The sequence below is a fragment of the Phasianus colchicus genome, chromosome 27, assembly GCF_987193195.1.
Source record: "Phasianus colchicus chromosome 27, bPhaCol1.hap1.1, whole genome shotgun sequence".
NCBI lineage: Eukaryota > Metazoa > Chordata > Aves > Galliformes > Phasianidae > Phasianus > Phasianus colchicus.
Genome location: NC_143462.1, coordinates 258,307 through 745,883, shown reverse-complemented (window position 1 = coordinate 745,883; position 487,577 = coordinate 258,307). Strand labels below are relative to the sequence as shown.

The following is a 487,577-nucleotide window of genomic DNA, read 5'->3' as shown; positions in this document are numbered from 1 at the left end:
AGGGAACCAAGCCCAGTCCCCCCACACAAAGCCAGGGACAAGCAGAGGACATGGGGCTGTGTACATTGAGCTCAGCCCCATGGGACAGAGCTGGGGACATCTTGCTCCTGCGGTGGCAGAGCAGCGTTGGCCCTCTGCCACCTCCCTGTCCCACCAGGGATGTGGCCTCTGGCCGCCCCAAAGCCAAGCTGAGCTTTTTGGGAAGGCTTTTCCCAGCTTGGACATTTTCCTCCCCATCCCAAATCGGCTGTCAGTCCAACCCGGCGTGCTGGGACAGTGCTGGGGTGGTGGCTGCATGGGAGAGGGCGTGTGACAGTGGCCGCTGCATGCTGAGATGCTGGGCCCCTTCCAGCAGTCCCCATAGCCCCTCCTCTTGCTTCCCCACATCCCATATCAGTGTGGGGCTGTGGGGCTGGGCACAGCTCTGTGGAGTGGGAAAGATCCTATGGGGTTGGGAACAGTTCTATAGGGCTGAGAGTGGTATTATGGGGTTGGGCATAGTCTTGTGAGGTCGGAAACATCCTATGGAGATGGGCATTGTCCTATGGGTTTGGGGATGGGAATGGTCCTATTGTGCTGGCCACATGCAATGGGGATGGGAATGGTCCTATGGGGTTAGAAATGGTCCTGTGGGGATGGGAATGATTGTGTTGCGTTGGCAAAATCCTTTGGGGATGGACATGGTCCTTTTGGGCTGGGCATGGTCCTATGGGGTTGAGCGTGGTCCTATGGGAATGGGAATGGTTCGCTAGGGCTGGGCATAGTTCAATGGGGTTGGACACGGTTCTATGGGGTTGGGCATTATCCTAAGGGCTTGGGTATGGTCCTATGGGGCTGGGGATTATCTTGTGACCTGCACATGGACCCTGTTCCCACTCTGCCCCATCACTGCCCCTTTACTTTGTCCCCCCCCCTCACTCCCCGGTGCTCACAGCCCTCCTCTCCCCAGTAACAGCACCGGGTTGTCATGGTGACTCACTAAAATCCCCCTAAGCTGGGTTTGCTGCAAAGAGGGACCATGTAAAATTCATTTTAACAAATCCCATTTTTTTTTTTTTAACAATTTCTGTAACAAATCCCAAAGATGGAAGATCATTAAAAAAACCCGGGGGGATGTGGGGTGCGATGAGCTGCAGCCGGGGCTCAGCCTGCAGCTGTGGGGCTCCTGGGGATGGAGCTGTTTGCTCACAGCTGAAATGGGATGCGAATGGTCCTACGGGGTTGGCAGCATCCTGTAGGGCATGGGAGTGGGCCTATAGCACTGGACATGATCTTATGGGGCTGGGCATCATCCTACAGGGATGGGAAATGGTCGTATGGGGATGGGCATGACCCTGTGGGGTTGGACATGGTCTTGTGGGGTTGGCAACATCCTATGGGGATGGGAATGGTCCCATGGGGTTGGACTTCATCCTATTGGGGTGGGTGTGATCCTATGGGGTTGGACACAGTCTATGGAGATGGGCATGGGGGAAAAGGGGAAAGAAAGGGGGAAAGGGACAAAATAAGACAGAGAGACGAAAAAAGAGGGAGCAGCGCAGAGCCCGGCCCGGCCGAGGGGACGCGATTCTCTGCCTCTTCACTTTTATTTTCTGCCTTTTGTCCCTCCTCATCCCTTCCCCCCCGCGGCCCAGCGCCGCCTCCCGCACCGCCCCGGGGGTCCGCACGGCCGGGGGCGGAGCGGGGCGGCAGCGTCGGGCTGCGCGGAGGTGGGCCGGGGGCCGGCGTGGGGTCCGTGTGGGGTCTGTATGGGACGTGCGGGGCTAAGAAGGTCCATATGGGGCCCGTGTGGGGCCGCGCGGGGCCGGGGCGGTGAGGTCCCCGCTCGGGGCCTTGCGGGACGCACGTGGCCCGGTCCGCGCCCTGGCTCTGTCGGGGTCTCTTCTCCCTGTGGGCTCTGCGCGGTGCCGAAGGGATCCGTGCGGGGTGGGACCCCCACCCAGAGCCCTACGTGGGGTGGGTTTCCAAACCCACAAGACCCCGTGGGCCCGCGGAGGGGAAGGAGCCCGTGCGGGGTGGTGGAGTGGGGAAACCCCCCCTCGTGTGCCCACGAGGCGCCCCGCGCCAGCAGCCCCTCCTCAGGCCCGACCCCGTCCGGCTGCAGGGACCCCGGCTGTGGCGCGGTGCGGCTGCAGCTCGGCGTCCCCACGGCGCAAGGACGGGCCGTCCCGTTCCTGCACCCCCAGCGCGCCCGTGGTCGGCACCCGGCCGGGTTCCCCGCGGGTCCCCCGGGTGGCCCAGCACGTGCTGACATCAGCCCCGTTCCTCCTTCCCCCCCCCGTTCCTCCTTCCCCCCCCCGTTCCTCCTTCCTCCCCACCGCATTTGACAAACAGGTTGTTTTTCTACCAGCGCGCGCTCGCGGCTGCCAGGAGGAGCTGAGCGCTGATTCCTGGAATGAAATGACTTTAAAATCTCTGCTCTGAAGCGAAGCGGGGGAAGGAGTGTTTGCGGCTCTGGCAGAGGGCTTTGTTCTGGGACGTGTGAGCGGCCCCCGGCCATCGCCCTGCTCTGCTGCCACCGTTGCGCCTCAGCAGCAGTGGGCGGCTGCGCTGGTTTATTTTCCTGCCGTGCTTTTTGGGGTCTCTCCGTGTTTGGGGATTTCCAGGAGCAGCAGTGGGACGCTGCGCTGCTGTTGCTGCCTGACCCTTCCCTTGGGGCCGCCGCTGTGGGGTTGGGTCTGGGCACGGTGGAAAGCGGCACCACTCCAGGTACCCCCAGCCCTCCCAGGGATGGAGGGGATCTCTGTGTTTCGGGGAGACCGTAAGGGTTTTGGGTGCAGATTGGCATCGACGTGCTTGGGGGAGGAGGGTGTGGGAGGGAAAAGTCAATTGCAGCTGTGCCAGAGCTGTCTTACAAAGAAGAAATTCTTTTCCCGAGGGCTTTTGGCGTGCTGGTTGCTGTTTTTCCCCCCCTCCTTTCCCTCTGCAGGAGAACGACTCATATCCCCACCGAGGAGCAGCTCCCTTCCCTTCAGGTGCCTGCAGTGGGGAGAGGGGCTCAGTCTTCCTTCCTATGCCCTGTGGGTCCCACCCTCGCCCTCCCATCCCAATTATGGGGGGAGAGGCCTCCTGGCTGCTCTCGTGCCCTCTGTGCCGTGAGACGGGGACGAGACGCACATCCCCACGTATCCCAGCTCTCTCTGCTCCTGTCTCCTCAGCTGAGCTCTGCGGCCGTGCCGGACGCATCTCTGCAGGCCAGCTCCACCAGTGCACGGTGAGCGTCCCGGGGTGCTGGTCCTGTCAGGTCCCCACACTGCTGAAGTGACGGTGGCACACATTGGTGCTGAGCCCGGGGGTGGCACCAGCAAACAGCACCTTTGTTTCTCCCCAGCAGTGGGGCTGGCCTCCCTTCTCCCCAGTGGCAATGCATTTTGGGCACCATTCGGCCACACTTCATTATTTCCAGGTGAAGGATGTCTCGTGCCATCCCTCCCCTTATATTTCTGCCTCTTTTCAGATGAAGGCCTGGTTCTCTGAGTCGGGGCAAAGAGTGGAAGTTTTCATCCCCTCTCGGCGCTGGTTCCGGCCGCTCATGGGGCGCTGCTGCCAGGCCTGCACCCCAAGGAGCTGGGTGAGCCCGGGTTCAGCTGAGGGCTGCTGTCTCCCCCAGCCAGAGCCAAGTCTGACCTCCTTGCTCCGCTCCCAGGATGGCTTCTACCATGCGCATCTCTGCTCCCTCGGCTTCCGCAGTGCCACCCGGGTGACGGAGGAGGACACCAGGTGAGGTCAGAGCCCTGTGCTAGGAGTGCTGGGCAGAACAGCCATTCCAAATTTTGTGCTTTCTTTGTCCGAATTAAGTTACTCTGTGGCACTGGAGTGTGGGGATGCCTCTCTGTCACACTTGCTCGCTAATTAGTCCAGAAGGCAGTCATGCTAATTATTTTCTGAATGGTAGGCACATCTCCAAGTGTGGAGCGCTAATAACAGTGGAAAGGAAAGTGCTCGGTCTGTTCCTCTGCTCACTGTCACCCTTATGGCCTCGAGGGGCAGCCAGCCACAGTGTCAAGGGTTTGTGAGTTCTGAAGTCAACACTTGGACTCTTGAAGCTGTTGGGAAGAGCCTGAGAAAGGGCAGGGGGTATTTTGTTCTCCTTTTGGGCTCCGGCACAAGGAAGATTTCATGCATGCTGGGCCAGCTCACTCCCAGCCCCCGTGTGTGTCTTCCTCCCCACAGCCCAGTGCTGGAGCTTAGCTGCTGTGATGCTGAGGAGCTGACGTGGCTGCTCTCCTGCAGTTATCTGGTTTTGGAGGTGCTGGACTCCCCTGGTTCCTCTCCTTTTTGAGCAGTCCCTAGTGATTTGGCAGTTTTGCGCTTTGTTTTTTTTCCAAATCGGGTCATGACGCTCCCTTCTGCTTGAAATATCCCAGCTCCCAGCTTTCAAACTCTTTGAATAATTCATCTCCGCTCAGTGTGCCTCAGGAGCTGCGGGATGCTGAAGAGAGGCTGGAGATAGGAGGCTGAGAGTGAGAGCAGACACAGGTATCAGTCCCTGCTTCGCTGCCTGAGCGCCTCACACCAGGTTCCTGTGCTCTGCAAAGCTCAAAGCCTCAATTTCACCCATCTCTGACCCGCTGGTGTTTGTCTAGTTTGGATGTGGGGCACATTTGGGGGAGTCCCAGCTTGGGATGGAGCATTGCTGGTGCTGGCAGGAGCTGCGTGCTGTGCGGGCTGTCGCTGGCAGCAGCAGCTTTGGGGAGGCTGCCTGGTGCCTGGAGAGCTTCCCTCGCATCCCGAAGCCGCCAGCATGTTCCCAGCACATTTCCCCAGCTGTAAGATGGGAACCAGAGCCTCAAATGCTCACCAAGAGCATGTGTGTGGGAGGCTGACGCAGTGCCAGCACCCTGCGGGCCTCACGGTGCTCACTGCTCATCTCACCCAGGTACCGGGGCTGGCTGGTGCGACGGATCTGCTGCATCCTGGCTGTGGGCAGCTGGAAGGTGCTCACCAACACCCCCAGGGATCTCCTGGAGAGAGTCTGCAGCAATAAGAGGTGTGTGGGGACGGATCTCTGCTCCCCTTCGGCTCCTCTCACGGGGGCTGTTCCGTGCTGCATGGCGCTGGGTGACGTGGCCTCGTCAGGCACCTGTCACCTCCACCCTTGTCACTGATACAGCACAGGGTTGGCAGCCGGTACATCGTAATTACTGTAATCCATAACTGTTTTTTTTGTCTTTTGCTGAAAAACACATTAACCCCTTGCTCCAACCTCATCTCCACGCAGGGTGCAGGACGTCGCTGCCAGCCAGGCATGCAGCTGCAAAAGGGACAGCAAGTTCCAGCAGCAGTGCAAGGAGAAAGTCCTCGGGATCCTGGCTAGGATCCAGGCCCCGCTCTGCCTCCCCGTACTCAGGTGGGTGTGGGCCCCAGACTGGGGGTTCCAGCTCCCAGGTGGGTCATTCCCAGCCTCACTCTCTCTCATCCTTCAGTTTGTGCAGAACCCCATGCATGGGAGTTTGCTACTCACACAGCCCTGTGGGGATATTGTCCCCTCTGTAGAGTGGAGTGCAACACCAGCGTGGCAAAGAGGGGGAAAAAGGCCATGCTGGGGGGGATGGAAAGCAAAGCAAAGCAAAAGGAAATTTTTCTTTCTAAGCTCTTTTTTTCTTTTTTTCCTTTTTCCCTCCTGTCATTGAGAAATTGGCAATTAAAGGTTGCATTGTAGCCTAATTGCTTGTCTGATTGAGCTGTAATAAAAGAACCCTCTGAGCAGTCTGAAGTATTTAAAGGGAAGAAATTACCCAGGGGATAAAAGCATTCGGATCCTTCCCGTAAGCGGTGTGCGGGAGGACGGGGAGATGGAGGGGTAATTGACTTCAGCTTTTGTTGCTGGGGGAGAGGGGGTGGTCTTGTCACATCCAGCCTTTAATGTTTTAACTTAATTTATAATAAAGCTGTTTATTTGCTTCGTGGGAGCTGAGCAGTGAGACGAGGAGTCGTTGCTGTGCAGTAAGCCATCTTGCACAGCCCCGCTTGGTGCTCGGATGGGGGAACTGAGGCAGGGGATGGTGCAGTGATGGGGAAAGGACGTGCCCACAGCCCTGGCTGGTGACTGGGTGCTGTCTCATCGCCTGGCTGAGGTTTTGGAGGGCTTTGGGTGCAGCCCACAGCCCCATAGAGCTGTTCACCCCTGTGCTGTGCTTCTCCTCCCCTCAGGCTGTGCTGCTGGGCCCTGCTCCGCTTCCTGAGCCGCCTCTTCCTCAGCGTGCAGCTGCACCAGGGGCAGCTGGAGATGGTGCTGAGGGCCGCCAGGACGGTGAGGAACCTGCCTGCCTGCTCCTGGCACACTGCACTGCCGAGCTCTCACTGCATCTTCTATCCCCACAGCCTGGCGTGCCGCTGGTTTTCCTCTCCACCCACAAGTCCCAGGTGGATGGGCTGCTCCTATCCTTCCTCCTCTTCTCCCAGGGCCTGGGGGTGCCCAGGGTGACGGTGGGCAACTTGACCTGCAGCCCTTGCCTGCGGTAAGGCATGGGGAATCCTTGTCCAGCTGGCATGTGGCTGCTTCCCCACATGGGGTGAATGCAGCTGTGCACACCAAGCTGGGCTAGGGAGTGGGAAGGTTGGCAGGGTTGGCAATGGGGACATGATCTTGTGCAGGGTGGGCACTCATGGTGGTTTCTTCCCCTGAGGGCCTTGCTTGGCTGTCTGGGAGCAGTTTTCCTGCCCACGAGGATGGAGCAGGCTTTGAGTGACCAGGATGGAGAGCTCCCAGCAGCTGTGCTGGCCTCGGTATGTCCTAGCATTCCCCCAGTGCTGGGATGGGAATGTGGTTGGGTTGGGTTTAAGATCATCCAATTCCAACCCCTGCAGTGGAGGAAGAACCTCCCTCCTGCCCCCCCAAGCTCTCAAGGCACTCAGTGAGGGCACCTTGGGCTCACAGACAGAAGGGCAAAGCTGCCAGGCCATGCTAAACCCCCAGCAATGGGTGGTGGCAGCTCCCACAGGCTCCTACACTGCCACCGTCAGCCCCAGCTTTACCCCTCTGCTCCAGTACGTCGAGGAGGTGCTGAGGAGCCAGCAGCCTCTGGTGGTCTTCCTGGAGGAGCCCTGTGCCCCGTGGCACCTCTCCAGCCCGGCCCGTGCATGGCTGGCCCCGCTGTACCGCGCTGTGCGGGATGGTGCTGTGCCTGACATCCTACTGGTCCCTGTGGGCATCGCCTACGACCAGACTCCCGACAGATTCTGCAGGAATGGAGCGGTGAGGCTGCACACAGCACCCCAGCTGGTAATAGGGGCATCCCTTCTGTCACCCCCCATTAATGCTGCCTTCCCTCTCCCCCCAGCACAGTGCTCAGGCCCTTGGCCTCGGGGCCTGCCTCTGGGCTGCGTGCCGAGCCCTGTGCCGATGCTTTGGCTGCGCTCGTGTGGACTTGGCCCAGCCCTTCTCCTTGCAGGTACAGTGGTGTGGGGTCCAGTTGGGGCCCTTGTGGTAGAGCTGGCTCCCAGAGTCCAGCCCAGTCCCGGGGAACATGCTGCAGCAATACTTTGGGCTGTGTGAGCCTTGTGGAGTTGTACAGAGGGACTTGGGTTGTTGGGGGGATCTGCAGAGATTCCATGAGCGCATGGGGCAGCTCTTGGAGGGACTGAAAGCAATGAGTCAGTTGTGGGCTGGAGGCATTCATGGGCTGTGTCCTCCTCTTCAGGAGTTTGTGTCACAAAGCCTCATCTGCAGGAGCAGCATGGGGAAGCCACTGGAGGAGCTGCTGCCCACCATCCTCGGTGTGCCGTAAGCCAGGGGGAGCAGTGCCTTGCCCTCAATGCCTGTTCCCAGCCCCGCTTTCTCACCTCTCTATTTCCTATGGTTCCAGGCAGCTGGATTACAGCAGGGTGGATGGTCCAGAGCACAGAACGACCACCAGCTCAGAGGCAGAAGAGGAAATGATGGTGACAAAGCTGGGCCTGCATGCCCTGAGCGGTACAGAGCTTTGGGGAAGGGCATGGGAATTCAAAGGACTGCATGTCCCCAGTTCCTCGATGACTGACAGCAGCCATGCTGCTGTTACTGCTCATTTCCACGTGTGGCTGCTGCGTGGCAGCACACGCACTGTAAACAGAGTGCAAACAGCAGAGTGCCTCTCGCTCCTCGCAGATGCCACTGCGTGCTCTGCCGTCACAGCTGTGGGGATCACATCGGCACTGCTGCTGCACAAGCACCGCAAGGTGAGGCAGAGTCCTTTGGGGTCCCAGCTTCGTCTGCTGCTGGAGCAAGCTTCCAGGCCTGCCCCTTGTAGCTCCTGGCCAGCTCAGCCCCCTCTTCCTGCAGTGTGTGCGGCTCTCCCAGCTCATGGCAGACTTTGCGTGGCTGCTGGAGGAGGCACTGCTGCGGCAGCATGACGTGAGCTTCTCGGGGCAGCTCCGCGCCCTGGTGCTGCACAGCTTGGCCCTGCTCAGTGCCCACCTCACCCTCTACCATCTTGCACCCCTTGGTGATGTCATGGTGGTTGTCAAGGACTCAGCAGAGACGCAGTGGGAGCTGAGCCGCCACAGTGCCCAACTTGTGCCTGTCTTTGCCAGTGAGGCGGTGGGAGGTGAGCAGTAAGGTGCTGGGGGTCCCTGCATTGGGCAGCGGTGATGCTACTCACTATGCTGTGCCCACAGCCTGTGCCATCCGTGCCCTGCTGGTGGAGCTGCTGCCCTTTGTGGGGGAGGCCCCCTGCCCCTCGAGCATCGCCTTCAGTGAGGACGAACTGCACCACAAGATCCTGGCACTGCTGCAGCTGCTGCCCCCCAGCCTGCTGGGGCTGAAGGTAGATGCAGGTGGCACTAGGGCTGCTGATGGCACATGGAGGTGGCTGTCCAGCTCCTTGCCACCCCCTTCTCCCTGCAGCCCTGCCAGCCCCTTGACTGCCAGAGCCAGGATGTCTTGGACAAGCTCACACTGTGCGGGCTACTGAAGACTGAAGAGGTGGGTGCCCTCCAGTCCTGTTTGGGAAGGGAACAAGGGACTGCAGCACGAGTCCACTGCTCCCCTGGAGATTTGCCCTGAGTAGAGGTGAGGGGATGGGGACATGCAGACCAAAGCTTTGCTCTGCAGGAGGGTGAGCACTATCTCTGTGATGTGTCCTCACGGCGATGCAGCAGGACACCGCATTGGACCAACCTGGACTTCAGTGAAAGTGACAGTGACAGTGATGACAACCACCGCAAACGCTGCTTCAGGGTATGCAGGGGCTCCCTGCTCCGTGGCCCTAGGATGCCTTGGGGCACTGAGGCTTAAAAAACTCATTGAAAATCTGGCTCTTTCCTCTCCAGATCTGCGAGCCCACAGACTCACCCGGCTTCCTCCTCTTCTTCTGTCACCTCCTCAGCCCTGTGCTGACAACCTATGTACGAGCAGTGACTTTCCTGGAGCAATACAGCTGGCCCCAGCCTGGTAAGACTCTCCCTGAACCTCCCACATGACCCTGGGCCACCTGTTCTGCCCCCACATCAGCCCCACTCAGCTCTGGGGGAGACTGAGGCACACTTGCATTCGTAACTTCAGCTTCTTGCTGAAGCTGGAGGGGGCTGTGGTGCTGTGGGGTGGGGGGGAGGGGGCATTGAGGTTTTCTCCCCATCCCAATGCTGATCCTGCTCTCCCTTTAGAAGCAACGTGTGCATGTGCACTGCAGCAGTTCCTGGCAGAGGACGGTTTGGGTGAGCAGGGGCATGATGTTGGGGGTCCTCCTGCCCCGGCTGGGCTGTGGGTGGAACAGGGGTGGGGGGCACCTTTGAGGATTTCTGTCTTTCCAGAGTGCCCCATGTGGAGCCTGGTGCTGAGCACATTGCAGAGCTTCAAGAACATAGGGGTGAGTGTAGGCTGAGGGGGCTCTGCCCCCATCCCCATCAGCAGTCTTGCAGGTGACACCCAATCCCCCCCAGGTGCTGAAGGAGATGCCGAGCCCTTTGGGGCCCCTTCTGCACCTTGTGCAGCCATTCAGCTCCAGCGAGGGCTGGGGGAAGCTGCGAGCCTTCCTCGAGCAGTTCATGCAGCTGTAGCCACCAACCCTGCAGAGCAATAAAGCCGGGAGCAGCAGCCGTCTCCTGGTGCAGATTTATTGAGAGCCATTGCGGCAAGGCACGGGAGGTCTGAGGTGGAGGCTCGGTCTTCACACCACCTTGTTGCAGATGGTGCCCAGTTCCTCAATCTCGCACTGCACCTCGTCACCTTGCTGCAAAGGCAGGAGATGCTGCAGCCCCATGCATCTGGCAGCTCCTTCTGCACCCCCACAGGGAGGATGGATGGGGAGGGGGCTGCAGGGGGAGAGCAGTGGCAGGGTTTTCTACTTCCAGCAGGAGCTGGAAACCCAGAAAGGGGAAATGTGGGTTGCTGAGGAGGTTGGTGACAAGGAACAGGGAGGGGAACGCATGAAGCTGAAGTGCTAACCTGAGAGGGAACTGTTCTTGTTCTGCCACTGTGACCCACCCGGCCCTATGTAGTGACCCCACTCCATGCTCACCTTGAGAAACACGGGGGGCTTCCTGAAAACCCCCACACCGGGAGGGGTTCCCGTCAGCAGGACATCTCCAGGGCGCAGCGTGACAAACCTGGCAGGCACAGGAGGTGTCAGCTGGTGTCCCCCCAGCACCTGGAGAACCAGGATGGTGCCCCTCCCCTCTCCACTCCCCCCCCAAGTGCTACATACTGGGACACCCAGGCGATGAGCTGGGGCAGCCTGAAGACCAGCTGGTTGGTGCTGCTGCTCTGCATTAGCTGCCCGTTGACACTGCAGCGGATGCGCAGGTTGTGGACATCTGCAGAAGAGATGTGTCATTCCATGGAGCCAGAAAAAAAGCCTCCCACTCTGCCCAGTCCTCACCTGTCACTGAGTCCTTGGTGACGATAGCCGGTCCTATGGGACAGAAGGTGTCAAAGGTCTTCCCCAGCAGCCATTGCCTCCCATTTCTGCGCATCTGCCAGTCCCGAGCACTAACATCGTTGGCCACAGTGAAGCCCACAATATGCTCCATAGCCTCTGATTCCTGTGGGCAGGCGGAAGGCAGAGGGACCCACCCAGCCAACAGGATGGGAACACGCAGCGGGGCTGGATTTCTGGACACCCTTAGAAAGCTTTACCTGGACGTGCCGCCCCGTCTTCCCGATGATGGCAGCCAACTCCACCTCCCAGTCCACCTCCTGGGGGAGAAGATGGCGTGCAGGGGGGCTGGGCCTGGCCGTACCCTGCAGGGGGAGAGGGCCCGCGGGCACTCACGCTGCTCTCGGCCGGGTGCACGATGTCATCGAAGGGCCCGACGATGGCGCTGGGGAACTTGCTGAAGATGAGCGGCTCCTTGGGCACCTTGACGTCCTGCTCCAGGCAGTGGTCACGGTAGTTCAGCCCCACGCAGATCACCTTCTCGGGGTCGTCGATGGGCGCCAACAGCCGCAATCCCGCCCGGGGCAAACGGTGCCGGCCGGAGGCCAGCGCTCTGCGGGGCGGGGCTGAGCGCGGGGGGCACCGGGCTTCCACCCGCGGGCCTCAGCGCCCGACTCGGGACACCGGAGCACCGCAGCAGCGCCCGGCCCCCGCCGCGGGACCCCAGCACACAGCGTGACACCCCGATACCCGCTCTGCAGCGGCGGAGACACCTCGGGGCCCGGCAGACCGCCACCTCGCGACCCCACACCGACCTCCGGAGCGCCTCGCCCACCTCCGGGCCCCATTCACCACCTCCGGACCCCCACCTGCGGGCAGCCGCCAGCCCGTGCTCGCCGCTCTCCAGGAAGGCCCGCATGGAGCGGGGCAGCGCGGGCTCGGCCTCGCTGAGATCCACCACGTCCCCGCCCTCGTCCTCCTGCAGCCCCAGCCGGGGCCCGGCCGCCCCGTGGCGCTGGAAGCGGAGCAGGCGCATGACGCGGGGCAGCGCCGCGGGCAGCCGGGCCGGGGCCATGCGGGACGCGCGCGGCGATGACGCAATGACGGCGCGACCGCGGACCGAAAGGACCCCGCGCGGAGCGCCGCCCTCCCGACCAATGGCAGCGCGGCGAAGGCGGGGCCGAGCGCGGGCTCTCCGCCAATGGCGGCCGCGGCCGCGGGGCTCCGTGCCGGGAAAGCGGCGCTCCGCCGCCCCGCGTCCCCGCCGCCGCCCGCCCCGTGCCGCGGGGCCGCCGGGCGCTGCTTATCGCTCTGCGTGTTAAATGATGAAATGTTTAGCGGTCGTTTTTCGGCACTTCTGCCTGCGGCCATTTCTGCGGCTCCAGTAACCCCAGAGCCCGGCTCTGGGGAAGGACGGGGCAGCACGGAGGGCAGAGTCGCAGGACCGCAACCGCCGGCCCCGTTCGTCCCCCGCATCCCCTCCCCTCCTCAGCACCGCGTGGGAAATGGCTGGGGTGGGATTCCGGGAGAGCCGGGGCGGCTCAGCCGGCAGAAGAGGAGGCTCGGGGGGATCCCGGGCACGGCCGTCGGTCCTGCAGGGAGGCGCGGAGAGGACGGAGCCGGGCTGTGCCCGGCGGTGCCCAGCAGCAGGACCGGAGGCTCACGCTGCAGCACAGCAGGTTTCCCCGCAGTGCTGCCGGCACCGCGCTCTTCCCCCTGCTTGCACTAGGCAGGCTGCAGAGCACGTGCACGCAGCGCACACCCAGAGGTGCCCGTCCCGTGGGGCGCGTCCAGCAGCTGGGGGATGTTGGGGTGGTTGCAGAGAGCCAAGAGCTGCAGCTCCTCCAGCTCCTCGCTGCTGCTGCCGATGCCCCCGTCGTCTCGTTTTGTGCCTGGGGAAGGAGATGCTCACGTACTGAGCATCGGGTGTGTTGGCGTGGGGGCACTGGACAGGACTGGTGGCCCTGAGAAGCTCTTGAGGGGCGCAGAAAGCACTGGGCTCGTGTGGAGCACTGGGTCAGTTCTGGGCTCCCCAGCTCAAGGCAGACTCTCCTGTGCAAGCGCTGCAGGGAAGCTGCTCTGGGGGAGGTTGTACTGCGCTCATCTCCAGAGGTGCCTTCCAGCCCCTGTGCTTTGTGACAGGCGGATGTGAACCTGATGAGGTTCAACACAACAAAGTGCAAAGCTCCTGCAGAAGCTGGCTGCCTGTGGCTTGGAGAGGTACCCTCTTGGCTGGTAAGGAACTGCTGGAGGGCTGGGCCCAGAGAGTGGTGGTGAATGGAGCTAAATCCAGCTGGCAACCAGTGGTGCTCCCAGGGCTCGGTGCTGGGGCCTGTCCTCTTCAAGATCTTCATCGATGACCTGGATGAGGGCACTGAGTTCACCCTCAGTAAGTTTGCAGATGGCACCAAGTTGTCTGGAAGTGTCAATCTGCCTGGGGGTAGCGAGGCCCTACAGAGGGATTTGGACAGGCTGGAGAGCTGGGCTGAAGCCAATGGGATGAGGTTCAACAAGGCCAGATGCCGGGTCCTGCACTTTGGCTGCAATAACCCCTGGCAACGCTACAGGCTTGGGGCAGAGAGGCTGGAAGACCGTGTAGAGGAAATGGACCTGGGGGTGTTGATTGGTGCTGGGCTGAACGTGAGCCAGCAGAGTGCCTAGGTGGCCAAGAAGGCCAGTGGCATCCTGGCATGCATCAGAAACAGCATGGCCCGCAGGAACAGGGAACTGATTGTCCCCCTGTGCTCTGCTCTGGTGATGCTGCACCTCGAGTGCTGTGTCCAGTTTTGGACACTGAGGCCCTGGAGCGGGTTCCAAGAAGGGCAAGAAAGCTGGTGAGGGGTCTGGAGCACAGGCCTTAGGAGGAGCAGCTGAAGGAGCTGGGATTTTTCAGCTTGGAGAAGAGGAGGCTCTGGGGAGACCTCACTGCAATCTACAACTTCCTGAAGGGAGGTTGTGATGAGAGGGATTTGGCCTCTTCTCCCAGGCAGCAAACAGGGGAAATGGCCATAAGTTGTACCAGAGGAGGTTTAGGTTAGACACAAGGAAGAGCTTTTTCTCTCAGTGGTCAGGCACTGGAATGGCTGCCCAGGGAGGTGGTGGAGTCGCCATCCCTGCAGTGTTCAAGAGGCGTCTGGATGAGCAGCCACGAGATGTGGTTTAGTGCTTGTGGTAGCAGTGGTGTTGGGAGGACGGTTGAACTGAATGATCTTGTAGGTCCTTTCCAACCTTGTGATTCTATGATTCTATGACGTGGGGGCACTGGGCAGGACTGGTGGCCCTGGGAGGCTCTTGAGGGCCGCAGAAAGCACTGGGCTCGTGTGGAGCACTGGGTCAGTTCTGGGCTCCCCAGCTCAAGGCAGACTCTCCTGTGCAAGCGCTGCAGGGAAGCTGCTCTGGGGGAGGTTGTACTGCGCTCATCTCCAGAGGTGCCTTCCAGCCCCTGTGCTTTGTGACAGGTGGATGTGTGAAGGGAGACAGCCAGCAGCTGGAAGTTTGGTGACTTCCCAGAGTCAAGGCACCGCAACCCTGCGATGCCACCAGGAGTTTGATTGTCATCAGCCACGTCCCTCCCTTTGTCTCCATTCACTGCAATGGGACCTGGGCACCCACGGCCTCTCTGGGCAGCAGTGCCAGGCCTCAGCTCCCTCTGTGATGAACGTCCCTGACATCTACTCCAAACCTTCCCCCTTGATGTTAAAACCATTCCCCTTTGTCCCATCACCATCTCGACGCAAAAAAAGTTCATTTTCATCGTGTTTATTATCTCAGTTGAAACAAGGGAAGGCCACAATGAGCGGCCACAGCAAGTGGTGGTGACGGGGCAGGCAGAGAGCAATGCCTGTGACAGTGTCACAGAGAGTCCTTGTGAGCGCAGGGGAGAGGGGCTGACCTCAGCGGTCACGGAACCCCCCGCTGCCACTCTCGAGCTCCCTTGGCAGGTAAGGCAGCAGGCTGCTCCGCTCCTGGCACTGCGGCCCTCCAGCTGATGCCAGTGCCCCAGATCTCACCCAGCGCCCATGTGGGCATTTCTCCACAGAGAGAATCCCTTCGCGGACGCTGACGGTGCTTCCGACACCCGACGCCGCTGTACTTGGATCCCTTGTGCCTCCACCGGCCACTGCTGCAATGCAGCCCAGCATCAGCGCAGCAGTGCCGGTGTCACTGCAACCCCTCCATGTCCCCACTGTCACCAACACGGCACCTCAGGCCTCTGTCTGGCCTGGGGTGCCAGGCGTCCGGGGACAGGGGGCGCAGCTCCCACCTGGGGGGCCGCCTCCATCAGTGGGTCAGCTCCCACCTTGGGGGCTGCACCCAGGTATGGCTCCCCCCACGGCCCCTGCCCACGGCTGCATCCATCCCACCATGGCTCCGCTCGGCTGCAGCAGCACAGCGCTGGAATCAGGCGGTGAGTTTGGGGGCTGCGGAGCGGGCGGCAGGCTGTCCGCACCGGGTGGCTGTGGGAAAGCTGGCATTGCCTCACTGGGGATGTTCTTGCTTTTCCAGCAGAGACGATGAGCGCAGACATGGCGGAGGACATTGATGTTCTGCTCACGTGGATCAGCGGTGAGTCTGTGGTCTGCAGAGGTGGTGGGTGGGTGTCCGCACCGAGTGGTGTGGGAAAGCTGGCATTGCCCCTGTGGGGATCGTCTTGCTTTTTCCAGAAGTGATGTCCAACGCAGACATCCCGGTCGACCCCACGGAGATCGATGACATCCTGACGTGGATCAGCAACGGTGAGTTCAGGGGCTGCAGAGCAGGCGGGGGTGTCTGCAGCGAGTGGGTGTGGGACAGCTGGCATTGCCCCTGTGGGATTTCCTTCCTTTTTCCAGAAGGGACGCCCAGCTCGGCCGTTCCAGATGACCTGATGGAGATCGACAGCTTGCTCACCTGGATTGCTGGTGAGTTCAGGGCCGCAGCGGTGGCGGTGGATGTCTGCACCGAGTGGCTGTGGGAAGCCTGCCTTCATCGTTCTGGGGGTTGTTCTTGCTTTTCCAGAAGCGTCGAGTTGTCCGCAGGTCCCCCAGCAGCCGCTGCCAGACGTCCCCAGCAGCCTCGGCACCTCTCCTTTCTCCAGAGGAGCCCCTGACTTTCCCACAGGCAGCAGGGAGCTCAGCAGAGAGGCGCAGGCTGACGCCGGGCCCCTCAGCGAGCCGTTCTCAGGGCAGCCAGCATCCTCTGGGCAGCTCTCTGAGCCGCTGCTGCGCAGGCATCTGATGGAAGAGGCGCGGCAGAGGCAGCCCCGGGTGGCTCTCACCCGCCTGGCGCTGCCGACCCCCCTGGATGCTCGCGTGCCTCCTTCAGCCCACAGCGCACGGCTGATAGAAGAGGCGAAGCGGAGGCAGCTCCGGGTGGTTCTCACCCGCCTGGCGCTGCCACCCGGCTGCACGTCCTGCCGCGTGCCAGGCAACCACCACGAGGATGGCACCGAGCCGGCCGAGTGCCCGGCGCCCGCCTGCACCACCGGGAAAGGCAGGAGCAGAGGGCACGAGCAGCGCGCTGGCAGCGTCCCGGCCAGGAAGAGGAGGCTGCCCCTGGGCCAGGACGCTGCAGGACACAAACGCCGGCGCTAGGCGAAGCTGGGTGGGCTCAGCCCGAGCGGGAGCGTCCTGTATTTGCACGGCCGTAGCCAACAAATGAGGCTCCCTGTAGCCCTGGGCTCCTCGCCGGCCCCTGCGGCACACAGAGCAGCGGCAGTGCTCCAGGGACACCAGCACCGGCCCCAGCCCTACCCCTCCAAACCTGGGCTGTCCACCGATGTCATCTTGGACTGTTAAATTATGTTACGTTATACTACATTATTAAATTACATTAAATTATTAAATGTTTTACATTCACTTTCCTATGCCTCCACTTGCAGTCGTTCATGCAGCTCTAAACCCCCCCCAGACCCCAGTGCCCACCTGCGGGGCAGGACGGGGCAGCACAAAGGGCCATGTCCCAGGGCTGCCCCCACCGGCCCCATCCCTTCCCTCCAAAGTCTCCTCTCCTCCTCAGTCAGCACTGGGTGGCAATGTAGGCATGGGAAATGGCTGGGGTGGGATTCTGGGAGAGCGGGGGCGGCTCAGCCTGCAGAAGAGGAGGCTCAGGGGGACCCCAGGCACAGCCATCAGTCCCTGCAGGGAGGTGCAGAGAGAACCATGCTGCCACCGAGCCTCTCACTGTTGTTTGTCACCCCTCCAGGCCCGCCTACAACCGGACCTGGTGACACCAGAGTCCTCTGGTGCTGTCACCATCATCTCACATGAAGATTTATCTCTTCTCTCTCCTCTCCTCTCCTCTCCTCTCCTCTCCTCTCCTCTCCTCTCCTCTCCTCTCCTCTCCTCTCCTCTCCTCTCCTCTCCTCTCCTCTCCAACATCTGTTTCCTCACAAATACCTGGCATTTTCTCCCAGAAACACCAGCTTTCTCACAGATAGATGGCCTTCCCCCCCCCCACATCGGACATTTTCTCCCAGAAATAGCAGGACTCTTAGGAATATTTCCCATTTCCTCCCGAACATACAACATTACACTCCTCAAGAGGACATTTTGTTTCTGTGGCACTTTATCACAGATACACCATTTTTATGCCCAGTAGAGCTCCTTTTCTCCCAGAAATAGCACTGCTCTTAGGAAGAGCTCCCATTTTCTAACCAAAATGCTGCTTTACACTCCTCAAGATCACACTTACCCCCATCAAGATGGCAGTGTCACAGAAATACCAGCTTCTGCCCCCAAAATGGGACTTTGGCTCTCCAAAACAAGACATTTTCTCCCAGAAATACCAGGACTCTTAGAAATACCTCACGTTTCATCTCAAGAATACTGCTTTCCACTCCTCAAGATCACACTGACTCCCATCACAATGGCCTTTTCTCCCAGTTAGACAAGTTTTCTCCCAAATACACGACATTTTCTCCCACAAAGACCAGGTTTCTCCCAAAGATGGCATACATTTCCCCAGAAATACCAGCTTATTCTTCAAAATATGGCCTTTTTCCCCAAAATACCAGCTTTCTCACAAACACATGTCATTTTCCAACCAAGTCTGCTACTATCTCCCAGAAACAGCACTTTTCTGAGAAATACCTGACGTTTGCTCTCCCAAATACTACTTGACACTCCTCCAGAGGACATTGTCTCCCCTATTTACCACGCTTTCTCCCCAAGAGACCACTTGGCACACCAAAAAGACCACCGTTGCTCTCCAGTACAAGATATTCTTTCCCACCATTTCCCACTTTTCTCCCTCAAATATGTCATTTCCTCCCAGAAATGCCACTTTTTCCTTGGAAATTTCACCTTCTCTTCCAAAAAGAGGATTTTTTCTCCCAGAAATACCCCTTCTCTTACAACTGCCACACGCTTTCTCCCCAAAATCCTCCATGACAATGCCAAATGGGACACTTGCAACCAAGAAGAGGACACTTTCTCCCAGAAATACCACTTTTCTCCCCAAGAGAGGAGATTTTCTCCCAATTGGATGACATTTGCTGTAAGAAAGGCCTGTTTTCTTCCGTCAAGAGGACATTTTCTCCCAGAAGTACCGCTACTCTTTGAAACACCTCCATTTCCTCCCAAATCTACTCCATGACACGCCTCAGGATGACACTTACTCCCCGATTTGGGGCATTTTCTCCCAGAAATACCACTTCTCTCCCAAAGGGATGGCCTTTTCCCTCTCTAGCATCTGTTTCCTCACCAATACCTGGCATTTTCTCCCAGAAACACCAGCTTTCTCACAGATACATCACCTTCTCCCCCCCACGTCTGACGTTTTCTCCCAGAAATATGGCATTTGATCACAGATACACTCTTTCTATCCCAAATCTGAGACATTTTCCCTCAGAAATACCACTTTGCTCACAAAGATGTCACATTGTCATCCAGGAACACTCTTCCAGTCCCCCAAACATCATCTCTTCCACCAAAAACAAGGACATTTTCTCCCAGAAAGACCAGCTTTCTTGCATAGAAAGACCTTTTCCACCCACAAGAAGACATTTGCTTCAAGAAACAGAGTTTTCTCACCGATCTAGGAACGTTTCCCCCTAAAACAAGACATTTTCTCCCAGAAATACCAGGACTCTTAGAAATACCTCCCATTTCATCCCAAGAATACCACTTGACGCACCTCAAGATCACACTCACACCCATCAAAATGGCCTTTTCTCCCAGATAGACCAGGTTTCTCCTAAAAATGTTATACACTGCCCCCCAAATTCCTGCCTATTCTTCAAAATACGGATTTTTTTTCCCAAAATACCTGCTTTCTCACACACACCTGTCATTTTCCAACCATGTATTCACTATCTCCCAGAAACAGAAGTTTTCTGAGAAATATCTTCCTTTTTCTGTTAATGATATTGTCCTAAAAATGTGGCATTTTCTTTCAGAAATACAGCACTGCAATTGGAAATATGATTTCTTTTTCTGGAATATAATATTTTCTCCCCAAATTGGATTTTTTCATTCAAATGCTCAACTTTTCACTAGATACACTGTTTTATTTCGCGAAAAATTCAAAAAAAAAGTTTCTTTTTCCCTCAGATATACCATTTGTAGTTGAAATATTTGTCATTTTTGACACAGATAATACATTTTTTCTTAGATGTTGGGTTTTCGTTCTGAAATTCCTCCTTTTTCACAAATTTATGATCCTAACATTTCAAAAGAATTCAGAAAATTGTTCTTTCTGGGGAAAAATTTTATATATTAGGGAAAAAAGAAGGGGAGGGTAGGGGAGGAGACAGGAGGGTACAAGACGGGAGGGGATTGGAGCGGAGGTGAGGGGAGGGGACGGAACGGGAGGGGAGGGGGAGGGGAAGGTGTGTGAAAGGGTTCAAAGGGGAGGGGAGGGGAAAGGAAGGGACGAGAGGGGATGTAAGGGGAAGGGGAGGGGAGGGGAGGGGAGGAGAGCAGAGGGGAGGGGAGGGAAGGGGAGTGGAAGGGGTGAGAAGGGGTGTGGAGGGGAGGGAAGGGCAGGGGAAGGTGAGTGAAGAGGTGTGAAGGGGAGGGGAGGGTAAGGGAGGAAAGGGGAGTGGAGAGGCGGGGACGGGAAGGAACGGGTCGGGAGGGGAGGGGAGGGATGAAAGGGAAGGGGAGGGGAGGGGAGTGGAAGGGGAGGAGAGGGCAAGGGATGGTAGGGGAGGGGTCGGGAGGGGAGGGGAAGAGTGGAGAAGTGGACGGGAGGGGTGCGGAGAGGATGGGAGGGGATGGGAACGCAAGGGAGGGGAGGAGAGGGGAAGGGAGGAGAGAGGAGGGGAGGGGAGGGGACGGAGTGTGAAGGGGTTCAAAGGGGAGGGGAGGGGAAAGGGAGGGGAGGGGAGGGGAAGGTGTGTGTAGGGGTTCAAAGGGGAGGGGAGGGGATAGGAAGGTAGGAGAGTGGTGAGGCGGGGAGAGGAGGGGAGGCGAGGGGATGGGAATGGGTGGGAAGTGGTGAGGATGGGAGTGGAGGGGAGTGGAGTGGAAAGCGAGGGGAGGGGAGGGGAAGGGGTGCGGAAGGGAGTGGAGGGGAGTGGAGTGGAAGGTAATGGCTGGGCAGAGGAAGGGTGGGGAGGGGAGGGGAAGGGAGGGGAAGGGAGGGGAAGGAGTGAGAAGGGGTGCGGCGTGGAGGGAAGGAGAGTGTACTGGAAGGGGAGGGGAAAGCATGGGAAGGGATGAAAGGAAAGGGGAGGGCAGGGGAAGGGAGGGAAGGGGAGGAGAAGGGAGGGGATGGGAGGGGAGGGGTGGGGTCGGGAAGGGACGGGAGGGAGAGGAGGGGAGGGGAAGGTGTGTGAAGGGGATCGAAGGGGAGGGGAGGGGAGGGGAAAGGAAGGTAGGAGAGGGGAAGGGAAAGGAAGGTAGGAGAGGGGAAGGGAAAGGAAGGTAGGAGAGGGGAAGGGAGGGGAAAGGAAGGTAGGAGAGGGGAGGGGAGGGGAAAGGAAGGTAGGAGAGGGGAGGGGAGGGGAGTGGAAGGTAGGAGAGGGGAGGGGAGGGGAGTGGAAGGTAGGAGAGGGGAGGGGAGGGGAGTGGAAGGTAGGAGAGGGGAGGGGAGGGGAGTGGAAGGTAGGAGAGGGGAGGGGAGGGGAGTGGAAGGTAGGAGAGGGGAGGGGAGGGGAGTGGAAGGTAGGAGAGGGGAGGGGAGGGGAGTGGAAGGTAGGAGAGGGGAGGGGAGGGGAGTGGAAGGTAGGAGAGGGGAGGGGAGGGGAGTGGAAGGTAGGAGAGGGGAGGGGAGGGGAGTGGAAGGTAGGAGAGGGGAGGGGAGGGGAAAGGAAGGTAGGAGAGGGGAGGGGAGGGGAAAGGAAGGCAGGAGAGGGGAGGGGAGGGGAAAGGAAGGCAGGAGAGGGGAAGGGAGGGGAAAGGAAGGCAGGAGAGGGGAGGGGAGGGGAAAGGAAGGCAGGAGAGGGGAGGGGAGGGGAAAGGAAGGCAGGAGAGGGGAGGGGAGGGGAAAGGAAGGCAGGAGAGGGGAGGGGAGGGGAAAGGAAGGCAGGAGAGGGGAGGGGAGGGGAAAGGAAGGCAGGAGAGGGGAGGGGAGGGGAAAGGAAGGCAGGAGAGGGGAGGGGAGGGGAAAGGAAGGTAGGAGAGGGGAGGGGAGGGGAAAGGAAGGTAGGAGAGGGGAGGGGAGGGGAAAGGAAGGTAGGAGAGGGGAGGGGAGGGGAAAGGAAGGCAGGAGAGGGGAGGGGAGGGGAAAGGAAGGCAGGAGAGGGGAGGGGAGGGGAAAGGAAGGTAGGAGACGGGAGGGGAGGGGAAAGGAAGGTAGGAGACGGGAGGGGAGGGGAAAGGAAGGTAGGAGACGGGAGGGGAGGGGAAAGGAAGGTAGGAGACGGGAGGGGAGGGGAAAGGAAGGGAGGGGAAGTGAGGGGAGGGGAAAGGAAGGGAGGGGAAGTGAGGGGAGGGGAGGGGAAGAGGTGTGGATGGGTGTGGGAGGGAGTGGAGTGGAAGGCGAGGGGAGGAGAGTGGAGGGGAGGAGAGTGGAGGGGAGGAGAGCGGAGGGGAGGAGAGCGGAGGGGAGGAGAGCGGAGGGGAGGAGAGCGGAGGGGAGGAGAGCGGAGGGGAAGGTGTGTGAAGCGGTTCAAAGGGGAGGGGAGGGGAAAAAATGCAGGAGAGTAGAGTGGAGGGGAGGGGAAGTTGAGGGGAGGGGAGTGAAAGGGTAGGAAAAGGGGAGGGGAGGGGACGGGAGGGGAGGGCAGGGGAAGGGAGGGGAACGAATGGGAAAGGGAGGGGAGGTGAGGGGAGGGGAGGGGAGGGGAGGTGAGGGGAGGGGAAGGGAAGGGAGGGGAAGGGAAGGGAGGGGAAGGGAAGGGAGGGGAAGGGAGGGGAGGGGGAAGGGAAGGGAAGGGAGAGGGAAGGGGAAGGGGAGGGGTGGGAAGGTATGCGGAAGGGAGTGGAGATGAGTGGAGTGGAAGGTAAGGGCTGGGCAGAGGAAGGGTGGGGAGGGGCGAGGACAGGAGGGGAGCGGAGGGGAGGGGTTGGGAGAGTGTGTGAAGGGGTTCAAAGGGGAGGGGAGGGAAAAGGAATGGAGGAGAGTAGAGGGGAGGGGAGGGGATAGGAGGGGAGAGGAAGGAAAGGGGAGGGCAGGGGAAGGGATGGAAGGGAAGGGAAGGGGAGGAGAAGGGAGGGGAGGGGAGAGGAGGGGTGGGGTCGGGAAGGGACGAGAGGGGAGGTGAGGGGAGGGGATTAGAGAGGAGGGGAGGGAAGAGCAGGGGAGGGGACGGGAGGGGAGGGGAGGCAGGGAAAGGGAGGGAAGTGGAGGGGAGGGGAATTTGGGGAAGGTGTGTGAAAAGGTGCTAAAGGGAAGGAGAGTGTAGGGTAAGGGAGGGGAGGAGAGGGGAGGGGAGGGGAGTGGAAGGGGTGAGAAAGGGTACGGAGGGGAGGGAAGGGGAGGGGAGTGGAAGGGGTGGGAAGGGGTGCGGAGGGGGTGGGAGGAAAGGGGAACGAAGGGGAGGGCAGGGGAGGGTAAGGGAGGAGAGGGGAGGGGAGGGGACGGGAGGGAACAAATGGGGATGGGGGGGGAGGGGAGGGGGAGGGGAGAGGAAGGGAGGGGAGGGTAGGGGAATGGAGGGGAGGGAAAGGGACGGGAGGGCAGGGGAGTGGAAGGGGTGAGAAGGTTTGCGGAGGGGAAGGAAGGGGAGGGGAGTGGAAGGGGTGGGAATGGGTGTGGAGGGAATTGGAGGAAATAGGAACGGAGGTGAGGAGAGGGGACAAGAGGGGAGGGGAGGGGGTGAGGGGAGGGCTGCGGAAGGGAGGGAAGGGGGAGGGGAGGCGATGCAGGGGAGGGGGGGGCGGGGAGGGAGGGGAGGGATGGAAGGGGAAGGGAGGAGAGGGGAGGGGTGTGGAAGGGGTGGGAAGGGTTGCGGAGGGGAGGGAAGGTGAGGGGAGTGGAAGGGGTGAGAAGGGGTGCGGAGGAAATGGGAGGGAAAGGGGTGTGAGAAGGGGTGCGGAGGGGAGGGAAGGGGAGGTGAGGGGAGGGGAAGACGAGGGAAGGGGAAGGGAAGGGAGGGGAGCGTAAGGGACGGGATGGCAGGGGAGTGGAAGGGGTAAGAAGGAGTGCGGAGGGGAGGAAAGGGGAGGGGAGTGGAAGGGGTGGGAAGGGTATCGGAGGGAATTGGAGGGGAGGGGAGAGGAGTGGAGAGGAGGGGAGGGGAGGGGAAGGTGTGTGAAGAGGTGCAGAGGGGAGGGGAGGGTTAGGGAGAAGAGGGGAGGGGAGGGTAAGGGAGGGATGGCATGGGAATGGAAGCGGTGAGAAGGGGTGCAGAGGGGAGGGAAGGGAAGGGGAGGGGAGCGGAAAATGAGGGGAGGGGAGGGGAAGGGACATGAAGGGAAGGGAGGAGAGGGGAAGGGATGGGAGGGCAGGGTAGTAGAAGGGGTGAGAATGGGTGTGGAGGGGGGAAGGGAAGGAAAGTGGAAGGGGTTAGAAGGGGTGCAGAGGGGAGGGAAGGGGAGGGGAGGTGAAGGGGTGGGAAGGGGTGAGGAGGGGATGGGAGGGGACGGGAAGGGATGAGAAGGGAAGGATGGGAGGGGAGGGGAGTGAAGGGGAGTGAAGGGGAATGGAGGGAAGGGGAGGGGAGTGAAGGGGAGGGGAGGGAAGGGGAGGGGAGTGGAGTGGTGCGGAGGGGAGGGGAGGGTAAGGGGAAAGTAAGGTAGGGGATGGCAGGGGAGAACAAGGGGTGAGAAGGGTTGCGGAGTGGAGGGAAGGGGAGGGGAGTCGAAGGGGTGGGAAGGGGTGCGGAGGGGATGTTAGGGGAGGGGAGGGAACGTGTGGGCAGGGGAGGGGAGGGGTTCGGAGGTGATGGGAGGGGACTGGAGAGGAGGGGAGGGTAGGGGAGTGGAGGGGAGGGGAGTGGTGGGGAGGGGAGTGAAGGGGACGGGAGGGGTGGGGAGTGGACGGGCTGAGAAAGGGTGCGGAGGGGAGGAAAGGGCAGTGGAGTGGAAGGGTTGGGAAGGGGTGCGGAGGAAATGGGAAGGGAGGGAAGGCAAGGGGAGGGGAGGGGACAGGAGGGGAGGGGAGGGGAGGGGAGGGGAGGGGAGGGGACGGGAGGGGAGGGGAGGGGACGGGAGGGGAGGGGAGGGCAGGGAAGTGGAAGGGGATGGAAGGTGAGGGGAGTGAAAGGCGTTGGTAGGGGTGCGGAGGGGATGGGATGGGAGGGGAGGGGAGGGCAGGGGAGGGGAGGGGAAGGGGTGCGGAGGGGAGGGGTGGACATTTTCCAGAGGACATTTTCTCCCCTATTTACCACATTGTCTCCCCAAGAGTCCACTTGGCACACCAAAAAGACCACCGTTGCTCTCCAATACAAGACATTCTTTCCCACCCTTTCCCACTTTTCTCCCACAACTGTCTCATTTGCTCCCAGAAATACCACTTTTCCCTCGGAAATTTCACCTTCTCTTCCAAAAAGAGGAGATTTGCTCCCAGAAATACCCATTCTCTTACAACTGCCACACTCTTTCTCCCAAAAAGCCTCCATGACAATACCAAATGGGCATTTGCAACCAAGAAGAGGACACTTTCTCCCAGAAATACCACTTCTCTCCCAAAGAGATGGCCTTTTCCCTCTCAAGCTTCTCTTTTCTCACAAATACCTGGCGTTTTCTCCCAGAAACACCAGCTTTCTCACAGATACATCACCTTCTCCTCCCCACGTCTGACATTTTCTCCCAGAAATGCCACAACTCTTTGTAATATTTCCATTTCCTCTGGAACATACAGCATTACACTCCGCAAGAGGACAGTTTCTTTCAGAAATGTGGCATTTTATCACAGATACACCATTTTTATGCCCAGTAGAGCTCCTTTTCTCCCAGAAATAGCACTGCTCTTAGGAAGAGCTCCCATTTTCTAACCAAAATGCTGCTTTACACTCCTCAAGATCACACTTACCCCCATCAAGATGGCAGTGTCACAGAAATACCAGCTTCTGCCCCCAAAATGGGACTTTGGCTCTCCAAAACAAGACATTTTCTCCCAGAAATACCAGGACTCTTAGAAATACCTCACGTTTCATCTCAAGAATACTGCTTTCCACTCCTCAAGATCACACTGACTCCCATCACAATGGCCTTTTCTCCCAGTTAGACAAGTTTTCTCCCAAATACACGACATTTTCTCCCACAAAGACCAGGTTTCTCCCAAAGATGGCATACATTTCCCCAGAAATACCAGCTTATTCTTCAAAATATGGCCTTTTTCCCCAAAATACCAGCTTTCTCACAAACACATGTCATTTTCCAACCAAGTCTGCTACTATCTCCCAGAAACAGCACTTTTCTGAGAAATACCTGACGTTTGCTCTCCCAAATACTACTTGACACTCCTCCAGAGGACATTGTCTCCCCTATTTACCACGCTTTCTCCCCAAGAGACCACTTGGCACACCAAAAAGACCACCGTTGCTCTCCAGTACAAGATATTCTTTCCCACCGGTTCCCACTTTTCTCCCCCAGCTATGTCATTTCCTCCCAGAAATGCCACTTTTCCCTTGGAAATTTCACCTTCTCTTCCAAAAAGAGGAGATTTGCTCCCAGAAATACCCCTTCTCTTACAACTGCCACACGCTTTCTCCCCAAAAAGCCTCCATGACAATGCCAAATGGGACACTTGCAGCCAAGAAGAGGACACCTTCTCTCAGAAAGACCACTTTTCTCCCCAAGAGAGGAGATTTTCTCCCAATTGGATGACATTTGCTGTAAGAAAGACCTGTTTTCTTCCCTCAAGAGGACATTGTCTTTCCCACTGAGGACATTTTCTCCCAGAAGTGCCGCTACTCTGTGAAACACCTCCATTTCCTCCCAAATCTACTCCATGACACGCCTCAGGGTGACACTTACTCCCCGATTTGGGGCATTTTCTCCCAGAAATACCACTTCTCTCCCAAAGGGATGGCCTGTTTTTCTTTTATTTGATGAAATGAAACAAATACAATTTCTCTACTGGAAAAAAACAAAACAAAACAAATAAAAACCGAAATACCAAAACCACCACAATACTTTATTTTCTAAAGCAGCACCTCTAAGACTGAAACTGCATTGATGTCAAAGTTTTCTCAGCTATGGCTCCTGATAACCCTTGGACCGGGACTCGTAATACCAGCACTGCAAGCCATTTGATGGGAGACCCTGAGCATGTTATTTCCCTCTCACTCTATATACCCCCAGAGTACCAAAACTCACATAAAATGTCACAAGCAGCCAGCTGCAAAACCCACCTTCTCTACTAGACTGTATGCTGCAGAATTTAAAATTTTGGAGCCGCCACTGAGCAAGGTGAACAAAGAAGGAAGAAAAGAGTATTTAATGTTGTAGGATAGGCTGAACTGAATCATCTCTCAGAGCAAGCCCCTTCTTATAAGGCAGTAAGCATCTTTCTCCAAGGTTATTTTATGATTCAAACATAAATTGAACAGGCAAAATGTGAAGTTTTGAGTCTGTTCTTTTAGTAACCCAGTGGTACAATTCCTACTTGACCACAAGAAAGAGTTAGCAGAACAAAATGATTTCTGCACATGTGGTATGAGCTATCCCAACCTGCCACAGCACTTGTGCTCTGGAACGAATCCTCTAAGAACTGAAGAGTATTCATTTCAATCAATTAAAGTTATAGCAAAGCAGATTAAAACGTTAAATGTCATAAAGTAACCACACTTATCAAAAATATCAGTACTTGTAAACAACAGCTGTTTGATAGTACCTGGTTTGTTCCTATCGTACTCCGTGGGACTATGTGCACACCCCATGTAGGGGCTGAAAGGATGGCTACTGAAAAGATTATCGCATTGAAGACTGTGGCAGAGTTTCTCCAAGAAACGTAGGACAAACGATGCACTGTTTACAGAAGGAAGATTGATGGCATGCTTCTCCCCATCAAAGGAAGCTGCGAATAAGAAGAAGATGTCAAACAGCCCCTGAGCATCACGAAGTATAGCAAAACACTAACAAGTAAAGGAGAAGACATTCAGCTTTGATTTAAAACATGCAAGACATGAGAGGAATAAACAATCTTTCTGGTGTTTAACACGTTTATATCCAAAGAACTGGTTGTACCTTCCATTGGATCCATGCCACTTTAAATTTGCTCTATGAGAACTTATTTTCAGAAAATAACACTGGCTTTAAGCGAGTATAACAAATCTATTCTCTCAACATCAAAATCTTACGGGCAATTTCAGTTGTTTGCTTATAAAACAGTACCTCTATACCACCTATTTGCAGGAGATAACCAAGAAAAGATCCATTACAGCAGTCTTGCACACCCACACAACTCGAAGTAGTGTTTAAGTCCACACAATGGAAAAAGCTCATACTCCTACCACCCAGCCCACCTGTTAAAATGGCGCTTTGTGCTCCTACTCCAGGCAGGTAGATCTTATTAAACGCTTGTCTTTTTTTTTTTTTTTTTTTTTAAACTGCAGCTCAGCAAGAAAACGCACGCACTAAGAACACTATCGTTGTTTCAAGCAAACACAGAAAACTATGCGAAAGGATGAATTCGATGCCCTTAGGCTGAAACGCGATGAGGGAAAAATGATAGTTCCACACCCTCACGGAGGGCAGAACGCTGTCGGGAGCGGGAATCGCGCTCGCCGAAGCAGCGCCGTCAGGCGGGGCGGCGCGCAGCCGGTGACAGCGGGAGCCGGGGGCGCTCAGCATCCCTCGGCAGCGCGGCGCGGCGACCGACAGGGCACCGCTCACAACTTCCCTCCCGCAGCACCGCAGCACCTCCACACTGCTCGCCACAAGCTCTCCGCACGCCAACGGGTTTCCCAACCCTCCTCGGCTTCGCGTCCTCCCACAGCCGAAGCGACGAGTCGCGCGGCTCTGCCCTCGCAACTCCCCCCGCCCCGCGCACGGAGGCGGCCCCCAGCCGCAGCCCCCAGCCGCAGCCCCCAGCCGCTCCCCCCCTCGCGCAGCGCCACTCCGAGGTGCCGCCTGCCGCAGCGACGGCGGCGGGGAGCCCTCGCGCCCAGAGGCGGCCTTCCCGGGGTCTGCCCTCTCCGCCCCCCTCCCACCTACCTGAGGGCAGCCGGCATCCGTCCGCGCAGCGGCGCACAGCCGGTGGCACCGCGCGCACAGCCTGCCTGCCTGCCTGCCGCCCTCCCTCGGACGAGGGTCCCCTTAGACGAAAGCACAGCCCCAGCCCGGCCGGAGCCCGGGGGCCGCGAGGAGGGAGGGCGGAGCGCCCGGTGACAGGTGAGGACGGCCCCCGCGCCGCTCCCTACCTCGCGCCGCTCTCCTCGCAGCCGGCGGCTCGCTTACCCTCGACCGCCGCCGCCCCCTCGCTCCGTTCCCCCGCCCTAACGCGGAGTTCAACGCGACCCCGCTAGCCGCGAGGCCCCGCCCCCCGCCCCGCACTGACGGCTCTCTCCGCCAATAGCGAAGAAGACGGCCGTCCTCGAGCTCCGCCCTCACCTCCTTCGACCAATAAGAGCTATCCGTGGTGCTGCCCCTCCACCTTCCCGGCAGGCTCGGTTGGCTCGCAGCTGCCGAGCAACGGGCGCGGGGCTGCGGGTGGGGCCGCTGAGGGCGGTGGCCGGGTGAGGCCCCGCTGCGGGCCGGGGTTGGTGCCGCGGGATTGTGCCCGGGGCTCCTCGTTCGGGAGCTTTCGCCTCATAGATGGACGTTTTTTGTTCCCCTCCCCTTTTTCCCTCTCGGCTCAGCCATCAGGAGGATGGAAATATCTCCCGCACTCACAAAGCTGTAATCTCGGCTTGCAGATTGTGCTGCTGGAGCCTGCGGGGCTGTGCTTCCTGCTCTGCTCACGGGAATTAAAAACGTGGGTGAAAAATAAAGCTGCTTCCAGATGCACTGCGTGTCAGATGCATCGCAGCACGGTGCAGCTCTACCGTAATGGATGCTCCATCCCAGCTCCCATTTTCCTGGAGTGCTACAATGGTTGTTTAAATGAGAAAACCCTGTGGAGTCTGCTGGATGCGGTGTGCCATTGGTTGCAAATGGCCAGCCCAGCACTTCCCACATGAGGATATGAACCTCAAAAACATCCACACAGGCATGGCCACCGAGTTTAGGGCACCGTGGTCCTTAAAGACCAGGTTCTTCATCTGCCACCCCACACAGAGCGTATCCCCAGAATTGGGTGGTGAGGTGCTTTGGGTTAGGCGAGGGATGAGGTTCTGAAGTGAATGCCGTCACCTCTGCTCTCGGAGCATCAGCCCACAGCATGGAGTGCTGGAGGGCATGAAGGATGTGGTTAGTGGGCAGGGTGGTGATGGACTGATGGTTGGACGAGATGATTTTAGAGGTCTTTTCCAACCTTAATGATTCTATGGCATCCCCTCCAGGTGCAGCTCCATGGACAGAGGTGCTCAGGAGCGCACCTCATACCTCCCAGAAAGGTGGGCGCTCAGTGGAACCCAGCAAGGACAAGTCCAGTAATAAGAATCCCTGAGATGTGGCCAGCTAGGGCATCAGACCCATGGACCATCTACTGGATTTTCCAAATCTCCCACCAGGCCTCCTTGTCAAAGCCTCAGAGATTTGTTATTCAGGAGAAGCCCTGCTGTAGCCTCCTAAAGAGATGATTCGTGGTTCATGGCAGGCAGTCAAACTGATTGTCTGAAACACTTGCTCACAAGTCTGCCAAAATTCCCAGTTTATGGTAAGATCTTCCCACGGTACTGTGTCAGGAGTGTATCACGTCACCCTTAGCTGGAAGAATAACTTGAAGAGATTTTTCAGCATTCTTTTCTTTCAGAAAATGCTAGTATTTCTGGGAGAGAAGACCATCTAGTTTTGAAAAAGCAGGGAGTAGTGAGAGGAAAGGTCCTAGTGTTTGGGGTGAAAACAACATCTGGAGAGGATGAGCATGGTGTTTCTGGCAGAAAAGTTCCTGTATTTCTGGGAGAAAAGTGGTATTTCTGGGAGAAAATGTCATCTCTTAGGCAGAAAGCTGGTATTTCTGTGGTCCAATGCCCTATTCTTGATGGAAAGTATCATCGTGTGGAGTGTGAAGTAGTACTTGTGGGATGAAATGCCATCTCTGTGGGAGAATGGTGGTATTTTGTCGAGATAATGTCATATTTTTGGAAGAAAGCTGGTTTTTCTGTCAGAAAATGTGATAGTTTTGGCTGAAAATGACATATTGGGTATTGGAGTGTTATATTTTTTGGAGAAGAAGGAAACTGATATTTCTGGGAGAAAATATCATGGATTTGGAAGAAAAGTTCATATATCTTTGACAAAGCTGGCATTTCTGGGAGAAAAGATGGTATTTCTGGGGGAAAATGTCCTCTGTTTCGGGGAATGCTGGTATGTCTGGAAGGAAATCTAATTTGGGAGGAAACTGTGATATGAAGTCTAGAAAAGTATGATGGTAAGTCTCATCCTGTGGAGTGTGAAGTAGTACTTGTGGTAGAAAATGTCATCTGTTTGGGAGAATGGTGATATTTGTGGGAGAAAAGATCGTATTTTTGTTGGAAAAAGTCACCTTTGGCATTGTCATGTGGTATTTTGTGGATGAAGCGTGAAGCATATCTAAGAAAAGCTGTTTTTCTGGTAGAAAACTTCATCTGTTTGGGGAGAAGGCTGTTTTTTCAGGGAGCAAGTCTCCTTCTTTGGGGAGGAAATGTCCTCTTTTGGATGGCCGAGTAGTACTTGTGGGAGGAAATGCCACGTATTTGGGAGAAGGGTGGTATTTGTGGGGGGAAATGGCATAGGTCTGGTAGAGAATGTATTCTTGAGGATTAAAACATGATAGTTGTGGTGGAATAGATCATGTGTTTGGGCAAAAAGCAGTATTTCTGGGAGCTAATCTCATTGGATTGGAGAAAGCTGGTATTTCTGGGAGCTAATGTGTTCTTTTTGGAAGAAGATGCCATCCTCTGGGTGAAAAATGGGAATTTCTGGGAGAAAATGTCATCGAATGAGGAGAAAGCTGGAACTTCAGGGAGCAAATGAGATAAATGAGGGAGAAAAGTGGGAAACGGTGGGAAAGACTGTCTTGTAGAGGAGAGCAACTGCGGTATTTTTGGTGTGCCAAGTGGTCTCGGGGAGAAAATATGGTAAACACGGGAGAAAATGTCCACTGGAGGAGTGTCAAGTAGTATTTTGGAGAGAAAATGTCAGGTATTTCTCAGAAAAGTGCTTTTTCGGGGAGACTTGATCTCTGTGCTCAAATGACATATTTCTGGGAGAAAAAGTCTGATGTGGGGGGGAGAAGGTCATGTATCCGTGAGAAAGCTGGTATTTCTGGGAGAAAATGCCAGGTATTGGTGAGAAAACAGATGCTTGAGAGGGAAAAGGCCATATTTTTATTTCTTTATATATATATAAATGTAAGAAAAGGCCATCTCTTTGGGATCTGGTAAGAAGTGTATATATAAAAAAAATAAAAATAGGTATGTTGCTTCCAGACAGTGTTCTTCTACTTTTGAATTAGTTTTGGCTCAAAAACTTCCTGAGTCATGTGGTTCTACTGCATATTTATTGAACTTTAGATGGCTCTTACATATTATTTCCCAGTTTACATTCTTAACCCCACAAAAGCCTTCAGTATTGATAGCATTTTAGTAATAAGCTTAACAGATTGTCATCCCTTTTCCATGCATAATCTCTGTTTTTCTTTGAATCTATCATAATTTGAAGCATAATATATCTTTGCTGAGACTGTGAAAAGTTGATCTCTCCATACTCCATGTCACATGCTGCCAAGAGGTCACCCCGTAGCCTTCTTTTAACCAGGCTGAACAAGTCCATGTCCCTTAGCCTGTCTTTGTAGGGGAGGTGCTCCATCCCTCTATCATCTCTGTGGCTCTCCTCTGGACCTTAACAACTCCCTTTCCTTCTTGTATTGGGGGCCCCAGACCTGAACATAATACTCCAGATAACGCTTAATGCTTGAATCTTTCTACAAATCTGCTCATTTATGATTAGCTGCTATGATTAGCTGTGTCAATGCACACAATGGTAAAATATTCTTACATTCTAAGAAAACATGTCTATTTAAAATTCAGAGTTTAGATAGAAATATAGAGTCTAACTTGTAGATGTCTGAACTGATGAACATTCCTCTGATTATTAATGCAGTAATGCAGCATCTCATTTGAGCCTAAAGAGTTCTGGTCACTCACTCAAATATTTCAAGCACTCGGACGTTTGATGTAGCTGTCAATAGGAATTGCAAAGTCAGAGCTCCACACAACAGATGTCCAGGGTAGCCCTATGGATTTAATTCTGCTTTCTGCAATATAGCTTCACAAGGCTGTGATTAGAATCAACCACTTACATATTCTTATCATTTACTGCATTAGTGCATTAGCAAATATGCAAGTCAGCCTTCAGCTTTTCAGTTTACAGATGATGCACAATGAAAGCAGAGAGGATTTACTGATTAACTTGTTGGAATAAAAGATACTACAACGTTGCTTCCTTTTACAAGCACTTCTCAGATGTGATCAACCAGCTCCTAAACACATGCAGTGACTTAAGATGTCTTAAGATGAAGACATCTTAAGATGATTTAAGACATGTGAGACACAAAAGGATTTTTTTTTTTTTTGAAGTAGAGCCAAAGAAAATGAGCTACAGTTGCAAAATAGACTTTCAAGTTGTAAAATAAATATTCAAACAATTTATTTAATACTGGCTACTTTATAAATATCTTACACTGAAACCTGACTTAGGTATATTTTGATTTAGAAATCAAATTTAATGTATGAAAAGTTAGTATAAAAGCATTTTATTTAAAGCATAGGTTTTGCTAGCAACGATTAAACAAGGGACAATAAGAATATAATATGTGGTTGTTCTGGATTCCCTGAACACAGTACTCCAGTAGCAGTCATAACCATTTTTTTCTTTAACAATCTTTCTTTATTATTTGCTTTCATTTTTTTCATGTTTTTTTTTTCTTCTATTTTTCCGTTTATTGTTCATATATCCAGATTAAGTCTTTAAAATAATGTCCTTTGTGCTAAATTTTGAAATTATTAGTGGAGTACTAAGTGTTTTGAGTTGTGTTATTTGACTTTGGTGATTGTTTGCTATTCTAGACCAAATGGGTGTAGTTTTTGGTATGTTTGTTCCCAAGAACTAGTATTCTGTCATCAAAATTACTAATTGTTATAAATTATGAAGTGGATATGAATTTGTATATGCACCATCTACTCTTTATGACCCTATGGTCCATTATGCCTGAATTCAAATATAAAAATAACCATTATCAGAACATTTGATTAGACTTTTATACAAACTTGTCTAATCTAAGTACATATTGCTAGAAGATAAATGGATAGCGTTAGGACAGTATACATCTCATACTGAAGTGTTTTAGGAACCTAGGACAAATTATGTTTCTGAATTTAGGTATCTTTCACCAGCTGAGGCACACTCAGGCATTTTGTCTGTCCAGCAGTTGTTGTCTCATCTCATACCTCCTTCACATCTACAGAGCTATAGGGATGTCTTTGTTACTTAAGCATCTCTGGCACTAAGTACCCTAATTCAGCTTTTCTAACTAAACATAGTTTTTACCTCAGCTCAGAAATGCATCTCATTTCTGAAATGAAATGCATGCCATTTGCATTTCAGTTATATCTAACTAAAATGTGTATTATGTTGAATATGTGTTCAGAAACATATGTAATGAATTCAGACTTCTGTGTCTCCTTCTCTCTCTATCTACTGTGTTTAGGATTGAACCTCTAATGGTAGATGCAGTATGTCAATGGTTTACAGGCCAGTTCAGCCTGGTTCCATGACTAATGGGTCAGGGGGACCCACAGACCCACACCTTGGGAAAGGGGGAAGGGGAAAAGGGGAAAGGGTAGAGAGATGGGCCTAAAAATGAAACAACAATGATCTGAGGAGAAAAGTTGATTTACTAAATGAGATATTGAAATGCAAGATAACACAATATAATATAATATAATTGAAATTGAAGCTAAGAAATCAAATAAAATGAGAGTGTCCAAAAAACAAAGGCCTTACTCTAACGCTGAAGGTGAGATGGCTAGGGAGCACACACGCTGTAGAGATGAGCAGAAAGGAAAAAGATGTCTCATGATTTGCAAACAGTTTTGTTTTCCCATCCAAACAGAAAATAAAAACGTAAAGTCCTCTGGGCTATATAGTTGTCTTCTGAGACAGCTATACCTAGAAATATCAACAATCCACAGAACTGGAGCATTAACTCTTTAACTCCCAGTGCACTACCTGATGTTAAGATGTGAAATACCAATTACAAAAATCCTGAAACTGTGATACAGTTGAAATGCCCCATCCCTTGCAGTGGTGGTATGATGTGACAACCTGTATCGGAATGTTTAATTTTGCAAGCTACAGCATCTGACTTACAGGGAGAGATTTCTTCTGCTTCTGATTGCTCAGAACAAACCCATCAAGGAGAGATACATTAATCTTCTGTGATGCAGACCCAAACACGAAAAGTTAGCTAGCCTATTTGCTGTCATTAAGGAAATAAATAAGATTGACTGTCCCATTGCATCCACAGGAGGGGACTTCAGCTCTTCTGTGAGATGCTCAGTAGTGCTCCTTCTCAATGTTTAACACCATCTGCCTCTCCAGTGTGGCATTAAACACAAATCACACCAGGACTACAGCAAGCTATTGGGAGAAAGACTCTACTGGGATTCCTGTTCTTCCTATAGCCCTCCTGGATGCCACAGGAGTGGCTGTTGTCTTATGTGTTGCCTCAAGTGTTCTAATTTCAGTAACAACAGTAACACTTGAGATAGACAAAGTAAACCTCTTAAAAAGCCCAGAGAAGTCATCTGCTGCTTGAGATAGCTTGCAAAAGAAAATTCAGTTGTCTATAAACATGTTCTTTTTCACTCTCTACATTTCTTGGACATGGAGGTTGTTAATGATTTTGCATACATCAATGCAAGTGCAATTCACCGTAGTTCTGACATACAGTCTAATTGGCTTTATATATAATTTTATTTTTTGAATGCTAACGTTTATGTAATGACTTTCTAATTGATTTTTTCTTTATAAAGGACCATTGATTCATTCCCTTCAGTGAAACTCAGTTAACTTTCTAAGAGAATTTATGAAAAGAAGGATGTGCTACTGCTACTTTCTTTCTACCTTTCTTTCTCTCTTCTATAAAATGTGTTATTTATATTCATAAGCAAGCTTCTGCAAAGATAAACAAAGCTAAACAACTGTGCTTTATGTATGAGTATGAAATAGGTTCCTTATAAAAAATGTGTCTCTTCAAAGATGGATTGAGCTCTTGTGGCACTCTTCCTAAAAACTACATATTCATCATGTCTTATGATATATTAGCATGACAGCTATTTAACATTTGTAACAAGTTATTCTAAGCAATCAGACTGAATTGTACACAGATTATACGAACTGATGTTATTTTACAAAAATAGAAATGATAAATTTTAAATGGAAGCATAAGCTTTTAACATTTAAGTGTGTTATCACATTGTTTATGTCATTGTGAATTAAGTTACAGCTGATTTTATATGAAGTACAAAGACTGTGAGGAAGTTTTCTGTTATTGTACGATATACAATCCCAGCTAGATAATAATAAGTAATGAGACTGATAATTGGAAACAAAAACAGAATAGAAACCCACGCTGTTATTTAAGTCTGATTTTTTACACCAGTGACAGAGGAAGAAGATCTAATTAAAAAATATGCCAGCACGTTTAAAACCAAACCTATACAGATATTGCAAATTAGATCACATTGTCATTTTGCAAGCTGTTCCAGACAAACCACCAGTTTGGCTTAATTACGTGATTACTTTGATGTTCTGCAAGTGTATCCGTTTCATCATAATTTGCCAGGAACTTGCAAAGGAGATGACATGCATAACATTGAACTATTCCTTAATACAAAGCAAAAGGCACAATGAGATCCAATTCCTAGAGGATCAAAACAGATATAGCCTAGGTGAAAATAAAGCCTATTTTAAAGAGTAAACATTATTAACTATTGGATGATCTTCTGTAGGGTGTTTGTCAATTCTGTCTTCCATTACTATAAGTTTTGAAATTAAGAGTGAATAACCTTCTAAATGTTTCACTATGACCCTGACTGAGAACTCATTAACTGAACTGTTTCATAGGAGTCTGTTCTGTGTCTTACTTCTTACTAGATTACTTCTTACTTCTTACTAGATTATCATAATGCTCTCATTTGGACACTGAGTCTCTCTTTTAATAAATAAATAAATAGTAATTATTTATATTTTATATTTTAAGAGAGATGTAAAAACAGTGCATCTATTGTTTTTATTTTTAAAGGATCAGTACAAAAATTTGTACTGAGAACAGACTTCTGAGGGTATAATGGATATTATCTCCTTTTTACAGACAGAATGAGTTTCATAGACATTGAGTTGTTAGGTCTAAATTCAAACAGTATGCGAGCAACAAAATGAAAACTTCCAACCACCATTCCTGGCTCCGGTGCTTGTACCATTGCATTACATGTATTTACAAAGTTTTATCAAACCGCAGTAAAGATGTTTCCTGCAGGTATTCTGAACATTTGTAAACATGGTTTCAAAGTACTCTCAAGCTCTATTTTAGTTTTTCTTACACTAATTCTAACAGAATGGATAAACTTCACTGTGGAGAGCTGTGGGTTCTTTCCTCCGGAGAAAAAAAAACCCTGTTTTCAGGCAATTTGTTATGCTGAATTCGCACGTTGCCTGGAAACAGGGGGTTTTTTCTCCGGAGGAAAGAATCCACATCACTCGACTTTCTGTAACGTCCTCTCTGAAAGCACAACGTGTGCCGCTCCTGGAACTTCTAGCTGCCTTGTTGGAGGGGCTTTTCCCTTCTACTCTGTTCGTCACAGAATGCTGAAGTGTAGCATCGGATAAGCAGACAAAAACGAAATGGCCCTAGGAATAAAAGGAAAGGCATAAGAATGAGAGAGAAGCGTAGTGCAGAATGCATGGTCACAAGGAGAAGTCAGAACCGCTCCTTTGGGATGTGCGCAGAAGAAGCCGCTCGTCCGAGAAAAGCATCCGGCTGAAGTCGCCCTTTCTCGGCATCCGAGGGAGAAAGACAAGACCGCTGTTGAAGTCTGAAAGTGGTATTCGGGGAGAAAAGCGATTTAACGGGCAGTAACTGCAAACTCTCCATAGAGATAATGTCATTGGATTGGAGAAATGTGGTATTTCGGGGAGAGAATGTCCAAATTTGGTGAGAAGATGCCGTTCTGTGAGGGGGAAGCATGCATTTCTGAGAGAAAATCTCCTATTTAGGGTGAAAGTGTCATCTTGCTAACGAACTTCATGGAGAAATTATGAGGTATTTTTATGAAACCTGGTATTCCCTGGAATGAGTATATCTGTGATCAATTGCCATATTCCTGGGAGGGAACATCTGATGTGGGGGGAAGAAGGTGATGTATGTGTGAGAAAGCTGGTGTTTCTGGGAGAAAATGCCAGGTATTGGTGAGGAAACAGATGCTAGAGAGGGAAAAGGCCATCCCTTTGGGAGAGAAGTGGTATTTCTGGGAGAAAATGCCCCAAATCGGGGAGTAAGTGTCATCCTGAGGCGTGTCATGGAGTAGATTTGGGAGGCAATGGAGGTGTTTCAAAGAGTAGCGGCACTTCTGGGAGAAAATGTCCTCAGTGGGAAAGACAATGTCCTCTTGAGGGAAGAAAACGGGTCTTTCTTACAGCAAATGTCATCCAATTGGGAGAAAATCTCCTCTCTAGGGGAGAAAAGTGGTCTTTCTGAGAGAAGGTGTCCTCTTCTTGGCTGCAAGTGTCCCATTTGGCATTGTCATGGAGGCTTTTTGGGGAGAAAGCGTGTGGCAGTTGTAAGAGAAGGGGTATTTCTGGGAGCAAATCTCCTCTTTTTGGAAGAGAAGGTGAAATTTCCAAGGGAAAAGAGGCATTTCTGGGAGGAAATGACATAGCTGGGGGAGAAAAGTGGGAACCGGTGGGAAAGAGTATCTTGTACTGGAGCGGCTTCTTCTGCGCACATCGCAAAGGAGCGGTTCTGTCTTCTCCTTGTGTCCATGCATTCTGCACTACGCTTCTCTGTCATCCTTAACCCTTGATTCCTAGGGCCATTTCGTTTTTGTCTGTTTATCCGATGCTACACTTCAGCATTCTGTGACGAACAGAGTAGATAGGAAACGCCCCTCGAGTAAGGCAGCTAGAAGTTCCAGGAGCGACACACGTTGTGCTTTCAGAGAGGACGTTACAGAAAGTCGAGAGATGTGGATTCTTTCCTCCGGAGAAAAAACCCCGTGTTTTCAGGCAATGCAGTATGCAGAATTCACACGTTCTTGGCATAGCAATTTCGCTATTTCGCTCTCGTGGGTGGACAGCGCCGCTCTCTTTTAATCGCTTCGGAGAGTTTGCAGTTGCTAGCCGAGAGATCGCGGTTCTCCCCGAATGCCGCTTTCAGCCTTCAGCAGCGGTCTCGTCTCTCTCGCATGCCGAGAAAGAGCGACTTCAGCCGGATGCTTTTCTCGGACGAGCGGCTTCTTCTGCGCACATCGCAAAGGAGCGGTTCTGTCTTCTCCTTGTGTCCATGCATTCTGCACTACGCTTCTCTCTCATTCTTAACCCTTGATTCCTAGCGACATTTCGTTTTTGTGTGTTTATCCGATGCTACACTTCAGCATTCTGTGACGAACAGAGTAGAAGGGAAAAGCCCCTCGAGTAAGGCAGCTAGAAGTTCCAGGAGCGGCACACGTTGTGCTTTCAGGGAGGACGTTACAGAATGTGGAGAGCTGTGGATTCTTTCCTCCGGATAAAAAAACCCCTGTTTTCAGGAAATGTGTTATGCTGAATTCGCACGTTGCCTGAAAACACGGGGTTTTTTTCTCCGGAGGAAAGAATCCACATCACTCGACTTTCTGTAACGTCCTCTCTGAAAGCACAACGTGTGCCGCTCCTGGAACTTCTAGCTGCCTTGTTGGAGGGGCTTTTCCCTTCTACTCTGTTCGTCACAGAATGCTGAAGTGTAGCATCGGATAAGCAGACAAAAACGAAATGGCCCTAGGAATAAAAGGAAAGGCATAAGAATGAGAGAGAAGCGTAGTGCAGAATGCATGGTCACAAGGAGAAGTCAGAACCGCTCCTTTGGGATGTGCGCAGAAGAAGCCGCTCGTCCGAGAAAAGCATCCGGCTGAAGTCGCCCTTTCTCGGCATCCGAGGGAGAAAGACAAGACCGCTGTTGAAGTCTGAAAGTGGTATTCGGGGAGAAAAGCGATTTAACGGGCAGTAACTGCAAACTCTCCGTAGAGATAATGTCATTGGATTGGAGAAATGTGGTATTTCGGGGAGAGAATGTCCAAATTTGGTGAGAAGATGCCGTTCTGTGAGGGGGAAGCATGCATTTCTGAGAGAAAATCTCCTATTTAGGGTGAAAGTGTCATCTTGCTAACGAACTTCATGGAGAAATTATGAGGTATTTTTATGAAACCTGGTATTCCCTGGAATGAGTATATCTGTGATCAATTGCCATATTCCTGGGAGGGAACATCTGATGTGGGGGGAAGAAGGTGATGTATGTGTGAGAAAGCTGGTGTTTCTGGGAGAAAATGCCAGGTATTGGTGAGGAAACAGATGCTAGAGAGGGAAAAGGCCATCCCTTTGGGAGAGAAGTGGTATTTCTGGGAGAAAATGCCCCAAATCGGGGAGTAAGTGTCATCCTGAGGCGTGTCATGGAGTAGATTTGGGAGGCAATGGAGGTGTTTCAAAGAGTAGCGGCACTTCTGGGAGAAAATGTCCTCAGTGGGAAAGACAATGTCCTCTTGAGGGAAGAAAACGGGTCTTTCTTACAGCAAATGTCATCCAATTGGGAGAAAATCTCCTCTCTAGGGGAGAAAAGTGGTCTTTCTGAGAGAAGGTGTCCTCTTCTTGGCTGCAAGTGTCCCATTTGGCATTGTCATGGAGGCTTTTTGGGGAGAAAGCGTGTGGCAGTTGTAAGAGAAGGGGTATTTCTGGGAGCAAATCTCCTCTTTTTGGAAGAGAAGGTGAAATTTCCAAGGGAAAAGAGGCATTTCTGGGAGGAAATGACATAGCTGGGGGAGAAAAGTGGGAACCGGTGGGAAAGAGTATCTTGTACTGGAGCGGCTTCTTCTGCGCACATCGCAAAGGAGCGGTTCTGTCTTCTCCTTGTGTCCATGCATTCTGCACTACGCTTCTCTGTCATCCTTAACCCTTGATTCCTAGGGCCATTTCGTTTTTGTCTGTTTATCCGATGCTACACTTCAGCATTCTGTGACGAACAGAGTAGATAGGAAACGCCCCTCGAGTAAGGCAGCTAGAAGTTCCAGGAGCGACACACGTTGTGCTTTCAGAGAGGACGTTACAGAAAGTCGAGAGATGTGGATTCTTTCCTCCGGAGAAAAAACCCCGTGTTTTCAGGCAATGCAGTATGCAGAATTCACACGTTCTTGGCATAGCAATTTCGCTATTTCGCTCTCGTGGGTGGACAGCGCCGCTCTCTTTTAATCGCTTCGGAGAGTTTGCAGTTGCTAGCCGAGAGATCGCGGTTCTCCCCGAATGCCGCTTTCAGCCTTCAGCAGCGGTCTCGTCTCTCTCGCATGCCGAGAAAGAGCGACTTCAGCCGGATGCTTTTCTCGGACGAGCGGCTTCTTCTGCGCACATCGCAAAGGAGCGGTTCTGTCTTCTCCTTGTGTCCATGCATTCTGCACTACGCTTCTCTCTCATTCTTAACCCTTGATTCCTAGCGACATTTCGTTTTTGTGTGTTTATCCGATGCTACACTTCAGCATTCTGTGACGAACAGAGTAGAAGGGAAAAGCCCCTCGAGTAAGGCAGCTAGAAGTTCCAGGAGCGGCACACGTTGTGCTTTCAGGGAGGACGTTACAGAATGTGGAGAGCTGTGGATTCTTTCCTCCGGATAAAAAAACCCCTGTTTTCAGGAAATGTGTTATGCTGAATTCGCACGTTGCCTGAAAACACGGGGTTTTTTTCTCCGGAGGAAAGAATCCACATCACTCGACTTTCTGTAACGTCCTCTCTGAAAGCACAACGTGTGCCGCTCCTGGAACTTCTAGCTGCCTTGTTGGAGGGGCTTTTCCCTTCTACTCTGTTCGTCACAGAATGCTGAAGTGTAGCATCGGATAAGCAGACAAAAACGAAATGGCCCTAGGAATCAAGGGTTAAGGATGACAGAGAAGCGTAGTGCAGAATGCATGGACACAAGGAGAAGTCAGAACCGCTCCTTTGGGATGTGCGCAGAAGAAGCCGCTCGTCCGAGAAAAGCATCCGGCTGAAGTCGCCCTTTCTCGGCATCCGAGGGAGAAAGACAAGACCGCTGTTGAAGTCTGAAAGTGGTATTCGGGGAGAAAAGCGATTTAACGGGCAGTAACTGCAAACTCTCCGTAGAGATAATGTCATTGGATTGGAGAAATGTGGTATTTCGGGGAGAGAATGTCCAAATTTGGTGAGAAGATGCCGTTCTGTGAGGGGGAAGCATGCATTTCTGAGAGAAAATCTCCTATTTAGGGTGAAAGTGTCATCTTGCTAACGAACTTCATGGAGAAATTATGAGGTATTTTTATGAAACCTGGTATTCCCTGGAATGAGTATATCTGTGATCAATTGCCATATTCCTGGGAGGGAACATCTGATGTGGGGGGAAGAAGGTGATGTATGTGTGAGAAAGCTGGTGTTTCTGGGAGAAAATGCCAGGTATTGGTGAGGAAACAGATGCTAGAGAGGGAAAAGGCCATCCCTTTGGGAGAGAAGTGGTATTTCTGGGAGAAAATGCCCCAAATCGGGGAGTAAGTGTCATCCTGAGGCGTGTCATGGAGTAGATTTGGGAGGCAATGGAGGTGTTTCAAAGAGTAGCGGCACTTCTGGGAGAAAATGTCCTCAGTGGGAAAGACAATGTCCTCTTGAGGGAAGAAAACGGGTCTTTCTTACAGCAAATGTCATCCAATTGGGAGAAAATCTCCTCTCTAGGGGAGAAAAGTGGTCTTTCTGAGAGAAGGTGTCCTCTTCTTGGCTGCAAGTGTCCCATTTGGCATTGTCATGGAGGCTTTTTGGGGAGAAAGCGTGTGGCAGTTGTAAGAGAAGGGGTATTTCTGGGAGCAAATCTCCTCTTTTTGGAAGAGAAGGTGAAATTTCCAAGGGAAAAGAGGCATTTCTGGGAGGAAATGACATAGCTGGGGGAGAAAAGTGGGAACCGGTGGGAAAGAGTATCTTGTACTGGAGCGGCTTCTTCTGCGCACATCGCAAAGGAGCGGTTCTGTCTTCTCCTTGTGTCCATGCATTCTGCACTACGCTTCTCTGTCATCCTTAACCCTTGATTCCTAGGGCCATTTCGTTTTTGTCTGTTTATCCGATGCTACACTTCAGCATTCTGTGACGAACAGAGTAGATAGGAAACGCCCCTCGAGTAAGGCAGCTAGAAGTTCCAGGAGCGACACACGTTGTGCTTTCAGAGAGGACGTTACAGAAAGTCGAGAGATGTGGATTCTTTCCTCCGGAGAAAAAACCCCGTGTTTTCAGGCAATGCAGTATGCAGAATTCACACGTTCTTGGCATAGCAATTTCGCTATTTCGCTCTCGTGGGTGGACAGCGCCGCTCTCTTTTAATCGCTTCGGAGAGTTTGCAGTTGCTAGCCGAGAGATCGCGGTTCTCCCCGAATGCCGCTTTCAGCCTTCAGCAGCGGTCTCGTCTCTCTCGCATGCCGAGAAAGAGCGACTTCAGCCGGATGCTTTTCTCGGACGAGCGGCTTCTTCTGCGCACATCGCAAAGGAGCGGTTCTGTCTTCTCCTTGTGTCCATGCATTCTGCACTACGCTTCTCTCTCATTCTTAACCCTTGATTCCTAGCGACATTTCGTTTTTGTGTGTTTATCCGATGCTACACTTCAGCATTCTGTGACGAACAGAGTAGAAGGGAAAAGCCCCTCGAGTAAGGCAGCTAGAAGTTCCAGGAGCGGCACACGTTGTGCTTTCAGGGAGGACGTTACAGAATGTGGAGAGCTGTGGATTCTTTCCTCCGGATAAAAAAACCCCTGTTTTCAGGAAATGTGTTATGCTGAATTCGCACGTTGCCTGAAAACACGGGGTTTTTTTCTCCGGAGGAAAGAATCCACATCACTCGACTTTCTGTAACGTCCTCTCTGAAAGCACAACGTGTGCCGCTCCTGGAACTTCTAGCTGCCTTGTTGGAGGGGCTTTTCCCTTCTACTCTGTTCGTCACAGAATGCTGAAGTGTAGCATCGGATAAGCAGACAAAAACGAAATGGCCCTAGGAATCAAGGGTTAAGGATGACAGAGAAGCGTAGTGCAGAATGCATGGACACAAGGAGAAGTCAGAACCGCTCCTTTGGGATGTGCGCAGAAGAAGCCGCTCGTCCGAGAAAAGCATCCGGCTGAAGTCGCCCTTTCTCGGCATCCGAGGGAGAAAGACAAGACCGCTGTTGAAGTCTGAAAGTGGTATTCGGGGAGAAAAGCGATTTAACGGGCAGTAACTGCAAACTCTCCGTAGAGATAATGTCATTGGATTGGAGAAATGTGGTATTTCGGGGAGAGAATGTCCAAATTTGGTGAGAAGATGCCGTTCTGTGAGGGGGAAGCATGCATTTCTGAGAGAAAATCTCCTATTTAGGGTGAAAGTGTCATCTTGCTAACGAACTTCATGGAGAAATTATGAGGTATTTTTATGAAACCTGGTATTCCCTGGAATGAGTATATCTGTGATCAATTGCCATATTCCTGGGAGGGAACATCTGATGTGGGGGGAAGAAGGTGATGTATGTGTGAGAAAGCTGGTGTTTCTGGGAGAAAATGCCAGGTATTGGTGAGGAAACAGATGCTAGAGAGGGAAAAGGCCATCCCTTTGGGAGAGAAGTGGTATTTCTGGGAGAAAATGCCCCAAATCGGGGAGTAAGTGTCATCCTGAGGCGTGTCATGGAGTAGATTTGGGAGGCAATGGAGGTGTTTCAAAGAGTAGCGGCACTTCTGGGAGAAAATGTCCTCAGTGGGAAAGACAATGTCCTCTTGAGGGAAGAAAACGGGTCTTTCTTACAGCAAATGTCATCCAATTGGGAGAAAATCTCCTCTCTAGGGGAGAAAAGTGGTCTTTCTGAGAGAAGGTGTCCTCTTCTTGGCTGCAAGTGTCCCATTTGGCATTGTCATGGAGGCTTTTTGGGGAGAAAGCGTGTGGCAGTTGTAAGAGAAGGGGTATTTCTGGGAGCAAATCTCCTCTTTTTGGAAGAGAAGGTGAAATTTCCAAGGGAAAAGAGGCATTTCTGGGAGGAAATGACATAGCTGGGGGAGAAAAGTGGGAACCGGTGGGAAAGAGTATCTTGTACTGGAGCGGCTTCTTCTGCGCACATCGCAAAGGAGCGGTTCTGTCTTCTCCTTGTGTCCATGCATTCTGCACTACGCTTCTCTGTCATCCTTAACCCTTGATTCCTAGGGCCATTTCGTTTTTGTCTGTTTATCCGATGCTACACTTCAGCATTCTGTGACGAACAGAGTAGATAGGAAACGCCCCTCGAGTAAGGCAGCTAGAAGTTCCAGGAGCGACACACGTTGTGCTTTCAGAGAGGACGTTACAGAAAGTCGAGAGATGTGGATTCTTTCCTCCGGAGAAAAAACCCCGTGTTTTCAGGCAATGCAGTATGCAGAATTCACACGTTCTTGGCATAGCAATTTCGCTATTTCGCTCTCGTGGGTGGACAGCGCCGCTCTCTTTTAATCGCTTCGGAGAGTTTGCAGTTGCTAGCCGAGAGATCGCGGTTCTCCCCGAATGCCGCTTTCAGCCTTCAGCAGCGGTCTCGTCTCTCTCGCATGCCGAGAAAGAGCGACTTCAGCCGGATGCTTTTCTCGGACGAGCGGCTTCTTCTGCGCACATCGCAAAGGAGCGGTTCTGTCTTCTCCTTGTGTCCATGCATTCTGCACTACGCTTCTCTCTCATTCTTAACCCTTGATTCCTAGCGACATTTCGTTTTTGTGTGTTTATCCGATGCTACACTTCAGCATTCTGTGACGAACAGAGTAGAAGGGAAAAGCCCCTCGAGTAAGGCAGCTAGAAGTTCCAGGAGCGGCACACGTTGTGCTTTCAGGGAGGACGTTACAGAATGTGGAGAGCTGTGGATTCTTTCCTCCGGATAAAAAAACCCCTGTTTTCAGGAAATGTGTTATGCTGAATTCGCACGTTGCCTGAAAACACGGGGTTTTTTTCTCCGGAGGAAAGAATCCACATCACTCGACTTTCTGTAACGTCCTCTCTGAAAGCACAACGTGTGCCGCTCCTGGAACTTCTAGCTGCCTTGTTGGAGGGGCTTTTCCCTTCTACTCTGTTCGTCACAGAATGCTGAAGTGTAGCATCGGATAAGCAGACAAAAACGAAATGGCCCTAGGAATCAAGGGTTAAGGGTGACAGAGAAGCGTAGTGCAGAATGCATGGACACAAGGAGAAGTCAGAACCGCTCCTTTGGGATGTGCGCAGAAGAAGCCGCTCGTCCGAGAAAAGCATCCGGCTGAAGTCGCCCTTTCTCGGCATCCGAGGGAGAAAGACAAGACCGCTGTTGAAGTCTGAAAGTGGTATTCGGGGAGAAAAGCGATTTAACGGGCAGTAACTGCAAACTCTCCGTAGAGATAATGTCATTGGATTGGAGAAATGTGGTATTTCGGGGAGAGAATGTCCAAATTTGGTGAGAAGATGCCGTTCTGTGAGGGGGAAGCATGCATTTCTGAGAGAAAATCTCCTATTTAGGGTGAAAGTGTCATCTTGCTAACGAACTTCATGGAGAAATTATGAGGTATTTTTATGAAACCTGGTATTCCCTGGAATGAGTATATCTGTGATCAATTGCCATATTCCTGGGAGGGAACATCTGATGTGGGGGGAAGAAGGTGATGTATGTGTGAGAAAGCTGGTGTTTCTGGGAGAAAATGCCAGGTATTGGTGAGGAAACAGATGCTAGAGAGGGAAAAGGCCATCCCTTTGGGAGAGAAGTGGTATTTCTGGGAGAAAATGCCCCAAATCGGGGAGTAAGTGTCATCCTGAGGCGTGTCATGGAGTAGATTTGGGAGGCAATGGAGGTGTTTCAAAGAGTAGCGGCACTTCTGGGAGAAAATGTCCTCAGTGGGAAAGACAATGTCCTCTTGAGGGAAGAAAACGGGTCTTTCTTACAGCAAATGTCATCCAATTGGGAGAAAATCTCCTCTCTAGGGGAGAAAAGTGGTCTTTCTGAGAGAAGGTGTCCTCTTCTTGGCTGCAAGTGTCCCATTTGGCATTGTCATGGAGGCTTTTTGGGGAGAAAGCGTGTGGCAGTTGTAAGAGAAGGGGTATTTCTGGGAGCAAATCTCCTCTTTTTGGAAGAGAAGGTGAAATTTCCAAGGGAAAAGAGGCATTTCTGGGAGGAAATGACATAGCTGGGGGAGAAAAGTGGGAACCGGTGGGAAAGAGTATCTTGTACTGGAGCGGCTTCTTCTGCGCACATCGCAAAGGAGCGGTTCTGTCTTCTCCTTGTGTCCATGCATTCTGCACTACGCTTCTCTGTCATCCTTAACCCTTGATTCCTAGGGCCATTTCGTTTTTGTCTGTTTATCCGATGCTACACTTCAGCATTCTGTGACGAACAGAGTAGATAGGAAACGCCCCTCGAGTAAGGCAGCTAGAAGTTCCAGGAGCGACACACGTTGTGCTTTCAGAGAGGACGTTACAGAAAGTCGAGAGATGTGGATTCTTTCCTCCGGAGAAAAAACCCCGTGTTTTCAGGCAATGCAGTATGCAGAATTCACACGTTCTTGGCATAGCAATTTCGCTATTTCGCTCTCGTGGGTGGACAGCGCCGCTCTCTTTTAATCGCTTCGGAGAGTTTGCAGTTGCTAGCCGAGAGATCGCGGTTCTCCCCGAATGCCGCTTTCAGCCTTCAGCAGCGGTCTCGTCTCTCTCGCATGCCGAGAAAGAGCGACTTCAGCCGGATGCTTTTCTCGGACGAGCGGCTTCTTCTGCGCACATCGCAAAGGAGCGGTTCTGTCTTCTCCTTGTGTCCATGCATTCTGCACTACGCTTCTCTCTCATTCTTAACCCTTGATTCCTAGCGACATTTCGTTTTTGTGTGTTTATCCGATGCTACACTTCAGCATTCTGTGACGAACAGAGTAGAAGGGAAAAGCCCCTCGAGTAAGGCAGCTAGAAGTTCCAGGAGCGGCACACGTTGTGCTTTCAGGGAGGACGTTACAGAATGTGGAGAGCTGTGGATTCTTTCCTCCGGATAAAAAAACCCCTGTTTTCAGGAAATGTGTTATGCTGAATTCGCACGTTGCCTGAAAACACGGGGTTTTTTTCTCCGGAGGAAAGAATCCACATCACTCGACTTTCTGTAACGTCCTCTCTGAAAGCACAACGTGTGCCGCTCCTGGAACTTCTAGCTGCCTTGTTGGAGGGGCTTTTCCCTTCTACTCTGTTCGTCACAGAATGCTGAAGTGTAGCATCGGATAAGCAGACAAAAACGAAATGGCCCTAGGAATCAAGGGTTAAGGATGACAGAGAAGCGTAGTGCAGAATGCATGGACACAAGGAGAAGTCAGAACCGCTCCTTTGGGATGTGCGCAGAAGAAGCCGCTCGTCCGAGAAAAGCATCCGGCTGAAGTCGCCCTTTCTCGGCATCCGAGGGAGAAAGACAAGACCGCTGTTGAAGTCTGAAAGTGGTATTCGGGGAGAAAAGCGATTTAACGGGCAGTAACTGCAAACTCTCCGTAGAGATAATGTCATTGGATTGGAGAAATGTGGTATTTCGGGGAGAGAATGTCCAAATTTGGTGAGAAGATGCCGTTCTGTGAGGGGGAAGCATGCATTTCTGAGAGAAAATCTCCTATTTAGGGTGAAAGTGTCATCTTGCTAACGAACTTCATGGAGAAATTATGAGGTATTTTTATGAAACCTGGTATTCCCTGGAATGAGTATATCTGTGATCAATTGCCATATTCCTGGGAGGGAACATCTGATGTGGGGGGAAGAAGGTGATGTATGTGTGAGAAAGCTGGTGTTTCTGGGAGAAAATGCCAGGTATTGGTGAGGAAACAGATGCTAGAGAGGGAAAAGGCCATCCCTTTGGGAGAGAAGTGGTATTTCTGGGAGAAAATGCCCCAAATCGGGGAGTAAGTGTCATCCTGAGGCGTGTCATGGAGTAGATTTGGGAGGCAATGGAGGTGTTTCAAAGAGTAGCGGCACTTCTGGGAGAAAATGTCCTCAGTGGGAAAGACAATGTCCTCTTGAGGGAAGAAAACGGGTCTTTCTTACAGCAAATGTCATCCAATTGGGAGAAAATCTCCTCTCTAGGGGAGAAAAGTGGTCTTTCTGAGAGAAGGTGTCCTCTTCTTGGCTGCAAGTGTCCCATTTGGCATTGTCATGGAGGCTTTTTGGGGAGAAAGCGTGTGGCAGTTGTAAGAGAAGGGGTATTTCTGGGAGCAAATCTCCTCTTTTTGGAAGAGAAGGTGAAATTTCCAAGGGAAAAGAGGCATTTCTGGGAGGAAATGACATAGCTGGGGGAGAAAAGTGGGAACCGGTGGGAAAGAGTATCTTGTACTGGAGCGGCTTCTTCTGCGCACATCGCAAAGGAGCGGTTCTGTCTTCTCCTTGTGTCCATGCATTCTGCACTACGCTTCTCTGTCATCCTTAACCCTTGATTCCTAGGGCCATTTCGTTTTTGTCTGTTTATCCGATGCTACACTTCAGCATTCTGTGACGAACAGAGTAGATAGGAAACGCCCCTCGAGTAAGGCAGCTAGAAGTTCCAGGAGCGACACACGTTGTGCTTTCAGAGAGGACGTTACAGAAAGTCGAGAGATGTGGATTCTTTCCTCCGGAGAAAAAACCCCGTGTTTTCAGGCAATGCAGTATGCAGAATTCACACGTTCTTGGCATAGCAATTTCGCTATTTCGCTCTCGTGGGTGGACAGCGCCGCTCTCTTTTAATCGCTTCGGAGAGTTTGCAGTTGCTAGCCGAGAGATCGCGGTTCTCCCCGAATGCCGCTTTCAGCCTTCAGCAGCGGTCTCGTCTCTCTCGCATGCCGAGAAAGAGCGACTTCAGCCGGATGCTTTTCTCGGACGAGCGGCTTCTTCTGCGCACATCGCAAAGGAGCGGTTCTGTCTTCTCCTTGTGTCCATGCATTCTGCACTACGCTTCTCTCTCATTCTTAACCCTTGATTCCTAGCGACATTTCGTTTTTGTGTGTTTATCCGATGCTACACTTCAGCATTCTGTGACGAACAGAGTAGAAGGGAAAAGCCCCTCGAGTAAGGCAGCTAGAAGTTCCAGGAGCGGCACACGTTGTGCTTTCAGGGAGGACGTTACAGAATGTGGAGAGCTGTGGATTCTTTCCTCCGGATAAAAAAACCCCTGTTTTCAGGAAATGTGTTATGCTGAATTCGCACGTTGCCTGAAAACACGGGGTTTTTTTCTCCGGAGGAAAGAATCCACATCACTCGACTTTCTGTAACGTCCTCTCTGAAAGCACAACGTGTGCCGCTCCTGGAACTTCTAGCTGCCTTGTTGGAGGGGCTTTTCCCTTCTACTCTGTTCGTCACAGAATGCTGAAGTGTAGCATCGGATAAGCAGACAAAAACGAAATGGCCCTAGGAATCAAGGGTTAAGGATGACAGAGAAGCGTAGTGCAGAATGCATGGACACAAGGAGAAGTCAGAACCGCTCCTTTGGGATGTGCGCAGAAGAAGCCGCTCGTCCGAGAAAAGCATCCGGCTGAAGTCGCCCTTTCTCGGCATCCGAGGGAGAAAGACAAGACCGCTGTTGAAGTCTGAAAGTGGTATTCGGGGAGAAAAGCGATTTAACGGGCAGTAACTGCAAACTCTCCGTAGAGATAATGTCATTGGATTGGAGAAATGTGGTATTTCGGGGAGAGAATGTCCAAATTTGGTGAGAAGATGCCGTTCTGTGAGGGGGAAGCATGCATTTCTGAGAGAAAATCTCCTATTTAGGGTGAAAGTGTCATCTTGCTAACGAACTTCATGGAGAAATTATGAGGTATTTTTATGAAACCTGGTATTCCCTGGAATGAGTATATCTGTGATCAATTGCCATATTCCTGGGAGGGAACATCTGATGTGGGGGGAAGAAGGTGATGTATGTGTGAGAAAGCTGGTGTTTCTGGGAGAAAATGCCAGGTATTGGTGAGGAAACAGATGCTAGAGAGGGAAAAGGCCATCCCTTTGGGAGAGAAGTGGTATTTCTGGGAGAAAATGCCCCAAATCGGGGAGTAAGTGTCATCCTGAGGCGTGTCATGGAGTAGATTTGGGAGGCAATGGAGGTGTTTCAAAGAGTAGCGGCACTTCTGGGAGAAAATGTCCTCAGTGGGAAAGACAATGTCCTCTTGAGGGAAGAAAACGGGTCTTTCTTACAGCAAATGTCATCCAATTGGGAGAAAATCTCCTCTCTAGGGGAGAAAAGTGGTCTTTCTGAGAGAAGGTGTCCTCTTCTTGGCTGCAAGTGTCCCATTTGGCATTGTCATGGAGGCTTTTTGGGGAGAAAGCGTGTGGCAGTTGTAAGAGAAGGGGTATTTCTGGGAGCAAATCTCCTCTTTTTGGAAGAGAAGGTGAAATTTCCAAGGGAAAAGAGGCATTTCTGGGAGGAAATGACATAGCTGGGGGAGAAAAGTGGGAACCGGTGGGAAAGAGTATCTTGTACTGGAGCGGCTTCTTCTGCGCACATCGCAAAGGAGCGGTTCTGTCTTCTCCTTGTGTCCATGCATTCTGCACTACGCTTCTCTGTCATCCTTAACCCTTGATTCCTAGGGCCATTTCGTTTTTGTCTGTTTATCCGATGCTACACTTCAGCATTCTGTGACGAACAGAGTAGATAGGAAACGCCCCTCGAGTAAGGCAGCTAGAAGTTCCAGGAGCGACACACGTTGTGCTTTCAGAGAGGACGTTACAGAAAGTCGAGAGATGTGGATTCTTTCCTCCGGAGAAAAAACCCCGTGTTTTCAGGCAATGCAGTATGCAGAATTCACACGTTCTTGGCATAGCAATTTCGCTATTTCGCTCTCGTGGGTGGACAGCGCCGCTCTCTTTTAATCGCTTCGGAGAGTTTGCAGTTGCTAGCCGAGAGATCGCGGTTCTCCCCGAATGCCGCTTTCAGCCTTCAGCAGCGGTCTCGTCTCTCTCGCATGCCGAGAAAGAGCGACTTCAGCCGGATGCTTTTCTCGGACGAGCGGCTTCTTCTGCGCACATCGCAAAGGAGCGGTTCTGTCTTCTCCTTGTGTCCATGCATTCTGCACTACGCTTCTCTCTCATTCTTAACCCTTGATTCCTAGCGACATTTCGTTTTTGTGTGTTTATCCGATGCTACACTTCAGCATTCTGTGACGAACAGAGTAGAAGGGAAAAGCCCCTCGAGTAAGGCAGCTAGAAGTTCCAGGAGCGGCACACGTTGTGCTTTCAGGGAGGACGTTACAGAATGTGGAGAGCTGTGGATTCTTTCCTCCGGATAAAAAAACCCCTGTTTTCAGGAAATGTGTTATGCTGAATTCGCACGTTGCCTGAAAACACGGGGTTTTTTTCTCCGGAGGAAAGAATCCACATCACTCGACTTTCTGTAACGTCCTCTCTGAAAGCACAACGTGTGCCGCTCCTGGAACTTCTAGCTGCCTTGTTGGAGGGGCTTTTCCCTTCTACTCTGTTCGTCACAGAATGCTGAAGTGTAGCATCGGATAAGCAGACAAAAACGAAATGGCCCTAGGAATCAAGGGTTAAGGGTGACAGAGAAGCGTAGTGCAGAATGCATGGACACAAGGAGAAGTCAGAACCGCTCCTTTGGGATGTGCGCAGAAGAAGCCGCTCGTCCGAGAAAAGCATCCGGCTGAAGTCGCCCTTTCTCGGCATCCGAGGGAGAAAGACAAGACCGCTGTTGAAGTCTGAAAGTGGTATTCGGGGAGAAAAGCGATTTAACGGGCAGTAACTGCAAACTCTCCGTAGAGATAATGTCATTGGATTGGAGAAATGTGGTATTTCGGGGAGAGAATGTCCAAATTTGGTGAGAAGATGCCGTTCTGTGAGGGGGAAGCATGCATTTCTGAGAGAAAATCTCCTATTTAGGGTGAAAGTGTCATCTTGCTAACGAACTTCATGGAGAAATTATGAGGTATTTTTATGAAACCTGGTATTCCCTGGAATGAGTATATCTGTGATCAATTGCCATATTCCTGGGAGGGAACATCTGATGTGGGGGGAAGAAGGTGATGTATGTGTGAGAAAGCTGGTGTTTCTGGGAGAAAATGCCAGGTATTGGTGAGGAAACAGATGCTAGAGAGGGAAAAGGCCATCCCTTTGGGAGAGAAGTGGTATTTCTGGGAGAAAATGCCCCAAATCGGGGAGTAAGTGTCATCCTGAGGCGTGTCATGGAGTAGATTTGGGAGGCAATGGAGGTGTTTCAAAGAGTAGCGGCACTTCTGGGAGAAAATGTCCTCAGTGGGAAAGACAATGTCCTCTTGAGGGAAGAAAACGGGTCTTTCTTACAGCAAATGTCATCCAATTGGGAGAAAATCTCCTCTCTAGGGGAGAAAAGTGGTCTTTCTGAGAGAAGGTGTCCTCTTCTTGGCTGCAAGTGTCCCATTTGGCATTGTCATGGAGGCTTTTTGGGGAGAAAGCGTGTGGCAGTTGTAAGAGAAGGGGTATTTCTGGGAGCAAATCTCCTCTTTTTGGAAGAGAAGGTGAAATTTCCAAGGGAAAAGAGGCATTTCTGGGAGGAAATGACATAGCTGGGGGAGAAAAGTGGGAACCGGTGGGAAAGAGTATCTTGTACTGGAGCGGCTTCTTCTGCGCACATCGCAAAGGAGCGGTTCTGTCTTCTCCTTGTGTCCATGCATTCTGCACTACGCTTCTCTGTCATCCTTAACCCTTGATTCCTAGGGCCATTTCGTTTTTGTCTGTTTATCCGATGCTACACTTCAGCATTCTGTGACGAACAGAGTAGATAGGAAACGCCCCTCGAGTAAGGCAGCTAGAAGTTCCAGGAGCGACACACGTTGTGCTTTCAGAGAGGACGTTACAGAAAGTCGAGAGATGTGGATTCTTTCCTCCGGAGAAAAAACCCCGTGTTTTCAGGAAATGCAGTATGCTGAATTCACACGTTCATGGTATCGCAATTCCGCTATTTCGATCGAAATACAGTTCGAAAAGTGGCCGAGAAATCGCGGTTCTCCCCGAATGCCACTTTCAGCCTTCAGCAGCGGTCTCGTCTCTCTCGCATGCCGAGAAAGAGCGACTTGAGCCGGATGCTTTTCTCGGACGAGAGTCTTATCTGCGCACATCGCAAATGAGCGGTTCTGACTTCTCCTTTTGTCCATGCATTCTGCACTACGCTTCTCTCTCATTCTTATGTCTTTCATTGATTGCTATCGACATTTCGTTTTGGTGTGTTTATCCGATGCTACACTTCAGCATTCTGTGACGAACAGAGTAGAAGGGAAAAGCCCCTCTAAACAGGCAGCTAGAAGTTTCAGGAGCGACATACGTTGTGCTTTCAGGGAGGACGTTACAGAAAGTCGAGAGCTGTGGATTCTTTCCTGCGGAGAAAAAAACCCCTGTTTTCAGGAAATGCAGTATGCTGAATTCCCACGTTCTCTGCATAGCAATTCCACTATTTCGTTCTCGTGGGTCGAAAGTGGCACTAGCGTTGAAACGCTACGGAGAGTTTGCAGTTGCTGGACGAGAACTCGCGGTTCTCCCCGAATGCCGCTTTCAGCCTTCAGCAGCGGTCTCGTCTCTCTCGCATGCCGAGAAAGACAGACATCAGTCGGATGCTTTTCTCGGACGAGCGGCTTCTTCTGCGCACATCCCAAAAAAGCGGTTATGACTTCTCCTTGTGTCCATGCATTCTGCACTACGCTTCTCTCTCATTCTTATGTCTTTCCCTTGATTCCTCGCGACATTTCGTTTTTCTCTGTTTTTCCGATGCTACACTTCAGCATTCTGTGACGAACAGAGTAGAAGGGAAAAGCCCCTCTAATAAGGCAGCTAGTAGTTCCAGGAGAGACACACGTTATGCTTTCGGAGAGGACGTTACAGAAAGTCGAGAGCTGTGGATTCTTTCCTGCGGAGACAAAAACCCCTGTTTTCAGGAAATGCAGTATGCTGAATTCACACGTTCTCGCCATCTTAATTCCCCTATTTCGATCTCGTAGGTGGACTGCGCCACTCTCTGTTAACCGCTACGGAGAGTTTGCAGTTGCTGGACGAGAAATCGCGGTTCTCCCCGAATGCTGCTTTCAGCCTTCAGCAGCGGTCTCGTCTCTCTCGGATGCCGAGAAAGGTGCGACTTCAGCCGGATTCTTTTCTCCGACGAGCGGCCTCTTGTGGGCACATCGCAAAGGAGCCGTTCTGATTTCTCCTTGTGTCCATGCAGATTGCACTACTTTTGTTTCTCATTCTTCTGTCTTTCCCTTTATTCCTATTTTTTGAGTGGTTCTCCGTTGCTACTACACGTCAGCATGTCACAAACAGAGTAGAAGGGAAAAGCCCCTCAAATAAGGCAGGTAGAAGTTCGAAGTGTGACAGATATTGTGCTCTCAGGGAGATCACTGCAGAAAGTCGAGTGCCACTTTTTCTGTACTGCGGAGAAAAAAGTCCCTGCTTGGAGGCAATGCTGTAGCCTGATGTCGCACATTCTCAGCACCCGAGAAAAACGAGATTGCTGCTGAAGGCAGAAAGCGGCACTCGCGGTGAACCGCTGCTAAGAGTTTGAGTTGCTGGAAACTGGTACATGGTTGCCTTGTGTACAGGCAGGATCCTCCGCACTGTGCTGCGTATGAAGTGCATATATCTTTCTTTCGACTGACCGTTCGTATTCGTGAGGAATACGACCTTACAATCAAAAATACCTAATTAAACAGAAATATCACATTGTCATCAAGAAATACCAGCCCCATTCAAAGAATTGGAGCTTTTCCCCAAAAAAGTTTATTCACTCCACAAGTGACATTTCACAACAGAAAAACATTTATCCAAAAAATTTTTTTTTTTTTCAAAAGAAATATCACTTTTATCCCTAATATATGAAATTTTACCCCGGAAATAAAAAATTTATGAATTCTTTTGAAAGAAAAGGATCATAAATTTATGAAAAACGTGGAATTAGTGAAGGAAAACGCCATGCCTAAGGGAAAAATGACATGTGTTTGTGAGAAAGCTGGTATTTTGGGAAAAAGGGCCGTATTTGTAAGAATAAGCAGGTATTTCTGCAGCAATTAATCCCATCTTTGGGAGTAATCTGGTTTATGTGGGAGAAAATGTCGTGTACTTGGGAGAAAACTGGTCTATGTGGGAGAAAAGGCCATTTTGATGGGAGTAAGTGTGTTCCTGAGGAGTATCAAGTAGTTGTGACATTTGTAGTGGAAAATGTCATGTGTTTCAGCGAAAAGTAGTCTTTCTGGGAGATAATGTCATTGGATTGCAGATAGCTGGTATTTCTGGGAGCTAATGTCTTCTTTTTGGAAGAAAATGCCGCCTTTTGGGTGTAAAACGGGCATTTCTGAGAGAGTATGTCATCGAATGGTGAAAAAGCTGGGATTTCTGGGCAAAAATATCATATGCTTGGGAAAGAGAGGGTATTTCTGGGAGAGAATGTCATCTATTTGGTAGAAATTGTCATCTGTTTTGGAGAATGGTGGTGTTTCTGTGAGAAAATCTCATGTGTTTTGGAAAAAGCTGGTATTTCTGGAAGATAATGTCCTCTTTTTGGAGAAAATTTCATCATGAGGATTGTATATGAAGAAAGCTTGATATATTTAAGAGACAACTGGTATTTCTGGCAGAAACACATTTGGGAGATGAAACGGCCGTTTGATTGTTAGGAGTGTGAAGTAGTGTAAATGGGAGGAAATGTGAAATATTTCTAAGGAAGCTGGCATTTCTGGAAGAAAAGATGGTATTTCCGGGGGAAAATGTCCTCTGTTTCGGGGAATGCTGGTAAGTCTGGAAGGAAATCTATTTTTGGAGGAAAGTGTGATAAGAAGGATGGGAAAGTATGATGTTAAGTATCATCCTGTGGAGTGTGAAGTAGTACTTGTGGTAGAAAATGTCATCTGTTTGGGAGAATGGTGATATCTGTGGGAGAAAAGATCGTATTGTTGTTGGAAAAAGTCACCTTGGGCATTGTCATGTAGTATTTTGTGGATGAACCATGAAGTATATGCAAGAAAAGCTGTATTTCTGGGAGAAAACGTCATCTCTTTGGGAAGAAAGCTGTTTTTTCAGGGAGCAAGTCTCCTTCTTTGGGGAGGAAATGTCCTCTTTTGGATGGCCAAGTAGTACTTGTGGGAGGAAATGCCATGAATTTGGGAGAAGGGTAGTATTTCTGGGAGGAAATGCCATAGGTCTGGAAGAAAGTGTCCTATTCAGGATTGAAATGTGATAGCTGTGGTGGAAAATGTGTTTGGGTGAAAAGTAGTATTTCTGGGAGATAATGTCATTGGATTGGAGAAAGCTGGTATTTCTGGGAGCTAATGTCTTCTTTTTGGAAGCAAATGCCATCCTTTGGGTTAAAAATGGGCATTTCTGAGAGAAAATGTCACGGAATGGGGAGAAAACTGGTATTTTTGGGCAAAAATATCATCTGTTTGGGTGAAAAACGGGCATTTCTGGGAGGGAAAATGTCATGGAATGGGGACAAAGCTGGTATTTCTGAGCAAAAATATCATCTGTTTGGGAAAAAGCGGGAATTTCTGGGAGAAAATGTCATCTATTTGGAAATAGCTGGTATTTCTGGGAGAAAATGTCCTCTTTTTGGTAGAAATTGTCATCTATTTGGTAGAAAGGTGGTGTTTCTGGGAGAAAATATCAAGTGCTTGGGAAAAAGCTGGTGTTTCTGGGAGAAAATGTCCTCTTTGGGGAGAAAATGTCATCCTGAGGATTGTAATGTCGTTTTGTTCGGAGAAAGCATGAGGTATTTCTAAGAAAAGTGGTAGTCCCAGGAGACAGGATCATCGTTCGAGGGGGTGAGGTGGTATGTTTGTGAAAAAGCTGGTATTTTGGGAAGAAACCTTCATATATTTAAGAGACAACTGGTATTTCTGGCAGAAACACATTTGGGAGATGAAACGGCTGGATGACTGTGAGGAGTGTGAAGCATATTGATGGGAGAAAATGTCCTCTTGAGGAGTGTATTGCGGTATATTAGGGAGGAAATGGGAGGTGTTCCTAAGAGTGCTGGTACTTCTGGGAGAAAATGTCTTATCTGGGAGAGGAAAGGTCGTCTATCTGTGAGAAAGCTGGAGTTTCGGGGAGAAAATGTCATCTTTTGGGGATAGAAATGGTATTTCTGGCAGACCATGGCAGGTATTCGTGAGAAAAACTGGTGTTTCTGAGGGAAAATGCCATCTATTTGGTATAGAAATGGTATTTCTGGGAGAAAATGCCCCAAATCGGGGAGGAAGTGTCATCTTGAGGAGTGTCATGTAGTAGATTTTGGAGGAAATGGAGGTATTTCTAAGAGTACTGGTATTTCTGGGAGAAAATGTCCTCTTGACGGAAGAAAATGTCTTTTGGGAAGAAAACAGGTATTTCTTCCCAAAACCATGAAAGACTTTGGCGAAAATCCTATCTCCAAATCCAAATCTCTATTTGGGAGAAAAGTGCTATTTCTGGGAGAAAATGTCCTCTTCTTGGCTGCAGGTGTCCCATTTGGCATTGTCATGGAGGCTTTTTGGGAGAAAGCGTGTGGCAGTTGTAAGAGAAGGGGTATTTCTGGGAGCAAATCTCCTCTTTTTGGAAGAGAAGGTGAAATTTCCAAGGGAAAAGTGGCATTTCTGGTAGGAAAGGACATAGTTGAGGGAGAAAAGTGGGAAATGGTGGGAAGGAATGTCTTCTACTGGAGAGCAACTGTGGTCTTTTTGGTGTGACAACTGGTCCTTTGGGCAGAAAATATGGTATACGTGGGAGAAAATGTCCTCTGGAGGAGTGTCAAGTAGTATTTTTGAGAGAAAGTGGAAGGTATTTCTGAGAAAACTGCTATTTGTGGGTGATAATTAGCAGACTTGGTTGGACAGTGACATCTGTTTGTGAGAAAGCTGGCTGTCTGGGAAAAAGAGGCCATATGTTTAAGAATAAGCTGGTATTTCTGGGGGGAATATGTCACATCTTTGGTAGAGAAGTGGTCTATCTGGGAGAAAATGTCGTCTATTTGGGAGAACACTGGTTTATTTGGGAGAAAATGTCCAGTTTTATGGGAGTAACTTTGATATTGAGGAGTATAAAGTAATGTGGTTTCACTTTTTCGAGGCTGCAGTGCCACCTATTAGTCACAGTTCTTTTATTTAATTAGTTTTCTTTGTAAAGCAATGACTTAACTGTTACCACAATAGGACTGAATCTGTGTGTAACAGTTGCTAAAAGAACTTGAATTTAATTTAAATTATCTCTGGGCATTAATCTCTTCTGTATAATAGAATCATTCAAATGTCTCTGAACATTTTACATGGCGTGCTGTAGTGAGTTAGATCAATCAAACCTTAATTGCTTCTGAGGCATCCGGACAGCTTTCTGGGATCTGTTGAACACCACTGTGTCACAACAAAGCCATAATAATTGATGTAGCACTAAATTGTGCCTTTGCTTTACTCTTACAATTGTGGTTTTATTAACCGAGCAGGCAAGGTGGTAAAATTGAAGGAAAAGAGTAACAAAAGTAAGTTGAATACCAGCTAGTGGCCATTAACTTTGGTTTGATTCTGTGCATATGTGGTTTATGATCCCGACATTTCCCGTGTGCTTTGAATAGCCTGTCCTTGTTTTGCACAATTTCCTTTTCCCTGTGCTTTATATACGCAGAGTGGGAAGAATGTGAGATTCAGTACTCAATTTGTCAACCTGAAATATTTCATTTGAAATTTGGTGTGATGGCTTGGCCGTTCAGTGTGAAAAGTATCGCTCCCAGGTAAGCACTTGGTTTCTCTCAAGCTTCTTTCTTTCCAAAGCAGTGACTGTTGGTCCATATACCTTGGAGAAATTGGGTATGGGTACCAGTATTGCCTCTCTTCCCTAGTAGCTTCCTCCTAGCTTTCTAATAGAGATATACTTAATTAACCAAGGGAGGACTATTGCTGTATTATGGCTGCCATGAGAATGGTTGAACTGACTTCATACTTTTGCTTGTTGTATACTTATGGTAGTGAACAAAGAATAATTACTTAGCGCTGAATGTGGCTTCAGGGACTGAATTCATCTTTGTAGATTGCATGAAGTCAACAAGTGTAGTTCTCTTATGGCATTTGTTGATTGAAGAGGCAGATTGATAGTCATCAGAGATGAAAAGACTGTTAGTAACAAAAGATTGTTGTTTTTTTCTTTCTCTTTCTGCTTAATACCATTTGTGAGCTGTTGTTGCTTCTATCTTTGTGAAGTTTGCCTTGTTTCCTGGTCTTGTTTCCATGATTCTTCGGGAAGTCTGTTTCATCAGTGCATACGCTGCTTCTTTGGCTACATGCCTGCCCTTTCACGTTCAGCAGATGTCTTACCACAGTGCAGGTCTGTCTTTGTAAAGGCATAGTTCTGGACCTTGAATATAATGCAGTCTGTCTTTCCCTCCTAGTAACAAGAGCTTGTGAAGTGCTTTTTGCTCCACTGCCTGTTAGGTAGCTGATGTGTTTCTGACTTTCTGACCGGCATACAGGCAGTTGGTCCTTAGATGAAGAAGTATGTCTCAGTTAAACTGGACCACATCCAGGATCTCTAATGATACTGCTGTACTGACATGAAAATGGAGGAGTTGCTGACACTGCTGTGAAGCAGCTATCGGGATGTTGTTCTGTTGTGTCAGAACGGCAGGTCATCTTTTATGAGAATGAACACAGAGGGAATAAGGCAGGAAAGAGAGTGGTTAGGAAGCTGTGAAGAAGTAACTTATCAGCCAGCATTTGCTCACTGGGCTTTGTGCTCATTCCAGCTGTGCTCTTGCCATCCCTCTTTCCTTCCAGTAGTGGATTCTCTTGCTCATCCTGTTTTAAACACCTTCTTGTGCATGAAACCCTGCTGCCTGCACACAGTGTGGTTTGGACAGTTGCAGGTGCTTGTCTGAGTGGGTGATGCTGTGCTCTATAGAGAGCATATTTTCTGTTTCCACTGACATTGAGAAATACAGCTCTTCTGTAGCCATCTCCTAAATTGTGAGTGGGAAGGCAAGAATGGATGCGAAGCTGCAAAAGTAAAGGAGGAAAATCACACTGCTGCCTTGGGGTGTTTTGCCTTGTTTTAAGGCAGAGGGGTCTGCAACCTGATGAAAATTGCTGAACATGTTCCCAGACATATGGAAAGAAATGTTCTGAACTGTTAGGGTTCATGAGTGGAAGGCAGTGATATTAGAAGGCTGAAAACACTTCCATGGCTCAAACTGGCAAACGGAGTGTTGGAGGCTATGGCAGAACTAGAGGAATTCTCTTCAGTCCACTTGTGAGGGTGGAGAATGAGAATTGAGTGCAGGATTGTGGAGTCTTGACCTTGAGGTTCCAGGAGTGAAATGTGACTTTTCCCCTGGTCGTTTGCCTTGTCTGCAAATGCTGTTTTATCCCGTTCCCTTTTGTGTTTTCTCTGGGCAGTCTTCTTTCTTTGTTTTGTCTTATTGCTGAGCTCTTAAAATGAGGAGCAGTCTCTAACCTGAAAAGCTATTGTGCTTAGGTGTGGAAACTGCTCTTTGATGAGTGAACCTCAAGTAAATTGGAGCACAGCGTTGCAGTCCTTTCTTCTACCAAAAGATGGAGCAAACGAGCTACTGAACGGCCTGTGTGGCTAATAGGTTTGCTAAGCACTCAGGAACTGTTCTGCAAGGAAGGTTGGTTTTCTGTTTTCTGTTAAATCATCATACATCTCATAATTTGTGCTAAAAGGAATGAGGCAGTTTGCTATACTGAATTGACCAGGCTGGATGGTAACAGATGGGTTGGTGAAAAAGGGGTTAATAAGGAGACTTGTGTGATCAGTTCTTTTTTCAATTATTTCATCCACTTACATGTGAAAGGGATATTTTAGAATAATCCTTTCACCTCTTGCAGGAACAAGTATGCCTGTGCTGCTGATGATCTGAGCTTCTGCAAATACAGAGATTCTCATCAAGTCAGACAAATTTGCAGAGCTGAGCAGCGGGTAGGAGGAGATGCCGGGAGCTTTCCAGGGCGCTCAGCTGTCTGCCCACGAAGAGCGCAACCTCCTCCATGCACTGCAGAGCCTGGAGAAGAGCTGCCCCAAGTCTCCTCGTGGTGGACGTGGCCTCGTTTCCTGCAGGATCTTCAGTGTCTGAAGGGCCAGCGAGGAGACAGATGGACTGGGGTCTCACTGCGCTTCCTGAAGTCCTGAGATAACAGGTCCTTTGAATCTCTGTGACTTTCTGCCATAGTTTTTGATGGTACAGAGGCATTGCTAACAAGGACATAACAGCATTAAATCTGAGATGGCAGGAGACCTGGAAGATGCTTTGCTGCCTGTAGGTGAGTGCTCTGCTTTTAAATGTTGTCTACAAAGAAATGAAATGATTAGAGGTGCTGTGTCTTCCCTTGAGTGACTGTTACGTACGGGTTTGTCTTTGTTTATGGGCACAGAGCAAGGCTGAGTGGGACTTGGAGCACCCTGGTGTAGAGGGAGGTGTCCCTGCCTATTGCAGGGGGGTTGGAACTAGATAATCTTAGGGGTCCCTTCCAACCCAAACGGTTCTAAGATTGTATGCTTTACAGACCCAGTCAGATGAGAAATGTATATTGTGCTGTATGGTATGGTGTGCCTGACCAAAGGGAGCTTTGGCAGCAGAGGTTTGCTGTCAGGAGGCATGAAAGCCTTCATGCAAATACTGCTGTGTGCAGGCAGAGACATCAGCTCACAGCACATCACTGACTGTGGATGCCTGCACTGCGTTTGCTGTTTGTTGGCCTGGAGTTGCATCTTGACAGAAGAAACACCTGCACCAAGAAAGTGCTGCAGCGGTGTGGAAAAGCTCCTGCTTCTCCTGACCTTAATTCTCTTGTTCTTGTCTCTCCTTACAGTAAAGTGCACGCAAAACAAGCCTGCGTGTTTTGCTGAAAGACTGTATAAATCCATGAAGGTAAACAGATTGTGGAGTAAGATTGCTTGCTTCTTTCTTGCATTTGCATGCTTGAGTCAGCAGCATTGTGGCAATTGTGTGATGGAAGCTGCAGCCAGCCAGGAAACTGGCTTTTCTAGGACAGCTCAGGCTTTTCTGCACATCAGGGTAATAGTCAGGAGCAAGCTGCTAATGGATCGCTCCATTATGCAAAAATGCTCTAATTAAGAGCAGCTCCTGCACAAGACTGGGCACTGAGACCTTTGTGTCTGTGGGTGATTCTCCAGCAGGTTCTCTGTTAGCTGCATGTGGCTGCTTTGCTTTCCAGGGCCTGGATGCAGATGACAACACTCTGATCGGAGCGGTGGTGTCCCGCTCCGGAATTGATATGCTGGGTATCAGAAGAGAATTCCTGACCGTATATGGGAAGTCTCTCTACTCCTTCATGAAGGTAAGCTTGTCGATGTTAGACACAAGAAGTGGGATTTTCTGAGTGCCTTTAAGGAGATGATCCCCCCCCGACACCTGTTGGGCATTTTAGAGCAGCTGAGATGAAACAGACGTTACAAAAATGTACTGAAAATGTTCCTGAATATTCTTTAATTGTCTAGAAGATACAAACACTGCAAAAAAAAAAAAAAAAAAAATCTGTCTTAATAAGACTTTGACTTTAGTAGAACTTAAAAATTATTCATATTCCTTCTTTTTTTCTTTTCTCAGTAACTCAGTTTGCTGTGGCCTTTTCTCTTTCTCTCCTCTCCTTTTTTTTTCTGCACTCTTCTCCCTCTTTTCTCTGCCCCATTCCTTCCTTTCTTCTTCCATTTGCCCTTCCCTCTTTTGCTGTTCCCTCTGTTCTCCCCGCCATCTCTTTTTCTCTTGTCCTTTTTAGATCTGCTCTTCTTACCTCTTTCTCTTCCCCTCTTGCTCATCCCTCTCCTGTTCTTCCCCTTAAAAGCTCCTCTCTTCCCTTTTTCTTTGTTCTGCTCTATCGTTTCTCTCCTCTCCTCTCTTCTTTGTGGCAAGAGGGCTCCGAGCTCCCTTGCTGGTTTGGCGAGAGAGGCGCAGACTCCCTTGCTGGTGCAGAACGAAGGACCTTTATTGTAGGTGCTCACAACCTTTTATACCCGCGCAAAAACAACTGGTTACATGTAGGAGTCAGGTGTCTCCTGTGTGTTTGTGTCTGGCTCAACTTACTGCTAAGCTTTTTTACACGTTAGCAGATAATGACTTTGTTTATCCCACAGGGCTGCAAGTGGGACACTGGGATATGGGGTCGTATAGGGACACAAGGGGAACGTGAGGATGTGGGGAGTGGGTTGAGGTGAAAAGGGGGGGTGTGGGGTGGTGGTGGAGTGCTTTTAATTCCTCTGGAGAGGGGACGGGGGGCCCTGTGACCCGAAGGTGTGGCCCTGAGCCATAACCCCACGAGCCATAACCCAAGGTGACCACAAAAGCCCGTATGTGCCACCTTTACCTCACACGTTGCCTTCTCCTGAGCAGCACTCTGCTCCTGCAGCCTGTGGCCCCTATCCCCATATCCTCTGCTGTTACCTCCGGCAACCACCGTGACAAAGGCCGCGCTGCCTAGGGGCTAGCGATCTGCATTCGCTAGGGCCATAGCAACACTGACACCAATATGATGTAGAAGCAAATGACAATTTATTAAGGCACAACAACCCCTTACATACACATCCCTATCGCCTAAGCCCCCTAAGCATGCGTCACGTGTTACTCACACGTACTCACAGAGTGGGGGAGGTCCTATCGCGTCACAACCCGATACCCCGTTATCGCCTACCAAAACACAGCAGGGGGTCCTTTCACATCACAGCCTGATATCTCGTTAGCGCCTATGACAACATCTCCCCCTCCCCGTGCTCGGTAAAGCCTTGCCCCGTTACAGCGCGATATTTGCATACTGCCTAATAGCCCTATGTTGCATTTCTTACAGTCTCTCACATAGCTTAAGACACTCTACTCGTTGGTCAAAAGTCCTCTCAATCATTTGTTGCAGGCTATTTTGCAGACATCCTATAAAGCACAGAAAGCAAATCAAAAGACATGCAAAGATTGCGAGCCCTATTGCGAGAACCTTAAGCAATTGCTTTAACCATGAGCCCATTTCCCCGAACAGTCCATCCAGCCAACTGCCAAAGGGATCACTCTCTTCTTTAATCTTCTGCATATGTTTTTGCATCCATTGTAGCTGTTTATGTATTGACACACTGAGGTTAAAGCCGCACATTCCTTCAACATCCTCACATCCATGTCCTTGAGCTAACAGCAAGAAGTCAATAGCCGCTCTACTTTGTAACAGCGTATGGCAAACACTACTAAGATTTTCAAGCATTGCATTTAGCATAAGCGTTGTCATATTGGCTTGTTTCGCAGACCAACATGCCAGTCTTTCTATTTGGACTAAAGCTGCTACCGCTGAAACAAAGATGCATACTGTGACACTCCACAACTTAACTGCATCATCACACTCAGGTTCCAGGCTCATATTGCGGTGACACCTATTAGGATGTAAGCTATGAGACACACTAAGACAGCCAGTATAATTTGGAGCAAGCATCGTTAGCTTCCCTAAGTAACACGGGCCACCAAGGGGGTTCTTTGGGATACCCTGCCAGGCTCTATCTCCACATATTGGCCACACTGAAAACACGGCCCTTGTCGCTGCAGAGATTTTTGATGTCGCAGGCTGACGCACTGGATAATTTCTCCTGGGGTGTTAAGTGTTCCCGGGGCGGCCCGCAACAATGCCCTAACATTTCTCCCAGAACTAACTTCCCCTTCATCTGCTGAGCTGTTGCTCCAGCTATTGCCCGAGTTATTGCCCTTGGGTGTAATCTGAGACAGCAGGCCTTTTGTCTGCCCCCTCCCTGTGCCGGCAGTAAGCTGCTCTTGCCCGTGTGGGTCGTACCCTCCTCCGCTCCCTTGACCCTGGGCGCACTGACACAATTCAGATAAAGGATACAACGTTTCACCCAACCAGTCTGGATATGGTGGCGGGGGGGGGTGAGTCAGCGAACGTCCTCTGCTATCTTGTTGTCTGTCTTCTTTCAGACTGGGCACTGTCAGTTCAGCTCGCGGCTCTGTCTCCTCTCGGTCCCTGTAAACAACCACCGCTCCCGAGCCCCCTCCGGAGCCCCCTGGGTCCGGTGTCCCAGCCCCGTCGCTGAGACCCAAAAGCAACCGAGCCTCCACCGATACTTTTTTTTTCTCTCTGGCTGCCTTCAACGCTCCTAGTATCAGGCCCCAAGTTTTTAGCTCAGATCCACCCTTCTGTGCGCTCACAATATGTTGCGTGAGCGCGGAGGTGAGATTGTCCCACCTCCAGTGGTCAAGAATCTCTTGGGGGGCGTTAACCTCCCCCTCCTGCTCTAACCTGGAGATAACTGCAGCGACCTCCTTCTTAGAAGGAATGTTCTTGTCACAGTAATCTTTGCACAGCTGAAGTATTACCTTAATTACCGGTTCCATGATTCGGACCTCAGCGCAGCACCGCTACCCTGCCGTTCCGCTGACTACGAATCGTGGCACAGCGCCTGTACCGCGCTGGTTCTCGCTTGATGATGGCCCAGACCTCAGCGCAGCGACACAACCACGCTGCCTCCCGCTGACTATGAGCCCCGTTACAATTCAATGATAGCCCAGACCTCAGCACAGCGACACTAGCACGCTGCCTTCTGCCGACTGTGGGCCCCGGCGTCAGCCTGACACCGCACTGCTAGTTGCTGGAAGGTAAAGGGTGACAGTCCGATCTCCTCACACGGGGCACCATTTGTTAACTCCGGCAACCACCGTGTCAAAGGCCGCACTGCCTAGGGGCTAGCGATCTGCATTCGCTAGGGCCATAGCAACATTGACACCAATATGATATAGAAGCAAATGGCAATTTATTAAGGCACAACAACCCCTTACATACACATCCCTATCGCCTAAGCCCCCTAAGCATGCGTCACGTGTTACTCACACGTTACTCACAGAGCGGGGAAGGTCCTATCGCGTCACAACCCGATACCCCGTTATCGCCTACCAAAACACAGCAGGGGGTCCTTTCACATCACAGCCCGATATCTCGTTAGCGCCTACGACAACAGTTGACCATGGAGGGAGATCAACTTAGCAAAGCCCTTCATGGCCTTCCTGAGTGCCTGCGCTTCTTGCTCAGCGCTGAAACTTGAGACCCCCTCGATTGTTGCCTAAGGCCACAAGAAGAGGATTTAGCAAAGGCAGACCGACGCACGCAGAGTTGAACTGGAAAAAAAAAAGAAGACAAACATGAAAGATGTGAACACAGAGATAGTAAAACTCCACCCACACAACTGATGCTTCTCTCTCACTTCTGTCTCACACGGCAGCCTGTTCTAGTGGGACTTCCCAAGCATATCAGAAAGAAGCCACGGGGGCACAACTGCATGGAGAACATATCTCCATATTGCTGCCCACGGAGTACCTGGTTTCCAGTGAAACAAAAGCTGGACCACCCGGCATCTGTGTTCAGGCCCACCAGGCCTTCTTCCTAGCAGTTCTCCACGTCAATCATAAAGCAATGCGCTCCCATCATAGCCCTAGTCCTGACTTCTCTTGTAGCAGGTAAGGACCAGTATTCTGCACCATTCCTTTTGCTCTGCTCGGCACTGGGGAGGCTGCAGCTGGAGAACAGCGTCCAGCTCTGGGCTCCCAGTACAGGAGACAGCTGGACATGCTGGAAAGAGTCCAACGCAGGGCTACCAAGATGGTGAAGGGACTGGAACACCTCTGCCATGACAAGAGGCTGAGAGAGAGGGGGCTGCTCAGCCTGGAGAAGGGGAGCTCAGGGGGATCCCACCCACGGCTGTAGAAGTTCCGCACAGAAGTTTGTCCTGATATCCAACCTAAACTTACCCCATGCCTGTGTGTCCTGCGGAACCCCACAGATGTGACAGTGGGCTGCTTCTCAAAGGAAACCAGTGCTCGGCGTCGGGAGCGGTGGAGGAAGCAGCTGATCCTGCCAATAACGCTGCCATCGCGCGTCCCTCCCCGGGACTCCCACACCTTCCTCTCCCCAGCCCGGCTCGGCTCCTCGCAGGCTGCAGACACTGCTGAGGCACTCGCGCTCCAGGCCGTCATCTTCCTCCCGTGCTGCCGGACCGCTCTCTGCAGGGCTGCGCTGAGCTCCTGCTGCTGCACCAGAACCGCAGCTCCCGTGCTGACGGACGGCGGAGCTTCGTGCCGGCACCCACAGCACGCGGCCCCCGGGCTGCTGGCGGCACGGCAGGATGCTCCCGTCCCCGCCTCCCTCCCACCGCCCCTCGGCTCCGGCATCCTCCCGTTATCCGCCTGAGGAAACGAAGGCCCCGCACAGGGCTCTGGACGGGCTGACCGACGGCTGATGCCAACGGAACGACGTTCAACACCGCCACGCGCCGGTCCCGCACTTCGGTCACGACGACCCGAGGCATCTCTGCAGGCCGGGGGCAGAGCGGCTGGAAGGCCGCGCGGAGGAAAAGGATCCGGGGGCGCGGGCCCCGGGTCCCCGGAAGCGGAGCGGGCGCGCGGCGCGGGGCAGCGCCGCGGGCAGCCGGGCCGGGGCCACGCGGGACGCGCGCGGTGATGACGCAATGACGGCGCGACCGCGGGCGCAAACGACCCCGCCGGGAGCGCCCGCCCCGTTCCGCGGGCCGACCAATAGGAGAGCGGGAGAGGCGGGGCCGAGCGCGGGCTCTCCGCCAATGGCGGCCGCGGGATTCCGTGCCGGGAAAGCGGCGCTCCGCCGCCCCGCGTCCCCGCCGCCGCCCGCCCCGCGCCTCGGGGCCCCGTCCGTCCCGCGTCAGAACGGAGCCGTCCTCCGGAGTCGGCGTCGCGGCGGGGCGCCGCCGGCTGAGAACCGGCGGCTGACTGCGAGCGGCGGGACGCCCGGTGTCCGGGAGCGGCTCCTGGCCGAGCCGGGCAGCCCCGAAAGAGAGGGACCGACCCCGCCGATCGAGACGCGTTCGAGCCCGGCAGAGTCGGGCGGCCGCCTTCGGTTCCGGCTCGGCTCGGCTCGAACGGTCAGCAGCGCCGTGCTGAGCCGCTGCCCCGCAGGCGGAGGACTCGACTGCCGTTTTCTGTATTCACGTCTGTCCGAGAAGAAAGCTGGCGGCGCTGGCGCTGACCAGGGAGAGGGAGGCCGGGGGCCGGAAAGCTCTCGGGCTGCGGCTCCAGGGCAGGCAGAGGAAGTCACGGCGCTTTGCTGCTGAGTTCGTTACCCGACGAAGCCCGACGCGGGGGGGCTGGGCAGACAGTCTTGCCAAAGAGGCCCGTGCTACAGCAAGATTGACAGCACGACGCCTTTTGTTCCCCTTGAGCCCTGGGCAGGCTTCGGGACGAAAACCAAGAGGAGAAAGAGGGCAGCGGCTGTTCCCCCGGACTGCTCCGTACATTGGTTTACTCCGTGCTAGAAAGGCTGGAGATGCTTGCAGCAGCTCTGGACGCCTCACTCGTGGGATGGATGCATTGCTGTGCAACTTCCCCATGGCTGGGAGAGGTTCTTCAGATCCTCCCTGCAAACGGGGCTCCCCAGTGACTGCGGATCTGGCTGATGGTAAAGTGCTGGGGCTATTGGTCGTGGATCTTTCTTCACCACTGTGCTCACGTGGCAATGAGTAGGCCCACTGCCTTGCTTATTCCCTTTACTGCTAAGCTTCTCTTTTGGCTATAGACGCTGCCAATATGACTTTGGTTTTATTTTGTCATAGGCAGTAAAATAAGCCTATCCCAAAGACGTTGGTGTCTTTGTTGCAGCTGTTGAGCCCACCGATTGGCACAGCAGCATTAACACATGATGGGCACGTAACTTGGACATCAGGAACGTGACTTCAAAGGCTTCAAAGCATCGGGAATGTCTCCTTTGGAGAGAGACTGAGAGGTTTGGGCTTGTTGAGCCCGGAGAACAGAAGGCTCATGGGAGACCGTGTGGCTGCCTTTCAGTACACGGGGCCTCACAGATCACCCTTGCTGAGGGTGAGCACTATTCCCTCATCGAGGACATTGATGAAGATGTTGAACAAGACCGGACCCAGCACCGACCCCTGAGGAACACCGCTGGTTACAGGTCTCCAACCGGACTCTGCACCGCCAACGACGACCCTCTGCACTCTGCCAGTCAGCCAGTTCTCAACCCACCTCACTGTCCACTCATCTGTCCACACTTCCTCAGCTTTGTCATAAGGATGTTGTGGGAGACGGTATCAAACGCCTTGCTGAAAGCAAGGTAGACTACATGCACTACATCCACCCAGCCAGTGACAACATTGTAGAAGGCTACCAGGTTGGTCAAGCATGCCCTCCCCCTGGTGAACCCTTGCTGATTACTCCTGATAACCTCCTTTTCTTCCAGTTGTCTGGAGATGGCATCCAGCACAAGCTGTTCCATCACCTTTCCAGGGACAGAGGTGTGCCCAGGTGGCCAAGAGGGCCAACAGCATCTTGCATTAGAAATAGCGTGGCCAGCAGGAGCAGGGAGGGAATCATCCCCCTGTACTCAGCCCTGGTGAGGCCACGCATTGAGCACTGTGTTCAGTTTTGGGCCGCTCACTACAAAAAAAGACATTGAGGCCCTGGAACGTGTCTACAACTTCCTGAATGGAGGCTGTGATGAGGAGGGGTTTGGCCTCTTCTCCCAGGCAACAAACAGGACCCGAGCAAATGGCCATAAGTTGTACCAGAGGAGGTTTAGGTTAGACATAAGGAAGAACTTGTTCTCTCAGAGAGGAGCCAGGCACTGGAATGGCTGCCCAGGGAGGTGGTGGAGTCGCCGTCCCTGGCAGTGTTCAAGAGGCATCTGGATTAGTTACAGGATATGGTTTAGTGCTTGTGGTAGCAATGGTGATGGAAGGATGGTTTTTTCTCCTTTCCTTTTTCTTCTTTTCTTCCCTTTTTTACCTTTTTTCATTTTGTTTTCTGTTTTCCATCTTTTCTTTCCCTCTCCCCTTTTCTTTCCCTCTCCCCTTTTCTTTCCCTCTCCCCTTTTCTTTCCCTCTCCCCTTTTCTTTCCCTCTCCCCTTTTCTTTCCCTCTCCCCTTTTCTTTCCCTCTCCCCTTTTCTTTCCCTCTCCCCTTTTCTTTCCCTCTCCCCTTTTCTTTCCCTCCCCCCTTTTCTTTCCCTCTCCCCTTTTCTTTCCGTCTCTTTTCATCTCTTCCCCTTTCTTTCCTTTTTTCATTTCTTTTGATTCATTTTGTTTAGTACTTTCTTACTTTTCATCTTTTAGATTCCTTTCTAAAAGAAAAGATAGAATGGGAGACAATAATTAAAGAAACAAAACCTGCTTTGAAAGCCATGGGGCCGGATGGATTGAACCTTGGGGTGCTGAGGGGGTTGGCAGACGTGGCTGCCAAGCCGCTCTCCATCATCCTTCAGCAGTCCTGGCTAATTGGGGATGTGTCCTGGCTGTCCCTGAACGTGTTTAAAGAGCTCTGGATGTGGTGCTCAGGGACATGATTGAGTGGTGGGTTGTTAGAGTTAGGGGAGTATGGTCAGGTTGCGGTTGGACTCGATGATCTTTCAGGTCTTTTCCAACCTGATCCATTCTATGATTCTATGGATTTAACAGCAGCGTTCTTGTGGGAGCTGCACTGAGACTTGCAGTGTCTCTGGGTCCCCAGAATTACTTTCTCCAAGCTGATTCGTAGGTGCTGGCACTTCTTTAAAGCAAGAGCAGCTGCTGATGGGAGGAAGGTAGTTCCGGCTCATGAGCTCCGCAGCATCTCCCAGGATGGTACCAGAGGAGGCAGGAATGATATTGCAGAAGATGAGAAGCTCCCCAGCAGGAAGCCAGAAACCCTGCGGGAGAGTCAGAGCACGTGTGGATGCCCAGGAGGTAATGCAGCCCCAGTATTTGAGAAGCACGTGGCCATGGAGCTGCGGCCCAAGAACAGAGCTATTCCGCCTTTGCAGAATAGCTGGCATCCCAAGAAGGACTCGTCTGTCCTTGTAAAAAGCAGGGGGAGGACACGTCCAAATGCTTGCTGGTTGCTTGGGAGCTCAAATCCTCCAAGCTGGAGGCAGCCTGGGGGTAACATCTCCTTGGTCCGATTGTGCAGCACCTGAGCAAGAACTGGCTGCACGAGGGTCATCTTAATTTCTCTGTTCTTTTACTTAAATAAACCCGTTGGGAGACCGTGGTGTTGGTTTCCTAAAATTTGGATCTGGGAGGTGAGCACGCCCTTTGCTTATGATGGAAGCACAGAAGTGATGCGGGCACTCGCTGAGGTCACAGTCATCGCCGAGGTGGGAGCGTTTGTGGCACAGCCGGTGAGCAGAGCTGGTGCTCTGGTGAGCGTGCTGCACGCAGAGACTGAGCTGTGAGCTTTCCTTGAGAGATCACCCTGCGAGAGCCCGTCGGAAGCACCGCTGCGGCGTGTGCGTGAGCTGGGCACAGCTCAGGCTGAGCAGGCCGAGCAGGTGAGCTGGGTTTGGTGCTGGGTGGTTGCCGGGAGGTGTCTCAGCAGGAAAGCTGGGCTGGGGTGGGCACGCTGCATCAGCCCTCGTCCCGGCTGGCGGTGAGACAGAGGGAGTTTTCTTCAGGACAGCAACACCAGCCATGTGCTTCAAGGCGCGTAACTATTGAGGAGATGGAGAACGCTTGCTGTCAGAAATCATGGCAGCTGTACAGGAGCTGGGTGTATTTTGGGGACAGTCCTTGTAACCAGCTGGTTTCGAGACATTGCCCTGCCCGAGAGTCTAAACTGCACAGCAGAAGAATGCTGGGAAAATGCTTCTTCCTCACTGTTTTTCACTTGCAGGTTCTTTCCTTAGGGTTCCTTTTTCCTTTCCAAAAGGAGATTTTGGGGATCGAGGCACTTGAAGAGAGAGTGAAGCCAGCTCTTTCCAACAGTGCGGGCAGTCCCTGTGGAGAGGACCCCGGGAACTTGAGCTTCCCCTGAGACGTTCCCCAGCATGTCTCAGCAGGGAGACGGACGCAGTTCCCATCGCTGCTTTGCACGTGGAAAGGTATGGCTGGGTTTCTTTCGCTTGGGTTTCTCCTTTCTCTGGTTTTGGAGCGGAAGGGGTGGAGCAGGGGGAGCCCTGCTGGTCCTTTGTTAGCTCAGTAAGCGGCTGGGTTGTGCACTTGCAGCAACAGGACAGCATTGCCAGGCTCCTTAACCTGCTGGGGCAGGGTGGGAGCAGAGAGCGGGCACTGCCCTCCTGCCAGCTGCGCCTGGTTATGGTTTGCCAGCTGCCCTGGGTTTCTGCTGAGAAGTTTGTTCTAGCTGCCTGCAGTAGTAAAGGGTGGGGAAGAAATAGTGGTGAAGAGCTAAGGCTGTGTACGGTAATTTTGCATGGGTTGAACTGTGGCACCTGAAGTCACTGTTTCCCTCGGAATAATGCTGGTGTTTGCAGGTGTGTTGGTTTAACCCCCCGAAGTGATGTCTGAGAGCGCCCGTCTTCTCCACCTGAACGATGAGAAAGCTGGATATGCCCAGAAATTGCAGCGCGTGCAGATGTTGTGAATGCGCTCCCAAATGTTTCCGTTAGTGATAACTAACGTCTCAGCACTCTGATACCCATCTCTGGCACCATCTGGAACGCTGCATCTCTTTGCAAACGTTGGGTGCCCGTTTCCATGGCCCTTCCTTTATTTCTCTCCTCAGAAGCAGCGCGGCGCGGTTCCCTGTGCTAGGGAGCAGCACCCAGCAGGCTGCCAGAGAACCAACAGCGCCTTGCAGCGCACAGAGGGACGCGATGGGGACGGACCATCCTTAGCACCACGCAAAAGTGAGTCTCTGCAGTCCTCTGTCATGAAGTATGGAAGAATGCATTTTAAGTATTACTTCTGAGCGGTGCAGCACTGCAGGGATGTCCGGTAACCATGGTGGAAGCATTAGAGAGGCCAACAGCAACAGATGGCAGCAGTGAGACAGAAGTGTGTGTGTAAGTGGTGGTGCTCAGAGCTGAGTGCATTCCCTGTAGGGACAAAAAATCCGTGCCTCGACTTTTGCAGCTGATAGCGTTTTGTGTGCTGACGCAGCTTTGCTCTGCAGCATGCAGAGCTGTCAGGCAGACTGGGGTTCCTCTGCTGCCACCTGAGCGGGAATGAGAGCAGTAGTGCTTTGTGCAAGCGCACTGCAGTTTAAAGATCAGTTTCTGTTCTGGCTGTAGAAGAGTGTCTTTTGGTTTTTGTGGTGGACGTGGGCTAACAGGACAGTGCTGCTCCTGGTGTCTGTGAAATCAACACACAATCTGTTGTTGTAGGGACGGAGCCTGCTCGTCCATGGAATGGTGCTGGGCTTGGGGGGAAACGGAAAGCCTCCCCAGGTAAGAAGCTCTTGTGAGCTGTGGTGTGGGTACCTGCCTCTAAATAGGGCTGCATGAAGGGCTGTGTGGGATGGAGGAGAAAAGAAGGGGCACTGCAGATCTGTGCTGACTGCAGAAATGGCACAGCGTTGTAGCAGCAGAAAGGCCAATTGAAGAAACTACGCTTGAGGAGTTTGTGGTTGGCTGTGCTAAAATGCTCCTCCAAAGAGATGCTCTTCATGTCTTTCTTGTTTCCTTTCTGACAGAAGCTGATGCAAGCAGGCTTGCAGTGAAGCGCAGCCTTGCAGGAAGCCAGGGGAGGAGCATGGAGCGTGGCACAGCCCCCAAGAGAGGTACAGACACACAGCAGCATCTGGGTTTGGTGCACTGTCTTTCTAGTTAGGCTTTCTGTCTGTCCTTTCCTGGGACTGCTGTCGTTGCGTGTTGCTTGAGATCTTAATCCCTGGGGATTACAGTTGCCTTTCCTGTCCCAATTGGAAATGGCCCACAGTTCAGCCAAGATCCCAAGGTCCATTGCTGTGAACACTCGAGAGTTCCTAGCATTGTGGCCCATTTTGCAGACCGAAGGCAGTGTGTGACTCTCTTTTAATCTTGCTGCTTCCCCTTGCTTGATTTGAACAGGGAGAGGTGCTGAGCCAAACGGCAAGATGTACGCGAAAGCTCCTCTCCAGGCTCCAGGAGGGCTTCCTGGAACAGCAGGTCCCAGCAGAGGGGAAAGACCTTCCCCTGCAGTTGACAACCACTCCCTCTCCAAGACCATGGCTGCAAGAAAGCGCAAGGGAGTGGAGGAAGAGGAGCAAAAAGCAGAGCTGTGGCCTGCCAAGAAACAAGTGAAGGTGGAGCGCGATGGGGAGAAGGCTCAGAGCCCACATCAGAGCAGAGGCGGTGTGCCAGCTCCAGCAACACACCCTGGGCCTGCCCCAGCGCCGACTGAGCGGTTCCGGACCTCAAAGCGAAGAGGTAGGAAGGTGCTGCAGCTGCCCTGGTGAGGTGCTTCCCTTATCAGGTGCATGGAGTTTGCTTAGGATTTGCTTTGCTTTCTCCTTCTCTCTGCGGAGAGGGGAAAAGAGTAGAAGGCTGCCGAGTCCAATGGCAAGGAAGTGCCAGAAAGTGTAACCCTCTCTTTTCCCATGAAATCCATGACGGCCTTCTGCTTGTCCCACTGGAAATACCCTTCCCTGAGAGGCTTCCTAACCTGTTTTCATGTACCCATGTTTCCGCGGTTTTGCTGTTGACAAACTGAATTTCTCTCCTCTTTCTCTATAGCAAGACGACAACGACAAAAAGAGAGGAGAGCAGAAATGAAGAAGGCTGCTCTGAGAGCTGCCGCTGCACGTGCAGAGGTGAGTCCTCGGTGAGCACAGACACGGCTCTTGTTGTTCTCTGTCTGTCAGACGTGAAGGGGATTGTAGAATGCTGGGGGAAGCGGTGTCCTACTTTGACGCTCGCTTTCTTTCTTTCCAGTCCTCCACAATGAACAGCCTTGTGGAGATGATGGAGAAGCTGCAGCTGAAGGACTGAGTGGAGGAGCATCAGAAGGCAGCGGCTTCGTGGCAGCAGCCCAACTTGGCACTCTGGTTGCAGTCCATCAATAAACAATTGGAGCTTTGTATTCACAAAGAGCGCACGGCCTGATTTGTCCAGTGGCACTCAGTGAGCTGCTGCACCACCTCCTCGTTATTCCACTCGCGGCGCTGGGTCAGAACTCCCACATCTCCATCAGGGGATGCTGCAGGTTATAGAAGCAATGGACGCACCAGTCCTTGGCCCTGCCCATAAACGCACTGCCTGCAAAGCACGTGCACAGAACTGCAAGTAGCACGGCCTGAGCACAGGCGCGCTGAGTTAGAGAACAGCTGTCTCGAGCTGTCTGAGTTTCTCAGGGCAGCACTGAGCAGAAGTGAGCGTGTGCCCCTCACCCTGCAGGCGTCTCTGTTGGGGGAAGAGAGGCTCCTGATCCCAGAAGGCAGAGGTGTTCTCCTGACTTCTCTGCAGTGCTACCTTGCCTCATTGTCCCCCCTCTCTTCAGCCGTTTTGATGCTACTTTTCATCCTTTGGGCAGAGCTTGAGTCACTCTCATCATCGCACAGCTTTGTACTGAGCGGTGTGGAATTTTCTGGCTTTGCTCTTAAAAGCCTAGGCTGAAAACTGCAGCGTGCATGCTTAGTTTACATGGGGACATGGGGGGGGACATCCCCTAACCCCCATTATCGAAAAATAAACCTTAATTGCAAAAGTGAGGGGTGTCAACCCCCGACCCATGGGAACAAAGTGGTCCGTGGGGGTGACACTGTGGGGGTGTCCCCATCTCCAGTACGTGACACCACCAGGGTGCCATGAAGGTGTCCCCAACTTTGGTGGTGTGACAGCACGATGCTGTGTCCCCACTTCTCCAGGAAGTCCTCCAGCTGGTTACAGTGTCCCCAGCTTCAGCTCAACGTCCCCAGGGGGTCCCTTTGTCCCCTCTGCATGACGGTGACACCCGATGCTGGCTGCCGAACGCGACACCCGATGACGATGACACCGCGTCACGGCTGTGCCACGCTGGTGTCACACAGTCCCCTCTGGTGGTGGCACAGAGTTCACCACCGTGCGTGTCCCCATCCTCATGTCAGACGATGGTGACAGCGCCAGAGGACTCCAGTGTCACCAGGTCCAGCTCTAGGCGGGCCTGGAGGGGTGACAAAGAACAGTGAGAGGCTCAGTGACAGCATGGTGACAACACAGAGCTGCCTGTGCCTGGCCCCATGCGGTGGTCAGAGTACAGGGAATGGTGTCACCCGATAGATGGTGGCACACAAGTGATGGTGACACCAGATGACGGTAACAACAGTGACAGCCAGGGATGGGGACGCTGCGTCACGGCTGTTCCACATCGAGGTCACCCTGTGTCACGGTGTCACCCGAAGACAGTGACACTCAACGACTCCCAGTGGCATCCAGTGAAGGGAAGCACCAACAATGGTGACACCACCGACCCCATGTCACACCCACAGCAGACCCCACATGTCCCCCGACTGTCCCCAGCCCCCCCTCCCTGTACACTCCTCGTCACCTCTTCAATGAGGATGGCACCGCTCTGCAGTTGTGCCAGTCCTCTTCTTGGTTGCAAGTGTCCCATTTGGTTTTGTCATCCAGTATTTTTGGGAGAAAACGTGTGGTAGTTCTAAGAGAAGGGGTATTTCTGGGAGAAAATATCCTCTTTTTGGAAGAGAAGGTGAAATTTACCACTGAAATGTGGTATTTCTGGGAGAAAATGACATACTTGAGGGAGAGAACTCGGAAATGGTGGGAGAGAATGTCTTCTATTCGAGAGCAACTGTGACATTTTTGGTGTGACGACTGGTCCTTTGGGGAGAAAATATGGTAAATATGGGAGAAAATGTCCTCTTGAGGAGTGTCAAGTAGTACTTTTGAGAGAAAATGTCAGGTATTTCTCAGAAAACTGCTGTTTCTGGGAGATAGTAGCATCCTTGGTTGGAAAATGACAGGTGTTTGTGAGAAAGCTGGTATTTTGGGAAAAAAGGCCGTATTTTTAAGACGAAGCTGGTATTTCTGGGGGAATATGTCCCGTCTTTGGGAGAAAAGTGGTCTATCTTGGAGAAAATGTCGTGTATTTGGGAGAAAAACTGGTCTATCTGGAAGAAACTGCCATTTTTCTGGGAGTAAGTGTGATCCTGAGGAGCGTCAAGTAGTATTCTTGGGATGAAACGTGAGGTATTTCTAAGCGTAGTGGTATTTCTGGGAGAAAATGTCTTGTTTTGGGGGGAAAAGATCACATGTATGTGAGAAAGCTGGTATTTCTGGGAGTAAACGCCATATTTTTAGGAAAAAATGGGTATTTCCCAGATAATCGGTCACATAGTTGGAGAAAAGTGGTCTATCTGGGAGAAAATGTCCTTGTTTTTTGGTGGAAGAGATCATGTGTAGGGGACTAAAATAGTGTTCCCGGATGAAAATGTCACGTATCTGTGAGAAAAGTGGTATCTGTGGGTCACAGTGCTGTTCCCCAGGGGTCGGTGCTGGGGCCTGTCCTCCTCAAGATCTTTCTTGATGAGCTGAGGGCACTGAGTGCACCCTCGGGAAGTTTGCGGATGACACCAGGCTGGCTGGAAGTGTGGATCTGCCTGGGGGTAGCGAGGCCCCACAGAGGGATCTGGACAGGCTGGAGAGCTGGGCTGAAGCCAATGGGATGAGTTCCAACAAGGCCAAAGGCCAGGTCCTGCGCTTTGGCTGCAACAACCCCAGGCGACGCTACAGGCTGGGGGCGGAGCAGCTGGAAGATGCGTAGAGGAAGTGGACCTGGGGGTGTTGATGGATGCTGGGCTGAAATGAGCCAGCAGTGTGCCCGGGTGGCCAAGAAGGCCAATGGCATCCTGGCCTGCATCGGGAACGGTGTGGCCAGCAGGAACAGGGCAGTGATTGTCCCCCTGTCCTCAGCTCTGGTGAGGCTGCACCTCGAGTGCTGTGTCCACTTTTGGGCCCCTCACTGCCAGAAAGACATCGAGGCCCTGGAGCGGGTTCAAAGAAGGGCGCCAAGGCTGGCGAGGGGTCTGGAGCACAGAGCTCACGAGGAGCGGCTGAAGGAGCTGGGGTTGTTCAGTTGGAGAAGAGGAGGCTCAGGAAGACCTTACTGCTCTCTAGAACTACCTGAAGGGAGCTTGTAGAGAGCTGGGCTTCAGCCTCTTCTCTCATGTCACTAGTGCCGAAAAACGACGTTATAACCCACAAATATCAGTGTTCTCCCAAATACACGATGTTTTCTTCCGGAAAGATCACTTTTCAATCCTAAATATGACAATTTGTTCCAAAAATGCGATATTTTCTCCCGGAAATACAAGCATTCTCCAAAATCCATGATATTTTCTCCCAGAATGCCAGCTTTATCAGAGATATATGAAATTTTCTTCCAAAATTATGATATTTCCTCCCAGAAATATCAGTTTCCTTAGAAATACTTCACGTTTCCTCCAAAAAATACAACATTACAATACCCCCCCTTCCCCATAATGTGATACTTTCTCCAGGGAGTCACAGTTTTCTTAGAAATACCTCATGTTTTCTCCAAACAATATGACATTACAATCCTCAGTATGACATTTTCTCCCAAAAATAGGACATTTCCTCCCAGAAATACCAGTTATCTTTACAAAAATAGGACTGCAGCCATCGGAGATCTGCTGGAAGGACAGACGGCCAGCTCCAGGAGCTCCAGGAGGCTCCTGGAATGCAGCCATGGTCACTTTGTGCTCCGGGCGTTGGGCAGACCGACCAGAGGTGAAGCGTGGCTGGATCTGCTGCTCAGCAGTGCGGAGGAGATGATGAGTGAAAGGCGTTCAGGTTGGGGCAGCCTGGCTGCAGTGAGCACGGCTTGTGGGGTTGGTGATCCGAGGGATGTGGGCAAGGCAAGGAGTGGGGCAGGACCTGAGCTTTGGGACGGCGAGCTTTAAGCTTTCACGGGCTGATGGCCCAGATCTCTCGGGATCTGTCTGTAAAAACAAAGATGGTGAGCAAAGCTGGCTGCTCTTCAAGGCTGCCTTCCCTTCTGAGAGCACAAGAGCTCTCCGTCCCTCTGAATAGAAAGCAGAGGACGCAGGAAGCCCATCGGCTCGGCGCAGACCTGCTGGGCAGCTGGGGGCAAAGCAAGGAGCAACGAGCTCTGCTAACAGGCCGTGTCACCTGGAGCAATACAGGGCTAACAAACAGGCCGTGTCACCTGGAACAATCAATACAGGGCTAACAGGCCGTGTCACCTGGGAAGAATACAGGGATGTCTGGACCTGCAGACGTGGGATCAGGAAACACAAGGCGCAGAACTGAACTTGGAGAGGGACGTGAAAAACAACAGGAAGACTTTCTACACGTGCATTGGCCAGAAGAGACAGGTCAAAGCAAGTGTGCCTCCTTTGTAAATGTAAAAGGAGAACTGCCTGCAACAGATGGAGAGAAGGCTGAGGTACAGAATGAGTTCTGTGCCTCGGTCTTCACTGGCAGCCAGGATTCCAGAGTTTGTCACGTCCCTGAGCCCTGCATCCATAAACCTCCAGGTGGGGACCGGGGTGGTAAATACCCCCTGCTGTGAAGGCAGAGCAGAGAGACTGCCTGATGAGATTGAACGTGTGCAAGTCTATGGAGCAGATAGATGGTGAGATGTGAGACTGAACGTGTACAAGTCTATGGGCAGGATGGCGTGCATCTCAGGGCTCTGAAGAAGCTGGCTGCCAAGCCGCTCTCCATCATATTTGAGAAGTCGTGGCTGTCAGGTGAGGTCCCGGATGCCTGGAGGAAGGGTCATGTCACTGCCGTTGGCAAGAAAGGGAGCAAGGAGGACACGGGAACTACAGGCCGGTGAGTCTCACCTCTGTGCCTGGGAAGATGATGGGACAGATCCTCCTGGATGACATGCTTGATCACATGAGGAGTGAGCGTGTGATCCGAGACAGCCAGCACGGCTTCAGCAGGGGAAGTCATGCTTAACCAATCTGGTGGCCTTCTGTGATGGAGTGACGGCATCGGTGGACAAGGGGAGGGTGACCGATGTCATTTCCCCGGACTTGAGCACGGCCTTTGACACGGTCCCCCACCACATCCTTATCTCCAAACCGGAGGGATGTGGATTTGATGGGTGGACCACTGGATTGATAAGGAATTGGTAGTAAGGCCGCAGACAAAGAGTGGTTATTAATGGCTCTATGTCCAGGTGAGGCCAGTAACGAGCGGCGTCCCCCAGGGGTCTGTCTTGGGACCGGTGCTCTTTAGCGTCTTTATCAATGACATGGATGGTGGAATCGGGTGCACCCTCAGCAAGTTTGCTGACGACACCAAGCTGAGTGGTGCGGTTGACACGGCTGAAGGAAGGGATGCCATTCGGAGGGACCTCGACAGGTTGGAAAGGCGGACCGGGGTGAACCTGATCAGGTCCTACACAGCACAGTGCAAGGTTTTGCACTTGGGCCGGAGGAATCCCAGGCATCCATACAGACTGGAAGGAGCGGTCCTTGAGAGCAGCCCCGTGGAGAAGGACCTGGGGATCCTGATAGATGAAAAGCTTAGCATGAGCCAGCAGCGTGCCCTTGCAGGTGGGAAAGCAAATGGGATCCTGGGCTCCATCAGAAGAGGGGTGGCCAGCAGGGACAGGGAGGTGATTGTCCCCCTCTACTCCGCTCTTGTGAGGCCCCATCTGCAGTACTGTGTCCAGATCTGGAGCCCTCAGTACAAGAAAGACAGGGAGCTGTTGGAGAGGGTCCAGAGGAGGGCCACAAAGATGATCAGGGGACTGGAGCACCTCCCTTATGAGGACAGGCTGAGGGAGCTGGGCTTGTTCAGCCTGGAGAAAAGAAGGCTGCAGGGTGACCTCATTGCAGCATTTCAGCACCTAAAGGGAGCCTACAAGCAGGAGGGAAGTCAACTCTTGGAAAGGGTAGAAAACTGCAGGACGAGGGGAAATGGTTTGAAGTTGAGTGAGGGAAGATTTAGGGTGGATGTCAGGGGGAAGTTCTTTACAGAGAGAGTGGTCAGGTGCTGGAACAGCTGCCCAGAGAGACTGTGGATGCCCCATCCATCCCTGGAGGTGTTCAAGGCCAGATTGGATGGGAACCTGGGCAGCCTGGTCTAGTGTGAAATGTGGAGGTTGGTGGCCCTGCATGTAGCAGGGGGGTTGGAGATTCATGATCCTTGAGGTCCCTTCCAACCCTGGCCATTCTGTGATTCTGCTATTCTGTGTCTTCTCCCTGATGCCAATTGGAAGTGATATCCTTTAGTCTTCAGTATAACAGACATTCTGTGACTGTGCTTGAAGACAGTCTCCCTTGAGCGTTTTAGTTGTGCTTGTTTAGTGCTCGTAAAACCAACTGTGCAAGTGCTGCTCTCCTCCCCGTTGTGAGGGGATTGCTGGCAGGAGCTAAGCAGTTCCCACAGGCACATCCAGCAAGGAGCTGCCGTGGCAGATGGGCAGGTGGAGCAGCTGTCTTCCAACCTGTCCACTGCAGCAGTTGGCATTCTGTAAGCTACTCTTCCCCAGTTTGCAGAACGAGTATCAAAAGTTGATACTCTTTTGTGAAAGAGTAAATGCGGGTTGAAAAAAGAGGCGATATGACATTCCTGACTGCAGATAAACAACAGCACAGATGCTGGTCACCGCCGCAGAAAAAGCTGGACTTGTTCATGAAGCAGCTTATCCATCTGTGTTGGGATTTTGTACAGCTGACCTCACCTGCCTCTCATTCCTTGCCATCGCCCCCTTTTTCTTCTAAGGTGAAAAAGACAGCCTTATTCTTTGTGAGTCCGTAATTGTGATCGTTTATTGATTGAGTACAACCAGGTAAGACATGGAGTGCCAAGTTGGGCGGCACTCGCAGCGCTGCCCTGTAACACCACACACTGCAGCTGCTGCCTTCTGATGTTCTTCCTCTCAGTCCTTCAGGTGCAGATTCCGCATCATTGCCACAGGGCTGTTCATTATAGAGGACTGGAAAAAAACAAAGCAAGTGTAGAAAAAGGACAGAAACAATCTAGGGAGACCTCACTAAGAAAGTCTGAACAGTAAACTTCCACAACAGCCCCATGCAGAACAGCAGGTTACTGCCATTCAGATCACTGACATTACTTCCCATAACACACAGCTTAGCTGCTGTCCCCTCCCTTCCCTACCTGAGCTGCATGCCCTTCCTTTTCCCTACCTGAGCTGCATGCCCTTCCTTTTCCCTACCTGAGCTGCATGCCCTTCCTTTTCCCTACCTGAGCTGCTTGCCCCTCCCTTCCCTACCTGAGCTGCTTGCCCCTCACCTCCTTTTTCTTGGTGCTCTTGCCTTTTCCTGCTACTCACTCCCAATCTCAACACTTGCCTGCTCTGCTTGCTGCTCTGACAAGTGTCTCTCAACTCTGCTCGCAGCTTCTCTCCTTCTGCATGCCCTTCTCTATTCCCTTCTCGTGCCCTTCAGGCTTCTGCTCCCCTTGCTGAGCAAGCCCATGCCTGGTAGCTCCCCTTCAACCTCCTCCGCCCTTTGCCTTTCTCCACACAGATGCTTGCTTCTGGCCAGCACTCCTGCCCACTGCCTAGCCCACAGCCCGCATCTCTTGGGGAGACAGCAAGGTGGCCTGGAGCTACCCACACCTCCTCCCGGGCACGGCTTCTCAGCTTTGCTTCAAGCCCACAAAAAACCCCAAGGAGCTCCTCTTACCTTTGGGCTCAGCTTCTTCTCCTGCCGTGCAGCTCCTGTGCCAGGCCGGGGCTCAGCTCTTCCCACACTCCACCATTCCTGCAAGGTTGCTTTCTCTCATTCACTGCCTTCCTTTGCTTTCCTTTGCTCTGCTACCCTTAGCTTCCCTACTTGCTTTCTCTACATTTACGTGCACCGCTTTGTACTTTTGAGTCTCTTCTTTGCATCTCCTTTCTCTATTTTCCCTTCAACCCTCCCCCCCCCTCCCCTCCCCTTCCCCTCTCTCCCATTTTTCCCTTCCTCCCCTACCTCCTCTCCCCCCCTGCTTCCCTTCCCCTCCCGTACCCCCCCTTTTCTCCCTTTCCCCTCCCCTTCCCCCTTGCCTTATGGCAAACTCACCTTTCCTGCTCTTCACTCCCTCCTTCTTCATTCTCCTGCCTTTTGCTGCTACTCTCGCCTTGCTTTCCCTTGCTGTGCTCTGCTTTGCTTTCTCTACATTTTGGCCATCCAGTCTTTTCTCAGCTGTTATTCTTGACTGTTTACTTGGCTTTTTTCTTCTTTTCTCATTTCTTTTTTTTCTGACCTTTTTGAGCTTTTTTCTTCTTTTTTTATGCTTTCGTTTCTTTTTTTCATTTCATTGCACTTGTTCTTTTTTTTTTTTCTCTTTTCGTTTTTTTCTGTTTTCTTCTATTTTTTCTCTTTTTCATCTTGGTTTTCTTTTTTCATGTTCACTCTTTTTTTCTTTTTTTTATTCTTTTTTTCATTTTTTTTCATTGCCGCCTGAGGGGAGAAGAGCTCTGAGCCCGCTGCCAACGGCCGTTCCCGCGCGCCGCGCCTCAGCCAATCGGAGCCAGCGGCGCTGCCGCTGACCAACGAGAGCCCGGGGGCGGGACGGTCCGGCACCTGACCAATGAGAGCCCGGGGGCGGGACGGTCCGGCACCTGACCAATGAGAGCCCGGGGGCGGTGCGGCGTTGCGCTGCGCTGTTGGTGGGAGGAGCGCGGCAGGGGGCGGGCCGTGGGTGGGGCCTCGGGGTGCGCCCTACTGCTATAGGGGGTGCGAGATGGGAATGGGATTGACAGGTGGGAGGTGGGGCTTGGATGTGGGGTTGGGATATGAGGTTTGGAACTGGGCTTGGGAGCTGGGGTTGGGATGTTGGATGTGCATTGGGATGTGAAATGTAGGGTTGGGGTGTGGGGATATGGATATGGGGTGGATATGGAATGGGAAATAGGAAAATGGAATATATATGGGATGGGCTTGGGATGGACATGGGACCAACACTGAAGAATGTGGGATGGATTGGGGATGAAATATGGACACGGGATGGGATTGGGATGATAGTGGCATGGGATAAGTAGATGGAATGGACATGGGATGCATGTGGGGATAAGGATTCGGAATGGCTATGGATATAGGGTTAGGGATGGGGATAGGATGTGGGGGTACGGATGTGGGATGGGTTTGAGATGGCTGTGGGGTGGATATGATGGATATGGGATGGGATAACGTTGTGGGATACGGACGAGGGATGGCTACGAGATGGGGCTGTAGTGGTTATGGGGCCATAGGGGCGATGGGGCCAGGATGCTGCAGTTACCTCTGTCCCCAGAGTTCATCCCCAGTGTGACACATGGAGCCCCACAGCCGCTCCTCTGCCCTTTGTCACTTTCATGGGGAGGACATCCCCCAACCCCCATTATCAAAAATAAACCTTAATTAGAAAAGTGAGGGGTGTCAACTCCGCCCCATGGGAACAATGTTTTCTGTGGGGGAGGGCACAGATGGCGTCTCCAGAGGGCTGTCCCAAACTCTGGGGGGTGTTCACAACTCTAGGATATGACACCACCAGGGTGCCATGAAGGTGTCCCAAGCTTTGGGGTGTGACACAGGGATGTCCCCAATTTTGGTGGTGTGACATTGTCATGTGGTGTTCCCACTTCCCCGGGAAGTCCTCCAGGTGGTCACGGTGTCCCCAGCTTCGGCTCAATGTCCCCAGGGTTCTTTTTGTGCCCTCTGCATGACGGTGACACCCGGCGCCAGCTGCCAGGAGTGACGCCCAACGGTGATGACACCGCATCACGGCTGTGACACACTGGTGTCACACAGTCCCCTCTGGTGGTGGCACAGAGTTCACCACCGTGCATGTCCCCGTCCTCATGGCAGACGATGGTGACAGCAACAGAGGTTTCCGGTGTCACCGGGTCCTGCGGTAGGCAGGTCTGGAGGGGTGACAAAGAACAGTGAGAGGCTCAGTGACAGCATGGTGACAACGTGGTGCCGCCAGTGCCTGCCCCCACATGATGGTCAGAGTACAGGGAATGGTGTCACCCGATAGATGGTGGCACACAAGTGATGGTGACACCAGATGACGGTAACAACAGTGACAGCCAGGGATGGGGACGCTGCGTCACGGCTGTTCCACATTGAGGTCACCCTGTGTCACAGCGTCACCTGAAGACAGTGACATTCAGTGACACCCAATGGCATCCAGTGAAGGTGGCACCCAACAATGGTGACACCACCGACCCCATGTCACACCCACAGCAGACCCCACGTGTCCCCCGACTGTCCCCAGCCCCCCTCCCTGTACCCCTCCTCGTCACCTCTTCAATGAGGATGTCACCGTGCTGCAGTTGTGCCACCATGGCAGGGGGGACAGCTTGGGACAGTCACGGACAGCCAGGGTGACAGCGTCCAGGAGCTGTAGGACGCTGATGGGGCTCTCGATGGGGCTCACTACGTTTAATGATTTAATTCGGGCTGGGGTCCAATTTGCTAAGATTGACCGCCAGCCCAACCATGTTCTTCTCCAGCTTTGGAGACAGCTAAAGGACAACCAAAAATTTCAGACCTACCCTAAGAAACCAAGGGTAAGGGTTACAGAGAGAATGCCAACAACAACATAGAACTTAGAAGATTTCATTGTTGCTAATAGAAAAAAAAGCCTCCTCAGGTGTCTCGGGCTACAATGCCTGAGGCACTGGAAGCAAAAGAATTGGCCATAGCTCAATTCATGGCGTGACGAGGGATGTTAGTCCCCCTAGGGCCTCCAGATAGGACCAGAGGCCCTGTGTAGAATTAAGGATTTATTGGTCCCGAAAAAACATTCAGAGAGTTATGGCATTGGTGGACACTGGAGCAGAAACATCAATTATCTACGAAGATCCAACCAAATTTGGTGGAGACAGAGTGATGATTGGTGGCTTTGGGGGACAGACTATTCCTGTCACCCAAACATGGTTGAATCTGAGGGTGGGGCGTCTCCCACCCCGGGAGTGTAAGGTGTGTATTGCCCCAATGCAGGAACACATCTTGGGCATAGATATTCTATGGGGTCTGGCTCTCCAGACAACTGTGGGAGAGTTCAGACTTGGACAGAGATGTATCCGTACCCGGGCAGTGCAGGCAATATTAAGAGGCCATGCGAAACATGGGCCTATTTGCCTGCCGAAACCGCGCCGGATTACTGATATAAGGCAGTACAGACTCTGGGTGGGCAAGATGAAATATGGGGAACGGTGCAGGAATTAGAAAAAGTGGGCATTGTAAGACCTGCACACAGCCCATATAATTCCCCCACACGGCCAGTGCGAAAGTCGGATGGCACGTGGAGAATGACAGTGGATTACAGAGAGTTAAATAAGGTCACGCCGCCTGTTCATGCGGCCATAACCAACATTGCCTCCCTAATGGACACATTGAGTAGGGAGATAAAAACCTATCACTGTGTCCTGGATTTAGCAAACGCGTTCTTCAGTATCCCGATTGCTGAGGAATCGCAAGATCAGTTTGCGTTTACGTGGGGAGGCAGGCAGTGGACCTTTCAGGTCCTGCCACAGGGGTACGTGCATTCACCAACGTCACAATCTAGTGGCGTGTGACCTGGCTGATTGGAAAAAACCTGATGATGTTAACCTGTATCATTATACTGATGATCTCCTGCTGACATCCAACTCACTGGAGGCATTAAGGCAGGTGGCAGATTCATTAACCGCCTATTTACAGCAGAGAGGATGGGCTATAAATCCCAGAAGGTGCAAGGTCCGGGCCTGTCCGTAAAATTCCTGGGGGTGGTTTGGTCAGGAAAGACCCAAGTACTGCCCAGTGCTGTCTTAGATAAGGTTCAGGCGTTCCCAGTCCCTACAACATCGAAGCAGCTGCAAAGTTTCTAGGTATACTGGGTTACTGGCGTTCCTTTATACCTCACCTAGCGCAGCTGCTAAGGCCGCTGTACAGACTCACAAAAAAGGGGCAGCTATGGGACTGGGGGAAAACAGAACAGGATGCTTTCCAACAGGCAAAACTGGCAGTTAAACAAGCCCAGGCATTGGGTATATTCGATCCTACCCTCCCAGCTGAGTTGGATGTTCACGTTACTCAAGATGGCTTTGGTTGGGGCCTGTGGCAATGCCAGAGTTCTGTTCGGACCCCCATTGGTTTTTGGTCTCAGGTCTGGGATGGAGCAGAAGAAAGATACAGTATGATTGAAAAACAGTTATTGGCTGCCTATTCAGCATTACAGGCAGTAGAGCCAATAACCCAGACGGATGAAGTCATAGTTAAGACCACTCTGCCGATTCAGGGGTGGGTGAAAGGTCTGACCCACCTTCCTAAGACAGGGGTGGCCCAAGCACAAACAGTGGCACGATGGGTCGCCTACCTCAGCCAAAGGAGCAGTCTGTCTTCATCAGCCTTAAAAGAAGAGCTTCAGAAGATCCTAGGCCCAGTGACCTATCATTGTGATGCACCAAAAGAAACACTGGTCGCTCCACCAGAGAAGAGCCCCGTTCAGGAGGGGAAATATCCTATCCCTGAAGATGCCTGGTACATGGATGGGTCCAGCAAGGGCAACCCGAGCAAGTGGAGAGCGATAGCATACCATCCTTCCACTGAGACAATCTGGTTTGATGAGGGGGATGCTCAGAGCAGCCAATGGGCAGAACTGCAAGCCGTGTGGATGGTTATACCCAAGGAACCCGGTGATGGTATCCTGAATATCTGTACAGACAGTTGGGCTGTGTACCGGGGGCTCACTCTTTGGATTGCACAGTGGGCCACCCAAGAATGGACTATCCACGCCCGACCAATCTGGGGCAAAGACATGTGGTTAGACATATGGAATACAGTCAAACACAGGACTATATGTGTCTACATGTTTCTGGTCATCAGCCCCTACAGTCACCGGGAAATGATGAAGCTGACACGCTGGCCCGAGTTTGATAGATTGAGAATTCACCATCTGAGAATATCGCCCGTTGGTTACATCAGAAGCTACGGCATGCGGGACAATAGACAATGTGGGCAGCTGCTAAAGCATGGGGGCTGCCCATACAGCTACCTGACATTGTCCAGGCATGCCAGCATTGCGACGCTTGCTCTAAGATGAGACCAAGATCACTGCCTGAAACGACAGCCCATCTTGCTAGAGGACACAATCCTCTCCAACGATGGCAGGTCGATTACATTGGGCCCCTTCCTCGGTCTGAGGGGGCGAGATATGCTCTGACCTGCATTGACACTGCAAGTGGGCTACTGCAGGCCTATCCAGTACCGAAAGCAAACCAGGCATATACCATCAAGGCACTGACTAAACTGATGTCTGCCTACGGGACACCTCAAGTCATCGAGAGCGACCAAGGGACTCATTTTACTGGTGCAACGATACAGCGCTGGGCAGAAGAAAACAACATCGAATGGCGATTCCATCTGCCATATAATCCAACGGGGGCAGGCCTCATTGAACGTTATAACGGTATTCTTAAGGCTGCCCTGAAGACAGACTCCCAGTCCCTGCAGGGGTGGACGAAAAGACTGTATGAAACCTTGCGGGACCTGAATGAAAGACCCTGAGACGGCAGACCCAGTGCCCTGAGAATGCTGCAGACAACATGGGCCACCCTGCTTAGGATCCAAATTACGGGCACTGATTATCAGGTAAGACCTAGATTGGTAATGAAAATAATCTTCTGCTCCCTGCCCCTGAGAATTTAGAACCAGGCACCCATAGAATAAAATGGCCTTGGAAGGTGCAGGTAGGACCCAAGTGGTGTGGCCTACTTGCACCTTGGGGGAGACTGTTGGAGGTGGGAGGCTCAGTAGTTCCTCCAGTAATAGGTACATGGCCAACTGATATTGTGGTCAACACTCCGATCTTCACTGCTAAAGGGACCCCCATCATGTCCCTATGGCAGATCAGGAGACCTCCTTTGGTGCCTGACAAAGTTATGCAGCCACAGATATCTGGCCAGAAGGTGTGGTACAGGCGGCCGGGACGTGCCCCAGTACAAGTGGAAGTGTTGACCCAGGATAGAAGGACGGCCTGTATCTTGCCCTGGAGAGCAGACCTTCTCCTCCTGGTACCCTTGAAACATCTGTATTACTCCCCGTGAGTCTTCGAGCCTTCAGGATCACTGCAAGGAACGAAATGCCATCAAAGCGTTCCAGTGTTACAGTCAGATCACGTGCGACACCCGGTGATGGCCTACATGGGACTGATGGAGCAGAGGACGGACCTGCACCTGACGACCGCATGCCTCCAGTAACTTCATCGAGCACTGGCCCATACAAGAATATCAACGTTCACCAATCGTCACTTGTCTTGAATTGTACCAACATGCGTCGCGATGGAAACTGTATAAGTGTCGTGATATAAGTGGGTCTCTGTATTAGGAAAAGCTTACCCATTAGTCAACCTGATCATTGGTTCACGCCGTGAAGGGGTGGAGTGTATGGGAACTGCTGAGTCACGGCCTGAACCTCTGATTAGTCACCTGAGGTGAGCAATGAGTCAGCCCTGGGAGCACAGGTGAAAGCAATTCACCTGTGCTGCAGGAAGGGGTGGAGCCTGGCTCCACCTCTCCTAGACCCATTTAAGAGCTCACTACCAGTGGGGAAGGATCTCTCCCTCTTTGGATGATCCACTCCACTGGTCTTTCCTGAGCAAGCCCACGACATGGGTAAGCATCCTATTTATTCTTTTTGTCTCGCTCTGCCTAACTCTCTTGCTTATTTCATTATTATGACATCTTGATATTATTTGATTTATATAATATTCCTTTATGTAATTTTCATTGATTATACACTAGCACAGAGAAACTCCTCTCCTGTCCACAAACTGGTTACTCAGGGAAACTGATGCCTGCTAGATGTTCTGTGACTCAGAAAAACATATTCCCTTCTGGATTGTTTCTGTTTGGTTGGTTTTTAAATGCAGTAAAGATGAAACAATACCTTTCAAGTGCCTCTCTGCGCTGATGGACATCTCCCGAAGCAAACTTCATTTTAATAAAGCTAGAATGAGCCAGTAGATGACTGCTCTTGATAGCTCCCCAATTCTTTGTATTAAGTTCCAAGTCCTGTCCTGCGCTGATTTGAGGCATTCCTAAAGAATAAAGTTCATCAGAGGATGAGGAACCACCATCTTTCTGTGAAGGCAAGGACATTACTTCTCCAGGACACACTGCTACCTAACCCAGGATCACAGCTGAGGCATTAACATATCCTTCAGCAGTAAAGTTCCAGGAACTCTTTGAACAGTTCTCCCCCTGATGGAGCTGCTATATCCAGCTTAGACTTGAAGTAAGAAAATAAGCAAGGTTTAACTTTAGGAAGAAAATCCCCATTAAACAATTGGCTTCAGTAGACTTTCATTTGGAAAAGTTAAATCACTTGAGCAATAGCTGTCAGTGGAACAAAAATAACAGACTATGACCAGTTTTGAGGATATGGAAGATTATGACAGGATCAAAAGATGGTTAAGTACCTCAAGTGTCTTTACGACACAGGAGTACCATTCCAAGCTTGTCTCCAGAGGTATTTTCTTCTCTGCCTCCTGAACATGGAGCACAGCATCTCGTAACTTATTGCGTGAGCGGTACAGTGCAACAAGTCTGATGTTAAGGTAGACGTCATCGGGTCTCACACGGAGTTCAGCTTGAGTCACATAAAAGAGCTCATTCCAGCCATCTTCGACTTTATATTCTTGAAACTTCTCCTATTAAACATCAAGGCAACGTATTAATATATTTTTTTTCCACATCAGCCTTTTCAACAACCACATTACCTGACAGTTTGCTCACCTCCGCTACACAGACTACAGACTTGCTGGAATTACTCCAACATCTTAGAAACGAGATAACAGGGGAAAAAACTTCACTGTGCCTCTCGTAGATGCCAAGTTAAGACTGTCAGACTATCTGAGACAGAGACAGCACACCTTGTTACAGAATAGCTGGTCCAAATAAGACAACAGAAAGCTAACAGAAGCCTCTGAGAACCTCTGTGTCCCTGCAGCTGTGCTACATAAAAATAAGTGCCAAAGTGACACTGCATAACTGATGAAAGCATTTACACTGTAGTTGAGAATGACAGCACTTCCTACATTCTGCATTTTTAAACTCAAAAAACTAAAAAGCAGCTTAGGCAATACTTGATGTGTCTGTTGCGACTATCTAAACTCAACTTCTTGGATATTATTGCTAACACAGTTTCCCCACATTTTTGAACACCTCAACCTTAAAACGCATGAGAAAGCTCAGAGCTGCAATTTTCAAGCAAGCTAGACAAAAACATCAGACAGCAAAGAAATTAACATGTAATAGATTCATGCTAAACTAATGCTAAACTAATTTAGCCAAGGAAATATTGTGAGATGACTAGATGGCATGCTAGAAGCACCCAGTCAGATACGGAAAGTTTCTTCAAGGCACAGAGCAGAGATGAGAAGCTGGAATTTACCTTCAATCTGAGAGCAGCAGGATTCCTGGGGAGCAGCCTGGCAGCTTTCTCAACCCAGTATTTTGCTCTTCCATCACTGGTGTCTTTATTGCAGAATAGCTCCACAATCTTCAGCACCAGATCCTTCTGTATTGGGTTCTGGAGATTACCATCATCCCTGCTTGGCAATTCCACAGCAGGCACAGACCCTTAGTCCAAAGGGCAATGGGAAGACTATCATAGCAGTTACCACAAAGATCAAGTCAGGACACAAAAGAAAGAATCAACTGGAAAATAAATAAATAAAAGCTGAAGCCAATTCTACCAAAAAAAGAATCCTTTCTTAAGTACATCATAGACAGATTTGGCAATGCAAAATGTACATCATACAATTTGTCCACAACACATTTTCTCTCTGAGCTTAAGGAATGCACAGCACAGATGCATTTTAAAAGTCCATTTACAAAGGAAGAAAGCTGGTCATTACAGGGGGTCAGTGGATCGCTTACCTTGTAACACCCAACAGCTTTTTCTGTGTTGTCCTGAGCTTCATAAATTTGTCCAAGAAACCTGTGTGCCCTGGGATCTCTCTCTTGGACACTGAGATAAGTAGATATGTATCTACAGAGCGAGAAAACCCAGAAAGATCAATACTCCTCAATAATACAAGTCCCCCCACACCGTGCAGCTAAAGCTAAAGGGAATTTAATCTGTCAAATGGAAAGCAGGGCTATATTTAGTTCTAGATGCTTGACCTAGACCTTCCTGTGAGGAACAACATTATTTTTACACGTACCAATGCTACTTACTTGTCAGCAAGTACTGAGTTCTGAGCAGCAGCTCACAGAACCAGATGCATCATATGATGAAATAAAAGCCACTTCAACTCCATGATTTCTTTGGTATTATATAACTAATGCAGTTGCTCCTTTAGAAGGATTTCAGTGGCACCCAATCCTTCCATTTACTGTTACCTTAAAAAGGCATGATCGTGATCTTGATTTCTCTACTTCAGCTGGCTTTTCTATTACACTTTCAAGAACAGATCAACCACATACATCAACACGTATTACCTTTTAGCAAGTTCATACTCTTTTATTTCAAAATACAGCTTAGCACAGATGAATCCTTTCAACCATTTCTGAATGGAAAACGAAAACAAACACGACAGGCACATGTCAGATGTACAGTACGTTTGAAGCAACTGAACAGGAAGAGCCCTCTTTTCAGCAACGCATAACAGTGCTAACAGTTAATTACCAGCCCACTTCTTGTATTCAAGCCTTTGTTTCTGAAAGAGACAGGATTAAGAAAGGAATCTTGTTTCCAATAACGGGCAGAAGCTACCAAAGGAAAACTGAGGCCATTAGCGAAGCAAGCGACTGATCTTTATACTTGGGACATTTCACAAACACTTCTGACTAAAGAAATCAGAAGAATGGGGTCTGCTACAGCTGAGCTTTTTGTTATTGCTGCTGTTGCAATACAACAGTGTTGCAGGAGAAAACAAATCCTACAAACTAAGAGTGAAGATGTTACCCCAGCTCCTCCTGCTGGTGCTTCTGCCATCTTCCCCTCCTGCCGGCTCTGCCTTCTGCTTTGCTTTTTGTATTTTCACTTTTGTTTCCTCCTCCTACCCCTCCATAGATACCTTTGGAGACTTACGTTTCACCTTTCACTCACACAGTGCGTGCTGTGAAGTTATCTTGGGCTGATAACATCAGAAATAGACTACTGCATCCAAAAAGCATTTTCTACCTGCATGAAGGAGCTAGAGAACTAGGAAGTGACAAGCAAAAACTTCACGGCAGACGTAAACTAAATAACGTGAAACAAGTCTCTGCAGTCTAAGTACGCCTGAAGTTCATCTCCAACCCTCTTCCCACCCCAAAATACGGGGGGAAGTTATTCACGCAAGTCTCCTGAGTTTCAGTCTGTGTTCTGAAGTAAAACAAGGACACGCTGACATTCATCAGAGCAGAGTCATGCTTGACATCTCCTTGTAAACAGGGTTGAAAAGAAACTTCATCAGACACGCTGGCAGCCTTGAAAGACCCTCCCTTCCAAAATCAGCACAACAAGAAAACCAGTCACTATTTCCACCATTGACTGTGCTAGACAGTGAGTTGTAAGCATCACTGCAAAGATGAAACCAAACCACAGAACTTGGCCTCGAGTGCAACAAGAAGCGAAGCAATGGTTTTTGTTGAGCCCAACAGGAATCTCAGAACGGTTGAAGAGCATCTCTGAATTTGGCAGCGGTGCGCTCCACACTGCATAGTCTAAACAGCACCCAAGTCAGCTCAACAAAGCCACAGGAGAACTTTGTTGCTGTTGGAAAAGCTCAAAATGAAGATGCACGCTGCCTCACCCCAAGACCCTGCAGCAGAACAGCAGCCCGCGTGCATTCACGCTCTGCAGCACACTGCTGAATCTGCTGCCTCTGCAATAGAACCCACTCACAGCAGCAGAGCAGCACCTTTGGGGATTAAATAGCTCCCACTAACTGCACTGGTTGGCTCTCTATGATCTGTGCACCATTTCCAGATCGCAGGGAATCATCTGGCTGCCAGGTACAGCAGCAAAACTACACTGGCCCAGCTCTCCCTCTCTTTTTCCTGACCTTCCACAGCGCTGTCACACAGACAGGAATATCAACCACACAGCACGTGAAAGAAAACCAGAAGCTTAGGAACACCTGTCCCCTGTTTGGGCTCTTCAGTTCCACAAAACGCAGGGATCTGTACGGACTGACAGCACTGGGCTCCTCGTAACTCTACCGAGGGCTCACCAGTTTGAAGAGCGCACAGCCCTGGCAAACCATCTTCCCAACAAGTCAGCTCCGTGCCCTCCCACACAGCCGCTTCCCTCAGCTTCCACTCCCCCTGCCATCCGACCTCAAAGTCAGGGTGGGGAGCCTTGCTCACAAGGGAACTTTGCTGCAATGTCTGTTACCTGACTAAGCATGTTGCCGGGGCTCTGGGCGCTCAGTCTTGCCAAAGAGGCCCGTGCTACACCAAAACAGATGGCACAGCTCTTTCTGCTCCTCCTTGAACCCTGGACAGGGTATTCAGGAAGAAAACCGAGAGGAGAAAAGGAAAACGGATGTTCCACCTGACTGCTGCCTACCCTAGTACTCTGCAGACCTCACCTCCGGGGTGGACACATCGCCGTATGAGTTCCCAACTGCTGGGACAGCTTCTCCAGATCCTTCCTGCAACCGGGACTCCCCAGCCACTGTGAATCTGGATGACGATAAAGGAGTAGGGCAACTGGTGATGCATCTTTCTTAATCACTATCACTATGCTACATGTCATTATATTATGACGTGGTAATGATTAGACTCGCTGCACTGCTTATTTTCTTTCCTGCTAAGCTTATCTTTTCACTTTAGGGCACTGCTTTGTTTTTGTATTGTTTTGAAATTGACAATAAAATAAGCTTATGCCTTCCTTCGTGTCTACGTCCTTCCTGCTGACCCAGTCAATAGGCAAAAAAAAGATAAAAAATAAAACGTAAGTGAAGGTAAGGTCGGACAAGGGAAGTTAAGGAAACGGGGAAGGGGAGGGAACAGGGAAGGGGAGTGAAGGGAAAAAATAATAAAAATCTCTCTGGAGGAAGACCAACATCTTAAAAGCATGCCCAGAAGGATACAAGGGAATTTGCAAACCAGACCAAAGTTCTCGAGTCCTTACCCTGGTGTTCTCTGAGGCTCCTACCCACCATTAAAACTCATCAACATGAAATATCTCCAGAAACAAGCAAACAATAACCAACCAACCAAACCAAAAACCCATACCATGTATTTTGGGGTGGTGCCATTCAGAACGGCAGTTTGGGATATTCCATACTGACTATTTATGAAAAAGAGAAGGTGAACTACATTGGGGTATCTCCCTTACATTTCAGATACTCAATGAGAAAATCTGCACAACATGAGAAAGAAAAGGAAAGGAAAAGGAAAAAGGGAAAGGGGAAAGGAAAAGGAAAAGGAAAGGGAAAAGGAAAAGGAAAAAAAGGAAAGAAAGGAAAAGGGAAAGAAAAAGGGAAAGGGAAAGGAAAAGTGAAAGGGAAAAAAGACCTTGCTCTTAGTGCCTAGAGAGGATGTTCCACAGTACATCTGCAGGCTTTCTGGACAGCAGGTTTTATCTTGAAATGACTACTTTCCCTCTGCTGAACAGAAACATCCATTTGTTTCAGAAGTTCTTCAGTTCTACAAAGTTCCCAGAAATCACTGATTGCAGCCCTCCTTTTACTTTGGGTCTTTTACCTCAATCTTTACAGACGTCACAGAGACACAAAGCACGGCTGAACAGATTTCATGTTGGGTTGCGGTTGGATCTGATGACCTTGGAGCTCTTTTCCAACCTGAGCAATTCTATGGTTCTATGATCCCGTATCCATTCCAAGTCCACCCCATACCCAGAGCCCATCCCATACGCATCCCATTGCCCAATATCCCATCCCATATCCATCCCATATCCACATCCCCACATCCCAATCCCAAATCTCACATTCCAATCCCACATTCAACATCCCAACCCCACGTCCCGACCCCACATCCTACATCCCACATCCCAATTCCAAATCTCATTCCCAGTCCCTCCTCCCGAGCCCATCACCCACCTGTCCATCTCATTCCCTCATCCCAGTCGCAATCCCACAGCCCCGATCCCATCCCCTATGGCAACAGAGAGCACCCCGAGGCCCCCCCACAGCCGCTCTGCCCCGCCCCCGGCCTCTCATTGGTCAGGGGCAGTTCCGGCCCGTTCGTGCCTCTCATTGGCCAGCGGCAGCTCCGGCCTCTCACTGGTCAGGGGCAGTTCCGGTCCGTTCGTGCCTCTCATCGGTCAGCGGCAGCTCCGGCCTTCCCCGGCCTCACACTGGTCAGGGGCAGTTCCGGCCCGTTCGTGCCTCTCATTGGTCAGCGGCAGCGCCGCCGGCTCCGATTGGCTGAGGCGCAGTGCGCGGGAAAGGCCGTTGGCAGCCGGCTCTCCCCTCAGGTGGTGCCGGTCCCACAGCCGCTGCGCGCCGGAGCTGTCCGGGCAGCACCGAGACGGAACTGCGGCACGACGGGAGCGGTGCTGAGGACAGCGGCGCCGGAGCCGGGAGGGACGGAGAGCGCCGCCGGGCCGGGGAGGGAACCCTGCGCGGCCGTAAGCCACCTCCGTGTGGGGTGAGGGGCTGGGAGTGGGACTGGGATGTGGGGATGTGGATGGAGACAGGATGGGATGTGGGGAAGTGGGATATGTACGGGACGGGCTGTGGCTGTGGGATGGATGTGGGATCAATATGGAGCTCTGGGGAGCTCCGGGAGAGATACAGGGGCTGAAGGGAAGTAGAGGGGGCTAGGAAGCTGTGGGGAGCTGGGAGGGCCGTGGGGGGGCAGGGGGCTACAGAAGGCTGCTGGGGTATAGGGAGGCACACGGGGCTGGAGTGGGCTGTGGTACGGGATTGGGGTATATGGGGCTCTAGGGGTGGGTCTAGGGGGATTTGGGGCAATGGAGGGCGGTGAGGGGCTTAGGGGGGACACGGTGCTATAGGGAGCATTGGGGGGGTTGGGAAGGGGCTCAGAGGGGCTGGGGAGAGCTATGGGGAGGGATATAGGGGGCTGGGGGAGGATATAAGAGAATGTGGTTGTACAGATGTCTGTAGGGGGCAAATAGGTGGGCTAGAAGGGGATATCACAGAATTGCCAGGGTTGGAAGGGACCTCGAGGATCATGAATCTCCAACCCTCCTACCACATGCAGGGCCACCAACCTCCACATTTCACACTAGACCAGGCTACCCAGGGCCCCATCCAATCTGGCCTTGAACACCTCCAGGGACGGGGCATCCACAACCTCTTTGGGCAGCTGTTCCAGCCTGTTCCACCACTCTCTCTGTAAAGAATTTCCCCCTGACATCCACCCTAAATCTCCCCTCCCTCAACTTCAAACCATTTCCCCTCGTCCTGCAGTTTTCTACCCTTTCAAAGAGTTGATTCCCCTCCTGTTGTAGGCTCCCTTTAGGTGCTGAAATGCTGCAATGAGGTCACCCCGCAGCCTTCTTTTCTCCAGGCTGAACAAGCCCAGCTCCCTCAGCCTGTCCTCATAAGGGAGGTGCTCCAGTCCCCTGATCATCTTTGTGGCCCTCCTCTGGACCCTCTCCAACAGCTCCCTGTCTTTCTTGTACTGGGGGCTCCAGACGTGGTCGCAGTACTGCAGATGGGGCCTCACAAGAGCAGTGTAGAGGGGTACAATCACCTCCCTGTCCCTGCTGGCCACCCCTCTTTTGATGGAGCCCAGGATATCATTTGCCTTCCGAGCCACAAGGGCACACTGCTGGCTCATATTAAGTTTTTCATCTATCAAGACCCCCAGGATATGGGGCTAGAGGGAGCAGTGGGAGGGCTGTGGGTGTGATATGGAGAAACAGGCGCGATAGGGGTCTGCAGAGAGGTATAGGTGGGACATATGAGGTTATAAAAGGCTGTAGGGGAGCTCTAGGGGGCTTGTGTAGACTATAGTAAAGTATAGGGGAATATGGGGCTATCGGGGGGCTATAGGGTAATGTGGGGAGAAGAGGCACTGGTAAAGGCCCATATACAGAAACGATAAGGGGGATAAAGGGGGCCAACAGATGGATATAAAGTAACATCAGGAGGCTGAAAAAAAAAAAAAAAAAAAACAAGTAAGAAAAGATAAAAAGATTAAAACAGAAAAACCAACCAAGAAACAAACAAGCAACAAAAAAGAAACAGGGAGGACTGTGAGGAAAATAGAAAAGAGGAAAAAAGAGAATAAGAAGTAAAAAGTAATGCGTGTAAATGTAGAGAAAGCAGGTAGGAAAGCTAACCGTAGCAGAGCAAAGGAAAGCAAGACAAAGAATGAAAAAATGCAACCCGGCAGGAATGGAGGAGTGTGGGAAGAGCTGAGCCCCGGCCTGGCACAGGAGCTGCACGGCAGGAGAAGAAGCTGAGCCCAAAGGTAAGAGGAGCTCCTTGGGGTTTTTTGTGGGCTTGAAGCAAAGCTGAGAAGCCGTGCCCGGGAGGAGGTGTGGGTAGCTCCAGGCCACCTTGCTGTCTCCCCAAGAGATGCGGGCTGTGGGCTAGGCATTGGGCAGGAGTGCTGGCCAGAAGCAAGCATCTGTGTGGAGAAAGGCAAAGGGCGGAGGAGGTTGAAGGGGAGCTACCAGGCATGGGCTTGCTCAGCAAGGGGAGCAGAAGCCTGAAGGGCACGAGAAGGGAATAGAGAAGGGCAGGCAGTAGGCGTTAAGTTGCGAGCAGAGCTGAGAGGCACTTGTCAGAGCAGCAAGCGGAGCAGGCAAGTGTTGAGATTTGGCTTGAGTAGCAGGAAAAGCCAAGAGCATGAATAAGAAGGAAGTGAGGAGAAGGTAAGTGAAGGGCAGGCGAGGTAATGGTAGGCTAAGGAAGGGAGAAGGGGAGGGGTAAGGGAGGTGAGGGTAAGGGAGAAAAGGAGAGTAGGGGGATGGGGAGGGTAGGGGATGGGAGCAGAGGAGGGGAGGGGGGGTTTGAGGGGAGGGTTAAAGGAAAACGTATGATTAAAATCAGAAAAAATAAGAGAGAAAGAAAAATGAGAAAAAAAATGAGGAAAAAATGAGAAAAACAAGAGGGAAAAAAAAAGAAAAAAAGATTAAAGGAAATGAGAAAAAGAGGAAAAAAAGAGAAAAAGAAAAAAGAAAAAAGAGAAAAGAAAAAAAAGATGAAAAATAGAAAAAAGAAAAAGGAAAGAGACAAAATAGAGAAAAGAAAAAAGAATATATAATAAAAATAAGAAAGAAAGATAAAAAGAAGAGAAAACAGAAAAAATGAAAAAAAAGCAAAAAAAAATTAAGAAAGATAAAAGAAGAGAAAAGAAAAAAGAGAAAAAAGTATTTAATGTTAGAAAAGAGAAAAAAGAAAAATGAAAAAGAAAAAAATAAAAAGAGAAAAAAGAGAAAATAAAAGAAGAGAGAGAAAATAATATATGAAAAGAGAAAAAAGGACTAAAAGAAGAAAAGAGAAGAAAGGCAAAGAGAATAGAAGAAAAAAGCCAAGTAAAAAGTAAAGAATATGAGCTAAGAAAAGAATGGCTGGCAATAAATATGGAGAGAGCAATGCATAGCATTGCAAAGGAAAGCAAGGCAAGAGAATCAGAAGAGCAGGAGAGGTAAGTTTGGCATAAGGCAAGGGGGAAGGGGAGGGGAAAGGGAGAAAAGAGGGGGAAGGGGAGGGGAGGGGAAGCGAAGGGGGGGAGGAGAGGGGAGAGGAGAGGAAGGAGAAAATGAGAGAGGTAGGGGTGATGGGAGGGGAGAGTGGATGGGGTGGGAGGGTTGAAGGAGAAATGTCACTGAAGAACCGGCTTCTGTTTTGGCATTAAAAGAGAAAAGTGAATCTCTAGATTTGCACAAAGCAGTAAAAACAACACTGAAGTGATTTTCTTTCTCCTTTGACAGCGTCTCTGTCTCTTTAATGTCGCTTCCCAGCCGAGCCATTCCACACTTCCGTGCTGTCCATGTGACATCAGTGGTCTCCTGCTGCTCTAGATGCCTGGGAATCCTCCCCCAGCACGACAGCGCACACAGCAAGCCCAGGGGGAAGCTGGCCCTGGTGGCGGAACAGATGTCATCGTGGGGACGTGGGGTCACAACGCCCCGCCTGGTGCCATGAGCTCACAATGCTCAGCGTGTGCCCCAGGCGTTCTGTGCCGCCCAGCAGCACTCGCTGTGGCTGCAGCGGTGGTGGTGGCAGCATGGCACGAGTGTGGGGGGCCACGGCCCCCGCCCGCCTTGCTCTCCTCCTCCTCCTGACGGCCACGTGTTCCCAGGAGACTTGTGCCGCTCCGTGGCGAGCGCCAGCAGCAGGTGGGTGGGCAGAGACAGGGCCACAACCGAGTGGCGGCGAGGGCGAGAGCTCCGGGCTCTTGTCCCCGTGTGCCGCGCTGCCCTGGGGCTGCCTTCTGTGGGGGTGTTGGGATGGGGGGGACGGGCAGCAGCGCAGGAGCCAGGCGAGGGCGTGAGGAAGCAGTGCTCTGCAGGGCTGGCTCCAGCCGTGCCGGGCCGTGGCTCTGCTGCTGGCTGAGCACGCTCTTTGGCCGGGGCTGACCTAGGGGGAGCTCAGAAGATGTGTGCTGGGAAAAGCGGGAGCATTTCTGCTCCGGCTTCCTGGTGCTCCCCATAGATGAATCCTGGTTCCCAGCAGAGACCCCCGGCTGGAGCCCAGTTTGCTCTAGGTGTCTTTTCTTGGTGTGCTCGTCCACACAGTCCCGGAGGGGTGTTGCACGTGGCCTGGAGAGCTTCGGAAAGCTGCCCAGTGCCAGGCTCCAGATCACCCTGTAGCTTTGGCAGTCACGGCCTGAGTCTGCCATCCCATTAGCTGAGCCCTCCCCCACCACTAAGGGAGGAGATCACAACATGCCATGGGAACATCCCTCTTCTGTTCTTGATTCTAGATGATGGTGCTCCATATCCGGACAATGGGATGAAGGCTGCTTTTGTGTCTCAGGGGAAACCCAGAGGTAAGTTGTGAGTGTCTGCTTCCTTGAAGGCAGAAAAGTTAGTGCCGTCATAGTTTATTTGGGTACTCAGGAACCTCCAAGGGTCTTTCAAGTCTCTTTGTGCCTCAAAGGCTGTACACAGATCAGTCCTGAGTATTTCTTTATTTGGAGAGTTGTCACATATCTGTGGGAAGGCAGCCCTTGCCACTCTTTGGAGGAGAGAACCTATACGTTTGCTGTTTGGGCCATGTCATTCCCTGACCTGCAGCCAGTCCTCGCAGGTCACTGCAGAAAAAAACCCCAGGCCCCAAGGTGCAGTGGAAGCTCTCCTCACCTGTGTCTGATCACATCTGTGCCTGCAGGTCCTCTTGGTGAATTACCAAAGCAGAGTCCTGTTCCTGAGCCTGGGCTGGATGCCAGAGGTAAGTCACCAGCCTTCATCTCACGCTCTCTGCTCATATGTGGTTGTGGTAGTTCAGGAAGGGTTCAGCTTTTCACTGCCCGGTGATTTCTCCTGCACGAGAAGCCTGGGTGCCAGCCAACTGCCCACCTCTCCAGCTTGGCAACTTTCAACCCAAGTCTGAGTGCCACGTCATCAGCTGAGCCCCTTCCAGTCACTGCAGGTCCCTAAGGAAGAGAGAGATCACAACACACAATGGGAATGTTTCTCATTACAGCTGCGCCTATAAGCAGTGTCTTGCCAAAGGCTCAGCATAATCTGCTCCATAAGCCTCCTGTGGGGCTATCCCAAAGGAAAGGGATCTTCCCTTCCCCTTCCAGCCCCTTCCCTTCTGCAGACAGTTCCGCACACGGTTCCTTCTTGGACTGGCACGGTGCTGCTGCAGGCACCCAGCAGCTATTTGCCAGATGCTGCTGTGTAGCAGGCAGAGAAGAGTGCTGTGGAGCTGGCATTGCAGTCTAAACAAGTACCTGGCCATGTCTGACAGGAGCTGCTCTGTGTTTGTGTACAGGTGCGGGTGGAGTCGAATGGTCTCCAGCTTCCCAGCCGAGCTCAAGGACAGAAGCCCCAGCAACTCGTATTGGTATGCCATGAGTTTTTGCTTCCTTTGAGAGATGCCAGCTCACAGTCCTAATGTCAGCCGGGCATGTCTGCAAGCGTGAGTGAGAATGCACAGCTGCATGTGCGTACCCTGTCCTCACATGATCCCCTGGCACCATCTGCTCTTCAGTGATGCCCTTGTGCAGTTGTGTAGATTGCAGTGTGTGGTGGGAAGTTCTCCTCATGCTTTGGGTGCAGAATTGCCTCCAGGGAAGGCTGTGCCAAATTCTCGGCTGCTTCCTGTGCTGGAGCCCCACAGGCATCCCAGGGTGGCTGTTGTCTTTGTTGACTTCACCGAAAAGACCGCTCAGTTCAATACTTTGTTTCTCTAAGATTTATCTTAATGCTTTCTGTTAAGGTCCTGGGGGATGGAAAGTGGCATGGGAAGATGGAAAATATTCCAAGAGACTGTCCCATTTACTAATGAAAATCATGAAGAAGGCAGCACGTGGTGAGTGTATTTCTGTCTATACCCTGATTAAACAGATCCACACGCTCTCCTGCTCTAGTGAGATTTGTTTAGTCAGACAACTACCCAGCCTCAGGAGGCAATGGTGGGCAAGTGCAAAAGGAGTCTTAGAGCACGATGGAGAAGAAGGAGCAAATCCATGGCCCAGGAAGGTCTGGACCGTGGCAGAGCCAGAGTGTAAACAAAGCTGAGAGGCCAAAAAGAGGTTCCCTAAGGCGCTGCCTTGATGTGCAGTGCCTTAGGGAGTTCCCTTTGCTTCGCTGGAATCAGGGAAGCATTGCAGCCCAAGGATTTTCACATGTTCCTGGAGGCCAACAAAGTGAAAGACAACATTTTTGGCCATGTCAGACCTCTCGTGAGACTGCCAGTAGGGCACAAGACACAGCAGTGAGCACATTGTTCCTCCAGGTGTGGAAGATGAAGGACGTGCAAACGCCACAGAAGATCAAGTTTTACTGAAGTACTGCCTGGCACTGACTGCAGCTTTCCTGGTTTCCATGCTGGCAGCCATGCTAACATGCTGTCTGCTTATCCGGCGATGGAGGCAGAGAAACCAGTGAGTTGTTGTTCACCCCCACCCCCATCCTGCCCAACTCTTTACTGTAGGGCTGCTGTGAGCCAGGAGGCACTTGTAGTTCCAGCAGCACAGAGGCCGGTTAGTTGTTGGCTAACGTGGTCTGAGATTTACGCTATCAGATGTTTGAATTGGCACGGCCGTTCCTGCAGCCCGTTCTTAGTGCTGGGCCTGAGACAGGCTGAGAGCTGAGGGCGGCTCTTTGCCATTGAGGAAGGAGAGCAGGGGCCCTCAGCACGTTCCTCTCTCCACAGGCGCCTCGCTGCAGCTGATGGAGCCCAGCACGATGTCTGCGGCCACAGTTTGCCCTCGTCCTGCTCTCCTCAAGGGGCCTGGCAGATGGACATGATGCCAACGGCGGTGACCACCTGCCCACCAGCCGGATGGCACCACCAGGGCGGCCCCTGCCAGACCTGACAGCAGCCGGGCTCAGCTGCCCCCGTCACGGGCCCCACAGCCCACCAGCCCAGGCTCTGCAGCCCGGGGGGCATCAACACCACCCCCCACCCCCCACCGCCATCTTTTAGGGGACGGGAGGAACCCGCTTGGCTTGGAAGCTTGTGCTCATCGGCCGGCACCCAAACAACGGCACCCTGGCGGATGAGCAACAGGCCCAGCAGCCCCCCAGCCGCCCTGGGCATCAAGACCACCCCCCATCCCCCACCACCATCCTTCGGGGGTCGGGAGTGGTCCCTCAGGGTGTCAGCCTGGGGGCAGCCACATCCTCAGGGAAGCCTGAGAGGCCTGGCAGCCCCCAGCACCACCTCTGCCTTCGCTCTCCCCTCCAGCATCCATCAGGGGATGGAAGCGAGCCCAGCAGTGTGTAGACCTGGGGACATTGTCCAACCGACAGACAACCGCTGCCTTGGGAAAGCCAACTGGCCCAGCAGCCCCCCATCCCCCTGGGCATCATCACCACCCTCCCACTCCCCTCCACCATCCTTCAGGAGGTGGGAGCGGCCCCCCTAGGTTGTCAGTTTGGGGGCATTGCCCAACACCCAGAAAACCACCCAGAATGCCAGGGGGAAGCATATCAGGCCCTGCAGCCCCCAGCCCCCCCAACACCACCTCTGCCCTCACACTCCTCTCCACCATCCATCAAGAGGTGGGAGCGGCCCCCTCAGGGGGATCATGTAACACCTGTAAAAAAAACTGTCTGGGGGAAGTATGACAGGCACAGCAGCCCCCTGACTCCCGCCCCTTCCCCCCCCAGCATCACTTCTGCCCTCCCACTTCTCCACCATCAGTCAGGAGCTGGGAGCACCCCGTGTGTGGGTTTGGGGACATCATCTGACAGCCAGAGAACCACAGCTGGCATCAACTGGGGCTTTCTAGGCTGTGCTGTACCAATAAATAGAAAGTACCATCACAATTGTCCACGCTGTTGTCATGTCACTACCTGACCCACGAGCAGACCTTGTGTGCCACTTGGCATTGGCAGACAGCCACTGTCGTGTGGGAATGGCTTTGAACTCCAAGAGTGGAAACTGAGGTTGATGTGTAGAGAAATCCCTCCCCCAGAGGCAGCGAGGCCCTGGCCCAGGCTGCCCAGAGGCTGCGGGTGCCCTACGTCCCGGCTCGGGCAGGGGACAAGGGTGGCAGTGCATTATGCAAAAGCATCAGTGCTTCTGCGTGAGCTTTACCGGACAGCAGGCAATCATTTGCTCTGCAATAGGAACCAAGCAAGAACTATGAGCACATTTCCTGCCTCCTCTACTTCATTTTGCTTTGTGGGCTGGGCCGAGAATCTGAACGTGGAGAGAGACGGGAGGAAGGCAGTGCTGCAAGCCTCGTATGCCTGCTGTCACTGCTCGCTCTGTGACTGCAGTCGCCTTAGCAGAGGCACAGTCCGTTGTGCTACCAGCAGCGCCCAGCTGCCACGATAGCACCCTGCAGCTCCTCTCCAGCACCTGCCCTAGGCCACTGATTTCTCAGCATCCTCCAGGAGGTGCAACATTCCCCCATTTCAGCTCTCAGCACTGCTGCACTCCTCAGGAGCTGTGGCCACAACCAAAGCAGCCGTCAGCTGTAAAAGCATCCCGGTCCTCTGCAAGAGGACACAGTGCTCCTGTTCCGACAGCTTCCCTCAGCAGCCCAGCGCTGAAATGCTTTGTGGGGTTCCTTTGAGCAAGCTGCTGAGGACAGAGGCAGTCACATCAGCTGCCTATACATTAACTGGGAGCTGTTTTTATGTTCATCCCTGGTCAACACATCAGAGGGTTCTTTCTTTAACATCCTTATTATACCTTTTTAACTGAGTATGACTGTTTTCTAAAAAAGTTTTCAGCACTACAAATAATGATATTCAAAACATCTATATGGAATATAGATATTCCAAATGAATTAAAATTAAAAGGGAGGAAGGGAGGAAGGCAGGAAGGCAGGAAACAAGAAGCTGCTTCCTTCAAAAGTCGGAGTATTCTGACGAGGAGAAAACAGCAAAACTAAGCCTGCCATCACCACGTCATTGCCATCAGGGCTCCAACTAAGGCAGCCAGCTGAGCAGGGAAGAACTTCCATTAGATGCTGCTCAGTGACGGCACCCAGAATGAAGCAGCAAGGATGTTACGAGTAGGAGACTGCAGCACCATTTAGCAATCCCCACCTACTAATATTTATTATAACAGTTAGCTCAAAAATCCAGATTGTAATTACTGTTTTTAATTAGAAGACAACCTTGCAGCTGTGAATCTTTATCACTGGACTGTGAGATATTTCTGGCAGTGAATTCTCTCTTTGTACCATTGGTTTTGTAGCAGTCATTGTTAGGCTTGCCTTGCTATTCCTCTGGGTTCTCTGTACACGTCCCTTTCTGAAACTGTACTTCTCACTGGGGAAACCCCCTGACAACCTTTCCTCTTCTCCTTTAGACTGGACATAAGGAAGAAGTCTGTTACGATAAGAGTGGCACTGGTGCAGGGACACTGAGGGACCCTGGGGATCTCTGGAGCCCTGAGCACTGGGGATGGATGGGATGGAGGGCACCATCCCTGCCCCATTCCAGGGGGACCAGTGCCACCCCAGACCTTCCCTCGTGCTTTGTGGGACTGTGCAGAGGAGGAGGGTCTCAAGGTGTCCTAGGGATGGCCCAGGGTCACTGTGCAGATGGGGCAGGGGCTGTGGCTGCTGTCCCCAGGGGACCCACGTCCTGCCCTGGGCTGCTGCCAGCCCTTCTCCTGCCCAAAATCCTGAGGCACAAACCCTGCTGGGACAAAATCCTCAGATGGAAAACAAAGATCTGAAGAGCAATGCCCTGATACCACTGCCCAACACAGATGGATAAGCTGCTTCATTAACAAGTCCAGCTTTTACAGCGGGGCTGGCAGCATCTGTGCTGCTGTTCACCTGCAGTCAGGAATGTCACACTGCCTTTTTTTCAACCCACATTTTCACAAAAGAGCATCAACTTCTGATATTTGTTCTGCAAACTGGGGAAGAGTAACCCGCAGAATGCTAACTGCTGCAGAGGACAGGTTGGAAGACAGCCGCTCCACGCGCCCATCGTGCCACAGCAGCTCCTTGCTGGATGTGCCTGGCATAACTGGTTGGCTCCTGACAGCAATCCCTCACAGTGGGGAGGAAAGCAGCACTTGCACAGCTGGTTTTAAGAGCGCTAACCAAGCTCAGCTAAAATGCTCAAGGGAGACTGTCTTCAAGCACGGTCACAGGATGCGTTTGTTATACTGAGGACTAAACGAGATCACTTCAGATTGACATCAGGGAGGAGACGGGGTAAAACTCCCCGCTGGCCCACACTTCAGGATCTGTGGCATGTTTTTCTGCACAGCTGCCGTTTCTAAATTTGGAAAGAGACAGTAAAACATACCTGGAAAGAGTTGAGAAGTCAGGGTCTCCGTAGCTACAGAGAGATGTTGGATGCTTCTTTCTGTGGGAACGTTTGTGGAAAAGTGACTTTAGGTAGCTTAAATCTCTGCCTTCTGACACAAGAGCAAAATGGAGCCAGGAATGTATTCTTACTTCCATAATAAGAGTGTCAAAAGGAAACACCCTGAGACTTCTTGTAGGGGTGTCCATTTGCTGTCTCCCAAAAACCAGTCGGGAGAAAGGCACAAGAGGGGTGTGCCCTGCCAGCTCCGGGTCTTAAGACCTTAGAAACCCAGTCTCTTTCAAAAGTTGAGGGAGTTTCCATTCTTAGAGCTCAGCCCTGAAGCCTTGCTGGTTCAATTCCTCTCAATGATGCATCTAAAAGATGCAGTGCAGGTGGGCAAAGGCTCCACAGCTGTACAGCATCTATGGGACAGCTCTTATTGAGCCGGCAGGTGTAACTGCTTCCCGAGGAGCTGTGCAGCCATAAAGGCATTCCAAAGCACCTCTTGCTCTTACATGAACGCATCACTGGCCTCATCTCACTGCCGTGCTTAATTCCCAGTGCTGACAGGTCTGTCCGGCAGCTCTGCCTAGAGAACCAGCATTTGTTTCAGGCACGTGTCCTGAACGAGTCACTTCGTTTCAGTGAGTTTAGCATCAGTGAGAGCTCCCTGCCCCAGCAAGTCTACCGAGCACCTGTGTTCTCTTACATCCCCGCACCACGCCGTGCTGCTCAGCGAGTCCAGTGCAGCTCTGCAGGACCCGGGGGACTACAGAACACGTGCCAGCGGTGAGCTGAGCTCGTTCTTCAGGTCCTGCTCCGGGCTGTGCCCTTCTCACATCCCACGCACCGAGCCCGGCCGGGCCACCGCTCGGTTCTTCCTTGGAGGAGAAAGTGGCCAGAGATGCCGCCGCAGGAGCCGTGAGAAAACCGGGCAGAGATGCGCGCTCGGCTTTCAAGAAGCGCCAGCAGCCCGGAATCGGCCTGGAGAAAGCGATTCTGGGGAAGCCGGAGACGCCGCACGACTCAGCGCGGCTCCCGCAGGAGCCGTGCCGTTCGACGGCGTCGCCACGGCGACGGCGCCTCAGCGCCTCAGCGCCGGTCCGTCGCTACGGCGCCGCGCCGTCCCCGCCGAGTGACGTCATCACGCCGCGACCCGAGGAGGCGGCCGTGCGGAAGCGGTGCGGGGCGCCTCGGGGCTCCGGGCGCCGCCTCGGCTCCTACAGGTGGGTGTTCGGGGGGCGCCGGGGCGGGGGCCGGGGTGAAGGCGGCGGGGGGGCCGCGTGCCGCTCTGCCTCGGCCCCGCGGGGTCTCCGTGGTGCTCGGGGCTTCCCTCGGCGGGGGCGGCTGCCCTGCGTCTCGCCGCCTCCCCCACCCCGTGTCTTCCGCTGCCCTCCCCCCCTCTCCCCCTGCCGCTGATCGCCCGCACCCCCCAGTCCCTCTGTGTGCCCCCCGGGGTTACACCCTTCCCCCGGTCTCCCTCCCTTCCAGTCCCCCCGTTCTGATCGCCATAGTCCTCTTCCACCCCTCCCCTCTGTGCCTCCCCCATTCTGATCCCTGGTGTCCCCCCACCCCCCCACCGCTCTCCCCATTCTGTCCCCTAGAGTCCCCCCCTTTCCCAGTCTCCTCTATCTGACCCCCGAACCCCCTCTCCTCCCCCCGAGTGCCCCCACTCCAATTCCCCCATTCTGATCCCCAGAGTCTCCTACCACCCCCCATTCCCCTCTATTTGACCCCCAGGGTCCCGTGTCCTCCCTTCTCCTCCCACCTCCTGGCCCCTTTTTTCTGACCCCTAGAGGTCCCTGTACCCCCCTGTGCGCTCCTCCCTGACCCCTGGAGTCAGTTCCCTCATTTTGACCTCCAATTCCCCTCAGCCAGACCCCATAGAAGCCTCGCACAACCCCTGGCTCTTCCCTCCCACCCCTCCCTCCACCCCGAGATGCTCTTCCTGCCTTGTAGAAACTCTGTTCACCCCTTTCCCCCACACAAGCCACTAAGTTTCCCCCCAGACTCTTTTTCCACCCCATAGACATCCCACTCTCCTCTTCTCCCCCCCAATACTTCCCTAAGGTGTCCCCCAGACTCCCCTTCCACCCCATAGAAGCCCCCCACAACCCTCCAGATTTCCTCTGCCACCCCTTCTCCATTCCTAGACCCCTTTTCCTCCCAGCAGAGACCCAACTCACCCCTTTTTTCCCCCACACAACCCCCCGTCCACTCCCAGACCCCCCTTTCTGCCCTACAGAAGCCCCCTTTCCACCCCTCAAGTTCCCCTCCACAATGTACCCCTCCATCCCCAGGCCCCCTTTTCACTCACAGAAGCCTCGTTCTGCTCTTTTCCCCCTCACAACCCCCTCTCTCCATCCTCAGAGCCCCTTTCCACGCCACAGAAGCCCTCCACAATCCCTCAGTTTCCCCTTCCAACCTTTCTCCACCTCCAGACCCTCTTTCCACCTCACAGAAGCCCCACTCACACCTTTCCGCCCATAGATTCCCCACGAGCCCCCCCCTATATACCCCTGGAGGCATGCAGAAGAATCTGGAGATGTTGTAGAGGGGTTTTGGGCATCCAGTTGGTCCCCAGGTGGATCCAAGGTGTCCTTGGATTCATACAGAAGGATCTGGAGATGTCCCAGAGGGATCCTGGGGTGTCCAGGGGCTCGCGAGAATGGTCCTGGGGGTCTCTGGAAGGATCTGGAAGCTCCCAGGATGGGTCCAGGAGCTCCGAGGAGCCACTGGGATGATTTGGAGATGTCCCAGTAGAGTCTGGTAGGGTCCAGAGAGTTCTCATGTGGGTCTGAGTGGTCCTGGAGTCATCCCGTCATCAGAGACATCTCTGGGGATGTCCCAGAGAGGACTTGGAGGGTGCAGGGGGTTTTCAAATTGATCCAGGGGGTCCTTGGATTCATCCAGAAGGGTCTGCAGATGTCCCAGAATGATCCTGTGGAATGTGGGGGGGTCCTGAAGTGGGTTCAGAGGGTCCTATTGTCTTCTGGAAGGGTCTGGAGATGTCCCATGGGTGTCTTGGGGTCCCCAGGCGTTCCTGGAGTCCTCCAGAGGTCTCCAATGAGGATTTTGAGGACAACCTCACATAGTGAGACATTCTCGCTCTTCTTTGTCCCCGTGGGATCGCCCCCAATAATGTCTGTTTCCATTAAAATCAATACTATGTCACTTTTCTTGTATATTTTTTGCCACTTCCTTTCAGAAATGGATGGTTCCCACCAATCCCTGTGCAAAGCCCCACGGAAACAATCCCCCCAGGGCCACCGGGTGACACCGGACAACCACTTGTCCCCAAAGTTCTCACCGTCACCGTAACCGTGGAACCTGGGGCCGTACCAACGTACCTTGAGAGCCCCATCAGCGTCCTACAGCTCCTGGACGCTGTCACCCTGGCTGTCCATGACTGTCCCATGCTGTCCCCCCTGCCATGGTGGCACAACTTCAGCACGGTGCCATCCTCATTGAAGAGGTGACGAGGAGGGGTACAGGGAGGGGGGCAGGGGACAGTCGGGGGACACGTGGGGTCTGGTGCAGGTGTGACATGGGGTCGGTGGTGTCACCATTGTTGGGTGCCACCTTCACTGGATGCCATTGGGTGTCACTGAATGTCACTGTCTTCAGGTGACGCCGTGACACAGGGTGACCTCGATGTGGAACAGCCGTGACGCAGCGTCCCCATCCCTGGCTGTCACTGTTGTTACCGTCATCTGGTGTCACCATCACTTGTGTGCCACCATCTATCGGGTGACACCATTCCCTGTACTCTGACCATCACATGGGGGCAGGCACAGGCGGCACCATGTTGTCACCGTGCTGTCACTGAGCCTCTCACTGTTCTTTGTCACCCCTCCAGACCTGCCTACTGCAGGACCCGGTGACACCAGAGTCCTCTGGTGCTGTCACCATCGTCTGCCATGAGGACGGGGACATGCACGGTGGTGAACTCTGTGCCACCACCAGAGGGGACTGTGTGACACCAGTGTGTCACAGCCGTGATGCGGTGTCATCACCGTTGGGCGTCACTCCTGGCAGCTGGCGCCGGGTGTCACCGTCATGCAGAGGGCACAAAAAGAACCCTGGGGACATTGAGCTGAACCTGGGGACACCGTGACCACCTGGAGGACTTCCCGGGGAAGTGGGAACACCACATGACAATGTCACACCACCAAAATTGGGGACATCCCTGTGTCACACCCCAAAGCTTGGGACACCTTCATGGCACCCTGGTGGTGTCATATCCTAGAGTTGTGAACACCCCCCAGAGTTTGGGACAGCCCTCTGGAGACGCCATCTATGCCCTCCCCCACAGAAAACATTGTTCCCATGGGGCGGGGTTGACACCCCTCACTTTTCTAATTAAGGTTTATTTTTGATAATGGGGGTTGGGGGATGTCCTCCCCATGAAAGTGACAAAGGGCAGAGGAGCGGCTGTGGGGCTCCATGTGTCACACTGGGGATGAACTCTGGGGACAGAGGTGACTGCAGCATCCTGGCCCCATCGCCCCTATGGCCCCATAACCACTACAGCCCCATCTCGTAGCCATCCCTCGTCCGTATCCCACAACGTTATCCCATCCCATATCCATCATATCCACCCCACAGCCATCTCAAACCCATCCCACATCCATACCCCCACATCCTATCCCCATCCCTAACCCTATATCCATAGCCATTCCGAATCCTTATCCCCACATGCATCCCATGTCCATTCCATCTACTTATCCCATGCCACTATCATCCCAATCCCATCCCGTGTCCATATTTCATCCCCAATCCATCCCACATTCTTCAGTGTTGGTCCCATGTCCATCCCAAGCCCATCCCATATATATTCCATTTTCCTATTTCCCATTCCATATCCACCCCATATCCATATCCCCACACCCCAACCCTACATTTCACATCCCAATGCACATCCAACATCCCAACCCCAGCTCCCAAGCCCAGTTCCAAACCTCATATCCCAACCCCACATCCAAGCCCCACCTCCCACCTGTCAATCCCATTCCCATCTCGCACCCCCTATAGCAGTAGGGCGGACCCCGAGGCCCCACCCACGGCCCGCCCCCTGCCGCGTTCCTCCCACCAACAGCGCAGCGCAACGCCGCACCGCCCCCGGGCTCTCATTGGTCAGGTGCCGGACCGTCCCGCCCCCGGGCTCTCATTGGTCAGGTGCCGGACCGTCTCAGCCCCGGGTTCTCATTGGTCAGGTGCCGGTCCGTCCCGCCCCCTGGCTCTCGCTGGGCACGTGCCGATCCGTTCCGCCCCCGGGCTCTCGTTGGTCAGCGGCAGCGGCGCCGGCTCCGATTGGCTGAGGCGCGGCGCGCGGGAACGGCCGTTGGCAGCTGGCTCAGAGCTCTTCACCCCTCAGACGGCGGCGCTCCCGCAGCCCGGGCCGCCCCGCACCGCCGCTGCGCGCCGGAGCTGTCCGGGCAGCACCGAGACGGAACCGCGGCACGACGGGAGCGGTGCTGAGCACAGCAGAGCCGGAGCCGGGAGGGACAGAGAGCGGCGCCGGGACAGGGGAGGAAGCCTGGTGGGGTGAGGGGCTGGGAAGGCGGGGGGGGGGGATAGGGAGGCAGGTGGGGCTGCAGCGGCTGTGGTATCGGGGTACATGGGGCGGTAGGGGTGTGTACAGGGGGATTTAGGGCAGCAGAGGGCTGTGAGGGGGCAACGGGGGGACACGGTGCTATAGGGAGCATTGGGGGGTGGGAGGGGCTGGGGAGAGCTACGGGGAGGGATATAGGGAGCTGGGGGAGGACCTAAGAAACTGTGGCTCTATGAGTGGCTGTAGGGGGAATGGAGGTGGGATAGAAGGGGATGTGGGGCTACAGGGAGCAGTGGGAGGGCTGTAGGCGTGGTATAGAGAAACAGGCATGACAGGGGTCTGTGGGTGGGATTGGGGGGGAAGTAGAGAGGTGTAAGGTTATAAAAGGCTGCAGAGAGACAATAGGGGGCTTGCGTGGGCACAGGGAAATAGAGGGTAATGTGGGGCGACACCAGGCACTAGACGGGAATGTGAGAGAGAAGACCCACTTGGAAACACAGATAGAGGCAAGCTGAGGGGGATAAAGGTGGAGAATTTCAAGGGGGCAAGGAAAAAAAAAAAAAACAAAAGGAAAAATGAGAATGAAAAGTAAGAAAAAAAAAGATGGAAAAAGAAAAAAAAAAATGGAAGTGCTGAAAACAGAAAAAAAGAGGCACAGAGGAGGAAGAAAAGTAAAAAGCAATCCATGTATATCAAGAGAAAGCAAGTAGGAAAGCTAACTGCAGCAGAGCAAAGGAAAGCAACCTTGCAGGAATGGAGGAGTGTGGGAAGAGCTGAGCCCCGGCCTGGCACAGGAGCTGCACGGCAGGAGAAGAAGCTGAGCCCAAAGGTAAGAGGAGCTCCTTGGGGATTTTTGTGGGCTTGAAGCAAAGCTGAGAAGCCGTGCCCGGGAGGAGGTGTGGGTAGCTCCAGGCCACCTTGCTGTCTCCCCAAGAGATGCGGGCTGTGGGCTAGGCATTGGGCAGGAGTGCTGGCCAGAAGCAAGCATCTGTGTGGAGAAAGGCAAAGGGCGGAGGAGGTTGAAGGGGAGCTACTGGGTATGGGCTGGCTCAGCAAGGGGAGCAGAAGCCTGAAGGGCACGAGAAGGGAATAGAGAAGGGCATGCAGAAGGAGAGAAGCTGCGAGCAGAGTTGAGAGGCACTTGTCAGAGCAGCAAGCAGAGCAGGCAAGTGTTGAGATTGGGAGTGAGTAGCAGGAAAAGGCAAGAGCACCAAGAAAAAGGAGGCGAGGGGCAAGAAGGGAGGGCACTGCAGCTCAGGGAGGGCACTGCAGCTCAGGTAGGGAGAAGGGAGGGGACTTCCAGTAAGGAAGCCAAGTGAGCAAACATCTCCTCAAGTACGTAGCGAGGGGCAAGGAGCTCAGCTAGGTAAGTTAGGGGGAAGCAGCTCAAATAGGGAATGAGAGGGGCCAGCAGCTCAGCTAGGAAAGGGAGGGGCAAGCAGGTCAGCTAGGTAATTTTTGGAATAAGCAGCTCAGGTAGGTACAGGAAGGGTCAGCAGCTCAGGTAAGAAGAGCAGGCAAGGGAATGGTAGGATAGGGCAAGGGGGGAGGTGAGGGAGAAAAGAAGAAATGGGGAGGGTAGGGAGGGCTTAAAGGGGGTTTCAGGAGTACCTATGATTATAAAAAAAAAAAAAAAATGAAAAATGAAAAACAAGAAAAAAAAATGAAAGAAAAAAGAGAAAGGAAAAAAAAAGAGTAATAAAGGAAAGAAAAGCAAAAAGAAAAAAAGAAAAACGGAAAAAAGAAAAAAAAAATGGAAAACAAAAAAAGAAATCCAAGATGAAAAAGAAAAAGATGGAAATAGAAAAAAATGAGAAAAAAGAAAGAAAAATGAAATAAAAAAATAAAGTGCAATGAAAAAAAAAAAAAGAATAAAAAAAGAAAAAAAGAGTGAAAATGAAAAAGAAAACCAAGATGGCCAAAATGTAGAGAAAGCAAAGCAGAGCACAGCAAGGGAAAGCAAGGCGAGAGTAGCAGCAAAAGGCAGGAGAATGAAGAAGGAGGGAGTGAAGAGCAGGAAAGGTGAGTTTGCCATAAGGCAAGGGGGAAGGGGAGGGGAAAGGGAGAAAAGGGGGGGTACGGGAGGGGAAGGGAAGCAGGGGGGGAGAGGAGGTAGGGGAGGAAGGGAAAAATGGGAGAGAGGGGAAGGGGAGGGGAGGGGGGGGGAGGGTTGAAGGGAAAATAGAGAAAGGAGATGCAAAGAAGAGACTCAAAAGTACAAAGCGGTGCACGTAAATGTAGAGAAAGCAAGTAGGGAAGCTAAGGGTAGCAGAGCAAAGGAAAGCAAAGGAAGGCAGTGAATGAGAGAAAGCAACCTTGCAGGAATGGTGGAGTGTGGGAAGAGCTGAGCCCCGGCCTGGCACAGGAGCTGCACGGCAGGAGAAGAAGCTGAGCCCAAAGGTAAGAGGAGCTCCTTGGGGATTTTTGTGGGCTTGAAGCAAAGCTGAGAAGCCGTGCCCGGGAGGAGGTGTGGGTAGCTCCAGGCCACCTTGCTGTCTCCCCAAGAGATGCGGGCTGTGGGCTAGGCATTGGGCAGGAGTGCTGGCCAGAAGCAAGCATCTGTGTGGAGAAAGGCAAAGGGCGGAGGAGGTTGAAGGGGAGCTACTGGGTATGGGCTGGCTCAGCAAGGGGAGCAGAAGCCTGAAGGGCACGAGAAGGGAATAGAGAAGGGCATGCAGAAGGAGAGAAGCTGCGAGCAGAGTTAAGAGGCACTTGTCAGAGCAGCAAGCAGAGCAGGCAAGTGTTGAGATTGGGAGTGAGTAGCAGGAAAAGGCAAGAGCACCAAGAAAAAGGAGGTGAGGGGCAAGCAGCTCAGGTAGGGAAGGGAGGGGCAAGCAGCTCAGGTAGGGAAAAGGAAGGGCATGCAGCTCAGGTAGGGAAAAGGAAGGGCATGCAGCTCAGGTAGGGAAAAGGAAGGGCATGCAGCTCAGGTAGGGAAGGGAGGGGACAGCAGCTAAGCTGTGTGTTATGGGAAGTAATGTCAGTGATCTGAATGGCAGTAACCTGCTGTTCTGCATGGGGCTGTTGTGGAAGTTTACTGTTCAGACTTTCTTAGTGAGGTCTCCCTAGATTGTTTCTGTCCTTTTTCTACACTTGCTTTGTTTTTTTCCAGTCCTCTATAATGAACAGCCCTGTGGCAATGATGCGGAATCTGCACCTGAAGGACTGAGAGGAAGAACATCAGAAGGCAGCAGCTGCAGTGTGTGGTGTTACAGGGCAGCGCTGCGAGTGCCGCCCAACTTGGCACTCCATGTCTTACCTGGTTGTACTCAATCAATAAACGATCACAATTACGGACTCACAAAGAATAAGGCTGTCTTTTTCACCTTAGAAGAAAAAGGGGGCGATGGCAAGGAATGAGAGGCAGGTGAGGTCAGCTGTACAAAATCCCAACACAGATGGATAAGCTGCTTCATGAACAAGTCCAGCTTTTTCTGCGGCGGTGACCAGCATCTGTGCTGTTGTTTATCTGCAGTCAGGAATGTCATATCGCCTCTTTTTTCAACCCGCATTTACTCTTTCACAAAAGAGTATCAACTTTTGATACTCGTTCTGCAAACTGGGGAAGAGTAGCTTACAGAATGCCAACTGCTGCAGTGGACAGGTTGGAAGACAGCTGCTCCACCTGCCCATCTGCCACGGCAGCTCCTTGCTGGATGTGCCTGTGGGAACTGCTTAGCTCCTGCCAGCAATCCCCTCACAACGGGGAGGAGAGCAGCACTTGCACAGTTGGTTTTACGAGCACTAAACAAGCACAACTAAAACGCTCAAGGGAGACTGTCTTCAAGCACAGTCACAGAATGTCTGTTATACTGAAGACTAAAGGATATCACTTCCAATTGGCATCAGGGAGAAGACACAGAATAGCAGAATCACAGAATGGCCAGGGTTGGAAGGGACCTCAAGGATCATGAATCTCCAACCCCCCTGCTACATGCAGGGCCACCAACCTCCACATTTCACACTAGACCAGGCTGCCCAGGTTCCCATCCAATCTGGCCTTGAACACCTCCAGGGATGGATGGGGCATCCACAGTCTCTCTGGGCAGCTGTTCCAGCACCTGACCACTCTCTCTGTAAAGAACTTCCCCCTGACATCCACCCTAAATCTTCCCTCACTCAACTTCAAACCATTTCCCCTCGTCCTGCAGTTTTCTACCCTTTCCAAGAGTTGACTTCCCTCCTGCTTGTAGGCTCCCTTTAGGTGCTGAAATGCTGCAATGAGGTCACCCCGCAGCCTTCTTTTCTCCAGGCTGAACAAGCCCAGCTCCCTCAGCCTGTCCTCATAAGGGAGGTGCTCCAGTCCCCTGATCATCTTTGTGGCCCTCCTCTGGACCCTCTCCAACAGCTCCCTGTCTTTCTTGTACTGAGGGCTCCAGATCTGGACACAGTACTGCAGATGGGGCCTCACAAGAGCGGAGTAGAGGGGGACAATCACCTCCCTGTCCCTGCTGGCCACCCCTCTTCTGATGGAGCCCAGGATCCCATTTGCTTTCCCACCTGCAAGGGCACGCTGCTGGCTCATGCTAAGCTTTTCATCTATCAGGATCCCCAGGTCCTTCTCCACGGGGCTGCTCTCAAGGACCGCTCCTTCCAGTCTGTATGGATGCCTGGGATTCCTCCGGCCCAAGTGCAAAACCTTGCACTGTGCTGTGTAGGACCTGATCAGGTTCACCCCGGTCCGCCTTTCCAACCTGTCGAGGTCCCTCCGAATGGCATCCCTTCCTTCAGCCGTGTCAACCGCACCACTCAGCTTGGTGTCGTCAGCAAACTTGCTGAGGGTGCACCCGATTCCACCATCCATGTCATTGATAAAGACGCTAAAGAGCACCGGTCCCAAGACAGACCCCTGGGGGACGCCGCTCGTTACTGGCCTCACCTGGACATAGAGCCATTAATAACCACTCTTTGTCTGCGGCCTTACTACCAATTCCTTATCCATCCAGTGGTCCACCCATCAAATCCACATCCCTCCGGTTTGGAGATCAGGATGTGGTGGGGGACCGTGTCAAAGGCCGTGCTCAAGTCCGGGGAAATGACATCGGTCACCCTCCCCTTGTCCACCGATGCCGTCACTCCATCACAGAAGGCCACCAGATTGGTTAAGCATGACTTCCCCTGCTGAAGCCGTGCTGGCTGTCTCGGATCACACGCTCACTCCTCATGTGATCAAGCATGTCATCCAGGAGGATCTGTCCCATCATCTTCCCAGGCACAGAGGTGAGACTCACCGGCCTGTAGTTCCCGTGTCCTCCTTGCTCCCTTTCTTGCCAACGGCAGTGACATGACCCTTCCTCCAGGCATCCGGGACCTCACCTGACAGCCACGACTTCTCAAATATGATGGAGAGCGGCTCGGCAGCCAGCTTCTTCAGAGCCCTGAGATGCACGCCATCCTGCCCATAGACTTGTACACGTTCAGTCTCACATCTCACCATCTATCTGCTCCATAGACTTGCACACGTTCAATCTCATCAGGCAGTCTCTCTGCTCTGCCTTCACAGCAGGGGGTATTTACCACCCCGGTCCCCACCTGGAGGTTTATGGATGCAGGGCTCAGGGACGTGACAAACTCTGGAATCCTGGCTGCCAGTGAAGACCGAGGCACAGAACTCATTCTGTACCTCAGCCTTCTCTCCATCTGTTGCAGGCAGTTCTCCTTTTACATTTACAAAGGAGGCACACTTGCTTTGACCTGTCTCTTCTGGCCAATGCACGTGTAGAAAGTCTTCCTGTTGTTTTTCACGTCCCTCTCCAAGTTCAGTTCTGCGCCTTGTGTTTCCTGATCCCACGTCTGCAGGTCCAGACATCCCTGTATTCTTCCCAGGTGACACGGCCTGTTTGTTAGCCCTGTATTGATTGCTCCAGGTGACACGGCCTGTTAGCAGAGCTCGTTGCTCCTTGCTTTGCCCCCAGCTGCCCAGCAGGTCTGCGCCGAGCCGATGGGCTTCCTGCGTCCTCTGCTTTCTATTCAGAGGGACGGAGAGCTCTTGTGCTCTCAGAAGGGAAGGCAGCCTTGAAGAGCAGCCAGCTTTGCTCACCATCTTTGTTTTTACAGACAGATCCCGAGAGATCTGGGCCATCAGCCCGTGAAAGCTTAAAGCTCGCCGTCCCAAAGCTCAGGTCCTGCCCCACTCCTTGCCTTGCCCACATCCCTCGGATCACCAACCCCACAAGCCGTGCTCACTGCAGCCAGGCTGCCCCAACCTGAACGCCTTTCACTCATCATCTCCTCCGCACTGCTGAGCAGCAGATCCAGCCACGCTTCACCTCTGGTCGGTCTGCCCAACGCCCGGAGCACAAAGTGACCATGGCTGCATTCCAGGAGCCTCCTGGAGCTCCTGGAGCTGGCCGTCTGTCCTTCCAGCAGATCTCCGATGGCTGCAGTCCTATTTTTGTAAAGATAACTGGTATTTCTGGGAGGAAATGTCCTATTTTTGGGAGAAAATGTCATACTGAGGATTGTAATGTCATATTGTTTGGAGAAAACATGAGGTATTTCTAAGAAAACTGTGACTCCCTGGAGAAAGTATCACATTATGGGGAAGGGGGGGTATTGTAATGTTGTATTTTTTGGAGGAAACGTGAAGTATTTCTAAGGAAACTGATATTTCTGGGAGGAAATATCATAATTTTGGAAGAAAATTTCATATATCTCTGATAAAGCTGGCATTCTGGGAGAAAATATCATGGATTTTGGAGAATGCTTGTATTTCCGGGAGAAAATATCGCATTTTTGGAACAAATTGTCATATTTAGGATTGAAAAGTGATCTTTCCGGAAGAAAACATCGTGTATTTGGGAGAACACTGATATTTGTGGGTTATAACGTCGTTTTTCGGCACTAGTGACATGAGAGAAGAGGCTGAAGCCCAGCTCTCTACAAGCTCCCTTCAGGTAGTTCTAGAGAGCAGTAAGGTCTTCCTGAGCCTCCTCTTCTCCAACTGAACAACCCCAGCTCCTTCAGCCGCTCCTCGTGAGCTCTGTGCTCCAGACCCCTCGCCAGCCTTGGCGCCCTTCTTTGAACCCGCTCCAGGGCCTCGATGTCTTTCTGGCAGTGAGGGGCCCAAAAGTGGACACAGCACTCGAGGTGCAGCCTCACCAGAGCTGAGGACAGGGGGACAATCACTGCCCTGTTCCTGCTGGCCACACCGTTCCCGATGCAGGCCAGGATGCCATTGGCCTTCTTGGCCACCCGGGCACACTGCTGGCTCATTTCAGCCCAGCATCCATCAACACCCCCAGGTCCACTTCCTCTACGCATCTTCCAGCCGCTCCGCCCCCAGCCTGTAGCGTCGCCTGGGGTTGTTGCAGCCAAAGCGCAGGACCTGGCCTTTGGCCTTGTTGGAACTCATCCCATTGGCTTCAGCCCAGCTCTCCAGCCTGTCCAGATCCCTCTGTGGGGCCTCGCTACCCCCAGGCAGATCCACACTTCCAGCCAGCCTGGTGTCATCCGCAAACTTCCCGAGGGTGCACTCAGTGCCCTCAGCTCATCAAGAAAGATCTTGAGGAGGACAGGCCCCAGCACCGACCCCTGGGGAACAGCACTGTGACCCACAGATACCACTTTTCTCACAGATACGTGACATTTTCATCCGGGAACACTATTTTAGTCCCCTACACATGATCTCTTCCACCAAAAAACAAGGACATTTTCTCCCAGATAGACCACTTTTCTCCAACTATGTGACCGATTATCTGGGAAATACCCATTTTTTCCTAAAAATATGGCGTTTACTCCCAGAAATACCAGCTTTCTCACATACATGTGATCTTTTCCCCCCAAAACAAGACATTTTCTCCCAGAAATACCACTACGCTTAGAAATACCTCACGTTTCATCCCAAGAATACTACTTGACGCTCCTCAGGATCACACTTACTCCCAGAAAAATGGCAGTTTCTTCCAGATAGACCAGTTTTTCTCCCAAATACACGACATTTTCTCCAAGATAGACCACTTTTCTCCCAAAGACGGGACATATTCCCCCAGAAATACCAGCTTCGTCTTAAAAATACGGCCTTTTTTCCCAAAATACCAGCTTTCTCACAAACACCTGTCATTTTCCAACCAAGGATGCTACTATCTCCCAGAAACAGCAGTTTTCTGAGAAATACCTGACATTTTCTCTCAAAAGTACTACTTGACACTCCTCAAGAGGACATTTTCTCCCATATTTACCATATTTTCTCCCCAAAGGACCAGTCGTCACACCAAAAATGTCACAGTTGCTCTCGAATAGAAGACATTCTCTCCCACCATTTCCGAGTTCTCTCCCTCAAGTATGTCATTTTCTCCCAGAAATACCACATTTCAGTGGTAAATTTCACCTTCTCTTCCAAAAAGAGGATATTTTCTCCCAGAAATACCCCTTCTCTTAGAACTACCACACGTTTTCTCCCAAAAATACTGGATGACAAAACCAAATGGGACACTTGCAACCAAGAAGAGGACTGGCACAACTGCAGAGCGGTGCCATCCTCATTGAAGAGGTGACGAGGAGTGTACAGGGAGGGGGGCTGGGGACAGTCGGGGGACATGTGGGGTCTGCTGTGGGTGTGACATGGGGTCGGTGGTGTCACCATTGTTGGTGCTTCCCTTCACTGGATGCCAGTGGGAGTCGTTGAGTGTCACTGTCTTCGGGTGACACCGTGACACAGGGTGACCTCGATGTGGAACAGCCGTGACGCAGCGTCCCCATCCCTGGCTGTCACTGTTGTTACCGTCATCTGGTGTCACCATCACTTGTGTGCCACCATCTATCGGGTGACACCATTCCCTGTACTCTGACCACCGCATGGGGCCAGGCACAGGCAGCTCTGTGTTGTCACCATGCTGTCACTGAGCCTCTCACTGTTCTTTGTCACCCCTCCAGGCCCGCCTAGAGCTGGACCTGGTGACACTGGAGTCCTCTGGCGCTGTCACCATCGTCTGACATGAGGATGGGGACACGCACGGTGGTGAACTCTGTGCCACCACCAGAGGGGACTGTGTGACACCAGCGTGGCACAGCCGTGACGCGGTGTCATCGTCATCGGGTGTCGCGTTCGGCAGCCAGCATCGGGTGTCACCGTCATGCAGAGGGGACAAAGGGACCCCCTGGGGACGTTGAGCTGAAGCTGGGGACACTGTAACCAGCTGGAGGACTTCCTGGAGAAGTGGGGACACAGCATCGTGCTGTCACACCACCAAAGTTGGGGACACCTTCATGGCACCCTGGTGGTGTCACGTACTGGAGATGGGGACACCCCCACAGTGTCACCCCCACGGACCACTTTGTTCCCATGGGTCGGGGGTTGACACCCCTCACTTTTGCAATTAAGGTTTATTTTTCGATAATGGGGGTTAGGGGATGTCCCCCCCCATGTCCCCATGTAAACTAAGCATGCACGCTGCAGTTTTCAGCCTAGGCTTTTAAGAGCAAAGCCAGAAAATTCCACACCGCTCAGTACAAAGCTGTGCGATGATGAGAGTGACTCAAGCTCTGCCCAAAGGATGAAAAGTAGCATCAAAACGGCTGAAGAGAGGGGGGACAATGAGGCAAGGTAGCACTGCAGAGAAGTCAGGAGAACACCTCTGCCTTCTGGGATCAGGAGCCTCTCTTCCCCCAACAGAGACGCCTGCAGGGTGAGGGGCACACGCTCACTTCTGCTCAGTGCTGCCCTGAGAAACTCAGACAGCTCGAGACAGCTGTTCTCTAACTCAGCGCGCCTGTGCTCAGGCCGTGCTACTTGCAGTTCTGTGCACGTGCTTTGCAGGCAGTGCGTTTATGGGCAGGGCCAAGGACTGGTGCGTCCATTGCTTCTATAACCTGCAGCATCCCCTGATGGAGATGTGGGAGTTCTGACCCAGCGCCGCGAGTGGAATAACGAGGAGGTGGTGCAGCAGCTCACTGAGTGCCACTGGACAAATCAGGCCGTGCGCTCTTTGTGAATACAAAGCTCCAATTGTTTATTGATGGACTGCAACCAGAGTGCCAAGTTGGGCTGCTGCCACGAAGCCGCTGCCTTCTGATGCTCCTCCACTCAGTCCTTCAGCTGCAGCTTCTCCATCATCTCCACAAGGCTGTTCATTGTGGAGGACTGGAAAGAAAGAAAGCGAGCGTCAAAGTAGGACACCGCTTCCCCCAGCATTCTACAATCCCCTTCACGTCTGACAGACAGAGAACAACAAGAGCCGTGTCTGTGCTCACCGAGGACTCACCTCTGCACGTGCAGCGGCAGCTCTCAGAGCAGCCTTCTTCATTTCTGCTCTCCTCTCTTTTTGTCGTTGTCGTCTTGCTATAGAGAAAGAGGAGAGAAATTCAGTTTGTCAACAGCAAAACCGCGGAAACATGGGTACATGAAAACAGGTTAGGAAGCCTCTCAGGGAAGGGTATTTCCAGTGGGACAAGCAGAAGGCCGTCATGGATTTCATGGGAAAAGAGAGGGTTACACTTTCTGGCACTTCCTTGCCATTGGACTCGGCAGCCTTCTACTCTTTTCCCCTCTCCGCAGAGAGAAGGAGAAAGCAAAGCAAATCCTAAGCAAACTCCATGCACCTGATAAGGGAAGCACCTCACCAGGGCAGCTGCAGCACCTTCCTACCTCTTCGCTTTGAGGTCCGGAACCGCTCAGTCGGCGCTGGGGCAGGCCCAGGGTGTGTTGCTGGAGCTGGCACACCGCCTCTGCTCTGATGTGGGCTCTGAGCCTTCTCCCCATCGCGCTCCACCTTCACTTGTTTCTTGGCAGGCCACAGCTCTGCTTTTTGCTCCTCTTCCTCCACTCCCTTGCGCTTTCTTGCAGCCATGGTCTTGGAGAGGGAGTGGTTGTCAACTGCAGGGGAAGGTCTTTCCCCTCTGCTGGGACCTGCTGTTCCAGGAAGCCCTCCTGGAGCCTGGAGAGGAGCTTTCGCGTACATCTTGCCGTTTGGCTCAGCACCTCTCCCTGTTCAAATCAAGCAAGGGGAAGCAGCAAGATTAAAAGAGAGTCACACACTGCCTTCGGTCTGCAAAATGGGCCACAATGCTAGGAACTCTCGAGTGTTCACAGCAATGGACCTTGGGATCTTGGCTGAACTGTGGGCCATTTCCAATTGGGACAGGAAAGGCAACTGTAATCCCCAGGGATTAAGATCTCAAGCAACACGCAACGACAGCAGTCCCAGGAAAGGACAGACAGAAAGCCTAACTAGAAAGACAGTGCACCAAACCCAGATGCTGCTGTGTGTCTGTACCTCTCTTGGGGGCTGTGCCACGCTCCATGCTCCTCCCCTGGCTTCCTGCAAGGCTGCGCTTCACTGCAAGCCTGCTTGCATCAGCTTCTGTCAGAAAGGAAACAAGAAAGACATGAAGAGCATCTCTTTGGAGGAGCATTTTAGCACAGCCAACCACAAACTCCTCAAGCGTAGTTTCTTCAATTGGCCTTTCTGCTGCTACAACGCTGTGCCATTTCTGCAGTCAGCACAGATCTGCAGTGCCCCTTCTTTTCTCCTCCATCCCACACAGCCCTTCATGCAGCCCTATTTAGAGGCAGGTACCCACACCACAGCTCACAAGAGCTTCTTACCTGGGGAGGCTTTCCGTTTCCCCCCAAGCCCAGCACCATTCCATGGACGAGCAGGCTCCGTCCCTACAACAACAGATTGTGTGTTGATTTCACAGACACCAGGAGCAGCACTGTCCTGTTAGCCCACGTCCACCACAAAAACCAAAAGACACTCTTCTACAGCCAGAACAGAAACTGATCTTTAAACTGCAGTGCGCTTGCACAAAGCACTACTGCTCTCATTCCCGCTCAGGTGGCAGCAGAGGAACCCCAGTCTGCCTGACAGCTCTGCATGCTGCAGAGCAAAGCTGCGTCAGCACACAAAACGCTATCAGCTGCAAAAGTCGAGGCACGGATTTTTTGTCCCTACAGGGAATGCACTCAGCTCTGAGCACCACCACTTACACACACACTTCTGTCTCACTGCTGCCATCTGTTGCTGTTGGCCTCTCTAATGCTTCCACCATGGTTACCGGACATCCCTGCAGTGCTGCACCGCTCAGAAGTAATACTTAAAATGCATTCTTCCATACTTCATGACAGAGGACTGCAGAGACTCACTTTTGCGTGGTGCTAAGGATGGTCCGTCCCCATCGCGTCCCTCTGTGCGCTGCAAGGCGCTGTTGGTTCTCTGGCAGCCTGCTGGGTGCTGCTCCCTAGCACAGGGAACCGCGCCGCGCTGCTTCTGAGGAGAGAAATAAAGGAAGGGCCATGGAAACGGGCACCCAACGTTTGCAAAGAGATGCAGCGTTCCAGATGGTGCCAGAGATGGGTATCAGAGTGCTGAGACGTTAGTTATCACTAACGGAAACATTTGGGAGCGCATTCACAACATCTGCACGCGCTGCAATTTCTGGGCATATCCAGCTTTCTCATCGTTCAGGTGGAGAAGACGGGCGCTCTCAGACATCACTTCGGGGGGTTAAACCAACACACCTGCAAACACCAGCATTATTCCGAGGGAAACAGTGACTTCAGGTGCCACAGTTCAACCCATGCAAAATTACCGTACACAGCCTTAGCTCTTCACCACTATTTCTTCCCCACCCTTTACTACTGCAGGCAGCTAGAACAAACTTCTCAGCAGAAACCCAGGGCAGCTGGCAAACCATAACCAGGCGCAGCTGGCAGGAGGGCAGTGCCCGCTCTCTGCTCCCACCCTGCCCCAGCAGGTTAAGGAGCCTGGCAATGCTGTCCTGTTGCTGCAAGTGCACAACCCAGCCGCTTACTGAGCTAACAAAGGACCAGCAGGGCTCCCCCTGCTCCACCCCTTCCGCTCCAAAACCAGAGAAAGGAGAAACCCAAGCGAAAGAAACCCAGCCATACCTTTCCACGTGGAAAGCAGCGATGGGAACTGCGTCCGTCTCCCTGCTGAGACATGCTGGGGAACGTCTCAGGGGAAGCTCAAGTTCCCGGGGTCCTCTCCACAGGGACTGCCCGCACTGTTGGAAAGAGCTGGCTTCACTCTCTCTTCAAGTGCCTCGATCCCCAAAATCTCCTTTTGGAAAGGAAAAAGGAACCCTAAGGAAAGAACCTGCAAGTGAAAAACAGTGAGGAAGAAGCATTTTCCCAGCATTCTTCTGCTGTGCAGTTTAGACTCTCGGGCAGGGCAATGTCTCGAAACCAGCTGGTTACAAGGACTGTCCCCAAAATACACCCAGCTCCTGTACAGCTGCCATGATTTCTGACAGCAAGCGTTCTCCATCTCCTCAATAGTTACGCGCCTTGAAGCACATGGCTGGTGTTGCTGTCCTGAAGAAAACTCCCTCTGTCTCACCGCCAGCCGGGACGAGGGCTGATGCAGCGTGCCCACCCCAGCCCAGCTTTCCTGCTGAGACACCTCCCGGCAACCACCCAGCACCAAACCCAGCTCACCTGCTCGGCCTGCTCAGCCTGAGCTGTGCCCAGCTCACGCACACGCCGCAGCGGTGCTTCCGACGGGCTCTCGCAGGGTGATCTCTCAAGGAAAGCTCACAGCTCAGTCTCTGCGTGCAGCACACTCACCAGAGCACCAGCTCTGCTCACCGGCTGTGCCACAAACGCTCCCACCTCGGCGATGACTGTGACCTCAGCGAGTGCCCGCATCACTTCTGTGCTTCCATCATAAGCAAAGGGCGTGCTCACCTCCCAGATCCAAATTTTAGGAAACCAACACCACGGTCTCCCAACGGGTTTATTTAAGTAAAAGAACAGAGAAATTAAGATGACCCTCGTGCAGCCAGTTCTTGCTCAGGTGCTGCACGATCGGACCAAGGAGATGTTACCCCCACGCTGCCTCCAGCTTGGAGGATTTGAGCTCCCAAGCAACCAGCAAGCATTTGGACGTGCCCTCCCCCTGCTTTTTACAAGGACAGACGAGTCCTTCTTGGGATGCCAGCTATTCTGCAAAGGCGGAATAGCTCTGTTCTTGGGCCGCAGCTCCATGGCCACGCGCTTCTCAAATACTGGGGCTGCATTACCTCCTGGGCATCCACACGTGCTCTGACTCTCCCGCAGGGTTTCTGGCTTCCTGCTGGGGAGCTTCTCATCTTCTGCAATATCATTCCTGCCTCCTCTGGTACCATCCTGGGAGATGCTGCGGAGCTCATGAGCCGGAACTACCTTCCTCCCATCAGCAGCTGCTCTTGCTTTAAAGAAGTGCCAGCACCTACGAATCAGCTTGGAGAAAGTAATTCTGGGGACCCAGAGACACTGCAAGTCTCAGTGCAGCTCCCACAAGAACGCTGCTGTTAAATCCATAGAATCATAGAATGGATCAGGTTGGAAAAGACCTGAAAGATCATCGAGTCCAACCGCAACCTGACCATACTCCCCTAACTCTAACAACCCACCACTCAATCATGTCCCTGAGGACCACATCCAGAGCTCTTTAAACACGTTCAGGGACAGCCAGGACACATCCCCAATTAGCCAGGACTGCTGAAGGATGATGGAGAGCGGCTTGGCAGCCACGTCTGCCAACCCCCTCAGCACCCCAAGGTTCAATCCATCCGGCCCCATGGCTTTCAAAGCAGGTTTTGTTTCTTTAATTATTGTCTCCCATTCTATCTTTTCTTTTAGAAAGGAATCTAAAAGATGAAAAGTAAGAAAGTACTAAACAAAATGAATCAAAAGAAATGAAAAAAGGAAAGAAAGGGGAAGAGATGAAAAGAGACGGAAAGAAAAGGGGAGAGGGAAAGAAAAGGGGGGAGGGAAAGAAAAGGGGAGAGGGAAAGAAAAGGGGAGAGGGAAAGAAAAGGGGAGAGGGAAAGAAAAGGGGAGAGGGAAAGAAAAGGGGAGAGGGAAAGAAAAGGGGAGAGGGAAAGAAAAGGGGAGAGGGAAAGAAAAGGGGAGAGGGAAAGAAAAGGGGAGAGGGAAAGAAAAGGGGAGAGGGAAAGAAAAGGGGAGAGGGAAAGAAAAGGGGAGAGGGAAAGAAAAGATGGAAAACAGAAAACAAAATGAAAAAAGGAAAAAAAGGAAAGGAAGGGAAGAAAAGAAGAAAAAGGAAAGGAGAAAAAACCATCCTTCCATCACCATTGCTACCACAAGCACTAAACCATATCCTGTAACTAATCCAGATGCCTCTTGAACACTGCCAGGGACGGCGACTCCACCACCTCCCTGGGCAGCCATTCCAGTGCCTGGCTCCTCTCTGAGAGAACAAGTTCTTCCTTATGTCTAACCTAAACCTCCTCTGGTACAACTTATGGCCATTTGCTCGGGTCCTGTTTGTTGCCTGGGAGAAGAGGCCAAACCCCTCCTCATCACAGCCTCCATTCAGGAAGTTGTAGACACGTTCCAGGGCCTCAATGTCTTTTTTTGTAGTGAGCGGCCCAAAACTGAACACAGTGCTCAATGCGTGGCCTCACCAGGGCTGAGTACAGGGGGATGATTCCCTCCCTGCTCCTGCTGGCCACGCTATTTCTAATGCAAGATGCTGTTGGCCCTCTTGGCCACCTGGGCACACCTCTGTCCCTGGAAAGGTGATGGAACAGCTTGTGCTGGATGCCATCTCCAGACAACTGGAAGAAAAGGAGGTTATCAGGAGTAATCAGCAAGGGTTCACCAGGGGGAGGGCATGCTTGACCAACCTGGTAGCCTTCTACAATGTTGTCACTGGCTGGGTGGATGTAGTGCATGTAGTCTACCTTGCTTTCAGCAAGGCGTTTGATACCGTCTCCCACAACATCCTTATGACAAAGCTGAGGAAGTGTGGACAGATGAGTGGACAGTGAGGTGGGTTGAGAACTGGCTGACTGGCAGAGTGCAGAGGGTCGTCGTTGGCGGTGCAGAGTCCGGTTGGAGACCTGTAACCAGCGGTGTTCCTCAGGGGTCGGTGCTGGGTCCGGTCTTGTTCAACATCTTCATCAATGTCCTCGATGAGGGAATAGTGCTCACCCTCAGCAAGGGTGATCTGTGAGGCCCCGTGTACTGAAAGGCAGCCACACGGTCTCCCATGAGCCTTCTGTTCTCCGGGCTCAACAAGCCCAAACCTCTCAGTCTCTCTCCAAAGGAGACATTCCCGATGCTTTGAAGCCTTTGAAGTCACGTTCCTGATGTCCAAGTTACGTGCCCATCATGTGTTAATGCTGCTGTGCCAATCGGTGGGCTCAACAGCTGCAACAAAGACACCAACGTCTTTGGGATAGGCTTATTTTACTGCCTATGACAAAATAAAACCAAAGTCATATTGGCAGCGTCTATAGCCAAAAGAGAAGCTTAGCAGTAAAGGGAATAAGCAAGGCAGTGGGCCTACTCATTGCCACGTGAGCACAGTGGTGAAGAAAGATCCACGACCAATAGCCCCAGCACTTTACCATCAGCCAGATCCGCAGTCACTGGGGAGCCCCGTTTGCAGGGAGGATCTGAAGAACCTCTCCCAGCCATGGGGAAGTTGCACAGCAATGCATCCATCCCACGAGTGAGGCGTCCAGAGCTGCTGCAAGCATCTCCAGCCTTTCTAGCACGGAGTAAACCAATGTACGGAGCAGTCCGGGGGAACAGCCGCTGCCCTCTTTCTCCTCTTGGTTTTCGTCCCGAAGCCTGCCCAGGGCTCAAGGGGAACAAAAGGCGTCGTGCTGTCAATCTTGCTGTAGCACGGGCCTCTTTGGCAAGACTGTCTGCCCAGCCCCCCCGCGTCGGGCTTCGTCGGGTAACGAACTCAGCAGCAAAGCGCCGTGACTTCCTCTGCCTGCCCTGGAGCCGCAGCCCGAGAGCTTTCCGGCCCCCGGCCTCCCTCTCCCTGGTCAGCGCCAGCGCCGCCAGCTTTCTTCTCGGACAGACGTGAATACAGAAAACGGCAGTCGAGTCCTCCGCCTGCGGGGCAGCGGCTCAGCACGGCGCTGCTGACCGTTCGAGCCGAGCCGAGCCGGAACCGAAGGCGGCCGCCCGACTCTGCCGGGCTCGAACGCGTCTCGATCGGCGGGGTCGGTCCCTCTCTTTCGGGGCTGCCCGGCTCGGCCAGGAGCCGCTCCCGGACACCGGGCGTCCCGCCGCTCGCAGTCAGCCGCCGGTTCTCAGCCGGCGGCGCCCCGCCGCGACGCCGACTCCGGAGGACGGCTCCGTTCTGACGCGGGACGGACGGGGCCCCGAGGCGCGGGGCGGGCGGCGGCGGGGACGCGGGGCGGCGGAGCGCCGCTTTCCCGGCACGGAATCCCGCGGCCGCCATTGGCGGAGAGCCCGCGCTCGGCCCCGCCTCTCCCGCTCTCCTATTGGTCGGCCCGCGGAACGGGGCGGGCGCTCCCGGCGGGGTCGTTTGCGCCCGCGGTCGCGCCGTCATTGCGTCATCACCGCGCGCGTCCCGCGTGGCCCCGGCCCGGCTGCCCGCGGCGCTGCCCCGCGCCGCGCGCCCGCTCCGCTTCCGGGGACCCGGGGCCCGCGCCCCCGGATCCTTTTCCTCCGCGCGGCCTTCCAGCCGCTCTGCCCCCGGCCTGCAGAGATGCCTCGGGTCGTCGTGACCGAAGTGCGGGACCGGCGCGTGGCGGTGTTGAACGTCGTTCCGTTGGCATCAGCCGTCGGTCAGCCCGTCCAGAGCCCTGTGCGGGGCCTTCGTTTCCTCAGGCGGATAACGGGAGGATGCCGGAGCCGAGGGGCGGTGGGAGGGAGGCGGGGACGGGAGCATCCTGCCGTGCCGCCAGCAGCCCGGGGGCCGCGTGCTGTGGGTGCCGGCACGAAGCTCCGCCGTCCGTCAGCACGGGAGCTGCGGTTCTGGTGCAGCAGCAGGAGCTCAGCGCAGCCCTGCAGAGAGCGGTCCGGCAGCACGGGAGGAAGATGACGGCCTGGAGCGCGAGTGCCTCAGCAGTGTCTGCAGCCTGCGAGGAGCCGAGCCGGGCTGGGGAGAGGAAGGTGTGGGAGTCCCGGGGAGGGACGCGCGATGGCAGCGTTATTGGCAGGATCAGCTGCTTCCTCCACCGCTCCCGACGCCGAGCACTGGTTTCCTTTGAGAAGCAGCCCACTGTCACATCTGTGGGGTTCCGCAGGACACACAGGCATGGGGTAAGTTTAGGTTGGATATCAGGACAAACTTCTGTGCGGAACTTCTACAGCCGTGGGTGGGATCCCCCTGAGCTCCCCTTCTCCAGGCTGAGCAGCCCCCTCTCTCTCAGCCTCTTGTCATGGCAGAGGTGTTCCAGTCCCTTCACCATCTTGGTAGCCCTGCGTTGGACTCTTTCCAGCATGTCCAGCTGTCTCCTGTACTGGGAGCCCAGAGCTGGACGCTGTTCTCCAGCTGCAGCCTCCCCAGTGCCGAGCAGAGCAAAAGGAATGGTGCAGAATACTGGTCCTTACCTGCTACAAGAGAAGTCAGGACTAGGGCTATGATGGGAGCGCATTGCTTTATGATTGACGTGGAGAACTGCTAGGAAGAAGGCCTGGTGGGCCTGAACACAGATGCCGGGTGGTCCAGCTTTTGTTTCACTGGAAACCAGGTACTCCGTGGGCAGCAATATGGAGATATGTTCTCCATGCAGTTGTGCCCCCGTGGCTTCTTTCTGATATGCTTGGGAAGTCCCACTAGAACAGGCTGCCGTGTGAGACAGAAGTGAGAGAGAAGCATCAGTTGTGTGGGTGGAGTTTTACTATCTCTGTGTTCACATCTTTCATGTTTGTCTTCTTTTTTTTTTCCAGTTCAACTCTGCGTGCGTCGGTCTGCCTTTGCTAAATCCTTTTCTTGTGGCCTTAGGCAACAATCGAGGGGGTCTCAAGTTTCAGCGCTGAGCAAGAAGCGCAGGCTCTCAGGAAGGCCATGAAGGGCTTTGCTAAGTTGATCTCCCTCCATGGTCAACTTTTATTTTTTCCCCAGCACTGCGAATGGCTGCTCTGGTGGTTTGATAGAGGGAAGCATAGCTGCTTGCACTGCTCTGCTGCACAACTGCCCTAAAAATTGTTGGAAAGTGGAAACAGAACTGCCCTTCGTGTCCCGAAATGCAGCTGCTCTGGTGGCGTGGGTCCTGGCAGCTTTGTGTGCATCGATGTAGTCCTGGAGCTGTTGAGAGCTGGCTGTGTGAGGGACTGGAGGTGGCACAAGACCAGAGGGCACTTCTGATCCTTGTGCAAGCATCCTGACTAGCTTCCATTTGTTTCTTGCAGGCACGGATGAAGATGCCATCACTGACGTCTTGACCAAACTAAATGTTTCCCAGCGTCAGCAAGTTCTGATCACCTCTAAGAGCACTACTGGCAGGGTGGGTGGTCTGCAGAGATGCATGAACGTGGTTGTGTCACTTGGGCGCAAAGTGAAAAACGACCCAATCTCTACAAGAGAAAGGTCGGCAGAGACTTCACCTGACCAAGGTTGTTTTGTTCTTGTTCAGTTCAGAGCAGTTGTTGATGCAAGGAGGGTTGGAGCCTGAAGAGGAGTGCTGAACAGCTCAGTTCCTCTGTCCTCAAAGGCCGTCCCTTCTGCCAACTCCTTTCTCCTCTTTGCCTTCTAGGATTTGATTGATGACTTGAAGTCGGAGCTGAGTGGGAATTTTGAGAGGGTGATCATTGGGGTGATGACTCCCACCACCATGTATGACGTGCACGAACTAAGGAGGGCTGTGAAGGTTTGGAAATCTTCCTTTTGTATTGCTTAAGTTCTGGCCAAGGACTTACTGCTTTGTTATGCATGTCTTCTCTCTCTTAAAGAAACCTGGTTGCACGTCACAAGCAGGTGCTGGTATCTTAAGTCTTGCCTTGGTGATTCCCTAGGGAGCAGGAGCAGATGAAGGTTGCCCAATGGAAATTCTGGCTTTTCGCACCAATGGAGAGATTTGTGGCATTAATGAGAACTACAAGCTTCGTAAGGAGTGCAAAAGGCTCTCTTGTCAGTTTCTTCCTGTCTGCGCTTCTTAATTGGAGGCTGTAGCAGTAATGATGATGGCTGGAGTGCTGCAGTGCTGCTGGGAGCCCTGGGCACAGTTCTGTACTTAGCTAGGTTACAGCTGGCAAATGTTGTGGGCAGCACCCAGGTGGTGGCCCTGCTCCTAACGGGTGCTGTGTGTGTGTTCTTGCTGGAATATGGCTGCTCCCTTGAGGATGGCATCGTATCTGACACATCTCCCATGTTTCGAAGGGTCCTCGTGTCCCTCGCAATGGTGAGCCAAGCTGAGGGGAGAAGGGGGTGAATGTTCAGAGCTGTGGGCACAGCTCTGCACTCAGTGGTGAGGAGCTCCAGGCTGGCTTTTTCTCACCCTGTGTGTCCCATGACCTCAAACCCAGCCTCTCCGGGGAGGGAACTCTGACTCTGGGTGTGCATGAGTGCTGTGGGCTCTTCTTTAAATGTCCCAGTAAAGTGGGTTGCTGCTCGTTTCAGAAGGAAGCCCAAAGTACATCTGAGCTGCATTTCATTTGTAAGCTAGTGTTCCCTTTGAAGGACTCCATTATCCATCCCCAGCAGCTTTTCATGAGTGGGGAATTCTCAGGAGTTGCTTCCAGTAGATGCTCTGGTGAACTGAGTCTTCTATCCTTGTGTCTTTGCAGGGAAACAGAGATGAAGGAATGTATGTGGATGATGCCCATGCTCAGCAAGATGCTCAGGTGCGTAGTAATGTGCTTCCCAATCTATTCTTGTGCAGGTGATGCGTGGTGAAGAGAAGCCAGCCTGTGAAATGGAAATAATGTTTTTAGCCTTGTTTGCAAGTCTCTAATGAGAGGTCTCTCGACAGGCTGGCTACTTGGCAGGGGCAATGAGATTTTGGCTGTGGGTTGCCGTGCCTGGTAGGTGCTTGTTGGAAAATATCCGTGATCTAGACAAGTACGTGCCAGCAGTGCTCTAGCTGCAAGGGATTTAAGATCTCCTGTACGCCCAGTCTTCTCCATGAGCCTTACTTTGTCACCCCTAATGTCTTGAAGTGCCTGTACGAAGCGGGGGAGAAGAAGTGGGGAACAGATGAGGTGCAGTTCCGTGTACAGAGGATGGACATAAACAGGTATCACCTAGTGAGAGGTAGGACCCCTGCACAGTGTCCTGGGTTTTTCTTTCCTTCCTTGTTTGTGTGTGATGCTTTTGTAGGAGCTCTGTAGCTGTCCAGTAGATGTGAACTCTTCTGAGGCAGCAGGTGTCCTAGAGAGAGCCCCATTGCATCCATTCCATTCTGGCTGTTTTATTCCCTCCTGAGACTGAAAGGGACTTGAGAAACCTAAGTCCAACTGGCTGCAGCTCCAGCATGGAAAGCAGAGATCATGAAGTGTGACTGCCATTGGGGCAGGGGGGAGAGGAGCTAAGAAACTTGATTGGCAGCACAAAGCAGCAGGTCTTGAAAATGGTACTAGCTGTGGTCGGCCAATTTGCAAGACTGTTAGCAGTGAAAATGAATTATTTCTGTGGGGCGATCCTGATTTAGCTGAGAGTGCTGCAGGGATGAAAGAATGTTCATGCAGTATACGAGGAGCTTGTTGCAAAGCGGTCCTTTGAATCTCTGTGACTTTCTGCCATAGTTTTTGATGGTACAGAGGCATTGCTAACAAGGACATAACAGCATTAAATCTGAGATGGTAGGCAGTTATTCAATAGATTGTTTAGTTCTTGTTCAGCCTGTGCTTTTTGTTGTTGTCTGTCTGCTATTCAGCTCAGAATACAGAACTATTGTATTTCTCATAAATGCTTAGCACTCAAATATGGAAGTGCTTCACAGGCATTAATTTTTGTACCTAACAAGTTTTACTATGAAGCCGCGAGTGTCTTCATCATTATTTAGCACAATAATTGCAGCAGTACAACAACCAACCTTATAAAAAATATTACATGCATTATTTTTTTTTAGCTCATCAAGGAAAGGGTTCTGTGAATCTTTACCTACACCTAGATCTACTGTGCAGTATACAAGATGGATACTCATCTGAAATATCTAGTGCTGTATCTATATGCAAAGTGTCAACCTAAATTTTTGGCTTTACAAAATTCTGATGACTATATTTTGCAGTAGATACATTTACAGCCTAGTTGTTTCTTCATTTCTTTTTATTTCCAGTACTTGAATGTATTATAGGATTCTATATGGGTTTATTTGTGTGGCAAAGATCACCTTTCTTTGTTTACTGCTCCAAGGTACTCGTTTTATTGAAAATTACTCATGAAGACTTATGATGTTTCTCTGAAAATGCTGAAAATAACTAAATGGCAATCTTCAACATTTACCATTAGAAAACAAATGGTTTGTGCATGAGATGAAAAGACAATAAAATCTGTTATGTTAACAGATAGATATCATTTACTTTTAAGCAGAGTACTATGAAATCTTTTACCAAGAGGTACAAAATTACAAAAGAAGCACTGAATTTACTTCAGTCATTTTTAAATTTTACTTGAGAGTCTGTCACGGAGTTATCTAGATCAACGTGTGCCCTCGACAGGGGGCAGCAAGCCCATAGGCCCCCTGGCCCAAAAACAGGACGGAAAAGGGGGAAGGGAAGGGAGATGGGAGCTGGGCCCAGAAACCAGAACAGCAGCAACAATCTAAGGAGGAAAACTTAATTTTACTAAACATGATATCGGAATGCAAGATAACACAATATAATATAATATAATTGAAATTGAGGCTAATAAATCAAATAAGAGAGAGAGAGTGTCCGAAACTAAAAGGCCTACTTTGAACTGAAGGCACACGGTTGGGGAGCAGACCCACACACTGCTAGGCAGTGAGCAAGAGAGCCAGAGAGCAAGATCCCATGACTCCCTCCCATGGCTTATCTTCCTCTCTGAACATGAAGTCCCCTGGGATGTGTAGTTCTTCCTTTCTTCTGAGAACCAGGCATCCAGAAAGATGTCAGTCCACGGAACTGGAGTATTAACTCTTTAATTACCCGTGCTTTACATGATGTTTGGTGTGGAATACCGATAACAAAATTATAAAACCATGACAGAGTACTGTGTTTTGTACTTTTTTGACTTCCAAAGTCAAAAAAGAGCTGATTTTGCTGTGGGAGGTAACTATGGTTAGGAGAGAAACTGTGTGCTCATTTTCCAGAAGGTAGTACATAAAAAATAAAGAAAGATCTTTGTATTCCTGGAAATTTGAGAAATTGGAGGGTCTGCTGTAGGAAATAGGATATATCAGTGTTTCTGTTTACAAGACAGTGACTGCTGTTTGTAATCTGTTAGAGGATGGGTATCTTGTCACAGAACAACCCTTTTGGACATCTTTATAAATGTTTTAGTAACTGAGCAATGGATCAGTGATGCAAAATACTTTCTTATCTAGCAGCAGCTCTTATCTGAATTTACTGTATCTATTGTGGAGAAAGCACGAGGTTCCAGTGCTACAGTGTTTGTGTTGTGAGCACTACAAAACTTTTTAAAACCACTGTTCATTTGCTCAGTATCAAAGAAAACATTTTAACCAAACTTAAGTGCTAACTAGTCACTCGGAGGTCTTCACTACCTAAAATTTTCCTTCATAACAGAATCTTTACAGTGTATGAGATAGAAATAATAAAATAATTTTCTTATTCTTTCCCTTAGGCATTTCCTGGAAACACAAACTCTGATAGTGTGGTCCGACATGATTTGCAACACCCAGTCATTGCTCGCTATGTACGTATAGTTCCTTTAGATTGGAATGGAGAAGGCCAAATTGGGTTAAGAATTGAGGTCTACGGTTGCTCCTACTGTAAGTTTTTCCATTATATTCCTTTAAAAAAAAAAAATGTAAATAGAAACTGTCTTTGAATTTCAGATTAAATCTGAATCTCAAGTGCTTTTTGCTAAAATGCATGAAGATATTCCAGGATTACTAATTGTAATAACTGGAGCTTAATTTAATATTTACTGTATCCTTTATTCTGAGTTTCTAGTTAGCTCTTCTATAGGAAATACAGCATTAGAATTAGTAAGAGTGCTTTGAAATCACTACTTTTGATCTTCAAAATTGTTTTTGCAGAAGACTTGAATAGACCAGTTGAGGAAAAGATAGCATTCAGATACATTTCATGCTGGGTCTTGAGAGGGAAACAAGACATAATTCATTGCCTGATGACAAAGATAAAAATAAAACAAGTAAAAATTCAATTGAAGAAGCTCATCTTGTCTAAATATGACATGTTTTTCAGAGATTTTTCCTTTAATATTTGAGTATAACTTTAGAATCTCTTCTAAAAAAAAAAACGAGATGAGCAATGGTGCAAGTGGTTAAGAGCACAACAGATCAAGTTTTAAGAAAAGCAAGTGTAGTTTCTAAATACCATTCCTTGAATTTGATCCTGTGGGTGCTTACGTGAAGTCCACATGCCTGCAAACTGTAAATGTCTGATGTCCTATTTCTATGCAAATTTAGTACAGTATTCTTGTAGGTGTTTTAGGGGAAATAAATACTTGAGATTTATCTTAAAAAAAAAAAAAAAAAAAAAAGTTAGAACAAGTTAAGAAGCACCTATATTGAAGACTCTTCCATTGACATCAAGTGATTTAAGGCCTATTGAAACACTTTGTCATGGTAACTAGCAATTATGTTAATTAACTAGCAAAAATATCTTGTGATTTCTGTTGTTTTGACTTGGCTATGTGCTTTCATTAAACACTATTGAGAATCACATTCTGGTATTATTTTTCCTATTTCCATGCAAAGAATTAAAGCCTCATTTTAAAATTTAGATTAAACTTAGATAATTTTTTAACAGCTGAAATAACTTAGCTGAAAAATCAAATCAAACTTGCTGCGGTGTTGGTAGGGCTGTGCTGGGGGAATTCATGGGTGTTGGATACGTTTGTAAGAAAACACATTGTATTTGTTATCTGAGGAACTGTAGGTTATCCTACAACAAGTTGGTTCTTGTTCAAAAAGGTAGTGATCATCTGAAGTATTAGGTAGCACTGTGTACAAGGCTCTTAATGAACCAAATTTGCCATCACTCTATTAAAATATTTTATATGCTGTTTTAAGTGTAGCCAACACTATAACATGGTTGATTTCACATCATGATTACATTTTTTTACATTTAAGTATATCTACTTTGAATACAAATACAAGTATATGGAGACAGAAACCAACTTTTTTTTTTTAATCCAACACTTTTTTAAACAACAACAAAAAAAAGAAAATATTTTTAAGTTGTAGGTTTTTTTTTTTGTTTTTTTTTTAGCCAAAAATATTTACAAGCAAAAGGTTTTAGGTTTTTGTTTTGTTTCCTTTTTTTTTTTTTTTTAATTAAATTGATATCTAATGCACTGTAAGCACGTTACAAGATGAATTTGGAGTCTGAAACTAAATGTGAGGAAAAGCATAGTTGGCTAACAAAATGAAAAGTTGTCTGCTTGAAAGACTGCATATTTCTGGAGAAAAATAAAACACATCTATCAAGGAAATAATGAATCAACTAAAAAAATACTGATAAAATTTGTCTTCACAGACAACTGAAGTAAGAAACCTAACCTTTTGTTTTCCTCGAAGAGAAGCATTGAACTGCTAGTATTATAAGTTATTTCAGTATTTTGTTAATGACATTAATAATAATGTTTTACATTTATATGTCTATAGGAACTTTTTTTTTCTTTCTCCTCCCAAACAAACAAAACAAACAAAACAAAGAAACAAAAAAACCCTCTCCTAAAATACTGTTAGATTTTAGAAGCAGGAATCAGGCTGTCCTTGAGTCAGTATGCTGAAACCAGTAGACAGCAGCAGCGCAGTTGAGAAGAAAAGTTCACTGTCTTATGACTTCTTGGAAAAACAGAATAATGTTTGAGAGTTCCAAACTTGTTTTCAAATGCATTATTTGGAGCAACTTATGTAAAGTTACATTGTTCCATAGATATGGAATTCAGCAGGAGCAAAGTTTTTAGCCCTATAATTAGTATTGTATATTGAAGCATTGTCATTAACCAGTGAGATTTGCAGATTAATCCTGCTGTCAGTGAAGAAACTGACTGTATAGATAAGTAGCAATTTTTTAAGCCTGATTAAAACATGGGCATCTAATCCAATTTGTGAAAATTTTTGAAACATTACCTAAAGCAAAAGGTTGCTTAATACCTTACAATCATATATTTTTCTTCAAGTTTGTAGGTTTATATTGAATGCAGTCTTTTATTTAGAGAATATTTGAGAACATATTTCAGATGTAGAACTTGCACATTTTCTCATAGTAAAGGTTTAATTGGAAAGTCATAAACTTAGTGCTTAAGAAAAATATTTCATTGCACAATACAGCAATCTGGTTATTAGTCTCAGAGTATTAAGAACTCTCATTAAACCACATATTGAAATACGTGGTCATTAATTGCCATATTGATTTGTTCTTATTTTTCTTGAGTATGCTGATAAAATACACATTATTTTTTGTGTGTCAGAAATGGAAACTACATTCTTCCTTACACAGCAATGTGAATTAAAAAAAAGGTTCAACTTTAAAAGAGAATTAGAGATGACATCTATTCCCTAGAGAAGTTTGTAAAATTACAAAATATTTCCTTTCAAGGTGCTCTTATTCATTTAATTATTTGCTTGCCTTCTTGCTTTGAGATTTTTCTATGTTTGAAACTGCAGATGAGATCTGCGACGTTACTTTCTAATAGATCTCTCGGAAGTCACAAAAATTAATTAATTAATTAATTAATTAATTAAAGGCTCCCTCTACAGTAAGATTGAAAATGTTCTTTACATTTCTCTCTGTGAATAAGTGCTGATGTCAAATTTAGAAAAGATTTTAACTGTGTGGGAAGAGAAGCAAACAAAATATTTAACATTAAAAAAAAATATACTGTAGTCAACGGGAGTTGTAGCTTTCATTTTAAAATCATAGAATGACTTATGTTGGAAGGGATTTTAAATATCATGTAGTTCCAATGCCCTCACATGAACATAGTTATCAACCACTAGATCAGGTTGCCCAGGGCCTGATCCAGACTGGCACTGAATGCCTCTAGGGAAAAAGCATCTGCATCTTCTCTGGGCAACCTTTTCCAGTCCTTTACCACAGTGAATAAAAAATTTCCTCCTATCATCTAACCTAAATCTCCTTTCTTTTAATTTAAAACCATTCTTGCCCGTTCTCACTAATAGACCATGAAAAAAGTTGGTTTTCTGCCAGTTCATAAACTCCTCTGAAGTATTGGAAGGTCGCAATGAGGTCTCCCCAGAAAAACAATCCTCCTCTCCAGTATAAACAAGCCCAACTTCCTGAACCTCACGGGAGAGGTGCTCCAGCCCTCTGATCATCTTTGTGGCTGCCCTCTGGACTGATTCCAACAGCTCCACATCTTCATTGTCTTCAGGGCCTAAGACCTGGGCACAGTATTTCAGGTGTGACTTCACAAAAACAGAACTGAGGGGGACAACTTCTTCCTGTTACCCAGTTGGCTGCCCTTCTTTTGAGGCAGTCCAGTATACTGTTGGCCTTCCAAATTGCAAGTGCACAATGCTGGCTCACATCCAGCTCTTTATCCACTAGGACCCCCAAGTTCTACTTGACAGAGCTGCTCTCATTGAGTACTTCTCCCAGTCTGTTCACATATCTGAGATTGCTCCAACCCAAGTGGCAACACCTTACATTTTGGTTTGATGAATCTCATTTGATTTTACATGAGCCCGCTTTTCAAGCTGTTCCAGGCGATTACAGATATGGAGTGAAGCTGTGCAGAGAGAAAATTAGAAAAACCAAAGCCCAGTTAGAACTGAGCTTGGTCATTAAGATAAAAGACAACAACAAATATTTCTATAAATATATCAACAGCAAGAGGAGGGCTAGAGAGAACCTCCATGACTTGTTGGACACCGAGGGCAGCATGGTGACCAAGGATCAGGATAAAGCTGAGGTATTAAGTGCTTTCTTTGCCTCAGTCTTTAATAGTAAGACTTGTTACTCCCTGGGAACACAGCCTCCTGCACTGGTAGATAGGGATGGGGAACAGAATAGGCCCTGCATAATCCACGATGAGATGGTTTTGGACTTGCTCCAGAAGCTGAATGCTCAAAAGTCCATGGAGTCAGATGGATTGCATCTAGAGTGCTGAAGGAGTTAGTGGATGTGGTTTCCAAGCCACTCTTCATCATCCTTCAGCAGTCCTGGCTAACCGGGGATGTCACAGTGGACTGGAGACTGGCAAATGTGACACCCATCTTCAAAAAGGACGGAAAGATGATCCTGGTAGCTCCAGGTCTATCAGTCTCGCCTCAGTACCAGGGAAGATTATGGAACAGATAATCTCAGGAGACATAATGGACCAATTAAAAGTCAACCAAGGGATCAGGCCTAGTAAGTATGGGTTTACAAATGGTAGATCATGTTTGGCAAACCTGATTTCATTCTATGACAAGGTGAGCCATTTAGTGGATGAAGGTAAGGCTGTCGATGTGATCTACCCGGACTTCAGTAAAGACTTTGACACTGTCCCTCACAACATTCTCATGGAGAAGGTGGCTGCCCATAGCTTGAATGGATGTATGCTCTGCTGGGTGAAACACTGGCTGGATGGCCAAGCCCAAAGAATTGTGATCAATGGAGTTGAATGTAGTTGGCGGCTGGTCATGAGCAGTGTCCCCCAGGGTTCAGTACAGGGGCCGCTTCTATTTAACATCTTTATTAACAATCTTGATGAGGGGATTGAGTGCACCCTCAGTAAGTTTGCAGTCTACACCAAATTGAGAGGGAGTGTTGATCTGCCAGAGGGGAGAAAGGTGCTACAGAAGGTCCTGGATAAACTGGATTGATGGGCCAAGGTGAACCGTGTGAGATTCAATAGTGTCAAGTGTCAGGTCCTGCATTTTGGTCACAACAACCCCAGGCAACCCTATAGGCTTGGGAAGGAGTGGCTGAAAAGTTGCCTGTCAGAAAGGGACCCTGGTATATTGATGGACAGTCAGCTGAATACGAGCCAGCAGTGTGCCCGGGTGGCCAAGAAGGCCAGTGGCATCCTGGCTTGGATCAGGAATGGTGTGGTGAGCAGGACTAGGGAAGTAATTTGGCCCCTGTACTCAGCACTGGTGAGGCCTCACCTCGAGTACTGTGTTCAGTTTTGGGCACCTCAATACAGAAAGGACATGGGGTGCGAGCAGGTCCAAAGAAGGGCTGCAAGGCTTGTGAAGGGCTTGGAAAATGTGCCGTATGAGGAGCGACTGAAGGAATTGGGCTGTTTAGTCTGGGGAAAAGGAGTCTGAAGAGAGACCTTATTACTCTCTTCCAGTACCTGACAGGTGCTTACAGCAAGTGCAGGGTTGGTTTCTTCTCACTGGTGACAGGATGACGGAAAATGGTCTCAAGTTGTGCCAGAGTAAGTTTAAGCTGGATATCAGGAAAAGCTTCTTTACAGAAAGGGTTGTTAAGCACTGGAATAGGCTCCCCAGAGGCAGGGTTGAGTCACCTTTCCTGAATGTGTTTAAAAACCATTTGTTTACTGTGCTCAGAGACATTATTTAGCAGAGGGTTGTTAGAATTAGGGTAAGTTTGGTTAGGTTGTGGTTGGACTTGATGGTCTCTGAGGTCTTTTCCAACCTGAGCACTTCTATGGTCAGGCATAGTCTATCCTTGATGAAGCTGTGTTGGCATTCTTGAATCACCCCCCTCCCCTTTCTTGCACATGCCTTAGAGTAGATTCATGGAGGTTCTGCTCTGTGATCTTCCCTGGCATAGGTAAGGCTCACTGGTCGATAGTCTCCCAGATTTTCCTTTCTCCCTTTATTAAAAATGGGAGTGATGATTCCTTTTTCCACTTGCCAGGACCTTCACCTGACAGCCATGAATATTCAGAAATGATTTAGAGTAGCTTGGCAACCACATCAGTCAGTTAGTTCAGGACTCTGAGATACATGTTGTCCAGCTCCAGAGACTTGTCCATATTTAGTGTCATAAGGCAGTGTCAGACTTGCTCTTTTCTGACAGTATAGGAGGCATTTTGCCCCCCATCCCCTTTGTAGAGTTTCAGGTACATATAATATATTTAATACACTCAAAAGAGGGGAAAGGATCTTTACATTTGCAGTGACATAATTTAGCAGAAAGCAAGCCATAGGAAAAATTTATCAAAAAGCAAGTCATAGGAAAGAAAGTAATGTTACAGAAGGCAAAGTATCCACTGAATTCATTAATGCAAAGCTGATGGAATATTTATATTCAAGCTCTTTTTGAGACAGAGAGTAAAGAGACATGATAGATAGATGTCTCTCGTCATGTTCCCATTTATGAATTTTTTAGACAATCAGCAAATTCAAGGCATCTGGAGGCTATGACAACTACAATATATATTGTATTTTATCACTGATTTTTGAAGTTCATAATAAGCTCCTGCAGAATCATTGCCATACGAATAGTTCCTTCAATCACAATACTGCAGCAGATTAATGCATACAAAACAAACAAACAAACAAACAAACAACAACAAAAAAAACAGTAGCATTCCTATTGAACAGTCTTTGACAGCACTTTTTAAGATAAGAAGGAGAGAAAAGAAGAAAAATAAACAAGTCAGACCTTATCGTTTTATGAAGAAATGAACATTTTTTATGGAGATTATTTACTCCTTAGATAGTACAGTGAACAAAATCTTGGTCATGTGAATATTTACAAGAGAAAAAAAAATTAGACTTGGAGGTGCTGTTAAGGCTTAAGCCATAAGTATTTGAAAGGAATATTTACAATAACTGTTTTGAAAATATTGAAGTGCTAAAAATTAGAGCTTGAACAGATTTTGACAAGTTAATCCTATTTGCCTGTAGTGACTTTAAGTGAAACCATTGTTCCTCTTCACTATTAATTCCACATTCATCAGCTGTATTCATCATTAGAAAAATTTCTGTGATACTTGTAATTTCCTTTGCCATTGTCATGCTATTGCTACCAACTATTCATATCTCCATCACTCTCTCCTATGGTTGCCATATGTACTTCACAGAAACTCCATTCTCTCCAAAACTATATATTACATCAAAATATCACAGGGAATATTTAAAGTAGATAAGAAAGCCACTATTTAACTTGTGTGGAACCTAACCAATTTTCTTTTGTCCAGTGCCACTAGATAGATATAGTGGACATTTTGTTTCATCAGCCTATGCTCACAAACAAACGATCAAAAAACTGATGAAGTGTCTTGATGGCCACTGGAACTCCCTATGCTGAATGAACTATATGTCCATATGTATGTAAACATATGAATACATATTTATTCTTTTACACTTTTTTTTTCCACCTAAATTGTGAAGATACTTATGTGGTCTCATAATCCATGTAAATGGTTCTTTGCCAACCTCTCATAATATTTTATTACTCATAATAATAATGTTCACTAAACTGTCTTAATGAAAAGATGGACTTCTATGACCATAGAAGTGATGGAACTGCATAAAAATATTAAATGATAGATAGGAAGAAACATTTTGAAGCATATGTTTTGTCTAATCATGTTCTCATATTTGTAGCAACTGTATTAAATCATTGTAATTAAAATTGTTTTTCATTTTGGAGAAAAAAAGAATCACAGATTTGAGAAAATTATCAGCAGTCACTGTAAACTTAGTAGCTTTGTTTGTGACAGTGAATAGAACACTTAAGAGTTATCCGAAGCATCCAACCCTCTTTTTCTCTGTTTCTCTTTAGATATTTTTATTCTGGATATTTCTACAATTTCTATGTAATTGATTTTCAGCCAGCATAGTCACAGTTCAACATCTGCAAGCATAGCTTGGTATTTACTTTTTCTGATATTACAGGTGCATGTCTCAGTACTTGTATTAAAACAGTGGAGAGTGAGGGAAATGAACTGTGAAAACATTTGAAGATCTCTTTGAAAACATGCTCTGTTTGAAAGCTTAATTCTTTTCTAATGTACTCTCTAGCATGTTTTTTTTTTTTTCTTTTTTTTTTTCTTATTTGTTTTTACATAGAGGGGACTTCTTATCTTGAAGATCATAAAAATTGGTGATTTTCCTCATTTGCTCCATGGTACTCCTCAAACAGTAGAGTTTTGCAGATTTAGGATCAAAAATAACTTTTTTTTTTTTTTTATAAGTATTTAAAGTGTGGGTTGTTTACCTACTCCCCAGGAAGAAATAGTTGTGATTGTTTCTTTGCAAGTGTTTGTTATTCTGGTATGAAAGTAAGTGAGAACAGACTTCAGCTAATTTCTTATCTCTAGTGGTTAACAGTAATAGGTATGGGTCTATTTTGGTTCTGGCTGTGTCCAGCACAGGGCACCCCAGACACACACAGCAGCCCAGCAGGCCCTGTCATCAACTCAGCACCTAAGAATGGTACAATTTTTAAATGAAATATTAAAATTTAACATATATTTTTCATTCTTTTAACATATATTTAGTCTGATACAAAAAATGTTTTATTTTTGTATCAACTTCTTGAAACCACAGCAAATTGAGCAGTCCATTATTTTTAAATGTCTAGCTGTAGTGAAGTTACTGGTGGATATTCTCAGGCACCACAGGTTTGTGATCTGCAACAGCAATGTGTATCCCATACAAGTACATTTGTTATGCATCAGTGGATGCATAATCAAAGTCAGATTTAAAAAAAATCTATTCTACATGCATACATATCCCACCAAAATGTTCAGTTGCATACTCAAACATTTTTCAATTACACTTGAACACTTTTTTAAATCATTCAGCATTTCCTTTAGAAGAGTATGTATTGCTAGTTCATTTTTAAAAGATTTTTTAAGGTTTTTTGATGGAATACTGTATAATCAATGAATGTACAGATGTTATAACAGAATCACTGAATGGCCAGGGTTGGAAGGGACCTCAAGGATTGTGGATCGCCAACCTCCCTGCACATGCAGGGCCACCAACCTCCCCATTTAATGCTAGACCAGGCTACCCAGGGCCTCATAAAATCTGGCCTTGAACACATTCAGAGATGGGGCATCCACAACCCCTCTAGGCAGCTGTTCCAACACCTCACCACTCTCTCTGTAAAGAACTTCCCCCTGACATCCAACTTAAATCTTCCCTCCCTCAACTTCAAACCATTTCCCCTCGTCCTGCCATTATCTACCCTTTCAAAGAGTTGACTCCCCTCCTCTTTGTAGACTCTCTTTAGGTACCGGAATGCTGCTAAGAGGTCACCCTGCAGCCTTCTTTTCTCCAGGCTGAACAAGCCCAACTCCCTCAGCCTGTCCTCACAGGGGACGTGTTCCATCCCTCTGATCATCTTTGTGGCCCTCCTTCAGAAAAATTGATTTAGAAATACTAAATTTTTTTTTATGGGACACTTGGACTTTGTTTATCTTTTAGAAAGTCACAATAAATTAAATAAGATTTAAATACATTCCCTTAAATATTTTCTTTGCTCTGAAAGTAATGCTTCCCATTTATCAAATTGTATCATCATAATCTTATATAATATAGTTTCCATTTAAATAGAATAAGTTCTAAGCTACAGAAGATTATTTTTCAATGTAGTCACCATGACTAGCTATGCATTTTTGGTGGTGATTGAAGAAGGGCTTGTATGCTGCGCGTATTGTTTAAAAAAAAAAAAAAAAAAAAAAAAGCCTGGAGCAGCAGATTTGATCCACTATTACTGTCACCACTGCTGAAACACACCACCTAACACACTATGCTAACACTGACTGTTAAATCTCTGTGAATATTCATCAAGTATTGAAGAATGTCAATGGATGCTGTTTTTTCCACATGGAGGAATTCAGTTATATCTTTGTTTCATGTGCACTTCTGTGTCAGATATAATTTTCACAGACTGCCACTATGCTGCCATCATGGCAACAAAATCTAGTGGGATATTGGTGGGAACGTTCAATCTCTACTGTTATACTACTGATGTCTACCTCTGATATCATGGGCCAACAAAATAAAATAGAAGGCATTGCTTTCAGAGCAGCCTTTGCATGAGAAATCTATAAATCTTTCCTTTTCACATAAGTGCTTATGTAACTTCTAGATTAGAAAATTATTTTAATAAAGGAACCTCAAACTTTTAGAAGAATGTATGTAATTAGCGAGTTCTGAAAATAAATATATTTTTTTACATTATTAATTGTTTTCAGCATTTATTTTTCCAAACAGAACTTCATATTTCTGTATTGGTTGCTGGAAAAAGAATTATTGCTTAATTCCTTGCATGGTAACATCTCTATTTTTCTTTTTCAGAAACTTGAAGAGTGGATTTTTAATTCTTTCAATATAAACATGTTCTTACTTCCTTTCTTCCTTCGTTTTCTCTCTCCTTATTTTTCGTTATTTCTCATGGTACATAGTTGCCCTTTTGGTTCTAAGTATATTGAACAACTTGAGAGAATAACTTTATAAAACTATAGCTATAAAAAAGTTCTTTGTTACCTAAAAGATCGCATCCCTGGATGTGTTTAAAAACCATTTGGATGTGCTGCTCAGATAGATGATTTAGCAGAGGCTATTTAGGGTAGTCAGGTTAGGTTGTTGGACTCAATGATCTTTAATGTCTTTTCCAACCTGAGTGATTCTGTGATTCTATTTGTTTAGCCACAGCTGGCATTTATGTAGCATGCTTTTATTTACGGATGCTCTTGCTTAGTGATGCATGTATAAGTGTGTCTGTCCCCCCATCACTTTACCCCTGTGTACATTCTCTTCAGGTAGAGAGAAAAGCGGTGATTCTGTTTCCTATGAAGACTAAATTGCAAACAATCATACAGACTGTTACTGAACTAAAGAAAACTGAGTTAGTTGTGTTGTTTTTGGTGACATCAGTGTTGCCATGGTACCAGAGGATCTCAACGCACCCCTTTTGCTTGGGTACTTCTTATATTTTTTTCTATGCCTTGTATAGATGCAGAAAATTGTACCATTGAACTGTCCACTGGACTAATGGGGTAAGTGGGACAGCTGTCCCTTCACCGCTGCTTCATAGCTTCTCTTCTTTGACTCGTTTCCTGAGGAAAGCCTCTGAACGGAATACAACTTGCAAGCATTGGTTGTTGGTTCTTTAGGTTAGATTCAGTGAAGCTTACTTATATCTGGTTAATCTGGGGAGGATTGAGATCCTCTGTATCTCTGTCACCTGTTCCACGTTTGAGCACCCTCACAGTGAGAGCCTTTTCATTCTACTAAGTGTCACCCTGGGTAGGGACACATTTCACTAGATGAGGTTACTCTAAAGTGCCATTTAACTGGACCTGGAGCTCTTCCACTGATGCATCCACAGCTTCTCTGGGCAGCTTGTTACACTGCCTCAACAGCCTCATAGTGACAGATTTCTACCTTAATTCTAATCTAAATATATCTTTGAATTTAAATTGTCCCCATTCTCCTGTCACTAGAGATCATCAGAAAAAGTCTTTCTCCATCTTTCTTAAGCCCACTGTATGTATCAAAAGGCTACAATAAATCATCTCCAAAGCCTTGTCCAAGCTAAAATCTCACAGCTTTTCTTCAGAGGAGGGGAGTTACATTCAGCTAGATTGAGTCAAGGTTAGATATCATGGGGAAGACAGAGACCCCCATGCTTTCTGGGAACGCATCCTCATGGGGACAGTCTTTTTCTCCCAGCTGGAAGATGTCCATGCTGCAGCATGTGTCTGGTGCCGCTTGTGCTCCTGTCACTGAGCACCTGTGAGAAAAGCCAGGCTTCATCATCTTCCACAATCCCAGTAAGCATCTGTAGGTAACACTCACTTTTTTTAATACTGATTGTAGGCAGTTCCCTCAGCCTTTGCTGCGACTGCTGGGTGCCCTGGACTCTCACCAGCCCTGGCTGAGCTCTTGCTCCATGTGGCAATGTCTTTTTCATACCAGGGTCACCAGGTAGGGACTTAAGAATCCCCATGCAGATTCTCAAGGTCCAAAAGGGGGGAAAAAATAGAGAGAGAAATATGTGTTGTTTTTGTTGTTTTTGTGAGTTCGTTTTCTTAAGTATTACTCATTTTTTATTTATTGAATCAATTGTTCAATATGCCTCATCTTGAAAAGATGACCTTCATGCTGAACTTCAGGCTGCTTCATGTCAGAACCAAAGTCATCTTCTCCACATGAGTAGCCACTTCTGTAACTTGTTTGACACATTCTCAGGGCCCCAGTCAGCTCAGGTCCTTCTGCTGGATTCCTTCTGTTGTCCTGGCACAGCAGCTCAGAGAATGCTGGTCTCTGCCTTCCCCTATTCCTGAGGACTTGGGGAAGAAGAAATGACAGATTTTGGCAAGGGAAAAGGATGGAGATGCGAAGGATGGTCTCACAGGAGCTTTTGTTGTCAAAAGAATTACCAGGAATGGCCATGTGAGCCTGCAAGGTGGTACTGGAGTTGGGACTCCGCCAGCTAGTGGTAAACTTATGGGATGGATAGTTTGGTGCCAAGACAGAGGTGGCCATCTGGGGAGAGGTGGACAGGACCCTGCCTGGCCACCAGAGCACACAGCTAGTTTGAGCTGAAGGGGAAATACTTTGTCCAGTAAAGATCCCAGTAAATCCTGGGAAAGCATCCTTCAGGAATAATATTGCAATATTTTTTGGAATTTTGAATACTTCTTTCTTTCCAGACTTTTTCTGATAATTTGAAAATTTTACACCAATCTATATAAGTCGATAATTATTAAACTTGCTTTTAGCTTTTACATTATACAGTTTTTAATTTTTTACTTGTAAATTTACTTTCCCTCTTAAAAGCTCAAAACATATCCTGACTGTGTTTTATCAAAAAATATATAAACAGGTAATTTCTCTAAAATTAGAAATCTGTTACTCAATTTTCAGGCACATAAGAAGCTGGCTTATCTACAATGTATCTTTCAATTTTAATGGATGTTTGTGAGTCAAAGAATCAGTGGGATCGTATCTAAAGTATGCTTCTGCATAATCTTCACACATTAGCATTAAAAATAATCCTTATACATACCTAGGTGCAATTTTCCTTGATTTTTTTTTTTTTTTTTTTTTAAGAGAACAACAGTAGTTCACAGCTTGAAGCAAGCACAATATTAAAAATCATAAAATAAAATTACAATAGTTTTTCTTAACATTGTTTCTAATAAGTTGCATAACTCATCAGAAGATATAAAAATCTTCACGTGGAAGATACATTTATTCAGTATATTCTATCATTGCTGTTTCAAAGTGTATTAGTTACTGTAAGCTTTCAGGTATTATTTATTTTTTCCCCTCAAGATTTAGCTTTTTGACCTCAAACATTAGTGAAAGATGCAGTCAGGATTAGCAGGTTCTAAACTGTATTGACTTTCAGGGAAAAAAAAAGCACAGAAGTTTCTGTTCAGATTCTATCTGAAGAGACTGCTGATCAGTTCTTTATTAGAAAAATTTCCATTTTTAGTGAACTTTTGTCATAGGAAATACAGACAAAAATAATAGCTATTTAATAATATATTACAAACTACCAAAATAAAAACATCAGAAGAAAGCTAGAAATTACTTCATCAAAACTTACTATAGGAAGTAGTGAAATTGAAGTAAAGTAATTGAAATTAAAGTAATTGAAAAATTCCTTCTTCAAGTCCATACCTCTCCAATTTTGAGATAGGGATGTGATGAGGGACCATGTCAAAGGCTTTGAAGAAGTCGAGGTAAATGACATCGTCCTTCCTCTGTCCAGTGATACCGTCACTCCATTATAGAAGGCCATCAGATTGGTCAGGCAAGATCTGCCCTTTGTGATGCTGTGCTGGCTGTCTCTGATCACCTCTTTATCTTGTAGGTGCCTTCGCATGGTTCCTACTCTATGATCTTCCCAGGTACAGAGGTGAGGATCACCAGCATGTAGTTCCCTGGGAATTTTTCAATGGATTAAGAACTGGTTGGCTGGACATGATCTGTGGTTCTGTGTCAGGGTGAAGGCCGGTCACAAGTGGTGTCCCACAAGGGTCAGTCTTGGGAACGGGGCTCTTCAACATCTTTGTCAATGGTCTGGCCAATGGCATCAAATGCATCCTCAGCAAGTTAGCAGGTGACACGAAGCTGAGCAGTGCAGTTGATACATTGGAGGGAAGGGAAACCATCCAGAGGGACCAGAACAGGCTGGAGAAGTCAGCCCCTGAGAATCTAATGAGGTTGCACTTAGGCTGGGACAACTCCAGGTATTTATAAGGGCAGGAGGAAGACCACCTTGAGAGCAGCCTGCAGAGAAGGACTTGGGGGTACTGGCAGATGAGAAGCTAGACATGAACCATCAGTGTACATTTGCAGCCCAGAGGGCCAACTATGTTCTGGGCTGCATTAAAAGAGGAGTGTCTAGCAGGGAGAGGGAGGTGATTGTTCCCGTCTACTCAGCTCTTGTGAGGCCCCATCTGGAGTACTGCATCCACACCTAGGGCCCTCAGCACAAGAAAGACACAGAGCTCTTGGAACAGGTCCTGATAGGGCTGCTAAGATCAGAGGACCAGAGCACCTCTTGTATAAAGAAAGAAAGGCTGAAGGAATTGGGCTTGTTTAACTTGGAGAAGAGAAAGCTCCAGAAAGACCTCATTGTGGCCTCCAAATACTTGAAGGGAGCTTATAAACAGGAAGGGAAAGACTGTTTACATGGGTGTATAGTGATAGAACAAAGGGGGATGGTCTTAAACTGAAACAGAGGAGATTTAGGTTAGAGGTTAGGAGGAAGCTTTTCACTCAGATGGCGGTAACACACTTGAACAGGTTGCCCAAGGAGGTTGTGGATGCCCCATCCCTGGAGGCATTCAAGGCCAGGCTGAATGTGGCTCTGGGCAACCTGGTCTGCTGGTTGGCAAACCTACCCGTGACAGCAGGGTTGAAACTAGATGATCATTATGGTCCTTTCCAACCCAGGCCAGTCCATGATTATATGTAAGCAATGCTCACCTTTAATCACCAGTGCAACACAATATGAACTTCTAGGAAAAAATAAATAAATTCTATTCCCCCATTATCAGAGAAGGGATCCTGTTGCCCCTTCACTACAGCCAATTTTAGTGAGGTTTGAACAGTCCCTACTTTCAGCATTCTTTACTTCATTCTTCCCCCCCTCGTTCCCTTTTCAAGCTTTTCTCCCTTTTGATTTCTTTCTTTTCCACTTTCTTCTTAAGAGTTCTTCTTGCTTTCCTTTCCTCTTGGCCTTTAATAAAAAGAATTTTCCTATCTAGATGTTATCATGCTTTTTTTTTTTTTTCTCCATTAAGGTAGGAATAATCTTGTCTATAAATAGTGATAAGCATTTTCAGCATCACAGTGCATGTGTAGGCTTGTTCAGTCAAGAAATCAGACGATAGGACCAGCAGAATATATATTAACAGATAATTAATCTACTTCCTATAGTAAGTTTTGATGAAAACGCAGTTTTCTGCGTTCCCAGAAAGCATGGGGGTCTCTGTCTTCCCCATGATATCTAACCTTGACTCAATCTAGCTGAATGTAACTCCCCTCCTCTGAAGAAAAGCTCTGGGCAACATGTTCCAGTACTCTGTAACCCTCATTGTGAAGAAGTTCTTTCGCTTATTGGTTCGTAACTTCCTATGCTCAACTTTATGGCCATTTCCCCTTGTTCTGTCCCCATGGACTGCTGAAAAGAGGTTGGCCATGTCCCTTTGACTCCCACACTTAAGATATTTATAGACATTAATAAGATCCCCTCTCAGTCTTCTTTTCTCAAGGCTGAAAAGATTCAGGTTACCTAGCCTTTCCTCATAGGGGAGACTCTCCAGGTCACTTGTGGTCCTCTGCTGGACTATCTCCAGGAGATCCCTGCATTTTTTTGTACTGGGAAGCCCAGACCTGGATAGAGTACTCCAGGTGAGGCCTGACCAGAGCAGAGCAGAGGGGGAAGATCACCTCCCTGGACCTTCTGGCCATGCTCTTTTCAATGAACTCATTGGCCTTCTTGGTCATCAGAGCAGTATGTTCATAATATATTGTTTATGTGCTTAAATTTTCATAATGATATTTTGGTGCCCGTGATTAATAACAACAAGAAAATACTCTACATGTGTGGAATATGGTAGCCCAGCGAGAGGCTCTTTGATACATTTTACGTGTTTGAAAGATAGATGCTTTTAAAGGATAGATTCACGGTTAATGCTTTTTAGTCGTACAGAATTAGTATATGCATTAGTGCCCATACAGCAGCATAAGGCTCACATAATATGTTAAGAAAAGAATGCTGAAAGTGAAGATCCTCACTCTAAAAATGTTTTAATCTAAAAAGTATGTCAGATGAAATGGAGTTAATGTAAGTGAAAAAAGTGAGAAAAATTTCACCTAAGATTGCCAGCAATCATTAGTACAGAACCTTTATATTTTTAATCCCAGTGAAATGTTTTGTAAGAAGTGTGCAGAGTTGATCGTGTAGAAGCCATTGGCAATTTTGAAATATGTGTGAATGGTAAATTTCCTATGAATATTGTTGGCTTGATTTCAGATATATTCACAAGCATTTCTCTGGAAAGTACACTGCTATTCTGTCCAATGTAAATTCACTGACACCTGCTCTTAGCAGGAATTTTTTAGTAATTCAAGGCAGTAACGTTTATCAAAGTAGCTAAATTAGCTGTTATGAAATCACTGTTGAGTTTTTGTGAATGAGCACCTCTATGCACTATTCTACTTCTATTCTAGCACTTTTCAGACACTAACATAGGTAATAGACTAATGAGGCAGGGGAACCTGCGAATCCAAGCCCTGGGAAAAGGAAAAGGGGAAAAGGTAGGGAGATGGGTCTAAAAACAGCACAGTGGCAATGATCTGAGGAGAAACAAACTAATTTACTAAATAAGATATCAGAATGCAAGATAACATACTATAATGCAATATAATATAACGTAATTAGAATTGAAGCTAATAACTAAAGTGAGAGTGTCTGAAAAATAGAAGCCTTACTCTAATTAAGCTGAGGTGATATGGCTGGGAGCAGAGATGAGCCAGAAAATCAAAAAAGGGAAGTCAAGAGATCTACGAATGGTTTTTATCTTTCCCACTGAGCAGAAATGGTAACAGAACAGTGAGCAGTCCTCTGGGGGATATAGTTCTTCTTCTCTTCTAAAACAGGTACCCCGAAGTATCTACTATGCATGGAACAGGAGCATTAATGCTTTAACATGTACTACATGGTGTTATGATGTGGAATACTGAGAACAAAAATCTAAAACCATGACATATAGTTACACTTCCGTCACCAGAAAAAAGAGGAAATAGGGAAGTTCTGGAGTCTGAGTCTAATTCAAAATTGTTTGTAATTAATTAAATGAATTATTTTGGAATTCAAAAAGGAATCTCTTTTACAGATTTTGTTCACTGACCAAAATTTACAAAATTCTTCAAGTAGACACAAGTATAGGGCAAAAAATATCTGAACAAGCCTACCCAAGTCTAATAAGGTAATAAGACTGTGGGTGGTGACTTATTTTCCTTTGAGATTTGGAATTGGGGTCACTTTTGTCACCAGATTTTTTAACACCTTCTTCGAGATATTCTGATTTATTGTTCTTCAGAGGAAAACTGCTTAAATGTGGCATCACAGAAATATATTGGATTAAGGGCTAATACATTTTCCTAGCCAGATGAAAGTGGTGTTGTATTTTTAACATGTCAATAGTGCTTATCCATATCTCAGGAAATCCAACAGTGGAGAAATCAGGTTTAAAGTAATTAGATTTATATTTCTTATTTAAATGCATATATTTATTTTCAATATTGTCAGTTACTTTTTTCCTATCTTACCACGTTTTTGTCTCTCTTCCTCTTTTCCTGTCTCTCTCGTGCACTAATATATAAACAAATATATAAACATATATGTATACACTTATATACTGTCTCTTTCCTATTAATGGTAGTTAGTTTAGTGACTAAGGATGAAAAATATTGTATATTTACGCTTCAATTATAGGAACAATATGTTTTACTGTCTAAGTACCATTTCTTGTCATGGTTATTATCGTGATATTAAATAGCTGAGAGTCATTGTAGAAGGAACATAAGTCATTACCATCTTTCTATACATAATGACTCTTAAACATAATTGCTATGTAATCTTTAGGTGAATTATTATATTGAATTACTATATAGGCCAGTGCACATGCTGGTAGCTTAGCTAGGAATAAAAGAAAGCTACTCAATCAAAGATTAGTCCTGTTTCTTTTTTAATTGAATGATTTCAAAGCATAATATTCAGGGCCGTGTTTTAGAAATATGTGATACTTTTACTTGACTCTGTTAAAGTGTGTGATATTAATTTATGTAAATTGATAATGAAACGAACATAACTGCATGACTGAAAGACTGATCCAGGTATGAAAAGGATACTTGTATTTCATGAGCTACATATTGAGAACCCACAAACCCACAAAAATCTAGTCAAAGTCTTGATTAGAATGTGAGTCACATGCTTGACAGTCAAGGTAACTTATGCTGATGTTACAAAGAGATACCAGCTGATCTTAGGGGAAAGGTGATATGTTCTACATAGGGGACTTTACAAACAGCAGAAAATTAAATTCTTTCCTTTGACCTCCTTCATAGGATGCGAAGTCAATGCAGTATTTATTTCAAATATTCCTTTCATACGCATCAAAAAAGTACTACTGATTGATCCTCAGAGGCAGAATTACAATCTGTGACTGTCCTCAAACATGCTTATATGTCCTTCTACTTGAATGTGAAAGCTGTTCTCCTTCCTAGGAAAATGAAGACAGTTCTAAGCACCTGGTCTTAAGTAGCTTAAGAAAAAGAAAGAAAACAATATAATGAACATAAGATAATGGAAGGTAGGTTTATTTGTTTGTTTGTTTTAAAGTAAATAATCTGATTTCATGCTTCTGTTTCTTTTGAAGCTTTATTATTTCAGGAGGTTTTTGTTCCTTTGGAAGAGATACTATTCCTCTGTGATTTCCCTGTAGTTCTATTCATGTTTATATGAAACAAAGTACTCCAAAATTCAGAAAGTCTTCTAGGTCAAATGCCCCTGAATAGATCTTAGCATCTGAAATAGGAGGACTTCTGTATCTTAGCAAAATAGATTAAGATGTAAATATCATTTAATAACCAGAAAAAGAAAAGAGCAATAGAGAAGAATGACAAGATTTTGATAGAGTGATTTAAATACATCTTTTCCTTACAAAGAAAATGATTTAATCATTTACTGTTATATCATTGAAGCGAAGTGAGAGATTTCTAAAGACTGTTAGATGTTCTGGAACTAGAATCAGAATGAGCTACGTTCATTCCAGTAAAGATAATCTCTTCTTTGATATGTATTGTGTGGATGTTTCAAAGCATTCCTCTTTCCCTGTTCATAATGAAGTTGTTGTCCATGAAGTGCCTTCCTTTCATAAGCAATTCACTCTGCTTCTTTTTGATGTTCCTGTTCAATAAGAACTTGCTCTCTTTCAAAATGCTCTCATTCCATCCTTTCCCTCTAGATTTTACCTTTCTATTTCTAATTGCTCCCTTTCTCTTTGCAAGCATTCTTCTGGCTCATACATTATTTGTACACATTCTCTCTCATGACACTCCCTTTCAGCAATTTCTGTATTCTTTCAGAGTTCAAGAGCTCACTGTATTCTCTCCAGCAGAACCATGTGTTCTTGCAATCTCTTTTCCTTCATCTTTCCAAAAGACAAGATATCCTCTCTACTCATGTATTCTCTAAACTACACTTTATCTTGAATAATACACTCTTTGTTCCTCTACATCTGTGGTTTATTAAACCTTTCCCTTCTAACTGCCCTAGTGTGGCCTTGATTTCCTTTTGTTTAATCTAAAACTACAACTCAAGCTTTTACCACTTCAAGTTTTCTTCAGGTTTTCTTTTTTAGTTGTTTCTTGATTAGGACCATTATCACTCTTTCTCATCTTTACCCTCTGTTTTCTCGAGTTCTTAAGTTTGTTTTGTTTTATTTTTGTTTGTTGTTGTTGTGGTTGTTTTTCCAAATTTCCTGGATTGCTTCTATTTTGCTTGATGAAGTTTTTCAGGCTTTATCACTTGGTGCGGTTTGTTTATTCCCCATGCTTCTACCTGAAGCAGATTTCTCATCATTTTTCATCAGCTTCTTTTTGGAGGGGTCACCTTTGACTTTCTGAAAAGAAATTTACACTGATTTGGCTTTTTTTCATAAGAACTGGATTAGCTGTGAGAATAATTTCCGTTCATGTATTCATAAGTAAGGAACTGTAAATTAGTATGCAATATTGGTGATATTGCTGCTGAAATAATTCTTCAGTGTAGTTACCATACAGGAGTTTAAAATTACTGGTTTGTCCCTTAAAGAGAGTGATTCATACTTCTTGCTATTCTTCTGTGCAAATAAATTATCCAAGTGAACATAAACTGAAAAAGCTGCAGAAGTATTTTCAGCTCTTTGTTGAATATTGTCTCCTCAAAAGAAACCAGACTGGCTTTCTCTAGTAGAAAACTAGCACCAGCCTCTGAGGGACACCATTCATCACTTATATCCATCCAGACATTGAGGCATTGGCCATCACTCTTTGGACTCGATCCTGCAGCCAGTTCTTCGTCCGTCAAGCAGTCCACCCATCAAATCCATATCTTTCCAATTTGGAGGGAAGGAAGTTGTGGGGTACCATGTCAAAAGTCTTACTGAAGTCCACACAGACATTAATGACTCTTCCCTTATCCATTGACACAGGGACACTATCATAGAAGGCCAGTAGGTTGGTCAAGCGGGATTTGCCCTTGGTGAAGCCATGCTGGTTCTCCCGTATCACCTCTCTGTCTTCCATGTGCCCTAGCATATCTTCTGGAAGGATCTGTTCCACAACCTTCTCTGGCACACGAGAGATACTGACAGGTTGCTAGTTTCTGGTGTTGTCCTTTTTACTTTCTTAAAAATTGGTGTGATGTTGTCTTTTTCCCAGTATCCAGGGCATTCAGTTGACTGACATGGCTTTTCTAATATGTTTGATGCTTGGCAACTACATCAGCCAATTCCGTCAGGACTCTGGGATGCATCTCATCAGGACTCATAGTCTTGTGGATGTTCAGATTCCTCAGGTGATCCTGAACCTGATCTTTGTTTACAGCGGGAAGGATGTTTCTTCTCCAATCCCCTCACTGTGAACCAGTATTTTGAGGGCTGTGTGCTGTGCTGTGCACTCATCAGAACAGGCTGAGGTAAAAATTTTTTGAGTACCTCAGCCTTCTCCTTATCTGCTGTTACCATCTTGCCTGTGTCACTCTTTCGGGGGGGTACACCCTCTTGGACTCACCTTTTCTGGTTGAGATACCCGTAGAAGATTCATTTCAAATACATATTTTTATTTTTATTTTATTTTTATTTTTTGTGATTTATTTATTAAATTTATTGCTCCATGGCATTTATTCAGATTTAGCAAGGCCATCCAATGATTTCATGTAAAGCCAAACATTCTGAGAATTGTGCTTTCTTTTCAAATGAAGAAAAACCACTTACATGTACATGTAAAATTTGAGAGAACTAATCAGCAATACCACTTGTAGGTGAGGAAACAGTCTGATTAAAGCAGGGGAGCACACTGAAGAGATGTGAGAATAGGCACTTTAAAAATTTAGAATACAAATTTTTGCCAAATATTTAGTTAATAAAAAACCTCAGCACTGGGCGTGGAGTCTGGACATCCTCACTTCTAAACTTGTCTTAGCCACAGAACCTCTCTCTTTTGCCACTTCAAGCTTTACATTTTCTTGCTTTGCATTTCAAATGTTAAAATAATCAATATTTAAAATATAGTTTATATGATGGATCTGATCCCTAAAAATTGATTTCAAATAATCAATAAAAGCCAAATAGAACTTTGTCTCAGGTTTTGGAAATACATACAATGATAACATGGCTATCTAGATGCACAGAAACAGAACTGAGGAAAAAAAAGATATTACAAAACAACATTCTCTTTTTTAAAATGTTTTAACTAAAACTAAAACGTTTTAAGTAAACTATTCACTTAATTTGCAGAATTTTTAGACTAGCTTATTTAAAGCACTGCAGGTTATGTGGGGAATATATTCTGTCATAACACCGTAGCTCATAGTTTCCTAAATTTCCAAATTAAGTGAAAACCTGATGGCATAGAGATTACTTACAGATTGTGATCATGGTCAAAACGGATTTAGCTTGGGGAAAAGTAATTTGTTTCCAAACAAATAACATGAGATGGAGAGAAACAAACACAGAGAGCACAGAGCCTATGTTACTGCCTGCTTTTCAGGCCTACGCCACCCCTCCATTTCTGACCCTTCTAACTGTCTCAGAGCTGATCGTCTCTGCTGACCTTTCCTCCTCACACCTTTCCCTGCTCCAGCACAGGCTCTCCAGAACAGCACAATGAACTCTGCTGGATGCACCTCCTCCCCGAGCTACTTGCAGGATTGTTTCTCACTCTTTTCCTCTTAATGCCAGGCAGCATTTTGGATTTCCAAGCTTTCTTCATCCCAAGGCACTTGCCCATGGTTGAGGGGCCTGACTGCACCCTGTGGTGGGGTCAGTGGAGCCAGCTGAAACAGCTGTGTCTGGCACAAAGCAGCTACACCTCACTTCTCACAGCACTGTGGCAATCTGTGCTTGCTGCTTCCTCAGCACCTGAATTTGGTACACTCACTCAAAAGTATACTTGCTTTTCTAGGGCGTACATTATTCCCTCACCTAAAATCTAAGAAATGACTGTACTATGTTGTTATGTTGTTGCTAGCTTCTCCCCCACTCCAGCTCTCTCTCTCTCTTTTTTTTTTTTAAAAAAAAACTAATAGATGGAAAACGATTCCTAAAAGATTCAAGTTTATTTGCAACAGAATTTTCCTAAACTTAATTTTACACTGTATTACAAATCTTAGAATATTTAACATTTAGTCAATTGGTAACTAGTTATTTACAAGTCATTTGTTAATTTATGCAGCATGAGGTATCTGATTTATCTGATTCTGGTATGTCTTTCTTCTTATTATTAATTTCGGCAGTCAGGATTTTTTAAAAAAGGAAGTGGTGATATTTTGAGTCTAGCTTTGCTTTGTATCAGGCTGCTAGTTGTATCAATGAGTTGAGATGATAGCCTTTATGGACTGAATAAAGGAAAATTTAGATACCAACAGAGTGCATCTCTGCTATTAATGGTTTCATGTTTTCTTACTGGTGTAGAAGCAGGCAACGGAAATTTTAATATACAAAGTTAAAGGCCTAAACTAAAATAGAGCTTGAGAGTACTTTGAAACCATGTTTACAAATGTTCAGAATACCTGCAGGAAACATCTTTACAGCGGTTTGATAAAACTTTGTAAATACATGTAATGCAATGGTACAAGCACCGGAGCCAGGAATGGTGGTTGGAAGTTTTCATTTTGTTGCTCGCATACTGTTTGAATTTAGACCTAACAACTCAATGTCTATGAAACTCATTCTGTCTGTAAAAAGGAGATAATATCCATTATACCCTCAGAAGTCTGTTCTCAGTACAAATTTTTGTACTGATCCTTTAAAAATAAAAACAATAGATGCACTGTTTTTACATCTCTCTTAAAATATAAAATATAAATAATTACTATTTATTTATTTATTAAAAGAGAGACTCAGTGTCCAAATGAGAGCATTATGATAATCTAGTAAGAAGTAAGAAGTAATCTAGTAAGAAGTAAGACACAGAACAGACTCCTATGAAACAGTTCAGTTAATGAGTTCTCAGTCAGGGTCATAGTGAAACATTTAGAAGGTTATTCACTCTTAATTTCAAAACTTATAGTAATGGAAGACAGAATTGACAAACACCCTACAGAAGATCATCCAATAGTTAATAATGTTTACTCTTTAAAATAGGCTTTATTTTCACCTAGGCTATATCTGTTTTGATCCTCTAGGAATTGGATCTCATTGTGCCTTTTGCTTTGTATTAAGGAATAGTTCAATGTTATGCATGTCATCTCCTTTGCAAGTTCCTGGCAAATTATGATGAAACGGATACACTTGCAGAACATCAAAGTAATCACGTAATTAAGCCAAACTGGTGGTTTGTCTGGAACAGCTTGCAAAATGACAATGTGATCTAATTTGCAATATCTGTATAGGTTTGGTTTTAAACGTGCTGGCATATTTTTTAATTAGATCTTCTTCCTCTGTCACTGGTGTAAAAAATCAGACTTAAATAACAGTGTGGGTTTCTATTCTGTTTTTGTTTCCAATTATCAGTCTCATTAACTTATTATTATCTAGCTGGGATTGTATATTGTACAATAACAGAAAACTTCCTCACAGTCTTTGTACTTCATATAAAATCAGCTGTAACTTAATTCACAATGACATAAACAATGTGATAACACCATAGCTTATGCTTCCATTTAAAATTTATCATTTCTATTTTTGTAAAATAACATCAGTTCGTATAATCTGTGTACAATTCAGTCTGATTGCTTAGAATAACTTGTTACAAATGTTAAATAGCTGTCATGCTAATATATCATAAGACATGATGAATATGTAGTTTTTAGGAAGAGTGCCACAAGAGCTCAATCCATCTTTGAAGAGACACATTTTTTATAAGGAACCTATTTCATACTCATACATAAAGCACAGTTGTTTAGCTTTGTTTATCTTTGCAGAAGCTTGCTTATGAATAGAAATAACACATTTTATAGAAGAGAGAAAGGAAGGTAGAAAGAAAGTAGCAGTAGCACATCCTTCTTTTCATAAATTCTCTTAGAAAGTTAACTGAGTTTCACTGAAGGGAATGAATCAATGGTCCTTTATAAAGAAAAAATCAATTAGAAAGTCATTACATAAACGTTAGCATTCAAAAAATAAAATTATATATTAAAGCCAATTAGACTGTATGTCAGAACTACGGTGAATTGCACTTGCATTGATGTATGCAAAATCATTAACAACCTCCATGTCCAAGAAATGTAGAGAGTGAAAAAGAACACGTTTATAGACAACTGAATTTTCTTTTGCAAGCTATCTCAAGCAGCAGATGACTTCTCTGGGCTTTTTAAGAGGTTTACTTTGTCTATCTCAAGTGTTACTGTTGTTACTGAAATTAGAACACTTGAGGCAACACATAAGACAACAGCCACTCCTGTGGCATCCAGGAGGGCTATAGGAAGAACAGGAATCCCAGTAGAGTCTTTCTCCCAATAGCTTGCTGTAGTCCTGGTGTGATTTGTGTTTAATGCCACACTGGAGAGGCAGATGGTGTTAAACATTGAGAAGGAGCACTACTGAGCATCTCACAGAAGAGCTGAAGTCCCCTCCTGTGGATGCAATGGGACAGTCAATCTTATTTATTTCCTTAATGACAGCAAATAGGCTAGCTAACTTTTCGTGTTTGGGTCTGCATCACAGAAGATTAATGTATCTAACCCTGATGGGTTTGTTCTGAGCAATCAGAAGCAGAAGAAATCTCTCCCTGTAAGTCAGATGCTGTAGCTTGCAAAATTAAACATTCCGATACAGGTTGTCACATCATACAACCACTGCAAGGGATGGGGCATTTCAACTGTATCACAGTTTCAGGATTTTTGTAATTGGTATTTCACATCTTAACATCAGGTAGTGCACTGGGAGTTAAAGAGTTAATGCTCCAGTTCTGTGGATTGTTGATATTTCTAGGTATAGCTGTCTCAGAAGACAACTATATAGCCCAGAGGACTTTACGTTTTTATTTTCTGTTTGGATGGGAAAACAAAACTGTTTGCAAATCATGAGACATCTCCTTTTTCCTTTCCGCTCATCTCTACAGCGTGTGTGCTCCCTAGCCATCTCACCTTCAGCGTTAGAGTAAGGCCTTTGTTTTTTGGACACTCTCATTTTATTTGATTTCTTAGCTTCAATTTCAATTATATTATATTATATTGTGTTATCTTGCATTTCAATATCTCATTTAGTAAATCAACTTTTCTCCTCAGATCATTGTTGTTTCATTTTTAGGCCCATCTCTCTACCCTTTACCCTCTCTACCCCTTTTCCCCTTCCCCCTTTCCCAAGGTGTGGGTCTGTGGGTCCCCCTGACCCATTAGTCATGGAACCAGGCTGAACTGGCCTGTAAACCATTGACATACTGCATCTACCATTAGAGGTTCAATCCTAAACACAGTAGATAGAGAGAGAAGGAGACACAGAAGTCTGAATTCATTACATATGTTTCTGAACACATATTCAACATAATACACATTTTAGTTAGATATAACTGAAATGCAAATGGCATGCATTTCATTTCAGAAATGAGATGCATTTCTGAGCTGAGGTAAAAACTATGTTTAGTTAGAAAAGCTGAATTAGGGTACTTAGTGCCAGAGATGCTTAAGTAACAAAGACATCCCTATAGCTCTGTAGATGTGAAGGAGGTATGAGATGAGACAACAACTGCTGGACAGACAAAATGCCTGAGTGTGCCTCAGCTGGTGAAAGATACCTAAATTCAGAAACATAATTTGTCCTAGGTTCCTAAAACACTTCAGTATGAGATGTATACTGTCCTAACGCTATCCATTTATCTTCTAGCAATATGTACTTAGATTAGACAAGTTTGTATAAAAGTCTAATCAAATGTTCTGATAATGGTTATTTTTATATTTGAATTCAGGCATAATGGACCATAGGGTCATAAAGAGTAGATGGTGCATATACAAATTCATATCCACTTCATAATTTATAACAATTAGTAATTTTGATGACAGAATACTAGTTCTCGGGAACAAACATACCAAAAACTACACCCATTTGGTCTAGAATAGCAAACAATCACCAAAGTCAAATAACACAACTCAAAACACTTAGTACTCCACGAATAATTTCAAAGTTTAGCACAAAGGACATTATTTTAAAGACTTAATCTGGATATATGAACAATAAACAGAAAAATAGAAGAAAAAAAAAAACATGAAAAAAATGAAAGCAAATAATAAAGAAAGATTGTTAAAGAAAAAATGGTTATGACTGCTACTGGAGTACTGTGTTCAGGGAATCCAGAACAACCACATATTATATTCTTATTGTCCCTCGTTTAATCGTTGCTAGCAAAACCTATGCTTTAAATAAAATGCTTTTATACTAACTTTTCATACATTAAATTTGATTTCTAAATCAAAATATACCTAAGTCAGGTTTCAGTGTAAGATATTTATAAAGTAGCCAGTATTAAATAAATTGTTTGAATATTTATTTTACAACTTGAAGGTCTATTTTGCAACTGTAGCTCATTTTCTTTGGCTCTACTTCAAAAAAAAAAAAATAATAATAATAATCCTTTTGTGTCTCACATGTCTTAAATCATCTTAAGATGTCTTAAGACATCTTAAGTCACTGCATGTGTTTAGGAGCTGGTTGATCACATCTGAGAAGTGCTTGTAAAAGGAAGCAACTTTGTAGTATCTTTTATTCCAACAAGTTAATCAGTAAATCCTCTCTGCTTTCATTGCGCATCATCTGTAAACTGAAAAGCTGAAGGCTGACTTGCATATTTGCTAATGCACTAATGCAGTAAATGATAAGAATATGTAAGTGGTTGATTCTAATCACAGCCTTGTGAAGCTATATTGCAGAAAGCAGAATTAAATCCATAGGGCTACCCTGGACATCTGTTGTGTGGAGCTCTGACTTTGCAATTCCTATTGACAGCTACATCAAACATCCGAGTGCTTGAAATATTTGAGTGAGTGACCAGAACTCTTTAGGCTCAAATGAGATGCTGCATTACTGCATTAATAATTAGAGGAATGTTCATCAGTTCAGACATCTACAAGTTAGACTCTATATTTCTATCTAAACTCTGAATTTTAAATAGACATGTTTTCTTAGAATGTAAGAATATTTTACCATTGTGTGCATTGACACAGCTAATCATAGCAGCTAATCATAAATGAGCAGATTTGTAGAAAGATTCAAGCATTAAGCGTTATCTGGAGTATTATGTTCAGGTCTGGGGCCCCCAATACAAGAAGGAAAGGGAGTTGTTAAGGTCCAGAGGAGAGCCACAGAGATGATAGAGGGATGGAGCACCTCCCCTACAAAGACAGGCTAAGGGACATGGACTTGTTCAGCCTGGCTAAAAGAAGGCTACGGGGTGACCTCTTGGCAGCATGTGACATGGAGTATGGAGAGATCAACTTTTCACAGTCTCAGCAAAGATATATTATGCTTCAAATTATGATAGATTCAAAGAAAAACAGAGATTATGCATGGAAAAGGGATGACAATCTGTTAAGCTTATTACTAAAATGCTATCAATACTGAAGGCTTTTGTGGGGTTAAGAATGTAAACTGGGAAATAATATGTAAGAGCCATTTAAAGTTTAATAAATATGCAGTAGAACCACATGACTCAAGAAGTTTTTGAGCCAAAACTAATTCAAAAGTAGAAGAACACTGTCTGGAAGCAACATACCTATTTTTATTTTTTTTATATATACACTTCTTACCAGATCCCAAAGAGATGGCCTTTTCTTACATTTATATATATATAAAAAAAAAAAAAATATGGCCTTTTCCCTCTCAAGCATCTGTTTTCTCACCAATACCTGGCATTTTCTCCCAGAAATACCAGCTTTCTCACGGATACATGACCTTCTCCCCCCCACATCAGACATTTTCTCCCAGAAATATGTCATTTGAGCACAGAGATCAAGTCTCCCCGAAAAAGCACTTTTCTGAGAAATACCTGACATTTTCTCTCCAAAATACTACTTGACACTCCTCCAGTGGACATTTTCTCCCGTGTTTACCATATTTTCTCCCCGAGACCACTTGGCACACCAAAAATACCGCAGTTGCTCTCCTCTACAAGACAGTCTTTCCCACCGTTTCCCACGTTTCTCCCTCATTTATCTCATTTGCTCCCTGAAGTTCCAGCTTTCTCCTCCTTCGATGACATTTTCTCCCAGAAATTCCCGTTTTTCACCCAGAGGATGGCATCTTCTTCCAAAAAGAACACCTTAGCTCCCAGAAATACCAGCTTTCTCCAATCCAATGAGATTAGCTCCCAGAAATACTGCTTTTTGCCCAAACACACGATCTATTCCACCACAACTATCATGTTTTAATCCTCAAGAATACATTTTCTACCAGACCTATGCCATTTCCCCCCACAAATACCACCCTTCTCCCAAATACGTGGCATTTCCTCCCACAAGTACTACTCGGCCATCCAAAAGAGGACATTTCCTCCCCAAAGAAGGAGACTTGCTCCCTGAAAAAACAGCCTTCTCCCCAAACAGATGAAGTTTTCTACCTTAAATACAGCTTTTCTGAGATATGCTTCACGCTTCATCCACAAAATACTATATGACAATGCCAAAGGTGACTTTTTCCAACAAAAATACGATCTTTTCTCCCACAAATATCACCATTCTCCCAAACAGATGACATTTTCTACCACAAGTACTACTTCACACTCCACAGGATGAGACTTACCATCATACTTTTCTAGACTTCATATCACAGTTTCCTCCCAAATTAGATTTCCTTCCAGACATACCAGCATTCCCCGAAACAGAGGACATTTTCCCCCGGAAATACCATCTTTTCTCCCAGAAATGCCAGCTTTCTTACAAATACTTCACATTTCCTCCCATTTACACTACTTCACACTCCTAACAATCCTACGGCCGTTTCATCTCCCAAATGTGTTTCTGCCAGAAATACCAGTTGTCTCTTAAATATATGAAGCTTTCTTCTTATACAATCCTCAAGATGACATTTTCTCCAAACAGAGGACATTTTCTCTCAGAAATACCAGGACTCGTATGAATATTTCAATTTCCTCCTGAATATACAACATTACACTCCTCAAGAGGACAGTTTCATCCAGAAATGTGGCATTTTATCACACCTAGACCATTTTCATCCCCAATAGAACTCATTTTCCCCCACACATACCACTACTCCAAGAAATAGCTCCCATTCTCTACCAAAAAATGCTGCTTTACTCTCCTCAAGATCACACTTACCCCCATCAAGATGGCAGTGTCAAAGAAATACCAGCTTCTGCCCCCCAAAATAGGACATTTTCTCCCCAAAACAAGACATTTTCTCCCAGAAATACCACTTCTCTTAGAAATACCTCCCATTTCATCCCAGGAATACTACTTGACACTCCTCAAGATCACACTGACTCCCATCACAATGGCCTTTTACTCCCACATACACCAGGTTTCTCAGAAATACACCACATTTACTCCTACATAGACCAGGTTTCTCCCAAAGATGGCATACATTCACCCAGAAATTCCTGCCTATTCTTCAAAATACGGCCTTTTTCCCCAAAAAAACCCAGCTTTCTGACAAACACATGTCATTTTCCAACCAAGTCTGCTACTATCTCCCAGAAACAGCCGGTTTCCGAGAAATACCTGACGTTTGCTCTCCCAAATACTACTTGACACTCCTCCAGAGGACATTGTCTCCCCTATTTACCACGTTTTCTCCCCAAGAGACCACTTGGCACACCAAAAAGACCACCGTTGCTCTCCAATACAAGATATTCTTTCCCACCGGTTCCCACTTTTCTCCCTCAACGATGTCATTTCCTCCCAGAAATGCCACTTTTCCCTTGGAAATTTCACCTTCTCTTCCAAAAAGAGGAGATTTGCTCCCAGAAATACCACTTTTCCCTTGGAAATTTCACCTTCTCTTCCAAAAAGAGGAGATTTGCTCCCAGAAATACCCCTTCTCTTACAACTGCCACACGCTTTCTCCCCAAAAAGCCTCCATGACAATGCCAAATGGGACACTTGCAGCCAAGAAGAGGACGCCTTCTCTCAGAAAGACCACTTTTCTCCCCAAGAGAGGAGATTTTCTCCCAATTGGATGACATTTGCTGTAAGAAAGACCCGTTTTCTTCCCTCCAGAGGACATTGTCTTTCCCACTGAGGACATTTTCTCCCAGAAGTACCGCTACTCTTAGAAGCACCTCCATTTCCTCCCAAATCTACTCCATGACACGCCTCAGGATGACACTTACTCCCCGATTTGGGGCATTTTCTCCCAGAAATACCACTTCTCTCCCAAAGGGATGGCCTTTTCCCTCTCTAGCATCTGTTTCCTCACCAATACCGGGCATTTTCTCCCAGAAACACCAGCTTTCTCACACATACGTGACCTTCTCCCCCCATCAGATGTTCTCTCCCAGAAATATGGCATTTGATCACAGATATACTCTTTCCAGGGAATACCAGGTTTCATAAAAATACCTCATAATTTCTCCATGAAGTTCGTTAGCAAGATGACATTTTCACCCTAAATAGGAGATTTTCTCTCAGAAATGCATGCTTCCCCCTCACAGAACAGCATCTTCTCCCCAAATTAGGACATTATCTCCCCGAAATACCACATTTCTCCAATCCAATGACATTATCTCTACGGAGAGTTTGCAGTTGCTGCCCGTTAAATCGCTTTTCTCCCCGAATACCACGTTGTGCTTTCAGAGAGGACGTTACAGAAAGAAAAAAACCCCTGTTTTCAGGAAATGCAGTATTCTGAATTCGCACGTTCTCGGCATCGCAATTTCGCTAATTCGCTCTCGTGGGTCGACAGCGCCACTCTCTGTTAACCGCTTCGGAGAGTCTGCAGTTGCTGGCCGGGAAATCGCGGTTCTCCCGGAATGCCGCTTTCAGCCTTCAGCAGCGGTCTCGTCTCTCTCGGATGCCGAGAAAGGTGCGACGTCAGCCGATTGCTTTTCATCAAGAAGCGGCTTCTTCTGCGCATATCCCAAAGGAGCGGTTCTGACTTCTCCTTGTGTCCATGCATTCTGCACTACGCTTCTCTCTCATTCTTATGTCTTTCCTCTTATTGCTAGCGACTTTTCGTTTTGGTGTGTTTATCCGATGCTACACTTCAGCATTCTGTGACGAACAGAGTAGGAGGGAAAAGCCCCTCTAAACAGGCAGCTAGAAGTTCCAGGAGAGACACACGTTGTGCTTTCAGGGAGGACGTTAGAGAAAGTGGAGAGATGTGGATTCTATTTCCGGAGGAAAAAAACCCTGTTTTCAGGAAATGCTGTATTCTGAATTCGCACGTTCTCGGCATCGCAATTTCGCTAATTCGCTCTCGTGGGTCGACAGCGCCACTCTCTGTTAACCGCTTCGGAGAGTTTGCAATTGCTGGCCGAGAAATCGCGGTTCTCCCCGAATGCCGCTTTCTGCCTTCAGCAGCGGTCACGTCTGTCTCGCATGCCGAGAATGAGCGACTTCAGCCGGATGCTTTTCTCGGACGAGAGGCTTCTTCTGCTCACATCCCAAAGGAGCGGTTCTGACTTCTCCTTGTGTCCATGCATTCTGCACTACGCTTCTCTCTCATTCTTATGCCGTTCCTCTTATTCCTAGCGACATTTCGTTTTGGTGCGTTTATCCGATGCTACACTTCAGCATTCTGTGATGAACAGAGTAGATGGGAAAAGCCCCTCTAAACAGGCAGCTAGAAGTTCCAGGAGAGGCACACGTTGTGCTTTCAGAGACGACGTTACAGAAAGTGGAGAGATGTGGATTCTTTCCTCCGGAGAAAAAAAACCCTGTTTTCAGGAAATGCAGTGTGCTGAATTCCCACGTTCTCTGCATCGCAATTTCGCTATTTCGCTCTCGTGGGTCGAAAGCAGCACTGTCGCTGAACCACTACGGAGAGTTTGCAGTTGCTGCCCGTTAAATCGCTTTTCTCCCCGAATACCACGTTGTGCTTTCAGAGAGGACGTTACAGAAAGAAAAAAAACCCTGTTTTCAGGAAATGCAGTATTCTGAATTCGCACGTTCTCGGCATCGCAATTTCGCTAATTCGCTCTCGTGGGTCGACAGCGCCACTCTCTGTTAACCGCTTCGGAGAGTCTGCAGTTGCTGGCCGGGAAATCGCGGTTCTCCCGGAATGCCGCTTTCAGCCTTCAGCAGCGGTCTCGTCTCTCTCGGATGCCGAGAAAGGTGCGACGTCAGCCGATTGCTTTTCATCAAGAAGCGGCTTCTTCTGCGCATATCCCAAAGGAGCGGTTCTGACTTCTCCTTGTGTCCATGCATTCTGCACTACGCTTCTCTCTCATTCTTATGTCTTTCCCTTGATTCCTTTCGACATTTCGTTTTTCTCTGTTTATCCGATGCTACACTTCAGCATTCCGTGACGAAACGAGTAGAATAAGCGAAACTGCGATGCCGAGAACGTGCGAATTCAGCAGTATATGCATTGCCTGAAAACAGGGGGTTTTTTCTTCGCAGGAAATAATTCACAGCTCTCCACTTTCTGTAACGTCCTCCCTGAAAGCACAACGTATGTCTTTCCTGGAACTTCTAGCTGCCTGTTTAGAGGGGCTTTTCCCATCTACTCTGTTCATCACAGAATGCTGAAGTGTAGCATCGGATAAACAGAGAAAAACGAAATGTCGCTAGGAATAAGAGGAACGGCATAAGAATGAGAGAGAAGCGTAGTGCAGAATGCATGGACACAAGGAGAAGTCAGAACCGCTCCTTTGGGATATGCGCAGAAGCCGCTTCTTGATGAAAAGCAATCGGCTGAAGTCGCACCTTTCTCGGCATCCGAGAGAGACGAGACCGGTGCTGAAGGCAGAAAGCGGCATTCGGGGAGAACCGCGATTTCCCGGCCAGCAACTGCAGACTCTCCGAAGCGGTTTACAGAGAGTGGCGCTGTCGACCCACGAGAGCGAATTAGCGAAATTGCGATGCCGAGAACGTGCGAATTCAGAATACTGCATTTCCTGAAAACAGGGGTTTTTTTCTTTCTGTAACGTCCTCTCTGAAAGCACAACGTGGTATTCGGGGAGAAAAGCGATTTAACGGGCAGCAACTGCAAACTCTCCGTAGAGATAATGTCATTGGATTGGAGAAATGTGGTATTTCGGGGAGATAATGTCCTAATTTGGGGAGAAGATGCTGTTCTGTGAGGGGGAAGCATGCATTTCTGAGAGAAAATCTCCTATTTAGGGTGAAAATGTCATCTTGCTAACGAACTTCATGGAGAAATTATGAGGTATTTTTATGAAACCTGGTATTCCCTGGAAAGAGTATATCTGTGATCAAATGCCATATTTCTGGGAGAGAACATCTGATGGGGGGAGAAGGTCACGTATGTGTGAGAAAGCTGGTGTTTCTGGGAGAAAATGCACGGTATTGGTGAGGAAACAGATGCTAGAGAGGGAAAAGGCCATCCCTTTGGGAGAGAAGTGGTATTTCTGGGAGAAAATGCCCCAAATCGGGGAGTAAGTGTCATCCTGAGGCGTGTCATGGAGTAGATTTGGGAGGAAATGGAGGTGCTTCTAAGAGTAGCGGTACTTCTGGGAGAAAATGTCCTCAGTGGGAAAGACAATGTCCTCTGGAGGGAAGAAAACGGGTCTTTCTTACAGCAAATGTCATCCAATTGGGAGAAAATCTCCTCTCTTGGGGAGAAAAGTGGTCTTTCTGAGAGAAGGCGTCCTCTTCTTGGCTGCAAGTGTCCCATTTGGCATTGTCATGGAGGCTTTTTGGGGAGAAAGCGTGTGGCAGTTGTAAGAGAAGGGGTATTTCTGGGAGCAAATCTCCTCTTTTTGGAAGAGAAGGTGAAATTTCCAAGGGAAAAGTGGTATTTCTGGGAGGAAATGACATCGTTGAGGGAGAAAAGTGGGAACCGGTGGGAAAGAATGTCTTGTATTGGAGAGCAACGGTGGTCTTTTTGGTGTGCCAAGTGGTCTCTTGAGGAGAAAACGTGGTAAATAGGGGAGACAATGTCCTCTGGAGGAGTGTCAAGTAGTATTTGGGAGAGCAAACGTCAGGTATTTCTCGGAAACCGGCTGTTTCTGGGAGATAGTAGCAGACTTGGTTGGAAAATGACATGTGTTTGTCAGAAAGCTGGTTTTTTTTGGGGAAAAAGGCCGTATTTTGAAGAATAGGCAGGAATTTCTGGGTGAATGTATGCCATCTTTGGGAGAAACCTGGTCTATGTAGGAGTAAATGTGGTGTATTTCTGAGAAACCTGGTGTATGTGGGAGTAAAAGGCCATTGTGATGGGAGTCAGTGTGATCTTGAGGAGTGTCAAGTAGTATTCCTGGGATGAAATGGGAGGTATTTCTAAGAGAAGTGGTATTTCTGGGAGAAAATGTCTTGTTTTGGGGAGAAAATGTCCTATTTTGGGGGGCAGAAGCTGGTATTTCTTTGACACTGCCATCTTGATGGGGGTGTGATCTTGAGGAGAGTAAAGCAGCATTTTTTGGTAGAGAATGGGAGCTATTTCTTGGAGTAGTGGTATGTGTGGGGGAAAATGAGTTCTATTGGGGATGAAAATGGTCTAGGTGTGATAAAATGCCACATTTCTGGATGAAACTGTCCTCTTGAGGAGTGTAATGTTGTATATTCGGGAGGAAATTGAAATATTCATACGAGTCCTGGTATTTCTGAGAGAAAATGTCCTCTGTTTGGAGAAAATGTCATCTTGAGGATTGTATAAGAAGAAAGCTTCATATATTTAAGAGACAACTGGTATTTCTGGCAGAAACACATTTGGGAGATGAAACGGCCGTAGGATTGTTAGGAGTGTGAAGTAGTGTAAATGGGAGGAAATGTGAAGTATTTGTAAGAAAGCTGGCATTTCTGGGAGAAAAGATGGTATTTCCGGGGGAAAATGTCCTCTGTTTCGGGGAATGCTGGTATGTCTGGAAGGAAATCTAATTTGGGAGGAAACTGTGATATGAAGTCTAGAAAAGTATGATGGTAAGTCTCATCCTGTGGAGTGTGAAGTAGTACTTGTGGTAGAAAATGTCATCTGTTTGGGAGAATGGTGATATTTGTGGGAGAAAAGATCGTATTTTTGTTGGAAAAAGTCACCTTTGGCATTGTCATATAGTATTTTGTGGATGAAGCGTGAAGCATATCTCAGAAAAGCTGTATTTAAGGTAGAAAACTTCATCTGTTTGGGGAGAAGGCTGTTTTTTCAGGGAGCAAGTCTCCTTCTTTGGGGAGGAAATGTCCTCTTTTGGATGGCCGAGTAGTACTTGTGGGAGGAAATGCCACGTATTTGGGAGAAGGGTGGTATTTGTGGGGGGAAATGGCATAGGTCTGGTAGAAAATGTATTCTTGAGGATTAAAACATGATAGTTGTGGTGGAATAGATCGTGTGTTTGGGCAAAAAGCAGTATTTCTGGGAGCTAATCTCATTGGATTGGAGAAAGCTGGTATTTCTGGGAGCTAAGGTGTTCTTTTTGGAAGAAGATGCCATCCTCTGGGTGAAAAACGGGAATTTCTGGGAGAAAATGTCATCGAAGGAGGAGAAAGCTGGAACTTCAGGGAGCAAATGAGATAAATGAGGGAGAAACGTGGGAAACGGTGGGAAAGACTGTCTTGTAGAGGAGAGCAACTGCGGTATTTTTGGTGTGCCAAGTGGTCTCGGGGAGAAAATATGGTAAACACGGGAGAAAATGTCCACTGGAGGAGTGTCAAGTAGTATTTTGGAGAGAAAATGTCAGGTATTTCTCAGAAAAGTGCTTTTTCGGGGAGACTTGATCTCTGTGCTCAAATGACATATTTCTGGGAGAAAATGTCTGATGTGGGGGGGAGAAGGTCATGTATCCGTGAGAAAGCTGGTATTTCTGGGAGAAAATGCCAGGTATTGGTGAGAAAACAGATGCTTGAGAGGGAAAAGGCCATATTTTTTTTTTTTTTATATATATATAAATGTAAGAAAAGGCCATCTCTTTGGGATCTGGTAAGAAGTGTATATATAAAAAAAATAAAAATAGGTATGTTGCTTCCAGACAGTGTTCTTCTACTTTTGAATTAGTTTTGGCTCAAAAACTTCTTGAGTCATGTGGTTCTACTGCATATTTATTGAACTTTAAATGGCTCTTACATATTATTTCCCAGTTTACATTCTTAACCCCACAAAAGCCTTCAGTATTGATAGCATTTTAGTAATAAGCTTAACAGATTGTCATCCCTTTTCCATGCATAATCTCTGTTTTTCTTTGAATCTATCATAATTTGAAGCATAATATATCTTTGCTTTGACTGTGAAAAGTTGATCTCTCCATACTCCATGTCACATGCTGCCAAGAGGTCACCCCGTAGCCTTCTTTTAACCAGGCTGAACAAGTCCATGTCCCTTAGCCTGTCTTTGTAGGGGAGGTGCTCCATCCCTCTATCATCTCTGTGGCTCTCCTCTGGACCTTAACAACTCCCTTTCCTTCTTGTATTGGGGGCCCCAGACCTGAACATAATACTCCAGATAACGCTTAATGCTTGAATCTTTCTACAAATCTGCTCATTTATGATTAGCTGCTATGATTAGCTGTGTCAATGCACACAATGGTAAAATATTCTTACATTCTAAGAAAACATGTCTATTTAAAATTCAGAGTTTAGATAGAAATATAGAGTCTAACTTGTAGATGTCTGAACTGATGAACATTCCTCTAATTATTAATGCAGTAATGCAGCATCTCATTTGAGCCTAAAGAGTTCTGGTCACTCACTCAAATATTTCAAGCACTCGGATGTTTGATGTAGCTGTCAATAGGAATTGCAAAGTCAGAGCTCCACACAACAGATGTCCAGGGTAGCCCTATGGATTTAATTCTGCTTTCTGCAATATAGCTTCACAAGGCTGTGATTAGAATCAACCACTTACATATTCTTATCATTTACTGCATTAGTGCATTAGCAAATATGCAAGTCAGCCTTCAGCTTTTCAGTTTACAGATGATGCGCAATGAAAGCAGAGAGGATTTACTGATTAACTTGTTGGAATAAAAGATACTACAAAGTTGCTTCCTTTTACAAGCACTTCTCAGATGTGATCAACCAGCTCCTAAACACATGCAGTGACTTAAGATGTCTTAAGATGATTTAAGACATGTGAGACACAAAAGGATTATTATTATTATTTTTTTTTTTTGAAGTAGAGCCAAAGAAAATGAGCTACAGTTGCAAAATAGACCTTCAAGTTGTAAAATAAATATTCAAACAATTTATTTAATACTGGCTACTTTATAAATATCTTACACTGAAACCTGACTTAGGTATATTTTGATTTAGAAATCAAATTTAATGTATGAAAAGTTAGTATAAAAGCATTTTATTTAAAGCATAGGTTTTGCTAGCAACGATTAAACGAGGGACAATAAGAATATAATATGTGGTTGTTCCGGATTCCCTGAACACAGTACTCCAGTAGCAGTCATAACCATTTTTTCTTTAACAATCTTTCTTTATTATTTGCTTTCATTTTTTTTCATGTTTTTTTTTTTTCTTCTATTTTTCTGTTTATTGTTCATATATCCAGATTAAGTCTTTAAAATAATGTCCTTTGTGCTAAACTTTGAAATTATTCGTGGAGTACTAAGTGTTTTGAGTTGTGTTATTTGACTTTGGTGATTGTTTGCTATTCTAGACCAAATGGGTGTAGTTTTTGGTATGTTTGTTCCCAAGAACTAGTATTCTGTCATCAAAATTACTAATTGTTATAAATTATGAAGTGGATATGAATTTGTATATGCACCATCTACTCTTTATGACCCTATGGTCCATTATGCCTGAATTCAAATATAAAAATAACCATTATCAGAACATTTGATTAGACTTTTATACAAACTTGTCTAATCTAAGTACATATTGCTAGAAGATAAATGGATAGCGTTAGGACAGTATACATCTCATACTGAAGTGTTTTAGGAACCTAGGACAAATTATGTTTCTGAATTTAGGTATCTTTCACCAGCTGAGGCACACTCAGGCATTTTGTCTGTCCAGCAGTTGTTGTCTCATCTCATACCTCCTTCACATCTACAGAGCTATAGGGATGTCTTTGTTACTTAAGCATCTCTGGCACTAAGTACCCTAATTCAGCTTTTCTAACTAAACATAGTTTTTACCTCAGCTCAGAAATGCATCTCATTTCTGAAATGAAATGCATGCCATTTGCATTTCAGTTATATCTAACTAAAATGTGTATTATGTTGAATATGTGTTCAGAAACATATGTAATGAATTCAGACTTCTGTGTCTCCTTCTCTCTCTATCTACTGTGTTTAGGATTGAACCTCTAATGGTAGATGCAGTATGTCAATGGTTTACAGGCCAGTTCAGCCTGGTTCCATGACTAATGGGTCAGGGGGACCCACAGACCCACACCTTGGGAAAGGGGGAAGGGGAAAAGGGGTAGAGAGGGTAAAGGGTAGAGAGATGGGCCTAAAAATGAAACAACAATGATCTGAGGAGAAAAGTTGATTTACTAAATGAGATATTGAAATGCAAGATAACACAATATAATATAATATAATCGAAATGGAAGCTAAGAAATCAAATAAAATGAGAGTGTCCAAAAAACAAAGGCCTTACTCTAACGCTGAAGGTGAGATGGCTAGGGAGCACACACGCTGTAGAGATGAGCGGAAAGGAAAAAGGAGATGTCTCATGATTTGCAAACAGTTTTGTTTTCCCATCCAAACAGAAAATAAAAACGTAAAGTCCTCTGGGCTATATAGTTGTCTTCTGAGACAGCTATACCTAGAAATATCAACAATCCACAGAACTGGAGCATTAACTCTTTAACTCCCAGTGCACTACCTGATGTTAAGATGTGAAATACCAATTACAAAAATCCTGAAACTGTGATACAGTTGAAATGCCCCATCCCTTGCAGTGGTTGTATGATGTGACAACCTGTATCGGAATGTTTAATTTTGCAAGCTACAGCATCTGACTTACAGGGAGAGATTTCTTCTGCTTCTGATTGCTCAGAACAAACCCATCAGGGTTAGATACATTAATCTTCTGTGATGCAGACCCAAACACGAAAAGTTAGCTAGCCTATTTGCTGTCATTAAGGAAATAAATAAGATTGACTGTCCCATTGCATCCACAGGAGGGGACTTCAGCTCTTCTGTGAGATGCTCAGTAGTGCTCCTTCTCAATGTTTAACACCATCTGCCTCTCCAGTGTGGCATTAAACACAAATCACACCAGGACTACAGCAAGCTATTGGGAGAAAGACTCTACTGGGATTCCTGTTCTTCCTATAGCCCTCCTGGATGCCACAGGAGTGGCTGTTGTCTTATGTGTTGCCTCAAGTGTTCTAATTTCAGTAACAACAGTAACACTTGAGATAGACAAAGTAAACCTCTTAAAAAGCCCAGAGAAGTCATCTGCTGCTTGAGATAGCTTGCAAAAGAAAATTCAGTTGTCTATAAACGTGTTCTTTTTCACTCTCTACATTTCTTGGACATGGAGGTTGTTAATGATTTTGCATACATCAATGCAAGTGCAATTCACCGTAGTTCTGACATACAGTCTAATTGGCTTTAATATATAATTTTATTTTTTGAATGCTAACGTTTATGTAATGACTTTCTAATTGATTTTTTCTTTATAAAGGACCATTGATTCATTCCCTTCAGTGAAACTCAGTTAACTTTCTAAGAGAATTTATGAAAAGAAGGATGTGCTACTGCTACTTTCTTTCTACCTTCCTTTCTCTCTTCTATAAAATGTGTTATTTCTATTCATAAGCAAGCTTCTGCAAAGATAAACAAAGCTAAACAACTGTGCTTTATGTATGAGTATGAAATAGGTTCCTTATAAAAAATGTGTCTCTTCAAAGATGGATTGAGCTCTTGTGGCACTCTTCCTAAAAACTACATATTCATCATGTCTTATGATATATTAGCATGACAGCTATTTAACATTTGTAACAAGTTATTCTAAGCAATCAGACTGAATTGTACACAGATTATACGAACTGATGTTATTTTACAAAAATAGAAATGATAAATTTTAAATGGAAGCATAAGCTATGGTGTTATCACATTGTTTATGTCATTGTGAATTAAGTTACAGCTGATTTTATATGAAGTACAAAGACTGTGAGGAAGTTTTCTGTTATTGTACAATATACAATCCCAGCTAGATAATAATAAGTTAATGAGACTGATAATTGGAAACAAAAACAGAATAGAAACCCACACTGTTATTTAAGTCTGATTTTTTACACCAGTGACAGAGGAAGAAGATCTAATTAAAAAATATGCCAGCACGTTTAAAACCAAACCTATACAGATATTGCAAATTAGATCACATTGTCATTTTGCAAGCTGTTCCAGACAAACCACCAGTTTGGCTTAATTACGTGATTACTTTGATGTTCTGCAAGTGTATCCGTTTCATCATAATTTGCCAGGAACTTGCAAAGGAGATGACATGCATAACATTGAACTATTCCTTAATACAAAGCAAAAGGCACAATGAGATCCAATTCCTAGAGGATCAAAACAGATATAGCCTAGGTGAAAATAAAGCCTATTTTAAAGAGTAAACATTATTAACTATTGGATGATCTTCTGTAGGGTGTTTGTCAATTCTGTCTTCCATTACTATAAGTTTTGAAATTAAGAGTGAATAACCTTCTAAATGTTTCACTATGACCCTGACTGAGAACTCATTAACTGAACTGTTTCATAGGAGTCTGTTCTGTGTCTTACTTCTTACTAGATTACTTCTTACTTCTTACTAGATTATCATAATGCTCTCATTTGGACACTGAGTCTCTCTTTTAATAAATAAATAAATAGTAATTATTTATATTTTATATTTTAAGAGAGATGTAAAAACAGTGCATCTATTGTTTTTATTTTTAAAGGATCAGTACAAAAATTTGTACTGAGAACAGACTTCTGAGGGTATAATGGATATTATCTCCTTTTTACAGACAGAATGAGTTTCATAGACATTGAGTTGTTAGGTCTAAATTCAAACAGTATGCGAGCAACAAAATGAAAACTTCCAACCACCATTCCTGGCTCCGGTGCTTGTACCATTGCATTACATGTATTTACAAAGTTTTATCAAACCGCTGTAAAGATGTTTCCTGCAGGTATTCTGAACATTTGTAAACATGGTTTCAAAGTACTCTCAAGCTCTATTTTAGTTTAGGCCTTTAACTTTGTATATTAAAATTTCCGTTGCCTGCTTCTACACCAGTAAGAAAACATGAAACCATTAATAGCAGAGATGCACTCTGTTGGTATCTAAATTTTCCTTTATTCAGTCCATAAAGGCTATCATCTCAACTCATTGATACAACTAGCAGCCTGATACAAAGCAAAGCTAGACTCAAAATATCACCACTTCCTTTTTTAAAAAATCCTGACTGCCGAAATTAATAATAAGAAGAAAGACATACCAGAATCAGATAAATCAGATACCTCATGCTGCATAAATTAACAAATGACTTGTAAATAACTAGTTACCAATTGACTAAATGTTAAATATTCTAAGATTTGTAATACAGTGTAAAATTAAGTTTAGGAAAATTCTGTTGCAAATAAACTTGAATCTTTTAGGAATCGTTTTCCATCTATTAGTTTTTTTTTAAAAAAAAAAAAGAGAGAGAGAGAGCTGGAGTGGGGGAGAAGCTAGCAACAACATAACAACATAGTACAGTCATTTCTTAGATTTTAGGTGAGGGAATAATGTACGCCCTAGAAAAGCAAGTATACTTTTGAGTGAGTGTACCAAATTCAGGTGCTGAGGAAGCAGCAAGCACAGATTGCCACAGTGCTGTGAGAAGTGAGGTGTAGCTGCTTTGTGCCAGACACAGCTGTTTCAGCTGGCTCCACTGACCCCACCACAGGGTGCAGTCAGGCCCCTCAACCATGGGCAAGTGCCTTGGGATGAAGAAAGCTTGGAAATCCAAAATGCTGCCTGGCATTAAGAGGAAAAGAGTGAGAAACAATCCTGCAAGTAGCTCGGGGAGGAGGTGCATCCAGCAGAGTTCATTGTGCTGTTCTGGAGAGCCTGTGCTGGAGCAGGGAAAGGTGTGAGGAGGAAAGGTCAGCAGAGACGATCAGCTCTGAGACAGTTAGAAGGGTCAGAAATGGAGGGGTGGCGTAGGCCTGAAAAGCAGGCAGTAACATAGGCTCTGTGCTCTCTGTGTTTGTTTCTCTCCATCTCATGTTATTTGTTTGGAAACAAATTACTTTTCCCCAAGCTAAATCCGTTTTGACCATGATCACAATCTGTAAGTAATCTCTATGCCATCAGGTTTTCACTTAATTTGGAAATTTAGGAAACTATGAGCTACGGTGTTATGACAGAATATATTCCCCACATAACCTGCAGTGCTTTAAATAAGCTAGTCTAAAAATTCTGCAAATTAAGTGAATAGTTTACTTAAAACGTTTTAGTTTTAGTTAAAACATTTTAAAAAAGAGAATGTTGTTTTGTAATATCTTTTTTTTCCTCAGTTCTGTTTCTGTGCATCTAGATAGCCATGTTATCATTGTATGTATTTCCAAAACCTGAGACAAAGTTCTATTTGGCTTTTATTGATTATTTGAAATCAATTTTTAGGGATCAGATCCATCATATAAACTATATTTTAAATATTGATTATTTTAACATTTGAAATGCAAAGCAAGAAAATGTAAAGCTTGAAGTGGCAAAAGAGAGAGGTTCTGTGGCTAAGACAAGTTTAGAAGTGAGGATGTCCAGACTCCACGCCCAGTGCTGAGGTTTTTTATTAACTAAATATTTGGCAAAAATTTGTATTCTAAATTTTTAAAGTGCCTAGTCTCACATCTCTTCAGTGTGCTCCCCTGCTTTAATCAGACTGTTTCCTCACCTACAAGTGGTATTGCTGATTAGTTCTCTCAAATTTTACATGTACATGTAAGTGGTTTTTCTTCATTTGAAAAGAAAGCACAATTCTCAGAATGTTTGGCTTTACATGAAATCATTGGATGGCCTTGCTAAATCTGAATAAATGCCATGGAGCAATAAATTTAATAAATAAATCACAAAAAATAAAAATAAAATAAAAATAAAAATATGTATTTGAAATGAATCTTCTACGGGTATCTCAACCAGAAAAGGTGAGTCCAAGAGGGTGTACCCCCCCGAAAGAGTGACACAGGCAAGATGGTAACAGCAGATAAGGAGAAGGCTGAGGTACTCAAAAAATTTTTACCTCAGCCTGTTCTGATGAGTGCACAGCACAGCACACAGCCCTCAAAATACTGGTTCACAGTGAGGGGATTGGAGAAGAAACATCCTTCCCGCTGTAAACAAAGATCAGGTTCAGGATCACCTGAGGAATCTGAACATCCACAAGACTATGAGTCCTGATGAGATGCATCCCAGAGTCCTGACGGAATTGGCTGATGTAGTTGCCAAGCATCAAACATATTAGAAAAGCCATGTCAGTCAACTGAATGCCCTGGATACTGGGAAAAAGACAACATCACACCAATTTTTAAGAAAGTAAAAAGGACAACACCAGAAACTAGCAACCTGTCAGTATCTCTCGTGTGCCAGAGAAGGTTGTGGAACAGATCCTTCCAGAAGATATGCTAGGGCACATGGAAGACAGAGAGGTGATACGGGAGAACCAGCATGGCTTCACCAAGGGCAAATCCCGCTTGACCAACCTACTGGCCTTCTATGATAGTGTCCCTGTGTCAATGGATAAGGGAAGAGTCATTAATGTCTGTGTGGACTTCAGTAAGACTTTTGACATGGTACCCCACAACTTCCTTCCCTCCAAATTGGAAAGATATGGATTTGATGGGTGGACTGCTTGACGGACGAAGAACTGGCTGCAGGATCGAGTCCAAAGAGTGATGGCCAATGCCTCAATGTCTGGATGGATATAAGTGATGAATGGTGTCCCTCAGAGGCTGGTGCTAGTTTTCTACTAGAGAAAGCCAGTCTGGTTTCTTTTGAGGAGACAATATTCAACAAAGAGCTGAAAATACTTCTGCAGCTTTTTCAGTTTATGTTCACTTGGATAATTTATTTGCACAGAAGAATAGCAAGAAGTATGAATCACTCTCTTTAAGGGACAAACCAGTAATTTTAAACTCCTGTATGGTAACTACACTGAAGAATTATTTCAGCAGCAATATCACCAATATTGCATACTAATTTACAGTTCCTTACTTATGAATACATGAACGGAAATTATTCTCACAGCTAATCCAGTTCTTATGAAAAAAAGCCAAATCAGTGTAAATTTCTTTTCAGAAAGTCAAAGGTGACCCCTCCAAAAAGAAGCTGATGAAAAATGATGAGAAATCTGCTTCAGGTAGAAGCATGGGGAATAAACAAACCGCACCAAGTGATAAAGCCTGAAAAACTTCATCAAGCAAAATAGAAGCAATCCAGGAAATTTGGAAAAACAACCACAACAACAACAAACAAAAATAAAACAAAACAAACTTAAGAACTCGAGAAAACAGAGGGTAAAGATGAGAAAGAGTGATAATGGTCCTAATCAAGAAACAACTAAAAAAGAAAACCTGAAGAAAACTTGAAGTGGTAAAAGCTTGAGTTGTAGTTTTAGATTAAACAAAAGGAAATCAAGGCCACACTAGGGCAGTTAGAAGGGAAAGGTTTAATAAACCACAGATGTAGAGGAACAAAGAGTGTATTATTCAAGATAAAGTGTAGTTTAGAGAATACATGAGTAGAGAGGATATCTTGTCTTTTGGAAAGATGAAGGAAAAGAGATTGCAAGAACACATGGTTCTGCTGGAGAGAATACAGTGAGCTCTTGAACTCTGAAAGAATACAGAAATTGCTGAAAGGGAGTGTCATGAGAGAGAATGTGTACAAATAATGTATGAGCCAGAAGAATGCTTGCAAAGAGAAAGGGAGCAATTAGAAATAGAAAGGTAAAATCTAGAGGGAAAGGATGGAATGAGAGCATTTTGAAAGAGAGCAAGTTCTTATTGAACAGGAACATCAAAAAGAAGCAGAGTGAATTGCTTATGAAAGGAAGGCACTTCATGGACAACAACTTCATTATGAACAGGGAAAGAGGAATGCTTTGAAACATCCACACAATACATATCAAAGAAGAGATTATCTTTACTGGAATGAACGTAGCTCATTCTGATTCTAGTTCCAGAACATCTAACAGTCTTTAGAAATCTCTCACTTCGCTTCAATGATATAACAGTAAATGATTAAATCATTTTCTTTGTAAGGAAAAGATGTATTTAAATCACTCTATCAAAATCTTGTCATTCTTCTCTATTGCTCTTTTCTTTTTCTGGTTATTAAATGATATTTACATCTTAATCTATTTTGCTAAGATACAGAAGTCCTCCTATTTCAGATGCTAAGATCTATTCAGGGGCATTTGACCTAGAAGACTTTCTGAATTTTGGAGTACTTTGTTTCATATAAACATGAATAGAACTACAGGGAAATCACAGAGGAATAGTATCTCTTCCAAAGGAACAAAAACCTCCTGAAATAATAAAGCTTCAAAAGAAACAGAAGCATGAAATCAGATTATTTACTTTAAAACAAACAAACAAATAAACCTACCTTCCATTATCTTATGTTCATTATATTGTTTTCTTTCTTTTTCTTAAGCTACTTAAGACCAGGTGCTTAGAACTGTCTTCATTTTCCTAGGAAGGAGAACAGCTTTCACATTCAAGTAGAAGGACATATAAGCATGTTTGAGGACAGTCACAGATTGTAATTCTGCCTCTGAGGATCAATCAGTAGTACTTTTTTGATGCGTATGAAAGGAATATTTGAAATAAATACTGCATTGACTTCGCATCCTATGAAGGAGGTCAAAGGAAAGAATTTAATTTTCTGCTGTTTGTAAAGTCCCCTATGTAGAACATATCACCTTTCCCCTAAGATCAGCTGGTATCTCTTTGTAACATCAGCATAAGTTACCTTGACTGTCAAGCATGTGACTCACATTCTAATCAAGACTTTGACTAGATTTTTGTGGGTTTGTGGGTTCTCAATATGTAGCTCATGAAATACAAGTATCCTTTTCATACCTGGATCAGTCTTTCAGTCATGCAGTTATGTTCGTTTCATTATCAATTTACATAAATTAATATCACACACTTTAACAGAGTCAAGTAAAAGTATCACATATTTCTAAAACACGGCCCTGAATATTATGCTTTGAAATCATTCAATTAAAAAAGAAACAGGACTAATCTTTGATTGAGTAGCTTTCTTTTATTCCTAGCTAAGCTACCAGCATGTGCACTGGCCTATATAGTAATTCAATATAATAATTCACCTAAAGATTACATAGCAATTATGTTTAAGAGTCATTATGTATAGAAAGATGGTAATGACTTATGTTCCTTCTACAATGACTCTCAGCTATTTAATATCACGATAATAACCATGACAAGAAATGGTACTTAGACAGTAAAACATATTGTTCCTATAATTGAAGCGTAAATATACAATATTTTTCATCCTTAGTCACTAAACTAACTACCATTAATAGGAAAGAGACAGTATATAAGTGTATACATATATGTTTATATATTTGTTTATATATTAGTGCACGAGAGAGACAGGAAAAGAGGAAGAGAGACAAAAACGTGGTAAGATAGGAAAAAAGTAACTGACAATATTGAAAATAAATATATGCATTTAAATAAGAAATATAAATCTAATTACTTTAAACCTGATTTCTCCACTGTTGGATTTCCTGAGATATGGATAAGCACTATTGACATGTTAAAAATACAACACCACTTTCATCTGGCTAGGAAAATGTATTAGCCCTTAATCCAATATATTTCTGTGATGCCACATTTAAGCAGTTTTCCTCTGAAGAACAATAAATCAGAATATCTCGAAGAAGGTGTTAAAAAATCTGGTGACAAAAGTGACCCCAATTCCAAATCTCAAAGGAAAATAAGTCACCACCCACAGTCTTATTACCTTATTAGACTTGGGTAGGCTTGTTCAGATATTTTTTGCCCTATACTTGTGTCTACTTGAAGAATTTTGTAAATTTTGGTCAGTGAACAAAATCTGTAAAAGAGATTCCTTTTTGAATTCCAAAATAATTCATTTAATTAATTACAAACAATTTTGAATTAGACTCAGACTCCAGAACTTCCCTATTTCCTCTTTTTTCTGGTGACGGAAGTGTAACTATATGTCATGGTTTTAGATTTTTGTTCTCAGTATTCCACATCATAACACCATGTAGTACATGTTAAAGCATTAATGCTCCTGTTCCATGCATAGTAGATACTTCGGGGTACCTGTTTTAGAAGAGAAGAAGAACTATATCCCCCAGAGGACTGCTCACTGTTCTGTTACCATTTCTGCTCAGTGGGAAAGATAAAAACCATTCGTAGATCTCTTGACTTCCCTTTTTTGATTTTCTGGCTCATCTCTGCTCCCAGCCATATCACCTCAGCTTAATTAGAGTAAGGCTTCTATTTTTCAGACACTCTCACTTTAGTTATTAGCTTCAATTCTAATTACGTTATATTATATTGCATTATAGTATGTTATCTTGCATTCTGATATCTTATTTAGTAAATTAGTTTGTTTCTCCTCAGATCATTGCCACTGTGCTGTTTTTAGACCCATCTCCCTACCTTTTCCCCTTTTCCTTTTCCCAGGGCTTGGATTCGCAGGTTCCCCTGCCTCATTAGTCTATTACCTATGTTAGTGTCTGAAAAGTGCTAGAATAGAAGTAGAATAGTGCATAGAGGTGCTCATTCACAAAAACTCAACAGTGATTTCATAACAGCTAATTTAGCTACTTTGATAAACGTTACTGCCTTGAATTACTAAAAAATTCCTGCTAAGAGCAGGTGTCAGTGAATTTACATTGGACAGAATAGCAGTGTACTTTCCAGAGAAATGCTTGTGAATATATCTGAAATCAAGCCAACAATATTCATAGGAAATTTACCATTCACACATATTTCAAAATTGCCAATGGCTTCTACACGATCAACTCTGCACACTTCTTACAAAACATTTCACTGGGATTAAAAATATAAAGGTTCTGTACTAATGATTGCTGGCAATCTTAGGTGAAATTTTTCTCACTTTTTTCACTTACATTAACTCCATTTCATCTGACATACTTTTTAGATTAAAACATTTTTAGAGTGAGGATCTTCACTTTCAGCATTCTTTTCTTAACATATTATGTGAGCCTTATGCTGCTGTATGGGCACTAATGCATATACTAATTCTGTACGACTAAAAAGCATTAACCGTGAATCTATCCTTTAAAAGCATCTATCTTTCAAACACGTAAAATGTATCAAAGAGCCTCTCGCTGGGCTACCATATTCCACACATGTAGAGTATTTTCTTGTTGTTATTAATCACGGGCACCAAAATATCATTATGAAAATTTAAGCACATAAACAATATATTATGAACATACTGCTCTGATGACCAAGAAGGCCAATGAGTTCATTGAAAAGAGCATGGCCAGAAGGTCCAGGGAGGTGATCTTCCCCCTCTGCTCTGCTCTGGTCAGGCCTCACCTGGAGTACTCTATCCAGGTCTGGGCTTCCCAGTACAAAAAAATGCAGGGATCTCCTGGAGATAGTCCAGCAGAGGACCACAAGTGACCTGGAGAGTCTCCCCTATGAGGAAAGGCTAGGTAACCTGAATCTTTTCAGCCTTGAGAAAAGAAGACTGAGAGGGGATCTTATTAATGTCTATAAATATCTTAAGTGTGGGAGTCAAAGGGACATGGCCAACCTCTTTTCAGCAGTCCATGGGGACAGAACAAGGGGAAATGGCCATAAAGTTGAGCATAGGAAGTTACGAACCAATAAGCGAAAGAACTTCTTCACAATGAGGGTTACAGAGTACTGGAACATGTTGCCCAGAGCTTTTCTTCAGAGGAGGGGAGTTACATTCAGCTAGATTGAGTCAAGGTTAGATATCATGGGGAAGACAGAGACCCCCATGCTTTCTGGGAACGCAGAAAACTGCGTTTTCATCAAAACTTACTATAGGAAGTAGATTAATTATCTGTTAATATATATTCTGCTGGTCCTATCGTCTGATTTCTTGACTGAACAAGCCTACACATGCACTGTGATGCTGAAAATGCTTATCACTATTTATAGACAAGATTATTCCTACCTTAATGGAGAAAAAAAAAAAAAAGCATGATAACATCTAGATAGGAAAATTCTTTTTATTAAAGGCCAAGAGGAAAGGAAAGCAAGAAGAACTCTTAAGAAGAAAGTGGAAAAGAAAGAAATCAAAAGGGAGAAAAGCTTGAAAAGGGAACGAGGGGGGGAAGAATGAAGTAAAGAATGCTGAAAGTAGGGACTGTTCAAACCTCACTAAAATTGGCTGTAGTGAAGGGGCAACAGGATCCCTTCTCTGATAATGGGGGAATAGAATTTATTTATTTTTTCCTAGAAGTTCATATTGTGTTGCACTGGTGATTAAAGGTGAGCATTGCTTACATATAATCATGGACTGGCCTGGGTTGGAAAGGACCATAATGATCATCTAGTTTCAACCCTGCTGTCACGGGTAGGTTTGCCAACCAGCAGACCAGGTTGCCCAGAGCCACATTCAGCCTGGCCTTGAATGCCTCCAGGGATGGGGCATCCACAACCTCCTTGGGCAACCTGTTCAAGTGTGTTACCGCCATCTGAGTGAAAAGCTTCCTCCTAACCTCTAACCTAAATCTCCTCTGTTTCAGTTTAAGACCATCCCCCTTTGTTCTATCACTATACACCCATGTAAACAGTCTTTCCCTTCCTGTTTATAAGCTCCCTTCAAGTATTTGGAGGCCACAATGAGGTCTTTCTGGAGCTTTCTCTTCTCCAAGTTAAACAAGCCCAATTCCTTCAGCCTTTCTTTCTTTATACAAGAGGTGCTCTGGTCCTCTGATCTTAGCAGCCCTATCAGGACCTGTTCCAAGAGCTCTGTGTCTTTCTTGTGCTGAGGGCCCTAGGTGTGGATGCAGTACTCCAGATGGGGCCTCACAAGAGCTGAGTAGACGGGAACAATCACCTCCCTCTCCCTGCTAGACACTCCTCTTTTAATGCAGCCCAGAACATAGTTGGCCCTCTGGGCTGCAAATGTACACTGATGGTTCATGTCTAGCTTCTCATCTGCCAGTACCCCCAAGTCCTTCTCTGCAGGCTGCTCTCAAGGTGGTCTTCCTCCTGCCCTTATAAATACCTGGAGTTGTCCCAGCCTAAGTGCAACCTCATTAGATTCTCAGGGGCTGACTTCTCCAGCCTGTTCTGGTCCCTCTGGATGGTTTCCCTTCCCTCCAATGTATCAACTGCACTGCTCAGCTTCGTGTCACCTGCTAACTTGCTGAGGATGCATTTGATGCCATTGGCCAGACCATTGACAAAGATGTTGAAGAGCCCCGTTCCCAAGACTGACCCTTGTGGGACACCACTTGTGACCGGCCTTCACCCTGACACAGAACCACAGATCATGTCCAGCCAACCAGTTCTTAATCCATTGAAAAATTCCCAGGGAACTACATGCTGGTGATCCTCACCTCTGTACCTGGGAAGATCATAGAGTAGGAACCATGCGAAGGCACCTACAAGATAAAGAGGTGATCAGAGACAGCCAGCACAGCATCACAAAGGGCAGATCTTGCCTGACCAATCTGATGGCCTTCTATAATGGAGTGACGGTATCACTGGACAGAGGAAGGACGATGTCATTTACCTCGACTTCTTCAAAGCCTTTGACATGGTCCCTCATCACATCCCTATCTCAAAATTGGAGAGGTATGGACTTGAAGAAGGAATTTTTCAATTACTTTAATTTCAATTACTTTACTTCAATTTCACTACTTCCTATAGTAAGTTTTGATGAAGTAATTTCTAGCTTTCTTCTGATGTTTTTATTTTGGTAGTTTGTAATATATTATTAAATAGCTATTATTTTTGTCTGTATTTCCTATGACAAAAGTTCACTAAAAATGGAAATTTTTCTAATAAAGAACTGATCAGCAGTCTCTTCAGATAGAATCTGAACAGAAACTTCTGTGCTTTTTTTTTTCCCTGAAAGTCAATACAGTTTAGAACCTGCTAATCCTGACTGCATCTTTCACTAATGTTTGAGGTCAAAAAGCTAAATCTTGAGGGGAAAAAATAAATAATACCTGAAAGCTTACAGTAACTAATACACTTTGAAACAGCAATGATAGAATATACTGAATAAATGTATCTTCCACGTGAAGATTTTTATATCTTCTGATGAGTTATGCAACTTATTAGAAACAATGTTAAGAAAAACTATTGTAATTTTATTTTATGATTTTTAATATTGTGCTTGCTTCAAGCTGTGAACTACTGTTGTTCTCTTAAAAAAAAAAAAAAAAAAAAATCAAGGAAAATTGCACCTAGGTATGTATAAGGATTATTTTTAATGCTAATGTGTGAAGATTATGCAGAAGCATACTTTAGATACGATCCCACTGATTCTTTGACTCACAAACATCCATTAAAATTGAAAGATACATTGTAGATAAGCCAGCTTCTTATGTGCCTGAAAATTGAGTAACAGATTTCTAATTTTAGAGAAATTACCTGTTTATATATTTTTTGATAAAACACAGTCAGGATATGTTTTGAGCTTTTAAGAGGGAAAGTAAATTTACAAGTAAAAAATTAAAAACTGTATAATGTAAAAGCTAAAAGCAAGTTTAATAATTATCGACTTATATAGATTGGTGTAAAATTTTCAAATTATCAGAAAAAGTCTGGAAAGAAAGAAGTATTCAAAATTCCAAAAAATATTGCAATATTATTCCTGAAGGATGCTTTCCCAGGATTTACTGGGATCTTTACTGGACAAAGTATTTCCCCTTCAGCTCAAACTAGCTGTGTGCTCTGGTGGCCAGGCAGGGTCCTGTCCACCTCTCCCCAGATGGCCACCTCTGTCTTGGCACCAAACTATCCATCCCATAAGTTTACCACTAGCTGGCGGAGTCCCAACTCCAGTACCACCTTGCAGGCTCACATGGCCATTCCTGGTAATTCTTTTGACAACAAAAGCTCCTGTGAGACCATCCTTCGCATCTCCATCCTTTTCCCTTGCCAAAATCTGTCATTTCTTCTTCCCCAAGTCCTCAGGAATAGGGGAAGGCAGAGACCAGCATTCTCTGAGCTGCTGTGCCAGGACAACAGAAGGAATCCAGCAGAAGGACCTGAGCTGACTGGGGCCCTGAGAATGTGTCAAACAAGTTACAGAAGTGGCTACTCATGTGGAGAAGATGACTTTGGTTCTGACATGAAGCAGCCTGAAGTTCAGCATGAAGGTCATCTTTTCAAGATGAGGCATATTGAACAATTGATTCAATAAATAAAAAATGAGTAATACTTAAGAAAACGAACTCACAAAAACAACAAAAACAACACATATTTCTCTCTCTATTTTTTCCCCCCTTTTGGACCTTGAGAATCTGCATGGGGATTCTTAAGTCCCTACCTGGTGACCCTGGTATGAAAAAGACATTGCCACATGGAGCAAGAGCTCAGCCAGGGCTGGTGAGAGTCCAGGGCACCCAGCAGTCGCAGCAAAGGCTGAGGGAACTGCCTACAATCAGTATTAAAAAAAGTGAGTGTTACCTACAGATGCTTACTGGGATTGTGGAAGATGATGAAGCCTGGCTTTTCTCACAGGTGCTCAGTGACAGGAGCACAAGCGGCACCAGACACATGCTGCAGCATGGACATCTTCCAGCTGGGAGAAAAAGACTGTCCCCATGAGGATGCGTTCCCAGAAAGCATGGGGGTCTCTGTCTTCCCCATGATATCTAACCTTGACTCAATCTAGCTGAATGTAACTCCCCTCCTCTGAAGAAAAGCTGTGAGATTTTAGCTTGGACAAGGCTTTGGAGATGATTTATTGTAGCCTTTTGATACATACAGTGGGCTTAAGAAAGATGGAGAAAGACTTTTTCTGATGATCTCTAGTGACAGGAGAATGGGGACAATTTAAATTCAAAGATATATTTAGATTAGAATTAAGGTAGAAATCTGTCACTATGAGGCTGTTGAGGCAGTGTAACAAGCTGCCCAGAGAAGCTGTGGATGCATCAGTGGAAGAGCTCCAGGTCCAGTTAAATGGCACTTTAGAGTAACCTCATCTAGTGAAATGTGTCCCTACCCAGGGTGACACTTAGTAGAATGAAAAGGCTCTCACTGTGAGGGTGCTCAAACGTGGAACAGGTGACAGAGATACAGAGGATCTCAATCCTCCCCAGATTAACCAGATATAAGTAAGCTTCACTGAATCTAACCTAAAGAACCAACAACCAATGCTTGCAAGTTGTATTCCGTTCAGAGGCTTTCCTCAGGAAACGAGTCAAAGAAGAGAAGCTATGAAGCAGCGGTGAAGGGACAGCTGTCCCACTTACCCCATTAGTCCAGTGGACAGTTCAATGGTACAATTTTCTGCATCTATACAAGGCATAGAAAAAAATATAAGAAGTACCCAAGCAAAAGGGGTGCGTTGAGATCCTCTGGTACCATGGCAACACTGATGTCACCAAAAACAACACAACTAACTCAGTTTTCTTTAGTTCAGTAACAGTCTGTATGATTGTTTGCAATTTAGTCTTCATAGGAAACAGAATCACCGCTTTTCTCTCTACCTGAAGAGAATGTACACAGGGGTAAAGTGATGGGGGGACAGACACACTTATACATGCATCACTAAGCAAGAGCATCCGTAAATAAAAGCATGCTACATAAATGCCAGCTGTGGCTAAACAAATAGAATCACAGAATCACTCAGGTTGGAAAAGACATTAAAGATCATTGAGTCCAACGACCTAACCTGACTACCCTAAATAGCCTCTGCTAAATCATCTATCTGAGCAGCACATCCAAATGGTTTTTAAACACATCCAGGGATGCGATCTTTTAGGTAACAAAGAACTTTTTTATAGCTATAGTTTTATAAAGTTATTCTCTCAAGTTGTTCAATATACTTAGAACCAAAAGGGCAACTATGTACCATGAGAAATAACGAAAAATAAGGAGAGAGAAAACGAAGGAAGAAAGGAAGTAAGAACATGTTTATATTGAAAGAATTAAAAATCCACTCTTCAAGTTTCTGAAAAAGAAAAATAGAGATGTTACCATGCAAGGAATTAAGCAATAATTCTTTTTCCAGCAACCAATACAGAAATATGAAGTTCTGTTTGGAAAAATAAATGCTGAAAACAATTAATAATGTAAAAAAATATATTTATTTTCAGAACTCGCTAATTACATACATTCTTCTAAAAGTTTGAGGTTCCTTTATTAAAATAATTTTCTAATCTAGAAGTTACATAAGCACTTATGTGAAAAGGAAAGATTTATAGATTTCTCATGCAAAGGCTGCTCTGAAAGCAATGCCTTCTATTTTATTTTGTTGGCCCATGATATCAGAGGTAGACATCAGTAGTATAACAGTAGAGATTGAACGTTCCCACCAATATCCCACTAGATTTTGTTGCCATGATGGCAGCATAGTGGCAGTCTGTGAAAATTATATCTGACACAGAAGTGCACATGAAACAAAGATATAACTGAATTCCTCCATGTGGAAAAAACAGCATCCATTGACATTCTTCAATACTTGATGAATATTCACAGAGATTTAACAGTCAGTGTTAGCATAGTGTGTTAGGTGGTGTGTTTCAGCAGTGGTGACAGTAATAGTGGATCAAATCTGCTGCTCCAGGCTTTTTTTTTTTTTTTTTTTTTTTTTAAACAATACGCGCAGCATACAAGCCCTTCTTCAATCACCACCAAAAATGCATAGCTAGTCATGGTGACTACATTGAAAAATAATCTTCTGTAGCTTAGAACTTATTCTATTTAAATGGAAACTATATTATATAAGATTATGATGATACAATTTGATAAATGGGAAGCATTACTTTCAGAGCAAAGAAAATATTTAAGGGAATGTATTTAAATCTTATTTAATTTATTGTGACTTTCTAAAAGATAAACAAAGTCCAAGTGTCCCATAAAAAAAAATTTAGTATTTCTAAATCAATTTTTCTGAAGGAGGGCCACAAAGATGATCAGAGGGATGGAACACGTCCCCTGTGAGGACAGGCTGAGGGAGTTGGGCTTGTTCAGCCTGGAGAAAAGAAGGCTGCAGGGTGACCTCTTAGCAGCATTCCGGTACCTAAAGAGAGTCTACAAAGAGGAGGGGAGTCAACTCTTTGAAAGGGTAGATAATGGCAGGACGAGGGGAAATGGTTTGAAGTTGAGGGAGGGAAGATTTAAGCTGGATGTCAGGGGGAAGTTCTTTACAGAGAGAGTGGTGAGGTGTTGGAACAGCTGCCTAGAGGGGTTGTGGATGCCCCATCTCTGAATGTGTTCAAGGCCAGATTTTATGAGGCCCTGGGTAGCCTGGTCTAGCATTAAATGGGGAGGTTGGTGGCCCTGCATGTGCAGGGAGGTTGGCGATCCACAATCCTTGAGGTCCCTTCCAACCCTGGCCATTCAGTGATTCTGTTATAACATCTGTACATTCATTGATTATACAGTATTCCATCAAAAAACCTTAAAAAATCTTTTAAAAATGAACTAGCAATACATACTCTTCTAAAGGAAATGCTGAATGATTTAAAAAAGTGTTCAAGTGTAATTGAAAAATGTTTGAGTATGCAACTGAACATTTTGGTGGGATATGTATGCATGTAAAATAGATTTTTTTTAAATCTGACTTTGATTATGCATCCACTGATGCATAACAAATGTACTTGTATGGGATACACATTGCTGTTGCAGATCACAAACCTGTGGTGCCTGAGAATATCCACCAGTAACTTCACTACAGCTAGACATTTAAAAATAATGGACTGCTCAATTTGCTGTGGTTTCAAGAAGTTGATACAAAAATAAAACATTTTTTGTATCAGACTAAATATATGTTAAAAGAATGAAAAATATATGTTAAATTTTAATATTTCATTTAAAAATTGTACCATTCTTAGGTGCTGAGTTGATGACAGGGCCTGCTGGGCTGCTGTGTGTGTCTGGGGTGCCCTGTGCTGGACACAGCCAGAACCAAAATAGACCCATACCTATTACTGTTAACCACTAGAGATAAGAAATTAGCTGAAGTCTGTTCTCACTTACTTTCATACCAGAATAACAAACACTTGCAAAGAAACAATCACAACTATTTCTTCCTGGGGAGTAGGTAAACAACCCACACTTTAAATACTTATAAAAAAAAAAAAAAAGTTATTTTTGATCCTAAATCTGCAAAACTCTACTGTTTGAGGAGTACCATGGAGCAAATGAGGAAAATCACCAATTTTTATGATCTTCAAGATAAGAAGTCCCCTCTATGTAAAAACAAATAAGAAAAAAAAAAAGAAAAAAAAAAAACATGCTAGAGAGTACATTAGAAAAGAATTAAGCTTTCAAACAGAGCATGTTTTCAAAGAGATCTTCAAATGTTTTCACAGTTCATTTCCCTCACTCTCCACTGTTTTAATACAAGTACTGAGACATGCACCTGTAATATCAGAAAAAGTAAATACCAAGCTATGCTTGCAGATGTTGAACTGTGACTATGCTGGCTGAAAATCAATTACATAGAAATTGTAGAAATATCCAGAATAAAAATATCTAAAGAGAAACAGAGAAAAAGAGGGTTGGATGCTTCGGATAACTCTTAAGTGTTCTATTCACTGTCACAAACAAAGCTACTAAGTTTACAGTGACTGCTGATAATTTTCTCAAATCTGTGATTCTTTTTTTCTCCAAAATGAAAAACAATTTTAATTACAATGATTTAATACAGTTGCTACAAATATGAGAACATGATTAGACAAAACATATGCTTCAAAATGTTTCTTCCTATCTATCATTTAATATTTTTATGCAGTTCCATCACTTCTATGGTCATAGAAGTCCATCTTTTCATTAAGACAGTTTAGTGAACATTATTATTATGAGTAATAAAATATTATGAGAGGTTGGCAAAGAACCATTTACATGGATTATGAGACCACATAAGTATCTTCACAATTTAGGTGGAAAAAAAAAGTGTAAAAGAATAAATATGTATTCATATGTTTACATACATATGGACATATAGTTCATTCAGCATAGGGAGTTCCAGTGGCCATCAAGACACTTCATCAGTTTTTTGATCGTTTGTTTGTGAGCATAGGCTGATGAAACAAAATGTCCACTATATCTATCTAGTGGCACTGGACAAAAGAAAATTGGTTAGGTTCCACACAAGTTAAATAGTGGCTTTCTTATCTACTTTAAATATTCCCTGTGATATTTTGATGTAATATATAGTTTTGGAGAGAATGGAGTTTCTGTGAAGTACATATGGCAACCATAGGAGAGAGTGATGGAGATATGAATAGTTGGTAGCAATAGCATGACAATGGCAAAGGAAATTACAAGTATCACAGAAATTTTTCTAATGATGAATACAGCTGATGAATGTGGAATTAATAGTGAAGAGGAACAATGGTTTCACTTAAAGTCACTACAGGCAAATAGGATTAACTTGTCAAAATCTGTTCAAGCTCTAATTTTTAGCACTTCAATATTTTCAAAACAGTTATTGTAAATATTCCTTTCAAATACTTATGGCTTAAGCCTTAACAGCACCTCCAAGTCTAATTTTTTTTTCTCTTGTAAATATTCACATGACCAAGATTTTGTTCACTGTACTATCTAAGGAGTAAATAATCTCCATAAAAAATGTTCATTTCTTCATAAAACGATAAGGTCTGACTTGTTTATTTTTCTTCTTTTCTCTCCTTCTTATCTTAAAAAGTGCTGTCAAAGACTGTTCAATAGGAATGCTACTGTTTTTTTTGTTGTTGTTTGTTTGTTTGTTTGTTTGTTTTGTATGCATTAATCTGCTGCAGTATTGTGATTGAAGGAACTATTCGTATGGCAATGATTCTGCAGGAGCTTATTATGAACTTCAAAAATCAGTGATAAAATACAATATATATTGTAGTTGTCATAGCCTCCAGATGCCTTGAATTTGCTGATTGTCTAAAAAATTCATAAATGGGAACATGACGAGAGACATCTATCTATCATGTCTCTTTACTCTCTGTCTCAAAAAGAGCTTGAATATAAATATTCCATCAGCTTTGCATTAATGAATTCAGTGGATACTTTGCCTTCTGTAACATTACTTTCTTTCCTATGACTTGCTTTTTGATAAATTTTTCCTATGGCTTGCTTTCTGCTAAATTATGTCACTGCAAATGTAAAGATCCTTTCCCCTCTTTTGAGTGTATTAAATATATTATATGTACCTGAAACTCTACAAAGGGGATGGGGGGCAAAATGCCTCCTATACTGTCAGAAAAGAGCAAGTCTGACACTGCCTTATGACACTAAATATGGACAAGTCTCTGGAGCTGGACAACATGTATCTCAGAGTCCTGAACTAACTGACTGATGTGGTTGCCAAGCTACTCTAAATCATTTCTGAATATTCATGGCTGTCAGGTGAAGGTCCTGGCAAGTGGAAAAAGGAATCATCACTCCCATTTTTAATAAAGGGAGAAAGGAAAATCTGGGAGACTATCGACCAGTGAGCCTTACCTGTGCCAGGGAAGATCACAGAGCAGAACCTCCATGAATCTACTCTAAGGCATGTGCAAGAAAGGGGAGGGGGGTGATTCAAGAATGCCAACACAGCTTCATCAAGGATAGACTATGCCTGACCATAGAAGTGCTCAGGTTGGAAAAGACCTCAGAGACCATCAAGTCCAACCACAACCTAACCAAACTTACCCTAATTCTAACAACCCTCTGCTAAATAATGTCTCTGAGCACAGTAAACAAATGGTTTTTAAACACATTCAGGAAAGGTGACTCAACCCTGCCTCTGGGGAGCCTATTCCAGTGCTTAACAACCCTTTCTGTAAAGAAGCTTTTCCTGATATCCAGCTTAAACTTACTCTGGCACAACTTGAGACCATTTTCCGTCATCCTGTCACCAGTGAGAAGAAACCAACCCTGCACTTGCTGTAAGCACCTGTCAGGTACTGGAAGAGAGTAATAAGGTCTCTCTTCAGACTCCTTTTCCCCAGACTAAACAGCCCAATTCCTTCAGTCGCTCCTCATACGGCACATTTTCCAAGCCCTTCACAAGCCTTGCAGCCCTTCTTTGGACCTGCTCGCACCCCATGTCCTTTCTGTATTGAGGTGCCCAAAACTGAACACAGTACTCGAGGTGAGGCCTCACCAGTGCTGAGTACAGGGGCCAAATTACTTCCCTAGTCCTGCTCACCACACCATTCCTGATCCAAGCCAGGATGCCACTGGCCTTCTTGGCCACCCGGGCACACTGCTGGCTCGTATTCAGCTGACTGTCCATCAATATACCAGGGTCCCTTTCTGACAGGCAACTTTTCAGCCACTCCTTCCCAAGCCTATAGGGTTGCCTGGGGTTGTTGTGACCAAAATGCAGGACCTGACACTTGACACTATTGAATCTCACACGGTTCACCTTGGCCCATCAATCCAGTTTATCCAGGACCTTCTGTAGCACCTTTCTCCCCTCTGGCAGATCAACACTCCCTCTCAATTTGGTGTAGACTGCAAACTTACTGAGGGTGCACTCAATCCCCTCATCAAGATTGTTAATAAAGATGTTAAATAGAAGCGGCCCCTGTACTGAACCCTGGGGGACACTGCTCATGACCAGCCGCCAACTACATTCAACTCCATTGATCACAATTCTTTGGGCTTGGCCATCCAGCCAGTGTTTCACCCAGCAGAGCATACATCCATTCAAGCTATGGGCAGCCACCTTCTCCATGAGAATGTTGTGAGGGACAGTGTCAAAGTCTTTACTGAAGTCCGGGTAGATCACATCGACAGCCTTACCTTCATCCACTAAATGGCTCACCTTGTCATAGAATGAAATCAGGTTTGCCAAACATGATCTACCATTTGTAAACCCATACTTACTAGGCCTGATCCCTTGGTTGACTTTTAATTGGTCCATTATGTCTCCTGAGATTATCTGTTCCATAATCTTCCCTGGTACTGAGGCGAGACTGATAGACCTGGAGCTACCAGGATCATCTTTCCGTCCTTTTTGAAGATGGGTGTCACATTTGCCAGTCTCCAGTCCACTGTGACATCCCCGGTTAGCCAGGACTGCTGAAGGATGATGAAGAGTGGCTTGGAAACCACATCCACTAACTCCTTCAGCACTCTAGATGCAATCCATCTGACTCCATGGACTTTTGAGCATTCAGCTTCTGGAGCAAGTCCAAAACCATCTCATCGTGGATTATGCAGGGCCTATTCTGTTCCCCATCCCTATCTACCAGTGCAGGAGGCTGTGTTCCCAGGGAGTAACAAGTCTTACTATTAAAGACTGAGGCAAAGAAAGCACTTAATACCTCAGCTTTATCCTGATCCTTGGTCACCATGCTGCCCTCGGTGTCCAACAAGTCATGGAGGTTCTCTCTAGCCCTCCTCTTGCTGTTGATATATTTATAGAAATATTTGTTGTCGTCTTTTATCTTAATGACCAAGCTCAGTTCTAACTGGGCTTTGGTTTTTCTAATTTTCTCTCTGCACAGCTTCACTCCATATCTGTAATCGCCTGGAACAGCTTGAAAAGCGGGCTCATGTAAAATCAAATGAGATTCATCAAACCAAAATGTAAGGTGTTGCCACTTGGGTTGGAGCAATCTCAGATATGTGAACAGACTGGGAGAAGTACTCAATGAGAGCAGCTCTGTCAAGTAGAACTTGGGGGTCCTAGTGGATAAAGAGCTGGATGTGAGCCAGCATTGTGCACTTGCAATTTGGAAGGCCAACAGTATACTGGACTGCCTCAAAAGAAGGGCAGCCAACTGGGTAACAGGAAGAAGTTGTCCCCCTCAGTTCTGTTTTTGTGAAGTCACACCTGAAATACTGTGCCCAGGTCTTAGGCCCTGAAGACAATGAAGATGTGGAGCTGTTGGAATCAGTCCAGAGGGCAGCCACAAAGATGATCAGAGGGCTGGAGCACCTCTCCCGTGAGGTTCAGGAAGTTGGGCTTGTTTATACTGGAGAGGAGGATTGTTTTTCTGGGGAGACCTCATTGCGACCTTCCAATACTTCAGAGGAGTTTATGAACTGGCAGAAAACCAACTTTTTTCATGGTCTATTAGTGAGAACGGGCAAGAATGGTTTTAAATTAAAAGAAAGGAGATTTAGGTTAGATGATAGGAGGAAATTTTTTATTCACTGTGGTAAAGGACTGGAAAAGGTTGCCCAGAGAAGATGCAGATGCTTTTTCCCTAGAGGCATTCAGTGCCAGTCTGGATCAGGCCCTGGGCAACCTGATCTAGTGGTTGATAACTATGTTCATGTGAGGGCATTGGAACTACATGATATTTAAAATCCCTTCCAACATAAGTCATTCTATGATTTTAAAATGAAAGCTACAACTCCCGTTGACTACAGTATATTTTTTTTTAATGTTAAATATTTTGTTTGCTTCTCTTCCCACACAGTTAAAATCTTTTCTAAATTTGACATCAGCACTTATTCACAGAGAGAAATGTAAAGAACATTTTCAATCTTACTGTAGAGGGAGCCTTTAATTAATTAATTAATTAATTAATTAATTTTTGTGACTTCCGAGAGATCTATTAGAAAGTAACGTCGCAGATCTCATCTGCAGTTTCAAACATAGAAAAATCTCAAAGCAAGAAGGCAAGCAAATAATTAAATGAATAAGAGCACCTTGAAAGGAAATATTTTGTAATTTTACAAACTTCTCTAGGGAATAGATGTCATCTCTAATTCTCTTTTAAAGTTGAACCTTTTTTTTAATTCACATTGCTGTGTAAGGAAGAATGTAGTTTCCATTTCTGACACACAAAAAATAATGTGTATTTTATCAGCATACTCAAGAAAAATAAGAACAAATCAATATGGCAATTAATGACCACGTATTTCAATATGTGGTTTAATGAGAGTTCTTAATACTCTGAGACTAATAACCAGATTGCTGTATTGTGCAATGAAATATTTTTCTTAAGCACTAAGTTTATGACTTTCCAATTAAACCTTTACTATGAGAAAATGTGCAAGTTCTACATCTGAAATATGTTCTCAAATATTCTCTAAATAAAAGACTGCATTCAATATAAACCTACAAACTTGAAGAAAAATATATGATTGTAAGGTATTAAGCAACCTTTTGCTTTAGGTAATGTTTCAAAAATTTTCACAAATTGGATTAGATGCCCATGTTTTAATCAGGCTTAAAAAATTGCTACTTATCTATACAGTCAGTTTCTTCACTGACAGCAGGATTAATCTGCAAATCTCACTGGTTAATGACAATGCTTCAATATACAATACTAATTATAGGGCTAAAAACTTTGCTCCTGCTGAATTCCATATCTATGGAACAATGTAACTTTACATAAGTTGCTCCAAATAATGCATTTGAAAACAAGTTTGGAACTCTCAAACATTATTCTGTTTTTCCAAGAAGTCATAAGACAGTGAACTTTTCTTCTCAACTGCGCTGCTGCTGTCTACTGGTTTCAGCATACTGACTCAAGGACAGCCTGATTCCTGCTTCTAAAATCTAACAGTATTTTAGGAGAGGGTTTTTTTGTTTCTTTGTTTTGTTTGTTTTGTTTGTTTGGGAGGAGAAAGAAAAAAAAAGTTCCTATAGACATATAAATGTAAAACATTATTATTAATGTCATTAACAAAATACTGAAATAACTTATAATACTAGCAGTTCAATGCTTCTCTTCGAGGAAAACAAAAGGTTAGGTTTCTTACTTCAGTTGTCTGTGAAGACAAATTTTATCAGTATTTTTTTAGTTGATTCATTATTTCCTTGATAGATGTGTTTTATTTTTCTCCAGAAATATGCAGTCTTTCAAGCAGACAACTTTTCATTTTGTTAGCCAACTATGCTTTTCCTCACATTTAGTTTCAGACTCCAAATTCATCTTGTAACGTGCTTACAGTGCATTAGATATCAATTTAATTAAAAAAAAAAAAAAAAGGAAACAAAACAAAAACCTAAAACCTTTTGCTTGTAAATATTTTTGGCTAAAAAAAAAACAAAAAAAAAACCTACAACTTAAAAATATTTTCTTTTTTTTGTTGTTGTTTAAAAAAGTGTTGGATTAAAAAAAAAAAGTTGGTTTCTGTCTCCATATACTTGTATTTGTATTCAAAGTAGATATACTTAAATGTAAAAAAATGTAATCATGATGTGAAATCAACCATGTTATAGTGTTGGCTACACTTAAAACAGCATATAAAATATTTTAATAGAGTGATGGCAAATTTGGTTCATTAAGAGCCTTGTACACAGTGCTACCTAATACTTCAGATGATCACTACCTTTTTGAACAAGAACCAACTTGTTGTAGGATAACCTACAGTTCCTCAGATAACAAATACAATGTGTTTTCTTACAAACGTATCCAACACCCATGAATTCCCCCAGCACAGCCCTACCAACACCGCAGCAAGTTTGATTTGATTTTTCAGCTAAGTTATTTCAGCTGTTAAAAAATTATCTAAGTTTAATCTAAATTTTAAAATGAGGCTTTAATTCTTTGCATGGAAATAGGAAAAATAATACCAGAATGTGATTCTCAATAGTGTTTAATGAAAGCACATAGCCAAGTCAAAACAACAGAAATCACAAGATATTTTTGCTAGTTAATTAACATAATTGCTAGTTACCATGACAAAGTGTTTCAATAGGCCTTAAATCACTTGATGTCAATGGAAGAGTCTTCAATACAGGTGCTTCTTAACTTGTTCTAACTTTTTTTTTTTTTTTTTTTTTTTTAAGATAAATCTCAAGTATTTATTTCCCCTAAAACACCTACAAGAATACTGTACTAAATTTGCATAGAAATAGGGCATCAGACATTTACAGTTTGCAGGCATGTGGACTTCACGTAAGCACCCACAGGATCAAATTCAAGGAATGGTATTTAGAAACTACACTTGCTTTTCTTAAAACTTGATCTGTTGTGCTCTTAACCACTTGCACCATTGCTCATCTCGTTTTTTTTTTTAGAAGAGATTCTAAAGTTATACTCAAATATTAAAGGAAAAATCTCTGAAAAACATGTCATATTTAGACAAGATGAGCTTCTTCAATTGAATTTTTACTTGTTTTATTTTTATCTTTGTCATCAGGCAATGAATTATGTCTTGTTTCCCTCTCAAGACCCAGCATGAAATGTATCTGAATGCTATCTTTTCCTCAACTGGTCTATTCAAGTCTTCTGCAAAAACAATTTTGAAGATCAAAAGTAGTGATTTCAAAGCACTCTTACTAATTCTAATGCTGTATTTCCTATAGAAGAGCTAACTAGAAACTCAGAATAAAGGATACAGTAAATATTAAATTAAGCTCCAGTTATTACAATTAGTAATCCTGGAATATCTTCATGCATTTTAGCAAAAAGCACTTGAGATTCAGATTTAATCTGAAATTCAAAGACAGTTTCTATTTACATTTTTTTTTTTTAAAGGAATATAATGGAAAAACTTACAGTAGGAGCAACCGTAGACCTCAATTCTTAACCCAATTTGGCCTTCTCCATTCCAATCTAAAGGAACTATACGTACATAGCGAGCAATGACTGGGTGTTGCAAATCATGTCGGACCACACTATCAGAGTTTGTGTTTCCAGGAAATGCCTAAGGGAAAGAATAAGAAAATTATTTTATTATTTCTATCTCATACACTGTAAAGATTCTGTTATGAAGGAAAATTTTAGGTAGTGAAGACCTCCGAGTGACTAGTTAGCACTTAAGTTTGGTTAAAATGTTTTCTTTGATACTGAGCAAATGAACAGTGGTTTTAAAAAGTTTTGTAGTGCTCACAACACAAACACTGTAGCACTGGAACCTCGTGCTTTCTCCACAATAGATACAGTAAATTCAGATAAGAGCTGCTGCTAGATAAGAAAGTATTTTGCATCACTGATCCATTGCTCAGTTACTAAAACATTTATAAAGATGTCCAAAAGGGTTGTTCTGTGACAAGATACCCATCCTCTAACAGATTACAAACAGCAGTCACTGTCTTGTAAACAGAAACACTGATATATCCTATTTCCTACAGCAGACCCTCCAATTTCTCAAATTTCCAGGAATACAAAGATCTTTCTTTATTTTTTATGTACTACCTTCTGGAAAATGAGCACACAGTTTCTCTCCTAACCATAGTTACCTCCCACAGCAAAATCAGCTCTTTTTTGACTTTGGAAGTCAAAAAAGTACAAAACACAGTACTCTGTCATGGTTTTATAATTTTGTTATCGGTATTCCACACCAAACATCATGTAAAGCACGGGTAATTAAAGAGTTAATACTCCAGTTCCGTGGACTGACATCTTTCTGGATGCCTGGTTCTCAGAAGAAAGGAAGAACTACACATCCCAGGGGACTTCATGTTCAGAGAGGAAGATAAGCCATGGGAGGGAGTCATGGGATCTTGCTCTCTGGCTCTCTTGCTCACTGCCTAGCAGTGTGTGGGTCTGCTCCCCAACCGTGTGCCTTCAGTTCAAAGTAGGCCTTTTAGTTTCGGACACTCTCTCTCTCTTATTTGATTTATTAGCCTCAATTTCAATTATATTATATTATATTGTGTTATCTTGCATTCCGATATCATGTTTAGTAAAATTAAGTTTTCCTCCTTAGATTGTTGCTGCTGTTCTGGTTTCTGGGCCCAGCTCCCATCTCCCTTCCCTTCCCCCTTTTCCGTCCTGTTTTTGGGCCAGGGGGCCTATGGGCTTGCTGCCCCCTGTCGAGGGCACACGTTGATCTAGATAACTCCGTGACAGACTCTCAAGTAAAATTTAAAAATGACTGAAGTAAATTCAGTGCTTCTTTTGTAATTTTGTACCTCTTGGTAAAAGATTTCATAGTACTCTGCTTAAAAGTAAATGATATCTATCTGTTAACATAACAGATTTTATTGTCTTTTCATCTCATGCACAAACCATTTGTTTTCTAATGGTAAATGTTGAAGATTGCCATTTAGTTATTTTCAGCATTTTCAGAGAAACATCATAAGTCTTCATGAGTAATTTTCAATAAAACGAGTACCTTGGAGCAGTAAACAAAGAAAGGTGATCTTTGCCACACAAATAAACCCATATAGAATCCTATAATACATTCAAGTACTGGAAATAAAAAGAAATGAAGAAACAACTAGGCTGTAAATGTATCTACTGCAAAATATAGTCATCAGAATTTTGTAAAGCCAAAAATTTAGGTTGACACTTTGCATATAGATACAGCACTAGATATTTCAGATGAGTATCCATCTTGTATACTGCACAGTAGATCTAGGTGTAGGTAAAGATTCACAGAACCCTTTCCTTGATGAGCTAAAAAAAAATAATGCATGTAATATTTTTTATAAGGTTGGTTGTTGTACTGCTGCAATTATTGTGCTAAATAATGATGAAGACACTCGCGGCTTCATAGTAAAACTTGTTAGGTACAAAAATTAATGCCTGTGAAGCACTTCCATATTTGAGTGCTAAGCATTTATGAGAAATACAATAGTTCTGTATTCTGAGCTGAATAGCAGACAGACAACAACAAAAAGCACAGGCTGAACAAGAACTAAACAATCTATTGAATAACTGCCTACCATCTCAGATTTAATGCTGTTATGTCCTTGTTAGCAATGCCTCTGTACCATCAAAAACTATGGCAGAAAGTCACAGAGATTCAAAGGACCGCTTTGCAACAAGCTCCTCGTATACTGCATGAACATTCTTTCATCCCTGCAGCACTCTCAGCTAAATCAGGATCGCCCCACAGAAATAATTCATTTTCACTGCTAACAGTCTTGCAAATTGGCCGACCACAGCTAGTACCATTTTCAAGACCTGCTGCTTTGTGCTGCCAATCAAGTTTCTTAGCTCCTCTCCCCCCTGCCCCAATGGCAGTCACACTTCATGATCTCTGCTTTCCATGCTGGAGCTGCAGCCAGTTGGACTTAGGTTTCTCAAGTCCCTTTCAGTCTCAGGAGGGAATAAAACAGCCAGAATGGAATGGATGCAATGGGGCTCTCTCTAGGACACCTGCTGCCTCAGAAGAGTTCACATCTACTGGACAGCTACAGAGCTCCTACAAAAGCATCACACACAAACAAGGAAGGAAAGAAAAACCCAGGACACTGTGCAGGGGTCCTACCTCTCACTAGGTGATACCTGTTTATGTCCATCCTCTGTACACGGAACTGCACCTCATCTGTTCCCCACTTCTTCTCCCCCGCTTCGTACAGGCACTTCAAGACATTAGGGGTGACAAAGTAAGGCTCATGGAGAAGACTGGGCGTACAGGAGATCTTAAATCCCTTGCAGCTAGAGCACTGCTGGCACGTACTTGTCTAGATCACGGATATTTTCCAACAAGCACCTACCAGGCACGGCAACCCACAGCCAAAATCTCATTGCCCCTGCCAAGTAGCCAGCCTGTCGAGAGACCTCTCATTAGAGACTTGCAAACAAGGCTAAAAACATTATTTCCATTTCACAGGCTGGCTTCTCTTCACCACGCATCACCTGCACAAGAATAGATTGGGAAGCACATTACTACGCACCTGAGCATCTTGCTGAGCATGGGCATCATCCACATACATTCCTTCATCTCTGTTTCCCTGCAAAGACACAAGGATAGAAGACTCAGTTCACCAGAGCATCTACTGGAAGCAACTCCTGAGAATTCCCCACTCATGAAAAGCTGCTGGGGATGGATAATGGAGTCCTTCAAAGGGAACACTAGCTTACAAATGAAATGCAGCTCAGATGTACTTTGGGCTTCCTTCTGAAACGAGCAGCAACCCACTTTACTGGGACATTTAAAGAAGAGCCCACAGCACTCATGCACACCCAGAGTCAGAGTTCCCTCCCCGGAGAGGCTGGGTTTGAGGTCATGGGACACACAGGGTGAGAAAAAGCCAGCCTGGAGCTCCTCACCACTGAGTGCAGAGCTGTGCCCACAGCTCTGAACATTCACCCCCTTCTCCCCTCAGCTTGGCTCACCATTGCGAGGGACACGAGGACCCTTCGAAACATGGGAGATGTGTCAGATACGATGCCATCCTCAAGGGAGCAGCCATATTCCAGCAAGAACACACACACAGCACCCGTTAGGAGCAGGGCCACCACCTGGGTGCTGCCCACAACATTTGCCAGCTGTAACCTAGCTAAGTACAGAACTGTGCCCAGGGCTCCCAGCAGCACTGCAGCACTCCAGCCATCATCATTACTGCTACAGCCTCCAATTAAGAAGCGCAGACAGGAAGAAACTGACAAGAGAGCCTTTTGCACTCCTTACGAAGCTTGTAGTTCTCATTAATGCCACAAATCTCTCCATTGGTGCGAAAAGCCAGAATTTCCATTGGGCAACCTTCATCTGCTCCTGCTCCCTAGGGAATCACCAAGGCAAGACTTAAGATACCAGCACCTGCTTGTGACGTGCAACCAGGTTTCTTTAAGAGAGAGAAGACATGCATAACAAAGCAGTAAGTCCTTGGCCAGAACTTAAGCAATACAAAAGGAAGATTTCCAAACCTTCACAGCCCTCCTTAGTTCGTGCACGTCATACATGGTGGTGGGAGTCATCACCCCAATGATCACCCTCTCAAAATTCCCACTCAGCTCCGACTTCAAGTCATCAATCAAATCCTAGAAGGCAAAGAGGAGAAAGGAGTTGGCAGAAGGGACGGCCTTTGAGGACAGAGGAACTGAGCTGTTCAGCACTCCTCTTCAGGCTCCAACCCTCCTTGCATCAACAACTGCTCTGAACTGAACAAGAACAAAACAACCTTGGTCAGGTGAAGTCTCTGCCGACCTTTCTCTTGTAGAGATTGGGTCGTTTTTCACTTTGCGCCCAAGTGACACAACCACGTTCATGCATCTCTGCAGACCACCCACCCTGCCAGTAGTGCTCTTAGAGGTGATCAGAACTTGCTGACGCTGGGAAACATTTAGTTTGGTCAAGACGTCAGTGATGGCATCTTCATCCGTGCCTGCGAGAAACAAATGGAAGCTAGTCAGGATGCTTGCACAAGGATCAGAAGTGCCCTCTGGTCTTGTGCCACCTCCAGTCCCTCACACAGCCAGCTCTCAACAGCTCCAGGACTACATCGATGCACACAAAGCTGCCAGGACCCACGCCACCAGAGCAGCTGCATTTCGGGACACGAAGGGCAGTTCTGTTTCCACTTTCCAACAATTTTTAGGGCAGTTGTGCAGCAGAGCAGTGCAAGCAGCTATGCTTCCCTCTATCAAACCACCAGAGCAGCCATTCGCAGTGCTGGGGAAAAAATAAAAGTTGACCATGGAGGGAGATCAACTTAGCAAAGCCCTTCATGGCCTTCCTGAGAGCCTGCGCTTCTTGCTCAGCGCTGAAACTTGAGACCCCCTCGACTGTTGCCTAAGGCCACAAGAAAAGGATTTAGCAAAGGCAGACCGACGCACGCAGAGTTGAACTGGAAAAAAAAAAGAAGACAAACATGAAAGATGTGAACACAGAGATAGTAAAACTCCACCCACACAACTGATGCTTCTCTCTCACTTCTGTCTCACACGGCAGCCTGTTCTAGTGGGACTTCCCAAGCATATCAGAAAGAAGCCACGGGGGCACAACTGCATGGAGAACATATCTCCATATTGCTGCCCACGGAGTACCTGGTTTCCAGTGAAACAAAAGCTGGACCACCCGGCATCTGTGTTCAGGCCCACCAGGCCTTCTTCCTAGCAGTTCTCCACGTCAATCATAAAGCAATGCGCTCCCATCATAGCCCTAGTCCTGACTTCTCTTGTAGCAGGTAAGGACCAGTATTCTGCACCATTCCTTTTGCTCTGCTCGGCACTGGGGAGGCTGCAGCTGGAGAACAGCGTCCAGCTCTGGGCTCCCAGTACAGGAGACAGCTGGACATGCTGGAAAGAGTCCAACGCAGGGCTACCAAGATGGTGAAGGGACTGGAACACCTCTGCCATGACAAGAGGCTGAGAGAGAGGGGGCTGCTCAGCCTGGAGAAGGGGAGCTCAGGGGGATCCCACCCACGGCTGTAGAAGTTCCGCACAGAAGTTTGTCCTGATATCCAACCTAAACTTACCCCATGCCTGTGTGTCCTGCGGAACCCCACAGATGTGACAGTGGGCTGCTTCTCAAAGGAAACCAGTGCTCGGCGTCGGGAGCGGTGGAGGAAGCAGCTGATCCTGCCAATAACGCTGCCATCGCGCGTCCCTCCCCGGGACTCCCACACCTTCCTCTCCCCAGCCCGGCTCGGCTCCTCGCAGGCTGCAGACACTGCTGAGGCACTCGCGCTCCAGGCCGTCATCTTCCTCCCGTGCTGCCGGACCGCTCTCTGCAGGGCTGCGCTGAGCTCCTGCTGCTGCACCAGAACCGCAGCTCCCGTGCTGACGGACGGCGGAGCTTCGTGCCGGCACCCACAGCACGCGGCCCCCGGGCTGCTGGCGGCACGGCAGGATGCTCCCGTCCCCGCCTCCCTCCCACCGCCCCTCGGCTCCGGCATCCTCCCGTTATCCGCCTGAGGAAACGAAGGCCCCGCACAGGGCTCTGGACGGGCTGACCGACGGCTGATGCCAACGGAACGACGTTCAACACCGCCACGCGCCGGTCCCGCACTTCGGTCACGACGACCCGAGGCATCTCTGCAGGCCGGGGGCAGAGCGGCTGGAAGGCCGCGCGGAGGAAAAGGATCCGGGGGCGCGGGCCCCGGGTCCCCGGAAGCGGAGCGGGCGCGCGGCGCGGGGCAGCGCCGCGGGCAGCCGGGCCGGGGCCACGCGGGACGCGCGCGGTGATGACGCAATGACGGCGCGACCGCGGGCGCAAACGACCCCGCCGGGAGCGCCCGCCCCGTTCCGCGGGCCGACCAATAGGAGAGCGGGAGAGGCGGGGCCGAGCGCGGGCTCTCCGCCAATGGCGGCCGCGGGATTCCGTGCCGGGAAAGCGGCGCTCCGCCGCCCCGCGTCCCCGCCGCCGCCCGCCCCGCGCCTCGGGGCCCCGTCCGTCCCGCGTCAGAACGGAGCCGTCCTCCGGAGTCGGCGTCGCGGCGGGGCGCCGCCGGCTGAGAACCGGCGGCTGACTGCGAGCGGCGGGACGCCCGGTGTCCGGGAGCGGCTCCTGGCCGAGCCGGGCAGCCCCGAAAGAGAGGGACCGACCCCGCCGATCGAGACGCGTTCGAGCCCGGCAGAGTCGGGCGGCCGCCTTCGGTTCCGGCTCGGCTCGGCTCGAACGGTCAGCAGCGCCGTGCTGAGCCGCTGCCCCGCAGGCGGAGGACTCGACTGCCGTTTTCTGTATTCACGTCTGTCCGAGAAGAAAGCTGGCGGCGCTGGCGCTGACCAGGGAGAGGGAGGCCGGGGGCCGGAAAGCTCTCGGGCTGCGGCTCCAGGGCAGGCAGAGGAAGTCACGGCGCTTTGCTGCTGAGTTCGTTACCCGACGAAGCCCGACGCGGGGGGGCTGGGCAGACAGTCTTGCCAAAGAGGCCCGTGCTACAGCAAGATTGACAGCACGACGCCTTTTGTTCCCCTTGAGCCCTGGGCAGGCTTCGGGACGAAAACCAAGAGGAGAAAGAGGGCAGCGGCTGTTCCCCCGGACTGCTCCGTACATTGGTTTACTCCGTGCTAGAAAGGCTGGAGATGCTTGCAGCAGCTCTGGACGCCTCACTCGTGGGATGGATGCATTGCTGTGCAACTTCCCCATGGCTGGGAGAGGTTCTTCAGATCCTCCCTGCAAACGGGGCTCCCCAGTGACTGCGGATCTGGCTGATGGTAAAGTGCTGGGGCTATTGGTCGTGGATCTTTCTTCACCACTGTGCTCACGTGGCAATGAGTAGGCCCACTGCCTTGCTTATTCCCTTTACTGCTAAGCTTCTCTTTTGGCTATAGACGCTGCCAATATGACTTTGGTTTTATTTTGTCATAGGCAGTAAAATAAGCCTATCCCAAAGACGTTGGTGTCTTTGTTGCAGCTGTTGAGCCCACCGATTGGCACAGCAGCATTAACACATGATGGGCACGTAACTTGGACATCAGGAACGTGACTTCAAAGGCTTCAAAGCATCGGGAATGTCTCCTTTGGAGAGAGACTGAGAGGTTTGGGCTTGTTGAGCCCGGAGAACAGAAGGCTCATGGGAGACCGTGTGGCTGCCTTTCAGTACACGGGGCCTCACAGATCACCCTTGCTGAGGGTGAGCACTATTCCCTCATCGAGGACATTGATGAAGATGTTGAACAAGACCGGACCCAGCACCGACCCCTGAGGAACACCGCTGGTTACAGGTCTCCAACCGGACTCTGCACCGCCAACGACGACCCTCTGCACTCTGCCAGTCAGCCAGTTCTCAACCCACCTCACTGTCCACTCATCTGTCCACACTTCCTCAGCTTTGTCATAAGGATGTTGTGGGAGACGGTATCAAACGCCTTGCTGAAAGCAAGGTAGACTACATGCACTACATCCACCCAGCCAGTGACAACATTGTAGAAGGCTACCAGGTTGGTCAAGCATGCCCTCCCCCTGGTGAACCCTTGCTGATTACTCCTGATAACCTCCTTTTCTTCCAGTTGTCTGGAGATGGCATCCAGCACAAGCTGTTCCATCACCTTTCCAGGGACAGAGGTGTGCCCAGGTGGCCAAGAGGGCCAACAGCATCTTGCATTAGAAATAGCGTGGCCAGCAGGAGCAGGGAGGGAATCATCCCCCTGTACTCAGCCCTGGTGAGGCCACGCATTGAGCACTGTGTTCAGTTTTGGGCCGCTCACTACAAAAAAAGACATTGAGGCCCTGGAACGTGTCTACAACTTCCTGAATGGAGGCTGTGATGAGGAGGGGTTTGGCCTCTTCTCCCAGGCAACAAACAGGACCCGAGCAAATGGCCATAAGTTGTGCCAGAGGAGGTTTAGGTTAGACATAAGGAAGAACTTGTTCTCTCAGAGAGGAGCCAGGCACTGGAATGGCTGCCCAGGGAGGTGGTGGAGTCGCCGTCCCTGGCAGTGTTCAAGAGGCATCTGGATTAGTTACAGGATATGGTTTAGTGCTTGTGGTAGCAATGGTGATGGAAGGATGGTTTTTTCTCCTTTCCTTTTTCTTCTTTTCTTCCCTTCCTTTCCTTTTTTTCCTTTTTTCATTTTGTTTTCTGTTTTCCATCTTTTCTTTCCCTCTCCCCTTTTCTTTCCCTCTCCCCTTTTCTTTCCCTCTCCCCTTTTCTTTCCCTCTCCCCTTTTCTTTCCCTCTCCCCTTTTCTTTCCCTCTCCCCTTTTCTTTCCCTCTCCCCTTTTCTTTCCCTCTCCCCTTTTCTTTCCCTCTCCCCTTTTCTTTCCCTCTCCCCTTTTCTTTCCCTCTCCCCTTTTCTTTCCCTCTCCCCTTTTCTTTCCCTCTCCCCTTTTCTTTCCCTCTCCCCTTTTCTTTCCCTCTCCCCTTTTCTTTCCCTCTCCCCTTTTCTTTCCCTCTCCCCTTTTCTTTCCCTCCCCCCTTTTCTTTCCCTCCCCCCTTTTCTTTCCCTCTCCCCTTTTCTTTCCTTCTCTTTTCACCTCTTCCCCTTTCTTTCCTTTTTTCATTTCTTTTGATTCATTTTGTTTAGTACTTTCTTACTTTTCATCTTTTAGATTCCTTTCTAAAAGAAAAGATAGAATGGGAGACAATAATTAAAGAAACAAAACCTGCTTTGAAAGCCATGGGGCCGGATGGATTGAACCTTGGGGTGCTGAGGAAGTTGGCAGACGTGGCTGCCAAGCCGCTCTCCATCATCCTTCAGCAGTCCTGGCTAATTGGGGATGTGTCCTGGCTGTCCCTGAACATGTTTAAAGAGCTCTGGATGTGGTGCTCAGGGACATGATTGAGTGGTGGGTTGTTAGAGTTAGGGGAGTATGGTCAGGTTGCGGTTGGACTCGATGATCTTTCAGGTCTTTTCCAACCTGATCCATTCTATGATTCTATGGATTTAACAGCAGCGTTCTTGTGGGAGCTGCACTGAGACTTGCAGTGTCTCTGGGTCCCCAGAATTACTTTCTCCAAGCTGATTCGTAGGTGCTGGCACTTCTTTAAAGCAAGAGCAGCTGCTGATGGGAGGAAGGTAGTTCCGGCTCATGAGCTCCGCAGCATCTCCCAGGATGGTACCAGAGGAGGCAGGAATGATATTGCAGAAGATGAGAAGCTCCCCAGCAGGAAGCCAGAAACCCTGCGGGAGAGTCAGAGCACGTGTGGATGCCCAGGAGGTAATGCAGCCCCAGTATTTGAGAAGCGCGTGGCCATGGAGCTGCGGCCCAAGAACAGAGCTATTCCGCCTTTGCAGAATAGCTGGCATCCCAAGAAGGACTCGTCTGTCCTTGTAAAAAGCAGGGGGAGGGCACGTCCAAATGCTTGCTGGTTGCTTGGGAGCTCAAATCCTCCAAGCTGGAGGCAGCGTGGGGGTAACATCTCCTTGGTCCGATCGTGCAGCACCTGAGCAAGAACTGGCTGCACGAGGGTCATCTTAATTTCTCTGTTCTTTTACTTAAATAAACCCGTTGGGAGACCGTGGTGTTGGTTTCCTAAAATTTGGATCTGGGAGGTGAGCACGCCCTTTGCTTATGATGGAAGCACAGAAGTGATGAGGGCACTCGCTGAGGTCACAGTCATCGCCGAGGTGGGAGCGTTTGTGGCACAGCCGGTGAGCAGAGCTGGTGCTCTGGTGAGTGTGCTGCACGCAGAGACTGAGCTGTGAGCTTTCCTTGAGAGATCACCCTGCGAGAGCCCGTCGGAAGCACCGCTGCGGCGTGTGCGTGAGCTGGGCACAGCTCAGGCTGAGCAGGCCGAGCAGGTGAGCTGGGTTTGGTGCTGGGTGGTTGCTGGGAGGTGTCTCAGCAGGAAAGCTGGGCTGGGGTGGGCACGCTGCATCAGCCCTCGTCCCGGCTGGTGGTGAGACAGAGGGAGTTTTCTTCAGGACAGCAACACCAGCCATGTGCTTCAAGGCGCGTAACTATTGAGGAGATGGAGAACGCTTGCTGTCAGAAATCATGGCAGCTGTACAGGAGCTGGGTGTATTTTGGGGACAGTCCTTGTAACCAGCTGGTTTTGAGACATTGCCCTGCCCGAGAGTCTAAACTGCACAGCAGAAGAATGCTGGGAAAATGCTTCTTCCTCACTGTTTTTCACTTGCAGGTTCTTTCCTTAGGGTTCCTTTTTCCTTTCCAAAAGGAGATTTTGGGGATCGAGGCACTTGAAGAGAGAGTGAAGCCAGCTCTTTCCAACAGTGCGGGCAGTCCCTGTGGAGAGGACCCCGGGAACTTGAGCTTCCCCTGAGACGTTCCCCAGCATGTCTCAGCAGGGAGACGGACGCAGTTCCCATCGCTGCTTTGCACGTGGAAAGGTATGGCTGGGTTTCTTTCGCTTGGGTTTCTCCTTTCTCTGGTTTTGGAGCGGAAGGGGTGGAGCAGGGGGAGCCCTGCTGGTCCTTTGTTAGCTCAGTAAGCGGCTGGGTTGTGCACTTGCAGCAACAGGACAGCATTGCCAGGCTCCTTAACCTGCTGGGGCAGGGTGGGAGCAGAGAGCGGGCACTGCCCTCCTGCCAGCTGCGCCTGGTTATGGTTTGCCAGCTGCCCTGGGTTTCTGCTGAGAAGTTTGTTCTAGCTGCCTGCAGTAGTAAAGGGTGGGGAAGAAATAGTGGTGAAGAGCTAAGGCTGTGTACGGTAATTTTGCATGGGTTGAACTGTGGCACCTGAAGTCACTGTTTCCCTCGGAATAATGCTGGTGTTTGCAGGTGTGTTGGTTTAACCCCCCGAAGTGATGTCTGAGAGCGCCCGTCTTCTCCACCTGAACGATGAGAAAGCTGGATATGCCCAGAAATTGCAGCGCGTGCAGATGTTGTGAATGCGCTCCCAAATGTTTCCGTTAGTGATAACTAACGTCTCAGCACTCTGATACCCATCTCTGGCACCATCTGGAACGCTGCATCTCTTTGCAAACGTTGGGTGCCCGTTTCCATGGCCCTTCCTTTATTTCTCTCCTCAGAAGCAGCGCGGCCCGGTTCCCTGTGCTAGGGAGCAGCACCCAGCAGGCTGCCAGAGATCCAACAGCGCCTTGCAGCGCACAGAGGGACGCGATGGGGACAGACCATCCTTAGCACCACGCAAAAGTGAGTCTCTGCAGTCCTCTGTCATGAAGTATGGAAGAATGCATTTTAAGTATTACTTCTGAGCGGTGCAGCACTGCAGGGATGTCCGGTAACCATGGTGGAAGCATTAGAGAGGCCGACAGCAACAGATGGCAGCAGTGAGACAGAAGTGTGTGTGTAAGTGGTGGTGCTCAGAGCTGAGTGCATTCCCTGTAGGGACAAAAAATCCGTGCCTCGACTTTTGCAGCTGATAGCGTTTTGTGTGCTGACGCAGCTTTGCTCTGCAGCATGCAGAGCTGTCAGGCAGACTGGGGTTCCTCTGCTGCCACCTGAGCGGGAATGAGAGCAGTAGTGCTTTGTGCAAGCGCACTGCAGTTTAAAGATCAGTTTCTGTTCTGGCTGTAGAACGGTGTCTTTTGGTTTTTGTGGTGGACGTGGGCTAACAGGACAGTGCTGCTCCTGGTGTCTGTGAAATCAACACACAATCTGTTGTTGTAGGGACGGAGCCTGCGCGTCCATGGAATGGTGCTGGGCTTGGGGGGAAACGGAAAGCCTCCCCAGGTAAGAAGCTCTTGTGAGCTGTGGTGTGGGTACCTGCCTCTAAATAGGGCTGCATGAAGGGCTGTGTGGGATGGAGGAGAAAAGAAGGGGCACTGCAGATCTGTGCTGACTGCAGAAATGGCACAGCGTTGTAGCAGCAGAAAGGCCAATTGAAGAAACTACGCTTGAGGAGTTTGTGGTTGGCTGTGCTAAAATGCTCCTCCAAAGAGATGCTCTTCATGTCTTTCTTGTTTCCTTTCTGACAGAAGCTGATGCAAGCAGGCTTGCAGTGAAGCGCAGCCTTGCAGGAAGCCAGGGGAGGAGCATGGAGCGTGGCACAGCCCCCAAGAGAGGTACAGACACACAGCAGCATCTGGGTTTGGTGCACTGTCTTTCTAGTTAGGCTTTCTGTCTGTCCTTTCCTGGGACTGCTGTCGTTGCGTGTTGCTTGAGATCTTAATCCCTGGGGATTACAGTTGCCTTTCCTGTCCCAATTGGAAATGGCCCACAGTTCAGCCAAGATCCCAAGGTCCATTGCTGTGAACACTCGAGAGTTCCTAGCATTGTGGCCCATTTTGCAGACCGAAGGCAGTGTGTGACTCTCTTTTAATCTTGCTGCTTCCCCTTGCTTGATTTGAACAGGGAGAGGTGCTGAGCCAAACGGCAAGATGTACGCGAAAGCTCCTCTCCAGGCTCCAGGAGGGCTTCCTGGAACAGCAGGTCCCAGCAGAGGGGAAAGACCTTCCCCTGCAGTTGACAACCACTCCCTCTCCAAGACCATGGCTGCAAGAAAGCGCAAGGGAGTGGAGGAAGAGGAGCAAAAAGCAGAGCTGTGGCCTGCCAAGAAACAAGTGAAGGTGGAGCGCGATGGGGAGAAGGCTCAGAGCCCACATCAGAGCAGAGGCGGTGTGCCAGCTCCAGCAACACACCCTGGGCCTGCCCCAGCGCCGACTGAGCGGTTCCGGACCTCAAAGCGAAGAGGTAGGAAGGTGCTGCAGCTGCCCTGGTGAGGTGCTTCCCTTATCAGGTGCATGGAGTTTGCTTAGGATTTGCTTTGCTTTCTCCTTCTCTCTGCGGAGAGGGGAAAAGAGTAGAAGGCTGCCGAGTCCAATGGCAAGGAAGTGCCAGAAAGTGTAACCCTCTCTTTTCCCATGAAATCCATGACGGCCTTCTGCTTGTCCCACTGGAAATACCCTTCCTTGAGAGGCTTCCTAGCCTGTTTTCATGTACCCATGTTTCCGCGGTTTTGCTGTTGACAAACTGAATTTCTCTCCTCTTTCTCTATAGCAAGACGACAACGACAAAAAGAGAGGAGAGCAGAAATGAAGAAGGCTGCTCTGAGAGCTGCCGCTGCACGTGCAGAGGTGAGTCCTCGGTGAGCACAGACACGGCTCTTGTTGTTCTCTGTCTGTCAGACGTGAAGGGGATTGTAGAATGCTGGGGGAAGCGGTGTCCTACTTTGACGCTCGCTTTCTTTCTTTCCAGTCCTCCACAATGAACAGCCTTGTGGAGATGATGGAGAAGCTGCAGCTGAAGGACTGAGTGGAGGAGCATCAGAAGGCAGCGGCTTCGTGGCAGCAGCCCAACTTGGCACTCTGGTTGCAGTCCATCAATAAACAATTGGAGCTTTGTATTCACAAAGAGCGCACGGCCTGATTTGTCCAGTGGCACTCAGTGAGCTGCTGCACCACCTCCTCATTATTCCACTCGCGGCGCTGGGTCAGAACTCCCACATCTCCATCAGGGGATGCTGCAGGTTATAGAAGCAATGGACGCACCAGTCCTTGGCCCTGCCCATAAACGCACTGCCTGCAAAGCACGTGCACAGAACTGCGAGTAGCACGGCCTGAGCACAGGCGCGCTGAGTTAGAGAACAGCTGTCTCGAGCTGTCTGAGTTTCTCGGGGCAGCACTGAGCAGAAGTGAGCGTGTGCCCCTCACCCTGCAGGCGTCTCTGTTGGGGGAAGAGAGGCTCCTGATCCCAGAAGGCAGAGATGTTCTCCTGACTTCTCTGCAGTGCTACCTTGCCTCATTGTCCCCCCTCTCTTCAGCCGTTTTGATGCTACTTTTCATCCTTTGGGCAGAGCTTGAGTCACTCTCATCATCGCACAGCTTTGTACTGAGCGGTGTGGAATTTTCTGGCTTTGCTCTTAAAAGCCTAGGCTGAAAACTGCAGCGTGCATGCTTAGTTTACATGGGGACATGGGGGGGGACATCCCCTAACCCCCATTATCGAAAAATAAACCTTAATTGCAAAAGTGAGGGGTGTCAACCCCCGACCCATGGGAACAAAGTGGTCCGTGGGGGTGACACTGTGGGGGTGTCCCCATCTCCAGTACGTGACACCACCAGGGTGCCATGAAGGTGTCCCCAACTTTGGTGGTGTGACAGCACGATGCTGTGTCCCCACTTCTCCAGGAAGTCCTCCAGCTGGTTACAGTGTCCCCAGCTTCAGCTCAACGTCCCCAGGGGGTCCTTTTGTCCCCTCTGCATGACGGTGACACCCGATGCTGGCTGCCGAACGCGACACCCGATGACGATGACACCGCGTCACGGCTGTGCCACGCTGGTGTCACACAGTCCCCTCTGGTGGTGGCACAGAGTTCACCACCGTGCGTGTCCCCATCCTCATGTCAGACGATGGTGACAGCGCCAGAGGACTCCAGTGTCACCAGGTCCAGCTCTAGGCGGGCCTGGAGGGGTGACAAAGAACAGTGAGAGGCTCAGTGACAGCATGGTGACAACACAGAGCTGCCTGTGCCTGGCCCCATGCGGTGGTCAGAGTACAGGGAATGGTGTCACCCGATAGATGGTGGCACACAAGTGATGGTGACACCAGATGACGGTAACAACAGTGACAGCCAGGGATGGGGACGCTGCGTCACGGCTGTTCCACATCGAGGTCACCCTGTGTCACGGTGTCACCCGAAGACAGTGACACTCAACGACTCCCAGTGGCATCCAGTGAAGGGAAGCACCAACAATGGTGACACCACCGACCCCATGTCACACCCACAGCAGACCCCACATGTCCCCCGACTGTCCCCAGCCCCCCCTCCCTGTACACTCCTCGTCACCTCTTCAATGAGGATGGCACCGCTCTGCAGTTGTGCCAGTCCTCTTCTTGGTTGCAAGTGTCCCATTTGGTTTTGTCATCCAGTATTTTTGGGAGAAAACGTGTGGTAGTTCTAAGAGAAGGGGTATTTCTGGGAGAAAATATCCTCTTTTTGGAAGAGAAGGTGAAATTTACCACTGAAATGTGGTATTTCTGGGAGAAAATGACATACTTGAGGGAGAGAACTCGGAAATGGTGGGAGAGAATGTCTTCTATTCGAGAGCAACTGTGACATTTTTGGTGTGACGACTGGTCCTTTGGGGAGAAAATATGGTAAATATGGGAGAAAATGTCCTCTTGAGGAGTGTCAAGTAGTACTTTTGAGAGAAAATGTCAGGTATTTCTCAGAAAACTGCTGTTTCTGGGAGATAGTAGCATCCTTGGTTGGAAAATGACAGGTGTTTGTGAGAAAGCTGGTATTTTGGGAAAAAAGGCCGTATTTTTAAGACGAAGCTGGTATTTCTGGGGGAATATGTCCCGTCTTTGGGAGAAAAGTGGTCTATCTTGGAGAAAATGTCGTGTATTTGGGAGAAAAACTGGTCTATCTGGAAGAAACTGCCATTTTTCTGGGAGTAAGTGTGATCCTGAGGAGCGTCAAGTAGTATTCTTGGGATGAAACGTGAGGTATTTCTAAGCGTAGTGGTATTTCTGGGAGAAAATGTCTTGTTTTGGGGGGAAAAGATCACATGTATGTGAGAAAGCTGGTATTTCTGGGAGTAAACGCCATATTTTTAGGAAAAAATGGGTATTTCCCAGATAATCGGTCACATAGTTGGAGAAAAGTGGTCTATCTGGGAGAAAATGTCCTTGTTTTTTGGTGGAAGAGATCATGTGTAGGGGACTAAAATAGTGTTCCCGGATGAAAATGTCACGTATCTGTGAGAAAAGTGGTATCTGTGGGTCACAGTGCTGTTCCCCAGGGGTCGGTGCTGGGGCCTGTCCTCCTCAAGATCTTTCTTGATGAGCTGAGGGCACTGAGTGCACCCTCGGGAAGTTTGCGGATGACACCAGGCTGGCTGGAAGTGTGGATCTGCCTGGGGGTAGCGAGGCCCCACAGAGGGATCTGGACAGGCTGGAGAGCTGGGCTGAAGCCAATGGGATGAGTTCCAACAAGGCCAAAGGCCAGGTCCTGCGCTTTGGCTGCAACAACCCCAGGCGACGCTACAGGCTGGGGGCGGAGCGGCTGGAAGATGCGTAGAGGAAGTGGACCTGGGGGTGTTGATGGATGCTGGGCTGAAATGAGCCAGCAGTGTGCCCGGGTGGCCAAGAAGGCCAATGGCATCCTGGCCTGCATCGGGAACGGTGTGGCCAGCAGGAACAGGGCAGTGATTGTCCCCCTGTCCTCAGCTCTGGTGAGGCTGCACCTCGAGTGCTGTGTCCACTTTTGGGCCCCTCACTGCCAGAAAGACATCGAGGCCCTGGAGCGGGTTCAAAGAAGGGCGCCAAGGCTGGCGAGGGGTCTGGAGCACAGAGCTCACGAGGAGCGGCTGAAGGAGCTGGGGTTGTTCAGTTGGAGAAGAGGAGGCTCAGGAAGACCTTACTGCTCTCTAGAACTACCTGAAGGGAGCTTGTAGAGAGCTGGGCTTCAGCCTCTTCTCTCATGTCACTAGTGCCGAAAAACGACGTTATAACCCACAAATATCAGTGTTCTCCCAAATACACGATGTTTTCTTCCGGAAAGATCACTTTTCAATCCTAAATATGACAATTTGTTCCAAAAATGCGATATTTTCTCCCGGAAATACAAGCATTCTCCAAAATCCATGATATTTTCTCCCAGAATGCCAGCTTTATCAGAGATATATGAAATTTTCTTCCAAAATTATGATATTTCCTCCCAGAAATATCAGTTTCCTTAGAAATACTTCACGTTTCCTCCAAAAAATACAACATTACAATACCCCCCCTTCCCCATAATGTGATACTTTCTCCAGGGAGTCACAGTTTTCTTAGAAATACCTCATGTTTTCTCCAAACAATATGACATTACAATCCTCAGTATGACATTTTCTCCCAAAAATAGGACATTTCCTCCCAGAAATACCAGTTATCTTTACAAAAATAGGACTGCAGCCATCGGAGATCTGCTGGAAGGACAGACGGCCAGCTCCAGGAGCTCCAGGAGGCTCCTGGAATGCAGCCATGGTCACTTTGTGCTCCGGGCGTTGGGCAGACCGACCAGAGGTGAAGCGTGGCTGGATCTGCTGCTCAGCAGTGCGGAGGAGATGATGAGTGAAAGGCGTTCAGGTTGGGGCAGCCTGGCTGCAGTGAGCACGGCTTGTGGGGTTGGTGATCCGAGGGATGTGGGCAAGGCAAGGAGTGGGGCAGGACCTGAGCTTTGGGACGGCGAGCTTTAAGCTTTCACGGGCTGATGGCCCAGATCTCTCGGGATCTGTCTGTAAAAACAAAGATGGTGAGCAAAGCTGGCTGCTCTTCAAGGCTGCCTTCCCTTCTGAGAGCACAAGAGCTCTCCGTCCCTCTGAATAGAAAGCAGAGGACGCAGGAAGCCCATCGGCTCGGCGCAGACCTGCTGGGCAGCTGGGGGCAAAGCAAGGAGCAACGAGCTCTGCTAACAGGCCGTGTCACCTGGAGCAATACAGGGCTAACAAACAGGCCGTGTCACCTGGAACAATCAATACAGGGCTAACAGGCCGTGTCACCTGGGAAGAATACAGGGATGTCTGGACCTGCAGACGTGGGATCAGGAAACACAAGGCGCAGAACTGAACTTGGAGAGGGACGTGAAAAACAACAGGAAGACTTTCTACACGTGCATTGGCCAGAAGAGACAGGTCAAAGCAAGTGTGCCTCCTTTGTAAATGTAAAAGGAGAACTGCCTGCAACAGATGGAGAGAAGGCTGAGGTACAGAATGAGTTCTGTGCCTCGGTCTTCACTGGCAGCCAGGATTCCAGAGTTTGTCACGTCCCTGAGCCCTGCATCCATAAACCTCCAGGTGGGGACCGGGGTGGTAAATACCCCCTGCTGTGAGGGCAGAGCAGAGAGACTGCCTGATGAGATTGAACGTGTGCAAGTCTATGGAGCAGATAGATGGTGAGATGTGAGACTGAACGTGTACAAGTCTATGGGCAGGATGGCGTGCATCTCAGGGCTCTGAAGAAGCTGGCTGCCAAGCCGCTCTCCATCATATTTGAGAAGTCGTGGCTGTCAGGTGAGGTCCCGGATGCCTGGAGGAAGGGTCATGTCACTGCCGTTGGCAAGAAAGGGAGCAAGGAGGACACGGGAACTACAGGCCGGTGAGTCTCACCTCTGTGCCTGGGAAGATGATGGGACAGATCCTCCTGGATGACATGCTTGATCACATGAGGAGTGAGCGTGTGATCCGAGACAGCCAGCACGGCTTCAGCAGGGGAAGTCATGCTTAACCAATCTGGTGGCCTTCTGTGATGGAGTGACGGCATCGGTGGACAAGGGGAGGCTGACCGATGTCATTTCCCCGGACTTGAGCACGGCCTTTGACACGGTCCCCCACCACATCCTTATCTCCAAACCGGAGGGATGTGGATTTGATGGGTGGACCACTGGATTGATAAGGAATTGGTAGTAAGGCCGCAGACAAAGAGTGGTTATTAATGGCTCTATGTCCAGGTGAGGCCAGTAACGAGCGGCGTCCCCCAGGGGTCTGTCTTGGGACCGGTGCTCTTTAGCGTCTTTATCAATGACATGGATGGTGGAATCGGGTGCACCCTCAGCAAGTTTGCTGACGACACCAAGCTGAGTGGTGCGGTTGACACGGCTGAAGGAAGGGATGCCATTCGGAGGGACCTCGACAGGTTGGAAAGGCGGACCGGGGTGAACCTGATCAGGTCCTACACAGCACAGTGCAAGGTTTTGCACTTGGGCCGGAGGAATCCCAGGCATCCATACAGACTGGAAGGAGCGGTCCTTGAGAGCAGCCCCGTGGAGAAGGACCTGGGGATCCTGATAGATGAAAAGCTTAGCATGAGCCAGCAGCGTGCCCTTGCAGGTGGGAAAGCAAATGGGATCCTGGGCTCCATCAGAAGAGGGGTGGCCAGCAGGGACAGGGAGGTGATTGTCCCCCTCTACTCTGCTCTTGTGAGGCCCCATCTGCAGTACTGTGTCCAGATCTGGAGCCCTCAGTACAAGAAAGACAGGGAGCTGTTGGAGAGGGTCCAGAGGAGGGCCACAAAGATGATCAGGGGACTGGAGCACCTCCCTTATGAGGACAGGCTGAGGGAGCTGGGCTTGTTCAGCCTGGAGAAAAGAAGGCTGCGGGGTGACCTCATTGCAGCATTTCAGTACCTAAAGGGAGCCTACAAGCAGGAGGGAAGTCAACTCTTGGAAAGGGTAGAAAACTGCAGGACGAGGGGAAATGGTTTGAAGTTGAGTGAGGGAAGATTTAGGGTGGATGTCAGGGGGAAGTTCTTTACAGAGAGAGTGGTCAGGTGCTGGAACAGCTGCCCAGAGAGACTGTGGATGCCCCATCCATCCCTGGAGGTGTTCAAGGCCAGATTGGATGGGAACCTGGGCAGCCTGGTCTAGTGTGAAATGTGGAGGTTGGTGGCCCTGCATGTAGCAGGGGGGTTGGAGATTCATGATCCTTGAGGTCCCTTCCAACCCTGGCCATTCTGTGATTCTGCTATTCTGTGTCTTCTCCCTGATGCCAATTGGAAGTGATATCCTTTAGTCTTCAGTATAACAGACATTCTGTGACTGTGCTTGAAGACAGTCTCCCTTGAGCGTTTTAGTTGTGCTTGTTTAGTGCTCGTAAAACCAACTGTGCAAGTGCTGCTCTCCTCCCCGTTGTGAGGGGATTGCTGGCAGGAGCTAAGCAGTTCCCACAGGCACATCCAGCAAGGAGCTGCCGTGGCAGATGGGCAGGTGGAGCAGCTGTCTTCCAACCTGTCCACTGCAGCAGTTGGCATTCTGTAAGCTACTCTTCCCCAGTTTGCAGAACGAGTATCAAAAGTTGATACTCTTTTGTGAAAGAGTAAATGCGGGTTGAAAAAAGAGGCGATATGACATTCCTGACTGCAGATAAACAACAGCACAGATGCTGGTCACCGCCGCAGAAAAAGCTGGACTTGTTCATGAAGCAGCTTATCCATCTGTGTTGGGATTTTGTACAGCTGACCTCACCTGCCTCTCATTCCTTGCCATCGCCCCCTTTTTCTTCTAAGGTGAAAAAGACAGCCTTATTCTTTGTGAGTCCGTAATTGTGATCGTTTATTGATTGAGTACAACCAGGTAAGACATGGAGTGCCAAGTTGGGCGGCACTCGCAGCGCTGCCCTGTAACACCACACACTGCAGCTGCTGCCTTCTGATGTTCTTCCTCTCAGTCCTTCAGGTGCAGATTCCGCATCATTGCCACAGGGCTGTTCATTATAGAGGACTGGAAAAAAACAAAGCAAGTGTAGAAAAAGGACAGAAACAATCTAGGGAGACCTCACTAAGAAAGTCTGAACAGTAAACTTCCACAACAGCCCCATGCAGAACAGCAGGTTACTGCCATTCAGATCACTGACATTACTTCCCATAACACACAGCTTAGCTGCTGTCCCCTCCCTTCCCTACCTGAGCTGCATGCCCTTCCTTTTCCCTACCTGAGCTGCTTGCCCCTCGCCTCCTTTTTCTTGGTGCTCTTGCCTTTTCCTGCTACTCACTCCCAATCTCAACACTTGCCTGCTCTGCTTGCTGCTCTGACAAGTGCCTCTCAACTCTGCTCGCAGCTTCTCTCCTTCTGCATGCCCTTCTCTATTCCCTTCTCGTGCCCTTCAGGCTTCTGCTCCCCTTGCTGAGCAAGCCCATGCCTGGTAGCTCCCCTTCAACCTCCTCCGCCCTTTGCCTTTCTCCACACAGATGCTTGCTTCTGGCCAGCACTCCTGCCCAATGCCTAGCCCACAGCCCGCATCTCTTGGGGAGACAGCAAGGTGGCCTGGAGCTACCCACACCTCCTCCCGGGCACGGCTTCTCAGCTTTGCTTCAAGCCCACAAAAAACCCCAAGGAGCTCCTCTTACCTTTGGGCTCAGCTTCTTCTCCTGCCGTGCAGCTCCTGTGCCAGGCCGGGGCTCAGCTCTTCCCACACTCCACCATTCCTGCAAGGTTGCTTTCTCTCATTCACTGCCTTCCTTTGCTTTCCTTTGCTCTGCTACCCTTAGCTTCCCTACTTGCTTTCTCTACATTTACGTGCACCGCTTTGTACTTTTGAGTCTCTTCTTTGCATCTCCTTTCTCTATTTTCCCTTCAACCCTCCCCCCCCTCCCCTCCCCTTCCCCTCTCTCCCATTTTTCCCTTCCTCCCCTACCTCCTCTCCCCCCCTGCTTCCCTTCCCCTCCCGTACCCCCCCTTTTCTCCCTTTCCCCTCCCCTTCCCCCTTGCCTTATGGCAAACTCACCTTTCCTGCTCTTCACTCCCTCCTTCTTCATTCTCCTGCCTTTTGCTGCTACTCTCGCCTTGCTTTCCCTTGCTGTGCTCTGCTTTGCTTTCTCTACATTTTGGCCATCTTGGTTTTCTTTTTCATTTTCACTCTTTTTTTCTTTTTTTATTCTTTTTTTTTTTTTTCATTGCACTTTATTTTTTTATTTCATTTTTCTTTCTTTTTTCTCATTTTTTTCTATTTCCATCTTTTTCTTTTTCATCTTGGATTTCTTTTTTTGTTTTCCATTTTTTTTTCTTTTTTCCGTTTTTCTTTTTTTCTTTTTGCTTTTCTTTCCTTTATTACTCTTTTTTTTTCCTTTCTCTTTTTTCTTTCATTTTTTTTTCTTGTTTTTCATTTTTCATTTTTTTTTTTTTTTTATAATCATAGGTACTCCTGAAACCCCCTTTAAGCCCTCCCTACCCTCCCCATTTCTTCTTTTCTCCCTCACCTCCCCCCTTGCCCTATCCTACCATTCCCTTGCCTGCTCTTCTTACCTGAGCTGCTGACCCTTCCTGTACCTACCTGAGCTGCTTATTCCAAAAATTACCTAGCTGACCTGCTTGCCCCTCCCTTTCCTAGCTGAGCTGCTGGCCCCTCTCATTCCCTATTTGAGCTGCTTCCCCCTAACTTACCTAGCTGAGCTCCTTGCCCCTCGCTACGTACTTGAGGAGATGTTTGCTCACTTGGCTTCCTTACTGGAAGTCCCCTCCCTTCTCCCTACCTGAGCTGCAGTGCCCTCCCTGAGCTGCAGTGCCCTCCCTTCTTGCCCCTCGCCTCCTTTTTCTTGGTGCTCTTGCCTTTTCCTGCTACTCACTCCCAATCTCAACACTTGCCTGCTCTGCTTGCTGCTCTGACAAGTGCCTCTCAACTCTGCTCGCAGCTTCTCTCCTTCTGCATGCCCTTCTCTATTCCCTTCTCGTGCCCTTCAGGCTTCTGCTCCCCTTGCTGAGCCAGCCCATACCCAGTAGCTCCCCTTCAACCTCCTCCGCCCTTTGCCTTTCTCCACACAGATGCTTGCTTCTGGCCAGCACTCCTGCCCAATGCCTAGCCCACAGCCCGCATCTCTTGGGGAGACAGCAAGGTGGCCTGGAGCTACCCACACCTCCTCCCGGGCACGGCTTCTCAGCTTTGCTTCAAGCCCACAAAAATCCCCAAGGAGCTCCTCTTACCTTTGGGCTCAGCTTCTTCTCCTGCCGTGCAGCTCCTGTGCCAGGCCGGGGCTCAGCTCTTCCCACACTCCTCCATTCCTGCAAGGTTGCTTTCCTTTGCTCTGCTGCAGTTAGCTTTCCTACTTGCTTTCTCTTGATATACATGGATTGCTTTTTACTTTTCTTCCTCCTCTGTGCCTCTTTTTTTCTGTTTTCAGCACTTCCATTTTTTTTTTTCTTTTTCCATCTTTTTTTTTCTTACTTTTCATTCTCATTTTTCCTTTTGTTTTTTTTTTTCCTTGCCCCCTTGAAATTCTCCACCTTTATCCCCCTCAGCTTGCCTCTATCTGTGTTTCCAAGTGGGTCTTCTCTCTCACATTCCCGTCTAGTGCCCGGTGTCGCCCCACATTACCCTCTATTTCGCTGTGCCCACGCAAGCCCCCTATTGTCTCTCTGCAGCCTTTTATAACCTTACACCTCTCTACTTCCCCCCCAATCCCACCCACAGACCCCTGTCATGCCTGTTTCTCTATACCACGCCTACAGCCCTCCCACTGCTCCCTGTAGCCCCACATCCCCTTCTATCCCACCTCCATTCCCCCTACAGCCACTCATAGAGCCACAGTTTCTTAGGTCCTCCCCCAGCTCCCTATATCCCTCCCCGTAGCTCTCCCCAGCCCCTCCCACCCCCCAATGCTCCCTATAGCACCGTGTCCCCCCGTTGCCCCCTCACAGCCCTCTGCTGCCCTAAATCCCCCTGTACCCACCCCTACCGCCCCATGTACCCCAATACCACAGCCGCTGCAGCCCCACCTGCCTCCCTATCCCCCCCCCCGCCTTCCCAGCCCCTCACCCCACCAGGCTTCCTCCCCTGTCCCGGCGCCGCTCTCTGTCCCTCCCGGCTCCGGCTCTGCTGTGCTCAGCACCGCTCCCGTCGTGCCGCGGTTCCGTCTCGGTGCTGCCCGGACAGCTCCGGCGCGCAGCGGCGGTGCGGGGCGGCCCGGGCTGCGGGAGCGCCGCCGTCTGAGGGGTGAAGAGCTCTGAGCCAGCTGCCAACGGCCGTTCCCGCGCGCCGCGCCTCAGCCAATCGGAGCCGGCGCCGCTGCCGCTGACCAACGAGAGCCCGGGGGCGGAACGGATCGGCACGTGCCCAGCGAGAGCCAGGGGGCGGGACGGACCGGCACCTGACCAATGAGAACCCGGGGCTGGGACGGTCCGGCACCTGACCAATGAGAGCCCGGGGGCGGGACGGTCCGGCACCTGACCAATGAGAGCCCGGGGGCGGTGCGGCGTTGCGCTGCGCTGTTGGTGGGAGGAGCGCGGCAGGGGGCGGGCCGTGGGTGGGGCCTCGGGGTGCGCCCTACTGCTATAGGGGGTGCGAGATGGGAATGGGATTGACAGGTGGGAGGTGGGGCTTGGATGTGGGGTTGGGATATGAGGTTTGGAACTGGGCTTGGGAGCTGCGGTTGGGATGTTGGATGTGCATTGGGATGTGAAATGTAGGGTTGGGGTGTGGGGATATGGATATGGGGTGGATATGGAATGGGAAATAGGAAAATGGAATATATATGGGATGGGCTTGGGATGGACATGGGACCAACACTGAAGAATGTGGGATGGATTGGGGATGAAATATGGACACGGGATGGGATTGGGATGATAGTGGCATGGGATAAGTAGATGGAATGGACATGGGATGCATGTGGGGATAAGGATTCGGAATGGCTATGGATATAGGGTTAGGGATGGGGATAGGATGTGGGGGTATGGATGTGGGATGGGTTTGAGATGGCTGTGGGGTGGATATGATGGATATGGGATGGGATAACGTTGTGGGATACGGACGAGGGATGGCTACGAGATGGGGCTGTAGTGGTTATGGGGCCATAGGGGCGATGGGGCCAGGATGCTGCAGTCACCTCTGTCCCCAGAGTTCATCCCCAGTGTGACACATGGAGCCCCACAGCCGCTCCTCTGCCCTTTGTCACTTTCATGGGGAGGACATCCCCCAACCCCCATTATCAAAAATAAACCTTAATTAGAAAAGTGAGGGGTGTCAACCCCGCCCCATGGGAACAATGTTTTCTGTGGGGGAGGGCATAGATGGCGTCTCCAGAGGGCTGTCCCAAACTCTGGGGGGTGTTCACAACTCTAGGATATGACACCACCAGGGTGCCATGAAGGTGTCCCAAGCTTTGGGGTGTGACACAGGGATGTCCCCAATTTTGGTGGTGTGACATTGTCATGTGGTGTTCCCACTTCCCCGGGAAGTCCTCCAGGTGGTCACGGTGTCCCCAGGTTCAGCTCAATGTCCCCAGGGTTCTTTTTGTGCCCTCTGCATGACGGTGACACCCGGCGCCAGCTGCCAGGAGTGACGCCCAACGGTGATGACACCGCATCACGGCTGTGACACACTGGTGTCACACAGTCCCCTCTGGTGGTGGCACAGAGTTCACCACCGTGCATGTCCCTGTCCTCATGGCAGACGATGGTGACAGCACCAGAGGACTCTGGTGTCACCGGGTCCTGCAGTAGGCAGGTCTGGAGGGGTGACAAACAACAGTGAGAGGCTCAGTGACAGCATGGTGACAACATGGTGCCGCCTGTGCCTGCCCCCATGTGATGGTCAGAGTACAGGGAATGGTGTCACCCGATAGATGGTGGCACACAAGTGATGGTGACACCAGATGACGGTAACAACAGTGACAGCCAGGGATGGGGACGCTGCGTCACGGCTGTTCCACATCGAGGTCACCCTGTGTCACGGCGTCACCTGAAGACAGTGACATTCAGTGACACCCAATGGCATCCAGTGAAGGTGGCACCCAACAATGGTGACACCACCGACCCCATGTCACACCTGCACCAGACCCCACGTGTCCCCCGACTGTCCCCTGCCCCCCTCCCTGTACCCCTCCTCGTCACCTCTTCAATGAGGATGGCACCGTGCTGAAGTTGTGCCACCATGGCAGGGGGGACAGCATGGGACAGTCATGGACAGCCAGGGTGACAGCGTCCAGGAGCTGTAGGACGCTGATGGGGCTCTCAAGGTACGTTGGTACGGCCCCAGGTTCCACGGTTACGGTGACGGTGAGAACTTTGGGGACAAGTGGTTGTCCGGTGTCACCCGGTGGCCCTGGGGGGATTGTTTCCGTGGGGCTTTGCACAGGGATTGGTGGGAACCATCCATTTCTGAAAGGAAGTGGCAAAAAATATACAAGAAAAGTGACATAGTATTGATTTTAATGGAAACAGACATTATTGGGGGCGATCCCACGGGGACAAAGAAGAGCGAGAATGTCTCACTATGTGAGGTTGTCCTCAAAATCCTCATTGGAGACCTCTGGAGGACTCCAGGAACGCCTGGGGACCCCAAGACACCCATGGGACATCTCCAGACCCTTCCAGAAGACAATAGGACCCTCTGAACCCACTTCAGGACCCCCCCACATTCCACAGGATCATTCTGGGACATCTCCAGACCCTTCTGGATGAATCCAAGGACCCCCTGGATCAATTTGAAAACCCCCTGCACCCTCCAAGTCCTCTCTGGGACATCCCCAGAGATGTCTCTGATGACGGGATGACTCCAGGACCACTCAGACCCACATGAGAACTCTCTGGACCCTACCAGACTCTACTGGGACATCTCCAAATCATCCCAGTGGCTCCTCGGAGCTCCTGGACCCATCCTGGGAGCTTCCAGATCCTTCCAGAGACCCCCAGGACCATTCTCGCGAGCCCCTGGACACCCCAGGATCCCTCTGGGACATCTCCAGATCCTTCTGTATGAATCCAAGGACACCTTGGATCCACCTGGGGACCAACTGGATGCCCAAAACCCCTCTACAACATCTCCAGATTCTTCTGCATGCCTCCAGGGGTATATAGGGGGGGGCTCGTGGGGAATCTATGGGCGGAAAGGTGTGAGTGGGGCTTCTGTGAGGTGGAAAGAGGGTCTGGAGGTGGAGAAAGGTTGGAAGGGGAAACTGAGGGATTGTGGAGGGCTTCTGTGGCGTGGAAAGGGGCTCTGAGGATGGAGAGAGGGGGTTGTGAGGGGGAAAAGAGCAGAACGAGGCTTCTGTGAGTGAAAAGGGGGCCTGGGGATGGAGGGGTACATTGTGGAGGGGAACTTGAGGGGTGGAAAGGGGGCTTCTGTAGGGCAGAAAGGGGGGTCTGGGAGTGGACGGGGGGTTGTGTGGGGGAAAAAAGGGGTGAGTTGGGTCTCTGCTGGGAGGAAAAGGGGTCTAGGAATGGAGAAGGGGTGGCAGAGGAAATCTGGAGGGTTGTGGGGGGCTTCTATGGGGTGGAAGGGGAGTCTGGGGGACACCTTAGGGAAGTATTGGGGGGGAGAAGAGGAGAGTGGGATGTCTATGGGGTGGAAAAAGAGTCTGGGGGGAAACTTAGTGGCTTGTGTGGGGGAAAGGGGTGAACAGAGTTTCTACAAGGCAGGAAGAGCATCTCGGGGTGGAGGGAGGGGTGGGAGGGAAGAGCCAGGGGTTGTGCGAGGCTTCTATGGGGTCTGGCTGAGGGGAATTGGAGGTCAAAATGAGGGAACTGACTCCAGGGGTCAGGGAGGAGCGCACAGGGGGGTACAGGGACCTCTAGGGGTCAGAAAAAAGGGGCCAGGAGGTGGGAGGAGAAGGGAGGACACGGGACCCTGGGGGTCAAATAGAGGGGAATGGGGGGTGGTAGGAGACTCTGGGGATCAGAATGGGGGAATTGGAGTGGGGGCACTCGGGGGGAGGAGAGGGGGTTCGGGGGTCAGATAGAGGAGACTGGGAAAGGGGGGGACTCTAGGGGACAGAATGGGGAGAGCGGTGGGGGGGTGGGGGGACACCAGGGATCAGAATGGGGGAGGCACAGAGGGGAGGGGTGGAAGAGGACTATGGCGATCAGAACGGGGGGACTGGAAGGGAGGGAGACCGGGGGAAGGGTGTAACCCCGGGGGGCACACAGAGGGACTGGGGGGTGCGGGCGATCAGCGGCAGGGGGAGAGGGGGGGAGGGCAGCGGAAGACACGGGGTGGGGGAGGCGGCGAGACGCAGGGCAGCCGCCCCCGCCGAGGGAAGCCCCGAGCACCACGGAGACCCCGCGGGGCCGAGGCAGAGCGGCACGCGGCCCCCCCGCCGCCTTCACCCCGGCCCCCGCCCCGGCGCCCCCCGAACACCCACCTGTAGGAGCCGAGGCGGCGCCCGGAGCCCCGAGGCGCCCCGCACCGCTTCCGCACGGCCGCCTCCTCGGGTCGCGGCGTGATGACGTCACTCGGCGGGGACGGCGCGGCGCCGTAGCGACGGACCGGCGCTGAGGCGCTGAGGCGCCGTCGCCGTGGCGACGCCGTCGAACGGCACGGCTCCTGCGGGAGCCGCGCTGAGACGTGCGGCGTCTCCGGCTTCCCCAGAATCGCTTTCTCCAGGCCGATTCCGGGCTGCTGGCGCTTCTTGAAAGCCGAGCGCGCATCTCTGCCCGGTTTTCTCACGGCTCCTGCGGCGGCATCTCTGGCCACTTTCTCCTCCAAGGAAGAACCGAGCGGTGGCCCGGCCGGGCTCGGTGCGTGGGATGTGAGAAGGGCACAGCCCGGAGCAGGACCTGAAGAACGAGCTCAGCTCACCGCTGGCACGTGTTCTGTAGTCCCCCGGGTCCTGCAGAGCTGCGCTGGACTCGCTGAGCAGCACGGCATGGTGCGGGGATGTAAGAGAACACAGGTGCTCGGTAGACTTGCTGGGGCAGGGAGCTCTCACTGATGCTAAACTCACTGAAACGAAGTGACTCGTTCAGGACACGTGCCTGAAACAAATGCTGGTTCTCTAGGCAGAGCTGCCGGACAGACCTGTCAGCACTGGGAATTAAGCACGGCAGTGAGATGAGGCCAGTGATGCGTTCATGTAAGAGCAAGAGGTGCTTTGGAATGCCTTTATGGCTGCACAGCTCCTCGGGAAGCAGTTACACCTGCCGGCTCAATAAGAGCTGTCCCATAGATGCTGTACAGCTGTGGAGCCTTTGCCCACCTGCACTGCATCTTCTAGATGCATCATTGAGAGGAATTGAACCAGCAAGGCTTCAGGGCTGAGCTCTAAGAATGGAAACTCCCTCAACTTTTGAAAGAGACTGGGTTTCTAAGGTCTTAAGACCCGGAGCTGGCAGGGCACACCCCTCTTGTGCCTTTCTCCCGACTGGTTTTTGGGAGACAGCAAATGGACACCCCTACAAGAAGTCTCAGGGTGTTTCCTTTTGACACTCTTATTATGGAAGTAAGAATACATTCCTGGCTCCATTTTGCTCTTGTGTCAGAAGGCAGAGATTTAAGCTACCTAAAGTCACTTTTCCACAAACATTCCCACAGAAAGAAGCATCCAACATCTCTCTGTAGCTACGGAGACCCTGACTTCTCAACTCTTTCCAGGTATGTTTTACTGTCTCTTTCCAAATTTAGAAACGGCAGCTGTGCAGAAAAACATGCCACAGATCCTGAAGTGTGGGCCAGCGGGGAGTTTTACCCCGTCTCCTCCCTGATGTCAATCTGAAGTGATCTCCTTTAGTCCTCAGTATAACAAACGCATCCTGTGACCGTGCTTGAAGACAGTCTCCCTTGAGCATTTTAGCTGAGCTTGGTTAGCGCTCTTAAAACCAGCTGTGCAAGTGCTGCTTTCCTCCCCACTGTGAGGGATTGCTGTCAGGAGCCAACCAGTTATGCCAGGCACATCCAGCAAGGAGCTGCTGTGGCACGATGGGCGCGTGGAGCGGCTGTCTTCCAACCTGTCCTCTGCAGCAGTTAGCATTCTGCGGGTTACTCTTCCCCAGTTTGCAGAACAAATATCAGAAGTTGATGCTCTTTTGTGAAAATGTGGGTTGAAAAAAAGGCAGTGTGACATTCCTGACTGCAGGTGAACAGCAGCACAGATGCTGCCAGCCCCGCTGTAAAAGCTGGACTTGTTAATGAAGCAGCTTATCCATCTGTGTTGGGCAGTGGTATCAGGGCATTGCTCTTCAGATCTTTGTTTTCCATCTGAGGATTTTGTCCCAGCAGGGTTTGTGCCTCAGGATTTTGGGCAGGAGAAGGGCTGGCAGCAGCCCAGGGCAGGACGTGGGTCCCCTGGGGACAGCAGCCACAGCCCCTGCCCCATCTGCACAGTGACCCTGGGCCATCCCTAGGACACCTTGAGACCCTCCTCCTCTGCACAGCCCCACAAAGCACGAGGGAAGGTCTGGGGTGGCACTGGTCCCCCTGGAATGGGGCAGGGATGGTGCCCTCCATCCCATCCATCCCCAGTGCTCAGGGCTCCAGAGATCCCCAGGGTCCCTCAGTGTCCCTGCACCAGTGCCACTCTTATCGTAACAGACTTCTTCCTTATGTCCAGTCTAAAGGAGAAGAGGAAAGGTTGTCAGGGGGTTTCCCCAGTGAGAAGTACAGTTTCAGAAAGGGACGTGTACAGAGAACCCAGAGGAATAGCAAGGCAAGCCTAACAATGACTGCTACAAAACCAATGGTACAAAGAGAGAATTCACTGCCAGAAATATCTCACAGTCCAGTGATAAAGATTCACAGCTGCAAGGTTGTCTTCTAATTAAAAACAGTAATTACAAACAATCTGGATTTTTGAGCTAACTGTTATAATAAATATTAGTAGGTGGGGATTGCTAAATGGTGCTGCAGTCTCCTACTCGTAACATCCTTGCTGCTTCATTCTGGGTGCCGTCACTGAGCAGCATCTAATGGAAGTTCTTCCCTGCTCAGCTGGCTGCCTTAGTTGGAGCCCTGATGGCAATGACGTGGTGATGGCAGGCTTAGTTTTGCTGTTTTCTCCTCGTCAGAATACTCCGACTTTTGAAGGAAGCAGCTTCTTGTTTCCTGCCTTCCTGCCTTCCTCCCTTCCTCCCTTTTAATTTTAATTCATTTGGAATATCTATATTCCATATAGATGTTTTGAATATCATTATTTGTAGTGCTGAAAACTTTTTTAGAAAACAGTCATACTCAGTTAAAAAGGTATAATAAGGATGTTAAAGAAAGAACCCTCTGATGTGTTGACCAGGGATGAACATAAAAACAGCTCCCAGTTAATGTATAGGCAGCTGATGTGACTGCCTCTGTCCTCAGCAGCTTGCTCAAAGGAACCCCACAAAGCATTTCAGCGCTGGGCTGCTGAGGGAAGCTGTCGGAACAGGAGCACTGTGTCCTCTTGCAGAGGACCGGGATGCTTTTACAGCTGACGGCTGCTTTGGTTGTGGCCACAGCTCCTGAGGAGTGCAGCAGTGCTGAGAGCTGAAATGGGGGAATGTTGCACCTCCTGGAGGATGCTGAGAAATCAGTGGCCTAGGGCAGGTGCTGGAGAGGAGCTGCAGGGTGCTATCGTGGCAGCTGGGCGCTGCTGGTAGCACAACGGACTGTGCCTCTGCTAAGGCGACTGCAGTCACAGAGCGAGCAGTGACAGCAGGCATACGAGGCTTGCAGCACTGCCTTCCTCCCGTCTCTCTCCACGTTCAGATTCTCGGCCCAGCCCACAAAGCAAAATGAAGTAGAGGAGGCAGGAAATGTGCTCATAGTTCTTGCTTGGTTCCTATTGCAGAGCAAATGATTGCCTGCTGTCCGGTAAAGCTCACGCAGAAGCACTGATGCTTTTGCATAATGCACTGCCACCCTTGTCCCCTGCCCGAGCCGGGACGTAGGGCACCCGCAGCCTCTGGGCAGCCTGGGCCAGGGCCTCGCTGCCTCTGGGGGAGGGATTTCTCTACACATCAACCTCAGTTTCCACTCTTGGAGTTCAAAGCCATTCCCACACGACAGTGGCTGTCTGCCAATGCCAAGTGGCACACAAGGTCTGCTCGTGGGTCAGGTAGTGACATGACAACAGCGTGGACAATTGTGATGGTACTTTCTATTTATTGGTACAGCACAGCCTAGAAAGCCCCAGTTGATGCCAGCTGTGGTTCTCTGGCTGTCAGATGATGTCCCCAAACCCACACACGGGGTGCTCCCAGCTCCTGACTGATGGTGGAGAAGTGGGAGGGCAGAAGTGATGCTGGGGGGGGAAGGGGCGGGAGTCAGGGGGCTGCTGTGCCTGTCATACTTCCCCCAGACAGTTTTTTTTACAGGTGTTACATGATCCCCCTGAGGGGGCCGCTCCCACCTCTTGATGGATGGTGGAGAGGAGTGTGAGGGCAGAGGTGGTGTTGGGGGGGCTGGGGGCTGCAGGGCCTGATATGCTTCCCCCTGGCATTCTGGGTGGTTTTCTGGGTGTTGGGCAATGCCCCCAAACTGACAACCTAGGGGGGCCGCTCCCACCTCCTGAAGGATGGTGGAGGGGAGTGGGAGGGTGGTGATGATGCCCAGGGGGATGGGGGGCTGCTGGGCCAGTTGGCTTTCCCAAGGCAGCGGTTGTCTGTCGGTTGGACAATGTCCCCAGGTCTACACACTGCTGGGCTCGCTTCCATCCCCTGATGGATGCTGGAGGGGAGAGCGAAGGCAGAGGTGGTGCTGGGGGCTGCCAGGCCTCTCAGGCTTCCCTGAGGATGTGGCTGCCCCCAGGCTGACACCCTGAGGGACCACTCCCGACCCCCGAAGGATGGTGGTGGGGGATGGGGGGTGGTCTTGATGCCCAGGGCGGCTGGGGGGCTGCTGGGCCTGTTGCTCATCCGCCAGGGTGCCGTTGTTTGGGTGCCGGCCGATGAGCACAAGCTTCCAAGCCAAGCGGGTTCCTCCCGTCCCCTAAAAGATGGCGGTGGGGGGTGGGGGGTGGTGTTGATGCCCCCCGGGCTGCAGAGCCTGGGCTGGTGGGCTGTGGGGCCCGTGACGGGGGCAGCTGAGCCCGGCTGCTGTCAGGTCTGGCAGGGGCCGCCCTGGTGGTGCCATCCGGCTGGTGGGCAGGTGGTCACCGCCGTTGGCATCATGTCCATCTGCCAGGCCCCTTGAGGAGAGCAGGACGAGGGCAAACTGTGGCCGCAGACATCGTGCTGGGCTCCATCAGCTGCAGCGAGGCGCCTGTGGAGAGAGGAACGTGCTGAGGGCCCCTGCTCTCCTTCCTCAATGGCAAAGAGCCGCCCTCAGCTCTCAGCCTGTCTCAGGCCCAGCACTAAGAACGGGCTGCAGGAACGGCCGTGCCAATTCAAACATCTGATAGCGTAAATCTCAGACCACGTTAGCCAACAACTAACCGGCCTCTGTGCTGCTGGAACTACAAGTGCCTCCTGGCTCACAGCAGCCCTACAGTAAAGAGTTGGGCAGGATGGGGGTGGGGGTGAACAACAACTCACTGGTTTCTCTGCCTCCATCGCCGGATAAGCAGACAGCATGTTAGCATGGCTGCCAGCATGGAAACCAGGAAAGCTGCAGTCAGTGCCAGGCAGTACTTCAGTAAAACTTGATCTTCTGTGGCGTTTGCACGTCCTTCATCTTCCACACCTGGAGGAACAATGTGCTCACTGCTGTGTCTTGTGCCCTACTGGCAGTCTCACGAGAGGTCTGACATGGCCAAAAATGTTGTCTTTCACTTTGTTGGCCTCCAGGAACATGTGAAAATCCTTGGGCTGCAATGCTTCCCTGATTCCAGCGAAGCAAAGGGAACTCCCTAAGGCACTGCACATCAAGGCAGCGCCTTAGGGAACCTCTTTTTGGCCTCTCAGCTTTGTTTACACTCTGGCTCTGCCACGGTCCAGACCTTCCTGGGCCATGGATTTGCTCCTTCTTCTCCATCGTGCTCTAAGACTCCTTTTTGCACTTGCCCACCATTGCCTCCTGAGGCTGGGTAGTTGTCTGACTAAACAAATCTCACTAGAGCAGGAGAGCGTGTGGATCTGTTTAATCAGGGTATAGACAGAAATACACTCACCACGTGCTGCCTTCTTCATGATTTTCATTAGTAAATGGGACAGTCTCTTGGAATATTTTCCATCTTCCCATGCCACTTTCCATCCCCCAGGACCTTAACAGAAAGCATTAAGATAAATCTTAGAGAAACAAAGTATTGAACTGAGCGGTCTTTTCGGTGAAGTCAACAAAGACAACAGCCACCCTGGGATGCCTGTGGGGCTCCAGCACAGGAAGCAGCCGAGAATTTGGCACAGCCTTCCCTGGAGGCAATTCTGCACCCAAAGCATGAGGAGAACTTCCCACCACACACTGCAATCTACACAACTGCACAAGGGCATCACTGAAGAGCAGATGGTGCCAGGGGATCATGTGAGGACAGGGTACGCACATGCAGCTGTGCATTCTCACTCACGCTTGCAGACATGCCCGGCTGACATTAGGACTGTGAGCTGGCATCTCTCAAAGGAAGCAAAAACTCATGGCATACCAATACGAGTTGCTGGGGCTTCTGTCCTTGAGCTCGGCTGGGAAGCTGGAGACCATTCGACTCCACCCGCACCTGTACACAAACACAGAGCAGCTCCTGTCAGACATGGCCAGGTACTTGTTTAGACTGCAATGCCAGCTCCACAGCACTCTTCTCTGCCTGCTACACAGCAGCATCTGGCAAATAGCTGCTGGGTGCCTGCAGCAGCACCGTGCCAGTCCAAGAAGGAACCGTGTGCGGAACTGTCTGCAGAAGGGAAGGGGCTGGAAGGGGAAGGGAAGATCCCTTTCCTTTGGGATAGCCCCACAGGAGGCTTATGGAGCAGATTATGCTGAGCCTTTGGCAAGACACTGCTTATAGGCGCAGCTGTAATGAGAAACATTCCCATTGTGTGTTGTGATCTCTCTCTTCCTTAGGGACCTGCAGTGACTGGAAGGGGCTCAGCTGATGACGTGGCACTCAGACTTGGGTTGAAAGTTGCCAAGCTGGAGAGGTGGGCAGTTGGCTGGCACCCAGGCTTCTCGTGCAGGAGAAATCACCGGGCAGTGAAAAGCTGAACCCTTCCTGAACTACCACAACCACATATGAGCAGAGAGCGTGAGATGAAGGCTGGTGACTTACCTCTGGCATCCAGCCCAGGCTCAGGAACAGGACTCTGCTTTGGTAATTCACCAAGAGGACCTGCAGGCACAGATGTGATCAGACACAGGTGAGGAGAGCTTCCACTGCACCTTGGGGCCTGGGGTTTTTTTCTGCAGTGACCTGCGAGGACTGGCTGCAGGTCAGGGAATGACATGGCCCAAACAGCAAACGTATAGGTTCTCTCCTCCAAAGAGTGGCAAGGGCTGCCTTCCCACAGATATGTGACAACTCTCCAAATAAAGAAATACTCAGGACTGATCTGTGTACAGCCTTTGAGGCACAAAGAGACTTGAAAGACCCTTGGAGGTTCCTGAGTACCCAAATAAACTATGACGGCACTAACTTTTCTGCCTTCAAGGAAGCAGACACTCACAACTTACCTCTGGGTTTCCCCTGAGACACAAAAGCAGCCTTCATCCCATTGTCCGGATATGGAGCACCATCATCTAGAATCAAGAACAGAAGAGGGATGTTCCCATGGCATGTTGTGATCTCCTCCCTTAGTGGTGGGGGAGGGCTCAGCTAATGGGATGGCAGACTCAGGCCGTGACTGCCAAAGCTACAGGGTGATCTGGAGCCTGGCACTGGGCAGCTTTCCGAAGCTCTCCAGGCCACGTGCAACACCCCTCCGGGACTGTGTGGACGAGCACACCAAGAAAAGACACCTAGAGCAAACTGGGCTCCAGCCGGGGGTCTCTGCTGGGAACCAGGATTCATCTATGGGGAGCACCAGGAAGCCGGAGCAGAAATGCTCCCGCTTTTCCCAGCACACATCTTCTGAGCTCCCCCTAGGTCAGCCCCGGCCAAAGAGCGTGCTCAGCCAGCAGCAGAGCCACGGCCCGGCACGGCTGGAGCCAGCCCTGCAGAGCACTGCTTCCTCACGCCCTCGCCTGGCTCCTGCGCTGCTGCCCGTCCCCCCCATCCCAACACCCCCACAGAAGGCAGCCCCAGGGCAGCGCGGCACACGGGGACAAGAGCCCGGAGCTCTCGCCCTCGCCGCCACTCGGTTGTGGCCCTGTCTCTGCCCACCCACCTGCTGCTGGCGCTCGCCACGGAGCGGCACAAGTCTCCTGGGAACACGTGGCCGTCAGGAGGAGGAGGAGAGCAAGGCGGGCGGGGGCCGTGGCCCCCCACACTCGTGCCATGCTGCCACCACCACCGCTGCAGCCACAGCGAGTGCTGCTGGGCGGCACAGAACGCCTGGGGCACACGCTGAGCATTGTGAGCTCATGGCACCAGGCGGGGCGTTGTGACCCCACGTCCCCACGATGACATCTGTTCCGCCACCAGGGCCAGCTTCCCCCTGGGCTTGCTGTGTGCGCTGTCGTGCTGGGGGAGGATTCCCAGGCATCTAGAGCAGCAGGAGACCACTGATGTCACATGGACAGCACGGAAGTGTGGAATGGCTCGGCTGGGAAGCGACATTAAAGAGACAGAGACGCTGTCAAAGGAGAAAGAAAATCACTTCAGTGTTGTTTTTACTGCTTTGTGCAAATCTAGAGATTCACTTTTCTCTTTTAATGCCAAAACAGAAGCCGGTTCTTCAGTGACATTTCTCCTTCAACCCTCCCACCCCATCCACTCTCCCCTCCCATCACCCCTACCTCTCTCATTTTCTCCTTCCTCTCCTCTCCCCTCTCCTCCCCCCCTTTGCTTCCCCTCCCCTCCCCTTCCCCCTCTTCTCTCCCTTTCCCCTCCCCTTCCCCCTTGCCTTATGCCAAACTTACCTCTCCTGCTCTTCTGATTCTCTTGCCTTGCTTTCCTTTGCAATGCTATGCATTGCTCTCTCCATATTTATTGCCAGCCATTCTTTTCTTAGCTCATATTCTTTACTTTTTACTTGGCTTTTTTCTTCTATTCTCTTTGCCTTTCTTCTCTTTTCTTCTTTTAGTCCTTTTTTCTCTTTTCATATATTATTTTCTCTCTCTTCTTTTATTTTCTCTTTTTTCTCTTTTTATTTTTTTCTTTTTCATTTTTCTTTTTTCTCTTTTCTAACATTAAATACTTTTTTCTCTTTTTTCTTTTCTCTTCTTTTATCTTTCTTAATTTTTTTTTGCTTTTTTTTCATTTTTTCTGTTTTCTCTTCTTTTTATCTTTCTTTCTTATTTTTATTATATATTCTTTTTTCTTTTCTCTATTTTGTCTCTTTCCTTTTTCTTTTTTCTATTTTTCATCTTTTTTTTCTTTTCTCTTTTTTCTTTTTTCTTTTTCTCTTTTTTTCCTCTTTTTCTCATTTCCTTTAATCTTTTTTTCTTTTTTTTTCCCTCTTGTTTTTCTCATTTTTTCCTCATTTTTTTTCTCATTTTTCTTTCTCTCTTATTTTTTCTGATTTTAATCATACGTTTTCCTTTAACCCTCCCCTCAAACCCCCCCTCCCCTCCTCTGCTCCCATCCCCTACCCTCCCCATCCCCCTACTCTCCTTTTCTCCCTTACCCTCACCTCCCTTACCCCTCCCCTTCTCCCTTCCTTAGCCTACCATTACCTCGCCTGCCCTTCACTTACCTTCTCCTCACTTCCTTCTTATTCATGCTCTTGGCTTTTCCTGCTACTCAAGCCAAATCTCAACACTTGCCTGCTCCGCTTGCTGCTCTGACAAGTGCCTCTCAGCTCTGCTCGCAACTTAACGCCTACTGCCTGCCCTTCTCTATTCCCTTCTCGTGCCCTTCAGGCTTCTGCTCCCCTTGCTGAGCAAGCCCATGCCTGGTAGCTCCCCTTCAACCTCCTCCGCCCTTTGCCTTTCTCCACACAGATGCTTGCTTCTGGCCAGCACTCCTGCCCACTGCCTAGCCCACAGCCCGCATCTCTTGGGGAGACAACAAGGTGGCCTGGAGCTACCCACACCTCCTCCCGGGCACGGCTTCTCAGCTTTGCTTCAAGCCCACAAAAATCCCCAAGGAGCTCCTCTTACCTTTGGGCTCAGCTTCTTCTCCTGCCGTGCAGCTCCTGTGCCAGGCCGGGGCTCAGCTCTTCCCACACTCCTCCATTCCTGCCGGGTTGCATTTTTTCATTCTTTGTCTTGCTTTCCTTTGCTCTGCTACGGTTAGCTTTCCTACCTGCTTTCTCTACATTTACACGCATTACTTTTTACTTCTTATTCTCTTTTTTCCTCTTTTCTATTTTCCTCACAGTCCTCCCTGTTTCTTTTTTGTTGCTTGTTTGTTTCTTGGTTGGTTTTTCTGTTTTAATCTTTTTATCTTTTCTTACTTGTTTTTTTTTTTTTTTTTTCAGCCTCCTGATGTTACTTTATATCCATCTGTTGGCCCCCTTTATCCCCCTTATCGTTTCTGTATATGGGCCTTTACCAGTGCCTCTTCTCCCCACATTACCCTATAGCCCCCCGATAGCCCCATATTCCCCTATACTTTACTATAGTCTACACAAGCCCCCTAGAGCTCCCCTACAGCCTTTTATAACCTCATATGTCCCACCTATACCTCTCTGCAGACCCCTATCGCGCCTGTTTCTCCATATCACACCCACAGCCCTCCCACTGCTCCCTCTAGCCCCATATCCTGGGGGTCTTGATAGATGAAAAACTTAATATGAGCCAGCAGTGTGCCCTTGTGGCTCGGAAGGCAAATGATATCCTGGGCTCCATCAAAAGAGGGGTGGCCAGCAGGGACAGGGAGGTGATTGTACCCCTCTACACTGCTCTTGTGAGGCCCCATCTGCAGTACTGCGACCACGTCTGGAGCCCCCAGTACAAGAAAGACAGGGAGCTGTTGGAGAGGGTCCAGAGGAGGGCCACAAAGATGATCAGGGGACTGGAGCACCTCCCTTATGAGGACAGGCTGAGGGAGCTGGGCTTGTTCAGCCTGGAGAAAAGAAGGCTGCGGGGTGACCTCATTGCAGCATTTCAGCACCTAAAGGGAGCCTACAACAGGAGGGGAATCAACTCTTTGAAAGGGTAGAAAACTGCAGGACGAGGGGAAATGGTTTGAAGTTGAGGGAGGGGAGATTTAGGTTGGATGTCAGGGGGAAATTCTTTACAGAGAGAGTGGTGGAACAGGCTGGAACAGCTGCCCAAAGAGGTTGTGGATGCCCCGTCCCTGGAGGTGTTCAAGGCCAGATTGGATGGGGCCCTGGGTAGCCTGGTCTAGTGTGAAATGTGGAGGTTGGTGGCCCTGCATGTGGTAGGAGGGTTGGAGATTCATGATCCTCGAGGTCCCTTCCAACCCTGGCAATTCTGTGATATCCCCTTCTAGCCCACCTATTTGCCCCCTACAGACATCTGTACAACCACATTCTCTTATATCCTCCCCCAGCCCCCTATATCCCTCCCCATAGCTCTCCCCAGCCCCTCTGAGCCCCTTCCCAACCCCCCCAATGCTCCCTATAGCACCGTGTCCCCCCTAAGCCCCTCACCGCCCTCCATTGCCCCAAATCCCCCTAGACCCACCCCTAGAGCCCCATATACCCCAATCCCGTACCACAGCCCACTCCAGCCCCGTGTGCCTCCCTATACCCCAGCAGCCTTCTGTAGCCCCCTGCCCCCCCACGGCCCTCCCAGCTCCCCACAGCTTCCTAGCCCCCTCTACTTCCCTTCAGCCCCTGTATCTCTCCCGGAGCTCCCCAGAGCTCCATATTGATCCCACATCCATCCCACAGCCACAGCCCGTCCCGTACATATCCCACTTCCCCACATCCCATCCTGTCTCCATCCACATCCCCACATCCCAGTCCCACTCCCAGCCCCTCACCCCACACGGAGGTGGCTTACGGCCGCGCAGGGTTCCCTCCCCGGCCCGGCGGCGCTCTCCGTCCCTCCCGGCTCCGGCGCCGCTGTCCTCAGCACCGCTCCCGTCGTGCCGCAGTTCCGTCTCGGTGCTGCCCGGACAGCTCCGGCGCGCAGCGGCTGTGGGACCGGCACCACCTGAGGGGAGAGCCGGCTGCCAACGGCCTTTCCCGCGCACTGCGCCTCAGCCAATCGGAGCCGGCGGCGCTGCCGCTGACCAATGAGAGGCACGAACGGGCCGGAACTGCCCCTGACCAGTGTGAGGCCGGGGAAGGCCGGAGCTGCCGCTGACCGATGAGAGGCACGAACGGACCGGAACTGCCCCTGACCAGTGAGAGGCCGGAGCTGCCGCTGGCCAATGAGAGGCACGAACGGGCCGGAACTGCCCCTGACCAATGAGAGGCCGGGGGCGGGGCAGAGCGGCTGTGGGGGGGCCTCGGGGTGCTCTCTGTTGCCATAGGGGATGGGATCGGGGCTGTGGGATTGCGACTGGGATGAGGGAATGAGATGGACAGGTGGGTGATGGGCTCGGGAGGAGGGACTGGGAATGAGATTTGGAATTGGGATGTGGGATGTAGGATGTGGGGTCGGGACGTGGGGTTGGGATGTTGAATGTGGGATTGGAATGTGAGATTTGGGATTGGGATGTGGGGATGTGGATATGGGATGGATATGGGATGGGATATTGGGCAATGGGATGCGTATGGGATGGGCTCTGGGTATGGGGTGGACTTGGAATGGATACGGGATCATAGAACCATAGAATTGCTCAGGTTGGAAAAGAGCTCCAAGGTCATCAGATCCAACCGCAACCCAACATGAAATCTGTTCAGCCGTGCTTTGTGTCTCTGTGACGTCTGTAAAGATTGAGGTAAAAGACCCAAAGTAAAAGGAGGGCTGCAATCAGTGATTTCTGGGAACTTTGTAGAACTGAAGAACTTCTGAAACAAATGGATGTTTCTGTTCAGCAGAGGGAAAGTAGTCATTTCAAGATAAAACCTGCTGTCCAGAAAGCCTGCAGATGTACTGTGGAACATCCTCTCTAGGCACTAAGAGCAAGGTCTTTTTTCCCTTTCACTTTTCCTTTCCCTTTCCCTTTTTCTTTCCCTTTTCCTTTCTTTCCTTTTTTTCCTTTTCCTTTTCCCTTTCCTTTTCCTTTTCCTTTCCCCTTTCCCTTTTTCCTTTTCCTTTCCTTTTCTTTCTCATGTTGTGCAGATTTTCTCATTGAGTATCTGAAATGTAAGGGAGATACCCCAATGTAGTTCACCTTCTCTTTTTCATAAATAGTCAGTATGGAATATCCCAAACTGCCGTTCTGAATGGCACCACCCCAAAATACATGGTATGGGTTTTTGGTTTGGTTGGTTGGTTATTGTTTGCTTGTTTCTGGAGATATTTCATGTTGATGAGTTTTAATGGTGGGTAGGAGCCTCAGAGAACACCAGGGTAAGGACTCGAGAACTTTGGTCTGGTTTGCAAATTCCCTTGTATCCTTCTGGGCATGCTTTTAAGATGTTGGTCTTCCTCCAGAGAGATTTTTATTATTTTTTCCCTTCACTCCCCTTCCCTGTTCCCTCCCCTTCCCCATTTCCTTAACTTCCCTTGTCCGACCTTACCTTCACTTACGTTTTATTTTTTATCTTTTTTTTGCCTATTGACTGGGTCAGCAGGAAGGACGTAGACACGAAGGAAGGCATAAGCTTATTTTATTGTCAATTTCAAAACAATACAAAAACAAAGCAGTGCCCTAAAGTGAAAAGATAAGCTTAGCAGGAAAGAAAATAAGCAGTGCAGCGAGTCTAATCATTACCACGTCATAATATAATGACATGTAGCATAGTGATAGTGATTAAGAAAGATGCATCACCAGTTGCCCTACTCCTTTATCGTCATCCAGATTCACAGTGGCTGGGGAGTCCCGGTTGCAGGAAGGATCTGGAGAAGCTGTCCCAGCAGTTGGGAACTCATACGGCGATGTGTCCACCCCGGAGGTGAGGTCTGCAGAGTACTAGGGTAGGCAGCAGTCAGGTGGAACATCCGTTTTCCTTTTCTCCTCTCGGTTTTCTTCCTGAATACCCTGTCCAGGGTTCAAGGAGGAGCAGAAAGAGCTGTGCCATCTGTTTTGGTGTAGCACGGGCCTCTTTGGCAAGACTGAGCGCCCAGAGCCCCGGCAACATGCTTAGTCAGGTAACAGACATTGCAGCAAAGTTCCCTTGTGAGCAAGGCTCCCCACCCTGACTTTGAGGTCGGATGGCAGGGGGAGTGGAAGCTGAGGGAAGCGGCTGTGTGGGAGGGCACAGAGCTGACTTGTTGGGAAGATGGTTTGCCAGGGCTGTGCGCTCTTCAAACTGGTGAGCCCTCGGTAGAGTTACGAGGAGCCCAGTGCTGTCAGTCCGTACAGATCCCTGCGTTTTGTGGAACTGAAGAGCCCAAACAGGGGACAGGTGTTCCTAAGCTTCTGGTTTTCTTTCACGTGCTGTGTGGTTGATATTCCTGTCTGTGTGACAGCGCTGTGGAAGGTCAGGAAAAAGAGAGGGAGAGCTGGGCCAGTGTAGTTTTGCTGCTGTACCTGGCAGCCAGATGATTCCCTGCGATCTGGAAATGGTGCACAGATCATAGAGAGCCAACCAGTGCAGTTAGTGGGAGCTATTTAATCCCCAAAGGTGCTGCTCTGCTGCTGTGAGTGGGTTCTATTGCAGAGGCAGCAGATTCAGCAGTGTGCTGCAGAGCGTGAATGCACGCGGGCTGCTGTTCTGCTGCAGGGTCTTGGGGTGAGGCAGCGTGCATCTTCATTTTGAGCTTTTCCAACAGCAACAAAGTTCTCCTGTGGCTTTGTTGAGCTGACTTGGGTGCTGTTTAGACTATGCAGTGTGGAGCGCACCGCTGCCAAATTCAGAGATGCTCTTCAACCGTTCTGAGATTCCTGTTGGGCTCAACAAAAACCATTGCTTCGCTTCTTGTTGCACTCGAGGCCAAGTTCTGTGGTTTGGTTTCATCTTTGCAGTGATGCTTACAACTCACTGTCTAGCACAGTCAATGGTGGAAATAGTGACTGGTTTTCTTGTTGTGCTGATTTTGGAAGGGAGGGTCTTTCAAGGCTGCCAGCGTGTCTGATGAAGTTTCTTTTCAACCCTGTTTACAAGGAGATGTCAAGCATGACTCTGCTCTGATGAATGTCAGCGTGTCCTTGTTTTACTTCAGAACACAGACTGAAACTCAGGAGACTTGCGTGAATAACTTCCCCCCGTATTTTGGGGTGGGAAGAGGGTTGGAGATGAACTTCAGGCGTACTTAGACTGCAGAGACTTGTTTCACGTTATTTAGTTTACGTCTGCCGTGAAGTTTTTGCTTGTCACTTCCTAGTTCTCTAGCTCCTTCATGCAGGTAGAAAATGCTTTTTGGATGCAGTAGTCTATTTCTGATGTTATCAGCCCAAGATAACTTCACAGCACGCACTGTGTGAGTGAAAGGTGAAACGTAAGTCTCCAAAGGTATCTATGGAGGGGTAGGAGGAGGAAACAAAAGTGAAAATACAAAAAGCAAAGCAGAAGGCAGAGCCGGCAGGAGGGGAAGATGGCAGAAGCACCAGCAGGAGGAGCTGGGGTAACATCTTCACTCTTAGTTTGTAGGATTTGTTTTCTCCTGCAACACTGTTGTATTGCAACAGCAGCAATAACAAAAAGCTCAGCTGTAGCAGACCCCATTCTTCTGATTTCTTTAGTCAGAAGTGTTTGTGAAATGTCCCAAGTATAAAGATCAGTCGCTTGCTTCGCTAATGGCCTCAGTTTTCCTTTGGTAGCTTCTGCCCGTTATTGGAAACAAGATTCCTTTCTTAATCCTGTCTCTTTCAGAAACAAAGGCTTGAATACAAGAAGTGGGCTGGTAATTAACTGTTAGCACTGTTATGCGTTGCTGAAAAGAGGGCTCTTCCTGTTCAGTTGCTTCAAACGTACTGTACATCTGACATGTGCCTGTCGTGTTTGTTTTCGTTTTCCATTCAGAAATGGTTGAAAGGATTCATCTGTGCTAAGCTGTATTTTGAAATAAAAGAGTATGAACTTGCTAAAAGGTAATACGTGTTGATGTATGTGGTTGATCTGTTCTTGAAAGTGTAATAGAAAAGCCAGCTGAAGTAGAGAAATCAAGATCACGATCATGCCTTTTTAAGGTAACAGTAAATGGAAGGATTGGGTGCCACTGAAATCCTTCTAAAGGAGCAACTGCATTAGTTATATAATACCAAAGAAATCATGGAGTTGAAGTGGCTTTTATTTCATCATATGATGCATCTGGTTCTGTGAGCTGCTGCTCAGAACTCAGTACTTGCTGACAAGTAAGTAGCATTGGTACGTGTAAAAATAATGTTGTTCCTCACAGGAAGGTCTAGGTCAAGCATCTAGAACTAAATATAGCCCTGCTTTCCATTTGACAGATTAAATTCCCTTTAGCTTTAGCTGCACGGTGTGGGGGGACTTGTATTATTGAGGAGTATTGATCTTTCTGGGTTTTCTCGCTCTGTAGATACATATCTACTTATCTCAGTGTCCAAGAGAGAGATCCCAGGGCACACAGGTTTCTTGGACAAATTTATGAAGCTCAGGACAACACAGAAAAAGCTGTTGGGTGTTACAAGGTAAGCGATCCACTGACCCCCTGTAATGACCAGCTTTCTTCCTTTGTAAATGGACTTTTAAAATGCATCTGTGCTGTGCATTCCTTAAGCTCAGAGAGAAAATGTGTTGTGGACAAATTGTATGATGTACATTTTGCATTGCCAAATCTGTCTATGATGTACTTAAGAAAGGATTCTTTTTTTGGTAGAATTGGCTTTAGCTTTTATTTATTTATTTTCCAGTTGATTCTTTCTTTTGTGTCCTGACTTGATCTTTGTGGTAACTGCTATGATAGTCTTCCCATTGCCCTTTGGACTAAGGGTCTGTGCCTGCTGTGGAATTGCCAAGCAGGGATGATGGTAATCTCCAGAACCCAATACAGAAGGATCTGGTGCTGAAGATTGTGGAGCTATTCTGCAATAAAGACACCAGTGATGGAAGAGCAAAATACTGGGTTGAGAAAGCTGCCAGGCTGCTCCCCAGGAATCCTGCTGCTCTCAGATTGAAGGTAAATTCCAGCTTCTCATCTCTGCTCTGTGCCTTGAAGAAACTTTCCGTATCTGACTGGGTGCTTCTAGCATGCCATCTAGTCATCTCACAATATTTCCTTGGCTAAATTAGTTTAGCATTAGTTTAGCATGAATCTATTACATGTTAATTTCTTTGCTGTCTGATGTTTTTGTCTAGCTTGCTTGAAAATTGCAGCTCTGAGCTTTCTCATGCGTTTTAAGGTTGAGGTGTTCAAAAATGTGGGGAAACTGTGTTAGCAATAATATCCAAGAAGTTGAGTTTAGATAGTCGCAACAGACACATCAAGTATTGCCTAAGCTGCTTTTTAGTTTTTTGAGTTTAAAAATGCAGAATGTAGGAAGTGCTGTCATTCTCAACTACAGTGTAAATGCTTTCATCAGTTATGCAGTGTCACTTTGGCACTTATTTTTATGTAGCACAGCTGCAGGGACACAGAGGTTCTCAGAGGCTTCTGTTAGCTTTCTGTTGTCTTATTTGGACCAGCTATTCTGTAACAAGGTGTGCTGTCTCTGTCTCAGATAGTCTGACAGTCTTAACTTGGCATCTACGAGAGGCACAGTGAAGTTTTTTCCCCTGTTATCTCGTTTCTAAGATGTTGGAGTAATTCCAGCAAGTCTGTAGTCTGTGTAGCGGAGGTGAGCAAACTGTCAGGTAATGTGGTTGTTGAAAAGGCTGATGTGGAAAAAAAATATATTAATACGTTGCCTTGATGTTTAATAGGAGAAGTTTCAAGAATATAAAGTCGAAGATGGCTGGAATGAGCTCTTTTATGTGACTCAAGCTGAACTCCGTGTGAGACCCGATGACGTCTACCTTAACATCAGACTTGTTGCACTGTACCGCTCACGCAATAAGTTACGAGATGCTGTGCTCCATGTTCAGGAGGCAGAGAAGAAAATACCTCTGGAGACAAGCTTGGAATGGTACTCCTGTGTCGTAAAGACACTTGAGGTACTTAACCATCTTTTGATCCTGTCATAATCTTCCATATCCTCAAAACTGGTCATAGTCTGTTATTTTTGTTCCACTGACAGCTATTGCTCAAGTGATTTAACTTTTCCAAATGAAAGTCTACTGAAGCCAATTGTTTAATGGGGATTTTCTTCCTAAAGTTAAACCTTGCTTATTTTCTTACTTCAAGTCTAAGCTGGATATAGCAGCTCCATCAGGGGGAGAACTGTTCAAAGAGTTCCTGGAACTTTACTGCTGAAGGATATGTTAATGCCTCAGCTGTGATCCTGGGTTAGGTAGCAGTGTGTCCTGGAGAAGTAATGTCCTTGCCTTCACAGAAAGATGGTGGTTCCTCATCCTCTGATGAACTTTATTCTTTAGGAATGCCTCAAATCAGCGCAGGACAGGACTTGGAACTTAATACAAAGAATTGGGGAGCTATCAAGAGCAGTCATCTACTGGCTCATTCTAGCTTTATTAAAATGAAGTTTGCTTCGGGAGATGTCCATCAGCGCAGAGAGGCACTTGAAAGGTATTGTTTCATCTTTACTGCATTTAAAAACCAACCAAACAGAAACAATCCAGAAGGGAATATGTTTTTCTGAGTCACAGAACATCTAGCAGGCATCAGTTTCCCTGAGTAACCAGTTTGTGGACAGGAGAGGAGTTTCTCTGTGCTAGTGTATAATCAATGAAAATTACATAAAGGAATATTATATAAATCAAATAATATCAAGATGTCATAATAATGAAATAAGCAAGAGAGTTAGGCAGAGCGAGACAAAAAGAATAAATAGGATGCTTACCCATGTCGTGGGCTTGCTCAGGAAAGACCAGTGGAGTGGATCATCCAAAGAGGGAGAGATCCTTCCCCACTGGTAGTGAGCTCTTAAATGGGTCTAGGAGAGGTGGAGCCAGGCTCCACCCCTTCCTGCAGCACAGGTGAATTGCTTTCACCTGTGCTCCCAGGGCTGACTCATTGCTCACCTCAGGTGACTAATCAGAGGTTCAGGCCGTGACTCAGCAGTTCCCATACACTCCACCCCTTCACGGCGTGAACCAATGATCAGGTTGACTAATGGGTAAGCTTTTCCTAATACAGAGACCCACTTATATCACGACACTTATACAGTTTCCATCGCGACGCATGTTGGTACAATTCAAGACAAGTGACGATTGGTGAACGTTGATATTCTTGTATGGGCCAGTGCTCGATGAAGTTACTGGAGGCATGCGGTCGTCAGGTGCAGGTCCGTCCTCTGCTCCATCAGTCCCATGTAGGCCATCACCGGGTGTCGCACGTGATCTGACTGTAACACTGGAACGCTTTGATGGCATTTCGTTCCTTGCAGTGATCCTGAAGGCTCGAAGACTCACGGGGAGTAATACAGATGTTTCAAGGGTACCAGGAGGAGAAGGTCTGCTCTCCAGGGCAAGATACAGGCCGTCCTTCTATCCTGGGTCAACACTTCCACTTGTACTGGGGCACGTCCCGGCCGCCTGTACCACACCTTCTGGCCAGATATCTGTGGCTGCATAACTTTGTCAGGCACCAAAGGAGGTCTCCTGATCTGCCATAGGGACATGATGGGGGTCCCTTTAGCAGTGAAGATCGGAGTGTTGACCACAATATCAGTTGGCCATGTACCTATTACTGGAGGAACTACTGAGCCTCCCACCTCCAACAGTCTCCCCCAAGGTGCAAGTAGGCCACACCACTTGGGTCCTACCTGCACCTTCCAAGGCCATTTTATTCTATGGGTGCCTGGTTCTAAATTCTCAGGGGCAGGGAGCAGAAGATTATTTTCATTACCAATCTAGGTCTTACCTGATAATCAGTGCCCGTAATTTGGATCCTAAGCAGGGTGGCCCATGTTGTCTGCAGCATTCTCAGGGCACTGGGTCTGCCGTCTCGGGGTCTTTCATTCAGGTCCCGCAAGGTTTCATACAGTCTTTTCGTCCACCCCTGCAGGGACTGGGAGTCTGTCTTCAGGGCAGCCTTAAGAATACCGTTATAACGTTCAATGAGGCCTGCCCCCGTTGGATTATATGGCAGATGGAATCACCATTCGATGTTGTTTTCTTCTGCCCAGCGCTGTATCGTTGCACCAGTAAAATGAGTCCCTTGGTCGCTCTCGATGACTTGAGGTGTCCCGTAGGCAGACATCAGTTTAGTCAGTGCCTTGATGGTATATGCCTGGTTTGCTTTCGGTACTGGATAGGCCTGCAGTAGCCCACTTGCAGTGTCAATGCAGGTCAGAGCATATCTCGCCCCCTCAGACCGAGGAAGGGGCCCAATGTAATCGACCTGCCATCGTTGGAGAGGATTGTGTCCTCTAGCAAGATGGGCTGTCGTTTCAGGCAGTGATCTTGGTCTCATCTTAGAGCAAGCGTCGCAATGCTGGCATGCCTGGACAATGTCAGGTAGCTGTATGGGCAGCCCCCATGCTTTAGCAGCTGCCCACATTGTCTATTGTCCCGCATGCCGTAGCTTCTGATGTAACCAACGGGCGATATTCTCAGATGGTGAATTCTCAATCTATCAAACTCGGGCCAGCGTGTCAGCTTCATCATTTCCCGGTGACTGTAGGGGCTGATGACCAGAAACATGTAGACACATATAGTCCTGTGTTTGACTGTATTCCATATGTCTAACCACATGTCTTTGCCCCAGATTGGTCGGGCGTGGATAGTCCATTCTTGGGTGGCCCACTGTGCAATCCAAAGAGTGAGCCCCCGGTACACAGCCCAACTGTCTGTACAGATATTCAGGATACCATCACCGGGTTCCTTGGGTATAACCATCCACACGGCTTGCAGTTCTGCCCATTGGCTGCTCTGAGCATCCCCCTCATCAAACCAGATTGTCTCAGTGGAAGGATGGTATGCTATCGCTCTCCACTTGCTCGGGTTGCCCTTGCTGGACCCATCCATGTACCAGGCATCTTCAGGGATAGGATATTTCCCCTCCTGAACGGGGCTCTTCTCTGGTGGAGCGACCAGTGTTTCTTTTGGTGCATCACAATGATAGGTCACTGGGCCTAGGATCTTCTGAAGCTCTTCTTTTAAGGCTGATGAAGACAGACTGCTCCTTTGGCTGAGGTAGGCGACCCATCGTGCCACTGTTTGTGCTTGGGCCACCCCTGTCTTAGGAAGGTGGGTCAGACCTTTCACCCACCCCTGAATCGGCAGAGTGGTCTTAACTATGACTTCATCCGTCTGGGTTATTGGCTCTACTGCCTGTAATGCTGAATAGGCAGCCAATAACTGTTTTTCAATCATACTGTATCTTTCTTCTGCTCCATCCCAGACCTGAGACCAAAAACCAATGGGGGTCCGAACAGAACTCTGGCATTGCCACAGGCCCCAACCAAAGCCATCTTGAGTAACGTGAACATCCAACTCAGCTGGGAGGGTAGGATCGAATATACCCAATGCCTGGGCTTGTTTAACTGCCAGTTTTGCCTGTTGGAAAGCATCCTGTTCTGTTTTCCCCCAGTCCCATAGCTGCCCCTTTTTTGTGAGTCTGTACAGCGGCCTTAGCAGCTGCGCTAGGTGAGGTATAAAGGAACGCCAGTAACCCAGTATACCTAGAAACTTTGCAGCTGCTTCGATGTTGTAGGGACTGGGAACGCCTGAACCTTATCTAAGACAGCACTGGGCAGTACTTGGGTCTTTCCTGACCAAACCACCCCCAGGAATTTTACGGACAGGCCCGGACCTTGCACCTTCTGGGATTTATAGCCCATCCTCTCTGCTGTAAATAGGCGGTTAATGAATCTGCCACCTGCCTTAATGCCTCCAGTGAGTTGGATGTCAGCAGGAGATCATCAGTATAATGATACAGGTTAACATCATCAGGTTTTTTCCAATCAGCCAGGTCACACGCCACTAGATTGTGACGTTGGTGAATGCACGTACCCCTGTGGCAGGACCTGAAAGGTCCACTGCCTGCCTCCCCACGTAAACGCAAACTGATCTTGCGATTCCTCAGCAATCGGGATACTGAAGAACGCGTTTGCTAAATCCAGGACACAGTGATAGGTTTTTATCTCCCTACTCAATGTGTCCATTAGGGAGGCAATGTTGGTTATGGCCGCATGAACAGGCGGCGTGACCTTATTTAACTCTCTGTAATCCACTGTCATTCTCCACGTGCCATCCGACTTTCGCACTGGCCGTGTGGGGGAATTATATGGGCTGTGTGCAGGTCTTACAATGCCCACTTTTTCTAATTCCTGCACCGTTCCCCATATTTCATCTTGCCCACCCAGAGTCTGTACTGCCTTATATCAGTAATCCGGCGCGGTTTCGGCAGGCAAATAGGCCCATGTTTCGCATGGCCTCTTAATATTGCCTGCACTGCCCGGGTACGGATACATCTCTGTCCAAGTCTGAACTCTCCCACAGTTGTCTGGAGAGCCAGACCCCATAGAATATCTATGCCCAAGATGTGTTCCTGCATTGGGGCAATACACACCTTACACTCCCGGGGTGGGAGACGCCCCACCCTCAGATTCAACCATGTTTGGGTGACAGGAATAGTCTGTCCCCCAAAGCCACCAATCATCACTCTGTCTCCACCAAATTTGGTTGGATCTTCGTAGATAATTGATGTTTCTGCTCCAGTGTCCACCAATGCCATAACTCTCTGAATGTTTTTTCGGGACCAATAAATCCTTAATTCTACACAGGGCCTCTGGTCCTATCTGGAGGCCCTAGGGGGACTAACATCCCTCGTCACGCCATGAATTGAGCTATGGCCAATTCTTTTGCTTCCAGTGCCTCAGGCATTGTAGCCCGAGACACCTGAGGAGGCTTTTTTTTCTATTAGCAACAATGAAATCTTCTAAGTTCCATGTTGTTGTTGGCATTCTCTCTGTAACCCTTACCCTTGGTTTCTTAGGGTAGGTCTGAAATTTTTGGTTGTCCTTTAGCTGTCTCCAAAGCTGGAGAAGAACATGGTTGGGCTGGCGGTCAATCTTAGCAAATTGGACCCCAGCCCGAATTAAATCATTAAACGTAGTGAGCCCCATCGAGAGCCCCATCAGCGTCCTACAGCTCCTGGACGCTGTCACCCTGGCTGTCCGTGACTGTCCCAAGCTGTCCCCCCTGCCATGGTGGCACAACTGCAGCACGGTGACATCCTCATTGAAGAGGTGACGAGGAGGGGTACAGGGAGGGGGGCTGGGGACAGTCGGGGGACACGTGGGGTCTGCTGTGGGTGTGACATGGGGTCGGTGGTGTCACCATTGTTGGGTGCCACCTTCACTGGATGCCATTGGGTGTCACTGAATGTCACTGTCTTCAGGTGACGCTGTGACACAGGGTGACCTCAATGTGGAACAGCCGTGACGCAGCGTCCCCATCCCTGGCTGTCACTGTTGTTACCGTCATCTGGTGTCACCATCACTTGTGTGCCACCATCTATCGGGTGACACCATTCCCTGTACTCTGACCATCATGTGGGGGCAGGCACTGGCGGCACCACGTTGTCACCATGCTGTCACTGAGCCTCTCACTGTTCTTTGTCACCCCTCCAGACCTGCCTACCGCAGGACCCGGTGACACCGGAAACCTCTGTTGCTGTCACCATCGTCTGCCATGAGGACGGGGACATGCACGGTGGTGAACTCTGTGCCACCACCAGAGGGGACTGTGTGACACCAGTGTGTCACAGCCGTGATGCGGTGTCATCACCGTTGGGCGTCACTCCTGGCAGCTGGCGCCGGGTGTCACCGTCATGCAGAGGGCACAAAAAGAACCCTGGGGACATTGAGCCGAAGCTGGGGACACCGTGACCACCTGGAGGACTTCCCGGGGAAGTGGGAACACCACATGACAATGTCACACCACCAAAATTGGGGACATCCCTGTGTCACACCCCAAAGCTTGGGACACCTTCATGGCACCCTGGTGGTGTCATATCCTAGAGTTGTGAACACCCCCCAGAGTTTGGGACAGCCCTCTGGAGACGCCATCTGTGCCCTCCCCCACAGAAAACATTGTTCCCATGGGGCGGAGTTGACACCCCTCACTTTTCTAATTAAGGTTTATTTTTGATAATGGGGGTTGGGGGATGTCCTCCCCATGAAAGTGACAAAGGGCAGAGGAGCGGCTGTGGGGCTCCATGTGTCACACTGGGGATGAACTCTGGGGACAGAGGTGACTGCAGCATCCTGGCCCCATCGCCCCTATGGCCCCATAACCACTACAGCCCCATCTCGTAGCCATCCCTCGTCCGTATCCCACAACGTTATCCCATCCCATATCCATCATATCCACCCCACAGCCATCTCAAACCCATCCCACATCCATACCCCCACATCCTATCCCCATCCCTAACCCTATATCCATAGCCATTCCGAATCCTTATCCCCACATGCATCCCATGTCCATTCCATCTACTTATCCCATGCCACTATCATCCCAATCCCATCCCGTGTCCATATTTCATCCCCAATCCATCCCACATTCTTCAGTGTTGGTCCCATGTCCATCCCAAGCCCATCCCATATATATTCCATTTTCCTATTTCCCATTCCATATCCACCCCATATCCATATCCCCACACCCCAACCCTACATTTCACATCCCAATGCACATCCAACATCCCAACCCCAGCTCCCAAGCCCAGTTCCAAACCTCATATCCCAACCCCACATCCAAGCCCCACCTCCCACCTGTCAATCCCATTCCCATCTCGCACCCCCTATAGCAGTAGGGCGCACCCCGAGGCCCCACCCACGGCCCGCCCCCTGCCGCGCTCCTCCCACCAACAGCGCAGCGCAACGCCGCACCGCCCCCGGGCTCTCATTGGTCAGGTGCCGGACCGTCCCGCCCCCGGGCTCTCATTGGTCAGGTGCCGGACCGTCCCGCCCCCGGGCTCTCGTTGGTCAGCGGCAGCGCCGCTGGCTCCGATTGGCTGAGGCGCGGCGCGCGGGAACGGCCGTTGGCAGCGGGCTCAGAGCTCTTCTCCCCTCAGGCGGCAATGAAAAAAAATGAAAAAAAGAATAAAAAAAAGAAAAAAAGAGTGAACATGAAAAAAGAAAACCAAGATGAAAAAGAGAAAAAATAGAAGAAAACAGAAAAAAACGAAAAGAGAAAAAAAAAAAAGAACAAGTGCAATGAAATGAAAAAAGAAACGAAAGCATAAAAAAAGAAGAAAAAAGCTCAAAAAGGTCAGAAAAAAAAGAAATGAGAAAAGAAGAAAAAAGCCAAGTAAACAGTCAAGAATAACAGCTGAGAAAAGACTGGATGGCCAAAATGTAGAGAAAGCAAAGCAGAGCACAGCAAGGGAAAGCAAGGCGAGAGTAGCAGCAAAAGGCAGGAGAATGAAGAAGGAGGGAGTGAAGAGCAGGAAAGGTGAGTTTGCCATAAGGCAAGGGGGAAGGGGAGGGGAAAGGGAGAAAAGGGGGGGTACGGGAGGGGAAGGGAAGCAGGGGGGGAGAGGAGGTAGGGGAGGAAGGGAAAAATGGGAGAGAGGGGAAGGGGAGGGGAGGGGGGGGGAGGGTTGAAGGGAAAATAGAGAAAGGAGATGCAAAGAAGAGACTCAAAAGTACAAAGCGGTGCACGTAAATGTAGAGAAAGCAAGTAGGGAAGCTAAGGGTAGCAGAGCAAAGGAAAGCAAAGGAAGGCAGTGAATGAGAGAAAGCAACCTTGCAGGAATGGTGGAGTGTGGGAAGAGCTGAGCCCCGGCCTGGAAAAGAGCTGCACGGCAGGAGAAGAAGCTGAGCCCAAAGGTAAGAGGAGCTCCTTGGGGTTTTTTGTGGGCTTGAAGCAAAGCTGAGAAGCCGTGCCCGGGAGGAGGTGTGGGTAGCTCCAGGCCACCTTGCTGTCTCCCCAAGAGATGTGGGCTGTGGGCTAGGCATTGGGCAGGAGTGCTGGCCAGAAGCAAGCATCTGTGTGGAGAAAGGCAAAGGGCGGAGGAGGTTGAAGGGGAGCTACCAGGCATGGGCTTGCTCAGCAAGGGGAGCAGAAGCCTGAAGGGCACGAGAAGGGAATAGAGAAGGGCATGCAGAAGGAGAGAAGCTGCGAGCAGAGTTGAGAGACACTTGTCAGAGCAGCAAGCAGAGCAGGCAAGTGTTGAGATTGGGAGTGAGTAGCAGGAAAAGGCAAGAGCACCAAGAAAAAGGAGGTGAGGGGCAAGCAGCTCAGGTAGGGAAGGGAGGGGCAAGCAGCTCAGGTAGGGAAAAGGAAGGGCATGCAGCTCAGGTAGGGAAAAGGAAGGGCATGCAGCTCAGGTAGGGAAAAGGAAGGGCATGCAGCTCAGGTAGGGAAGGGAGGGGACAGCAGCTAAGCTGTGTGTTATGGGAAGTAATGTCAGTGATCTGAATGGCAGTAACCTGCTGTTCTGCATGGGGCTGTTGTGGAAGTTTACTGTTCAGACTTTCTTAGTGAGGTCTCCCTAGATTGTTTCTGTCCTTTTTCTACACTTGCTTTGTTTTTTTCCAGTCCTCTATAATGAACAGCCCTGTGGCAATGATGCGGAATCTGCACCTGAAGGACTGAGAGGAAGAACATCAGAAGGCAGCAGCTGCAGTGTGTGGTGTTACAGGGCAGCGCTGCGAGTGCCGCCCAACTTGGCACTCCATGTCTTACCTGGTTGTACTCAATCAATAAACGATCACAATTACGGACTCACAAAGAATAAGGCTGTCTTTTTCACCTTAGAAGAAAAAGGGGGCGATGGCAAGGAATGAGAGGCAGGTGAGGTCAGCTGTACAAAATCCCAACACAGATGGATAAGCTGCTTCATGAACAAGTCCAGCTTTTTCTGCGGCGGTGACCAGCATCTGTGCTGTTGTTTATCTGCAGTCAGGAATGTCATATCGCCTCTTTTTTCAACCCGCATTTACTCTTTCACAAAAGAGTATCAACTTTTGATACTCGTTCTGCAAACTGGGGAAGAGTAGCTTACAGAATGCCAACTGCTGCAGTGGACAGGTTGGAAGACAGCTGCTCCACCTGCCCATCTGCCACGGCAGCTCCTTGCTGGATGTGCCTGTGGGAACTGCTTAGCTCCTGCCAGCAATCCCCTCACAACGGGGAGGAGAGCAGCACTTGCACAGTTGGTTTTACGAGCACTAAACAAGCACAACTAAAACGCTCAAGGGAGACTGTCTTCAAGCACAGTCACAGAATGTCTGTTATACTGAAGACTAAAGGATATCACTTCCAATTGGCATCAGGGAGAAGACACAGAATAGCAGAATCACAGAATGGCCAGGGTTGGAAGGGACCTCAAGGATCATGAATCTCCAACCCCCCTGCTACATGCAGGGCCACCAACCTCCACATTTCACACTAGACCAGGCTGCCCAGGTTCCCATCCAATCTGGCCTTGAACACCTCCAGGGATGGATGGGGCATCCACAGTCTCTCTGGGCAGCTGTTCCAGCACCTGACCACTCTCTCTGTAAAGAACTTCCCCCTGACATCCACCCTAAATCTTCCCTCACTCAACTTCAAACCATTTCCCCTCGTCCTGCAGTTTTCTACCCTTTCCAAGAGTTGACTTCCCTCCTGCTTGTAGGCTCCCTTTAGGTACTGAAATGCTGCAATGAGGTCACCCCGCAGCCTTCTTTTCTCCAGGCTGAACAAGCCCAGCTCCCTCAGCCTGTCCTCATAAGGGAGGTGCTCCAGTCCCCTGATCATCTTTGTGGCCCTCCTCTGGACCCTCTCCAACAGCTCCCTGTCTTTCTTGTACTGAGGGCTCCAGATCTGGACACAGTACTGCAGATGGGGCCTCACAAGAGCAGAGTAGAGGGGGACAATCACCTCCCTGTCCCTGCTGGCCACCCCTCTTCTGATGGAGCCCAGGATCCCATTTGCTTTCCCACCTGCAAGGGCACGCTGCTGGCTCATGCTAAGCTTTTCATCTATCAGGATCCCCAGGTCCTTCTCCACGGGGCTGCTCTCAAGGACCGCTCCTTCCAGTCTGTATGGATGCCTGGGATTCCTCCGGCCCAAGTGCAAAACCTTGCACTGTGCTGTGTAGGACCTGATCAGGTTCACCCCGGTCCGCCTTTCCAACCTGTCGAGGTCCCTCCGAATGGCATCCCTTCCTTCAGCCGTGTCAACCGCACCACTCAGCTTGGTGTCGTCAGCAAACTTGCTGAGGGTGCACCCGATTCCACCATCCATGTCATTGATAAAGACGCTAAAGAGCACCGGTCCCAAGACAGACCCCTGGGGGACGCCGCTCGTTACTGGCCTCACCTGGACATAGAGCCATTAATAACCACTCTTTGTCTGCGGCCTTACTACCAATTCCTTATCCATCCAGTGGTCCACCCATCAAATCCACATCCCTCCGGTTTGGAGATCAGGATGTGGTGGGGGACCGTGTCAAAGGCCGTGCTCAAGTCCGGGGAAATGACATCGGTCAGCCTCCCCTTGTCCACCGATGCCGTCACTCCATCACAGAAGGCCACCAGATTGGTTAAGCATGACTTCCCCTGCTGAAGCCGTGCTGGCTGTCTCGGATCACACGCTCACTCCTCATGTGATCAAGCATGTCATCCAGGAGGATCTGTCCCATCATCTTCCCAGGCACAGAGGTGAGACTCACCGGCCTGTAGTTCCCGTGTCCTCCTTGCTCCCTTTCTTGCCAACGGCAGTGACATGACCCTTCCTCCAGGCATCCGGGACCTCACCTGACAGCCACGACTTCTCAAATATGATGGAGAGCGGCTCGGCAGCCAGCTTCTTCAGAGCCCTGAGATGCACGCCATCCTGCCCATAGACTTGTACACGTTCAGTCTCACATCTCACCATCTATCTGCTCCATAGACTTGCACACGTTCAATCTCATCAGGCAGTCTCTCTGCTCTGCCTTCACAGCAGGGGGTATTTACCACCCCGGTCCCCACCTGGAGGTTTATGGATGCAGGGCTCAGGGACGTGACAAACTCTGGAATCCTGGCTGCCAGTGAAGACCGAGGCACAGAACTCATTCTGTACCTCAGCCTTCTCTCCATCTGTTGCAGGCAGTTCTCCTTTTACATTTACAAAGGAGGCACACTTGCTTTGACCTGTCTCTTCTGGCCAATGCACGTGTAGAAAGTCTTCCTGTTGTTTTTCACGTCCCTCTCCAAGTTCAGTTCTGCGCCTTGTGTTTCCTGATCCCACGTCTGCAGGTCCAGACATCCCTGTATTCTTCCCAGGTGACACGGCCTGTTTGTTAGCCCTGTATTGCTCCAGGTGACACGGCCTGTTAGCAGAGCTCGTTGCTCCTTGCTTTGCCCCCAGCTGCCCAGCAGGTCTGCGCCGAGCCGATGGGCTTCCTGCGTCCTCTGCTTTCTATTCAGAGGGACGGAGAGCTCTTGTGCTCTCAGAAGGGAAGGCAGCCTTGAAGAGCAGCCAGCTTTGCTCACCATCTTTGTTTTTACAGACAGATCCCGAGAGATCTGGGCCATCAGCCCGTGAAAGCTTAAAGCTCGCCGTCCCAAAGCTCAGGTCCTGCCCCACTCCTTGCCTTGCCCACATCCCTCGGATCACCAACCCCACAAGCCGTGCTCACTGCAGCCAGGCTGCCCCAACCTGAACGCCTTTCACTCATCATCTCCTCCGCACTGCTGAGCAGCAGATCCAGCCACGCTTCACCTCTGGTCGGTCTGCCCAACGCCCGGAGCACAAAGTGACCATGGCTGCATTCCAGGAGCCTCCTGGAGCTCCTGGAGCTGGCCGTCTGTCCTTCCAGCAGATCTCCGATGGCTGCAGTCCTATTTTTGTAAAGATAACTGGTATTTCTGGGAGGAAATGTCCTATTTTTGGGAGAAAATGTCATACTGAGGATTGTAATGTCATATTGTTTGGAGAAAACATGAGGTATTTCTAAGAAAACTGTGACTCCCTGGAGAAAGTATCACATTATGGGGAAGGGGGGGTATTGTAATGTTGTATTTTTTGGAGGAAACGTGAAGTATTTCTAAGGAAACTGATATTTCTGGGAGGAAATATCATAATTTTGGAAGAAAATTTCATATATCTCTGATAAAGCTGGCATTCTGGGAGAAAATATCATGGATTTTGGAGAATGCTTGTATTTCCGGGAGAAAATATCGCATTTTTGGAACAAATTGTCATATTTAGGATTGAAAAGTGATCTTTCCGGAAGAAAACATCGTGTATTTGGGAGAACACTGATATTTGTGGGTTATAACGTCGTTTTTCGGCACTAGTGACATGAGAGAAGAGGCTGAAGCCCAGCTCACTACAAGCTCCCTTCAGGTAGTTCTAGAGAGCAGTAAGGTCTTCCTGAGCCTCCTCTTCTCCAACTGAACAACCCCAGCTCCTTCAGCCGCTCCTCGTGAGCTCTGTGCTCCAGACCCCTCGCCAGCCTTGGCGCCCTTCTTTGAACCCGCTCCAGGGCCTCGATGTCTTTCTGGCAGTGAGGGGCCCAAAAGTGGACACAGCACTCGAGGTGCAGCCTCACCAGAGCTGAGGACAGGGGGACAATCACTGCCCTGTTCCTGCTGGCCACACCGTTCCCGATGCAGGCCAGGATGCCATTGGCCTTCTTGGCCACCCGGGCACACTGCTGGCTCATTTCAGCCCAGCATCCATCAACACCCCCAGGTCCACTTCCTCTACGCATCTTCCAGCCGCTCCGCCCCCAGCCTGTAGCGTCGCCTGGGGTTGTTGCAGCCAAAGCGCAGGACCTGGCCTTTGGCCTTGTTGGAACTCATCCCATTGGCTTCAGCCCAGCTCTCCAGCCTGTCCAGATCCCTCTGTGGGGCCTCGCTACCCCCAGGCAGATCCACACTTCCAGCCAGCCTGGTGTCATCCGCAAACTTCCCGAGGGTGCACTCAGTGCCCTCAGCTCATCAAGAAAGATCTTGAGGAGGACAGGCCCCAGCACCGACCCCTGGGGAACAGCACTGTGACCCACAGATACCACTTTTCTCACAGATACGTGACATTTTCATCCGGGAACACTATTTTAGTCCCCTACACATGATCTCTTCCACCAAAAAACAAGGACATTTTCTCCCAGATAGACCACTTTTCTCCAACTATGTGACCGATTATCTGGGAAATACCCATTTTTTCCTAAAAATATGGCGTTTACTCCCAGAAATACCAGCTTTCTCACATACATGTGATCTTTTCCCCCCAAAACAAGACATTTTCTCCCAGAAATACCACTACGCTTAGAAATACCTCACGTTTCATCCCAAGAATACTACTTGACGCTCCTCAGGATCACACTTACTCCCAGAAAAATGGCAGTTTCTTCCAGATAGACCAGTTTTTCTCCCAAATACACGACATTTTCTCCAAGATAGACCACTTTTCTCCCAAAGACGGGACATATTCCCCCAGAAATACCAGCTTCGTCTTAAAAATACGGCCTTTTTTCCCAAAATACCAGCTTTCTCACAAACACCTGTCATTTTCCAACCAAGGATGCTACTATCTCCCAGAAACAGCAGTTTTCTGAGAAATACCTGACATTTTCTCTCAAAAGTACTACTTGACACTCCTCAAGAGGACATTTTCTCCCATATTTACCATATTTTCTCCCCAAAGGACCAGTCGTCACACCAAAAATGTCACAGTTGCTCTCGAATAGAAGACATTCTCTCCCACCATTTCCGAGTTCTCTCCCTCAAGTATGTCATTTTCTCCCAGAAATACCACATTTCAGTGGTAAATTTCACCTTCTCTTCCAAAAAGAGGATATTTTCTCCCAGAAATACCCCTTCTCTTAGAACTACCACACGTTTTCTCCCAAAAATACTGGATGACAAAACCAAATGGGACACTTGCAACCAAGAAGAGGACTGGCACAACTGCAGAGCGGTGCCATCCTCATTGAAGAGGTGACGAGGAGTGTACAGGGAGGGGGGCTGGGGACAGTCGGGGGACATGTGGGGTCTGCTGTGGGTGTGACATGGGGTCGGTGGTGTCACCATTGTTGGTGCTTCCCTTCACTGGATGCCACTGGGAGTCGTTGAGTGTCACTGTCTTCGGGTGACACCGTGACACAGGGTGACCTCGATGTGGAACAGCCGTGACGCAGCGTCCCCATCCCTGGCTGTCACTGTTGTTACCGTCATCTGGTGTCACCATCACTTGTGTGCCACCATCTATCGGGTGACACCATTCCCTGTACTCTGACCACCGCATGGGGCCAGGCACAGGCAGCTCTGTGTTGTCACCATGCTGTCACTGAGCCTCTCACTGTTCTTTGTCACCCCTCCAGGCCCGCCTAGAGCTGGACCTGGTGACACTGGAGTCCTCTGGCGCTGTCACCATCGTCTGACATGAGGATGGGGACACGCACGGTGGTGAACTCTGTGCCACCACCAGAGGGGACTGTGTGACACCAGCGTGGCACAGCCGTGACGCGGTGTCATCGTCATCGGGTGTCGCGTTCGGCAGCCAGCATCGGGTGTCACCGTCATGCAGAGGGGACAAAGGGACCCCCTGGGGACGTTGAGCTGAAGCTGGGGACACTGTAACCAGCTGGAGGACTTCCTGGAGAAGTGGGGACACAGCATCGTGCTGTCACACCACCAAAGTTGGGGACACCTTCATGGCACCCTGGTGGTGTCACGTACTGGAGATGGGGACACCCCCACAGTGTCACCCCCACGGACCACTTTGTTCCCATGGGTCGGGGGTTGACACCCCTCACTTTTGCAATTAAGGTTTATTTTTCGATAATGGGGGTTAGGGGATGTCCCCCCCCATGTCCCCATGTAAACTAAGCATGCACGCTGCAGTTTTCAGCCTAGGCTTTTAAGAGCAAAGCCAGAAAATTCCACACCGCTCAGTACAAAGCTGTGCGATGATGAGAGTGACTCAAGCTCTGCCCAAAGGATGAAAAGTAGCATCAAAACGGCTGAAGAGAGGGGGGACAATGAGGCAAGGTAGCACTGCAGAGAAGTCAGGAGAACACCTCTGCCTTCTGGGATCAGGAGCCTCTCTTCCCCCAACAGAGACGCCTGCAGGGTGAGGGGCACACGCTCACTTCTGCTCAGTGCTGCCCTGAGAAACTCAGACAGCTCGAGACAGCTGTTCTCTAACTCAGCGCGCCTGTGCTCAGGCCGTGCTACTTGCAGTTCTGTGCACGTGCTTTGCAGGCAGTGCGTTTATGGGCAGGGCCAAGGACTGGTGCGTCCATTGCTTCTATAACCTGCAGCATCCCCTGATGGAGATGTGGGAGTTCTGACCCAGCGCCGCGAGTGGAATAACGAGGAGGTGGTGCAGCAGCTCACTGAGTGCCACTGGACAAATCAGGCCGTGCGCTCTTTGTGAATACAAAGCTCCAATTGTTTATTGATGGACTGCAACCAGAGTGCCAAGTTGGGCTGCTGCCACGAAGCCGCTGCCTTCTGATGCTCCTCCACTCAGTCCTTCAGCTGCAGCTTCTCCATCATCTCCACAAGGCTGTTCATTGTGGAGGACTGGAAAGAAAGAAAGCGAGCGTCAAAGTAGGACACCGCTTCCCCCAGCATTCTACAATCCCCTTCACGTCTGACAGACAGAGAACAACAAGAGCCGTGTCTGTGCTCACCGAGGACTCACCTCTGCACGTGCAGCGGCAGCTCTCAGAGCAGCCTTCTTCATTTCTGCTCTCCTCTCTTTTTGTCGTTGTCGTCTTGCTATAGAGAAAGAGGAGAGAAATTCAGTTTGTCAACAGCAAAACCGCGGAAACATGGGTACATGAAAACAGGCTAGGAAGCCTCTCAAGGAAGGGTATTTCCAGTGGGACAAGCAGAAGGCCGTCATGGATTTCATGGGAAAAGAGAGGGTTACACTTTCTGGCACTTCCTTGCCATTGGACTCGGCAGCCTTCTACTCTTTTCCCCTCTCCGCAGAGAGAAGGAGAAAGCAAAGCAAATCCTAAGCAAACTCCATGCACCTGATAAGGGAAGCACCTCACCAGGGCAGCTGCAGCACCTTCCTACCTCTTCGCTTTGAGGTCCGGAACCGCTCAGTCGGCGCTGGGGCAGGCCCAGGGTGTGTTGCTGGAGCTGGCACACCGCCTCTGCTCTGATGTGGGCTCTGAGCCTTCTCCCCATCGCGCTCCACCTTCACTTGTTTCTTGGCAGGCCACAGCTCTGCTTTTTGCTCCTCTTCCTCCACTCCCTTGCGCTTTCTTGCAGCCATGGTCTTGGAGAGGGAGTGGTTGTCAACTGCAGGGGAAGGTCTTTCCCCTCTGCTGGGACCTGCTGTTCCAGGAAGCCCTCCTGGAGCCTGGAGAGGAGCTTTCGCGTACATCTTGCCGTTTGGCTCAGCACCTCTCCCTGTTCAAATCAAGCAAGGGGAAGCAGCAAGATTAAAAGAGAGTCACACACTGCCTTCGGTCTGCAAAATGGGCCACAATGCTAGGAACTCTCGAGTGTTCACAGCAATGGACCTTGGGATCTTGGCTGAACTGTGGGCCATTTCCAATTGGGACAGGAAAGGCAACTGTAATCCCCAGGGATTAAGATCTCAAGCAACACGCAACGACAGCAGTCCCAGGAAAGGACAGACAGAAAGCCTAACTAGAAAGACAGTGCACCAAACCCAGATGCTGCTGTGTGTCTGTACCTCTCTTGGGGGCTGTGCCACGCTCCATGCTCCTCCCCTGGCTTCCTGCAAGGCTGCGCTTCACTGCAAGCCTGCTTGCATCAGCTTCTGTCAGAAAGGAAACAAGAAAGACATGAAGAGCATCTCTTTGGAGGAGCATTTTAGCACAGCCAACCACAAACTCCTCAAGCGTAGTTTCTTCAATTGGCCTTTCTGCTGCTACAACGCTGTGCCATTTCTGCAGTCAGCACAGATCTGCAGTGCCCCTTCTTTTCTCCTCCATCCCACACAGCCCTTCATGCAGCCCTATTTAGAGGCAGGTACCCACACCACAGCTCACAAGAGCTTCTTACCTGGGGAGGCTTTCCGTTTCCCCCCAAGCCCAGCACCATTCCATGGACGCGCAGGCTCCGTCCCTACAACAACAGATTGTGTGTTGATTTCACAGACACCAGGAGCAGCACTGTCCTGTTAGCCCACGTCCACCACAAAAACCAAAAGACACTCTTCTACAGCCAGAACAGAAACTGATCTTTAAACTGCAGTGCGCTTGCACAAAGCACTACTGCTCTCATTCCCGCTCAGGTGGCAGCAGAGGAACCCCAGTCTGCCTGACAGCTCTGCATGCTGCAGAGCAAAGCTGCGTCAGCACACAAAACGCTATCAGCTGCAAAAGTCGAGGCACGGATTTTTTGTCCCTACAGGGAATGCACTCAGCTCTGAGCACCACCACTTACACACACACTTCTGTCTCACTGCTGCCATCTGTTGCTGTTGGCCTCTCTAATGCTTCCACCATGGTTACCGGACATCCCTGCAGTGCTGCACCGCTCAGAAGTAATACTTAAAATGCATTCTTCCATACTTCATGACAGAGGACTGCAGAGACTCACTTTTGCGTGGTGCTAAGGATGGTCCGTCCCCATCGCGTCCCTCTGTGCGCTGCAAGGCGCTGTTGGTTCTCTGGCAGCCTGCTGGGTGCTGCTCCCTAGCACAGGGAACCGCGCCGCGCTGCTTCTGAGGAGAGAAATAAAGGAAGGGCCATGGAAACGGGCACCCAACGTTTGCAAAGAGATGCAGCGTTCCAGATGGTGCCAGAGATGGGTATCAGAGTGCTGAGACGTTAGTTATCACTAACGGAAACATTTGGGAGCGCATTCACAACATTTGCACGCGCTGCAATTTCTGGGCATATCCAGCTTTCTCATCGTTCAGGTGGAGAAGACGGGCGCTCTCAGACATCACTTCGGGGGGTTAAACCAACACACCTGCAAACACCAGCATTATTCCGAGGGAAACAGTGACTTCAGGTGCCACAGTTCAACCCATGCAAAATTACCGTACACAGCCTTAGCTCTTCACCACTATTTCTTCCCCACCCTTTACTACTGCAGGCAGCTAGAACAAACTTCTCAGCAGAAACCCAGGGCAGCTGGCAAACCATAACCAGGCGCAGCTGGCAGGAGGGCAGTGCCCGCTCTCTGCTCCCACCCTGCCCCAGCAGGTTAAGGAGCCTGGCAATGCTGTCCTGTTGCTGCAAGTGCACAACCCAGCCGCTTACTGAGCTAACAAAGGACCAGCAGGGCTCCCCCTGCTCCACCCCTTCCGCTCCAAAACCAGAGAAAGGAGAAACCCAAGCGAAAGAAACCCAGCCATACCTTTCCACATGCAAAGCAGCGATGGGAACTGCGTCCGTCTCCCTGCTGAGACATGCTGGGGAACGTCTCAGGGGAAGCTCAAGTTCCCGGGGTCCTCTCCACAGGGACTGCCCGCACTGTTGGAAAGAGCTGGCTTCACTCTCTCTTCAAGTGCCTCGATCCCCAAAATCTCCTTTTGGAAAGGAAAAAGGAACCCTAAGGAAAGAACCTGCAAGTGAAAAACAGTGAGGAAGAAGCATTTTCCCAGCATTCTTCTGCTGTGCAGTTTAGACTCTCGGGCAGGGCAATGTCTCGAAACCAGCTGGTTACAAGGACTGTCCCCAAAATACACCCAGCTCCTGTACAGCTGCCATGATTTCTGATAGCAAGCGTTCTCCATCTCCTCAATAGTTACGCGCCTTGAAGCACATGGCTGGTGTTGCTGTCCTGAAGAAAACTCCCTCTGTCTCACCGCCAGCCGGGACGAGGGCTGATGCAGCGTGCCCACCCCAGCCCAGCTTTCCTGCTGAGACACCTCCCGGCAACCACCCAGCACCAAACCCAGCTCACCTGCTCGGCCTGCTCAGCCTGAGCTGTGCCCAGCTCACGCACACGCCGCAGCGGTGCTTCCGACGGGCTCTCGCAGGGTGATCTCTCAAGGAAAGCTCACAGCTCAGTCTCTGCGTGCAGCACGCTCACCAGAGCACCAGCTCTGCTCACCGGCTGTGCCACAAATGCTCCCACCTCGGCGATGACTGTGACCTCAGCGAGTGCCCGCATCACTTCTGTGCTTCCATCATAAGCAAAGGGCGTGCTCACCTCCCAGATCCAAATTTTAGGAAACCAACACCACGGTCTCCCAACGGGTTTATTTAAGTAAAAGAACAGAGAAATTAAGATGACCCTCGTGCAGCCAGTTCTTGCTCAGGTGCTGCACGATCGGACCAAGGAGATGTTACCCCCACGCTGCCTCCAGCTTGGAGGATTTGAGCTCCCAAGCAACCAGCAAGCATTTGGACGTGCCCTCCCCCTGCTTTTTACAAGGACAGACGAGTCCTTCTTGGGATGCCAGCTATTCTGCAAAGGCGGAATAGCTCTGTTCTTGGGCCGCAGCTCCATGGCCACGCGCTTCTCAAATACTGGGGCTGCATTACCTCCTGGGCATCCACACGTGCTCTGACTCTCCCGCAGGGTTTCTGGCTTCCTGCTGGAGAGCTTCTCATCTTCTGCAATATCATTCCTGCCTCCTCTGGTACCATCCTGGGAGATGCTGCGGAGCTCATGAGCCGGAACTACCTTCCTCCCATCAGCAGCTGCTCTTGCTTTAAAGAAGTGCCAGCACCTACGAATCAGCTTGGAGAAAGTAATTCTGGGGACCCAGAGACACTGCAAGTCTCAGTGCAGCTCCCACAAGAACGCTGCTGTTAAATCCATAGAATCATAGAATGGATCAGGTTGGAAAAGACCTGAAAGATCATCGAGTCCAACCGCAACCTGACCATACTCCCCTAACTCTAACAACCCACCACTCAATCATGTCCCTGAGCACCACATCCAGAGCTCTTTAAACACGTTCAGGGACAGCCAGGACACATCCCCAATTAGCCAGGACTGCTGAAGGATGATGGAGAGCGGCTTGGCAGCCACGTCTGCCAACCCCCTCAGCACCCCAAGGTTCAATCCATCCGGCCCCATGGCTTTCAAAGCAGGTTTTGTTTCTTTAATTATTGTCTCCCATTCTATCTTTTCTTTTAGAAAGGAATCTAAAAGATGAAAAGTAAGAAAGTACTAAACAAAATGAATCAAAAGAAATGAAAAAAGGAAAGAAAGGGGAAGAGATGAAAAGAGACGGAAAGAAAAGGGGAGAGGGAAAGAAAAGGGGGGAGGGAAAGAAAAGGGGAGAGGGAAAGAAAAGGGGAGAGGGAAAGAAAAGGGGAGAGGGAAAGAAAAGGGGAGAGGGAAAGAAAAGGGGAGAGGGAAAGAAAAGGGGAGAGGGAAAGAAAAGGGGAGAGGGAAAGAAAAGGGGAGAGGGAAAGAAAAGGGGAGAGGGAAAGAAAAGGGGAGAGGGAAAGAAAAGGGGAGAGGGAAAGAAAAGGGGAGAGGGAAAGAAAAGGGGAGAGGGAAAGAAAAGATGGAAAACAGAAAACAAAATGAAAAAAGGAAAAAAAGGAAAGGAAGGGAAGAAAAGAAGAAAAAGGAAAGGAGAAAAAACCATCCTTCCATCACCATTGCTACCACAAGCACTAAACCATATCCTGTAACTAATCCAGATGCCTCTTGAACACTGCCAGGGACGGCGACTCCACCACCTCCCTGGGCAGCCATTCCAGTGCCTGGCTCCTCTCTGAGAGAACAAGTTCTTCCTTATGTCTAACCTAAACCTCCTCTGGTACAACTTATGGCCATTTGCTCGGGTCCTGTTTGTTGCCTGGGAGAAGAGGCCAAACCCCTCCTCATCACAGCCTCCATTCAGGAAGTTGTAGACACGTTCCAGGGCCTCAATGTCTTTTTTTGTAGTGAGCGGCCCAAAACTGAACACAGTGCTCAATGCGTGGCCTCACCAGGGCTGAGTACAGGGGGATGATTCCCTCCCTGCTCCTGCTGGCCACGCTATTTCTAATGCAAGATGCTGTTGGCCCTCTTGGCCACCTGGGCACACCTCTGTCCCTGGAAAGGTGATGGAACAGCTTGTGCTGGATGCCATCTCCAGACAACTGGAAGAAAAGGAGGTTATCAGGAGTAATCAGCAAGGGTTCACCAGGGGGAGGGCATGCTTGACCAACCTGGTAGCCTTCTACAATGTTGTCACTGGCTGGGTGGATGTAGTGCATGTAGTCTACCTTGCTTTCAGCAAGGCGTTTGATACCGTCTCCCACAACATCCTTATGACAAAGCTGAGGAAGTGTGGACAGATGAGTGGACAGTGAGGTGGGTTGAGAACTGGCTGACTGGCAGAGTGCAGAGGGTCGTCGTTGGCGGTGCAGAGTCCGGTTGGAGACCTGTAACCAGCGGTGTTCCTCAGGGGTCGGTGCTGGGTCCGGTCTTGTTCAACATCTTCATCAATGTCCTCGATGAGGGAATAGTGCTCACCCTCAGCAAGGGTGATCTGTGAGGCCCCGTGTACTGAAAGGCAGCCACACGGTCTCCCATGAGCCTTCTGTTCTCCGGGCTCAACAAGCCCAAACCTCTCAGTCTCTCTCCAAAGGAGACATTCCCGATGCTTTGAAGCCTTTGAAGTCACGTTCCTGATGTCCAAGTTACGTGCCCATCATGTGTTAATGCTGCTGTGCCAATCGGTGGGCTCAACAGCTGCAACAAAGACACCAACGTCTTTGGGATAGGCTTATTTTACTGCCTATGACAAAATAAAACCAAAGTCATATTGGCAGCGTCTATAGCCAAAAGAGAAGCTTAGCAGTAAAGGGAATAAGCAAGGCAGTGGGCCTACTCATTGCCACGTGAGCACAGTGGTGAAGAAAGATCCACGACCAATAGCCCCAGCACTTTACCATCAGCCAGATCCGCAGTCACTGGGGAGCCCCGTTTGCAGGGAGGATCTGAAGAACCTCTCCCAGCCATGGGGAAGTTGCACAGCAATGCATCCATCCCACGAGTGAGGCGTCCAGAGCTGCTGCAAGCATCTCCAGCCTTTCTAGCACGGAGTAAACCAATGTACGGAGCAGTCCGGGGGAACAGCCGCTGCCCTCTTTCTCCTCTTGGTTTTCGTCCCGAAGCCTGCCCAGGGCTCAAGGGGAACAAAAGGCGTCGTGCTGTCAATCTTGCTGTAGCACGGGCCTCTTTGGCAAGACTGTCTGCCCAGCCCCCCCGCGTCGGGCTTCGTCGGGTAACGAACTCAGCAGCAAAGCGCCGTGACTTCCTCTGCCTGCCCTGGAGCCGCAGCCCGAGAGCTTTCCGGCCCCCGGCCTCCCTCTCCCTGGTCAGCGCCAGCGCCGCCAGCTTTCTTCTCGGACAGACGTGAATACAGAAAACGGCAGTCGAGTCCTCCGCCTGCGGGGCAGCGGCTCAGCACGGCGCTGCTGACCGTTCGAGCCGAGCCGAGCCGGAACCGAAGGCGGCCGCCCGACTCTGCCGGGCTCGAACGCGTCTCGATCGGCGGGGTCGGTCCCTCTCTTTCGGGGCTGCCCGGCTCGGCCAGGAGCCGCTCCCGGACACCGGGCGTCCCGCCGCTCGCAGTCAGCCGCCGGTTCTCAGCCGGCGGCGCCCCGCCGCGACGCCGACTCCGGAGGACGGCTCCGTTCTGACGCGGGACGGACGGGGCCCCGAGGCGCGGGGCGGGCGGCGGCGGGGACGCGGGGCGGCGGAGCGCCGCTTTCCCGGCACGGAATCCCGCGGCCGCCATTGGCGGAGAGCCCGCGCTCGGCCCCGCCTCTCCCGCTCTCCTATTGGTCGGCCCGCGGAACGGGGCGGGCGCTCCCGGCGGGGTCGTTTGCGCCCGCGGTCGCGCCGTCATTGCGTCATCACCGCGCGCGTCCCGCGTGGCCCCGGCCCGGCTGCCCGCGGCGCTGCCCCGCGCCGCGCGCCCGCTCCGCTTCCGGGGACCCGGGGCCCGCGCCCCCGGATCCTTTTCCTCCGCGCGGCCTTCCAGCCGCTCTGCCCCCGGCCTGCAGAGATGCCTCGGGTCGTCGTGACCGAAGTGCGGGACCGGCGCGTGGCGGTGTTGAACGTCGTTCCGTTGGCATCAGCCGTCGGTCAGCCCGTCCAGAGCCCTGTGCGGGGCCTTCGTTTCCTCAGGCGGATAACGGGAGGATGCCGGAGCCGAGGGGCGGTGGGAGGGAGGCGGGGACGGGAGCATCCTGCCGTGCCGCCAGCAGCCCGGGGGCCGCGTGCTGTGGGTGCCGGCACGAAGCTCCGCCGTCCGTCAGCACGGGAGCTGCGGTTCTGGTGCAGCAGCAGGAGCTCAGCGCAGCCCTGCAGAGAGCGGTCCGGCAGCACGGGAGGAAGATGACGGCCTGGAGCGCGAGTGCCTCAGCAGTGTCTGCAGCCTGCGAGGAGCCGAGCCGGGCTGGGGAGAGGAAGGTGTGGGAGTCCCGGGGAGGGACGCGCGATGGCAGCGTTATTGGCAGGATCAGCTGCTTCCTCCACCGCTCCCGACGCCGAGCACTGGTTTCCTTTGAGAAGCAGCCCACTGTCACATCTGTGGGGTTCCGCAGGACACACAGGCATGGGGTAAGTTTAGGTTGGATATCAGGACAAACTTCTGTGCGGAACTTCTACAGCCGTGGGTGGGATCCCCCTGAGCTCCCCTTCTCCAGGCTGAGCAGCCCCCTCTCTCTCAGCCTCTTGTCATGGCAGAGGTGTTCCAGTCCCTTCACCATCTTGGTAGCCCTGCGTTGGACTCTTTCCAGCATGTCCAGCTGTCTCCTGTACTGGGAGCCCAGAGCTGGACGCTGTTCTCCAGCTGCAGCCTCCCCAGTGCCGAGCAGAGCAAAAGGAATGGTGCAGAATACTGGTCCTTACCTGCTACAAGAGAAGTCAGGACTAGGGCTATGATGGGAGCGCATTGCTTTATGATTGACGTGGAGAACTGCTAGGAAGAAGGCCTGGTGGGCCTGAACACAGATGCCGGGTGGTCCAGCTTTTGTTTCACTGGAAACCAGGTACTCCGTGGGCAGCAATATGGAGATATGTTCTCCATGCAGTTGTGCCCCCGTGGCTTCTTTCTGATATGCTTGGGAAGTCCCACTAGAACAGGCTGCCGTGTGAGACAGAAGTGAGAGAGAAGCATCAGTTGTGTGGGTGGAGTTTTACTATCTCTGTGTTCACATCTTTCATGTTTGTCTTCTTTTTTTTTTCCAGTTCAACTCTGCGTGCGTCGGTCTGCCTTTGCTAAATCCTTTTCTTGTGGCCTTAGGCAACAGTCGAGGGGGTCTCAAGTTTCAGCGCTGAGCAAGAAGCGCAGGCTCTCAGGAAGGCCATGAAGGGCTTTGCTAAGTTGATCTCCCTCCATGGTCAACTTTTATTTTTTCCCCAGCACTGCGAATGGCTGCTCTGGTGGTTTGATAGAGGGAAGCATAGCTGCTTGCACTGCTCTGCTGCACAACTGCCCTAAAAATTGTTGGAAAGTGGAAACAGAACTGCCCTTCGTGTCCCGAAATGCAGCTGCTCTGGTGGCGTGGGTCCTGGCAGCTTTGTGTGCATCGATGTAGTCCTGGAGCTGTTGAGAGCTGGCTGTGTGAGGGACTGGAGGTGGCACAAGACCAGAGGGCACTTCTGATCCTTGTGCAAGCATCCTGACTAGCTTCCATTTGTTTCTCGCAGGCACGGATGAAGATGCCATCACTGACGTCTTGACCAAACTAAATGTTTCCCAGCGTCAGCAAGTTCTGATCACCTCTAAGAGCACTACTGGCAGGGTGGGTGGTCTGCAGAGATGCATGAACGTGGTTGTGTCACTTGGGCGCAAAGTGAAAAACGACCCAATCTCTACAAGAGAAAGGTCGGCAGAGACTTCACCTGACCAAGGTTGTTTTGTTCTTGTTCAGTTCAGAGCAGTTGTTGATGCAAGGAGGGTTGGAGCCTGAAGAGGAGTGCTGAACAGCTCAGTTCCTCTGTCCTCAAAGGCCGTCCCTTCTGCCAACTCCTTTCTCCTCTTTGCCTTCTAGGATTTGATTGATGACTTGAAGTCGGAGCTGAGTGGGAATTTTGAGAGGGTGATCATTGGGGTGATGACTCCCACCACCATGTATGACGTGCACGAACTAAGGAGGGCTGTGAAGGTTTGGAAATCTTCCTTTTGTATTGCTTAAGTTCTGGCCAAGGACTTACTGCTTTGTTATGCATGTCTTCTCTCTCTTAAAGAAACCTGGTTGCACGTCACAAGCAGGTGCTGGTATCTTAAGTCTTGCCTTGGTGATTCCCTAGGGAGCAGGAGCAGATGAAGGTTGCCCAATGGAAATTCTGGCTTTTCGCACCAATGGAGAGATTTGTGGCATTAATGAGAACTACAAGCTTCGTAAGGAGTGCAAAAGGCTCTCTTGTCAGTTTCTTCCTGTCTGCGCTTCTTAATTGGAGGCTGTAGCAGTAATGATGATGGCTGGAGTGCTGCAGTGCTGCTGGGAGCCCTGGGCACAGTTCTGTACTTAGCTAGGTTACAGCTGGCAAATGTTGTGGGCAGCACCCAGGTGGTGGCCCTGCTCCTAACGGGTGCTGTGTGTGTGTTCTTGCTGGAATATGGCTGCTCCCTTGAGGATGGCATCGTATCTGACACATCTCCCATGTTTCGAAGGGTCCTCGTGTCCCTCGCAATGGTGAGCCAAGCTGAGGGGAGAAGGGGGTGAATGTTCAGAGCTGTGGGCACAGCTCTGCACTCAGTGGTGAGGAGCTCCAGGCTGGCTTTTTCTCACCCTGTGTGTCCCATGACCTCAAACCCAGCCTCTCCGGGGAGGGAACTCTGACTCTGGGTGTGCATGAGTGCTGTGGGCTCTTCTTTAAATGTCCCAGTAAAGTGGGTTGCTGCTCGTTTCAGAAGGAAGCCCAAAGTACATCTGAGCTGCATTTCATTTGTAAGCTAGTGTTCCCTTTGAAGGACTCCATTATCCATCCCCAGCAGCTTTTCATGAGTGGGGAATTCTCAGGAGTTGCTTCCAGTAGATGCTCTGGTGAACTGAGTCTTCTATCCTTGTGTCTTTGCAGGGAAACAGAGATGAAGGAATGTATGTGGATGATGCCCATGCTCAGCAAGATGCTCAGGTGCGTAGTAATGTGCTTCCCAATCTATTCTTGTGCAGGTGATGCGTGGTGAAGAGAAGCCAGCCTGTGAAATGGAAATAATGTTTTTAGCCTTGTTTGCAAGTCTCTAATGAGAGGTCTCTCGACAGGCTGGCTACTTGGCAGGGGCAATGAGATTTTGGCTGTGGGTTGCCGTGCCTGGTAGGTGCTTGTTGGAAAATATCCGTGATCTAGACAAGTACGTGCCAGCAGTGCTCTAGCTGCAAGGGATTTAAGATCTCCTGTACGCCCAGTCTTCTCCATGAGCCTTACTTTGTCACCCCTAATGTCTTGAAGTGCCTGTACGAAGCGGGGGAGAAGAAGTGGGGAACAGATGAGGTGCAGTTCCGTGTACAGAGGATGGACATAAACAGGTATCACCTAGTGAGAGGTAGGACCCCTGCACAGTGTCCTGGGTTTTTCTTTCCTTCCTTGTTTGTGTGTGATGCTTTTGTAGGAGCTCTGTAGCTGTCCAGTAGATGTGAACTCTTCTGAGGCAGCAGGTGTCCTAGAGAGAGCCCCATTGCATCCATTCCATTCTGGCTGTTTTATTCCCTCCTGAGACTGAAAGGGACTTGAGAAACCTAAGTCCAACTGGCTGCAGCTCCAGCATGGAAAGCAGAGATCATGAAGTGTGACTGCCATTGGGGCAGGGGGGAGAGGAGCTAAGAAACTTGATTGGCAGCACAAAGCAGCAGGTCTTGAAAATGGTACTAGCTGTGGTCGGCCAATTTGCAAGACTGTTAGCAGTGAAAATGAATTATTTCTGTGGGGCGATCCTGATTTAGCTGAGAGTGCTGCAGGGATGAAAGAATGTTCATGCAGTATACGAGGAGCTTGTTGCAAAGCGGTCCTTTGAATCTCTGTGACTTTCTGCCATAGTTTTTGATGGTACAGAGGCATTGCTAACAAGGACATAACAGCATTAAATCTGAGATGGTAGGCAGTTATTCAATAGATTGTTTAGTTCTTGTTCAGCCTGTGCTTTTTGTTGTTGTCTGTCTGCTATTCAGCTCAGAATACAGAACTATTGTATTTCTCATAAATGCTTAGCACTCAAATATGGAAGTGCTTCACAGGCATTAATTTTTGTACCTAACAAGTTTTACTATGAAGCCGCGAGTGTCTTCATCATTATTTAGCACAATAATTGCAGCAGTACAACAACCAACCTTATAAAAAATATTACATGCATTATTTTTTTTTAGCTCATCAAGGAAAGGGTTCTGTGAATCTTTACCTACACCTAGATCTACTGTGCAGTATACAAGATGGATACTCATCTGAAATATCTAGTGCTGTATCTATATGCAAAGTGTCAACCTAAATTTTTGGCTTTACAAAATTCTGATGACTATATTTTGCAGTAGATACATTTACAGCCTAGTTGTTTCTTCATTTCTTTTTATTTCCAGTACTTGAATGTATTATAGGATTCTATATGGGTTTATTTGTGTGGCAAAGATCACCTTTCTTTGTTTACTGCTCCAAGGTACTCGTTTTATTGAAAATTACTCATGAAGACTTATGATGTTTCTCTGAAAATGCTGAAAATAACTAAATGGCAATCTTCAACATTTACCATTAGAAAACAAATGGTTTGTGCATGAGATGAAAAGACAATAAAATCTGTTATGTTAACAGATAGATATCATTTACTTTTAAGCAGAGTACTATGAAATCTTTTACCAAGAGGTACAAAATTACAAAAGAAGCACTGAATTTACTTCAGTCATTTTTAAATTTTACTTGAGAGTCTGTCACGGAGTTATCTAGATCAACGTGTGCCCTCGACAGGGGGCAGCAAGCCCATAGGCCCCCTGGCCCAAAAACAGGACGGAAAAGGGGGAAGGGAAGGGAGATGGGAGCTGGGCCCAGAAACCAGAACAGCAGCAACAATCTAAGGAGGAAAACTTAATTTTACTAAACATGATATCGGAATGCAAGATAACACAATATAATATAATATAATTGAAATTGAGGCTAATAAATCAAATAAGAGAGAGAGAGTGTCCGAAACTAAAAGGCCTACTTTGAACTGAAGGCACACGGTTGGGGAGCAGACCCACACACTGCTAGGCAGTGAGCAAGAGAGCCAGAGAGCAAGATCCCATGACTCCCTCCCATGGCTTATCTTCCTCTCTGAACATGAAGTCCCCTGGGATGTGTAGTTCTTCCTTTCTTCTGAGAACCAGGCATCCAGAAAGATGTCAGTCCACGGAACTGGAGTATTAACTCTTTAATTACCCGTGCTTTACATGATGTTTGGTGTGGAATACCGATAACAAAATTATAAAACCATGACAGAGTACTGTGTTTTGTACTTTTTTGACTTCCAAAGTCAAAAAAGAGCTGATTTTGCTGTGGGAGGTAACTATGGTTAGGAGAGAAACTGTGTGCTCATTTTCCAGAAGGTAGTACATAAAAAATAAAGAAAGATCTTTGTATTCCTGGAAATTTGAGAAATTGGAGGGTCTGCTGTAGGAAATAGGATATATCAGTGTTTCTGTTTACAAGACAGTGACTGCTGTTTGTAATCTGTTAGAGGATGGGTATCTTGTCACAGAACAACCCTTTTGGACATCTTTATAAATGTTTTAGTAACTGAGCAATGGATCAGTGATGCAAAATACTTTCTTATCTAGCAGCAGCTCTTATCTGAATTTACTGTATCTATTGTGGAGAAAGCACGAGGTTCCAGTGCTACAGTGTTTGTGTTGTGAGCACTACAAAACTTTTTAAAACCACTGTTCATTTGCTCAGTATCAAAGAAAACATTTTAACCAAACTTAAGTGCTAACTAGTCACTCGGAGGTCTTCACTACCTAAAATTTTCCTTCATAACAGAATCTTTACAGTGTATGAGATAGAAATAATAAAATAATTTTCTTATTCTTTCCCTTAGGCATTTCCTGGAAACACAAACTCTGATAGTGTGGTCCGACATGATTTGCAACACCCAGTCATTGCTCGCTATGTACGTATAGTTCCTTTAGATTGGAATGGAGAAGGCCAAATTGGGTTAAGAATTGAGGTCTACGGTTGCTCCTACTGTAAGTTTTTCCATTATATTCCTTTAAAAAAAAAAAATGTAAATAGAAACTGTCTTTGAATTTCAGATTAAATCTGAATCTCAAGTGCTTTTTGCTAAAATGCATGAAGATATTCCAGGATTACTAATTGTAATAACTGGAGCTTAATTTAATATTTACTGTATCCTTTATTCTGAGTTTCTAGTTAGCTCTTCTATAGGAAATACAGCATTAGAATTAGTAAGAGTGCTTTGAAATCACTACTTTTGATCTTCAAAATTGTTTTTGCAGAAGACTTGAATAGACCAGTTGAGGAAAAGATAGCATTCAGATACATTTCATGCTGGGTCTTGAGAGGGAAACAAGACATAATTCATTGCCTGATGACAAAGATAAAAATAAAACAAGTAAAAATTCAATTGAAGAAGCTCATCTTGTCTAAATATGACATGTTTTTCAGAGATTTTTCCTTTAATATTTGAGTATAACTTTAGAATCTCTTCTAAAAAAAAAAACGAGATGAGCAATGGTGCAAGTGGTTAAGAGCACAACAGATCAAGTTTTAAGAAAAGCAAGTGTAGTTTCTAAATACCATTCCTTGAATTTGATCCTGTGGGTGCTTACGTGAAGTCCACATGCCTGCAAACTGTAAATGTCTGATGCCCTATTTCTATGCAAATTTAGTACAGTATTCTTGTAGGTGTTTTAGGGGAAATAAATACTTGAGATTTATCTTAAAAAAAAAAAAAAAAAAAAAAAAGTTAGAACAAGTTAAGAAGCACCTATATTGAAGACTCTTCCATTGACATCAAGTGATTTAAGGCCTATTGAAACACTTTGTCATGGTAACTAGCAATTATGTTAATTAACTAGCAAAAATATCTTGTGATTTCTGTTGTTTTGACTTGGCTATGTGCTTTCATTAAACACTATTGAGAATCACATTCTGGTATTATTTTTCCTATTTCCATGCAAAGAATTAAAGCCTCATTTTAAAATTTAGATTAAACTTAGATAATTTTTTAACAGCTGAAATAACTTAGCTGAAAAATCAAATCAAACTTGCTGCGGTGTTGGTAGGGCTGTGCTGGGGGAATTCATGGGTGTTGGATACGTTTGTAAGAAAACACATTGTATTTGTTATCTGAGGAACTGTAGGTTATCCTACAACAAGTTGGTTCTTGTTCAAAAAGGTAGTGATCATCTGAAGTATTAGGTAGCACTGTGTACAAGGCTCTTAATGAACCAAATTTGCCATCACTCTATTAAAATATTTTATATGCTGTTTTAAGTGTAGCCAACACTATAACATGGTTGATTTCACATCATGATTACATTTTTTTACATTTAAGTATATCTACTTTGAATACAAATACAAGTATATGGAGACAGAAACCAACTTTTTTTTTTTAATCCAACACTTTTTTAAACAACAACAAAAAAAAGAAAATATTTTTAAGTTGTAGGTTTTTTTTTTTGTTTTTTTTTTAGCCAAAAATATTTACAAGCAAAAGGTTTTAGGTTTTTGTTTTGTTTCCTTTTTTTTTTTTTTTTTTAATTAAATTGATATCTAATGCACTGTAAGCACGTTACAAGATGAATTTGGAGTCTGAAACTAAATGTGAGGAAAAGCATAGTTGGCTAACAAAATGAAAAGTTGTCTGCTTGAAAGACTGCATATTTCTGGAGAAAAATAAAACACATCTATCAAGGAAATAATGAATCAACTAAAAAAATACTGATAAAATTTGTCTTCACAGACAACTGAAGTAAGAAACCTAACCTTTTGTTTTCCTCGAAGAGAAGCATTGAACTGCTAGTATTATAAGTTATTTCAGTATTTTGTTAATGACATTAATAATAATGTTTTACATTTATATGTCTATAGGAACTTTTTTTTTCTTTCTCCTCCCAAACAAACAAAACAAACAAAACAAAGAAACAAAAAAACCCTCTCCTAAAATACTGTTAGATTTTAGAAGCAGGAATCAGGCTGTCCTTGAGTCAGTATGCTGAAACCAGTAGACAGCAGCAGCGCAGTTGAGAAGAAAAGTTCACTGTCTTATGACTTCTTGGAAAAACAGAATAATGTTTGAGAGTTCCAAACTTGTTTTCAAATGCATTATTTGGAGCAACTTATGTAAAGTTACATTGTTCCATAGATATGGAATTCAGCAGGAGCAAAGTTTTTAGCCCTATAATTAGTATTGTATATTGAAGCATTGTCATTAACCAGTGAGATTTGCAGATTAATCCTGCTGTGAGTGAAGAAACTGACTGTATAGATAAGTAGCAATTTTTTAAGCCTGATTAAAACATGGGCATCTAATCCAATTTGTGAAAATTTTTGAAACATTACCTAAAGCAAAAGGTTGCTTAATACCTTACAATCATATATTTTTCTTCAAGTTTGTAGGTTTATATTGAATGCAGTCTTTTATTTAGAGAATATTTGAGAACATATTTCAGATGTAGAACTTGCACATTTTCTCATAGTAAAGGTTTAATTGGAAAGTCATAAACTTAGTGCTTAAGAAAAATATTTCATTGCACAATACAGCAATCTGGTTATTAGTCTCAGAGTATTAAGAACTCTCATTAAACCACATATTGAAATACGTGGTCATTAATTGCCATATTGATTTGTTCTTATTTTTCTTGAGTATGCTGATAAAATACACATTATTTTTTGTGTGTCAGAAATGGAAACTACATTCTTCCTTACACAGCAATGTGAATTAAAAAAAAGGTTCAACTTTAAAAGAGAATTAGAGATGACATCTATTCCCTAGAGAAGTTTGTAAAATTACAAAATATTTCCTTTCAAGGTGCTCTTATTCATTTAATTATTTGCTTGCCTTCTTGCTTTGAGATTTTTCTATGTTTGAAACTGCAGATGAGATCTGCGACGTTACTTTCTAATAGATCTCTCGGAAGTCACAAAAATTAATTAATTAATTAATTAATTAATTAAAGGCTCCCTCTACAGTAAGATTGAAAATGTTCTTTACATTTCTCTCTGTGAATAAGTGCTGATGTCAAATTTAGAAAAGATTTTAACTGTGTGGGAAGAGAAGCAAACAAAATATTTAACATTAAAAAAAAATATACTGTAGTCAACGGGAGTTGTAGCTTTCATTTTAAAATCATAGAATGACTTATGTTGGAAGGGATTTTAAATATCATGTAGTTCCAATGCCCTCACATGAACATAGTTATCAACCACTAGATCAGGTTGCCCAGGGCCTGATCCAGACTGGCACTGAATGCCTCTAGGGAAAAAGCATCTGCATCTTCTCTGGGCAACCTTTTCCAGTCCTTTACCACAGTGAATAAAAAATTTCCTCCTATCATCTAACCTAAATCTCCTTTCTTTTAATTTAAAACCATTCTTGCCCGTTCTCACTAATAGACCATGAAAAAAGTTGGTTTTCTGCCAGTTCATAAACTCCTCTGAAGTATTGGAAGGTCGCAATGAGGTCTCCCCAGAAAAACAATCCTCCTCTCCAGTATAAACAAGCCCAACTTCCTGAACCTCACGGGAGAGGTGCTCCAGCCCTCTGATCATCTTTGTGGCTGCCCTCTGGACTGATTCCAACAGCTCCACATCTTCATTGTCTTCAGGGCCTAAGACCTGGGCACAGTATTTCAGGTGTGACTTCACAAAAACAGAACTGAGGGGGACAACTTCTTCCTGTTACCCAGTTGGCTGCCCTTCTTTTGAGGCAGTCCAGTATACTGTTGGCCTTCCAAATTGCAAGTGCACAATGCTGGCTCACATCCAGCTCTTTATCCACTAGGACCCCCAAGTTCTACTTGACAGAGCTGCTCTCATTGAGTACTTCTCCCAGTCTGTTCACATATCTGAGATTGCTCCAACCCAAGTGGCAACACCTTACATTTTGGTTTGATGAATCTCATTTGATTTTACATGAGCCCGCTTTTCAAGCTGTTCCAGGCGATTACAGATATGGAGTGAAGCTGTGCAGAGAGAAAATTAGAAAAACCAAAGCCCAGTTAGAACTGAGCTTGGTCATTAAGATAAAAGACGACAACAAATATTTCTATAAATATATCAACAGCAAGAGGAGGGCTAGAGAGAACCTCCATGACTTGTTGGACACCGAGGGCAGCATGGTGACCAAGGATCAGGATAAAGCTGAGGTATTAAGTGCTTTCTTTGCCTCAGTCTTTAATAGTAAGACTTGTTACTCCCTGGGAACACAGCCTCCTGCACTGGTAGATAGGGATGGGGAACAGAATAGGCCCTGCATAATCCACGATGAGATGGTTTTGGACTTGCTCCAGAAGCTGAATGCTCAAAAGTCCATGGAGTCAGATGGATTGCATCTAGAGTGCTGAAGGAGTTAGTGGATGTGGTTTCCAAGCCACTCTTCATCATCCTTCAGCAGTCCTGGCTAACCGGGGATGTCACAGTGGACTGGAGACTGGCAAATGTGACACCCATCTTCAAAAAGGACGGAAAGATGATCCTGGTAGCTCCAGGTCTATCAGTCTCGCCTCAGTACCAGGGAAGATTATGGAACAGATAATCTCAGGAGACATAATGGACCAATTAAAAGTCAACCAAGGGATCAGGCCTAGTAAGTATGGGTTTACAAATGGTAGATCATGTTTGGCAAACCTGATTTCATTCTATGACAAGGTGAGCCATTTAGTGGATGAAGGTAAGGCTGTCGATGTGATCTACCCGGACTTCAGTAAAGACTTTGACACTGTCCCTCACAACATTCTCATGGAGAAGGTGGCTGCCCATAGCTTGAATGGATGTATGCTCTGCTGGGTGAAACACTGGCTGGATGGCCAAGCCCAAAGAATTGTGATCAATGGAGTTGAATGTAGTTGGCGGCTGGTCATGAGCAGTGTCCCCCAGGGTTCAGTACAGGGGCCGCTTCTATTTAACATCTTTATTAACAATCTTGATGAGGGGATTGAGTGCACCCTCAGTAAGTTTGCAGTCTACACCAAATTGAGAGGGAGTGTTGATCTGCCAGAGGGGAGAAAGGTGCTACAGAAGGTCCTGGATAAACTGGATTGATGGGCCAAGGTGAACCGTGTGAGATTCAATAGTGTCAAGTGTCAGGTCCTGCATTTTGGTCACAACAACCCCAGGCAACCCTATAGGCTTGGGAAGGAGTGGCTGAAAAGTTGCCTGTCAGAAAGGGACCCTGGTATATTGATGGACAGTCAGCTGAATACGAGCCAGCAGTGTGCCCGGGTGGCCAAGAAGGCCAGTGGCATCCTGGCTTGGATCAGGAATGGTGTGGTGAGCAGGACTAGGGAAGTAATTTGGCCCCTGTACTCAGCACTGGTGAGGCCTCACCTCGAGTACTGTGTTCAGTTTTGGGCACCTCAATACAGAAAGGACATGGGGTGCGAGCAGGTCCAAAGAAGGGCTGCAAGGCTTGTGAAGGGCTTGGAAAATGTGCCGTATGAGGAGCGACTGAAGGAATTGGGCTGTTTAGTCTGGGGAAAAGGAGTCTGAAGAGAGACCTTATTACTCTCTTCCAGTACCTGACAGGTGCTTACAGCAAGTGCAGGGTTGGTTTCTTCTCACTGGTGACAGGATGATGGAAAATGGTCTCAAGTTGTGCCAGAGTAAGTTTAAGCTGGATATCAGGAAAAGCTTCTTTACAGAAAGGGTTGTTAAGCACTGGAATAGGCTCCCCAGAGGCAGGGTTGAGTCACCTTTCCTGAATGTGTTTAAAAACCATTTGTTTACTGTGCTCAGAGACATTATTTAGCAGAGGGTTGTTAGAATTAGGGTAAGTTTGGTTAGGTTGTGGTTGGACTTGATGGTCTCTGAGGTCTTTTCCAACCTGAGCACTTCTATGGTCAGGCATAGTCTATCCTTGATGAAGCTGTGTTGGCATTCTTGAATCACCCCCCTCCCCTTTCTTGCACATGCCTTAGAGTAGATTCATGGAGGTTCTGCTCTGTGATCTTCCCTGGCACAGGTAAGGCTCACTGGTCGATAGTCTCCCAGATTTTCCTTTCTCCCTTTATTAAAAATGGGAGTGATGATTCCTTTTTCCACTTGCCAGGACCTTCACCTGACAGCCATGAATATTCAGAAATGATTTAGAGTAGCTTGGCAACCACATCAGTCAGTTAGTTCAGGACTCTGAGATACATGTTGTCCAGCTCCAGAGACTTGTCCATATTTAGTGTCATAAGGCAGTGTCAGACTTGCTCTTTTCTGACAGTATAGGAGGCATTTTGCCCCCCATCCCCTTTGTAGAGTTTCAGGTACATATAATATATTTAATACACTCAAAAGAGGGGAAAGGATCTTTACATTTGCAGTGACATAATTTAGCAGAAAGCAAGCCATAGGAAAAATTTATCAAAAAGCAAGTCATAGGAAAGAAAGTAATGTTACAGAAGGCAAAGTATCCACTGAATTCATTAATGCAAAGCTGATGGAATATTTATATTCAAGCTCTTTTTGAGACAGAGAGTAAAGAGACATGATAGATAGATGTCTCTCGTCATGTTCCCATTTATGAATTTTTTAGACAATCAGCAAATTCAAGGCATCTGGAGGCTATGACAACTACAATATATATTGTATTTTATCACTGATTTTTGAAGTTCATAATAAGCTCCTGCAGAATCATTGCCATACGAATAGTTCCTTCAATCACAATACTGCAGCAGATTAATGCATACAAAACAAACAAACAAACAAACAAACAACAACAAAAAAAACAGTAGCATTCCTATTGAACAGTCTTTGACAGCACTTTTTAAGATAAGAAGGAGAGAAAAGAAGAAAAATAAACAAGTCAGACCTTATCGTTTTATGAAGAAATGAACATTTTTTATGGAGATTATTTACTCCTTAGATAGTACAGTGAACAAAATCTTGGTCATGTGAATATTTACAAGAGAAAAAAAAATTAGACTTGGAGGTGCTGTTAAGGCTTAAGCCATAAGTATTTGAAAGGAATATTTACAATAACTGTTTTGAAAATATTGAAGTGCTAAAAATTAGAGCTTGAACAGATTTTGACAAGTTAATCCTATTTGCCTGTAGTGACTTTAAGTGAAACCATTGTTCCTCTTCACTATTAATTCCACATTCATCAGCTGTATTCATCATTAGAAAAATTTCTGTGATACTTGTAATTTCCTTTGCCATTGTCATGCTATTGCTACCAACTATTCATATCTCCATCACTCTCTCCTATGGTTGCCATATGTACTTCACAGAAACTCCATTCTCTCCAAAACTATATATTACATCAAAATATCACAGGGAATATTTAAAGTAGATAAGAAAGCCACTATTTAACTTGTGTGGAACCTAACCAATTTTCTTTTGTCCAGTGCCACTAGATAGATATAGTGGACATTTTGTTTCATCAGCCTATGCTCACAAACAAACGATCAAAAAACTGATGAAGTGTCTTGATGGCCACTGGAACTCCCTATGCTGAATGAACTATATGTCCATATGTATGTAAACATATGAATACATATTTATTCTTTTACACTTTTTTTTTCCACCTAAATTGTGAAGATACTTATGTGGTCTCATAATCCATGTAAATGGTTCTTTGCCAACCTCTCATAATATTTTATTACTCATAATAATAATGTTCACTAAACTGTCTTAATGAAAAGATGGACTTCTATGACCATAGAAGTGATGGAACTGCATAAAAATATTAAATGATAGATAGGAAGAAACATTTTGAAGCATATGTTTTGTCTAATCATGTTCTCATATTTGTAGCAACTGTATTAAATCATTGTAATTAAAATTGTTTTTCATTTTGGAGAAAAAAAGAATCACAGATTTGAGAAAATTATCAGCAGTCACTGTAAACTTAGTAGCTTTGTTTGTGACAGTGAATAGAACACTTAAGAGTTATCCGAAGCATCCAACCCTCTTTTTCTCTGTTTCTCTTTAGATATTTTTATTCTGGATATTTCTACAATTTCTATGTAATTGATTTTCAGCCAGCATAGTCACAGTTCAACATCTGCAAGCATAGCTTGGTATTTACTTTTTCTGATATTACAGGTGCATGTCTCAGTACTTGTATTAAAACAGTGGAGAGTGAGGGAAATGAACTGTGAAAACATTTGAAGATCTCTTTGAAAACATGCTCTGTTTGAAAGCTTAATTCTTTTCTAATGTACTCTCTAGCATGTTTTTTTTTTTTTCTTTTTTTTTTCTTATTTGTTTTTACATAGAGGGGACTTCTTATCTTGAAGATCATAAAAATTGGTGATTTTCCTCATTTGCTCCATGGTACTCCTCAAACAGTAGAGTTTTGCAGATTTAGGATCAAAAATAACTTTTTTTTTTTTTTTATAAGTATTTAAAGTGTGGGTTGTTTACCTACTCCCCAGGAAGAAATAGTTGTGATTGTTTCTTTGCAAGTGTTTGTTATTCTGGTATGAAAGTAAGTGAGAACAGACTTCAGCTAATTTCTTATCTCTAGTGGTTAACAGTAATAGGTATGGGTCTATTTTGGTTCTGGCTGTGTCCAGCACAGGGCACCCCAGACACACACAGCAGCCCAGCAGGCCCTGTCATCAACTCAGCACCTAAGAATGGTACAATTTTTAAATGAAATATTAAAATTTAACATATATTTTTCATTCTTTTAACATATATTTAGTCTGATACAAAAAATGTTTTATTTTTGTATCAACTTCTTGAAACCACAGCAAATTGAGCAGTCCATTATTTTTAAATGTCTAGCTGTAGTGAAGTTACTGGTGGATATTCTCAGGCACCACAGGTTTGTGATCTGCAACAGCAATGTGTATCCCATACAAGTACATTTGTTATGCATCAGTGGATGCATAATCAAAGTCAGATTTAAAAAAAATCTATTTTACATGCATACATATCCCACCAAAATGTTCAGTTGCATACTCAAACATTTTTCAATTACACTTGAACACTTTTTTAAATCATTCAGCATTTCCTTTAGAAGAGTATGTATTGCTAGTTCATTTTTAAAAGATTTTTTAAGGTTTTTTGATGGAATACTGTATAATCAATGAATGTACAGATGTTATAACAGAATCACTGAATGGCCAGGGTTGGAAGGGACCTCAAGGATTGTGGATCGCCAACCTCCCTGCACATGCAGGGCCACCAACCTCCCCATTTAATGCTAGACCAGGCTACCCAGGGCCTCATAAAATCTGGCCTTGAACACATTCAGAGATGGGGCATCCACAACCCCTCTAGGCAGCTGTTCCAACACCTCACCACTCTCTCTGTAAAGAACTTCCCCCTGACATCCAGCTTAAATCTTCCCTCCCTCAACTTCAAACCATTTCCCCTCGTCCTGCCATTATCTACCCTTTCAAAGAGTTGACTCCCCTCCTCTTTGTAGACTCTCTTTAGGTACCGGAATGCTGCTAAGAGGTCACCCTGCAGCCTTCTTTTCTCCAGGCTGAACAAGCCCAACTCCCTCAGCCTGTCCTCACAGGGGACGTGTTCCATCCCTCTGATCATCTTTGTGGCCCTCCTTCAGAAAAATTGATTTAGAAATACTAAATTTTTTTTTATGGGACACTTGGACTTTGTTTATCTTTTAGAAAGTCACAATAAATTAAATAAGATTTAAATACATTCCCTTAAATATTTTCTTTGCTCTGAAAGTAATGCTTCCCATTTATCAAATTGTATCATCATAATCTTATATAATATAGTTTCCATTTAAATAGAATAAGTTCTAAGCTACAGAAGATTATTTTTCAATGTAGTCACCATGACTAGCTATGCATTTTTGGTGGTGATTGAAGAAGGGCTTGTATGCTGCGCGTATTGTTTAAAAAAAAAAAAAAAAAAAAAAAAAGCCTGGAGCAGCAGATTTGATCCACTATTACTGTCACCACTGCTGAAACACACCACCTAACACACTATGCTAACACTGACTGTTAAATCTCTGTGAATATTCATCAAGTATTGAAGAATGTCAATGGATGCTGTTTTTTCCACATGGAGGAATTCAGTTATATCTTTGTTTCATGTGCACTTCTGTGTCAGATATAATTTTCACAGACTGCCACTATGCTGCCATCATGGCAACAAAATCTAGTGGGATATTGGTGGGAACGTTCAATCTCTACTGTTATACTACTGATGTCTACCTCTGATATCATGGGCCAACAAAATAAAATAGAAGGCATTGCTTTCAGAGCAGCCTTTGCATGAGAAATCTATAAATCTTTCCTTTTCACATAAGTGCTTATGTAACTTCTAGATTAGAAAATTATTTTAATAAAGGAACCTCAAACTTTTAGAAGAATGTATGTAATTAGCGAGTTCTGAAAATAAATATATTTTTTTACATTATTAATTGTTTTCAGCATTTATTTTTCCAAACAGAACTTCATATTTCTGTATTGGTTGCTGGAAAAAGAATTATTGCTTAATTCCTTGCATGGTAACATCTCTATTTTTCTTTTTCAGAAACTTGAAGAGTGGATTTTTAATTCTTTCAATATAAACATGTTCTTACTTCCTTTCTTCCTTCGTTTTCTCTCTCCTTATTTTTCGTTATTTCTCATGGTACATAGTTGCCCTTTTGGTTCTAAGTATATTGAACAACTTGAGAGAATAACTTTATAAAACTATAGCTATAAAAAAGTTCTTTGTTACCTAAAAGATCGCATCCCTGGATGTGTTTAAAAACCATTTGGATGTGCTGCTCAGATAGATGATTTAGCAGAGGCTATTTAGGGTAGTCAGGTTAGGTCGTTGGACTCAATGATCTTTAATGTCTTTTCCAACCTGAGTGATTCTGTGATTCTATTTGTTTAGCCACAGCTGGCATTTATGTAGCATGCTTTTATTTACGGATGCTCTTGCTTAGTGATGCATGTATAAGTGTGTCTGTCCCCCCATCACTTTACCCCTGTGTACATTCTCTTCAGGTAGAGAGAAAAGCGGTGATTCTGTTTCCTATGAAGACTAAATTGCAAACAATCATACAGACTGTTACTGAACTAAAGAAAACTGAGTTAGTTGTGTTGTTTTTGGTGACATCAGTGTTGCCATGGTACCAGAGGATCTCAACGCACCCCTTTTGCTTGGGTACTTCTTATATTTTTTTCTATGCCTTGTATAGATGCAGAAAATTGTACCATTGAACTGTCCACTGGACTAATGGGGTAAGTGGGACAGCTGTCCCTTCACCGCTGCTTCATAGCTTCTCTTCTTTGACTCGTTTCCTGAGGAAAGCCTCTGAACGGAATACAACTTGCAAGCATTGGTTGTTGGTTCTTTAGGTTAGATTCAGTGAAGCTTACTTATATCTGGTTAATCTGGGGAGGATTGAGATCCTCTGTATCTCTGTCACCTGTTCCACGTTTGAGCACCCTCACAGTGAGAGCCTTTTCATTCTACTAAGTGTCACCCTGGGTAGGGACACATTTCACTAGATGAGGTTACTCTAAAGTGCCATTTAACTGGACCTGGAGCTCTTCCACTGATGCATCCACAGCTTCTCTGGGCAGCTTGTTACACTGCCTCAACAGCCTCATAGTGACAGATTTCTACCTTAATTCTAATCTAAATATATCTTTGAATTTAAATTGTCCCCATTCTCCTGTCACTAGAGATCATCAGAAAAAGTCTTTCTCCATCTTTCTTAAGCCCACTGTATGTATCAAAAGGCTACAATAAATCATCTCCAAAGCCTTGTCCAAGCTAAAATCTCACAGCTTTTCTTCAGAGGAGGGGAGTTACATTCAGCTAGATTGAGTCAAGGTTAGATATCATGGGGAAGACAGAGACCCCCATGCTTTCTGGGAACGCATCCTCATGGGGACAGTCTTTTTCTCCCAGCTGGAAGATGTCCATGCTGCAGCATGTGTCTGGTGCCGCTTGTGCTCCTGTCACTGAGCACCTGTGAGAAAAGCCAGGCTTCATCATCTTCCACAATCCCAGTAAGCATCTGTAGGTAACACTCACTTTTTTTAATACTGATTGTAGGCAGTTCCCTCAGCCTTTGCTGCGACTGCTGGGTGCCCTGGACTCTCACCAGCCCTGGCTGAGCTCTTGCTCCATGTGGCAATGTCTTTTTCATACCAGGGTCACCAGGTAGGGACTTAAGAATCCCCATGCAGATTCTCAAGGTCCAAAAGGGGGGAAAAAATAGAGAGAGAAATATGTGTTGTTTTTGTTGTTTTTGTGAGTTCGTTTTCTTAAGTATTACTCATTTTTTATTTATTGAATCAATTGTTCAATATGCCTCATCTTGAAAAGATGACCTTCATGCTGAACTTCAGGCTGCTTCATGTCAGAACCAAAGTCATCTTCTCCACATGAGTAGCCACTTCTGTAACTTGTTTGACACATTCTCAGGGCCCCAGTCAGCTCAGGTCCTTCTGCTGGATTCCTTCTGTTGTCCTGGCACAGCAGCTCAGAGAATGCTGGTCTCTGCCTTCCCCTATTCCTGAGGACTTGGGGAAGAAGAAATGACAGATTTTGGCAAGGGAAAAGGATGGAGATGCGAAGGATGGTCTCACAGGAGCTTTTGTTGTCAAAAGAATTACCAGGAATGGCCATGTGAGCCTGCAAGGTGGTACTGGAGTTGGGACTCCGCCAGCTAGTGGTAAACTTATGGGATGGATAGTTTGGTGCCAAGACAGAGGTGGCCATCTGGGGAGAGGTGGACAGGACCCTGCCTGGCCACCAGAGCACACAGCTAGTTTGAGCTGAAGGGGAAATACTTTGTCCAGTAAAGATCCCAGTAAATCCTGGGAAAGCATCCTTCAGGAATAATATTGCAATATTTTTTGGAATTTTGAATACTTCTTTCTTTCCAGACTTTTTCTGATAATTTGAAAATTTTACACCAATCTATATAAGTCGATAATTATTAAACTTGCTTTTAGCTTTTACATTATACAGTTTTTAATTTTTTACTTGTAAATTTACTTTCCCTCTTAAAAGCTCAAAACATATCCTGACTGTGTTTTATCAAAAAATATATAAACAGGTAATTTCTCTAAAATTAGAAATCTGTTACTCAATTTTCAGGCACATAAGAAGCTGGCTTATCTACAATGTATCTTTCAATTTTAATGGATGTTTGTGAGTCAAAGAATCAGTGGGATCGTATCTAAAGTATGCTTCTGCATAATCTTCACACATTAGCATTAAAAATAATCCTTATACATACCTAGGTGCAATTTTCCTTGATTTTTTTTTTTTTTTTTTTTTAAGAGAACAACAGTAGTTCACAGCTTGAAGCAAGCACAATATTAAAAATCATAAAATAAAATTACAATAGTTTTTCTTAACATTGTTTCTAATAAGTTGCATAACTCATCAGAAGATATAAAAATCTTCACGTGGAAGATACATTTATTCAGTATATTCTATCATTGCTGTTTCAAAGTGTATTAGTTACTGTAAGCTTTCAGGTATTATTTATTTTTTCCCCTCAAGATTTAGCTTTTTGACCTCAAACATTAGTGAAAGATGCAGTCAGGATTAGCAGGTTCTAAACTGTATTGACTTTCAGGGAAAAAAAAAGCACAGAAGTTTCTGTTCAGATTCTATCTGAAGAGACTGCTGATCAGTTCTTTATTAGAAAAATTTCCATTTTTAGTGAACTTTTGTCATAGGAAATACAGACAAAAATAATAGCTATTTAATAATATATTACAAACTACCAAAATAAAAACATCAGAAGAAAGCTAGAAATTACTTCATCAAAACTTACTATAGGAAGTAGTGAAATTGAAGTAAAGTAATTGAAATTAAAGTAATTGAAAAATTCCTTCTTCAAGTCCATACCTCTCCAATTTTGAGATAGGGATGTGATGAGGGACCATGTCAAAGGCTTTGAAGAAGTCGAGGTAAATGACATCGTCCTTCCTCTGTCCAGTGATACCGTCACTCCATTATAGAAGGCCATCAGATTGGTCAGGCAAGATCTGCCCTTTGTGATGCTGTGCTGGCTGTCTCTGATCACCTCTTTATCTTGTAGGTGCCTTCGCATGGTTCCTACTCTATGATCTTCCCAGGTACAGAGGTGAGGATCACCAGCATGTAGTTCCCTGGGAATTTTTCAATGGATTAAGAACTGGTTGGCTGGACATGATCTGTGGTTCTGTGTCAGGGTGAAGGCCGGTCACAAGTGGTGTCCCACAAGGGTCAGTCTTGGGAACGGGGCTCTTCAACATCTTTGTCAATGGTCTGGCCAATGGCATCAAATGCATCCTCAGCAAGTTAGCAGGTGACACGAAGCTGAGCAGTGCAGTTGATACATTGGAGGGAAGGGAAACCATCCAGAGGGACCAGAACAGGCTGGAGAAGTCAGCCCCTGAGAATCTAATGAGGTTGCACTTAGGCTGGGACAACTCCAGGTATTTATAAGGGCAGGAGGAAGACCACCTTGAGAGCAGCCTGCAGAGAAGGACTTGGGGGTACTGGCAGATGAGAAGCTAGACATGAACCATCAGTGTACATTTGCAGCCCAGAGGGCCAACTATGTTCTGGGCTGCATTAAAAGAGGAGTGTCTAGCAGGGAGAGGGAGGTGATTGTTCCCGTCTACTCAGCTCTTGTGAGGCCCCATCTGGAGTACTGCATCCACACCTAGGGCCCTCAGCACAAGAAAGACACAGAGCTCTTGGAACAGGTCCTGATAGGGCTGCTAAGATCAGAGGACCAGAGCACCTCTTGTATAAAGAAAGAAAGGCTGAAGGAATTGGGCTTGTTTAACTTGGAGAAGAGAAAGCTCCAGAAAGACCTCATTGTGGCCTCCAAATACTTGAAGGGAGCTTATAAACAGGAAGGGAAAGACTGTTTACATGGGTGTATAGTGATAGAACAAAGGGGGATGGTCTTAAACTGAAACAGAGGAGATTTAGGTTAGAGGTTAGGAGGAAGCTTTTCACTCAGATGGCGGTAACACACTTGAACAGGTTGCCCAAGGAGGTTGTGGATGCCCCATCCCTGGAGGCATTCAAGGCCAGGCTGAATGTGGCTCTGGGCAACCTGGTCTGCTGGTTGGCAAACCTACCCGTGACAGCAGGGTTGAAACTAGATGATCATTATGGTCCTTTCCAACCCAGGCCAGTCCATGATTATATGTAAGCAATGCTCACCTTTAATCACCAGTGCAACACAATATGAACTTCTAGGAAAAAATAAATAAATTCTATTCCCCCATTATCAGAGAAGGGATCCTGTTGCCCCTTCACTACAGCCAATTTTAGTGAGGTTTGAACAGTCCCTACTTTCAGCATTCTTTACTTCATTCTTCCCCCCCTCGTTCCCTTTTCAAGCTTTTCTCCCTTTTGATTTCTTTCTTTTCCACTTTCTTCTTAAGAGTTCTTCTTGCTTTCCTTTCCTCTTGGCCTTTAATAAAAAGAATTTTCCTATCTAGATGTTATCATGCTTTTTTTTTTTTTTCTCCATTAAGGTAGGAATAATCTTGTCTATAAATAGTGATAAGCATTTTCAGCATCACAGTGCATGTGTAGGCTTGTTCAGTCAAGAAATCAGACGATAGGACCAGCAGAATATATATTAACAGATAATTAATCTACTTCCTATAGTAAGTTTTGATGAAAACGCAGTTTTCTGCGTTCCCAGAAAGCATGGGGGTCTCTGTCTTCCCCATGATATCTAACCTTGACTCAATCTAGCTGAATGTAACTCCCCTCCTCTGAAGAAAAGCTCTGGGCAACATGTTCCAGTACTCTGTAACCCTCATTGTGAAGAAGTTCTTTCGCTTATTGGTTCGTAACTTCCTATGCTCAACTTTATGGCCATTTCCCCTTGTTCTGTCCCCATGGACTGCTGAAAAGAGGTTGGCCATGTCCCTTTGACTCCCACACTTAAGATATTTATAGACATTAATAAGATCCCCTCTCAGTCTTCTTTTCTCAAGGCTGAAAAGATTCAGGTTACCTAGCCTTTCCTCATAGGGGAGACTCTCCAGGTCACTTGTGGTCCTCTGCTGGACTATCTCCAGGAGATCCCTGCATTTTTTTGTACTGGGAAGCCCAGACCTGGATAGAGTACTCCAGGTGAGGCCTGACCAGAGCAGAGCAGAGGGGGAAGATCACCTCCCTGGACCTTCTGGCCATGCTCTTTTCAATGAACTCATTGGCCTTCTTGGTCATCAGAGCAGTATGTTCATAATATATTGTTTATGTGCTTAAATTTTCATAATGATATTTTGGTGCCCGTGATTAATAACAACAAGAAAATACTCTACATGTGTGGAATATGGTAGCCCAGCGAGAGGCTCTTTGATACATTTTACGTGTTTGAAAGATAGATGCTTTTAAAGGATAGATTCACGGTTAATGCTTTTTAGTCGTACAGAATTAGTATATGCATTAGTGCCCATACAGCAGCATAAGGCTCACATAATATGTTAAGAAAAGAATGCTGAAAGTGAAGATCCTCACTCTAAAAATGTTTTAATCTAAAAAGTATGTCAGATGAAATGGAGTTAATGTAAGTGAAAAAAGTGAGAAAAATTTCACCTAAGATTGCCAGCAATCATTAGTACAGAACCTTTATATTTTTAATCCCAGTGAAATGTTTTGTAAGAAGTGTGCAGAGTTGATCGTGTAGAAGCCATTGGCAATTTTGAAATATGTGTGAATGGTAAATTTCCTATGAATATTGTTGGCTTGATTTCAGATATATTCACAAGCATTTCTCTGGAAAGTACACTGCTATTCTGTCCAATGTAAATTCACTGACACCTGCTCTTAGCAGGAATTTTTTAGTAATTCAAGGCAGTAACGTTTATCAAAGTAGCTAAATTAGCTGTTATGAAATCACTGTTGAGTTTTTGTGAATGAGCACCTCTATGCACTATTCTACTTCTATTCTAGCACTTTTCAGACACTAACATAGGTAATAGACTAATGAGGCAGGGGAACCTGCGAATCCAAGCCCTGGGAAAAGGAAAAGGGGAAAAGGTAGGGAGATGGGTCTAAAAACAGCACAGTGGCAATGATCTGAGGAGAAACAAACTAATTTACTAAATAAGATATCAGAATGCAAGATAACATACTATAATGCAATATAATATAACGTAATTAGAATTGAAGCTAATAACTAAAGTGAGAGTGTCTGAAAAATAGAAGCCTTACTCTAATTAAGCTGAGGTGATATGGCTGGGAGCAGAGATGAGCCAGAAAATCAAAAAAGGGAAGTCAAGAGATCTACGAATGGTTTTTATCTTTCCCACTGAGCAGAAATGGTAACAGAACAGTGAGCAGTCCTCTGGGGGATATAGTTCTTCTTCTCTTCTAAAACAGGTACCCCGAAGTATCTACTATGCATGGAACAGGAGCATTAATGCTTTAACATGTACTACATGGTGTTATGATGTGGAATACTGAGAACAAAAATCTAAAACCATGACATATAGTTACACTTCCGTCACCAGAAAAAAGAGGAAATAGGGAAGTTCTGGAGTCTGAGTCTAATTCAAAATTGTTTGTAATTAATTAAATGAATTATTTTGGAATTCAAAAAGGAATCTCTTTTACAGATTTTGTTCACTGACCAAAATTTACAAAATTCTTCAAGTAGACACAAGTATAGGGCAAAAAATATCTGAACAAGCCTACCCAAGTCTAATAAGGTAATAAGACTGTGGGTGGTGACTTATTTTCCTTTGAGATTTGGAATTGGGGTCACTTTTGTCACCAGATTTTTTAACACCTTCTTCGAGATATTCTGATTTATTGTTCTTCAGAGGAAAACTGCTTAAATGTGGCATCACAGAAATATATTGGATTAAGGGCTAATACATTTTCCTAGCCAGATGAAAGTGGTGTTGTATTTTTAACATGTCAATAGTGCTTATCCATATCTCAGGAAATCCAACAGTGGAGAAATCAGGTTTAAAGTAATTAGATTTATATTTCTTATTTAAATGCATATATTTATTTTCAATATTGTCAGTTACTTTTTTCCTATCTTACCACGTTTTTGTCTCTCTTCCTCTTTTCCTGTCTCTCTCGTGCACTAATATATAAACAAATATATAAACATATATGTATACACTTATATACTGTCTCTTTCCTATTAATGGTAGTTAGTTTAGTGACTAAGGATGAAAAATATTGTATATTTACGCTTCAATTATAGGAACAATATGTTTTACTGTCTAAGTACCATTTCTTGTCATGGTTATTATCGTGATATTAAATAGCTGAGAGTCATTGTAGAAGGAACATAAGTCATTACCATCTTTCTATACATAATGACTCTTAAACATAATTGCTATGTAATCTTTAGGTGAATTATTATATTGAATTACTATATAGGCCAGTGCACATGCTGGTAGCTTAGCTAGGAATAAAAGAAAGCTACTCAATCAAAGATTAGTCCTGTTTCTTTTTTAATTGAATGATTTCAAAGCATAATATTCAGGGCCGTGTTTTAGAAATATGTGATACTTTTACTTGACTCTGTTAAAGTGTGTGATATTAATTTATGTAAATTGATAATGAAACGAACATAACTGCATGACTGAAAGACTGATCCAGGTATGAAAAGGATACTTGTATTTCATGAGCTACATATTGAGAACCCACAAACCCACAAAAATCTAGTCAAAGTCTTGATTAGAATGTGAGTCACATGCTTGACAGTCAAGGTAACTTATGCTGATGTTACAAAGAGATACCAGCTGATCTTAGGGGAAAGGTGATATGTTCTACATAGGGGACTTTACAAACAGCAGAAAATTAAATTCTTTCCTTTGACCTCCTTCATAGGATGCGAAGTCAATGCAGTATTTATTTCAAATATTCCTTTCATACGCATCAAAAAAGTACTACTGATTGATCCTCAGAGGCAGAATTACAATCTGTGACTGTCCTCAAACATGCTTATATGTCCTTCTACTTGAATGTGAAAGCTGTTCTCCTTCCTAGGAAAATGAAGACAGTTCTAAGCACCTGGTCTTAAGTAGCTTAAGAAAAAGAAAGAAAACAATATAATGAACATAAGATAATGGAAGGTAGGTTTATTTGTTTGTTTGTTTTAAAGTAAATAATCTGATTTCATGCTTCTGTTTCTTTTGAAGCTTTATTATTTCAGGAGGTTTTTGTTCCTTTGGAAGAGATACTATTCCTCTGTGATTTCCCTGTAGTTCTATTCATGTTTATATGAAACAAAGTACTCCAAAATTCAGAAAGTCTTCTAGGTCAAATGCCCCTGAATAGATCTTAGCATCTGAAATAGGAGGACTTCTGTATCTTAGCAAAATAGATTAAGATGTAAATATCATTTAATAACCAGAAAAAGAAAAGAGCAATAGAGAAGAATGACAAGATTTTGATAGAGTGATTTAAATACATCTTTTCCTTACAAAGAAAATGATTTAATCATTTACTGTTATATCATTGAAGCGAAGTGAGAGATTTCTAAAGACTGTTAGATGTTCTGGAACTAGAATCAGAATGAGCTACGTTCATTCCAGTAAAGATAATCTCTTCTTTGATATGTATTGTGTGGATGTTTCAAAGCATTCCTCTTTCCCTGTTCATAATGAAGTTGTTGTCCATGAAGTGCCTTCCTTTCATAAGCAATTCACTCTGCTTCTTTTTGATGTTCCTGTTCAATAAGAACTTGCTCTCTTTCAAAATGCTCTCATTCCATCCTTTCCCTCTAGATTTTACCTTTCTATTTCTAATTGCTCCCTTTCTCTTTGCAAGCATTCTTCTGGCTCATACATTATTTGTACACATTCTCTCTCATGACACTCCCTTTCAGCAATTTCTGTATTCTTTCAGAGTTCAAGAGCTCACTGTATTCTCTCCAGCAGAACCATGTGTTCTTGCAATCTCTTTTCCTTCATCTTTCCAAAAGACAAGATATCCTCTCTACTCATGTATTCTCTAAACTACACTTTATCTTGAATAATACACTCTTTGTTCCTCTACATCTGTGGTTTATTAAACCTTTCCCTTCTAACTGCCCTAGTGTGGCCTTGATTTCCTTTTGTTTAATCTAAAACTACAACTCAAGCTTTTACCACTTCAGGTTTTCTTCAGGTTTTCTTTTTTAGTTGTTTCTTGATTAGGACCATTATCACTCTTTCTCATCTTTACCCTCTGTTTTCTCGAGTTCTTAAGTTTGTTTTGTTTTATTTTTGTTTGTTGTTGTTGTGGTTGTTTTTCCAAATTTCCTGGATTGCTTCTATTTTGCTTGATGAAGTTTTTCAGGCTTTATCACTTGGTGCGGTTTGTTTATTCCCCATGCTTCTACCTGAAGCAGATTTCTCATCATTTTTCATCAGCTTCTTTTTGGAGGGGTCACCTTTGACTTTCTGAAAAGAAATTTACACTGATTTGGCTTTTTTTCATAAGAACTGGATTAGCTGTGAGAATAATTTCCGTTCATGTATTCATAAGTAAGGAACTGTAAATTAGTATGCAATATTGGTGATATTGCTGCTGAAATAATTCTTCAGTGTAGTTACCATACAGGAGTTTAAAATTACTGGTTTGTCCCTTAAAGAGAGTGATTCATACTTCTTGCTATTCTTCTGTGCAAATAAATTATCCAAGTGAACATAAACTGAAAAAGCTGCAGAAGTATTTTCAGCTCTTTGTTGAATATTGTCTCCTCAAAAGAAACCAGACTGGCTTTCTCTAGTAGAAAACTAGCACCAGCCTCTGAGGGACACCATTCATCACTTATATCCATCCAGACATTGAGGCATTGGCCATCACTCTTTGGACTCGATCCTGCAGCCAGTTCTTCGTCCGTCAAGCAGTCCACCCATCAAATCCATATCTTTCCAATTTGGAGGGAAGGAAGTTGTGGGGTACCATGTCAAAAGTCTTACTGAAGTCCACACAGACATTAATGACTCTTCCCTTATCCATTGACACAGGGACACTATCATAGAAGGCCAGTAGGTTGGTCAAGCGGGATTTGCCCTTGGTGAAGCCATGCTGGTTCTCCCGTATCACCTCTCTGTCTTCCATGTGCCCTAGCATATCTTCTGGAAGGATCTGTTCCACAACCTTCTCTGGCACACGAGAGATACTGACAGGTTGCTAGTTTCTGGTGTTGTCCTTTTTACTTTCTTAAAAATTGGTGTGATGTTGTCTTTTTCCCAGTATCCAGGGCATTCAGTTGACTGACATGGCTTTTCTAATATGTTTGATGCTTGGCAACTACATCAGCCAATTCCGTCAGGACTCTGGGATGCATCTCATCAGGACTCATAGTCTTGTGGATGTTCAGATTCCTCAGGTGATCCTGAACCTGATCTTTGTTTACAGCGGGAAGGATGTTTCTTCTCCAATCCCCTCACTGTGAACCAGTATTTTGAGGGCTGTGTGCTGTGCTGTGCACTCATCAGAACAGGCTGAGGTAAAAATTTTTTGAGTACCTCAGCCTTCTCCTTATCTGCTGTTACCATCTTGCCTGTGTCACTCTTTCGGGGGGGTACACCCTCTTGGACTCACCTTTTCTGGTTGAGATACCCGTAGAAGATTCATTTCAAATACATATTTTTATTTTTATTTTATTTTTATTTTTTGTGATTTATTTATTAAATTTATTGCTCCATGGCATTTATTCAGATTTAGCAAGGCCATCCAATGATTTCATGTAAAGCCAAACATTCTGAGAATTGTGCTTTCTTTTCAAATGAAGAAAAACCACTTACATGTACATGTAAAATTTGAGAGAACTAATCAGCAATACCACTTGTAGGTGAGGAAACAGTCTGATTAAAGCAGGGGAGCACACTGAAGAGATGTGAGACTAGGCACTTTAAAAATTTAGAATACAAATTTTTGCCAAATATTTAGTTAATAAAAAACCTCAGCACTGGGCGTGGAGTCTGGACATCCTCACTTCTAAACTTGTCTTAGCCACAGAACCTCTCTCTTTTGCCACTTCAAGCTTTACATTTTCTTGCTTTGCATTTCAAATGTTAAAATAATCAATATTTAAAATATAGTTTATATGATGGATCTGATCCCTAAAAATTGATTTCAAATAATCAATAAAAGCCAAATAGAACTTTGTCTCAGGTTTTGGAAATACATACAATGATAACATGGCTATCTAGATGCACAGAAACAGAACTGAGGAAAAAAAAGATATTACAAAACAACATTCTCTTTTTTAAAATGTTTTAACTAAAACTAAAACGTTTTAAGTAAACTATTCACTTAATTTGCAGAATTTTTAGACTAGCTTATTTAAAGCACTGCAGGTTATGTGGGGAATATATTCTGTCATAACACCGTAGCTCATAGTTTCCTAAATTTCCAAATTAAGTGAAAACCTGATGGCATAGAGATTACTTACAGATTGTGATCATGGTCAAAACGGATTTAGCTTGGGGAAAAGTAATTTGTTTCCAAACAAATAACATGAGATGGAGAGAAACAAACACAGAGAGCACAGAGCCTATGTTACTGCCTGCTTTTCAGGCCTACGCCACCCCTCCATTTCTGACCCTTCTAACTGTCTCAGAGCTGATCGTCTCTGCTGACCTTTCCTCCTCACACCTTTCCCTGCTCCAGCACAGGCTCTCCAGAACAGCACAATGAACTCTGCTGGATGCACCTCCTCCCCGAGCTACTTGCAGGATTGTTTCTCACTCTTTTCCTCTTAATGCCAGGCAGCATTTTGGATTTCCAAGCTTTCTTCATCCCAAGGCACTTGCCCATGGTTGAGGGGCCTGACTGCACCCTGTGGTGGGGTCAGTGGAGCCAGCTGAAACAGCTGTGTCTGGCACAAAGCAGCTACACCTCACTTCTCACAGCACTGTGGCAATCTGTGCTTGCTGCTTCCTCAGCACCTGAATTTGGTACACTCACTCAAAAGTATACTTGCTTTTCTAGGGCGTACATTATTCCCTCACCTAAAATCTAAGAAATGACTGTACTATGTTGTTATGTTGTTGCTAGCTTCTCCCCCACTCCAGCTCTCTCTCTCTCTTTTTTTTTTTAAAAAAAAACTAATAGATGGAAAACGATTCCTAAAAGATTCAAGTTTATTTGCAACAGAATTTTCCTAAACTTAATTTTACACTGTATTACAAATCTTAGAATATTTAACATTTAGTCAATTGGTAACTAGTTATTTACAAGTCATTTGTTAATTTATGCAGCATGAGGTATCTGATTTATCTGATTCTGGTATGTCTTTCTTCTTATTATTAATTTCGGCAGTCAGGATTTTTTAAAAAAGGAAGTGGTGATATTTTGAGTCTAGCTTTGCTTTGTATCAGGCTGCTAGTTGTATCAATGAGTTGAGATGATAGCCTTTATGGACTGAATAAAGGAAAATTTAGATACCAACAGAGTGCATCTCTGCTATTAATGGTTTCATGTTTTCTTACTGGTGTAGAAGCAGGCAACGGAAATTTTAATATACAAAGTTAAAGGCCTAAACTAAAATAGAGCTTGAGAGTACTTTGAAACCATGTTTACAAATGTTCAGAATACCTGCAGGAAACATCTTTACAGCGGTTTGATAAAACTTTGTAAATACATGTAATGCAATGGTACAAGCACCGGAGCCAGGAATGGTGGTTGGAAGTTTTCATTTTGTTGCTCGCATACTGTTTGAATTTAGACCTAACAACTCAATGTCTATGAAACTCATTCTGTCTGTAAAAAGGAGATAATATCCATTATACCCTCAGAAGTCTGTTCTCAGTACAAATTTTTGTACTGATCCTTTAAAAATAAAAACAATAGATGCACTGTTTTTACATCTCTCTTAAAATATAAAATATAAATAATTACTATTTATTTATTTATTAAAAGAGAGACTCAGTGTCCAAATGAGAGCATTATGATAATCTAGTAAGAAGTAAGAAGTAATCTAGTAAGAAGTAAGACACAGAACAGACTCCTATGAAACAGTTCAGTTAATGAGTTCTCAGTCAGGGTCATAGTGAAACATTTAGAAGGTTATTCACTCTTAATTTCAAAACTTATAGTAATGGAAGACAGAATTGACAAACACCCTACAGAAGATCATCCAATAGTTAATAATGTTTACTCTTTAAAATAGGCTTTATTTTCACCTAGGCTATATCTGTTTTGATCCTCTAGGAATTGGATCTCATTGTGCCTTTTGCTTTGTATTAAGGAATAGTTCAATGTTATGCATGTCATCTCCTTTGCAAGTTCCTGGCAAATTATGATGAAACGGATACACTTGCAGAACATCAAAGTAATCACGTAATTAAGCCAAACTGGTGGTTTGTCTGGAACAGCTTGCAAAATGACAATGTGATCTAATTTGCAATATCTGTATAGGTTTGGTTTTAAACGTGCTGGCATATTTTTTAATTAGATCTTCTTCCTCTGTCACTGGTGTAAAAAATCAGACTTAAATAACAGTGTGGGTTTCTATTCTGTTTTTGTTTCCAATTATCAGTCTCATTAACTTATTATTATCTAGCTGGGATTGTATATTGTACAATAACAGAAAACTTCCTCACAGTCTTTGTACTTCATATAAAATCAGCTGTAACTTAATTCACAATGACATAAACAATGTGATAACACCATAGCTTATGCTTCCATTTAAAATTTATCATTTCTATTTTTGTAAAATAACATCAGTTCGTATAATCTGTGTACAATTCAGTCTGATTGCTTAGAATAACTTGTTACAAATGTTAAATAGCTGTCATGCTAATATATCATAAGACATGATGAATATGTAGTTTTTAGGAAGAGTGCCACAAGAGCTCAATCCATCTTTGAAGAGACACATTTTTTATAAGGAACCTATTTCATACTCATACATAAAGCACAGTTGTTTAGCTTTGTTTATCTTTGCAGAAGCTTGCTTATGAATAGAAATAACACATTTTATAGAAGAGAGAAAGGAAGGTAGAAAGAAAGTAGCAGTAGCACATCCTTCTTTTCATAAATTCTCTTAGAAAGTTAACTGAGTTTCACTGAAGGGAATGAATCAATGGTCCTTTATAAAGAAAAAATCAATTAGAAAGTCATTACATAAACGTTAGCATTCAAAAAATAAAATTATATATTAAAGCCAATTAGACTGTATGTCAGAACTACGGTGAATTGCACTTGCATTGATGTATGCAAAATCATTAACAACCTCCATGTCCAAGAAATGTAGAGAGTGAAAAAGAACACGTTTATAGACAACTGAATTTTCTTTTGCAAGCTATCTCAAGCAGCAGATGACTTCTCTGGGCTTTTTAAGAGGTTTACTTTGTCTATCTCAAGTGTTACTGTTGTTACTGAAATTAGAACACTTGAGGCAACACATAAGACAACAGCCACTCCTGTGGCATCCAGGAGGGCTATAGGAAGAACAGGAATCCCAGTAGAGTCTTTCTCCCAATAGCTTGCTGTAGTCCTGGTGTGATTTGTGTTTAATGCCACACTGGAGAGGCAGATGGTGTTAAACATTGAGAAGGAGCACTACTGAGCATCTCACAGAAGAGCTGAAGTCCCCTCCTGTGGATGCAATGGGACAGTCAATCTTATTTATTTCCTTAATGACAGCAAATAGGCTAGCTAACTTTTCGTGTTTGGGTCTGCATCACAGAAGATTAATGTATCTAACCCTGATGGGTTTGTTCTGAGCAATCAGAAGCAGAAGAAATCTCTCCCTGTAAGTCAGATGCTGTAGCTTGCAAAATTAAACATTCCGATACAGGTTGTCACATCATACAACCACTGCAAGGGATGGGGCATTTCAACTGTATCACAGTTTCAGGATTTTTGTAATTGGTATTTCACATCTTAACATCAGGTAGTGCACTGGGAGTTAAAGAGTTAATGCTCCAGTTCTGTGGATTGTTGATATTTCTAGGTATAGCTGTCTCAGAAGACAACTATATAGCCCAGAGGACTTTACGTTTTTATTTTCTGTTTGGATGGGAAAACAAAACTGTTTGCAAATCATGAGACATCTCCTTTTTCCTTTCCGCTCATCTCTACAGCGTGTGTGCTCCCTAGCCATCTCACCTTCAGCGTTAGAGTAAGGCCTTTGTTTTTTGGACACTCTCATTTTATTTGATTTCTTAGCTTCCATTTCGATTATATTATATTATATTGTGTTATCTTGCATTTCAATATCTCATTTAGTAAATCAACTTTTCTCCTCAGATCATTGTTGTTTCATTTTTAGGCCCATCTCTCTACCCTTTACCCTCTCTACCCCTTTTCCCCTTCCCCCTTTCCCAAGGTGTGGGTCTGTGGGTCCCCCTGACCCATTAGTCATGGAACCAGGCTGAACTGGCCTGTAAACCATTGACATACTGCATCTACCATTAGAGGTTCAATCCTAAACACAGTAGATAGAGAGAGAAGGAGACACAGAAGTCTGAATTCATTACATATGTTTCTGAACACATATTCAACATAATACACATTTTAGTTAGATATAACTGAAATGCAAATGGCATGCATTTCATTTCAGAAATGAGATGCATTTCTGAGCTGAGGTAAAAACTATGTTTAGTTAGAAAAGCTGAATTAGGGTACTTAGTGCCAGAGATGCTTAAGTAACAAAGACATCCCTATAGCTCTGTAGATGTGAAGGAGGTATGAGATGAGACAACAACTGCTGGACAGACAAAATGCCTGAGTGTGCCTCAGCTGGTGAAAGATACCTAAATTCAGAAACATAATTTGTCCTAGGTTCCTAAAACACTTCAGTATGAGATGTATACTGTCCTAACGCTATCCATTTATCTTCTAGCAATATGTACTTAGATTAGACAAGTTTGTATAAAAGTCTAATCAAATGTTCTGATAATGGTTATTTTTATATTTGAATTCAGGCATAATGGACCATAGGGTCATAAAGAGTAGATGGTGCATATACAAATTCATATCCACTTCATAATTTATAACAATTAGTAATTTTGATGACAGAATACTAGTTCTTGGGAACAAACATACCAAAAACTACACCCATTTGGTCTAGAATAGCAAACAATCACCAAAGTCAAATAACACAACTCAAAACACTTAGTACTCCACGAATAATTTCAAAGTTTAGCACAAAGGACATTATTTTAAAGACTTAATCTGGATATATGAACAATAAACAGAAAAATAGAAGAAAAAAAAAAAACATGAAAAAAAATGAAAGCAAATAATAAAGAAAGATTGTTAAAGAAAAAATGGTTATGACTGCTACTGGAGTACTGTGTTCAGGGAATCCAGAACAACCACATATTATATTCTTATTGTCCCTCGTTTAATCGTTGCTAGCAAAACCTATGCTTTAAATAAAATGCTTTTATACTAACTTTTCATACATTAAATTTGATTTCTAAATCAAAATATACCTAAGTCAGGTTTCAGTGTAAGATATTTATAAAGTAGCCAGTATTAAATAAATTGTTTGAATATTTATTTTACAACTTGAAGGTCTATTTTGCAACTGTAGCTCATTTTCTTTGGCTCTACTTCAAAAAAAAAAAATAATAATAATAATCCTTTTGTGTCTCACATGTCTTAAATCATCTTAAGACATCTTAAGTCACTGCATGTGTTTAGGAGCTGGTTGATCACATCTGAGAAGTGCTTGTAAAAGGAAGCAACTTTGTAGTATCTTTTATTCCAACAAGTTAATCAGTAAATCCTCTCTGCTTTCATTGCGCATCATCTGTAAACTGAAAAGCTGAAGGCTGACTTGCATATTTGCTAATGCACTAATGCAGTAAATGATAAGAATATGTAAGTGGTTGATTCTAATCACAGCCTTGTGAAGCTATATTGCAGAAAGCAGAATTAAATCCATAGGGCTACCCTGGACATCTGTTGTGTGGAGCTCTGACTTTGCAATTCCTATTGACAGCTACATCAAACATCCGAGTGCTTGAAATATTTGAGTGAGTGACCAGAACTCTTTAGGCTCAAATGAGATGCTGCATTACTGCATTAATAATTAGAGGAATGTTCATCAGTTCAGACATCTACAAGTTAGACTCTATATTTCTATCTAAACTCTGAATTTTAAATAGACATGTTTTCTTAGAATGTAAGAATATTTTACCATTGTGTGCATTGACACAGCTAATCATAGCAGCTAATCATAAATGAGCAGATTTGTAGAAAGATTCAAGCATTAAGCGTTATCTGGAGTATTATGTTCAGGTCTGGGGCCCCCAATACAAGAAGGAAAGGGAGTTGTTAAGGTCCAGAGGAGAGCCACAGAGATGATAGAGGGATGGAGCACCTCCCCTACAAAGACAGGCTAAGGGACATGGACTTGTTCAGCCTGGTTAAAAGAAGGCTACGGGGTGACCTCTTGGCAGCATGTGACATGGAGTATGGAGAGATCAACTTTTCACAGTCTCAGCAAAGATATATTATGCTTCAAATTATGATAGATTCAAAGAAAAACAGAGATTATGCATGGAAAAGGGATGACAATCTGTTAAGCTTATTACTAAAATGCTATCAATACTGAAGGCTTTTGTGGGGTTAAGAATGTAAACTGGGAAATAATATGTAAGAGCCATTTAAAGTTCAATAAATATGCAGTAGAACCACATGACTCAAGAAGTTTTTGAGCCAAAACTAATTCAAAAGTAGAAGAACACTGTCTGGAAGCAACATACCTATTTTTATTTTTTTTATATATACACTTCTTACCAGATCCCAAAGAGATGGCCTTTTCTTACATTTATATATATATAAAAAAAAAAAAAATATGGCCTTTTCCCTCTCAAGCATCTGTTTTCTCACCAATACCTGGCATTTTCTCCCAGAAATACCAGCTTTCTCACGGATACATGACCTTCTCCCCCCCACATCAGACATTTTCTCCCAGAAATATGTCATTTGAGCACAGAGATCAAGTCTCCCCGAAAAAGCACTTTTCTGAGAAATACCTGACATTTTCTCTCCAAAATACTACTTGACACTCCTCCAGTGGACATTTTCTCCCGTGTTTACCATATTTTCTCCCCGAGACCACTTGGCACACCAAAAATACCGCAGTTGCTCTCCTCTACAAGACAGTCTTTCCCACCGTTTCCCACGTTTCTCCCTCATTTATCTCATTTGCTCCCTGAAGTTCCAGCTTTCTCCTCCTTCGATGACATTTTCTCCCAGAAATTCCCGTTTTTCACCCAGAGGATGGCATCTTCTTCCAAAAAGAACACCTTAGCTCCCAGAAATACCAGCTTTCTCCAATCCAATGAGATTAGCTCCCAGAAATACTGCTTTTTGCCCAAACACACGATCTATTCCACCACAACTATCATGTTTTAATCCTCAAGAATACATTTTCTACCAGACCTATGCCATTTCCCCCCACAAATACCACCCTTCTCCCAAATACGTGGCATTTCCTCCCACAAGTACTACTCGGCCATCCAAAAGAGGACATTTCCTCCCCAAAGAAGGAGACTTGCTCCCTGAAAAAACAGCCTTCTCCCCAAACAGATGAAGTTTTCTACCTTAAATACAGCTTTTCTTAGATATGCTTCACGCTTCATCCACAAAATACTATATGACAATGCCAAAGGTGACTTTTTCCAACAAAAATACGATCTTTTCTCCCACAAATATCACCATTCTCCCAAACAGATGACATTTTCTACCACAAGTACTACTTCACACTCCACAGGATGAGACTTACCATCATACTTTTCTAGACTTCATATCACAGTTTCCTCCCAAATTAGATTTCCTTCCAGACATACCAGCATTCCCCGAAACAGAGGACATTTTCCCCCGGAAATACCATCTTTTCTCCCAGAAATGCCAGCTTTCTTACAAATACTTCACATTTCCTCCCATTTACACTACTTCACACTCCTAACAATCCTACGGCCGTTTCATCTCCCAAATGTGTTTCTGCCAGAAATACCAGTTGTCTCTTAAATATATGAAGCTTTCTTCTTATACAATCCTCAAGATGACATTTTCTCCAAACAGAGGACATTTTCTCTCAGAAATACCAGGACTCGTATGAATATTTCAATTTCCTCCCGAATATACAACATTACACTCCTCAAGAGGACAGTTTCATCCAGAAATGTGGCATTTTATCACACCTAGACCATTTTCATCCCCAATAGAACTCATTTTCCCCCACACATACCACTACTCCAAGAAATAGCTCCCATTCTCTACCAAAAATGCTGCTTTACTCTCCTCAAGATCACACTTACCCCCATCAAGATGGCAGTGTCAAAGAAATACCAGCTTCTGCCCCCCAAAATAGGACATTTTCTCCCCAAAACAAGACATTTTCTCCCAGAAATACCACTTCTCTTAGAAATACCTCCCATTTCATCCCAGGAATACTACTTGACACTCCTCAAGATCACACTGACTCCCATCACAATGGCCTTTTACTCCCACATACACCAGGTTTCTCAGAAATACACCACATTTACTCCTACATAGACCAGGTTTCTCCCAAAGATGGCATACATTCACCCAGAAATTCCTGCCTATTCTTCAAAATACGGCCTTTTTCCCCAAAAAAAACCAGCTTTCTGACAAACACATGTCATTTTCCAACCAAGTCTGCTACTATCTCCCAGAAACAGCCGGTTTCCGAGAAATACCTGACGTTTGCTCTCCCAAATACTACTTGACACTCCTCCAGAGGACATTGTCTCCCCTATTTACCACGTTTTCTCCTCAAGAGACCACTTGGCACACCAAAAAGACCACCGTTGCTCTCCAATACAAGACATTCTTTCCCACCGGTTCCCACTTTTCTCCCTCAACGATGTCATTTCCTCCCAGAAATGCCACTTTTCCCTTGGAAATTTCACCTTCTCTTCCAAAAAGAGGAGATTTGCTCCCAGAAATACCACTTTTCCCTTGGAAATTTCACCTTCTCTTCCAAAAAGAGGAGATTTGCTCCCAGAAATACCCCTTCTCTTACAACTGCCACACGCTTTCTCCCCAAAAAGCCTCCATGACAATGCCAAATGGGACACTTGCAGCCAAGAAGAGGACACCTTCTCTCAGAAAGACCACTTTTCTCCCCAAGAGAGGAGATTTTCTCCCAATTGGATGACATTTGCTGTAAGAAAGACCCGTTTTCTTCCCTCCAGAGGACATTGTCTTTCCCACTGAGGACATTTTCTCCCAGAAGTACCGCTACTCTTAGAAGCACCTCCATTTCCTCCCAAATCTACTCCATGACACGCCTCAGGATGACACTTACTCCCCGATTTGGGGCATTTTCTCCCAGAAATACCACTTCTCTCCCAAAGGGATGGCCTTTTCCCTCTCTAGCATCTGTTTCCTCACCAATACCGTGCATTTTCTCCCAGAAACACCAGCTTTCTCACACATACGTGACCTTCTCCCCCCATCAGATGTTCTCTCCCAGAAATATGGCATTTGATCACAGATATACTCTTTCCAGGGAATACCAGGTTTCATAAAAATACCTCATAATTTCTCCATGAAGTTCGTTAGCAAGATGACATTTTCACCCTAAATAGGAGATTTTCTCTCAGAAATGCATGCTTCCCCCTCACAGAACAGCATCTTCTCCCCAAATTAGGACATTATCTCCCCGAAATACCACATTTCTCCAATCCAATGACATTATCTCTACGGAGAGTTTGCAGTTGCTGCCCGTTAAATCGCTTTTCTCCCCGAATACCACGTTGTGCTTTCAGAGAGGACGTTACAGAAAGAAAAAAACCCCTGTTTTCAGGAAATGCAGTATTCTGAATTCGCACGTTCTCGGCATCGCAATTTCGCTAATTCGCTCTCGTGGGTCGACAGCGCCACTCTCTGTTAACCGCTTCGGAGAGTCTGCAGTTGCTGGCCGGGAAATCGCGGTTCTCCCGGAATGCCGCTTTCAGCCTTCAGCAGCGGTCTCGTCTCTCTCGGATGCCGAGAAAGGTGCGACGTCAGCCGATTGCTTTTCATCAAGAAGCGGCTTCTTCTGCGCATATCCCAAAGGAGCGGTTCTGACTTCTCCTTGTGTCCATGCATTCTGCACTACGCTTCTCTCTCATTCTTATGTCTTTCCTCTTATTGCTAGCGACTTTTCGTTTTGGTGTGTTTATCCGATGCTACACTTCAGCATTCTGTGACGAACAGAGTAGGAGGGAAAAGCCCCTCTAAACAGGCAGCTAGAAGTTCCAGGAGAGACACACGTTGTGCTTTCAGGGAGGACGTTAGAGAAAGTGGAGAGATGTGGATTCTATTTCCGGAGGAAAAAAACCCTGTTTTCAGGAAATGCTGTATTCTGAATTCGCACGTTCTCGGCATCGCAATTTCGCTAATTCGCTCTCGTGGGTCGACAGCGCCACTCTCTGTTAACCGCTTCGGAGAGTTTGCAATTGCTGGCCGAGAAATCGCGGTTCTCCCCGAATGCCGCTTTCTGCCTTCAGCAGCGGTCACGTCTGTCTCGCATGCCGAGAATGAGCGACTTCAGCCGGATGCTTTTCTCGGACGAGAGGCTTCTTCTGCTCACATCCCAAAGGAGCGGTTCTGACTTCTCCTTGTGTCCATGCATTCTGCACTACGCTTCTCTCTCATTCTTATGCCGTTCCTCTTATTCCTAGCGACATTTCGTTCTTCTCTGTTTATCCGATGCTACACTTCAGCATTCTGTGATGAACAGAGTAGATGGGAAAAGCCCCTCTAAACAGGCAGCTAGAAGTTCCAGGAGAGGCACACGTTGTGCTTTCAGAGACGACGTTACAGAAAGTGGAGAGATGTGGATTCTTTCCTCCGGAGAAAAAAAACCCTGTTTTCAGGAAATGCAGTGTGCTGAATTCCCACGTTCTCTGCATCGCAATTTCGCTATTTCGCTCTCGTGGGTCGAAAGCAGCACTGTCGCTGAACCACTACGGAGAGTTTACAGTTGCTGCCCGTTAAATCGCTTTTCTCCCCGAATACCACGTTGTGCTTTCAGAGAGGACGTTACAGAAAGAAAAAAACCCCTGTTTTCAGGAAATGCAGTATTCTGAATTCGCACGTTCTCGGCATCGCAATTTCGCTAATTCGCTCTCGTGGGTCGACAGCGCCACTCTCTGTAAACCGCTTCGGAGAGTCTGCAGTTGCTGGCCGGGAAATCGCGGTTCTCCCCGAATGCCGCTTTCTGCCTTCAGCACCGGTCTCGTCTCTCTCGGATGCCGAGAAAGGTGCGACTTCAGCCGATTGCTTTTCATCAAGAAGCGGCTTCTTCTGCGCACATCGCATAGGAGCGGTTCTGTCTTCTCCTTGTGTCCATGCATTCTTCACTACGCTTCTCTCTCATTCTTATGTCTTTCCCTTGATTCCTTTCGACATTTCGTTTTTCTCTGTTTATCCGATGCTACACTTCAGCATTCCGTGACGAAACGAGTAGAATAAGCGAAACTGCGATGCCGAGAACGTGCGAATTCAGCAGTATATGCATTGCCTGAAAACAGGGGGTTTTTTCTTCGCAGGAAATAATTCACAGCTCTCCACTTTCTGTAACGTCCTCCCTGAAAGCACAACGTATGTCTTTCCTGGAACTTCTAGCTGCCTGTTTAGAGGGGCTTTTCCCTTCTACTCTGTTCGTCACAGAATGCTGAAGTGTAGCATCGGATAAACACACCAAAACGAAATGTCGCTAGGAATAAGATAAACGGCATAAGAATGAGATAGAAGCGTAGTGCAGAATGCATGGACACAAGGAGAAGTCAGAACCGCTCCTATGCGATGTGCGCAGAAGAAGCCGCTTCTTGATGAAAAGCAATCGGCTGAATTCGCACCTTTCTCGGCATCATAGGGAGACGAGACCGCTGCTGAAGGCAGAAAGCGGCATTCGGGGAGAACCGCGATTTCTCGCCCAGCAACTGCAGACTCTCCGAAGCGGTTAACAGAGAGTGGCGCTGTCGACCCACGAGAGCGAATTAGCGAAATTGCGATGCCGAGAACGTGCGAATTCAGAATACTGCATTTCCTGAAAACAGGGGTTTTTTTCTTTCTGTAACGTCCTCTCTGAAAGCACAACGTGGTATTCGGGGAGAAAAGCGATTTAACGGGCAGCAACTGCAAACTCTCCGTAGTGGTTCAGCGACAGTGCTGCTTTCGACCCACGAGAGCGAAATAACGAAATTGCGATGCAGAGAACGTGGGAATTCAGCACACTGCATTTCCTGAAAACAGGGTTTTTTTTCTCCGGAAGAAAGAATCCACATCTCTCCACTTTCTGTAACGTCGTCTCTGAAAGCACAACGTGTGCCGCTCCTGGAACTTCTAGCTGCCTGTTTAGAGGGGCTTTTCCCTCCTACTCTGTTCGTCACAGAATGCTGAAGTGCAGCATCGGATAAACACAACAAAACGAAAAGTCGCTAGCAATAAGAGGAAAGACATAAGAATGAGAGAGAAGCGTAGTGCAGAATGCATGGACACAAGGAGAAGTCAGAACCGCTCCTTTAGGATGTGAGCAGAAGAAGCCTCTCGTCCGAGAAAAGCATCCGGCTGAAGTCGCCCTTTCTCGGCATCCGAGAGAGACGTGACCGCTGCTGAAGGCAGAAAGCGGCATTCGGGGAGAACCGCGATTTCTCGGCCAGCAATTGCAAACTCTCCGTAATGGTACAGCGACAGTGCTGCTTTCGACCCACGAGAGCGAAATAGCGAAATTGCTATGCAGAGAACGTGCGATTTCAGAATACAGCATTTCCTGAAAACAGGGTTTTTTTTCTCCGGAGGATAGAATCCACATCTCTCCACTTTCTCTAACGTCCTCCCTGAAAGCACAACGTGTGTCTCTCCTGGAACTTCTAGCTGCCTGTTTAGAGGGGCTTTTCCCATCTACTCTGTTCATCACAGAATGCTGAAGTGTAGCATCGGATAAACAGAGAAGAACGAAATGTCGCTAGGAATAAGAGGAACGGCATAAGAATGAGAGAGAAGCGTAGTGCAGAATGCATGGACACAAGGAGAAGTCAGAACCGCTCCTTTGGGATATGCGCAGAAGCCGCTTCTTGATGAAAAGCAATCGGCTGAAGTCGCACCTTTCTCGCCATCCGAGAGAGACGAGACCGGTGCTGAAGGCAGAAAGCGGCATTCGGGGAGAACCGCGATTTCCCGGCCAGCAACTGCAGACTCTCCGAAGCGGTTAACAGAGAGTGGCGCTGTCGACCCACGAGAGCGAATTAGCGAAATTGCGATGCCGAGAACGTGCGAATTCAGAATACTGCATTTCCTGAAAACAGGGGTTTTTTTCTTTCTGTAACGTCCTCTCTGAAAGCACAACGTGGTATTCGGGGAGAAAAGCGATTTAACGGGCAGCAACTGCAAACTCTCCGTAGAGATAATGTCATTGGATTGGAGAAATGTGGTATTTCGGGGAGATAATGTCCTAATTTGGGGAGAAGATGCTGTTCTGTGAGGGGGAAGCATGCATTTCTGAGAGAAAATCTCCTATTTAGGGTGAAAATGTCATCTTGCTAACGAACTTCATGGAGAAATTATGAGGTATTTTTATGAAACCTGGTATTCCCTGGAAAGAGTATATCTGTGATCAAATGCCATATTTCTGGGAGAGAACATCTGATGGGGGGAGAAGGTCACGTATGTGTGAGAAAGCTGGTGTTTCTGGGAGAAAATGCACGGTATTGGTGAGGAAACAGATGCTAGAGAGGGAAAAGGCCATCCCTTTGGGAGAGAAGTGGTATTTCTGGGAGAAAATGCCCCAAATCGGGGAGTAAGTGTCATCCTGAGGCGTGTCATGGAGTAGATTTGGGAGGAAATGGAGGTGCTTCTAAGAGTAGCGGTACTTCTGGGAGAAAATGTCCTCAGTGGGAAAGACAATGTCCTCTGGAGGGAAGAAAACGGGTCTTTCTTACAGCAAATGTCATCCAATTGGGAGAAAATCTCCTCTCTTGGGGAGAAAAGTGGTCTTTCTGAGAGAAGGTGTCCTCTTCTTGGCTGCAAGTGTTCCATTTGGCATTGTCATGGAGGCTTTTTGGGGAGAAAGCGTGTGGCAGTTATAAGAGAAGGGGTATTTCTGGGAGCAAATCTCCTCTTTTTGGAAGAGAAGGTGAAATTTCCAAGGGAAAAGTGGTATTTCTGGGAGCAAATCTCCTCTTTTTGGAAGAGAAGGTGAAATTTCCAAGGGAAAAGTGGCATTTCTGGGAGGAAATGACATCGTTGAGGGAGAAAAGTGGGAACCGGTGGGAAAGAATATCTTGTATTGGAGAGCAACGGTGGTCTTTTTGGTGTGCCAAGTGGTCTCTTGGGGAGAAAACGTGGTAAATAGGGGAGACAATGTCCTCTGGAGGAGTGTCAAGTAGTATTTGGGAGAGCAAACGTCAGGTATTTCTCGGAAACCGGCTGTTTCTGGGAGATAGTAGCAGACTTGGTTGGAAAATGACATGTGTTTGTCAGAAAGCTGGGTTTTTTTGGGGAAAAAGGCCGTATTTTGAAGAATAGGCAGGAATTTCTGGGTGAATGTATGCCATCTTTGGGAGAAACCTGGTCTATGTAGGAGTAAATGTGGTGTATTTCTGAGAAACCTGGTGTATGTGGGAGTAAAAGGCCATTGTGATGGGAGTCAGTGTGATCTTGAGGAGTGTCAAGTAGTATTCCTGGGATGAAATGGGAGGTATTTCTAAGAGAAGTGGTATTTCTGGGAGAAAATGTCTTGTTTTGGGGAGAAAATGTCCTATTTTGGGGGGCAGAAGCTGGTATTTCTTTGACACTGCCATCTTGATGGGGGTAAGTGTGATCTTGAGGAGAGTAAAGCAGCATTTTTTGGTAGAGAATGGGAGCTATTTCTTGGAGTAGTGGTATGTGTGGGGGAAAATGAGTTCTATTGGGGATGAAAATGGTCTAGGTGTGATAAAATGCCACATTTCTGGATGAAACTGTCCTCTTGAGGAGTGTAATGTTGTATATTCGGGAGGAAATTGAAATATTCATACGAGTCCTGGTATTTCTGAGAGAAAATGTCCTCTGTTTGGAGAAAATGTCATCTTGAGGATTGTATAAGAAGAAAGCTTCATATATTTAAGAGACAACTGGTATTTCTGGCAGAAACACATTTGGGAGATGAAACGGCCGTAGGATTGTTAGGAGTGTGAAGTAGTGTAAATGGGAGGAAATGTGAAGTATTTGTAAGAAAGCTGGCATTTCTGGGAGAAAAGATGGTATTTCCGGGGGAAAATGTCCTCTGTTTCGGGGAATGCTGGTATGTCTGGAAGGAAATCTAATTTGGGAGGAAACTGTGATATGAAGTCTAGAAAAGTATGATGGTAAGTCTCATCCTGTGGAGTGTGAAGTAGTACTTGTGGTAGAAAATGTCATCTGTTTGGGAGAATGGTGATATTTGTGGGAGAAAAGATCGTATTTTTGTTGGAAAAAGTCACCTTTGGCATTGTCATATAGTATTTTGTGGATGAAGCGTGAAGCATATCTAAGAAAAGCTGTATTTAAGGTAGAAAACTTCATCTGTTTGGGGAGAAGGCTGTTTTTTCAGGGAGCAAGTCTCCTTCTTTGGGGAGGAAATGTCCTCTTTTGGATGGCCGAGTAGTACTTGTGGGAGGAAATGCCACGTATTTGGGAGAAGGGTGGTATTTGTGGGGGGAAATGGCATAGGTCTGGTAGAAAATGTATTCTTGAGGATTAAAACATGATAGTTGTGGTGGAATAGATCGTGTGTTTGGGCAAAAAGCAGTATTTCTGGGAGCTAATCTCATTGGATTGGAGAAAGCTGGTATTTCTGGGAGCTAAGGTGTTCTTTTTGGAAGAAGATGCCATCCTCTGGGTGAAAAACGGGAATTTCTGGGAGAAAATGTCATCGAAGGAGGAGAAAGCTGGAACTTCAGGGAGCAAATGAGATAAATGAGGGAGAAACGTGGGAAACGGTGGGAAAGACTGTCTTGTAGAGGAGAGCAACTGCGGTATTTTTGGTGTGCCAAGTGGTCTCGGGGAGAAAATATGGTAAACACGGGAGAAAATGTCCACTGGAGGAGTGTCAAGTAGTATTTTGGAGAGAAAATGTCAGGTATTTCTCAGAAAAGTGCTTTTTCGGGGAGACTTGATCTCTGTGCTCAAATGACATATTTCTGGGAGAAAATGTCTGATGTGGGGGGGAGAAGGTCATGTATCCGTGAGAAAGCTGGTATTTCTGGGAGAAAATGCCAGGTATTGGTGAGAAAACAGATGCTTGAGAGGGAAAAGGCCATATTTTTTTTTTTTTTATATATATATAAATGTAAGAAAAGGCCATCTCTTTGGGATCTGGTAAGAAGTGTATATATAAAAAAAATAAAAATAGGTATGTTGCTTCCAGACAGTGTTCTTCTACTTTTGAATTAGTTTTGGCTCAAAAACTTCTTGAGTCATGTGGTTCTACTGCATATTTATTGAACTTTAAATGGCTCTTACATATTATTTCCCAGTTTACATTCTTAACCCCACAAAAGCCTTCAGTATTGATAGCATTTTAGTAATAAGCTTAACAGATTGTCATCCCTTTTCCATGCATAATCTCTGTTTTTCTTTGAATCTATCATAATTTGAAGCATAATATATCTTTGCTTTGACTGTGAAAAGTTGATCTCTCCATACTCCATGTCACATGCTGCCAAGAGGTCACCCCGTAGCCTTCTTTTAACCAGGCTGAACAAGTCCATGTCCCTTAGCCTGTCTTTGTAGGGGAGGTGCTCCATCCCTCTATCATCTCTGTGGCTCTCCTCTGGACCTTAACAACTCCCTTTCCTTCTTGTATTGGGGGCCCCAGACCTGAACATAATACTCCAGATAACGCTTAATGCTTGAATCTTTCTACAAATCTGCTCATTTATGATTAGCTGCTATGATTAGCTGTGTCAATGCACACAATGGTAAAATATTCTTACATTCTAAGAAAACATGTCTATTTAAAATTCAGAGTTTAGATAGAAATATAGAGTCTAACTTGTAGATGTCTGAACTGATGAACATTCCTCTAATTATTAATGCAGTAATGCAGCATCTCATTTGAGCCTAAAGAGTTCTGGTCACTCACTCAAATATTTCAAGCACTCGGATGTTTGATGTAGCTGTCAATAGGAATTGCAAAGTCAGAGCTCCACACAACAGATGTCCAGGGTAGCCCTATGGATTTAATTCTGCTTTCTGCAATATAGCTTCACAAGGCTGTGATTAGAATCAACCACTTACATATTCTTATCATTTACTGCATTAGTGCATTAGCAAATATGCAAGTCAGCCTTCAGCTTTTCAGTTTACAGATGATGCGCAATGAAAGCAGAGAGGATTTACTGATTAACTTGTTGGAATAAAAGATACTACAAAGTTGCTTCCTTTTACAAGCACTTCTCAGATGTGATCAACCAGCTCCTAAACACATGCAGTGACTTAAGATGTCTTAAGATGATTTAAGACATGTGAGACACAAAAGGATTATTATTATTATTTTTTTTTTTTGAAGTAGAGCCAAAGAAAATGAGCTACAGTTGCAAAATAGACCTTCAAGTTGTAAAATAAATATTCAAACAATTTATTTAATACTGGCTACTTTATAAATATCTTACACTGAAACCTGACTTAGGTATATTTTGATTTAGAAATCAAATTTAATGTATGAAAAGTTAGTATAAAAGCATTTTATTTAAAGCATAGGTTTTGCTAGCAACGATTAAACGAGGGACAATAAGAATATAATATGTGGTTGTTCTGGATTCCCTGAACACAGTACTCCAGTAGCAGTCATAACCATTTTTTCTTTAACAATCTTTCTTTATTATTTGCTTTCATTTTTTTTCATGTTTTTTTTTTTTCTTCTATTTTTCTGTTTATTGTTCATATATCCAGATTAAGTCTTTAAAATAATGTCCTTTGTGCTAAACTTTGAAATTATTCGTGGAGTACTAAGTGTTTTGAGTTGTGTTATTTGACTTTGGTGATTGTTTGCTATTCTAGACCAAATGGGTGTAGTTTTTGGTATGTTTGTTCCCAAGAACTAGTATTCTGTCATCAAAATTACTAATTGTTATAAATTATGAAGTGGATATGAATTTGTATATGCACCATCTACTCTTTATGACCCTATGGTCCATTATGCCTGAATTCAAATATAAAAATAACCATTATCAGAACATTTGATTAGACTTTTATACAAACTTGTCTAATCTAAGTACATATTGCTAGAAGATAAATGGATAGCGTTAGGACAGTATACATCTCATACTGAAGTGTTTTAGGAACCTAGGACAAATTATGTTTCTGAATTTAGGTATCTTTCACCAGCTGAGGCACACTCAGGCATTTTGTCTGTCCAGCAGTTGTTGTCTCATCTCATACCTCCTTCACATCTACAGAGCTATAGGGATGTCTTTGTTACTTAAGCATCTCTGGCACTAAGTACCCTAATTCAGCTTTTCTAACTAAACATAGTTTTTACCTCAGCTCAGAAATGCATCTCATTTCTGAAATGAAATGCATGCCATTTGCATTTCAGTTATATCTAACTAAAATGTGTATTATGTTGAATATGTGTTCAGAAACATATGTAATGAATTCAGACTTCTGTGTCTCCTTCTCTCTCTATCTACTGTGTTTAGGATTGAACCTCTAATGGTAGATGCAGTATGTCAATGGTTTACAGGCCAGTTCAGCCTGGTTCCATGACTAATGGGTCAGGGGGACCCACAGACCCACACCTTGGGAAAGGGGGAAGGGGAAAAGGGGTAGAGAGGGTAAAGGGTAGAGAGATGGGCCTAAAAATGAAACAACAATGATCTGAGGAGAAAAGTTGATTTACTAAATGAGATATTGAAATGCAAGATAACACAATATAATATAATATAATCGAAATGGAAGCTAAGAAATCAAATAAAATGAGAGTGTCCAAAAAACAAAGGCCTTACTCTAACGCTGAAGGTGAGATGGCTAGGGAGCACACACGCTGTAGAGATGAGCGGAAAGGAAAAAGGAGATGTCTCATGATTTGCAAACAGTTTTGTTTTCCCATCCAAACAGAAAATAAAAACGTAAAGTCCTCTGGGCTATATAGTTGTCTTCTGAGACAGCTATACCTAGAAATATCAACAATCCACAGAACTGGAGCATTAACTCTTTAACTCCCAGTGCACTACCTGATGTTAAGATGTGAAATACCAATTACAAAAATCCTGAAACTGTGATACAGTTGAAATGCCCCATCCCTTGCAGTGGTTGTATGATGTGACAACCTGTATCGGAATGTTTAATTTTGCAAGCTACAGCATCTGACTTACAGGGAGAGATTTCTTCTGCTTCTGATTGCTCAGAACAAACCCATCAGGGTTAGATACATTAATCTTCTGTGATGCAGACCCAAACACGAAAAGTTAGCTAGCCTATTTGCTGTCATTAAGGAAATAAATAAGATTGACTGTCCCATTGCATCCACAGGAGGGGACTTCAGCTCTTCTGTGAGATGCTCAGTAGTGCTCCTTCTCAATGTTTAACACCATCTGCCTCTCCAGTGTGGCATTAAACACAAATCACACCAGGACTACAGCAAGCTATTGGGAGAAAGACTCTACTGGGATTCCTGTTCTTCCTATAGCCCTCCTGGATGCCACAGGAGTGGCTGTTGTCTTATGTGTTGCCTCAAGTGTTCTAATTTCAGTAACAACAGTAACACTTGAGATAGACAAAGTAAACCTCTTAAAAAGCCCAGAGAAGTCATCTGCTGCTTGAGATAGCTTGCAAAAGAAAATTCAGTTGTCTATAAACGTGTTCTTTTTCACTCTCTACATTTCTTGGACATGGAGGTTGTTAATGATTTTGCATACATCAATGCAAGTGCAATTCACCGTAGTTCTGACATACAGTCTAATTGGCTTTAATATATAATTTTATTTTTTGAATGCTAACGTTTATGTAATGACTTTCTAATTGATTTTTTCTTTATAAAGGACCATTGATTCATTCCCTTCAGTGAAACTCAGTTAACTTTCTAAGAGAATTTATGAAAAGAAGGATGTGCTACTGCTACTTTCTTTCTACCTTCCTTTCTCTCTTCTATAAAATGTGTTATTTCTATTCATAAGCAAGCTTCTGCAAAGATAAACAAAGCTAAACAACTGTGCTTTATGTATGAGTATGAAATAGGTTCCTTATAAAAAATGTGTCTCTTCAAAGATGGATTGAGCTCTTGTGGCACTCTTCCTAAAAACTACATATTCATCATGTCTTATGATATATTAGCATGACAGCTATTTAACATTTGTAACAAGTTATTCTAAGCAATCAGACTGAATTGTACACAGATTATACGAACTGATGTTATTTTACAAAAATAGAAATGATAAATTTTAAATGGAAGCATAAGCTATGGTGTTATCACATTGTTTATGTCATTGTGAATTAAGTTACAGCTGATTTTATATGAAGTACAAAGACTGTGAGGAAGTTTTCTGTTATTGTACAATATACAATCCCAGCTAGATAATAATAAGTTAATGAGACTGATAATTGGAAACAAAAACAGAATAGAAACCCACACTGTTATTTAAGTCTGATTTTTTACACCAGTGACAGAGGAAGAAGATCTAATTAAAAAATATGCCAGCACGTTTAAAACCAAACCTATACAGATATTGCAAATTAGATCACATTGTCATTTTGCAAGCTGTTCCAGACAAACCACCAGTTTGGCTTAATTACGTGATTACTTTGATGTTCTGCAAGTGTATCCGTTTCATCATAATTTGCCAGGAACTTGCAAAGGAGATGACATGCATAACATTGAACTATTCCTTAATACAAAGCAAAAGGCACAATGAGATCCAATTCCTAGAGGATCAAAACAGATATAGCCTAGGTGAAAATAAAGCCTATTTTAAAGAGTAAACATTATTAACTATTGGATGATCTTCTGTAGGGTGTTTGTCAATTCTGTCTTCCATTACTATAAGTTTTGAAATTAAGAGTGAATAACCTTCTAAATGTTTCACTATGACCCTGACTGAGAACTCATTAACTGAACTGTTTCATAGGAGTCTGTTCTGTGTCTTACTTCTTACTAGATTACTTCTTACTTCTTACTAGATTATCATAATGCTCTCATTTGGACACTGAGTCTCTCTTTTAATAAATAAATAAATAGTAATTATTTATATTTTATATTTTAAGAGAGATGTAAAAACAGTGCATCTATTGTTTTTATTTTTAAAGGATCAGTACAAAAATTTGTACTGAGAACAGACTTCTGAGGGTATAATGGATATTATCTCCTTTTTACAGACAGAATGAGTTTCATAGACATTGAGTTGTTAGGTCTAAATTCAAACAGTATGCGAGCAACAAAATGAAAACTTCCAACCACCATTCCTGGCTCCGGTGCTTGTACCATTGCATTACATGTATTTACAAAGTTTTATCAAACCGCTGTAAAGATGTTTCCTGCAGGTATTCTGAACATTTGTAAACATGGTTTCAAAGTACTCTCAAGCTCTATTTTAGTTTAGGCCTTTAACTTTGTATATTAAAATTTCCGTTGCCTGCTTCTACACCAGTAAGAAAACATGAAACCATTAATAGCAGAGATGCACTCTGTTGGTATCTAAATTTTCCTTTATTCAGTCCATAAAGGCTATCATCTCAACTCATTGATACAACTAGCAGCCTGATACAAAGCAAAGCTAGACTCAAAATATCACCACTTCCTTTTTTAAAAAATCCTGACTGCCGAAATTAATAATAAGAAGAAAGACATACCAGAATCAGATAAATCAGATACCTCATGCTGCATAAATTAACAAATGACTTGTAAATAACTAGTTACCAATTGACTAAATGTTAAATATTCTAAGATTTGTAATACAGTGTAAAATTAAGTTTAGGAAAATTCTGTTGCAAATAAACTTGAATCTTTTAGGAATCGTTTTCCATCTATTAGTTTTTTTTAAAAAAAAAAAAAGAGAGAGAGAGAGCTGGAGTGGGGGAGAAGCTAGCAACAACATAACAACATAGTACAGTCATTTCTTAGATTTTAGGTGAGGGAATAATGTACGCCCTAGAAAAGCAAGTATACTTTTGAGTGAGTGTACCAAATTCAGGTGCTGAGGAAGCAGCAAGCACAGATTGCCACAGTGCTGTGAGAAGTGAGGTGTAGCTGCTTTGTGCCAGACACAGCTGTTTCAGCTGGCTCCACTGACCCCACCACAGGGTGCAGTCAGGCCCCTCAACCATGGGCAAGTGCCTTGGGATGAAGAAAGCTTGGAAATCCAAAATGCTGCCTGGCATTAAGAGGAAAAGAGTGAGAAACAATCCTGCAAGTAGCTCGGGGAGGAGGTGCATCCAGCAGAGTTCATTGTGCTGTTCTGGAGAGCCTGTGCTGGAGCAGGGAAAGGTGTGAGGAGGAAAGGTCAGCAGAGACGATCAGCTCTGAGACAGTTAGAAGGGTCAGAAATGGAGGGGTGGCGTAGGCCTGAAAAGCAGGCAGTAACATAGGCTCTGTGCTCTCTGTGTTTGTTTCTCTCCATCTCATGTTATTTGTTTGGAAACAAATTACTTTTCCCCAAGCTAAATCCGTTTTGACCATGATCACAATCTGTAAGTAATCTCTATGCCATCAGGTTTTCACTTAATTTGGAAATTTAGGAAACTATGAGCTACGGTGTTATGACAGAATATATTCCCCACATAACCTGCAGTGCTTTAAATAAGCTAGTCTAAAAATTCTGCAAATTAAGTGAATAGTTTACTTAAAACGTTTTAGTTTTAGTTAAAACATTTTAAAAAAGAGAATGTTGTTTTGTAATATCTTTTTTTTCCTCAGTTCTGTTTCTGTGCATCTAGATAGCCATGTTATCATTGTATGTATTTCCAAAACCTGAGACAAAGTTCTATTTGGCTTTTATTGATTATTTGAAATCAATTTTTAGGGATCAGATCCATCATATAAACTATATTTTAAATATTGATTATTTTAACATTTGAAATGCAAAGCAAGAAAATGTAAAGCTTGAAGTGGCAAAAGAGAGAGGTTCTGTGGCTAAGACAAGTTTAGAAGTGAGGATGTCCAGACTCCACGCCCAGTGCTGAGGTTTTTTATTAACTAAATATTTGGCAAAAATTTGTATTCTAAATTTTTAAAGTGCCTAGTCTCACATCTCTTCAGTGTGCTCCCCTGCTTTAATCAGACTGTTTCCTCACCTACAAGTGGTATTGCTGATTAGTTCTCTCAAATTTTACATGTACATGTAAGTGGTTTTTCTTCATTTGAAAAGAAAGCACAATTCTCAGAATGTTTGGCTTTACATGAAATCATTGGATGGCCTTGCTAAATCTGAATAAATGCCATGGAGCAATAAATTTAATAAATAAATCACAAAAAATAAAAATAAAATAAAAATAAAAATATGTATTTGAAATGAATCTTCTACGGGTATCTCAACCAGAAAAGGTGAGTCCAAGAGGGTGTACCCCCCCGAAAGAGTGACACAGGCAAGATGGTAACAGCAAATAAGGAGAAGGCTGAGGTACTCAAAAAATTTTTACCTCAGCCTGTTCTGATGAGTGCACAGCACAGCACACAGCCCTCAAAATACTGGTTCACAGTGAGGGGATTGGAGAAGAAACATCCTTCCCGCTGTAAACAAAGATCAGGTTCAGGATCACCTGAGGAATCTGAACATCCACAAGACTATGAGTCCTGATGAGATGCATCCCAGAGTCCTGACGGAATTGGCTGATGTAGTTGCCAAGCATCAAACATATTAGAAAAGCCATGTCAGTCAACTGAATGCCCTGGATACTGGGAAAAAGACAACATCACACCAATTTTTAAGAAAGTAAAAAGGACAACACCAGAAACTAGCAACCTGTCAGTATCTCTCGTGTGCCAGAGAAGGTTGTGGAACAGATCCTTCCAGAAGATATGCTAGGGCACATGGAAGACAGAGAGGTGATACGGGAGAACCAGCATGGCTTCACCAAGGGCAAATCCCGCTTGACCAACCTACTGGCCTTCTATGATAGTGTCCCTGTGTCAATGGATAAGGGAAGAGTCATTAATGTCTGTGTGGACTTCAGTAAGACTTTTGACATGGTACCCCACAACTTCCTTCCCTCCAAATTGGAAAGATATGGATTTGATGGGTGGACTGCTTGACGGACGAAGAACTGGCTGCAGGATCGAGTCCAAAGAGTGATGGCCAATGCCTCAATGTCTGGATGGATATAAGTGATGAATGGTGTCCCTCAGAGGCTGGTGCTAGTTTTCTACTAGAGAAAGCCAGTCTGGTTTCTTTTGAGGAGACAATATTCAACAAAGAGCTGAAAATACTTCTGCAGCTTTTTCAGTTTATGTTCACTTGGATAATTTATTTGCACAGAAGAATAGCAAGAAGTATGAATCACTCTCTTTAAGGGACAAACCAGTAATTTTAAACTCCTGTATGGTAACTACACTGAAGAATTATTTCAGCAGCAATATCACCAATATTGCATACTAATTTACAGTTCCTTACTTATGAATACATGAACGGAAATTATTCTCACAGCTAATCCAGTTCTTATGAAAAAAAGCCAAATCAGTGTAAATTTCTTTTCAGAAAGTCAAAGGTGACCCCTCCAAAAAGAAGCTGATGAAAAATGATGAGAAATCTGCTTCAGGTAGAAGCATGGGGAATAAACAAACCGCACCAAGTGATAAAGCCTGAAAAACTTCATCAAGCAAAATAGAAGCAATCCAGGAAATTTGGAAAAACAACCACAACAACAACAAACAAAAATAAAACAAAACAAACTTAAGAACTCGAGAAAACAGAGGGTAAAGATGAGAAAGAGTGATAATGGTCCTAATCAAGAAACAACTAAAAAAGAAAACCTGAAGAAAACCTGAAGTGGTAAAAGCTTGAGTTGTAGTTTTAGATTAAACAAAAGGAAATCAAGGCCACACTAGGGCAGTTAGAAGGGAAAGGTTTAATAAACCACAGATGTAGAGGAACAAAGAGTGTATTATTCAAGATAAAGTGTAGTTTAGAGAATACATGAGTAGAGAGGATATCTTGTCTTTTGGAAAGATGAAGGAAAAGAGATTGCAAGAACACATGGTTCTGCTGGAGAGAATACAGTGAGCTCTTGAACTCTGAAAGAATACAGAAATTGCTGAAAGGGAGTGTCATGAGAGAGAATGTGTACAAATAATGTATGAGCCAGAAGAATGCTTGCAAAGAGAAAGGGAGCAATTAGAAATAGAAAGGTAAAATCTAGAGGGAAAGGATGGAATGAGAGCATTTTGAAAGAGAGCAAGTTCTTATTGAACAGGAACATCAAAAAGAAGCAGAGTGAATTGCTTATGAAAGGAAGGCACTTCATGGACAACAACTTCATTATGAACAGGGAAAGAGGAATGCTTTGAAACATCCACACAATACATATCAAAGAAGAGATTATCTTTACTGGAATGAACGTAGCTCATTCTGATTCTAGTTCCAGAACATCTAACAGTCTTTAGAAATCTCTCACTTCGCTTCAATGATATAACAGTAAATGATTAAATCATTTTCTTTGTAAGGAAAAGATGTATTTAAATCACTCTATCAAAATCTTGTCATTCTTCTCTATTGCTCTTTTCTTTTTCTGGTTATTAAATGATATTTACATCTTAATCTATTTTGCTAAGATACAGAAGTCCTCCTATTTCAGATGCTAAGATCTATTCAGGGGCATTTGACCTAGAAGACTTTCTGAATTTTGGAGTACTTTGTTTCATATAAACATGAATAGAACTACAGGGAAATCACAGAGGAATAGTATCTCTTCCAAAGGAACAAAAACCTCCTGAAATAATAAAGCTTCAAAAGAAACAGAAGCATGAAATCAGATTATTTACTTTAAAACAAACAAACAAATAAACCTACCTTCCATTATCTTATGTTCATTATATTGTTTTCTTTCTTTTTCTTAAGCTACTTAAGACCAGGTGCTTAGAACTGTCTTCATTTTCCTAGGAAGGAGAACAGCTTTCACATTCAAGTAGAAGGACATATAAGCATGTTTGAGGACAGTCACAGATTGTAATTCTGCCTCTGAGGATCAATCAGTAGTACTTTTTTGATGCGTATGAAAGGAATATTTGAAATAAATACTGCATTGACTTCGCATCCTATGAAGGAGGTCAAAGGAAAGAATTTAATTTTCTGCTGTTTGTAAAGTCCCCTATGTAGAACATATCACCTTTCCCCTAAGATCAGCTGGTATCTCTTTGTAACATCAGCATAAGTTACCTTGACTGTCAAGCATGTGACTCACATTCTAATCAAGACTTTGACTAGATTTTTGTGGGTTTGTGGGTTCTCAATATGTAGCTCATGAAATACAAGTATCCTTTTCATACCTGGATCAGTCTTTCAGTCATGCAGTTATGTTCGTTTCATTATCAATTTACATAAATTAATATCACACACTTTAACAGAGTCAAGTAAAAGTATCACATATTTCTAAAACACGGCCCTGAATATTATGCTTTGAAATCATTCAATTAAAAAAGAAACAGGACTAATCTTTGATTGAGTAGCTTTCTTTTATTCCTAGCTAAGCTACCAGCATGTGCACTGGCCTATATAGTAATTCAATATAATAATTCACCTAAAGATTACATAGCAATTATGTTTAAGAGTCATTATGTATAGAAAGATGGTAATGACTTATGTTCCTTCTACAATGACTCTCAGCTATTTAATATCACGATAATAACCATGACAAGAAATGGTACTTAGACAGTAAAACATATTGTTCCTATAATTGAAGCGTAAATATACAATATTTTTCATCCTTAGTCACTAAACTAACTACCATTAATAGGAAAGAGACAGTATATAAGTGTATACATATATGTTTATATATTTGTTTATATATTAGTGCACGAGAGAGACAGGAAAAGAGGAAGAGAGACAAAAACGTGGTAAGATAGGAAAAAAGTAACTGACAATATTGAAAATAAATATATGCATTTAAATAAGAAATATAAATCTAATTACTTTAAACCTGATTTCTCCACTGTTGGATTTCCTGAGATATGGATAAGCACTATTGACATGTTAAAAATACAACACCACTTTCATCTGGCTAGGAAAATGTATTAGCCCTTAATCCAATATATTTCTGTGATGCCACATTTAAGCAGTTTTCCTCTGAAGAACAATAAATCAGAATATCTCGAAGAAGGTGTTAAAAAATCTGGTGACAAAAGTGACCCCAATTCCAAATCTCAAAGGAAAATAAGTCACCACCCACAGTCTTATTACCTTATTAGACTTGGGTAGGCTTGTTCAGATATTTTTTGCCCTATACTTGTGTCTACTTGAAGAATTTTGTAAATTTTGGTCAGTGAACAAAATCTGTAAAAGAGATTCCTTTTTGAATTCCAAAATAATTCATTTAATTAATTACAAACAATTTTGAATTAGACTCAGACTCCAGAACTTCCCTATTTCCTCTTTTTTCTGGTGACGGAAGTGTAACTATATGTCATGGTTTTAGATTTTTGTTCTCAGTATTCCACATCATAACACCATGTAGTACATGTTAAAGCATTAATGCTCCTGTTCCATGCATAGTAGATACTTCGGGGTACCTGTTTTAGAAGAGAAGAAGAACTATATCCCCCAGAGGACTGCTCACTGTTCTGTTACCATTTCTGCTCAGTGGGAAAGATAAAAACCATTCGTAGATCTCTTGACTTCCCTTTTTTGATTTTCTGGCTCATCTCTGCTCCCAGCCATATCACCTCAGCTTAATTAGAGTAAGGCTTCTATTTTTCAGACACTCTCACTTTAGTTATTAGCTTCAATTCTAATTACGTTATATTATATTGCATTATAGTATGTTATCTTGCATTCTGATATCTTATTTAGTAAATTAGTTTGTTTCTCCTCAGATCATTGCCACTGTGCTGTTTTTAGACCCATCTCCCTACCTTTTCCCCTTTTCCTTTTCCCAGGGCTTGGATTCGCAGGTTCCCCTGCCTCATTAGTCTATTACCTATGTTAGTGTCTGAAAAGTGCTAGAATAGAAGTAGAATAGTGCATAGAGGTGCTCATTCACAAAAACTCAACAGTGATTTCATAACAGCTAATTTAGCTACTTTGATAAACGTTACTGCCTTGAATTACTAAAAAATTCCTGCTAAGAGCAGGTGTCAGTGAATTTACATTGGACAGAATAGCAGTGTACTTTCCAGAGAAATGCTTGTGAATATATCTGAAATCAAGCCAACAATATTCATAGGAAATTTACCATTCACACATATTTCAAAATTGCCAATGGCTTCTACACGATCAACTCTGCACACTTCTTACAAAACATTTCACTGGGATTAAAAATATAAAGGTTCTGTACTAATGATTGCTGGCAATCTTAGGTGAAATTTTTCTCACTTTTTTCACTTACATTAACTCCATTTCATCTGACATACTTTTTAGATTAAAACATTTTTAGAGTGAGGATCTTCACTTTCAGCATTCTTTTCTTAACATATTATGTGAGCCTTATGCTGCTGTATGGGCACTAATGCATATACTAATTCTGTACGACTAAAAAGCATTAACCGTGAATCTATCCTTTAAAAGCATCTATCTTTCAAACACGTAAAATGTATCAAAGAGCCTCTCGCTGGGCTACCATATTCCACACATGTAGAGTATTTTCTTGTTGTTATTAATCACGGGCACCAAAATATCATTATGAAAATTTAAGCACATAAACAATATATTATGAACATACTGCTCTGATGACCAAGAAGGCCAATGAGTTCATTGAAAAGAGCATGGCCAGAAGGTCCAGGGAGGTGATCTTCCCCCTCTGCTCTGCTCTGGTCAGGCCTCACCTGGAGTACTCTATCCAGGTCTGGGCTTCCCAGTACAAAAAAATGCAGGGATCTCCTGGAGATAGTCCAGCAGAGGACCACAAGTGACCTGGAGAGTCTCCCCTATGAGGAAAGGCTAGGTAACCTGAATCTTTTCAGCCTTGAGAAAAGAAGACTGAGAGGGGATCTTATTAATGTCTATAAATATCTTAAGTGTGGGAGTCAAAGGGACATGGCCAACCTCTTTTCAGCAGTCCATGGGGACAGAACAAGGGGAAATGGCCATAAAGTTGAGCATAGGAAGTTACGAACCAATAAGCGAAAGAACTTCTTCACAATGAGGGTTACAGAGTACTGGAACATGTTGCCCAGAGCTTTTCTTCAGAGGAGGGGAGTTACATTCAGCTAGATTGAGTCAAGGTTAGATATCATGGGGAAGACAGAGACCCCCATGCTTTCTGGGAACGCAGAAAACTGCGTTTTCATCAAAACTTACTATAGGAAGTAGATTAATTATCTGTTAATATATATTCTGCTGGTCCTATCGTCTGATTTCTTGACTGAACAAGCCTACACATGCACTGTGATGCTGAAAATGCTTATCACTATTTATAGACAAGATTATTCCTACCTTAATGGAGAAAAAAAAAAAAAAGCATGATAACATCTAGATAGGAAAATTCTTTTTATTAAAGGCCAAGAGGAAAGGAAAGCAAGAAGAACTCTTAAGAAGAAAGTGGAAAAGAAAGAAATCAAAAGGGAGAAAAGCTTGAAAAGGGAACGAGGGGGGGAAGAATGAAGTAAAGAATGCTGAAAGTAGGGACTGTTCAAACCTCACTAAAATTGGCTGTAGTGAAGGGGCAACAGGATCCCTTCTCTGATAATGGGGGAATAGAATTTATTTATTTTTTCCTAGAAGTTCATATTGTGTTGCACTGGTGATTAAAGGTGAGCATTGCTTACATATAATCATGGACTGGCCTGGGTTGGAAAGGACCATAATGATCATCTAGTTTCAACCCTGCTGTCACGGGTAGGTTTGCCAACCAGCAGACCAGGTTGCCCAGAGCCACATTCAGCCTGGCCTTGAATGCCTCCAGGGATGGGGCATCCACAACCTCCTTGGGCAACCTGTTCAAGTGTGTTACCGCCATCTGAGTGAAAAGCTTCCTCCTAACCTCTAACCTAAATCTCCTCTGTTTCAGTTTAAGACCATCCCCCTTTGTTCTATCACTATACACCCATGTAAACAGTCTTTCCCTTCCTGTTTATAAGCTCCCTTCAAGTATTTGGAGGCCACAATGAGGTCTTTCTGGAGCTTTCTCTTCTCCAAGTTAAACAAGCCCAATTCCTTCAGCCTTTCTTTCTTTATACAAGAGGTGCTCTGGTCCTCTGATCTTAGCAGCCCTATCAGGACCTGTTCCAAGAGCTCTGTGTCTTTCTTGTGCTGAGGGCCCTAGGTGTGGATGCAGTACTCCAGATGGGGCCTCACAAGAGCTGAGTAGACGGGAACAATCACCTCCCTCTCCCTGCTAGACACTCCTCTTTTAATGCAGCCCAGAACATAGTTGGCCCTCTGGGCTGCAAATGTACACTGATGGTTCATGTCTAGCTTCTCATCTGCCAGTACCCCCAAGTCCTTCTCTGCAGGCTGCTCTCAAGGTGGTCTTCCTCCTGCCCTTATAAATACCTGGAGTTGTCCCAGCCTAAGTGCAACCTCATTAGATTCTCAGGGGCTGACTTCTCCAGCCTGTTCTGGTCCCTCTGGATGGTTTCCCTTCCCTCCAATGTATCAACTGCACTGCTCAGCTTCGTGTCACCTGCTAACTTGCTGAGGATGCATTTGATGCCATTGGCCAGACCATTGACAAAGATGTTGAAGAGCCCCGTTCCCAAGACTGACCCTTGTGGGACACCACTTGTGACCGGCCTTCACCCTGACACAGAACCACAGATCATGTCCAGCCAACCAGTTCTTAATCCATTGAAAAATTCCCAGGGAACTACATGCTGGTGATCCTCACCTCTGTACCTGGGAAGATCATAGAGTAGGAACCATGCGAAGGCACCTACAAGATAAAGAGGTGATCAGAGACAGCCAGCACAGCATCACAAAGGGCAGATCTTGCCTGACCAATCTGATGGCCTTCTATAATGGAGTGACGGTATCACTGGACAGAGGAAGGACGATGTCATTTACCTCGACTTCTTCAAAGCCTTTGACATGGTCCCTCATCACATCCCTATCTCAAAATTGGAGAGGTATGGACTTGAAGAAGGAATTTTTCAATTACTTTAATTTCAATTACTTCAATTTCACTACTTCCTATAGTAAGTTTTGATGAAGTAATTTCTAGCTTTCTTCTGATGTTTTTATTTTGGTAGTTTGTAATATATTATTAAATAGCTATTATTTTTGTCTGTATTTCCTATGACAAAAGTTCACTAAAAATGGAAATTTTTCTAATAAAGAACTGATCAGCAGTCTCTTCAGATAGAATCTGAACAGAAACTTCAGTGCTTTTTTTTTTCCCTGAAAGTCAATACAGTTTAGAACCTGCTAATCCTGACTGCATCTTTCACTAATGTTTGAGGTCAAAAAGCTAAATCTTGAGGGGAAAAAATAAATAATACCTGAAAGCTTACAGTAACTAATACACTTTGAAACAGCAATGATAGAATATACTGAATAAATGTATCTTCCACGTGAAGATTTTTATATCTTCTGATGAGTTATGCAACTTATTAGAAACAATGTTAAGAAAAACTATTGTAATTTTATTTTATGATTTTTAATATTGTGCTTGCTTCAAGCTGTGAACTACTGTTGTTCTCTTAAAAAAAAAAAAAAAAAAATCAAGGAAAATTGCACCTAGGTATGTATAAGGATTATTTTTAATGCTAATGTGTGAAGATTATGCAGAAGCATACTTTAGATACGATCCCACTGATTCTTTGACTCACAAACATCCATTAAAATTGAAAGATACATTGTAGATAAGCCAGCTTCTTATGTGCCTGAAAATTGAGTAACAGATTTCTAATTTTAGAGAAATTACCTGTTTATATATTTTTTGATAAAACACAGTCAGGATATGTTTTGAGCTTTTAAGAGGGAAAGTAAATTTACAAGTAAAAAATTAAAAACTGTATAATGTAAAAGCTAAAAGCAAGTTTAATAATTATCGACTTATATAGATTGGTGTAAAATTTTCAAATTATCAGAAAAAGTCTGGAAAGAAAGAAGTATTCAAAATTCCAAAAAATATTGCAATTGCAAAATATTCCTGAAGGATGCTTTCCCAGGATTTACTGGGATCTTTACTGGACAAAGTATTTCCCCTTCAGCTCAAACTAGCTGTGTGCTCTGGTGGCCAGGCAGGGTCCTGTCCACCTCTCCCCAGATGGCCACCTCTGTCTTGGCACCAAACTATCCATCCCATAAGTTTACCACTAGCTGGTGGAGTCCCAACTCCAGTACCACCTTGCAGGCTCACATGGCCATTCCTGGTAATTCTTTTGACAACAAAAGCTCCTGTGAGACCATCCTTCGCATCTCCATCCTTTTCCCTTGCCAAAATCTGTCATTTCTTCTTCCCCAAGTCCTCAGGAATAGGGGAAGGCAGAGACCAGCATTCTCTGAGCTGCTGTGCCAGGACAACAGAAGGAATCCAGCAGAAGGACCTGAGCTGACTGGGGCCCTGAGAATGTGTCAAACAAGTTACAGAAGTGGCTACTCATGTGGAGAAGATGACTTTGGTTCTGACATGAAGCAGCCTGAAGTTCAGCATGAAGGTCATCTTTTCAAGATGAGGCATATTGAACAATTGATTCAATAAATAAAAAATGAGTAATACTTAAGAAAACGAACTCACAAAAACAACAAAAACAACACATATTTCTCTCTCTATTTTTCCCCCCTTTTGGACCTTGAGAATCTGCATGGGGATTCTTAAGTCCCTACCTGGTGACCCTGGTATGAAAAAGACATTGCCACATGGAGCAAGAGCTCAGCCAGGGCTGGTGAGAGTCCAGGGCACCCAGCAGTCGCAGCAAAGGCTGAGGGAACTGCCTACAATCAGTATTAAAAAAAGTGAGTGTTACCTACAGATGCTTACTGGGATTGTGGAAGATCATGAAGCCTGGCTTTTCTCACAGGTGCTCAGTGACAGGAGCACAAGCGGCACCAGACACATGCTGCAGCATGGACATCTTCCAGCTGGGAGAAAAAGACTGTCCCCATGAGGATGCGTTCCCAGAAAGCATGGGGGTCTCTGTCTTCCCCATGATATCTAACCTTGACTCAATCTAGCTGAATGTAACTCCCCTCCTCTGAAGAAAAGCTGTGAGATTTTAGCTTGGACAAGGCTTTGGAGATGATTTATTGTAGCCTTTTGATACATACAGTGGGCTTAAGAAAGATGGAGAAAGACTTTTTCTGATGATCTCTAGTGACAGGAGAATGGGGACAATTTAAATTCAAAGATATATTTAGATTAGAATTAAGGTAGAAATCTGTCACTATGAGGCTGTTGAGGCAGTGTAACAAGCTGCCCAGAGAAGCTGTGGATGCATCAGTGGAAGAGCTCCAGGTCCAGTTAAATGGCACTTTAGAGTAACCTCATCTAGTGAAATGTGTCCCTACCCAGGGTGACACTTAGTAGAATGAAAAGGCTCTCACTGTGAGGGTGCTCAAACGTGGAACAGGTGACAGAGATACAGAGGATCTCAATCCTCCCCAGATTAACCAGATATAAGTAAGCTTCACTGAATCTAACCTAAAGAACCAACAACCAATGCTTGCAAGTTGTATTCCGTTCAGAGGCTTTCCTCAGGAAACGAGTCAAAGAAGAGAAGCTATGAAGCAGCGGTGAAGGGACAGCTGTCCCACTTACCCCATTAGTCCAGTGGACAGTTCAATGGTACAATTTTCTGCATCTATACAAGGCATAGAAAAAAATATAAGAAGTACCCAAGCAAAAGGGGTGCGTTGAGATCCTCTGGTACCATGGCAACACTGATGTCACCAAAAACAACACAACTAACTCAGTTTTCTTTAGTTCAGTAACAGTCTGTATGATTGTTTGCAATTTAGTCTTCATAGGAAACAGAATCACCGCTTTTCTCTCTACCTGAAGAGAATGTACACAGGGGTAAAGTGATGGGGGGACAGACACACTTATACATGCATCACTAAGCAAGAGCATCCGTAAATAAAAGCATGCTACATAAATGCCAGCTGTGGCTAAACAAATAGAATCACAGAATCACTCAGGTTGGAAAAGACATTAAAGATCATTGAGTCCAACGACCTAACCTGACTACCCTAAATAGCCTCTGCTAAATCATCTATCTGAGCAGCACATCCAAATGGTTTTTAAACACATCCAGGGATGCGATCTTTTAGGTAACAAAGAACTTTTTTATAGCTATAGTTTTATAAAGTTATTCTCTCAAGTTGTTCAATATACTTAGAACCAAAAGGGCAACTATGTACCATGAGAAATAACGAAAAATAAGGAGAGAGAAAACGAAGGAAGAAAGGAAGTAAGAACATGTTTATATTGAAAGAATTAAAAATCCACTCTTCAAGTTTCTGAAAAAGAAAAATAGAGATGTTACCATGCAAGGAATTAAGCAATAATTCTTTTTCCAGCAACCAATACAGAAATATGAAGTTCTGTTTGGAAAAATAAATGCTGAAAACAATTAATAATGTAAAAAAATATATTTATTTTCAGAACTCGCTAATTACATACATTCTTCTAAAAGTTTGAGGTTCCTTTATTAAAATAATTTTCTAATCTAGAAGTTACATAAGCACTTATGTGAAAAGGAAAGATTTATAGATTTCTCATGCAAAGGCTGCTCTGAAAGCAATGCCTTCTATTTTATTTTGTTGGCCCATGATATCAGAGGTAGACATCAGTAGTATAACAGTAGAGATTGAACGTTCCCACCAATATCCCACTAGATTTTGTTGCCATGATGGCAGCATAGTGGCAGTCTGTGAAAATTATATCTGACACAGAAGTGCACATGAAACAAAGATATAACTGAATTCCTCCATGTGGAAAAAACAGCATCCATTGACATTCTTCAATACTTGATGAATATTCACAGAGATTTAACAGTCAGTGTTAGCATAGTGTGTTAGGTGGTGTGTTTCAGCAGTGGTGACAGTAATAGTGGATCAAATCTGCTGCTCCAGGCTTTTTTTTTTTTTTTTTTTTTTTAAACAATACGCGCAGCATACAAGCCCTTCTTCAATCACCACCAAAAATGCATAGCTAGTCATGGTGACTACATTGAAAAATAATCTTCTGTAGCTTAGAACTTATTCTATTTAAATGGAAACTATATTATATAAGATTATGATGATACAATTTGATAAATGGGAAGCATTACTTTCAGAGCAAAGAAAATATTTAAGGGAATGTATTTAAATCTTATTTAATTTATTGTGACTTTCTAAAAGATAAACAAAGTCCAAGTGTCCCATAAAAAAAAATTTAGTATTTCTAAATCAATTTTTCTGAAGGAGGGCCACAAAGATGATCAGAGGGATGGAACACGTCCCCTGTGAGGACAGGCTGAGGGAGTTGGGCTTGTTCAGCCTGGAGAAAAGAAGGCTGCAGGGTGACCTCTTAGCAGCATTCCGGTACCTAAAGAGAGTCTACAAAGAGGAGGGGAGTCAACTCTTTGAAAGGGTAGATAATGGCAGGACGAGGGGAAATGGTTTGAAGTTGAGGGAGGGAAGATTTAAGCTGGATGTCAGGGGGAAGTTCTTTACAGAGAGAGTGGTGAGGTGTTGGAACAGCTGCCTAGAGGGGTTGTGGATGCCCCATCTCTGAATGTGTTCAAGGCCAGATTTTATGAGGCCCTGGGTAGCCTGGTCTAGCATTAAATGGGGAGGTTGGTGGCCCTGCATGTGCAGGGAGGTTGGCGATCCACAATCCTTGAGGTCCCTTCCAACCCTGGCCATTCAGTGATTCTGTTATAACATCTGTACATTCATTGATTATACAGTATTCCATCAAAAAACCTTAAAAAATCTTTTAAAAATGAACTAGCAATACATACTCTTCTAAAGGAAATGCTGAATGATTTAAAAAAGTGTTCAAGTGTAATTGAAAAATGTTTGAGTATGCAACTGAACATTTTGGTGGGATATGTATGCATGTAAAATAGATTTTTTTTAAATCTGACTTTGATTATGCATCCACTGATGCATAACAAATGTACTTGTATGGGATACACATTGCTGTTGCAGATCACAAACCTGTGGTGCCTGAGAATATCCACCAGTAACTTCACTACAGCTAGACATTTAAAAATAATGGACTGCTCAATTTGCTGTGGTTTCAAGAAGTTGATACAAAAATAAAACATTTTTTGTATCAGACTAAATATATGTTAAAAGAATGAAAAATATATGTTAAATTTTAATATTTCATTTAAAAATTGTACCATTCTTAGGTGCTGAGTTGATGACAGGGCCTGCTGGGCTGCTGTGTGTGTCTGGGGTGCCCTGTGCTGGACACAGCCAGAACCAAAATAGACCCATACCTATTACTGTTAACCACTAGAGATAAGAAATTAGCTGAAGTCTGTTCTCACTTACTTTCATACCAGAATAACAAACACTTGCAAAGAAACAATCACAACTATTTCTTCCTGGGGAGTAGGTAAACAACCCACACTTTAAATACTTATAAAAAAAAAAAAAAAGTTATTTTTGATCCTAAATCTGCAAAACTCTACTGTTTGAGGAGTACCATGGAGCAAATGAGGAAAATCACCAATTTTTATGATCTTCAAGATAAGAAGTCCCCTCTATGTAAAAACAAATAAGAAAAAAAAAAAGAAAAAAAAAAAACATGCTAGAGAGTACATTAGAAAAGAATTAAGCTTTCAAACAGAGCATGTTTTCAAAGAGATCTTCAAATGTTTTCACAGTTCATTTCCCTCACTCTCCACTGTTTTAATACAAGTACTGAGACATGCACCTGTAATATCAGAAAAAGTAAATACCAAGCTATGCTTGCAGATGTTGAACTGTGACTATGCTGGCTGAAAATCAATTACATAGAAATTGTAGAAATATCCAGAATAAAAATATCTAAAGAGAAACAGAGAAAAAGAGGGTTGGATGCTTCGGATAACTCTTAAGTGTTCTATTCACTGTCACAAACAAAGCTACTAAGTTTACAGTGACTGCTGATAATTTTCTCAAATCTGTGATTCTTTTTTTCTCCAAAATGAAAAACAATTTTAATTACAATGATTTAATACAGTTGCTACAAATATGAGAACATGATTAGACAAAACATATGCTTCAAAATGTTTCTTCCTATCTATCATTTAATATTTTTATGCAGTTCCATCACTTCTATGGTCATAGAAGTCCATCTTTTCATTAAGACAGTTTAGTGAACATTATTATTATGAGTAATAAAATATTATGAGAGGTTGGCAAAGAACCATTTACATGGATTATGAGACCACATAAGTATCTTCACAATTTAGGTGGAAAAAAAAAGTGTAAAAGAATAAATATGTATTCATATGTTTACATACATATGGACATATAGTTCATTCAGCATAGGGAGTTCCAGTGGCCATCAAGACACTTCATCAGTTTTTTGATCGTTTGTTTGTGAGCATAGGCTGATGAAACAAAATGTCCACTATATCTATCTAGTGGCACTGGACAAAAGAAAATTGGTTAGGTTCCACACAAGTTAAATAGTGGCTTTCTTATCTACTTTAAATATTCCCTGTGATATTTTGATGTAATATATAGTTTTGGAGAGAATGGAGTTTCTGTGAAGTACATATGGCAACCATAGGAGAGAGTGATGGAGATATGAATAGTTGGTAGCAATAGCATGACAATGGCAAAGGAAATTACAAGTATCACAGAAATTTTTCTAATGATGAATACAGCTGATGAATGTGGAATTAATAGTGAAGAGGAACAATGGTTTCACTTAAAGTCACTACAGGCAAATAGGATTAACTTGTCAAAATCTGTTCAAGCTCTAATTTTTAGCACTTCAATATTTTCAAAACAGTTATTGTAAATATTCCTTTCAAATACTTATGGCTTAAGCCTTAACAGCACCTCCAAGTCTAATTTTTTTTTCTCTTGTAAATATTCACATGACCAAGATTTTGTTCACTGTACTATCTAAGGAGTAAATAATCTCCATAAAAAATGTTCATTTCTTCATAAAACGATAAGGTCTGACTTGTTTATTTTTCTTCTTTTCTCTCCTTCTTATCTTAAAAAGTGCTGTCAAAGACTGTTCAATAGGAATGCTACTGTTTTTTTTGTTGTTGTTTGTTTGTTTGTTTGTTTGTTTTGTATGCATTAATCTGCTGCAGTATTGTGATTGAAGGAACTATTCGTATGGCAATGATTCTGCAGGAGCTTATTATGAACTTCAAAAATCAGTGATAAAATACAATATATATTGTAGTTGTCATAGCCTCCAGATGCCTTGAATTTGCTGATTGTCTAAAAAATTCATAAATGGGAACATGACGAGAGACATCTATCTATCATGTCTCTTTACTCTCTGTCTCAAAAAGAGCTTGAATATAAATATTCCATCAGCTTTGCATTAATGAATTCAGTGGATACTTTGCCTTCTGTAACATTACTTTCTTTCCTATGACTTGCTTTTTGATAAATTTTTCCTATGGCTTGCTTTCTGCTAAATTATGTCACTGCAAATGTAAAGATCCTTTCCCCTCTTTTGAGTGTATTAAATATATTATATGTACCTGAAACTCTACAAAGGGGATGGGGGGCAAAATGCCTCCTATACTGTCAGAAAAGAGCAAGTCTGACACTGCCTTATGACACTAAATATGGACAAGTCTCTGGAGCTGGACAACATGTATCTCAGAGTCCTGAACTAACTGACTGATGTGGTTGCCAAGCTACTCTAAATCATTTCTGAATATTCATGGCTGTCAGGTGAAGGTCCTGGCAAGTGGAAAAAGGAATCATCACTCCCATTTTTAATAAAGGGAGAAAGGAAAATCTGGGAGACTATCGACCAGTGAGCCTTACCTGTGCCAGGGAAGATCACAGAGCAGAACCTCCATGAATCTACTCTAAGGCATGTGCAAGAAAGGGGAGGGGGGTGATTCAAGAATGCCAACACAGCTTCATCAAGGATAGACTATGCCTGACCATAGAAGTGCTCAGGTTGGAAAAGACCTCAGAGACCATCAAGTCCAACCACAACCTAACCAAACTTACCCTAATTCTAACAACCCTCTGCTAAATAATGTCTCTGAGCACAGTAAACAAATGGTTTTTAAACACATTCAGGAAAGGTGACTCAACCCTGCCTCTGGGGAGCCTATTCCAGTGCTTAACAACCCTTTCTGTAAAGAAGCTTTTCCTGATATCCAGCTTAAACTTACTCTGGCACAACTTGAGACCATTTTCCGTCATCCTGTCACCAGTGAGAAGAAACCAACCCTGCACTTGCTGTAAGCACCTGTCAGGTACTGGAAGAGAGTAATAAGGTCTCTCTTCAGACTCCTTTTCCCCAGACTAAACAGCCCAATTCCTTCAGTCGCTCCTCATACGGCACATTTTCCAAGCCCTTCACAAGCCTTGCAGCCCTTCTTTGGATCTGCTCGCACCCCATGTCCTTTCTGTATTGAAGTGCCCAAAACTGAACACAGTACTCGAGGTGAGGCCTCACCAGTGCTGAGTACAGGGGCCAAATTACTTCCCTAGTCCTGCTCACCACACCATTCCTGATCCAAGCCAGGATGCCACTGGCCTTCTTGGCCACCCGGGCACACTGCTGGCTCGTATTCAGCTGACTGTCCATCAATATACCAGGGTCCCTTTCTGACAGGCAACTTTTCAGCCACTCCTTCCCAAGCCTATAGGGTTGCCTGGGGTTGTTGTGACCAAAATGCAGGACCTGACACTTGACACTATTGAATCTCACACGGTTCACCTTGGCCCATCAATCCAGTTTATCCAGGACCTTCTGTAGCACCTTTCTCCCCTCTGGCAGATCAACACTCCCTCTCAATTTGGTGTAGACTGCAAACTTACTGAGGGTGCACTCAATCCCCTCATCAAGATTGTTAATAAAGATGTTAAATAGAAGCGGCCCCTGTACTGAACCCTGGGGGACACTGCTCATGACCAGCCGCCAACTACATTCAACTCCATTGATCACAATTCTTTGGGCTTGGCCATCCAGCCAGTGTTTCACCCAGCAGAGCATACATCCATTCAAGCTATGGGCAGCCACCTTCTCCATGAGAATGTTGTGAGGGACAGTGTCAAAGTCTTTACTGAAGTCCGGGTAGATCACATCGACAGCCTTACCTTCATCCACTAAATGGCTCACCTTGTCATAGAATGAAATCAGGTTTGCCAAACATGATCTACCATTTGTAAACCCATACTTACTAGGCCTGATCCCTTGGTTGACTTTTAATTGGTCCATTATGTCTCCTGAGATTATCTGTTCCATAATCTTCCCTGGTACTGAGGCGAGACTGATAGACCTGGAGCTACCAGGATCATCTTTCCGTCCTTTTTGAAGATGGGTGTCACATTTGCCAGTCTCCAGTCCACTGTGACATCCCCGGTTAGCCAGGACTGCTGAAGGATGATGAAGAGTGGCTTGGAAACCACATCCACTAACTCCTTCAGCACTCTAGATGCAATCCATCTGACTCCATGGACTTTTGAGCATTCAGCTTCTGGAGCAAGTCCAAAACCATCTCATCGTGGATTATGCAGGGCCTATTCTGTTCCCCATCCCTATCTACCAGTGCAGGAGGCTGTGTTCCCAGGGAGTAACAAGTCTTACTATTAAAGACTGAGGCAAAGAAAGCACTTAATACCTCAGCTTTATCCTGATCCTTGGTCACCATGCTGCCCTCGGTGTCCAACAAGTCATGGAGGTTCTCTCTAGCCCTCCTCTTGCTGTTGATATATTTATAGAAATATTTGTTGTTGTCTTTTATCTTAATGACCAAGCTCAGTTCTAACTGGGCTTTGGTTTTTCTAATTTTCTCTCTGCACAGCTTCACTCCATATCTGTAATCGCCTGGAACAGCTTGAAAAGCGGGCTCATGTAAAATCAAATGAGATTCATCAAACCAAAATGTAAGGTGTTGCCACTTGGGTTGGAGCAATCTCAGATATGTGAACAGACTGGGAGAAGTACTCAATGAGAGCAGCTCTGTCAAGTAGAACTTGGGGGTCCTAGTGGATAAAGAGCTGGATGTGAGCCAGCATTGTGCACTTGCAATTTGGAAGGCCAACAGTATACTGGACTGCCTCAAAAGAAGGGCAGCCAACTGGGTAACAGGAAGAAGTTGTCCCCCTCAGTTCTGTTTTTGTGAAGTCACACCTGAAATACTGTGCCCAGGTCTTAGGCCCTGAAGACAATGAAGATGTGGAGCTGTTGGAATCAGTCCAGAGGGCAGCCACAAAGATGATCAGAGGGCTGGAGCACCTCTCCCGTGAGGTTCAGGAAGTTGGGCTTGTTTATACTGGAGAGGAGGATTGTTTTTCTGGGGAGACCTCATTGCGACCTTCCAATACTTCAGAGGAGTTTATGAACTGGCAGAAAACCAACTTTTTTCATGGTCTATTAGTGAGAACGGGCAAGAATGGTTTTAAATTAAAAGAAAGGAGATTTAGGTTAGATGATAGGAGGAAATTTTTTATTCACTGTGGTAAAGGACTGGAAAAGGTTGCCCAGAGAAGATGCAGATGCTTTTTCCCTAGAGGCATTCAGTGCCAGTCTGGATCAGGCCCTGGGCAACCTGATCTAGTGGTTGATAACTATGTTCATGTGAGGGCATTGGAACTACATGATATTTAAAATCCCTTCCAACATAAGTCATTCTATGATTTTAAAATGAAAGCTACAACTCCCGTTGACTACAGTATATTTTTTTTTAATGTTAAATATTTTGTTTGCTTCTCTTCCCACACAGTTAAAATCTTTTCTAAATTTGACATCAGCACTTATTCACAGAGAGAAATGTAAAGAACATTTTCAATCTTACTGTAGAGGGAGCCTTTAATTAATTAATTAATTAATTAATTAATTTTTGTGACTTCCGAGAGATCTATTAGAAAGTAACGTCGCAGATCTCATCTGCAGTTTCAAACATAGAAAAATCTCAAAGCAAGAAGGCAAGCAAATAATTAAATGAATAAGAGCACCTTGAAAGGAAATATTTTGTAATTTTACAAACTTCTCTAGGGAATAGATGTCATCTCTAATTCTCTTTTAAAGTTGAACCTTTTTTTTAATTCACATTGCTGTGTAAGGAAGAATGTAGTTTCCATTTCTGACACACAAAAAATAATGTGTATTTTATCAGCATACTCAAGAAAAATAAGAACAAATCAATATGGCAATTAATGACCACGTATTTCAATATGTGGTTTAATGAGAGTTCTTAATACTCTGAGACTAATAACCAGATTGCTGTATTGTGCAATGAAATATTTTTCTTAAGCACTAAGTTTATGACTTTCCAATTAAACCTTTACTATGAGAAAATGTGCAAGTTCTACATCTGAAATATGTTCTCAAATATTCTCTAAATAAAAGACTGCATTCAATATAAACCTACAAACTTGAAGAAAAATATATGATTGTAAGGTATTAAGCAACCTTTTGCTTTAGGTAATGTTTCAAAAATTTTCACAAATTGGATTAGATGCCCATGTTTTAATCAGGCTTAAAAAATTGCTACTTATCTATACAGTCAGTTTCTTCACTGACAGCAGGATTAATCTGCAAATCTCACTGGTTAATGACAATGCTTCAATATACAATACTAATTATAGGGCTAAAAACTTTGCTCCTGCTGAATTCCATATCTATGGAACAATGTAACTTTACATAAGTTGCTCCAAATAATGCATTTGAAAACAAGTTTGGAACTCTCAAACATTATTCTGTTTTTCCAAGAAGTCATAAGACAGTGAACTTTTCTTCTCAACTGCGCTGCTGCTGTCTACTGGTTTCAGCATACTGACTCAAGGACAGCCTGATTCCTGCTTCTAAAATCTAACAGTATTTTAGGAGAGGGTTTTTTTGTTTCTTTGTTTTGTTTGTTTTGTTTGTTTGGGAGGAGAAAGAAAAAAAAAGTTCCTATAGACATATAAATGTAAAACATTATTATTAATGTCATTAACAAAATACTGAAATAACTTATAATACTAGCAGTTCAATGCTTCTCTTCGAGGAAAACAAAAGGTTAGGTTTCTTACTTCAGTTGTCTGTGAAGACAAATTTTATCAGTATTTTTTTAGTTGATTCATTATTTCCTTGATAGATGTGTTTTATTTTTCTCCAGAAATATGCAGTCTTTCAAGCAGACAACTTTTCATTTTGTTAGCCAACTATGCTTTTCCTCACATTTAGTTTCAGACTCCAAATTCATCTTGTAACGTGCTTACAGTGCATTAGATATCAATTTAATTAAAAAAAAAAAAAAAAGGAAACAAAACAAAAACCTAAAACCTTTTGCTTGTAAATATTTTTGGCTAAAAAAAAAACAAAAAAAAAAACCTACAACTTAAAAATATTTTCTTTTTTTTGTTGTTGTTTAAAAAAGTGTTGGATTAAAAAAAAAAAGTTGGTTTCTGTCTCCATATACTTGTATTTGTATTCAAAGTAGATATACTTAAATGTAAAAAAATGTAATCATGATGTGAAATCAACCATGTTATAGTGTTGGCTACACTTAAAACAGCATATAAAATATTTTAATAGAGTGATGGCAAATTTGGTTCATTAAGAGCCTTGTACACAGTGCTACCTAATACTTCAGATGATCACTACCTTTTTGAACAAGAACCAACTTGTTGTAGGATAACCTACAGTTCCTCAGATAACACATACAATGTGTTTTCTTACAAACGTATCCAACACCCATGAATTCCCCCAGCACAGCCCTACCAACACCGCAGCAAGTTTGATTTGATTTTTCAGCTAAGTTATTTCAGCTGTTAAAAAATTATCTAAGTTTAATCTAAATTTTAAAATGAGGCTTTAATTCTTTGCATGGAAATAGGAAAAATAATACCAGAATGTGATTCTCAATAGTGTTTAATGAAAGCACATAGCCAAGTCAAAACAACAGAAATCACAAGATATTTTTGCTAGTTAATTAACATAATTGCTAGTTACCATGACAAAGTGTTTCAATAGGCCTTAAATCACTTGATGTCAATGGAAGAGTCTTCAATATAGGTGCTTCTTAACTTGTTCTAACTTTTTTTTTTTTTTTTTTTTTTTTTTAAGATAAATCTCAAGTATTTATTTCCCCTAAAACACCTACAAGAATACTGTACTAAATTTGCATAGAAATAGGACATCAGACATTTACAGTTTGCAGGCATGTGGACTTCACGTAAGCACCCACAGGATCAAATTCAAGGAATGGTATTTAGAAACTACACTTGCTTTTCTTAAAACTTGATCTGTTGTGCTCTTAACCACTTGCACCATTGCTCATCTCGTTTTTTTTTTTAGAAGAGATTCTAAAGTTATACTCAAATATTAAAGGAAAAATCTCTGAAAAACATGTCATATTTAGACAAGATGAGCTTCTTCAATTGAATTTTTACTTGTTTTATTTTTATCTTTGTCATCAGGCAATGAATTATGTCTTGTTTCCCTCTCAAGACCCAGCATGAAATGTATCTGAATGCTATCTTTTCCTCAACTGGTCTATTCAAGTCTTCTGCAAAAACAATTTTGAAGATCAAAAGTAGTGATTTCAAAGCACTCTTACTAATTCTAATGCTGTATTTCCTATAGAAGAGCTAACTAGAAACTCAGAATAAAGGATACAGTAAATATTAAATTAAGCTCCAGTTATTACAATTAGTAATCCTGGAATATCTTCATGCATTTTAGCAAAAAGCACTTGAGATTCAGATTTAATCTGAAATTCAAAGACAGTTTCTATTTACATTTTTTTTTTTTAAAGGAATATAATGGAAAAACTTACAGTAGGAGCAACCGTAGACCTCAATTCTTAACCCAATTTGGCCTTCTCCATTCCAATCTAAAGGAACTATACGTACATAGCGAGCAATGACTGGGTGTTGCAAATCATGTCGGACCACACTATCAGAGTTTGTGTTTCCAGGAAATGCCTAAGGGAAAGAATAAGAAAATTATTTTATTATTTCTATCTCATACACTGTAAAGATTCTGTTATGAAGGAAAATTTTAGGTAGTGAAGACCTCCGAGTGACTAGTTAGCACTTAAGTTTGGTTAAAATGTTTTCTTTGATACTGAGCAAATGAACAGTGGTTTTAAAAAGTTTTGTAGTGCTCACAACACAAACACTGTAGCACTGGAACCTCGTGCTTTCTCCACAATAGATACAGTAAATTCAGATAAGAGCTGCTGCTAGATAAGAAAGTATTTTGCATCACTGATCCATTGCTCAGTTACTAAAACATTTATAAAGATGTCCAAAAGGGTTGTTCTGTGACAAGATACCCATCCTCTAACAGATTACAAACAGCAGTCACTGTCTTGTAAACAGAAACACTGATATATCCTATTTCCTACAGCAGACCCTCCAATTTCTCAAATTTCCAGGAATACAAAGATCTTTCTTTATTTTTTATGTACTACCTTCTGGAAAATGAGCACACAGTTTCTCTCCTAACCATAGTTACCTCCCACAGCAAAATCAGCTCTTTTTTGACTTTGGAAGTCAAAAAAGTACAAAACACAGTACTCTGTCATGGTTTTATAATTTTGTTATCGGTATTCCACACCAAACATCATGTAAAGCACGGGTAATTAAAGAGTTAATACTCCAGTTCCGTGGACTGACATCTTTCTGGATGCCTGGTTCTCAGAAGAAAGGAAGAACTACACATCCCAGGGGACTTCATGTTCAGAGAGGAAGATAAGCCATGGGAGGGAGTCATGGGATCTTGCTCTCTGGCTCTCTTGCTCACTGCCTAGCAGTGTGTGGGTCTGCTCCCCAACCGTGTGCCTTCAGTTCAAAGTAGGCCTTTTAGTTTCGGACACTCTCTCTCTCTTATTTGATTTATTAGCCTCAATTTCAATTATATTATATTATATTGTGTTATCTTGCATTCCGATATCATGTTTAGTAAAATTAAGTTTTCCTCCTTAGATTGTTGCTGCTGTTCTGGTTTCTGGGCCCAGCTCCCATCTCCCTTCCCTTCCCCCTTTTCCGTCCTGTTTTTGGGCCAGGGGGCCTATGGGCTTGCTGCCCCCTGTCGAGGGCACACGTTGATCTAGATAACTCCGTGACAGACTCTCAAGTAAAATTTAAAAATGACTGAAGTAAATTCAGTGCTTCTTTTGTAATTTTGTACCTCTTGGTAAAAGATTTCATAGTACTCTGCTTAAAAGTAAATGATATCTATCTGTTAACATAACAGATTTTATTGTCTTTTCATCTCATGCACAAACCATTTGTTTTCTAATGGTAAATGTTGAAGATTGCCATTTAGTTATTTTCAGCATTTTCAGAGAAACATCATAAGTCTTCATGAGTAATTTTCAATAAAACGAGTACCTTGGAGCAGTAAACAAAGAAAGGTGATCTTTGCCACACAAATAAACCCATATAGAATCCTATAATACATTCAAGTACTGGAAATAAAAAGAAATGAAGAAACAACTAGGCTGTAAATGTATCTACTGCAAAATATAGTCATCAGAATTTTGTAAAGCCAAAAATTTAGGTTGACACTTTGCATATAGATACAGCACTAGATATTTCAGATGAGTATCCATCTTGTATACTGCACAGTAGATCTAGGTGTAGGTAAAGATTCACAGAACCCTTTCCTTGATGAGCTAAAAAAAAATAATGCATGTAATATTTTTTATAAGGTTGGTTGTTGTACTGCTGCAATTATTGTGCTAAATAATGATGAAGACACTCGCGGCTTCATAGTAAAACTTGTTAGGTACAAAAATTAATGCCTGTGAAGCACTTCCATATTTGAGTGCTAAGCATTTATGAGAAATACAATAGTTCTGTATTCTGAGCTGAATAGCAGACAGACAACAACAAAAAGCACAGGCTGAACAAGAACTAAACAATCTATTGAATAACTGCCTACCATCTCAGATTTAATGCTGTTATGTCCTTGTTAGCAATGCCTCTGTACCATCAAAAACTATGGCAGAAAGTCACAGAGATTCAAAGGACCGCTTTGCAACAAGCTCCTCGTATACTGCATGAACATTCTTTCATCCCTGCAGCACTCTCAGCTAAATCAGGATCGCCCCACAGAAATAATTCATTTTCACTGCTAACAGTCTTGCAAATTGGCCGACCACAGCTAGTACCATTTTCAAGACCTGCTGCTTTGTGCTGCCAATCAAGTTTCTTAGCTCCTCTCCCCCCTGCCCCAATGGCAGTCACACTTCATGATCTCTGCTTTCCATGCTGGAGCTGCAGCCAGTTGGACTTAGGTTTCTCAAGTCCCTTTCAGTCTCAGGAGGGAATAAAACAGCCAGAATGGAATGGATGCAATGGGGCTCTCTCTAGGACACCTGCTGCCTCAGAAGAGTTCACATCTACTGGACAGCTACAGAGCTCCTACAAAAGCATCACACACAAACAAGGAAGGAAAGAAAAACCCAGGACACTGTGCAGGGGTCCTACCTCTCACTAGGTGATACCTGTTTATGTCCATCCTCTGTACACGGAACTGCACCTCATCTGTTCCCCACTTCTTCTCCCCCGCTTCGTACAGGCACTTCAAGACATTAGGGGTGACAAAGTAAGGCTCATGGAGAAGACTGGGCGTACAGGAGATCTTAAATCCCTTGCAGCTAGAGCACTGCTGGCACGTACTTGTCTAGATCACGGATATTTTCCAACAAGCACCTACCAGGCACGGCAACCCACAGCCAAAATCTCATTGCCCCTGCCAAGTAGCCAGCCTGTCGAGAGACCTCTCATTAGAGACTTGCAAACAAGGCTAAAAACATTATTTCCATTTCACAGGCTGGCTTCTCTTCACCACGCATCACCTGCACAAGAATAGATTGGGAAGCACATTACTACGCACCTGAGCATCTTGCTGAGCATGGGCATCATCCACATACATTCCTTCATCTCTGTTTCCCTGCAAAGACACAAGGATAGAAGACTCAGTTCACCAGAGCATCTACTGGAAGCAACTCCTGAGAATTCCCCACTCATGAAAAGCTGCTGGGGATGGATAATGGAGTCCTTCAAAGGGAACACTAGCTTACAAATGAAATGCAGCTCAGATGTACTTTGGGCTTCCTTCTGAAACGAGCAGCAACCCACTTTACTGGGACATTTAAAGAAGAGCCCACAGCACTCATGCACACCCAGAGTCAGAGTTCCCTCCCCGGAGAGGCTGGGTTTGAGGTCATGGGACACACAGGGTGAGAAAAAGCCAGCCTGGAGCTCCTCACCACTGAGTGCAGAGCTGTGCCCACAGCTCTGAACATTCACCCCCTTCTCCCCTCAGCTTGGCTCACCATTGCGAGGGACACGAGGACCCTTCGAAACATGGGAGATGTGTCAGATACGATGCCATCCTCAAGGGAGCAGCCATATTCCAGCAAGAACACACACACAGCACCCGTTAGGAGCAGGGCCACCACCTGGGTGCTGCCCACAACATTTGCCAGCTGTAACCTAGCTAAGTACAGAACTGTGCCCAGGGCTCCCAGCAGCACTGCAGCACTCCAGCCATCATCATTACTGCTACAGCCTCCAATTAAGAAGCGCAGACAGGAAGAAACTGACAAGAGAGCCTTTTGCACTCCTTACGAAGCTTGTAGTTCTCATTAATGCCACAAATCTCTCCATTGGTGCGAAAAGCCAGAATTTCCATTGGGCAACCTTCATCTGCTCCTGCTCCCTAGGGAATCACCAAGGCAAGACTTAAGATACCAGCACCTGCTTGTGACGTGCAACCAGGTTTCTTTAAGAGAGAGAAGACATGCATAACAAAGCAGTAAGTCCTTGGCCAGAACTTAAGCAATACAAAAGGAAGATTTCCAAACCTTCACAGCCCTCCTTAGTTCGTGCACGTCATACATGGTGGTGGGAGTCATCACCCCAATGATCACCCTCTCAAAATTCCCACTCAGCTCCGACTTCAAGTCATCAATCAAATCCTAGAAGGCAAAGAGGAGAAAGGAGTTGGCAGAAGGGACGGCCTTTGAGGACAGAGGAACTGAGCTGTTCAGCACTCCTCTTCAGGCTCCAACCCTCCTTGCATCAACAACTGCTCTGAACTGAACAAGAACAAAACAACCTTGGTCAGGTGAAGTCTCTGCCGACCTTTCTCTTGTAGAGATTGGGTCGTTTTTCACTTTGCGCCCAAGTGACACAACCACGTTCATGCATCTCTGCAGACCACCCACCCTGCCAGTAGTGCTCTTAGAGGTGATCAGAACTTGCTGACGCTGGGAAACATTTAGTTTGGTCAAGACGTCAGTGATGGCATCTTCATCCGTGCCTGCAAGAAACAAATGGAAGCTAGTCAGGATGCTTGCACAAGGATCAGAAGTGCCCTCTGGTCTTGTGCCACCTCCAGTCCCTCACACAGCCAGCTCTCAACAGCTCCAGGACTACATCGATGCACACAAAGCTGCCAGGACCCACGCCACCAGAGCAGCTGCATTTCGGGACACGAAGGGCAGTTCTGTTTCCACTTTCCAACAATTTTTAGGGCAGTTGTGCAGCAGAGCAGTGCAAGCAGCTATGCTTCCCTCTATCAAACCACCAGAGCAGCCATTCGCAGTGCTGGGGAAAAAATAAAAGTTGACCATGGAGGGAGATCAACTTAGCAAAGCCCTTCATGGCCTTCCTGAGAGCCTGCGCTTCTTGCTCAGCGCTGAAACTTGAGACCCCCTCGATTGTTGCCTAAGGCCACAAGAAAAGGATTTAGCAAAGGCAGACCGACGCACGCAGAGTTGAACTGGAAAAAAAAAAGAAGACAAACATGAAAGATGTGAACACAGAGATAGTAAAACTCCACCCACACAACTGATGCTTCTCTCTCACTTCTGTCTCACACGGCAGCCTGTTCTAGTGGGACTTCCCAAGCATATCAGAAAGAAGCCACGGGGGCACAACTGCATGGAGAACATATCTCCATATTGCTGCCCACGGAGTACCTGGTTTCCAGTGAAACAAAAGCTGGACCACCCGGCATCTGTGTTCAGGCCCACCAGGCCTTCTTCCTAGCAGTTCTCCACGTCAATCATAAAGCAATGCGCTCCCATCATAGTCCTAGTCCTGACTTCTCTTGTAGCAGGTAAGGACCAGTATTCTGCACCATTCCTTTTGCTCTGCTCGGCACTGGGGAGGCTGCAGCTGGAGAACAGCGTCCAGCTCTGGGCTCCCAGTACAGGAGACAGCTGGACATGCTGGAAAGAGTCCAACGCAGGGCTACCAAGATGGTGAAGGGACTGGAACACCTCTGCCATGACAAGAGGCTGAGAGAGAGGGGGCTGCTCAGCCTGGAGAAGGGGAGCTCAGGGGGATCCCACCCACGGCTGTAGAAGTTCCGCACAGAAGTTTGTCCTGATATCCAACCTAAACTTACCCCATGCCTGTGTGTCCTGCGGAACCCCACAGATGTGACAGTGGGCTGCTTCTCAAAGGAAACCAGTGCTCGGCGTCGGGAGCGGTGGAGGAAGCAGCTGATCCTGCCAATAACGCTGCCATCGCGCGTCCCTCCCCGGGACTCCCACACCTTCCTCTCCCCAGCCCGGCTCGGCTCCTCGCAGGCTGCAGACACTGCTGAGGCACTCGCGCTCCAGGCCGTCATCTTCCTCCCGTGCTGCCGGACCGCTCTCTGCAGGGCTGCGCTGAGCTCCTGCTGCTGCACCAGAACCGCAGCTCCCGTGCTGACGGACGGCGGAGCTTCGTGCCGGCACCCACAGCACGCGGCCCCCGGGCTGCTGGCGGCACGGCAGGATGCTCCCGTCCCCGCCTCCCTCCCACCGCCCCTCGGCTCCGGCATCCTCCCGTTATCCGCCTGAGGAAACGAAGGCCCCGCACAGGGCTCTGGACGGGCTGACCGACGGCTGATGCCAACGGAACGACGTTCAACACCGCCACGCGCCGGTCCCGCACTTCGGTCACGACGACCCGAGGCATCTCTGCAGGCCGGGGGCAGAGCGGCTGGAAGGCCGCGCGGAGGAAAAGGATCCGGGGGCGCGGGCCCCGGGTCCCCGGAAGCGGAGCGGGCGCGCGGCGCGGGGCAGCGCCGCGGGCAGCCGGGCCGGGGCCACGCGGGACGCGCGCGGTGATGACGCAATGACGGCGCGACCGCGGGCGCAAACGACCCCGCCGGGAGCGCCCGCCCCGTTCCGCGGGCCGACCAATAGGAGAGCGGGAGAGGCGGGGCCGAGCGCGGGCTCTCCGCCAATGGCGGCCGCGGGATTCCGTGCCGGGAAAGCGGCGCTCCGCCGCCCCGCGTCCCCGCCGCCGCCCGCCCCGCGCCTCGGGGCCCCGTCCGTCCCGCGTCAGAACGGAGCCGTCCTCCGGAGTCGGCGTCGCGGCGGGGCGCCGCCGGCTGAGAACCGGCGGCTGACTGCGAGCGGCGGGACGCCCGGTGTCCGGGAGCGGCTCCTGGCCGAGCCGGGCAGCCCCGAAAGAGAGGGACCGACCCCGCCGATCGAGACGCGTTCGAGCCCGGCAGAGTCGGGCGGCCGCCTTCGGTTCCGGCTCGGCTCGGCTCGAACGGTCAGCAGCGCCGTGCTGAGCCGCTGCCCCGCAGGCGGAGGACTCGACTGCCGTTTTCTGTATTCACGTCTGTCCGAGAAGAAAGCTGGCGGCGCTGGCGCTGACCAGGGAGAGGGAGGCCGGGGGCCGGAAAGCTCTCGGGCTGCGGCTCCAGGGCAGGCAGAGGAAGTCACGGCGCTTTGCTGCTGAGTTCGTTACCCGACGAAGCCCGACGCGGGGGGGCTGGGCAGACAGTCTTGCCAAAGAGGCCCGTGCTACAGCAAGATTGACAGCACGACGCCTTTTGTTCCCCTTGAGCCCTGGGCAGGCTTCGGGACGAAAACCAAGAGGAGAAAGAGGGCAGCGGCTGTTCCCCCGGACTGCTCCGTACATTGGTTTACTCCGTGCTAGAAAGGCTGGAGATGCTTGCAGCAGCTCTGGACGCCTCACTCGTGGGATGGATGCATTGCTGTGCAACTTCCCCATGGCTGGGAGAGGTTCTTCAGATCCTCCCTGCAAACGGGGCTCCCCAGTGACTGCGGATCTGGCTGATGGTAAAGTGCTGGGGCTATTGGTCGTGGATCTTTCTTCACCACTGTGCTCACGTGGCAATGAGTAGGCCCACTGCCTTGCTTATTCCCTTTACTGCTAAGCTTCTCTTTTGGCTATAGACGCTGCCAATATGACTTTGGTTTTATTTTGTCATAGGCAGTAAAATAAGCCTATCCCAAAGACGTTGGTGTCTTTGTTGCAGCTGTTGAGCCCACCGATTGGCACAGCAGCATTAACACATGATGGGCACGTAACTTGGACATCAGGAACGTGACTTCAAAGGCTTCAAAGCATCGGGAATGTCTCCTTTGGAGAGAGACTGAGAGGTTTGGGCTTGTTGAGCCCGGAGAACAGAAGGCTCATGGGAGACCGTGTGGCTGCCTTTCAGTACACGGGGCCTCACAGATCACCCTTGCTGAGGGTGAGCACTATTCCCTCATCGAGGACATTGATGAAGATGTTGAACAAGACCGGACCCAGCACCGACCCCTGAGGAACACCGCTGGTTACAGGTCTCCAACCGGACTCTGCACCGCCAACGACGACCCTCTGCACTCTGCCAGTCAGCCAGTTCTCAACCCACCTCACTGTCCACTCATCTGTCCACACTTCCTCAGCTTTGTCATAAGGATGTTGTGGGAGACGGTATCAAACGCCTTGCTGAAAGCAAGGTAGACTACATGCACTACATCCACCCAGCCAGTGACAACATTGTAGAAGGCTACCAGGTTGGTCAAGCATGCCCTCCCCCTGGTGAACCCTTGCTGATTACTCCTGATAACCTCCTTTTCTTCCAGTTGTCTGGAGATGGCATCCAGCACAAGCTGTTCCATCACCTTTCCAGGGACAGAGGTGTGCCCAGGTGGCCAAGAGGGCCAACAGCATCTTGCATTAGAAATAGCGTGGCCAGCAGGAGCAGGGAGGGAATCATCCCCCTGTACTCAGCCCTGGTGAGGCCACGCATTGAGCACTGTGTTCAGTTTTGGGCCGCTCACTACAAAAAAAGACATTGAGGCCCTGGAACGTGTCTACAACTTCCTGAATGGAGGCTGTGATGAGGAGGGGTTTGGCCTCTTCTCCCAGGCAACAAACAGGACCCGAGCAAATGGCCATAAGTTGTACCAGAGGAGGTTTAGGTTAGACATAAGGAAGAACTTGTTCTCTCAGAGAGGAGCCAGGCACTGGAATGGCTGCCCAGGGAGGTGGTGGAGTCGCCGTCCCTGGCAGTGTTCAAGAGGCATCTGGATTAGTTACAGGATATGGTTTAGTGCTTGTGGTAGCAATGGTGATGGAAGGATGGTTTTTTCTCCTTTCCTTTTTCTTCTTTTCTTCCCTTCCTTTCCTTTTTTTCCTTTTTTCATTTTGTTTTCTGTTTTCCATCTTTTCTTTCCCTCTCCCCTTTTCTTTCCCTCTCCCCTTTTCTTTCCCTCTCCCCTTTTCTTTCCCTCTCCCCTTTTCTTTCCCTCTCCCCTTTTCTTTCCCTCTCCCCTTTTCTTTCCCTCTCCCCTTTTCTTTCCCTCTCCCCTTTTCTTTCCCTCTCCCCTTTTCTTTCCCTCTCCCCTTTTCTTTCCCTCTCCCCTTTTCTTTCCCTCTCCCCTTTTCTTTCCCTCTCCCCTTTTCTTTCCCTCTCCCCTTTTCTTTCCCTCTCCCCTTTTCTTTCCCTCTCCCCTTTTCTTTCCCTCTCCCCTTTTCTTTCCCTCTCCCCTTTTCTTTCCCTCTCCCCTTTTCTTTCCCTCTCCCCTTTTCTTTCCCTCTCCCCTTTTCTTTCCCTCTCCCCTTTTCTTTCCCTCTCCCCTTTTCTTTCCCTCTCCCCTTTTCTTTCCCTCTCCCCTTTTCTTTCCCTCTCCCCCTTTCTTTCCCTCTCCCCCTTTCTTTCCCTCTCCCCCTTTCTTTCCCTCTCCCCCTTTCTTTCCCTCTCCCCCTTTCTTTCCCTCTCCCCCTTTCTTTCCCTCTCCCCCTTTCTTTCCCTCTCCCCCTTTCTTTCCCTCTCCCCCTTTCTTTCCCTCTCCCCCTTTCTTTCCCTCTCCCCTTTTCTTTCCCTCTCCCCTTTTCTTTCCCTCTCCCCTTTTCTTTCCCTCTCCCCTTTTCTTTCCCTCTCCCCTTTTCTTTCCGTCTCTTTTCATCTCTTCCCCTTTCTTTCCTTTTTTCATTTCTTTTGATTCATTTTGTTTAGTACTTTCTTACTTTTCATCTTTTAGATTCCTTTCTAAAAGAAAAGATAGAATGGGAGACAATAATTAAAGAAACAAAACCTGCTTTGAAAGCCATGGGGCCGGATGGATTGAACCTTGGGGTGCTGAGGGGGTTGGCAGACGTGGCTGCCAAGCCGCTCTCCATCATCCTTCAGCAGTCCTGGCTAATTGGGGATGTGTCCTGGCTGTCCCTGAACGTGTTTAAAGAGCTCTGGATGTGGTGCTCAGGGACATGATTGAGTGGTGGGTTGTTAGAGTTAGGGGAGTATGGTCAGGTTGCGGTTGGACTCGATGATCTTTCAGGTCTTTTCCAACCTGATCCATTCTATGATTCTATGGATTTAACAGCAGCGTTCTTGTGGGAGCTGCACTGAGACTTGCAGTGTCTCTGGGTCCCCAGAATTACTTTCTCCAAGCTGATTCGTAGGTGCTGGCACTTCTTTAAAGCAAGAGCAGCTGCTGATGGGAGGAAGGTAGTTCCGGCTCATGAGCTCCGCAGCATCTCCCAGGATGGTACCAGAGGAGGCAGGAATGATATTGCAGAAGATGAGAAGCTCCCCAGCAGGAAGCCAGAAACCCTGCGGGAGAGTCAGAGCACGTGTGGATGCCCAGGAGGTAATGCAGCCCCAGTATTTGAGAAGCGCGTGGCCATGGAGCTGCGGCCCAAGAACAGAGCTATTCCGCCTTTGCAGAATAGCTGGCATCCCAAGAAGGACTCGTCTGTCCTTGTAAAAAGCAGGGGGAGGGCACGTCCAAATGCTTGCTGGTTGCTTGGGAGCTCAAATCCTCCAAGCTGGAGGCAGCGTGGGGGTAACATCTCCTTGGTCCGATCGTGCAGCACCTGAGCAAGAACTGGCTGCACGAGGGTCATCTTAATTTCTCTGTTCTTTTACTTAAATAAACCCGTTGGGAGACCGTGGTGTTGGTTTCCTAAAATTTGGATCTGGGAGGTGAGCACGCCCTTTGCTTATGATGGAAGCACAGAAGTGATGCGGGCACTCGCTGAGGTCACAGTCATCGCCGAGGTGGGAGCGTTTGTGGCACAGCCGGTGAGCAGAGCTGGTGCTCTGGTGAGCGTGCTGCACGCAGAGACTGAGCTGTGAGCTTTCCTTGAGAGATCACCCTGCGAGAGCCCGTCGGAAGCACCGCTGCGGCGTGTGCGTGAGCTGGGCACAGCTCAGGCTGAGCAGGCCGAGCAGGTGAGCTGGGTTTGGTGCTGGGTGGTTGCCGGGAGGTGTCTCAGCAGGAAAGCTGGGCTGGGGTGGGCACGCTGCATCAGCCCTCGTCCCGGCTGGCGGTGAGACAGAGGGAGTTTTCTTCAGGACAGCAACACCAGCCATGTGCTTCAAGGCGCGTAACTATTGAGGAGATGGAGAACGCTTGCTGTCAGAAATCATGGCAGCTGTACAGGAGCTGGGTGTATTTTGGGGACAGTCCTTGTAACCAGCTGGTTTCGAGACATTGCCCTGCCCGAGAGTCTAAACTGCACAGCAGAAGAATGCTGGGAAAATGCTTCTTCCTCACTGTTTTTCACTTGCAGGTTCTTTCCTTAGGGTTCCTTTTTCCTTTCCAAAAGGAGATTTTGGGGATCGAGGCACTTGAAGAGAGAGTGAAGCCAGCTCTTTCCAACAGTGCGGGCAGTCCCTGTGGAGAGGACCCCGGGAACTTGAGCTTCCCCTGAGACGTTCCCCAGCATGTCTCAGCAGGGAGACGGACGCAGTTCCCATCGCTGCTTTGCACGTGGAAAGGTATGGCTGGGTTTCTTTCGCTTGGGTTTCTCCTTTCTCTGGTTTTGGAGCGGAAGGGGTGGAGCAGGGGGAGCCCTGCTGGTCCTTTGTTAGCTCAGTAAGCGGCTGGGTTGTGCACTTGCAGCAACAGGACAGCATTGCCAGGCTCCTTAACCTGCTGGGGCAGGGTGGGAGCAGAGAGCGGGCACTGCCCTCCTGCCAGCTGCGCCTGGTTATGGTTTGCCAGCTGCCCTGGGTTTCTGCTGAGAAGTTTGTTCTAGCTGCCTGCAGTAGTAAAGGGTGGGGAAGAAATAGTGGTGAAGAGCTAAGGCTGTGTACGGTAATTTTGCATGGGTTGAACTGTGGCACCTGAAGTCACTGTTTCCCTCGGAATAATGCTGGTGTTTGCAGGTGTGTTGGTTTAACCCCCCGAAGTGATGTCTGAGAGCGCCCGTCTTCTCCACCTGAACGATGAGAAAGCTGGATATGCCCAGAAATTGCAGCGCGTGCAGATGTTGTGAATGCGCTCCCAAATGTTTCCGTTAGTGATAACTAACGTCTCAGCACTCTGATACCCATCTCTGGCACCATCTGGAACGCTGCATCTCTTTGCAAACGTTGGGTGCCCGTTTCCATGGCCCTTCCTTTATTTCTCTCCTCAGAAGCAGCGCGGCGCGGTTCCCTGTGCTAGGGAGCAGCACCCAGCAGGCTGCCAGAGAACCAACAGCGCCTTGCAGCGCACAGAGGGACGCGATGGGGACGGACCATCCTTAGCACCACGCAAAAGTGAGTCTCTGCAGTCCTCTGTCATGAAGTATGGAAGAATGCATTTTAAGTATTACTTCTGAGCGGTGCAGCACTGCAGGGATGTCCGGTAACCATGGTGGAAGCATTAGAGAGGCCAACAGCAACAGATGGCAGCAGTGAGACAGAAGTGTGTGTGTAAGTGGTGGTGCTCAGAGCTGAGTGCATTCCCTGTAGGGACAAAAAATCCGTGCCTCGACTTTTGCAGCTGATAGCGTTTTGTGTGCTGACGCAGCTTTGCTCTGCAGCATGCAGAGCTGTCAGGCAGACTGGGGTTCCTCTGCTGCCACCTGAGCGGGAATGAGAGCAGTAGTGCTTTGTGCAAGCGCACTGCAGTTTAAAGATCAGTTTCTGTTCTGGCTGTAGAAGAGTGTCTTTTGGTTTTTGTGGTGGACGTGGGCTAACAGGACAGTGCTGCTCCTGGTGTCTGTGAAATCAACACACAATCTGTTGTTGTAGGGACGGAGCCTGCTCGTCCATGGAATGGTGCTGGGCTTGGGGGGAAACGGAAAGCCTCCCCAGGTAAGAAGCTCTTGTGAGCTGTGGTGTGGGTACCTGCCTCTAAATAGGGCTGCATGAAGGGCTGTGTGGGATGGAGGAGAAAAGAAGGGGCACTGCAGATCTGTGCTGACTGCAGAAATGGCACAGCGTTGTAGCAGCAGAAAGGCCAATTGAAGAAACTACGCTTGAGGAGTTTGTGGTTGGCTGTGCTAAAATGCTCCTCCAAAGAGATGCTCTTCATGTCTTTCTTGTTTCCTTTCTGACAGAAGCTGATGCAAGCAGGCTTGCAGTGAAGCGCAGCCTTGCAGGAAGCCAGGGGAGGAGCATGGAGCGTGGCACAGCCCCCAAGAGAGGTACAGACACACAGCAGCATCTGGGTTTGGTGCACTGTCTTTCTAGTTAGGCTTTCTGTCTGTCCTTTCCTGGGACTGCTGTCGTTGCGTGTTGCTTGAGATCTTAATCCCTGGGGATTACAGTTGCCTTTCCTGTCCCAATTGGAAATGGCCCACAGTTCAGCCAAGATCCCAAGGTCCATTGCTGTGAACACTCGAGAGTTCCTAGCATTGTGGCCCATTTTGCAGACCGAAGGCAGTGTGTGACTCTCTTTTAATCTTGCTGCTTCCCCTTGCTTGATTTGAACAGGGAGAGGTGCTGAGCCAAACGGCAAGATGTACGCGAAAGCTCCTCTCCAGGCTCCAGGAGGGCTTCCTGGAACAGCAGGTCCCAGCAGAGGGGAAAGACCTTCCCCTGCAGTTGACAACCACTCCCTCTCCAAGACCATGGCTGCAAGAAAGCGCAAGGGAGTGGAGGAAGAGGAGCAAAAAGCAGAGCTGTGGCCTGCCAAGAAACAAGTGAAGGTGGAGCGCGATGGGGAGAAGGCTCAGAGCCCACATCAGAGCAGAGGCGGTGTGCCAGCTCCAGCAACACACCCTGGGCCTGCCCCAGCGCCGACTGAGCGGTTCCGGACCTCAAAGCGAAGAGGTAGGAAGGTGCTGCAGCTGCCCTGGTGAGGTGCTTCCCTTATCAGGTGCATGGAGTTTGCTTAGGATTTGCTTTGCTTTCTCCTTCTCTCTGCGGAGAGGGGAAAAGAGTAGAAGGCTGCCGAGTCCAATGGCAAGGAAGTGCCAGAAAGTGTAACCCTCTCTTTTCCCATGAAATCCATGACGGCCTTCTGCTTGTCCCACTGGAAATACCCTTCCTTGAGAGGCTTCCTAGCCTGTTTTCATGTACCCATGTTTCCGCGGTTTTGCTGTTGACAAACTGAATTTCTCTCCTCTTTATAGCAAGACGACAACGACAAAAAGAGAGGAGAGCAGAAATGAAGAAGGCTGCTCTGAGAGCTGCCGCTGCACGTGCAGAGGTGAGTCCTCGGTGAGCACAGACACGGCTCTTGTTGTTCTCTGTCTGTCAGACGTGAAGGGGATTGTAGAATGCTGGGGGAAGCGGTGTCCTACTTTGACGCTCGCTTTCTTTCTTTCCAGTCCTCCACAATGAACAGCCTTGTGGAGATGATGGAGAAGCTGCAGCTGAAGGACTGAGTGGAGGAGCATCAGAAGGCAGCGGCTTCGTGGCAGCAGCCCAACTTGGCACTCTGGTTGCAGTCCATCAATAAACAATTGGAGCTTTGTATTCACAAAGAGCGCATGGCCTGATTTGTCCAGTGGCACTCAGTGAGCTGCTGCACCACCTCCTCATTATTCCACTCGCGGCGCTGGGTCAGAACTCCCACATCTCCATCAGGGGATGCTGCAGGTTATAGAAGCAATGGATGCACCAGTCCTTGGCCCTGCCCATAAACGCACTGCCTGCAAAGCACGTGCACAGAACTGCGAGTAGCACGGCCTGAGCACAGGCGCGCTGAGTTAGAGAACAGCTGTCTCGAGCTGTCTGAGTTTCTCAGGGCAGCACTGAGCAGAAGTGAGCGTGTGCCCCTCACCCTGCAGGCGTCTCTGTTGGGGGAAGACAGGCTCCTGATCCCAGAAGGCAGAGGTGTTCTCCTGACTTCTCTGCAGTGCTACCTTGCCTCATTGTCCCCCCTCTCTTCAGCCGTTTTGATGCTACTTTTCATCCTTTGGGCAGAGCTTGAGTCACTCATCATCGCACAGCTTTGTACTGAGCGGTGTGGAATTTTCTGGCTTTGCTCTTAAAAGCCTAGGCTGAAAACTGCAGCGTGCATGCTTAGTTTACATGGGGACATGGGGGGGGACATCCCCTAACCCCCATTATCGAAAAATAAACCTTAATTGCAAAAGTGAGGGGTGTCAACCCCCGACCCATGGGAACAAAGTGGTCCGTGGGGGTGACACTGTGGGGGTGTCCCCATCTCCAGTACGTGACACCACCAGGGTGCCATGAAGGTGTCCCCAACTTTGGTGGTGTGACAGCACGATGCTGTGTCCCCACTTCTCCAGGAAGTCCTCCAGCTGGTTACAGTGTCCCCAGCTTCAGCTCAACGTCCCCAGGGGGTCCCTTTGTCCCCTCTGCATGACGGTGACACCCGATGCTGGCTGCCGAACGCGACACCCGATGACGATGACACCGCGTCACGGCTGTGCCACGCTGGTGTCACACAGTCCCCTCTGGTGGTGGCACAGAGTTCACCACCGTGCGTGTCCCCATCCTCATGTCAGACGATGGTGACAGCGCCAGAGGACTCCAGTGTCACCAGGTCCAGCTCTAGGCGGGCCTGGAGGGGTGACAAAGAACAGTGAGAGGCTCAGTGACAGCATGGTGACAACACAGAGCTGCCTGTGCCTGGCCCCATGCGGTGGTCAGAGTACAGGGAATGGTGTCACCCGATAGATGGTGGCACACAAGTGATGGTGACACCAGATGACGGTAACAACAGTGACAGCCAGGGATGGGGACGCTGCGTCACGGCTGTTCCACATCGAGGTCACCCTGTGTCACGGTGTCACCCGAAGACAGTGACACTCAACGACTCCCAGTGGCATCCAGTGAAGGGAAGCACCAACAATGGTGACACCACCGACCCCATGTCACACCCACAGCAGACCCCACATGTCCCCCGACTGTCCCCAGCCCCCCTCCCTGTACACTCCTCGTCACCTCTTCAATGAGGATGGCACCGCTCTGCAGTTGTGCCAGTCCTCTTCTTGGTTGCAAGTGTCCCATTTGGTTTTGTCATCCAGTATTTTTGGGAGAAAACGTGTGGTAGTTCTAAGAGAAGGGGTATTTCTGGGAGAAAATATCCTCTTTTTGGAAGAGAAGGTGAAATTTACCACTGAAATGTGGTATTTCTGGGAGAAAATGACATACTTGAGGGAGAGAACTCGGAAATGGTGGGAGAGAATGTCTTCTATTCGAGAGCAACTGTGACATTTTTGGTGTGACGACTGGTCCTTTGGGGAGAAAATATGGTAAATATGGGAGAAAATGTCCTCTTGAGGAGTGTCAAGTAGTACTTTTGAGAGAAAATGTCAGGTATTTCTCAGAAAACTGCTGTTTCTGGGAGATAGTAGCATCCTTGGTTGGAAAATGACAGGTGTTTGTGAGAAAGCTGGTATTTTGGGAAAAAAGGCCGTATTTTTAAGACGAAGCTGGTATTTCTGGGGGAATATGTCCCGTCTTTGGGAGAAAAGTGGTCTATCTTGGAGAAAATGTCGTGTATTTGGGAGAAAAACTGGTCTATCTGGAAGAAACTGCCATTTTTCTGGGAGTAAGTGTGATCCTGAGGAGCGTCAAGTAGTATTCTTGGGATGAAACGTGAGGTATTTCTAAGCGTAGTGGTATTTCTGGGAGAAAATGTCTTGTTTTGGGGGGAAAAGATCACATGTATGTGAGAAAGCTGGTATTTCTGGGAGTAAACGCCATATTTTTAGGAAAAAATGGGTATTTCCCAGATAATCGGTCACATAGTTGGAGAAAAGTGGTCTATCTGGGAGAAAATGTCCTTGTTTTTTGGTGGAAGAGATCATGTGTAGGGGACTAAAATAGTGTTCCCGGATGAAAATGTCACGTATCTGTGAGAAAAGTGGTATCTGTGGGTCACAGTGCTGTTCCCCAGGGGTCGGTGCTGGGGCCTGTCCTCCTCAAGATCTTTCTTGATGAGCTGAGGGCACTGAGTGCACCCTCGGGAAGTTTGCGGATGACACCAGGCTGGCTGGAAGTGTGGATCTGCCTGGGGGTAGCGAGGCCCCACAGAGGGATATGGACAGGCTGGAGAGCTGGGCTGAAGCCAATGGGATGAGTTCCAACAAGGCCAAAGGCCAGGTCCTGCGCTTTGGCTGCAACAACCCCAGGCGACGCTACAGGCTGGGGGCGGAGCGGCTGGAAGATGCGTAGAGGAAGTGGACCTGGGGGTGTTGATGGATGCTGGGCTGAAATGAGCCAGCAGTGTGCCCGGGTGGCCAAGAAGGCCAATGGCATCCTGGCCTGCATCGGGAACGGTGTGGCCAGCAGGAACAGGGCAGTGATTGTCCCCCTGTCCTCAGCTCTGGTGAGGCTGCACCTCGAGTGCTGTGTCCACTTTTGGGCCCCTCACTGCCAGAAAGACATCGAGGCCCTGGAGCGGGTTCAAAGAAGGGCGCCAAGGCTGGCGAGGGGTCTGGAGCACAGAGCTCACGAGGAGCGGCTGAAGGAGCTGGGGTTGTTCAGTTGGAGAAGAGGAGGCTCAGGAAGACCTTACTGCTCTCTAGAACTACCTGAAGGGAGCTTGTAGTGAGCTGGGCTTCAGCCTCTTCTCTCATGTCACTAGTGCCGAAAAACGACGTTATAACCCACAAATATCAGTGTTCTCCCAAATACACGATGTTTTCTTCCGGAAAGATCACTTTTCAATCCTAAATATGACAATTTGTTCCAAAAATGCGATATTTTCTCCCGGAAATACAAGCATTCTCCAAAATCCATGATATTTTCTCCCAGAATGCCAGCTTTATCAGAGATATATGAAATTTTCTTCCAAAATTATGATATTTCCTCCCAGAAATATCAGTTTCCTTAGAAATACTTCACGTTTCCTCCAAAAAATACAACATTACAATACCCCCCCTTCCCCATAATGTGATACTTTCTCCAGGGAGTCACAGTTTTCTTAGAAATACCTCATGTTTTCTCCAAACAATATGACATTACAATCCTCAGTATGACATTTTCTCCCAAAAATAGGACATTTCCTCCCAGAAATACCAGTTATCTTTACAAAAATAGGACTGCAGCCATCGGAGATCTGCTGGAAGGACAGACGGCCAGCTCCAGGAGCTCCAGGAGGCTCCTGGAATGCAGCCATGGTCACTTTGTGCTCCGGGCGTTGGGCAGACCGACCAGAGGTGAAGCGTGGCTGGATCTGCTGCTCAGCAGTGCGGAGGAGATGATGAGTGAAAGGCGTTCAGGTTGGGGCAGCCTGGCTGCAGTGAGCACGGCTTGTGGGGTTGGTGATCCGAGGGATGTGGGCAAGGCAAGGAGTGGGGCAGGACCTGAGCTTTGGGACGGCGAGCTTTAAGCTTTCACGGGCTGATGGCCCAGATCTCTCGGGATCTGTCTGTAAAAACAAAGATGGTGAGCAAAGCTGGCTGCTCTTCAAGGCTGCCTTCCCTTCTGAGAGCACAAGAGCTCTCCGTCCCTCTGAATAGAAAGCAGAGGACGCAGGAAGCCCATCGGCTCGGCGCAGACCTGCTGGGCAGCTGGGGGCAAAGCAAGGAGCAACGAGCTCTGCTAACAGGCCATGTCACCTGGAGCAATACAGGGCTAACAAACAGGCCGTGTCACCTGGAACAATCAATACAGGGCTAACAGGCCGTGTCACCTGGGAAGAATACAGGGATGTCTGGACCTGCAGACGTGGGATCAGGAAACACAAGGCACAGAACTGAACTTGGAGAGGGACGTGAAAAACAACAGGAAGACTTTCTACACGTGCATTGGCCAGAAGAGACAGGTCAAAGCAAGTGTGCCTCCTTTGTAAATGTAAAAGGAGAACTGCCTGCAACAGATGGAGAGAAGGCTGAGGTACAGAATGAGTTCTGTGCCTCGGTCTTCACTGGCAGCCAGGATTCCAGAGTTTGTCACGTCCCTGAGCCCTGCATCCATAAACCTCCAGGTGGGGACCGGGGTGGTAAATACCCCCTGCTGTGAGGGCAGAGCAGAGAGACTGCCTGATGAGATTGAACGTGTGCAAGTCTATGGAGCAGATAGATGGTGAGATGTGAGACTGAACGTGTACAAGTCTATGGGCAGGATGGCGTGCATCTCAGGGCTCTGAAGAAGCTGGCTGCCAAGCCGCTCTCCATCATATTTGAGAAGTCGTGGCTGTCAGGTGAGGTCCCGGATGCCTGGAGGAAGGGTCATGTCACTGCCGTTGGCAAGAAAGGGAGCAAGGAGGACACGGGAACTACAGGCCGGTGAGTCTCACCTCTGTGCCTGGGAAGATGATGGGACAGATCCTCCTGGATGACATGCTTGATCACATGAGGAGTGAGCGTGTGATCCGAGACAGCCAGCACGGCTTCAGCAGGGGAAGTCATGCTTAACCAATCTGGTGGCCTTCTGTGATGGAGTGACGGCATCGGTGGACAAGGGGAGGGTGACCGATGTCATTTCCCCGGACTTGAGCACGGCCTTTGACACGGTCCCCCACCACATCCTTATCTCCAAACCGGAGGGATGTGGATTTGATGGGTGGACCACTGGATTGATAAGGAATTGGTAGTAAGGCCGCAGACAAAGAGTGGTTATTAATGGCTCTATGTCCAGGTGAGGCCAGTAACGAGCGGCGTCCCCCAGGGGTCTGTCTTGGGACCGGTGCTCTTTAGCGTCTTTATCAATGACATGGATGGTGGAATCGGGTGCACCCTCAGCAAGTTTGCTGACGACACCAAGCTGAGTGGTGCGGTTGACACGGCTGAAGGAAGGGATGCCATTCGGAGGGACCTCGACAGGTTGGAAAGGCGGACCGGGGTGAACCTGATCAGGTCCTACACAGCACAGTGCAAGGTTTTGCACTTGGGCCGGAGGAATCCCAGGCATCCATACAGACTGGAAGGAGCGGTCCTTGAGAGCAGCCCCGTGGAGAAGGACCTGGGGATCCTGATAGATGAAAAGCTTAGCATGAGCCAGCAGCGTGCCCTTGCAGGTGGGAAAGCAAATGGGATCCTGGGCTCCATCAGAAGAGGGGTGGCCAGCAGGGACAGGGAGGTGATTGTCCCCCTCTACTCCGCTCTTGTGAGGCCCCATCTGCAGTACTGTGTCCAGATCTGGAGCCCTCAGTACAAGAAAGACAGGGAGCTGTTGGAGAGGGTCCAGAGGAGGGCCACAAAGATGATCAGGGGACTGGAGCACCTCCCTTATGAGGACAGGCTGAAGGAGCTGGGCTTGTTCAGCCTGGAGAAAAGAAGGCTGCGGGGTGACCTCATTGCAGCATTTCAGTACCTAAAGGGAGCCTACAAGCAGGAGGGAAGTCAACTCTTGGAAAGGGTAGAAAACTGCAGGACGAGGGGAAATGGTTTGAAGTTGAGTGAGGGAAGATTTAGGGTGGATGTCAGGGGGAAGTTCTTTACAGAGAGAGTGGTCAGGTGCTGGAACAGCTGCCCAGAGAGACTGTGGATGCCCCATCCATCCCTGGAGGTGTTCAAGGCCAGATTGGATGGGAACCTGGGCAGCCTGGTCTAGTGTGAAATGTGGAGGTTGGTGGCCCTGCATGTAGCAGGGGGGTTGGAGATTCATGATCCTTGAGGTCCCTTCCAACCCTGGCCATTCTGTGATTCTGCTATTCTGTGTCTTCTCCCCGATGCCAATTGGAAGTGATATCCTTTAGTCTTCAGTATAACAGACATTCTGTGACTGTGCTTGAAGACAGTCTCCCTTGAGCGTTTTAGTTGTGCTTGTTTAGTGCTCGTAAAACCAACTGTGCAAGTGCTGCTCTCCTCCCCGTTGTGAGGGGATTGCTGGCAGGAGCTAAGCAGTTCCCACAGGCACATCCAGCAAGGAGCTGCCGTGGCAGATGGGCAGGTGGAGCAGCTGTCTTCCAACCTGTCCACTGCAGCAGTTGGCATTCTGTAAGCTACTCTTCCCCAGTTTGCAGAACGAGTATCAAAAGTTGATACTCTTTTGTGAAAGAGTAAATGCGGGTTGAAAAAAGAGGCGATATGACATTCCTGACTGCAGATAAACAACAGCACAGATGCTGGTCACCGCCGCAGAAAAAGCTGGACTTGTTCATGAAGCAGCTTATCCATCTGTGTTGGGATTTTGTACAGCTGACCTCACCTGCCTCTCATTCCTTGCCATCGCCCCCTTTTTCTTCTAAGGTGAAAAAGACAGCCTTATTCTTTGTGAGTCCGTAATTGTGATCGTTTATTGATTGAGTACAACCAGGTAAGACATGGAGTGCCAAGTTGGGCGGCACTCGCAGCGCTGCCCTGTAACACCACACACTGCAGCTGCTGCCTTCTGATGTTCTTCCTCTCAGTCCTTCAGGTGCAGATTCCGCATCATTGCCACAGGGCTGTTCATTATAGAGGACTGGAAAAAAACAAAGCAAGTGTAGAAAAAGGACAGAAACAATCTAGGGAGACCTCACTAAGAAAGTCTGAACAGTAAACTTCCACAACAGCCCCATGCAGAACAGCAGGTTACTGCCATTCAGATCACTGACATTACTTCCCATAACACACAGCTTAGCTGCTGTCCCCTCCCTTCCCTACCTGAGCTGCATGCCCTTCCTTTTCCCTACCTGAGCTGCTTGCCCCTCGCCTCCTTTTTCTTGGTGCTCTTGCCTTTTCCTGCTACTCACTCCCAATCTCAACACTTGCCTGCTCTGCTTGCTGCTCTGACAAGTGCCTCTCAACTCTGCTCGCAGCTTCTCTCCTTCTGCATGCCCTTCTCTATTCCCTTCTCGTGCCCTTCAGGCTTCTGCTCCCCTTGCTGAGCAAGCCCATGCCTGGTAGCTCCCCTTCAACCTCCTCCGCCCTTTGCCTTTCTCCACACAGATGCTTGCTTCTGGCCAGCACTCCTGCCCAATGCCTAGCCCACAGCCCGCATCTCTTGGGGAGACAGCAAGGTGGCCTGGAGCTACCCACACCTCCTCCCGGGCACGGCTTCTCAGCTTTGCTTCAAGCCCACAAAAAACCCCAAGGAGCTCCTCTTACCTTTGGGCTCAGCTTCTTCTCCTGCCGTGCAGCTCCTGTGCCAGGCCGGGGCTCAGCTCTTCCCACACTCCACCATTCCTGCAAGGTTGCTTTCTCTCATTCACTGCCTTCCTTTGCTTTCCTTTGCTCTGCTACCCTTAGCTTCCCTACTTGCTTTCTCTACATTTACGTGCACCGCTTTGTACTTTTGAGTCTCTTCTTTGCATCTCCTTTCTCTATTTTCCCTTCAACCCTCCCCCCCCCTCCCCTCCCCTTCCCCTCTCTCCCATTTTTCCCTTCCTCCCCTACCTCCTCTCCCCCCCTGCTTCCCTTCCCCTCCCGTACCCCCCCTTTTCTCCCTTTCCCCTCCCCTTCCCCCTTGCCTTATGGCAAACTCACCTTTCCTGCTCTTCACTCCCTCCTTCTTCATTCTCCTGCCTTTTGCTGCTACTCTCGCCTTGCTTTCCCTTGCTGTGCTCTGCTTTGCTTTCTCTACATTTTGGCCATCCAGTCTTTTCTCAGCTGTTATTCTTGACTGTTTACTTGGCTTTTTTCTTCTTTTCTCATTTCTTTTTTTTCTGACCTTTTTGAGCTTTTTTCTTCTTTTTTTATGCTTTCGTTTCTTTTTTCATTTCATTGCACTTGTTCTTTTTTTTTTTCTCTTTTCGTTTTTTTCTGTTTTCTTCTATTTTTTCTCTTTTTCATCTTGGTTTTCTTTTTTCATGTTCACTCTTTTTTTCTTTTTTTTATTCTTTTTTTCATTTTTTTTCATTGCCGCCTGAGGGGAGAAGAGCTCTGAGCCGGCTGCCAACGGCCGTTCCCGCGCGCCGCGCCTCAGCCAATCGGAGCCAGCGGCGCTGCCGCTGACCAACGAGAGCCCGGGGGCGGGACGGTCCGGCACCTGACCAATGAGAGCCCGGGGGCGGTGCGGCGTTGCGCTGCGCTGTTGGTGGGAGGAGCGCGGCAGGGGGCGGGCCGTGGGTGGGGCCTCGGGGTGCGCCCTACTGCTATAGGGGGTGCGAGATGGGAATGGGATTGACAGGTGGGAGGTGGGGCTTGGATGTGGGGTTGGGATATGAGGTTTGGAACTGGGCTTGGGAGCTGGGGTTGGGATGTTGGATGTGCATTGGGATGTGAAATGTAGGGTTGGGGTGTGGGGATATGGATATGGGGTGGATATGGAATGGGAAATAGGAAAATGGAATATATATGGGATGGGCTTGGGATGGACATGGGACCAACACTGAAGAATGTGGGATGGATTGGGGATGAAATATGGACACGGGATGGGATTGGGATGATAGTGGCATGGGATAAGTAGATGGAATGGACATGGGATGCATGTGGGGATAAGGATTCGGAATGGCTATGGATATAGGGTTAGGGATGGGGATAGGATGTGGGGGTATGGATGTGGGATGGGTTTGAGATGGCTGTGGGGTGGATATGATGGATATGGGATGGGATAACGTTGTGGGATACGGACGAGGGATGGCTACGAGATGGGGCTGTAGTGGTTATGGGGCCATAGGGGCGATGGGGCCAGGATGCTGCAGTCACCTCTGTCCCCAGAGTTCATCCCCAGTGTGACACATGGAGCCCCACAGCCGCTCCTCTGCCCTTTGTCACTTTCATGGGGAGGACATCCCCCAACCCCCATTATCAAAAATAAACCTTAATTAGAAAAGTGAGGGGTGTCAACTCCGCCCCATGGGAACAATGTTTTCTGTGGGGGAGGGCACAGATGGCGTCTCCAGAGGGCTGTCCCAAACTCTGGGGGGTGTTCACAACTCTAGGATATGACACCACCAGGGTGCCATGAAGGTGTCCCAAGCTTTGGGGTGTGACACAGGGATGTCCCCAATTTTGGTGGTGTGACATTGTCATGTGGTGTTCCCACTTCCCCGGGAAGTCCTCCAGGTGGTCACGGTGTCCCCAGCTTCGGCTCAATGTCCCCAGGGTTCTTTTTGTGCCCTCTGCATGACGGTGACACCCGGCGCCAGCTGCCAGGAGTGACGCCCAACGGTGATGACACCGCATCACGGCTGTGACACACTGGTGTCACACAGTCCCCTCTGGTGGTGGCACAGAGTTCACCACCGTGCATGTCCCCGTCCTCATGGCAGACGATGGTGACAGCAACAGAGGTTTCCGGTGTCACCGGGTCCTGCGGTAGGCAGGTCTGGAGGGGTGACAAAGAACAGTGAGAGGCTCAGTGACAACATGGTGACAACGTGGTGCCGCCAGTGCCTGCCCCCACATGATGGTCAGAGTACAGGGAATGGTGTCACCCGATAGATGGTGGCACACAAGTGATGGTGACACCAGATGACGGTAACAACAGTGACAGCCAGGGATGGGGACGCTGCGTCACGGCTGTTCCACATTGAGGTCACCCTGTGTCACAGCGTCACCTGAAGACAGTGACATTCAGTGACACCCAATGGCATCCAGTGAAGGTGGCACCCAACAATGGTGACACCACCGACCCCATGTCACACCCACAGCAGACCCCACGTGTCCCCCGACTGTCCCCAGCCCCCCTCCCTGTACCCCTCCTCGTCACCTCTTCAATGAGGATGTCACCGTGCTGCAGTTGTGCCACCATGGCAGGGGGGACAGCTTGGGACAGTCACGGACAGCCAGGGTGACAGCGTCCAGGAGCTGTAGGACGCTGATGGGGCTCTCGATGGGGCTCACTACGTTTAATGATTTAATTCGGGCTGGGGTCCAATTTGCTAAGATTGACCGCCAGCCCAACCATGTTCTTCTCCAGCTTTGGAGACAGCTAAAGGACAACCAAAAATTTCAGACCTACCCTAAGAAACCAAGGGTAAGGGTTACAGAGAGAATGCCAACAACAACATGGAACTTAGAAGATTTCATTGTTGCTAATAGAAAAAAAAGCCTCCTCAGGTGTCTCGGGCTACAATGCCTGAGGCACTGGAAGCAAAAGAATTGGCCATAGCTCAATTCATGGCGTGACGAGGGATGTTAGTCCCCCTAGGGCCTCCAGATAGGACCAGAGGCCCTGTGTAGAATTAAGGATTTATTGGTCCCGAAAAAACATTCAGAGAGTTATGGCATTGGTGGACACTGGAGCAGAAACATCAATTATCTACGAAGATCCAACCAAATTTGGTGGAGACAGAGTGATGATTGGTGGCTTTGGGGGACAGACTATGGTTGAATCTGAGGGTGGGGCGTCTCCCACCCCGGGAGTGTAAGGTGTGTATTGCCCCAATGCAGGAACACATCTTGGGCATAGATATTCTATGGGGTCTGGCTCTCCAGACAACTGTGGGAGAGTTCAGACTTGGACAGAGATGTATCCGTACCCGGGCAGTGCAGGCAATATTAAGAGGCCATGCGAAACATGGGCCTATTTGCCTGCCGAAACCGCGCCGGATTACTGATATAAGGCAGTACAGACTCTGGGTGGGCAAGATGAAATATGGGGAACGGTGCAGGAATTAGAAAAAGTGGGCATTGTAAGACCTGCACACAGCCCATATAATTCCCCCACACGGCCAGTGCGAAAGTCGGATGGCACGTGGAGAATGACAGTGGATTACAGAGAGTTAAATAAGGTCACGCCGCCTGTTCATGCGGCCATAACCAACATTGCCTCCCTAATGGACACATTGAGTAGGGAGATAAAAACCTATCACTGTGTCCTGGATTTAGCAAACGCGTTCTTCAGTATCCCGATTGCTGAGGAATCGCAAGATCAGTTTGCGTTTACGTGGGGAGGCAGGCAGTGGACCTTTCAGGTCCTGCCACAGGGGTACGTGCATTCACCAACGTCACAATCTAGTGGCGTGTGACCTGGCTGATTGGAAAAAACCTGATGATGTTAACCTGTATCATTATACTGATGATCTCCTGCTGACATCCAACTCACTGGAGGCATTAAGGCAGGTGGCAGATTCATTAACCGCCTATTTACAGCAGAGAGGATGGGCTATAAATCCCAGAAGGTGCAAGGTCCGGGCCTGTCCGTAAAATTCCTGGGGGTGGTTTGGTCAGGAAAGACCCAAGTACTGCCCAGTGCTGTCTTAGATAAGGTTCAGGCGTTCCCAGTCCCTACAACATCGAAGCAGCTGCAAAGTTTCTAGGTATACTGGGTTACTGGCGTTCCTTTATACCTCACCTAGCGCAGCTGCTAAGGCCGCTGTACAGACTCACAAAAAAGGGGCAGCTATGGGACTGGGGGAAAACAGAACAGGATGCTTTCCAACAGGCAAAACTGGCAGTTAAACAAGCCCAGGCATTGGGTATATTCGATCCTACCCTCCCAGCTGAGTTGGATGTTCACGTTACTCAAGATGGCTTTGGTTGGGGCCTGTGGCAATGCCAGAGTTCTGTTCGGACCCCCATTGGTTTTTGGTCTCAGGTCTGGGATGGAGCAGAAGAAAGATACAGTATGATTGAAAAACAGTTATTGGCTGCCTATTCAGCATTACAGGCAGTAGAGCCAATAACCCAGACGGATGAAGTCATAGTTAAGACCACTCTGCCGATTCAGGGGTGGGTGAAAGGTCTGACCCACCTTCCTAAGACAGGGGTGGCCCAAGCACAAACAGTGGCACGATGGGTCGCCTACCTCAGCCAAAGGAGCAGTCTGTCTTCATCAGCCTTAAAAGAAGAGCTTCAGAAGATCCTAGGCCCAGTGACCTATCATTGTGATGCACCAAAAGAAACACTGGTCGCTCCACCAGAGAAGAGCCCCGTTCAGGAGGGGAAATATCCTATCCCTGAAGATGCCTGGTACATGGATGGGTCCAGCAAGGGCAACCCGAGCAAGTGGAGAGCGATAGCATACCATCCTTCCACTGAGACAATCTGGTTTGATGAGGGGGATGCTCAGAGCAGCCAATGGGCAGAACTGCAAGCCGTGTGGATGGTTATACCCAAGGAACCCGGTGATGGTATCCTGAATATCTGTACAGACAGTTGGGCTGTGTACCGGGGGCTCACTCTTTGGATTGCACAGTGGGCCACCCAAGAATGGACTATCCACGCCCGACCAATCTGGGGCAAAGACATGTGGTTAGACATATGGAATACAGTCAAACACAGGACTATATGTGTCTACATGTTTCTGGTCATCAGCCCCTACAGTCACCGGGAAATGATGAAGCTGACACGCTGGCCCGAGTTTGATAGATTGAGAATTCACCATCTGAGAATATCGCCCGTTGGTTACATCAGAAGCTACGGCATGCGGGACAATAGACAATGTGGGCAGCTGCTAAAGCATGGGGGCTGCCCATACAGCTACCTGACATTGTCCAGGCATGCCAGCATTGCGACGCTTGCTCTAAGATGAGACCAAGATCACTGCCTGAAACGACAGCCCATCTTGCTAGAGGACACAATCCTCTCCAACGATGGCAGGTCGATTACATTGGGCCCCTTCCTCGGTCTGAGGGGGCGAGATATGCTCTGACCTGCATTGACACTGCAAGTGGGCTACTGCAGGCCTATCCAGTACCGAAAGCAAACCAGGCATATACCATCAAGGCACTGACTAAACTGATGTCTGCCTACGGGACACCTCAAGTCATCGAGAGCGACCAAGGGACTCATTTTACTGGTGCAACGATACAGCGCTGGGCAGAAGAAAACAACATCGAATGGCGATTCCATCTGCCATATAATCCAACGGGGGCAGGCCTCATTGAACGTTATAACGGTATTCTTAAGGCTGCCCTGAAGACAGACTCCCAGTCCCTGCAGGGGTGGACGAAAAGACTGTATGAAACCTTGCGGGACCTGAATGAAAGACCCCGAGACGGCAGACCCAGTGCCCTGAGAATGCTGCAGACAACATGGGCCACCCTGCTTAGGATCCAAATTACGGGCACTGATTATCAGGTAAGACCTAGATTGGTAATGAAAATAATCTTCTGCTCCCTGCCCCTGAGAATTTAGAACCAGGCACCCATAGAATAAAATGGCCTTGGAAGGTGCAGGTATGTTGTAGTAGTCTCTCATCGTTCGTCCTCTGCCGACCGAGGGCGCCACTTGCCAGCGAAACCGACCCCAACCGGGCCGGGGCCAAATGCTCACACAGACCCCAGAGTGCGTGAGGCAAAATGGCGTTTATTAAAATGTGGTAGGCACTTAAATATTCTTGTCCCGCTTTGTCCACACCCCTTGCTTACCTGCTGTCCTATTGTGGGGCAGCGTTTGGCAAGCCCTGAGCATAGGAAACCTGACCCCGTCACATACCGTTTCCTCGCCACGCCTACTACATCTCCCCCCTCCCTATGCTCAGGAATATCCCGTAACAGCGCGATCGCAACGCGAGTACATCTCTAACAACTGTTCCTTCGTTTTGTGATACAGAATCCGTTGGTCCATAACTTGCCACATGATCCTTGTGAGGCAATTCTGGAAACACATGATTATGCACGGCAAAATGGCCGCAATACAAATTATTGCGAGCAATACTAGCGCAACTACCTTAATAATTTTCGCAACCCATCCTCCAAAGCTGCCAAACACACTTCTCAGCCAGTCCCCGATGGGGTCGTCCTCCACTTGGATCTTCTCCGTATGGTCTCGCAGGGCTTTCAGCGCTTTATGGATGGATACACTGTGATCGCTAAGATTGAAGCAACACATTCCTTCTAGGTCTTCACATCCATGCCCCTGTGCCAGGAGCAAGAAGTCGATGGCTGCTCTGTTTTGCAGCACCGCATGCCGAATGCTGTTTGTGTCTTCTAGCATCGCATTCAATATTAATGTTGTTAAATTCGCCTGCTTAGCTGACCAACATGCTAGGCGTTCTATCTGAGCCAAGCTCTGTGCTGCAGCAACCCCAGGGGCGAAAAATGATGCGAATATCCGTGCTGTGGCACTCCATAACTCTACCTCATCGTTACAATTCTCCGGGAGAGGGCTCGAACGCTTTCGGCGACGATGGTGACCCGTGATGCTCGGGCCATACTGCATCCATGTCGTGAAATTCGGAGACAGTAATGTCAGTTCCCCTAGGTAACAGGGTCCCCCTAAGGCATTGTGCGGGATGCCCTGCCAGGCTCTATCCCCACAAATCAAGAAGATTCCAGGGGGCAACGCCTTAGCCGTTTTGTTATTCCATAGCACCTCGTTGACCCCCCGTTTGAAAGTGAACCCATACCCATAAAAGTCCCAAACTGCCGTACAATTAAATGAGGATCTACCGCTAGATTTAGAAAGGACCCCACCCTTTGACAAGCAGGTTGTATTGCGCCCTGTGAAGACCCGTGTTTCATTTTTGGTATACCCGCAATAACCCGAAGTAATGGAGAAAGCCTCCGTGTTCACAGGACTGACCACAGTCCAAGAGGTCTCGTTGTATGGCTTCAGCCGCGGATCTGTGCCTGCCCACCGGGCAATTAAGGCCTGCAGTTGTACCCGAGCAGACACACCCCGCAGGTAATCTCGCCCCAACAGGGTTCCCGGTACCTGCGCTACCAGCGGGGTTAGCAGGACGGGCTTCTCCAGGGAACCGTCTCTGTTGACCACGATTATCTCGATCTGCTTGGCTGACCTCCGCGTTGGAGCAGTTCCCCCCACTCCCGCTATAGTTTGAGTGGCCCCCGTTGGCCACGTGGGCAGCCAGTCGGACTCCGCAAAAACCGTCACATCCGCTCCTGAGTCCACCAGGGCGGTAAGGAAAATAGATCGCGGCCCTGGGGAGCCAGCGGGGAGCTCCGTAATTGCGGCTGTAATCTTCACCAAGGGGCGCTCCCCGCAGCTCAACGATAGCGCAGCTAGTGGCAGGCCTAGATCCAAAGGCCGCCTTTCCTGAGAATCCCGTGAATCGTAAGAGGGACCCTCATCCCCCCTACCTCGAGATCGCAGCCCACGAGCTCTACATTGCGGTGCAGTGTGACCTCTCCTCCCGCACATTTGGCACACTATACCCCCGTTGCTCTTACACTGTGCCTTAAAATGACCTAATTGACCGCACCTGAAGCATGGCCCAGGCGGGCGATCTGGACTCTGCCGCCCGGCAACCCCATGCGCTAGCATCACCTCAGCTACCGCTGCAGCAACCTCGCTTGCCACTGATGATTGAGACTTTTGCTTGTCCATCACATACTTAAGGACCTCACCGGGGGTGTGGAACCTGTCTGGCGCCGCCCGTAATAGAGCCCGTACGTCCGAGCTCGACTTTTGATAGAGGCAATCCAGGATCACGGGGCCGTGCACTGCCCTAGGCAGCTCCGATCCCTCCACTGCCTTGATCAACCTATCCGCAAAATCCTGGAAGGATTCAGTGGGACCTTGTGCAATCTCCGTCCACGGAGTAGACGGCTCAGCATTTCTTGCGAGCCTTCTGAACGCCTCAAGGGCAGCGTCTGTAGTGGCTATTAGTTCCCCGGGCCTCAGCTCCGCAAGCTGGGCATGTGCAGTGATCATACCCGGCGTACTACCCGTCAATCTCTGCAGGTTAGACGCGTGAAGCGGATTCCCCTGATCGTTCTGGGCTGTAACCAGCATTTGTCTAAGTCTAGCCTGCCATTCCTCCTTCCAAAGCGTATACTGCACCGGTTTCAAAATCATGCGCATCAGATTCTCAATATCGTATGGTAACAGGGGTCCCGGCAATATTAATGTCTCCAAGGCGTTCATTGTCAGGGGGGACTTCAATCCTTTCTTTTCAACTGCCTCAAGCACCCTCACTATCGCTTTCGGGTCCAGCGGGACCCAGATCGGGTTATCATCATCGGAAATCACTACCGGAAATGTCTCCGGGTTCGCAAGGCCCCGGTCTTGTGCCTCCTCCTTTACTTTAGCCCAATCAGTCAGCAGACGCCCGTCCCTCCCCCCTTTGGGACGAAGCCCCGCCCTTGCCTTTTCTTCCTCCAAAGAAGGATATAACGACCGCGGAGGGTAGGGCGGGGGCGGAGCGGGCGGAGTGGGCGGAGCGGTTGGTAGACATGCGGTCGGGAGTTCCTCTTCCCCGCCCTTCGCCGCGGCGACCGTCGCCATCTTGTCCGCCACGCTTTGGTCGTCAGTACTGCAAGGTAGCAAAGACCCGCCCCCCGGAGCCCTTTCCACCCCTTTTTCCACCTTAAGCTTACCCTCCTCTTTAGCCGCCTTAAGGGCTCCAAGTATCAAGCCCCAGGTTTTAAGTTCAGCAGCCTTTTGGTTATTCATGGCGCGTTGGCATAAAGCCGAGGTGAGCGAATCCCACCTACCCGAATCCAGCACTTGCTGAGGGGAGTCCAGCTCCCCTCCCTTTTTTAAAACCGAAAGCACCGCGGCTACCTCCTTCTTTGAAGGGGTATTTTTGCCGCAGTAGTCCTTACAAAACTGCAAAAGTACCTTAATAATCTGTTCCATGGTTACACACGCGACCTGCCGCCACTTCACAGGCTCTTCTCCGCGATGTGTCTTCCGTGAGCGACCTGCCGCCACTCCGCAGGCTCTTCTCCGCTTCACGGGCACGCCGGGTGGTTAACCCTCGATAGGCAGATCACGTCGGGGTCACCACTTGTTGTAGTAGTCTCTCATCGTTCGTCCTCTGCCGACCGAGGGCGCCACTTGCCAGCGAAACCGACCCCAACCGGGCCGGGGCCAAATGCTCACACAGACCCCAGAGTGCGTGAGGCAAAATGGCGTTTATTAAAATGTGGTAGGCACTTAAATATTCTTGTCCCGCTTTGTCCACACCCCTTGCTTACCTGCTGTCCTATTGTGGGGCAGCGTTTGGCAAGCCCTGAGCATAGGAAACCTGACCCCGTCACATACCGTTTCCTCGCCACGCCTACTACAAGGTAGGACCCAAGTGGTGTGGCCTACTTGCACCTTGGGGGAGACTGTTGGAGGTGGGAGGCTCAGTAGTTCCTCCAGTAATAGGTACATGGCCAACTGATATTGTGGTCAACACTCCGATCTTCACTGCTAAAGGGACCCCCATCATGTCCCTATGGCAGATCAGGAGACCTCCTTTGGTGCCTGACAAAGTTATGCAGCCACAGATATCTGGCCAGAAGGTGTGGTACAGGCGGCCGGGACGTGCCCCAGTACAAGTGGAAGTGTTGACCCAGGATAGAAGGACGGCCTGTATCTTGCCCTGGAGAGCAGACCTTCTCCTCCTGGTACCCTTGAAACATCTGTATTACTCCCCGTGAGTCTTCGAGCCTTCAGGATCACTGCAAGGAACGAAATGCCATCAAAGCGTTCCAGTGTTACAGTCAGATCACGTGCGACACCCGGTGATGGCCTACATGGGACTGATGGAGCAGAGGACGGACCTGCACCTGACGACCGCATGCCTCCAGTAACTTCATCGAGCACTGGCCCATACAAGAATATCAACGTTCACCAATCGTCACTTGTCTTGAATTGTACCAACATGCGTCGCGATGGAAACTGTATAAGTGTCGTGATATAAGTGGGTCTCTGTATTAGGAAAAGCTTACCCATTAGTCAACCTGATCATTGGTTCACGCCGTGAAGGGGTGGAGTGTATGGGAACTGCTGAGTCACGGCCTGAACCTCTGATTAGTCACCTGAGGTGAGCAATGAGTCAGCCCTGGGAGCACAGGTGAAAGCAATTCACCTGTGCTGCAGGAAGGGGTGGAGCCTGGCTCCACCTCTCCTAGACCCATTTAAGAGCTCACTACCAGTGGGGAAGGATCTCTCCCTCTTTGGATGATCCACTCCACTGGTCTTTCCTGAGCAAGCCCACGACATGGGTAAGCATCCTATTTATTCTTTTTGTCTCGCTCTGCCTAACTCTCTTGCTTATTTCATTATTATGACATCTTGATATTATTTGATTTATATAATATTCCTTTATGTAATTTTCATTGATTATACACTAGCACAGAGAAACTCCTCTCCTGTCCACAAACTGGTTACTCAGGGAAACTGATGCCTGCTAGATGTTCTGTGACTCAGAAAAACATATTCCCTTCTGGATTGTTTCTGTTTGGTTGGTTTTTAAATGCAGTAAAGATGAAACAATACCTTTCAAGTGCCTCTCTGCGCTGATGGACATCTCCCGAAGCAAACTTCATTTTAATAAAGCTAGAATGAGCCAGTAGATGACTGCTCTTGATAGCTCCCCAATTCTTTGTATTAAGTTCCAAGTCCTGTCCTGCGCTGATTTGAGGCATTCCTAAAGAATAAAGTTCATCAGAGGATGAGGAACCACCATCTTTCTGTGAAGGCAAGGACATTACTTCTCCAGGACACACTGCTACCTAACCCAGGATCACAGCTGAGGCATTAACATATCCTTCAGCAGTAAAGTTCCAGGAACTCTTTGAACAGTTCTCCCCCTGATGGAGCTGCTATATCCAGCTTAGACTTGAAGTAAGAAAATAAGCAAGGTTTAACTTTAGGAAGAAAATCCCCATTAAACAATTGGCTTCAGTAGACTTTCATTTGGAAAAGTTAAATCACTTGAGCAATAGCTGTCAGTGGAACAAAAATAACAGACTATGACCAGTTTTGAGGATATGGAAGATTATGACAGGATCAAAAGATGGTTAAGTACCTCAAGTGTCTTTACGACACAGGAGTACCATTCCAAGCTTGTCTCCAGAGGTATTTTCTTCTCTGCCTCCTGAACATGGAGCACAGCATCTCGTAACTTATTGCGTGAGCGGTACAGTGCAACAAGTCTGATGTTAAGGTAGACGTCATCGGGTCTCACACGGAGTTCAGCTTGAGTCACATAAAAGAGCTCATTCCAGCCATCTTCGACTTTATATTCTTGAAACTTCTCCTATTAAACATCAAGGCAACGTATTAATATATTTTTTTTCCACATCAGCCTTTTCAACAACCACATTACCTGACAGTTTGCTCACCTCCGCTACACAGACTACAGACTTGCTGGAATTACTCCAACATCTTAGAAACGAGATAACAGGGGAAAAAACTTCACTGTGCCTCTCGTAGATGCCAAGTTAAGACTGTCAGACTATCTGAGACAGAGACAGCACACCTTGTTACAGAATAGCTGGTCCAAATAAGACAACAGAAAGCTAACAGAAGCCTCTGAGAACCTCTGTGTCCCTGCAGCTGTGCTACATAAAAATAAGTGCCAAAGTGACACTGCATAACTGATGAAAGCATTTACACTGTAGTTGAGAATGACAGCACTTCCTACATTCTGCATTTTTAAACTCAAAAAACTAAAAAGCAGCTTAGGCAATACTTGATGTGTCTGTTGCGACTATCTAAACTCAACTTCTTGGATATTATTGCTAACACAGTTTCCCCACATTTTTGAACACCTCAACCTTAAAACGCATGAGAAAGCTCAGAGCTGCAATTTTCAAGCAAGCTAGACAAAAACATCAGACAGCAAAGAAATTAACATGTAATAGATTCATGCTAAACTAATGCTAAACTAATTTAGCCAAGGAAATATTGTGAGATGACTAGATGGCATGCTAGAAGCACCCAGTCAGATACGGAAAGTTTCTTCAAGGCACAGAGCAGAGATGAGAAGCTGGAATTTACCTTCAATCTGAGAGCAGCAGGATTCCTGGGGAGCAGCCTGGCAGCTTTCTCAACCCAGTATTTTGCTCTTCCATCACTGGTGTCTTTATTGCAGAATAGCTCCACAATCTTCAGCACCAGATCCTTCTGTATTGGGTTCTGGAGATTACCATCATCCCTGCTTGGCAATTCCACAGCAGGCACAGACCCTTAGTCCAAAGGGCAATGGGAAGACTATCATAGCAGTTACCACAAAGATCAAGTCAGGACACAAAAGAAAGAATCAACTGGAAAATAAATAAATAAAAGCTGAAGCCAATTCTACCAAAAAAAGAATCCTTTCTTAAGTACATCATAGACAGATTTGGCAATGCAAAATGTACATCATACAATTTGTCCACAACACATTTTCTCTCTGAGCTTAAGGAATGCACAGCACAGATGCATTTTAAAAGTCCATTTACAAAGGAAGAAAGCTGGTCATTACAGGGGGTCAGTGGATCGCTTACCTTGTAACACCCAACAGCTTTTTCTGTGTTGTCCTGAGCTTCATAAATTTGTCCAAGAAACCTGTGTGCCCTGGGATCTCTCTCTTGGACACTGAGATAAGTAGATATGTATCTACAGAGCGAGAAAACCCAGAAAGATCAATACTCCTCAATAATACAAGTCCCCCCACACCGTGCAGCTAAAGCTAAAGGGAATTTAATCTGTCAAATGGAAAGCAGGGCTATATTTAGTTCTAGATGCTTGACCTAGACCTTCCTGTGAGGAACAACATTATTTTTACACGTACCAATGCTACTTACTTGTCAGCAAGTACTGAGTTCTGAGCAGCAGCTCACAGAACCAGATGCATCATATGATGAAATAAAAGCCACTTCAACTCCATGATTTCTTTGGTATTATATAACTAATGCAGTTGCTCCTTTAGAAGGATTTCAGTGGCACCCAATCCTTCCATTTACTGTTACCTTAAAAAGGCATGATCGTGATCTTGATTTCTCTACTTCAGCTGGCTTTTCTATTACACTTTCAAGAACAGATCAACCACATACATCAACACGTATTACCTTTTAGCAAGTTCATACTCTTTTATTTCAAAATACAGCTTAGCACAGATGAATCCTTTCAACCATTTCTGAATGGAAAACGAAAACAAACACGACAGGCACATGTCAGATGTACAGTACGTTTGAAGCAACTGAACAGGAAGAGCCCTCTTTTCAGCAACGCATAACAGTGCTAACAGTTAATTACCAGCCCACTTCTTGTATTCAAGCCTTTGTTTCTGAAAGAGACAGGATTAAGAAAGGAATCTTGTTTCCAATAACGGGCAGAAGCTACCAAAGGAAAACTGAGGCCATTAGCGAAGCAAGCGACTGATCTTTATACTTGGGACATTTCACAAACACTTCTGACTAAAGAAATCAGAAGAATGGGGTCTGCTACAGCTGAGCTTTTTGTTATTGCTGCTGTTGCAATACAACAGTGTTGCAGGAGAAAACAAATCCTACAAACTAAGAGTGAAGATGTTACCCCAGCTCCTCCTGCTGGTGCTTCTGCCATCTTCCCCTCCTGCCGGCTCTGCCTTCTGCTTTGCTTTTTGTATTTTCACTTTTGTTTCCTCCTCCTACCCCTCCATAGATACCTTTGGAGACTTACGTTTCACCTTTCACTCACACAGTGCGTGCTGTGAAGTTATCTTGGGCTGATAACATCAGAAATAGACTACTGCATCCAAAAAGCATTTTCTACCTGCATGAAGGAGCTAGAGAACTAGGAAGTGACAAGCAAAAACTTCACGGCAGACGTAAACTAAATAACGTGAAACAAGTCTCTGCAGTCTAAGTACGCCTGAAGTTCATCTCCAACCCTCTTCCCACCCCAAAATACGGGGGGAAGTTATTCACGCAAGTCTCCTGAGTTTCAGTCTGTGTTCTGAAGTAAAACAAGGACACGCTGACATTCATCAGAGCAGAGTCATGCTTGACATCTCCTTGTAAACAGGGTTGAAAAGAAACTTCATCAGACACGCTGGCAGCCTTGAAAGACCCTCCCTTCCAAAATCAGCACAACAAGAAAACCAGTCACTATTTCCACCATTGACTGTGCTAGACAGTGAGTTGTAAGCATCACTGCAAAGATGAAACCAAACCACAGAACTTGGCCTCGAGTGCAACAAGAAGCGAAGCAATGGTTTTTGTTGAGCCCAACAGGAATCTCAGAACGGTTGAAGAGCATCTCTGAATTTGGCAGCGGTGCGCTCCACACTGCATAGTCTAAACAGCACCCAAGTCAGCTCAACAAAGCCACAGGAGAACTTTGTTGCTGTTGGAAAAGCTCAAAATGAAGATGCACGCTGCCTCACCCCAAGACCCTGCAGCAGAACAGCAGCCCGCGTGCATTCACGCTCTGCAGCACACTGCTGAATCTGCTGCCTCTGCAATAGAACCCACTCACAGCAGCAGAGCAGCACCTTTGGGGATTAAATAGCTCCCACTAACTGCACTGGTTGGCTCTCTATGATCTGTGCACCATTTCCAGATCGCAGGGAATCATCTGGCTGCCAGGTACAGCAGCAAAACTACACTGGCCCAGCTCTCCCTCTCTTTTTCCTGACCTTCCACAGCGCTGTCACACAGACAGGAATATCAACCACACAGCACGTGAAAGAAAACCAGAAGCTTAGGAACACCTGTCCCCTGTTTGGGCTCTTCAGTTCCACAAAACGCAGGGATCTGTACGGACTGACAGCACTGGGCTCCTCGTAACTCTACCGAGGGCTCACCAGTTTGAAGAGCGCACAGCCCTGGCAAACCATCTTCCCAACAAGTCAGCTCTGTGCCCTCCCACACAGCCGCTTCCCTCAGCTTCCACTCCCCCTGCCATCCGACCTCAAAGTCAGGGTGGGGAGCCTTGCTCACAAGGGAACTTTGCTGCAATGTCTGTTACCTGACTAAGCATGTTGCCGGGGCTCTGGGCGCTCAGTCTTGCCAAAGAGGCCCGTGCTACACCAAAACAGATGGCACAGCTCTTTCTGCTCCTCCTTGAACCCTGGACAGGGTATTCAGGAAGAAAACCGAGAGGAGAAAAGGAAAACGGATGTTCCACCTGACTGCTGCCTACCCTAGTACTCTGCAGACCTCACCTCCGGGGTGGACACATCGCCGTATGAGTTCCCAACTGCTGGGACAGCTTCTCCAGATCCTTCCTGCAACCGGGACTCCCCAGCCACTGTGAATCTGGATGACGATAAAGGAGTAGGGCAACTGGTGATGCATCTTTCTTAATCACTATCACTATGCTACATGTCATTATATTATGACGTGGTAATGATTAGACTCGCTGCACTGCTTATTTTCTTTCCTGCTAAGCTTATCTTTTCACTTTAGGGCACTGCTTTGTTTTTGTATTGTTTTGAAATTGACAATAAAATAAGCTTATGCCTTCCTTCGTGTCTACGTCCTTCCTGCTGACCCAGTCAATAGGCAAAAAAAAGATAAAAAATAAAACATAAGTGAAGGTAAGGTCGGACAAGGGAAGTTAAGGAAACGGGGAAGGGGAGGGAACAGGGAAGGGGAGTGAAGGGAAAAAATAATAAAAATCTCTCTGGAGGAAGACCAACATCTTAAAAGCATGCCCAGAAGGATACAAGGGAATTTGCAAACCAGACCAAAGTTCTCGAGTCCTTACCCTGGTGTTCTCTGAGGCTCCTACCCACCATTAAAACTCATCAACATGAAATATCTCCAGAAACAAGCAAACAATAACCAACCAACCAAACCAAAAACCCATACCATGTATTTTGGGGTGGTGCCATTCAGAACGGCAGTTTGGGATATTCCATACTGACTATTTATGAAAAAGAGAAGGTGAACTACATTGGGGTATCTCCCTTACATTTCAGATACTCAATGAGAAAATCTGCACAACATGAGAAAGAAAAGGAAAGGAAAAGGAAAAAGGGAAAGGGGAAAGGAAAAGGAAAAGGAAAGGGAAAAGGAAAAGGAAAAAAAGGAAAGAAAGGAAAAGGGAAAGAAAAAGGGAAAGGGAAAGGAAAAGTGAAAGGGAAAAAAGACCTTGCTCTTAGTGCCTAGAGAGGATGTTCCACAGTACATCTGCAGGCTTTCTGGACAGCAGGTTTTATCTTGAAATGACTACTTTCCCTCTGCTGAACAGAAACATCCATTTGTTTCAGAAGTTCTTCAGTTCTACAAAGTTCCCAGAAATCACTGATTGCAGCCCTCCTTTTACTTTGGGTCTTTTACCTCAATCTTTACAGACGTCACAGAGACACAAAGCACGGCTGAACAGATTTCATGTTGGGTTGCGGTTGGATCTGATGACCTTGGAGCTCTTTTCCAACCTGAGCAATTCTATGGTTCTATGATCCCGTATCCATTCCAAGTCCACCCCATACCCAGAGCCCATCCCATACGCATCCCATTGCCCAATATCCCATCCCATATCCATCCCATATCCACATCCCCACATCCCAATCCCAAATCTCACATTCCAATCCCACATTCAACATCCCAACCCCACGTCCCGACCCCACATCCTACATCCCACATCCCAATTCCAAATCTCATTCCCAGTCCCTCCTCCCGAGCCCATCACCCACCTGTCCATCTCATTCCCTCATCCCAGTCGCAATCCCACAGCCCCGATCCCATCCCCTATGGCAACAGAGAGCACCCCGAGGCCCCCCCACAGCCGCTCTGCCCCGCCCCCGGCCTCTCATTGGTCAGGGGCAGTTCCGGCCCGTTCGTGCCTCTCATTGGCCAGCGGCAGCTCCGGCCTCTCACTGGTCAGGGGCAGTTCCGGTCCGTTCGTGCCTCTCATCGGTCAGCGGCAGCTCCGGCCTTCCCCGGCCTCACACTGGTCAGGGGCAGTTCCGGCCCGTTCGTGCCTCTCATTGGTCAGCGGCAGCGCCGCCGGCTCCGATTGGCTGAGGCGCAGTGCGCGGGAAAGGCCGTTGGCAGCCGGCTCTCCCCTCAGGTGGTGCCGGTCCCACAGCCGCTGCGCGCCGGAGCTGTCCGGGCAGCACCGAGACGGAACTGCGGCACGACGGGAGCGGTGCTGAGGACAGCGGCGCCGGAGCCGGGAGGGACGGAGAGCGCCGCCGGGCCGGGGAGGGAACCCTGCGCGGCCGTAAGCCACCTCCGTGTGGGGTGAGGGGCTGGGAGTGGGACTGGGATGTGGGGATGTGGATGGAGACAGGATGGGATGTGGGGAAGTGGGATATGTACGGGACGGGCTGTGGCTGTGGGATGGATGTGGGATCAATATGGAGCTCTGGGGAGCTCCGGGAGAGATACAGGGGCTGAAGGGAAGTAGAGGGGGCTAGGAAGCTGTGGGGAGCTGGGAGGGCCGTGGGGGGGCAGGGGGCTACAGAAGGCTGCTGGGGTATAGGGAGGCACACGGGGCTGGAGTGGGCTGTGGTACGGGATTGGGGTATATGGGGCTCTAGGGGTGGGTCTAGGGGGATTTGGGGCAATGGAGGGCGGTGAGGGGCTTAGGGGGGACACGGTGCTATAGGGAGCATTGGGGGGGTTGGGAAGGGGCTCAGAGGGGCTGGGGAGAGCTATGGGGAGGGATATAGGGGGCTGGGGGAGGATATAAGAGAATGTGGTTGTACAGATGTCTGTAGGGGGCAAATAGGTGGGCTAGAAGGGGATATCACAGAATTGCCAGGGTTGGAAGGGACCTCGAGGATCATGAATCTCCAACCCTCCTACCACATGCAGGGCCACCAACCTCCACATTTCACACTAGACCAGGCTACCCAGGGCCCCATCCAATCTGGCCTTGAACACCTCCAGGGACGGGGCATCCACAACCTCTTTGGGCAGCTGTTCCAGCCTGTTCCACCACTCTCTCTGTAAAGAATTTCCCCCTGACATCCAACCTAAATCTCCCCTCCCTCAACTTCAAACCATTTCCCCTCGTCCTGCAGTTTTCTACCCTTTCAAAGAGTTGATTCCCCTCCTGTTGTAGGCTCCCTTTAGGTGCTGAAATGCTGCAATGAGGTCACCCCGCAGCCTTCTTTTCTCCAGGCTGAACAAGCCCAGCTCCCTCAGCCTGTCCTCATAAGGGAGGTGCTCCAGTCCCCTGATCATCTTTGTGGCCCTCCTCTGGACCCTCTCCAACAGCTCCCTGTCTTTCTTGTACTGGGGGCTCCAGACGTGGTCGCAGTACTGCAGATGGGGCCTCACAAGAGCAGTGTAGAGGGGTACAATCACCTCCCTGTCCCTGCTGGCCACCCCTCTTTTGATGGAGCCCAGGATATCATTTGCCTTCCGAGCCACAAGGGCACACTGCTGGCTCATATTAAGTTTTTCATCTATCAAGACCCCCAGGATATGGGGCTAGAGGGAGCAGTGGGAGGGCTGTGGGTGTGATATGGAGAAACAGGCGCGATAGGGGTCTGCAGAGAGGTATAGGTGGGACATATGAGGTTATAAAAGGCTGTAGGGGAGCTCTAGGGGGCTTGTGTAGACTATAGTAAAGTATAGGGGAATATGGGGCTATCGGGGGGCTATAGGGTAATGTGGGGAGAAGAGGCACTGGTAAAGGCCCATATACAGAAACGATAAGGGGGATAAAGGGGGCCAACAGATGGATATAAAGTAACATCAGGAGGCTGAAAAAAAAAAAAAAAAAAACAAGTAAGAAAAGATAAAAAGATTAAAACAGAAAAACCAACCAAGAAACAAACAAGCAACAAAAAAGAAACAGGGAGGACTGTGAGGAAAATAGAAAAGAGGAAAAAAGAGAATAAGAAGTAAAAAGTAATGCGTGTAAATGTAGAGAAAGCAGGTAGGAAAGCTAACCGTAGCAGAGCAAAGGAAAGCAAGACAAAGAATGAAAAAATGCAACCCGGCAGGAATGGAGGAGTGTGGGAAGAGCTGAGCCCCGGCCTGGCACAGGAGCTGCACGGCAGGAGAAGAAGCTGAGCCCAAAGGTAAGAGGAGCTCCTTGGGGATTTTTGTGGGCTTGAAGCAAAGCTGAGAAGCCGTGCCCGGGAGGAGGTGTGGGTAGCTCCAGGCCACCTTGCTGTCTCCCCAAGAGATGCGGGCTGTGGGCTAGGCAGTGGGCAGGAGTGCTGGCCAGAAGCAAGCATCTGTGTGGAGAAAGGCAAAGGGCGGAGGAGGTTGAAGGGGAGCTACCAGGCATGGGCTTGCTCAGCAAGGGGAGCAGAAGCCTGAAGGGCACGAGAAGGGAATAGAGAAGGGCAGGCAGTAGGCGTTAAGTTGCGAGCAGAGCTGAGAGGCACTTGTCAGAGCAGCAAGCAGAGCAGGCAAGTGTTGAGATTTGGCTTGAGTAGCAGGAAAAGCCAAGAGCATGAATAAGAAGGAAGTGAGGAGAAGGTAAGTGAAGGGCAGGCGAGGTAATGGTAGGCTAAGGAAGGGAGAAGGGGAGGGGTAAGGGAGGTGAGGGTAAGGGAGAAAAGGAGAGTAGGGGGATGGGGAGGGTAGGGGATGGGAGCAGAGGAGGGGAGGGGGGGTTTGAGGGGAGGGTTAAAGGAAAACGTATGATTAAAATCAGAAAAAATAAGAGAGAAAGAAAAATGAGAAAAAAAATGAGGAAAAAATGAGAAAAACAAGAGGGAAAAAAAAAGAAAAAAAGATTAAAGGAAATGAGAAAAAGAGGAAAAAAAGAGAAAAAGAAAAAAGAAAAAAGAGAAAAGAAAAAAAAGATGAAAAATAGAAAAAAGAAAAAGGAAAGAGACAAAATAGAGAAAAGAAAAAAGAATATATAATAAAAATAAGAAAGAAAGATAAAAAGAAGAGAAAACAGAAAAAATGAAAAAAAAGCAAAAAAAAATTAAGAAAGATAAAAGAAGAGAAAAGAAAAAAGAGAAAAAAGTATTTAATGTTAGAAAAGAGAAAAAAGAAAAATGAAAAAGAAAAAAATAAAAAGAGAAAAAAGAGAAAATAAAAGAAGAGAGAGAAAATAATATATGAAAAGAGAAAAAAGGACTAAAAGAAGAAAAGAGAAGAAAGGCAAAGAGAATAGAAGAAAAAAGCCAAGTAAAAAGTAAAGAATATGAGCTAAGAAAAGAATGGCTGGCAATAAATATGGAGAGAGCAATGCATAGCATTGCAAAGGAAAGCAAGGCAAGAGAATCAGAAGAGCAGGAGAGGTAAGTTTGGCATAAGGCAAGGGGGAAGGGGAGGGGAAAGGGAGAAAAGAGGGGGAAGGGGAGGGGAGGGGAAGCGAAGGGGGGGAGGAGAGGGGAGAGGAGAGGAAGGAGAAAATGAGAGAGGTAGGGGTGATGGGAGGGGAGAGTGGATGGGGTGGGAGGGTTGAAGGAGAAATGTCACTGAAGAACCGGCTTCTGTTTTGGCATTAAAAGAGAAAAGTGAATCTCTAGATTTGCACAAAGCAGTAAAAACAACACTGAAGTGATTTTCTTTCTCCTTTGACAGCGTCTCTGTCTCTTTAATGTCGCTTCCCAGCCGAGCCATTCCACACTTCCGTGCTGTCCATGTGACATCAGTGGTCTCCTGCTGCTCTAGATGCCTGGGAATCCTCCCCCAGCACGACAGCGCACACAGCAAGCCCAGGGGGAAGCTGGCCCTGGTGGCGGAACAGATGTCATCGTGGGGACGTGGGGTCACAACGCCCCGCCTGGTGCCATGAGCTCACAATGCTCAGCGTGTGCCCCAGGCGTTCTGTGCCGCCCAGCAGCACTCGCTGTGGCTGCAGCGGTGGTGGTGGCAGCATGGCACGAGTGTGGGGGGCCACGGCCCCCGCCCGCCTTGCTCTCCTCCTCCTCCTGACGGCCACGTGTTCCCAGGAGACTTGTGCCGCTCCGTGGCGAGCGCCAGCAGCAGGTGGGTGGGCAGAGACAGGGCCACAACCGAGTGGCGGCGAGGGCGAGAGCTCCGGGCTCTTGTCCCCGTGTGCCGCGCTGCCCTGGGGCTGCCTTCTGTGGGGGTGTTGGGATGGGGGGGACGGGCAGCAGCGCAGGAGCCAGGCGAGGGCGTGAGGAAGCAGTGCTCTGCAGGGCTGGCTCCAGCCGTGCCGGGCCGTGGCTCTGCTGCTGGCTGAGCACGCTCTTTGGCCGGGGCTGACCTAGGGGGAGCTCAGAAGATGTGTGCTGGGAAAAGCGGGAGCATTTCTGCTCCAGCTTCCTGGTGCTCCCCATAGATGAATCCTGGTTCCCAGCAGAGACCCCCGGCTGGAGCCCAGTTTGCTCTAGGTGTCTTTTCTTGGTGTGCTCGTCCACACAGTCCCGGAGGGGTGTTGCACGTGGCCTGGAGAGCTTCGGAAAGCTGCCCAGTGCCAGGCTCCAGATCACCCTGTAGCTTTGGCAGTCACGGCCTGAGTCTGCCATCCCATTAGCTGAGCCCTCCCCCACCACTAAGGGAGGAGATCACAACATGCCATGGGAACATCCCTCTTCTGTTCTTGATTCTAGATGATGGTGCTCCATATCCGGACAATGGGATGAAGGCTGCTTTTGTGTCTCAGGGGAAACCCAGAGGTAAGTTGTGAGTGTCTGCTTCCTTGAAGGCAGAAAAGTTAGTGCCGTCATAGTTTATTTGGGTACTCAGGAACCTCCAAGGGTCTTTCAAGTCTCTTTGTGCCTCAAAGGCTGTACACAGATCAGTCCTGAGTATTTCTTTATTTGGAGAGTTGTCACATATCTGTGGGAAGGCAGCCCTTGCCACTCTTTGGAGGAGAGAACCTATACGTTTGCTGTTTGGGCCATGTCATTCCCTGACCTGCAGCCAGTCCTCGCAGGTCACTGCAGAAAAAAACCCCAGGCCCCAAGGTGCAGTGGAAGCTCTCCTCACCTGTGTCTGATCACATCTGTGCCTGCAGGTCCTCTTGGTGAATTACCAAAGCAGAGTCCTGTTCCTGAGCCTGGGCTGGATGCCAGAGGTAAGTCACCAGCCTTCATCTCACGCTCTCTGCTCATATGTGGTTGTGGTAGTTCAGGAAGGGTTCAGCTTTTCACTGCCCGGTGATTTCTCCTGCACGAGAAGCCTGGGTGCCAGCCAACTGCCCACCTCTCCAGCTTGGCAACTTTCAACCCAAGTCTGAGTGCCACGTCATCAGCTGAGCCCCTTCCAGTCACTGCAGGTCCCTAAGGAAGAGAGAGATCACAACACACAATGGGAATGTTTCTCATTACAGCTGCGCCTATAAGCAGTGTCTTGCCAAAGGCTCAGCATAATCTGCTCCATAAGCCTCCTGTGGGGCTATCCCAAAGGAAAGGGATCTTCCCTTCCCCTTCCAGCCCCTTCCCTTCTGCAGACAGTTCCGCACACGGTTCCTTCTTGGACTGGCACGGTGCTGCTGCAGGCACCCAGCAGCTATTTGCCAGATGCTGCTGTGTAGCAGGCAGAGAAGAGTGCTGTGGAGCTGGCATTGCAGTCTAAACAAGTACCTGGCCATGTCTGACAGGAGCTGCTCTGTGTTTGTGTACAGGTGCGGGTGGAGTCGAATGGTCTCCAGCTTCCCAGCCGAGCTCAAGGACAGAAGCCCCAGCAACTCGTATTGGTATGCCATGAGTTTTTGCTTCCTTTGAGAGATGCCAGCTCACAGTCCTAATGTCAGCCGGGCATGTCTGCAAGCGTGAGTGAGAATGCACAGCTGCATGTGCGTACCCTGTCCTCACATGATCCCCTGGCACCATCTGCTCTTCAGTGATGCCCTTGTGCAGTTGTGTAGATTGCAGTGTGTGGTGGGAAGTTCTCCTCATGCTTTGGGTGCAGAATTGCCTCCAGGGAAGGCTGTGCCAAATTCTCGGCTGCTTCCTGTGCTGGAGCCCCACAGGCATCCCAGGGTGGCTGTTGTCTTTGTTGACTTCACCGAAAAGACCGCTCAGTTCAATACTTTGTTTCTCTAAGATTTATCTTAATGCTTTCTGTTAAGGTCCTGGGGGATGGAAAGTGGCATGGGAAGATGGAAAATATTCCAAGAGACTGTCCCATTTACTAATGAAAATCATGAAGAAGGCAGCACGTGGTGAGTGTATTTCTGTCTATACCCTGATTAAACAGATCCACACGCTCTCCTGCTCTAGTGAGATTTGTTTAGTCAGACAACTACCCAGCCTCAGGAGGCAATGGTGGGCAAGTGCAAAAGGAGTCTTAGAGCACGATGGAGAAGAAGGAGCAAATCCATGGCCCAGGAAGGTCTGGACCGTGGCAGAGCCAGAGTGTAAACAAAGCTGAGAGGCCAAAAAGAGGTTCCCTAAGGCGCTGCCTTGATGTGCAGTGCCTTAGGGAGTTCCCTTTGCTTTGCTGGAATCAGGGAAGCATTGCAGCCCAAGGATTTTCACATGTTCCTGGAGGCCAACAAAGTGAAAGACAACATTTTTGGCCATGTCAGACCTCTCGTGAGACTGCCAGTAGGGCACAAGACACAGCAGTGAGCACATTGTTCCTCCAGGTGTGGAAGATGAAGGACGTGCAAACGCCACAGAAGATCAAGTTTTACTGAAGTACTGCCTGGCACTGACTGCAGCTTTCCTGGTTTCCATGCTGGCAGCCATGCTAACATGCTGTCTGCTTATCCGGCGATGGAGGCAGAGAAACCAGTGAGTTGTTGTTCACCCCCACCCCCATCCTGCCCAACTCTTTAATGTAGGGCTGCTGTGAGCCAGGAGGCACTTGTAGTTCCAGCAGCACAGAGGCCGGTTAGTTGTTGGCTAACGTGGTCTGAGATTTACGCTATCAGATGTTTGAATTGGCACGGCCGTTCCTGCAGCCCGTTCTTAGTGCTGGGCCTGAGACAGGCTGAGAGCTGAGGGCGGCTCTTTGCCATTGAGGAAGGAGAGCAGGGGCCCTCAGCACGTTCCTCTCTCCACAGGCGCCTCGCTGCAGCTGATGGAGCCCAGCACGATGTCTGCGGCCACAGTTTGCCCTCGTCCTGCTCTCCTCAAGGGGCCTGGCAGATGGACATGATGCCAACGGCGGTGACCACCTGCCCACCAGCCGGATGGCACCACCAGGGCGGCCCCTGCCAGACCTGACAGCAGCCGGGCTCAGCTGCCCCCGTCACGGGCCCCACAGCCCACCAGCCCAGGCTCTGCAGCCCGGGGGGCATCAACACCACCCCCCACCCCCCACCGCCATCTTTTAGGGGACGGGAGGAACCCGCTTGGCTTGGAAGCTTGTGCTCATCGGCCGGCACCCAAACAACGGCACCCTGGCGGATGAGCAACAGGCCCAGCAGCCCCCCAGCCGCCCTGGGCATCAAGACCACCCCCCATCCCCCACCACCATCCTTCGGGGGTCGGGAGTGGTCCCTCAGGGTGTCAGCCTGGGGGCAGCCACATCCTCAGGGAAGCCTGAGAGGCCTGGCAGCCCCCAGCACCACCTCTGCCTTCGCTCTCCCCTCCAGCATCCATCAGGGGATGGAAGCGAGCCCAGCAGTGTGTAGACCTGGGGACATTGTCCAACCGACAGACAACCGCTGCCTTGGGAAAGCCAACTGGCCCAGCAGCCCCCCATCCCCCTGGGCATCATCACCACCCTCCCACTCCCCTCCACCATCCTTCAGGAGGTGGGAGCGGCCCCCCTAGGTTGTCAGTTTGGGGGCATTGCCCAACACCCAGAAAACCACCCAGAATGCCAGGGGGAAGCATATCAGGCCCTGCAGCCCCCAGCCCCCCCAACACCACCTCTGCCCTCACACTCCTCTCCACCATCCATCAAGAGGTGGGAGCGGCCCCCTCAGGGGGATCATGTAACACCTGTAAAAAAAACTGTCTGGGGGAAGTATGACAGGCACAGCAGCCCCCTGACTCCCGCCCCTTCCCCCCCCAGCATCACTTCTGCCCTCCCACTTCTCCACCATCAGTCAGGAGCTGGGAGCACCCCGTGTGTGGGTTTGGGGACATCATCTGACAGCCAGAGAACCACAGCTGGCATCAACTGGGGCTTTCTAGGCTGTGCTGTACCAATAAATAGAAAGTACCATCACAATTGTCCACGCTGTTGTCATGTCACTACCTGACCCACGAGCAGACCTTGTGTGCCACTTGGCATTGGCAGACAGCCACTGTCGTGTGGGAATGGCTTTGAACTCCAAGAGTGGAAACTGAGGTTGATGTGTAGAGAAATCCCTCCCCCAGAGGCAGCGAGGCCCTGGCCCAGGCTGCCCAGAGGCTGCGGGTGCCCTACGTCCCGGCTCGGGCAGGGGACAAGGGTGGCAGTGCATTATGCAAAAGCATCAGTGCTTCTGCGTGAGCTTTACCGGACAGCAGGCAATCATTTGCTCTGCAATAGGAACCAAGCAAGAACTATGAGCACATTTCCTGCCTCCTCTACTTCATTTTGCTTTGTGGGCTGGGCCGAGAATCTGAACGTGGAGAGAGACGGGAGGAAGGCAGTGCTGCAAGCCTCGTATGCCTGCTGTCACTGCTCGCTCTGTGACTGCAGTCGCCTTAGCAGAGGCACAGTCCGTTGTGCTACCAGCAGCGCCCAGCTGCCACGATAGCACCCTGCAGCTCCTCTCCAGCACCTGCCCTAGGCCACTGATTTCTCAGCATCCTCCAGGAGGTGCAACATTCCCCCATTTCAGCTCTCAGCACTGCTGCACTCCTCAGGAGCTGTGGCCACAACCAAAGCAGCCGTCAGCTGTAAAAGCATCCCGGTCCTCTGCAAGAGGACACAGTACTCCTGTTCCGACAGCTTCCCTCAGCAGCCCAGCGCTGAAATGCTTTGTGGGGTTCCTTTGAGCAAGCTGCTGAGGACAGAGGCAGTCACATCAGCTGCCTATACATTAACTGGGAGCTGTTTTTATGTTCATCCCTGGTCAACACATCAGAGGGTTCTTTCTTTAACATCCTTATTATACCTTTTTAACTGAGTATGACTGTTTTCTAAAAAAGTTTTCAGCACTACAAATAATGATATTCAAAACATCTATATGGAATATAGATATTCCAAATGAATTAAAATTAAAAGGGAGGAAGGGAGGAAGGCAGGAAGGCAGGAAACAAGAAGCTGCTTCCTTCAAAAGTCGGAGTATTCTGACGAGGAGAAAACAGCAAAACTAAGCCTGCCATCACCACGTCATTGCCATCAGGGCTCCAACTAAGGCAGCCAGCTGAGCAGGGAAGAACTTCCATTAGATGCTGCTCAGTGACGGCACCCAGAATGAAGCAGCAAGGATGTTACGAGTAGGAGACTGCAGCACCATTTAGCAATCCCCACCTACTAATATTTATTATAACAGTTAGCTCAAAAATCCAGATTGTTTGTAATTACTGTTTTTAATTAGAAGACAACCTTGCAGCTGTGAATCTTTATCACTGGACTGTGAGATATTTCTGGCAGTGAATTCTCTCTTTGTACCATTGGTTTTGTAGCAGTCATTGTTAGGCTTGCCTTGCTATTCCTCTGGGTTCTCTGTACACGTCCCTTTCTGAAACTGTACTTCTCACTGGGGAAACCCCCTGACAACCTTTCCTCTTCTCCTTTAGACTGGACATAAGGAAGAAGTCTGTTACGATAAGAGTGGCACTGGTGCAGGGACACTGAGGGACCCTGGGGATCTCTGGAGCCCTGAGCACTGGGGATGGATGGGATGGAGGGCACCATCCCTGCCCCATTCCAGGGGGACCAGTGCCACCCCAGACCTTCCCTCGTGCTTTGTGGGGCTGTGCAGAGGAGGAGGGTCTCAAGGTGTCCTAGGGATGGCCCAGGGTCACTGTGCAGATGGGGCAGGGGCTGTGGCTGCTGTCCCCAGGGGACCCACGTCCTGCCCTGGGCTGCTGCCAGCCCTTCTCCTGCCCAAAATCCTGAGGCACAAACCCTGCTGGGACAAAATCCTCAGATGGAAAACAAAGATCTGAAGAGCAATGCCCTGATACCACTGCCCAACACAGATGGATAAGCTGCTTCATTAACAAGTCCAGCTTTTACAGCGGGGCTGGCAGCATCTGTGCTGCTGTTCACCTGCAGTCAGGAATGTCACACTGCCTTTTTTTCAACCCACATTTTCACAAAAGAGCATCAACTTCTGATATTTGTTCTGCAAACTGGGGAAGAGTAACCCGCAGAATGCTAACTGCTGCAGAGGACAGGTTGGAAGACAGCCGCTCCACGCGCCCATCGTGCCACAGCAGCTCCTTGCTGGATGTGCCTGGCATAACTGGTTGGCTCCTGACAGCAATCCCTCACAGTGGGGAGGAAAGCAGCACTTGCACAGCTGGTTTTAAGAGCGCTAACCAAGCTCAGCTAAAATGCTCAAGGGAGACTGTCTTCAAGCACGGTCACAGGATGCGTTTGTTATACTGAGGACTAAAGGAGATCACTTCAGATTGACATCAGGGAGGAGACGGGGTAAAACTCCCCGCTGGCCCACACTTCAGGATCTGTGGCATGTTTTTCTGCACAGCTGCCGTTTCTAAATTTGGAAAGAGACAGTAAAACATACCTGGAAAGAGTTGAGAAGTCAGGGTCTCCGTAGCTACAGAGAGATGTTGGATGCTTCTTTCTGTGGGAATGTTTGTGGAAAAGTGACTTTAGGTAGCTTAAATCTCTGCCTTCTGACACAAGAGCAAAATGGAGCCAGGAATGTATTCTTACTTCCATAATAAGAGTGTCAAAAGGAAACACCCTGAGACTTCTTGTAGGGGTGTCCATTTGCTGTCTCCCAAAAACCAGTCGGGAGAAAGGCACAAGAGGGGTGTGCCCTGCCAGCTCCGGGTCTTAAGACCTTAGAAACCCAGTCTCTTTCAAAAGTTGAGGGAGTTTCCATTCTTAGAGCTCAGCCCTGAAGCCTTGCTGGTTCAATTCCTCTCAATGATGCATCTAGAAGATGCAGTGCAGGTGGGCAAAGGCTCCACAGCTGTACAGCATCTATGGGACAGCTCTTATTGAGCCGGCAGGTGTAACTGCTTCCCGAGGAGCTGTGCAGCCATAAAGGCATTCCAAAGCACCTCTTGCTCTTACATGAACGCATCACTGGCCTCATCTCACTGCCGTGCTTAATTCCCAGTGCTGACAGGTCTGTCCGGCAGCTCTGCCTAGAGAACCAGCATTTGTTTCAGGCACGTGTCCTGAACGAGTCACTTCGTTTCAGTGAGTTTAGCATCAGTGAGAGCTCCCTGCCCCAGCAAGTCTACCGAGCACCTGTGTTCTCTTACATCCCCGCACCATGCCGTGCTGCTCAGCGAGTCCAGCGCAGCTCTGCAGGACCCGGGGGACTACAGAACACGTGCCAGCGGTGAGCTGAGCTCGTTCTTCAGGTCCTGCTCCGGGCTGTGCCCTTCTCACATCCCACGCACCGAGCCCGGCCGGGCCACCGCTCGGTTCTTCCTTGGAGGAGAAAGTGGCCAGAGATGCCGCCGCAGGAGCCGTGAGAAAACCGGGCAGAGATGCGCGCTCGGCTTTCAAGAAGCGCCAGCAGCCCGGAATCGGCCTAGAGAAAGCGATTCTGGGGAAGCCGGAGACGCCGCACGTCTCAGCGCGGCTCCCGCAGGAGCCGTGCCGTTCGACGGCGTCGCCACGGCGACGGCGCCTCAGCGCCTCAGCGCCGGTCCGTCGCTACGGCGCCGCGCCGTCCCCGCCGAGTGACGTCATCACGCCGCGACCCGAGGAGGCGGCCGTGCGGAAGCGGTGCGGGGCGCCTCGGGGCTCCGGGCGCCGCCTCGGCTCCTACAGGTGGGTGTTCGGGGGGCGCCGGGGCGGGGGCCGGGGTGAAGGCGGCGGGGGGGCCGCGTGCCGCTCTGCCTCGGCCCCGCGGGGTCTCCGTGGTGCTCGGGGCTTCCCTCGGCGGGGGCGGCTGCCCTGCGTCTCGCCGCCTCCCCCACCCCGTGTCTTCCGCTGCCCTCCCCCCCTCTCCCCCTGCCGCTGATCGCCCGCACCCCCCAGTCCCTCTGTGTGCCCCCCGGGGTTACACCCTTCCCCCGGTCTCCCTCCCTTCCAGTCCCCCCGTTCTGATCGCCATAGTCCTCTTCCACCCCTCCCCTCTGTGCCTCCCCCATTCTGATCCCTGGTGTCCCCCCACCCCCCCACCGCTCTCCCCATTCTGTCCCCTAGAGTCCCCCCTTTCCCAGTCTCCTCTATCTGACCCCCGAACCCCCTCTCCTCCCCCCGAGTGCCCCCACTCCAATTCCCCCATTCTGATCCCCAGAGTCTCCTACCACCCCCCATTCCCCTCTATTTGACCCCCAGGGTCCCGTGTCCTCCCTTCTCCTCCCACCTCCTGGCCCCTTTTTTCTGACCCCTAGAGGTCCCTGTACCCCCCTGTGCGCTCCTCCCTGACCCCTGGAGTCAGTTCCCTCATTTTGACCTCCAATTCCCCTCAGCCAGACCCCATAGAAGCCTCGCACAACCCCTGGCTCTTCCCTCCCACCCCTCCCTCCACCCCGAGATGCTCTTCCTGCCTTGTAGAAACTCTGTTCACCCCTTTCCCCCACACAAGCCACTAAGTTTCCCCCCAGACTCTTTTTCCACCCCATAGACATCCCACTCTCCTCTTCTCCCCCCCAATACTTCCCTAAGGTGTCCCCCAGACTCCCCTTCCACCCCATAGAAGCCCCCCACAACCCTCCAGATTTCCTCTGCCACCCCTTCTCCATTCCTAGACCCCTTTTCCTCCCAGCAGAGACCCAACTCACCCCTTTTTTCCCCCACACAACCCCCCGTCCACTCCCAGACCCCCCTTTCTGCCCTACAGAAGCCCCCTTTCCACCCCTCAAGTTCCCCTCCACAATGTACCCCTCCATCCCCAGGCCCCCTTTTCACTCACAGAAGCCTCGTTCTGCTCTTTTCCCCCTCACAACCCCCTCTCTCCATCCTCAGAGCCCCTTTCCACGCCACAGAAGCCCTCCACAATCCCTCAGTTTCCCCTTCCAACCTTTCTCCACCTCCAGACCCTCTTTCCACCTCACAGAAGCCCCACTCACACCTTTCCGCCCATAGATTCCCCACGAGCCCCCCCCTATATACCCCTGGAGGCATGCAGAAGAATCTGGAGATGTTGTAGAGGGGTTTTGGGCATCCAGTTGGTCCCCAGGTGGATCCAAGGTGTCCTTGGATTCATACAGAAGGATCTGGAGATGTCCCAGAGGGATCCTGGGGTGTCCAGGGGCTCGCGAGAATGGTCCTGGGGGTCTCTGGAAGGATCTGGAAGCTCCCAGGATGGGTCCAGGAGCTCCGAGGAGCCACTGGGATGATTTGGAGATGTCCCAGTAGAGTCTGGTAGGGTCCAGAGAGTTCTCATGTGGGTCTGAGTGGTCCTGGAGTCATCCCGTCATCAGAGACATCTCTGGGGATGTCCCAGAGAGGACTTGGAGGGTGCAGGGGGTTTTCAAATTGATCCAGGGGGTCCTTGGATTCATCCAGAAGGGTCTGCAGATGTCCCAGAATGATCCTGTGGAATGTGGGGGGGTCCTGAAGTGGGTTCAGAGGGTCCTATTGTCTTCTGGAAGGGTCTGGAGATGTCCCATGGGTGTCTTGGGGTCCCCAGGCGTTCCTGGAGTCCTCCAGAGGTCTCCAATGAGGATTTTGAGGACAACCTCACATAGTGAGACATTCTCGCTCTTCTTTGTCCCCGTGGGATCGCCCCCAATAATGTCTGTTTCCATTAAAATCAATACTATGTCACTTTTCTTGTATATTTTTTGCCACTTCCTTTCAGAAATGGATGGTTCCCACCAATCCCTGTGCAAAGCCCCACGGAAACAATCCCCCCAGGGCCACCGGGTGACACCGGACAACCACTTGTCCCCAAAGTTCTCACCGTCACCGTAACCGTGGAACCTGGGGCCGTACCAACGTACCTTGAGAGCCCCATCAGCGTCCTACAGCTCCTGGACGCTGTCACCCTGGCTGTCCATGACTGTCCCATGCTGTCCCCCCTGCCATGGTGGCACAACTGCAGCACGGTGCCATCCTCATTGAAGAGGTGACGAGGAGGGGTACAGGGAGGGGGGCAGGGGACAGTCGGGGGACACGTGGGGTCTGGTGCAGGTGTGACATGGGGTCGGTGGTGTCACCATTGTTGGGTGCCACCTTCACTGGATGCCATTGGGTGTCACTGAATGCCACTGTCTTCAGGTGACGCCGTGACACAGGGTGACCTCGATGTGGAACAGCCGTGACGCAGCGTCCCCATCCCTGGCTGTCACTGTTGTTACCGTCATCTGGTGTCACCATCACTTGTGTGCCACCATCTATCGGGTGACACCATTCCCTGTACTCTGACCATCACATGGGGGCAGGCACAGGTGGCACCATGTTGTCACCGTGCTGTCACTGAGCCTCTCACTGTTGTTTGTCACCCCTCCAGACCTGCCTACTGCAGGACCCGGTGACACCAGAGTCCTCTGGTGCTGTCACCATCGTCTGCCATGAGGACGGGGACATGCACGGTGGTGAACTCTGTGCCACCACCAGAGGGGACTGTGTGACACCAGTGTGTCACAGCCGTGATGCGGTGTCATCACCGTTGGGCGTCACTCCTGGCAGCTGGCGCCGGGTGTCACCGTCATGCAGAGGGCACAAAAAGAACCCTGGGGACATTGAGCTGAACCTGGGGACACCGTGACCACCTGGAGGACTTCCCGGGGAAGTGGGAACACCACATGACAATGTCACACCACCAAAATTGGGGACATCCCTGTGTCACACCCCAAAGCTTGGGACACCTTCATGGCACCCTGGTGGTGTCATATCCTAGAGTTGTGAACACCCCCCAGAGTTTGGGACAGCCCTCTGGAGACGCCATCTATGCCCTCCCCCACAGAAAACATTGTTCCCATGGGGCGGGGTTGACACCCCTCACTTTTCTAATTAAGGTTTATTTTTGATAATGGGGGTTGGGGGATGTCCTCCCCATGAAAGTGACAAAGGGCAGAGGAGCGGCTGTGGGGCTCCATGTGTCACACTGGGGATGAACTCTGGGGACAGAGGTGACTGCAGCATCCTGGCCCCATCGCCCCTATGGCCCCATAACCACTACAGCCCCATCTCGTAGCCATCCCTCGTCCGTATCCCACAACGTTATCCCATCCCATATCCATCATATCCACCCCACAGCCATCTCAAACCCATCCCACATCCATACCCCCACATCCTATCCCCATCCCTAACCCTATATCCATAGCCATTCCGAATCCTTATCCCCACATGCATCCCATGTCCATTCCATCTACTTATCCCATGCCACTATCATCCCAATCCCATCCCGTGTCCATATTTCATCCCCAATCCATCCCACATTCTTCAGTGTTGGTCCCATGTCCATCCCAAGCCCATCCCATATATATTCCATTTTCCTATTTCCCATTCCATATCCACCCCATATCCATATCCCCACACCCCAACCCTACATTTCACATCCCAATGCACATCCAACATCCCAACCGCAGCTCCCAAGCCCAGTTCCAAACCTCATATCCCAACCCCACATCCAAGCCCCACCTCCCACCTGTCAATCCCATTCCCATCTCGCACCCCCTATAGCAGTAGGGCGCACCCCGAGGCCCCACCCACGGCCCGCCCCCTGCCGCGCTCCTCCCACCAACAGCGCAGCGCAACGCCGCACCGCCCCCGGGCTCTCATTGGTCAGGTGCCGGACCGTCCCGCCCCCGGGCTCTCATTGGTCAGGTGCCGGACCGTCCCAGCCCCGGGTTCTCATTGGTCAGGTGCCGGTCCGTCCCGCCCCCTGGCTCTCGCTGGGCACGTGCCGATCCGTTCCGCCCCCGGGCTCTCGTTGGTCAGCGGCAGCGGCGCCGGCTCCGATTGGCTGAGGCGCGGCGCGCGGGAACGGCCGTTGGCAGCTGGCTCAGAGCTCTTCACCCCTCAGACGGCGGCGCTCCCGCAGCCCGGGCCGCCCCGCACCGCCGCTGCGCGCCGGAGCTGTCCGGGCAGCACCGAGACGGAACCGCGGCACGACGGGAGCGGTGCTGAGCACAGCAGAGCCGGAGCCGGGAGGGACAGAGAGCGGCGCCGGGACAGGGGAGGAAGCCTGGTGGGGTGAGGGGCTGGGAAGGCGGGGGGGGGGATAGGGAGGCAGGTGGGGCTGCAGCGGCTGTGGTATTGGGGTACATGGGGCGGTAGGGGTGGGTACAGGGGGATTTAGGGCAGCAGAGGGCTGTGAGGGGGCAACGGGGGGACACGGTGCTATAGGGAGCATTGGGGGGTGGGAGGGGCTGGGGAGAGCTACGGGGAGGGATATAGGGAGCTGGGGGAGGACCTAAGAAACTGTGGCTCTATGAGTGGCTGTAGGGGGAATGGAGGTGGGATAGAAGGGGATGTGGGGCTACAGGGAGCAGTGGGAGGGCTGTAGGCGTGGTATAGAGAAACAGGCATGACAGGGGTCTGTGGGTGGGATTGGGGGGGAAGTAGAGAGGTGTAAGGTTATAAAAGGCTGCAGAGAGACAATAGGGGGCTTGCGTGGGCACAGGGAAATAGAGGGTAATGTGGGGCGACACCAGGCACTAGACGGGAATGTGAGAGAGAAGACCCACTTGGAAACACAGATAGAGGCAAGCTGAGGGGGATAAAGGTGGAGAATTTCAAGGGGGCAAGGAAAAAAAAAAAACAAAAGGAAAAATGAGAATGAAAAGTAAGAAAAAAAAAGATGGAAAAAGAAAAAAAAAAATGGAAGTGCTGAAAACAGAAAAAAAGAGGCACAGAGGAGGAAGAAAAGTAAAAAGCAATCCATGTATATCAAGAGAAAGCAAGTAGGAAAGCTAACTGCAGCAGAGCAAAGGAAAGCAACCTTGCAGGAATGGAGGAGTGTGTGAAGAGCTGAGCCCCGGCCTGGCACAGGAGCTGCACGGCAGGAGAAGAAGCTGAGCCCAAAGGTAAGAGGAGCTCCTTGGGGTTTTTTGTGGGCTTGAAGCAAAGCTGAGAAGCCGTGCCCGGGAGGAGGTGTGGGTAGCTCCAGGCCACCTTGCTGTCTCCCCAAGAGATGCGGGCTGTGGGCTAGGCATTGGGCAGGAGTGCTGGCCAGAAGCAAGCATCTGTGTGGAGAAAGGCAAAGGGCGGAGGAGGTTGAAGGGGAGCTACCAGGCATGGGCTTGCTCAGCAAGGGGAGCAGAAGCCTGAAGGGCACGAGAAGGGAATAGAGAAGGGCATGCAGAAGGAGAGAAGCTGCGAGCAGAGTTGAGAGGCACTTGTCAGAGCAGCAAGCAGAGCAGGCAAGTGTTGAGATTGGGAGTGAGTAGCAGGAAAAGGCAAGAGCACCAAGAAAAAGGAGGCGAGGGGCAAGCAGCTCAGGTAGGGAAAAGGAAGGGCATGCAGCTCAGGTAGGGAAGGGAGGGGACAGCAGCTAAGCTGTGTGTTATGGGAAGTAATGTCAGTGATCTGAATGGCAGTAACCTGCTGTTCTGCATGGGGCTGTTGTGGAAGTTTACTGTTCAGACTTTCTTAGTGAGGTCTCCCTAGATTGTTTCTGTCCTTTTTCTACACTTGCTTTGTTTTTTTCCAGTCCTCTATAATGAACAGCCCTGTGGCAATGATGCGGAATCTGCACCTGAAGGACTGAGAGGAAGAACATCAGAAGGCAGCAGCTGCAGTGTGTGGTGTTACAGGGCAGCGCTGCGAGTGCCGCCCAACTTGGCACTCCATGTCTTACCTGGTTGTACTCAATCAATAAACGATCACAATTACGGACTCACAAAGAATAAGGCTGTCTTTTTCACCTTAGAAGAAAAAGGGGGCGATGGCAAGGAATGAGAGGCAGGTGAGGTCAGCTGTACAAAATCCCAACACAGATGGATAAGCTGCTTCATGAACAAGTCCAGCTTTTTCTGCGGCGGTGACCAGCATCTGTGCTGTTGTTTATCTGCAGTCAGGAATGTCATATCGCCTCTTTTTTCAACCCGCATTTACTCTTTCACAAAAGAGTATCAACTTTTGATACTCGTTCTGCAAACTGGGGAAGAGTAGCTTACAGAATGCCAACTGCTGCAGTGGACAGGTTGGAAGACAGCTGCTCCACCTGCCCATCTGCCACGGCAGCTCCTTGCTGGATGTGCCTGTGGGAACTGCTTAGCTCCTGCCAGCAATCCCCTCACAACGGGGAGGAGAGCAGCACTTGCACAGTTGGTTTTACGAGCACTAAACAAGCACAACTAAAACGCTCAAGGGAGACTGTCTTCAAGCACAGTCACAGAATGTCTGTTATACTGAAGACTAAAGGATATCACTTCCAATTGGCATCAGGGAGAAGACACAGAATAGCAGAATCACAGAATGGCCAGGGTTGGAAGGGACCTCAAGGATCATGAATCTCCAACCCCCCTGCTACATGCAGGGCCACCAACCTCCACATTTCACACTAGACCAGGCTGCCCAGGTTCCCATCCAATCTGGCCTTGAACACCTCCAGGGATGGATGGGGCATCCACAGTCTCTCTGGGCAGCTGTTCCAGCACCTGACCACTCTCTCTGTAAAGAACTTCCCCCTGACATCCACCCTAAATCTTCCCTCACTCAACTTCAAACCATTTCCCCTCGTCCTGCAGTTTTCTACCCTTTCCAAGAGTTGACTTCCCTCCTGCTTGTAGGCTCCCTTTAGGTACTGAAATGCTGCAATGAGGTCACCCCGCAGCCTTCTTTTCTCCAGGCTGAACAAGCCCAGCTCCCTCAGCCTGTCCTCATAAGGGAGGTGCTCCAGTCCCCTGATCATCTTTGTGGCCCTCCTCTGGACCCTCTCCAACAGCTCCCTGTCTTTCTTGTACTGAGGGCTCCAGATCTGGACACAGTACTGCAGATGGGGCCTCACAAGAGCGGAGTAGAGGGGGACAATCACCTCCCTGTCCCTGCTGGCCACCCCTCTTCTGATGGAGCCCAGGATCCCATTTGCTTTCCCACCTGCAAGGGCACGCTGCTGGCTCATGCTAAGCTTTTCATCTATCAGGATCCCCAGGTCCTTCTCCACGGGGCTGCTCTCAAGGACCGCTCCTTCCAGTCTGTATGGATGCCTGGGATTCCTCCGGCCCAAGTGCAAAACCTTGCACTGTGCTGTGTAGGACCTGATCAGGTTCACCCCGGTCCGCCTTTCCAACCTGTCGAGGTCCCTCCGAATGGCATCCCTTCCTTCAGCCGTGTCAACCGCACCACTCAGCTTGGTGTCGTCAGCAAACTTGCTGAGGGTGCACCCGATTCCACCATCCATGTCATTGATAAAGACGCTAAAGAGCACCGGTCCCAAGACAGACCCCTGGGGGACGCCGCTCGTTACTGGCCTCACCTGGACATAGAGCCATTAATAACCACTCTTTGTCTGCGGCCTTACTACCAATTCCTTATCAATCCAGTGGTCCACCCATCAAATCCACATCCCTCCGGTTTGGAGATAAGGATGTGGTGGGGGACCGTGTCAAAGGCCGTGCTCAAGTCCGGGGAAATGACATCGGTCACCCTCCCCTTGTCCACCGATGCCGTCACTCCATCACAGAAGGCCACCAGATTGGTTAAGCATGACTTCCCCTGCTGAAGCCGTGCTGGCTGTCTCGGATCACACGCTCACTCCTCATGTGATCAAGCATGTCATCCAGGAGGATCTGTCCCATCATCTTCCCAGGCACAGAGGTGAGACTCACCGGCCTGTAGTTCCCGTGTCCTCCTTGCTCCCTTTCTTGCCAACGGCAGTGACATGACCCTTCCTCCAGGCATCCGGGACCTCACCTGACAGCCACGACTTCTCAAATATGATGGAGAGCGGCTCGGCAGCCAGCTTCTTCAGAGCCCTGAGATGCACGCCATCCTGCCCATAGACTTGTACACGTTCAGTCTCACATCTCACCATCTATCTGCTCCATAGACTTGCACACGTTCAATCTCATCAGGCAGTCTCTCTGCTCTGCCCTCACAGCAGGGGGTATTTACCACCCCGGTCCCCACCTGGAGGTTTATGGATGCAGGGCTCAGGGACGTGACAAACTCTGGAATCCTGGCTGCCAGTGAAGACCGAGGCACAGAACTCATTCTGTACCTCAGCCTTCTCTCCATCTGTTGCAGGCAGTTCTCCTTTTACATTTACAAAGGAGGCACACTTGCTTTGACCTGTCTCTTCTGGCCAATGCACGTGTAGAAAGTCTTCCTGTTGTTTTTCACGTCCCTCTCCAAGTTCAGTTCTGCGCCTTGTGTTTCCTGATCCCACGTCTGCAGGTCCAGACATCCCTGTATTCTTCCCAGGTGACACGGCCTGTTAGCCCTGTATTGATTGTTCCAGGTGACACGGCCTGTTTGTTAGCCCTGTATTGCTCCAGGTGACACGGCCTGTTAGCAGAGCTCGTTGCTCCTTGCTTTGCCCCCAGCTGCCCAGCAGGTCTGCGCCGAGCCAATGGGCTTCCTGCGTCCTCTGCTTTCTATTCAGAGGGACGGAGAGCTCTTGTGCTCTCAGAAGGGAAGGCAGCCTTGAAGAGCAGCCAGCTTTGCTCACCATCTTTGTTTTTACAGACAGATCCCGAGAGATCTGGGCCATCAGCCCGTGAAAGCTTAAAGCTCGCCGTCCCAAAGCTCAGGTCCTGCCCCACTCCTTGCCTTGCCCACATCCCTCGGATCACCAACCCCACAAGCCGTGCTCACTGCAGCCAGGCTGCCCCAACCTGAACGCCTTTCACTCATCATCTCCTCCGCACTGCTGAGCAGCAGATCCAGCCACGCTTCACCTCTGGTCGGTCTGCCCAACGCCCGGAGCACAAAGTGACCATGGCTGCATTCCAGGAGCCTCCTGGAGCTCCTGGAGCTGGCCGTCTGTCCTTCCAGCAGATCTCCGATGGCTGCAGTCCTATTTTTGTAAAGATAACTGGTATTTCTGGGAGGAAATGTCCTATTTTTGGGAGAAAATGTCATACTGAGGATTGTAATGTCATATTGTTTGGAGAAAACATGAGGTATTTCTAAGAAAACTGTGACTCCCTGGAGAAAGTATCACATTATGGGGAAGGGGGGGTATTGTAATGTTGTATTTTTTGGAGGAAACGTGAAGTATTTCTAAGGAAACTGATATTTCTGGGAGGAAATATCATAATTTTGGAAGAAAATTTCATATATCTCTGATAAAGCTGGCATTCTGGGAGAAAATATCATGGATTTTGGAGAATGCTTGTATTTCCGGGAGAAAATATCGCATTTTTGGAACAAATTGTCATATTTAGGATTGAAAAGTGATCTTTCCGGAAGAAAACATCGTGTATTTGGGAGAACACTGATATTTGTGGGTTATAACGTCGTTTTTCGGCACTAGTGACATGAGAGAAGAGGCTGAAGCCCAGCTCACTACAAGCTCCCTTCAGGTAGTTCTAGAGAGCAGTAAGGTCTTCCTGAGCCTCCTCTTCTCCAACTGAACAACCCCAGCTCCTTCAGCCGCTCCTCGTGAGCTCTGTGCTCCAGACCCCTCGCCAGCCTTGGCGCCCTTCTTTGAACCCGCTCCAGGGCCTCGATGTCTTTCTGGCAGTGAGGGGCCCAAAAGTGGACACAGCACTCGAGGTGCAGCCTCACCAGAGCTGAGGACAGGGGGACAATCACTGCCCTGTTCCTGCTGGCCACACCGTTCCCGATGCAGGCCAGGATGCCATTGGCCTTCTTGGCCACCCGGGCACACTGCTGGCTCATTTCAGCCCAGCATCCATCAACACCCCCAGGTCCACTTCCTCTACGCATCTTCCAGCCGCTCCGCCCCCAGCCTGTAGCGTCGCCTGGGGTTGTTGCAGCCAAAGCGCAGGACCTGGCCTTTGGCCTTGTTGGAACTCATCCCATTGGCTTCAGCCCAGCTCTCCAGCCTGTCCATATCCCTCTGTGGGGCCTCGCTACCCCCAGGCAGATCCACACTTCCAGCCAGCCTGGTGTCATCCGCAAACTTCCCGAGGGTGCACTCAGTGCCCTCAGCTCATCAAGAAAGATCTTGAGGAGGACAGGCCCCAGCACCGACCCCTGGGGAACAGCACTGTGACCCACAGATACCACTTTTCTCACAGATACGTGACATTTTCATCCGGGAACACTATTTTAGTCCCCTACACATGATCTCTTCCACCAAAAAACAAGGACATTTTCTCCCAGATAGACCACTTTTCTCCAACTATGTGACCGATTATCTGGGAAATACCCATTTTTTCCTAAAAATATGGCGTTTACTCCCAGAAATACCAGCTTTCTCACATACATGTGATCTTTTCCCCCCAAAACAAGACATTTTCTCCCAGAAATACCACTACGCTTAGAAATACCTCACGTTTCATCCCAAGAATACTACTTGACGCTCCTCAGGATCACACTTACTCCCAGAAAAATGGCAGTTTCTTCCAGATAGACCAGTTTTTCTCCCAAATACACGACATTTTCTCCAAGATAGACCACTTTTCTCCCAAAGACGGGACATATTCCCCCAGAAATACCAGCTTCGTCTTAAAAATACGGCCTTTTTTCCCAAAATACCAGCTTTCTCACAAACACCTGTCATTTTCCAACCAAGGATGCTACTATCTCCCAGAAACAGCAGTTTTCTGAGAAATACCTGACATTTTCTCTCAAAAGTACTACTTGACACTCCTCAAGAGGACATTTTCTCCCATATTTACCATATTTTCTCCCCAAAGGACCAGTCGTCACACCAAAAATGTCACAGTTGCTCTCGAATAGAAGACATTCTCTCCCACCATTTCCGAGTTCTCTCCCTCAAGTATGTCATTTTCTCCCAGAAATACCACATTTCAGTGGTAAATTTCACCTTCTCTTCCAAAAAGAGGATATTTTCTCCCAGAAATACCCCTTCTCTTAGAACTACCACACGTTTTCTCCCAAAAATACTGGATGACAAAACCAAATGGGACACTTGCAACCAAGAAGAGGACTGGCACAACTGCAGAGCGGTGCCATCCTCATTGAAGAGGTGACGAGGAGTGTACAGGGAGGGGGGCTGGGGACAGTCGGGGGACATGTGGGGTCTGCTGTGGGTGTGACATGGGGTCGGTGGTGTCACCATTGTTGGTGCTTCCCTTCACTGGATGCCACTGGGAGTCGTTGAGTGTCACTGTCTTCGGGTGACACCGTGACACAGGGTGACCTCGATGTGGAACAGCCGTGACGCAGCGTCCCCATCCCTGGCTGTCACTGTTGTTACCGTCATCTGGTGTCACCATCACTTGTGTGCCACCATCTATCGGGTGACACCATTCCCTGTACTCTGACCACCGCATGGGGCCAGGCACAGGCAGCTCTGTGTTGTCACCATGCTGTCACTGAGCCTCTCACTGTTCTTTGTCACCCCTCCAGGCCCGCCTAGAGCTGGACCTGGTGACACTGGAGTCCTCTGGCGCTGTCACCATCGTCTGACATGAGGATGGGGACACGCACGGTGGTGAACTCTGTGCCACCACCAGAGGGGACTGTGTGACACCAGCGTGGCACAGCCGTGACGCGGTGTCATCGTCATCGGGTGTCGCGTTCGGCAGCCAGCATCGGGTGTCACCGTCATGCAGAGGGGACAAAAGGACCCCCTGGGGACGTTGAGCTGAAGCTGGGGACACTGTAACCAGCTGGAGGACTTCCTGGAGAAGTGGGGACACAGCATCGTGCTGTCACACCACCAAAGTTGGGGACACCTTCATGGCACCCTGGTGGTGTCACGTACTGGAGATGGGGACACCCCCACAGTGTCACCCCCACGGACCACTTTGTTCCCATGGGTCGGGGGTTGACACCCCTCACTTTTGCAATTAAGGTTTATTTTTCGATAATGGGGGTTAGGGGATGTCCCCCCCCATGTCCCCATGTAAACTAAGCATGCACGCTGCAGTTTTCAGCCTAGGCTTTTAAGAGCAAAGCCAGAAAATTCCACACCGCTCAGTACAAAGCTGTGCGATGATGAGAGTGACTCAAGCTCTGCCCAAAGGATGAAAAGTAGCATCAAAACGGCTGAAGAGAGGGGGGACAATGAGGCAAGGTAGCACTGCAGAGAAGTCAGGAGAACACCTCTGCCTTCTGGGATCAGGAGCCTCTCTTCCCCCAACAGAGACGCCTGCAGGGTGAGGGGCACACGCTCACTTCTGCTCAGTGCTGCCCCGAGAAACTCAGACAGCTCGAGACAGCTGTTCTCTAACTCAGCGCGCCTGTGCTCAGGCCGTGCTACTCGCAGTTCTGTGCACGTGCTTTGCAGGCAGTGCGTTTATGGGCAGGGCCAAGGACTGGTGCGTCCATTGCTTCTATAACCTGCAGCATCCCCTGATGGAGATGTGGGAGTTCTGACCCAGCGCCGCGAGTGGAATAATGATGAGGTGGTGCAGCAGCTCACTGAGTGCCACTGGACAAATCAGGCCATGCGCTCTTTGTGAATACAAAGCTCCAATTGTTTATTGATGGACTGCAACCAGAGTGCCAAGTTGGGCTGCTGCCACGAAGCCGCTGCCTTCTGATGCTCCTCCACTCAGTCCTTCAGCTGCAGCTTCTCCATCATCTCCACAAGGCTGTTCATTGTGGAGGACTGGAAAGAAAGAAAGCGAGCGTCAAAGTAGGACACCGCTTCCCCCAGCATTCTACAATCCCCTTCACGTCTGACAGACAGAGAACAACAAGAGCCGTGTCTGTGCTCACCGAGGACTCACCTCTGCACGTGCAGCGGCAGCTCTCAGAGCAGCCTTCTTCATTTCTGCTCTCCTCTCTTTTTGTCGTTGTCGTCTTGCTATAGAGAAAGAGGAGAGAAATTCAGTTTGTCAACAGCAAAACCGCGGAAACATGGGTACATGAAAACAGGCTAGGAAGCCTCTCAAGGAAGGGTATTTCCAGTGGGACAAGCAGAAGGCCGTCATGGATTTCATGGGAAAAGAGAGGGTTACACTTTCTGGCACTTCCTTGCCATTGGACTCGGCAGCCTTCTACTCTTTTCCCCTCTCCGCAGAGAGAAGGAGAAAGCAAAGCAAATCCTAAGCAAACTCCATGCACCTGATAAGGGAAGCACCTCACCAGGGCAGCTGCAGCACCTTCCTACCTCTTCGCTTTGAGGTCCGGAACCGCTCAGTCGGCGCTGGGGCAGGCCCAGGGTGTGTTGCTGGAGCTGGCACACCGCCTCTGCTCTGATGTGGGCTCTGAGCCTTCTCCCCATCGCGCTCCACCTTCACTTGTTTCTTGGCAGGCCACAGCTCTGCTTTTTGCTCCTCTTCCTCCACTCCCTTGCGCTTTCTTGCAGCCATGGTCTTGGAGAGGGAGTGGTTGTCAACTGCAGGGGAAGGTCTTTCCCCTCTGCTGGGACCTGCTGTTCCAGGAAGCCCTCCTGGAGCCTGGAGAGGAGCTTTCGCGTACATCTTGCCGTTTGGCTCAGCACCTCTCCCTGTTCAAATCAAGCAAGGGGAAGCAGCAAGATTAAAAGAGAGTCACACACTGCCTTCGGTCTGCAAAATGGGCCACAATGCTAGGAACTCTCGAGTGTTCACAGCAATGGACCTTGGGATCTTGGCTGAACTGTGGGCCATTTCCAATTGGGACAGGAAAGGCAACTGTAATCCCCAGGGATTAAGATCTCAAGCAACACGCAACGACAGCAGTCCCAGGAAAGGACAGACAGAAAGCCTAACTAGAAAGACAGTGCACCAAACCCAGATGCTGCTGTGTGTCTGTACCTCTCTTGGGGGCTGTGCCACGCTCCATGCTCCTCCCCTGGCTTCCTGCAAGGCTGCGCTTCACTGCAAGCCTGCTTGCATCAGCTTCTGTCAGAAAGGAAACAAGAAAGACATGAAGAGCATCTCTTTGGAGGAGCATTTTAGCACAGCCAACCACAAACTCCTCAAGCGTAGTTTCTTCAATTGGCCTTTCTGCTGCTACAACGCTGTGCCATTTCTGCAGTCAGCACAGATCTGCAGTGCCCCTTCTTTTCTCCTCCATCCCACACAGCCCTTCATGCAGCCCTATTTAGAGGCAGGTACCCACACCACAGCTCACAAGAGCTTCTTACCTGGGGAGGCTTTCCGTTTCCCCCCAAGCCCAGCACCATTCCATGGACGCGCAGGCTCCGTCCCTACAACAACAGATTGTGTGTTGATTTCACAGACACCAGGAGCAGCACTGTCCTGTTAGCCCACGTCCACCACAAAAACCAAAAGACACCGTTCTACAGCCAGAACAGAAACTGATCTTTAAACTGCAGTGCGCTTGCACAAAGCACTACTGCTCTCATTCCCGCTCAGGTGGCAGCAGAGGAACCCCAGTCTGCCTGACAGCTCTGCATGCTGCAGAGCAAAGCTGCGTCAGCACACAAAACGCTATCAGCTGCAAAAGTCGAGGCACGGATTTTTTGTCCCTACAGGGAATGCACTCAGCTCTGAGCACCACCACTTACACACACACTTCTGTCTCACTGCTGCCATCTGTTGCTGTCGGCCTCTCTAATGCTTCCACCATGGTTACCGGACATCCCTGCAGTGCTGCACCGCTCAGAAGTAATACTTAAAATGCATTCTTCCATACTTCATGACAGAGGACTGCAGAGACTCACTTTTGCGTGGTGCTAAGGATGGTCCGTCCCCATCGCGTCCCTCTGTGCGCTGCAAGGCGCTGTTGGATCTCTGGCAGCCTGCTGGGTGCTGCTCCCTAGCACAGGGAACCGCGCCGCGCTGCTTCTGAGGAGAGAAATAAAGGAAGGGCCATGGAAACGGGCACCCAACGTTTGCAAAGAGATGCAGCGTTCCAGATGGTGCCAGAGATGGGTATCAGAGTGCTGAGACGTTAGTTATCACTAACGGAAACATTTGGGAGCGCATTCACAACATCTGCACGCGCTGCAATTTCTGGGCATATCCAGCTTTCTCATCGTTCAGGTGGAGAAGACGGGCGCTCTCAGACATCACTTCGGGGGGTTAAAACAACACACCTGCAAACACCAGCATTATTCCGAGGGAAACAGTGACTTCAGGTGCCACAGTTCAACCCATGCAAAATTACCGTACACAGCCTTAGCTCTTCACCACTATTTCTTCCCCACCCTTTACTACTGCAGGCAGCTAGAACAAACTTCTCAGCAGAAACCCAGGGCAGCTGGCAAACCATAACCAGGCGCAGCTGGCAGGAGGGCAGTGCCCGCTCTCTGCTCCCACCCTGCCCCAGCAGGTTAAGGAGCCTGGCAATGCTGTCCTGTTGCTGCAAGTGCACAACCCAGCCGCTTACTGAGCTAACAAAGGACCAGCAGGGCTCCCCCTGCTCCACCCCTTCCGCTCCAAAACCAGAGAAAGGAGAAACCCAAGCGAAAGAAACCCAGCCATACCTTTCCACGTGCAAAGCAGCGATGGGAACTGCGTCCGTCTCCCTGCTGAGACATGCTGGGGAACGTCTCAGGGGAAGCTCAAGTTCCCGGGGTCCTCTCCACAGGGACTGCCCGCACTGTTGGAAAGAGCTGGCTTCACTCTCTCTTCAAGTGCCTCGATCCCCAAAATCTCCTTTTGGAAAGGAAAAAGGAACCCTAAGGAAAGAACCTGCAAGTGAAAAACAGTGAGGAAGAAGCATTTTCCCAGCATTCTTCTGCTGTGCAGTTTAGACTCTCGGGCAGGGCAATGTCTCGAAACCAGCTGGTTACAAGGACTGTCCCCAAAATACACCCAGCTCCTGTACAGCTGCCATGATTTCTGACAGCAAGCGTTCTCCATCTCCTCAATAGTTACGCGCCTTGAAGCACATGGCTGGTGTTGCTGTCCTGAAGAAAACTCCCTCTGTCTCACCGCCAGCCGGGACGAGGGCTGATGCAGCGTGCCCACCCCAGCCCAGCTTTCCTGCTGAGACACCTCCCGGCAACCACCCAGCACCAAACCCAGCTCACCTGCTCGGCCTGCTCAGCCTGAGCTGTGCCCAGCTCACGCACACGCCGCAGCGGTGCTTCCGACGGGCTCTCGCAGGGTGATCTCTCAAGGAAAGCTCACAGCTCAGTCTCTGCGTGCAGCACACTCACCAGAGCACCAGCTCTGCTCACCGGCTGTGCCACAAACGCTCCCACCTCGGCGATGACTGTGACCTCAGCGAGTGCCCCGCATCACTTCTGTGCTTCCATCATAAGCAAAGGGCGTGCTCACCTCCCAGATCCAAATTTTAGGAAACCAACACCACGGTCTCCCAACGGGTTTATTTAAGTAAAAGAACAGAGAAATTAAGATGACCCTCGTGCAGCCAGTTCTTGCTCAGGTGCTGCACGATCGGACCAAGGAGATGTTACCCCCACGCTGCCTCCAGCTTGGAGGATTTGAGCTCCCAAGCAACCAGCAAGCATTTGGACGTGCCCTCCCCCTGCTTTTTACAAGGACAGACGAGTCCTTCTTGGGATGCCAGCTATTCTGCAAAGGCGGAATAGCTCTGTTCTTGGGCCGCAGCTCCATGGCCACGCGCTTCTCAAATACTGGGGCTGCATTACCTCCTGGGCATCCACACGTGCTCTGACTCTCCCGCAGGGTTTCTGGCTTCCTGCTGGGGAGCTTCTCATCTTCTGCAATATCATTCCTGCCTCCTCTGGTACCATCCTGGGAGATGCTGTGGAGCTCATGAGCCGGAACTACCTTCCTCCCATCAGCAGCTGCTCTTGCTTTAAAGAAGTGCCAGCACCTACGAATCAGCTTGGAGAAAGTAATTCTGGGGACCCAGAGACACTGCAAGTCTCAATGCAGCTCCCACAAGAACGCTGCTGTTAAATCCATAGAATCATAGAATGGATCAGGTTGGAAAAGACCTGAAAGATCATCGAGTCCAACCGCAACCTGACCATACTCCCCTAACTCTAACAACCCACCACTCAATCATGTCCCTGAGCACCACATCCAGAGCTCTTTAAACATGTTCAGGGACAGCCAGGACACATCCCCAATTAGCCAGGACTGCTGAAGGATGATGGAGAGCGGCTTGGCAGCCACGTCTGCCAACTTCCTCAGCACCCCAAGGTTCAATCCATCCGGCCCCATGGCTTTCAAAGCAGGTTTTGTTTCTTTAATTATTGTCTCCCATTCTATCTTTTCTTTTAGAAAGGAATCTAAAAGATGAAAAGTAAGAAAGTACTAAACAAAATGAATCAAAAGAAATGAAAAAAGGAAAGAAAGGGGAAGAGGTGAAAAGAGACGGAAAGAAAAGGGGAGAGGGAAAGAAAAGGGGAGAGGGAAAGAAAAGGGGAGAGGGAAAGAAAAGGGGAGAGGGAAAGAAAAGGGGAGAGGGAAAGAAAAGGGGAGAGGGAAAGAAAAGGGGAGAGGGAAAGAAAAGGGGAGAGGGAAAGAAAAGGGGAGAGGGAAAGAAAAGGGGAGAGGGAAAGAAAAGGGGAGAGGGAAAGAAAAGGGGAGAGGGAAAGAAAAGGGGAGAGGGAAAGAAAAGGGGAGAGGGAAAGAAAAGGGGAGAGGGAAAGAAAAGGGGAGAGGGAAAGAAAAGGGGAGAGGGAAAGAAAAGGGGAGAGGGAAAGAAAAGGGGAGAGGGAAAGAAAAGGGGAGAGGGAAAGAAAAGGGGAGAGGGAAAGAAAAGATGGAAAACAGAAAACAAAATGAAAAAAGGAAAAAAAAGGAAAGGAAGGGAAGAAAAGAAGAAAAAGGAAAGGAGAAAAAACCATCCTTCCATCACCATTGCTACCACAAGCACTAAACCATATCCTGTAACTCCTAATCCAGATGCCTCTTGAACACTGCCAGGGACGGCGACTCCACCACCTCCCTGGGCAGCCATTCCAGTGCCTGGCTGCTCTCTGAGAGAACAAGTTCTTCCTTATGTCCAACCTAAACCTCCTCTGGTACAACTTATGGCCATTTGCTCGGGTCCTGTTTGTTGCCTGGGAGAAGAGGCCAAACCCCTCCTCATCACAGCCTCCATTCAGGAAGTTGTAGACACGTTCCAGGGCCTCAATGTCTTTTTTTGTAGTGAGCGGCCCAAAACTGAACACAGTGCTCAATGCGTGGCCTCACCAGGGCTGAGTACAGGGGGATGATTCCCTCCCTGCTCCTGCTGGCCACGCTATTTCTAATGCAAGATGCTGTTGGCCCTCTTGGCCACCTGGGCACACCTCTGTCCCTGGAAAGGTGATGGAACAGCTTGTGCTGGATGCCATCTCCAGACAACTGGAAGAAAAGGAGGTTATCAGGAGTAATCAGCAAGGGGGAGGGCATGCTTGACCAACCTGGTAGCCTTCTACAATGTTGTCACTGGCTGGGTGGATGTAGTGCATGTAGTCTACCTTGCTTTCAGCAAGGCGTTTGATACCGTCTCCCACAACATCCTTATGACAAAGCTGAGGAAGTGTGGACAGATGAGTGGACAGTGAGGTGGGTTGAGAACTGGCTGACTGGCAGAGCGCAGAGGGTCGTCGTTGGCGGTGCAGAGTCCGGTTGGAGACCTGTAACCAGCGGTGTTCCTCAGGGGTCGGTGCTGGGTCCGGTCTTGTTCAACATCTTCATCAATGTCCTCGATGAGGGAATAGTGCTCACCCTCAGCAAGGGTGATCTGTGAGGCCCCGTGTACTGAAAGGCAGCCACACGGTCTCCCATGAGCCTTCTGTTCTCCGGGCTCAACAAGCCCAAACCTCTCAGTCTCTCTCCAAAGGAGACATTCCCGATGCTTTGAAGCCTTTGAAGTCACGTTCCTGATGTCCAAGTTACGTGCCCATCATGTGTTAATGCTGCTGTGCCAATCGGTGGGCTCAACAGCTGCAACAAAGACACCAACATCTTTGGGATAGGCTTATTTTACTGCCTATGACAAAATAAAACCAAAGTCATATTGGCAGCGTCTATAGCCAAAAGAGAAGCTTAGCAGTAAAGGGAATAAGCAAGGCAGTGGGCCTACTCATTGCCACGTGAGCACAGTGGTGAAGAAAGATCCACGACCAATAGCCCCAGCACTTTACCATCAGCCAGATCCGCAGTCACTGGGGAGCCCCGTTTGCAGGGAGGATCTGAAGAACCCCTCCCAGCCATGGGGAAGTTGCACAGCAATGCATCCATCCCACGAGTGAGGCGTCCAGAGCCGCTGCAAGCAGCTCCAGCCTTTCTAGCACAGAGTAAACCAATGTACGGAGCAGTCCGGGGGAACAGCCGCTGCCCTCTTTCTCCTCTTGGTTTTCGCCCCGAAGCCTGCCCAGGGCTCAAGGGGAACAAAAGGCGTCGTGCTGTCAATCTTGCTGTAGCACGGGCCTCTTTGGCAAGACTGTCTGCCCAGCCCCCCCGCGTCGGGCTTCGTCGGGTAACGAACTCAGCAGCAAAGCGCCGTGACTTCCTCTGCCTGCCCTGGAGCCGCAGCCCGAGAGCTTTCCGGCCCCCGGCCTCCCTCTCCCTGGTCAGCGCCAGCGCCGCCAGCTTTCTTCTCGGACAGACGTGAATACAGAAAACGGCAGTCGAGTCCTCCGCCTGCGGGGCAGCGGCTCAGCACGGCGCTGCTGACCGTTCGAGCCGAGCCGAGCCGGAACCGAAGGCGGCCGCCCGACTCTGCCGGGCTCGAACGCGTCTCGATCGGCGGGGTCGGTCCCTCTCTTTCGGGGCTGCCCGGCTCGGCCAGGAGCCGCTCCCGGACACCGGGCGTCCCGCCGCTCGCAGTCAGCCGCCGGTTCTCAGCCGGCGGCGCCCCGCCGCGACGCCGACTCCGGAGGACGGCTCCGTTCTGACGCGGGACGGACGGGGCCCCGAGGCGCGGGGCGGGCGGCGGCGGGGACGCGGGGCGGCGGAGCGCCGCTTTCCCGGCACGGAATCCCGCGGCCGCCATTGGCGGAGAGCCCGCGCTCGGCCCCGCCTCTCCCGCTCTCCTATTGGTCGGCCCGCGGAACGGGGCGGGCGCTCCCGGCGGGGTCGTTTGCGCCCGCGGTCGCGCCGTCATTGCGTCATCACCGCGCGCGTCCCGCGTGGCCCCGGCCCGGCTGCCCGCGGCGCTGCCCCGCGCCGCGCGCCCGCTCCGCTTCCGGGGACCCGGGGCCCGCGCCCCCGGATCCTTTTCCTCCGCGCGGCCTTCCAGCCGCTCTGCCCCCGGCCTGCAGAGATGCCTCGGGTCGTCGTGACCGAAGTGCGGGACCGGCGCGTGGCGGTGTTGAACGTCGTTCCGTTGGCATCAGCCGTCGGTCAGCCCGTCCAGAGCCCTGTGCGGGGCCTTCGTTTCCTCAGGCGGATAACGGGAGGATGCCGGAGCCGAGGGGCGGTGGGAGGGAGGCGGGGACGGGAGCATCCTGCCGTGCCGCCAGCAGCCCGGGGGCCGCGTGCTGTGGGTGCCGGCACGAAGCTCCGCCGTCCGTCAGCACGGGAGCTGCGGTTCTGGTGCAGCAGCAGGAGCTCAGCGCAGCCCTGCAGAGAGCGGTCCGGCAGCACGGGAGGAAGATGACGGCCTGGAGCGCGAGTGCCTCAGCAGTGTCTGCAGCCTGCGAGGAGCCGAGCCGGGCTGGGGAGAGGAAGGTGTGGGAGTCCCGGGGAGGGACGCGCGATGGCAGCGTTATTGGCAGGATCAGCTGCTTCCTCCACCGCTCCCGACGCCGAGCACTGGTTTCCTTTGAGAAGCAGCCCACTGTCACATCTGTGGGGTTCCGCAGGACACACAGGCATGGGGTAAGTTTAGGTTGGATATCAGGACAAACTTCTGTGCGGAACTTCTACAGCCGTGGGTGGGATCCCCCTGAGCTCCCCTTCTCCAGGCTGAGCAGCCCCCTCTCTCAGCCTCTTGTCATGGCAGAGGTGTTCCAGTCCCTTCACCATCTTGGTAGCCCTGCGTTGGACTCTTTCCAGCATGTCCAGCTGTCTCCTGTACTGGGAGCCCAGAGCTGGACGCTGTTCTCCAGCTGCAGCCTCCCCAGTGCCGAGCAGAGCAAAAGGAATGGTGCAGAATACTGGTCCTTACCTGCTACAAGAGAAGTCAGGACTAGGACTATGATGGGAGCGCATTGCTTTATGATTGACGTGGAGAACTGCTAGGAAGAAGGCCTGGTGGGCCTGAACACAGATGCCGGGTGGTCCAGCTTTTGTTTCACTGGAAACCAGGTACTCCGTGGGCAGCAATATGGAGATATGTTCTCCATGCAGTTGTGCCCCCGTGGCTTCTTTCTGATATGCTTGGGAAGTCCCACTAGAACAGGCTGCCGTGTGAGACAGAAGTGAGAGAGAAGCATCAGTTGTGTGGGTGGAGTTTTACTATCTCTGTGTTCACATCTTTCATGTTTGTCTTCTTTTTTTTTTCCAGTTCAACTCTGCGTGCGTCGGTCTGCCTTTGCTAAATCCTTTTCTTGTGGCCTTAGGCAACAATCGAGGGGGTCTCAAGTTTCAGCGCTGAGCAAGAAGCGCAGGCTCTCAGGAAGGCCATGAAGGGCTTTGCTAAGTTGATCTCCCTCCATGGTCAACTTTTATTTTTTCCCCAGCACTGCGAATGGCTGCTCTGGTGGTTTGATAGAGGGAAGCATAGCTGCTTGCACTGCTCTGCTGCACAACTGCCCTAAAAATTGTTGGAAAGTGGAAACAGAACTGCCCTTCGTGTCCCGAAATGCAGCTGCTCTGGTGGCGTGGGTCCTGGCAGCTTTGTGTGCATCGATGTAGTCCTGGAGCTGTTGAGAGCTGGCTGTGTGAGGGACTGGAGGTGGCACAAGACCAGAGGGCACTTCTGATCCTTGTGCAAGCATCCTGACTAGCTTCCATTTGTTTCTTGCAGGCACGGATGAAGATGCCATCACTGACGTCTTGACCAAACTAAATGTTTCCCAGCGTCAGCAAGTTCTGATCACCTCTAAGAGCACTACTGGCAGGGTGGGTGGTCTGCAGAGATGCATGAACGTGGTTGTGTCACTTGGGCGCAAAGTGAAAAACGACCCAATCTCTACAAGAGAAAGGTCGGCAGAGACTTCACCTGACCAAGGTTGTTTTGTTCTTGTTCAGTTCAGAGCAGTTGTTGATGCAAGGAGGGTTGGAGCCTGAAGAGGAGTGCTGAACAGCTCAGTTCCTCTGTCCTCAAAGGCCGTCCCTTCTGCCAACTCCTTTCTCCTCTTTGCCTTCTAGGATTTGATTGATGACTTGAAGTCGGAGCTGAGTGGGAATTTTGAGAGGGTGATCATTGGGGTGATGACTCCCACCACCATGTATGACGTGCACGAACTAAGGAGGGCTGTGAAGGTTTGGAAATCTTCCTTTTGTATTGCTTAAGTTCTGGCCAAGGACTTACTGCTTTGTTATGCATGTCTTCTCTCTCTTAAAGAAACCTGGTTGCACGTCACAAGCAGGTGCTGGTATCTTAAGTCTTGCCTTGGTGATTCCCTAGGGAGCAGGAGCAGATGAAGGTTGCCCAATGGAAATTCTGGCTTTTCGCACCAATGGAGAGATTTGTGGCATTAATGAGAACTACAAGCTTCGTAAGGAGTGCAAAAGGCTCTCTTGTCAGTTTCTTCCTGTCTGCGCTTCTTAATTGGAGGCTGTAGCAGTAATGATGATGGCTGGAGTGCTGCAGTGCTGCTGGGAGCCCTGGGCACAGTTCTGTACTTAGCTAGGTTACAGCTGGCAAATGTTGTGGGCAGCACCCAGGTGGTGGCCCTGCTCCTAACGGGTGCTGTGTGTGTGTTCTTGCTGGAATATGGCTGCTCCCTTGAGGATGGCATCGTATCTGACACATCTCCCATGTTTCGAAGGGTCCTCGTGTCCCTCGCAATGGTGAGCCAAGCTGAGGGGAGAAGGGGGTGAATGTTCAGAGCTGTGGGCACAGCTCTGCACTCAGTGGTGAGGAGCTCCAGGCTGGCTTTTTCTCACCCTGTGTGTCCCATGACCTCAAACCCAGCCTCTCCGGGGAGGGAACTCTGACTCTGGGTGTGCATGAGTGCTGTGGGCTCTTCTTTAAATGTCCCAGTAAAGTGGGTTGCTGCTCGTTTCAGAAGGAAGCCCAAAGTACATCTGAGCTGCATTTCATTTGTAAGCTAGTGTTCCCTTTGAAGGACTCCATTATCCATCCCCAGCAGCTTTTCATGAGTGGGGAATTCTCAGGAGTTGCTTCCAGTAGATGCTCTGGTGAACTGAGTCTTCTATCCTTGTGTCTTTGCAGGGAAACAGAGATGAAGGAATGTATGTGGATGATGCCCATGCTCAGCAAGATGCTCAGGTGCGTAGTAATGTGCTTCCCAATCTATTCTTGTGCAGGTGATGCGTGGTGAAGAGAAGCCAGCCTGTGAAATGGAAATAATGTTTTTAGCCTTGTTTGCAAGTCTCTAATGAGAGGTCTCTCGACAGGCTGGCTACTTGGCAGGGGCAATGAGATTTTGGCTGTGGGTTGCCGTGCCTGGTAGGTGCTTGTTGGAAAATATCCGTGATCTAGACAAGTACGTGCCAGCAGTGCTCTAGCTGCAAGGGATTTAAGATCTCCTGTACGCCCAGTCTTCTCCATGAGCCTTACTTTGTCACCCCTAATGTCTTGAAGTGCCTGTACGAAGCGGGGGAGAAGAAGTGGGGAACAGATGAGGTGCAGTTCCGTGTACAGAGGATGGACATAAACAGGTATCACCTAGTGAGAGGTAGGACCCCTGCACAGTGTCCTGGGTTTTTCTTTCCTTCCTTGTTTGTGTGTGATGCTTTTGTAGGAGCTCTGTAGCTGTCCAGTAGATGTGAACTCTTCTGAGGCAGCAGGTGTCCTAGAGAGAGCCCCATTGCATCCATTCCATTCTGGCTGTTTTATTCCCTCCTGAGACTGAAAGGGACTTGAGAAACCTAAGTCCAACTGGCTGCAGCTCCAGCATGGAAAGCAGAGATCATGAAGTGTGACTGCCATTGGGGCAGGGGGGAGAGGAGCTAAGAAACTTGATTGGCAGCACAAAGCAGCAGGTCTTGAAAATGGTACTAGCTGTGGTCGGCCAATTTGCAAGACTGTTAGCAGTGAAAATGAATTATTTCTGTGGGGCGATCCTGATTTAGCTGAGAGTGCTGCAGGGATGAAAGAATGTTCATGCAGTATACGAGGAGCTTGTTGCAAAGCGGTCCTTTGAATCTCTGTGACTTTCTGCCATAGTTTTTGATGGTACAGAGGCATTGCTAACAAGGACATAACAGCATTAAATCTGAGATGGTAGGCAGTTATTCAATAGATTGTTTAGTTCTTGTTCAGCCTGTGCTTTTTGTTGTTGTCTGTCTGCTATTCAGCTCAGAATACAGAACTATTGTATTTCTCATAAATGCTTAGCACTCAAATATGGAAGTGCTTCACAGGCATTAATTTTTGTACCTAACAAGTTTTACTATGAAGCCGCGAGTGTCTTCATCATTATTTAGCACAATAATTGCAGCAGTACAACAACCAACCTTATAAAAAATATTACATGCATTATTTTTTTTTAGCTCATCAAGGAAAGGGTTCTGTGAATCTTTACCTACACCTAGATCTACTGTGCAGTATACAAGATGGATACTCATCTGAAATATCTAGTGCTGTATCTATATGCAAAGTGTCAACCTAAATTTTTGGCTTTACAAAATTCTGATGACTATATTTTGCAGTAGATACATTTACAGCCTAGTTGTTTCTTCATTTCTTTTTATTTCCAGTACTTGAATGTATTATAGGATTCTATATGGGTTTATTTGTGTGGCAAAGATCACCTTTCTTTGTTTACTGCTCCAAGGTACTCGTTTTATTGAAAATTACTCATGAAGACTTATGATGTTTCTCTGAAAATGCTGAAAATAACTAAATGGCAATCTTCAACATTTACCATTAGAAAACAAATGGTTTGTGCATGAGATGAAAAGACAATAAAATCTGTTATGTTAACAGATAGATATCATTTACTTTTAAGCAGAGTACTATGAAATCTTTTACCAAGAGGTACAAAATTACAAAAGAAGCACTGAATTTACTTCAGTCATTTTTAAATTTTACTTGAGAGTCTGTCACGGAGTTATCTAGATCAACGTGTGCCCTCGACAGGGGGCAGCAAGCCCATAGGCCCCCTGGCCCAAAAACAGGACGGAAAAGGGGGAAGGGAAGGGAGATGGGAGCTGGGCCCAGAAACCAGAACAGCAGCAACAATCTAAGGAGGAAAACTTAATTTTACTAAACATGATATCGGAATGCAAGATAACACAATATAATATAATATAATTGAAATTGAGGCTAATAAATCAAATAAGAGAGAGAGAGTGTCCGAAACTAAAAGGCCTACTTTGAACTGAAGGCACACGGTTGGGGAGCAGACCCACACACTGCTAGGCAGTGAGCAAGAGAGCCAGAGAGCAAGATCCCATGACTCCCTCCCATGGCTTATCTTCCTCTCTGAACATGAAGTCCCCTGGGATGTGTAGTTCTTCCTTTCTTCTGAGAACCAGGCATCCAGAAAGATGTCAGTCCACGGAACTGGAGTATTAACTCTTTAATTACCCGTGCTTTACATGATGTTTGGTGTGGAATACCGATAACAAAATTATAAAACCATGACAGAGTACTGTGTTTTGTACTTTTTTGACTTCCAAAGTCAAAAAAGAGCTGATTTTGCTGTGGGAGGTAACTATGGTTAGGAGAGAAACTGTGTGCTCATTTTCCAGAAGGTAGTACATAAAAAATAAAGAAAGATCTTTGTATTCCTGGAAATTTGAGAAATTGGAGGGTCTGCTGTAGGAAATAGGATATATCAGTGTTTCTGTTTACAAGACAGTGACTGCTGTTTGTAATCTGTTAGAGGATGGGTATCTTGTCACAGAACAACCCTTTTGGACATCTTTATAAATGTTTTAGTAACTGAGCAATGGATCAGTGATGCAAAATACTTTCTTATCTAGCAGCAGCTCTTATCTGAATTTACTGTATCTATTGTGGAGAAAGCACGAGGTTCCAGTGCTACAGTGTTTGTGTTGTGAGCACTACAAAACTTTTTAAAACCACTGTTCATTTGCTCAGTATCAAAGAAAACATTTTAACCAAACTTAAGTGCTAACTAGTCACTCGGAGGTCTTCACTACCTAAAATTTTCCTTCATAACAGAATCTTTACAGTGTATGAGATAGAAATAATAAAATAATTTTCTTATTCTTTCCCTTAGGCATTTCCTGGAAACACAAACTCTGATAGTGTGGTCCGACATGATTTGCAACACCCAGTCATTGCTCGCTATGTACGTATAGTTCCTTTAGATTGGAATGGAGAAGGCCAAATTGGGTTAAGAATTGAGGTCTACGGTTGCTCCTACTGTAAGTTTTTCCATTATATTCCTTTAAAAAAAAAAAATGTAAATAGAAACTGTCTTTGAATTTCAGATTAAATCTGAATCTCAAGTGCTTTTTGCTAAAATGCATGAAGATATTCCAGGATTACTAATTGTAATAACTGGAGCTTAATTTAATATTTACTGTATCCTTTATTCTGAGTTTCTAGTTAGCTCTTCTATAGGAAATACAGCATTAGAATTAGTAAGAGTGCTTTGAAATCACTACTTTTGATCTTCAAAATTGTTTTTGCAGAAGACTTGAATAGACCAGTTGAGGAAAAGATAGCATTCAGATACATTTCATGCTGGGTCTTGAGAGGGAAACAAGACATAATTCATTGCCTGATGACAAAGATAAAAATAAAACAAGTAAAAATTCAATTGAAGAAGCTCATCTTGTCTAAATATGACATGTTTTTCAGAGATTTTTCCTTTAATATTTGAGTATAACTTTAGAATCTCTTCTAAAAAAAAAAACGAGATGAGCAATGGTGCAAGTGGTTAAGAGCACAACAGATCAAGTTTTAAGAAAAGCAAGTGTAGTTTCTAAATACCATTCCTTGAATTTGATCCTGTGGGTGCTTACGTGAAGTCCACATGCCTGCAAACTGTAAATGTCTGATGTCCTATTTCTATGCAAATTTAGTACAGTATTCTTGTAGGTGTTTTAGGGGAAATAAATACTTGAGATTTATCTTAAAAAAAAAAAAAAAAAAAAAAAAAGTTAGAACAAGTTAAGAAGCACCTATATTGAAGACTCTTCCATTGACATCAAGTGATTTAAGGCCTATTGAAACACTTTGTCATGGTAACTAGCAATTATGTTAATTAACTAGCAAAAATATCTTGTGATTTCTGTTGTTTTGACTTGGCTATGTGCTTTCATTAAACACTATTGAGAATCACATTCTGGTATTATTTTTCCTATTTCCATGCAAAGAATTAAAGCCTCATTTTAAAATTTAGATTAAACTTAGATAATTTTTTAACAGCTGAAATAACTTAGCTGAAAAATCAAATCAAACTTGCTGCGGTGTTGGTAGGGCTGTGCTGGGGGAATTCATGGGTGTTGGATACGTTTGTAAGAAAACACATTGTATGTGTTATCTGAGGAACTGTAGGTTATCCTACAACAAGTTGGTTCTTGTTCAAAAAGGTAGTGATCATCTGAAGTATTAGGTAGCACTGTGTACAAGGCTCTTAATGAACCAAATTTGCCATCACTCTATTAAAATATTTTATATGCTGTTTTAAGTGTAGCCAACACTATAACATGGTTGATTTCACATCATGATTACATTTTTTTACATTTAAGTATATCTACTTTGAATACAAATACAAGTATATGGAGACAGAAACCAACTTTTTTTTTTTAATCCAACACTTTTTTAAACAACAACAAAAAAAAGAAAATATTTTTAAGTTGTAGGTTTTTTTTTTTGTTTTTTTTTTAGCCAAAAATATTTACAAGCAAAAGGTTTTAGGTTTTTGTTTTGTTTCCTTTTTTTTTTTTTTTTAATTAAATTGATATCTAATGCACTGTAAGCACGTTACAAGATGAATTTGGAGTCTGAAACTAAATGTGAGGAAAAGCATAGTTGGCTAACAAAATGAAAAGTTGTCTGCTTGAAAGACTGCATATTTCTGGAGAAAAATAAAACACATCTATCAAGGAAATAATGAATCAACTAAAAAAATACTGATAAAATTTGTCTTCACAGACAACTGAAGTAAGAAACCTAACCTTTTGTTTTCCTCGAAGAGAAGCATTGAACTGCTAGTATTATAAGTTATTTCAGTATTTTGTTAATGACATTAATAATAATGTTTTACATTTATATGTCTATAGGAACTTTTTTTTTCTTTCTCCTCCCAAACAAACAAAACAAACAAAACAAAGAAACAAAAAAACCCTCTCCTAAAATACTGTTAGATTTTAGAAGCAGGAATCAGGCTGTCCTTGAGTCAGTATGCTGAAACCAGTAGACAGCAGCAGCGCAGTTGAGAAGAAAAGTTCACTGTCTTATGACTTCTTGGAAAAACAGAATAATGTTTGAGAGTTCCAAACTTGTTTTCAAATGCATTATTTGGAGCAACTTATGTAAAGTTACATTGTTCCATAGATATGGAATTCAGCAGGAGCAAAGTTTTTAGCCCTATAATTAGTATTGTATATTGAAGCATTGTCATTAACCAGTGAGATTTGCAGATTAATCCTGCTGTCAGTGAAGAAACTGACTGTATAGATAAGTAGCAATTTTTTAAGCCTGATTAAAACATGGGCATCTAATCCAATTTGTGAAAATTTTTGAAACATTACCTAAAGCAAAAGGTTGCTTAATACCTTACAATCATATATTTTTCTTCAAGTTTGTAGGTTTATATTGAATGCAGTCTTTTATTTAGAGAATATTTGAGAACATATTTCAGATGTAGAACTTGCACATTTTCTCATAGTAAAGGTTTAATTGGAAAGTCATAAACTTAGTGCTTAAGAAAAATATTTCATTGCACAATACAGCAATCTGGTTATTAGTCTCAGAGTATTAAGAACTCTCATTAAACCACATATTGAAATACGTGGTCATTAATTGCCATATTGATTTGTTCTTATTTTTCTTGAGTATGCTGATAAAATACACATTATTTTTTGTGTGTCAGAAATGGAAACTACATTCTTCCTTACACAGCAATGTGAATTAAAAAAAAGGTTCAACTTTAAAAGAGAATTAGAGATGACATCTATTCCCTAGAGAAGTTTGTAAAATTACAAAATATTTCCTTTCAAGGTGCTCTTATTCATTTAATTATTTGCTTGCCTTCTTGCTTTGAGATTTTTCTATGTTTGAAACTGCAGATGAGATCTGCGACGTTACTTTCTAATAGATCTCTCGGAAGTCACAAAAATTAATTAATTAATTAATTAATTAATTAAAGGCTCCCTCTACAGTAAGATTGAAAATGTTCTTTACATTTCTCTCTGTGAATAAGTGCTGATGTCAAATTTAGAAAAGATTTTAACTGTGTGGGAAGAGAAGCAAACAAAATATTTAACATTAAAAAAAAATATACTGTAGTCAACGGGAGTTGTAGCTTTCATTTTAAAATCATAGAATGACTTATGTTGGAAGGGATTTTAAATATCATGTAGTTCCAATGCCCTCACATGAACATAGTTATCAACCACTAGATCAGGTTGCCCAGGGCCTGATCCAGACTGGCACTGAATGCCTCTAGGGAAAAAGCATCTGCATCTTCTCTGGGCAACCTTTTCCAGTCCTTTACCACAGTGAATAAAAAATTTCCTCCTATCATCTAACCTAAATCTCCTTTCTTTTAATTTAAAACCATTCTTGCCCGTTCTCACTAATAGACCATGAAAAAAGTTGGTTTTCTGCCAGTTCATAAACTCCTCTGAAGTATTGGAAGGTCGCAATGAGGTCTCCCCAGAAAAACAATCCTCCTCTCCAGTATAAACAAGCCCAACTTCCTGAACCTCACGGGAGAGGTGCTCCAGCCCTCTGATCATCTTTGTGGCTGCCCTCTGGACTGATTCCAACAGCTCCACATCTTCATTGTCTTCAGGGCCTAAGACCTGGGCACAGTATTTCAGGTGTGACTTCACAAAAACAGAACTGAGGGGGACAACTTCTTCCTGTTACCCAGTTGGCTGCCCTTCTTTTGAGGCAGTCCAGTATACTGTTGGCCTTCCAAATTGCAAGTGCACAATGCTGGCTCACATCCAGCTCTTTATCCACTAGGACCCCCAAGTTCTACTTGACAGAGCTGCTCTCATTGAGTACTTCTCCCAGTCTGTTCACATATCTGAGATTGCTCCAACCCAAGTGGCAACACCTTACATTTTGGTTTGATGAATCTCATTTGATTTTACATGAGCCCGCTTTTCAAGCTGTTCCAGGCGATTACAGATATGGAGTGAAGCTGTGCAGAGAGAAAATTAGAAAAACCAAAGCCCAGTTAGAACTGAGCTTGGTCATTAAGATAAAAGACAACAACAAATATTTCTATAAATATATCAACAGCAAGAGGAGGGCTAGAGAGAACCTCCATGACTTGTTGGACACCGAGGGCAGCATGGTGACCAAGGATCAGGATAAAGCTGAGGTATTAAGTGCTTTCTTTGCCTCAGTCTTTAATAGTAAGACTTGTTACTCCCTGGGAACACAGCCTCCTGCACTGGTAGATAGGGATGGGGAACAGAATAGGCCCTGCATAATCCACGATGAGATGGTTTTGGACTTGCTCCAGAAGCTGAATGCTCAAAAGTCCATGGAGTCAGATGGATTGCATCTAGAGTGCTGAAGGAGTTAGTGGATGTGGTTTCCAAGCCACTCTTCATCATCCTTCAGCAGTCCTGGCTAACCGGGGATGTCACAGTGGACTGGAGACTGGCAAATGTGACACCCATCTTCAAAAAGGACGGAAAGATGATCCTGGTAGCTCCAGGTCTATCAGTCTCGCCTCAGTACCAGGGAAGATTATGGAACAGATAATCTCAGGAGACATAATGGACCAATTAAAAGTCAACCAAGGGATCAGGCCTAGTAAGTATGGGTTTACAAATGGTAGATCATGTTTGGCAAACCTGATTTCATTCTATGACAAGGTGAGCCATTTAGTGGATGAAGGTAAGGCTGTCGATGTGATCTACCCGGACTTCAGTAAAGACTTTGACACTGTCCCTCACAACATTCTCATGGAGAAGGTGGCTGCCCATAGCTTGAATGGATGTATGCTCTGCTGGGTGAAACACTGGCTGGATGGCCAAGCCCAAAGAATTGTGATCAATGGAGTTGAATGTAGTTGGCGGCTGGTCATGAGCAGTGTCCCCCAGGGTTCAGTACAGGGGCCGCTTCTATTTAACATCTTTATTAACAATCTTGATGAGGGGATTGAGTGCACCCTCAGTAAGTTTGCAGTCTACACCAAATTGAGAGGGAGTGTTGATCTGCCAGAGGGGAGAAAGGTGCTACAGAAGGTCCTGGATAAACTGGATTGATGGGCCAAGGTGAACCGTGTGAGATTCAATAGTGTCAAGTGTCAGGTCCTGCATTTTGGTCACAACAACCCCAGGCAACCCTATAGGCTTGGGAAGGAGTGGCTGAAAAGTTGCCTGTCAGAAAGGGACCCTGGTATATTGATGGACAGTCAGCTGAATACGAGCCAGCAGTGTGCCCGGGTGGCCAAGAAGGCCAGTGGCATCCTGGCTTGGATCAGGAATGGTGTGGTGAGCAGGACTAGGGAAGTAATTTGGCCCCTGTACTCAGCACTGGTGAGGCCTCACCTCGAGTACTGTGTTCAGTTTTGGGCACCTCAATACAGAAAGGACATGGGGTGCGAGCAGGTCCAAAGAAGGGCTGCAAGGCTTGTGAAGGGCTTGGAAAATGTGCCGTATGAGGAGCGACTGAAGGAATTGGGCTGTTTAGTCTGGGGAAAAGGAGTCTGAAGAGAGACCTTATTACTCTCTTCCAGTACCTGACAGGTGCTTACAGCAAGTGCAGGGTTGGTTTCTTCTCACTGGTGACAGGATGACGGAAAATGGTCTCAAGTTGTGCCAGAGTAAGTTTAAGCTGGATATCAGGAAAAGCTTCTTTACAGAAAGGGTTGTTAAGCACTGGAATAGGCTCCCCAGAGGCAGGGTTGAGTCACCTTTCCTGAATGTGTTTAAAAACCATTTGTTTACTGTGCTCAGAGACATTATTTAGCAGAGGGTTGTTAGAATTAGGGTAAGTTTGGTTAGGTTGTGGTTGGACTTGATGGTCTCTGAGGTCTTTTCCAACCTGAGCACTTCTATGGTCAGGCATAGTCTATCCTTGATGAAGCTGTGTTGGCATTCTTGAATCACCCCCCTCCCCTTTCTTGCACATGCCTTAGAGTAGATTCATGGAGGTTCTGCTCTGTGATCTTCCCTGGCACAGGTAAGGCTCACTGGTCGATAGTCTCCCAGATTTTCCTTTCTCCCTTTATTAAAAATGGGAGTGATGATTCCTTTTTCCACTTGCCAGGACCTTCACCTGACAGCCATGAATATTCAGAAATGATTTAGAGTAGCTTGGCAACCACATCAGTCAGTTAGTTCAGGACTCTGAGATACATGTTGTCCAGCTCCAGAGACTTGTCCATATTTAGTGTCATAAGGCAGTGTCAGACTTGCTCTTTTCTGACAGTATAGGAGGCATTTTGCCCCCCACCCCCTTTGTAGAGTTTCAGGTACATATAATATATTTAATACACTCAAAAGAGGGGAAAGGATCTTTACATTTGCAGTGACATAATTTAGCAGAAAGCAAGCCATAGGAAAAATTTATCAAAAAGCAAGTCATAGGAAAGAAAGTAATGTTACAGAAGGCAAAGTATCCACTGAATTCATTAATGCAAAGCTGATGGAATATTTATATTCAAGCTCTTTTTGAGACAGAGAGTAAAGAGACATGATAGATAGATGTCTCTCGTCATGTTCCCATTTATGAATTTTTTAGACAATCAGCAAATTCAAGGCATCTGGAGGCTATGACAACTACAATATATATTGTATTTTATCACTGATTTTTGAAGTTCATAATAAGCTCCTGCAGAATCATTGCCATACGAATAGTTCCTTCAATCACAATACTGCAGCAGATTAATGCATACAAAACAAACAAACAAACAAACAAACAACAACAAAAAAAACAGTAGCATTCCTATTGAACAGTCTTTGACAGCACTTTTTAAGATAAGAAGGAGAGAAAAGAAGAAAAATAAACAAGTCAGACCTTATCGTTTTATGAAGAAATGAACATTTTTTATGGAGATTATTTACTCCTTAGATAGTACAGTGAACAAAATCTTGGTCATGTGAATATTTACAAGAGAAAAAAAAATTAGACTTGGAGGTGCTGTTAAGGCTTAAGCCATAAGTATTTGAAAGGAATATTTACAATAACTGTTTTGAAAATATTGAAGTGCTAAAAATTAGAGCTTGAACAGATTTTGACAAGTTAATCCTATTTGCCTGTAGTGACTTTAAGTGAAACCATTGTTCCTCTTCACTATTAATTCCACATTCATCAGCTGTATTCATCATTAGAAAAATTTCTGTGATACTTGTAATTTCCTTTGCCATTGTCATGCTATTGCTACCAACTATTCATATCTCCATCACTCTCTCCTATGGTTGCCATATGTACTTCACAGAAACTCCATTCTCTCCAAAACTATATATTACATCAAAATATCACAGGGAATATTTAAAGTAGATAAGAAAGCCACTATTTAACTTGTGTGGAACCTAACCAATTTTCTTTTGTCCAGTGCCACTAGATAGATATAGTGGACATTTTGTTTCATCAGCCTATGCTCACAAACAAACGATCAAAAAACTGATGAAGTGTCTTGATGGCCACTGGAACTCCCTATGCTGAATGAACTATATGTCCATATGTATGTAAACATATGAATACATATTTATTCTTTTACACTTTTTTTTTCCACCTAAATTGTGAAGATACTTATGTGGTCTCATAATCCATGTAAATGGTTCTTTGCCAACCTCTCATAATATTTTATTACTCATAATAATAATGTTCACTAAACTGTCTTAATGAAAAGATGGACTTCTATGACCATAGAAGTGATGGAACTGCATAAAAATATTAAATGATAGATAGGAAGAAACATTTTGAAGCATATGTTTTGTCTAATCATGTTCTCATATTTGTAGCAACTGTATTAAATCATTGTAATTAAAATTGTTTTTCATTTTGGAGAAAAAAAGAATCACAGATTTGAGAAAATTATCAGCAGTCACTGTAAACTTAGTAGCTTTGTTTGTGACAGTGAATAGAACACTTAAGAGTTATCCGAAGCATCCAACCCTCTTTTTCTCTGTTTCTCTTTAGATATTTTTATTCTGGATATTTCTACAATTTCTATGTAATTGATTTTCAGCCAGCATAGTCACAGTTCAACATCTGCAAGCATAGCTTGGTATTTACTTTTTCTGATATTACAGGTGCATGTCTCAGTACTTGTATTAAAACAGTGGAGAGTGAGGGAAATGAACTGTGAAAACATTTGAAGATCTCTTTGAAAACATGCTCTGTTTGAAAGCTTAATTCTTTTCTAATGTACTCTCTAGCATGTTTTTTTTTTTTTCTTTTTTTTTTTCTTATTTGTTTTTACATAGAGGGGACTTCTTATCTTGAAGATCATAAAAATTGGTGATTTTCCTCATTTGCTCCATGGTACTCCTCAAACAGTAGAGTTTTGCAGATTTAGGATCAAAAATAACTTTTTTTTTTTTTTTTATAAGTATTTAAAGTGTGGGTTGTTTACCTACTCCCCAGGAAGAAATAGTTGTGATTGTTTCTTTGCAAGTGTTTGTTATTCTGGTATGAAAGTAAGTGAGAACAGACTTCAGCTAATTTCTTATCTCTAGTGGTTAACAGTAATAGGTATGGGTCTATTTTGGTTCTGGCTGTGTCCAGCACAGGGCACCCCAGACACACACAGCAGCCCAGCAGGCCCTGTCATCAACTCAGCACCTAAGAATGGTACAATTTTTAAATGAAATATTAAAATTTAACATATATTTTTCATTCTTTTAACATATATTTAGTCTGATACAAAAAATGTTTTATTTTTGTATCAACTTCTTGAAACCACAGCAAATTGAGCAGTCCATTATTTTTAAATGTCTAGCTGTAGTGAAGTTACTGGTGGATATTCTCAGGCACCACAGGTTTGTGATCTGCAACAGCAATGTGTATCCCATACAAGTACATTTGTTATGCATCAGTGGATGCATAATCAAAGTCAGATTTAAAAAAAATCTATTTTACATGCATACATATCCCACCAAAATGTTCAGTTGCATACTCAAACATTTTTCAATTACACTTGAACACTTTTTTAAATCATTCAGCATTTCCTTTAGAAGAGTATGTATTGCTAGTTCATTTTTAAAAGATTTTTTAAGGTTTTTTGATGGAATACTGTATAATCAATGAATGTACAGATGTTATAACAGAATCACTGAATGGCCAGGGTTGGAAGGGACCTCAAGGATTGTGGATCGCCAACCTCCCTGCACATGCAGGGCCACCAACCTCCCCATTTAATGCTAGACCAGGCTACCCAGGGCCTCATAAAATCTGGCCTTGAACACATTCAGAGATGGGGCATCCACAACCCCTCTAGGCAGCTGTTCCAACACCTCACCACTCTCTCTGTAAAGAACTTCCCCCTGACATCCAACTTAAATCTTCCCTCCCTCAACTTCAAACCATTTCCCCTCGTCCTGCCATTATCTACCCTTTCAAAGAGTTGACTCCCCTCCTCTTTGTAGACTCTCTTTAGGTACCGGAATGCTGCTAAGAGGTCACCCTGCAGCCTTCTTTTCTCCAGGCTGAACAAGCCCAACTCCCTCAGCCTGTCCTCACAGGGGACGTGTTCCATCCCTCTGATCATCTTTGTGGCCCTCCTTCAGAAAAATTGATTTAGAAATACTAATTTTTTTTTTATGGGACACTTGGACTTTGTTTATCTTTTAGAAAGTCACAATAAATTAAATAAGATTTAAATACATTCCCTTAAATATTTTCTTTGCTCTGAAAGTAATGCTTCCCATTTATCAAATTGTATCATCATAATCTTATATAATATAGTTTCCATTTAAATAGAATAAGTTCTAAGCTACAGAAGATTATTTTTCAATGTAGTCACCATGACTAGCTATGCATTTTTGGTGGTGATTGAAGAAGGGCTTGTATGCTGCGCGTATTGTTTAAAAAAAAAAAAAAAAAAAAAAAAAGCCTGGAGCAGCAGATTTGATCCACTATTACTGTCACCACTGCTGAAACACACCACCTAACACACTATGCTAACACTGACTGTTAAATCTCTGTGAATATTCATCAAGTATTGAAGAATGTCAATGGATGCTGTTTTTTCCACATGGAGGAATTCAGTTATATCTTTGTTTCATGTGCACTTCTGTGTCAGATATAATTTTCACAGACTGCCACTATGCTGCCATCATGGCAACAAAATCTAGTGGGATATTGGTGGGAACGTTCAATCTCTACTGTTATACTACTGATGTCTACCTCTGATATCATGGGCCAACAAAATAAAATAGAAGGCATTGCTTTCAGAGCAGCCTTTGCATGAGAAATCTATAAATCTTTCCTTTTCACATAAGTGCTTATGTAACTTCTAGATTAGAAAATTATTTTAATAAAGGAACCTCAAACTTTTAGAAGAATGTATGTAATTAGCGAGTTCTGAAAATAAATATATTTTTTTACATTATTAATTGTTTTCAGCATTTATTTTTCCAAACAGAACTTCATATTTCTGTATTGGTTGCTGGAAAAAGAATTATTGCTTAATTCCTTGCATGGTAACATCTCTATTTTTCTTTTTCAGAAACTTGAAGAGTGGATTTTTAATTCTTTCAATATAAACATGTTCTTACTTCCTTTCTTCCTTCGTTTTCTCTCTCCTTATTTTTCGTTATTTCTCATGGTACATAGTTGCCCTTTTGGTTCTAAGTATATTGAACAACTTGAGAGAATAACTTTATAAAACTATAGCTATAAAAAAGTTCTTTGTTACCTAAAAGATCGCATCCCTGGATGTGTTTAAAAACCATTTGGATGTGCTGCTCAGATAGATGATTTAGCAGAGGCTATTTAGGGTAGTCAGGTTAGGTCGTTGGACTCAATGATCTTTAATGTCTTTTCCAACCTGAGTGATTCTGTGATTCTATTTGTTTAGCCACAGCTGGCATTTATGTAGCATGCTTTTATTTACGGATGCTCTTGCTTAGTGATGCATGTATAAGTGTGTCTGTCCCCCCATCACTTTACCCCTGTGTACATTCTCTTCAGGTAGAGAGAAAAGCGGTGATTCTGTTTCCTATGAAGACTAAATTGCAAACAATCATACAGACTGTTACTGAACTAAAGAAAACTGAGTTAGTTGTGTTGTTTTTGGTGACATCAGTGTTGCCATGGTACCAGAGGATCTCAACGCACCCCTTTTGCTTGGGTACTTCTTATATTTTTTTCTATGCCTTGTATAGATGCAGAAAATTGTACCATTGAACTGTCCACTGGACTAATGGGGTAAGTGGGACAGCTGTCCCTTCACCGCTGCTTCATAGCTTCTCTTCTTTGACTCGTTTCCTGAGGAAAGCCTCTGAACGGAATACAACTTGCAAGCATTGGTTGTTGGTTCTTTAGGTTAGATTCAGTGAAGCTTACTTATATCTGGTTAATCTGGGGAGGATTGAGATCCTCTGTATCTCTGTCACCTGTTCCACGTTTGAGCACCCTCACAGTGAGAGCCTTTTCATTCTACTAAGTGTCACCCTGGGTAGGGACACATTTCACTAGATGAGGTTACTCTAAAGTGCCATTTAACTGGACCTGGAGCTCTTCCACTGATGCATCCACAGCTTCTCTGGGCAGCTTGTTACACTGCCTCAACAGCCTCATAGTGACAGATTTCTACCTTAATTCTAATCTAAATATATCTTTGAATTTAAATTGTCCCCATTCTCCTGTCACTAGAGATCATCAGAAAAAGTCTTTCTCCATCTTTCTTAAGCCCACTGTATGTATCAAAAGGCTACAATAAATCATCTCCAAAGCCTTGTCCAAGCTAAAATCTCACAGCTTTTCTTCAGAGGAGGGGAGTTACATTCAGCTAGATTGAGTCAAGGTTAGATATCATGGGGAAGACAGAGACCCCCATGCTTTCTGGGAACGCATCCTCATGGGGACAGTCTTTTTCTCCCAGCTGGAAGATGTCCATGCTGCAGCATGTGTCTGGTGCCGCTTGTGCTCCTGTCACTGAGCACCTGTGAGAAAAGCCAGGCTTCATGATCTTCCACAATCCCAGTAAGCATCTGTAGGTAACACTCACTTTTTTTAATACTGATTGTAGGCAGTTCCCTCAGCCTTTGCTGCGACTGCTGGGTGCCCTGGACTCTCACCAGCCCTGGCTGAGCTCTTGCTCCATGTGGCAATGTCTTTTTCATACCAGGGTCACCAGGTAGGGACTTAAGAATCCCCATGCAGATTCTCAAGGTCCAAAAGGGGGAAAAAATAGAGAGAGAAATATGTGTTGTTTTTGTTGTTTTTGTGAGTTCGTTTTCTTAAGTATTACTCATTTTTTATTTATTGAATCAATTGTTCAATATGCCTCATCTTGAAAAGATGACCTTCATGCTGAACTTCAGGCTGCTTCATGTCAGAACCAAAGTCATCTTCTCCACATGAGTAGCCACTTCTGTAACTTGTTTGACACATTCTCAGGGCCCCAGTCAGCTCAGGTCCTTCTGCTGGATTCCTTCTGTTGTCCTGGCACAGCAGCTCAGAGAATGCTGGTCTCTGCCTTCCCCTATTCCTGAGGACTTGGGGAAGAAGAAATGACAGATTTTGGCAAGGGAAAAGGATGGAGATGCGAAGGATGGTCTCACAGGAGCTTTTGTTGTCAAAAGAATTACCAGGAATGGCCATGTGAGCCTGCAAGGTGGTACTGGAGTTGGGACTCCGCCAGCTAGTGGTAAACTTATGGGATGGATAGTTTGGTGCCAAGACAGAGGTGGCCATCTGGGGAGAGGTGGACAGGACCCTGCCTGGCCACCAGAGCACACAGCTAGTTTGAGCTGAAGGGGAAATACTTTGTCCAGTAAAGATCCCAGTAAATCCTGGGAAAGCATCCTTCAGGAATAATATTGCAATATTTTTTGGAATTTTGAATACTTCTTTCTTTCCAGACTTTTTCTGATAATTTGAAAATTTTACACCAATCTATATAAGTCGATAATTATTAAACTTGCTTTTAGCTTTTACATTATACAGTTTTTAATTTTTTACTTGTAAATTTACTTTCCCTCTTAAAAGCTCAAAACATATCCTGACTGTGTTTTATCAAAAAATATATAAACAGGTAATTTCTCTAAAATTAGAAATCTGTTACTCAATTTTCAGGCACATAAGAAGCTGGCTTATCTACAATGTATCTTTCAATTTTAATGGATGTTTGTGAGTCAAAGAATCAGTGGGATCGTATCTAAAGTATGCTTCTGCATAATCTTCACACATTAGCATTAAAAATAATCCTTATACATACCTAGGTGCAATTTTCCTTGATTTTTTTTTTTTTTTTTTTTTTTAAGAGAACAACAGTAGTTCACAGCTTGAAGCAAGCACAATATTAAAAATCATAAAATAAAATTACAATAGTTTTTCTTAACATTGTTTCTAATAAGTTGCATAACTCATCAGAAGATATAAAAATCTTCACGTGGAAGATACATTTATTCAGTATATTCTATCATTGCTGTTTCAAAGTGTATTAGTTACTGTAAGCTTTCAGGTATTATTTATTTTTTCCCCTCAAGATTTAGCTTTTTGACCTCAAACATTAGTGAAAGATGCAGTCAGGATTAGCAGGTTCTAAACTGTATTGACTTTCAGGGAAAAAAAAAGCACAGAAGTTTCTGTTCAGATTCTATCTGAAGAGACTGCTGATCAGTTCTTTATTAGAAAAATTTCCATTTTTAGTGAACTTTTGTCATAGGAAATACAGACAAAAATAATAGCTATTTAATAATATATTACAAACTACCAAAATAAAAACATCAGAAGAAAGCTAGAAATTACTTCATCAAAACTTACTATAGGAAGTAGTGAAATTGAAGTAAAGTAATTGAAATTAAAGTAATTGAAAAATTCCTTCTTCAAGTCCATACCTCTCCAATTTTGAGATAGGGATGTGATGAGGGACCATGTCAAAGGCTTTGAAGAAGTCGAGGTAAATGACATCGTCCTTCCTCTGTCCAGTGATACCGTCACTCCATTATAGAAGGCCATCAGATTGGTCAGGCAAGATCTGCCCTTTGTGATGCTGTGCTGGCTGTCTCTGATCACCTCTTTATCTTGTAGGTGCCTTCGCATGGTTCCTACTCTATGATCTTCCCAGGTACAGAGGTGAGGATCACCAGCGTGTAGTTCCCTGGGAATTTTTCAATGGATTAAGAACTGGTTGGCTGGACATGATCTGTGGTTCTGTGTCAGGGTGAAGGCCGGTCACAAGTGGTGTCCCACAAGGGTCAGTCTTGGGAACGGGGCTCTTCAACATCTTTGTCAATGGTCTGGCCAATGGCATCAAATGCATCCTCAGCAAGTTAGCAGGTGACACGAAGCTGAGCAGTGCAGTTGATACATTGGAGGGAAGGGAAACCATCCAGAGGGACCAGAACAGGCTGGAGAAGTCAGCCCCTGAGAATCTAATGAGGTTGCACTTAGGCTGGGACAACTCCAGGTATTTATAAGGGCAGGAGGAAGACCACCTTGAGAGCAGCCTGCAGAGAAGGACTTGGGGGTACTGGCAGATGAGAAGCTAGACATGAACCATCAGTGTACATTTGCAGCCCAGAGGGCCAACTATGTTCTGGGCTGCATTAAAAGAGGAGTGTCTAGCAGGGAGAGGGAGGTGATTGTTCCCGTCTACTCAGCTCTTGTGAGGCCCCATCTGGAGTACTGCATCCACACCTAGGGCCCTCAGCACAAGAAAGACACAGAGCTCTTGGAACAGGTCCTGATAGGGCTGCTAAGATCAGAGGACCAGAGCACCTCTTGTATAAAGAAAGAAAGGCTGAAGGAATTGGGCTTGTTTAACTTGGAGAAGAGAAAGCTCCAGAAAGACCTCATTGTGGCCTCCAAATACTTGAAGGGAGCTTATAAACAGGAAGGGAAAGACTGTTTACATGGGTGTATAGTGATAGAACAAAGGGGGATGGTCTTAAACTGAAACAGAGGAGATTTAGGTTAGAGGTTAGGAGGAAGCTTTTCACTCAGATGGCGGTAACACACTTGAACAGGTTGCCCAAGGAGGTTGTGGATGCCCCATCCCTGGAGGCATTCAAGGCCAGGCTGAATGTGGCTCTGGGCAACCTGGTCTGCTGGTTGGCAAACCTACCCGTGACAGCAGGGTTGAAACTAGATGATCATTATGGTCCTTTCCAACCCAGGCCAGTCCATGATTATATGTAAGCAATGCTCACCTTTAATCACCAGTGCAACACAATATGAACTTCTAGGAAAAAATAAATAAATTCTATTCCCCCATTATCAGAGAAGGGATCCTGTTGCCCCTTCACTACAGCCAATTTTAGTGAGGTTTGAACAGTCCCTACTTTCAGCATTCTTTACTTCATTCTTCCCCCCCTCGTTCCCTTTTCAAGCTTTTCTCCCTTTTGATTTCTTTCTTTTCCACTTTCTTCTTAAGAGTTCTTCTTGCTTTCCTTTCCTCTTGGCCTTTAATAAAAAGAATTTTCCTATCTAGATGTTATCATGCTTTTTTTTTTTTTTTCTCCATTAAGGTAGGAATAATCTTGTCTATAAATAGTGATAAGCATTTTCAGCATCACAGTGCATGTGTAGGCTTGTTCAGTCAAGAAATCAGACGATAGGACCAGCAGAATATATATTAACAGATAATTAATCTACTTCCTATAGTAAGTTTTGATGAAAACGCAGTTTTCTGCATTCCCAGAAAGCATGGGGGTCTCTGTCTTCCCCATGATATCTAACCTTGACTCAATCTAGCTGAATGTAACTCCCCTCCTCTGAAGAAAAGCTCTGGGCAACATGTTCCAGTACTCTGTAACCCTCATTGTGAAGAAGTTCTTTCGCTTATTGGTTCGTAACTTCCTATGCTCAACTTTATGGCCATTTCCCCTTGTTCTGTCCCCATGGACTGCTGAAAAGAGGTTGGCCATGTCCCTTTGACTCCCACACTTAAGATATTTATAGACATTAATAAGATCCCCTCTCAGTCTTCTTTTCTCAAGGCTGAAAAGATTCAGGTTACCTAGCCTTTCCTCATAGGGGAGACTCTCCAGGTCACTTGTGGTCCTCTGCTGGACTATCTCCAGGAGATCCCTGCATTTTTTTGTACTGGGAAGCCCAGACCTGGATAGAGTACTCCAGGTGAGGCCTGACCAGAGCAGAGCAGAGGGGGAAGATCACCTCCCTGGACCTTCTGGCCATGCTCTTTTCAATGAACTCATTGGCCTTCTTGGTCATCAGAGCAGTATGTTCATAATATATTGTTTATGTGCTTAAATTTTCATAATGATATTTTGGTGCCCGTGATTAATAACAACAAGAAAATACTCTACATGTGTGGAATATGGTAGCCCAGCGAGAGGCTCTTTGATACATTTTACGTGTTTGAAAGATAGATGCTTTTAAAGGATAGATTCACGGTTAATGCTTTTTAGTCGTACAGAATTAGTATATGCATTAGTGCCCATACAGCAGCATAAGGCTCACATAATATGTTAAGAAAAGAATGCTGAAAGTGAAGATCCTCACTCTAAAAATGTTTTAATCTAAAAAGTATGTCAGATGAAATGGAGTTAATGTAAGTGAAAAAAGTGAGAAAAATTTCACCTAAGATTGCCAGCAATCATTAGTACAGAACCTTTATATTTTTAATCCCAGTGAAATGTTTTGTAAGAAGTGTGCAGAGTTGATCGTGTAGAAGCCATTGGCAATTTTGAAATATGTGTGAATGGTAAATTTCCTATGAATATTGTTGGCTTGATTTCAGATATATTCACAAGCATTTCTCTGGAAAGTACACTGCTATTCTGTCCAATGTAAATTCACTGACACCTGCTCTTAGCAGGAATTTTTTAGTAATTCAAGGCAGTAACGTTTATCAAAGTAGCTAAATTAGCTGTTATGAAATCACTGTTGAGTTTTTGTGAATGAGCACCTCTATGCACTATTCTACTTCTATTCTAGCACTTTTCAGACACTAACATAGGTAATAGACTAATGAGGCAGGGGAACCTGCGAATCCAAGCCCTGGGAAAAGGAAAAGGGGAAAAGGTAGGGAGATGGGTCTAAAAACAGCACAGTGGCAATGATCTGAGGAGAAACAAACTAATTTACTAAATAAGATATCAGAATGCAAGATAACATACTATAATGCAATATAATATAACGTAATTAGAATTGAAGCTAATAACTAAAGTGAGAGTGTCTGAAAAATAGAAGCCTTACTCTAATTAAGCTGAGGTGATATGGCTGGGAGCAGAGATGAGCCAGAAAATCAAAAAAGGGAAGTCAAGAGATCTACGAATGGTTTTTATCTTTCCCACTGAGCAGAAATGGTAACAGAACAGTGAGCAGTCCTCTGGGGGATATAGTTCTTCTTCTCTTCTAAAACAGGTACCCCGAAGTATCTACTATGCATGGAACAGGAGCATTAATGCTTTAACATGTACTACATGGTGTTATGATGTGGAATACTGAGAACAAAAATCTAAAACCATGACATATAGTTACACTTCCGTCACCAGAAAAAAGAGGAAATAGGGAAGTTCTGGAGTCTGAGTCTAATTCAAAATTGTTTGTAATTAATTAAATGAATTATTTTGGAATTCAAAAAGGAATCTCTTTTACAGATTTTGTTCACTGACCAAAATTTACAAAATTCTTCAAGTAGACACAAGTATAGGGCAAAAAATATCTGAACAAGCCTACCCAAGTCTAATAAGGTAATAAGACTGTGGGTGGTGACTTATTTTCCTTTGAGATTTGGAATTGGGGTCACTTTTGTCACCAGATTTTTTAACACCTTCTTCGAGATATTCTGATTTATTGTTCTTCAGAGGAAAACTGCTTAAATGTGGCATCACAGAAATATATTGGATTAAGGGCTAATACATTTTCCTAGCCAGATGAAAGTGGTGTTGTATTTTTAACATGTCAATAGTGCTTATCCATATCTCAGGAAATCCAACAGTGGAGAAATCAGGTTTAAAGTAATTAGATTTATATTTCTTATTTAAATGCATATATTTATTTTCAATATTGTCAGTTACTTTTTTCCTATCTTACCACGTTTTTGTCTCTCTTCCTCTTTTCCTGTCTCTCTCGTGCACTAATATATAAACAAATATATAAACATATATGTATACACTTATATACTGTCTCTTTCCTATTAATGGTAGTTAGTTTAGTGACTAGGGATGAAAAATATTGTATATTTACGCTTCAATTATAGGAACAATATGTTTTACTGTCTAAGTACCATTTCTTGTCATGGTTATTATCGTGATATTAAATAGCTGAGAGTCATTGTAGAAGGAACATAAGTCATTACCATCTTTCTATACATAATGACTCTTAAACATAATTGCTATGTAATCTTTAGGTGAATTATTATATTGAATTACTATATAGGCCAGTGCACATGCTGGTAGCTTAGCTAGGAATAAAAGAAAGCTACTCAATCAAAGATTAGTCCTGTTTCTTTTTTAATTGAATGATTTCAAAGCATAATATTCAGGGCCGTGTTTTAGAAATATGTGATACTTTTACTTGACTCTGTTAAAGTGTGTGATATTAATTTATGTAAATTGATAATGAAACGAACATAACTGCATGACTGAAAGACTGATCCAGGTATGAAAAGGATACTTGTATTTCATGAGCTACATATTGAGAACCCACAAACCCACAAAAATCTAGTCAAAGTCTTGATTAGAATGTGAGTCACATGCTTGACAGTCAAGGTAACTTATGCTGATGTTACAAAGAGATACCAGCTGATCTTAGGGGAAAGGTGATATGTTCTACATAGGGGACTTTACAAACAGCAGAAAATTAAATTCTTTCCTTTGACCTCCTTCATAGGATGCGAAGTCAATGCAGTATTTATTTCAAATATTCCTTTCATACGCATCAAAAAAGTACTACTGATTGATCCTCAGAGGCAGAATTACAATCTGTGACTGTCCTCAAACATGCTTATATGTCCTTCTACTTGAATGTGAAAGCTGTTCTCCTTCCTAGGAAAATGAAGACAGTTCTAAGCACCTGGTCTTAAGTAGCTTAAGAAAAAGAAAGAAAACAATATAATGAACATAAGATAATGGAAGGTAGGTTTATTTGTTTGTTTGTTTTAAAGTAAATAATCTGATTTCATGCTTCTGTTTCTTTTGAAGCTTTATTATTTCAGGAGGTTTTTGTTCCTTTGGAAGAGATACTATTCCTCTGTGATTTCCCTGTAGTTCTATTCATGTTTATATGAAACAAAGTACTCCAAAATTCAGAAAGTCTTCTAGGTCAAATGCCCCTGAATAGATCTTAGCATCTGAAATAGGAGGACTTCTGTATCTTAGCAAAATAGATTAAGATGTAAATATCATTTAATAACCAGAAAAAGAAAAGAGCAATAGAGAAGAATGACAAGATTTTGATAGAGTGATTTAAATACATCTTTTCCTTACAAAGAAAATGATTTAATCATTTACTGTTATATCATTGAAGCGAAGTGAGAGATTTCTAAAGACTGTTAGATGTTCTGGAACTAGAATCAGAATGAGCTACGTTCATTCCAGTAAAGATAATCTCTTCTTTGATATGTATTGTGTGGATGTTTCAAAGCATTCCTCTTTCCCTGTTCATAATGAAGTTGTTGTCCATGAAGTGCCTTCCTTTCATAAGCAATTCACTCTGCTTCTTTTTGATGTTCCTGTTCAATAAGAACTTGCTCTCTTTCAAAATGCTCTCATTCCATCCTTTCCCTCTAGATTTTACCTTTCTATTTCTAATTGCTCCCTTTCTCTTTGCAAGCATTCTTCTGGCTCATACATTATTTGTACACATTCTCTCTCATGACACTCCCTTTCAGCAATTTCTGTATTCTTTCAGAGTTCAAGAGCTCACTGTATTCTCTCCAGCAGAACCATGTGTTCTTGCAATCTCTTTTCCTTCATCTTTCCAAAAGACAAGATATCCTCTCTACTCATGTATTCTCTAAACTACACTTTATCTTGAATAATACACTCTTTGTTCCTCTACATCTGTGGTTTATTAAACCTTTCCCTTCTAACTGCCCTAGTGTGGCCTTGATTTCCTTTTGTTTAATCTAAAACTACAACTCAAGCTTTTACCACTTCAGGTTTTCTTCAGGTTTTCTTTTTTAGTTGTTTCTTGATTAGGACCATTATCACTCTTTCTCATCTTTACCCTCTGTTTTCTCGAGTTCTTAAGTTTGTTTTGTTTTATTTTTGTTTGTTGTTGTTGTGGTTGTTTTTCCAAATTTCCTGGATTGCTTCTATTTTGCTTGATGAAGTTTTTCAGGCTTTATCACTTGGTGCTGTTTGTTTATTCCCCATGCTTCTACCTGAAGCAGATTTCTCATCATTTTTCATCAGCTTCTTTTTGGAGGGGTCACCTTTGACTTTCTGAAAAGAAATTTACACTGATTTGGCTTTTTTTCATAAGAACTGGATTAGCTGTGAGAATAATTTCCGTTCATGTATTCATAAGTAAGGAACTGTAAATTAGTATGCAATATTGGTGATATTGCTGCTGAAATAATTCTTCAGTGTAGTTACCATACAGGAGTTTAAAATTACTGGTTTGTCCCTTAAAGAGAGTGATTCATACTTCTTGCTATTCTTCTGTGCAAATAAATTATCCAAGTGAACATAAACTGAAAAAGCTGCAGAAGTATTTTCAGCTCTTTGTTGAATATTGTCTCCTCAAAAGAAACCAGACTGGCTTTCTCTAGTAGAAAACTAGCACCAGCCTCTGAGGGACACCATTCATCACTTATATCCATCCAGACATTGAGGCATTGGCCATCACTCTTTGGACTCGATCCTGCAGCCAGTTCTTCGTCCGTCAAGCAGTCCACCCATCAAATCCATATCTTTCCAATTTGGAGGGAAGGAAGTTGTGGGGTACCATGTCAAAAGTCTTACTGAAGTCCACACAGACATTAATGACTCTTCCCTTATCCATTGACACAGGGACACTATCATAGAAGGCCAGTAGGTTGGTCAAGCGGGATTTGCCCTTGGTGAAGCCATGCTGGTTCTCCCGTATCACCTCTCTGTCTTCCATGTGCCCTAGCATATCTTCTGGAAGGATCTGTTCCACAACCTTCTCTGGCACACGAGAGATACTGACAGGTTGCTAGTTTCTGGTGTTGTCCTTTTTACTTTCTTAAAAATTGGTGTGATGTTGTCTTTTTCCCAGTATCCAGGGCATTCAGTTGACTGACATGGCTTTTCTAATATGTTTGATGCTTGGCAACTACATCAGCCAATTCCGTCAGGACTCTGGGATGCATCTCATCAGGACTCATAGTCTTGTGGATGTTCAGATTCCTCAGGTGATCCTGAACCTGATCTTTGTTTACAGCGGGAAGGATGTTTCTTCTCCAATCCCCTCACTGTGAACCAGTATTTTGAGGGCTGTGTGCTGTGCTGTGCACTCATCAGAACAGGCTGAGGTAAAAATTTTTTGAGTACCTCAGCCTTCTCCTTATCTGCTGTTACCATCTTGCCTGTGTCACTCTTTCGGGGGGGTACACCCTCTTGGACTCACCTTTTCTGGTTGAGATACCCGTAGAAGATTCATTTCAAATACATATTTTTATTTTTATTTTATTTTTATTTTTTGTGATTTATTTATTAAATTTATTGCTCCATGGCATTTATTCAGATTTAGCAAGGCCATCCAATGATTTCATGTAAAGCCAAACATTCTGAGAATTGTGCTTTCTTTTCAAATGAAGAAAAACCACTTACATGTACATGTAAAATTTGAGAGAACTAATCAGCAATACCACTTGTAGGTGAGGAAACAGTCTGATTAAAGCAGGGGAGCACACTGAAGAGATGTGAGACTAGGCACTTTAAAAATTTAGAATACAAATTTTTGCCAAATATTTAGTTAATAAAAAACCTCAGCACTGGGCGTGGAGTCTGGACATCCTCACTTCTAAACTTGTCTTAGCCACAGAACCTCTCTCTTTTGCCACTTCAAGCTTTACATTTTCTTGCTTTGCATTTCAAATGTTAAAATAATCAATATTTAAAATATAGTTTATATGATGGATCTGATCCCTAAAAATTGATTTCAAATAATCAATAAAAGCCAAATAGAACTTTGTCTCAGGTTTTGGAAATACATACAATGATAACATGGCTATCTAGATGCACAGAAACAGAACTGAGGAAAAAAAAGATATTACAAAACAACATTCTCTTTTTTAAAATGTTTTAACTAAAACTAAAACGTTTTAAGTAAACTATTCACTTAATTTGCAGAATTTTTAGACTAGCTTATTTAAAGCACTGCAGGTTATGTGGGGAATATATTCTGTCATAACACCGTAGCTCATAGTTTCCTAAATTTCCAAATTAAGTGAAAACCTGATGGCATAGAGATTACTTACAGATTGTGATCATGGTCAAAACGGATTTAGCTTGGGGAAAAGTAATTTGTTTCCAAACAAATAACATGAGATGGAGAGAAACAAACACAGAGAGCACAGAGCCTATGTTACTGCCTGCTTTTCAGGCCTACGCCACCCCTCCATTTCTGACCCTTCTAACTGTCTCAGAGCTGATCGTCTCTGCTGACCTTTCCTCCTCACACCTTTCCCTGCTCCAGCACAGGCTCTCCAGAACAGCACAATGAACTCTGCTGGATGCACCTCCTCCCCGAGCTACTTGCAGGATTGTTTCTCACTCTTTTCCTCTTAATGCCAGGCAGCATTTTGGATTTCCAAGCTTTCTTCATCCCAAGGCACTTGCCCATGGTTGAGGGGCCTGACTGCACCCTGTGGTGGGGTCAGTGGAGCCAGCTGAAACAGCTGTGTCTGGCACAAAGCAGCTACACCTCACTTCTCACAGCACTGTGGCAATCTGTGCTTGCTGCTTCCTCAGCACCTGAATTTGGTACACTCACTCAAAAGTATACTTGCTTTTCTAGGGCGTACATTATTCCCTCACCTAAAATCTAAGAAATGACTGTACTATGTTGTTATGTTGTTGCTAGCTTCTCCCCCACTCCAGCTCTCTCTCTCTCTTTTTTTTTTAAAAAAAAAACTAATAGATGGAAAACGATTCCTAAAAGATTCAAGTTTATTTGCAACAGAATTTTCCTAAACTTAATTTTACACTGTATTACAAATCTTAGAATATTTAACATTTAGTCAATTGGTAACTAGTTATTTACAAGTCATTTGTTAATTTATGCAGCATGAGGTATCTGATTTATCTGATTCTGGTATGTCTTTCTTCTTATTATTAATTTCGGCAGTCAGGATTTTTTAAAAAAGGAAGTGGTGATATTTTGAGTCTAGCTTTGCTTTGTATCAGGCTGCTAGTTGTATCAATGAGTTGAGATGATAGCCTTTATGGACTGAATAAAGGAAAATTTAGATACCAACAGAGTGCATCTCTGCTATTAATGGTTTCATGTTTTCTTACTGGTGTAGAAGCAGGCAACGGAAATTTTAATATACAAAGTTAAAGGCCCAATGTTTGTTTTACATCACCTACTTGCTAGTTAAAAGGATCTATAACAGCACAGAGGAGTGTGGTTTTCTTGCTATTCAAAGACCCAAATTCCCCAGGAAAGGATTGGTAAAAAATGGTGAATCTTGTGTATATTTTTCCATATATATAAAATGAATATTTCCCTTTTCCAGTAAGAACAGCTATTCTTATTATAACTAGCTTAATATTATAACTAGCTTAGTAATATGATCTTCACTATTAATACATTGATATTCTTCAGTGAAGTTTATCCGTTCTGTTAGAATTAGTGTAAGAAAAACTAAAATAGAGCTTGAGAGTACTTTGAAACCATGTTTACAAATGTTCAGAATACCTGCAGAAAACATCTTTACAGCGGTTTGATAAAACTTTGTAAATACATGTAATGCAATGGTACAAGCACCGGAGCCAGGAATGGTGGTTGGAAGTTTTCATTTTGTTGCTCGCATACTGTTTGAATTTAGACCTAACAACTCAATGTCTATGAAACTCATTCTGTCTGTAAAAAGGAGATAATATCCATTATACCCTCAGAAGTCTGTTCTCAGTACAAATTTTTGTACTGATCCTTTAAAAATAAAAACAATAGATGCACTGTTTTTACATCTCTCTTAAAATATAAAATATAAATAATTACTATTTATTTATTTATTAAAAGAGAGACTCAGTGTCCAAATGAGAGCATTATGATAATCTAGTAAGAAGTAAGAAGTAATCTAGTAAGAAGTAAGACACAGAACAGACTCCTATGAAACAGTTCAGTTAATGAGTTCTCAGTCAGGGTCATAGTGAAACATTTAGAAGGTTATTCACTCTTAATTTCAAAACTTATAGTAATGGAAGACAGAATTGACAAACACCCTACAGAAGATCATCCAATAGTTAATAATGTTTACTCTTTAAAATAGGCTTTATTTTCACCTAGGCTATATCTGTTTTGATCCTCTAGGAATTGGATCTCATTGTGCCTTTTGCTTTGTATTAAGGAATAGTTCAATGTTATGCATGTCATCTCCTTTGCAAGTTCCTGGCAAATTATGATGAAACGGATACACTTGCAGAACATCAAAGTAATCACGTAATTAAGCCAAACTGGTGGTTTGTCTGGAACAGCTTGCAAAATGACAATGTGATCTAATTTGCAATATCTGTATAGGTTTGGTTTTAAACGTGCTGGCATATTTTTTAATTAGATCTTCTTCCTCTGTCACTGGTGTAAAAAATCAGACTTAAATAACAGTGTGGGTTTCTATTCTGTTTTTGTTTCCAATTATCAGTCTCATTAACTTATTATTATCTAGCTGGGATTGTATATTGTACAATAACAGAAAACTTCCTCACAGTCTTTGTACTTCATATAAAATCAGCTGTAACTTAATTCACAATGACATAAACAATGTGATAACACCATAGCTTATGCTTCCATTTAAAATTTATCATTTCTATTTTTGTAAAATAACATCAGTTCGTATAATCTGTGTACAATTCAGTCTGATTGCTTAGAATAACTTGTTACAAATGTTAAATAGCTGTCATGCTAATATATCATAAGACATGATGAATATGTAGTTTTTAGGAAGAGTGCCACAAGAGCTCAATCCATCTTTGAAGAGACACATTTTTTATAAGGAACCTATTTCATACTCATACATAAAGCACAGTTGTTTAGCTTTGTTTATCTTTGCAGAAGCTTGCTTATGAATAGAAATAACACATTTTATAGAAGAGAGAAAGGAAGGTAGAAAGAAAGTAGCAGTAGCACATCCTTCTTTTCATAAATTCTCTTAGAAAGTTAACTGAGTTTCACTGAAGGGAATGAATCAATGGTCCTTTATAAAGAAAAAATCAATTAGAAAGTCATTACATAAACGTTAGCATTCAAAAAATAAAATTATATATTAAAGCCAATTAGACTGTATGTCAGAACTACGGTGAATTGCACTTGCATTGATGTATGCAAAATCATTAACAACCTCCATGTCCAAGAAATGTAGAGAGTGAAAAAGAACACGTTTATAGACAACTGAATTTTCTTTTGCAAGCTATCTCAAGCAGCAGATGACTTCTCTGGGCTTTTTAAGAGGTTTACTTTGTCTATCTCAAGTGTTACTGTTGTTACTGAAATTAGAACACTTGAGGCAACACATAAGACAACAGCCACTCCTGTGGCATCCAGGAGGGCTATAGGAAGAACAGGAATCCCAGTAGAGTCTTTCTCCCAATAGCTTGCTGTAGTCCTGGTGTGATTTGTGTTTAATGCCACACTGGAGAGGCAGATGGTGTTAAACATTGAGAAGGAGCACTACTGAGCATCTCACAGAAGAGCTGAAGTCCCCTCCTGTGGATGCAATGGGACAGTCAATCTTATTTATTTCCTTAATGACAGCAAATAGGCTAGCTAACTTTTCGTGTTTGGGTCTGCATCACAGAAGATTAATGTATCTAACCCTGATGGGTTTGTTCTGAGCAATCAGAAGCAGAAGAAATCTCTCCCTGTAAGTCAGATGCTGTAGCTTGCAAAATTAAACATTCCGATACAGGTTGTCACATCATACAACCACTGCAAGGGATGGGGCATTTCAACTGTATCACAGTTTCAGGATTTTTGTAATTGGTATTTCACATCTTAACATCAGGTAGTGCACTGGGAGTTAAAGAGTTAATGCTCCAGTTCTGTGGATTGTTGATATTTCTAGGTATAGCTGTCTCAGAAGACAACTATATAGCCCAGAGGACTTTACGTTTTTATTTTCTGTTTGGATGGGAAAACAAAACTGTTTGCAAATCATGAGACATCTCCTTTTTCCTTTCCGCTCATCTCTACAGCGTGTGTGCTCCCTAGCCATCTCACCTTCAGCGTTAGAGTAAGGCCTTTGTTTTTTGGACACTCTCATTTTATTTGATTTCTTAGCTTCCATTTCGATTATATTATATTATATTGTGTTATCTTGCATTTCAATATCTCATTTAGTAAATCAACTTTTCTCCTCAGATCATTGTTGTTTCATTTTTAGGCCCATCTCTCTACCCTTTACCCTCTCTACCCCTTTTCCCCTTCCCCCTTTCCCAAGGTGTGGGTCTGTGGGTCCCCCTGACCCATTAGTCATGGAACCAGGCTGAACTGGCCTGTAAACCATTGACATACTGCATCTACCATTAGAGGTTCAATCCTAAACACAGTAGATAGAGAGAGAAGGAGACACAGAAGTCTGAATTCATTACATATGTTTCTGAACACATATTCAACATAATACACATTTTAGTTAGATATAACTGAAATGCAAATGGCATGCATTTCATTTCAGAAATGAGATGCATTTCTGAGCTGAGGTAAAAACTATGTTTAGTTAGAAAAGCTGAATTAGGGTACTTAGTGCCAGAGATGCTTAAGTAACAAAGACATCCCTATAGCTCTGTAGATGTGAAGGAGGTATGAGATGAGACAACAACTGCTGGACAGACAAAATGCCTGAGTGTGCCTCAGCTGGTGAAAGATACCTAAATTCAGAAACATAATTTGTCCTAGGTTCCTAAAACACTTCAGTATGAGATGTATACTGTCCTAACGCTATCCATTTATCTTCTAGCAATATGTACTTAGATTAGACAAGTTTGTATAAAAGTCTAATCAAATGTTCTGATAATGGTTATTTTTATATTTGAATTCAGGCATAATGGACCATAGGGTCATAAAGAGTAGATGGTGCATATACAAATTCATATCCACTTCATAATTTATAACAATTAGTAATTTTGATGACAGAATACTAGTTCTTGGGAACAAACATACCAAAAACTACACCCATTTGGTCTAGAATAGCAAACAATCACCAAAGTCAAATAACACAACTCAAAACACTTAGTACTCCACGAATAATTTCAAAGTTTAGCACAAAGGACATTATTTTAAAGACTTAATCTGGATATATGAACAATAAACAGAAAAATAGAAGAAAAAAAAAAAACATGAAAAAAAATGAAAGCAAATAATAAAGAAAGATTGTTAAAGAAAAAATGGTTATGACTGCTACTGGAGTACTGTGTTCAGGGAATCCAGAACAACCACATATTATATTCTTATTGTCCCTCGTTTAATCGTTGCTAGCAAAACCTATGCTTTAAATAAAATGCTTTTATACTAACTTTTCATACATTAAATTTGATTTCTAAATCAAAATATACCTAAGTCAGGTTTCAGTGTAAGATATTTATAAAGTAGCCAGTATTAAATAAATTGTTTGAATATTTATTTTACAACTTGAAGGTCTATTTTGCAACTGTAGCTCATTTTCTTTGGCTCTACTTCAAAAAAAAAAAATAATAATAATAATCCTTTTGTGTCTCACATGTCTTAAATCATCTTAAGACATCTTAAGTCACTGCATGTGTTTAGGAGCTGGTTGATCACATCTGAGAAGTGCTTGTAAAAGGAAGCAACTTTGTAGTATCTTTTATTCCAACAAGTTAATCAGTAAATCCTCTCTGCTTTCATTGCGCATCATCTGTAAACTGAAAAGCTGAAGGCTGACTTGCATATTTGCTAATGCACTAATGCAGTAAATGATAAGAATATGTAAGTGGTTGATTCTAATCACAGCCTTGTGAAGCTATATTGCAGAAAGCAGAATTAAATCCATAGGGCTACCCTGGACATCTGTTGTGTGGAGCTCTGACTTTGCAATTCCTATTGACAGCTACATCAAACATCCGAGTGCTTGAAATATTTGAGTGAGTGACCAGAACTCTTTAGGCTCAAATGAGATGCTGCATTACTGCATTAATAATTAGAGGAATGTTCATCAGTTCAGACATCTACAAGTTAGACTCTATATTTCTATCTAAACTCTGAATTTTAAATAGACATGTTTTCTTAGAATGTAAGAATATTTTACCATTGTGTGCATTGACACAGCTAATCATAGCAGCTAATCATAAATGAGCAGATTTGTAGAAAGATTCAAGCATTAAGCGTTATCTGGAGTATTATGTTCAGGTCTGGGGCCCCCAATACAAGAAGGAAAGGGAGTTGTTAAGGTCCAGAGGAGAGCCACAGAGATGATAGAGGGATGGAGCACCTCCCCTACAAAGACAGGCTAAGGGACATGGACTTGTTCAGCCTGGTTAAAAGAAGGCTACGGGGTGACCTCTTGGCAGCATGTGACATGGAGTATGGAGAGATCAACTTTTCACAGTCAAAGCAAAGATATATTATGCTTCAAATTATGATAGATTCAAAGAAAAACAGAGATTATGCATGGAAAAGGGATGACAATCTGTTAAGCTTATTACTAAAATGCTATCAATACTGAAGGCTTTTGTGGGGTTAAGAATGTAAACTGGGAAATAATATGTAAGAGCCATTTAAAGTTCAATAAATATGCAGTAGAACCACATGACTCAAGAAGTTTTTGAGCCAAAACTAATTCAAAAGTAGAAGAACACTGTCTGGAAGCAACATACCTATTTTTATTTTTTTTATATATACACTTCTTACCAGATCCCAAAGAGATGGCCTTTTCTTACATTTATATATATATAAAAAAAAAAAAAATATGGCCTTTTCCCTCTCAAGCATCTGTTTTCTCACCAATACCTGGCATTTTCTCCCAGAAATACCAGCTTTCTCACGGATACATGACCTTCTCCCCCCCACATCAGACATTTTCTCCCAGAAATATGTCATTTGAGCACAGAGATCAAGTCTCCCCGAAAAAGCACTTTTCTGAGAAATACCTGACATTTTCTCTCCAAAATACTACTTGACACTCCTCCAGTGGACATTTTCTCCCGTGTTTACCATATTTTCTCCCCGAGACCACTTGGCACACCAAAAATACCGCAGTTGCTCTCCTCTACAAGACAGTCTTTCCCACCGTTTCCCACGTTTCTCCCTCATTTATCTCATTTGCTCCCTGAAGTTCCAGCTTTCTCCTCCTTCGATGACATTTTCTCCCAGAAATTCCCGTTTTTCACCCAGAGGATGGCATCTTCTTCCAAAAAGAACACCTTAGCTCCCAGAAATACCAGCTTTCTCCAATCCAATGAGATTAGCTCCCAGAAATACTGCTTTTTGCCCAAACACACGATCTATTCCACCACAACTATCATGTTTTAATCCTCAAGAATACATTTTCTACCAGACCTATGCCATTTCCCCCCACAAATACCACCCTTCTCCCAAATACGTGGCATTTCCTCCCACAAGTACTACTCGGCCATCCAAAAGAGGACATTTCCTCCCCAAAGAAGGAGACTTGCTCCCTGAAAAAACAGCCTTCTCCCCAAACAGATGAAGTTTTCTACCTTAAATACAGCTTTTCTTAGATATGCTTCACGCTTCATCCACAAAATACTATATGACAATGCCAAAGGTGACTTTTTCCAACAAAAATACGATCTTTTCTCCCACAAATATCACCATTCTCCCAAACAGATGACATTTTCTACCGCAAGTACTACTTCACACTCCACAGGATGAGACTTACCATCATACTTTTCTAGACTTCATATCACAGTTTCCTCCCAAATTAGATTTCCTTCCAGACATACCAGCATTCCCCGAAACAGAGGACATTTTCCCCCGGAAATACCATCTTTTCTCCCAGAAATGCCAGCTTTCTTACAAATACTTCACATTTCCTCCCATTTACACTACTTCACACTCCTAACAATCCTACGGCCGTTTCATCTCCCAAATGTGTTTCTGCCAGAAATACCAGTTGTCTCTTAAATATATGAAGCTTTCTTCTTATACAATCCTCAAGATGACATTTTCTCCAAACAGAGGACATTTTCTCTCAGAAATACCAGGACTCGTATGAATATTTCAATTTCCTCCCGAATATACAACATTACACTCCTCAAGAGGACAGTTTCATCCAGAAATGTGGCATTTTATCACACCTAGACCATTTTCATCCCCAATAGAACTCATTTTCCCCCACACATACCACTACTCCAAGAAATAGCTCCCATTCTCTACCAAAAATGCTGCTTTACTCTCCTCAAGATCACACTTACCCCCATCAAGATGGCAGTGTCAAAGAAATACCAGCTTCTGCCCCCCAAAATAGGACATTTTCTCCCCAAAACAAGACATTTTCTCCCAGAAATACCACTTCTCTTAGAAATACCTCCCATTTCATCCCAGGAATACTACTTGACACTCCTCAAGATCACACTGACTCCCATCACAATGGCCTTTTACTCCCACATACACCAGGTTTCTCAGAAATACACCACATTTACTCCTACATAGACCAGGTTTCTCCCAAAGATGGCATACATTCACCCAGAAATTCCTGCCTATTCTTCAAAATACGGCCTTTTTCCCCCAAAAAAACCAGCTTTCTGACAAACACATGTCATTTTCCAACCAAGTCTGCTACTATCTCCCAGAAACAGCCGGTTTCCGAGAAATACCTGACGTTTGCTCTCCCAAATACTACTTGACACTCCTCCAGAGGACATTGTCTCCCCTATTTACCACGTTTTCTCCTCAAGAGACCACTTGGCACACCAAAAAGACCACCGTTGCTCTCCAATACAAGACATTCTTTCCCACCGGTTCCCACTTTTCTCCCTCAACGATGTCATTTCCTCCCAGAAATGCCACTTTTCCCTTGGAAATTTCACCTTCTCTTCCAAAAAGAGGAGATTTGCTCCCAGAAATACCCCTTCTCTTACAACTGCCACACGCTTTCTCCCCAAAAAGCCTCCATGACAATGCCAAATGGGACACTTGCAGCCAAGAAGAGGACGCCTTCTCTCAGAAAGACCACTTTTCTCCCCAAGAGAGGAGATTTTCTCCCAATTGGATGACATTTGCTGTAAGTAAGACCCGTTTTCTTCCCTCAAGAGGACATTGTCTTTCCCACTGAGGACATTTTCTCCCAGAAGTACCGCTACTCTTAGAAGCACCTCCATTTCCTCCCAAATCTACTCCATGACACGCCTCAGGATGACACTTACTCCCCGATTTGGGGCATTTTCTCCCAGAAATACCACTTCTCTCCCAAAGGGATGGCCTTTTCCCTCTCTAGCATCTGTTTCCTCACCAATACCGTGCATTTTCTCCCAGAAACACCAGCTTTCTCACACATACGTGACCTTCTCCCCCCATCAGATGTTCTCTCCCAGAAATATGGCATTTGATCACAGATATACTCTTTCCAGGGAATACCAGGTTTCATAAAAATACCTCATAATTTCTCCATGAAGTTCGTTAGCAAGATGACATTTTCACCCTAAATAGGAGATTTTCTCTCAGAAATGCATGCTTCCCCCTCACAGAACAGCATCTTCTCCCCAAATTAGGACATTATCTCCCCGAAATACCACATTTCTCCAATCCAATGACATTATCTCTATGGAGAGTTTGCAGTTGCTGCCCGTTAAATCGCTTTTCTCCCCGAATACCACGTTGTGCTTTCAGAGAGGACGTTACAGAAAGAAAAAAACCCCTGTTTTCAGGAAATGCAGTATTCTGAATTCGCACGTTCTCGGCATCGCAATTTCGCTAATTCGCTCTCGTGGGTCGACAGCGCCACTCTCTGTTAACCGCTTCGGAGAGTCTGCAGTTGCTGGCCGGGAAATCGCGGTTCTCCCGGAATGCCGCTTTCAGCCTTCAGCAGCGGTCTCGTCTCTCTCGGATGCCGAGAAAGGTGCGACGTCAGCCGATTGCTTTTCATCAAGAAGCGGCTTCTTCTGCGCATATCCCAAAGGAGCGGTTCTGACTTCTCCTTGTGTCCATGCATTCTGCACTACGCTTCTCTCTCATTCTTATGTCTTTCCTCTTATTGCTAGCGACTTTTCGTTTTGGTGTGTTTATCCGATGCTGCACTTCAGCATTCTGTGACGAACAGAGTAGGAGGGAAAAGCCCCTCTAAACAGGCAGCTAGAAGTTCCAGGAGAGACACACGTTGTGCTTTCAGGGAGGACGTTAGAGAAAGTGGAGAGATGTGGATTCTATTTCCGGAGGAAAAAAACCCTGTTTTCAGGAAATGCTGTATTCTGAATTCGCACGTTCTCGGCATCGCAATTTCGCTAATTCGCTCTCGTGGGTCGACAGCGCCACTCTCTGTTAACCGCTTCGGAGAGTTTGCAATTGCTGGCCGAGAAATCGCGGTTCTCCCCGAATGCCGCTTTCTGCCTTCAGCAGCGGTCACGTCTGTCTCGCATGCCGAGAATGAGCGACTTCAGCCGATTGCTTTTCTCGGACGAGAGGCTTCTTCTGCTCACATCCCAAAGGAGCGGTTCTGACTTCTCCTTGTGTCCATGCATTCTGCACTACGCTTCTCTCTCATTCTTATGCCGTTCCTCTTATTCCTAGCGACATTTCGTTTTTGTTTGTTTATCCGATGCTACACTTCAGCATTCTGTGATGAACAGAGCAGATGGGAAAAGCCCCTCTAAACAGGCAGCTAGAAGTTCCAGGAGAGGCACACGTTGTGCTTTCAGAGACGACGTTACAGAAAGTGGAGAGATGTGGATTCTTTCCTCCGGAGAAAAAAAAACCCTGTTTTCAGGAAATGCAGTGTGCTGAATTCCCACGTTCTCTGCATCGCAATTTCGCTATTTCGCTCTCGTGGGTCGAAAGCAGCACTGTCGCTGAACCACTACGGAGAGTTTGCAGTTGCTGCCCGTTAAATCGCTTTTCTCCCCGAATACCACGTTGTGCTTTCAGAGAGGACGTTACAGAAAGAAAAAAACCCCTGTTTTCAGGAAATGCAGTATTCTGAATTCGCACGTTCTCGGCATCGCAATTTCGCTAATTCGCTCTCGTGGGTCGACAGCGCCACTCTCTGTTAACCGCTTCGGAGAGTCTGCAGTTGCTGGCCGGGAAATCGCGGTTCTCCCGGAATGCCGCTTTCAGCCTTCAGCAGCGGTCTCGTCTCTCTCGGATGCCGAGAAAGGTGCGACGTCAGCCGATTGCTTTTCATCAAGAAGCGGCTTCTTCTGCGCATATCCCAAAGGAGCGGTTCTGACTTCTCCTTGTGTCCATGCATTCTGCACTACGCTTCTCTCTCATTCTTATGTCTTTCCTCTTAGTGCTAGCGACTTTTCGTTTTGGTGTGTTTATCCGATGCTGCACTTCAGCATTCTGTGACGAACAGAGTAGGAAGGAAAAGCCCCTCTAAACAGGCAGCTAGAAGTTCCAGGAGAGACACACGTTGTGCTTTCAGGGAGGACGTTAGAGAAAGTGGAGAGATGTGGATTCTATTTCCGGAGGAAAAAAACCCTGTTTTCAGGAAATGCTGTATTCTGAATTCGCACGTTCTCGGCATCGCAATTTCGCTAATTCGCTCTCGTGGGTCGACAGCGCCACTCTCTGTTAACCGCTTCGGAGAGTTTGCAATTGCTGGCCGAGAAATCGCGGTTCTCCCCGAATGCCGCTTTCTGCCTTCAGCAGCGGTCACGTCTGTCTCGCATGCCGAGAATGAGCGACTTCAGCCGGATGCTTTTCTCGGACGAGAGGCTTCTTCTGCTCACATCCCAAAGGAGCGGTTCTGACTTCTCCTTGTGTCCATGCATTCTGCACTACGCTTCTCTCTCATTCTTATGCCGTTCCTCTTATTCCTAGCGACATTTCGTTTTGGTGCGTTTATCCGATGCTACACTTCAGCATTCTGTGATGAACAGAGTAGATGGGAAAAGCCCCTCTAAACAGGCAGCTAGAAGTTCCAGGAGAGGCACACGTTGTGCTTTCAGAGACGACGTTACAGAAAGTGGAGAGATGTGGATTCTTTCCTCCGGAGAAAAAAAACCCTGTTTTCAGGAAATGCAGTGTGCTGAATTCCCACGTTCTCTGCATCGCAATTTCGCTATTTCGCTCTCGTGGGTCGAAAGCAGCACTGTCGCTGAACCACTACGGAGAGTTTGCAGTTGCTGCCCGTTAAATCGCTTTTCTCCCCGAATACCACGTTGTGCTTTCAGAGAGGACGTTACAGAAAGAAAAAAACCCCTGTTTTCAGGAAATGCAGTATTCTGAATTCGCACGTTCTCGGCATCGCAATTTCGCTAATTCGCTCTCGTGGGTCGACAGCGCCACTCTCTGTTAACCGCTTCGGAGAGTCTGCAGTTGCTGGCCGGGAAATCGCGGTTCTCCCGGAATGCCGCTTTCAGCCTTCAGCAGCGGTCTCGTCTCTCTCGGATGCCGAGAAAGGTGCGACGTCAGCCGATTGCTTTTCATCAAGAAGCGGCTTCTTCTGCGCATATCCCAAAGGAGCGGTTCTGACTTCTCCTTGTGTCCATGCATTCTGCACTACGCTTCTCTCTCATTCTTATGTCTTTCCCTTGATTCCTTTCGACATTTCGTTTTTCTCTGTTTATCCGATGCTACACTTCAGCATTCCGTGACGAAACGAGTAGAATAAGCGAAACTGCGATGCCGAGAACGTGCGAATTCAGCAGTATATGCATTGCCTGAAAACAGGGGGTTTTTTCTTCGCAGGAAATAATTCACAGCTCTCCACTTTCTGTAACGTCCTCCCTGAAAGCACAACGTATGTCTTTCCTGGAACTTCTAGCTGCCTGTTTAGAGGGGCTTTTCCCTTCTACTCTGTTCGTCACAGAATGCTGAAGTGTAGCATCGGATAAACACACCAAAACGAAAAGTCGCTAGCAATAAGAGGAAAGACATAAGAATGAGAGAGAAGCGTAGTGCAGAATGCATGGACACAAGGAGAAGTCAGAACCGCTCCTTTGGGATATGCGCAGAAGAAGCCGCTTCTTGATGAAAAGCAATCGGCTGACGTCGCACCTTTCTCGGCATCCGAGAGAGACGAGACCGCTGCTGAAGGCTGAAAGCGGCATTCCGGGAGAACCGCGATTTCCCGGCCAGCAACTGCAGACTCTCCGAAGCGGTTAACAGAGAGTGGCGCTGTCGACCCACGAGAGCGAATTAGCGAAATTGCGATGCCGAGAACGTGCGAATTCAGAATACTGCATTTCCTGAAAACAGGGGTTTTTTTCTTTCTGTAACGTCCTCTCTGAAAGCACAACGTGGTATTCGGGGAGAAAAGCGATTTAACGGGCAGCAACTGCAAACTCTCCGTAGTGGTTCAGCGACAGTGCTGCTTTCGACCCACGAGAGCGAAATAGCGAAATTGCGATGCAGAGAACGTGGGAATTCAGCACACTGCATTTCCTGAAAACAGGGTTTTTTTTCTCCGGAGGAAAGAATCCACATCTCTCCACTTTCTCTAACGTCGTCTCTGAAAGCACAACGTGTGCCTCTCCTGGAACTTCTAGCTGCCTGTTTAGAGGGGCTTTTTCCATATACTCTGTTCATCACAGAATGCTGAAGTGCAGCATCGGATAAACACACCAAAACGAAAAGTCGCTAGCAATAAGAGGAAAGACATAAGAATGAGAGAGAAGCGTAGTGCAGAATGCATGGACACAAGGAGAAGTCAGAACCGCTCCTTTAGGATGTGAGCAGAAGAAGCCTCTCCTCCGAGAAAAGCATCCGGCTGAAGTCGCCCTTTCTCGGCATCCGAGAGAGACGTGACCGCTGCTGAAGGCTGTAAGCGGCATTCGGGGAGAAAAGCGATTTCTCGGCCATCAATTGCAAACTCTCCGTAATGGTACAGCGACAGTGCTGCTTTCGACCCACGAGAGCGAAATAGCGAAATTGCTATGCAGAGAACGTGCGATTTCAGAATACAGCATTTCCTGAAAACAGGGTTTTTTTTCTCCGGAGGATAGAATCCACATCTCTCCACTTTCTCTAACGTCCTCCCTGAAAGCACAACGTGTGTCTCTCCTGGAACTTCTAGCTGCCTGTTTAGAGGGGCTTTTCCCATCTACTCTGTTCATCACAGAATGCTGAAGTGTAGCATCGGATAAACACACCAAAACGAAATGTCGCTAGGAATAAGAGGAACGGCATAAGAATGAGAGAGAAGCGTAGTGCAGAATGCATGGACACAAGGAGAAGTCAGAACCGCTCCTTTGGGATATGCGCAGAAGAAGCCGCTTCTTGATGAAAAGCAATCGGCTGACGTCGCACCTTTCTCGGCATCCGACAGAGACGAGACCGCTGCTGAAGGCTGGAAAGAGTATATCTGTGATCAAATGCCATATTTCTGGGAGAGAACATCTGATGGGGGGAGAAGGTCACGTATGTGTGAGAAAGCTGGTGTTTCTGGGAGAAAATGCCAGGTATTGGTGAGGAAACAGATGCTAGAGAGGGAAAAGGCCATCCCTTTGGGAGAGAAGTGGTATTTCTGGGAGAAAATGCCCCAAATCGGGGAGTAAGTGTCATCCTGAGGCGTGTCATGGAGTAGATTTGGGAGGAAATGGAGGTGCTTCTAAGAGTAGCGGCACTTCTGGGAGAAAATGTCCTCAGTGGGAAAGACAATGTCCTCTTGAGGGAAGAAAACGGGTCTTTCTTACAGCAAATGTCATCCAATTGGGAGAAAATCTCCTCTCTTGGGGAGAAAAGTGGTCTTTCTGAGAGAAGGCGTCCTCTTCTTGGCTGCAAGTGTCCCATTTGGCATTGTCATGGAGGCTTTTTGGGGAGAAAGCGTGTGGCAGTTGTAAGAGAAGGGGTATTTCTGGGAGCAAATCTCCTCTTTTTAGAAGAGAAGGTGAAATTTCCAAGGGAAAAGTGGCATTTCTGGGAGGAAATCTCCTCTTTTTGGAAGAGAAGGTGAAATTTCCAAGGGAAAAGTGGCATTTCTGGGAGGAAATGACATCGTTGAGGGAGAAAAGTGGGAACCGGTGGGAAAGAATGTCTTGTATTGGAGAGCAACGGTGGTCTTTTTGGTGTGCCAAGTGGTCTCTTGAGGAGAAAACGTGGTAAATAGGGGAGACAATGTCCTCTGGAGGAGTGTCAAGTAGTATTTGGGAGAGCAAACGTCAGGTATTTCTCGGAAACCGGCTGTTTCTGGGAGATAGTAGCAGACTTGGTTGGAAAATGACATGTGTTTGTCAGAAAGCTGGTTTTTTTTGGGGTAAAAAGGCCGTATTTTGAAGAATAGGCAGGAATTTCTGGGTGAATGTATGCCATCTTTGGGAGAAACCTGGTCTATGTAGGAGTAAATGTGGTGTATTTCTGAGAAACCTGGTGTATGTGGGAGTAAAAGGCCATTGTGATGGGAGTCAGTGTGATCTTGAGGAGTGTCAAGTAGTATTCCTGGGATGAAATGGGAGGTATTTCTAAGAGAAGTGGTATTTCTGGGAGAAAATGTCTTGTTTTGGGGAGAAAATGTCCTATTTTGGGGGGCAGAAGCTGGTATTTCTTTGACACTGCCATCTTGATGGGGGTAAGTGTGATCTTGAGGAGAGTAAAGCAGCATTTTTGGTAGAGAATGGGAGCTATTTCTTGGAGTAGTGGTATGTGTGGGGGAAAATGAGTTCTATTGGGGATGAAAATGGTCTAGGTGTGATAAAATGCCACATTTCTGGATGAAACTGTCCTCTTGAGGAGTGTAATGTTGTATATTCGGGAGGAAATTGAAATATTCATACGAGTCCTGGTATTTCTGAGAGAAAATGTCCTCTGTTTGGAGAAAATGTCATCTTGAGGATTGTATAAGAAGAAAGCTTCATATATTTAAGAGACAACTGGTATTTCTGGCAGAAACACATTTGGGAGATGAAACGGCCGTAGGATTGTTAGGAGTGTGAAGTAGTGTAAATGGGAGGAAATGTGAAGTATTTGTAAGAAAGCTGGCATTTCTGGGAGAAAAGATGGTATTTCCGGGGGAAAATGTCCTCTGTTTCGGGGAATGCTGGTATGTCTGGAAGGAAATCTAATTTGGGAGGAAACTGTGATATGAAGTCTAGAAAAGTATGATGGTAAGTCTCATCCTGTGGAGTGTGAAGTAGTACTTGTGGTAGAAAATGTCATCTGTTTGGGAGAATGGTGATATTTGTGGGAGAAAAGATCGTATTTTTGTTGGAAAAAGTCACCTTTGGCATTGTCATATAGTATTTTGTGGATGAAGCGTGAAGCATATCTAAGAAAAGCTGTATTTAAGGTAGAAAACTTCATCTGTTTGGGGAGAAGGCTGTTTTTTCAGGGAGCAAGTCTCCTTCTTTGGGGAGGAAATGTCCTCTTTTGGATGGCCGAGTAGTACTTGTGGGAGGAAATGCCACGTATTTGGGAGAAGGGTGGTATTTGTGGGGGGAAATGGCATAGGTCTGGTAGAAAATGTATTCTTGAGGATTAAAACATGATAGTTGTGGTGGAATAGATCGTGTGTTTGGGCAAAAAGCAGTATTTCTGGGAGCTAATCTCATTGGATTGGAGAAAGCTGGTATTTCTGGGAGCTAAGGTGTTCTTTTTGGAAGAAGATGCCATCCTCTGGGTGAAAAACGGGAATTTCTGGGAGAAAATGTCATCGAAGGAGGAGAAAGCTGGAACTTCAGGGAGCAAATGAGATAAATGAGGGAGAAACGTGGGAAACGGTGGGAAAGACTGTCTTGTAGAGGAGAGCAACTGCGGTATTTTTGGTGTGCCAAGTGGTCTCGGGGAGAAAATATGGTAAACACGGGAGAAAATGTCCACTGGAGGAGTGTCAAGTAGTATTTTGGAGAGAAAATGTCAGGTATTTCTCAGAAAAGTGCTTTTTCGGGGAGACTTGATCTCTGTGCTCAAATGACATATTTCTGGGAGAAAATGTCTGATGTGGGGGGGAGAAGGTCATGTATCCGTGAGAAAGCTGGTATTTCTGGGAGAAAATGCCAGGTATTGGTGAGAAAACAGATGCTTGAGAGGGAAAAGGCCATATTTTTTTTTTTTTTATATATATATAAATGTAAGAAAAGGCCATCTCTTTGGGATCTGGTAAGAAGTGTATATATAAAAAAAATAAAAATAGGTATGTTGCTTCCAGACAGTGTTCTTCTACTTTTGAATTAGTTTTGGCTCAAAAACTTCTTGAGTCATGTGGTTCTACTGCATATTTATTGAACTTTAAATGGCTCTTACATATTATTTCCCAGTTTACATTCTTAACCCCACAAAAGCCTTCAGTATTGATAGCATTTTAGTAATAAGCTTAACAGATTGTCATCCCTTTTCCATGCATAATCTCTGTTTTTCTTTGAATCTATCATAATTTGAAGCATAATATATCTTTGCTGAGACTGTGAAAAGTTGATCTCTCCATACTCCATGTCACATGCTGCCAAGAGGTCACCCCGTAGCCTTCTTTTAGCCAGGCTGAACAAGTCCATGTCCCTTAGCCTGTCTTTGTAGGGGAGGTGCTCCATCCCTCTATCATCTCTGTGGCTCTCCTCTGGACCTTAACAACTCCCTTTCCTTCTTGTATTGGGGGCCCCAGACCTAACGCTTAATGCTTGAATCTTTCTACAAATCTGCTCATTTATGATTAGCTGCTATGATTAGCTGTGTCAATGCACACAATGGTAAAATATTCTTACATTCTAAGAAAACATGTCTATTTAAAATTCAGAGTTTAGATAGAAATATAGAGTCTAACTTGTAGATGTCTGAACTGATGAACATTCCTCTAATTATTAATGCAGTAATGCAGCATCTCATTTGAGCCTAAAGAGTTCTGGTCACTCACTCAAATATTTCAAGCACTCGGATGTTTGATGTAGCTGTCAATAGGAATTGCAAAGTCAGAGCTCCACACAACAGATGTCCAGGGTAGCCCTATGGATTTAATTCTGCTTTCTGCAATATAGCTTCACAAGGCTGTGATTAGAATCAACCACTTACATATTCTTATCATTTACTGCATTAGTGCATTAGCAAATATGCAAGTCAGCCTTCAGCTTTTCAGTTTACAGATGATGCGCAATGAAAGCAGAGAGGATTTACTGATTAACTTGTTGGAATAAAAGATACTACAAAGTTGCTTCCTTTTACAAGCACTTCTCAGATGTGATCAACCAGCTCCTAAACACATGCAGTGACTTAAGATGTCTTAAGACATCTTAAGATGATTTAAGACATGTGAGACACAAAAGGATTATTATTATTATTTTTTTTTTTTTGAAGTAGAGCCAAAGAAAATGAGCTACAGTTGCAAAATAGACTTTCAAGTTGTAAAATAAATATTCAAACAATTTATTTAATACTGGCTACTTTATAAATATCTTACACTGAAACCTGACTTAGGTATATTTTGATTTAGAAATCAAATTTAATGTATGAAAAGTTAGTATAAAAGCATTTTATTTAAAGCATAGGTTTTGCTAGCAACGATTAAACGAGGGACAATAAGAATATAATATGTGGTTGTTCCGGATTCCCTGAACACAGTACTCCAGTAGCAGTCATAACCATTTTTTCTTTAACAATCTTTCTTTATTATTTGCTTTCATTTTTTTTCATGTTTTTTTTTTTCTTCTATTTTTCTGTTTATTGTTCATATATCCAGATTAAGTCTTTAAAATAATGTCCTTTGTGCTAAACTTTGAAATTATTCGTGGAGTACTAAGTGTTTTGAGTTGTGTTATTTGACTTTGGTGATTGTTTGCTATTCTAGACCAAATGGGTGTAGTTTTTGGTATGTTTGTTCCCAAGAACTAGTATTCTGTCATCAAAATTACTAATTGTTATAAATTATGAAAAGGATATGAATTTGTATATGCACCATCTACTCTTTATGACCCTATGGTCCATTATGCCTGAATTCAAATATAAAAATAACCATTATCAGAACATTTGATTAGACTTTTATACAAACTTGTCTAATCTAAGTACATATTGCTAGAAGATAAATGGATAGCGTTAGGACAGTATACATCTCATACTGAAGTGTTTTAGGAACCTAGGACAAATTATGTTTCTGAATTTAGGTATCTTTCACCAGCTGAGGCACACTCAGGCATTTTGTCTGTCCAGCAGTTGTTGTCTCATCTCATACCTCCTTCACATCTACAGAGCTATAGGGATATCTTTGTTACTTAAGCATCTCTGGCACTAAGTACCCTAATTCAGCTTTTCTAACTAAACATAGTTTTTACCTCAGCTCAGAAATGCATCTCATTTCTGAAATGAAATGCATGCCATTTGCATTTCAGTTATATCTAACTAAAATGTGTATTATGTTGAATATGTGTTCAGAAACATATGTAATGAATTCAGACTTCTGTGTCTCCTTCTCTCTCTATCTACTGTGTTTAGGATTGAACCTCTAATGGTAGATGCAGTATGTCAATGGTTTACAGGCCAGTTCAGCCTGGTTCCATGACTAATGGGTCAGGGGGACCCACAGACCCACACCTTGGGAAAGGGGGAAGGGGAAAAGGGGTAGAGAGGGTAAAGGGTAGAGAGATGGGCCTAAAAATGAAACAACAATGATCTGAGGAGAAAAGTTGATTTACTAAATGAGATATTGAAATGCAAGATAACACAATATAATATAATATAATCGAAATGGAAGCTAAGAAATCAAATAAAATGAGAGTGTCCAAAAAACAAAGGCCTTACTCTAACGCTGAAGGTGAGATGGCTAGGGAGCACACACGCTGTAGAGATGAGCGGAAAGGAAAAAGGAGATGTCTCATGATTTGCAAACAGTTTTGTTTTCCCATCCAAACAGAAAATAAAAACGTAAAGTCCTCTGGGCTATATAGTTGTCTTCTGAGACAGCTATACCTAGAAATATCAACAATCCACAGAACTGGAGCATTAACTCTTTAACTCCCAGTGCACTACCTGATGTTAAGATGTGAAATACCAATTACAAAAATCCTGAAACTGTGATACAGTTGAAATGCCCCATCCCTTGCAGTGGTTGTATGATGTGACAACCTGTATCGGAATGTTTAATTTTGCAAGCTACAGCATCTGACTTACAGGGAGAGATTTCTTCTGCTTCTGATTGCTCAGAACAAACCCATCAGGGTTAGATACATTAATCTTCTGTGATGCAGACCCAAACACGAAAAGTTAGCTAGCCTATTTGCTGTCATTAAGGAAATAAATAAGATTGACTGTCCCATTGCATCCACAGGAGGGGACTTCAGCTCTTCTGTGAGATGCTCAGTAGTGCTCCTTCTCAATGTTTAACACCATCTGCCTCTCCAGTGTGGCATTAAACACAAATCACACCAGGACTACAGCAAGCTATTGGGAGAAAGACTCTACTGGGATTCCTGTTCTTCCTATAGCCCTCCTGGATGCCACAGGAGTGGCTGTTGTCTTATGTGTTGCCTCAAGTGTTCTAATTTCAGTAACAACAGTAACACTTGAGATAGACAAAGTAAACCTCTTAAAAAGCCCAGAGAAGTCATCTGCTGCTTGAGATAGCTTGCAAAAGAAAATTCAGTTGTCTATAAACGTGTTCTTTTTCACTCTCTACATTTCTTGGACATGGAGGTTGTTAATGATTTTGCATACATCAATGCAAGTGCAATTCACCGTAGTTCTGACATACAGTCTAATTGGCTTTAATATATAATTTTATTTTTTGAATGCTAACGTTTATGTAATGACTTTCTAATTGATTTTTTCTTTATAAAGGACCATTGATTCATTCCCTTCAGTGAAACTCAGTTAACTTTCTAAGAGAATTTATGAAAAGAAGGATGTGCTACTGCTACTTTCTTTCTACCTTCCTTTCTCTCTTCTATAAAATGTGTTATTTCTATTCATAAGCAAGCTTCTGCAAAGATAAACAAAGCTAAACAACTGTGCTTTATGTATGAGTATGAAATAGGTTCCTTATAAAAAATGTGTCTCTTCAAAGATGGATTGAGCTCTTGTGGCACTCTTCCTAAAAACTACATATTCATCATGTCTTATGATATATTAGCATGACAGCTATTTAACATTTGTAACAAGTTATTCTAAGCAATCAGACTGAATTGTACACAGATTATACGAACTGATGTTATTTTACAAAAATAGAAATGATAAATTTTAAATGGAAGCATAAGCTATGGTGTTATCACATTGTTTATGTCATTGTGAATTAAGTTACAGCTGATTTTATATGAAGTACAAAGACTGTGAGGAAGTTTTCTGTTATTGTACAATATACAATCCCAGCTAGATAATAATAAGTTAATGAGACTGATAATTGGAAACAAAAACAGAATAGAAACCCACACTGTTATTTAAGTCTGATTTTTTACACCAGTGACAGAGGAAGAAGATCTAATTAAAAAATATGCCAGCACGTTTAAAACCAAACCTATACAGATATTGCAAATTAGATCACATTGTCATTTTGCAAGCTGTTCCAGACAAACCACCAGTTTGGCTTAATTACGTGATTACTTTGATGTTCTGCAAGTGTATCCGTTTCATCATAATTTGCCAGGAACTTGCAAAGGAGATGACATGCATAACATTGAACTATTCCTTAATACAAAGCAAAAGGCACAATGAGATCCAATTCCTAGAGGATCAAAACAGATATAGCCTAGGTGAAAATAAAGCCTATTTTAAAGAGTAAACATTATTAACTATTGGATGATCTTCTGTAGGGTGTTTGTCAATTCTGTCTTCCATTACTATAAGTTTTGAAATTAAGAGTGAATAACCTTCTAAATGTTTCACTATGACCCTGACTGAGAACTCATTAACTGAACTGTTTCATAGGAGTCTGTTCTGTGTCTTACTTCTTACTAGATTACTTCTTACTTCTTACTAGATTATCATAATGCTCTCATTTGGACACTGAGTCTCTCTTTTAATAAATAAATAAATAGTAATTATTTATATTTTATATTTTAAGAGAGATGTAAAAACAGTGCATCTATTGTTTTTATTTTTAAAGGATCAGTACAAAAATTTGTACTGAGAACAGACTTCTGAGGGTATAATGGATATTATCTCCTTTTTACAGACAGAATGAGTTTCATAGACATTGAGTTGTTAGGTCTAAATTCAAACAGTATGCGAGCAACAAAATGAAAACTTCCAACCACCATTCCTGGCTCCGGTGCTTGTACCATTGCATTACATGTATTTACAAAGTTTTATCAAACCGCTGTAAAGATGTTTTCTGCAGGTATTCTGAACATTTGTAAACATGGTTTCAAAGTACTCTCAAGCTCTATTTTAGTTTTTCTTACACTAATTCTAACAGAACGGATAAACTTCACTGAAGAATATCAATGTATTAATAGTGAAGATCATATTACTAAGCTAGTTATAATATTAAGCTAGTTATAATAAGAATAGCTGTTCTTACTGGAAAAGGGAAATATTCATTTTATATATATGGAAAAATATACACAAGATTCACCATTTTTTACCAATCCTTTCCTGGGGAATTTGGGTCTTTGAATAGCAAGAAAACCACACTCTTCTGTGCTGTTATAGATCCTTTTAACTAGCAAGTAGGTGATGTAAAACAAACATTGGGCCTTTAACTTTGTATATTAAAATTTCCGTTGCCTGCTTCTACACCAGTAAGAAAACATGAAACCATTAATAGCAGAGATGCACTCTGTTGGTATCTAAATTTTCCTTTATTCAGTCCATAAAGGCTATCATCTCAACTCATTGATACAACTAGCAGCCTGATACAAAGCAAAGCTAGACTCAAAATATCACCACTTCCTTTTTTAAAAAATCCTGACTGCCGAAATTAATAATAAGAAGAAAGACATACCAGAATCAGATAAATCAGATACCTCATGCTGCATAAATTAACAAATGACTTGTAAATAACTAGTTACCAATTGACTAAATGTTAAATATTCTAAGATTTGTAATACAGTGTAAAATTAAGTTTAGGAAAATTCTGTTGCAAATAAACTTGAATCTTTTAGGAATCGTTTTCCATCTATTAGTTTTTTTTAAAAAAAAAAAAAGAGAGAGAGAGAGCTGGAGTGGGGGAGAAGCTAGCAACAACATAACAACATAGTACAGTCATTTCTTAGATTTTAGGTGAGGGAATAATGTACGCCCTAGAAAAGCAAGTATACTTTTGAGTGAGTGTACCAAATTCAGGTGCTGAGGAAGCAGCAAGCACAGATTGCCACAGTGCTGTGAGAAGTGAGGTGTAGCTGCTTTGTGCCAGACACAGCTGTTTCAGCTGGCTCCACTGACCCCACCACAGGGTGCAGTCAGGCCCCTCAACCATGGGCAAGTGCCTTGGGATGAAGAAAGCTTGGAAATCCAAAATGCTGCCTGGCATTAAGAGGAAAAGAGTGAGAAACAATCCTGCAAGTAGCTCGGGGAGGAGGTGCATCCAGCAGAGTTCATTGTGCTGTTCTGGAGAGCCTGTGCTGGAGCAGGGAAAGGTGTGAGGAGGAAAGGTCAGCAGAGACGATCAGCTCTGAGACAGTTAGAAGGGTCAGAAATGGAGGGGTGGCGTAGGCCTGAAAAGCAGGCAGTAACATAGGCTCTGTGCTCTCTGTGTTTGTTTCTCTCCATCTCATGTTATTTGTTTGGAAACAAATTACTTTTCCCCAAGCTAAATCCGTTTTGACCATGATCACAATCTGTAAGTAATCTCTATGCCATCAGGTTTTCACTTAATTTGGAAATTTAGGAAACTATGAGCTACGGTGTTATGACAGAATATATTCCCCACATAACCTGCAGTGCTTTAAATAAGCTAGTCTAAAAATTCTGCAAATTAAGTGAATAGTTTACTTAAAACGTTTTAGTTTTAGTTAAAACATTTTAAAAAAGAGAATGTTGTTTTGTAATATCTTTTTTTTCCTCAGTTCTGTTTCTGTGCATCTAGATAGCCATGTTATCATTGTATGTATTTCCAAAACCTGAGACAAAGTTCTATTTGGCTTTTATTGATTATTTGAAATCAATTTTTAGGGATCAGATCCATCATATAAACTATATTTTAAATATTGATTATTTTAACATTTGAAATGCAAAGCAAGAAAATGTAAAGCTTGAAGTGGCAAAAGAGAGAGGTTCTGTGGCTAAGACAAGTTTAGAAGTGAGGATGTCCAGACTCCACGCCCAGTGCTGAGGTTTTTTATTAACTAAATATTTGGCAAAAATTTGTATTCTAAATTTTTAAAGTGCCTAGTCTCACATCTCTTCAGTGTGCTCCCCTGCTTTAATCAGACTGTTTCCTCACCTACAAGTGGTATTGCTGATTAGTTCTCTCAAATTTTACATGTACATGTAAGTGGTTTTTCTTCATTTGAAAAGAAAGCACAATTCTCAGAATGTTTGGCTTTACATGAAATCATTGGATGGCCTTGCTAAATCTGAATAAATGCCATGGAGCAATAAATTTAATAAATAAATCACAAAAAATAAAAATAAAATAAAAATAAAAATATGTATTTGAAATGAATCTTCTACGGGTATCTCAACCAGAAAAGGTGAGTCCAAGAGGGTGTACCCCCCCGAAAGAGTGACACAGGCAAGATGGTAACAGCAGATAAGGAGAAGGCTGAGGTACTCAAAAAATTTTTACCTCAGCCTGTTCTGATGAGTGCACAGCACAGCACACAGCCCTCAAAATACTGGTTCACAGTGAGGGGATTGGAGAAGAAACATCCTTCCCGCTGTAAACAAAGATCAGGTTCAGGATCACCTGAGGAATCTGAACATCCACAAGACTATGAGTCCTGATGAGATGCATCCCAGAGTCCTGACGGAATTGGCTGATGTAGTTGCCAAGCATCAAACATATTAGAAAAGCCATGTCAGTCAACTGAATGCCCTGGATACTGGGAAAAAGACAACATCACACCAATTTTTAAGAAAGTAAAAAGGACAACACCAGAAACTAGCAACCTGTCAGTATCTCTCGTGTGCCAGAGAAGGTTGTGGAACAGATCCTTCCAGAAGATATGCTAGGGCACATGGAAGACAGAGAGGTGATACGGGAGAACCAGCATGGCTTCACCAAGGGCAAATCCCGCTTGACCAACCTACTGGCCTTCTATGATAGTGTCCCTGTGTCAATGGATAAGGGAAGAGTCATTAATGTCTGTGTGGACTTCAGTAAGACTTTTGACATGGTACCCCACAACTTCCTTCCCTCCAAATTGGAAAGATATGGATTTGATGGGTGGACTGCTTGACGGACGAAGAACTGGCTGCAGGATCGAGTCCAAAGAGTGATGGCCAATGCCTCAATGTCTGGATGGATATAAGTGATGAATGGTGTCCCTCAGAGGCTGGTGCTAGTTTTCTACTAGAGAAAGCCAGTCTGGTTTCTTTTGAGGAGACAATATTCAACAAAGAGCTGAAAATACTTCTGCAGCTTTTTCAGTTTATGTTCACTTGGATAATTTATTTGCACAGAAGAATAGCAAGAAGTATGAATCACTCTCTTTAAGGGACAAACCAGTAATTTTAAACTCCTGTATGGTAACTACACTGAAGAATTATTTCAGCAGCAATATCACCAATATTGCATACTAATTTACAGTTCCTTACTTATGAATACATGAACGGAAATTATTCTCACAGCTAATCCAGTTCTTATGAAAAAAAGCCAAATCAGTGTAAATTTCTTTTCAGAAAGTCAAAGGTGACCCCTCCAAAAAGAAGCTGATGAAAAATGATGAGAAATCTGCTTCAGGTAGAAGCATGGGGAATAAACAAACCGCACCAAGTGATAAAGCCTGAAAAACTTCATCAAGCAAAATAGAAGCAATCCAGGAAATTTGGAAAAACAACCACAACAACAACAAACAAAAATAAAACAAAACAAACTTAAGAACTCGAGAAAACAGAGGGTAAAGATGAGAAAGAGTGATAATGGTCCTAATCAAGAAACAACTAAAAAAGAAAACCTGAAGAAAACTTGAAGTGGTAAAAGCTTGAGTTGTAGTTTTAGATTAAACAAAAGGAAATCAAGGCCACACTAGGGCAGTTAGAAGGGAAAGGTTTAATAAACCACAGATGTAGAGGAACAAAGAGTGTATTATTCAAGATAAAGTGTAGTTTAGAGAATACATGAGTAGAGAGGATATCTTGTCTTTTGGAAAGATGAAGGAAAAGAGATTGCAAGAACACATGGTTCTGCTGGAGAGAATACAGTGAGCTCTTGAACTCTGAAAGAATACAGAAATTGCTGAAAGGGAGTGTCATGAGAGAGAATGTGTACAAATAATGTATGAGCCAGAAGAATGCTTGCAAAGAGAAAGGGAGCAATTAGAAATAGAAAGGTAAAATCTAGAGGGAAAGGATGGAATGAGAGCATTTTGAAAGAGAGCAAGTTCTTATTGAACAGGAACATCAAAAAGAAGCAGAGTGAATTGCTTATGAAAGGAAGGCACTTCATGGACAACAACTTCATTATGAACAGGGAAAGAGGAATGCTTTGAAACATCCACACAATACATATCAAAGAAGAGATTATCTTTACTGGAATGAACGTAGCTCATTCTGATTCTAGTTCCAGAACATCTAACAGTCTTTAGAAATCTCTCACTTCGCTTCAATGATATAACAGTAAATGATTAAATCATTTTCTTTGTAAGGAAAAGATGTATTTAAATCACTCTATCAAAATCTTGTCATTCTTCTCTATTGCTCTTTTCTTTTTCTGGTTATTAAATGATATTTACATCTTAATCTATTTTGCTAAGATACAGAAGTCCTCCTATTTCAGATGCTAAGATCTATTCAGGGGCATTTGACCTAGAAGACTTTCTGAATTTTGGAGTACTTTGTTTCATATAAACATGAATAGAACTACAGGGAAATCACAGAGGAATAGTATCTCTTCCAAAGGAACAAAAACCTCCTGAAATAATAAAGCTTCAAAAGAAACAGAAGCATGAAATCAGATTATTTACTTTAAAACAAACAAACAAATAAACCTACCTTCCATTATCTTATGTTCATTATATTGTTTTCTTTCTTTTTCTTAAGCTACTTAAGACCAGGTGCTTAGAACTGTCTTCATTTTCCTAGGAAGGAGAACAGCTTTCACATTCAAGTAGAAGGACATATAAGCATGTTTGAGGACAGTCACAGATTGTAATTCTGCCTCTGAGGATCAATCAGTAGTACTTTTTTGATGCGTATGAAAGGAATATTTGAAATAAATACTGCATTGACTTCGCATCCTATGAAGGAGGTCAAAGGAAAGAATTTAATTTTCTGCTGTTTGTAAAGTCCCCTATGTAGAACATATCACCTTTCCCCTAAGATCAGCTGGTATCTCTTTGTAACATCAGCATAAGTTACCTTGACTGTCAAGCATGTGACTCACATTCTAATCAAGACTTTGACTAGATTTTTGTGGGTTTGTGGGTTCTCAATATGTAGCTCATGAAATACAAGTATCCTTTTCATACCTGGATCAGTCTTTCAGTCATGCAGTTATGTTCGTTTCATTATCAATTTACATAAATTAATATCACACACTTTAACAGAGTCAAGTAAAAGTATCACATATTTCTAAAACACGGCCCTGAATATTATGCTTTGAAATCATTCAATTAAAAAAGAAACAGGACTAATCTTTGATTGAGTAGCTTTCTTTTATTCCTAGCTAAGCTACCAGCATGTGCACTGGCCTATATAGTAATTCAATATAATAATTCACCTAAAGATTACATAGCAATTATGTTTAAGAGTCATTATGTATAGAAAGATGGTAATGACTTATGTTCCTTCTACAATGACTCTCAGCTATTTAATATCACGATAATAACCATGACAAGAAATGGTACTTAGACAGTAAAACATATTGTTCCTATAATTGAAGCGTAAATATACAATATTTTTCATCCCTAGTCACTAAACTAACTACCATTAATAGGAAAGAGACAGTATATAAGTGTATACATATATGTTTATATATTTGTTTATATATTAGTGCACGAGAGAGACAGGAAAAGAGGAAGAGAGACAAAAACGTGGTAAGATAGGAAAAAAGTAACTGACAATATTGAAAATAAATATATGCATTTAAATAAGAAATATAAATCTAATTACTTTAAACCTGATTTCTCCACTGTTGGATTTCCTGAGATATGGATAAGCACTATTGACATGTTAAAAATACAACACCACTTTCATCTGGCTAGGAAAATGTATTAGCCCTTAATCCAATATATTTCTGTGATGCCACATTTAAGCAGTTTTCCTCTGAAGAACAATAAATCAGAATATCTCGAAGAAGGTGTTAAAAAATCTGGTGACAAAAGTGACCCCAATTCCAAATCTCAAAGGAAAATAAGTCACCACCCACAGTCTTATTACCTTATTAGACTTGGGTAGGCTTGTTCAGATATTTTTTGCCCTATACTTGTGTCTACTTGAAGAATTTTGTAAATTTTGGTCAGTGAACAAAATCTGTAAAAGAGATTCCTTTTTGAATTCCAAAATAATTCATTTAATTAATTACAAACAATTTTGAATTAGACTCAGACTCCAGAACTTCCCTATTTCCTCTTTTTTCTGGTGACGGAAGTGTAACTATATGTCATGGTTTTAGATTTTTGTTCTCAGTATTCCACATCATAACACCATGTAGTACATGTTAAAGCATTAATGCTCCTGTTCCATGCATAGTAGATACTTCGGGGTACCTGTTTTAGAAGAGAAGAAGAACTATATCCCCCAGAGGACTGCTCACTGTTCTGTTACCATTTCTGCTCAGTGGGAAAGATAAAAACCATTCGTAGATCTCTTGACTTCCCTTTTTTGATTTTCTGGCTCATCTCTGCTCCCAGCCATATCACCTCAGCTTAATTAGAGTAAGGCTTCTATTTTTCAGACACTCTCACTTTAGTTATTAGCTTCAATTCTAATTACGTTATATTATATTGCATTATAGTATGTTATCTTGCATTCTGATATCTTATTTAGTAAATTAGTTTGTTTCTCCTCAGATCATTGCCACTGTGCTGTTTTTAGACCCATCTCCCTACCTTTTCCCCTTTTCCTTTTCCCAGGGCTTGGATTCGCAGGTTCCCCTGCCTCATTAGTCTATTACCTATGTTAGTGTCTGAAAAGTGCTAGAATAGAAGTAGAATAGTGCATAGAGGTGCTCATTCACAAAAACTCAACAGTGATTTCATAACAGCTAATTTAGCTACTTTGATAAACGTTACTGCCTTGAATTACTAAAAAATTCCTGCTAAGAGCAGGTGTCAGTGAATTTACATTGGACAGAATAGCAGTGTACTTTCCAGAGAAATGCTTGTGAATATATCTGAAATCAAGCCAACAATATTCATAGGAAATTTACCATTCACACATATTTCAAAATTGCCAATGGCTTCTACACGATCAACTCTGCACACTTCTTACAAAACATTTCACTGGGATTAAAAATATAAAGGTTCTGTACTAATGATTGCTGGCAATCTTAGGTGAAATTTTTCTCACTTTTTTCACTTACATTAACTCCATTTCATCTGACATACTTTTTAGATTAAAACATTTTTAGAGTGAGGATCTTCACTTTCAGCATTCTTTTCTTAACATATTATGTGAGCCTTATGCTGCTGTATGGGCACTAATGCATATACTAATTCTGTACGACTAAAAAGCATTAACCGTGAATCTATCCTTTAAAAGCATCTATCTTTCAAACACGTAAAATGTATCAAAGAGCCTCTCGCTGGGCTACCATATTCCACACATGTAGAGTATTTTCTTGTTGTTATTAATCACGGGCACCAAAATATCATTATGAAAATTTAAGCACATAAACAATATATTATGAACATACTGCTCTGATGACCAAGAAGGCCAATGAGTTCATTGAAAAGAGCATGGCCAGAAGGTCCAGGGAGGTGATCTTCCCCCTCTGCTCTGCTCTGGTCAGGCCTCACCTGGAGTACTCTATCCAGGTCTGGGCTTCCCAGTACAAAAAAATGCAGGGATCTCCTGGAGATAGTCCAGCAGAGGACCACAAGTGACCTGGAGAGTCTCCCCTATGAGGAAAGGCTAGGTAACCTGAATCTTTTCAGCCTTGAGAAAAGAAGACTGAGAGGGGATCTTATTAATGTCTATAAATATCTTAAGTGTGGGAGTCAAAGGGACATGGCCAACCTCTTTTCAGCAGTCCATGGGGACAGAACAAGGGGAAATGGCCATAAAGTTGAGCATAGGAAGTTACGAACCAATAAGCGAAAGAACTTCTTCACAATGAGGGTTACAGAGTACTGGAACATGTTGCCCAGAGCTTTTCTTCAGAGGAGGGGAGTTACATTCAGCTAGATTGAGTCAAGGTTAGATATCATGGGGAAGACAGAGACCCCCATGCTTTCTGGGAACGCATCCTCATGGGGACAGTCTTTTTCTCCCAGCTGGAAGATGTCCATGCTGCAGCATGTGTCTGGTGCCGCTTGTGCTCCTGTCACTGAGCACCTGTGAGAAAAGCCAGGCTTCATCATCTTCCACAATCCCAGTAAGCATCTGTAGGTAACACTCACTTTTTTTAATACTGATTGTAGGCAGTTCCCTCAGCCTTTGCTGCGACTGCTGGGTGCCCTGGACTCTCACCAGCCCTGGCTGAGCTCTTGCTCCATGTGGCAATGTCTTTTTCATACCAGGGTCACCAGGTAGGGACTTAAGAATCCCCATGCAGATTCTCAAGGTCCAAAAGGGGGGAAAAAATAGAGAGAGAAATATGTGTTGTTTTTGTTGTTTTTGTGAGTTCGTTTTCTTAAGTATTACTCATTTTTTATTTATTGAATCAATTGTTCAATATGCCTCATCTTGAAAAGATGACCTTCATGCTGAACTTCAGGCTGCTTCATGTCAGAACCAAAGTCATCTTCTCCACATGAGTAGCCACTTCTGTAACTTGTTTGACACATTCTCAGGGCCCCAGTCAGCTCAGGTCCTTCTGCTGGATTCCTTCTGTTGTCCTGGCACAGCAGCTCAGAGAATGCTGGTCTCTGCCTTCCCCTATTCCTGAGGACTTGGGGAAGAAGAAATGACAGATTTTGGCAAGGGAAAAGGATGGAGATGCGAAGGATGGTCTCACAGGAGCTTTTGTTGTCAAAAGAATTACCAGGAATGGCCATGTGAGCCTGCAAGGTGGTACTGGAGTTGGGACTCCGCCAGCTAGTGGTAAACTTATGGGATGGATAGTTTGGTGCCAAGACAGAGGTGGCCATCTGGGGAGAGGTGGACAGGACCCTGCCTGGCCACCAGAGCACACAGCTAGTTTGAGCTGAAGGGGAAATACTTTGTCCAGTAAAGATCCCAGTAAATCCTGGGAAAGCATCCTTCAGGAATAATATTGCAATATTTTTTGGAATTTTGAATACTTCTTTCTTTCCAGACTTTTTCTGATAATTTGAAAATTTTACACCAATCTATATAAGTCGATAATTATTAAACTTGCTTTTAGCTTTTACATTATACAGTTTTTAATTTTTTACTTGTAAATTTACTTTCCCTCTTAAAAGCTCAAAACATATCCTGACTGTGTTTTATCAAAAAACAAATAAGTGAATAAAATATATAAACAGGTAATTTCTCTAAAATTAGAAATCTGTTACTCAATTTTCAGGCACATAAGAAGCTGGCTTATCTACAATGTATCTTTCAATTTTAATGGATGTTTGTGAGTCAAAGAATCAGTGGGATCATATCTAAAGTATGCTTCTGCATAATCTTCACACATTAGCATTAAAAATAATCCTTATACATACCTAGGTGCAATTTTCCTTGATTTTTTTTTTTTTTTTTTTAAGAGAACAACAGTAGTTCACAGCTTGAAGCAAGCACAATATTAAAAATCATAAAATAAAATTACAATAGTTTTTCTTAACATTGTTTCTAATAAGTTGCATAACTCATCAGAAGATATAAAAATCTTCACGTGGAAGATACATTTATTCAGTATATTCTATCATTGCTGTTTCAAAGTGTATTAGTTACTGTAAGCTTTCAGGTATTATTTATTTTTTCCCCTCAAGATTTAGCTTTTTGACCTCAAACATTAGTGAAAGATGCAGTCAGGATTAGCAGGTTCTAAACTGTATTGACTCTCAGGGAAAAAAAAAGCACTGAAGTTTCTGTTCAGATTCTATCTGAAGAGACTGCTGATCAGTTCTTTATTAGAAAAATTTCCATTTTTAGTGAACTTTTGTCATAGGAAATACAGACAAAAATAATAGCTATTTAATAATATATTACAAACTACCAAAATAAAAACATCAGAAGAAAGCTAGAAATTACTTCATCAAAAGTTACTATAGGAAGTAGATTAATAATCTGTTAATATATATTCTGCTGGTCGTATCGTCTGATTTCTTGACTGAACAAGCCTACACATGCACTGTGATGCTGAAAATGCTTATCACTATTTATAGACAAGATTATTCCTTCCCTGTCTGTTGAACCCGTGGATCGTACCAGTGCAGCTATTGCGGCTGCAGTAGGGGTGGAAGACAAAGGGAGTTTTCTTCATGACAGCAACACCAGCCACTTGCTTCAAGGTGTATAAATGTTGAGGAGATGGAGAACACTTGCTGTCAGAAATCATGGCAGCTGTACAGAATCTAGTTGTATTTTGGGGATGGTTCTTGTAACCAGTTGATTTTAAGACACTGTCCTACTCAAGAGTACTTTAGAGTGCATGATAGAAGAAAGCTGGGAAAATGCTTCTCCTTACTATTTTTCACTTGCAGATTCTTTCTTTAGGGATTCTTTCCAAAAGGAGATTTTGGGGATTGAGGCAGTTGAAGAAAGAGTGAAGCCAGGGGGCAGTCCCTGTGGAGAGGACCCCAGGAACTGAGCTTCCCCACCACTGTCTCAATGAGAAGACAGACGCAGTTCCCATTCCTGCTCTGCATATGGAAAAGTATGGCTGGATTTATTTGTTTGGGTTTTCTTCCTTTCTCTCATTTTGAAGGGGAAAAGCTGGAGCAGGGGGAGCACTACTGGTCCTTTGTTACCTCCATAACCGGTTGGATTCTGCATGTGCTGCAACAGGACAGCATTGCCAGGCTCCTTAACCTGCTGGGGCAGGGTGGGAGCAAAGAGCGTGAACTGCCCTCCTGCCAGCTGCACCTAGTTATGGTTTGCCAGGTCCCTGCTGCCCTGAATTTCACCTGAAAGGTTTGTTCTAGCTGCTTGCAGTAGTAAAATTTAGGGAAGAAATGGAAGTCAAGAGCTAAGGCTCTGCACAATAACTTTGCGTGGATTGAACTGTGGCACCTGAAGACTGTTTCCTGAATAATGCTGGCATTTTGCAGGTGTGTTGGTTTAACCCACTGAACTGATGTCTGTGAGCGCCAGTCTTCTCCACCTGAACAGTAAGAAAGCTGGGGTATGCCCAGAAATTGCAGCAGTTGCTGTGAATACTCTCCCAAATGTTTGTTTCCTTTAGTGGTAGCTAATGACTCAGCACTGTGATATCCTGTCTCTGGCACGATCTGGAACGCTGCATCTCTTTGCAGATGTTGGGTGCCCATTTCCATGGACCCTCCTTTCTTTCTCTCCTCAGAAGCAGCACAGTGCGGTTCCCTGCGTTAGGGAGCAGCAGCCAGCAGGCTGCCAGAATGCCAGCTGGGCCTTGCAGCGCGCAAAGGGACGTGTTGGGGATGGACCATCCTTAGCACTACGCAAAAGTGAGTCTCTTCAGTCCTCTGTCATGAAGTATGGAAGAATGCATTTTAAGTATTACTTCTGAGCGGGTGCAGGACTGTAGGGATGTCAGGTAACCATGGTGGAAGCACTGGGGAGGCCGACAGCGGCAGCTGATGGCAGCAGTGTGACAGAAGGCCGTGTATAAGTGGTGGTGCTCAGAGCTGAGTGCATTCCTGAGAAAGGCACTCTTGACTTTATGGCGTTTTCTTTCACCTAGTGATATGTAGAAAGTTAGTGAAGAAAGGAACAACAAGAACAAAAATACCCTACTGCAAGGGCAACTGCATTTGGATATTTACAGCATGCTAGAGCGTTATGTGAGAACCAAGAACTCCATGACCTGTAGGATGCAATGTCTTCTGAGAGATTATTGGAGGACTTTGTGGACGGAGACGTGTTTAGCTCACTCTGCATCATCTACACTGCCTAAGGAAGTTACACTGCAGTAAGAAAACCATGCTCTCTGAAAGCACAGTTTCCCATTGAGAAGAATTATTTGGCTGACCACCTTGGGGTCAAACTATAAAGCGGATTACAGGGCAAGTACAAGGGGCGAGACAAAAACGCCTAAGGCATGGTTTATTACTTCTCAAAGTAGAAATTAAGAAAGGGTTAGCTGAACTTCTCCCTAGAAATGCCTGTTAGTTTTGCTGGAATCCTTAGTGACTAATTCAGACAGACATCTGTGCTGCAAATGTCTGTAACTGTATGGATAAAGTTTATGATCTGCACGTCCTGTAAAGCTATAGCTACATTGTCTTTGATTTTTACTTAACAGATTGCAATGTCTTGCCTATGCTATATGAATTGCAAAGCTTGCCTGCAAGCTGGATCATCCAGCAGCTTTCACACTCTCCCTTTGTGGAAATGTAATCAACTCATTCAATGGTGGGATCATGAATGAGTCCAACGAGAAGGCAGCATCAACAGTGAAAGTTTGACTATAAACTGAAATAATGAATTACCATGGTTGAAGCTGAACCAGTAGTCCAGTAATAGTTCTATGAAATCTCAACACCTACCAGATACTTTCTAATGAATTTAAAAGATTCTTAATGATAACTTCATAGTGCATGAGTTGGTTCCTTTACACAGGTTGGTTCTTCCTTAACTTATTCCATACAGGTTTTAGTATCACTCTAGGGATTTTTTTGATAGAAAAGGACTTCTTGAAGGTTATCACTTGTACATTATGCTTTTACATAACGTACAGTGTGGATTTGTTCCTAAGAAAATTGCATGAACAAAACGAGGAACAAATAAACTTTCATTTATTTCTTTCAAATTTTTTTTTAATATGTATTTGCTGACCAACTTCCACACGGAGCTTTTGATCTCCTTGTTACAGCATGTAGATCATGGGATTAGTCAAGGGAAGACAACCGTATGGAAAAGAAAGGTTTCCCAATGGAAACCTTTTCCACTGGGACAGCCTCAGAGGGTAGGACATATATGTAGACAGCTGGGCCAAGCATGACAAAAACAACGATGATGTGGGAAACGCAGGTGGAGGTTATTTTGTTCTTTGTTTTGGTGTGTCTGGAGCTTCAGCAAGAGGATTATGTAGGAGATGAGGAGAAGTGCAAAGCACATGACAATGACAACTCCATTGTTGAGGAACATCAGAAGTTCCGCCGTGTAAGGTCAGCACAGGCCAAGTTCGCCAACTGACGCACATCACAGACAAAGTCGTCCAGGACGTTGGGGCCACAGAAGGGGAGCTTGATGGTGAGAGCAAATAGAATGATGCCATGAATGAAGCCACCGCCCCACGAAGCTCCAGCCAGGGCACAGCATACAGTCCTGTTCACAAGCATGGTGTAGTGGAGAGGCTTGCAAATAGCAACGTAACAGTCACAGGCTATGGCCAACAGCAGGAAAGCTGCTGCTGCTCCCAGGAAGTGAAGAAACAAAGGCTGGGTCAATCAGGCCTTGTAGGAGTTGATCTTAGGATTTGAGAAAAAGTCAGCCAGCATTTTGGGTGGGGTCACAGAACAGTAGCAGATATCCAAGAATGCCAGATTAGCCAGGAAAAAATGCATGGGTGATCCCAGCTGGGAATCCCCCTGAATTGTGAGAATGATAAGGATGTTGCTTGGGAGAATTATGATGTAGAACAGGAGGAAGAAGAAGAAGGGAATTGACTGGACTTTGTGGGATTGAGACAATCCTAGCAGAATAAACTCTCTAACTACAGTTTTCATGCTCCATTTTGACTCTTGCAAGCCCTGAAAAAGACAGCAATAAACACACAATGCCAATATGTTGCAATATTTAGCAACTTAGGCTACGCTTAGGCTACTGAAAATGCACATCCTGTGACCGTTACCTGGTTTTATGGAGGACCACATCCCTGTATGTAAAGGAATATCAGATTTATTGGGCCATACCATACGGCAGGCCACCATTAACCATTCTATTATTGAATGGTTTTCATCATTATATTGATTACCTGCATATAATCTCTGTCTAAGAGCAGGATGGACGGTCATTGTGGCCAATTTGGCTATTTCCAGGCCATTCACCAGAACACTTTCTGCCCCAGAATCCCATAGTCTTAATAACCAAGCCGGCACACTTTCTCTAGGTTTCTGCCTGAATCGTTGGACTAAGTCCATCAGTTCTGTTGCCGTGTACGGTTGGGCTGTTACGTGCAAGTGGGTTTGAGTGGGGGGCCACTGATCAGGCGGCACCCCTGCTGGTCTGTCCTGTACCTTTTTTGTTTTTTGAGATATAACAGGACGGACTTCTAGTGCGTCCGTCAAAATTGGGGATTCAAGATTCGATTTAGATGGTTTATTTTCCTGATCAACACAGTCCGTTGATTCAGGAGCCTGGTCATTGTTTATTGAAATACTACGAACTTGACCTATTGGAAGACATAGAATTGGTTTTTTTTTCCTGTTAATAGGCCAAGTTCCTGCTCTAACTTTTCAATACGATCTTTTAAAAGTTCATTTTCATTCACTGAAGTATTATTCCTTATTTCGGCATTGTTTAAAGCATTTAATAGTGGCCATGCCACTGTAGAAGCAGCTAATTGTCTTTCTCTAGTGACTAATATATCTTTGCCTAGTCCCTGAAAGTAATCCGCTAGGCGATATGGGGAAACGTTTCCCACAACACGTAGGGGACCCATTTTTCAATGATAGTTGCCAATTCATAATAAGGGGATCCCGCAAATCCTGGGATCTGCCCTGGAATTGTTTTATCTAGGGGGGTAGTGTTCTCCCCCTTGAACCATTTACAGAAATTCCAAAGAAAGGACATAGTGTAAGTTTCAGTATATTCAGCTTGCCTGCCTGGCTCGCCAAGTGTATAATTAATGAAAATTATATAAAGGAATATTATATAATTTAATAATATTAAGATGTTATAGTAATGAAATAAGCAAGAGAGTTAGGCACAGCGAGACAAAGAGAATAAATAGAAGGCTCACCCGTGTCGTGGGCTCGCTCAGGAAAGACCAGTGGAGTGGATCTTCCGAAGAGAGAGAGAGAGATCCTTCCCCCCTGGTAGTCAGCTCTTGAATGGGTCTAGGAGAGGTGCAGCCAGGCTCCACCCCTTCCTGCAGCACAGGTGAATTGCTTTCACCTGTGCTCCCAGGGCTGCCTCATTGCTCGCCTCAGGTGACTAATCAGAGGTTCAGGCCGTGACTCAGCAGTTCCCATACACTGAAGTAATCTACCTGGACTTGTGCAAGGCTTTGATATGGTCTCACTCCATATCCTTATCTCTAATTTGGAGATACGTGGATTTGAAAAGTGGATTAGTAGCTGGCTGTATGATTGCAGCCTGAGGGTTGTGGTCAGCAGCTCTGTGTCCAGGTGGAGGCTAACAATAAGTGGTTATATTAAGGAATCCCTCAGGGTTCCATCTTGGGACTGCTGTTTTTAATATCTTTGTTGGTGATCAAATAAATTCTTCACTGTGGGGGCTGTCAGGCACAGGAAGAGGTCCCCCAGAAAGGTTTTGGATTGCCCCATCCTTTGAGGCATTCAGGGCCAGGGTGGATGTGGCTCTGGGCAACCTGATCTACTGCATGACAACCCTTCCCATGGCAGAGGGGTTGGAACTGTATGATCTTTAATATCGCTCCAACCTAAACCAGTCTATGATTCTCTGAATCTAACTCGGTTCAGTTGGTCAATCTGGGACCCAAATAAATATCTGTATAAACATGCCAAGGCACCCTAACAGCCTAACACAAGTGCACGTGGCTGGCACAGGATGGATCCCCTTCCACCCCAGTGCAAGGAGAAAGGATGAGGAAAAGCAGACAGGTTCTCAACGCCTTTTTTACATCTGTCTTTAATAGTCAGGCCCGTTATTCTCAGGGTACTCAGCCCCCTGAACTGGAAGACAGGGTGGGGAGCAGAATAAACCCTCCACAATTCAGAATAAAACAGCACGTGACCTGCTGCTCCACCCGGGCTGTCACACATCTGTGGGATTGGACTGGATCCACCTGAGGGTACTGAGGCAGTTGGTGGACGTGGCATCCTAGCAGCCCTAATCAATCAGGGAGTTCCCAGGTGACTGAATACTTGCTAATGTGGTGCCCATCTACGAGAAGGATCATCCTGATGTCCTCCTATGACTACATACCCACCTGGTGGATGAGATGCTGTGGGTGGAAGCTACCTGGACTGGAGCAAAGCCTCTGACACCGCCTCCTGTAGCATTCTCCTGGAGAAGCTGGCAGTCCATGGCTGGGATGGGTACACTCTTTGCTGAGTAAAAAACTGCTAGGAGGGCCAGGCCCAGAGAGATCCAGATGGAGTCCAGTTCTGAGAGGCGTTCCTCAGGGGTCGGCGCTGCAGCCTGTCCTGTTCAGTGTATTCACTGACGAGTCGGATGAGGGAATTGGGTGCACCCTCAGTAAGTTTGCAGATGACACCAAGTTAGGAGGAAGCGTCCCACAGACGGACTGAGATAGGCTGAATCACTGGGCTGACTGCAACTGCATGAGTTTTAAGAACGTCAAGAGCTGAGTGCTGCTTTTCGGCTACAGAAACCCCAGGCACCGTCACTACGGGCTTGGGGCAGAGCAGCTGTAAGGCTGCACGGACGAAAAGGGTCTGGGGTGCTGGTGACAGCCGGCAGTGCCCTCCAGTGGCCAAGGAGCCCAATGGCAGCCTGAAATGGGGCAGTCAGGAGCGGGGATGCGATCGTCGCTGTGATTTGCCAGTGGCCCCAGGGGATCTAAATTGCTAGCGGTTGTCCTTGTCCCATCAACTGCAGCCCAGCCCAGCCCAGCCGCTCCCTACAAGAAGACATGGCGGCCCTGGAGTGTATCCACAGAGGGGCACCAAAGCTGGGAGGGGTCTGGAGTGCAAGACTTAACGGGGAGTGGGAGAGGGAGCTGGGATGGTTCCGTGTGGAGAAGAGGAGGCTCAGGGCAGACCTTATCGCTCCGTCCAGCTACCTGGAGGGAGGTTACAGTGAGATGGGACCTCTTCTCCCAGGTAAATAGCAATAGGACTACGGGGAATGGCCTCACATTGCACCATGGGAGGTTCAGATTGGATATTAAGAAAAGTTTCTCCCAGAAGGGGTGGCGAGGCATTGGCACAGGCTGCCCAGGGAAGCGGTGGAGTCTCTGGAGGTGCATAAGGAAAGGGTAGCTGTGGTACTTCAGGACAGGGTTTGTTGGGCAGTGTTGGTGGCAGGTGGATGGTTAGACTGGATGAGCTTTCCAACCTTAATGATTCTGTGATTCTCCTCTCAGTACCTTACGTTCGCAGAAGTAGCACTAAATATACCGTGGATCTTTCTAAAGTGCAGAAGGTTACAGTGAGCTGTGTCTGTTCCATAATGTTCTTCCATTGGCTCTGGAGCATCGTTCTCCAATTGATGTGGATCCAGGGTGGATCCAGGGTGTCCCTTAAGGAGACCTGCATAGGCAGGAAGAGCAGTTGCTTAATCTGACACTGCATGGACAACGTGACTGCCCATCTCCCCAGCCCTGTCTGCTTAATGCCACCTGGCACTTGCCTTGCTTTTCCTTACATCAGACTTCTCTTCTAAAGTCTGCACTGAATGTTTCAGATCCTTTGTAGCAGCTGCCACCTGCTCTCCTCAGAGGACACGGGTGCAGAAGGGTTTCTCTTACCTTTAAACAAAGAACAGTAAGCGTAACAAAGCGTAACACAGGTTACCAAGAAATAGAACGTACTCCTCAGCTGTATGCCTCCACTGAAGTTCTCCTTCCCAAAAGATAACTGTACAAGAAATATGTCACGTACATAGATAGGAAATGATAAATATTAATATGAAAGGCATATTAATTAAACAGTTAGCTGGCTAAGGACACAGTGAGACAAACTGCTAAGGAGGGACAAACATTAGCTCCCTGAAACTCAAAGAACTGCACTCATTAAAAGGGCTATAAATGATCAGAGATTAAGGGGAGAGGAAATTGGGATAACAATAGAAACTGCAAAGGTTGAGACAGGCAGCTGGAAAGGTGGCTTCCAACGTGGTCAGCCTAATCAGGGCAGGTGGAAATACCTGTAAAATGAGGGCAGTTACATGCACAGAATGAGAGAGAGTTGTCAGTGCAAGAACAGCGGAAGATTGGTATTTCTTTCCATACAGTGAATATCCATCCTGAAAGGTCACGTTTTCTCATGATAGAAATTCCACTTATTGTGTGCGTGTTTCACTGACAGGATTGAACCAGGGCAGCTCATGAGGAGGTGCTGAGTGTTTGAAAAACACTGAAGATGACTTCAGGTTTTCAAGCAGAGCTCCACCGTGTGACCACAAGCAGCCGGTGCCATCTCGAGAGGCCCTGGTGTTCCTGAGGTACCTGCCTGGGACTAACAGTTGTCAGAGAGAACCTGCAGGAGACCAGAACCCTTTGGGACTACAGATGGAGCCTGGAAGGAGAGCCCCAAGGGATCTGATTGCTAGCAGTTGTCTTTGTCCCTGTACTGCAGCCCAGCCCGGCACACTAAATCCTCCCCCCCACAATAAGACAGTGGATCGTTGGGGATGATCCACAGTTGAAGTGGCCACTGGAATCCAAGAAACTCTTCCTGATTCTTAGTAGATATCCAGATATCCACGAAACGTCCTGGATTATCTGTGGCAAACTCAGACTGAAAGAGTCGAGTGCAGGTCACGCCAAGTAACTGTGGTAGAATCCATTATTTGGGGAGAACATCTCCTTCCAGCTAGGGAAGTTAAGTGGAACAGTGTGAAAAGATCCATCCGGCCAGTCCTCTGAGTAAGGGAAAATCAAATGTATTGTGCTATAGTGGCAGAAGGCAAACATTATTGGACTGTGCCTCAATTTACTAAAAGCTGTCTAATCCACTTAACCTATGAGCAAAAACAAATGGTCTAAGCGGAGTGAAGGACACTGATTTGTGACGTAACATGAGGAAGACAGTAGATTGCTGATGTAAGAACTGTCATGCTTGTGCCCTGACCAGTGCTGATTATGCTGGAGTAAAAGCCTCAGGCCAGCACCAGTGTACCGAAGGCCCAGGGGAATGACTGCAGATTGACTTTGCAGGACTCCAGCCCACGACAGCTCAGAGCAACAAATGCATCTTGGTATTAGTAGTTCCTTTTTGCAACGGGGCAGTAGCAATTTATCCCTTGACAAATGCCAGTGCTGAGAAACCAAAGGCTCTACAATATCGTTCGTATAACTCTATGTGTAGAGAAAATGGCTTTGATCCAAAAAGCTAATAGTATAGACAGATAACAGAGAAGGCAGAATACCAGAAGGCATGCCACAACAGCAAAACGACACATCAGTGACAATGAGCTTGTCTTTCTCTGTTTATTTCAAATGTGTTTTTTTCTCTCTTCTGCATTGATTGCCATATTGTAGAAAGGATTGAAGGGAATAAAAAGCTAAATATATTAGAATATATAGAATATATAGATAGATAGATAATATATAGATATAGATAGATAATATAGATTATATAGATAATATAGATAGATAATATAGATAATATATAGAATATATATATTAGTCGGGAAGAAAATGAATGTAAGCAACCTCAAAAACACTTCTTTATTTTTCGCATAAGCTTGACTTAGTAAAAGGTGCTCCTTTTCTGTAGGTATGAAACAACGGATACACCAGGAAATTTTGGCTGACCTCCCCAGATCACAGCCTTTAAAGGGATCATTAATTGCAATGGAGAAAGATTTTGGTGGGCTACATCAAGGGGAAAATGAAAAAGCTTTGTTAGGATTATAAAGCACCAGGACTACAGCACCCTCTTATGGCTTCAATTCAAATGGACTGGGTGCCCTGCCACTAGCTGGGAGGGCGGGTAGAAGGCAAGGCCAAGTGAGGAGGAATTGAAGGAAGAATGGAGGGAGGGATGGAGGGAAGAAGAGATGGAGGGAGAGGGAAGCAGAGGGCAGGGGCTGCAGCTGCCCCACAGGGAGAGTGCAGGAGGGACAGAATGCATCCAAACGGCACAAAAAGGAGTCAGAAATTGTGCTGAGGGCTCCAGAGGACACTGGGTGCTACCTCTGGTGGGCTGTCCCCCCCAGCGTCACTCAGTGCCATCTCCTCGACTTCAGTAATGTGTTCAACCCACTGGATATCACAGAATCGTGGAATAATGGAGTTACTGCAGGGATAATGGGTACACATGGACAAAAGGACAAAGGGACTGATGGATGCAAGAATAGAGGCACACACAGACGCAGGACCTTTGCTGGGGGTGTTTATTGGTGTTTCTTTATGGGAAAACGGACTGTGTTCTTTCAAAGATCTGGTGGCGATATGCAGGGATGATCAAGTCCTTATGGAACATGGTGGGGACAGCACCAGTGTTTCATCCTGAAAGTCAAAGTGCAGGCGGTGACCTTATGGTCACTTTATTTGGTCTGTATGGCACCAGAACCCTTTGTGTTCTTTGGGTGACCTTATGGGGTCCTTATGGTACCACGACGATCACCTGCACCTTACAGGGATGGCACTGTTCTTCTTGGATCCTTTTTGATCTCCTCCACACCTCCCAGTCCAGAGGGATTTGGGGTCCCCCCACAGCCCAGGACCCTGCAGGATACAGGGGTCCCCCAGTGTCACTCACCTTGATAGGAAGATTCACAACCACGGGATCTGGGAGCGCCAGCAGAGGGGGAAGGGAATGGGAGTTCCGCTTTCCTCGTAGCAACTTAAGCTGCAGTGGGAGAAATGAGGAGATCCCAGTGGGCACCAGAACCTCCTCAAAAACCACTGAGGACCTGGGGCTCCCCAAATGGGAGGCACCTCCTGAGGGCACCGTAGTACTCACTCCTAAATCAAAAGCTCCGCTTGCTCCCACCTCGAAGTCATCCAGGAGCTGAGGAAGGAGGATGAGGGACAGTTTGGGTTGGAGTTAATAGCAAAGCATATGGCAGCGGGTGATGCCTTCGCAACAACCCCATATGGCCTCCCCTTGGTCTTAAAGCGAAAATCCCTACTGGTTCCCACAGACCCAATTGCTTCCACATGTCATCTGGAGTCCCTGGAATGTGGGGATCGGCTGGGGGTGGAGACCAGAAGGTGGAGATCCAAAGAAGGAAACAAGGGGACCCAAGAAGGGGGGCCGAGAGGATCCAAGGAGAGGGGACAGAGGGGACCTAAAGAGGAAACCCAAAGAGAAGAAACCAAGAAGACCCAAAGAAAGGGAATCAATAGGACTCACAAAGAGGAAACCAAGTGAACCCAGGGACCCAAAGAGAAGGAACCAAAGGAACCCAAAGCGAGGAAACCAAGGGGACAGAGGGGACCCAAAGAGCAGGAAGCAAGGGAACCCAAGGAGAAAGTGGTTGCGAGCCAGCCCGTTACCAAGAACCCGTCTGCACACCCTAGCCTGTGCCTGGAGGCACATGGAGGCGAGGAGCAGGAGCACGATGACAGCAACTGCTTTCATCTTCCACTGTACGCTGGGAGCTGGGTGAGGCTGCAAGAAGCCAGGACTGCATTTATTCTCTTGGGACCCCCCTCACGTTCCCAAATGCCCCTGGGCTTGGCAGAGTCCCCTGGCACAGGCTGAGCCTGGCATGCAGCCAGCCCCTACCTTGGCTCCAGGGCATGGGAAGGAGCCAGGGATCAGGGGAAGGGCACTAAGTGCTGGGAACCCAATGGCACCGAGCCCCAAAGGGGGGAATCCTAATATCATGCCCGAATCCCAGAGTCCTATTGTCCTAGAATCCCAGAAGAACTGAAGTTGGAGAAGACCTCTAAGAACATCAAGCCCAACCAAGGATGTGCCATGCCATTGTCCCTGCACCTACTCCCCAGCACCACAAGCCCGGGGCCCAGCAGGGTGACATGATGCAGATATGGTGACATGTCACAGGTTGTGGGTTTAGCGGTGGAATTGGCAGCACTGAGTTAATGGTTGGATGACCTGAGAGGTCTTTTCCAAGTTAAAAGAAGCCATGATTCCATGCTCAGCTGCTGGCTGAGCAGCCTGAGAACCTTGGACCCCATCACACTTTACGTTTCAGCATTGTACAGTCACAAAGAACTTAGGATTCCTTTTTAGATATCATCAAACCAGCAAAGAGGGTTTTCCTGAGTGGAACCTTTAATGTGAAGTTACTACCAAGTATCACCCACCTGCTTTGCCTTGTTGCCTATCGTAGGCGTGGCGACCTGGTTCGGGAACGGCACGGCGACCAATCCCAGGTCGCTCGGTCCATCGGCTCGCTGACACCAATGTGGTGGACGGCAAATGGTGTTTATTGGCAGGAAAAACAGCCTTATATAACCTGGGCACTGAACGCTATTGGCTATCGGGAGGGGGACCCTGTCTTCCCGTACAACGCGATATCTTCCGGGCGCCAGACCCTCACTACCACATGCCTTTATCTTAAAAACAGTCTTCACCTCACCTAAGTGTGATGTCAGTCTGTATTTAAATACAGCAAAACACACAGCACTGATAAGCTCCCTGACAAACGCTGCAGAGCAGAAGCAGCCCAAAGAAAACTCTTCCAGCTGACTGCTCTCTGGGCAATTTCCAAAGCAGACATTCAAGTGATCTTTTCAGAGCACAGCAGCTCTCTTATCGATGGGAAACGTCCCACAAGGCCGTGACCAGCTATCCATTCTGCCAGACATAACACTCAAAATTAGCACACCGCTTTTCCTTGAGGAACCGTTGAGCCATTTACAGTTCTGAGCCATTTATCAGTGTTTTATTATTTCTTTTCATCTGGATAAAACAAGAGTCACTTTCTTTGAAGCCATGACAGGAGGCTGGACCATCACGGGAACAAAACCAGTAGGACACCTTTTGTTCTGCTGAAACTCAGGCACACAGCCCAGTGACTCCAAACCCCAACACAAATTTTTGATTGCCTGACTGCGTGTCCTAAGGACAAATTGTCCTCATGGACAGAGGCAGCACTACTGCCGTTTCAGATTCACGATGCAGATTTCTGGATGTAACGTGGTGACTCCTGATGTTGGTTATGAGCAGAAAATACATGACGTGTCTCCTGATGAGACTGTAGGGGTCTTGTCACACCCAAGTGACTCCTTGACTTTATAGTTCTACGATACTGTGATTCTGTGATTCTGTGGTTCCATTATTTGTTCATTCTATGAGTCTAAGACCCCACGATTCTGAGATTTCAAAGATCTAAAAGTCATGGTCTTTGGGTTTTGCAGCAGTAAATGACAAGGAAACCCAGCTGCCACTGCCAGATTTTTATTCACTCCTGATCTCCTGCTTGGCAACAAGGGCGCTGAGTGGACACTGCCAGGGATGCGTGTCTTTGTTGCCCTGTATTCTGATGTCCCTGTCACCCACCTGCTTCTATGTGTCCCCCTGTCCTCATGTCACCACGATGTCCCCGTATCACCATGATGTCCCCACTGTCCATGTCCCCATTGGCCTCTCACTTCTCAGTGTCCCCAGATGTCATGTTCCTAGGG

At 46.6% G+C, this 487,577-nt stretch overlaps 23 protein-coding genes, 1 long non-coding RNA gene and 1 pseudogene across 160 annotated transcripts; 12 read left to right on the top strand and 13 right to left on the bottom strand.

The window, feature by feature from the left end:
* Positions 1–1,642: 1,642 nt before the first annotated feature.
* Positions 1,643–10,000, top strand: LOC116231341 (glycerol-3-phosphate acyltransferase 2, mitochondrial). Of its 7 annotated transcripts, none has more exons than XM_031597048.2 (23): positions 1,643–1,709; positions 2,879–2,975; positions 3,159–3,214; positions 3,458–3,571; positions 3,647–3,720; positions 4,880–4,990; positions 5,222–5,350; positions 6,154–6,253; positions 6,325–6,461; positions 6,630–6,729; positions 6,992–7,198; positions 7,284–7,394; positions 7,644–7,726; positions 7,809–7,915; positions 8,090–8,160; positions 8,264–8,528; positions 8,599–8,747; positions 8,828–8,905; positions 9,035–9,160; positions 9,253–9,373; positions 9,586–9,636; positions 9,733–9,788; positions 9,862–10,000. In XM_031597048.2, exons 4-23 carry the CDS (start codon positions 3,458–3,460, stop codon positions 9,976–9,978), a joined length of 2,307 nt encoding a protein of 768 aa, XP_031452908.2. In that variant the 5' UTR covers positions 1,643–1,709; positions 2,879–2,975; positions 3,159–3,214; the 3' UTR covers positions 9,979–10,000. The 7 variants fall into 7 exon arrangements, with proteins under 7 accessions (XP_031452908.2, XP_031452909.2, XP_089981571.1 ...); XM_031597049.2 differs by having other exon boundaries at positions 1,650–1,709; positions 2,930–2,975; XM_090125445.1 differs by having other exon boundaries at positions 1,690–1,709; positions 2,351–2,975.
* Positions 10,001–10,021: 21 nt separating this feature from the next.
* On the bottom strand, positions 10,022–11,905 carry LOC116231342 (oxaloacetate tautomerase FAHD2B, mitochondrial). Of its 2 annotated transcripts, none has more exons than XM_090125453.1 (7): positions 11,666–11,905; positions 11,193–11,409; positions 11,057–11,116; positions 10,800–10,962; positions 10,626–10,734; positions 10,440–10,527; positions 10,022–10,233 (listed from the first exon to the last, which is right to left on the bottom strand). In XM_090125453.1, the coding sequence occupies exons 1-7, from the start codon at positions 11,869–11,871 to the stop codon at positions 10,144–10,146; spliced, it is 933 nt and encodes a 310-aa protein (XP_089981579.1). In that variant the 5' UTR covers positions 11,872–11,905; the 3' UTR covers positions 10,022–10,143. The 2 variants fall into 2 exon arrangements, with proteins under 2 accessions (XP_089981579.1, XP_031452912.2); XM_031597052.2 differs by having other exon boundaries at positions 10,022–10,151.
* Positions 11,906–12,039: 134 nt separating this feature from the next.
* On the top strand, positions 12,040–16,594 carry LOC149914787 (uncharacterized). 2 transcript variants are annotated; one of them, XM_090125452.1, is made up of 6 exons: positions 12,040–14,737; positions 14,836–15,204; positions 15,303–15,362; positions 15,461–15,532; positions 15,629–15,697; positions 15,795–16,594. In XM_090125452.1, the coding sequence occupies exons 2-6, from the start codon at positions 14,925–14,927 to the stop codon at positions 16,367–16,369; spliced, it is 1,056 nt and encodes a 351-aa protein (XP_089981578.1). In that variant the 5' UTR covers positions 12,040–14,737; positions 14,836–14,924; the 3' UTR covers positions 16,370–16,594. The 2 variants fall into 2 exon arrangements, with proteins under 2 accessions (XP_089981578.1, XP_089981577.1); XM_090125451.1 differs by having other exon boundaries at positions 12,040–15,204.
* A 48,235-nt stretch (positions 16,595–64,829) lies between these two features.
* Positions 64,830–67,818, bottom strand: LOC149914786 (uncharacterized). Its single transcript, XM_090125394.1, has one exon. The coding sequence runs from the start codon at positions 65,727–65,729 to the stop codon at positions 64,830–64,832; it is 900 nt and encodes a 299-aa protein (XP_089981520.1). The 5' UTR covers positions 65,730–67,818.
* Positions 67,819–68,029: 211 nt separating this feature from the next.
* Positions 68,030–75,154, top strand: LOC149914785 (zinc finger CCCH domain-containing protein 11A-like). Of its 5 annotated transcripts, none has more exons than XM_090125781.1 (8): positions 68,030–69,540; positions 70,901–71,672; positions 72,014–72,221; positions 72,863–72,986; positions 73,464–73,526; positions 73,772–73,858; positions 74,148–74,486; positions 74,793–75,154. In XM_090125781.1, exons 3-8 carry the CDS (start codon positions 72,168–72,170, stop codon positions 74,882–74,884), a joined length of 759 nt encoding a protein of 252 aa, XP_089981907.1. In that variant the 5' UTR covers positions 68,030–69,540; positions 70,901–71,672; positions 72,014–72,167; the 3' UTR covers positions 74,885–75,154. The 5 variants fall into 5 exon arrangements, 4 of the variants coding, with proteins under 4 accessions (XP_089981907.1, XP_089981906.1, XP_089981905.1 ...); XM_090125780.1 differs by having other exon boundaries at positions 69,657–71,672; XM_090125779.1 differs by having other exon boundaries at positions 69,610–71,672.
* A 6,646-nt stretch (positions 75,155–81,800) lies between these two features.
* Positions 81,801–96,253, bottom strand: LOC149914784 (RANBP2-like and GRIP domain-containing protein 8). Of its 18 annotated transcripts, none has more exons than XM_090125761.1 (9): positions 96,030–96,187; positions 95,674–95,771; positions 94,554–94,647; positions 91,912–92,023; positions 91,424–91,580; positions 90,450–90,680; positions 89,918–90,068; positions 83,084–84,906; positions 81,801–82,783 (listed from the first exon to the last, which is right to left on the bottom strand). In XM_090125761.1, the coding sequence occupies exons 1-7, from the start codon at positions 96,079–96,081 to the stop codon at positions 89,964–89,966; spliced, it is 849 nt and encodes a 282-aa protein (XP_089981887.1). In that variant the 5' UTR covers positions 96,082–96,187; the 3' UTR covers positions 81,801–82,783; positions 83,084–84,906; positions 89,918–89,963. The 18 variants fall into 18 exon arrangements, 10 of the variants coding, with proteins under 10 accessions (XP_089981887.1, XP_089981890.1, XP_089981891.1 ...); XM_090125764.1 differs by lacking the exon at positions 96,030–96,187 and adding an exon at positions 95,485–95,576 and having other exon boundaries at positions 95,674–95,759; XM_090125765.1 differs by lacking the exon at positions 96,030–96,187 and adding an exon at positions 95,485–95,573 and having other exon boundaries at positions 95,674–95,752.
* A 1,823-nt stretch (positions 96,254–98,076) lies between these two features.
* Positions 98,077–106,818, top strand: LOC149914783 (uncharacterized). 2 transcript variants are annotated; one of them, XM_090125775.1, is made up of 8 exons: positions 98,077–98,373; positions 99,842–100,249; positions 100,837–100,902; positions 101,244–101,303; positions 101,853–101,924; positions 102,300–102,392; positions 102,819–102,966; positions 103,239–106,818. In XM_090125775.1, exons 2-8 carry the CDS (start codon positions 100,063–100,065, stop codon positions 103,399–103,401), a joined length of 789 nt encoding a protein of 262 aa, XP_089981901.1. In that variant the 5' UTR covers positions 98,077–98,373; positions 99,842–100,062; the 3' UTR covers positions 103,402–106,818. The 2 variants fall into 2 exon arrangements, with proteins under 2 accessions (XP_089981901.1, XP_089981902.1); XM_090125776.1 differs by lacking the exon at positions 98,077–98,373 and adding an exon at positions 98,382–99,555.
* A 15,355-nt stretch (positions 106,819–122,173) lies between these two features.
* Positions 122,174–129,440, bottom strand: LOC149914782 (zinc finger CCCH domain-containing protein 11A-like). Of its 2 annotated transcripts, XM_090125774.1 has the most exons (8): positions 127,962–129,440; positions 125,218–126,538; positions 124,453–124,576; positions 123,913–123,975; positions 123,581–123,667; positions 122,953–123,291; positions 122,570–122,646; positions 122,174–122,448 (listed from the first exon to the last, which is right to left on the bottom strand). In XM_090125774.1, exons 2-8 carry the CDS (start codon positions 125,269–125,271, stop codon positions 122,392–122,394), a joined length of 801 nt encoding a protein of 266 aa, XP_089981900.1. In that variant the 5' UTR covers positions 125,272–126,538; positions 127,962–129,440; the 3' UTR covers positions 122,174–122,391. The 2 variants fall into 2 exon arrangements, with proteins under 2 accessions (XP_089981900.1, XP_089981899.1); XM_090125773.1 differs by lacking the exon at positions 127,962–129,440 and having other exon boundaries at positions 125,218–127,133.
* Positions 129,441–129,683: 243 nt separating this feature from the next.
* LOC149914781 (annexin A4-like) lies at positions 129,684–155,460 on the top strand. Of its 18 annotated transcripts, none has more exons than XR_016460173.1 (7): positions 129,684–131,371; positions 131,458–131,552; positions 131,802–131,915; positions 132,832–132,888; positions 133,204–133,280; positions 135,812–135,959; positions 154,860–155,460. XR_016460173.1 is itself a non-coding variant. In XM_090125614.1 (6 exons), the coding sequence occupies exons 1-6, from the start codon at positions 131,293–131,295 to the stop codon at positions 145,330–145,332; spliced, it is 504 nt and encodes a 167-aa protein (XP_089981740.1). In that variant the 5' UTR covers positions 129,684–131,292; the 3' UTR covers positions 145,333–148,195. The 18 variants fall into 18 exon arrangements, 9 of the variants coding, with proteins under 9 accessions (XP_089981740.1, XP_089981736.1, XP_089981738.1 ...); XR_016460171.1 differs by lacking the exon at positions 154,860–155,460 and adding an exon at positions 145,322–148,195; XR_016460172.1 differs by lacking the exon at positions 154,860–155,460 and adding an exon at positions 136,230–137,386.
* Positions 155,461–181,925: 26,465 nt separating this feature from the next.
* LOC149914780 (annexin A4-like) lies at positions 181,926–207,700 on the bottom strand. 13 transcript variants are annotated; one of them, XR_016460102.1, is made up of 7 exons: positions 206,013–207,700; positions 205,832–205,926; positions 205,469–205,582; positions 204,496–204,552; positions 204,104–204,180; positions 201,425–201,572; positions 181,926–182,522 (listed from the first exon to the last, which is right to left on the bottom strand). XR_016460102.1 is itself a non-coding variant. In XM_090125521.1 (6 exons), coding segments are annotated over exons 1-6 (495 nt in total). In that variant the 5' UTR covers positions 206,092–207,700; the 3' UTR covers positions 181,926–182,520. The 13 variants fall into 13 exon arrangements, 8 of the variants coding, with proteins under 8 accessions (XP_089981647.1, XP_089981645.1, XP_089981646.1 ...); XR_016460101.1 differs by lacking the exon at positions 181,926–182,522 and adding an exon at positions 200,018–201,154; XR_016460105.1 differs by lacking the exon at positions 181,926–182,522 and adding an exon at positions 205,233–205,323 and having other exon boundaries at positions 201,163–201,572.
* Positions 207,701–210,280: 2,580 nt separating this feature from the next.
* On the top strand, positions 210,281–214,979 carry LOC149914779 (zinc finger CCCH domain-containing protein 11A-like). The gene is made up of 8 exons (XM_090125393.1): positions 210,281–211,725; positions 212,067–212,274; positions 212,916–213,039; positions 213,517–213,579; positions 213,825–213,911; positions 214,201–214,539; positions 214,846–214,922; positions 214,974–214,979. Exons 2-8 carry the CDS (start codon positions 212,221–212,223, stop codon positions 214,977–214,979), a joined length of 750 nt encoding a protein of 249 aa, XP_089981519.1. The 5' UTR covers positions 210,281–211,725; positions 212,067–212,220.
* A 6,874-nt stretch (positions 214,980–221,853) lies between these two features.
* On the bottom strand, positions 221,854–230,253 carry LOC149914778 (uncharacterized). The gene is made up of 4 exons (XM_090125391.1): positions 230,230–230,253; positions 225,075–225,946; positions 224,243–224,320; positions 221,854–222,750 (listed from the first exon to the last, which is right to left on the bottom strand). Exons 1-3 carry the CDS (start codon positions 230,251–230,253, stop codon positions 224,251–224,253), a joined length of 966 nt encoding a protein of 321 aa, XP_089981517.1. The 3' UTR covers positions 221,854–222,750; positions 224,243–224,250.
* On the bottom strand, positions 229,823–239,148 carry LOC149914777 (uncharacterized). Of its 2 annotated transcripts, none has more exons than XM_090125582.1 (8): positions 239,067–239,148; positions 237,191–237,598; positions 236,538–236,603; positions 236,137–236,196; positions 235,516–235,587; positions 235,048–235,140; positions 234,473–234,620; positions 229,823–234,200 (listed from the first exon to the last, which is right to left on the bottom strand). In XM_090125582.1, exons 2-8 carry the CDS (start codon positions 237,375–237,377, stop codon positions 234,038–234,040), a joined length of 789 nt encoding a protein of 262 aa, XP_089981708.1. In that variant the 5' UTR covers positions 237,378–237,598; positions 239,067–239,148; the 3' UTR covers positions 229,823–234,037. The 2 variants fall into 2 exon arrangements, with proteins under 2 accessions (XP_089981708.1, XP_089981709.1); XM_090125583.1 differs by lacking the exon at positions 239,067–239,148 and adding an exon at positions 237,885–239,050.
* A 2,098-nt stretch (positions 239,149–241,246) lies between these two features.
* On the top strand, positions 241,247–390,333 carry LOC149914770 (RANBP2-like and GRIP domain-containing protein 8). 24 transcript variants are annotated; one of them, XM_090125560.1, is made up of 12 exons: positions 241,294–241,764; positions 244,895–244,962; positions 245,415–245,526; positions 245,749–247,520; positions 252,532–254,353; positions 383,644–385,597; positions 386,185–386,250; positions 386,592–386,651; positions 387,201–387,272; positions 387,648–387,740; positions 388,167–388,314; positions 388,587–390,333. In XM_090125560.1, exons 6-12 carry the CDS (start codon positions 385,411–385,413, stop codon positions 388,747–388,749), a joined length of 789 nt encoding a protein of 262 aa, XP_089981686.1. In that variant the 5' UTR covers positions 241,294–241,764; positions 244,895–244,962; positions 245,415–245,526; positions 245,749–247,520; positions 252,532–254,353; positions 383,644–385,410; the 3' UTR covers positions 388,750–390,333. The 24 variants fall into 24 exon arrangements, 20 of the variants coding, with proteins under 20 accessions (XP_089981672.1, XP_089981686.1, XP_089981687.1 ...); XM_090125558.1 differs by lacking the exon at positions 241,294–241,764 and adding an exon at positions 242,495–242,884; XM_090125561.1 differs by lacking the exon at positions 244,895–244,962.
* Positions 262,133–269,424, bottom strand: LOC149914776 (zinc finger CCCH domain-containing protein 11A-like). 3 transcript variants are annotated; one of them, XM_090125575.1, is made up of 9 exons: positions 267,939–269,424; positions 265,726–266,497; positions 265,177–265,384; positions 264,412–264,535; positions 263,872–263,934; positions 263,540–263,626; positions 262,912–263,250; positions 262,529–262,605; positions 262,133–262,407 (listed from the first exon to the last, which is right to left on the bottom strand). In XM_090125575.1, the coding sequence occupies exons 3-9, from the start codon at positions 265,228–265,230 to the stop codon at positions 262,351–262,353; spliced, it is 801 nt and encodes a 266-aa protein (XP_089981701.1). In that variant the 5' UTR covers positions 265,231–265,384; positions 265,726–266,497; positions 267,939–269,424; the 3' UTR covers positions 262,133–262,350. The 3 variants fall into 3 exon arrangements, with proteins under 3 accessions (XP_089981701.1, XP_089981698.1, XP_089981700.1); XM_090125572.1 differs by lacking the exon at positions 267,939–269,424 and having other exon boundaries at positions 265,726–267,153; XM_090125574.1 differs by lacking the exon at positions 267,939–269,424 and having other exon boundaries at positions 265,177–265,292; positions 265,726–267,151.
* Positions 269,661–295,441, top strand: LOC149914775 (annexin A4-like). Of its 13 annotated transcripts, none has more exons than XR_016460167.1 (7): positions 269,661–271,348; positions 271,435–271,529; positions 271,779–271,892; positions 272,809–272,865; positions 273,181–273,257; positions 275,789–275,936; positions 294,841–295,441. XR_016460167.1 is itself a non-coding variant. In XM_090125606.1 (6 exons), coding segments are annotated over exons 1-6 (495 nt in total). In that variant the 5' UTR covers positions 269,661–271,269; the 3' UTR covers positions 294,843–295,441. The 13 variants fall into 13 exon arrangements, 8 of the variants coding, with proteins under 8 accessions (XP_089981732.1, XP_089981730.1, XP_089981731.1 ...); XR_016460166.1 differs by lacking the exon at positions 294,841–295,441 and adding an exon at positions 276,207–277,365; XR_016460170.1 differs by lacking the exon at positions 294,841–295,441 and adding an exon at positions 272,038–272,128 and having other exon boundaries at positions 275,789–276,198.
* On the bottom strand, positions 323,213–348,985 carry LOC149914774 (annexin A4-like). Of its 18 annotated transcripts, none has more exons than XR_016460094.1 (7): positions 347,298–348,985; positions 347,117–347,211; positions 346,754–346,867; positions 345,781–345,837; positions 345,389–345,465; positions 342,710–342,857; positions 323,213–323,809 (listed from the first exon to the last, which is right to left on the bottom strand). XR_016460094.1 is itself a non-coding variant. In XM_090125509.1 (6 exons), exons 1-6 carry the CDS (start codon positions 347,374–347,376, stop codon positions 333,334–333,336), a joined length of 504 nt encoding a protein of 167 aa, XP_089981635.1. In that variant the 5' UTR covers positions 347,377–348,985; the 3' UTR covers positions 330,376–333,333. The 18 variants fall into 18 exon arrangements, 9 of the variants coding, with proteins under 9 accessions (XP_089981635.1, XP_089981636.1, XP_089981634.1 ...); XR_016460092.1 differs by lacking the exon at positions 323,213–323,809 and adding an exon at positions 330,376–333,344; XR_016460093.1 differs by lacking the exon at positions 323,213–323,809 and adding an exon at positions 341,285–342,439.
* LOC149914773 (uncharacterized) lies at positions 351,926–369,621 on the top strand. Its single transcript, XM_090125712.1, has 8 exons — positions 351,926–353,370; positions 353,712–353,919; positions 354,561–354,684; positions 355,162–355,224; positions 355,470–355,556; positions 355,846–356,184; positions 356,487–356,563; positions 369,286–369,621. The coding sequence occupies exons 2-8, from the start codon at positions 353,866–353,868 to the stop codon at positions 369,619–369,621; spliced, it is 1,080 nt and encodes a 359-aa protein (XP_089981838.1). The 5' UTR covers positions 351,926–353,370; positions 353,712–353,865.
* On the bottom strand, positions 363,492–380,922 carry LOC149914771 (RANBP2-like and GRIP domain-containing protein 8). Of its 2 annotated transcripts, XM_090125585.1 has the most exons (8): positions 380,834–380,922; positions 379,903–379,996; positions 377,261–377,372; positions 376,773–376,929; positions 375,799–376,029; positions 375,267–375,417; positions 364,689–366,471; positions 363,492–364,388 (listed from the first exon to the last, which is right to left on the bottom strand). In XM_090125585.1, the coding sequence occupies exons 1-6, from the start codon at positions 380,870–380,872 to the stop codon at positions 375,313–375,315; spliced, it is 738 nt and encodes a 245-aa protein (XP_089981711.1). In that variant the 5' UTR covers positions 380,873–380,922; the 3' UTR covers positions 363,492–364,388; positions 364,689–366,471; positions 375,267–375,312. The 2 variants fall into 2 exon arrangements, with proteins under 2 accessions (XP_089981711.1, XP_089981712.1); XM_090125586.1 differs by lacking the exons at positions 379,903–379,996; positions 380,834–380,922 and adding an exon at positions 377,825–377,895.
* On the bottom strand, positions 370,302–373,634 carry LOC149914772 (uncharacterized). The gene has a single exon (XM_090125526.1). The coding sequence runs from the start codon at positions 373,632–373,634 to the stop codon at positions 370,569–370,571; it is 3,066 nt and encodes a 1,021-aa protein (XP_089981652.1). The 3' UTR covers positions 370,302–370,568.
* Positions 390,334–396,545: 6,212 nt separating the features above from the next.
* LOC149914769 (uncharacterized) lies at positions 396,546–399,363 on the top strand. The gene is made up of 3 exons (XM_090125390.1): positions 396,546–396,551; positions 396,840–397,706; positions 398,413–399,363. Exons 1-3 carry the CDS (start codon positions 396,546–396,548, stop codon positions 398,482–398,484), a joined length of 945 nt encoding a protein of 314 aa, XP_089981516.1. The 3' UTR covers positions 398,485–399,363.
* Positions 399,364–406,008: 6,645 nt separating this feature from the next.
* On the bottom strand, positions 406,009–413,294 carry LOC149914768 (zinc finger CCCH domain-containing protein 11A-like). 3 transcript variants are annotated; one of them, XM_090125577.1, is made up of 9 exons: positions 411,807–413,294; positions 409,491–410,263; positions 408,942–409,149; positions 408,177–408,300; positions 407,637–407,699; positions 407,305–407,391; positions 406,677–407,015; positions 406,294–406,370; positions 406,009–406,172 (listed from the first exon to the last, which is right to left on the bottom strand). In XM_090125577.1, exons 3-9 carry the CDS (start codon positions 408,993–408,995, stop codon positions 406,116–406,118), a joined length of 801 nt encoding a protein of 266 aa, XP_089981703.1. In that variant the 5' UTR covers positions 408,996–409,149; positions 409,491–410,263; positions 411,807–413,294; the 3' UTR covers positions 406,009–406,115. The 3 variants fall into 3 exon arrangements, with proteins under 3 accessions (XP_089981703.1, XP_089981702.1, XP_089981704.1); XM_090125576.1 differs by lacking the exon at positions 411,807–413,294 and having other exon boundaries at positions 409,491–410,878; XM_090125578.1 differs by lacking the exon at positions 411,807–413,294 and having other exon boundaries at positions 408,942–409,057; positions 409,491–410,878.
* A 234-nt stretch (positions 413,295–413,528) lies between these two features.
* LOC149914767 (annexin A4-like) lies at positions 413,529–439,310 on the top strand. 18 transcript variants are annotated; one of them, XR_016460115.1, is made up of 7 exons: positions 413,529–415,214; positions 415,301–415,395; positions 415,645–415,758; positions 416,675–416,731; positions 417,047–417,123; positions 419,655–419,802; positions 438,710–439,310. XR_016460115.1 is itself a non-coding variant. In XM_090125591.1 (6 exons), exons 1-6 carry the CDS (start codon positions 415,136–415,138, stop codon positions 429,177–429,179), a joined length of 504 nt encoding a protein of 167 aa, XP_089981717.1. In that variant the 5' UTR covers positions 413,529–415,135; the 3' UTR covers positions 429,180–431,922. The 18 variants fall into 18 exon arrangements, 9 of the variants coding, with proteins under 9 accessions (XP_089981717.1, XP_089981714.1, XP_089981716.1 ...); XR_016460113.1 differs by lacking the exon at positions 438,710–439,310 and adding an exon at positions 429,169–431,922; XR_016460114.1 differs by lacking the exon at positions 438,710–439,310 and adding an exon at positions 420,073–421,232.
* A 35,089-nt stretch (positions 439,311–474,399) lies between these two features.
* On the top strand, positions 474,400–483,908 carry LOC149914765 (uncharacterized). Of its 2 annotated transcripts, none has more exons than XR_016460152.1 (3): positions 474,400–475,644; positions 482,338–483,229; positions 483,751–483,908. It is a non-coding gene; the product is annotated as an uncharacterized LOC149914765 (long non-coding RNA). The 2 variants fall into 2 exon arrangements; XR_016460153.1 differs by having other exon boundaries at positions 474,401–475,644; positions 482,338–482,473.
* On the bottom strand, positions 475,638–478,383 carry LOC149914766 (olfactory receptor 4M1-like; annotated as a pseudogene).
* Positions 483,909–487,577: the final 3,669 nt, after the last annotated feature.

Coding starts and splice junctions, on each gene's coding strand:
- LOC116231341 (XM_031597048.2), top strand. CDS start 3,458: ATGAAGGCCTGGTTCTCTGAGTCGGGGCAAAGAGTGGAAGTTTTCATC. Junction 7,199..7,283: donor GATTCTGCAGGAATGGAGCG/GTGAGGCTGCAC, acceptor CTCTCCCCCCAG/CACAGTGCTCAGGCCCTTGG. Junction 8,748..8,827: donor CCAGCCTGCTGGGGCTGAAG/GTAGATGCAGGT, acceptor TTCTCCCTGCAG/CCCTGCCAGCCCCTTGACTG.
- LOC116231342 (XM_090125453.1), bottom strand. CDS start 11,871: ATGGCCCCGGCCCGGCTGCCCGCGGCGCTGCCCCGCGTCATGCGCCTG. Junction 11,410..11,665: donor GGGCTGGCGGCTGCCCGCAG/GTGGGGGTCCGG, acceptor CCCGCCCCGCAG/AGCGCTGGCCTCCGGCCGGC. Junction 11,117..11,192: donor TGCACCCGGCCGAGAGCAGC/GTGAGTGCCCGC, acceptor CTTCTCCCCCAG/GAGGTGGACTGGGAGGTGGA.
- LOC149914787 (XM_090125452.1), top strand. CDS start 14,925: ATGCAGCCCAGCATCAGCGCAGCAGTGCCGGTGTCACTGCAACCCCTC. Junction 15,363..15,460: donor TCTGCTCACGTGGATCAGCG/GTGAGTCTGTGG, acceptor TGCTTTTTCCAG/AAGTGATGTCCAACGCAGAC. Junction 15,533..15,628: donor CCTGACGTGGATCAGCAACG/GTGAGTTCAGGG, acceptor TCCTTTTTCCAG/AAGGGACGCCCAGCTCGGCC.
- LOC149914786 (XM_090125394.1), bottom strand. CDS start 65,729: ATGGAACCGGTAATTAAGGTAATACTTCAGCTGTGCAAAGATTACTGT.
- LOC149914785 (XM_090125781.1), top strand. CDS start 72,168: ATGTCTCAGCAGGGAGACGGACGCAGTTCCCATCGCTGCTTTGCACGT. Junction 72,987..73,463: donor ATCCTTAGCACCACGCAAAA/GTGAGTCTCTGC, acceptor CTGTTGTTGTAG/GGACGGAGCCTGCTCGTCCA. Junction 74,487..74,792: donor CCGGACCTCAAAGCGAAGAG/GTAGGAAGGTGC, acceptor CTTTCTCTATAG/CAAGACGACAACGACAAAAA.
- LOC149914784 (XM_090125761.1), bottom strand. CDS start 96,081: ATGGGATCGGGGCTGTGGGATTGCGACTGGGATGAGGGAATGAGATGG. Junction 94,648..95,673: donor TGACGTCTGTAAAGATTGAG/GTAAAAGACCCA, acceptor ATCGTCATCCAG/ATTCACAGTGGCTGGGGAGT. Junction 91,581..91,911: donor AAGCTGTTGGGTGTTACAAG/GTAAGCGATCCA, acceptor ATTGCCAAGCAG/GGATGATGGTAATCTCCAGA.
- LOC149914783 (XM_090125775.1), top strand. CDS start 100,063: ATGCTCAGCGTGTGCCCCAGGCGTTCTGTGCCGCCCAGCAGCACTCGC. Junction 101,925..102,299: donor AGCCCCAGCAACTCGTATTG/GTATGCCATGAG, acceptor CTTTCTGTTAAG/GTCCTGGGGGATGGAAAGTG. Junction 102,967..103,238: donor CGATGGAGGCAGAGAAACCA/GTGAGTTGTTGT, acceptor CTCTCTCCACAG/GCGCCTCGCTGCAGCTGATG.
- LOC149914782 (XM_090125774.1), bottom strand. CDS start 125,271: ATGTCTCAGCAGGGAGACGGACGCAGTTCCCATCGCTGCTTTCCACGT. Junction 123,668..123,912: donor GAAACGGAAAGCCTCCCCAG/GTAAGAAGCTCT, acceptor CCTTTCTGACAG/AAGCTGATGCAAGCAGGCTT. Junction 123,292..123,580: donor TGGCACAGCCCCCAAGAGAG/GTACAGACACAC, acceptor TGATTTGAACAG/GGAGAGGTGCTGAGCCAAAC.
- LOC149914781 (XM_090125610.1), top strand. CDS start 131,293: ATGCAGCTGCTCTGGTGGCGTGGGTCCTGGCAGCTTTGTGTGCATCGA. Junction 131,553..131,801: donor CTAAGAGCACTACTGGCAGG/GTGGGTGGTCTG, acceptor TTTGCCTTCTAG/GATTTGATTGATGACTTGAA. Junction 131,916..132,831: donor AACTAAGGAGGGCTGTGAAG/GTTTGGAAATCT, acceptor GTGTCTTTGCAG/GGAAACAGAGATGAAGGAAT.
- LOC149914780 (XM_090125516.1), bottom strand. CDS start 206,091: ATGCAGCTGCTCTGGTGGCGTGGGTCCTGGCAGCTTTGTGTGCATCGA. Junction 205,583..205,831: donor CTAAGAGCACTACTGGCAGG/GTGGGTGGTCTG, acceptor TTTGCCTTCTAG/GATTTGATTGATGACTTGAA. Junction 201,573..204,495: donor ATGCTCAGCAAGATGCTCAG/GTGCGTAGTAAT, acceptor TCTTTCCCTTAG/GCATTTCCTGGAAACACAAA.
- LOC149914779 (XM_090125393.1), top strand. CDS start 212,221: ATGTCTCAGCAGGGAGACGGACGCAGTTCCCATCGCTGCTTTGCACGT. Junction 213,580..213,824: donor GAAACGGAAAGCCTCCCCAG/GTAAGAAGCTCT, acceptor CCTTTCTGACAG/AAGCTGATGCAAGCAGGCTT. Junction 213,912..214,200: donor TGGCACAGCCCCCAAGAGAG/GTACAGACACAC, acceptor TGATTTGAACAG/GGAGAGGTGCTGAGCCAAAC.
- LOC149914778 (XM_090125391.1), bottom strand. CDS start 230,253: ATGCATCTAGAAGATGCAGTGCAG. Junction 225,947..230,229: donor ATCTAGAAGATGCAGTGCAG/GTGGGCAAAGGC, acceptor CTATATCCATAG/CCATTCCGAATCCTTATCCC. Junction 224,321..225,074: donor AGGGGAGGAAGCCTGGTGGG/GTGAGGGGCTGG, acceptor GCAACCTTGCAG/GAATGGAGGAGTGTGGGAAG.
- LOC149914777 (XM_090125582.1), bottom strand. CDS start 237,377: ATGCTCAGCGTGTGCCCCAGGCGTTCTGTGCCGCCCAGCAGCACTCGC. Junction 236,197..236,537: donor GTCTCAGGGGAAACCCAGAG/GTAAGTTGTGAG, acceptor CTGTGCCTGCAG/GTCCTCTTGGTGAATTACCA. Junction 234,201..234,472: donor CGATGGAGGCAGAGAAACCA/GTGAGTTGTTGT, acceptor CTCTCTCCACAG/GCGCCTCGCTGCAGCTGATG.
- LOC149914776 (XM_090125575.1), bottom strand. CDS start 265,230: ATGTCTCAGCAGGGAGACGGACGCAGTTCCCATCGCTGCTTTGCATGT. Junction 263,627..263,871: donor GAAACGGAAAGCCTCCCCAG/GTAAGAAGCTCT, acceptor CCTTTCTGACAG/AAGCTGATGCAAGCAGGCTT. Junction 263,251..263,539: donor TGGCACAGCCCCCAAGAGAG/GTACAGACACAC, acceptor TGATTTGAACAG/GGAGAGGTGCTGAGCCAAAC.
- LOC149914775 (XM_090125601.1), top strand. CDS start 271,270: ATGCAGCTGCTCTGGTGGCGTGGGTCCTGGCAGCTTTGTGTGCATCGA. Junction 271,530..271,778: donor CTAAGAGCACTACTGGCAGG/GTGGGTGGTCTG, acceptor TTTGCCTTCTAG/GATTTGATTGATGACTTGAA. Junction 271,893..272,808: donor AACTAAGGAGGGCTGTGAAG/GTTTGGAAATCT, acceptor GTGTCTTTGCAG/GGAAACAGAGATGAAGGAAT.
- LOC149914774 (XM_090125506.1), bottom strand. CDS start 347,376: ATGCAGCTGCTCTGGTGGCGTGGGTCCTGGCAGCTTTGTGTGCATCGA. Junction 346,868..347,116: donor CTAAGAGCACTACTGGCAGG/GTGGGTGGTCTG, acceptor TTTGCCTTCTAG/GATTTGATTGATGACTTGAA. Junction 342,858..345,780: donor ATGCTCAGCAAGATGCTCAG/GTGCGTAGTAAT, acceptor TCTTTCCCTTAG/GCATTTCCTGGAAACACAAA.
- LOC149914773 (XM_090125712.1), top strand. CDS start 353,866: ATGTCTCAGCAGGGAGACGGACGCAGTTCCCATCGCTGCTTTGCACGT. Junction 355,557..355,845: donor TGGCACAGCCCCCAAGAGAG/GTACAGACACAC, acceptor TGATTTGAACAG/GGAGAGGTGCTGAGCCAAAC. Junction 356,564..369,285: donor CTGCCGCTGCACGTGCAGAG/GTGAGTCCTCGG, acceptor TGGATTGCACAG/TGGGCCACCCAAGAATGGAC.
- LOC149914772 (XM_090125526.1), bottom strand. CDS start 373,634: ATGGAACAGATTATTAAGGTACTTTTGCAGTTTTGTAAGGACTACTGC.
- LOC149914771 (XM_090125585.1), bottom strand. CDS start 380,872: ATGTACTGTGGAACATCCTCTCTAGGCACTAAGAGCAAG. Junction 379,997..380,833: donor CTCTAGGCACTAAGAGCAAG/GTCTTTTTTCCC, acceptor ATCGTCATCCAG/ATTCACAGTGGCTGGGGAGT. Junction 376,930..377,260: donor AAGCTGTTGGGTGTTACAAG/GTAAGCGATCCA, acceptor ATTGCCAAGCAG/GGATGATGGTAATCTCCAGA.
- LOC149914770 (XM_090125543.1), top strand. CDS start 381,141: ATGATCCCGTATCCATTCCAAGTCCACCCCATACCCAGAGCCCATCCC. Junction 381,909..383,643: donor GGAGGGAACCCTGCGCGGCC/GTAAGCCACCTC, acceptor GCAACCCGGCAG/GAATGGAGGAGTGTGGGAAG. Junction 383,722..385,189: donor AGAAGAAGCTGAGCCCAAAG/GTAAGAGGAGCT, acceptor CTCCTTTGACAG/CGTCTCTGTCTCTTTAATGT.
- LOC149914769 (XM_090125390.1), top strand. Junction 397,707..398,412: donor GGGACAGGGGAGGAAGCCTG/GTGGGGTGAGGG, acceptor ATGTATATCAAG/AGAAAGCAAGTAGGAAAGCT.
- LOC149914768 (XM_090125577.1), bottom strand. CDS start 408,995: ATGTCTCAGCAGGGAGACGGACGCAGTTCCCATCGCTGCTTTGCACGT. Junction 406,371..406,676: donor CCGGACCTCAAAGCGAAGAG/GTAGGAAGGTGC, acceptor CTTTCTCTATAG/CAAGACGACAACGACAAAAA. Junction 406,173..406,293: donor CTGCCGCTGCACGTGCAGAG/GTGAGTCCTCGG, acceptor CTTTCTTTCCAG/TCCTCCACAATGAACAGCCT.
- LOC149914767 (XM_090125588.1), top strand. CDS start 415,136: ATGCAGCTGCTCTGGTGGCGTGGGTCCTGGCAGCTTTGTGTGCATCGA. Junction 415,215..415,300: donor AGCTGTTGAGAGCTGGCTGT/GTGAGGGACTGG, acceptor TGTTTCTTGCAG/GCACGGATGAAGATGCCATC. Junction 415,396..415,644: donor CTAAGAGCACTACTGGCAGG/GTGGGTGGTCTG, acceptor TTTGCCTTCTAG/GATTTGATTGATGACTTGAA.